This window comes from Schistocerca gregaria, chromosome 1 (genome assembly GCF_023897955.1).
Source record: "Schistocerca gregaria isolate iqSchGreg1 chromosome 1, iqSchGreg1.2, whole genome shotgun sequence".
Lineage (NCBI taxonomy): Eukaryota > Metazoa > Arthropoda > Insecta > Orthoptera > Acrididae > Schistocerca > Schistocerca gregaria.
Window position 1 is genome coordinate 808,035,183 of NC_064920.1, and position 576,716 is coordinate 808,611,898.

The following is a 576,716-nucleotide window of genomic DNA, read 5'->3' on the forward strand; positions in this document are numbered from 1 at the left end:
GCCGCAGGCATCTGCATATGAACGGAAAGAACAGATGCTCTCTTGGCGGTACGCGCCGGAGCTATATAAAAAGAGCGGCAGAGGCAGTAGTAAGCTCATTCCGCATTAGACCAACGCCTAGTCCACGCGAGCTTAACGTCCGATCGCGCCTCGCCTCGGGTGACGTCATAGCGGGCTGTGACATGCGCGTACTTAGCAATGTAAACGGACATTGAAAATCGCGAGGACTGTACACCGTCCTGGATCGTTTAGACTTCGGTAACAAACTGTTATTGTGCCGTCCGTGTGAAGTATAATTCCGCGTGGCAAGTGGTGACTAACTCCACTTTTAAGGCGAGCATTAATCTTTTTTTTTAACATTATTGCGAACTATTAATAGAGCACCGTTAGTTAGAGTAATGAACTATTCGGGAGGAACTTGCTGTAGAAGTCGCCTCTGAACTATTAAACGATTGGCTGAATTAACAATATTTAATGTCTTTAGCATGTTCAGAAGTTTCGAGTAATTTGTGTGAGCCTTTAAGATAATAAAATCTTGTTTGGAACTTTAAATTTTATTGAAGCAGCCCTAATCCCGTGAAGAACTATGGATATTTTTCGTTTAGCTGGGCTGTACAGGAATGTGGCCGTGCAGACTGGGAACTAAGGTCAGTAAGTTTCCCTTCGCTTTCTGACTGGCCACCAAATTAGTTGCCAGGCTCGCGTGATTTAAGGTGGCAATGTTCAACTTTCATTCAACATTAAACAACGACTTCTTCGCCGTCCCACATATGTTGCATCGGCAATAGTCTGTTACGTGAAATGAACATTCAAACAACTCATTCGACAACTTCTTCGCCGCCCCACATATGGTGCTTATCGGCCGGGAAAACTGAATTAAAAGCAAATAAAAGTGCTCGATGTGTGAAAGCGATTGGTATAAATTAACGAACTCGGTAGGCAATAACAGGACACTGAATTGAACTAGTGTGGGAACAGTGTTACCAGTAAAGGCGGGTGTAGTGTATAAACAATAAGTGTCTACCGCTGTACGTTGGTTAGTGACGATGGTGAGGAAGGCGACGATGCTGGATCGCGGCTGCCGACGGCGCTGAGACTAAAGGAAGACGGTGCGTCATCGCGGAGCTGCGCTGATCTGCGAGACAGCTGCCGACTGCGCCAAGCGGTCAACGGTGCCTTGCTGCCCCCCCCCCCCCCCCCCCCCCCTGGAGCTATTGCAGTAGGCGATTCCTGTGGCGGTACTCGACGCTACAGCTGCTGCTGCTGCCTTCAATACGTCGCGACGCGTCGCATCACGATTGCTGGTACACCGCGACGACATCATTCGTCGAAATCAAGCATTTAAGTTAAGTCAAAGACTTTTAAAATATTTATTAACTGCTGCTAACAAACTAAAAGATATGGAAAGTAGTGTACATTTCAGAAGGGAACCGGTCTCTGACCAAGAATCCTCAGGATCAGGAATTGAGTTTAATGAGGATGGTTCCATTAATCCCTCAAATATTGAACTAGAACGTAATTTGTCACCAGTAAATTATGACTTTAATTTAAATGAGAGTGCAGGAATGCAATCAATAAGTGAAATAGAAGTCAAAAGGGAGCCAGTAGAGTTGCTAACTTTGTCAGGTAGTGAAACTGAGCTCAATATATCTCCAGCTCAGTCAAGTCAAGAGATACAAAGTATCAAGGTAGAAGCTCCGGATTGGATGCAAATACTGTTTGCCAAACTCGAATCAAACCAAAATAAAATTGAGGCTAAAATTGAAAATAGTAATAAAAAGTTGGAGAATAAAATTGAGGTTAGTAATAAAGAACTAAAAGAAGAACTGCAATCAAAATGGAATAGTTTGAATTATAAGATAGATGCTATTCATCATGACATTCAAGTAAAAGTAGGGCAACAGTTAACTAAAATGCATAGTACTTTCAAATGTGAAATAGATCAAATTCAAAAAAATTATCAAGAGGCAGATGAACTTTTGGAAGTGAGGTTGTCCGAAAGATTGAGCAACGAGTCCAAACTTTGCTCTGACAAAGTTAAAGAGGTACAAATTAAAGTAGATACTTGTCAGAAAAACATTGAGAAAGTAAAAGAAACCTGTACCGAAATTCGTGGTGCAGTGGAACAAAGATGTTCTGCCAGGATAGAAGCAGTAGGGTCACAAGTAAAGGAATTAAATACTAACATTGCTAACCTAGAAAATAGAGTAACCTCTGTTAATTCTAGTCATTCTACTGTACAGCATGTGACTTCAGTTGACGCCGCTTTTATAGGGTGTCGACAGTTTTTGCGCTTTGATCCTGATAAGTACATTCACCCTCTTGAATTTTGGAATGACTTTGAGGATGTTCTCCCCAACACTTGGTCAGAAAGAGAAAAAATTTCATTTATAAGAAGTCATTTGTCAGGTGATGCTTTGCGATGGTCAGCGGATGTAATGATCAAATGTAAAACTTTATCTGAATTTAAGTCTGCATTTCTCAACGAATACTGGTCACATAACAAACAAAATGATGTGTTAAGGGAATTCTGGAGTGGTAAGAAGTTTTTCCCAGGGCGTGAATCAGTAAAGGATTTCGCTAGGAAGTGGGTTTCAAGACTGTCACATTTGACAGAAAAGATGAAGCCAGATATGATCATTATGGGTTTAGAAGGTAAGCTGCCGTGGTACTGGCAGAAGAGGATCATTTCCGCCCCTAGAGATAATATAGACAAATTTATTGAATATCTGGAAAGAGTGGAAAGAGTAGCTGCTGCTGAGGAGCAGGTGCAGCAGAATAACAAATCTTCTAACAATCACGTACAAAATAATGGAAACGTGAACGTTAGAAATATGGAAGTTAGGCACACCAAAACAAACTATCGAAACCAAAGCCGTGGCAGAGGAAGAGGGGGTCGATACTCACCACGCTTTCGTAACAACTACTATGACGAAAGTGGAGAAGTAAATACTATGCCATTAAGACAAGAAGGGAGTCATGATGCTACTATATCTAGTGGTGTCACAGATGAACACAACAAGCCGCGTGTGGGAAACTAAATCCCGTCTATGAGGAAACTGGCGCTCACCAGGCGGTAACAGTAACACAGCCAGTAACGGAAACACAGACAATCAGCCAACATACACAGACAGACAACATGGATGACGAAATAAATACAGATAATACCAGTGATGTGTTAAGCCACTCTCACAAAATAGTGGATAGTATTTTGGATACACTAGAAAAATGGGTCAAGGAAGAACAGGAACTCAAGGTAGATAATGGGGAAGAAATAGATAATGGGTTTGAGTCTGATGGGAATAATGATGAAGTAAAAGCTTACATCTTCGATGAAAATGGCAATCTAAAAGCTGAAGTAGAAGTAGCAGAAGTAGAATCAGTACTGCAAAACTTTAGAGAGGAGGAAATGATGAATGAAGGGGGTAGAAATAGTAACGAGGTGAAAGAATCTAGTAGCTGTGTAAACGTGCCACAAATGGTTGAAGGTGACGACATTCTTATGAACAGCAATATTGCGCAGGGACGCAGTTGCTCAGAGGTAGAGGATAGTTTGGCTGATGTGCAGCAAACAAAAGTAGAAAAAGTCGTCAGATGCTTCGATTTAAAGTTAGTGGACAGATTAGAGAAAGCAGCTAAGATTATAGAGCATGATGAGCCCCAGGATGTAAATGTAAATGTAATTGCAACTGATCAGAATTACTTTAGCTGGAAGAACATAGAACGAGATTTATTAGACGAGGTGTGTGAGCAACCTGTTCAATGTAAAATAACTCACCCTGTTATCAAAGTAAACATATCAGAAGTCACTGTGCGTTGTCTGCTTGACAGTGGCAGTGAAGCAAGTGCTTTATCACAAACATTTTTTGACACCATACCCAATAAAGAGAAGTTAACAGTTATGAAAGTAAGTGGCTTAAAGATTATAGGTGCTACTGGAAAAGTCTCTAGACCAGTTCAACACGAAGCTTTGATACCCATTGGTATAAATGACGTAGTAATAGATCATCCTTGTTTGATTGTGCTAGGCGTAAGTGTTGATATGTTGATTGGTACTGATTTCTTATCAAAGTACCAGGGAAAGATCAATTTAATTTTAACTTTACCTGACTCTAAAGTGATAAGAGAGTCTTTTATAGGAAGTAATATAGGCGGTAGTAATGAAACTTGGGAACTGCCTATTAGAGTAATAAAGAATAAAGGATACTTGCAGGAAAATTTGGTTTTCAGTGAGAATGAGGAAAGTGCTAAGGTTGAAGAGAGACACATCCTAAAGGAAATAGAGGAAAAGGTACAATCAACAAAGCAAATTGCTGACGAACAAAGATCAGAGTTAAAGAGTGTGTTAACTAAGCATAGTAATGTATTCTCAAACGCACCTGGTGAAGTTAAAGGTTATGAATGCCATTTGAATATCAAGCCTGGGCAGGTATTTTTTAAGAAGCCTTATCCAATACATGTTGCAAGGAAACAAGCAGTGCGAAATGAAATTAAACGTATGTTGGCATGGGGTGTCATAGAGCAAGCAATTAGTGAATACAATAGTCCTCTTGTTGTAGTGCCTAAGCGTGATGGAAGTGTTAGATTAGTATTGGATGCACGCTGGTTAAATGAAATTGTCATCAGAGAAAGTGATCGTCCTCAAAATATGGATGAGTTAATTCAAAAGTTCCGAGGGGTTAAGTACTTTACTTCCATGGACATAACATGTGGTTACTGGAATTTGCCGCTGGCTAAGGAATCACGTAAGTATACAGCATTTTTGTATGAAGGAGTATGCTACCAGTATAAAGTAGTTCCGTTCGGATTGAATATTTCAGTGTGTGCCTTTGTAAGAGTTATGGCTCATGTATTAGGACAGGAATTATTAGATCAAGTAACCATTTACGTAGACGATATTCTGTTGGCAACTCCCACATGGGAAGAACATATCAGTCTGTTGGACAGGGTACTAGAAGCTCTTGAAAATGGAGGTATGAAATTAAAGTTAGAAAAGACTGAATGTGTAAAGGACAGAATAAAATTCCTGGGCCATGAAATTAGCAGAGAGGGTATATTACCTGATCCATCCAAATTATCATGTATTGAAAAGTTTGAAGCGCCCCGAAATAAAAAGCAACTCAGGTCAATGTTCGGTTTGTTTGGATTCTACCGACGTTTTGTTAAAGATCATTTATTTAATGATCCATGTTTACTCAACCTGCTAAAAAAGAATACCCCATGGGTTTGGACTCCAGAATGCCAGTCTGCTTTTGAGGGATTAAAAGATTGTTTGATTAATAGCCCGCTCTTGCACCATCCCGATTTTACAAGACCCTTTTGCATGTCAGTGGATGCAAGTGGTTATGGGATTGCTGTAGAATTGTTTCAGCTAGAAACAGAAGGCGACCAGGAGGTTCATAAAACTATTGCTTTTGCAAGTCGTTCATTACAATCTGCTGAGCGAAATTATGCTATCTCAGAATTAGAGGCACTAGCCATAGTATTTGGTATGCAGAAGTTTGAGCACTATTTGTTAGGACAGAAGGTAATTATCTATAGTGATCACAAAGCACTTACATTTTTGAAGACTTGTAAACTAAGGCATCCAAGGTTGACAAGGTGGGCCATGTACCTTCAGCAGTTTGATCTTGAAATTAATTATATACAGGGAAAGAGCAATTTGGTAGCAGATGGGCTATCAAGAAGTGCTGAATTATGGAATGAATCAGAACTTCCTTTGGCAGAAAGGAATGAGGTAAGTATGTTGACAGTACATGAGCTCAGAGAGGAGAGTGCCTTAAAGAAAGTATTTAAGAATTTAAGACGAGAACAGAATGAGGATGATCAATTGAAGCTAGTTAAAAGCTATTTAGGGGACCCTAATTATCCAAAGGTAGCACAATATTACTGTCTACACAAAGGAATTTTGTTCCGTAGGAGGAAGGTAACTTTAGCAGAATGGAAAGTGTGTTTTCCTTCACAGCACGTAGATCTGCTAATAGATTATGTACATCTAAGGTATGGTCATTATGGTACAAAAAAGTGCATTGCTAAACTAAATGAGAAAGTCATCTTTGATAACATGCATCGTAGAGTTGCAGAAAGGTTAGCATCCTGTGTTATTTGTCAAAAGGTAAGAGCAGTAAATAAAATAGTGCAAGGGGATATGCATCACGTAGACCCAAGTGAACCCTTAGAGTTATGTGCAGTTGATCTTTTTGGACCTCTCCCGACATCTAAAGGAGGATGTACGCATGTTTTTGTGGTGATTGATGGGTTTAGTAAATATGTTAAACTGTATCCGATTAAGAGAGCCAATGCCAAAACACTTGTAGATAAATTGGAGAAAGATTATTTTGTGAAAATTGACAAGCCAAAGAACCTATTGTCAGATAATGGTCCTCAATTTGTATCAGAAAAATTTAAGTTGTGTCTTGAAAGGAGCGGAACTCGGCATATAAGGATTTCAGCATACTTTCCGCAAGGAAATATGAGTGAAAGGGTTATGCGAGAACTGAATAGACTATGTAGAACCTACTGTGCTAGAAAGCATTCAACATGGGCTGATCATATTAAGTATTTTGAAGAGATAATTAATAATCTGAAACACGATGCCACAGGTTTTGCTCCATGTGAGCTGATGTTCAATCAGGAACCACATAATATCATTCCGAGTATGATTGACTTTCCAGTTCTAAGTCAGAGTACATTGGATGAGAAGAAAGCACAGGCCAGGGCAAATATACGCAAAAGAGCTTTAGATAGGAAAAAGAGGCATGATGCTAGGGCTTCCCCCACTAGTTTTAAAATTGGTGAGCTAGTGCTGGTCAAAACAAAAGAAAAATCAAAGAAAATTTCTGCAGAAACTAAAAAGTTTATGCATGTATATCATGGACCATTTAGAATAGTAAGTAAACCTCATGCAAATGCCTATCGTTTGGAATACCCAAAGAGTAAGAGAGAACTAGGTCTAAGAAATATTGTGGATCTAAAGGAATTTAAAATTAACAGTAATTAATTACTGTAGGGAGTCTGCCACTCTTTGGCGGATACACGGTTTGGCGTACCGTGCAGTCCCAGCTGGGTGAAACTTTATTTCCTTTTCAAGTTTTATTCCCTTCTTCTGGTCTATCATAACAGGTAAGAATCACATATGTCTTCATGTTGTATATATGCTATTAGGTTTTAAGTATTCTTAGTAAGAATCTACCTAGTGAATGGCAAAACAAAAGTCTGAGTACCAATAAGAGGCAAACATGGCTAAAATAAATAAATTAAAATATTTCATGTAATTGTAAAGGGTTAGAAACTACAACTAAGAGAGACACTTTGCAGTATACGAAGTATGGTATGAATATGAATAATCCATGAGATTATGCAGAAGGTAGTATGTTGCTAGAAATAAGGTTGTCTGAAGGAAAACAGCGTAAGAAGGTAATGCTCATAGAGGCAAGCAATGGCGTTTTAGAATTAAATAAATGGAGATGTGTGGAAGTGGTGTGAGGATCGCACCAAATATATAGAAACAGGACGTCAATAGGCTGACAAAAGGAAAAGGGAGAAAGAAGTGGAGAAATGAAGTATTTTGAATCTGGAAGAAAAGGGAGAAAATGAATAAGGTGAAGAAGTGAAGTAAGTAAATTGAAGTAAATGATGTAGGATTAAAGAATAATTCCCTCACGTCTCGTGAAATGGTGAAAAACGCTAAATCTTGCTTGAGGCAAATAAATAGTTAAACAGACAACAGAAACACACAAATATTGGAAAATGCAGAAATTTGGAATCGGTATACTGAAAATAACTAATTTCTTTAGTAATTCATACAATAAAGCAAAGTGCTGGTCAGCAAATGACTTCTTTGATGAACTAATCCATACGATAATTAAGCCAGAGTACATTAAAACTAAAAGGTTACTCAATTTTCTAAGTTGAAGCAAGATCTTAATATATTAATTTGCTAAAAGAATTTTCACTATTTAGGAACCTAAAAGATTATTTATGAAAGAAGAAAGTAGGAGCTATTGTATCAGATACGACTTAGTGCTAAATGTCTTTCTGACAACTTCACAATTAGTAAAATAGTGCCAGAATATAAACTATAAAATGTACTTTGTCCTACCTTAGATATAAGTTGAAAACAGAAACTTAGACTGTATTGTCTGTTTCTCAGGGACATGCAGGCTGCATGAATGACTGACAACAAGCGGTAGGGAGATTGGAAGTAGAGACGCAAACCACAGTGAATACAATTTCCTCCCACAATTTTGTCAATCAGTGAAATTAAATGAGTGTTACAATAGGACACCCACCACAGTGCCGAGTATTATAGTAAAAGAAAAATGTGAGTGCGTTGCAGTGATAAAAGTCGTGTGTATTTTCTTTTTCAGGAAGAGACTGATTTAAAAAAAAAAATAAATAACTATTTTGTAACCATTGAAAAATTTATATTTCCATGTAAATGTATGTAAATAATTTGTGAATGTCTTCTGTACTAGGTTTTCTATGTGTATATGATTATGGTTATTTTGTTTATGTAGTAATAAGGAATTTCCTAAGAAGAAGCAACTTAAGTTGAAAGAGGTATACTAAAGTAATCCATCGCTTGTTTGTTCTTTTAGAAATTTAATTTTGTTCAAAAATAGATTTTCACGAAAATTAAAAAGGGGGTGATGAAGCAAAGCAAGCGCTGTATCATGTGTAAGATACAGAGGCGAGCGAGTGCACGGGACTTACCCTAGTTCACTGCTAGTAGCGTCACGTCATCGTAACGCGCCTGCATATAGTATTGCACCACATTTAACATAAAAGTAAAAATTAAGATTTGTGTGTAAAACTTTGTTAAAGTATAGTTCTATGTAATAATGTTTCAGGTAACAAATCTTAATGTTATAAAATTAGTAGTTTACGTAAAATTCACGTTTTGAAAGAAAAATAGGAGGCGCTAAATAATGACGCTAGGAAGCCAAAATTTGGTGAGAAGGTGCAGTAAGAAGTCATTAATGAGTGGTGCTGGTTTCCAAAACCATAAAACTAAAATTGACTCCAGAATCCGCGTTTTTCGGAAAAATCAGAGGCGCGAAATAATAGAGCTACAATATTGAAAATTGGTAGGATGCTTCAGTTCACCCTAATAATAATAATGGAAATACCACAATCAGTTACCTCTTCTAGTTTTTTAGTAATTTAGTAAAAACTACTTTTGTGAGTAAAATGTACATAAGCATTATAGATTAAGTACTTTAAATTTTAATGATAAAACAAATTCTTTAAGACCAATGATCAGATAGGACAATTAACAAAGCTACACCAAGTTTTAGTCTTGTAGCATAATTAACAGCTGATACAAGTCTTATTAAAGCTATGGTTCAGAGGTAACAATCTACCGTTAGTTCCATTGTAAAAATTCTAGAGAGTAAAGTTTTAATTTTAGCGGGCTGAGATTTTCTACGTGCTTCTGTACTGCTCAGATGTATGTATACAAAAATTGAGAAGTTTGTAAAGCTATTATTAAATGTGATATTTAAGATTATGTGCCTGAGATAGCGGTCATTTGGAGGCCGCAGGCATCTGCATATGAACGGAAAGAACAGATGCTCTCTTGGCGGTACGCGCCGGAGCTATATAAAAAGAGCGGCAGAGGCAGTAGTAAGCTCATTCCGCATTAGACCAACGCCTAGTCCACGCGAGCTTAACGTCCGATCGCGCCTCGCCTCGGGTGACGTCATAGCGGGCTGTGACATGCGCGTACTTAGCAATGTAAACGGACATTGAAAATCGCGAGGACTGTACACCGTCCTGGATCGTTTAGACTTCGGTAACAAACTGTTATTGTGCCGTCCGTGTGAAGTATAATTCCGCGTGGCAAGTGGTGACTAACTCCACTTTTAAGGCGAGCATTAATCTTTTTTTTTAACATTATTGCGAACTATTAATAGAGCACCGTTAGTTAGAGTAATGAACTATTCGGGAGGAACTTGCTGTAGAAGTCGCCTCTGAACTATTAAACGATTGGCTGAATTAACAATATTTAATGTCTTTAGCATGTTCAGAAGTTTCGAGTAATTTGTGTGAGCCTTTAAGATAATAAAATCTTGTTTGGAACTTTAAATTTTATTGAAGCAGCCCTAATCCCGTGAAGAACTATGGATATTTTTCGTTTAGCTGGGCTGTACAGGAATGTGGCCGTGCAGACTGGGAACTAAGGTCAGTAAGTTTCCCTTCGCTTTCTGACTGGCCACCAAATTAGTTGCCAGGCTCGCGTGATTTAAGGTGGCAATGTTCAACTTTCATTCAACATTAAACAACGACTTCTTCGCCGTCCCACATATGTTGCATCGGCAATAGTCTGTTACGTGAAATGAACATTCAAACAACTCATTCGACAACTTCTTCGCCGCCCCACAACGTTACTTGATCTATATAAATAAAAATCAATTGCGGCACGTATGAAAGATCATCACTTGAGAGTGGTTTGACCGAACTGGTTGATTATTTTTTTGTGTTCGTTACAATCACGACAAGATTTGTATGAAACAAAATTTCTGGAAAATCAGCGTAAAAGTCGGAAATTAACAGTAATTGGCGTATGTGTGAAATATCATCAGTTAAGGACAGCTCGACTGATCCGGTTGATTTTTGGCTTCGTTGTGCTCGCAATTGTCAGGACAATGTTTGTATGAAAGAAAATTTCGGAAACTGCACCGAAAAAGTCGGAAGTTGTTATCAGCTGTGGAAGATCATCATTTGAGTATGGCTCGACCGATTTGGTTGCTTTTTTTGTTGTGTTCGTAATTGTGGATGGTAATGATATTTTTGGCACGACAAAAAAAAATGTTTACCTTAAATCTGACAGATTTGCTGCCACAAGTTTTCATAGCAAAAGAAAATCAGTCTGACACTTGTATATGTAATATCTAAATACATATGTAATATATAAATGAGAAACGTTGTTACTCAAAATCTGGAAAATTTCTTGACCGATTTATTATAAATTTTCACAAGACACTCTAAATGGGCTTTCGGACAGACACTGAATACACATGTTTGTGTGTGAGATTCCTCATTGATCGCTGCAACATCTCAGCTGGGATACTGGGAATTGCATACCGGATTTTCCGTTTTAACGGATTCAGGGTTCTTGGTCGCGTCGTATAGACTTAGCTTTTGGGGTAGTCCCACAAGAAAAAAATCACAAACGGATAAATCTGGCGATCTAGGAGGCCAGGGAATGTTACCGAATCGTGAGATCACACGGTTGCCAAACAATTCTCGCAGGTATGCCATTGATCTCCGTGCAGTGCGTGATGTCGTTCCGTCCTGTTAAAACCAGGCTTCTTGAACGTTTGGAAAGTTGTTCAATGCAGGTGTGACGAAAGTTCGTTACATCTCCACATAACTATCGGCATTGACAGTTATTGTGTTTACCTGTTCATTTGTCAAAAAATACGGTCCGATATTCCCATGTGATGAAACACCACACCATAGTGTCACTTTACTAGCGTGTAAAGGGCGCTCATGAACATCATTAGGATATGTGTTTGCCCAGTAACGGTAATTCTCTTTATTCACATAACCTGTGAAATGAAACTGTGCCTCATTTGTTATCATTTGTTTACAGGACCCTTATTGTAACCGGTAATCGTTGCTCTTCAATAGTTGCGCCATCTGTAATTTGTACGGATGAAATTTTAAATCAAGATGAAGAATACTGTCAACACTCACCCGGGACATCCCAATCACTGTTGCTTTCTTACGAACTGAACGTCGTGGGCTCTGTAAGACAGACTCGCATACATCATTAATGTTCGCTGCTGAACGCACACTTCTTAGCCGTCCTGCATTTCTCCGGAAACCAAGCTGACTTGTGATATCTAAGGATTTCTACCAGCCCTTATCGTCTTACCTATTTGACCCTCCGCTGTATTCAGAATTTCACCTCAAATGGTTCAAATGGCTCTGAGCACTATGGGACTTAACATCTGAGGTCATCAGTCGTCTAGAACTTACAACTACTTAAACCTAACTAACATAAGGACATCACATACACCCATGCACGAGGCAGGATTCGAACATGTGATCGTAAGCAGTCGCGCGGTTCCGGACTGAAGTGGCTAGAACCGCTCGGCCACAACGGCTGGCTCTTCTCTCAAAGCTGCCGATTCGTCTCCGCTATATTTCTTGACCCTGTTTGAGTCAAAACGTGTTTCTCGTTCCTTAAACCAAGTGTTAGCTATGAGTACATTATGCTCTGTGCAAAATCCTAGCATGTGGCTTCCTCTTTCGACCCTTAATCGCAGCCCACATTCTCGTACTATTTTTCCTTTTCTTCCTTTTCCTACTATCGAACTCGAGACCTCCCTGACGATTAAATCCTCGGATGCAATCGCGGATCCCGGCATCCGCGCAGGCCTCCAGCAATCGACAAAGACCCTAGCTCGCCTTTCTTTTTGCGGTGCCTTGACACTGACCCGGCAGCGTCTGGAGAGACGCTAAGTAAACTGCTGTGCCAAGTGACGGGCGCTGTGTTGTGAGTGAGCGCTGAACCAGTTGTACGTCGGCGCGACGCCACTGTAAACACGCCGAGAGGCCGGCGTTCGGCGCCGCGCTGCCGCTACTCGTTTAGCGTCCTGTCGCGAGCCGCTCCGCGCTCGCTGCCGCGGCGCCCGGGGGACAGCTTATCCTTCACCTCCAGGCCTTCCTTCACAAATGCGGACACTCGTCAGCAGGAAATACACGCTGCGGGAGAAGGTGGACAGTGATTACACTTGACAGCCAGGTAAAGGTCAAGAAACAGAGATTTCTGAAAGCATTTATTGTGGTTGCCTTAACTCTCTCTCTCTCTCCCCACACACACACACACACACACACACACACACACACACACACACACACACGACACGTTAGGCGTTCCAGTAAGGTGTTGGCTTCCGTTTTTGCGAGGTCAGTCTTCCAGACATCACTGCTTGAACTTGAGGAGGAGGAGGAGATTAGTGTTTGACGTGCCGTCGACAACGAGGTCATTAGAGACGGAGCACAAGCCCGGGTTGGGGAAGGAATCGGCCGTGCGCTTTGAAAGGAACCATCCCGGCATTTGCTTGAAGCAATGTAGAAAAATCGCGGAAAACCTAAATCTGGATGGCCGGACGCGGGTTTGAACCGCTTGAACTCTAAAATATTTGTAATGGTGTACAGGGATACTCTGCATCACCCGGCTTTCATTCTCACATGCAGTTCCTCTAGATTCCCAGCTGCAGGCCGGATTCTTTATAGCTATCCCAACAGCACCTCGCACATTCTCTACCGTTATTGGTATGGCCATATTTTCGGTAGCTGCTTTACAATTCCTGAGCGTATTTTGGTTCAGTCGTTGCTACGAGAAAGTTCGTGCTTTTTCGCCAGATGCGTTTCGCTTTATTGAGGCAGAGCATCTTCAGTTGTCTGTTATTAAAGATTTTTATAATTTGGTTTGTTTTAAGATCGAAGAACGGTTCGTTTACAATATATTGCCTTTTACTTATGGTAATTTCGCTTTGTTCCTCTCCCACATGGCGAAATACCATCTATTAGCACATTTTTGGAGATTTTCTTCATGAGACACTTATACTTGTAGTCTAATTTTTATTTACAGCCCACTGATGACGCTCTGTCTCAATAAAGCGAAACTCGTCTGGTGAAAAAAACACTCACATTCTTAAATTTGTAACGACAGAGCGAAAATACCCTGAGCGATTTTCTATCGTGCTAGGTTCTGACTATTCGGTTGGTTATGAGCTCATGGCGCACTGCTGAGCAGCTATAACGCCAGTGGTGTGTAGACGACCACTCTAACGTAACGTTAGCTGTTCAAAGTGACCTTCTTAGTAAACAGTAACACCCCAATCATTGTATCAAGCTGTTGTGACATTTAACTATTCGATACACCAGCTCACAGCTCTTAGTGGGCCTTGGCAGCGTTACTGTATGATAATGAGAGTTCGGCGGGTACGAATCACTTGTCAGACATGTACACCGTGCAAGAGAAATTAAAGGATTACTTTTTCGAAACCCCGTAATTGCCTCTCATTACGAAGCATAAGTTTGAAATTTGGCTCAAAGCTGCCTACAACCTTTTGCATCCTACGATGTTTCCCTCGGCCACGGTGACACTTTAAACAGCAAACATCGACTTTGAAATGCGTGGGAATCAACGCCGCAGGGAAAGGGGTGGTTTCATTGATGCCCATTGAGCCACCCACTGACAGCTTTTCACGTCGATTCTGAGCGGCAATGTATCTGCAAAGTTTTCCTCGGCTACCCACAAAAAAACCACGGGTTCTAATCCCTGGGTGTTGCGGTACTGACCTCCAAAGCAGACACGTCAAAAAAAGGAGTGAAATCTACATCTACATCTATACTCCACAAGCCACCTGACGGAATGTGGCGGAGGGTGCCTGGAGTACCTCTACCGGTTCTCCCTTCTATTCCAGTCTCGTATTGTTCGTGGAAAGAAGGATTGTCGGTATGCTTCTGTGTGGGCTCTAATCTCTCTGATTTTATCCTCATGGTCTCTTTGCGAGATATATGTAGGAGGGAGCAATATACTACTTGACTCTTCGGTGAAGGTATGTTCTCGAAACTTTAACAAACGCCCGTACCGAGCTACTGAGCGTCTTTCCTGCAGAGTCTTCCACTGGAGTTTATCTAACATCTCCGTAACGATTTCGCGATTACTAAATGATCCTGTAACGAAGCGCGCTGCTCTCCGTTGGATATTATCTATCTCTTCTATCAACCCTATCTGGTGCGGATCTCACACTGCTGAGCAGTATTCAAGCACTGGGCGAACAAGCGTACTGTAACCTGTTTCCTTTGTTTTCGGATTGCATTTCCTTAGGATTCTTCCAATGAATCTGTCTGGCATCTGCTTTACCGACGATCAACTTTATATGATCATTCCATTTTAAATCATTCCTAATGCGTACTCCCAGATAATTTATGGAATTAACTGCTTCTAGTTGCTGACCGGCTATTTTGTAGCTAAATGATATGGGATCTATCTTTCTATGTATTCGCAGCCCATTACACTTGTCTACATTGAGATTCAATTGCCATTCCCTGCACCATGCGTCAATTCGCTGCAGATCCTCCTGCATTTCAGTACACTTGTCCATTATTACAACCTCTCGATACACCACAGCATCATCATCAAAAAGCGTCAGTGAACTTCCGATGTCATTCACAAGGTCATTTATGTATATTGTGAATAGCAACGGTCCTATGACACTCCCCTGCGGCACACCTGAAATCACTCTTACTTCGGAAGACTTCTCTCCATTGAGAATGACATGCTGCGTTCTGTTATCTAGGAATTCTTCAATCCAATCACACAATTGGTCTGATAGTCCATATGCTCTTACTTTGTTCATTAAACGACTTTGGGGAACTATATCGAACGCCTTGCTGAAGTCAAGAAACACGGCATCTACCTGTGAACCGCTGTCTATGGCCCTCTGAGTCTCGTGGACGAATAGCGCGAGCTGGGTTTCACACGACTGTCTTTTTCGAAACCCATGCTGATTCCTACAGAGTAGATTTCTAGTCTCCAGAAAAGTCGTTATACTCTAACATAATACGTGTTCCAAAATTGTACAACTGATCGACGTTAGAAAAAAATCTCTGAGCACTATGGGGCTCAACATCTGAGGTCATCAGTCCCCTAGAACGTAGAACTACTTAAACCTAACTAACCTAAGGACATCACACACATCCATGCCCGAGGCAGGATTCGAACCTGCGACCGTAGCAGTCACGCGGTTCCGGGTTGAAGTGCCTAGAACCGCACGGCCACCACGACCGGCGACGTTAGAGATATAGGTCTATAGTTCTGAACATCTGTTCGACGTCACTTCTTGAAAACGGGGATGACCTGTGCCCTTTTCCAATCCTTTGGAACGCTACGATCTTCTAGAGACTTACGGTACACCGCTGCAAGAAGTGGGCAAGTTCCTTAAGCGTACTTTTGAGCGGTTTTAATGGTTCCTCTATCCCTCTGTCGTCTATTTCGATATCTACCATTTTTTCATCTGTGCGGCAATCTAGAGAAGGAACTACAATGCAGTCTTCCTCTGTGAAACAGCTTTGGAAAAAGGCATTTAGTATTTCGGTCTTTAGTCTGTCATCCTCTGTTTCAGTACCATTTTGGTCACAGAGTGTCTGGACATTTTGTTTTGATCCACCTACCGCTTTGACATAAGACCAAAATATAGAAAATATCGAACTAACAACAACAACAGGCGACAAGAAGAATCGCATCCCAGTGAAGAATGTCGCCGCGAACGCGCTCGTGGATGGACCATGTGTGTCTCTTGGCTGTACTCTTAATTTTAGTTAGGACATAAACGATACCTTCTATCATGGTAATGGATGGTTCACAGATGCCATAGTAAGAGGTGGTTGCGGAGTTCCAAGTGTACCTGGACTAGAAAGTTTTAATGATAGAGATGTAATTTCGTTTCGCACTTATCATATGTTTGAAATTGCTGATAAAGATTTTAGGAATTCTGCTTATGACTCTAAGTCTCCACTTGTATTATATACACGTAAAAAAAGAAAATTATATACTGACGTGGGTATGAGGGGTTGTGACTACCTTCGCATCGTGTGGCACGTTCGCAGTGAGGTCAAGTAGAATTGTGGTGAAATCTGATGCCAATGTGACATCGTCACCCCATCTTACACCTCTCATAAACTTCTGAGCTGTTGCCTTTTATGGCACGTGTCGACACCTTGCTGCCTGAAGCGTCGTTGAGCCCTGGGGTGGTGCTTCAGGGAGCCGTGCTTTTGCACTATAACAGAGGAGAGCTATAGACACGTTTGCGCCAAATTTCAAACTTATGCGTAGTGATGGGAGAGAGCAGTTTATGTGACTTTTATATATGCCAGTTCAAATGGCTCTGAACACTATGGGACTTAATATCTATGGTCATCAGTCCCCTAGAACTTAGAACTACTTAAACCTAACTAACCTAAGGACACCACACAACACCCAGTCGTCACGAGACAGAGAAAATCCCTGACCCCGCCGGGAATCGAACCCGGGAACCCGGTATATGCCAGTACTCGGTGTACATCATTATTAATTTCTGGTACAATTGTATAAATTAGCAGATAATATCATTTGATTGTATATAGAGTAAAAATGTTTCCAACATAAAAAGTTCCGGAAGTTCAACTGGTACATAGACGAAAGTCAGTTATTGCAAGACAGTACCATCTAATTCGTCTCTGTAGAGATGGTATACACATAATACCTGCATGATATATAATTCTCAACTCTCTGACACTCATAAACATGTTTTTCAAACTGATCCTGAAAATAATATTTTAGTAGGGAGCTGAAAGAATAAATTGAAGATAGGTAACCATCTTTGGAGAATCCATGCACTCTCATCACATAACGCGGAAAATGTGATGTTATCGTCTGAATCGACTAACCTATTCAGGCTACTTTCATTTCTCTGAGATGTTTGAAGAGTTAAGGGTTGTGGAACAGTAGAGGTCTGATGATGATCTGGCTGGCAGCATACATGCACCAATGAAAATGTCTGCACTACGTCAGCCGTTTTCAAGCAAATTCAGTAGCCGAGGGCAGGTAAGAAGGTGTCAGATGCGGTGAAATTCTGGTGACGATCACTTCTAACATTTTATGTAGATTTGTTTGTTTTATAATTTGAAAAATAGCGCCTACTTCGGCAACCACGTTATCCGCTAACATCGATAGATAATTAATATTTCCTCACGTTGTTATGTTTCGTTTTATTTACACTAAAAAATTTCAAGTTCGTCAAAACTGTACTGTTACCTAAGGAACGACTGATTGCCGCAGGATGCATGTTCAAAGACGGCGATAATCCTGGCCTGTGTGGCTTACGGGAAGACGTCAGTCTCCATATTTTCTGTACTCTCCAGTGTCGGAAGAAAGATATGAGCACGGATTGCTTTACTTAATTTGTTCGTCCATTTACCGCTCCATGTGCTGTTTTTTTTATGAAGATTGTCTTTAGTTTCTCAACTTGCATAGTTTCCTGTTTGTCCAATCTTTTTCCTGAAAGCCCCTTGAATTCATCGATTATTGTTGTCTTACATCAATCTACCGTGTTTATTTTCGCTCAGCTGATGTTCATTCGTAGATTCTGTTTGGCATCGCTTATCATCCATTCGTTGGAAGTGGGAATACCAACAGTTTTTCTTAAATGATGCCTAAATATTTCGATGTGCAGACATTTTTAATTTTGCAGAATCCTGCATCAGTTTTCATTCGCTACCATATGTTCTGTCTTTTTTTCGTTTGTCGGACCCCGTTTTGGGTATCATCGTGTAGTTTCCTGAGCATATAACGTGTATCGTGTTTGTTTCCCGCTATCAGGACTTGGTCGTCGACTAAAAGTATATAGCATTTCTTCTTCTACAGCGATTCCCATTCCAGGTCATTTCGTCTTCCAGTTTTGCGAAACTTCTAAGTACACTTAAAGTTAGGCCACTGTTAACGACCACCCTTGCTAAGACGCTTATTTACGGAGAATTCTTGGGAAATTTTGTTGCCTACTTTAACCATACTGTTGGAACCCTCATATAAGTTTCTTATTACATGGAAACACCTATTACAGTTACCAAAATTTTGCATTTTTACCCTCTACAATAGCTCGCGGCTTCTTCATATTCTTTCCAAATAACCAGTATAGTTCGACAGGCACAACTATAAACCCTTCCGTGAATAAGCCATATGTGGTGGTTGCAAAGTACCTGAGAATTTTGAATACGAGTAATATTGGATGGTTCCTTCTGAAAGCAACTATATTCATGTAGTCTGTTAGAAGGCTTTATAAAGGGATTACGAACAATTTTATGTGTGTAACTGCTTGAAATTCTGTGAAGAGCATCCGTGTGCTAAAACTATATCTTTTATTTGCTAGATTGCGAACTACAACCTGTAATTTTTTGAAGAGTCAGTTAGATTCGATTGTGGGTGCAGCAATGCAGCAATCAGTTGCGCTCACTTTCATTACAAATAAACAGTAAAACTTAATGATATTCATTTAATAAGAACACAGGTCTCTTTACCGCTGACAAAATGAATTAATATTTTGTTGCTAAACATTTTTTTCAATATTACATATCTGTCTTTTGAAACACTATGCCACAAACACGTTAAAATAGGTAGGGTATGTTTTATATCTCCTTGCTACTGAATCTAATTCACGTCTTTCTCACCTAACAGCTCAGAATTCCTTTTATGATTTATAATAAAAAATAAAACTAGTTTTACTCCTGACAAAGATGGGTACAGTTGCCGATAGCTTGAGAATTTTGTTTCACATGACGCTGCTTGAAAACAGGGAAATTTTATTCAAGCATGTCTTTACAAAAGACTCCTAGGACAAATAAGAAAGAAGTTAACTAATTCCAGGACGTAATTTTCTTCAGTAGTCCCAGTGTTCGAGTTACCGCGGCGTAAGGTTTTTATACGCCTCTTAAGAAAACTAATACAAACTCAACTATCGTTTTCCTAAATTAAACCTTCTCTCCAGCCTGAACGTCTCTGAAAGCTGCCAAGTAATCTATCAAGCGTTAGGCGTGATTCGTCTTAGGTAGTGCAAAGAAGGATGTGAACTGCGTCCATATTCCTGTTCGAACAGACTAAAGAAATAGCACCCACATACACACAGGGGAGGGAGGGGGGAGGGAGAGGGAGAGAGAGAGAGAGAGAGAGAGAGAGCTCATTCCTGTATTTTCAAAAAAAAAAAGAAAAGAAATAGAAAAATGGTACATAAATAAATTCTCAGATAAAGCAAATGGATCTTAGGTAAACAGGGAAAATCAAAATTTGCGGACTGAATTCCTCTCTGCGTGAAGAGTACTCCGTTATGAAACATACTGCCGATTAACGTTTTGGACCGGATCTTTCAACTCTCAACTCGAAATCATCCATTTCTCGAATAACGTAGTTGTTGACCAAATAGCGATAGCGAGAGTATCTCCAATGAAGGGCAAGGTTCTGGTTTTCTACATATTTGTAATCTGTCAGACAATCACGTAAATATAGCCGGATATTTTATTTTGTGAATGCCTGTTTTATATTCATCTGGGGACCGGAAACGTCACAGATGTTAAGATATACCGTTTCATCTTGGCTGGGCAGTAAGTAAGTAACTATTACACTGCTGGGCAGCGGCATGAAGTCACCGCAACGCTTGCTTATCGTATGGTAAAGGGGGACAAGAATGATTTCTATGTGTGAGTTGGCATTGAATACTTAAAACCAAGAGTATTTACGTTGCGCATCCATATAGCGAATTTCATGGCTGCATTTCGAAACATTTAACTTCGGGGCAGGTTAGTTCGATGAGATTTCTTTAAAAAGAAGTGTAGCTCATCTACATAACAGAATGTAGCAGTTATGATGAAACTGTACGACGTAGGTGACAGGTTTAAGATGTACGATGCTCTACTTTCGAGTTTTGTTCTGTAGCCTCCTGTTTCCTCAGATGAAAACAACATTCACTACTAATTATGTTAGCCTTCCACGATGGGGAAGCTGTTCAAATACCTGTTCAGATAGCAGAGTTGTACTCCTGTGTGATCTGATATTAGAGACATGTTTGTACCGAATTACCATCTGCTTGAAGAGACTGTGTCAAGGTCTCTGCAATAATTTGTCTATTTCACACTCATTTTACCTTCAATTCCAAAATGTTAAGAGTTCAGAAGGTGCAAGTGTGTCAGTGAGTATCTATAGCTTTGGTAGAAGTCCATGACGATTTAAAAGCTATCCTTAATTAGGGACGGAGACTACACTCTTTACGTAACTCCTCCGCGGGTTGCCTGAAATCTAAGATCATAGGCGTTGCTTCTCGGGCGGAGCACAACGAAGCAACAACTTTGAGGCATGCTAACTCAGTATCTCTATGGAGATATACTACATAACATATACTGAATTAGTTATTTGTTACTTATTTTAACTGGAAGCATCAGACGTTCCTTCCGTCATGGACGACGAAGAGGCTGTCATAGTGTTCCAATTGCTGCAGAGGTTGTATGAATCATAACCCAGCTAGCTTTTAATTCAAACAGCATTGAATGCTATTACTGGAGAGAACGGAGGCTCGGAACAATGAACTTGCCTTTGTATCCTTAACATTGTGAAGCTGAAGAAGCCATGCATCAAACCGGCAGTTACCATTGCCTGAAATGTAGGAACATAATTCTGAATCTCGCGTGGAAATAAAAGTAGGCTGCTGTTTATTCGGAATTGAAATTTGGCAAGTTAAAGAATTTACCTTGGACACAACCAAGGGACTGAGGGTAGATGGGACATATAATCCATTTATAGGTATCCAATGCATACAGGGAATTCTCATCGCGATTAGCCCGGAGCACTACTTTGCAATGCTCGAATGTCTCTGTAGCTGCATTGACTAGCAAGTAAGTAGTCTGTAGTACTAATGCTCAACTGTAAATCATCAGTAAACACTAGTGTGCAAGTGAGACAGGGTACCACTTACCGCATTCTCCCTTTTTAGTGCTGAGGAGCAACAGGGCAAATGTTGTCATAGCGGACAATTGCTATCTCTTGAGCGACTGAATGAGAGGCCGGTAACTAGCCGTACTTAACAAACCTTTCGCTGTTATCACGCCGGCGACTAATTGTTGCCTAGGACCCACGAGGCACCAAAAGTGCTAAGGAGCCAAGGCATCCTCGTCAGTAATCCATCCACTTGAAATGTACCTCTCATTCGTTCCTCGGAGCTTAGGTGGCATCGCACCAAATCACAGAGCTGCTATATAATAGGCTGAATCGTCCGCCATTTTCTTCCCACATCTGAGGATTCCGCCATGTTTACCTTGTGACTAGTTAACCCATTCGCGGAACTTTTTTACAATATTTCTTATCAAATATTTGGTATTGGATGTATCTACATCTACACTGACACTCCGCAGTCCACCTTACGGCGCGTGGCGGAGGGTATCCCGTACCACTACAGGATGGGGCAAATAAAAATGCCCCGGATGAGTGGATACGATTGGACGTGAATGTATGCGTATAACCAAACCCTGCAACGCGCACACCACCTGTACGCCCTCCACGTGATCTACACCGTTTCAGAGCATAGTGCAGGCTGTGTCAGTGTGAGCGGAGGAGTGCAAAGAGGACGATTGTACTCGCAGTGGGGCAGCGGGTGTTCCCTATGGAAAGTTACGTGACAACAAAGTCGTGAGGCCGTTGTGATCGGTCGTTGGCTGAGACGTTTAAAGGTGTCAAAGTGACAGTAAAGAGCGCCATGCAGCACTTAATACGAAATGGCGTCAGACGGAGGTATGTTTTGAACATGTCTGCTTCACAGTCCTAGCAGAATGACCTGACGCCTGTCGCAAGAGACCGGCATATCATGTCTTTAATGCGAACATGCATTCCTACCGAAAGTCTACTGTTCATGCATTAAAACCAGCAGATGCTCCTTAGCGCCCCCAGTTTTGTGAGTGGCTATTCACTGAGATGATAATGAATGGCTTGAACATGGATCTATTCTTTATATCTGATGAAGCTTGATTTCACCTGATTGGTTATGGCAGCTCACAGAATCACAGGTTCTGGGCAGAGAGAATTCACATAACTTCCACGAAACACCACTGCATAATCAGAACGTTGGGGCTTAGAATTGCAGTGGCTGCACGCCGCATTGTTGGTGTCATATTCTTTCATCTGAAGCTGCCTTCGGCGCGTTACACTGCCAACATTTTGAAACCATTTGTGGCAGCATTATAGTAAGAGTAAGAGACCTACAGGTGCTTCAAATAGGATGGAATAACCGCCCACACAGAAGACCGAACATTGGAGCACATTTACACAATCTTCCCGCCTTTCCCGCCTGGCAGAGTTGTTAGCAGAGGTCACTTTGATCGCATCCCTAGCTGGCCTCCCTGATCACCTGAACTGCCAGTGTGCGATTAGGCCTACTTTGTGCGGAGAGCCAAGTCTAAGGTGTATCGCAACAACCCTCATAGTCTTTAGGAACTGCAACAGAACATTTCGGATGAGACTGCACCAATTCTAGCAGTCCAGCTTCGATCCACCTTCAGCAACTTTCTGGCCAGGGTCCAAACAAGAGGGGAAAGGTGATCTCTTTCAACGTCTGTTATAGTCGGGTTAGTATAGTATTTCCGTTCCTCTGCTGTGTTTCCTTGAACTCCGGAACTCTGTTCTCCGAGACACTTTTATTTGCTCACCCTGTACTAGTCATTTCATTTCCAGTCCACTCACAGAACAAAGGAAAAATTACTATCTGTATGCCTCTATATTAACCATAATTTCTCGTATCTTATCTTCGTGGTCCTTGCGCGCAGTGTATATTGGAGATAGTAGAATCGTTTTGCTGTCATTTTCGAATGCCGATTCTCTAAATTTTGTAAGTATGTACGAAGTGTACTGAACAGTAATTAATCTGTAAAGAGATATTTGTAAGTTTCTGTTGAGAACGCATTACCTAGAAAGAAATAAGTATTTTCATATATTCATGTAGAAAGCGAGCAGGGACTTTACTGAGTATCAAACTGCAATATTAATAAGTAACAACAGTGACATTATTGAAAATGTAATCCGGGGGTTAAGTACTTAATATCCCTTCCTTATGGCATGAGTCCAAACACAGAAAAAATGGGAAGGTCGTATCACTATGAAGCCCCTATAATTGCATTACGCATGGACTCAGTCGTAGAAGTATATTCATATAGGACTATCACGGAAAAGTAACATTTTACATTAGTTTTTGTTCATTAGATTGAATTAGTTCTATCAAAGCAGGGAGGTCTGAGTAGCCCCCACTCCTAAAACCAAATGTAAATTTTGTGTATCTGGAATTAACACAAGAATAAGACAGAAACATCGTTGTTTGTTGAGTTTTGCTCAAAAATATTATTCTTCGAGGGTTATGTTACTTGCGCAGGTTGCCTACAAAGACCAATCCGCGATAAAATATATTAATTATCATTAATTCCACAGTACCTGTATAAGAAAAGGGGTTGTTCGTGATAACAACATCTAATTTGTTGTTGTTGTTGTGGTCTTCAGTCCTGAGACTGAGTTGATGCAGCTCTCCATGCTACTCTATCCTGTGCAAGTTTCTTCATCTCCCAGTATATACTGCAACCTACATCCTTCTGAATATGCTTAGTGTATTCATCTCTTGGTCTCCCTCTACGATTTTTACCCTCCACGCTGCCCTCCAATGCTAAATTTGTGATCCCTTGATGCCTCAGAACATGTCCTACCAACCGGTCCCTTCTTCTCATCAAGTTGTGCCACAAACTCCTCTTCAATTCTATTCAATACCTTCTCATTAGTTATGTGATCTACCCATCTAATCTTCATCATTCTCCTGTAGCACCACATTTCGAAAGCTTCTATTCTCTTCTTGTCCAAACTATTTATCGTCCATGTTTCACTTCCATACATGGCTACACTCCACACAAATACTTTCAGAAACGACTTCCTGACACTTAAATCTACACTCGATGTTAACAAATTTCTCTTCTTCAGAAACACTTTCGTTGCCATTGCCAGTCTACATTTTATATCTTCTCTACTTCGACCATCATCAGTTATTTTGCTCCCCAATTAGCAAAACTCCTTTACTTCTTTTAGTGTCTTATTTCCTAATCTAATTCCCTCAGCATCACCCGACTTAATTCGACTACATTCCGTTATCCTCGTTATGCTTTCTAATTACATCACAATAAATATTCCCCTCCAGTTTATCAGTTGCGAAGATAGTTCAGGAATCGAAAAGTTTTGAGACGAACTGCTTCAAGTACAGTTTTACACGGGGGAAGAATCACAATTGTATACAGACGGTTCCACATTTATAACTACTTTTATTAGCATGTACTTACCGCACACAGTTGAGCGCCAGCTTCTGGTTCCCAGTTGTCTTTAAGGCAATTTATGGCCCATTTTTTGTGCATTAATAATCACTTGGAAATCTAAACATGAAAAACCATTTTTGTAATGGTTAGTAGAATTCACAGCTCAACATCCGCTCATACTTATAACTAATTCTTCAATATATTTAATTACAAATCTCCACTCACATCGTGACTCATATGTAAACAAGTATGAATATCCTACACATTGGGGAAAACATGGTGGACAGTTTGCTTGGGTTATAGGAGTTTTAGCAAATCACACCCGCGCCCAGAACCCAAGTCCTGTTGATGATGTACGGCGTATGAGACAAATTGGCCAACGAACCGCTCCGCATATTTAACAGGTTACTCCTCCTTAAAATTTCAAAAAATCAGTTTTTTTGCTTAAAATTTCTTCTGGGATGTCTCCTTTACTGTATTCATTCGAAGTCCGCAGAAGCTCCGTTATCGAGCTAGAAGGTGATTAGCGAAAAACTGTCTCCGAAGACCATTCACAGCGAAAAAAAACATACTCGACATCGTGGCCACTATGGCAGCATGTAATTTCAGCGACGGTCTAACATACATTATGAAAATTATGAACATGCTTGCGTTTGAGATCGGATGAACCTTTTACAACTTCTGCACAAAAGAGGACGAAACGTGCATCGAGAGAGCAGAGCAGCGGATGTCAGAATTTGCCAAAGACGAACGCAGGACCACCATGGCCACGACAAAGATGGAAGAGGACCTCCATTTGGATCTAAAGGACTGCTGTACGGTCCAGATATCGCTGATTCGAAGTATGTTTAACTTAACTATAGAAAATTTAGCCCAAAACTTCAAATCCGTTTTTAACGAAACCGCAATTTTTAAACTGACAGGAACCTTGACTTGAGAAATGTATGAACAATTTTGATCGGAATTTGATGCAAGCCTTCTAAATAGAATTCTCTATCGGCATACGCAGCTGTTTTGCAATGTTTTCAAAAGCCTATTAACGGTGCATCCTTTTGTCTCAATTTAGTGGAAGATGAAAATTAAATTTGTTTCAACACGTCAGCATTTTGTTAGAACTTAATATATTTCGATTATCCTACGTATGCTGACAGAAAAGATATTGAATGTAACTCACACTTTTTTTTATCAGGTCCAGTTGGATGGCTTGGAGAACTCCCGCCAGTGACCAATGATCCGGCTAGAAGGGCTGCTTCCACCGGGTGCAGCGGTTACGGGGAGCGTCCAATGTCGACACAAAAATGGTTCTTTAAAAACGAAGGTATACGGAATAAAAATATGTCATTGGAGTTAGCATTACTTTTTATTTTACTTGAAAAATCACGAAAATCACCTATTTTTCTTGCTTTCAAAGAGGAATACCCCCTTAATGGAAAACGTTTATTGGCCGATCCGGACTGATTCTCTACTCTGCTATGCTATGCTACCAGTCATAATAAATAAGGATTACCAGTCTTGCTTTGATTCGCAAGATAGGGTTAAACTTCTCAGGATTCCACAGTCTATAACTAAAAGCCCAATATCTATCTTTCAGTGCTGATTCACATATTTTATTCGTAGATTTCAAAAAGGCCTGTGGTAACACACGCCGACACACTCCGAAATACTATTAGGTAGAATTAGTAAAAATGTGTATACGTTATGTACACTCTTGGAACTATTCAGTGTCCCCTCGACGATCACCAGAGGTGTACGGCCAGTGTAGAAGATCGCTCCCCACACCATGATGCCAGGTGTTGGCCCTGTGTGCCTCGGTCCTATGTAGTCCTGATTGTGGCGCTCACCTGCACGGCGCCAAACACGCATACGACCATCATTGGCACCAAGGCAGAAGCGACTCTCATCGCTGAAGACGACACGTCTCCATTCGTCCCTCCATTCACGCCTGTCGCGACACCACTGGAGGCGGGCTGCACGATGTTGGGGCGTGAGCGGAAGACGGCCTAACGGTGTGCGGGACCGTAGCCCAGCTTCATGGAGACGGTTGCGAATGGTCCTCGCCGATACCCCAGGAGCAACAGTGTCCCTAATTTGCTGGGAAGTGGCGGTGCGGTCCCCTACGGCACTGCGTAGGATCCTACGGTCTTGTCGTGCATCCGTGCGTCGCTGCGGTCCGGTCCCAGGTCGACGGGCACGTGCACCTTCCGCCGACCACTGGCGACAACATCGATGTACTGTGGAGGCCTCACGCCCCACGTGTTGAGCAATTCGGCGGTACGTCCACCCGGCCTCCCGCATGCCCACTACACGCCCTCGCTCAAAGTCCGTCAACTGCACATACGGTTCACGTCCACGCTGTCGCGGCATGCTACCAGTGTTAAAGACTGCGATGGAGCTCCGTATGCCACGGCAAACTGGCTGACACTGACGGCGGCGGTGCACAAATGCTGCGCAGCTAGCGCCATTCGACGGCCAACACGGCGGTTCCTGGTGTGTCCGCTGTGCCGTGCGTGTGATAATTGCTTGTACAGCCCTCTCGCAGTGTCCGGAGCAAGTATGGTGGGTCTGACACACCGGTGTCAATGTGTTCTTTTTTCCATTTCCAGGAGTGTATATAAAGTCAGCGGTAGGAGAAACCGAAAATTCTAAGATATACTGTGAACTGAGGCAAGGGGACACCATTTAAACTATTTTATTTAACCTCGTCTTAGAGAAGATCGGGAGAGAATTTACTAAAACTAATCAACAAAGGTCCAAATGCAGGGGGAGAATATTATTAGACTTTCCGACTCATTTATGTACAATGGTTTACCAAAAAGTTTCCGTTTGAGGGCATTGCTGTAGGTAAAAGTAACGTAACTCGACTTCTGTACGGATCTATAAGCACAGACTTGCAAGAATGCTATTAGTTTGGCATTTGTGTGACGTTATTGCCAAATGCGTCCAAACAGGACCTACGTGCTGTTACTCTTTTCTTGGTTGCCGAAGGACAAACGCCGGTAGACGTCCACAGAAGAATAAAGAATGTGCATGGGGCTGCATGTCTGTCAGAAACCACTATTCTGGAATGCTGGACCAAGTTTCGCACTGGTCTCTATTCCGCGAAAGACGCTGATCGATCTGGGACACCAGTCTCATCCATTACTGACAATAACTAGTAGGCGGTTGATGATTTCATTAGAGCGCTAGTCCTAATCTCGTCCAATGGGATAATCACGCCTTCAAATCATTGGAAAAGGCCTTGAAGTATCGGCGATTCCTGTCAGACAAGGATGTGCAACGGACAGTTACGGACTTCCTCACGCAGCAGGACACGGTGTTTGACCAAAAGGGTATATTCAACCCAGTGCGTTGGTAGAGTGTCTCGGTTATCACGGCGATTTTGCTTGATTGACATAACAATTCTGGATTGTCGTCCTTCGAACGGAAACTTTTTGATCGCCCCTTATAGCATTAATAAGTGGTCCAGAACAGAATTAATCACAATGATACAGAATTATTATAAAGTCTCTGAGGAAAGAGGAGCAGGTGTAAATGAAGGCAATGCAGGATGAGTAAGAAAATCTGGAATGGGACACCTTTGATGGTATATAGACTAACTTTGAAGAAAGTGACCGCTTCAAGTAATTAGAACGGACATAGCAGTAGATGAACGTCTATTAACACTGAATAACACATATTTTGGTCTGATCGGTATCTTAAGGAAAGACTACTTAGTACAAATTTCCAAATTCACTTGAATCAATTAACTAAGGATTCACCACGAAGAAATTATACGAATGGGACAGAAATCGGTGGATGTGATATACATGTACCAACGCGTTATTGACTTGCTCAATTTGTGAAGCTCTTTCCCTTGAGTAAATCATACAATTTTTCTGAAATTATAATCATTTGTCTAGCTGTACGTGTGAATCACATCTACACATTTCCATACTATTCGGATAATTCCTTTGTGGTGGGTCGTTTTTTCTTTTACTTAGAGTGTAGCATGGAATGGAGGATCAGACAGAAATTAAGAATTAGGTGAGCTGTACAATCATCGTAACGTCGTCGAAATGCTAAAGAAGACACGGGTGAACGGAGCTGGTCAAATAGCAAGAGGGACTGAGAATACCTAACATCAAGGGCTCCCATATGGGAGGGGCAAGGGCGAGGGGCCTCCCCAACCCCTACATCTCAGCCAAAGGGGAAAAATGTAGTGTGGTTAGATGTTTTTCTGTTAAGAAAATAATTTGACGCAGGGTTATAACTGGGTCGTTGCTGGAACTTTTTTAAGAGTACTTACAAGTCGGCCCTCGTCTTCCCAAATTAAAAATGCACCGTAGTTCCAGGTCTACGAGGGGGCGTATGGGCGCGCTTGCCCAGAATGGCATTCTGCGGGGTAATAGATGGAACGACATGAAGAGGAAGACACGGGAGGACCCAGCTAGCTGAACATCAACACCAAATGGACAAACAGTGTAGTCGTCAGAAAGAAATGGAAGAGGCTCGTAGGGCACGCGTAGTGAATAATGCACTTGCTCGAAATAAATAACTATGTTAATACTTTGAGGAAAGATTCCGAGAACCACCCACTGGGATGGAATGTGTTCATCGTCAACAGATCATTTCACCGATTCCAATTCGCTACACCCCTCGTCCAACAAAGCACGAATACAGGTCAAAGTCGGCAAGGAAAGACACACAAAAAAATCAAATTTCCTCAGATGTATATAAAATCTACTGGCTTTTATTAAACCTCGCTAAGTGTGTGTCGCTCACGAAAACACTACCGCCCAGCTGTTACTGGCTGCTCGATCTGACGTAAGGCCTGTAACTATAGAATACATTCATGCTCACTGAAAGGCGACACTCTACCAGCATACCAAATAGTTCAGCCTGAAATTCACGCCCGTGCGCGATAACGCACTTTCGGAAAATCTCAGTTTTCCGTATTGCAGGAAATAACCGGGGTGAACAAGAAGGATCACCTTAACCTGGCTTCCGAAATACGTTACGAAAACATCTTCAGATGCTCGTTCATAGAAGCCAGACCATGACAATGAGCCATTGGTCAGAGTCGATTATGTCAATGGATTTTCGCATTTGCAGCCAGCCGGCCGCTGTGACCGAGCGGATTTAGGCTCTTCAGTCCGGAACCACACTACTGCTCCGGACGCAGGTTCGAATCCTGCCTCGGGCTTGGATGTGTGTGATCTCCTTAGGTTGGTTAGGTTTAGGTAGTTCTAAGTTCTAGGGGACTGATGACATCAGATCTTAAGTCTCACAGTGCTTGGAACCATTTTTTGAATTTGCGGCCAGTATCACTGTTAGAATGATTCGCCATTCATGTCTGCTCTGCTTACATACTTTTCTCACCACATCAAATGCCCACAACGTCAACAGGTGGCAATCAGTTTCGTGATAGGCAGTAGTTATATTGCTTTGGATCATCATTGTATGTATGTATCTATATACCTGTAGTACTGGCTGTGAGATGCCGAGGGGTTCAACAAGCATAACAAATGTTCAAATGTGTGTGAATTCCTAAGGGACCAAACTGATGAGGTCATCGGTCCCTAGACTTACACACTACTTAAACTAACTTAACGCTAAGGAAAACACTCACACCTATGCCAGGTGGAGGATTCGAACCTCCGGCGGGAGGGGCCGCACGGTTAGTGACATGGCACCTCTAACCGCGCGGACACTCCGTGCGGCAACAAGCATAACCGTAAAATTGACTTTCTCAGATTCTGATTTCTGTCAGTTGGCATATTTGACACAGCGGACGTGTCGTTACTGCAATAAAGGCGAGTTACAGCAAAAGAATAAAATACAGCGTAACTGGGGCGTTGGGAATGTTTTGAACCTTTTCGTGCATGACGCAGTTGTCTGTAGGGAGAAGACTGGTAAAATGCTGCAAGACTTGGAACGGATTCGTGGGGTAGCTGGAAGGTGCCACTCAGGAACAAATATCGACTTTCATACGATACTTCCAAGTAACCAACAGTTCCTTTCTCGCGAAAAGATTATCTTTGAAACACTACCATAAATAAAGCTTTGACTGACTGACTGCTCTCCAACGTGGGAGATAAGTAAAAAGCTCTAAGAATGATCTGTGGCTTTAGGTTGGTGCATAATTTCGTAGCGTTTGTGTTTAGCATGTTGGTATTCAGGTTGCTATCGATTGATTTATCATTACCATTTTTTATATATAGTTCACTTTTGCTATCTGAGTTTACATATTGTCGTTTGGAGATAGTGGGTCGAGCTGTGGACGCTAGAACATGGAGTGCTAAGCGGATAAATCTGAACATTTACGAGATATTCAGTAGAGGGGTGAACGTAGCGGAGGCAGCCAGAAACATTTGCGTGGTGTATGGGGATAGCGGCTTTGAAAAGATCACTGGAAGAGAATGGTTTTCTCGTTTTAAGGAAAACAGTTTTGGCATTGAGCCAGACGACGTTCAGAAAGACCAACGGGGTTTAATGAAAATCGTTTAAACGCATTAGTTCACAATGATCTAAGTCAGTGTACTCGAGAAGTGGCAAGTGTGATGAACTGAACATTCCACCAATGTGTGAGATTTGCATAAAATGAGAAAATTACAAAAATCTGGTGTATGCGTACCGCCTGCTCTGGGCCAAAAGCACAAATACTAGACGGTGGCTATACGTGCGTCTCTGCTTGGTGAACAACACCGACCATTCGTATCCTATCCTATATCGTTACTAGTAACGAGAAATAGCGTCTTTATGCTCTACTGGAGCGGTGACGGTGTGCTGTACTACGAATTCCTTCCCCGTGGTTTAACCATCACTCCTGACATTTATTGTCAATAACTGATACTTCTTGCAGACGCAGTCCAAGAACAACGACCAGGAAGACTGTGTGAAATGAAGCTGCTTCACACAACGCCCGCCTGCATTCTGTTAGACAGGCGAACAAACATTACGCAGCAGTTGGGTTGGGAAGTCAGTTCGCAGTCACCTTACTCGTCTAACATTTGGCCAAGAGTTTTTCACCTTTTCCTCTCCCTCTACTGAACACCCGTCAAGGAACTTCCTTACTGGATGGAAATGGTCTCCGAACATGGCTAGACGAGTTCTTCGCCTCAAAATCACATGATTTCGACAGTCGCGGAATTGAAATGTTGCCGTACAGTTGGCAGACTATTGCAAATAATGAAGGACGCGATATTTTGTTGGTGACTGAAGTCTGCATTACGTGTATCTACTGTGTTTATTAAACTTATGGAAAAACGTCAAGAACTTAAAAAAATGAATCAAATGGCTCTGAGCACTATGGGGCTTAACATCTGAGGTCATCAGTCCCCTAGAACTTAGAACTACTTAAACCTAACTAACGTAAGGACATCACACACATCCATGCCCGAGGCAGGATTCGAACCTGCGACCATAGCACTTCAGCTCTTGTGAGAATGGTGTCGGGACAACAGGAACCGTTTTGTGATCTGCGTTTTGCGCAGTGCGGGTCAGTAATAACTGTTCAGCCTGACTTTCGTACTAGATACGGAGTGGATCGTCCTGCTTTAGACGATGGCAGGAACAATTCCGAGAAAAAGGTTGTTTTTGTGTGAAGACAAATCGCCGGGCCGTCCACGAATGTCTGACACAGACGTCGAACGCATCCTCCATAGTCTCACAAGGAGTCCGCAGAAATCCGTTCGCCGTGCAACTCGACAGTTCAACATGGCCCTGATGTCCATCTGGCGTGTGTTGCGTCGATGTTTACAGATGAAACCATGCAATATTCAGCAACAACAAGCTCTTTGTGAAGGTGACAAACAACAACGTATGGAGTTCTGTAATTTCGTTCTTGGCAAGATGGGTGGATGACAGTTTTCCTCCACGTTTAGTGTTCAGTGACGAGGCAACATTCCACTTAAAAGGAAAGGTCAGCCGTCATAATGTGAAAATATGGGGTACGGAACAACCGCATGAAGTTGTTTAACATTTGAAAGGGACTCTCTAAAATTTAACGTGTTTGTGTAGTTTCACGAGAAAAGGTGTATGATCCATTTTTCTTTGCCGAGAAAAGTTGTACAGGGAGCCAGTATCTCGATATGCTTGAAAATTCTTTTATCCGCATTTGGAGACAGATTCAAACGGTTTCATTTACCAACAAGACGGGGCACCGTCACATTGGCATCTAGAAGCGCCAGAATTTTTAAATCAAAAGATTAATGATCGATGGATCGGTTGCACTGGACCAAATGATTCAGCCTTACATTACTGGCCTCCGAGTTCACCGGAGCTGACTGTATGTGATTATTTCTTGTGGGGGTTTATACAAGACTCTGTATATGTGCCTCTGTTACCTACAGCAATGAATGAACTGAGACATCGCTTAACAGCAGATGTGGAAGTTGTAACTCAAGATATGCTCGCTGCAGTGTGGAAACAATTTCAATACCGCATTGATGTCGATGATGTTTGGTTCGTGGGGCGCTCAACTACACGGTTATCAGCGCCCGTTCAAACTCCCAACCTTTGCTCAGTCCAATCTCGCCACTTTCATGAAGATGATAAAATGATGAGAACAACACCAACACCCAGTCATCTCGAGGCACGTGAAAATCCCTGACACTGCCGGGAATCGAACCCCGGACCCCGTGCTCGGGAGGCGAGAACGTGACTGCGAGACCACGAGCTGCGGGATAATACCGCATTGACATATGTCGTGCATCTCAAGATGGCCATATAGTACAAACGTTTTGAGTTTCCCGTTCATAAAAAAAATTCATTGTACGTATTTATTAGTTTCAAAAATATAGAGGTGCAAAATCGGATGATTCTTTTTGATACATCCTGTATTTCTCATGCACCAGCAATGGGATATTGTAAATGTCAGGAAAAGGACAAAAAGTAATAGTCAGTAAAGGCCAGGGCAGGGATTTTGCGTGAAGATAGATAGAACGCAAGGAGTCAGTTCCTTTCCATTAGGTTGCGCTTGGTAGGCGTTCATGTTTTTGGAATATTTTCATAAACGTCAAACACAGTTAATACCATTCATTCATAGTCCATATATAGCGTTTTATTAAAGAAATGTAATACATTTCGTCACAGATAAATGCTACTCACTTATTATAGCCTTAAAAAAAAAATGGGCTACTTGTCGAAGGCGAGGTAAAGGAAATCAAAAGATATTTTTTAGTTTCTACCACACGATGATGCCATGGCAAAATATCCAGGACAAATGTGAGATGTTGTAAAGGGAGTCTTCAGTCAAACAAGATTGTCGGACAGTGATTGGATACATATGACTTTCTTTATTAAGCGATGAGAGAGAGAGAGGTAGAGAGAGAGAGAGAGAGAGAGAGAGAGAGAGAGAGAGAGGGAAGAGAAGATGGCGCGGGTGGAGCCGGTCAGCGGGGGGTGAAGCGCAGCGGCTGCGGGGGCGGTGTGAGGGTGATGCCGCAGGCGCCGCGCAGGTCCGGCCCGGCGGCGGCGTCGGGGGCGGAGACGCGCAGGCGCTGCAGCAGCGCGCCGCAGTACAGCCACAGCACGACGCGCGCCAGCTCCTCGCCCACGCACATGCGCTTCCCTGCAACACGCACACAATCAGCGCTCAGCGCTCCCACTGGCAGGCAGCGACAGGTGCGGGTAACAATGCTGCGAACGAGCAAAGCGGCACCACTCCGTTTCTTTATGATGTATACACAGCACAACATGTCGCTCCGGAGCCTTGCAATTTACAGAGGTGTATTTTCTGGCGCTTAACCTAGCCCACATAAGCACATATCCAAACCCACAATGCACACTGATGAAGACTCCAGGTTCGAGTCTCGGTCCAACACACAGTTTTAATCGTTCAGAAATTTTCAAAACTGCGCGCACTCGACTGGAGAGTGAAATAATCGTTCGGGCTGCTTATCGTACGTAATGTGTTTTCATTCGGTGTTCCAGGTCTGAAGAGACCTTGAATAATAAAAGCTTACGGAATGTTTTCCTATAAAAATTTCCTGTCAGATTAAAACAGAGTGCCGGAACAGCGCTCTGCCCAAGAACCTTGCCTTCCGTGGGCAAATCTCTTAGCAACTGAGTTATAAAGGCACACCATCCTACCCGCCGTCACAGCTTTGCTTCCGTGAGCACCCCTCTCCTACCTTCCACACTTCACACAAGCTCTTCTGCATATCTTGTCGGACTTGAGCACCTAGAAGCCTCGATGACTTTAAATTTCCTGTCCTAGTCAGACCAGAAATATAATACGAGCCACTGCAATGTTAGTTGTTGTGAAATGTAAAAGGTGAAACCAAATCGTAGAAAGCGTCAGCAGATTTTTAAGACTGATCGGAGACGATGTGATTGTCTATAAGAAAGTAGCAACTGTAAAAGACAGTATCCATTTGCAAAATTACCCACAGAAGATTGATGAGATATGCAGGCTCTGGCAGTTGACCCTTAACGTAAACGAATGTAAAATACTGCGCTCGCACAGGAAAGGAAATCCACTACTCTACAATTACACCACTGACGACACATTGCTGGAAACAGTATCTACCGTACAATATCCTGAAGTAACTATATAGAGCGACATTAAGTAGAATGACCACATAAAACGAATAGTAAAATGTAAAAGTCGTGTGATTAGGGCCTCCCTTCGGGTAGACCGTTAGCCGGGTGCCAGTCTTTCGATTTGACGGCACTTCGGCGGCTTGCGCGTCGATGGTGATCAAATGATGATGATTAGGACAACACAACACCCAGTCCCTGAGCGGAGAAAATCTATGACCAGCCGAGAATCAAACCGGGGCCCTTAGCACTGACATTCTGTTGGGCTGACCACTTTTTTTTTTTTAATCTACTTTGTTCGTTTTCGTTCTTTGCATCTGCTCGGGGCGGACGTAGTAAGACACCGGCTTAAGTTCGTTGTTGTCGATTAACTCAGTTTTTTTTATTACAGAGGGCTACTAACCCTCTGACCGAACACGCTGAGCTACCGTCCGGCGTCTACTCAGTTATTGGCCAAATGAATAGAAGAGCAGATGCCAGCTGAGATTCGCATGAATAATGTGAACGAAATGTAATTCATCCACGAAAGAAGTGGCTTGCTGAGCGGTTTTTCGACCGATTCTTGACTAATGTTTATCAATCTAGGATTCTTACCAAGTAGGATTGATCTAGATAGGGAAGATCCAAAGAAGAGCGGCGCGTTTCGACACGGGATCGTTCAGTCGGCGCGAGAGCGTCACAAAGATGCTCAACGAACTCTAGTGGCAGACACTACGAGAGAGGCCTTATGCATCACGGAGTGGTTACTTCCCGAAAGAGTCGAACAACATATTACCTGAAACATCCTGGCAGATTAAAACTGTGTGCCCGACCGCGATTCGAACTCGGGACCTTTGCCTTTCGCGGGCAAATGCTCTACCAACTGAGCTACCGAAGCACGACTCACGCCCGGTACTCACAGCTTCACTTCTGCCAGTAACTCGTCTCCTACCTTCCAGACTTCTCATTCTGGAAACATATTACTTACTCCGTCATACAACTCGCGAAATGACCACGACGAAAAGAGTCTAGGAATTAAAGCTAGTACAGGGACTTGCCGACTACCGTTCTTACCATGCCGTTCGCGGTTGGTACAGGGACGAGGGAATCAGTTAGTGGTACCGCAAAGGCCCTCTTCCACACTCCGTCAGGTGGCTTGGATAGTGTTGACGTAGATGTAAATGTACTGATCCAGGACGAGCACCGGCCGGAGTGGCCGAGCGGTTCTAGACGCTACAGTCTGAAACCGCGCTACCGCTACGGTCGCAGGTTCGAATCCTGCCTCGGGCATGGATGTGTGTGATGTCCTTACGTTAGTTAGGTTTAAGTAGTTCTGGGGGACTGATGACGTCAGAAGTCGAGTCCCATAGTGCTCAGAGCCATTTGAGCAGGACGAGCGAGTTAAATGCTTGTTGCCGCTGTGCACAAGGAAAACGTCAGTACAGTGAGGAGAACTAACTGGGTATGTAACAGGTTATATTTCTTTTTAATGGGTCGCCTAATCATAACAATCTGGAGGACAAGTTAAACAATCGTGAAAACCAAGTCTAACATGTGACGTAAATCATGATGAAATTAATAGAGAGCAAAGTTCGATACAAACAAATCAAATTACAAAATGACGCTGACACTGTGGAGACGTATCAGAATGTGCGGAAACCTATGGATTAAGCGCGACAAGATTTGGTTACCTGGGCAACTCGTGAAATCAAAATGTTAACATTACAACAAGATGCTACAAATTACAAGGAAATTAAGCAACACAAGTTGCGTGAGAAAGTTAAGCAAATAACGACCTGTACAGAATTGGACTGCACAACCATAATTGTGATATTTACATTCCCATAAACAGCTAGTGTGTACCGACAAGCGCCAGACGGTGGCTGAAGATGAACTACTCTCTGCCGTGGCCTGGAGCAGAATTCTAGAAACTAAGTTCGCAGCCATCAATTCACTATTTTCAACAAATTCTACATGGAGAGGACGACTCCGTGCTCTTTGTCTATGTGACAGGCGAGAACTGTTGCTAAACGAAGGTGAAAGAACACCTAACTCCCCTCCTTTTCCATACAAGACATAAATTTTTAAGCTCTAAGTCGGTACTGGGCCAAAGTACTGTCTTCATGATTGGCCAACCTTATGCGTCAAGAACACTGTCCAGAGTGATGCAGTACAGTTGGCTGAACCAAATTTTCTGAGCGAACGCAAATGACTCTCCTATACTGGATGGATGATACTGCGGCGTTTGGCTTTTTGAAGTATGATGATGATGATGATGATGATGATGATGATGATGATGATGATGGTTTGGTTTGCGGGGCGCTCAACTGCGCTGTCATCAGCGCTCATACGAAGTCCCAATTTTTAGAGTCAAATTTTTTACACTGTCCAATCGAGCCACTATCCCGAACGATGATGACAAAAATGTAAAGACAACACAAACACCCAGTCCCCGGGCAGAGAAAATCTCCGGCAGGGACTCGAACCTGGGACCCTGTGATTTGAAATGCGTACAGACAGGCACAGATGTAGGATGGCTGTGGCGTTCTTCGACCACAAGGGGTCGAGGTTGAAAAGGAAGGTGAGATTAGAAAAGAAAAGAAGTAGTGTGAGCAGCAGCTCCTCTTACCTGTCTGGAAAGGTATGAAGTTATCGCGGCGCACTACGTGGCCGTCGTCGTCCAGGAAGCGGGCCGGGTTGAAGCGCTCTGGCTCGGGCCACGCCTTGGGGTCCATGTGGATGGCCCACAGCAGCGGCAGCACCATGGTGCCCTTCGGCACGTGGAAGCCGCCCAGCGTCATGTCCTGCGGACACACAGCGCACTCAGCGCGCTCCTCGGTTCTCCCTCCACATTTACGTCGTCAATACGAGGGTGAGTCAAATGAAAACATTAAATATTTTTTAAAATATTATTTATTGTGCACAAGTGGTACAAAGCTGTATCACTTTTCAACATAATCTCCCCCATGCTCAATGCAAGTCTTCCAGCCCTTACAAAGTGCATTAATTCTGTTAGAAAATAATTCTTTTGGTAGTCCGCGCAACCGCTCATGCACCGCGTGGCGTACCTCTTCATCAGAACGGAACTTCTTTCCTCGCATTGCGTCTTTGAGTGGTCCAACCAAACATATGGAAATCTCTTGGGGCTGGGTCTGGTGCGTATGGTGGATGAGGAAGACACTCAAAATGCACGTCTGTGATTGTTGCAACTGTTGTTCGGGCTGTGTGGGGTCGTGCATTGTCATGTTGTAAAAGAACACCTGCTGACAGAAATCCACGTCGCTTTGATCTGATTGCAGGCCGCAGATAATTTTTTAGGAGATCTTTGTATGATGCACTGGTGACAGTCATGTAATGCTCCAAAATGACGCCCTTTTCGTCTCAAAAGAGAGTCAGCATAACCTCCTCTGCTGATGGTTCTGTTCGGAACTTCTTTGGTTTTGATGATGAGGAATGGCGCCATTCCTTGGTCTCTCCCTCTTCGTTTCCGGTTGGTGGAAGTGAATGCAGGTTTCGTCCCCAGTAACGATTCTTGCAAGGAAGCCATCACCTTCTCGTGCAAAGCGACGAAGAAGTTCTTCACAAGCATCAACAAGTCGTTCTCTCTTTTCAGGAGTCAGCTACCGTGGCACACATCTTGCAGACACTTTGTGATACTGGAGCACATCATGCACAATGTGGTGTGCCGACCCATGACTAATCTGTAAACACGCTGCAATGTCATTCAGTGTCACTCGACGGTTTTCCTTCACTATGGCTTCAACTGCTGCAATGTTCTGTGGAGTCACAAATCGCTGTGCCTGACCTGCGCGAGGAGCATCTTCCACTGAAGTCACACCATTTGCGAACTTCCTACTCCATTCGTAGACTTGCTGCTGTGACAAACATGCATCACCGTACTGAACCTTCATTCGTCGATGAACTTCAATAGGTTTCATACCTTCACTAAACAAAAACCGAATAACAGAACGCTGTTCTTCCCTGGTGCAAGTCGCAAGTGGGGTGGCCATCTTTATACAGATACTGCGACGGTATGTGTGCATCTGCACTATGCTGCCACCTACAGGCCATTTTGCACGATGTTTGTAGCAAGCTTACCAACTTACAGGATAACGGCGCGAAATTTCGATTTTTTATTACAAATTTAAGGTTTGATTTGACTCACTCCCGTACTTTGTTGAGTAAGATCTGGATACGATATGGATCTGGCTACCCGTTTACTGCCTGAGGCAGTGTTCAGAGGTATGTCATTTCTAAATGCTAAACTACTGCGATTTCACGTTAAAGAGTTCATTCTGACTCACGCCGAAATTATTCTGAGCAATTAAGTACCTAATTTACATGTTGGGACTACACCTATGGAACGTTCTCTACTGAGCTACATTTATCGGCGTTTGTGAATGTTTCAATGGAAACCGCCCATGTTCAGCGTCTACCATTTCCTTAGTAACCAATTATTTCATACATCTATGGAATGTCGTGTACTGGACATCACCTATCGATACTCCCGCCATCTTTTTGGAAATCGTCCTGCTGCTGCACTTTTGAAACAGCGTCCACCATTTCCATAGAAACCGACAACATCGTAACTATTTTTCCAGCACGCCCCTAGAGGGCAACCTATACACAACGAACGTGATGCTTATTTGTTTCATTTTTAAATTCCTTAGTATATTTATTTGACAATAGCTGCAGTAAAAAGCTGTTTCTTCTGTATTATACAATTATTCTACGTAATTTTGACGTTTACTTATAAGTACATCTTTTTGAATAGAACTCTTTCAACTTATGCCTGATTCGCTAACGGTGGATCATGCTGTCAGCAGTAGGGGAGACTCCAGTATTTAAGAAGTACTTGCGCTGTCCTCTCCAGCGGTTAACTATGGTCATTCAGCGGTTCTTTTTCCGTGTACAGCTATTGTCCATCAATATGGGTATATCTGTGTTTCGTAATTTTATAGCTAATTTTAAGTTCATTTTTATGTCTCTCTAATTTACATCCTATATCATATTACAGTTTTGAAGATCTGAAGATGATCATGTGGTGATCGAAACCGGTCACATTGTAATAAATGTCTGTTTAGATTGTTTTATAATTAATTTCGAATTCAGTATCCGATTCGGGCTAATGGTCACCTACACGAATTGCAACCCGTAAGATGCAGCTGCTACAGTTATTTGTGTGATAAAACTGGTGCTAAGGAAGGAAGACCGGCCGCTATGGACCGCAGAAGTTGCCGTCAATAAGACATGACTGACTCCGTATCTAAAGGCAGAATGCACCGTACATCTTTGTGTTGAATATTGGCAGAATGTTGGAGTCCTCCTACAACTCTACTGTCGCGAAGGGTACAACGGATAAGAAAACAAATACGCTGGTTGCTATGTATTGAAAATACAGTGGTAACTTCATTGGCAGCAAGTTGTTCATCACTGTGCACTACTGTTGGAAGTGTGTTTCAACATCACATCGGATTAACGCATGCCGAGCCGGCCGCTGTGGCGGTTCTAGCCGCTTCAGTCGGGAACCGCTCGACTGCTACGGTCGCAGGTTCGAATCCTGCCTCGCGCGTGGATGTGTGTGATGCCATTAGGTTAGTTAGGTTTAAGTAGTTCGAAGTTCTGGGGGACTGCTAACCTCAGATGTTAAGTCCCATAGTGCTCAGAGCCATTTGAACCAGAGTCGATTCCAGCTCTGCCGGGGAAGCTGAAGGACACAACAGAAATTCTTCTTACAATACGGAGAGCTGAATTCTAATAGGCCAATACCAAGACGGAAAATGGAATTGTCTTGTAATAAATTTATGGCTATGGCAACCTACCCGAAAAAAATTATTAAAACGTAGCCCAGATGCTAAAAGAAATTGTCATCTATTGTTCATTCTGTTGTCTCTGAATGTTCCTTTAATTTCGTTGTAAGTAAGTAGTTCCTGAGTTTGGTCGAGCAGTAAACAAAAAGCTGAATTTTGCTGGAATTTGTGTAACGCCATGAATTCCGACAACGGGATGATTCCACACCTTGACCTGCAGAATCTCTTTTCATAGTACCGGCGTTTTATAGAAAATCGATTTTTATAATATTTGTTCTCTGTTGTGTAGATTTAATCATTCATTTGTGTCATTGTTGGGCAATGGGGCATGTATTTAAATCACATATGACTACTGTTTATGTCGCAGGAATTTATAGAAACTCTGTAGTATTAATATCACTTAATATAATTGTAGATAATAAAACAAGTGCAAGAGCATTTTATCTTCATTAAACTGATTAGAAAAAGTTTGTACCACCTGCGTATCAACGAACGTGTTTGGACTTAAATGCAAGTGCAGCGAGTAATGACAGAATAATCCTAATAAAGCTAAAGTAATTAGCGACACTGTGAAATAAAAACAAACCTCTAAACAAAAGAAAGGGGTTTTGTTCGAAACTGCAAAACAGTGACTTCAAAACTTGCTCTGGATATCATTTCTAGCATGTGGATCTAACTCGTATGCTGTCCATAAAGGGCTTCTCCTGCTTGTCTCTGTCTTCGATGTAGCGCCCTCTGCGGTCATCCAGTGTGCGCGGTAACTTCCTGCGACAATGCCCAGCAAGTTTCAGCTGCTCCCAGACAACCGCAATATGTCGTCACTAGTTTCCCCGTCTTAATCTTACTGCAATTAAAGAGAATTTTGCATCAGACGTGTTTCGTAATTATTTACAAAACATCTTCTGTAGCCCTTCTTAAAATATGGGTACATATGTTTGTATGTTAGTACAGTTTGGTTGTTAGAGATTAAAAATAGTATTTCTTTATAAGGTTTGCATGTATTTACCATGTTTCTGCCTCTTGTTCACATATTCTGCAAGCCAGTGAACAAGAGGCAGAAATATAGTAAATAAATTATATGCCAATTTTATAAAGAAATACTGTTTTATAACCTCTAACAACCAAACTGTATTAACACAGAAACATAAGTATCCATATTTCCAGAACGACTGGAGAAGATACTTTGTCAATAAAAGCGAAACGCATCTGGTGTATCAAGGCCGGGATTCGAACCCGGATCTCCCGCTCACTCTCTGTAGATGCGCTGATTACTACGCCAACCCGGCACAGTGGCTTTCACAATGTTACGGAATAGCCTAGCACGGATCCTCCTCAATACAAATTTCCGTTCACGCCTATGGCCACTTGATATTCCGTCTAAACTCGAACAAGATTGCAGAGGCTCTCCAGCTGTATTGGAATAGCGCCTCAGCATCGAACGATTGAAACTATACCGTACCAGGGACATTTTCAAGTCGCAAACATTTATGATGTGTATATGCAGCCTGAAGTGACGAATGAAATGAGAATTTAGATTTAGAAGGGAGGCATGCTAGGGTATTCCGTCCAATTGTGAAAAACCGCTGTTATGAAACGTCCCCTTAGAAAAAATTAATGAATTACTATGCTAATAAACCTCTACGTTATTTGATTTTCCAACAGCTGAGCAAAACTGAACGTACTCAGACATTACTCTCTTTACTTACTCTGATCATCACTAAACTTACACGCAATCTCACTTTCAAAAATCCCTACAAACGAATCGCCCTGACTGACAATTACCTATACCTTTCATGAATCGAATTACCTCACAAAAATCTTCGTTACTCGAACTACTGCAATACAGCGAGCGCCACTACCGCCAGCTAAATAAAAGATTCTAACTACTGAAAGCACTAACTACTGATAGGCATAGTTAGCAAATGAAAGATTTTGATAGAGAACAAACAATGTATTTAACTTAATAGAGTTAAAAAGTCATTATATATATATATATATATATATATATATATATATATATATATATATATATATATATATATACTCCTGGAAATTGAAATAAGAACACCGTGAATTCATTGTCCCAGGAAGGGGAAACTTTATTGACACATTCCTGGGGTCAGATACACCACATGATCACACTGACAGAACCACAGGCACATAGACACAGGCAACAGAGCATGCACAATGTCGGCACTAGTACAGTGTATATCCACCTTTCACAGCAATGCAGGCTGCTATTCTCCCATGGAGACGATCGTAGAGATGCTGGATGTAGTCCTGTGGAACGGCTTGCAATACCATTTCCACCTGGCGCCTCAGTTGGACCAGCGTTCGTGCTGGACGTGCAGACCGCGTGAGACGACGCTTCATCCAGTCCCAAACATGCTCAATGCGGGACAGATCCGGAGATCTTGCTGGCCAGGGTAGTTGACTTACTACACCTTCTAGAGCACGTTGGGTGGCACGGGATACATGCGGACGTGCATTGTCCTGTTGGAACAGCAAGTTCCCTTGCCGGTCTAGGAATGGTAGAACGATGGGTTCGATGACGGTTTGGATGTACCGTGAACTATTCAGTGTCCCCTCGACGATCACCAGAGGTGTACGGCCAGTGTAGGAGATCGCTCCCCACACCATGATGCCGGGTGTTGGCCCTGTGTGCCTCGATCGTATGCTGTCCTGATTGTGGCGCTCTTCTGCACGGCGCCAAACACGCATACGACCATCATTGGCACCAAGGCAGAAGCGACTCTCATCGCTGAAGACGACACGTCTCCATTCGTCCCTCCTGTCGCGACACCACTGGAGGCGGGCTGCACGATGTTGGGGCGTGAGCGGAAGACGGCCTAACGTCCACCCGGCCTCCCGCATGCCCACTATACACCCTCGCTCAAAGTCCGTCAGCTGCACATACGGTTCACGTCCACGCTGTCGCGGCATGCTACCAGTGTTAAAGACTGCGATGGAGCTCCGTACGCCACGGCAAACTGGCTGACACTGATGACGGCGGCGGTGCACAAATGCTGCGCAGCTAGCGCCATTCGACGGCCAACACCGCGGTTCCTGGTGTGTCCGCTGTGCCGTGCGTGTGATCATTGCTTGTACAGCCCTCTCGCAGTGTCCGGAGCAAGTATGGTGGGTCTGACACACCGGTGTCAATGTGTCCTTTTTTTTCCATTTCCAGGAGTGTATATATCCAGTATTACAAATTTACTCTTTCTGGCGGACACACGTCCAGGTCGTCCGCTCTTATAATTCTGCTATCTCTCTCCCCACATCCACCATTGCTGGCGGCTCACCTGCAACTGCGCAACGCTAAGCGCTGTTCACATCTAACTGCCAAACACTACAATAGCCAATAATCCAACATTGCAAGCCAGCCACAAACTGCACACAGCACAGCCAGTGATTTTCATACAGAGCGCTACGTGGCGTTACCAACATAAAAACCTAAACAGCCTACTTACACTGTGCAGGGCTGGCGTAGTGGTTGGTGCATCTGCCTAGTGAGAACGAGACCAGGGTTTGAATCCCAGCCTTGGTACAAGTTTTCATTCGTCCCTTCAGTCTCCATATAAACACCAAGCACAATGGTGACTAAGGAATTCGTATTGCATTGTGAATGATTTCAAGACAGTTGTGCATGTACTATCATCAAATGGTTCAGTGTGTTCTCGTGAAATATCACTATAAAAACTCACCGTAAGCCGACCAAAGTGCCCTCAGTGCCAGGTGCAATAATATGGGGGGCGACTAAACTTTTAATGACCCTTCAAGCGTGTTGACAGAACAGTGTACATAAGCCGCGTTGTGCCATTCAGAATTGGAGACCCAGCTCACCATATTGAAGTGCAGTAATGAGACACTTTCAGCTCTATTTCAGAGGTGGCTGGTGTAACGTTTTCCTGTGATCAAAAGGATATTGAAAAGAAGCCTTCCCATTAAAAGAAAAATTAGTCGTGAGGGTGGTGCAAAACTTTTCAAGTAGCTTTTCTGAATAAGTCGTCTTTCATATGCAACCATTCTGCTCCTGCATGATCATTTTTTATTTACGCTATTGTAGCACTTTGACAATATTGTCAATGTTCACCAAGAAAGGCGCCATGTCACTGATTGTGCGGCCTCTCCCGCCGGAGGTTCGAGTCCTCCCTTGGGCATGGGTGTGTGTGTGTTGTCCTTAGCATTAGTTGTATGTATTATATTGTATGTTAACTGGGGACCTATAAATGACGGAGAGGCTCCGTCCCCGCCGCAGCCGCAGTGGCTCACAACCCCACGACGAGTACCCCATTCCTCCGCCGCCCCACACCGAACCCAGGGTTATTGTGCAGTTCAGCCCCCGGTGGACCCCCAGGGAACGTCTCACGCCAGACGAGTGTAAGTCCTATGTTTGCGTGGTAGAGTAATGGTGGCGTACGACTACTTGGGGAAATTTTTTGCGCAGCAATCGCTGACCATAGTGTAACTGAGGCTGAATAACGGGAACCAGCACACATTTGCCGAGGCAGATGAAAACCACCTAAAAACCATCCACAGACTGGCCGGTCCGCTGGGCGGATTCGTGCCGGGGCCAGGTGCTACTTCCCGCCCGAAAAGCCGTGCGTTAGACCGTACGGCCAACCGGGTGGGCCTAGTTTAAGTTAGTTGAAGTTGGTTTAAATAGTGTGTAAGTCTAGGGACCGATGTCCTCAGCAACTAGGTCCCTTAGGAATTGAGACATATTTGAACATTTTTTGAAAATAAATTTATCAATAAACGTTGGGGTTATACACTCCTGGAAATTGAAATAAGAACGCCGTGAATTCATTGTCCCAGGAAGGGGAAACTTTATTGACACATTCCTGGGGTCAGATACATCACATCATCACACTGACAGAACCACAGGCACATAGACACAGGCAACAGAGCATGCACAATGTCGGCACTAGTACAGTGTATATCCACCTTTCGCAGCAATGCAGGCTGCTATTCTCCCATGGAGACAATCGTAGAGATGCTGGATGTAGTCCTGTGGAACGGCTTGTCATGCCATTTCCACCTGGCGCCTCAGTTGGACCAGCGTTCGTGCTGGACGTGCAGACCGCGTGAGACGACGCTTCATCCAGTCCCAAACATGCTCAATGGGGGACAGATCCGGAGATCTTGCTGGCCAGGGTAGTTGACTTACACCTTCTAGAGCACGTTGGGTGGCACGGGATACATGCGGACGTGCATTGTCCTGTTGGAACAGCAAGTTCCCTTGACGGTCTAAGAATGGTAGAACGATGGGTTCGATGACGGATTGGATGTACCGTGCACTATTCAGTGTCCCCTCGACGATCACCAGAGGTGTACGGCCAGTGTAGGAGATCGCTCCCCACACCATGATGCCGGGTAATGGCCCTGTGTGCCTCGGTCGTATGCAGTCCTGATTGTGGCGCTCACCTGCACGGCGCCAAACACGCATACGACCATCATTGGCACCAAGGCAGAAGCGACTCTCATCGCTGAAGACGACACGTCTCCATTCGTCCCTCCATTCACGCCTGTCGCGACACCACTGGAGGCGGGCTGCACGATGTTGGGGCGTGAGCGGAAGACGGCCTAACGGTGTACGGGACCGTAGCCCGGCTTCATGGAGACTGTTGCGAATGTTCCTCGCCGATACCCCAGGAGCAACAGTGTCCCTAATTTGCTGGGAAGTGGCGGTGCGGTCCCCTACGGCACTGCGTAGGATCCTACGGTCTTGGCGTGCATCCGTGCGTCGCTGCGGTCCGGTCCCAGGTCGACGGGCACGTGCACCTTCCGCCGACCACTGGCGACAACATCGATGTACTGTGGAGACCTCACGCCCCACGTGTTGAGCAATTCGGCGGTACGTCCACCCGGCCTCCCGCATGCCCACTATACGCCGACGCTCAAAGTCCGTCAACTGCACATACGGTTCACGTCCACGCTGTCGCGGCATGCTACCAGTGTTAAAGACTGCGATGGAGCTCCGTATGCCACGGCAAACTGGCTGACACTGACGGCGGCGGTGCACAAATGCTGCGCAGCTAGCGCCATTCGACGGCCAACACCGCAATTCCTGTTGTGTCCGCTGTGCCGTGCGTGTGATCATTGCTTGTACAACCCTCTCGCAGTGTCCGGAGCAAGTATGGCGGGTCTGACACACCGGTGTCAATGTGTTCTTTTTTCCATTTCCAGGAGTGTACATTGGAACATTTTGAAAGCGAGCAACAGGAAAGGGTAATTAAATAGCAAAATGTACAAAAACACTATAAACTTTCTCTGGAAACAAAACGTGGTAATCTTTTGCGATACAGAAGTCTGTCACGATACTTCAGTAGCCTGTTCAGAGTGGTATGGTGTAAGGAAAGCGCTGCGGCCGCTGCCTTGTCGCAGCACTGTGAGTACCTGGAGGGCGCCGTGGGGGATTCCGACGGGCACCACGGTGCGGATGCGCTGCGTCTCCAGGATGGCCGCCTCGAGCCGCGGCAGCGACCCGCAGTCGTCCAGGCAGGGCCGCCGACCCAGCGCGCGCAGCTCCTCCCACACCAGCTCCTGTGGACACGGCACAGGGGGAAGGCGGCGAGCTCAGAGCTTTGCTGGTCGCTTCAGGGGGAGTGGGACTGGGGAAGGACGCCGACCTTGATGCAAATAAGTGGATGCACCGGCTCGTTTGATTTTATGTTGACTAGGCTACAAATATAGCACCACTCTTATCCGTCATCTATCAGAGATCACTGGAACGGCGGAAAGTTCCACGGGACTGGAAGCAAGCCCAGGTCATAGCAATCTATGAAAAGGGCAGAAAATCGGATGCACATAATTGACGGCCAATTTCACTGACATCGTTTTGTTGTAGTATCGTTGAACATATTTTGGGTACAGACATAATGACCTTTCTAGACTCTGAGAAGCTCATCTGCAGAAACCAGATCGGTTTTAGGAAACAGTGGTCATGCGTGATACAGCTGGCCCTCTTTGTGGATGATATATAACAGGATCAAGATACCGGCTCCCAGGTTGGTACCATACTTCTCGACTTTCGAAAGCCGTTCGGCTCAGTTCCGCACTGTCGCTTGCTACAAAAAGTGCGCGCTGACGGTCTAGCCGATGACATATGCGGTTGGATAGAATGTTTTCTAACAGACAGGGAGCAGTATGTCGTCCTGAACGGGATGACTTCAACAGAAACAAGCGTAACTTCAGGTGTGCCACAGGGCAGCGTAATAGGTCCTCTGCTTTTTAAAATTACATAAACGATCTGGTTGATGGTATTCACAGCGGTCTTAGACTGTTTGCCGATGATGCTGTAGTCTACAGGAAAGTAGTATCACACAAAAGTTGTGAGCAAATTACTGACGATTTGCAGAAAATAAATGCGTGGTGTAATGACTGGCAGTTATCTCTCAATATTAGTAAATGTAACCTATTGCGCATAACAAGGCGAAAATTCCCATTAATGCATGAGTACAAAATAAATTATCAGTCTTTGGAAGCGGTAACATCAGTCAAGTATCTTGGTGTGACTATTCGAGAAGATCTCAAATGCAATGATCAGATTGCACGAGTAACGGGTAACGTGAACTCTAGATTGCGATTTATTGGTATAATCTTGAAGCGGTGCAGTCCTTCAACAAAGGAATTAGCTTACAATACGTTGGTTCATCCAGTCTTACTGTGTTGTTCGTCTGTATGGGACCCTTACCAGTTGGGTCTGATTCAAGAGATTGAGAAGGTCCAAAGAAGAGTGGCAAGATTTGTGATTGGTACATTTATCCGTCGCGAGTCGGTTGCAAACCTCACAGAAAATTTGAAGTGGGACACACTTGCAGACAGACGACGCGCTAAACAGAAGGGGCTGCTCACTAAATTCCGAAATCCAATCTCCACCGAGGATGTAAAGCGTATATTATTACTACCAACTTTCAAATCGCGTAATGATCATCATTCAAAGATAAGGGAAATAAGAGCTCGAAATTAGGCGTTGAGACAGTCGTTTTTCCTACGCGCGATCAGCGTGTGGAACAGAAAGGGGGGGGGGGGGGGCGGAAATATGACTTTGGTGCGAATTGTGCCCTCCGCTTGGTGGCTAGCGGAGTATATATGTAGATGTAGACGTTTTGTTTTTCCCGCACTTGTCGTTCTCAGACCGGACGAGATTTAATACCTTGCCAATGTCTTTGTTAACGTGTCTACATTGCACTGAGTCATTTCTATAACTTGCACCAAGCTAGTAGAAGGGTGCCACCGAAATTCTGTTGCGAAAAGCTGGGAGGGTTGTGACCTAATACGAAGTAACTCTGCGTTACTGTACTGAAGCGAGCTGGTTACAACAAGTCGAGCCACGCTGCTCCTCCCGGGCCTGGAACATCGTCAGTGCAGCGTGATACGAGGCCCAGGCCGCCGCAGTGGTGAGCCGGGATCACTCACACAGTGAGAATAATAACACGTTTCTTTCACAGAACTGATACATCAGCCGAAGGCGTCGCTACAATGGCGTGTGATGTCTTCATGCAGACGAGCCCACGTAGCCATAACCACGGTGGCGCGCTAGACGTGCACAGATGTCAGCTGTCGGAGTTGCTCGCATCAGCAGCCTTATAGACGAAGATGCGCCAGTTTCTCACAGACAGCTTAAAACGCGGAAACATCGACCACCAACACCCGGTGACTTTGATTGTGTAAATAGGCTTTTGATTGTGTAAATCATGGAATTCTTTTAGATAAGCTAAATCCTTATGGTTTGAGGGGGGCAGTGCACAAATGGTTTAATTCATACTGAACTGGAAGAATGCAGAAAGTTGAAATAAGTGATTCATTTAATGTTAAAACAACAGCTGATTCCTCAAACTGGGGGGCTATCAAGTACGGGGTCCCACAGGGTTCGGTCTTAGGTCCTTTACTGTTCTTGATATATATTAATGACTTACCATTCCACAGTGATGAAGATGCAAAGTTAGTTATTTTTGCTGATGATACAAGTATAGTAATAACATCCAAAAACCAAGAACTAAGTGATGTAATTGTAAATGATGTCTTTCACAAAATTATTAAGTGGTTCTCAGCCAACGGACTCTCTTTAAATTTTGATAAAACACAGTATATACAGTTCCGTACAGTAAATGGCACAACTCCAGTAATAAATATGGACTTTGAACGGAAGTCTGTAGCTAAGGTAGAATTTTCAAAATTTTTAGGTGTGGCCATTGATGAGAGGTTAAACTGGAAGCAACACATTGATGGTCTGCTGAAACGTCTGAGTTCAGCTACGTATGCTATTAGGGTTATTGCAAATTTTGGTGACAAGAATCTCAGTAAATTAGTTTACTATGCCTACTTTCATTCACTGCTTTCGTATGGCATCATATTCTGGGGTAATTCATCGTTGAGTAGAAAATTATTCATTGCTCAAAAACGTGTAATCAGAATAATTGCTGGAGCCCACCCACGGTCATCCTGCAGACATCTATTTAAGGGTCTAGGGATCCTCACAGTAACCTCACAGTATATATATTCACTTATGAAATTTGTTGTTAATAATCCTACCCAGTTCAAAAGTAATAGCAGTGTGCATAGCTATAACACCAGGAGAAAGGATGATCTTTACTATGCACAGTTAAATCTGACTTTGGCACAGAAAGGGGTAAATTATGCTGCCACAAAAGTCTTTGGTCACCTACCAAACAGCATCAAAAGCCTGACAGATGGTCAACCAACATTTAAAAATACATTAAAAGAGTTTCTAGATGACAACTCCTTCTACTCACTGGCAGAATTTTTAGATATAAATTAAGGGAGGAAAAAAAACTAGCTTAAACATTAGCGTCATGCAACCTACCGAACAGCATCAAAAGCCTGACAGATGGTCAACCAACATTTAAAAATACATTAAAAGAGTTTCTAGATGACAACTCCTTCTACTCACTGGCAGAATTTTTAGATATAAATTAAAGGAGGAAAAAAAACCTAGCTTAAACATTAGAGTCATGCAATATTTTGTGTAATGCAATATCTTGTACAGACATCTTTTATTAACCTGACACGTTCCACATCATTACGAAGTGTCTTATTCATGATCTATGGAATAAGTATTAATCTAATCTAATCTAATCTAATAGGTCAGGGACGAGGCATCCTCAGTATCGGTCGGTGGACCGAGGATCCCTGGGAGTTATCTGCTGGCTGACCTCAGGCGATTCCAGGACACAACCCAGGGGGACTTTTGTTCACAGACCGAGGCCGAGGGTGTCTCATTCATAATCTACTGTCTCCTGGTGTTGGTGGTCGGCGCTTGTACGACTTCAACTGTTTGCGAGCCGCTGGCGCTGCTCCGGTTATAAGGCTGCTGATGCAAGCAACTTCGACAGCTGACATTCGCACACATCCAACACGCCACCGTTGTTATGTCGGCGCGGACTCTGCTGCGTGAAGACACCACACACCACTGTAGTGACGCCTTCGGCTGCTCTAGGAACTTTGTAAAGAAACGTATTCTTGTTGTCACTGTCTGTGTGATTCCTCGAGGAGCGAAGAGTTGATTAATCACACCTGCTGCCTTGTCTTCCATCTTGCATGAACAATGTGGCCTGTAACGACGACAACAACATTCGGAACCATCCTGACCAAGCTACAACTTCTTTCCTGCATCATTTCTGTCTGTCTGTCTGTTGGCACGTAGAAATTCAGTGGTGGTGGTTGTAAACGTACAAATTAGGGCAAGAGAGTGATAGTGCCTTTTCTGGATACAGAGGTACACAACAAGTCCAATTATCTAAGCATTGCATATCACAAAGTAGTGAGTGACGTGTTTTGCCCCCACACTTCCAGTATCAGATGTCACGTTGTTGACCACAGGGAACGAAGGTTACATTTTGAGATATCGTCGACGGGGAGCGTATTGGAGACTGAACATATGACAAGTCATCTCGTAGGGAATTTTTAAACTTTTAAACATAATATCATTTTACTGTTTTTCTGGGCGAGAGAAGTCAACTTACTATTCGTAGCTTCGACAGGAACAGCTCGAAAAGCACAGCAATAGATATGAAGGAGTTTTCCGTCGACAGAGATCATACGCGTAAGGACTAGTTACACAGCATAAAGCAGTGTGTCATGAGTAAATGCCACGTGGCGGGGCCTGGTGACAACTGACACCGTAGTGTATGGGAATTTGGAACCCCATATTAACGTACCGAATTCGTCTGTGGCAAGTATCCGTCAGAAAGTGCACTGTGGAAAGACCTTCTGCGATTACAGAAACGTGCACTATTGTTTTTAGTGGTGTTGTATATATTACTTTCAAATGGATATAAGTCAATACCATTATTGACATGGTTAACGTGAATCAATTCATAGTTAGTGATGACTTCTGAGGAGCGTGCTCACTGATTTTCTAACAACTGAGAAATTGTTGACTGAACTGAACATTGCTTTAGCTTCAATGATCGACGCTATGAATATATGTTTGCCCCAAAACTACAAATAGCAAATGAAGAAAAAAAGAAGAAGAAGAAGAGGAAGTTCGAAATCACCGGTTACAGGTGTATCAAACAGCAGTCGCTATTTGTATATTATACGGAATGGTATGGTACTTTTTACACGAACTAGTTAAGAAGGAGCATTGTAAAACACGGGTAGTACATTTGTTGAGTGTAGACGGAAAGCAAATGCCAAAACTAATTTCTTCAGCCACATACGAATAATATTTGAACCATTCTAAAAATAATTCAACTGGTATTTTGTCATTTTTTTTACTCTTTTATGAGACCCGCGTGAAGTGGTTTACACTAGAAACGAAACAGCAGCCAACGCAACGGCTGTCTCCCAAAAGCGAAGGAATAAGCAGATTTTATCCTCCTGAAATATTATGACTTGTTTCCTCGGACGCAAAACAAGTCATCTTGTGGATTGTAAAACAGTAACTGGTGAATTATGGGCAAATATTCCATATCAAATGGATAAAAAGAGTATGCGATAATATGTTTGCATCGCAAAATTTAAAACTAATCGTCTGTAGTAAGTAAAATGCATTTGTCCACAAATGTACTTTGGAAACAGGTAAACTGGCTAATTTGCCATACCAATCGTTGACACATACATTCTATTCCAAAGAATACCTAGTATTTCATGTACATTTGCTGTCACAGAAATTTCTGAGTTAAAAACTTCGTAATCATGTATTTTGCACACCTTCCAGAATCACTTCTGAAACTGAATTTATTTGAGGAACGCTGTACGTAATCCCTGCTGTAACAGGAAACTACTTCGAAAAATACGAACAAAGTTTTTCCCTGCCAGACAGAAAACGTTTAGCTTTGGCGATTTTTGTGATGCATGACGAAGCAGGTAGGAGGAGTGGTCATAAATTGTCAATGAAATTGGTAATCAATTTTATTTGCAGGTCATCTTTTCAGTCCTGGTACACTGTGGGATTCATGCGCTACATTTTCGTGACACACTTGTAGAGTAGCCAAATAAAAAGACCCTTCTTAACAGAAACCTAACCTTCCACTTATCTAGTACCCTGGCTGTCCCCATCCATAAAAGAAAAACGTCCTCAAACTCTTTCTCTGTTGTTGCTGTCCGTCTCCGCAACGATCTCCCTGCTCTCTGTACACACTTCAGTGCTCTGTTGCTTTTAGGAAGAAGCTAAAGCTCTTCATTATGTCAACACCGTAAAATTCCCCCAGGGATTAACGCACACAGACAGTTTTATCTGTGATTAACTTCTCACGGTCAGAGTTGAAACCCATGTAATTTAATTAAAGGACATCATATTCGCCGTAGACGGTAGAAGTTATTTGTTTCACAATAGCAATTTCGGTCTTTGGGCCATTTTCAAGTGGTACTGCAAAAATTTTCCTTCTTCACATGACAGAATTTAAAATCCTCCGACATCTATACTTGTCGTCGTCACAGATATTTCTACAGTGAAGAGGCCTACTTTCGACGATGACACCTACATGACGGAGGATTTGAAAATCTGGCATATGCTGAAGCAAAATCATTGGCAGTACCACTTGAAAATAGCCCAAAGGCCGAAATTGTGAAATAAATAACTTCTACAGTGAACGGAAAATATGATGTCCTTTAAAAAAGATTTCCCTCTGTCAGTCAAAACAATAAAGCAAATGCTCTCATCTCTTCCCAGCTTGGCTCGTTTCTCATTTCATCATCAGTAGCGTCACAGTCTTTACCATTACTATCATTAATTGAGGTTTTATCTCCTCTCCCCTCCCTCGTCCCCTCTCTTCCTCTTCCACTTTTTTTCTCTTGTCCGCTACTGCTAGCACTCATAATTTAAATCTTCCTTTCTTTAGTTCATATTTATTATTCTACTTCCCCTAAACGAAAGTAAACAGTCCACTTTTTCCTGGACTATAATAATTTATAAATGTTGTGTCCATACATATTGTATCTATGTATGTTCCAGATCTCCTCTTAAACCACATGACCAATTGCAACCAAACTTGGTACACGTGTCATTTACTGTATGGAAAGAATCTATGCGGGGCTACGAACCAAGTATCAAAGGGGTGGGGATGAATACTCACACTTTACTCATTCATTATTTGAGAATGAGAGCACATGGTCGCTTCCAAATAACTTAACACATAATTAACCTTTATAAAAACTCTTTCTCAGTGACATCATACACAGAATGGTGAACGTTTATCGCTTACTACATTTTTACTGTTTATGGAATAAAGCTGTCGCTTTGGACACTACATTATAATTCGCATGAAAAGTTCCGGGTAAAAAGCTCCTTGTAAATCCCTGGATCGATTTTAACCAAACATGGTATCTGTAGTACTTACTATCTGGAGAGAAATATTGTGGGGGAAGAGCCAGCAACCTCCTATTGTGGTTGGAATGACAAAGTAGAGAGAGAAGGGGGTAGAAGAAGATGGATAGAGAGAGGGGGAAAGAGGAGATGGACAGCGGGGACAGGAGTGGATGGACAGAGTGGGGAGGACGATATGGACAAAGAAAGGGAAGAGGAGGAGGTAGAAACTGGGACGAGGAACAATGGTCTAAGACATGGGAAGGAGGACAGGTCGGAGAAGAAAATGCACAGAGAGAGGAAAGAGGAGGACGTGGACAGAGAGAGGGGAGAGAAAAGAGGAGGAGGCGGTGGAGGAGGAGATGGAATACGAGAGGGGTACGCAAGAGATGGGCCGACAGACAGTAGTGGACGGACAGGGAGAGGGGGAAGGAGGAGGTACTGAGAGGGGGAGGAGCAAATGAACCGAGGAAGGAAATAGGATTCTAGAATAAAAACAGTCATGGTTGTGAAATTATTTAATGTCAATAACACGTTTAATGCCTTTGGGGCATCATCAGATGGTGTAAAAGTAGCTGGATATGTAACCCATATAAAATGGAAAATGGACACAACAGTAACTGGATATGTAATTCAGCCATCATAAAAACATATCCAGCCAGTGTTGGTTTTCATTTTCCATTTTATATGGCTTGACGGGTTTTATATCCAGTTTCTTTTACGTAACATGATGCTGCCCCAAAAGGGGAAAACGCATCATTGATACTAAGTAATTTCGCAACTAAGACTGTTTTTACTCTGGAATAATTCGAAACTTGTTGTATCACCTTGCCACAATGGAATCGAGTACTTTCTTCATATAGGAGGAGAATTACAGAGAGCAGAGGGGGAGGAGATGGACAGAGAGAGGGGGAGGTGGGCAGAGAGAGGAGGGAGGAGGAGATGAATTAATAGAAGACTGGAATAAATACGTACTCGGATAGCACTGGGTAATCAGCTAGTTCTGTTTTAAATCTAACGTATAAAATACTATTATCAATATTCATCTTCTGGATCTGCAGCTCTTGTCTTTCTTTCCGTGTTTATAGTTAAATTGAGGGGTATACGTTCTGCCTTTTTGCGAACACACTGTTGTTTCATTTAACCCAAATATATTTCATAATTCCTGTGGCATCATCAGCGGCTTTCTGTTTATCGAAAACTATGAAAGGTGGACATATTTTTGGTTGTACTGATCTAACTATGTGAGACCTCAAGAATGTTTTTGTTTGCAAGACCAACTGTACGATCTCCTGCATTGATATCTCGTCATCTGCAAACCAAACGATTCAAATGTGAATTTCATCATCAAGTTAGGACATCCCTTGATTTTTACAAAACGTTCTGTAAAATGACGGTAACAAGCGAAACGAACAAGAACTTTCCTTAGGCCTCACTTTTTTTGATCATTTACAACCTAAAATACATTCAGTTTTTACAGGCTTGAATAAACGAAAATGGACTGATGATATCACAGAGGTGCTGAAGCATGTTGGGAAAAAATCAGTATGTATGCAAAAAGGCGGAACCTATACCCTGCTCAATGTGACGTACAGCATCGGGCAAATAAAAGTGACCTGGAGAACAGAGTTACTGGGTACAAAGAAACACAGCAGAAGAAAGGAAATTCAGTACTAATATGTCTGTAGCAGATGTTGAATGTGACCAACATTCATCTCTTGGCACTTCTTGTCCCTGGTCAGCAAGGCGGATAAAAGCGGGATTGCTGGAGCTGCTGCACTCTCATCCGAAATGTTCTGCAGCCGTTCTTTAAGACCATGGGGGTTGCTGCTATACACCTTAGACTTGAGGATCCCGACTCAAAGTAATCGCACACTGACAGAGCGGGTGACCTGCGTGCCCAGCTACGGCCGCGACCAGACTGGCCTCTGCTAAGAACTCTGTCAGGCGTGAAGGCTGTGTAAATGTGATTCTTGAAGTTTTCCCGGCGTATTGAATGTTCGATGATATTTCGGGATTGCAGCCGGATCATGTTGACTTCTTGTCACGATATTTCGGCTGGCAAGAAGGTGAGACTCCGTCACTGGAGACTGCAAGCTCCCGGAGTCAACTTTATACCAAAAAATTGGCGCGAAAACGCTTGCGCATTGTCCTCCGTCATAGGAGCGCCCTCTATCGAAATCCACGCCCTCTGGAGCTATTGTTCTATCTGTGGCGCCCAGGCGTAAAGGTGAAAACTACATGTCCGCCCTCTGTCGGAATGCGTCAGATGTCGCCAGACATTATGAATAAAATGTCTTCTCTCAGAGGAAATTAGAGATATCACCGGGTCCCAAGCCTTGTCCAGTTGAAAACCGTCATCAGGATTTATAAAATTTAGCGCTAGACGTATTTCCACAGATTCTTTAATACTGAATCTCAGAAAGTTTTCGTTGGGGCCAAGATTTTCGTGGTAGAAGAATCCATAGCGTGTCCTGTAGTAATACAGTGCTCAGCTACGGCCGACTTACTGGGCTGTGAAAGGCGAGTGCGGCGTTGGTGTTCAACGCACCTTTCGCGTACTGTGCAGGTCGTCTGACCGATGTAAGCTTTGCCACACTGGCAAGGAATTTTATAGATCCCGGCCTTCCGCAGACCCAGATCGTCCTTCACTGAACCGAGAGGGGCACTAATCTTCACCGGTGGCCGGAAGATTACTTTAACTTGACGTTTCCTTAGTATTCTGCCTAATTTAGATGAAAGGTTGCCGAAGTATGGAAGGAACGCCCTGGACTTGAATAGCTCCTTATCTTCTTGATTTTGTGGGAGGTTACGTTTCTTCCTTCTTAGCACTGTTCTGATCTGATGTGGAGAGTAACCACTACCTCTGAACACCGACTCTAAATGTTCCAGCTCCTTTGTAAGGCTGTCTCCGTCAGAAACAACATGAGCCCGGTGCACCAACGTTCTAAGGACGCCGGTAGTTTGTGCAGGATGATGACAACTCGACGCTCTCAGGTAAAGATCTGTATGTGTTGGGTTACGGTAGACAGAAAGCCCTAATGACCCATCCACTCTCTTAGTAACCAAGACGTCCAAAAACGGCAAGTAACCATCCTTCTCTATTCCCATCGTAAGCTGGATGTTCTCGTGGATTGCATTCAGATGTTGCAAGAACCGTGACAGTTCTTCTTCACCATGGGGCCATACCACAAAAGTGTCTACATATCGACAGAAAAGTTTCGGTTTAAGTTCTGCCGGTTTTCAACTGGACAAGTCTTGGGACCCGGTGATCTCTCTGCTTCCCTCCGAGAGACGAAATCTATTCGTAATGACATGTCTGGCGACATCTGACGCCTGTTTTTAACGATGAGGGCGCGCATTCCGAAAGAGGGCGGACATGTAGTTTTCACCTTTACGCCTACGCGCCACAGATAGAACAATAGCTACAGATGCCACGGATTTCGATAGAGGGCGCTCCTGTGACGGAAGACAATGCGCATGCATTTTCGAGCCAATTTTTTGCTATAAAGTTGACTCCGGGTGCTTGCAGTCTCCAGTGACGGACTCTCACCTTCTTGGCAACCGAAATATCGTGGCAAGAAGTCAACATGATGCGGCTGCAATCCCGAAATCTCACCGGACAGTGTAAATGTGCTCCAGGTTCAGCTGTATGGGCAGTTGCTCCATCCTGTTGGAAGTAACTATCGGTATTTCCCTACTGCGTAACGCTGCCACAAATGGTTTAAAGACCGTATCCATTCGTGCGGCCCACTTTTATTTGCCCAACGTTGTAGAATATACAGGATGCCTGGTTAGATGCGAGAGGGTACTTGGTAACCCTAATCTTGACAGGTCGAATAAATCAAAATAAATTTCTGTTTAGTTGTTTTGGCCGTCTATCGCCATGCTACGCTACAGTGTCGTCGGGATTTCGCAGTGTACCAGGTTAAAAATGATTCAAATGGCTCTAAGCACTATGGGAGTTAACATCTGAGGTCGTAATTCCCCTAGAGTACCAGGGCTGCAAATAAATAAATAAATAAAATATAAAAAAATAAAAAATTCAGTGCGTGATTTTAATTTTTCGACGTGATGGTAAACTTTGACTACCCGTAGTACGCTACAGGAGAAAGAAGTGCGGATGCGTGGGAGCTGACCTGCTCGTCTGGGTGCGCGGCCATCATGAGCAGGAACCAGCGCAGAGTGGTGAGCGTGGTGTCGAGGCCGGCGCCGAACATGTCGGCCATGAGGAAGTTGCGCTGCTCGTCCGAGTAGAAGTGTTGTCCGGGCTCGGCGCCGTGGCGGCGGCGCGCGCCCTCAGCCAGGAAGGCGCCCAGCAGGTCCCCCTCGTCCTGCCCGTGGGCCGCCGCCAGCCGCGAGTACAGCTCGTGCGTCTGCCGCTGGCCCTCCACCAGGAAGCGCACGTTGCGCCGCTGCTGCGGCAGGAACCTGCAGCGCCATGGATTACCGTCAGCCGACGCAGTGTCAAAAAAATACAGTTGCGAGTACCACAAATTTAACTGTAACTTCCTGGCAGATTAAAACTGTGCGCCCGACCGAGACTCGAACTCGGGACCTTTGCCTTTCGCGGGAAAGTGCTCTACCATCTGAGCTACCCAAGCACGACCCACGCCCGGTCCTCACAGCTTTACTTCTGCCAGTATCTCGTCTCCTACCTTCCAAACTTTACAGAAGCTCTCCTGCGAAGGAAGTTTCATATCAGCGCACACTCCGCTGCAGAGTGAAAATCTCATTCTGGAAACATCCCCCAGACAGTTGCTAAGCCATGTCTCCGCAGTATCCTTTGTTTCAGGAGTGCTAGTTCTGCATGGTTTGCAGGAGAGCTTCTGTAAAATTTTGGAAGGTAGGAAAGGAGATACTGGCAGAAGAATAGCTTTGAGGACCGGGCGAGAGTCGTGCTTCGGTAGCTCAGATGGCAGAGCACTTGCCCGTGAAAGGCAAAGGTCCCGAGTTCGAGTCTCGGTCGGGCACACAGTTATAATCTGCCAGGAAGTTTCATATCAGCGCACCTCCGCTGGAGACTGAAAATCTCATTTGGGGCACAAATTTAACTGTTTAGACTGCCATTATAAGAAAGCAAAACGTTTTTCGCCCCATTCTCGGAGATGCCGTTGCATAGCACGAACTCAAAGCTTTGTATGCTGCAGGAATCCACCCAGTCGAACATAGAAACCGAAAAAAAAAGTTATTCGACTTCCTAATTAACAAAGGCCCGAATGAATACTCGATACTGCTGCATTTCTTATTTCCTTTATTTTTATTTCATCACCCTCGACACATCTGGGCAGGTGTTGGGCTCTTAGCGCTACAATATTCGTATTACAATGAAAATTCGGAATAACACAAGCACTGCAATATCGTACTTATGCGCCGACATCAAGCAAGCGACTTCCAAGTAAAAGTCTCATCTGTATGGGAATACGCCTAATGTATCTAGGAGTACAGGTTGCACATGCATTGTGGACATGTGGCAGTTTGGGCCAGGCCAAATGGTAAGGTGATCGCTCGCGGTGAGCGGGAATCCGAGTTTGCGTCCCAGTCCGGCACAAATTTTCATTGTAGTTATTCCAATATTCAATCTGACGATTCTCCATATTCGCAATAGCGAATAAATTTAACTTATTTCATACGGCTATAGTCGCCGCAGTGCCTGTTCCTTTGGACATACATGCACGTCCGAAGGAACTTTGCATCGTGATTCAGAATAACACAGGCACTGCAGTATCGTAAAATCTGAAGGACCTGCGCTTGGTGAGAAGTTGAGAATATTTTTCATAGGGCTCAGGGGAGTGGGCACAAAGATAGGTATCTGTTAGGTATGAAAACTACGGAGGTGAAGTGGATAGTGGGAAATACAGATGGTGGGAGAGACGGAGGGTCAGGAGTACTATAGTGTGTGAGTGTAGTAGTGGTTACAAGAGGAAAGAAATGGGGGTGGATGGAGAGGAAGGAGGAAAGAGGAGCCTTGAGGTGGAGTGGGATACATGGGGAGGACTATGGGGGCAGACCTCTCTGTCTAGGATAGGGAACTGGATGAAGTTGCGTAGGGATAGGATATGGAGTTTGTGTAGGTGTAGGGATGGAGGGTTCGGTTTGTGAAAGCACAGCGATGTACCAGGGTTGACGATCGGAGGAGAGACAATAAGGTTATTGGAATCTATTTTGCAGATAGTATACACAATGCACTACATGGCTTTCGAGGATTTCGAGGTATTTACAGAACTTTGGCGGGACAGACTTCTATGCAACATCTGCACAGCATAGCATAGGTCACATCAGGGTTTTGGAGGTGAGAAAAGTGTGGGTGTATAATCCCAAAGTTCAGCCTGTAATTAGGATTAGTAGTTTTAGACTATTAGCTTTTTGTCGAATGGTTAGTATGCGACGTTCCCACGTCAGCTGCCTGTTGAGGGTACTCCGACGTATTTTAATGTCCTAGTTAACTGGCTAGGATGCTTGTAAATGGTAAGGCAGGGGTCACGAAGGTGGAAGATGTGGAGAGTTCGTTACACAATTATGGCCTGGGTTTTGGAGGGGTTGACTTTGAGGATCTGATTGAAACTTCCCCTTAGAAAGATTTATGAATTACTGTGATGGTAAACCTCATAAGTAATTTGATTTTCAAACAGCTGAGCAAAACTGAACGTACTCAGACATTTCTCTCTTTACTTATTCTGATCATCACTAAACTGACACACAATATTTTTAGTGGCCGCCCGGAGTTCCCGACCGGTTCTAGCAGCTACAGTCTGGAGCCGCGCGACCGCTACGGTGGCAGGTTCGAAATCTGCTTCGAGCATGAATCTGTGTGGTGTCCTTAGGTTAGTTAGGTTTAAGTAGTTCTAAGTTCTAGGGGACTGATGACCTCAGATGTTAAGTCCCATAGTCCTCAGAGCCATTTGAACCATTTTTAGCGGAACGTAGTCTGAATTTCAATATTCCCTACAAAAGAATGGCCCTGACTAACAATAACCTATACCTTTCATGAATCACTTAGCTCACAAAAATCTTCGTTACTGGAACTACTGTAATACAGCGAGCGCCAATACTGCCAGCTAAATAAAAGATTCAAACTACTGAAGATACTAACTACTGATAGGCATAGTTAGCAAATGAAAGATTTTGATAGAGAGCAAACAATGTATTTACCTTAATAGTTTTCAAAATTCATAATACATATATCAGTTCATGACATCCAGTCTTACAAATGTCCTCCTTCTGAGAGAGACACGTCCAGATCGTCCGCTCTCAAAATTCTATCATCTCTCTCCCCACATCCACCACTGTTGGCGGCACACCTCCAACTGCGCAACGCTACGCTCTGTTCACATCCCACTGCCCAACACTACAATAGCGAATATTCCAAGAATGCCAACCAGCCACAGATTGCACACGGCACAGTCAGTGATTTTCATATAGAGCGCTACGAGGCGTTTCCAACATAAAAACCTAAACAGCCTACTTACATGATTGAGATGGATTTGGATGCATCATTGGGATTTCTGGAGTGTAGGGTAGAAGCCGAGGAAAGTAATGTCATCAGCATACTGAAGGAAGTTGACTGGTGGAGGTGGTGTGGGCGTTTCAGCAGTACAGAGGAGACAGAGAAGAGCAGAGAGGAAGGGGCCTTTGGTCACGCCTGCAGTGGGATGGAAGGTACAGGAATTGGCGCTGTTAACGTGAAAAAAGGATGGGCGAGTAGATCGGAAGGATGAAATAAGATATAGTTAATTGGAAGTGCACATGTCTGGAGTTTGAAAAGGAAATGCCATACACGATCGTAGTCCTCGTCTAGGTCGAGGGACGTAAAAAATAGATGATATACCAGAGATTGGTGAGGTCCAGGAGCTGCTTGTCAGAGGAGATTCTGCAATTGTAAAAGTCCTTGTAAAACTACGCCTGCCTCACTTTGATCTAAGAGAGTGTATCATGTTATTCGTTATTTCACCTCACGCCGAGATCTGCTGTAACGTTGTGCAATGTGGGATAACTTGCGACACATACTGCATCGTGACCACGCGCTTCATGCGTGGTCGATCGCGAGAAACGACAGGGAAGTACGCTTCTCCTCTCGTATAGGGAGTGTGCGAACTGTAAGTGCTACACACTTGCAACAGTCTTTAGGGAGTAAATGGTTACGCAGCAAGCAACGTGCTAATCTAAAGATGAGTGAATTTAGAGCTTCAGGCTCTAAGAAGGTTAACTGTAATTGTTCTGTCGTTTGTTGTAACGTCACATGTAGCACCTCTGTTCCTGAAACGGAGTTCTCCTTTCCAAAAGCAAAGCAACAGGCAACTAGACGAAAAGCTAGGAGCATGGAATTAAAGAGGAACACAGCTGATGGTAAGCAATGCAATCCGGCAAAACTGGTAGCGTTTGTAGTCGTCATTTCACTAACGGTGTGTTCGGAAGAGAAACAGACAGCCCAAGGTGTGTACCAAAATTATCGTGGCTGGAAAGTGCAGCAGATAGTGTTATAGCGAGACACCAAAGAACAAAAGGGATACACAGCAGGAAAGAAGAATCTGAGAGGAACTACAATGATGTACTTCCCTGTGAATCGGAAAGATCCAATGCAAGTACCCATGCAGAGTACAGTAATTTAAATCCTTCTAATAACATACACATGCTATTTTCTAGATAAAAAGGTAACTGCGAAGGGGAAATTCAAACAATGTCTATGTCTTCCTCTATGTGGAATACCGGAAATAAGATGACTCCCGTTTTACATCCTGAAAGCCACCATAATTTACGCTTGTAGTATCTGACGATGTACCCACGACTTCTCTGGACTCTGAGTGGCCAGTTCTGAGAACAGAGACTCTACATCTACATCTGCATCCATACTCTGCAAGCTCCCTGACGGTGCGTGGCGGAGGGACAGACTGACACGAATGCTTGGCTTTTGTGTGCTGGTGGGGGCGTGCGGTGAAAGTTGTGTGTAGCACGGTATCGTAGTCGCAATTTTATAGTTCAATCAGCAATCACTCTGATGATGATGACGTACGGGGAAAGACAAATATTTTGAGAGTGTGTTTTATTCTTTTTCAGCTGTGTGGTTAATTCACAGTGCTTGTAATGAAGTGTGGTACACATTGCACAGTGGCAATTAATGAAAAAAATATTATGACGTCTCTTAGAGTTACGCAGTTATTCGTTGCCAATAGCGTATTGTTCCTCATTGCTGTCAAGCTGTTATCAACGGACAGACAACTGGGCGATATCTTCTGCGAAGGGGACACAGCTGTACAGGGGGATTCCGTGGTGATACTACAGACTTTGAGTATGATGAAGAAGGGTAAATATATCAATTTGAGGTAATGGAGTCTAATCCGGAAACGAACGAGTCCAAATACGGAAGCGAACATCTACTCAAGTTTTGCCTTGGCCCACGCATCGCTCAAACTAAGGGCTCCAACTTTCGAATCTTGATCATGAAATGCGGAATTGCTGCTTAATACTCTCCACCAACCACAGGAATTTTCACTTGCTGATGGGCTAGTAACGGAGCACGTACCTTGACATCAAAGAGATCGAAAATCATAAGCCTATGGTGCAATAGTAATGAATTCAGTTTACCTGCATAACTTTCATTAGGAGCTACATTTCCAACAGTTGTTCAGTATGACGTCCCCTAGGCTCAACGCAGGCATGTCTTGTTCTGTCGTGTCCCTTCTAATATCCCTGGTGGCGTTTGGACAGTGCTGTAGGCAACTACAATTCTTGCCAGTAGATCCTCCGCACTCTCGACAGGCACTTGGTTCACAAGACTTTTAATATGTCCCCATAAGAAGAAATCAAGTGGGTTGAACATGTTGGCCACGAAACTGAATCTCCCCGCCTGTCCGCCTTTCACGGAACGTCATATCCACATGTTAACGCACCGTCAGCCCAAAGTGATATGGGGCACTATCATACTGGAACCACATCCGCTAACTTATAACGAGTGGGATTTGCTCCAGGAACATGCGTAATACATCTCTGATAACCGGTACATGGATTCCACTGTCAGAGATATCAGAAACGTTTTCATTTATAACTTTCGACTCGGTCTTTCCGGAACAGGGTCCCTTACTTCAAATTCATACATTTACCCTTCTTCACGTCACTGACACTTCGTAACATCCTCACAGAATTACCCTGCGGAAGACGCTGAGTGAATGAGCACATGTTTCGTGACGTATCCGGAAGCGTCCACGTCCAGCTGCAATGTCAACGTCAAATGCCTGACTGTTTCAAACGATCCACGTTAACAGTTTTTGGCAGTAACTTCGAGTGATTTGCTTGTCACTGCAATAATACCTTGCATCAATTCAACTCTTTCAGAAAGATAGCGATATGTAAGTGCTCACAATCAATACACGCCTCCACCTAGTTTCTCACAATTTTCGCAAAAATCTCCACAAATGTAAATAAAGGTATGTATAGCATGTCAACCGAGGGCCTAGAAACGACGGAGAGGCTCCGTCCCCGCCGCAGCCGCAGTGGTCCACAACCCCACGACGACTACCGCAGTCCACTTCACCCCTCCGCCGCCCCACACCGAACCACTCTTTCGGGCTATTGTGCGGTTCGGCCCCCGGTGGAACCCCCCCCCCCCCCCCCCCCCCCCTCCGGGATCGTCACACACCAGACGAGTGTACCCCTATGTTTGCGTGGTAGAGTAATCGTGGTTTACGCGTACGTGGAGAACTTGTTTGCGCAGCAATCGCCGACATAGTGTAGCTGAGGCGGAATAAGGGGAATCAGGCCGCTTTCGCCGAGGCAGATGGAAAACCGCCGGGCGGATTCGTGCCGGGGACCAGGCGCTCCTTCCTCTCGGAAAGCCGTGCGTTAGACCGAAATGCTAACCGGGCGGGCAACAAAGGTAAACAAAATATAATAATGTAGATTCACCCTTAAATCACCGATGTATTCGGTTCAAATGGCTCTGAGTGCTGTGGGACTTAACTTCTGAGGTCATCAGTCCCCTAGAACTTAGAACTACTTAAACCTAACTAACTTAATGACATCACACACATCCATGCCCGAGGCAGCATTCGAACCTGCGACCGTAGCGGTCGCGCGGTTCCAGACTGTAGCGCCTAGAACCGCTCGGCCACCCCAGCCGGCTCACAGGTGTATTTATTGGCTTCATTGTGACATCAGCAAGTCCGTATTTTTCATCGAACTAGAGCTAACTATTGGCTACTGGACCTGATATAAGGCCTCTGACTATAGATCAAGCGCGCACACATTCGAAACACTCGCCCAAAAAAACGGAAAACATTGAACAGAATTTAGCACTCCTCGCGGCGACGTACGTGGGAAGTTTTGTACGGTTTAGATACTTGCAGAATAATTTATCGTCTACTGTGGATAACTAACCCTCGAATTCAGGAATAAGAAACACTTCCGAACATCATCCTCGCCCCATGCTGGCATCCCATATCCACGACCGCAGTCAGGCGACATCCAGATTTCGCGTCCCTAACAAGTCTGGACATTATTTAAACTTTCACGCCTTTCAGTCTTAGACGTAGAATGCAGGTAACCTCATTGTTTCTCTGTTATCACTATTCTGGAAAATACTGCATCCTCATAAAAGACCTGGAAAATTTATTTCCAATTTAATACGTGCAGGAGAAAAAACTGACGTCATGGAAAAGTCTCTAGTAGGCTCCGACCACATTACTTTATGCGAGTTAGGCGGCCAAACACGTCAGTTATGTACCGCCACCTTCGCTCTGTCAATGGTCTCGTCAAAGAGGTCAGTGGACTTGATACCCTCTTTCCTTTGGGGTGGGAAACTGCCCCTAAAAGGAGGAAGAATCAGCAGCGGTCAACGACGTGAGGGTGCAGAAGGCAATGGAAACCAGTACTTCACAGATAGATAACTTACACTTTTTAGCAGCCACTAGCGAATTCAGGTGTAAATTCCAGAGCGAACTGTGGTCATACTGTGACAATATTTGACTTGACAGGCATATTGCGTTGCGTTAGTACATTTGAGAATTTGTTGCCAGTTCATTGTAAAAATTCATTACTGATAAACGGATTGAAAAGGTGATAAGTGACCTGGCAAAGGATAAATCTGACATTTGGGTATAGGTAATGTGGTAACCAGGTTAAGGCAGCAAATGTGATTAGGTATTCTCGTTATTATATAAGACAGTGAAGTTATTGATGTATCCTTTCAGGTCAGAAAGTATCAGACGGTAGTGCACGTTTTGTACAAATTTGTCTTTCACATTCAGAAACTGTTCAATCTCACAACAAAAGTATGAAATTCAAATCACACCATTATTGGGAAACATAATACATCAGACTCAGTAGCGTTAGAAAACACGAGTGCGCAGAATAACTAAGTATTTAATTAAACAAGCAAACCTAGCGTTGTTTGAAACATGAAACTCAAATTCGGCAGAATAGTTGGTCTCTACGGGTAAGTACGCAGTATAACTATGTCCTGGCAAACAGCAGGGCTTTATGGAGTGTTACGAGATCTCTCTCTAGAACAACGGGAACTGATGGCTGCGCTCCGCCTCCCTGCCTCTAGAGAAGGAAGCACAACATGCAACTGAAGAATAGTCCACTGAGTACTGGAAAATACAAAACTATGGCTTAACCTCCGACAGTGGTAGTGGTGCTCGGCTACCTCTTACAAGGAGACATTATCCATTCGACCTCATTTTGTAAGAGGAATCTAGACCATAATTCCGATAGCACGCGTTTATGTTCTTTCGACTGTATAGCTTTTAAATTTCAAGGGCACGGATAGTTTTCACTCGCTCAGCTCGACAGTTGAAGCCTAATGCCCAGAGCACGAAGCGCTGAATACTGGAGCGAACAACAGGCTTTTGAAATACTGCTGTGACATTGGTAACATGCTTTGTTCATTATGTGAAAGTACACGGTTTCTAACTTGTAACTTATGACAGAGATCTCTTTGCTTTGAATACTTATGTTGTGGATGAAGTGTACAGGAATGAAACGAATGAACGTGTTATCAAGACAAGGCTCACATTCAAAGTGGTCGAAAATTCAGTTTTTCTTTTATTGCATTTTTTAAAGGTGTATGTCACTAGAACGTTGGGACGAAAAGTTTTTTAATCCGTGTTTTACAACGCTTTCTAACGCCCATTGTTCGAAGCAGTCACGGCCGCCGTGTGGCGCTCTCAGCCGGAGACGCCCGGCTCAGGTAGAAAACTTGTCGTGGCTTGACGCACATTCACAAAATGATATATGAGTCAGTATGTATGCAAACATATTAGCCGAACGCAGCTTATCCAGCTCAGCCAGATCCGCTTTCCTAGTCAAGGAGAACGAGGGAATTGCTCTCCAGGACCAATTCGAATTGGAGGAAGGGTCGATATACAGTTCTGTAATTGCAGACTAAACGTAACGAAAACACTTTTTTGGTCAAATTTTGATTAAAACTGCTCTAAACATAATTTTCGGTCCGCCATATTGGATTAGCTATTTTGAATTTTGAAAATCTAACTTCAGATATGTGTACAACGACATCAAAATTATGTAATAACATGCAGTTTTTATGCAAACTGAACTAATAATACGTATAAAAGTATTCCCTATACTTTTTCTCGAGAACAGATTTTTTAAAACTGAGTGCAGCATGAAATAAAAATGGTTCAACCTGTTAACTTCTGCCTTTGATACCCGAAAAGTAAACACTTTTCTTGGAAGATTATCCTATAATATATGGAATTTGCTAATATTACTATTTTTGTAAAGCCATACAGAGTGAAAGAAACCTCCAAAAATCTAACTTATAGTTCTAGTTAGCACTATAATGTTAAATTTAAGGTTATTCCATACCTCCTCTAAATTTAATGTAGTATCGACTGATGCCATCCATTTTCGATGTCAGGTATCTCCTGAGGGTCAACAATGCACGCGGACTCTTTACTTCAAACTCGCAGCCTTTGATCAAACCATAATTACCAGCACCGTTTTGTTTCTTTTTTATTTAGACTGAAAATCCGCTCTTTCTTTATCAACTACCTTCTGGATTTTAATGCTGACAATGTTAAAGTGAATTACATAGATACATACATACATAATTACCTTTGCTTGGTTTTACTCATTTTGATTTTCAGGCGTATACATACAGGGTGGTCCACTGATCGTGACTGGGGCAAATATCTCACGGAATAAGCGTCAAACGAAACAACGACCAAGAACGAAACCCGTCTAGCTTGAAGACGGAAAGCAGATGGCGCAATGGTTGGCCCGCTAGATGGCGCTGCCATAGGTCAAACGGATATCAACTGCGTTTTTTTAAAATAGGAATCACCATTTTTATTACATATTCGTGTAGTACATAAGGAAATATGAATGTTTTAGTTGGACCACTTTTTTAGCTTTGTGATAGATGGCGCTGTAATACTCGCAAACATATGACTCACACTTTTAGACGAATAGTTGGTAACAGGTAGGTTTTTTAAAATTTTAAAATTAAAATACAAAACGTAGGTGCGTTTGAACATTTTATTTCGGTTGTTTCAATGTGATACATGTACCTTTGTGAACTTATTTCTGAGAACGCATGATGTTACAGCGTGATTACCTGTAAATACCACATTAATGCAATAAATGCTCAAAATTACGTCCGACAACTTCAGTGCATTTGGCAATACGTGTAACGACATTCCTCTCAACAGCGACTAGTTCGCCTTCCGTAATGTTTGGACATGCATTGACAATGTGCTGACGCATGTTGTCAGGATTTGTCGATGGATCACGATAGCAAATATCCTTCAACTTTGCCCACAGAAAGAAATCCGGGGACGTCAGATTCGGCAAACGAGCGGGCCATGGTATGGTGCTTCGACGATCAATACACCTGTCATGAAATATGCAGTTCAATACCGCTTCAACCGCATTCGAGCTATGTGCCGGACATCCATCATGTTGGAAGTACATCTCATTCTGTCATGCAGTCAAACATCTTGTAGTAACGTCGGTAGAACATTACGTAGGAAATCAGCATACGTTGCACCACTTAGATTGCCATCAATAAAATTGGGACCAATTATCCTTCCTCCCATAATGCCGCACAGTACATTAACCTGCCAAGGTCGCTGATGTTCCACTTGTCGCAGCCATCGTGGATTTTCCGTTGCCCAATAGTGTATATTATGCCGGTTTACGTTACCGCTGTTGGTGAATTACGCTTTGTCGATAAACAGAACGCGTGTAAAAAATCTGTCATCGTCCCGTAATTTCTCTTGTGCCCAGTGGCAGAACTCTACATGACGTTCAAAGTCGTCCCTATGCAATTCCTGGTGCATAGAAATATGGTACGGGTGCAATCGATGTTTATGTAGAATTCTCAGCACCGATGTTTTTTAGAGTCCAGATTCTCGTGCAATTTGTCTGCTACTGATGTGCGGATCAGCCGCGACAGCAGCTAAAACACCTACTTGGGCATCATCATTTGTTGCAGATCGTGGTTGACGTTTCACATGTGGCTGAACACTTCCTGTTTCCTTAAAGGCGAACGGTCCGGACACTTGCCGGCCGCGGTGGCCGTGCGGTTCTAGGCGCTCAGTCCGGAACCGCGCGACTGCTACGGTCGCAGGTTCGAATCCTACCTCGGGCATGGTTGTATGTGATATCCTTAGGTTAGCTAGGTTTAAGTAGTTCTAAGTTCTAGGGGACTGATGACCACAGATGTTAAGTCCCTTAGTGCTCAGAGCCATTTGAACCGGCCACTTGGATGATGTCGTCCAGGATACCGAGAAACATACGTAGCACATGCCCGTTGGGCATTTTGATCACAATAGCCAAACATCAACACGATATGGACCTTTTCCGCAATTGGTAAACAGTCAATTTTAACACGGGTAATGTATCACGAAGTAAATACCGTCCGCACTGACGGAATGTAACGTGGTACCACGTATTTATTCGTTTGTGACTATTACAGGGCCATCTTTCACAAAGCGAAAAAAGTGGTCCAACTAAAACACTTATATTTCTTTGCGTACTACACGAATATGTAATAAAAAATGGGGGTTCCTATTTTTAGAAAACGCAGTTGATATCCATTTGATCTATGGCAGCACCATCTAGCAAGCCAACCATAGCACCATCTGGTTTCCCCCCTCATGCTGGACGATTTTCATTCTTTGTAGTTTTTTCGTTTGATGCTTATTTCGTGAGATATTTCGCCCGGTCACTATCAATGGACCACCCTGTATATATATGCAGAATATCAGTATGACAATATTGTTAAATAATAGTGGACGTGTGTTATTGTGAAGCTGTGTACCGTTCTCATATTACTTATCTAATTAATAATAAGTTCTTGAAGAATATTTCTTAACACGTTGGTAGATGTGTCTACTTCCCCACTCCTCTTCCTCCGCCTTCAAGGTCCCGCGAATAGGAGGGCTCTGGTTGTCAGTCCGCTGTACAGTACTTTGCACTGGGGCATTGGGAGACTGCAGCAGGGCGGACAGGGTTACAAGCAGACGGTGCGCGCGAATTTTAAAAGTTGTACAGCCAGACGGTTACAGCTGCGCGCTACCAGAAGTAACGTAAAATTTTTCGTTCGGAATAGACTGCAGAGGCTGGTATGATATCTTGTAACTATGCGTTTTTCTCCTTAAAATATGAGGTCGAGTAGTGATGTTCCCTTGTTAAGAGCAGCGTTTTGTGTGGCGGCCAACAGGAGGTCACAGCACGCGACAGCTCACTGTCAGCCGTAATGATTCGATGCGTTCGCACCATATTGGAGAAAGAAAAAGGCAGTGATTACCACGAGCAACCCCTCGAGTCCGAAATCTGCAGTGCCTATGTTCTGGTAAACTAAACAGAATAACTTATCATAGCTGACACCTATTCTGATTTCAGTGTGGAAAAAAAAACTCTTATTTCCTCTCAGTCATAGTTCCACAAGATCAATTTTCAGTACTGCACCAAGAGTTTGACGCTCTTAGTCCACATCTCAGAGATTTTGTAAACTTTTTCATTGGTGTTTTCTCAAGAGATCTTGATTACGTAGTAAGAGGTGGTCGTGAGAGGATGGAACGCCACTGATCAAGTGAAAAGTGGAGATCGGGCGCTTGTAAAACATGCCGCTCATGCTGGCTGGTATTTTGGGAATGCGTTCCGTATTGTTACAAGTTTTTGAATAGCTACGGAGTTGCTGATTTAACTGTAAACTGCACTCCAGTGAGAGCTAGTTTCTTAAAGATACGTAATTTCTTATTGGTGGAGACTGTGAGCAATTCCTGTTTCTTAGATTGAAGGCTTAGATACCTTGCAGGAATAAATTATTACTTCCAATCGGCGCTGCCGTCGTGCAGTGCATTGACCTCGTAATGGCGTCGAAGAAAGTTAACCGATCGTGATGTGAGATAATCATCTCGGTGGCTGTTCGCAAACTCCGGTACGGAAGCACATCGAGAGCATGTGTTTGTGAAAGGGTTGACAATTGCTGTATTATGGAGGGCAGTTTGTTGTTGCTTGTGAAAGCAGTTTCTCACCAGACTTCGGAATCTGGGTTACGTAGGCCTTCCTCAAGAATAGGCTTCTGTAATGAAGCAACATGCGTAAAACTCGCGATCAACAAATACTTACGACAAAATACTCGTTCGAAGTGGAAGACAAATTAATGGGAAAATGCGTACTTTCCTTGAACGGGGTCTTCACAAAGTCTCTCCGCAGTGTCGTATGATCGTTAGACGCGCGTCCCGAATGCCGCAGTGAATATACCGAAATGAAACTCAGTGAAATACAACTATTAATTTATTGAATATTCATTTTTACTTACATATTTTCACATCAAATGTTGAAAGTGTCCCCCCTGTTGTTGAAAACACAATGCCATTCGTCTAATCATGCTTCCAAACACAAGTTGTAACATTTCTTCTATCATCTTCATCGATGGATTTTGGACGGTTTTTATAGACAGTTGCTTTCGCTGCGCCACAGAAGAAAAAGTCAGGTGGTGTTTGGTCAGGCAATCGTGGAGGCCAAAAAGATCACCAAGCAGTGACATTGAAACGCGAGCTGTATGCGCGGTTGCACTTGTTGAAAATAACCGTTTAGTATTTCATTTAACTCAAGTTCTCCTATGACTGGGTGCAGAATATCACTGCAGTATCGTTGTGCGTTTATTGTTTCGTTGAAAAATATGGGACCCACAATCCGACGTCTAGAAATTGCAGTCCATACTCGTACTTTTCACAGAATAAAGTGGTTCCTCATGAATACACAAAGGATTTGCAATACTCCACATACGAGAATTTTGAGAGTTCATGCACCCGGATAAATGAAACCACGCCTCATCAGTGAAACACGTTTGATTAAGAATATCCCTTCCATTTTGTTGAACGAAATTTTTGAACCACTGACAATAATGCAGTCTCTTGCCATGATCAGTATTTTTCAGTTTTTGCACGACTGTCACTTTGTATGGGAAAAGTTTTAATTTTTTTCCCTTACAGCTGTGTGGGCCGTTCCGAGACTAACATCGGTGTCCTCGGCGAGTTTTCGTATTGACTTGTTGGGCCTCATGGACATTTTATCGGAAATATCGAGTAGTTTATCCTCAGACAAAACGTTAGAACGACCACTTCTCGGTGCATCTGTCACTGAACCCGTACTTCGAAATTTGTTAAACAAAACTCGCACAGTATCACGATGTGGGAGTGTTGTTTCCGGGAAATCAGAGGTAAATGTTTGACGAAGTGAAACTGTATTTACCGCCTGCTTTGAACACTTGTTCGACTACAAACACGCGTTCTTCAATGGTTAGCATTGCAACAGTGACAAAAACGAAACAAACGAAAAAAGGGTCTAAACTTAAACGTTCACGTCAACACGTAACGACACACACCAATGATACTACTGACGCTGGCTGAGATAAACGAAACAGTGGACTTTTGGGAGAGTCCACTTGAAGGGAAGTAAGCCAGGCAGGCGAACAACCATACGGCACGCGCGGCTATCATACGGCACTGCGTAGAGACTTTTTAAACACCCCGTATGTAACTCAACTATAAATTCAACATCGATTTGAAATGCCTGAAGAGCACATAATGAGAGAACAGAGTAGAGTGGAACTAGTGAGCAAACATCAAACCCGTACTCAGTACGAGATCTTTCAGCAACTATTGTTTGTCATTCGCTCAATACTGCAGTTAACTCAGTAAGTTATCTACTGTTTGGAGCTAATGACAAACACGGGTTTCTGAAAGTACTCACGCCGAATTCTTGCGTATGATGAAGAGATTTTAAGCCTGGAAAGAGTTGATGTTGCTAAGGAGTTCTGTTTTCATATTTTCACAATTTAAATCATTCGGCTAACTCTAATCTCTTCCTTATCTAAACAATTTTAGCAGATTTCATGAAGGCTAATATCACATAGATCCTAGTAAGTATCTACGCTTCTACTACAGCCTGTTCCCATTTTGTTGTTTATTTTTCTATTCATCTTAGTATGCTGTTATCGAAAGATCGTATGCTCTTTTCCAAGTCCGTATCAAAGCAGCTGGTTTCTATTTATAATGTATACAGATAGCTTTTACAGCTTTTGTTACATTTTTGTTTTCTTCGTATTACGTAACCATGGCCGGCCGGGGTGGCCGAGCGGTTCTAGGCGCTACAGTCTGGAACCTCGCGACCGCTATGGACGCAGGTTCGAATCCTGGCTCGGGCATGGATGTGTGGTGTGATGTCCTTAGGTTAGCTAGGTTTAAGTAGTTCTAAGTTCTAGGGGACTGATGACCTTAGAAGTTAAGTCCCACAGTGTTCATAGCCATTTGAACCATTTGAACGTAACCATGCAATAAATTCATTTCGCAACTTCTTATTACATACATCTTCCATTATTTTAATTTCAAGCTCCTAAAATTAATTTCACTCTGTTGGCATCATCAACATGATTACTTACTTATTCTGAAATCAAATTTCTTTCGAGAGTGAACTTGCAGTACATATTTTCATGTAGTTTTTACGTTCTTTGTGAATGTTTCTGAGTGCATTAAAGACGACGAACGGTTCCGCTAAAACACAGCAGGTTAATATATCGAGGTTCATACGCTGTATGTTACGTGATTTGAAAGCAAGTATCGGTGATAAAATCCCTGTTATGCTGAATATAACCGTTTATTTCATCGCCTGCCATTAACAGTTCGCTCCTAACAGTTTGATTCAACACACTATGGTTTTCCTGCTAACTTTTATCCCTCAAACTATATTTTCACTCCACAGAAGGAAGTTGGAAAAAATCAATAGAAGTCCGACGTTTAATTTGCCGTACTTTGCGCAGATTATTTACTCAGTGTGAACGGCGCACTGTTAATCATTGCACTGCACGGTCTGGCTACGTTCCTGAGAACAGTGTGGATCATCGGCTTATGTGTCGCGTAAATTTCTCGAAGCGGAATGTTTATTCGTTAGTTTATTGATTGTGTAATGCAGACTGCATAAATTTAGCAGGTAGCGTTACGTAATGAAACATACTGATCTTATCCATTATAATGCAAATGACCGTGACTATAGTAACGCAAACTGGAGTGTATATTCTACCTTTGTCACATAACAGCTTAATTCAAAGTATGCAGTATGCCATTACGGATCCTGTGGATCATCATCAGTTGCTTTCTTTCAGTGTCTACATGTGTGTTTGCTATCGTTTCTGGAATCTTGTAAATAAAACCAAAGTTTTATGTAGTACACATGGAGAAGATATGACACTTACACGTCAGTTCGTTTACAGAGATGGTATGATAAACTACGCACTACATTTTAACGTATAAATTTACATAGCAGTTACGTAAATTTAAACAAACAACAAATTTGCTGAATGAGAAGACTGCTTTATACATGCACAATTTTAAGCAGCTTTTCGGAAGTACTTCTGCTAAATAGTTAACGGTTTTGATAAAGAGAAGCTCTGAAACTAATAGATATGTGTGTACACTAATTCATAAAAGTCTACTATCACCTGTAAGTTTACACAGTTAAATATATCGAGCTGTTTTGTCGCAACGCGTCTGTGAAAAACCGTTATCCTTGGTTTGTTGAAATCTAATGTTTATATTGAGTAATGGATTTAAGTATGTTGATTTTACTGTTATGTCGTCTGTGCATGCGTTTCAACTACTACACTGCTGCTAATGCTTCTACCAATACAACAACGTTTTTATCATAATTTTCTAAGATAAAAGAATGACTCACAGCGAATGAATTATTCGAATGGAACTGAGTTAGGTAGATGTGACGTACATGAAGAGACAAACAAATGATTAATTTCAGAAAAATTGGATGATTTATTCAAGAGAAAGAGGTTCACAAATGGAGCACGTCAATGACACGTTTGTCTACCTCTGCCCTTATGCAAGCAGTTATTCGGTATTGATTGACAGAGTTGTTGGATGTCCTCCTGAGAGATTTCGTGGCATATTCTGTCCAAAGGGCACGTTAGGTGGTATACATCGCGAGCTGGTTGAAGGGTCCTGCCGATAATGCTCCAAACATTGTCAGTCGGGGAAAGGTCTGGCGATCTTGCTGGGCAATGGCTGGTTTCGTAACCACGAAAATAGGCAGTAGAAACTCTGGCCGTTTGCAGACGGGCGTTATCATGCTAGAATGTAGGCCAAGGATGCCCTGCCATGAAGGGGAACAAAACCGGATGTAGAATATCGCGGTAATTCGTTTAGCGCTGTGCTATAAGGGTGTCGCGAATGACAATAAAAGTGGTCCTGATATGATGAAATGGCACCCTAAACCATCATCCCTGGTTGTCGGGCCGTATGACGGGCGGCAGTCAGGTTGGTGTCCCACCGTTGCCTGGGGTCTCTCCAGACACGTCTTCACTGGTCACCAGGACTCCATTCGAAGACAGATTCTTCACTGTAGACAGTTCTATTCCAGTGAGTGAGATTCCATTTCGAAGACGTGTATCGATTTTGATAAATCCAGATTGAACAATACCTATAAACAGGTACATGAACACTCTATAAGAAATGCACCTGAAGATGGATCCAGAGGATCCGGCGTGGCAGACTGCACGAATTAAATAAAGTTATTTTGTAACTGAAGGAGTTACTCGCAGATATGGAAGCTAGTGATAAAAATACGACTGTAACCTCATAAAAAGTCGAGTTACGTAATTGATTTTTTGTTTGTTCGTGGATCGATGTTGGCAGTCGCGATGCATGTTAAATCCCCGCGCCACAGTATAGTACGAGTAGCACGCCTCTGGAGGAGACAGGAACAAAATGCCCTGGCCCCCTCATGAAGTGGAGTGGAGTGGAACGTTGTGCAGTAATTCGTCTACTGCTATTGATGGAGGACAACAGTGGAAAAATCCCTGCTAAATTGGTAGAAGTGTACAGGAAGCATTCATCTCTGTATGACACAGTGGTTCGACAGAGCAGTGATAAAAAATGTCTGCAAGACGAACGAAATGGAAAATATCTCTCTGTGAGGAAATGGGAGCGGAGGCCCTGGTGCCCCACGATCATTGTGTCATAATAAAGGCGATAGCGTCTAACACTACGGTATAGGGGTGGTTCCTTATTCTATGAAAGAGCAAAACTGTGTAAGCTGTAAAGATATTGGTTTTAATGCTGCAATTTTATCACAGAAATACACGTATTTACACAGTTTACAATGTAACAATATTAAGACAGTTCTCAAGATAACGAATCTCGTCCTCAGAAAGTGAAACAATCCTAAACACGACAATTTTTAATTTTAACAAGAAATATCTTTACAAATTTGTTCTTATGGCTATGTCTGGATGTTGGCCAGTACTACGATAAATCATTCAATTCTGGTTCTAACAATCAAGTCTACAGAGGTTGGTTAGTTTTGTGACAAGTTGAGCAAAAGATTACCCTAGATCGCTCGAGTTTACAGTGGTCACAAGCTGTTGAACCAACAAGTTACGCATCTGCTCGCGGTATTTACCTTAGTTGCGATAAGCTGACGTCTGCATGTCTATACTTTCGTCCTCCGAAATCCCTATAAAAGCTAATGAAAACCTTTGCTGATTTTTTTCAGCAGAAGCTCTCCTATGCTTCTCGTTTGGCGAGAAAACATGTACTCATCCCTAGTCTTGGAATATGGTGATATGCACGCACATGGCTGGAGCGCTGTACACGTGATAAACTGCATCACCGATTTGTTTGTATCCATTTAGAAATTCCGAAACGCAGTTTTCTAAAGCTTCTTTCCGCCCTGCTCTGGTGGCCCATTACTTACTCGGCACGCACATGGCTGGAGCAGCGTGCATATTACAATTCCCGCTCATTTCTTACAAGAACAATTAACTAAGTGGCGGGTTAGTTTCTCCGCAGTTGGAGCTGAACGATGCTACAGCTAATATCTAGCTGAATGTCAGCTGCAGTGAACAAAGTGTTCACACAAAATTCTCCTCTGCGTCATACAGAGTGTGTGTGATGCGCCCCGTTCTACACTTGATGTCAGTTCAGTGGAGAGTCTCCAAAATTTTTGGTCTTGTCCTTCTCGTAGCAAAACTGTCTCCCCCCCAGGGTTGTTCCGTGCTCCATGTCACAGCTTTTTCCGACCAAGAGGAGTGTTCCTCTTATTTTGCGGAAACTCTCACTGCCATTCGCAAGAGTTCTACCATTAAACTGCGTCTAAATCTCGGCATATTACTTCTTTCTAGTTCGTATCCACTAATGGGACATTTTGTGTCCACTCCGTAAGCCTAAAAGTTACATGCGTACATCCTGATCGTACCATGCGCTGCACACGTGATAAACTGCATCACCGATTTGTTCGTATCCATTTGGAAATTCCGAAACGCAGTTTTCTAAAGCTTCTTTCCGTCCTACTCTGGTGGCCCATTACTCGCTCTCCTGTATGAGTCACCCGGTTTCACGTTTGTTGACGCCCAATGCTGGACGTCCCTAAGAACTTTCCGTTTTTACTGCCCGTGGTGCATCCTTTGCGCCTGCACGCGCCTGCTTCCAAACAAAACGTTTCCTCTTGTTTCTTACAGCTGCTTGTTCTCCTTTTGCTCATTAACTTGGAGTATATAGGATTGGTGTGCTAATACTGTCGATTGAGTGTTATCTCATTGCTTTTCATACTTCTAGACAAATCTGCTCTTTTTCGCCGAAGTAAATGAGGTGTCATATTCAGCTTCCCCTTATGATGCATAAAACTCTCATGTAAGGTGCGAAACTGACCTTCATTTTAATCTGCCACCTTACAAGCGGAAAAAGTGAAAATCAGTCATGGATCTTTTTCAGCATCTTGCACGATATTTTGAAAGTGAAAAAGGCCGCCGCTGCCAGGGTTCGGGGACTGCCCACAATCAGTGAAAAAAACCAGGGTGAAAGCAGACACGTTGCAGCTGTGTCAGGTCAATTCATGTGACTGCCTTAGCCTCCTTGGTATAGTGGATCAGAGCTGAGTGTATCACCACAACCCCAAAGCATAGTAACAAAGTAAGCATTTGAAATGTTGATTCGCCACCAAAGAGAAAAGCGAAGACTCAGCTGTCATTGGATGCTGACAGTCTTTTTGGGACTGCTATGGTATGGTGCTACGCATTATTTTAATTCTTTTACTTAAAATCTTCTGAAAAGTTTCCGGAAACTGCATTAGCTGTTGAAAATCCTTTATTGCAAGGATTTACACAACCGGTGTCGAGATATTCTAATCACGCCTTCACATGAAAAAAAATCTTTAAATGTACCATAAGGATTCGTAGCAAATCAGTAAAAGCAAGAATATGGAGAAGGCCTCCTCGAATCAGAAAAAGAGGCACTGAAATACCCACATAGTTACCTTAAATCCGTAAAAATGTGCGATAAGGATTCGCAGCAAATCAATAATAGTAAGAATGTGGAGAAGGCCTACTTGAATCAGATAGGCCGGCCGGTGTGGCCGAGCGTTTCTAGGCGCTTCAGTCTGGAACCGCGCGACCGCTACGGTCGCAGGTTCGAATCCTGCCTCGGGCGTGGATGTGTGTGATGTCCTTAGGTTAGTTAGGTTTAAGTAGTTCTAAGTTCTAGGGGACTGATGACCTCAGCTGATAAGTCCCATAGTGCTCATGGCCATTTGAACCATTTTTGAATCAGAAAAAAGGCAGTGAAATACCAGCATAGCTAATTTAACATCATGCCATTGAAATAGCACGGTCTCACAACATTCGTGTGGCACTTGTGTTCAGTATTGCCAGTTAAAATGAATGTTGAGTAATCCACGAAAACCAAGAATTAGTGGTTGTATGTCGTATAACGGAACACTGCCACTCTCACTTATAGACCTAAAAAGGGGTCATAGCATAAGTAACTTCAAAAACAATAGTGAAATTAACTTTAGCTAAACAAAGGAATGATGGCTCACCAGTGCTGCAAAACCTATGTAAGCAGGAAAAGCCACATGTAGTGACTGTGGCTGTGTTTGCAGCAGGAAGGTCGTACCACCGCATAGAGGTGCAGAGACGACCAAGTGTTGGGGAAAACTAACGTTGGGTAACGCGCCGTTAGAGAGCAAGTGAGAAGTAGCAGAGTATGTGATAGAGATCGCGGAAGTGGCGAGGAAAAAGCATCGGTACTTTTTTAAAGCCAGAGTTTGGAGCCGTTTCATGAATAGAAATGTCTACATAGAAGAAAAAGAGCATAAGTAAAATAGGAAAAACACACACAATATATATACCAGTGCTGTAAAACCCGTGTAAACAACCTTCATTATATGGTGAGACATCGTTCCTTTACTGTAGCTTAAGTTAATTTACTTGTTGTTTTTCAGGTTTCTTACGTTATTAACCTTCTTTAGTCTATAAACACGACTTCCAGTGTTTCATCATACTGCCTAAAAGTCATTCATTCTTGTTTTCCATTTTCTGGATTGATCAACATCCATTTTAACTGGCAATGCCGAAGAGAAGTGCCATTCGAACGTTGGCGGACTGTGCTGTTTCAGTGGTCTAACGTTATAGTAGTTATGTATGTCACACCCTTTTTTCTGATTTAGGTACCACACATTTTTGGTTTGATTCGCTCCTTATACAAATTTTATGTTTTTGTAGAAGCCCGCTCTATAAAACCGTATGCTAACGGATTAAGTTCGTATGGGACAATTCGTGGCAAGGAAATACTGTCAAAACCTCCCAAGGAGTGTACTTTTCCAAAACAGTGTTTTTGATCGAGAAGAACTTGGTTCAAATGGCTCTAAGCACTATGGGACTTAACATCTGAGATCATCAGTCTCGTAGACTTAGAACTACTTAAGCCTAACTAACCTAAGGGCATTACGCACATCTATGCCTGAGGCAGGATTCGAACCTCCGACAGTAGCAGCACCGCGGTTCCGGACTGAAGCGCCTATAATCACTCGGCTACAGCGGCCGGCTGCAGAAGAACTCTCCAGGTCGTTCTACAGAGGGCACAGGCAAACCTCCTGCTTCGTTTTTGGGATGTACGATTCTGTCTCACCATACGTGTTATCCCAATGAGGCAAACAGCTTCTTCTTCCTCTTTCCTCGGATGGAAAACCAATTCATCAAGAGGCATTTACACAACGACGACTGTTTGGTTTCAAAATAGGACATTTCTTGAATAGCCAACCAAGCTCTCCGACAAGTCATTCATCGCCATTGAAAGTGAACAAGTATAAGAGGTCCATCACCCAGTTTTGTAATCACAACTCGACTTTCTCGTGATTACAATTAAAACCTTATGACTATTCCACATCCGTTCACAGCGAACGGTGTAAATTTGGAGTGGCTCGGTAGCTCGGACGTAGAGCTCCCGTCGGCAGGCTACCTGAGGAAGGGCAGGAAGTTGAGCGGCCCGGCGACGCCGATGAGCCTGGTGCCCTCCTCCTGCAGGTGCTGCAGCCAGCGCCACACCGGGTCGTCCTCCGCGTAGGTGCGGCCGAACACGAGCGCGTTCATCACGTTGCCCACCGAGTGCTGCAGCGCCGACAGCGGGTCCACCGTCTCGCCCTCCAGCTTCTGCACAAAAACACCAGCGGGCGTTAGACATACAAGATATGCTTAGTGATAGGGAACTACGTCATTCGTAGGGAGGCGATTCCTCACAACGTAAGAAATTCAAAACTTCCGTGACTCAAGGCGTTGTATTCATGCACAGTACTGCTCCCACCACGTGGGACAGTAGCACCTTCTAGCACGAGAAAGCGTGTTTCACCTGCTCAGGTGTACTCCACAGGGTGACGCTTGATTTTAGTCACCCCTCCATCCTCCAATCCCTTTAGTATGGAAACGACAGAAGCAACGTTTGTTTTCCGTTATTGCCTTAAACCTATAGCAGGTCACGTTACATTTATAATCACAATTTTTAATTGCATTGTATACATATTCCATGTGCAATAACGTGAGGGTACTACCCAGGCCGGCCGTGTGGCCAACCGGTTCTAGGCGCTTCAGCCCGGATCCACTCGGCTGCTACGGTCGCAGGTTCGAATCCTGCCTCGGGCATGGATGTGTGTCATGTCCTTAGGTTAGCTAAGTTTACGTCGTTCTAAATCTAGGGGACTAATGACCTCAGATTTTAAGAAGTCCCATAGTGCTTAGAGCCATTTGTACTACTCAGCTATGTTATGTTAAAGAGTTGTGTATTGAACCTGGTACCTGGAAACGACGGAGAATCTTCATATCGCCGTAGCCCTCAGTGGTTCACAAACCTACAACCGACCACAGCAGTCCACCCACCCCACCGCCGCCCCACATTGAACCCAGGGTTATTGTACGGATCGGCCCCCAGTTATAGCACGTTGACGGCGAAAACAGGCGGCGGTCACATTCAAATGACAAGACCGTGCATACTACACTGAAAAGCCGAAGAAACTGGAACATCTGCCTAATATCGTGGAGGGCCCCCGCGAGCACGCAGAAGTGCAAAGACTCGACTAACGTCTGGAAAAGTGCTGGAGGGAACTAACACCATGAATCCTGCAGGACTATCAATAAATCCGTAAGTGTACGACGCGGTGGAGATCTCTTCTGAACAACATGTTGCAAGGCACCACAGATATGCTCAATAATGTTCATGTCTGGGGAGTCTGTTGGCCAGTGGAAGTGTTTAAACTCAGAGGAGTGTTGCTGGAGCCACTATGTAGAAACTCTGGAGGTTTGGAGTGTCGCACCGTCCTGCTGGAATTGCCGAAGTCTGTCGGAATGCACAATGGACATGAATGGATGGAGGTGATTAGACAGGACGCTTACGTACGTGTCACGTGTCTGCCAATACAGAACCTCCACCAGCTTGGACAGTCCCATGCTGACATGCAAGGTCAATGGGTTCATGAGGTTGTCTCCATACCTGCACACGTCTATCTGGTCGATACAATTTGTAGAGCGACCCGCCCGACCAGATACAAGTTTCCAGTTTTTGACAGCCGGTGTTGACGGGCCCAGGCGAGGCTTAACGCTTTGTGTCGTGCACACATCAAGGGCACACAAGTGGGCCTTTGGCTCCGAAAGCCCAAATCGATGATGTTTCGTTGAATGGGTTGCACGGTGACACTTGTTGATGCCCAGCATTGAAATCTGCAGCAATTTGAGGAAGGGCTGCACTTCTATCTGTCTGAACGAGTCTCTTCAGTCGTCGCTGATCTCGTTCTTGCAGGATCTTTTCAGGCGGCAGAGATGTTGGAGACTTGATGTTTTATCGGATTCCCGATATTCACGATACATTCGTAAAAAGGTCGTACGGGAAAATTCCCACTTCATCGCCACCTAGGAGATGCTGTGTCCCTTCGCTCGTGCGCCGACTATAACAACACGTTCAAACTCACTTAAATCTTGATAACCTGCCATTGCAGCGGAAGTAACCGATCTACCAACTGCGCTCAACACTTCTTGCCTGATATAGGTTTTGCCGACAACAGGGCAATATTCTGCCTCTTTAGATATCTCTCTATCTGAATACGCATACCTATATCAGTTTCTTTGGACAAGTAATTGAGAATTATAACACATGCTTTAACTTGTCTCACTAAATGCCCGATGCTCTGCTGCGCACATTTATTACTTTATAATCACCGTGTAACATTTGATACGTAGTAATACTGTATTAAATTGCTAAGGTTATGAGATTATACATTCCGTACACGAGTTATGCTGAGGTTTCCACGTAGAGCACTCACATTCAGCACCAAACCGGGTAATACGCTGTGTGTACCTGACACTTGCAGCCAGTGCGTGTTTTTCTACCAATGTACTGAGGCGATCAGACGCAAATGTAAGCATCTGTCAGAAGGCCAACGACCTCGAACTATCCCTGCTCGTCTTACAGCATTCCGCCTCGGCACCAGTTCATCATAAGATTTTCCTATTCGACCATTTCGCGAGTGTACCGTGAATATCAGGAATGTGGTAAAAAATCAAATCTCCTACATCGCTCGGCCGGAAAAAGATCCAGCAAGAACGGGACCAACGACGACTGAAGAGAATCGTTCAACGTTACAGGAATGCAACTCTTCCACAAATTGGTGCTGATTTCAATGCTGGGCCATCAACAAGTGTCAGCGTGCGAACCATTCATCGATACATCATCGATATGGGCTTTCGGAGCCGAAGGCCCACTCTTGTACCATTGATGGCTGCACGAAAGAAAGCTTTACGCCTCTTCTGGGCCCGTCAACACCGGCTTTGAACAGCCAGTAACTGGAAACATGTTGTCTGGTCGGACGAATCTCGTTTCAGATTTATCAGGTGGATGGACGGGTACGGGTATGAAGACAAACTCATAAATACATGGACCCTGCATGCCAACAGGGAATATTAAAGCTGATGGAGGCTCTGTGATGGTGTGGGGCGTGTGTAATTGGAGTGATGTCTGATGACCTGCATTCATTCCGACGGACTTTGACAATTCCAGCAGGACAATGCGACATCCCATACGTCCAGAATTGCTGCAGAGTGGCTCCAGGAACACGCTTCTGAGTTTAATCACTTCCGCTGCCAACCAGTCTTCCAATACATTAACATTACTTACGGATTCATGGACAGCCCTGCAGTCAATTCCGTCCAGCACTACTTCAGACATTAGTCGATTCCACGTCACGTCGTGTTGCGGCACTTCTGTGTGCTCGCGCGGACCCTACACGATATTAGGCAGGTGTACCAGTTTTTTGGCTCTTCAGTGTATTAGTATTGAAAAATATTGTTACATGATGATACAAATTTTACGACGCAAACCTTAAGAAAAGGCAGTGTCACTGTCTCGTCGCCCGAGTTTTTCTGTGTCTAGAAACGTGTACTTTTACTAGAAACATATTTTAATTAATTAAGGTCCTAGAAAAAATAGAATCTACTATTAATGTCTTTTCAAAAATATTTAGTCCACAGTTAAATCAAATGATTTCATTGATAGATTTGTAAAAGTTTTGTTTACTATTCTTGTCTTGAAATTATAATAGCTCTGTGTTCTGAAATATGTAAAGGTCTTCTTACACGAATCTTTAAATAGACACAATGAACAACGTCGGAGTCAGCCCCATTGGCTAAGTTCACCGCAAAGACTCAGTACCAGGACACAGTCAAGTTCAGTCAGTTCCTGTTGTGAAAAGTTCAACGAAGCCTGCATGCACTGAATCTGACTCTCTTGGATTTAAATTAGCACCTCTGAAGTGTTCATATATTGACCTATTTTAATCCACGAAACTTCTTACTGATAAGCTAGTAATCTCATACGCGTTCTGTTATTACAAGCGTCAACTGAAATTTAGGGCCAGAGGCGACTGCTTGATCTACTAAAATGGCTTGAGCGTCTACTAGTATTTCTACTGGTCTGGAAATTAAGGTAATTAAGCTCAATAATCTTACAACCCGGTCTAATACTTAGTGTTTAATGTTGCGTGTTTGGTATGTGCAAGCTCAGTTGTTCTCAAAGTGACAGCCCTGCCAAGTCTGAGTAAATACGGAGCTATCCTATTGTGGAACTGAGAAAAGATGGTTGCCAGCTTTGAGCAGAGAACTTCGTCTTATATCTCCATGACTGCTGCATACTCATTGCATTCCTTATTTTTTTTGTGTCTTCAGTGTCCCTTTTCAACACCATGGCAGCCATCTGTTTGTATGATATCATTACTAGCTGAGTTTTTGGAGGTAATCCCAAAAATCAGTAGCTGTGGATATCGACGAACACAAAAGCCGATGGAGACTGCACAGCTATGGAGGCTCCATCATGCACCACTCCGTGTCACCCCCAATCTCTCAGAATGCACTGTTGTTGAATAAAAGATCCTGCTGTTCAATTATTGGAATTTAACTCACACGATCGATTTCGTTGTTAGTTTCCGTTAAGCGGGCACGGAAATTCGGTTACTCTATGTTTGGCTTTCATGTTGGGTGAACTAGCATAAGTTACTCTGATAGCAGCACTGCTGACTTTCAGTACGGTTACATTTTGGATCACTTTATGTACTTCAGGGTTTCGTTTGAGCATAACTACCTCAGCGAAATAGCTGAATTGGCTATCTAATAATAGCCTATCAATGAAATACAGCTGAACGTCCATAAGCTACCAGCCGCAGATGAGTCATCAGAATAAATGTAGGAATATTGGTATCTGATCGTGTTTCCGCCTGTGTTGTTTGGGTCAACCCTTTATCTGTATTCTCTTATACAGCACAGTGGTGGTAACAGAAACCATTCATTCGTGGATGTATTTCATTTGAGCTTGTTTAGCGGTGGTCATCTCACGGATCAGCTGTCGCAGTTCATCCCTACGATTAAAAAAACGACCCTCGTACTTTTCGTTAAAGTGTCGCCGGCATATAGATACGTGAACGACCCCAGTGGGCTATTTGAGGAACCGTGTAAAAATTGGTCACGCACTGCTTAAGGGGGAGACTCGATACTGAGGCACCTCATACATTCAGCGGATTCTGTCATTGTACACTGCACATTAGAGTTAAAGGATCACTTTGTCGAAACCTTATGATTCCCACCCACTGTGAAGCTTAAGTTGGAAATTTGGTACAGCCTTCCTCAGCAATGATATACAAGTGTGGCCCACTGCGACGTCACCTTCGGTCTCTACGACGCTGCAGACAACAATATGTCGACACTTGCGAAAAAATTATCTCAGCTAACAAGTTCATGTGACGCGTCAGGCGAGTTTCACAATCGTATGCCAGAAGGTATGGACGTGTCACACGGTGGAAACGTCTTCACACCCCCTCTTATCCACGTCCCACCCTTTCTTTCGACGCTTCTGCAATAGTGATCAGAGCCATGACGCTCAGCATTGAAATCACGCAATTTTCTTACGAGTGGCGGAGGGAAACACTCGAGACACACCGCCGCTCCTGTAATGTCATCACAGGAGGATGCGACATTGACACAAGAGTGAATAAAACAGCAAAGGGTCCTTCTATGACCCCCATTTCGGCACAACCTTCGGTGACACCCGCCCACTTTTGGTGAGAATTTTCAAAATTTACCTGTACAGAGAAAACCGGTGACGATGTCCTAGGCACTTGCTGACCGGCAACCCCTTCGACAATCTCCGATTGCGGATAGCCTACTAACAGGTACAAGAGCAGCAGTCTGGCGGCGAAAGAACAGCAGCGAAGGCTGTCTGTAAGCACCTGGGACTCTGGTTGCTTTACAGAATACAGGGTGTTAGGCGTATAAATGTAGATAACTTAATATGTACCCACTTCTCTGGGTTAGTTGTTTTTTCTCCACTACTAACAGTCTTCCCTCAAACACATCACATAATTTACTACCTGATGTTTTCTCCACCTTTGTAACTGAAGTACACTACGCCCGTCGTTATGGAGTAACCGTTTTGGATCCACATGTCCGCAGTTCGGAATCTGACGTGTTGCCCAGAGAAAAATGAATATTGATTGATTGCTTTTGCCGCATTTGACTCCAGTACATATGAAAGTAAAAGGACGGGCCCGCAGAATTACAGACCATTATTCCTAACTTATTCTTGCTGCAGAATACGTGCACATATTCTAAGTTTGAATATATTAACCTTTCTTGAGACTGAGAAGCCTATGTCCACGAATCAGCAAGGTTTTAGAAAACATCGCTCTTGCAAAGCTCAGCTTGCCTTTTTCTCACATGAAGTACTGAGAACTATGGATGAAGTGCAATATTTCTAGATTTACGGAAAGCATTTGACACGGTGCCCACTGCAGGCTGTTAACGAAGGTACGACCGTATGGAATAAGTTCACAAATATGCGAGTGGCTCGAAGACTTCTTAAATAAGAGAACACAGCATGTTGTTCTTGACGGCGAGTGTTCATCAAAGACAAAGGTATTTTCAGGAATGCCCCAGGGTAGTGTGACAGGACCGCTGTTGTTCTGTATAGACATAAATTATTTGGCAGACAGAGTGAGCAGGAATCTGCTGTTGTTTGCTGATGACGCAGTGGTGCACGGTAACGTGTCGAAGTTCAGTGACTGTAGGAAGATAAAAGACGACTTAAAATGTGGAAAAATGTAAGTTAATGCCGATGAGTAGAAATAACAAGCCTTTAATGTTCGGGTACAGTATTCCTAGTGTCCCGCTTGACACAGTCATGTCGTTTAAATATCTAGGTACACTCCTGGAAATTGAAATAAGAACACCGTGAATTCATTGTCCCAGGAAGGGGAAACTTTATTGACACATTCCTGGGGTCAGATACATCACATGATCACACTGACAGAACCACAGGCACATAGACACAGGCAACAGAGCATGCACAATGTCGGCACTAGTACAGTGTATATCCACCTTTCGCAGCAATGCAGGCTGCTATTCTCCCATGGAGACGATCGTAGAGATGCTGGATGTAGTCCTGTGGAACGGCTTGCCATGCCATTTCCACCTGGCGCCTCAGTTGGACCAGCGTTCGTGCTGGACGTGCAGACCGCGTGAGACGACGCTTCATCCAGTCCCAAACATGCTCAATGGGGGACAGATCCGGAGATTTTGCTGGCCAGGGTAGTTGACTTACACCTTCTAGAGCACGTTGGATGGCACGGGATACATGCGGACGTGCATTGTCCTGTTGGAACAGCAAGTTCCCTTGCCGGTCTAGGAATGGTAGAACGATGGGTTCGATGACGGATTGGATGTACCGTGCACTATTCAGTGTCCCCTCGACGATCACCAGAGGTGTACGGCCAGTGTAGGAGATCGCTCCCCACACCATGATGCCGGGTGTTGGCCCTGTGTGCCTCGGTCGTATGCAGTCCTGATTGTGGCGCTCACCTGCACGGCGCCAAACACGCATACGACCATCACTGGCACCAAGGCAGAAGCGACTCCCAACGCTGAAGACGACACGTCTCCATTCGTCCCTCCATTCACGCCTGTCGCGACACCACTGGAGGCGGGCTGCACGATGTTGGGGCGTGAGCGGAAGACGGCGTAACGGTGTGCGGGACCGTAGCCCAGCTTCATGGAGACGGTTGCGAATGGTCCTCGCCGATACCCCAGGAGCAACAGTGTCCCTAATTTGCTGGGAAGTGGCGGTGCGGTCCCCTACGGCACTGCGTAGGATCCTACGGTCTTGGCGTGCATCCATGCGTCGCTGCGGTCCGGTCCCAGGTCGACGGGCACGTGCACCTTCCGCAGACCACTGGCGACAACATCGATGTACTGTGGAGACCTGACGCCCCAATTCGGCGGTACGTCCACCCGGCCTCCCGCATGCCCACTATACGCCGACGCTCAAAGTCCGTCAACTGCACATATGGTTCACGTCCACGCTGTCGCGGCATACTACCAATGTTAAAGACTGCGATGGAGCTCCGTATGCCACGGCAAACTGGCTGACACTGAGGGCGGCGGTGCACAAATGCTGCGCAGCTAGCGCCATTCGACGGCCAACACCGCGGTTCCTGGTGTGTCCGCTGTGCCGTGCGTGTGATCATTGCTTGTACAGCCCTCTCGCAGTGTCCGGAGCAAGTATGTTGGGTCTGACACACCGGTGTCAATGTGTTCTTTTTTCCATTTCCAGGAGTGTATATGAAAACTGTGGTAGGGAAGGCACGTGGTCGACTTTTGTTTATTGGGAGAATTTTAGATAAGAGTGGTTCGCCCGGAGAGGAGATCGCTTCTAGGACGCTGGTGCGACCTATTCTTGAGTACTGCTCGAGTGTTTGGGATCCGTACCAGGTCAGATTGAAGGAAGACATAGAAGCAATGTAACGGTGGGCTGCTAGATTTGTTACCGGTAGGTTCGAGCAACACGTAAGTGTACACGGAGATGCCTGGGAACTCAAATGGGAATCCCTGGAAGGAAGGCGACGTTCTTTCCGAGAACCACTAATGAGAAAATTTGGGGAAGCGGCATCTGAAGCTGACTGCCAAACGATTCCACTGCTGCCAACATATACCGCGTGTAAGGACCACGAAGATAAGATACGAGAAATGAGGACTGATATGGAGGCGTACAAACAGTCGTTTTTCCCTCGCTTTATAGGCGAATGGAACAGGAGGGGAAAGGTTCCGATTTCGAATCTCGGTCCGGTACTCAGTTTTAATCTGCCAGGAAGTTTCATAGGAGAGAAAATGACAAATAGTGGTCCAGGGTACCCTCCTCCACGCACCATACAGTGGCTTGCGGAATATCTATGTAGATGAAGATGAACTTGAAGGTATTAGCCAAACTAAAAACATACTGATACTAATAGCTATAATTATTTGTGTGCAAATGAGATAAATACTGATGTAATGTCGTTCAGTACGCTGTTGTCAGTCATCAACAAAAATATCTGCACAATGCGCCAGTGTGGCTAACGGAGCATAGGTTCGTATCTTAAAGCCCACCATTGTAAAATTTCTCCAGTCAACAATCACCTACTGCAAAATAGGAGTATTCATAATAATTATAAGCACAAGTTGATGGAAACTGTAGGATTATGGCGAAGCAAGGTGACTACCCCGAGTACCCACGACTTCAAAACTGGTTCAAATGGCTCTGAGCACTGTGGGACTTAACAGAGGAGGTCATCGGTCCCCTAGAACGTAGAACTACTTAAACCTAACTAACCTAAGAACATCACACACATCCATGCCCGAGGCAGGATTCGAACCTAAAACCGTAGCGGTCGCTCGGTTCAAGACTGAAGTGCCTAGAACCGCTAGGTAACTACGCCTGCCCACGACTTCATCTTAAACACACACAGAAGTGGAATGGAGTGTCATGGGACAATTATGGTCAGATTATCAATGGTAGCATGCACAACGGATTTCAATGCACCTACTACACAGCAAAGAACCCTCTGAGCTGGAAATAGATTAGTCATCTCAAATACCTAAGAAACAGATCTGGAAAGAGACATGAATAATAAATTCCATGAACTGAGAAATGTAGGCCAACTCTGATCATCATAACGATTGCTCAGTGGATTCCCTTATACGAAGGAGGTAATGAGAGACGGAAGCAAGCCTTGGTCAGCAGATCAGTGGTTGGTCAACGTTACTTGTAAGCAAACACTGATAATCCAAAACGTTATGACCACTGCCCACCGAGATTTTGGATGTCGTCGGATGGCGCTGCGGGCATGTGAAGCGGTAGCAAAAGTGTGTAAGCGGAGAAGACACGGAGATACGGGCTGCAAATGGGGAATATATTGAGATAAGCGACTTTGACAAAGGTCAGATTATTACTACGCAGAGCCTGTGAATGGCTATCTAGAAAGCGGCAAAGCTGGTCGATTGTTCATGTGCTATTGTCAAGAGCATCTCCGGAAAGAGGTAGGAGGACAGTGAAACTATGACTAGACGCGAAATAGTTGGACGTCCACGACTCTTCACAGAACGTTGGGTTCGGAGGCTTGTCTGCTCTATAAGGTACTATGGATGGTGATCTGTGGCTTCTCTGCTGAAAAATCACAATGGTGATGTACGCACGAGTGTTTGGGAGCACACTGTTCATTGCACATTGTTGAACATGGAGCTCCGCAGCAGACCTCCCCTAAGTGTTCAAATGTTGACCCAATGACACCGTCAATGACGATAGCAGCGGGCATGGAACCATTGGGAGTCGACCGTCGGTTAATGGAAACCTGTCGGCTCTTCGGCTGAATCAAATTTTTGCTGGTAGTTGTCTGTACAAACGCCCTCATAGAGGAGAACGCTGCTGGAAACGCGGAGCGCGCAACGGGAGCAGGCTGGTGAGAGCAGTATTAAGCTATGGGAGACATTCTCCTGCAACTGCATGGGATACGTGGTAGTTATCGAAGACACGCTGACAGCTGCGAACCACTTTCATCCCTTCATGCTTGATGTCTTCCCAGATGTCGATGTCATTTTTAGCAGTAAAATTGTTACTATCTCGGATCCATAGTCATGCTACAGGGATTTGGGGAGTATTTTAGTGAACTCACTTTGATATCTCGGCGTCCAAATCCCCTGATGTAAAGTCTAGGGAACCCAGCTGGGTCGTTATGGGGCGCCATCACCACGTACGCTGATCAGCGGCCCGTTATTCACGCGAATTACATTGGCCTGTGCGTAGACATCTAATTCCACATACCTCTGCAAACCTACAAACAAACTGTCGGATCCCTGGTACGCAGAATCAGTGATGTATTTCGTTCCAAAGATGAACAAACAAGCTGTTCAGCAGATGGTCATAATGTTTTGTCTCATCACTGTATGTAATTATTTTCATGTGGAAACGAGAAAATGAAGAATCTATGTGATGTTTTGAGTTACTTGTTTAACATTGTCAGTTTCATATGTGAGCAAATGAACTTTTACAGATAAGGGGTTGCTTATGTAGCGTTCATCTTCCGCAAGCTAAAATGATGGATATCATGTGGAGTTTTAGAGGTATGTTTTTTAAAAGTGTGAAGTAGTCCTAAGGAGAAAAAATAAATTTGAGGAAGTAACTTGAAACTCCGAAAGCGGCCCTTTATATGGATGCAGTAAACTCGTTTACTGTTATCATCATAATAGCCCGTCACGAGCTACACGGCTTTCCAAACATAATGCTCTGACTTCGTGTCAGCATGGACGTCACGCGAGGCTGAGAAATGTGTAAATTTTACTGAGGGAATATATCGGCGGTTATCTTGATGCACGAATTATACTCCACCTCTCTGGATTTTCAACGAAACACTGTAAAATACAGCTGAAGTTTACGGGTACTTATATTTGATTACGGTCCGTGCTCTAGTCGATCGTTGTGTCATTGCTACTAGGAGTTTGGGGGTTCAAATCTGTCAGCTTACAAACATCATTAACAGGAAAGTTGAGAATATTTCTTCAACTTCACTGCAACACAAAACTATGACAGGAAACCCTGTGCTCATGTAATTTCCAAATCGGCACCAACACAAGTACATGGTTGACAGTAAGAGGCAATCCCCGATGTGAGATTGATGAAAGAAAACTGACGCAGTCTACTTAATCGAAAGGTACCGACATTTACCACACGAACGTTTATGGAGATCCATCAGCGGAGTAGGGAAGCGTCGAACTCTTCTAACAGACGTGAAAGGGCTCATCATTGAGAAAATTCATCAAAGGACTACCAATGATCCACGGATTCTTTGCACAACAGATATCTTCTGATGTGTCCTAGAAGAAACATCACTGAAACCCGCTCTCAACAAATACCTGCCCTTGCCCCAGTCACCAAGAGAGCGACAACAGAAATAGCTGCGAGCAGAATTCTTCGTTGATGTAGTACGTGCGCGAAGCTACGGAGTGCGACAGTACTGTTCACAGGACAGAGTGTTTGCGGTAGAGATGCTATTTGTACAAGGGACAACAGGTTGTTGGAGGCTCGTACTTCTAGAGGATGAGGGCTGTTGTAGCTTGTGAAGTGAAAACAGATTTCTTCTAACTTGAACAAAGCCACTGTCGTCCATTGAATAACCATGAAAGAGAATGAAATTTTCACCCTACAGCGGAATGTGCGCTCATATGACACTTCCTAAATGATTAAATTTGTATGGCGGGCCGGGACTCGAATTGGAGACCTTCGTCATTCGCGAGTAAGTGCCTCACCGACTGAGATATCCAAGCATGACTTACGACGCGTCCTCACAACTTTATTTGCATCAGTACCTCATGCTATCTTCCCGACTTCCGTAATATCATTTCTTCCTAGAAGTGCTAGTTTTGCAATTTTTCCAGAAGAACTTCTGTGAAGTTGAGAAGATAGGAGATAAAGTACTGGTGGAAGTAAAACAGCGAGTCGTGCTTGGATAGCTCAGCCTCGCCTGCCTTTGGCAGTGGAGCAACTCGGACGTACTATTTACGTCCAGGCTGAGCACGCTCGCGGTCGAGTTTGCGTTTAAAATGGTTCAAATGGCTCTGAGCACTATGGGACTCAACTACTGTGGTCATCAGTCCCCTAGAACTTAGAACTACTTAAACCTAACTAACGTAAGGACATCACACACATCCATGATGTCCAAGGCTGGATTCGAACCTGCGACCGTAGCAGTCACACGGTTCCGGACTGCGCGCCTAGAACCGCGAGACCACCGCGGCCGACGTTTGTGTTTATTGCAGCCGGATTTGCGTGTGTAAATCCTTATAGATGAGCACTATGGCACGCTCTTTCAGGAAGACGACGCTCAAGTTCACATTCTCTAGGGAGTATGCAAGATCTAAGGCCTGTGAAATCGAACGTCTTTTGCGAGACAAAGAGCACTTTAATTACAGTGACCTTATTGACATTCGTTTATTGATCATGGGCAGTGTCGTCTATGTCGGGCTGGTTGCAGATACGACATCTGGAACACGTATTATGTTCGAGTATAATGTCTTTTCTGGAGACTAGAAATCTACTCTGTAGGAATCAGCATGGGTTTCGAAAAAGACGGTCGTGTGAAAAAGGGCTCGCGCTATTCGTCCACGAGACTCAGATGGCCTTAGACACGGGTTCACAGGTAGATGCCGTGTTTCTTGACTTCCGCAAGGCGTTTGGCACAGTTCCCCACAGTCGTTTAATGAACAAAGTAAGAGCATACGGACTATCAGATCAATTGTGTGATTGGATTGAGGAGTTCCTAGATAACAGAACGCAGCATGTCATTCTCAATGGAGAGAAGTCTTCCGAAGTAAGAGTGATTTCAGGTGTGCCGCAGGGGAGTGTCATAGGACCGTTGCTATTCACAATATACATAAATGATCTGGTGGATGACATCGGAAGTTCACTGAGGCTTTTTGCAGATAATGCTGTGGTGTATCGAGAGGTTGCAACAATGGAAAATTGTACTGAAATGCAGGAGGATCTGCAGCGAATTGACGCATGGTGCACGGAATGGCAATTGAATCTCAATGTAGACAAGTGTAATGTGATGCGAATACATAGAAATATAGGTCCCTTATCATTTAGCTGCAAAATAGCAGGTCAGCAACTGGAAGCAGTTAATTCCATAAATTATCTGGGAGTACGCATTAGGAATGATTTAAAATGGAATGACCATATAAAGTTGATCGTCGGTAAAGCAGATGCCAGATTGAAATTCATTGGAAGAATCCTAAGGAAATGCAATCCGACAACAAAGGAAGTCGGTTACAGTACGCTTGTTCGCCCATTGCTTGAATACTGCTCAGCAGTGTGGGATCCGCACCAGATAGGGTTGATAGAAGAGATAGAGAAGATCCAACGGAGAGCAGCGCGCTTCGTTACAGGATCATTTAGTAATCGCCAAAGCGTTACGGAGATGATAGATAAACTCCAGTGGAAGACTCTGCAGGAGAGACGCTCAGTAGCTCGGTACGGGCTTTTGTTAATGTTTCGAGAACATACCTTCACCGAAGAGTCAAGCAGTATATTGCTCCCTCCTACGTATATCTCGCGGAGAGACCATGAGGATAAAATCAGAGAGATTAGAGCCCACACAGAAGCATACCGACAATCCTTCTTTCCACGTACAATACGAGACTGGAATAGAAGGGAGAACCGATAGAGGTACTCAGGGTACCCTCCGCCACACACCGTCAGGTGCCTTGCGGAGTATGGATGTAGATGTAGACATCTGACAAGATACTGAATAGTGTCAGACAGGAATTGAAATTTCGACAATCATACGCTCATAAAGGAGGTCTGTAAATGGATCTTGTGGCTTTAAGTATGCGCACTGTACAGATCCTTGAACTACCGTTCGACGTACCAGAACTGATAGTGACAGATACATTACGACAAAATGGTACGGTGATCAGCCGCGCCGCCGAAAAATGGACTACCTTCAGAACTTATCCAGTACTTAACCATGTTCGACAAGTACGTACTGAGTTGACAAAATATTTACCCTCATATTTGTAGATCTGGGGCTGCAGGGCCATAATTATATACGACGGACTTGTTCCAGATGCAGCAGTGAGGGTCATATTCGGTCGAAATACCTTCAGAGGAGACTGACGCAGTTGCCTAGGGACGACCAACAAGTTGCAGATGCGACCACGTCTCTTAAGCTGACATACGTGGTGACACTTCTGGACATGTCGACACCGACGCTGAAGCATTCTAGTGATCCGCCACTGCAGGAGATGGCGGCGATGCCATTTCATACAGTCGAGGAACACCGGCAGCAATTATAACCGACACAGTATCATCAGTGCTAGCGGATACCAAAGGAAGCCTGGAGCAGGATGTGGATGTAGATATTCATGATAAGACCTGCAATGAAGTGGAGGATGCACACAAGGATGAACCCCTCTACTAATGGTGTCGATAAACGTACGCGTAAGCAGCGTGTTATCACAAATAAAACGCAGCTGCTCAGTGTTAATGCCACTTGGAACAAAAACTTTCTTACCGCTATTTTGTAGAAAACTGACATTTTTGAGACAATGGCTTTGTACAAAATACAGGATAATTCTTGCAAAATCGAAAACAACAGCCAGCCTCTGCTGCTTGTGTACACCAACAGCGCCATCAATAGCTGAGAACCGACAGGTTCATCTTCAGGCGACTGACCACGTTTATATTGCATTTGTTGCCTTTTCCGTTCGTTTTTTGGCCTGTTTTCAACAATTAATGTAAACAACAACAAATGTAATATAAACGTGAAGATGAACCTGTCTGTTCGAAACCGATAACGACTCTATTTGGTAATAAATCAGGGTCGAAAAAACCCATTTTTTTAAAATGCCAAACTGGTGGGTAAAATTGAGTTTTATTAGGTTGTTTGCTGTTTTTCGTATTGACGACTAACAGATCAGTTTAAATTCCTGTGATTAATTTATTCAAAATACTAACCCATGCTTAAAACTACTTTATTAGTGCTTCATTTCTCGCCTTATCAGCACTATATCCGTTGAGAGAATTTTTTCTACCTACAGGCTTGTTTGATCAAAATTAAATCATAAATTAAGAGACCTAAGAAATTAATGAAGATCTGTAAATTTCTACATTTAAACTAAATTGTACTTTAGACATTACGATTATACGTAAAGTTCAAGTTTCTGGAAATGTAAATGTTATTTGTGTTTTTATACCGTAACAAAAATAAAACACAATTTTAATAAAATAGAGTCCTGTGGGAGTAAATAATTACCTTCAATAATTATTATGGTCTTTTCAATTTGTGTAAGTCAAACTACGAAACATTCTGCATATCGTTTAAATTTTCATAATTAAGTATAGTTGGGTTTTATTGGGATTTTTTATGTTTATTTTTTTCAAAAGTATGATTGTTTGGCTCGGGTTGAATTACAACAACCCTCAAAATAAATAAAATTGTAAACAGTAGCTACCTGCTGTTTTCTTCTTTCGAAGAATCACTTGTAAGCACCTTCTCATGAGTACTTAGAACCAGTCAGTTTCCTGCTATGCCGCTTCGATCATTGTTAATAACGTATTTGCTTTCTAATGAGCATCACTTTTTGCTGTGAGGCAGTGAATAGCATAATTCTGTGGTATCATGGTAAACTGAACATGAATAAACCGCAAATATCTGCTAAGTGATGATTTATGACCGACAGGTTTTGCTGCGTTAAAGCAGCCGCTTCAGGTTGTTTTTCATAAGAAAGAAAGCATCCTAGTAATCTATATATTAAAAATTGACAAAAGTTAGCCAATGAAAGTAAACCTAAATAAAATTACTTACAGTAGTGTCACATGGATAAGGACAGGAAGATGCTCTCAAAGTTCATTGCCACGCGATGCAACCCAGCCAAGAGGGAAAGTCATCAAGGCATAACAAGCGGCAGAGCATTTGGGCGAATAGTGCAGGGGATGAGGCACTAAGGCAAAAAGAACTACATTCAACTTAATAAATATAGTTAAAATGTGAACTAAGTGGTATCTGGACTGGTTAATGGCTTATAGTTCTCAGACAGACGTTCCACTATTGTATCTCATTTATGCTTTTTATATTACATTTTAACCATGTTTATTACGTTCATTAAGATTCTTTTTGCCGTAGCGCTGCAGTCCATGCAGTGTTCGGCCCTGTGCTCTGCCGCTTATTAACTGTTGACCACTTCCCCACTTCACAGGGTTGCATTATGTGGCAACGAACGCTGGGGGCGTCTCCGTGTCCTTGTCCATGTGACGCTACCGTAAGTAGTTATACTTAGATTTACTTTTATCGGCTGTCCTGAATTTTTTAATATATAGATTACAAGGAAGCTTCCTTTCCTATATAGAACAACAAGAAGATGCTGCTTTAACGCAGCGAAACGATCGTTAATAAATCAAAGCTTAACAGCGGTTTGCAGTTTATTCAAGTGTAGTTTATCACGAATTTCATCGGCTGCGGCTGCCCATGCTATAAAGTTGTGTCCTGTGGTATCGAAAAGCCTTCTCAACTCTTTGGATACAAACCATTTATGTACTTCGTGGCAGTACTGTCATTCCATTCACACCCTTACATTACATGTATGTAACCTCTGATCCGCTCGTTAAGTAAACGATTTTTGTGGTCCGCACCTCATCGGTGAAAACGGAACCCTTATGCGATCACTTTATTGTCCATCTGTTAAGACCCCTTTTTCTTAGGACCGGGTAGAAGCATCAAGCTGAAATTTATGCGAATACTAGGATCTACATTCCCTAACCAGTGCGCGAAGTTTAAGCTTCTAAGCCAATGCAATCAGAAGGTATGGCCATTTATGTCACATATTTTGATACTCGCAAACTCACTCATTAAAATGTATTGATTAACTACTTATGTACAGAATTAAGTTTGTACAGAGCTCTCAGAGTGCGAATTCTTGTCGAGCGTGTCCGGTTTATCCTCATGGAATTACGAACCTCACCCAGACTGTATTATTTAGCTGCTCATACCAGGTAGCTTAAGCAGATTCAGAAGGATGTAGGTTGCAGTAGGTACTGGGAGATGAAGATGCTTGCACAGGATAGAGCAACATGGAGAGCTGCATCAAACCAGTCTCAGGACTGAAGACCACAACAACAACAACCAGGTAGCTTAACTTTGAGCCAGCACTGAGGCTTTCCCACTTTCGACATCAGGCTGCGACACACACCTCAAATGTATTCTCAATTTTCTCGACTGGTGCTTCGCAAAGTTGGAACTGTCAGCGGGATGTTAGTGCTCATGTCGAAACTGCTGACTAGTCAAGCATCACTGATCAGTAAACACCGTGAGAGCGTCCAGCTTAGCACGAAAATTACTGTCCTCAAATGTACGCTCGCAGTTCGAGCTTACGGCGATAAGAAAAATGCTATGTTTAGCGAGGAAAATAACTGTATTGTTATCCGTTAAATACTTGAAGCGAAAAAAAAACTTGCTTGCTTCTCGCAATGTCTGCAGCATCTTAAAGGTCATGAAGTATTAACTTATCCACATGAGTACTAAAAGGAATCCGTTAAGTTCCGGTTACATGATAAATCACTCAAATCTAACGGTTGTGAATTCAACTAAATACTTGGCGATTACAATCGCGAATAACTTAAATTGGGAACGGTCGCATAGATAATGTTGTGAGAAAGGAAAAGTAAAGACTGCCGGCCGCGGTGGTCTCGCGGTTCTAGGCGCGCAGTCCGGAACCGTGCGACTGTTACGGTCGCAGGTTCGAATCCTGCCTCGGGCATGGATGTGTGTGATGTCCTTAGGTTAGTTCGGTTTAAGTAGTTCTAAGTTCTAGGGGACTAATGACCACAGCAGTTGAGTCCCATAGTGCTCAGAGCCATTTTTTTTGAAAAGTAAAGACTGAGTTTTATTGGCAGAACGCTTAGACGATGTAACAGGTCTACTAAACAGACTTCTTGCACTATGCTTGTCCGTCCTCTTATGGAGTATTACTGCGCGGTGTGTGATCCGCATCACATAGGTTTGACGGAGGATATCACAAACGTTCAAAGAAGAGCGACTTGTTTTGTAACATCACGAAACGGGAGAGAATGCGACGGATATGTTACTGGAACTGGTGTGGCAGTCACTCAAACAAAGGCGTTTTTAGGTGCGGCAGGATCTTCTCACGAAAATTCGATCACCAACTCTCTGATCAGAGTGTGGAAATACTTTGTTGGCGTCGTCCTTCACAGGCAGAAATCAGAGCTCGCACGGAAAGGTTCAAATGCTCGTTTTTCCCGTGCACTGCTCGACAGTGGAACGGTAGAGAAATAGATTGAAGGTGGTTCGATGAACCTTCTGCCACGCACTTAATTTTGAATTGCAGAGTAGCTATGCAGGTGTAGATGTAACAAGGAGAATTATGAAACTACTTATTTCTTTCCATCTAAATGCTGTATATCAGCCAATGTAGTTTCTCCTTTCTCAAGTTGTAGTCATCGTCGTGAACGTTGCTGTTGTAATCACTAAATAGGTTTAGCGCCCAACGTAAAAGGTAGTAGAAAGCGAACCACCTACCACAGAAAAGTTGTTTGTGTGCTGATGTGGAGTGCTAGCGCGTTTGCAACTAGACTCGTCACTGGACCAACGTAACTAGGATACAAATAACTCTGGCAACGTCATAAGTAACAAATAACCACACAATAATGTACATACAATAATGTACATCAGAGATGGCACTGTAGTAAAACATATGAACACTATTCTAACCTTCACTGATGTTGGCGACAGATACTTATTACTCCGTGCACTGTATGAAGACCTTTCTTTTTGACGTTCTGACGCCTGGCCGAAACGTGTCAATAAATAAGAACTTTGAGGAATATTGAGCAGTAGCCTCACTCTCCTTATGTTTAGGTCACGCTCGCAGGCCACCTGTGCGGCTTCAAGCACCTTAAACTATCCCAACTCAGTATACGTTATCTAACTAATCTAACAGTTGTTCAATCTGGACTGCAGTAGGCAGTATGCGTATTTCACGATCACTTTATGTACAGCACACTGACACTAAGCTTTAAATGTCCAGCACTCTTTGACAGCTGCTGGGCAATGACTGCGACAACTGTAGGTAACACTAGCCAACAGTGAAAATGTAACTGGAATGAAACAAATGTTTGTTAACTGTATTGACCCCGCTAATAACGAAAACAAGATAAAACTCGAATTAGTTCTCTTTTCCAAGCTAATTCTTAATTTCTTTGCGTGTTTTTAGTACTTGCATTGTTTAATTCATAAATTTCGGGTGTATTATAGAATTTGAGAGTTGTGGCATCGCGTTTTAGTACCTGAATAGTGTAAAATCGCGTAGTCTCCTTCCGCCGCCGAGTAGTGTGTCAGCAGTGCGCAAGTAGCAGCATTACTGCATTTACTAGGCAGTCTTTTATTTTAATAACCGTTTAAATTTTGTGTCGATTTGTTTGCGCTCTCTGTAGATTAGTTCAGACGTTCTTTGCACAACAGTTTTTAGCATGGATAGGGACTGCAACTGCTGTGTTCGGATGCAGGCTGAGTTGGCATCCCTTCGCTCCCAGCTTCAGGCAGTGTTGGCTTCGGTCACACTGCTTGAGGCTGTTGCCAGTGGGCATCACTGTGGGGGTCCGGATGGGGGTTTGTCGTTCCGGAGGGCTGAACGGAAGACCTCTCCAGTTTGTCTGACGAACGGGTTTCAGGCTCTGTCTCCGGCTGATACTGATCTTCGGCCGGATGTGGCTGCTTGTCCTGTTCCAGAGATTGCCCGTCAGTCTGCAAGACCTGGCGGTCGCAGAGGGTGGGCTTACTGGTAGTTGGGAGCTCCAACGTCATGCGCGTAATGGGGCCCCTTAGGGATATGGCAGCAAGAGAGGGGAAGAAAACCAATGTGCACTCCGTGTGCACACCGGGGGGAGTCATTCCATATGTGGAAAGGGTCCTTCCGGATGCCATGAAGGGTACAGGGTGCACCCATCTGCAGGTGGTCGCTCATCTCGGCACCAATGATGTGTGTCGCTATGGATCGGAGGAAATCTTCTCTGGCTGCCGGCGGCTATCTGATTTGGTGAAGACTGCCAGTCTCACTAGCGGGATGAAAGCAGACCTCACCATCTGCAGCATCGTCGACAGGACTGACTGCGGACCTTTGGTACAGAGGCGAGTGGATGGTCTGAATCAGAGGCTGAGACGGTTCTGCGACCGTGTGGGCTGAAGATTCCTCGACTTGCGCCATAGGGTGGTGGGATTTCGGGTTCCACTGGATAGGGCAGGAGTCCACTACACGCAACAAGCGGCTACACGGGTAGCAGGGGTTGTGTGGCGTAGGCTGGGAGGTTTTTTAGGTTGGATGGCCTCGGGCAAGTACAGAAAGGGCAACAGCCTCAACGGGTGCGGGGCAAAGTCAAGACATGCGGGGACCAAGCAGCAATCGGTATTGTAATTGTAAACTGTCGAAGCTGCATTGCTAAAGTACCGGAACTTCAAGCGGTGATAGAAAGCACCGAAGCTGAAATCGTTATAGGTACAGAAAACTGGCTGAAGCCAGAGATCAATTCTGCCGAAATTTTTACAAAGGTACAGACGGTGTTTAGAAAGGATAGAATGCATGCAACTGGTGGTGGAGTGTTCGTCGATGTTAGTAGTAGTAGTTTATCCTGTAGTGAAGTAGAAGTGGATAGTTCCTGTGAATTATTATGGGTGGAGGTTACACTCAACAGCCGAGCTAGGTTAATAATTGGCTCCTTTTACCGACCTCCCGACTCTACAGCATTAGTGGCAAAACAACTGAGAGAAAATTTCGAATACATCTCACATAAATTTTCTCAGCATGTTATAGTCTTAGGTAGAGGTTTCAATTTCCCAGATATAGACTGGGACACTCAGATGTTTAGGACGGGTGGTAGGGACAGAGCATCAAGTGACATTATACTGGGTGCAGTATCCGAAAATTACCTCGAGTAATTAAACAGAGAACTGACTCGTAGAGATAACATCTTGGACCTACTGATAACAAACAGACCCGAACTTTTCGACTCTGTATGTGCAGAACAGGGAATCAGTGATCATAAGGCCGTTGCAGCGTCCCTGAATATGGAAGTTAATAGGAATATAAAAAAAGGGAGGAAGCTTTATCTGTTTAGCAAGAGTAATAGAAGGCAGATTTCAGACTACCTAACAGATCAAAATGAAAATTTATGTTCCGACACTGACAATGTTGAGTGTTTATGGAAAAAGTTCAAGGCAATCGTAAAATGCGTTTTAGACAGGTACGTGCCGAGTAAAACTGTGAAGGACGGGAAAAACCCACCGTGGTACAACAACAAAAATAGGAAACTACTGCTAAAGCAAAGAGAGCTAAACTCCAAGTTTAAACGCAGCCAAAACCTCTCAGACAAACAGAACTTAAACGATGTCAATGTTAGCGTAAGGAGGGCTATGCGTGAAGCGTTCAGTGAATTCGAAAGTAAAATTCTATGTACCGACTTGACAGAAAATCCTAGGAAGTTCTGCTCTTACGTTAAATCAGTAAGTGGCTCGAAACAGCATATCCAGCATCTATGTACCGACTTGACAGAAAATCCTAGGAAGTTTTGGTCTTACGTTAAATCAGTAAGTGGCACGAAACAGCATATCCGGACATTCCGGGATGATGATGGCATTGAAACAGAGAGGATGACACGCGTAAAGCTGTAATACTAAACAACTTTTTCCAAAGCTGTTTCACAGAGGAAGACCGCACTGCAGTTCCTTCTCTAAATCCTCGCACAAACGAAAAAACGGCTGACATCGAAATAAGTGTCAAAGGAATGTAAAAGCAACTGAAATCACTCAACAGACGAAAGTTCACTGCGCCTGACGGGATACCAATTCGATTCTACACAGAGTACGCGAAAGAACTTGCCCCCCTTCTAACAGCCGTGTACCGCAAGTCTCTAGAGGAACAGAAAGTTCCAGATGATTGGAAAGGAGCACAGGTAGTCCCAGTCTTCAAGAAGGGTCGTCGAGCAGATGTGCAAAACTATAGACCTATATCTCTGACGTCGATCTGTTGTAGAATTTTAGAACATGTTTTTTGCTCGAGTATCATGTCGTTTTTAGAAACCCAGAATCTACTCTGTAGGAATCAACATGGATTCCGGAAACAGCGATCGTGTGAGACCCAACTCGCTTTATTTGTTCATGAGACCCAGAAAATATTAGATACTGGCTCCCAGGTAGATGCTATTTTTCTTGACTTCCGGAAGGCGTTCGATACAGTTCCGCAGTGTTGCCTGATAAACAAAGTAAGAGCCTACGGAATATCAGACCAGCCGTGTGGCTGGATTGAAGAGTTTTTAGCAAACAGAACACAGCATGTCGTTATCAATGGAGAGACGTCTACAGACGTTAAAGTAACCTCTGGCGTGCCACAGAGAAGTGTTATGGGACCCTTGCTTTTCACACTATATATAAATGACCTAGTAGATAGTGTCGGAAGTTCCATGCGGCTTTTCGCGGATAATGCTGTAGTATACAGAGAAGTTGCAGCATTAGAAAATTGTAGCGAAATGCAGGAAGATCTGCAGCGCATAGGCACTTGGTGCAGGGAGTGGCAACTGACCCCTAACATAGATAAATGTAATGAACTGCGAATACATAGAAAGAAGGATCCTTTATTGTATGATTATATGATAGCGGAACAAACACTGGTAGCAGTTACTTCTGTAAAATATCTGGGAGTTTGCGTGCGGGACGATTTGAAGTGGAATGATCATATAAAATTAATTGTTGGTAAGGCGGGTACCAGGTTGAGATTCATTGGGAGAGTGCTTAGAAAATGTAGTCCATCAACAAAGGAAGTGGCTTACAAAACACTCGTTCGATCTATACTTGAGTATTGCTCATCAGTGTGGGATCCGTACCAGATCGGGTTGACGGAGGAGATAGAGAAGATCCAAAGAAGAGCGGCGCGTTTCGTCACAGGGTTATTTGGTAACCGTGATAGCGTCACGGAGATGTTGAGCAAACTCAAGTGGCAGACTCTGTAAGAGAGGCGCTCTGCATCGCGGTGTAGCTTGCTCGCCAGGTTTCGAGAGGGTGCGTTTCTGGATGAGGTATCGAATATATTGCTTCCCCCTACTTATACCTCCCGAGGAGATCACGAATGTAAAATCAGAGAGATTAGAGCGCGCACGGAGGCTTTCAGACAGTCGTTCTTCCCGCGAACCATACGCGACTGGAACAAGAAAGGGAGGTAATGACAGTGGCACGTAAAGTGCCCTCCGCCACACACCGTTGGGTGTCTTGCGGAGGATAAATGTAGATGTAGAGGTGGGTCTGGGGCTGGGGGTGCTAATCATTTTATAGAATTACCATTCACTGTCAGTCCGTTGCTATAGAGGGTTAGAAATACCGCTGATTGTAGGCAGAGTGATGAAGTTTCAGCCAACAATAACTGTGTGTATTTTGTCGATATTTTTAGCCCGGGCTTGTAGGGATAGGGGGAAAGGAAAGAGGAAGGGAGGAACGGAGCATTTTTAATTTAAGCGTACTTTCTGTTACAAGCAGCATTCTGTTCGTGTGTTGGAAGAACCTGTTACGGAAGAGTGCTTAGTGCATGTGGGCAGGTAATTCCTGTAATGCAATATGACTCGCAAGTATATACACAGTGCTGACAATTTTTGCTACTTTTGCAGATAGGATACACTGAAATCGCAGAGAAGGCCATTAACGCCATATGTTAGGAAGGCGTGCAGACTGTAGTCTGACTGTGAAATCGAGAACCAGGACAAGCCATGGACTCGTCATATACACTCCTGGAAATGGGAAAAAGAACACATTGACACCGGTGTGTCAGACCCACCATACTTGCTCCGGACACTGCGAGAGGGCTGTACAAGCAATGATCACACGCACGGCACAGCGGACACACCAGGAACCCCGGTGTTGGCCGTCGAATGGCGCTAGCTGTGCAGCATTTGTGCACCGCCGCCGTCATTGTCAGCCAGTTTGCCGTGGCATACGGAGCTCCATCGCAGTCTTTAACACTGGTAGCATGCCGCGATAGCGTGGACGTGAACCGTATGTGCAGTTGACGGACTTTGAGCGAGGGCGTATAGTGGGCATGCAGGAGGCCGGGTGGACGTACCGCCGAATTGCTCAACAAGTGGGGCGTGAGGTCTCCACAGTGCATCGATGTTGTCGCCAGTGGTCGGCGGAAGGTGCACGTGACCGTCGACCTGGGACCGGACCGCAGCGACGCACGGATGCACGCCAAGACCGTAGGATCCTACGCAGTGCCGTAGGGGACCACACCGCCACTTCCCAGCAAATTAGGGACACTGTTGCTCCTGGGGTATCGGCGAGGACCATTCGCAACCGTATCCATGAAGCTGGGCTACGGTCCCGCACACCGTTAGGCCGTCTTCCGCTCACGCCCCAACATCGTGCAGCCCGCCTCCAGTGGTGTCGCGACAGGCGTGAATGGAGGGACGAATGGAGACGTGTCGTCTTCAGCGATGAGAGTCGCTTCTGCCTTGGTGCCAATGATGGTCGTACGCGTGTTTGGCGCCGTGCAGGTGAGCGCCACAATCAGGACTGCATACGACCGAGGCACACAGGGCCAACACCCGGCATCATGGTGTGGGGAGCGATCTCCTACACTGGCCGTACACCTCTGGTGATCGTCGAGGGGACACTGAATAGTGCACGGTACATCCAAACCGTCATCGAACCCATCGTTCTACCATTCCTAGACCGGCAAGGGAACTTGCTGTTCCAACAGGACAATGCACGTCCGCATGTATCCCGTGCCACCCAACGTGCTCTAGAAGGTGTAAGTCAACTACCCTGGCCAGCAAGATCTCCGGATCTGTCCCCCATTGAGCATGTTTTTGACTGGATGAAGCGTCGTCTCACGCGGTCTGCACGTCCAGCACGAACGCTGGTCCAACTGAGGCGCCAGGTGGAAATGGCATGGCAAGCCGTTCCACAGGACTACATCCAGCATCTCTACGATCGTCTCCATGGGAGAATAGCAGCCTGCATTGCTGCGAAAGGTGGATATACACTGTAATAGTGCCGACATTCTGCAAGCTCTGTTGCCTGTGTCTATGTGCCTGTGGTTCTGTCAGTGTGATCATGTGATGTATCTGACCCCAGGAATGTGTCAATAAAGTTTCCCCTTCCTGGGACAATGAATTCACGGTGTTCTTATTTCAATTTCCAGGAGTGTATGTTGCATATTCGGTGTCTCGAATCCTCATTCGTTGTTGAATCGTAAAAGATCTTCCGTAGGCTTTGTTATATGCGTAACCTGACGACAACCATCATCTGAAGTGAATGATTGTTGCTTTTGCATGACAATCCTATTACCACATGGTATTTTCAAAGAGAGAAAGTCTTCCTTGATATATCCTAACATACCTTCGGGCATGCGACCAATGCCTCACGGAGACGGACTGCCTGTTCCTGTCCCACCTGATTGAGAGACTGACCGAGGTGGTAGTGCTGATTGAGGGTGGTGGCTACACCATCACCTTCAAAACCTAGTTCTTCAAAAGATCCTGATTTTATGTGTATCAGTGAGTGTACAGAGTGTCACAAAATAACAGTGTGAGCATAACGACTTCGTAAGAGGTCTGGAACTGCTGAAAGGTAAAGCTGAACTGTTGGCGTCAAAACTACAACAGTGGAATTGTCTTGGTAAGATGGTAAATGAGACTGCGTTTCGTATCAGCTATATGCCATTCCTTACATTTTTCAACTGTGAAAAGAACTTTGTATTTTGTAGTGAAAGAACATTGTATGTTGTAGTTATGTTCAGGGACTAATGGCAGCTATGGGCATTGAGTACAACAGCGATCAGTGGACATTGTTCGTCGATTTTTCCAAAGTAAGTCTCAAGTAGATGTTACTGCATCATGACAACGTATTATCATCGATTCCGATTTGTATGCGCATTATAAGAAAGAAACACATGGTAATATGAAACATCTGTTATAGCGACTGAACTATGACGAGTCGAAATGTCAGATTTCCGGGGGCCTGGAAGTAATAGTCACATTACTTGGTCTACAACAAACTCTGTTGCTTGCTGTGCCTCTGTGAGAGCCGCGCCAAAGCACTTCATAAAAAGAACAGTTGAACTAGGGTCTCACAGTGTTATGCACGAAGTACTTGTAGAATCCAAGAACATAAGTGTCCTGCTCTTTATACAGAGTAGGGCCTAATAAAAAATTTCATTAAGGCCGTGGACGAAACTGGAGAAGCATTACTCTACTGGCGCGAGAAAGTCCCACATCTTAGTAAGGCGAAAACAGTATTTTCGTAGGTCCCCAGATACGCAAACTGTACAAAGATCAACATTTCAACACCATCCTGACAATTGGTGAAAATTTAGTTTGGGATGCCTTTGTTCAAGCAACAAACTTTCTAGGAAATGAGACGGCAGGAAACGATAAGGATATTGTGGAAAATCTTCTGCACTACTAGAATAGACTGGGATGCAACATGACCTTAAAGTTACATTTCCTAGATTCCCACTTGGACTTCTTTGATGGCAACTGTGATGCTGTAAACGACGAGAACGGAGAACGCTTCCACTAGCAAATTTAGGACATAGAAATAAGGTACCAGGAAAGTGGTATGAATCAATGCTAGCCGATTACTGATGGATACTAATCAGGGAATCACTGGCAGAAGACTAAAAACGCCGCGCAAAGCGACTGCGCTTTTACTGACCTTCCTCCGAGTGATAATACCACGGTAAATACCATACACGCATGAACTTATGTAGGCAATAACGTAAAGGTATCATAACTTCAAAACGAGACCTAAACTTACATTTTAATTAACATTTATGTTATCAGCGCACCTGAAAACGTACAGATTAGCTGTCAATAAAATTCTTCTGGCCTACTGACCGCATTGGCAATAAATAAAATTGTCCGACGTTTCGGCCACTATTGCAAGTGGCCTTCTTCAGGGCTTTGTGCATCGAACAGTTGTGTATACAGTCAAACCTCCGAATAACGATTATCAGTACAACGATAAACCTGGGAACAGCGATAATTTTATATGGACCATCCTGGTTTCCTATATGTACTTGTTAATTACCCCTCATTACAACTATGAAGTAAATTTAGCAACAGCTTGTTATAAGGAAGACAAAATTTCTTTGAATTTACTGTTTCCTACTTCTAAGAAGCTCACTATAGCGGTAGGTATTGTTTATTTAGCCACTAGACTTTCGGCGCTTTATTTCCAGCAGCTTCGCTTCATACTACAGTACTGCATTTATCGTAGCGGTAAAGAGAATAGCGTGCAGCCGCGGGCGAGCTGTGCTAAGCGGCAAGCGTCAAAGAGCTCCTTTGTCTGAACGAGTGTTTAGTGCGTCCATTGTTGAGCTTCAGTAGCAGACACAAGTGGTTTGTTGGGCTCATATGCAGCTTATCTCTGTGATTTTTGCAATCTATGAATATTTTTAGTTGATGTAGACGCTTTGGACTTCGCTAAGATTTGGACAATGGCTGGAACTCAGAAACAATAAGTTTGGAGACAAAAATGGAGGTTTTCAAAGACAATGATAACGGAATGAAACACGTAAGCATGGTGCGAAGTATGGACTTCCAAGATCAACGTTAGCTACATTCCTTAAAAAACGAAAAGAAATTGAAGACAGTTTTGTATGTGTCAAATGTAACCCTTCAAGAAAAAGAATGAAGACGGCCGCTGCTGACGATGTGGAAAGAGCTACACTGAGGTGGTTTAATGAGATGCGTGCGCAGAATCTACGAATTAATGGTCCGTTGATATGTCCATAAGGTCGCACGGTACCACCGGCCGGCTAAAGAGATGTCGATGAATAATAAGAAAATTGTATTGCTGGTGGATAATTGTAGTATACATGACAGCATCCCAGCGTACTTTGTACTATGCTACTTCCCCCCAACTTATACTTGGATTCTTCAGACACTATATATGGGGATAATTAAGAACTTTAAGACAAAATACCGTTCACGTTTAGTTCAACACGTGATCGCAAACATTGAAAGAAAGGTGAGCAGTCTCTACAGTTCCAATGTGAAGCAGGCTTGTGACATGACCGCTAGTACCTGGAACAGTGTATAGCTGAATGCCGTTGTGAACTGCTGGAAAAAAGCAAGCATTTCCGAAAGTAAAGATGTTGGTGAGATTGTTGTGGAGGATGAAATAACGCAGGATGATATTCAGTGATCTGGAGATTTATTCAGCAGTTACTGGTAAAACCATAGATGGTTCAGTAGTCGAATGCTTATCAGTGAATGATGCGTCGGTGTCTGAAGCAAATACCGACGAAACTATCATCGAGCAGTTAAAGGGTAATTCGCCTGTTGATGATTCTGACGATTACGATGCGAATCCCCTCCTCTGATGGAGCTAATAGGTCAGATGGACACAATTCAGCAAGTAGCATCTACAATTTCCAGTTCAAATAGCTCTGAGCACTATGGGACTTAACTTCTAAGGTCACCAGTCCCCCAGAAATTAGAACTACTTAAACCTAACTAACCTAAGGACATCACACACGTCCATGCCCGAGGCAGGATTCTAACCTGCGACCGTGGCGGTCGCGCGGTTCCAGACTGTAGCGCCTAGAACCGCTCGGCCACTGCAGCCGGCTCCCAGTGTTTCAGCGCAGCGATTGATTGCGTTAGAGGAGATGAAGACAATATTCCCAAGAGAATCTTTAAGAAGAAATCAACAAAGGAAAATAAGTGAATTTTTCTGTACACAAAAGTAAGATATTCTGCAGGTACAGTATTAATAAATGAAGTGAACAAAACGTGTTTTATTATTTGTCTTTTAACGTTATTTTTCATCAGGAAAGTGCTACAGTAATGTACTTCTCAGCCACGAAAACATGGCTCCTTGCTGCGAGTCACGATAACGGAACCTCCTTATAACAACAACACTGGTACAATTTAATTTTCATGGTCCCAAGAAATTCGTTATATCGAAGTTTGACTGCACTGACAATGCACCCAGCAGCCCGGGAGAATTTTATTAACAGTGACAAGCTGCTGTGGAAGCCTACGCTTACGTAAACTGCTTTCACTACAATTTCAGAAAAAAGTTAAAATTTTGTCGGATAATGTAACCGTTCGGCAACTGGCGATGCACGACAACTGGTCTACAATTATGACGACTCGTTGCTAATGCCTAAATGGTGGCGCTGTCTCTGGTTATTGCTGTGTGCTGCATGTGACGATGTACACAACAGTCGTTACATTTTAGATACACGTCTTTGAATATGTTCGTGAAACCCTAAAATATTATAACTGGTAACACAGTGGAATACAAAATTATACTGCAGTTCTAGGCGATACGCTAATGGAAAGACCGTGTCACAGAGGAAGTAAATGAAACGTTTAAGTTGCATGCTACACTACCATTTCTGATCTCCTACTATGCCGTGCACGGTAACCCTGCGGTCTCATTTTAATGGAATTTTGTAAACTGAGATTTTAAGTGGTTAGTATATAAATGACCAAATGCGACTGTTCACGCATAGTTCAACCTTCTACTTCCAATGGACGGTCAAAAAGTTTCCGGTTGAAGATCGTACAATCCACAACCGGTGAGTCAATCACGTGAAATCGCCGTGAGCATTGAGCAATCATCCACCGACACAGCAGGTTAAAAATAACCGTTTGGTGAAACGCCATGCCCGGCACCGTGTACAAGTCCGTAACTGCCTGATGTACATCCTCTGTCCGACGCGCTTTTTTTAAGGCACCGAAAGCGTGATAATAGCATGGGGAGCAATCGGGACAATAAACGGGTTCTTGAGTGTGTCCCACCTGAGTTGGCGAAAAATTCTGCGTCGCGACATTTCCGATATGGGCACGTGAAGCAGCAGCGATCCATGGTGCACCATTCCTCAACGGTGATTTTCGACAGAAATTCTGCCCAAACACATTCTTCATTATCCGATGGATGTCTGACGGTGTTTGTCCTTGGGTAACCAAGAAGAGAATACAGTACGTTGCTCTTGTTTGGAAGCATTTGCTAACAAGGTCGCCATAGTTAACGTTTTCACATTTAGCGCACTCACGTCGGAGAGAAACGAATGTCACATTTCGGTGCTTATATACCCACATATCAAACAGAACTTGCGGGTACCTCCTGATACGATATACAAACATACACACTTAGAAAGTTTCTTGTGGTGACAGTCACAAATATATAGTTCTCCAAGGTATCACGCACAGAAGCGTACACAATTTTCAGTTTATAATATACTATTACATTATACTGTAGGAGCTCTAGAGTTATTGTGCGTATAACGTAAGAAATGAACGACACATCGTAAAAATCCAACACATCAGAAATAGGCGATAAAACCGTCAACGTATAATATTAATACGGTGGTCATGGGGAAGGGCAATTAGTGCGTCGAACGTGACTACCATGTACCCAGTAAGAATATTAGTCAATTTCTGAGCTGCTGAAAGTAAGCAAATAATCACGATATGGACTCTGGAGCACTGCAGTGGCAATTACTCTTTATGTGGTTGGTTGCCCTTTAGATTGTCAACGTTACAGCTTGCATTCGGTAAATCGCTTTAGTGAGATATTGCACCCCGATTATTTAGAATCGTTTACTGACACCTTACACAATTTTAATCTATAAACAGTGCTTTATAAAGGATGCAGAATGAATGCATACGCTATTTACTAGTAAAGGCCACGTATTGTTTGTAATCATTCAGGAGTATTAGCTAAGGTTCATCTTTCCACGTATACTCATCGATTCATCATGTCGAGTAATCGATCTTTCCGATCGAAATCTGGTGACTTCTTTGAAAGTCAGTCACCTGTATTTGAATACAGACATGAATGCTTGTTACTATTCAGACGGAACAGACATTAACACTCTCATCTGTGAGTTAAAAAGGCGTACCAAGTTGCACTCTGAATTTCATTAATCCCTGAGCTGGAGAAAAGCGACTGACTGAAGGTCTGCCAGTTAGCTTACTGCACGTAATCACTTGGAAGAGCTCCAGATTCTGGGACAAGGTAGTATGAGATGACAGAAACACAGGAAAAGGCCCTCACGTGAAGTGTTAGATGTTCCGACAGTACTTTGTCAACGTCTGCATGTCTAGCAAGCGCAAGCGAAACCCCAGGGGCAGCTCTCCTTGTTAAACTGTAGTAACCTACTTGTGAGAGTAGGAGAAAAATTCTCCGTCTGTGCTGGAGCCTTTGTTCGCAACGCACTCACTTTATATTCTAAGCTGTCCGCGGAGTGATACACAATTTAGAGCTGGACATTGCAACCTCTGGGAAGGACAGATTAGTCATACAAGAGTATCATTATGGCTACTGCCTCCTCCCTATGTCCCAATCTTCCAATTCCACGTGAACGAACTTGCAACAAAGAAAGTACCCAGAATCTCCGTAAAGCATGAACGCTGTCACAAAGGAACTAAAGACATTAGATGCCAGTGGGCATTGACTGATATCAGCAGAGCAAGTTGAAAATTCGAACCCAGTTGCCTCACTTACTAGGGGGATGCGCAGACCAGTAAGCCATTCGGATACCGTGGTTACCACAGTCTCACCGACTACCCTAGCACGCCACCCCTCAGACCCAAATTCTCAACTTATACCACGTACTGCTGACGTAGTGGTCCTGCTCATCAGGCTCATTAGTCGCGATTCAAAGTTTACATGAAGATAGATAAAACAATCTTTATCCGTCGTTTGATACCATGGATTAAAGTCGAGCTTCGAATTTTTTACGGAAGTAGACAAATACATGCAATTAATGGTAGTCCTGACTTTTATGATAGCTTTATCTGTTCCACGATATAAGCAAAAAGTTTGAAAAAAGAAATCCTATGCCGGATCACTCGTCACCCGACTCCACAAAAATCTACACCCGGCTGCCAAGCTATAGCGGTCTAATGTCTGAATTATGGTAGAGTAAAAGCTGGGGACTGGCTTGAAAAATGCTCCTATCGCAGCAGAAAAAAAGATGAATATGGCCTGAGCAGAGTTAGGGATGTAAGAGGTGGAAACTAGCTTTCCGACTTTGTTGCTAGCTTCAGAGTCATTTAAATGAAAACATCTTGATATATGTGCACTTTTTCACTTGTTAGTATTAGTACTCATGTCCTGTCACATAAATCATCGTGTCAAGTAAAATAGCTTGATACTTGATGTCATGTTGTGTAACATGAGACACGCCATCATGTCATCAAATATGGAATGTCATGTCGTGCAATATGACTCAAAGTGTCTTTAAATTTTAGGATGCACGCGTCCACATTCTGGAATATAAGGGGCATTCAAAAAGAAACGAACCGGAGGCATAGTTACAGAAACCAGTTCCTGTATATTGGAAGTATTGACCCTGGCTGTTGAGACTTGTCCCACTGTGACAAGGCGGTGAATGGGTGTCTCATCAAGTTCCTGGGGCTGAGATGTTAACCAGTTCCGCAGGTACAGCTGGACGTCGTCGTCCGACGTGAGTCGTTGGCCCCTCAGGGCCTTTTTAAGGGGACCAAAAATGGCGTCATCACGGGTAGAGAGGTCCGGACTGAATGAAGGGTTGCCGAGAACCTCCCATTGGAATTCCTGCAGAAGTTCCGCTACTGTGTTGGCCGTATCAGGCTTTGCATTGTCGTGGAGCAGAATAAACCCACAGGTGAGAGTGTCTGGTCGTTTTGATTTGATCGCTTGGCGAAGGGTGGTTCAGGCTTCCGAGTAACGCTGGGCATTCACTGTTCCTGCTGGAAGTGAATCAGAAGGGGGCCATCTTGGTCAAAGGAAAACGTCGACATAACCTTTCTTGCACTCGTGTGGACGACGACGTTCAGCTGTAAGTGCGGAACTGGTGAACATCGCAGCTCCAGAAATTTTCTGAGACAGCCATTCACCGCCTTGGGTCACAGTGGGACAAGTGTCAACAGCCAGCTCAATACTTCTAACGTACATGGACTGGTTTCTGTAATTATGCCTCCTGCTTGTTTCTTTTTGAACGTCGCTTATACTTCCTATTGGGAAAATACCTTATAGGTATATAGGTGTATAAGAATGCACCTTATAGGTGAATCTAAATTCTCAGGTACTTCTTATTGTAGATGCGTCCTACTCTCTAGGAGCACATAAAATTGTGTATGTCTGTCCTTATATCCTCCACCGTACATATTACATGGGGTGTATATAAGAAAGCTCACTGCGATGGGGAAGCACTGTTAACTTGTAAAAAAAAAAAAAAAAAAAAAAAAATCTTTGAAGCCACCAGATATAAGTAGAAACGCTAGTTCTCTTCTTTTACGTCTCTAACTCTTTTATCATGCATACTGTAGGACGCAAATCCGTCGTCTTTCAGGGGAACTGTTCCTTGACATCTGTACTGCGGGGAAGAGACTAGTTGGCGGCGGTTCCGTTATGCTCTAGGGAACATTCGCGTGGGCACGCACGACTCAAGCGGAGCTGGTGCAAGGCACCATGACGACCAAGAAGTCTCTTGTGCAGAGCACGCACGAACTTCATGACGATATTTTCCCGACGACAGTGATATTTTTCAACAAGATAATGAGCCATATCACAAGGCCAGGAGTGTGATGGAATGGCTCGAGGAACACAATGGCAAGTTCCAATTAATGTGCTGGCCCCCGACTAGCCAAATCTGAACCCGACCGAACACGTCTGGGATGTGGTTGTCGGCCGCCTCCAGGGAAATTGCGGGAATTAGGTGACTTGTGAGTGCAGATGTGGTGCCAACTCCCTCCAGCGATCAACTAAGGCCTCTTTGCTTCCATGAAATGTTGCGTCGCCGCTGTTATCCGTGCCAAAGATAGACATACTGGCTAGTGGGTAGGTTGTCATAATGTTCTGGTTGATCAGTGTACAAATAAGGAAATGTCATAAGTTGGTGACGTCCGTGCCACTGCTGTTCGTACACAACAACTGGCGTTGTTGGAAATGAAACGTGTTTGAGTCTTGTCGCTGCAACACACGTGACATGGACAGTGGCGGCTATGAGATTTCTCTGCAAAGTGCTGGAGCTGACGAACCAGTTGCTGTGAAATACTTATCATCCGATTTTAAGAAAAGTATTTGGTGAAAAAATCTGATTCTTCCGCATGTTGTAAGCAGCGTGCCAGAACTCTCCATTACATTGAAAACAATATAGCCAACTTAATGTTATTATTTGCATTGTGTTAGCACTCAGGTGTCGATAGTAACAACCTGAGGCCGAAACATGGGAATGCGATTCTAAGCATTATTGGGAGACGAGGTCTGTCTGTGAGACTGGAAATAGTAGTATCGGTCGAGAGCTCGGAAACAGAAAATGTGTCACGCATCCCTCACGTCGGTGATGGCAGATCTTACCACACTCAAGGCCTGATTGCATTTTATATAGCCAGGAGAGATTTGGATGACTTAACTACACTTGGAATTGAAGATAAAATTCGCAAGCACAGCGCAAAATCAATTGCAGGGTTAAGCTCGTGATTGTCAGTTAAAGAGGCCTCCTTATTCTCCAAATAATGATAATCACTATTCTTCATATCTAAATAATATGTTGGGATTATTAAATTTCAATGTAACTTTGAAATTGAAAATATTTGTTAATATGGCACTCGGCCATTATTGATATCTATGTCACTGTTGTGGTCATTGTCTATTATTGCTTTCTGAAGTTGTAAATAGGATTAATTTATGAAATCCCTTCTCACAAGTTCTTTAGTAGTTAACAGTACCCAAGCAAACTCCTTTTTATTAAATTCATTCTTAGTAACAATAAGCTTTAGCAACTGCTGCTTCGTGCTACATCTACATTTTCATCTAAATGGATACTCTGCAAATCACATTTAAGTGCCTGACAGAGGGTTCATCGAACTACCTTCGCAATTCTCTATTATTCCAATCTCGTATACTGCGCGGAAAGAACGAACACCTATATCTTTCCGTACGAGGTCTGATTTACCTTATTTTATCGTTGTGATCGCTTCTCCCTATGTAGGTCGGTGTCAACAAAATATTTTCGCTTTCAGAGGAGAAAGTTGGTGATTGGAATTTCGTGAGAAGATTCCGTCGCAACGAAAAACGCCTTTCTTTTAATGATGTCCAGCCCAAATCCTGTATCAGTTCTGTGACACTCTCTCCCATATTTCGCGATAGTACAAAACGTGCTGCCCTTCTTCGAACTTTTTCCATGTACTGCGTCAGTTGTATCTGGTAAGGATCCCACACCGTGCAGCAGTATTCTAAAAGAGAACGGACAAGCCTAGTGTAGGCAGTCTCCTTGGTAGAACTGTTACATTTTCTAAGTGTCCTGCCAATAAAACGCAGTCCCCACAACATTTTTTATGTGTTACTTCCAATTAAGTTGTTCGTAATTGTAATTCCTAGGTATTTAGTTGAATTTACAGCCTTTAGATTTGACTGATTTATCTCGTAACCGAAGTTTAAAGAATTCCTCTTAGCACTCCTGTGTATGACCTCTCACTTTTCGTTATTTAGGGTCAACTGTTCTAAACCACATGGATAAAGGCAGTCACCTAAAGAGGTGAATTCAAAACTTAGGGCCAAAACAGAGACGCTGAGACACCACAAAATGCCATGTACTCTAATGCAGTCACATTCTGTATCACTTGTAAAATTCTTGCTCAAAAACTCAGTCAGATAGCTTAGCAACTCATTGTAACAGGTTCATTTGTTTCTGCAGTTTTTCATATTTAAATACGAAGTCAGTTAGCTTATCCACATGTTTGTTTTAAGTTTTTCATGTAACGATCTATTGAGGGCTGGAAGGACAGTTAAACTGACACTCATACAACACGCACACAGCGTTATGCTGGTTATATTCCGTTTACTGACAGCTCAGGTTGCTGACCGAGTCCATTTTCACTGACGAACATAAGCAATATTGGTTGTAGCGATGTTACATATTGGTTGCACAGACGTTACAGTCTTACAGCTTAATTTCTTCACCCAATAAAGGACAGATTCTTTTCGTTTTTTTCGTATTTAATGTGATGCACGAAAATAAGTAAACGACTGAATGAAATTTTTGAGAGTTTGCACCGGTAAAAAGCAATGCGTAGACTTTGTGTAACGTTCAACTTATGGCACACGTTTTTCCGTATTTACGTATTTAAATATGAGAGCAAAATATCTCTTTTTATTCTCGAAATATAGGTTTTTATATCCGCACATGGGTCGTGGCCGATGTGCAAATTTCCTTTCTTGCAGACTGGGAATGATATGCTCATAAAAATCGTCATGTCTCATAAAACGTTCAAAACATCGAAACGACGCTTCTTGCAAATGGCAGCACACAACAGGGAGCATTTTGTTGTATAATTAACACAAGAAAAGTTTTGGTAAAATGTTTCAGTGGAATAAATGAGGTTTTTATGCGAATTTTTATAACCAGACGAAGAATGAGAAATGGACAAATGGAGCGGCATGAGGTCTAGCTCTACAAACAGATATTTATTTGCTTAAAAATGATCGGGATAATTAAGAGAAACTTAGTGAGTTGAGTGAAAATTAAAATAGTTCACGAAGAGCTGCTACTACATATGTACGTTAAGTCTCAAAAAGTTAATCTCTTCAAGGCCTAACAATTTTGTGCATAAAGAGATACATCAGTTTAACACCGAAGTCTTAGAAAGGCTTCCTACGAATCAAGTACTAAATTTAGGACATTTCGAGAATTTAAGGTGCTAGGAAGACAAGTGAGGTGTCGGTAAGATCGGGTTTTCTGAATAAAACTTGAAAATAAAAAAAGGAACTGGTGAAATATTTTGTGAAATGATTTGTCTAAAAGAAATAAAAAAGGTTAAAGGAAACAGTTGATGTACCTTTGAATAATTCTTGATATTATGTACAGCAAATAACGTACAACACGTGAGGGAAACATTTGATGTGTCTGTGAATGATACTCGAAATCATGCACAGCAAATGAGATGCATCAAATGCTTCTGTAATGTATTTTATTTCTTACTTTGAGATCAATCATATCATGAAATGTTTGACCATTTTTCAAAAATTTTGTATTATTTATTTACGAAAACAGTATAGATTATTTGAAACACTTGGGATTAGCATTGATTGCTAGTGAATTACGTTGCCAACAATCAAATATCAGTAAAATTTAATAGCTGTTCATCGTGTTTTATAGAGAATTTAACGTGTATGATGCACTGGGGTAATTGTTTGATACTTTAATATCAAGTTCTTTGGCAAGACCCTAAAAAGATACTTTTACATGCAGTATCAACAGCACAGATAAAACGTTGTACACAGAACAGGTTAAAGAACTGTAATTGAGTCAGTTTAAATATAAAAAGCAGCCAGGTCCAAACGCAAAACCAACGGGGATTCAAAGTACTAGACAAAGACACTACAACACAGACACCTCATGGATAAAGTCACTCATTTTTGGGTACTTACGTTAGTCAGTCATTCTTCCTATGTTATCGACTATTGGAAGGTGGTGGTTGCGTCAATAACTCATATATTATTTCAATGATGAGATAGTAGGACGTATGTCTGTTCATCTGCATGTACATGAAGATTTTTCTGGAGACGTTCGTAGTTGATGGTATGAATAGTGAAATTGTCTATGAACGTTCCTCCCTTTATAAATTTCATGCACATCGCTCCTTTATCGCCTTATTTTCCTAATTGACGCTAATTTTGTTGTCTTGTTCTCCAGCTACCATGTTCTACCGTTTATGGATGTACAGAATGTTTCATAAAGTTTTGACGATCTCAAATTTGAATAACGCGCGCTAAAAACAAGATATATTGACGGAGGTGCCGTCTAATAGAAACGTGGAACGTTGAGTTTCATCCCACATACAGGTCGAAAATCAGGTTGCACTAGTTGAATTAACATCGGGCGTTCGCGGAAGAATGCTATTTTTGCTACGGCGGATCTGTCGGGCGCGGGCAGCGTGTCTACCGTAAGAATTTCAAGATACAGCCGCGGAATCCAATTCTTGTTCGTAGAACAATGTTGACTTGAGTAATAAATTTCCGCGCAACAGACAGCTAATCGAAAGTCAGCTGGCCCTCGTAAAACCGACCGAACTCTCGAGAACATTGTACGTGAGCGTAGTGGTTTACAGTTTAGCCCTTCTTCCTTATGAAAACATGCTCAAGCACTGAACGTGCCACGCATCCAACAAGATATTGCAAGTTATCGATGAAGCGTGTGGTAACCGCATAATTTCTAAACGCGCTGTGTCGGATGGCCGCCTCAATCGCCTGATTTAACCATGCCAGACTTACCTATGGGATCAACTGAAGGTGAGTGTTTACTCCTGTGAGCAGGCTGTTTAGGTTTTTATGTTGGTAACGCCACGTAGTGCTCTGTATGAAAATCACTGACTGTGCTGTGTGCAGTCTGTAGCTGGTTGGACTAATTGTTGGAATATTCGCTTGTGTAGTATTGGACAGAGGGATGTGAACATTGCATAGCGTTGTGCAGTTGGAGGTGAGCCGCCAGCAGTGGTGAATGAGATTGGAGATGCTAGAGTTTTGAGCGGACGACCTGGAAGTGTGTCCGCCAGAAAAAGAAAATTTGCAAAGATGGATGTCATGAATGAATATGACCTTTGAACACTATTAAGGTAAATACATTGTTTGTTCTGTATCAAAATCTTTCATTTGCTAACTATGCCTATCAGTAGTTAGTGCCTTCAGTAGCTTGAATCTTTTATTTAGCTGGCAGTAGTGGCGCTCGCTGTATTGCAGTAGCTTGAGTAACGAAGATTTTTGTGAGGTAAGTGATTTGTGAAACGTATAGGTTAATGTTAGTCAGGGTCATTCTTTCGTAGGGATTTTTGAAAGTCAGATTGCGTTGCGCTAAAAAATATTGTGTGTCAGTTTAGTGACGATCAGAATAAGTAAAGAGTGAAATGTCTAAGTACGTTCAGTTCTGCTCAACTGTTTGAAAATCAAATAAAGTAAGAGTGTTTCCAACACAGTAATTATAATTTTAAAAGGGTATCTTTCACTCCGACCGGCTGGGAAGCTTGCAACAGTTAAAAGATCGAATTCTCGATTAAATTTCCAGAATTCGTCCAGCAGCTACGAAAGATGTGTTCGAAAACTGGTTGAAACGCCAGGAGTATTGTTTAAGTGTGAATAGTCGACATACGTCTGATGTAGCATTTTCATAAATAAACTTGAATAAATGTTGTACCTCGTGTACAATGTTCGACTTTGTTTCGCATTTAATTTGTGTGTTATTCAAACTCCCTGTAGAAACAGCTGGTCGGATCTAGTAACCATCTTGCAGTGAGAGTTAGTTGCTCTCGTGCAGGCCTCCAGGCTAGGTGGCCCGACGCTGAAATGTCGCGAATCCAGAAGACGAATGCAGTCAAAAATGGTTGAAGTGGCTCTGAGCACTATGAGACTTAACTTCTGAGGTCATCAGTCCCCTAGAACCCAGAACTACTTAAAATTAACTAACCTAAGGACATCACACATACCCATGGCCGATTCCGGATTCGAACCTGCGACCGTAGGGGTCACGCGGGTCCAGACTGTAGCGCCTAGAACCGCTCGGCCGCTCTGGCCGGCCGCGTGCAGTCGCTTGCTGCTGTCGCTAAGGAAGGACGCGGCTAAGAGCGGGTCGCGAGTGCAGACGCACCGGCGCCCACGCAGCCAGCTGGGATAATGCATTCCGCAGGGTGCCAAATCGTGCGGGACGGACAGAGCTGGGCGGGGGCCAGCCTAGGCGCGGATCGCCCGGGAGGCGCTGGCTGGCGCGAGCCGCCGCCGCATGCAGATGCTGCGCCGAGCCGTGTATCCTGCGTCGCGCCAGGTCCCACCCTCTGACTCATCCCCGCGCCACTGCTATCCTTTCCATCGGGTCAGCGAGACGCCACGCTGTCTTTCCCAGCTTAGACGCGCACCTGTTCCAGCGACTTACGGTACACTGTCGCTTCATGTGGGCCCAGTTTCTCGGGAGCACTGAACTTGCGTATACCGTCCACCTGCCCACATCATTGACACGGTCGACAGACAATGAGGTGATAGAAGTCAAGGGGTAGCCATATGCACATATACAGACAGCGGTAGTATCACGTAGCCGACCGCCGTGGCCAGGCAGTTCTAGGCGCTTCAGTTAGGAACCGCGCTGCTGCTACGGTCGCAGGTTCGAATCCTGCCTCGGGCTCGGATGTTTGTGATGTCCTTCGGTTAGTTAGGTTTTAGTAGTTCTAAGTTTAGGGGACTGATGACTTCAGATGTTAAGCCCCATAGTGCTTGGAGCCATTTGAAAAGTATCTCGTACACAAGTGTGAAAGAGCACTCCATTGACGGGTCTGTCTTGTAAACTCAGGTCATTCATGTGAAAAGGTTTCCGATATGATTATGGCCGCACGACGGTACTTAACAAAGTCTGAATGCGGAATGGTAATTGGAGCCAGATGTGCGGGACACTCCATTTCCGAAGTTATAAGAGAATTCAATGTTCTGCGGTCCATAGTGTGAAGAGTGAGCTGAGAATACCAAATTTCAGGAATTACCTCTCAACACGCACAACTCACTGGTCGACGGCCTACACATAACGACCGATAGCAGCGGAGTTTGTGTAGACTATTCAGTGACAATAAATAAACAACAATGCGTGAAATAACTTCAGAGTTGAATGTGGGACGTTCGACGAACATATACATTAGGACAGTACGGCGAAATTTGCCATTAATAGAGAATGGCAGCAGACAACCGACGCGACTGCCTTTGCTAACAGCACGACTTCGCCTTCTGCGCTTCTCCCGGGCTCGTGACCGTTCCGGTTGAACCCCAGACGACTGTAAAACCTTGCCTGGTCAGGTGAGTCCCGATTTCAGTTGGTAAGAGCTGAAGGCAGGGTGTGGCGCAGATCCCACGAAGCCACTTGCCCTAACTGTCAACAAGGCATTGTGCAAGCTGGTCGTGGCTCCATAAACGATCTGGATCGTCTATTCCACCGGGACCGATCATTGACTGGAAATGGTTATGTTCGGCTACCTGGAGAATACTTGCAGCCATTCAGGGTCCTTATGTACCCAAACAACGATGACATTTTCATGGATAACATTGTTCCATGTCACCAGGCCCCATTTATTCGCAATTCATTTGAAGAAGATTCTAGACAATTCAAGCGAATAATTTGGCCCACCAGATCGTCCGAAATGAATCCCATCGAATATTTGTGAGACTAAATCGACAGGTCAGATCGCACATGAAATTCTGTACCGGCAACACTTTGACAGTTATGGAAGCTTATAGAGGCAGCATGACTCAATATTCCTGCAGGGGACCTCAGTCGACTTGTTCACTCCATGCTACGTCTGGTTGCTGCACTACAGCAGGCAAAAGGAGATCATGTACGATATTGGGAGGTATCCCATGACTTTTGCCATCTCAGTCTAAAATTCATAAGACTAAAATACTCGTCATAACAACAGTTATTCTCCCCGCTCATAGACGTCATTAATTTACAACCAAACCGCCAGCATCCCACCACGAGATGTTCCTTTGGTCCGACTTTCTTGGAGCTTTCGTGACGTTGCGCAAATACTGGTGGTCGCCGCCTGAATCGACGCACTCCAGGGATGGGCTGCAAGCGAGACCAGTTATAGGACTTGCTGTTCAAATAACTTACGGGAATGCAGCCGGGTGACTTCCTCGACAACCGCTGATATTTCGAAAGGAGCATACACTGTCATTTTCAAGGCAAAACTGCAGCAAGTAAGCGCGGTGCAAGGGACTTCAAAGCCTACGTTTGCAGAGCAATTACGGAAATGTAACACACACACACACACACACACACACACACACACACACACACACACACACACTGAAACAATGTCGCCATCATATAATCAAAGGTGAGTGACGTCAGAAGTTATCGATAGTGAAAGTTAATAACTAATAGATGCCGTATCCTTCCCTCTGTTTTTTCACAAGGGAGAGAGCAGGATTCCATGCATAATTTAAACAAACACTTCCATCGCTATTTATAAGGCCACTCACCAATTCATTTCAACTGCTTCCTTAAAAACACTATTCCAATAGTTGGAAGAGCTTGCCAGAATTTCCGCGTCCCAAGACAATGTTCTACAATTTCCGATTTGCTCGGCTCTTGTAAGCGTGTGTGAGACGTTTATGCTCAGTACACCTGTCTTCCACAGTACTGATAGTCGGACCACTATATGACAAATCACAAGTGCAAGGAATAGGATAGACACCCGAGTTACGGAGAAAAAGATCGTCTTTTACGGAACTTAAAAGTCTTCTAATCTTTGATGGTGATCTAAACACACAGTTGACATCATATATCCGCTAAATACGGCTAATACTGTTGGAAATGCCAAAAAGGCAAAACACGCCGTAGATCTTGGTGCAAAATTCGGTATTGCCATCACTCACCCGGTGTACGGTTTTTCGATAGTGTAATGCACGTCTGATCTTTCAATGTAACTGTTCTGTTGAATGGTAACATCTAGATGGTCTAACTCAGCTGACAAATCGAAATGATGTAGGCCCTTTCTCCCACAGTACGAAGTACCCCTTCACACGTAGCGAGATGTAACAACTATTAGCCCTGGATACAAGTCAGTGTAAGTAGGCTTGCTATAAACGGCCTGTCCCAAAGTACCATCAGCTTTCCTCCTAAGTAACACATCAAGGCACAGAAGTCAGTCATAATTTTCCACCTCCATCGTGAAACAGATGTTCAGGTGGATTCAGTTCAGGTGTTCTGAAAAGTAGTTCAGATTCTCACTGTCATTAGACCGAACAAGGGAAGTAACGTATATGTATCTACAAAAACACAGAGACTCCAAAGCTGCCGATTCCAAGGCACGTCCCTCAGAGACCTTCATAAACAAACTGTCCCTAATAGGCGACAACGGGCGTCCCGCCACAACTGCATCTGTATGCTCGTAACACTGCACACTGAATAAAAGGTAAATGAAGGTCAACATATATCGAAACAGGTTCGTTAGTTCAGCACCAAACCCAGCCTCAGTCAGCCGCAATGAATCAGACAGAGGAACCGCGAATGAAAAGAAAGGCTGCATCAAAACTTACTTCAGTGTTAGACTCATCCAAACGCATTTCTTCTAGTCGACATACGAAATCAGCCGAGTTCTTTACGTGATCCTCACACCTACCTGCTAAGGGCTTAACAGAGTTGCAAGGTGTTTTGCTACATGATGTGTTGGACCACCACTGTTACTCTCAATCAGTCTTATGGACCTTCGGAAGGCCATATAACCTAAAGGGAACAGCACACAAAGAATTGGTTAATAGTCTCCTGCGATACGGAACTTTTCTTCAGGAGTCAGTATGTCTTTCCCTCAACACTTTTTGTCGGATCAGCACAGACGCTGCAATACGGTGAATCAAAATGTTGACACTGCATCTTTTGACCGTAAATCTGGTTGTCCAAAATTCTCACTACTCCATTGTCAATAACGAATCCATGTAGCAAGACAACTTTTTGAAAGATTCCAAGATCTGGCCACTGAACTGGAACACGTACGCGGCTTACAGCTCTTACACCACGTCAAACTTCCGCCAATAGTCTCCACATACAACACAAATACAACTGGATGTCAGTAAAGGAAAAATCCTTATAAACACACAGCATTCAAACGCCCACTGAAACTTAATGAAATCTATTTCAATTAAACCTCGCCAAGTCTGTGTAGTTCAGTGGAAGGCCACCATACAGTCAGCTATTGGCTGCGCTATCTGATGTAATGACACTACCTAGCGTGCACGTGCACACTCAAAGGCAGCGATCGCCTCAAAAAGCGGAAAGTGCGCAAGCATAAATCGCGTGGTCACACAGGTAGGCACATTAAATTCTGGAAGACTTTCCGAAATGTAAAATTAGCTTGGTTGATCACTCAGGATCATCAGCTATTGATTTCAGAAACACGTTTCGGAACACTACCTCAGTCCCAGACGGCACGCGTCTTCGACAGGAGCTTCGACACCACACGAGAGCTGCCGGACAGTCACCGATCTCGCGAGCTAAGAAAACATTATTTTGGTGTGATGATCTTACGGCCTTCGGGACAGAGTGTACTTCGATGGTCATTTCCTTTTAAGACTCTCAGTTATTGCTGCCTGCCAACACCCTCAGAAGTTATTTCTGTAAAACGTGGTAGAAAATACCGGTACTCCTGTGAAAATCTCTCGCTTTTGTAAACAGCATGGTCAGTCCAGATCACCACTTTCACACATGGCTTAAACGAATACCGCCCCATTACCTACAGAGCATCTGTCCTCGGAAACCTTAAAAGTGGTGCAGTCGTTCATAGCAACGATTGGCAACAGCCGACGACATTTTTCTTGAAACAGCCGGCCGCAGTGGCCGAGCGGTTCTAGGCGCTTCAGTCTGGAACCGCGCGACCGCTACGTCGCAGGTTCGAATCCTGCCTCGGGTATGGATGTGTGTGATGTCCTTAGGTTAGTTAGGTTTAAGTATTTCTAAGTTCTAGGGGACTGATGACACATGTTAAGTTCCATTGCGCTCAGTGCCATTTGAACCAATACATTACAGCCACAGCATAAATTTCCTGGAATAACACAGAAGCAAAGTAAATACCAGCGGAAACATGTTCCTATTGAAGCACAAAACAAGCGAATATGCTCCTAAATTAGAATTATGTTTTAATACCTTCAGATGCTGACGAGCGTTGATAGATATCAACGGGGACAGGTGAAAATATGTGCCCCGACCGAAACTCGAATCCGGGATCTCCTGCTTAAATGGCAGACGCTCTATCCATCTGAGCCACCGAGGGCACAGAGGATAGTCCGACTGCAACGACTACCTCACACACGCCTCCCACGAGACCCACGTTCTCACCTTATATGTCCACACACTACATTCGTAGTGTCCCTACCCAACAAACTCATTACTCGTGGATGACATTCTTACCAAGTCCCATAAGAGTTCGGATAATATGTGTGCACCTGCAAAGAAGGAGGAGGTCATGGTCGGCCGGTATTGTCCTCGGAGGCTCAGATGTATAGAGCGTCTGCCATGTAAGCAGGAGAACCCAGGTTCGAGTCCCGGTCGGGGCACACATTTTCACCTGTTCCCGTTGATATACATCTAAGCACGTCAGCAGCTGAAGGTATTAATATGTAATTCTAATTTCATTCTAGACGACTGCACGTCATCAATGGTGTCTGTTCTTTCGGACATGTCCCACAGAACGGACCCCATATCCATATGAATATGGTCTTGTTTAAAAGACTGACTGAGAAGTAGGGTACCAGCTGCCTCATTCTCTCTTCCTCAGCACCTTTAGAAATTGTTCCAAATATTTTGGTATGCGAATATATCCGCGCTCTTTTTAACCTGTCACCTTTCATCCCACGGGCTACCTTAATAGCAACTCACTCACACTCACTAGAGCATTGCTGTAAGTCGGTCATTCCCATTCGCTCGCACTTGCCCATTCTCACTTAGTCATTCAGACCAACTCGTTATCATTATCTCTCTGTGTCTCTTTAACTGTCAGCGCCGTCTATCTCAAAGCACCCTTCTTTCTCTTCTACCAGTAATCTCCTCTCACTGTTCTTGTCTCCCACTTGTTCTCCCTTACTGCTACTATCTGATTCATTCTTTCCCACTGCTGCTCTCTCTTTTCACAGCCAACTATCTCTCCCTTTCTCGTTGTCATTCTTATAGACTCTGTCTTTCATTGTCACTGAATCTCACTCAATTCGATTTTCTTCTTCTCTTTAATCCTCCCTCATTACCACCCTCTTCTTCACACTTTTCCAAGCACTGTTCTGTCACAGTCAACTGTTCCACTCCCACTGTGTACCTGTCTCTCTCTCGCACTGCCATGGTTTCCTTCGCTCATCCTATATTACAATCAATGTCTAGTATCTTCCAGCATTTATTACTTTTCCGTCACTTTCCAACTGCCACTGTCTCTTTCTCCCTCAGCATAAAAAAGCTTACATATGACCGCATGGGAACATTTTTAAAGATGTTGAGGAAAGTACAATAAGGCAGGTGGTACCATACTTTCCAGTCAGTGTCTTTTAATCAGGACGGCCGCGGTGGTCTCGCGGTTGTAGGCGCGCAGTCCGGAACTGTGCGACTGCTACGGACGCAGGTTCGAATCCTGCCTCGGGCATGGATGTGTGTGGTGTCCTTAGGTTAGTTAGGTTTAAGTAGTTCTAATTTCTAGGGGACTGATGACCACAGAAGTTGAGTCCCATAGTGCTCAGAGCCATTTTTTTAATCAGGAGCATGTTCGCTGTTTTGTGCTCCGATAGAAGCATTCTTCCGCTGGTTCCCTTCTTTTCCCTACTGAGCATAAAAAGGAATATGGTATCAGGTTTAATTTTACGGAGGACAAAAATGGCATAAAAAGCAAAATGACATCGGTTTCTAATTACCGTAAGACTGGCGCAAGACATGTTCAGTATACTTTCCACCGTTTTTCGCCACAAGCTGAAATCTAGAAACACCATGTTCCACAACAGATCTGGGTGTCTCGGGTGTCATGTTCAGAATGAGTTGCGCAGTGCGTGCCTTCAGTTCGGCTACGTTCGTAATTTGAGCACTGAACACAACGTCTTTCAGATAACCCCATAGCCAAAAGTCACACGGATTAAAATCAGGTGATCTGGACGGCCAGGCTGCAGGGAAATGACGGCTGATAATTCCAGTATTTCCGAAACGCCTATTCAGGGGCCATTTAACTGGTTGTGCAATGTGCGGAGGAGCGCCGTCTTGCCTGAATACGATTGTACCCACACCCCCATGCCGTCGAAGGGTTCGAATGACGTTAGCGCCCAAAACATCTCATAGCGTTTACCTGTGACGGTACAAGTGTCAGGACCCGAGGGATTCATCTCTTCGAAAAAATACGACCCCACTGTAAATGATATCGTAAACCGGCTCTACACTGTCACCGCACAGAATGAAATGGTAGCGGTTGATGTGCGTGCGAATATTTTGTTGCCCGCGTTCTGCATTTCTGTGTATTGACATGTCTCTGTAGATGAAAGTGGGCTTGGTCTGCCCATAGAATGTTCTCTGCTCGTTCTTGCCCACTGCCATGCGAGAAGATCAAACGTTTGTCTTTCTGGCAGGTCAGCAGGAAGCAACTCCTGAACATTGGTGATTTTGTATGGATAGCAATACAGGATGTTTCTTAGGATTTTATGCACCGTGCTCGCAGCCATATAGAACGTTCGGTCATTTTCCCATGCATTGTATGTTTCCACATAACCGCTCGTCTCCCCATGTAACGCTGTGGCCACACAGTCGACAAATATTGGATCAACTGTTTATTCCCTCTGCCACATTGCGGTTCAACAGAAACTTTATTTTAGAATACTGTAATCATTTCTCCGAACCCTTAGCAGACACAGGACCAATTCTTTTTTTTCATGCCCTTGAGTGTCTGGAACTTCTGGAGGCTATTAGCGCACAGTCATCGTTCTTGTAGAAGAGCTTTAGCAGCAGCGCTCGAATCTTCACGGAGACAGCCATGTCGTGCGCCTCGGAAGGAAAATAGGAAATTCCGTGTGCCGTGCGTCTGTTGGTGTGTATATTATAACGCTTAAGGCGCCATCTTCTGGTAAAATTTTCGTTAATTTTATTTTTTTGACGTTTACCCCTGCTTCAATAACGTACTGTTCAAATTTGATGTCATTTTGAGCAATGTTTCTCTTTCTACAGCTTTTTGGAACCGGGACTTTGATCATGAACTCCATGTATGTAGAGTCAGTATCATGCGGTTTGGGAAAGTGTACAAAGGAAGGACAAAAGTGACAGAAATATGTGTTACATAAAATCAAAAGATAATACTGAGAAAGTGAATTAAAAGTAGGTAATAGCTAAATACACAAGTAAATATAATGGTAACTGATACGTCAATTGTCAAATTAATGTTTATAATGGATGTTTGTACTATCATGTCTGCTGTTTACCATTATTTTATCAACTTTTTCACTCGTGCTCGCATGATGTGTGGAACAGCTGGTAGATTTATACAACCACATGTATTTAGTTTCACACAGCTGTGAAGCATGTACCAGCACATCACTTTACGTTTCTGACTGGGTCCTATTTCCTACGCAACATCGAATTCTCGGTTGTAAACGTTTGTTAACATCGTAACTATTGCGCATTTTATTTGATGACTGACTGATTTTTGAATGCTTGGCAATGACCATGTGTCAAAATTGCAACAGTAATAAATACTACTGTAACAGCCTAAAGTGGAATTACTAATTTCACTAAGGCTGTGATTCAGTCGTCATCGGAATTCAACATTCTCAGTGCGCTGTGCTCTCTGTTTGCACATGTATGACGCTACAACCCATAACATCTACATCATGAGTCGAAGGCGACGTTCTTTATCGACAGGTTCAGTCCATCCAGTTCCTCTGAAACTTCAATATAAAACGTAGCGGGTGCCCCATCAGGTCTTATGGTCTTTCCTTTAGAAAGTGATTTGAGCTGCTTTTCAATTCCGCGTTCATTTATATCACTGCCTGACGTTTACTGTGCCATGATCGGTCCTTCCCACCACTTACTGGCTTCCGTGACATAACGTGTCTACCACAACGCCTGCAGTATGTTAGTATCCGTGCCTGAAAGTCTCCACGTTCTTCTCCTCAGAGCTAAATGTTAGCCGCTGATTATTCAGTTAGTTTCAGTTAAGGCGACACATTACTCACATTTCACGCTACATTTTTACCCCTTTGCGTATTTTTCATAATACCCTTATAGTCAGAAATCCTGTGTTCAAAAAACTGGGTGACGAAATTTCATTGTAGGCTGATGCCACCAGAACCAGCATACAGTATGGTTTTCAGCTCCCGTAAATCCAGCATTCAGCTACTCAGTTGCATAAATGCCGATTTCTCAGATAATTTACCGAATTTTTAGCAAAATACTGCGGTACAAATCAGTTTAGATGCTAACAATACCTAATATACTTTCGTAAATTTGTATTTTCCGCGGCTGGTGTCAGTCTCATTAAAATCTTTCTGAGTGTACTGCCACGTCATCTTATAAAACACTTGAAAGACTCAAATAAAGGGCGTTTGAATTTTGATGGGATAATTTGCTTGTGTGTATGACGCTGTGCTTGGGCATTTATCGATTAGGAAACAGCACAGTGAATTAAATTTAATAATAACAATAATGAACACGTCAGTCTTTGTTTTTCTTGTACCTTTTTTTACGCATAGGCGCAGGATCGACATGGTTGTTATCGGATTTGGCGTGATAATTTAAGGGGTGACCGGATGCCCTTCCTGTCCATCAAACCAAATGATTCGCAGGCTCCTTCTCTGTTGCTGTTACGCACTTCTGAACGAGCTACCCTCCACTCTGAGCACAATATATATAGGTGTCTAATGAGACCGGAAAAAGGAACTTTGCGAATAATTTGGTTTGATGAATGACCTAGCTTCGACAGTAGGAAAGAGACACCTTTTGTTGACAATCATTATGAGACGAAACGTATTGACACTGAGGTGAGTAGACGTGTCTCAAGGTGTTTTAATGATATTTCCACCATTGAACTGTTCAAATTTCTTTATTTTATATCAGTATCACGAGTTCGGCCTAAATCCATTTTAAAACGCAACAATGTCGAGTATAATTAGACTTTGTTGAGTGAAGTCGTCGTCAAGATCTATTGAACTGCGTATGTCAGCGTGTAGATGAGTACAAAATCATCGAAATGTGTCTGCTTATCTACATGACGGGATGCCCAGTTCAGCAGATCTTGGCGATTGCTTGGCTTAACGAACTACCAACCCTGTTGTACTTGATAAATTTTTAACGCTGAAATCATAATAGTATTATAAAACAAAAAAATGCGTACAGCCAAATGGTGGAAATACCATTGAGACATTGTTACATGACTCTGGCCCTAAAATACGCAAAAACACCACAAGTTAGTCACACAACTTGTCTGTCCAAAAGTATCCTAACTGGTTGTACGAAGCACTGACGCGGTTAAACAGACAGAATGCATTCCTCTTTGGTGATAAACGTCTCGTACCGTGTTGAATTGGATCACAGTTATAGGTAAGCACTGGCGCAGGTTCCGCACATTACACGTACCACTATCTCAGTGCAGGTTTTTGTTTTGTTTTGTTTTTTCTTTTTTTTTATTGTGTAGCGTGGGCTGAAGAGATCATTCTTGATGACTTATTCCTCTAGGATGGGATATAAGGATAAAAGGAGAACACTTTATTTATTACACACTCAGTTAGGCTTGGGCACTCAGTGGGTCCTTTAGCATGTTGTCTTTGGTGATGTCTATCTGCTGTGCAGGGTGAGATGTGTCTAGGCTGTTATGTGTGACTGCTTCCTCGTGTTTAAACAGATTGCCTATGGGGGTGAAACGTTATTGATTTCGGTACTCGATACTTGTGCCACCTTGCAGGGTTTACCGTTCCTACCGATTCTAATCGTCGAAATTCGTCCCTAAGAGCATCGATTTTGTCAAAACGTCATTAGAGCCTTGTCATGGACCTTCTGTTGTATAGTGGTCTCGTGAAGTGCGGTGCGGATGTCGACGTTTCTTGTCCACCATGGAGCTCCTGTGACCCATCGGTAGTAAATGTTTTGCAACGCTTGGAGTTTGTTGTAGTTGGAGACGCACGTAGTTCCCCATGAGGTGGAGCCATATAACATTGTGGGGTCCCACAGTTGCCTTATACAATTGTAGTTTAGTCTTAGGGTTGAGATCCTGACTCTTCAGGAACGGAATCAATGACCTGGCCATCTTCTGGGCTGCCGGTTTCTTGTCGTCAATATTCTGCGTAAAGAGTAACTTTTTGTCAAGGTAGTGAGTGCAGGGGCGCACCTACCTGCAGGCAGTAGTCGACGCTGTCCGCTACGAGCGCCTCCAGGCGCTCCCTGCGCGGCCCCGCCTTCACCATGCCCAGGTTGCGTAGCGTGCTCGCCACGAACTTGCGCTGGTCGCGCCACAGCGCCCCCTCGGCGCAGATGATACCTGCAACCGCCAGCCGGCCCGTGTAACAACCACAAGCAACGAAATACCGCTACAAAATAAACAAACAGCACCAGCAACTACGAGGGCTTTTTTCCAACCTACGATCGGTCGCGAAATGGAAACCACAGTGAAAATCAAGAAAACATTTATTTGCAACATTTAGCTACACATTCAAGCTGCTTCTCTGCATAGCTAGCGCTCCGAATTAATTTATCACAGCGTATTTCGAGCTTTCTAATATCCTCGTCACAGAAGGCAGCCGCCTGCGATATCCGCCATTTCCCGAAGCTGATCTGCACCTCATGGTCTGTGCCAAAATACTGTCATCATAGTCAGCGGTTCATGTGAGCGAAGAGATGAAAATCAGATGGAGCCACGTCCAGGCTGTATGGTTGGTGATCAAACACTTCCCACCGGAAACGCTGCTGGGATGTCTTTATTACCCCTGCAGTATGCGGCAGATAAATGTCATGCGTCTCCTTCTTCATGGCAGTTACAGTATACGGGCGAAACCTGCCATCAGCACTTCACTGTTTCTGTGCATATTTACACTCTCACTGTGTGCTCAGAATTGAAAAGTGCAATGTGGCACAAAAGGCAGACATACTAGAGACACTAAACAATACATCACCAGATTTTCCTGTGGTAAAAAATACACAACCGATCGATGGTTGAAAACAAACTAGCTCTCGTATCATTCTCTTTCAAGTATACCTTTACACTTTTATCTACTAACGCATTCATCTACATCTGTATTGCACTAGCCAGCTATGCCTTTTTCACGGTGTAGATTATACTCTTATCCAGAACGATTTGCACTAATGGGGGCGATCCCAGATCTATCATTAGATCCAGCCCATACAAAGGAGCATATTGTGAATATATAAAACTAAATTCATGCCACAGATTCTGACAGATAATGAAATTATAAATCAGATGACAGCAACCTCGATTATATGTACATTAACCTAGTACATAAAATTAATATGCAATTCTCCTCCAGTAAATGGATTGTTAGCAAAATCCTAAAACTACAAATGTGTTGTGGAAGTTAATTGTAGGACTATCAGACAGTTCCGTAAGAATAATTATGTGGCTACCATAAATCACATTTACTAAAAATCGCTTACACGGAATCGGCCTTAGGAGAAAGCTGATTCCTTTCAAATGTTCTTCGTGACCCATGACGTTGTGGAGGGAGATGTTTATGTCTGTGTCGTCGCAATGGTGCCAAGTGGAGACGACAAAGCTACAGATAAGGAAAGTCCTCACCTCCCGCCATGCTAATATAACAAGGATAGGTCAGTGCAGATTCCCTACACAGTTGGCGACATAGACTAGTAGCTGCGGAAGCACAGTATCCAAATTATGAAAGGCTAGAGACAATATTCCCCCGCGCATTTTTTGCTCAGTCGTGCCACACTCGTTTGTTTACCGTTGATTATTCGTTCTTTGTCTAAGCGAATTTTGGTCCAGCAGTCTGCCGTCATGGTAATAACGCATACTCTGATCTCCATAAACTTGGAGTCAGACTTGCAAAGTTTCATTTCCGGAGTGTTCTTCCGATTCTTTCTCATGTGTTCCGGATGTATGGGATAACTGCAGGCTTCTCTTCATCCTCAGCAGGCTGTGCTTTCGTCTTCTTTGGTATTGAGGAATGTTGTATCTGGTGATTGCATTAAATGTTGATATGAAACAAAGCCTGTACGTGCTGCAATTTGGGTCTTAGACTACTTTGGTGCGAGATTTCGCGCGCTCTATGCATTACTGTGCTTAGGATACCTTTTCGTCGTGAAGCGGCATAACTGCTGGAGGCATGCAAGTACACATCTGTATGCATCGGTTTACAGTAGACTCTGTGCCTTAATGTGCCATCTGGTCCTTACATGAGGAGCACATCCAGAAATGGATATTATTTTCTTCCATCTTTGAATTTGACGTTTTGGTGCAGCGAATTCAGATATTGCAGGAAGTCGTGCAGAAATTGACGTCTGTGCAATCAGATTACGAACTATTATCTCCATATCGAAGAGAGCATGCCGACTTGTAGACTACCAGCTCCTGGGTTTCTTCTACAAATGCCTCCATAAATATGGTGACCGTCATTTTGTTGCCATTTTTTTGATAGTCATTTTGGTCAAATGGGAGGTAGGTACCCATAAGGATGATTTCAAACAGGTTCTTTAGCGCAGGCTCCAATTTCTCTCTGACAAGGCTTATAGGGAGGCTCTGAGAGGTACCCTTGTAAAGAAAGACACCACATCGAAGCTCTCCATGAACTCTTCTGGCCCAATCTGAAGCTCCGCGGCTGGTGGATGAAATCCACAGAATTCCGTATGTGGTGTTTGTAGTTGCCCACAAAGTGGCAGAGAATTGCGGTCAGGTGTTTTATTGCTTCAAATGTTGGTACACCTACGTTGCTGACGATTGGACAGAGTGGCATTGTTTCCCTGTTTACTTCAGGTATTCCGTGAAGTCTAGGTGGCCCACATGCTCATGGACAGAGTCTCTGCACCGTCTTATTACCTTGCAATGTGTCTTGCAGGAGCCCGATGATCCTCTTCTTCACTCGGATAGTAGGACCATCTTCAGTTCTCCTGTCGACCTCGTCCTCTACTAGGACGCACTTTTTTTCGTATATTTGACTTGTTAGCAGCACCTTATAATTTCTTTTTTCTTCTGGGAGAATGACTATAAAAATATGTTCCCGGAGCCGTCTGAGTGCTTTTCTCTCTTTCTTGGAGATGTTTGGCTTCAGTGAAACAGCACTCGTAAGTACAGGGCATGCTTCACGTCACATTGCCTCTGCAGCATTCCTTGAAAGTGCTAGAACAACCTGTTCGACAGTGCTTATGGGTTCTGCAGTTGATGGAGTCGTCGAAGTTACTGCGAAATTTAGCCATTTTCCTAGTACAGGTAAGTTAGCATTGTCAGTTTTTTCTTTATATAGCTGTTTATGGTTCTCTGAGGTTCTTGGCGTTATTATTTAGCAGCTTATCTGCAAGTGTACAATTACCATGCGCTGTTGGCTTGAGACCAGCTTGTCTAACCACTCCCAGGAGTAAAGAGAAGTTAGGGCCCCTACTGCAAGCATTGTATACCTCTTGAGGTTTCACTGAGTCTGGATCGATTGTGCCGGATTCTCTCCCTGACTGAGGCCAAGTTGGCTCTTTTGGTGATATGATTAGTGGCTGAAGTTCTGATGCGCTGAACGACCTAAACAGAAGATGGTACGATTCTGTCCTCTCAGCATAGAATACAAGGGAGGTCAGAAGGCATTCTTCACTGTTCCAAAGCTTGTCAGACTACTTAATTTTGCAGTGCAGTGCCGAGTGACGTAATCCGGAAACAGCTAGCTAGAGGCTAACAGAGTGTGTGTGTGTGTGTGTGTGTGTGTGTGTGTGTGTGTGTGTGTGTCTTGGGGGGAGGGGGGGTGGAATTAAATGTGTGGCGCGCAACCAAAGACAATTAGTCATCAGGATGCCTGAAGACGGCAAGAAGTCGGCTTGCTGAAATATCGCTCTTTCTAGACGATGCCATCCAGCTGAATACGTGAAAAATATCCGACCAAGATTAATATCGTCAAATGCTTTAACTTCTTTAAAAACGATAGTCAAAGTATGATGATTGACTTGTAAGCCGAAAACTTTTTAACTAAGTTAATCTTATAGAACATACTCAATACTCTGTTTTAATTTATAAATACAACTTAACTAATGCTTTGCACTAGCGAATAGTTATTTAGTGGCAGCGAAAATGTAAAAGGCAGTGGTCGATATTCTGTACACGTGGTGAAGGCGTGCTCTTCCACCATGAACTGGAAGTATGTAATTGCTATGAAGCCAATAAAAGATCTGTATAAAATGGTCAAGAGCGATGCTTCTCTATGAGTTTGATGGAGACGAACTCCGAAGCATGCCAGCACTCGTTTAGACTCTGTTGCAGCATTTCGCCAACAATGAGGGATGAGGCGTCCACGTAAATCGCTGGTGACCATCGATGGTTGGGTTTGCAGGGAGAGAGGCTTGCAAAATGCGTGTGAGGACGGCAGGGAGCGACACCTGTGTCTCAGCTGCTCGGAATAAAAAATGCCAATAAATGTTTACCATTTCCACGTAGCGACGCATTTCCTGCACTGTCTTCAGGATCGTGTATGATGTAAATGCTATTATACGCTCAACTGGTGGAGACATACCGGTCGCGGAAACCCGAAATTCCATGAGCGTCACTTCATAGGAACCAATGATTAAGCCGGCCGCTGTGGTCGAGCTGTTCTAGGCGCTACAGTCTGGAGCCGCGCGACAGCTACGGTTGCAGGTTCGAATCCTGCCTCGGGCATGGATGTGTGTGGTGTCCTTAGATTAGTTAGGTTTAAGTAAGTCTAAGTTCTAGGGGACTGATGACATCAGATCTAAGTCCCATAGTGCTCAGAGCCATTTGAACCATTTTTGAACAAATGATCCAATTAGCCACATTCCTGAGGATTTTGTATTCGTCAAATCTTCCGAAAATTATGTGTAAGTGTCTTTCGTGTTCTTTGAGGACGCTGATGCCACCAACACATCGTCAATGTACGCCAAGCACAATTATAATTGCCAAAAGTTATTACAGAGTCCTGTTACTTTGGTACCAGGTAAAGGGGAGAAATAATCTTGCGTCCTTATGTTCATACTATACCAGTGTGGATCATCGTGATGAATTATGCGTTTGCGATATGGAATTTGTCAGGCGTCAATTGTCTGGCCTGCAAGAAAACAGGAGAACCATGTGCGGTTCTGATGAGGTGCACTGGTGAGTGACGGACGTGAACGGCATTACAGCATGTAGAATGACGGATGGGAACTCGTTTGGCAAGCACGCCAGTGGCAGAGACACGGCGAGGAAGTGCGCCAACGGATAGGTCCACTGTGTGGACTGGCATGCAGCCTACAACCACGAGACCTGAATCAAAATGGAAGCGCTCCTCACGTCCAAGATCAGATCATAGGACAGGAAATCTAGCCTCCTGATGACGCGGTTTAAGGACGGTATGCTAATTCACACTTAATGGCCTTCATAAACCTATATTAAAATTTAAAATCAAGAGCCCAAGTGTAGTTATGAGCGAACCATCCGAAACTGCTGTCTTAATTTGCTCGCGATCGCTGTTAGCGCCCGAGATACACATTTCCAGGCCACAATTTGAGTCTTAATGGCCCTCAGTTGCCCAGGCTGGTGCTGCTGGCAAAATTGTCCTCTGAACACGGGAAGCTGTCGTTTGCGATTCCCGCTCAGGAACACAGAAATCTATGCCAATGAGCTGTCACTAAATCAACGTGGGTAGAAACTCTCGTTGTGGTCTGGCAACAGTTAAAAGCAAGCGCTCAGTCGACAGCACAACGGCTTGTGGTCATCACGTTTGCATACTCCGAGGTCTGTGACCAGCAGTGTTAAGTCGAGACGTGACGTCTTCCAGCCAGCTTCTAGCGGACGCTCTGGACCACACTGTAGGGCGGCGGCCTGTGTTACTGCCATCCGCTATGTCTGCCAGCTTGCTCAAGTTTCAGTTTGCTCAAGTTCGCCTCATGCTCAACGAGCAGGGTGCGATACATCTCCGGCAAGCGAGACACAGCCATATAGCCTACAGTAGTGTATCCAAGACGCCAGAATCGGCCAAGTGGCGGAGGTGTCGCAGAAATTGTGACGGGTTCTAGTTTCCTCCTTATACGATAGCTGTCTTAAAGTGTTGCGTATTACAGATGGAAACCCCCTCCCCGAATGAGCTCGACTTTTAGTTTTCTGGAGCTGCTGGGCTTGTGATAAGATCGCTACCCACGCTGGCGGAGAGGCTACCCTATGTATGTGCGTATTTGGCGGAGTCTTGTGTAACTCTAGCGCTGACGAAATGAATTTTGATACGCGTGGACTACAGTGACCGACAGTTCATCCAAACGCCTATAGCATTAAATACCAGGAGTTTCATTTGCGCTGCTGGAGCAGTCCCAGGGGTGTAGTGGCAGGTAACAATACTTGTGACTACAGGCAGATACAGCCATAGTCAAAGACTGTGGGCAGACGGGACTGGTGTCGGCTGCTCGCCCCGCTGCCGACGTACTCAATTTCCTGGTTGCGCGACTGCAGCAACTCTTGTAGGGTCCCTCTGCTTTTTGCCAAGTTAAAACCTGTGTTCACAGCTGCTCTTGGTGGCGCCGTTGCAACCTGTTCCTATTTTCCATTCCAAGTGCTGCCGCTGCTATTATACCAGCTTCTGTGGAACTGTAACATTTGCTGTAATTGTTCAAGCTGTTCTTACTGTTATAACTGGTTGCTTTCACTGATCCACAACACGTATGTGATGCCAGTTACTCCAGACATGTCTGAGAGAACGGACACCACTTTGATCCTGCAGCCACTATGAATCAAGACACAAAGGAATTAATGATATTAGCTGCTGGTGTGCATTGATCCATATCAATGAGGTAAGCTGAAAATTTTTTGCTAGACTGGGATTCGAACCCGGGTCTCCTGCTTACGAGGTTGATGCGCTAAGCACTGCACCATCTGGACATAGTGCTCATCACAGCTGCACGGAATACCTTATCACGCCTTCTGTCAGACCGAATATCTCAGTTTGTCCACTCACTACTTACGTAGTGCCCCTTGCTCATTATGGTCACTGTGTCCAGATGGCGCAGTTGTCTGCGCACCTGTCTAATAAGCAGGAGAGACAGGTTTTAATCCAGGTCTGCCACAAATTTACAACTTTCCCCTTTGATTTAAATCAATGCCCACTGGTAGCTGAGTCGTGCTGCGGCTCGCGTTGGTGCTGTTTGTAGGGTTTCCGCCCGCTGTTGCTGGCCAGACGTTATCGTGTAGTTGGCATTGTTGCGGTTGTTTATCTTCTTCTCGTGTTGACTGGCGCCACTCGGTTTCGCAAGCGTTACCTGTCCGCTAGGGGCAGCAGCGGCGGTTATCGATATGTAGTAACTGTTGCCTTATCTTTGGGGCGAAGTCGCTGTTTTTCCAGGTCGTATGAGTGTGCGAATTCGGTTGAGGACTCTGGAGGAGCCAGGTCCGCGCAGTGTCAGAACTCGCCGGGACCGCTGACGGCACGCATGGACTGCCGAATGGAAGCGCTGTGGTCACGAGGGTGCACGACCTCGTCGTAAACCGGGTCCAGCAAGCTTTAAGATGAGTGCATTTCAATCCAAGCAGAGAAACTTCCTCCACTGTGATATCGCGCGATTCTCCAGTGACTTTGGTTCGTGTTGCTGCTCATAGTGTCGCCGAGGCGAAGAGCAGTGAGTGGAGTGCTTGGGGAAGGCGGATCTGATTAGCTTTCTGCAACTTCTTCTTAGTATTTACTGCGTTCAACTTGTTACAATTTGTTAAGTTCAACGAGCGGTAATTTTTCTTCTCTGATGGCCGCTAACGCCCCAGTTACTTGCCGCTGCTGTCCGGTAAGGCGTGTAGTTTTGACAGCTTTCTTGATTGTAGGCCGGTTGGCGATTCTTCTACTCTGGTGGTAGTGATTCCTTTCTCGTTCCGGGGCTCTAAACACAGTATTCAGGACGTAGTGCAGACCGCCGGTTCTGGCTTGGGAGTATTGTTCCATCGTTGCATTTGGTTTATCGGACGTCAGGTAGCTGCTGCAAGATCATCATTAGCCATTAGTTAGACTGCCACTAGTCTGAGTTACCTTCTTGTGAAGTAAATGCAACTCTTGGCTGGCTATCTCATCGCTCGCGAAAGTGTTTGTTGCTGGACCTTCTCAGAGGTCCTGAAGCACCGTCTGGATCAGTTGCTTGTTTTTTTAATTAACTTTTGCTATTGTACTTGATGTTTTGCGGAAAGTTTCAATTTTTTAAAATATTATTGCCATTACTGGCGTGAAAGGGCTTGTGCCTAGATCACAGTGGCTTGCGTTTAAAACATTATCTGTTGTATCTGTATTTAATAGTGATTTACTAAATTGTAACGCACTGAAAAAACTATTATTTACACTGTTGTTTATTCCTTTATTAATAACGTGTGGTATTTTTATTTATTGTTGAGTCTGGAATTACTAGTTTAAAATCAATTATCTGTAAATGTAAAAGACAACCAATAGCAACTGATTACGGCCCGGTCCATAATTGTAATCGAATCCTGCGTTTCCTTGACTCCTGGTCTCAGTAGCTAAGGTCATTAATTCTTTTGTGTCTTCATTCATAGTGGCCACAGGATCGAAATGGTGTCTGTTATTTCGTACCTGTCTGAAAGCGCACACACACCTCATACATAATTAAGGCGAAGACGGCCAATCATCACTTCAGTGCAGATGCATAATAAGACAGAACTCACACGGAAATCGGCGAAATGCAGCGGGTAATGAGGAAAATAGGCAAGGGGCTCTACGTCAGTAATGAGTGGGTAAGTTGAGAATTTGGATCTGACGGGAGGCGTGCTGGAGTTGTCCGTGTAGTTGCGATGATCAGTGCGTATGGATGGTGCAGCATTCACTGCGTCTGCCTCGTAAGCAGGACATCCGGTCCCGAATAAAAGTGCAGCACAGATTTTCAACTAAAGACTAATCTTCCTTTTTTCAATTTTAACATTTTTATGGTACAGGAGCAGAAATATTTTTTAATATTCCATGAAGCGTTTGTCAGCAAATTGTCATGCTATGAAAAAGTAGCAAATTTCACTTTTTTGTTTACTCGATGACTGGTTCCGGACCGGGACTTATTTTCGGATCTTCGTGGCAGATAGTCAAAAAGCGCTGTAATTGTTCATTTGAACTTCATAATACGTATTTATTTTTGACGGTTTTTGTTTTTCTCGAAATACAATTTCGTCTATCTGTCACGATGATTTGAAAATGGGTCCCGGCCCGAGGCTATTATTCTAGCATGCTGGAAGTCTGTAAATCTCTCACAGTTGCGTGTAATACGTTTGGCGAATAGTTTGGAATCAAGTGATGAATTCTGAAGCCTGACCTACTAAGGCTGCACTGAAAGTACCTGATTTTAATAACAAACATGAACATTGCAATATATACTTTACAGAGTTATCGCAGATGATTGTCACAATCAACATGTGGCTACTTAGCAAGTCAGACTCAAGATTCTGACTTGCTAACTAGGCACATGTTGGTTGTGACAGTCATCTGCGATAACTCTGTAAAGCAGGTATTGCCGTTTTGAAGTTTGTTATTAAAATCAGGCACTTTCATTGCAGCCTTAGTAGGTCAGGCATGAGAATGAATCAGTTGGCTCCCAACTATGCGCCAGACACATGAACCGTAACTATGAGAAATCTGTTAATATACATGTCATGAAACCTTTCTTTTTCCTATTTTGCTTGTTATCCTCTTGCTTTGCCTCCCCCTACTCCCCACCAATGTCACATCGTCATTCCGTTTTGCCTCTCTATCGTCCAACTTTATTTCTTTCTGTCTTTCATTTATACTAAAGTAAGTGGCATAATGTTAGATCAAGTCTTTTGTTGTAAACAAGAGAGATTTAAGCGACATCAGATAGGGTACTATGAAAATAGTGCCATTGTGGTACAGTATATCATATCGACAGAATTGTAACTCCACCTAAAACAAAGCTACGTGACTCAATTTGATTTATTTGTCAATTATTTGTGTTACCTTAATCATTTCTGTTCTTGACTCTCTAGGTGCTTAAATGAGGTTTGTTTCTGAAGTATTTATGTCGCCACAGTCTCTATTACCGTTGCGTTTTACTAAGTCACATATGACAACAATGTATTTTGACGATGTTTAAAATGCAGTACACTCAAGTGCTCTTGGTCTGCCTCCTACCTTTCTTTCTCCTCCAGACTTGGGAATAGTGTTTTTTGTAAAACATGACACTTAGCGCTTCACTTTTCATTTGCACGAATGAATTTATCGGTTTCCATGGCGAGCACTACACGGCACATAACTGCCCACATCGCCAAACCGAAAAAGACGCTCGACTCACATTCGGGAATGGAAGGGTTAAAATCGAAGTCGGGGGAACCAAACTGGAGCTTTACATGATTCCCCTAAATCGCTTAAGGCAAATGCAGGATGCGTTACTGCTCATATTTATGGTCATAAGGGCATGGTCCAACGCATAATTATCTGCCTAACGTTTCATCTCCAAATGCTGGAGTCATCATCAGAGACTTTAACGACTCAGAAAGCTGTCACAAACGCAAAGCATCTTATCAAGTTGAGCTGTTTATATCTCTTCACGGAATGGCCTTATCCCCATGCTAAGCATCACGGATAGGTTTTCTATTGATATTTCGAGAGAACATTTTCTGGGAGGCGTTGGACAGCATATTACTTCCTCCACATACGTCACGCGAAATGACAACGACTAGAGTATTCGAGAAATTAAAACTAATATAGACGCTTACTAACAACCATTCTTTCCATGCGCTATTCGCGAGTGGAACAGGGAATGGGGAATCAGTTAGTGGTACCAAAAGTACGCTTCGCCACACAACGTTTGGTGGCTTGCGGAGTGTGATGTAGATAAATCAAATATCAGCAATGAAGCAAATGCCGGCCTTTAAATTCTGATTTTTGTGATTAAATGCAGGATGATTCTTTTGAAGTCGGCCGCTGTGGCTGAGCGGTTCTATGAGCCTCACTCCGGAACCGCGCTGCGGTCGTAGGTTCGAGTCTTGCCTCGAGCGTGGCTGTTGGGGTTGGGCGTTGGGTTGTTCTGGGAAGGAGACCAGACAGCGAGGTCATCGGTCTCATCGGATTAGGGAAGGAAGTCGGCCGTGCCCTTTCAAAGGAACCATCCCGGCATTTGCCTGGAGCGATTAAGGGGAATCACGGAAAGCCTAAATCAGGATGGCCGGACGGCGGATTGAACCGTCGTCCACCCGAATGCGAGTCCAGTGTGTAACCACTGCGCCACCTCGCTCGGTGAGCATGGATGTGTGTGAAGTCTTTAGGTTAGTTAGGTTGAACTAGTTCTAAGTCTATGGGACTGGTGACCTCAGATGTTAAGTCCCATAGTGCTTAGAGCCATTTGAATCATTCTTTTGAAAATGACACGGTCAATTTCCTTAGCCATCCTTGTCAGACAGCACTTGACTTGCGATCCGTCTCGAGAGGTTATATCCTAATCTTCATCATCATTCACGCACTATATTTGACCAAGGTATGCTGCCTGTCTTGGTATCCCAGCTGAGAAACGAAAATGTGGCTACCGGAGAAACAGAAAAAGGACCTCATATTTACCAATGTAGCTAATCTGCGTTCTGTGTAATTAAGAAATCTGCACATAGGGAATTGGAATCTGAGGCCAATCCCGCGCAGTCTCAGCGAGATACGTTACAGTTTCTTGCCGACGTCTACTAACATTTTCTCTACATATACAAGATTAACGGCAGACGGCAGTGGTTGCTTTTTTTCTAGCGCCACCACAAGTAATGAAACTGCAATAAGGCTACGAACAAGAACAAGAACAGGGACTGATAATTCGTACAGCAAGCAAGCGCCAAAAGTCAACTCGCGTGGTGTAAACGAGGTGAGACAGCGATGGGTGTGGTTGCAATCCACTCTGTTTACAACTGCTGAAAGCAAAATCACGGCGCCTCGAGTTGGAAGAGGTGGAGATCTGCCCCCCCGGCGTTGTGAATTATTCAGCCCACGCAACAGCAGTCGCGCCCGACTGTAGCCACGCCCACCACACCGGGAGGACTGCACCGATAGTGGACTGTTTTCAGGGTTGCGGCAGCCGTAAAACTCGCACCCACAGCAAAACAAAGCATAGTTCTCTCCTTTGTTTTCCTACGGTGATAAACGCGTTGGAACACTACAGCACCGATGCGCTGGCAGTACATGCGCAAGTTTCTCCCAGACAAGTATTTCGTATCTTGCGACTTTGACGTTGACATTATAACATACAGTGAAGCCTCTTTATGCTGGAAACTTGAAATTTTGTGAAAAAGTGGTCGTCTGGAGGGGTGGTCGTCTTAATGGGTGATCACGGAAAATTTGATGCTGAACATAACCATTTAGCCACGATTAATGACAACAGCTGTTACAATTAAAGAGGACCTCTTATAATGTATTAACTGTAAAAATAATGCCTGCTTAGCTGAATGGTAACGTGCTTGCCTCCCATTCAGCGGGTCTATGTTCGCAATTCATCCTTATCACCGGCAAGCGAGTCACCCAATGCGGCGGCGTCGGAAATAAGACTCCAACTTGGCGGTCGAACTTCCCCGGATGGGGTCTCCCGGCCAGCAATGTCGTACGATCACACACTGATTATTTTGGCCTAATGTTTTGTTGTTCTGCAGCACTATGCATTCCTTATGTTTCTCACAAGACACTTTTATGCACACCACTGTATTCTGTTTGTTTTTGTACTTCTAAGTGTGTGTTGTGGTTTGTGTTTTGTAGTGTGCCAACATAAGCTTGCCACTACTTTGCCCTTGATCTACAACTTTTTTTAAAATTAGATTTCATTATGTTTATGTGGATTTATGTACTGAGTAAGAGTACGGAAGGAATAGCGATAGAGAATTTTTTTTTTTATTGGGGCGGGAGAAACCATGATGAGTGGACATAAGTGTATAGCAGTCTGGTGAAGTGTGAGTTAGCGGTGAAGGTGAGGAGCGGGAAGTAAAATAAAACGGTGAGTGGGGAGGGAGGGGGGTGGGAGAGTGGGAGGGGGTGAAGGATGGAGAAGGCTTTTTTTCATGCAATTTCACCAATTTTATATAAAGTCTTGTTTCCAATATTTATTTGATCATTGAGCAACTGTTGTTTTTGTGTTAATGCTTTTTGTATGTGGAAATTTTCTTGGAAAGGGAGGAGGTGCCTGTCTTTACAGATTTTTTATAATATTCATATCTTTTTCAATATTGTTTGGCCTGTGGTGTTCTTGTTCTAGATGATACATAAATGTTGAGTAACCTGTATCACATTTTAGTGCTCTGATGTGTTCTTTATCTCTTGTGTCGAATGTCCTGCCAGTCATTCCAATGTATATCTTCTCACAATCTCTGAAATCAAAACCAGACAGATACCAACAACCTAGTATCTATCATCTCAGTTTTAGTTTTGGTATGTGCTTTTGTAAGGAGTTTTTTGTTTTGTAAGCAATGTTTATACCTCGTTTTTTTTAATATGTTACCTATTTTATGAGTGAATTTGTAGTGGTACGTCATTGTATGCCATTTTTTTATTATAGTGCATGTTGTATGAGTTGGTGTGGTTTGGTTACTTTTTCATTATTTGTTTATTTTTTGTTTAGTTTGTCTACCTTGTTTCTTTCTGTCCATTTTAATGCTATTTGTTTCATAATGGCTAGCTCTTTATGGTAATCAGAAACGTTTAGGGGGATCCTGTTCTGCCTGTTTAACATGTATCTGATTGCTGCTTGTTTTTTGTTCTGTGGATGGTTTGAGGTTGCATTTAAGATAATGTCACTTCTTGTGGGTTTTCTGTATATGTCAGGTGTGTGTTTATTGGTATCTTTTCTTATGGTTATGTCTAGAAAGTTGAGTGAGTTTTCTTGTTCTTCTTTGTGTTGCGAACCTTATGTTTTTGCGAACAGCATTTATGTCTTTATGTAGTTGCTATATTCTGCTTTTAGGTTCCTCTACGTTAGTAAAATACGCGGAAACAGGTATCTGCTCACACTTTTCATATGTTTGTTTACAATGACATTCTCCTCTTTCTTTTCCACCTTAGATATTAAATACATCAGTTTCTGGTTTGGAAGCTTAGAAGCAAGGAACTTGTGTCTAGTAATACTATGTAAGGCATCGCCTAATGGGAATGCCTCTACAGGAATTGCGTCATTTTCATTATCACTGTTTTGGTTGTCGCTACACAGAGAATCTGGGTTCATTCCCGCAACATCTTCCCAATTATCACCACTATTGAAGAATTCAGTTTCTTCCTTCGCTGTACAAATGTCCAGTTGAATATTGGCAGCTTCGAAAAGTGACTGAGGATTATTACCGACTCAACGTCATCTTCTTCTTCTCCAGCGTCCGCATTTTGTAAAAACTGAAAACCGGGATTAATGAGGCGTTTTCTAAATACTCCGTTTTTCACTTCATTTCACGCACTTTTAATCCAACTGACAGCATCACCTACAGTCACATAATTATGTAGGTTGCACACGGATGTGGCGTTGTCCATTTTGGCAATTAGGGAACGCAGAAGCTTCTTTTGGTAACTTAATGTAAAAGACCGGATCACTCCTTGCTCAAGAGGCTGAACATACAAGGTTATGGTAGCAGGAAAAAAAATTTACTTCTACATTGGTAACTTTTCGCTGCAATGACATATCTACTAAAAGTATGATTTTACGTCCCTGAATGCTCATTTCTGAATTTACGTTATTCAGCCAAGAATGAAAAATGTCTCTTCATCCACGCATTTTTATTTCATGCCAAGAAACACCAAGCAAGGACATGTCATTGTTTTTGAAGCACAGTGGCCAATTTGCTGTATGTATCACTAGTGGTGGTTGTTATCTTTCACCGCGGAGGTTAGCATAAAGATCGACCTTTAATCTTTGTTGCGCCACTTTGTTACCTTCGCACTGATTACCCTTACAGTTAGTGTTTTGTCTGGAACATATTTAGAAAATAGACCAGTTTCATCCATGTTGTAAATGTCACAATAGCCACTAGTAATTACACTGTCTCGACTTCCAATCCGATGCAACGTATGAGTTAACTTCTGCCCTTTTCCACAGACTGCTCGAAAACAATATTGTGTCGAACATGAAATCGCTCCAACTATCCGTCACTTGCATTGAAATTAGGAATTCCAAGTTCAGAGGCAAATTTAAGAGCTTTTTCCCGTAGCATCGGTCTACTAATAGCCAATCCTTTGGCATGTACTCTATTAAACCACTCTAAAACAGCAGTATTAATGATAGCTCTGAGCACTATGGGACTTAACATTTCAGGTCATCAGTTCCCTAGAAGTTAGAACTACTTAAACCTAACTAACCTAAGGACATAACACACATCCATGCCCGAGGCAGGATTCGAACCTGCGACCGTAGCGGTCTCGCGGTTCCAGACTAAAGCGCCCAGAACCGCTCGGCCACCAGCGGCCGGCAGCAGTATTAATGACTTAGAGAGATTGCCACCGTTTTTTCTTTGAATCTTTGTTAGCGTTTTCTTCCCATTCCTTAACGTACATGCCGCAATTTGCAATTATATTCTGTATTTGACTACTTCCACAATTAAACTCACTCGCTAGCTGACGCTGAGATTTTTCTTTTTGTCTCTGTCTCTAATAACAGAAATACGCTGTTGCAGTGAACAACAAATTTTCTTTTAGTTGAAGTAGCCATGACTGTCCACTACAGATAAAAAGTCAGAAGTGTTTGTTATCAGAAGTTCAGAAGTACAAACGACATTGAAGTTCCATAGGTTATTGTGTCAAATTGTCGACGAGAAACATTACAGTAATACGGTATTTTAATTCCCTCTTCTAAAAGGAAGAACACTGTCGGTCGCTGGTAAAAAAAAAAAAAAAGTTGTCATCTGAAAGTTGATCAAACTGTACTGGTCTTATGGTAGCTTATTTCTGTTCCTTAACTCTTAACCCGTGGGCGACACTCTAGTACCGGCCCTATAATCCTGGTCTCTCCCCATGCTATCATCAAGCTTTCTGTCCTTTAACCCTAGAACAATGACGCGGAGAAAATATTCAGTTGCCATTAAACCATGATAAAGTTACCTACTCTACACGTTATAGAAAGGAAGTCATAATTTATAGGTTATGTATTAGTTAACGACCAGTAGTAAATCTCCAATGGCATGTTACATACCAAATTAGCACAAATGTCATGTTTTATACCTTACTTCAACCGTAATCTTACGAGGGTTTAGTAATCTAGGGCTAAAAATGCCTTTAAGGGAAGACGATTCTCGTCGGGGGAGGATGTGCAACAGGCAGTTACGGACTTTTCCACGCAGCAGGACATAATGTTTTACCAAACGGGTATTTTCAACCTGGTGCATCGGTAGGATGGCAACGGCCTGCCCGCAAAGGATACACCGGTTCCCTTTGAGATCACCGAAGCTGAGCGCTGTCGGGGCTGGTCGGCACTTGGATGGTTGACCATCCAGGCCGCCATGCGCTGTTGCCATTTTTCGGGGTGCACTCAGCCTCGTGATGCCAATTTAGGAGCTACTCGACCGAATAGTAGCGGATTCGGTCAAGAATACCATCATAACGAACGGGAGAGCGGTGTGCTGACCCCACGCCCCTCCTAACCGAATCCTCCACTAAGGATGACACGGATTTCGGATGGTCCCCATAGGCCGCTCGTGGCATGAAGGCGAAGTGAGTGCATCGGTGGGATGGTTGTCTCAATGTTCACGACGATTTTGTCTGATTGGCTTATCGGTTCTGGACCACACGGACATCAAACGTCATCTTTTTGGCCAACTGTTTTACATCTTGCGTCCCTAATACATCCTGTCACATAAGCTACCTGATAAAATCTGATACAAAGTTCGATAGAGAATAGATAGCGTGATTACAAGAAACAATGTTGTTGTTGTTGTCGTCTTCAGTCCTGAGACTGGTTTGATGCAGCTCTCCATGCTACTCTATCCTGTGCAAGCTTCATCTCCCAGTACCTACCGCAACCTACATTCTTCTGAATCCGCTTAGTGTATTCATCTCTTGGTCTCCCTCTACGATTTTTACCCTCCACGCAGCCATCCAATACTAAATTGGTGATCCCTTGATGCCTCAAAACATGTTCCACCAACCGATCCCTTCTTCTAGCCAAATTGTGCCACAAACTTCTCTTCTCCCCAATCCTATTCAATACCTCATCATTAGTTATGTGATCTACCCATCTAATCTTCAGCATTCTTATGTAGCACCCCATTTCAAAAGCTTCTATTCTCTTCTTGTCCAAACTATTTATCGTCCATGTTTCAGTTCCATACATGGCTACACTCCATACAAATACTTTCAAAAATGACTTCCTGACACCTAAATCTATACTCGATGTTAACAAATTTCTCTTCTTCAGAAACGCTTTCCTTGCCATTGACAGTCTACATTTTATATCCTCTCTGCTTCGACCATTATCAGTTATTTTGCTCCCCAAATAGCAAAACACATTTACTACTACTTATTTCCTAATCTAATTCCCTCAACATCACCAGACTTTATTCGACTACATTCAATTATCCTCCTTTTGCATTTGTTGATGTTCATCTGATATCCTCCTTTCAAGACACTATCCATTCCGTTCAACTGCTGTTCCAAGTCCTTTGCAGTCTGACAGAATTACAATGTCATCGGCAAACCTCGAAGCTTTTATTTCTTCTCCACGGATTTTAATACCTACTCCGAATTTTTCTTTTGTTTCCTTCACTACTTGCTCAACATACAGATTGAACAACATCGGGGAGAGACTAAAACCCTGTCTCACTCCCTTCCCAATCACTGCTTCCTTTTCATACCCCTCGATCCTTATAACTGCCATCTGGTTTATGTACAAATTGTAAATAGCCTTTCGCTCCCTGTATTTCACCCCTGCCACCTTCAGAATTTGAAAGAGGGTATTAAAGTCAACATTGTCAAAAGCTTTCTCTAAGTCTACAAATGCTAGGAACGTAGGTTTGCCCTTCCTTAATCTAGCTTCTAAGATAAGCAGTAGGGTCAATATTACCTCACGTGTTCCAACATTTCTACGGAATCCAAACTGATCTTCCCCGAGGTCGGCTTCTACCAGTTTTTCCATTGGTCTATAAAGAATTCGCGTTAGTATTTTGCAGCTGTGACTTATTAAACTGATAGTTCGGTAATTTTCACATCTTTCAACACCTACTTTCTTTGGGATTGGAATTATTATATTCTTCTTGAAGTCTGAGGGTATTTCGCCTGTCTCATACATATTGCTCACCAGGTGGTAGAATTTTGTCAGGACTGGCTCTCCCAAGGTCGTCAGTAGTTCTAATGGAAAGTTTTCTACTCCGGGGGCCTTGTTTCGACTCAGGTCTTTCAGTGCTCTGTCAAACTCTTCACGCAGTATCGTATCTCCCATTTCATCTTCATCTACATCCTCTTCCATTTCCATAATATTGTCCTCAAGTACATCGCCCTTGTATAGACCCTCTATATACTCCTTCCACCTTTCTGCTTTCCCTGGGTTTCCATCTGAGCTCTTCATATTCATGCAAGTGGTTCTCTTATCTCCAAATGTCTCTTAAATTTTCCTGTAGGCAGTACCTATCTTACCCCTAGTGATACTCGCTTCTACATCCTTACATTTGTCCTCTAGCCATCCCTGCTTAGCAATTTTGCAGTTCCTGTCGATCTCATTTTTGAGACGTATGTATTCCGTTTTGCCTGCTTCATTTACTGCATTTTTATATTTTCTCCTTTCATCAGTTAAATTCAATGTATCTTCTGTTACCCAAGGATTTCTACTAGACCTCGTCTTTTTACCTACTTTATCCTCTGCTGCCTTCACTACTTCATCCCTCAGAGCTACCCATTCTTCTTCTACTCTATTTCTTTCCCCCATTCCTGTCAATTGTCCCTCTTATGCTCTCTCTGAAACTCTGTACGACCTCTGGTTTAGTCGGTTTATCCAGGTCCCATCTCCTTAAATTCCCACCTTTTTGCAGTTTCTTCAGTTTTAATTTACAGGTCATAACCAATAGATTGTGGTCAGAGTCCACATCTGCCCCTGGAACTGTCTTACAGTTTAAAACCTGGTTCCTATATCTCTGTCTTACCATTAAATAATCTGTCTGATGGGGCAGATGTGGACTCTGACCACAATCTATTGGTTATGACCTGTAGACTAATACTGAAGAAACTGTAAAAAGGTGGGAATTTAAGGAGATGGGACCTGGATAAACTGACTAAACCAGAGGTTGTACAGAGTTTCAAGGAGAGCATAAGGGAACAATTGGCAGCAATGGGGGAAAGAAACACAGTAGAAGAAGAATGGGTAGCTCTGAGGGATGAAGTAGTGAAGGCAGCAGAGGATAAAGTAGCTAAAAAGACGAGGGCTGCTAGAAATCCTTGGGTAACAGAAGAAATATTGAATTTAATTGATGAAAGGAGAAAATATAAAAATGCAGTAAATGAAGCAGGCAAAAAGGAATACAAACGTCTCAAAAATGAGATCGACAGGGAGTGCAAAATGGCTAAGCAGGGATGGCTAGAGGACAAATGTAAGGATGTAGAAGCTTATCTCACTAGGGATATGATAGATACTGCCTACAGGAAAATTAAAGAGACCTTTGGAGAGAAGAGAACCACGTGTATGAATATCAAGAGCTCAGATGGCAACCCAGTTCTAAGCAAAGAAGGGAAGGCAAAAAGGTGGAAGGAGTATATAGAAGGTTTATACAAGGGCGATGTACTTGAGGACAATATTATGGAAATGGAAGAGGATGTAGATGAAGACGAAATGGGAGGTAAGATACTGCGTGAAGAGTTTGACAGAGCACTGAAAGACCTGAGTCGAAACAAGACCCCCGGAGTAGACGACATTCCATTAGAACTACTGACGGCCTTGGGAGAGCCAGTCATGACAAAACTCTACCAGCTGGTGAGAAAGATGTATGAGACAGGTGAAATACCCTCAGACTTCAAGAAGAATATAATAATTCCAATCCCAAAGAAAGCAGGTGCTGACAGATGTGAAAATTACCGAACTATCAGTTTAATAAGTCACAGCTGCAAAATAGTAACGCGAATTCTTTACAGACGAATGGAAAAACTGGTAGATGCGGACCTCGGGGAGGATCAGTTTGGATTCCGTAGGAATGTTGGAACACGTGAGGCAATACTGACTTTACGACTTATCTTAGAAGAAAGATTAAGAAAAGGCAAACCTACGTTTCTAGCATTTGTAGACTTAGAGAAAGCTTTTGACAATGTTGACTGGAATACTCTCTTTCAAATTCTGAAGGTGGCAGGGGTAAAATACATGGAGCGAAAGGCTATTTACAATTTGTACAGAAACCAGATGGCAGTCATAAGAGTCGAGGGGCATGAAAGGGAAGCAGTGGTTGGGAAAGGAGTGAGCCAGGGTTGTTGCCTCTCCCCAATGTTATTCAATCTGTATATTGAGCAATCAGTAAAGGAAACAAAAGAAAAATTTGGAGTAGGTATTAAAATTCATGGAGAAGAAATAAAAACTTTGAGGTTCGCCGATGACATTGTAATTCTGTCAGAGACGGCAAAGGACTTGGAAGAGCAGTTGAACGGAATGGGCAGTGTCTTGAAAAGAGGATATAAGATGAACATCAACAAAAGCAAAACGTAGATAATGGAATGTAGTCAAATTAAATCGGGTGATGCTGAGGAAATTAGATTAGGAAATGAGACACTTAAAGTAGTAAAGGAGTTTTGCTATTTAGGAAGTAAAATGACTGATGATGGTCGAAGTAGAGAGGATATAAAATGTAGACTGTCAATGGCAAGGAAAGCGTTTCTGAAGAAGAGAAATATGTTAACATCGAGTATAGATTTAGGTGTCAGGAAGTCATTTTTGAAAGTATTTGTATGGAGTGTAGCCATGTATGGAAGTGAAACATGGACGATAACTAGTTTGGACAAGAAGAGAATAGGAAGCTTTCGAAATGTGGTGCTACAGAAGAATGCTGAAGATTAGATGGGTAGATCACGTAACTAATGAGGAGGTATTGAATAGGATTGGAGAGAAGAGAAGATTGTGGCACAACTTGACTAGAAGAAGGGATCGGTTGGTAGGACATGTTTTGAGGCATCAAGGGATCACAAATTTAGCATTAGAGGGCAGCGTGGAGGGTAAAAATCGTAGAGGAGACCAGGAGATGAATGCACTAAGCAGATTCAGAAGGATGTAGGTTGCAGTAGGTACTGGGAGATGAAGCAGCTTGCACAGGATAGAGTAGCATGGAGAGCTGCATCAAACCAGTCTCAGGACTGAAGACAACAACAACGACAACAACCTTTTAGTATCTCCAGGATTTCTCCATGTGTACAACCTTCTTTCTTGATTCTTGAACCATGTGTTAGCTATGATTAACTTATGCTCTGTGTAAAATTCTACCAGGCGGCTTCCTCTTTGATTTGTTAGCCCCAATCCATATTCACCTACTACATTTCCTTCTCTCCCTTTTCCTACGACCGAAGTGCAGTCACCCATGACTATTAAATTTTCGTTACCCTTCACTATCTGAATAATTTCTTTTATATCATCATACATTTCTTCAATTTCTTCGTCATCTGCAGAGCTAGTTGGCATATAAACTTGTACTACTGTAGTAGGCTTGGGCTTCGTCTCTATCTTTGCCACGATAATGCGTTCACTATGCTGTTTGTGGTAGCTTACCCGCATTCCTATTTTCCTATTCATTATTAAACGTACTCCTGCATTACCCCTATTTGATTTTGTGTTTATAACCATGTAGTCACCTGACCAGAACTCTTGTTCCTCCTGGCACCGACCTTCACAAATTCACAGTATATTTAACTTTAACCTATCCATTTCCTTTTTAAAATTTTCTAACCTACCTGCCCGATTAAGGGATCTGACATTCCACGCTCCGATCCGTAGAACGCCAGTTTTCTTTCTCCTGATAACGACATCCTCTTGAGTAGTCCCCTCCCGGAGATCCAAATGGGGGACTATTTTACCTCCGGAATATTTTACCCAAGAGGACGCCATCATCATTTAACCATACAGTAAAGGTGCATGTACTCGGGAAAAATTACTTCTGTAGTTTCCCCTTGCTTTCAGCCGTTCGCAGTACCAGCACAGCAAGGCCGTTTTGGTTATTGTTACAAGGCCAGATCAGTCAATCATCCAGATTGTTGCCCCCGCAACTACTGAAAAGGCTGCTGCCCCTCTTCAGGAACCAAACGTTTGTCTGGCCTCTAACAACAGATACCCCTCCGTTGTGGTTGCACCTACGGTACGGCTCTCTGTATCGATGAGGCACGCAAGCCTCCCCACCAACGCAAAGTCCATGGTCCATGGGGGATAATTACAACATAATCCTCGAAAGCCACAGTGATACATCGGCGATGTAGTTGCACCTACAACCATCGTAAGCAACGAGAGTGATCAGGTCTTTCGTATATTTTTAATCTAAACATTATAACAGGTACGTATTCGAACTTGTTTACTTTCAAAGAAACTCACTACACTGTTATAATTCACTCCGTTCCCGCCTGATGGAAGCATTCAATGAATTTATCGCATTTCTCACGTCCCCCGTTGGACCATTGAGAGCTTCGGCAGTTTTCTACCAATTATATATTTGTACTGTGGATTTCAGAAGCACCTACGGCATCTATGTTCTGCTGTCAGAATCGATACACATAACTCCCTGGTAACCCGTGGACGATTTACGACGCCTGGGCAGATAGCGAAGTGTCATTTATCCGTATGTGTGGGGCACCCATAGAGATTGTTGTCGCTCCCCATGTCATTAGACGGTAAACAATCTCATCATTTTCATCATAAATTGGCTCTGAGCATCATGGGATTTAACTTCTAAGGTCATCGGTCCCCTAGAACTTAGAACTACTTAAACCTAACTAACCTAGGGACATCACACACATTCATGTCGGAGGCAAGATTCGAACCTGCGACAGTAGCGGTAGCGCGGTTCCAGACTGAAGCGCCTAGAACCGCTCAGCCACACCTTCCCGGCACAGTCTAAGGCTAGGCGCAAATTGGGAAGCGTATAGCACCTCACGCACGTGCCGCACGGGTCGAGCGGGTCGCGCGGGTGGAGCGCATATTGCGACGCGCACACCACACTTCGCACGCGCCGACTGGCGACGCTCTGCTCTGACTGAACCGAAGCGCGCGCAACCTGTTATCTTTCTCAAACGATTTTACAGAAACTATTCTCTGAAAATATATGATTTCTGCCTTACTTATCACGTTATATGTCAGCTTTGTGACGAGCCCATCACCTCGCTAATGACCATTCTTATTGTGATGTACACATTTTAGTAAGACACTACGCAAATCTTAAAAAGTTTGCAACGAAAATTAGGGGTCGCTATGATTTTGCGTTTCGTGCGTATTACACCATATGTTGCTGCGTATGAAATTTAGCTAATATGCTGAATTTTTGTTTAGACTTGGGAGGAGATCTCTATCTGCCCCCGATCTCGAGAAAATGGCTCCCATGTAGCGCGCTCACTTCCGATTTTACGCACGCGAGAACGAAATACTCGCAACATCTCTCGTATCTCCTAAACCGCTCGAGGCATCGAAACGAAAGTTTGGTGAATGATAGCACACAGGGAGGAGAGTGTTTTGCCAATTATTATACACACGGAACTTTCTTATCTATGGCGATGTATCACTACTAATACTTTTTTTATTTATTTCACTCCAGTGACTAATTTTTTAAGACTTATCGACAACTAGCGAAACAAGAGCTTCCTAGTATGAAAATTAAAATGAAATTTCTTCTTTTATGTTACTGCAAACCGATACTATGATGTTTTTCGTAAGCTATTGAGCTCTGTGATTGCCAATTACTTGTTTAATGAGGCCCTCCGTTTCGGAATTCTGTCTCAATAGCTGCTGTGAGATGAGTTTGGCAAATTACATTGTGACAAAGGAAGTACAATTAAACCAGTCAACCAGAGAAATCTGGCCTTTACTCATAAATGGTTATGCTTCTTCGAATGAGAAAAGGTTAACAACTCACACAAAAACATTTCAATTCTGTTGGAATCGCCGTAACCCATCGTATTTTTAACACTGAGCGACTGGAATGGAAACTTGCCAAAGGATTTTATTAATTCTCTTGATCTGAGCAGTATTAAAATAATGACGAGCGTTCCTCCAGGCGGAATGATAGGCACATGCCAGATACTGGTCACTCACCTAGGGCTCGCAAAACTGACAATCGTGTTCGCGAACAAAATAGTTGTTATTGAGAAAAATAAACAATTGATCTGTCGCACGACACAATGGTCAGTGTATTGTCAGCAGCAGAGGATAATACGCGCGACAGGAATGCACAAGTTAGACCTGTGTGCCTCGTGAGTTGGAGTTCGAAAAAGATTGTCATGAAAGTAGATCCGCCTTTGTCAGCAGCACATTTCAACAAATTAAATATATCTAATCGTGACACTCTTTTAGGATCACAGGTTCAAATGGGGCCGCGCAGATTGCGATGCGACGCGACTGAGACGAGACGCGCCTGCGCCAGGTCGCGCGGCGTTGTGGTTGATGTGGATGTAATAATGTAATACGACACACTGTACTACATCAATCTGAGCAACATATTTCCACTGCAAGCTAGAAACAGTCGAAAAGCTGTCAGAAATAACAATGTTTTCATTGATTCGTCGTGATGAGAAAAAGCATTTCAATTGTTCCATGGACATTATAAGCATTAATAAACTAATTATACAACAGGCTACACAAATGAAGAAAATGGTCGGTATTATTACCAAAGTAGGAATATCCTAAAAGAGTGTCATGATTAGATATATTTAATTTGTTGAAATGTGCTGCTGACAAAGGCGGATCTACTTTCATGACAACCTTTTTCGAACTCCAACTCACGAGGCACACAGGTCTAACTTGTGCATTCCTGTCGCGCGCATTATCTTCCGCTGCTGACAATACACTGACCATTGTGTCGTGCGACAGATCAATTGTTTATTTTTCTCAATAACAACTATTTTATTCGCGATCACGCATTGTCAGTTTTGCAAGCCCTAGGTGAGTAACCAGTATCTGGCATCTGCCTATCATTCCGCCTGGAGGAACGCTCGTCACTATTTTAATACTGCTCAGATCAAGAGAAGGAATAAAATCTTTTGGTGTAAGTTTCCATTCCAGTCGCTCAGTGTTGAAAATTCGATGGGTTACGGGGATTACACCAAAATTCCAACGGAATTGGCAATCTATTTTTGTGTGAGCTCTTAACATTTTCTCATTCGAAGAAGCATCACCGCTTGTGAGTAACGGCCACGTTTCTCTTGGTAACTGGTTTAATTGTACTTCCTTTGTCACAGTGTAATTTGCCAAACTCATCTCACTGCAGCTATTGTGACAAAATACCGAAACCGAGTGCCTCATTAACTACGTAATTGGCAATCACTGAGCTCAAGAGCTTACGAAAAACCTGATAGTGTCGGGTAGAAGTAATATAAAAGAAGAAATTTCATGTTCATTTTCTTCTTGTTTCGCTAGCTGTCGATAACTCTTAAAAAATTACTGTCACTGGAGTGAAATAAATAAAAAGGGATGTATAAGTACTGCTATAGATAAGAAAGTTCCGTCAGTTTAAGAATTATCAAAACACTGTCCTCCTTGTGTTCTATCATTCGCCAAACTTTCGTTTCGATGTCTCGAGCGGTTTAGGAGATATGAGAGAAGTTGAGAGTATTTCATTCTTGCGGGCATCAGATTGGAAGTGAGCACCCTACATAGGATCGGAGTCAGATAGAGACCACCTCCCAAGTCCAAACAAAAATTCAACATGTTAGCTAAATTCCATACGCAGCAACATATGGTGTAATACGCACCAAACGCAAAATCATAGCGACACCTAATTTTTGTTGCAAACTTTTTGAGTTTTGAGTAGTGTCTTACTAAAATGTGTACATCACAATAAGAATGGTCATTAGCGAGATGATGCGCACTTCGCCACGAAGCTGACATATAACGCTACAAGTAAGACAAGAAAAACGAACACCTAAACCTTTATGTTCGAGCACTGATTTCTCTCATTTTATTTCGATGATTATTCTTACCTATGTAGGTTGCGCTCGACAAAATATTTTCGCATCCGGAAGAGAAAGTTGGTGACTGAAATTTCGTACATAGATATCGCCGCGTCGAAAAACGTCTTGGTTTTAACGACTTCCATCCCAACTCGCGTATCATATCTGCCACACTCTCTCCCCTATTACGTGATAATACAAAACGAGCTGCCCTTTTTGTACCCTTTCGATGTCCTCAATCAATCCCACCTGGTAAGTATCCCACACCGCGCAGCAATATTCTAACAGAGGACGAAAGAGTGTAGTGTAAGCTGTCTCTTTAGTGGACGTGTTGCATTTTCTAAGTGTCCTGCCAATGAAACGCAACCTTTGGCTCGCCTTCCCCATAATATTATCTATGTGGTCTTTCCAACTGAAGTTGTTTGTTGTTTTAACACCCAGGTACTTAGTTGAATTGACAGCCTTGAGAATTGTACTATTTATGAAGTAATCGAATCCCAAAGGATTTCTTTTGGAACTCATTTGGATCACCTCACACTTTTCGTTATTTAGCGTCAACTGCCACCTGCCACACCACACAGCAATCTTTTCTAAATCGCTTTGCAACTGATACTGGTCTTTGGTTGACCTTACTAGACGGTAAATTACAGCATCATCTGCGAACAACCTAAGAGAACTGCTCAGTTTGTCACCCAGGTCATTTATATAGATCAGGAACAGCAGAGGTCCCAGGACGCTTCCTTGGGGAACACCTGATATCACTTCAGTTTTACTCGATGATTTTCCGTCTATTACTACGAACTGCGACCTTCCTGACAGGAAATCACGAATCCAGTCGCACAACTGAGACGATACCCCATAGGCCCGCAGCTTGATTAGAAGTAGCTTGTGGGGAACGGTGTCAAAAGCTTTCCGGAAATACAGAAATACGGAGTCAACCTGAGATCCCCTGTCGATAGTGGCTATTACTTCGTGCGAATAAAGAGCTAGCTGCGTTGCACAAGAACGATGTTTTCTGAAACCATGATGATTACGTATCAATAGATCATTCCCTTCTAGGTGATTCATAATCTGAATACAGTATATGCTCCAAAACCCTACTGCAAACCGACGTCAATGATATAGGTCTGTAGTTCGATGGATTACTCCTACTACCCTTCTTAAACAATGGTGCGACCTGCGCAATTTTCCAATCTGTAGGTACAGATCTATCGGTGAGCGAGCGGTTGTATGTGATTGCTAAGTAGGGAGCTATTGTATCAGCGTAATCTGAAGGGAACCTAATCGGTATACTATCTGGACCTGAAAACTTGCCCATATCAAGCGATTTGAGTTGCTAGCAGCTGTTCGTGTTTCAAATTCTGGAATATTCCATTCGTCTTCCCTGGTGAAGGAATTTCGGAAAACTGCGTTCAGTAACTCCGCTTTAGCGGCACAGTCGTCGGTAACAGTACCATCGGCACTGCGCAGCTAAGGTATTGACTGCGTCTTGCCGCTTGTGTACTTTACAAACGACCAGAATTTCTTCGGATTTTCTACCACATTTCGAGACAATGTTTTGTTGTGGAACCTATTAAAGGCATCTCGCACTGAAGTCCGTGCCAAATTTCGCGCGTCTGTAAATTTTAACCAATCTTCGGGATTTCACGTTCTTCTGAACTTCGCATGCATTTTCCGTTGCCTCTGCAACAGCGTTCGGACCTTTTTGTGTACCATGGGGGATCAGTTCCGTCTCTTACCAATTTATGAGGTATGAACCTCTCAATTGCTGTTGCTACTATATCTTTGAATTTGAGCCACATCTCGTCTACATTTGCATAGTCAGTTCGGAAGGAATAGAGATTGCCTCTTAGGAAGGCTTCTAGTGACACTTTATCCGCTTTTTTAAATAAAATTGTTTTGCGTTTGTTTTTGGTGGATTTGGAAGAAATGGTATTGAGCCTAGCTACAACGACCCTGTGATCACTAATCCCTTATCAGTCATGATGTTCTCTATTAGCTCTGGATTGTTTGTGGCTATGAGGTCAAGTGTGTTTTCGCAATCATTTATAATTTGCGTGGGTTCGTGGACTAACTGCTCGAAATAATTTTCGGAGAAAACATTTAGGATAATCTCGGAAGATGTTTTCTGCCTACCACCGGTTTTGAACAAGTATTTTTGCCTACATGTAGAGGGAAGGTTGAAGTCCCCACCAACTATAACCGCATGAGTGTGGTATTTTTTTGTCACGAGACTCAAATTTTCTCTGAACTGTTCAGCAACTATATCATCGGAGTCTGGGGGTCGGTAGAAGGAGCCAATTATTAACATAGTTTGGCTGTTAAGTATAACCTCCACCCATACCAATTCGTACGGAGTATCTACTTCGACTTCACTACAAGATAAACCACTGCTGACAAACACTCCACCACCAATTCTGCCTGATCTATCTTTCCTGAACACCGTCTGAGACTTCGTAAAAATTTCTGCAGAACTTATTTCAGGCTTTAGCCAGCTTTCTGTACCTATAACGATTTCAGCTTCTGTGCTTTCTGTTAGCGCTTGTAGCTCAGGGGATTTCCCAGCACAACTACAACAATTTACAACTACAATTCTGACTGTTCCTTTATCCAAGCACGTCCTGTATTTGTCACGCACCCTTTGAGATTGCAGCCCACCTCGTACTTTCCCGAGGCCTTCTAACCTAAAAAACCGCCCAGTCCACGCCACACAGCCTCCGCTACCCGTGTAGGCGCCAGCTGAGTGTAGTGAACTCCTGACCTATTCAGCGGAACCCGAAACCCCACCACCCTATGGCGCAAGTCAAGGAATCTGCAGCCAACACGGTCGCGAAACCGTCTGAGCCTCTGATTCAGACCCTCCACCCCGCTCTTCACCAAAGGTCCGCAATCGGTTCTGTCAACGATGCTGCAGATGGAAAGCTCTGCCTTCATCTCGTAAGCAAGACCGGCAGCCTTCACCACATCAGATAGCCGCTGGAATCCAAAGTGACAAACGTCATTAGTGCCGACATGTGCCACCACCTGCACCTGGCTGCACCCTGTGTTCTTCATGGCATCCGGAAGGACCCTTTTCACATCAGGAATGGCTCCTCCCGGAATGCACACGGAGTGCACACTGGATTTCTTCCCCTCCTTAGCCGCCATATCCCTAACGGGCCCCATTTCGCGCCTAACATTGGAGCTCCCAACTACCAATAAGCCCACTCTCTGCGACTGCCCGGACCTTGAAGGCTGAGAATCATCCTCTGAAACAGGACAGGCAGCTGCATCTGGCTCAGCCAGAGACAGTGCCTGAAACCTGTTTGTCAGACGCACCGCGGAGGCTTTCTGATCAGCCTCCAGGGACGCCTTTCGCTGCCTGCCACGCCTTGGAACGACCTCACAATCAACCTCAGGCGAGGGCTCAGCCCCACTGCGGGCAGCAACCGGGGCAACCACAGCGGCAGACCGATCTGGGGACAGACGGGATGAGGTTGACAACCCCGTGATACCCAAGTCCGGCTCCCCACAGTGGTGCCCATTGGCAACAGACTCAACCTGCGCGATCGAAGTCAGCGCCGCTTGCAGCTGTGAGCGAAGGGATGCCAACTCAGCCCTCATCCGAACACAGCAATCGCAGTCCCTGTCCCTGTCCGTTCTAATTGAATAGTTTCGTACTCATAGAAACATTTCATTTTCGGTAACTGTTTGTGACTGGTCTGTTACCCAGTGACATTGCCCCGGTTTCCCTTTTTCAACAGATTACGCAGAAACGTTATGAGCAGCAACAACGTGTATTATTGCTGGGCATTACTGAGTTATCGGTGCTCACTTAGCAAGTACATCCGCCATAGCAACCGACAATCTGCTACAGGTTTCCGGGCTACGGTGTTCAGCAACTAGACAGCATACATCGTCCGCTAGCAAACAGAAGAAAAACAAACTAACCATAGAGAGTACATCTACATCTACGTGATTACTTTGCTATTCGCAATAAAGAGCTTGGCAGAGGGTTAAAGGAACCACCTTCAAGCCATCTCTCTACCGTTCCACTCTCGAACGGCACGCGGAAAAAACTAGCAGTTTGATTTTTCTGTGCGAGCTCTGATTTCTCTTATTTTATCGTGATTATCATTTATTCCTATGTTGGTGGGTGCCAACATAATGTTTTCGCAATCGGAGGAGGAAACTGGTGATTGAAATTTCGTGAGAAGATCCCGTCGCAACGAAAAACGCCTTTGTTTTAATGATTGCCACTCAAATTCACGTATCATGTCTGTGACACTGTCTCCCCTATTTCGCGATAATACAAAACGAGCTGTCCTTCTTTGTACTTTTTCGATGTCATCCGTCAGTCCCACCTGATGCGGATCGTACACCGCACAGCAATACTCCAGAATAGGGAGGACAAGCGTGGTGCATGTAGTCTCTTTAGTAGACCTGTTGCACCTTCTAAGTTATCTGCCATTGAATCGCAGTCTTTGGTTTCCTCTACCCACAATGTTATCTATGTGATCGTTCCAATTTAGGTTATTTGTAATTGTAATCCGTAAGTATTTAGCTGAATTTGCAGCCTTCATATTTGTGTGACTTATCGCGTAATCGAAATTTAGTGGATTTCTTTTAGTACTCATGTGAATAACTTTTCACTTTTCTTTATTCAGGGTCAATTGCCACTTTTCGCACCACACAGATATCTGATCTAGATCATTTGTCAAGTCGTTTTGATTATCTGATGATCTTACGAGACGGTAAATGACAGCATCATCAATAAACACTCAAAGACGGCTACTGAGATTGTCTGCTATGTCGTTCCTTGGGGAACGCCGTATTTTACTTCTGTTTTACTCGATGACTTTCCGTCTGTTACTACGAACTGTGACCTTTATGACAGGAAATCACGAATCCAGTCGCACAACTAACGCCATACTCCGTGCCGCGCGGGATTGGCCGAGTGGTCTAGGGCGCTGCAGCCATGGACTGTGCGCTGGTCCCGGCGAAGGTTCGAGTCCTCCCTCGGGCATGGGTGTGTGTGTGTTTGTCCTCAGTATAATTTAGCTTCAATAGTGTGTAAGCTTAGGGACTGACGACCTTAACAGTTAAGTTCCATAAGATTTCACAAACATCTGAACATTTTCGATACTCCGTAGGCAAGCAGTTTCATTAGAAGACGCTTGTGAGGAACGGTGTCTAAAGCCTTCCGGAAATCTAAAAAATATGGAATCAATTTGACATCCCCTGTCGATAGCACTTATTACTTCGTGAGTATAAAGAGATAGTTGTGTTTCACGAGAACGATGTTTTCTGAATCCATGCTGACTATGTGTAAATAAATCGTTTTCTTCGTGGTACTTCATAATGTTCGAATACAGTATATGTTCCAAAACCATACTGCAAATCGACGTTAGTGATTTAGGCCTGTAATTCAGCGGATTATGCCTACTTCCCTTTTTGGGTATTGGTGAAACTTGAGCAATTGAGTATTAAAGAAGACTGCTACGTGACCGAAAATCGAGGTCACTAAATTGAATGACGAGTATCATGTGAGACTAGACTCATTGTATAAAGACAAGAGTGCGATGGGAACTGCTTGAACAAAAGATGTGGCCTGATTCGACAGGTCTATTTTCACATTGCCGAACGTGTTTACGTATGGAAAACACTTGGGGAAATATACAACCCCTACCTTTGTCTTCAACGAGTGAAACATGTTGGGAGGAACAACCGTTTTCTGGGCGCGCATACTGTAGCTATCAGCAGATAATATGTTGTCATCGAAAGGAACATGTATGGAATCATTGCAAGACCCTTTATTCAGTCAGTATGCTACAGACCTTGATTTCGTGCGCACATACAAGCCTACCTTCTTCATTGAATAATGATATACACATTTTTTCTTTCCGAAGAATCCCCTTCCCCCAAGTACGACCCCTCAAACGCGCGCGCGCGCGCGCTCACGCACACACACACACACACACAGAGAGAGAGAGAGAGAGAGAGAGAGAGAGAGAGAGAGAGAGCCGTAAATTGCTTGCTTGGGTATGAGCATGACCTAACTGGACATTAAGCGGGTATATGGTTCGCTTTGTTCAGTTTCTGTGACTACTGTCGGGTTTTCGTGTATTACATGCGAAGAGGTTAATTTGTAAATACTCTCATGGACTATCAGAAGGTAGAAGACACCAACGAAAAAACTTATTATTACTGTAGTAATCTCATAACTCGTAAGTGAGTTTCTAAGGTAGTTGAGGATTTGTGAGGGACAAGGTATACTGTAATACTATAACTAATTTGCTGGATGTGGTAATGTTTACTGTGGAAGAACAGTTGGGGTGTAGCAAGCACAAGTCAATATATTTATGGAGTCACTTTCTCGATAAAGAGAGGAGGCAGGATGTAACAGTTTCACATTGAATTACTTAGTTACATAATTGTCTATGTCTCAGTACATAACTTGCTCCCTATGTTAATAATGTAAGGTGTGCTTGTCTTGCTAATCATTGGATTTGCTGGGTATCCAATCACTGAAATAGGGGTACTCCATAAACATAAGAGCCCTTCAAAATAGTTCAAAACTAAAATTTAAAGCATAGTAGCAGGGATAATATTTTGGACATTAAAGGACATGTTTTATATAAAAATTAAGTTGTAAGGATGTTTGAGAGCCTCTGCATAATAAGTTATTGTCTTTTATTGTGAAGGTATTGTTCAGTTTTCGATCTATGTAGAGTAAAATGAGTATTTAGTATGCAACAACTTTTAGAAAAAGACGTGATTAAACAAAAGAAGAGGGGTGAAACTGCCAAAAAGTGGAGTGCCCTTAAATATGTAAATAATCTGATGATTGTCTACAAAATAATATAAGGTATTTTGTTTTACGTATTTTCATATTGTAGCATTGTAAATGCATTATGCCCACGCTTAGAAATAATATATTTGACTAATGTAGTGTCACGTGACCGGACACAGGACACGGGATAGGCGACAAAGGTCGTGGTCCGTCGGTGCGGTAAGGTCGGTGCGGCTAAGAGCCGCCGACATAGTATCACGTGGCCATCAGTTTGTTTTGTGGATGTGATTTAGTAAAATAAAAACGTTTTCGTTCTAAACTGTCGTCGGTGTAAATCATTTGTGAACGATCGTGATTTAGACAAATTCTTGAATTCATTCACTGCTGTACTTAGACTGGCTATTTACTCAACATAGGGTGCGAATGCAACTGTGCACAACCGAACCCCTTTTGCAGACAAGTTATGATAAAACATTGTGTACAAGCCCGATTGAAGTTGCAGATTCAGCGATCGTTTAACAAAGAAAGAAAAGGAATTTCGATTCATATTTTAATTAACTTGATTATTTGACATTTGTAAAGTACTAACTGTAATCACAGAAAAGAGGTTCTTGTAATTATCCGATAATGGTAGAACCTTACTTCTTAATTAGGATTTTCTCTACATGAAATCTTACCCTTCACGTCCGTGTTACTACAGTTAAGGAAAATTGACTTTGGTGATGAATGCGGAGTGATACTTCAATTAGTGTCTTCTCTGACTACTTAAGCGGGAGTTCGTACAGCATGGTAGAAGTAGCAATGGTGGTTATGGTGGTTTTATTCTTCCGAGGTTCAATTTACAAAGACATGTTTCTAGTTTAACAGCAGAAAAATGTAATTCATGCATACTGACATTTACTTACAGTATCGTATTGCAGTGCTCATGTTGTTAAGAGCCGGCCAGGCTGACCGAGCGGTTCTAGGCGCTACAGTCTGGAACCGCGCGACCGCTACGGTGGCAGGTTCGCATCTTGCCTCGAGCATGGATGTGTGTGATGTTCTTACGTCAGTTAGGTTTAAGTAGTTCTAAGTTCTAGGGGACTGATGACCTCAGATGTTAAGTCCCATAGTACTCAGAGCCATTTGAACAATTTTTGTTGTTAAGAAGTATAATGCTATGTTCCAACACTAGCAGCAACTACAGCCTTCATGATCTACATGACATGTAAGCGCCCGTGGCCTCCTTGCAGGAACCATCCCTTCATCTGTCTGAAGTACTTTAGGATTGGATTGTTTGAGGGAAAGAGACCAATCAGTGAGGTCATCGGTCTCATCGGATTAGGGAGGACAGGGAAAGAAGTCGACCGTGCCATTTCAAAGGAACCATCCCGGAATTTTTCTGAAGCGATTTAGGGAAAGCACGGAAAACCTAAATCAGGATGGCCGGACGTTATTTTAGTGGTCACCAAAACCTAAATCAGGATTGCCGGATGGAGGTTTGAGCTTCCGAATACAAGGCTAGTCTGTTGAAACAGCGCAAATTCATTTGGTTTACTCGTAGCAGACAATACTATCTGCAAAAAAGTTATTTAATAATGTAAGAAGCTAGTGCTACACTGCTCATTCGTTTCTCCATACCATTCACCGCGTCCATTACACAAACATTACTACACAAGGTAAAACCATCACGCTGTCAGCTGATATCAAGACCATGGCGACGATGTTTGATTTCTATTTTGCGGACTATAGCTTTTCGTTTGCTTCCCTGAACGCATGCCCCCTTAATAAGCTCAGAAAAAGTATAATATGTTAACGTTTTCCACTGGAGACCTCTGGAGAACGGTTTGACGCTAAGTGAAATTACAAATGTTTTGTATTGTATACTTGTTTTATATTTTTTGTTGCCTAAGTATCTTTTCACTATACACAATATACTGCTTTAATTGCCTTTTTAACAAATTTGTTTCACTGAAGTCTTTTACGTCTTTCGGCAATTTATTGCACATTCCTATTCCCTGATAGCAAATGCTATTTTGAGTGTCATGTATATTCTTTTTTGGTAAATTTAAGTCTACACATTGTACTGATCGTCAAAGGTTCTGATGGCCCATTTAAAGAAGTACCTGAGCAGCTGGACACGGTTTGTATTTGACGAATTCGTGGGTAAGGGCGTCAACTAGGATTAATCACTGGCGCCACCTGGCACGGACGATTATCTTGTTACGAAATTCTCTGGCTGAACGGATAAAACAAAACATCAAGACATGCAAGAGTAAGAGGTTCGACTTTCAGTAATCTCGCGTTACATTTAATAGGGCTCGTCCCGGCAGCTACACTGAAGAGCCGAAGAAGCTGGTATAGGCATGCGTAATCTAATACAGAGGTACACTATGTAACCAAAAGTATCCGGAGACCCTCAAAAACTTCTTTTTTTATATTAGGTTCATTGTGCTCCCACTCACTACCAGGTACTTAATATCAGCGACCTCAGTAGTCATTAGACGTTGTGAGAGAGCAGAATGAGACGCTTCGCGTAACTGATGGACTTCGAACGTGGTAAGGTGTATGGGTGTCACTTGTGTCATACGTCTGTACGCGAGATTTCCACACTCCTAAACATACCTAAATCCACTGTTTCCGATGTGATAGTGAAGTGGAAACGCAAAGGGACACGTACAGCACAAAAGCGTATAGGCTGGCCTCGTCTGTTGACTGACAGAGATCGCCGACAGTTGAAGAGGATCGTAATGTATAACAGGCAGACATCTATCCAGAACATCACACAGTAATTCTAAACTGCATCAGGATCCACTACAAGTTCTGTTACAGTTAGGTGGGAGGTGAGAAAATTTGTATTTCATGATCAAGCGGCTGAACATAAGCCACACATCACGCTGGTAAGTGCCAAACGACGCCTCGTTTGGTGTAAGGAACGTAAACAATGGACGATTCGAAAGTGGAAAAACGTTGTGTGGAGTGACGGATCACAGTACACAATGTGTCGGTATGGCGAATGCCCGGTGAACGTCATCTGTCAGTGTGTGTAGCGCCAAAAGTAAAATTCGGAGGCGTGGTGTTATGGTGTGGCCTTGTTTCTCATGGAGGGGACTTGCACCCCTTGTTGTTTTGCTAGGCACTGTCACAGAACAGGCCTACATAGATGTTTTAAGCACCTTCTTGATTCCCACTGTTGAAGAGCAATTCGAGGATGACGACTGCATCTTTCAATACGATCGATCAAACGTTCATCGGGCATGGCCTATGTCGGAGTGGTTACACGACAATAACATCCCTGTAATGGACTGGCCTGCACAGCGTCCTGACCTGAATTCTATGGAGCACCTGTGGAATGTTTTGGAACGCCGACTTCGTGCCAGGCCTCACCGACCAACATCGAAACCTCTCTTCAGAGCAGCACTCCGAGAAAAATGGGCTGTCATTCCCCAAGAAACCTTCCAACATCTGATTGACTGTATGCCTGCGAGAGTGGAAGCTGTCATAGGGGCTAAGGGTGGACGAATACCATATTGAAATCCAGCATTACCGATGAAGGACGCCACCGAGGGCCTTGGTGGCTCAGATAGATAGAGCGTCTGCCATGTAAGCAGAAGATCCCGGGTTCGAGTCCCGGTCGGGGCACACATTTACAGTTGCCCCCATTGAGGTATATCGACAACCCCTGTTGGCAGCTGAGAGTTTTGATTAATTACTTTTTTCTAGAGTAGCTGCATGGTCATCACTTGTATCTGTCCTTTCGGAACAGTTACTATCATCATATATGGGACCCCTCATATGTCTAGGTACGAGTATGACAAGTTACACGTACGTAAGCATCCTGACTCATCACCTGCATCATTTCATGTCTATCGTGCATTCCGACGGACTTGGGCAGTTCCACCAGGACCATGCGACATCTCACAAGTACAGAATTGCTTCAGAGTGGCTCCAGGAACACTCACCTGAGTTTAAACACTTACGCTGGCCTCCAGACATCCCAGAATTAAACATTATTGAGCATATCTTAGATGCCTTGCAACATGGTGTTCAGAAGTGACCTGTATCCCCTCGTTATCTTACGGATTTATGGACAGCCCTGCATGATTCATGGTGTCCCTTCCCTCCAGCACTACGTCAGACATTCGTCAAGTACATGTCACCTCGTGTTACGATTCTTCTACGTGCTCGCCGGGCCCCTACATGATATTAGCTCTTCAGCGTAAAATGCCTGTGAGTGAGCGACCGCCACAGTGCGAAGTGCCGCCTTACTAACAGCACACTCGAATTCAAATCATCTTACATGAAGTGTGGATGTCCAAGTCACTGTCCCGTTCTCATGGTTTCAAAGCTATCCGCCCACTTACAATAGATCCTGATTACAATGCCACGTGAATCCGTATTTGAGCAGGACGTTTACGTGATGCTCAGAATCACGCGCCTGGTCATCAGACCTGTCATTTGTGACAGTCACTTAAACAAAAAATTTTTCCCTTCTCAGCGCACTGATCTGATTGAATGGTTCCTCTGTACCGCCATAACTTTGAGTGCCACTTCATATATCCTTTACAAGATTCAGAGGGGGGTGGTCTTAATGTTCTTACTGTTGAGAGAATTTTGGTCATGTCATCATTACATCGGAGAGATAATGAAAAGCTGTTGGCTCGACAATAGGACTCTAATACGGAAACAGTTTGTACGATTATGAATTGCGGAGTTACAGACAAATTACACGGTGTATACTTTGACCGCCATGGTTACTTTGTCCACTTACACACCAAACGTTTTACAGCTCTCTACTGGCTGGCTGTTTGGTAGTTAAGTTCGGCAGTATACGCCAAATGGCACCGATTTTCTTGCGCAAAAGTTAGCGAACCTGTTGCGACTTGTAACTGTAATCGCGAAAGTGTGTTGACGTCAGATTGTGCACATTCGACCGATGTCATTTAACAGAAAAAAATATCGGTGTTCAGCTATATCATGTACGTTACTCGACTAATTCTCAAAACAGACGACTGGTGATCTTTTTGTTCAAATACATATATCTACCACTAAAATTACGATTTCTGAGGAGACGTGCACGATTTTTTTTAGTTACTTTGATCACTGGTCATTGTTACCCCAGGATTGCACATACACAATTTATGAAACAATGTTGACACCACTGACAATGTGGAACTCTACAATACATACATCAACCATCGGTATAAATACGAAGGTTCATTTATAATCGTTAATCAGCCAACAACTAAGAAAAACACAATCCGTCACGTATTGCTCAAACTACAAGCTGTTGTGGTTCAGGCGGTGATTCAGTTACACTGTATAATGTCAAATATCTCAGGAAACAAGGATTGAAGTTCGCTTGGCTGTTACTGCCAGATATTGTCTCGATAAATGAAGAACTAATACCCTTAAATCTAACTGCAATGGATCTTCGGGAACTAGGATTTAGCTCTAAAATAGATGAAATTGAAGGTATTATGTTCAGCAAAATTTGGAGCTACGTTTGCTGCAGTCCTCTTAGTACTCCTCATTACGTTTATAATTTCGATGATGGATGACACTGTTCGATTTACGTACCATAATAAGTTTTTTCTTTTATGAGGCTCAATAAAGCACTTAAGGAAACTTTAGATCTATGTAATTTATTTCTGAATGGTCAAAGTTTCATTGTGTTATTGAAATACTGACCATAAATGGAACGGTAGCTGACAATCGTGGAGCTAACTTTGACCACATACATTTTCTTAGCATTAATTCCCCTGCATTTTAGAAAATGTATTGTACTAATCAGTCTGTCCCTACGTTCATTAACATATATATCTATGAAGTTAAAAAAACGGTCATGGTAATCAGATTTTAATCTGAAAATCGGTGGAAGTATTCTCAGTTTACGATAAGCATTTTGTTTCCTTGATACAAATTATTAAATTGCTTGCTTCAAATTACACGCTTTTCTATGGTTATAAAACCTACTTGGCTTGTCCAGTTCTTTGCCTGTTTATCGCCAACTAAGAGCGCAGGAACAACCTTCAAGTAACTAGAACCTGAAGAATCTAGAACCCGGTGAACACCGGAGCATCTGTTATAACTCAAGATTCTCGCGGCATGTTTGAAATCTGAGGCGCCCTTAATGCATTAAGTAATGCGGTGGGGCGAAGGAGAGGAGGGGGGAGGGGGGCTGCGACGAGATACGCAGCACGCCTCGCCGTGGCCGGGTGCGCTAGGCGGCGAACATTGCGATAGGCACGCGAATACATTCGCCAGCATGGGACAACGCGAGGGGGATATAGAGGGCGATCCAGATACATTTTGCATGAGACAATTGTGAAACAAGTCTACCGCCTCAATTGACGTACGTGATCCACGTAGTTTGCATCAAGTACGTCGCTCAACGACCTCAGAATTGAAAAGCACGACGCGGCAACCAGACTCTTAATGTTCAGTGAACAGATTTTCTCTTCCGCTTGTCATTTTCAGGTACACTTGCTCGTGTTGTTACGCCTTTGTGACCTAAGAGCTAGACAGTTCATCCCCAGCATGAACTATTGTTCGCCGTAAACGAAAAATTTGTTGGATCATGGTGCTCAGAATGCAGACGGAATATTTATCGGGCATAGTCTTCCCAAGGGATCTTTAACAACATACAGGCGCCTCATTTATCTTGACATACGCAAGTAACATTTTGTCCAGAATCCCTGCCCTCTTGGAACAACGGGAGAAAGTAGCGTGAAACATTATCTCCCGTGACTACATCGAACACATCTATACCCTGTCTAACGTAAGTACTAATTCTTCATTCATGTGGCCATAGCGCCTGTAGCTGCTTCGAAATTCCTGAAGGTATTTTTGTTCCGTCGTTCCAACTACAAGAAAATGCGTATTTTTCGCATCAGACGCGTTTCGCCGTATTGAAGTAAAGCATTATCAGCTGCGTGTAATTACACATATTTACAATTTGATTTATTTTTAAAATCGAAAAACAGTTCGTTAAGTTTGTCGGCTTTTACATGCGGTAGTTTCTGCTTGGTTTTCCGCCTACATCAGGAAATGCCGTCTGCTATCACGTCTTTTGTGTCTTCAGTTGACACTGATGCTTGTAGTCTAATTTTTCGCTGATTTTCAGAAATATACAATTTCTTATGTTATACACAGCACGCTTTTTCATGCAGTATTATGTTGGTTCATGATTTAGTAGCGTTTACCCACAAGTTCAATAAACACAAGAGATACGCATACAGAGATTATAGTCATTAATAGTATGTTCTTCTTCACTGTTACAACAGTCTGCCAACGCTGGTGAACTTTGCGATTCGCCGACTGTATAAATCACATGATTTTGAGGTAAAGAGCCACGTTCGGGGCGTGATTTCATCAAGGAAGGAAGTTCCTTGAAGGATATTGCACGGAACGTGAAGTTGGCTCTGCCTGACCTGCTGGTGACTAGCGCTAATGTTGTTGTGCCTCGCAGTATGAGCAGAGTGGTCTGGAGCGGAGGCGACTCGCCGCTGTGCTGGCCATGGTTAATTGGAGTCGGCGTACTTGTTTTTCCTGCCTGTCCGATGTGGAGGTCCGGTGGGGTCCTGTGATACTCTGGCCCGGAGACGACTAGTTGCGTTCATGTGTGATATATTTGGCATTTGATGTGTGAGGTAAAATCTGCTTAAGAAAGGCGGTTTTGGACAGTATATACATAGTGAATCACTGCTGCTTGGTATATGTGGTCATCTGGGACTTGAAAAACACGATCTCATCAATTTGGTTCGTGTAACAGCATTTAGTGGTATGTTATGTATTTTTATCTCCCTGTGTTATAATTAACTTGGTGGAACAGTCGCGTTTGGTGTCGTTACGCCACTTCTGGGACTGTGTTTTGACTATTCATGTGCACTTGGCTTTTATTGTTCTGTTTTAAGAAGCCAGAATTGTTTATTAAGATTCGTGTGTGTGTGTGTGTGTGTTGGCTTCCGGCACTTGTTGAGAGCGCCGGAGTTAACGGCGCCGTGGTTATCATGTGCTGTCGGGATGTTATATTGTTATTTGATTTCTGAATTTGGAATGTATATTTCTATAGGACAACTATCCAAGGATTTCCACCCAATAATATCCAAACAGCAGACTCTGAGCACAATTTATTAAATAGCCAATGCTAAACTCTTTTAAATAACAACAAATTCATATAACTTACCGAACTTAACGAATGGTTAAAAGAATGAGCTTTAACAATTACGGCGGCTTGCCCCCTTAAAATCAAAACACCTTTTACAATAGTGGCGTCGAATGTAATAAGACCTGCACCAAGGTGGTCGGACCCGCCCCGTAAGTGGCCTCCCGGCCAATGACGCCAAACGCTCATTTCCATTACCTCAGTGCATGTTTGATATTTCAACTGAAAGCTTACGTCGTAGTCGGGCACTGCAATTCAGTTTCGGGTCGGTAACCCGTGCCTTACGTAAGCTCATTCGATAAAAGGTAGCGCGAGGAAAACTCTGCGACAAGGCTGGCTTGCGTAAGAGTGTCCGCGAGCGGGGCGTTGACAGCGTCTACGTGCCAGTAACGAGCGAGCGGGATGAGCGATCGCCCGCCTGGCCCTGCCGAGCTGCGCGCCGCTGCGCTGGACCGGACCGGACCGCGGGGGGCCTTGGGGCGTGAGTGATTACTGGCTGCCCGGCAATTTGCAACACTCTTGCAAGTACAGCGCCAGGCGCCGCGGCCGCGGCCGCAGTCGCAGGAGCCGCTATTTATAGCGCGGCCGCCGGTGCTGACGCAGGATCCAGACGTCTAACCCTCCAAGCTGGCGTTCTCAATGGCACTGTTGTCAATTTCTAGTTCATATGGACAGGAAGCACCTTATTTTGTAGTGAAAATGTATACAGATCAAGGAATAGATCGTCCTTGCAGTAGTTACAGGTAGGTGACGCAGCGAAGGAGCTGAACTATTGTTATTTAGATCCAGACGATATAATCTGCAGGCTAGAACAGGTCAGAACTTTGTGTAAGGTGCCTTCTGTAGTAATATTCCACTAGTTTCAACGAGAAAAAAAAATGCATTTGAATGCACTCCAACCTCTTACATAGTTCTTAGAAAATATATTTTTTTTCGTCTGAGCATGTAATTAACTAAACTTTTAACATTTTATTTTCACTTGACTCGATCATAAAACGCTACAAATAATTTACACTTTATTTTCCTGTACCGTGATCCCCATGCGAGAAAGGCGACGTTCATCCCGCGAAAGTTTGTTGGGTATGAGAGATATTTGAGACAAACTACTCCGTCGTATTAGTTCCTGAGATTCCCCACTAAAACCTGCTAAGCTGTACGGGCTATACGTAGTCGTATCTGTCCCGATACCAGCAACGCATCTTTGATCTCCTACGACGTCTTCTGTCACTCACATTAGTAAGCGGCTTCTTTAACAGATGTGCTGTAATTTTGGAGAACTCTCCCGGCCTAAAACGTTCACCACTTAGCTTTCGTATTTTTTAGAATTATGTCATTTTGGTGTAAACTTCTGTGTCTTTTGCTTTGCATTTAGGCCTACTTTTCATACTTTGAACTTAATCCATGTGAGTTCCCGGTAATGTTCTGCAGTCCCTTACTTTAAAAAAAAAGAGAAAAAATGTTCAAATGTGTGTGAAATCTTATGGGTCTTGACTGCTAAGGTCATCAGTCTCTAAGCTTACACACTACTTAACCTAAGGACAAACAAACACACCCATGCCCGAGGGAGGACTCGAACCTCCACCGGGACCAGCCGCACAGTCCATGACTACAGCGCCTGAGACCGCTCGGCTAATCCCGCCCAGCCCTTATTTGTCCCTAATCTTTTTTTTATGTGTGGTGTACTCTACTTAACATCTACTTAGTCCGCCTACTTTCTTCGAAGAATGTCCACCACCTTTGTGATTTTGGAAGTTGGTGCTAGATATCGCTTCCTGCTACCTCATGTAGAACTCTAGATGCCTTTAACTCTTTACATTATTTCCACTAAGCATTAATACATGCAATGGTCAGCAATAATATTCGTAAGTATACAGCTCTCACTGTAGCTTTTCTTTCAACCACACATTCCAGTTACGACCAGACGAATGTTATCCACAGCACAATACAGTCATAACAAACATGTTTACATCCCACAGCCTATGTAACCGATAAATGATTCACTTCCAAAAGGGCTCGTAGAAACACTGTAGGTAATAATCAAGCTAACCGAGTAGTCAGTCACCTTTCAAACTGCAGCCACGCCACCGGTTTTATTATATCTAGCAGGTGGCTCCCTAGATAGGAGATCCAGATACTTATTACTAATGGAATTGCAATGGAATGAATACCCTTAGCTGCATACAGGCGTTGATATAAGTCAACGGGGACAGTTGGAAATTGTACACCGATCGGGACTCGAACCGTGGATCTCCTGCTTACATGGCAGACGCTCTATTCATCTGAGCCACCGAGAACACAGAGGATAGTGCGACTGCAGGGACTTATCTCTGGTACGCCTCCCGTGAAACCCACATTCCCTGCTTATTGTCCCGCACTATATTCATAGTGCTCCTGCCCATTATACTCATTACTCATGGCTTTTTGCCGATTCCTGGAAGAGCTCGACCACTGTTTGTGCATTCGCACAGAATAAGATGGTCAAATGGCCGGTGAGCCATATATACAGGGTGTTACGAAAAGGTACGGCCAAACTTTCAGGAAACATTCCTCACACACAAATAAAGAAAATATGTTATGTGGGCATGTGTCCGGAACGCTTAATTTCCTTGTTAGACCTCATTTTAGTTTCGTGAGTATGTACTGTACTTCCTCGATTCACCGCCAGTTGGCCCAATTGAAGGAAGGTAATGTTGACTTCGGTGCTTGTGTTGACATGCGACTCATTGCTCTACAGTACTAGCATCAAGCACATCAGTACGTAGCAACAACAGGTTAGTGTTCATCACGAACGTGGTTTTGCAGTCAATGCAATGTTTACAAATGCGGAGTTGGCTGATGCCCATTTGATGTATGGATTAGCACGGGGCAATAGCCGTGGCTCGGTACGTTTGTGTCGAGACAGATTTCCAGAACGAAGGTGTCCCGACAGGAAGACGTTCGAAGCAATTGATCGGCGTCTTAGGGAGCACGGAACATTCCAGCCTATGACTCGCGACTGGGGAAGACCTAGAACGACGAGGACACCTGCAATGGATGAGGCAATTCTTCGTGCAGTTGACGATAACCCTAATGTCAGCGCCAGAGAAGTTTCTGCTGTACAAGGTAACGTTGACCACGTCACTGTATGGAGAGTGCTACGGGAGAACCAGTTGTTTCCGTACCATGTACAGCGTGTGCAGGCACTATCAGCAGCTGATTGGCCTCCATGGGAACACTTTTGCGAATGGTTCGTCCAACAATGTGTCAATCCTCATTTCAGTGCAAATGTTCTCTTTACAGATGAGGCTTCATTCCAAAGTGATCAAACTGTAAATTTTCACAATCAACATGTGTGGGCTGACGAGAATCCGCACGCAATTGTTCAGTCACGTCATCAACACAGATTTTTGTGAACTTTTGGGCAGTCATTGTTGGTGATGTCTTGATTGGTCCCCATGTTCTTCCACCTACGATCAATGGAGCACGTTATCATGATTTCATACGGGATACTCTACCTGTGCTACTAGAACATGTGCCTTTGCAAGTACGACACAACATGTGGTTCATGCACGATGGAGCTCCTGCACATTTCAGTCGAGTGTTCGTACGTTTCTCAACAACAGGTTCGGTGACCGATGGATTGGTAGAGGCGGACTAATTCCACGGCCTCCACGCTCTCCTGACCTCAACCCTCTTGACTTTCATTTATGGGGGCATTTGAAAGCCCTTGTCTACGGAACCACGGTACCAAATGTAGAGACTCTTCGTGCTCGTATTGTGGACGGCTGTGACACAGTACGCCATTCACCAGGGCTGCATCAGCGCATCAGGGACGCCATGCGACGGAGGGTGGATGCATGTATCCTCGCTAACGGAGGACATTTTGAACATTTTGTTCTTTCGGACATGTCTGTATATTACTAATGGGATCCACCCACAGACAATGTGACGATCAGAAATAGACTGCAGCTGCTAATAAGCACTGATCCTTTATTTGAACAATTGCGCAACGGAAACGGATTACTTAATAATTCTCTGGTGCTCACGCTCTATTGGCCACATCTTCCTGGAAATTGAAATCCACCCACGCCCCACTTATTCATTCAAAAAATATATACTGCACCTAAAGTCAGGGCTTAGTCTATGTTAAGGAGATAAATATGGAAGATAAATTTTATTATTATTGTGGTTTTTATTTCCCCAAATTGTGTTAACTACCAGAAATTTTATCCTGTAACTAACAGAAACTTTATACTCACACATTAATTCTCTAACAGTGAAATTGTACAGGAAAATACTTTAATTGGTCTCATAATTAAAGCAGACATGCTCTGGATTGGTTTTGTGTATAATATTCACGTACTAACATGCATTTTGGTATCCATCCACACGCTCATTCACTTCGTACTTCATGATCTTACTTGCCCCCATACCACATCGCTAACGACATGATAAAATGTTACTCTGAACAAAATGGTATTGACAATCACTTTACAGCACCCCGAAAAATAGTTTCCTTACCCATCTGAATGAGAATAGGGAATAGTGCGGGCAATGATACTCTCGGTAAGATGAACTCCATTCACACGGTGTAAGTTTCTTAGCCAATAAGCTCACGGGGGACCTCTTTCTCACATGCTGTGTGTGAGCAAGAATAGGCTCCACTGCCCTGTGGCACCTTATGGCCATCTTGACTTATTTTCACGCGCATGATTTCATTAACTCACACACGCACACAGCACAGCCTATTATATCTTTCAGACGTTGGGAACGTCACTTTAGATTGGCTCGTGAAATTTCCGTCTACGTAGAAAAAAAAAAAAAAAAAGCTCTGAGCACTACAGGACTTAATATCTGAGGTCATCAGTCCTGTAGAACTTAGAAATACTTAAATCTAACTAACCCAAGGACATCACACACATCCATGCCCGAAGCAGGGTTGCAGGATTCGAACCTGCGACCGTAGCGGTCACGCGGTTCCAGACTGAAGCGCCTACAACCGCACGGCCACACCGGCCGGTGTCTATGGACTTTGAGTCCAATTTCATATTTCTGCTCACGACCTTTTCCATTCCCGCGTATGAGAACGACAACACACGAGCTGTTTCTTAATGCTACAGAAGAAATAAATTGAAAGGTATGTTACGAGCACGCTAGCAAGTTAATCACCGCGCGGCTAAAAGCCACGAGGTCTTCCACACAATTAACTATTTTTAATTCGTGCTCGCCATCGAGAAAAGCAAAACTGCAGAGGCATAATCTCAACTTAATGCTGCACATCCTGCTAATGATTCGGAGTTTACACCTTATTTCTTCTCATGATTCTGAAGCTAAGCCAGTTCCATAAGAAAAAAAAAAGTAGAAAAAAGACCTAATCCAAGCTGGTTTATCTACTAAAAAGGTCGTTAGCCAAAATGACTTTACTATAAATTTAAAAAAATAATTCCTGTGAAAGAACAACGGTTTACTTCCTAGCGCTTTACTTCCTACTTTACCAACCATACAGCACCAAGTATACGGACCACATTCAAACCACAACCTTTCTCCATTGTCATCGGGGCCACAAAGACCTTTTGTCCCTTCCGGTTACTGGAGCACCTTGCATCTGCACTGCGGCACTCATCTTCGACGCCAACTCATGTGTGGTTAAAAAAGTTGACAAGCAGACGAGACTTTAACCACACTCATATTGTTAATCAAAATCAACCTGACACTCAGTCTGTCATACCTTTGAAATAAACTGAAAGAAAGAAAAGAAAATTAGAACAATTGGGAAGGAGGTCGGGACGTGCTATAACAAAAATAAATATTGACAGTACCTCCTGTTCCTTCTCCACAGGCATCGAGTCATACCGTAAAATACAGTCATTCAAGGACTGGTGTCAGAATGTTAAAGAAAACCATGAAAGCTGAACAACGTTCCTCTTTCAACACAATTAGCAGTTTTACGAAACAGGAGTAGTAGTCCATCTAACCATCGTTTCACTTATTTTCTGGTGCACTCATAGTATTCTCCTATGCAGTACTGGCAACTCTCGGATTTCGGCCTTCTCTGATATGAGGAGATACAAGGCCACATACTTTTCCAACATTTACTGTCATTCCTCCGCTTTCACGGATACTAACGACAAGTGAACATCAAATTAACGTCACAGTTTCCGCGGTAACCGTGCACCTTTTGTTTTGTGCCATGTGGCCACAGTGAAGAGAGTGTCATAATGCTCTTGTTGCTTTCTGTATGTTATAGAGAACTTCAGTCTTACTGGTTCTACTTTAAGTTGCACATATCCCACTTTTGTCCTTACAGGAATAATGAAACTGGACTCGAAACACGATTTGTTAACATAGCAACAGTACTCGACAAACTAAAATAGTGCAAGATGTTTTAAATTATCAACAAAAGAGGTTTAATGTAGAGGGTGTAAAGGGTATGAGTACGTATATTTTTATACATGGTTTCTTAATATGCACACACACACACACACACACACACACACACAACGGTGTGTTTTTTCCCCTATGCGTCGAACAGTCTTCCCACAAACGCATCAAATAATTTACTACCTGATGTTTCTTCGTAACTGCAGCACTAAGTGGAGTGCGCCTGTCAGTAGCGTTTTCCGTCCACATGTCCACACGTAAACACCTGACCTGCGATCCAGGGGAACATAGGCATAATGGCTTACTCCTGTCACATGTACTTGGAGCTACTAACAAACCTAAAAACGTACTACTCCTAACAGCTATAACTGTCTGAAAATGAAGTAAATACTGATGTGATGATTTTCAGTACACTGTTCTGAGCCATCAGTATATATATCTGCTTTCATACTCGTTGCACCCTGTATATATGCATAGAAAACCCAAGGAGGGACAAGAAGAATAGAAGACCAAGACAGGTTCTTTGATTTAAAAAGGCATAAAGCATTCATATATCTTTATCCTCTACTTCTCAGACTGTACATGGAAGGTGTGATGACGGATGTAACAAAAGGTTCTAAAATAGGATTAAAATTTGTGGCTAAAGGCTACCAGTGGTAAGATTTATGGTTGGTATTGCTATCCCTGGTAAGTGTAGGAAAGGATTACAGAATAGCATGGTGTAATAAGTGGGGAGTATGGAGTGACAGTGAATCAAAAGAAGATGAAAATAATGAGAGCAACAGGTATGAGATTAGAGCTAGGCATTACAACAAAGCTAGGGACAATGTAGTAGATAAAGAAAAATTATACTGCTACCTAGAAAAAACATATCCGATAGCGGGCAAAACAGTGGAGATATAGCAAGCAGACTACCGTACACAAGTCTAATAATATCAAACTATGGCTTCAATTTAAAAAAGAATTTTCTGAGAATGTACGTCTGGAGAAAGTGAATCGCCAACCGCGAAAAAACTGGAGTAGAAGGGAATCAAGCGTTTGAAATGCATTGTTATAGAATCTTGTTGAAAACTGAGCGTACTGACAAGAAATGTGGAGGTCCTCCGTAAAATCAACAAGGAAAGGAATGTGTTGACTACAAGAAGGGACAGGATGACAGGACATGGTTTAAGACATCAAGGAACATCGATTAGTGGGAGATGCGGAAAGGAAATTTGTAAGGAAAAAGAAATTTTTGGGCACATACAACAACAAAAAAGAGGTCGTTGGTTGTGAGTGCTACTCCACGTGGAAGAGATTAGGACAAAGGAAAAAGTAGGGAAAGGCCGCACCTAGTAACAAAAAACCAACGTCATATTATGGCCCCCGTTGTCCCGTGCAACTTTTGTCCCACAAACTTTTCAGTTCCTATCATACTTTCGGAGTTATTCTTGGTGCCAATAGTTAGTATATTAATAAGACAGACATTTCGAAGCCATATTGAAAACTGCAAAATATTTCCATGGCAGATGTGGACATGTGGACTTTGAGTAGAGTTTATTTCTCGTAAATGAGAATACAGACATTTAAAAACTGACATTGACAGAAATAAAGCCGGCCGCGGTGGTCTCGCGGTTCTAGGCGCGCAGTCCGGAAGCGTGCGACTGCTACGGTCGCAGGTTCGAATCCTGCCTCGGGCATGGATGTGTGTGATGTCCTTAGGTTAGTTAGGTTTAAGTAGTTCTAAGTTCTAGGGGACTAATGACCACAGCAGTTGAGTCCCATAGTGCTCAGAGCCATTTTTTTTGAACAGAAATAAATTTTCTATGCAGGTAAAGCTACATTGTTGTGTTGTGGTCTTCAGTCCAGAGACTGGTTTAATGCAGCTCTCCATACTACTCTATCCTGTGCAAGCTTCTTCACCTCCCAGTACCTACTGCAACCTACATGCTTCTGAATCTGCTTAGTGTATTCATCTCTTGGTCTCCCTCTACGATTTTTGCCCTCCACGCTGTCCTCCAATACTAAATTGGTGATCACTTGATGCCTCAGAAAATTCCCTACCAACTGTTCCCTTCTTCTAGTCTACAAACTCCTCTTCTCCCCAATTCTATTCAATACCTCTTTAGTTATGTGATCTACCGATCCAATCTTGAGCATTCTTCTGTAGCACCACATTTCGAAAGCTTCTATTCTCTTCTTGTCCAAACTATGTATCGTCCACGTTTTACTTCCATACATGGCTAAACTCTATACAAATACTTTCAGAAACGACTTCCTTACATTTACATCTATACTCCACGTTAACAAATTCCTCTTTTTCACAAACGCTTCCCTTGCCATTGCCAGTCTACATTTCATATCCTCTCTACTTCGACCATCAGTTATTTTGCTCCCCAAATAGCAAAACTCCTTTACTACTTTAAGTGTCTCATTTCCTAATCTAATTCCCTCATACATAAATGACAAATGCAGCACTCAAGCAGCAAGTATAACTATGGGAAAAATAAAAAAAATGGTTCAAATGGTTCTGAGCACTATGGAACTTAACATCTGTGGTCATCAGTCCCCTAGATCTTAGAACTACTTAAACCTAACTAACCTAAGGACATCACACACATCCATGCCCGAGGCAGAATTCGAACCTGCGACCGTAGCAGTCATGTGAAAAATAGATGCTACCTACAGGAAAATTAAAGAGACCCTTGGAGAAAAGAGAAACAGCTGTATCACTATCGAGAGCTCACGTAACAATCCAGTTTTAAGCAAAGAAGGGATGGTTGGAAGATGGAAGGAGTGCACAGAAGGTCTGTACAAGGAAAATGAGCTCAAAGACAATATTATAGATAGAGAAAACGATTAAAAAAAAGACGAGATGAGAGATTTGATACTGTGAGAGGACCCTAACAGAAAACTGAAAGAAGAAAGTCGAAACAAAGCTTCTGGAGTAGACAACATTGCATCAGAATTAGTGGGAGTCCGTCATGATAAAATTATTGCACATTGTATGCAATATATATGACACAGATGAAAACCCTCATACTTCAAAAATAATATAATTCCAGTTTGAAGCTAGTCAGGTGCTGACAGGTGTGAATATTACCCAATTATGAATTTGATAATCATGTTGCAAAGTACTTAGACTAATTATTTACAGAAGAATGGAAAAATTAGTTTATCTCGATGAAAATTGGGTTGGGTTCCTAAGAAATGTGGCAACACACGGGGCAATATTGACAGAACGATATAGAGAATAGGTTAACGAAAGGCAAACGTACGTTTCCATCAGACCTAATTTTATAGTATTCGTAGATTTAGAGAATGCTTTTGACAGAATTTAGTTGTCTGCGCTCTTCGGGACTCTGAAAGTAGATGGGATATAATACAGGGAAAGAAATGTTATCCACAGTTTGCACAGAACCCAGACTACAGTTATAAGAGCCGAAAAGTATGAAAGGGAACAGTAGTTGAGAAGGGAATGAGACAGGGTTGTAGCTCCTAGCCATTCTTATTCAATCTAATGAAGCTATATGGAGTCAGAGACCTTTTCCGGTCACAAATATCGGTAATGTGTGTATGCAGACTGAAGCGAAAAATCAAAATTTGTACCAAGGCCGGGATTCGAACTCGGATCTCCAGCACAATAGGCCGATGCGCCGAGCACTACACTACTATACAGTGGCTTGGCACGACTGCATGGATCACCCTGACACACCTCCCTCCTCAGTCCAAATTCCCATTCACGTCTCAGCATACTTGTTTTTAGCCCAAAACTCGAACAGTACGGCAGAGGCTCTCGAATTGTATTGAAATAGCAACTCAGCATCTAACGGGGAGAGGAGGGAGGGGGGGGGGAGGTCCTGCATGAATCCCAGTCATAGATGCTTTAATCAAGTCAAACTGTACTGATTCAAAGGCCTTTTTAAGTCACAAACATAATGAAGGGTCGTGCAGACTGAAGTGACGAATAAAAATTTGTACCAAGGCCATTATTCGAACCTGGGTCTTTAGCTCACGAGGTAGATGAGCTAATCATTATGCCAGCCTGGCACAGCAGCTTTTCACAACTACACGACTAGCCCAGCACGCCCCCCACCTCACTCCACATTTCCATTCACGTCTCAGCCCAGTCAAACAGCATTGCATAGGCTCTCCAACAGTACTGGAATAGCAAATCAGCATCGAACGGAATGGGGGACCCTGCCTAAAATCCAGGCATAGGTGCTTTAATCAAATGAAACTGTATGGATCCAGAGACCTTTTCAAATCTCAAAAATCTGATGTGTACATGCAGATTGAAGGAATGAATGAAAATTTGCACCAACACCGAGATTCGAACCTGAGTCTTCTGCTCACTCGGCTCGTTCAATCCGTACGTTGCGCAAGTAGCCAAAGGAACCAAAGAGAAATTTGAAAAGAGAACTTACATTCAGGGAGAAGCAACAAAAAACTGATGTCTCCTTGTTGTTGTTGTGGTCTTTAGTCCTGAGACTGGTTTGTGCAGCTCTCCATGCTACTCTATCTTGTGCAAGCTTCTTCATCTCCCAGTACCTACTGCAACCTACATCCTTCTGAATCTGCTGGGTGTATTCCTCTCTTGGTCTCCCTCTACGATTTTTACCTTCCACGCTTCCCTCCCATGCTAAATTGGTGATCCCTTGATGCCTCAGAACATCTCCTACCAATCGATCCCTTCTTCTAGTCAAGTTGTGCCACAAAATTCTCTTCTCCCCAATCCTATTTAATACCTCCTCATTAGTTACGTGATCTACCCATCTAATCTTCAGCATTCTTCTGTAGCACCACATTTCGAAAGATTCTATTCTCTTCTTGTCCAAACTATTTATCGTCCATGTTTCACTCCCATACATGGCTACACTCCATACAAATACTTTCAGAAATGACTTCCTGACACTTAAATCTATACTCGATATTAACAAATTTCTTTTCTTCAGAAACGCTTTCCTTGCCATTGCCAGTCTACATTTTATATCCTCTCTACTTGGACCATCATCAGTTATTTTGCTCCACAAATAGCAAAACTCCTTTACTACTTCAAGTGTCTCATTTCCTAATCTAATACCCTCAGCATCTCCCGACTTAATTAGACTACATTCCATTATTCTCGTTTTGCTTTTGTTGATGTTCATGTTATATCCTCCTTTCAAAACACTGTCCATTCCGTTCAACTGCTCTTCCAAGTCCTTTGCTGTCTCTGACAGAATTACAATGTCATCGGCGAACCTCAAAGTTTTTATTTCTTCTCCATGGATTTTAATACCTACTCCGAATTTTTATTTTGTTTTCTTCACTGCTTGCTCAATGTACATATTGAATAACACCGGGAAGAGGCTACAACCCTGTCTCACTCCCTTCCCAACTATTGCTTCCCTTTCATGCCCCTCAACTCTTATAACTGCCATTTGGTTTCTGTACAAATTGTAAAAAGCCTTTCCTTCCCTGTATTTTACCCCTGCCACCTTCAGAATCTGAAAGAGAGTATTTCAGTCAACATTGTCAAAAGCTTTCTCTAAGTCCACAAATGCTAGAAACGTAGGTTTGCCTTTCTTTAGTCTAGCTTCCAAGATAAGTTGTAGGGTCAGTATTGCCTCACGTGTTCCAATATTTCTACGGAATCCAAACTGATCTTCCCCGAGGTCGGCTTCTACTAGTTTTTCCATTCGTCTGTAGAGAATTCGCGTTAGTATTTTGCAGCTGTGACTTATTAAACTGATAGTTCGGTAATTTTCACATCTGTCAACACCTGCTTTCATTGGGATTGGAATTATTATATTCTTCTTGAAGTCTGAGGGTATTTCGCCTGTCTGATACATCTTGCTCACCAGATGGTAGAGTTTTGCCAGGACTGACTCTCCCAAGGCCATCAGTAGTTACAATGGAATGTTGTCTACTCCCGGGCCTTGTTTCGACTCAGGTCTTTCAGTGCTCTATCAAACTCTTCACGTAGTATCGTCTCTCCCATTTCATCTTCATCTACATCCTCTTCCATTTCCATAATATTGTCCTCAAATACATCGCCCTTGTGTAGGCCCTCTATATACTCCTTCCACCTTTCCGCTTTCCCTTCTTTGCTTAGAACTGGGTTTCCATCTGAGCTCTTAATATTCATACAAGTGGTTCTCTTTTCTCCAAAGGTCTATTAAATTTTCCTGTAGGCAGTATCTGTCTTACCCTCGTGAGATAAGCCTCTACATCCTTACATTTGTCCTCTAGCCATCCCTGCTTAGCCATTTTGAACTTTCTGTCGATATCATTTTGGAGACGTTTGTATTCCTTTTTGCCTGCTTCATGTACTGCATTTTTATATTTTCTCCTTTCATCAATTAAATTCAATATTTCTTGTGTTACCCAAGGATTTCTACTAGCCCTCGTCTTTTTACCTACTTGATCCTCTGCTGCCTTCACTACTACATCCCTCAAAGCTACCCATTCTTCTTCTACTGTATTTCTTTCCCCCATTCCTGTCAATTCTTCCCTTATCCTCTCCATGAAACTCTGTACAACCTCTGGTTTAGTCAGTTTATCCAGGTCCCATCTCCTTAAATTCCCACCTTTTTGCAGTTACTTCAGTTTTAATTTACAGGTCATAACCAATAGATTGTGGTCAGAGTCCACATCTGCCCCTGGAAATGTCTTACAATTTCAAACCTGGTTCCTAAATGTCTGTCTTACCATTATATAATCTATCTGAAACCTGTCGGTATCTCCCGGCTTCTTCCATGTATACAACTTCCTTTTATGATTCTTGGACCAAGTGATAGCTATGAGTAAGTTGTGCTCTGTGCAAAATTCTACCAGGCGGCTTCCTCCTCCATTTCTTACCCCCAATCCATATTTACCTACTACGTTTCCTTCTCTCCCTTTTCCTACTACCGAATTCCAGTCACCCATGACTATTAAATTTTCGTCTCCCTTCACTATCTGAATAATTTCTTTTATTCCATCATCCATTTCTTCAATTTCTTCGTCATCTGCAGAGCTAGTTGGCATATAAACTTGTACTACTGTAGTTGGCGTGGGCTTCGTGTCTATCTTGGCCACAATAACGCGTTCACTATGCTGTTTGTGGTAGCTTACCCGCATTCCTATTTTTTTTATTCATTATTAAACCTACTCCTGCATTACCCCTATTTCATTTTGTATTTCTAACCCTGTATTGGCCTGACCAAAAGTCTTGTTCCTCCTGCCACCGAACTTCACTAATTCCCACTATATCTAACTTTAACCTATCCATTTCCTTTTTAAATTTTCTAGCCTACCTGCCCGATTAAGGGATCTGACATTCCACGCTCCGATCCGTAGAACGCCAGTTTTCTTTCTCCTGATAACGACGTCCTCGTGAGTAGTTCCCGCCTGGAGATCCGAATGGGGGACTATTTTACCTCCGGAATATTTTACCCAAGAGGACGCAATCATCATTAACCATACAGTAGAGTTGCATGTCCTCGGGAAAAATTACGGCTGTAGTTTCCCCTTGCTTTCAACCGTTCGCAGTACCAGCACAGCAAGGCCGTTTTGGTTATTGTTACAAGGCCAGATCAGTCAATCATCCAGACTGTTGCCCCTGCAACTAGTGAAAAGGCTGCTGCCCCTCTTCAAGAACCAAACGTTTGTCTGGCCTCTCAACAGATACCCCTCCGTTGTGGTTGCACCTACGGTACGGCTCTGTGTATCGCTGAGACACGCAAGCCTCCCCACCAACGGCAAGGTCCATGGTTCATGGGGGGGGGGGGGGGGGGGGGTCTGCTTATGACGTCGACATTTTGTCCAGGGACATTACTGTCATTCTAAGACTTCGTAAGATGAACATCAACAAAGGTACAATAAGTCTACTGGAATGCAATGAAATTAAATCAGGCTATGCTGAGAGACGTAGATGAGAAAATAATACACCGAAAGAAGTAAATGAAATTTTGTATGTGGGCAGCAAGGTATGACCGAATTAGCGAGGATATAAAGGCAGACTATCAACAACCAGAAAAGGAATTCTGAAAAAGAAAAATCTATTGACACAGGTCTTAATTTTTAATCTTACGACCTCTTTCCTGAAGGTATTCGTCTGGAGTGTAGCACTGCCCACAACTGGAAGGTGGTTGATAAACAGCTCAGACCAAAGAGAATAAATGAATTTTGAAATATGGTGCTACAGGAGAATGCTGAAGATCGGATGACTAGATCGAGTAACTAGACAAACGTATTGAATTGAATCGTGGATACAAGAAATTCATGATATAACTTGACTAAAAGAAGGACTCGCTTCACAGGATACATCCTGAGGCATTAAAGACACACCAGTTTGGTGATGTAGGGCAGTGCGGGGTGCTGGGGGTGGGGAGAGGGGGTGTAAAAATAGTATAACGACAAGGGAGACAACGGGGTGAACAGATTAAGCAAGCTCGACTGGATGTAGGTCGCAGTAGTTGTCTAGGGGTGAAAAGAGTTGCACGTGATGGATTAGAATGGAGAGCTGAATCAAACCTTCTTTTGACTGAAGACACAACAAAATATGCTGACGTGAGTATCTTTATCTTTTTGATAATGGGATTGGTCTGTTTGGTACTTGTTCTGGGAAGAACATTTCCGTAGATGGATTGTTATTAGTAGCTCTGTCCATACTGATTACCTGTACACGAAAATACAGATCCCTGCTTGATCCATAGACCATAATCTCTTTCCTCTTTCCTTTTATCTTCACACATACTTTATATTTTCCGTATGGATGAATGTCTTCAGCACCGAAAACGTCGGAAGTTCTTTTAACGATTACCTTCCAATCGTCTACGTTGTAATACTGAAAAAGTTGAAGGTTCTTAACCATAGCAGCGTTGGTAAGTCAAGCAAAGCCTCGCCGACGACATAATCACGCTTTCATTTGAAGCGATTTATTGAACCAGGAAAAATACAAATCCAGGTGGCCAAAGCGAGATTATAGTGCCATCCCTTCCATTACCAGAATTACCAAAACAGAGTTTAAATTTCTGTTCTTAATGCAACGGACCGGATCAGTATAAGGAACTGTTCCCAGAATTGAAACAAAATAGACAGAATGTACCATTATAATTGCTTACAGGCCCATGTCACAAACTGATGAAGTGAAGGAAATAAACTGCTCATTTGAGGCAATGTTACAGTCCACACAGACTTTAGTACTGTCTTAGGAAAAAGTTATAAAATTTAGAAAAACTATAATTTTGGTAAGCAAGTAATAATCTTTATTGAGCATGGGTACTTTGCGTCTCAACAATAAACGATGTTAATACATGAACCAAAACTATTTTGCTTGTGTTGCATAGTTCATTACTTTATATTCTATCGCTGAAATTTTTTTAGCTTGCTTCGTTTCAGACTATTTCATTCGTGGAAATATCACGTTTATAGTAGGAGCTCAGCAGCACTGTCTAAAGAGCGACGAAACCAATAGACATGACTGCCATCTAGTAGCCGTTTCCTGAAACTCTACGCCTGGCGTCCCTCGACCTGATGCAGCCTACACCCGGGAAACCTCGCTTTACAAACACCGTTGTTACTCCATTTTTAACTCAATCGCGTAACGCTTAACGTATGATATTATTTATGAATATTACGCCCATAAATAATATAAAGAAGGAAACCAGTACAGTGAAGAGACATACTACCTAGACATGTCGTACGCTTCTCGTGGTATAGTACACACACACACAGCCACCTTCCTACTGAGGAAAGTAAATAGAAATAGCGAAATTTGACTCAGGCTGTAGTGAGTGAGTGACTGTGTGTGTGTGTGTGTGTGTAAGATTGATGCAGCAGATGGTTAATATTGGTAAGGAGATGGTAGGGGAATCAATATAGAAACTAGTAACTAAGTAAACGTCTGGTAAGCTGGTGCATTAACAAGAAAGATTTCAAGCCACAGAGTGAAAGCTAATAAGATAAATAACTGAGGGAAAGAAGAATGAGTTAAAAGAATGAACAGAAATGCAAGAAAACACGAGAGAACAGCAGCAAAAATTAAAAAAAAGCGATGGGAAAATAGCACCACAGGAATTGTGAGGATGATCGTGACTTGCCTTGAAAGTCATAATTCAACACGATGGTCATGCAAGTTCCTGCACCTATTCACACGACGAAGTAGTATGTCATGATCTTTGTCAAATTCTCAGTTTGGATAAAATCAGCCTTACTAGAGTTCCCCGTTTGCAGGCTCTCGACGTTCTTCCAGCAGAGTGCTCGAACTTCAACTACAACAATATGTGGCTAGAGAACCACCTCACTAAGTATTAATTGTTTTAGAAACTCTTTACTATTATTTAATGGTTTAGACTATGGTGTTCAACATTTTCAGTTACTATTACCCGAAGAGAGTTTTACTACAGTTCATTGAGCTTGAGAAAGGAGAGGGTAATACCCCGTGTCGGCACATACACCACTGCTCTCGAATAGCGCCAAGAGATCGGTAGGCTCATGTCTTTAACAGACGGAACTGTCACCATCAACGTATCACATGCCTTCAGTGCATGAGATACTGCGAAGTGGTTAGGAGTATAATGCAGGACACTGGTGCAGTGTCTGGAGACCTGGAACTTTACCCACTCACCTCTCCTCCCCTTGAAAGCCTTTTAGTGAAAATTTCTTCCACCACCAGGATTCCAATCCACTAAAACCGAGTCGAGTGGCATCGAACAGACACTACAGTGCCAGGATTCTGAAGTTCAGTTCTTTGCGAAAGGAAACAGCACCATGTAAACGCTACATGCCAGCACATACTACTGGAACGTACACAGCTCCGTTGCCTATTAAACTGCACGGAAAAGCGCCGTCTACCATAAAAATACCTGCACTGGTGCTAGGAGAAATCAAAAGTATGTGTTCATGCACGCGCTTCCCTTACTTAACTACTAGTAGTTGATGTTAAAATACAAGACTGAGACGATGCGACTTGGTAGCGGCAAGAATAACTGTTAATCTAAATTTGCAAATCTGGAAAGTGGGTGTAATAGATGGTAGGGAGATGTGATGTTAATTTACTTAGGCCACATATTTTGTAAAGTGAGTTCCATTTTATGCTTTTGTCGTTATTAGTGGGTTTACTGTTTAAAAATTTCGTTAAGTTTCTTAACCGAAATGTCCATGACTTTCATGCTATATATGCTACAGTAGCTTAGTGAAACGAAGTCTGACGTCCTGCCGTTAATTACTAAAGCCCATTACATTTTGCTTCATATCTTAAAGCACAAATTTTCGACAGAGGTCAACGCTATTTTAAGTAATGTAATAAATATGTTACACTAATTGTGTGCCTCGGCTGGTAATCTATGTCGGAAACTGAAACTTTTGCGTATGATGTAGTCAGTAAAACGTTTGTCCAAATGGGCGTGGAATGTAGATTTAAGCTGTTCTGTTTACACATCTTATGGTGTGTTTGTCTTCAGCCTCCTGATTCAGTTCTCCAAAGTTCTTACAAGCAGGGAAGGATTCTCTTCTTTGCTATTTGTTTGATGCACTATTTGTGGTGGGCCATTTCACTGACTGAGTGTAGTATGAAATTCACGTTGTTGGTTAAAGCTTCAGGACAGATCGGGACTCGGAGATTCGCCTGCAGCGACAAGTATCCATGTTTTAGCGCCAGTGCAGTCACCATTTCAGTCCTTCAGGCTAGCTCATTACTGTATGGTGCGCGATGAAAAGGTATGACCAAAATTTCAGTAACATTCCACAGTGCAATAAAATGTGTTGTATGGACATGCATCCGGAAACACTTTATTTTCGTGTCAAAACGCTTCTTCTAATTCTCTTCATAATCACATTAACCATGGGAAACACACACAAACAGAACGTACCAGCATTACATGAAACCTTTCCTGACATGAAATGCTTAAAATACCCTTCAGATTACGTTTGGTTGGACTGTATCATAAGGTCAGTAGTGTAGTAAGGAGACTAGTAACGCAGGCTGTGTCACTGATGACGCTACCGATGAGTCATGGGATTTCCGTAGCCTTTCTCCCTCTGACAAAGACCAATTGCCATGTGTAAAAAGCTGGGAAGTTAAAATTTTGGCGAGAAATTAAAAAATGGCAAAATTGTGCTATTGTGTTTCCTATGGAAGCAGAGCCGTTGTCCTAAGAACAAATTCCTGGAAAATTCAAAGTGGTACATTGTCATATAGACCGACCTGGAATGCTGGCCTCGCTCTCTGACGTCACAGTCCGAGACTTGAAACACGAGCGCCAGCCTAACTATGACGGCAGAATCCAAGATGGCTGACCTAGAATACAAGATTGCGATAGAACAATTGTGACCAGGGCGTAATGGTATTTTCCTATGAAGCCACAATCCAGCTCAGACCTGTTGGGCTATTTACACAATATAACAGTGTGGAATTTTGGCTCAGGCTTCAGATACTGTCGTGAGGCTACAGTTCACTCAGTCACAGAGTCTCTCCACTGGCGTCTTAAGAGGAACAAACATCTGGAGACAATCAATTACGAGTTACTGTTGCTGACCAAAAGGTCTGGGTTTCCACTGATGAAACCACTGACGTAGGCGCACGTTATGTTGCCAATACTGTTGGTCTGCTAAAAGGTGACGAACCTCGAGAACTGTCCCTAACGTGTAAAACTCTCGGGATAGTGAACAAATCGACAACCGCTATTTTACTTGACAACTCTAAGAAGCTATGATGGCCGGATGGTGTGCACAGAGATAATGTAGCAAATGATGCTTCATATATGGCTCAAGCAGATAAGGGGTTCAAATTTTGTAGCCAAGTATTGCGTACATGATTTGCCTTTAATAAGAATTACACAGAGTTTCAGAACAGGTGTGGACAAAGTACACTGATGTGGACAAATTAATTTCCTGTGGCAAGAAAATTTTTTTTTTGAATGCTCCGTAACGAGTGCAGAAATTCAAGGAACAACTGTCTTCATTGCCTTCCCCCTCCCCCCCCCCTCCCTCCCACTCAGTTTGTTCTTACGCGATGGGCTCCTTGGCTTACTGCCGCTGAGTATTGATACACCAACTACACTAAAATAAACATAACTTTTTGTGAGCCTGAGAGCGATGAATTAAATGCTATCAAAACCGTGAGGGAGGTCTTTACAGATACCTTGTCTGGGAACTTGGTATACATCAACACCAGCTTTCCAGCGGTATCGAAAGCCAGCACACGACTGGAAGCTGCTGGTACTCAACATTCCGATGCTCTGGATATTGTGCAAGTTGTGCAGAGTGAGTTGTGTCGAGCTCGTGCTCATGTGGCTGACGAACTGATAAACAGATTGCGCCACCGGAATCCTGGATGTTCTATAATGAGCAAAATCAGTGACAGACTTTCTGCGAATGCCACAACATTTGGAGATAATTAACCGAAGCTGGCCTGCAGTGACCTCGCCGGCTTCATATACGCTATTGTGGCGTCCTCTGATGCGGAGAGGAATTTTCCTCGGTACAAAACTACCCTCAGCGTCAAACGTAAATCTTTGAAAATGAAAACCTGAAAATGTAACTTGCAACCCTGCGAAACTCTGCAGAATTGAAGACTGACGCCACTTATTAACTAATTAGGAATACTTTAAATAAGTGGTGTGCAGTGGTAAAAACATAGTTTAATTTGTAGAGGTGTTATTGTTTTCACTGTACTTAGTGTCTTTTTTTTCAGACATATGCCAACATTTCTAAAATAAGTGCTAGTTAGTTTCAAACATTGCCAAAAGTAACTACTCTAGTCACAGTTCGTTCAGAAGTGAATTTTATATCAAATGGTATATTTAAAATATCAACAAAAATGTTTTTAAATAAATTTACATAAAGCCAAGTTGTATTTTTAAGGTATATTTATGTAAGTTTTAGGCCATAAATGCCTACACATTTCACTGTTTTTCAGATCGGAAAAATCCGGGTCCTAGTCATGACATACCCCATACATTGTCATACTGTAACAGAACGCCAGTTTAATTGGAGATAATATTTCTGAAGAAGGGAAACAAATCACACTGAGTGCAGTGGCCACACTGATTTAGGTTTCTGTGGTTTTTCAATTTCAAATTTTCAAATGTGTGTGAATTCCTAAGTTACCAAACTGATGAGGTCATCGGTCCCTAGACCTTAAACTAACTTATGCTAACAACAACACACACACACACACACACACACAGACACACACACACACACACACACACACACACACACACCCATGCCCATGCCCGAGGGAGCACTCGAACCTCCGTCGGGAGGGGCTGCGGAATGGCGCGGCTTTTCTATTTCATTCAAACTGAACATCGAGATGTTTTCTTTGGAAAGGACATGTCCAATTTCGTTCACAATGTTTGTTCTATCTCAGGATGTTGTGTCCCTTTCTGTAATGAAAGTGAATGTAAGAAAACAACAGATATCTTCAGAATTGAAGTTATCAGCAAAAAAAGAAACTTGCTTCTCCGAAGAACTTTTGAAGTCAGCTGGTTTAAAAATTTTGACTCCTACAACAAGCGTACTTCACTGCCGTTAACTCTCGGGTTGAAACTGAAGCCTGATTACGTACCGCAACGTCCACCTCCCCCCGCCCCGCCCGTCCAACGTGGCAGTCGGCAGTTACTATGCTATATGTGACGTGGACCACACGCCGGCTGTTTACATTTTACTGGGGCACTTCGCGGAACAAATACAGTTTACAGAAAAACCTTGACCAATTGGGTACTTCCATAGCCAACCAACATTGCTGGACGATACATTACCATATGGAAGAAACATTTAGTAATCCGTTTATTATTAAAATAATACCCGAGTGTTATTTATAATAAAAATGTGTCTTGCAATGGCTTAAGAAACATTTATCGCAATGAAAAACGACACATATCACTATTCCTGACATTAATCAACAAGTCTGCGATATGGCAGACAAAACACATTCCATACAGTGACTACTATTATTTATTTGTTCCGCGACGCTTTGTGATGGATTTACTGCCTTATCTTGAAATGGACAATCTCTTTACAGTGCTAAAAAATGAGTGAAGTCGATTTTAAGGTGTTTCTGTCAAATGCTGCCTGTACGTTCCATATGGCCACTAGAAATTACACAAAAATATTAGTATCCACTAAAAAATGACGTCCACACACACACACACACACACACACACACACACACACACACACACACACACACACACACACACGAGCGCGTACATATTGTTTACTACGTATACATATTGTTTACTAGATGATAAAGGGAAATAACTTACATAACTTACTTCTGGCAGAATCCATTAGGGTTGATCAGGGCTTAGAGCACCTCTGTCGACAGACACACATTGTGTGTATATTATGCAGATTACAGAAATCATCGAACGATGTCTTAGTATACTATTACATCATTACACTTCTTACAACATACTTGAGAAGATATATAAAATCAGCATCACTACACTTCAACAAAGTAAAATGATTGTCCGCTTGAGGATGATGGAATAAAACACTCTAATGAAGGAAATGAAAAGCAACAGCGAAAATATTCAGCGAGTTCCGTCATTCGATCTGTAACATTCGCAGGCTCAATCAATATCCAGTGTCTATGTTGGTCAATTATAATATTGCCTTAGGTTCTCAGAGAATGAACGATGCGATATTTAAGTCTTTATCGACACAGGTTCTCAGATGTCAAATTAGATGCAGTTGCTAAAACCTCGATGTACTTGTGTTACAACATTCTACGCAACACCCGAGTATCTGAGCCATGTTGTTGTTGTTACCGTCTTCAGTCCTGAGACTGGTTTGATGCAACTCTTCATGCTACTCTATCCTGTGCAAGCTTCTTCATCTCCCAATACCTACTGCAGCCTACATCCTTCTGAATCTGCTTAGTGTATTCATCTCTTGGTCTCCCTCTACGATTTTTACCCTCCACGCTGCCCTCCAGTACTAAATTGGTGATACCTTGATGCCTCAGAAAATGGCCTACCAACCGATCCCTTCTTCTGGTCAAGTTGTTGCCTGAAACTCCTCCCCAATTCTATTCAATACCTCCTCATTAGTTATGTGATCTACCCATCTAATCTTCAGCATTCTTCTGTAGCACCACATTTCGAAAGCTTCTATTCTCTTCTTGTCCAAGCTATTTATCGTCCACGTTTCACTTCCATACATGGCTACTCTCCATACAAATACTTTCAGAAACGACTTCCTGACACTTAAATCTATACTCGATGTTAACAAATTTCTCTTCGTCAGAAACACTTTCCTTGCCATTGTCAGTCTACATTTCATACCCTCTCTACGTCGACCATCATCAGTTATTTTGCTCCCCAAATAGCAGAACTCCTTTACTACTTTAAGTGTGTCATTTCCTAATCTAATTCCCTCAGCATCACCCGACTTAATTCGACTATATTCCATTATCCTCGTTTTGCTTTTGTTGATGTTCATCTTAAACCCTCCTTTCAAGACACTGTCCATTCCGTTCAACTTCTCTTACATGTCCTTTGCTGTCTCTGACAGAATTACAATGTCATCGGCGGACCTCAAAGTTTTTATTTTTGCTCCATGGATTTTAATACCTACTCCGAACTTTTCTTTTATTTCCTTTTCTGCTTCCTCAGTATACAAATTGAATAGCATCGCGGCGAGGCTACAACCCTGTCTCACTCCCTTCCCACTGCTTCCCTTTCATGCCCCTCGACTCTTATAACTGCCATCTGCTTTCTGTACAAATTGTAAATAGCCTTCCGCTCCCTGTATTTTACCCCTGCCACCTTCAGAATTTGCAAGAGTATTCCAGTCAACATTGTCAAAAGCTTTGTCTAAGTCATAAGCCATACTGGACGAAATTAACAAAGTCGTAAGCATAAATCGTGAACAACAGGTGAAATTCTTCAAGAATGATTACAGAAGTCTTAATATGAAATTAAAAGTCACCCTATGCGCACCACAATAACGTCAAGTGCGACTTCATTTTCCACGCGGAGGTCTGTGTGGAATGTGACGTCACGTCAAGGTGCTGCTGGCCCAGCCTGCAGTAGGCGGCCTTCCGACGGCTTCGTGACTTCCGGCTGCACAAACAAAACAAGGACCACGTTCGTCAACTCCGTCCTTAATACCGCTGCCAAACTCTTCTCGCTGCATTGGAAAGCTCTGCTCGTTCGCGAATTCATTCTAGGTCTACGTCAGTTCGATGACACTACACGGAAAATATTACCAACAGAACAAACAACTGAGTAGTACAGACGTTTTGTCTACGCTGAACATTACTTTCACTTTACGTAAAGTAACTGAAACTGTTATGTTACTGCTACGTTGTTAGTCTATTCCGAAGAACTAGCTTCACTCGCATGACGTTGTGCGTCACTTGTTTATTGTTGGATGTGAGGTCCGCCAGTTACGCAAAACACCGTTTTTCTCAGTACCCAAACATGTTTCGGCACCACTGTGCCATCATCAGTGGGTTTTCGCTTTTATTTGTTCCGTAATGTGAACATTTTTGTTAAATAATTATAAAATAACGTCAATGTTTAGTTCAAACAATAGAGCGTTTCTTTTTGTAAATACCTTTACAATAGGTGTGCATCAATTTTCCGGATCATGTGTGTGTTAATTACTACAGGTAGCTTGCCATCTGCAACCAAATGATGTTGCTGAGAAAGTTTTTTGCTGGAACTTAACCTCATCAACATCGTTTGGTAGCAGATGACAACCTACCTGCAGTCATTAACTCACAAGTGATCCGGAAAATACATGCACACCTATTGCAAAGGTCCATTAAATTTCGGGCATGCAGCCGCGCAATTAAAATTTCCTTAACTGATATTTCGGACGCGTATTGTCCGGCCATCCTCAGAGTGAGTCACAAGACTGACGACAAAATGCCAAGCGCGGCCTTATATGCTCCACCGCGGCGATACTGCGCATGCAGGTCACAGATGCTGGTCGGCGGCAGACATATACGCTTACACATGCGCCGCCTGTGGCGAAGGCGTACAGACATTCGATTCGCTTATCGATGTATGGTCGGCGACGGTGACACGATGACGACTTCTCTGCAGTTTAATTACTCCAAGAGCCGGATTCCATGCTTTGTCCAAATTAAAACCATTATCTCTATCTGTTTAATTGCTAGCTAATCTAATTTCTATAGCTTCCTTGACGACAGATTCCCAAAAAGAAGATGTGGATGTTAAAATCTTCACATCACTGTAATTCATGGAATGACCCGTATCAATACAATGTTCGGCCACAGCTGACTTGTCTGGCTGTAATAAGCGAGTGTATCTTCGATGCTCCACACACGGTACGTGTTGTTTGACCTATGAACGACTTCTCACCATATCCGCAAGGAATCTGATACACACCCGCTTTACGAAGCTGCAAATCGTCCTTCACAGAGCCGAGTAAAGCTGCAATCTTCGTGAGGGGGGGGGGGGGGCGGAAGATCACCTTAACACAGTGTTTCTCAAGAATATGGCATATCTACGAGGAAAGAGCACCCACATAGGGCAAACACGCACTACATCTGAAGGAATTACTATCTTCTTCCCCATCACATAACTGCTTTTTAAGTTTTGCATCCAATGATCGACGAATTTGCCGCGGAGAAAATCCATTCGATTTAAAAATGCTCTTGAGGTATATGAGCTCTTCTTGCAAATTGTCTTTATCGGATACACAGAGCGCCCGATGCACTAAGGTCTTAAGGACACCTATGGTCTGTAAAGGGTGATGGCAGCTACTGGCATGAAGATATAGATATTGTAAAGGTATTTACAAAAAGAAACGATCTATTCTTAGAACTAAACATCGACATTATTTTATAATCATTTAACAAAATGTTCACATTAAAGAACAAATAAAACGAAAACCCACTGATGATGGCACATTGGTGCCGAAACATGTTTGGGTACTGAGAAGAAGCCGGCCGCTGTGGCCCAGCGGTTCTAGGCGCCTCAGTCCGGAACCGCGCTGCTGCTACGGTCGCAGTTTCGAATCCTGCCTCTGGCATGGATGTGTGTGATGTCCTTACGTTAGTTAGGTTTAAGTAGGTCTAAGTCTAGACTGATGACAACTGTTAAGCCTCATACTGCTTGGAGCCATTTGAACTAAGAAAAAACAGTGTTTTGCATAACTGGTGGACCTCACATCCAATAATTTTAACTGCAGACACGGCCAACACAAAGAGCTGCAAATCAAAATCACGAAGGTCTTTATCGTTATTTTATACTTTCCACCTTCTGTATTTGCTGCTTTTTTTATACTTTGTAAGAATGAATAAAATTTTAATCGTATTATCATTTGTTATATTGAACAACACGCATTTAGATTCCCAAAAGCCCTGTTTCGGGATAATCATGTGTATATTAATGTAATGATACACTAATCTGTGACCCGTGCACCACAAAGTTGCATAATGTAGGCAAATACATCGGCACAGTATTCATTAGAAAAATATATGTATCGTGCTTCTCAAATCGTTGCCTTTCAATGTTAAAGTAATACATTAAAAGGCAAGTGTAAGAAACGTGACTTGCATAATTTTGTTCCAAACCATAAAAATAGCTTACATAACAGTTAAGAGTCAAAACTATACTCAGTGTGTTCAAAGTTAATTTTTATTTATTTTGTTATCTACCTGATGGATAATATTTACAGTCGAGAACACCCTATATCGATTTAACTCCGATCCACTCATACAATAAAATTCTTTCTTTTTACTACATTCTGCTCCATTATAAATTTACGCAAATCAATGAATAGGTAACACAATTTAAGCTAATAATGTATACATAGCGCTATTAGATATTATCTGCAATGTATCAAACCCCCATACACTAATTTTACCAAAGCCGTCTGAGCCGTCTTTAAGTTTTAAACAATTTCTTGGATATAATAGTGCCTTTCAAGGGTGTATTTAATAACTGAATTGGAGAAAAGGAAAGGAAATTATATTACAAAAAGCGATCAAAAATTTTCCCTTCGAAACTCCAGAATCGGTATGCCAATCAGGGAAACTCCCCGTGAGCACTGAGGCACTCATACCACGTACACACCGGATTGAAGATAACCGATTAGTAAAACACCGTGTCCTGCTTTGTGAAGAAGTCCGTAACTGCCTGATGCACATTCTCGTCGACAGGAACAGTTGACCCTTCACAGCCTTTTTTAAGGGACCGAAGGCGTTATAATCTTATAAGGCGAAATCAGGACTATAGACGGGTGCTCGATTATCTCCCACTTGAGTTGACGTAACTCCTGCGTTACAACATTTGAGATATGGGGTCGCCTTGTGTCAAATTCCGACCAGCACGGAACTAACTGCACCAATATACAACGGTGCTTTTTGACGATGTGTTACACAATTGCCATTTTTCATTCTGCGAAGGATGTCTACCGGTGTTTGCTCTTCGGCACGCAAGAGAAGGATAACAGCACGTTGGTCCTGTGTGGACGCATTTGGTACTGACGTCGCCATAGTTCACGTTTACGCGTTTGCTGCACTTTCGTCGGAAAGACGCGAATGCCATACTGATCCCTTTTCTATATGTTGGCGCTTATGTACCTGCATCGGAGTCGCGCTACGTTGCACATACGCTACTGCAACGCCCTTAGACGGCAACTTTTTGATCGCTCCTTGTAGCCTTATTATTGGCAGGAGGAGTGGAGGAAACAAAGCATAAGTCCTTTCGAAAAATATTCAGAATTATTATTTTGAAACTATTTTATTAATCAGCAAACATATTAACGCTACCACTATACGCTAAGGATATACTACATCCAATGCTCTTAACTGAAATAATATAATTTGTGTGCAATTTCTGCATGCTATTTTCCTACCAGGCTCTAACGTTTAAACAGACTTTAACATTTTCTGTATTCATATATTTAGCAGTACTGAAATTAGTTGGTAATACGACGGAAAAAAACATCGCATATTTTAGGTACGATGCTAGCGGAACCTTTTAGAGCCTAGGGCGTTTCCAGAATTGCAAGTAGAATAGCAGCAAATAGATAATACTTCTGAAATTTTCCCGGCGTATTTGTTCTTCTAATAATTTCCGGGTATGCAGCCGGATCCCGTCGACATTCTGCCACAAAACAGAATGTCGACGGGATCCGGCTGCATACCCGGAAATTATTAGAAGAAATAGATAATAGTTTTTTATACTGATTCTGTACACGTGCCTGCCTGCCTGTCTGCCTCTCTCTCTCTCTCTCTCTCTCTCTCTCTCTCTCTCTCTCTCTGTGTGTGTGTGTGTGTGTGTGTGTGTGTGTGTGTGTGTGTGTGTGTGTCGCAAACGTACCGCACCTGTTCTACGATGGATTCAATTCAGATGTTTACCTCTTGCACTTCTGCTTGAGGAATTGAATTGGGCGTGATGGAGTACAATAACTGGGTAAAAATTTGAAAGGAAACATAATGGGACATTCATTTATCACTTAAGCATATTTGTTTGTATTAACACTTAGAATAATGTAAAAACTAATGTTTAAGACAAAAAAGAAACCAGCATGCTGTACATACAGAACAGTACCAAAGCTATGTAACGATCACAATTATTATGATCATTACATAGCTTTGTTTACTGATGATAACTTGACACCAGCGCCTATGAGTTCAATTTGTACACTACAGCACTGAAGATGATCACTATGTGATTGAAAGTCGATTTTACTGTCAATAAACCGTCAAAATTACGGCCAACGCTAACCTTCCTTCTAATTTAACAGTAACTGTTTCATCTAGGTGATTGGTGAGTGCATTTGTAGTGCCGTATAGTGTACTACCTGCGTTGTTGTTATTGTTATTGGTGCTGACAGTTTTGATTAAGACGATAATGAGGGAAGCGAGAACACGAAAAACGGTGGAGGAATCTGGTATTCAACTCCGGACGCTGGCGCAATGTTTGTTGATCAGAAATTTCTTAACACCATATCGCCTTCCCTTTCGTCCCAAATTTTGAGGATGACTGCTCCGCACTGTACTATCTTCAGCTATCCTCATCTAAGCTGGTCTTCCTCCTTTCTTTCTGTGACGAATCCATTTCTCGTATGGTTCTGCTCTAAGAATTCACTTACTACAAGGAATCCAAAACGGAATTTTCTTCTTTCATCTCCGGTCTTTTGGTCTCGTTACGTGCCCAGTTAATCTCTATTTGTTTCGTAACAGTCGCTATTTGGTCTTCAGCTCCTTTCTTTTTTCTTATCAGTTTGTTTGTTTTTCTCTATCTTCTTGTTATGCCCATAGTCCATAATTTATTTCACTTTAGGGAATCCTTGACTTTTGAGCTGTTTGTGCTGGAGTGAATGGCACCACATTTTCTAACGGCAGAACAAAAAGTATGTACTAGAGTTTTCACTGAACTTTGGCACACTGGAGCAGTGGTTAGTTTCTACTGAGGATGTAAGCAGACATTATGTTGATGATTATTATTATTTAGAATATATTCTATGCCCAGTGGTATATAGTTATGTTTATATAATATGTACGCACATCTTGTGTTCTGCATATGAAAGGACAGTGAAATTTACGTAAGAAGCCTTTGCATTCTCTACGCTAACGAGAGAATCGGTTCAATCCCGTCTCCGGCCATCCTGATTTAGATTTTCCGTGATTTCTCTAAATCGTTTCAGGCAAATGCCGGGATGGTTCCTTTGAAAGGGCATGGCCGATTTCCTTCCCAATCCTTCCCTAATCCGAGCTTGCGCTCCGTCTCTAATGACCTCGTTATCGACGGAACGTTAAACACTAACCACCACCACCACTAACGAGAGAATGTGGGACATTTGGTACACTTTCGCCTCGTAACTGGGATTGAAAGCGCTGTTACTTGTAGAAGAATCAACAACAACGATAGTTGACATCTTTGCTTCTACGGGAACTAACCCTCGCCCTCGTTTGCGGCATCACATATAAAAGCGGCAGTCAAATGGAAATAACACAGACGGAAAGAATTTGTACACATTCCTGACATTGTCCGTCCGGGAGCGATGTGCAGTGGACGCTAACTGAAGACAACTTCGCAAGCCAAGATCGCTAAAAGAGGATTTCAGGGGACGACTGGTTTCGACAGAGCTGTCAACATCGGATCTTGGCAGCAGGTGGTGGACATGAGCACTTGCAATAGAAGCAATATAATTATATTTCTTTGTACATAATAATTTTATATGTGACACACTGATGTGTAGGAATCTTCATAGTATTGGGAATGCATCAGAAATGTGAAGTGTGTCCTCGGAGTCCTTCGCGACGACATACACGAATAAAAAGTTCTCGGTTTTCAAGCCTCGTCAATTCGAATAAATTCCTCGAGCTTTCGATGACCATCTCTGCCATCCGTGGAGCAACTAGCAGAAAGTTAGGACGTCTGCTGCAGAAACATCGGCTAAGACCAGTGTTCCGGCCGCCCTCAAGATATGAGATATGTTGTGCCCTGTTAAAGACGACATTGCTCTTCGAGTGTCCGGTGTGTATAGTGTACCCTGTGAATGTGGCAGCGTGTATTTCTCACAAACAATTCGCACGATTGCGTTGTACTGAGCACAAGCGCCACATAAAACAAAGGGAGCTCGACAAGTCGGCCTTAGCGGAGAGGCCTAGAAAATGGCCATAAAATACAGTTAGAAAATACGAAAGTGTTGGCTCATGCGTCTACATATTGGGACTCCGTTACAAAGAAAGCGGCCGAGATTCGTTTAAACAACAGTTTCAACAGAAACCAGGGGGTACACACTCTGCAGGGCATGGGGGCGGGTGTTGGACATCGAAAGAAAGCAAAGACAGATCGGCGACGCGGGAGCGGCAGTTTCAAACGTGGCGCCTGCCCCTGGCGCCACCTGACGTCACCGGTGCTACCACGGGCAACAGCTCCGCTAGCTGCCCGGGTCGACTTACGCGCGCGCACCACATTGGGTCTATCTGATTGGCTGCTGATGATGTCATCGCCCCCTATACAAGCGAGAAACCGTAGCAGCCCCTGCAGTCAGTGAACTCCTGACGACGATGGCGGAGTTGGTCATCGAAAGCTCGAGGACTTTATTCGAATTGCCGCGACTTGAAAACCGAGAACGTTTTATATTATTGTGAAGTGACTTGCAACACAGATGGACAATATGCTGTAAAAAGTTTGAAACATAAGATCCGATGACAGCATAGGTCTGCCGAAACCGGGCATCCAATAAAATTATCAAATAGAAGAAAATAAATTGTTTATTATTTCAAAGGTAATTCCCATAAATGTTAAGGCATTTATCGCACTGCGAGACAAGACCGTCAGTGCTTTCATGGAAAAATGTTTGTGGTTATCTACGGAACCATGACTGTACCCAGGCGTGCACATCTTCGAACGAAGCAAATCGATGGCAACGAGTGTCTTTCTTCAGGGCTCAAAAAATATGGAAACCACATAGGGAGACATCGGACGTGTGTGCAGGATGTGTAAGAGCATCCCATTTGTGCAACATGTGGGCGGGCACACATCATCCATACACTCCTAATGTCTCCCCTTGCGATATACATGTTTTTGGTGCCCTGAAGAAAGATATACGTGGCCGTCTATTAGCTTCGGACGAGGTGGTGCACGCCTGGGAACAATCGTGGTTCCATAGGCAACCGTAATTTTTATGTTCTGTTTTTGTTTCAAGGCATCTACCGTCTTGTCGCGCAGTGGGATACATGTATTGACAGTTATGGCGATTACTTGTGGAATAAAGTATAGTTTACTTACTTTCTTTCCACCTCTCTCGTTTTCATTTGACTACCCCTTTTAATTTTAAGCGTGGTGTGGTGTTGCATAAACGGGAACTATGTAATTGGATTGGTTTGTAACGAATAACTACATGAAAAACTGTCTAGACAGACCTTCGAAAATCTGCATGTATTGTTATATGACGTACCTCCCGTTAAAAGAAGGGGGTCATATTCTTGCAGCATACCGGAACCCCTGCACTGTCCAACAGTAATGAAAGCAAATTAACTTTCTCCGGAAGGCAGATCGCCTGTGGCGGTCACGTTCGCCACCCGACGAAGTTTCATTCTTTCACATTCTAGTTTCTGCATACAGGTGGTGAAGTACGTACACAGAATAAAAATAAAACAGAGCAGAGACTGGCTGGTCAGTGTCAACCCTGCTGAAGTCCAACCTAGGGGATAAGGTACCAGGTGCTCATGCAACCTTCTCGATGTCTCACTGAGCTGTTCAAGTAATAAAGTAAAGATTAAGAAGATCCGATAGAAAAAAATTCACTACTAAGTGAAGGCACATTAATTTCTGATTTGATAGACGACGTCACCGATCTGGTAACGCCAATTCCGTTGACTGTCTGCGTGAATGACATCATCGGAAACACGCATCGGAATGTTGCTCCGTTTCGTTACGTGAGTTCTACTGTGACATAAATCGACGTTTACTCATCAAATTCTGGAAGAATTACCTTACGTTGGAAGACTTGTCAAGAAATTAACACTTTTTTCTACATTGTTCATTGATCACGAAAGCAAAAAATTAATACTTATACGCAACGATACCGACAGTCATTATTCCGGCTTATCAGCTACGAAAAGATTAAGAATGAGGGAATGGCAATTTCACAATGTACCTATCTTCCACGACGTAATGCACGGCTGATTTCCGGCTACTGACACAGATCCACCCAACGGTCGAAAGTTTTCGATCACTCATAATAAAAACCTTATATTTTATTTCAAGATACAAACACGTCACACAAACGAAATAGAACCAGAAATTGAAAATTTTCTCTATCTATCATTAAGTACAATATCATACGGTTTAGATTTCACCATCTTGAAAGTATCAACCCCGCGCCATCAAAACAGCTGAGCAAATTCTTTGCATTCTCCACATCGGTGTTTTTTCAGGTGTTGCTATCCAACATGTTTGTAAATTATTCGATAGATCTTCAGCATTAGATGACCTCAGTTTCCTGATCTACCTGTAAAGTTCGTCTCATAAGATTCCAATGAGATTTAAGTCAGGTGACTGACTTGCCAAAACCATATTCTTCAGTTGCACAAAATTCTTTTTTTATTTGTACGCCTTCCGCACAATTTAAAAGCATGTGTGGGATAATAGTCTGCCTGCAGAGTAAATCCGCGACCACTACATATCTTGCGCAATAGACCTGCATTGTTAATCGGTATCCTGCGATATCCTTCCTTCTTAAATGTTCTATTAATCCTCACAACGTCACCGACTTCATCACCCGCAGAACGTTCCCACACCATGACTGATCCTCCACCATCCTTCACTATTAACGCCACACACTGACTCTTCATACGTACACCACGAATCCGACGAACAAACATTCGATGATTGCTTCCAAATACTTCAAACTCAGATTCATCCATGAATAACATTTTGGACCATTGCTACATGCTCCATGTTTTATGTTGCTGTTCCCGTTGTAATCTTTTCACTATTTTTGTTTTGCGTAATAAAAGGATTTTCGGTCGCTATGCATCCCTTTCAAACTTGTTCAGCCGCGCGGGTTAGCTGTGCGGTCTCGGGCGCCTTGTCACGGTTCGCACAGCTCGCCCCCGTCGGAGATTCGAGTCCTACCTCGGGCATGGTGTGTGTGTGTGTGTGTGTGTGTGTGTGTGTGTGTGTGTGTGTGTGTGTGTGTGTGTGTGTGTGTTGTCCTTAGCGTAAGTTAGTTTAAGTTACATTAATTTGTGTGTAAGCCTAGGGACCGCTGACCTGAGCAGTTTGGTCCCATAGAACCTTTTGTGTTAGCAGAAGAGCCAACACCGAGTTACGAGTGGAGGCCGAAATGCATGCGTTTTAGCTCACGCAGGCTGGCGTGAAGAGGGAAGAACTATACTGACGTGAGGTCTGAAACATGACAAGGAATGAGAATTCAAAAAGCGGACGTAATTAGTTTCATACTTAACTTTAATCCATTAATGCTGAACGTCGCTCTTGACGGTACATGATTCACAATATTATCTGTTCAGAATACATTCTTGAAGTAATTATAGTAACTGAATATGGCGCCTTGCTATGTCGTAGCAAATGACGTAGCTGAAGGCTATACAAATCAGTCGTCTCTGCAAATGAGAGCGTATATAGACAGTGAACCATCGCTAGCAAAGTCCGCTGTACAACTGGGCGAGTGCTAGGGAGTGTGTCTAAACTAGACGTGCCGTGTGGCTTCGCTCGGTCTGCAATCACTGATAGTGGCGACACGCAGATCCGACGTATACTAACGGACCGCGGCCAATTTAAAGGCTACCACCTAGCAAGTGTGGTGTCTGGCGGTGACACCACAGAACCTTACCACAAATTTCCAAAATTTCCAACCTTGTCCACGAACACCACGCTGCAATGTTGGGACAGTGTGGAGTAACTCGCGTAGTATTTACTTCCTCTTGAATTTCAGGTGCAGGAAGAGTCCTCTGGCGTTTACTCTGTACACGACTGAACTGATCTTCCATCTATGACGTTACTCGTGGTCTTCCAGATCGTGTAACACTTGCACTGACACCAGTTTTCATGAAACGCTGCAATATAAGCACCACTGTAGAATGGGCTAAGGCAACTTTTATTGCTACTGTCTTACTAGAATAGCCTTCCGATGCAGAGCTAAAATTACAGTATGTTTTTCAATTACAGTGTCCTCCTTCCGTCGCATTATGAGGTAATAAAGTATGAAACCGAACAAGTACACAGACACACTGCTAGATGCACACAACGTCCAGTAAACTAATGCGAACTGGTTGTTACAAAGACAGATGAAGGAATGAGATCTATGTGAATAGAACCGTCATAGGTAAAGGCAGGTCAGGGTTGTTGTGGATAGCCAACAGTGTCAAAAAAAAAAATTGTTCAAATGGCTCTGGGTACTATGGGACTCAACATCTGTGGTCGTAAGTACTAGGGAACTTAGAACTACTTAAACCTAACTAACCTAAGAACATCACACACATCCATGCCCGAGGCAGGATTCGAACCTGCGACCGTAGCAGTCGCAACCAGACAAATAAACAACAGAGGCGCCCTGTCTTCACATGTTTATACTTGTTTTATTTTCAGAACGGGGATATGCAACAATATTCAAAACAAAATTTGTGTTTTAACCACAAATCCGTAGTTATGGTACGTGATCGAAAACTTTTTAGAGGTAGTGTAGATAGTTACATAAATTAATTATTCTTGGCGAAACTGCCGACATTGCGAAATAGTTTTGCCAAATAGTGCTTTACAGCAGTTAAACATTGCATGAAACTTATAACGCGTAGACACACACAGACAGGCGCTAAGTGAACCGCTTTTATTTCAAAAGTAGTTTCGGTATTCCGGACCATCATCAGATGAAAAAAAAAACATCAATACCTTGTATGTATGTTTACATTCTAAGCTCACTATACAAAATATCAGTCACCTTGTTAAAATACAACACTGATCCATCGGAGCGGTGCAGATGGTTTAGGAATGGGATGAAACACCCATGTGACATACTTTCGCTGGCGTAAGCCATGGCAGTGCAGGTGCCTAAGGGTTGTATGGAATCAGAGCAGTAACATGAGACGTTACAATGGCAGGAAGAAGCTACCGTGTTTCGACGTGTTCATGGACGCAGCGTGAATGAAGTGATTTAATTTGTTGGTGTATCAGAGTCTACAAGGAACGGTGTACCACTTGCAACACGTAACACTGAAGCAAGGAAGACGGAGTACAAGAAGAGATGGAGAAGGAAATCAGCCGTGTCATTTCATAGGAACTATCCCGGCATTTGCCTTAAGCAATTTAGGGAAAACATGGAGAACCTAAATCACAACTGATGGAACTTACATACCATAATATTACGCAAGGTGTTATTAGAAAATTAGAATTCATATTAATGAAAGTGCACATGACTGCATTAGCTGTTTATTGTTGTCCTTTCAAAGACCCACGACAGGCTTCACACCTTAAAAGTGCATCTTCAGGTTCATTTAAGTAATCACTTCATGGCTGATGAGAATTACGATGTTCCAAGGTGTAGCTATATACAAAAGTGAGATACCTTAAGGGTAGCCCTCAGATTAAAATGTTGTTAACCCTCGATTGTGAACGTCCTAAATAAAATCCATAAGCTGAGGAAATGTGGAAGTTCCAATAAGTGGAATGAATTCTAACTAGAATTCGCACAGCAAGGCATACAGTTAGTTGGACGGTAATGCGTGTACAAAATTCGTCGGCTGGATCACATAGGTTCACGATGACGGGACGGAGATTTCAACAGTTGCCCTCCACAATGTGAGTCCAGTGTGCGCTGCGCAGCCTCTCTCGGTACGTAACACGATGTAAGAACAGCGTTCGTAAAATGATCCTAACGAGCAGGACCGGAGAAGGGTGACACTCCTCATGTCTGATAATCGGTTTCAAATACTGCAGGAAACGCTGCTGTCAACGAGTGTTGGTCCATTTCAGACAATTTCCGAGTGAAAATTGTGAAGGGAATTGGAACTGCATGCAACGGTTATTTGGAGTCTGGTACATAGCAAAGATAAATTTTTATTTACGTGACCACACAACTGTTCAACATGTTCATGGTAAACATATCCGCCACAGTTGTAAAATAGTTTTACTGGCCGAATTTCTACACGACAGATGCTGTACACTAACACGGTTTCGGGGTCTTAGCCCCATCATCGGGTGTATCTGAAATGTAAATTAATACATATTCCATTAAACAATTAAGAAATTTAAAAAAGTTGAGTTTAAAATTTATAAACTAGAAAATCGATGAGATGATTGTTTTTTAATCATCTTATCTAGCTGTAATAGGACGTTATGTCTATCCTAAACAACTGCCTTAGGTGCACCGTCATAATAAAATCCCAAACTGTGACTGCAAAGTACCCCAACTTTAGCAAGCGGCCTGTCAAAATGCATCTTGTCCGAAAACTGCCAACGGGAGAGCATCAAATCTATGAAAACAGAGCCACCATAGGTCATTACGTGGAAATCACTCTCTAGAAGAAAGTTAAAACACCTAACGACACTGCGCTGCATAAATCGCGACTCAGCTCTATGCCTGATATGGTGAACAACAAGAAAACGCTTAGATGCGTGTCCAGCAGTTACCGAACGCTGATTCACCGCGCCTGTGTGACCCGTATCGCTACGGCAAGCGAACTAAGCAGTAGTGTTGCCGGCCGTGATTGTGGTAAACACTTAGTAGGGGGTAATCATAATGCGGCGTGGAGAGAAACTTCGGTACGCGCACGTACGAACGCCGAAAAAATAGATTGAGGTGACAAAAGTCATGGCGTCATATCACTTTAGGCAGATATGGACCACCGACAGTACATCCGATTCTACGAAATGACAACGAATCGCCGGGAAAGTCTAGGAAATTATACTGAAATATGCTGCTTGGAAGTACAAGGGTTTAAAGTTTCAGTTTATGTTTTTTTTTAAATATTGAAACTGAACAAAACTTTGCCAACGGCCTTAAAGCAGTGGAAACACCGATTCCTGTCAGATCACCGGGCTATCACTTAGATGGGTGACCATCCGATCTGCCGAGCGCTGTTGGCAAGCGGGGTGCACTCAGCCCTTGTGAGGCAAACTGAGGAGCTTTTTGATTGAGAAATAGCAGCTCCGGTCTCAGAAACCGACATACGACCGGGAGAGCGGTGTGCTGACCACATGCCCTCCATATCCGCATCCAGTCACGCCTATGGGCTGAGGATGACACGGCGGCCGGTCGGTACCGTTGGGCCTTCATGACCTGTTCGTGAGTAGTTCAGTTTAGTTTTAGTAGAACAAAACTTAAATCGGCAGTGCCAGCACCTGACGGTTGGCCTTTTTTCGCCGATGTCCCTCATTCTGATCTCCCGGCAGGGACTACTCAGGAGGTCGTCGTTATCATGAAAAACAAAACAATCATACTAAGAATCGGAACGTGTAATGTTAGATCCCTTGATCACTCAGGTAAATTAGAAAATTTAACAAGGGAAATGGATAAGTTGAAGTTAGATATAGCGTGAATTACTAACGTTCGGTGACATTAAGAATAGGGCTTTTGGTCAGGTGAATACAGGATTTTAAACAAAATCAAGTAGGGGTAACGCAGGAATAGGTTTAATAATGGATAAGAAAAGAGGAATGCGGTAAGTTACTATGAAAAATATAGTGAATGCATTGTTATAGGCAAGGTAGGCACAAAGCCAACACCCACCATAGTAGAACTAATTTATACGCCAACAAGCTCCGCAGATTGAAGAGACTGAAAAAATGTATAATGGGATAAAAAAAATTATTCAGATAGTTAAGGGAGACGAAAATGAAGTGGAGAACTGGAATTCAACAGAAGCAAAAGGAAGAGAAGGAAAAATTGTAAATGAATGTGGTCCAGGGGAAAGGAATGAAAGAGAAAGCTTCCTGGTAGAATTTTACACAGAGCATAATTTACCACTGATTCTTAGCATAAGAATCATGAAAGAAGTTTGTAAGACGGAAGAGACTTGGAGACACCGGAAGGTTTCAGATTGGTTCTATAATGTAAGACGGATAACCAAGAACCAGATGTCAAATTGTAAGATATTTTCAGGGACAGATGTGGCCTCTGATCACAATGTCTTGGTTATGAACTGTACATTAAAACCAAAAATATTGAAAAAATATAGGAAATTAAGGAGACGGGACCTGGATAAGTTGAAAGAACCAGAGATTGTTGAGAGTTTCAAAGGGGGCATCAGACAACGACTGACTAGAACGACGGAAAGGAGTACAGTAGATGACGAATGGGTAGCTCTGAGAGATGAAATAGTGAAGACAGCAGAGGATCAAATAGGTGAAAAGATAAGGTCTAATGGAGATCCTTGGATAGCACAGGAGACGCTGAATTTATTTGATGAAACGAGAAAATAAAAATATAAAAACGCAAAACATAAAGCAGACGAATGGAAATACAAACGTCTAAACAATCAGACAGACAGGAAGTGCAAAATCGCTGAGCAGGAATGTATCACTAGGGGAAAGGCAGATACCTCCTATAGAAAAACTGAAAGAGGCGTTTGGGGAAATGAGAAACAGGGTATGTATATCAAGAGCTCAGATGGGAAACCTAATTAAAAAAGGGAAAGCCAAAAGCTGGAAAGAGTGTGTAGAGGGTAGATGCAAGGCAGATGAACTTGAACACAGTATAATAGAAATGGAAGAGGACTTAGATGGAAATGAGATGGCAGATATGAGAAAAATATTTGAAGAGCACTGAATGAACTGCGTCGAAACAAGGCTTCGGGAGCAGACGACATTCCCTCAGGACTACTAACAGTCTTGGGAGAACCAGCCATGGAAAAAACTTTTCTATCTAGAGTGCAAGATCTATGGGACACATTCGGGAGGACGACGGTTCAATCCCGTCTCCGGCCATCCTGATTTAGGTTTTCCGTGATTTCCCTAAATCGCTTCAGGCAAATGCCGGGATGGTTCCTTTGAAAGGGTATGGCCGATTTACTTCCCCATCCTTCCCTCACCCGAGCTTCCGCTCCGTCTCTAATGACCTTGTTGTCGACGGGACGTTAAACACTTCCTCCTCTCTTCCTCCTCCATCTCTGGGACAGGCGAAATATCCTCAGACTTCAGGAAGAATTTAATAATTCCAATTCCAAAGAAAGCAGGCGCTGATAGGTGTGAATATTACCGAGCTATCAGTTTAATAAGTGAAGCTTGCAAAATACTAAAACGAATTTTTTACAGAAGAAAGGAAAAACTGGTAGAAGCCGACCTCGGGGACGATCTGTTTGAATTCCGGAGAAATATAGGAACACGTGATGCAATACTGACTCTGTGACATATCTTAGAAGACAGAGTATAGAAAGAGAGATCTATCTTTATAGCATTTGTAGACTTAGAATAAGCTTTTGGCAATCTTGACTGGAATACTCTCTGTGAAATTCTGAAGGTAGCGGGGGTACAATACAGGGAGCGAAGGGCTATTTACAACTTGTACAGTAATCAGATGGAAGTTATAAGACTCGAAGGACATGGAACGGAATCAGTGGTTGAAAAGGGATTGAGGCAGATTTACAGCCTATCGCCAAAGTTATTCAATTTGTACATTGAGCAAGTAGTAAAGGAGCCAAAAGAATAACTTCGAATAGAAATTAAAGTTCAGGGAGAAGAAATAAAATCTTTCAGTTTGCCTAAGACATTGTAATTCTGCCAGAGACAGCAAAGGACTTGGCAGTTGAACGGAATGGACGGTGTCTTGAGAGGAGGATATCAAGATCAACAAAAGCAATACAGGGATAATGGAATGAAATCATATTAAATCAGGTGATGCTGACGGAATTAAATCAGATACTGAGACGCTAAAGTAGTATATGAGTTTTGTAATTTGGACAGAAAAATGACTGATGATGGCGGAAGCAGAAAACATGGTTCAAATGGCTCTGAGCACTATGGGTCTTCTGAGGTCATCAGTCCCCTAGAACTTAGAACTACTTAAACCTAACTAACCTAAGGACATCACACACATCCAAGCCCGAGGCAGGATTCGAACCTGCGACCGTAGCGGTCACGCGGTTCCAAACTGAAGCGCTTACAACAGCACGGTCACACCGACCGGCGCGGAAGTAGAGATGATATAAAATGTAGACTGACAACGGCAAGGAAAGGGTTTCTGAAGAAGTAAAATTTGTTAACATCGAATGTATACTAACGAGTTAGGAAATCTTTTCTCTAGGTATTGATCTGGAGTTTGGAGTACAGCCATGTTGTTGTTGTTGTGGTCTTCAGTCCTGAGACTGGGTTGATGCAGCTTTCCACACTACTCTATCCTGTGCAAGCTTCTTCACCTCCCAGTACCTACTGCAGCCTACATCCTTCTGAATCTGCTTAGTGTATCCATCTCTTGGTCTCCCTCTACGATTTTTACCCTCCACGCTGCCCTCCAGTACTAAACTGGTGATCCCTTGATGCCTCAGAACATGTCGTACCAACCGATCCCTTCTTCTAGTCAAGTTGTGCCACAAACTCGTCCCCAATTCTCTTCAATACCTCATTAGTTATGTGATCTACCCATCTAATCTTCAGCATTCTTCTGTAGCACCACATTTCGAAAGCTTCCATTCTCTTCTTGTCTAAACTATTTATCGTCCCATGTTTCACTTCCATACATGGGTACACTCGATACAAATACTCTCAGAAACGACTTCCTGATACTTAAATCAATACTCGATGTTAACAAATTTCTTTTCTTCAGAAACGCTTTACTTCCCATTGCCAGTCAACATTTTATATCCTCTCTACTTCGACCATCATCAGTTATTTTGCTCCCCAAATAGCAAAACTCCTTTACTATTTTATGTGTCATTTCCTAACCCAATTCCCTCAACATCACTCGACTTAATTCGACTACATCCGTTATCCTCGTTTTGCTATTGTTGATTTTTATCTTATACCCTCCCGTCAAGGCATTGTCCATTCCGTTCAACTGCTCTTGCAAGTCCTTGTATGAATGTGAAACATGGACGATAAACAGTTTAGACAAAACGAGAATAGAAGCTTTTGAAATGTGGTGCTACAGATAAATGCTGAAGATTAGATAGATAAATCATGTAACTCAAGAGGAAGTACTGAACAGAATTGGGGGGAAAAGAAATTTGTGGCAAAACTTGACTAAAAGAAGGAGCGTGATCGTACTGTGCATGGCAGGAGTACGGTGTCCGCCTGGTGGTCAACGGCCGGAAGCGTAGAGGCTGCAGCGTGGGTCGTGCTTATCTGACGCTCTGCTGCTGCCTCAGCGGCGGCGCCGAGCGTTGCACTGCACTGCCCGCAGGGCGAAGGCGAAGGAGCCGCGCTGACGCGGCGAGTTGAGGCACACAGGGGATCGGCTGGCGCGCCCTGCCGGGATCAGCACGGCCACCCGGTCGCCCGCTGATAGCGGAGGCGAAGTTCAGCGGCCGCTGCTGCCGGCCGGACCTTGGGCACGCATTCCGCCACCGCTGCCGCTGCCGCCGCCGCAACCGATCCGTCGCCAAGTTTCCAAAAGTCAAGGCCGGCCAGCGGCCTGGCCCATTGGCACATTTCCCGCAAGGCCGCGGCCCAAGGTCACGCGCAGGCACGCGGGCCATCGACACTTTTGGACACACTAATAGCACCCTCGTCTCCTACGGTCTCGTCTCCCTCCGGCGAGGCTGATCTATTCATCTCTTACGAAGCGGCGGCTCTTCGTAAATATATGACGTTAGATGTTACAGCCAGGCACGATCGACTGAAGTAGGAGTACCAAAGGTGGCGTGTTAGGCCCCATCCTGTCCGCTGCTTACACGAACGACATCCTTAAACAAGTCGGCTGTGAGATAGCATTCTACGCCGACGATACAGCAATATGTAAGAGTTGTCGCAGACATTTCTTCATTCACAAAATTGTTCAAATGGCTCTAAGCACTATGGGACTTAACATCTGAGGTCATCAGTCCCCTAGACTTAGAACTACTTAAACCTAACTGACCTAAGGACATCACACATATCAATGCCCGAGGAAGGATTCGAACCTGCGACCGTAGCAGCAGCGCGATTTCGGGTTGAAGCGCCTAGAACCGCTCGGCCACAGCGGCCGGCTCTTCATTCACAGGTGACTGCAGTACCACCTGGACAAAATTACACGGCGGTGCAGCATTAGGAAGGTAAAAATTAATATTTCAAAATATCTAGCTACCTATTTCACGACCAAGAAGAAACACCTGCACCTCCAACTATCTGTTGGTGGCCGACATTTGCTTTGGCGTGACTCTGAACTTCATCAACATCTAACCTGGAACAATAATATTAGATATGCTAAAAAAAAAAACAAAGTTTGTGCCGTCTTATTTCAACTATCTTCTCCGCTGAAGAGTGGAGAATTAAGTGTGGAATGCAAGCTCCTTTTTTGGCGCCAGGTTCCACTTCCAGTGGTCTATGCTGACCACTCACAAACGCCTCCAAAGGGTGCAGATAAAAGCGGGTATAATAATCTCAAATGCAAACAAATACGTCTCAAACACATACATCAGAGAGCTTTAAGGACATCGCCACAATTAAAAATAGAAAGGCATATTAAATTTTACGGAGAAATACTTCATCCCTTTTCTTCATTCAAAATTTTGATAACGAATCCCCCGGAACGTCGTACGGACGTCCAGAACTTACTCTGACCATCTGTCAACTCGCTTTAAGGGCTAAAAAGACACGCAAAAATGATCAACACAAACACTTACACTAACCCATTCCTATCCCCTTATTTTCTAGGTCAGCCTACCGCATCATTCTGAAGTCAAAGTCGCAACAGCGCAGTCGACTTAGAATTAAAAATTCTATATTTAGTGGTTTAATGAGTACACTCGCCACTCGAACCCTCCCCTCCCCCCCCCCCCCTCCCCCCACCCGCAACGTGTTTAGTCTATAAGCAGTCTTACCAGTGCAACGTTTGCAGCCAAAACACGGTTACGTTTCCGTCCCTTATTACTCTTCCTAGTGATTGTAATTTACTGTGACGGCCGCGACTGATTTCGAGAATTAGGTTATCGGTCGAGGAAAAGCAAAACCAAAGCCGTGCGAAAGTGTGAGTCGATAGAGTTACACTTTTTATTTATTTGAACTGAAAATTCTGATCAAGAAATGTGTTCTACCTATACTATTCAAGTTTCATTTTTCGTTTTAAACTACTAATGCACTGCAAAATAAATAAAATAAAAATGTATAATACACTCCTGGAAATTGAAATAAGAACACCGTGAATTCATTGTCCCAGGAAGGGGAAACTTTATTAACACATTCCTGGGGTCAGATACATCACATGATCACACTGACAGAACCACAGGCACATAGACACAGGCAACAGAGCATGCACAACGTCGGCACTAGTACAGTGTATATCCACCTTTCGCAGCAATGCAGGCTGCTATTCTCCCATGGAGACGATCATAGAGATGCTGGATGTAGTCCTGTGGAACGGCTTGCCATGCCATTTCCACCTGGCGCCTCAGTTGGACCAGCGTTCGTGCTGGACGTGCAGACCGCGTGAGACGACGCTTCATCCAGTCCCATACATGCTCAATGGGGGACAGACCCGGAAATCTTGCTGGCCAGGGTAGTTGAGTTACACCTTCTAGAGCACGTTGGGTGGCACGGGATACATGCGGACGTGCATTGTCCTGTTGGATCAGCAAGTTCCCTTGCCGGTCTAGGAATGGTAGAACGATGGGTTCGATGACGGATTGGATGTACCGTGCACTATTCAGTGTCCCCTCGACGATCACCAGAGGTGTACGGCCAGTGTAGGAGATCGCTCCCCACACCATGATGCCGGGTGATGGCCCTGTGTGCCTCGGTCGTATGCAGTCCTGATTGTGGCGCTCACCTGCACGGCGCCAAACACGCATACGACCATCATTGGCACCAAGGCAGAAGCGACTCTCATCGCTGAAGACGACACGTCTCCATTCGTCCCTCCATTCACGCCTGTCGCGACACCACTGGAGGCGGGCTGCACGATGTTGGGGCGTGAGCGGAAGACGGCCTAACGGTGTGTGGGACCGTAGCCCAGCTTCATGGAGACGGTTTGAATGGTCCTCGCCGATAGCCCAGGAGCAACAGTGTCCCTAATTTGCTGGGAAGTGGCGGTGCGGTCCCCTACGGCACTGCTTAGGATCCTACGGTCTTGGCGTGCATCCGTGCGTCGCTGCGGTCCGGTCCCAGGTCGACGGGCACGTGCACCTTCCGCCGACCACTTGCGACAACATCGATGTACTGTGGAGACCTCACGCCCCACGTGTTGAACAATTCGGCGGTACGTCCACCCGGCCTCCCGCATGCCCACTACACGCCCTCGCTCAAAATCCGTCAACTGCACATACGGTTCACGTCCACGCTGTCGCGGCATGCTACCAGAGTTAAAGACTGCGATGGAGCTCCGTATGCCACGGCAAACTGGCTGACACTGACGGCGGCGGTGCACAAATGCTGCGCAGCTAGCGCCATTCGACGACCAACACCGCGGTTCCTGGTGTGTCCGCTGTGCCGTGCGTGTGATCATTGCTTGTACAGCCCTCTCGCAGTGTCCGGAGCAAGTATGGTGGGTCTGACACATTGGTGTCAATGTGTTCTTTTTTCCATTTCCAAGAGTGTAATAATAATCTCTTTCGAAATTAAAGAATACACGGAGTGCTGTTACCTTTTCAGAGTACCGTCGAGCAGAAACTAAGAGAACAACATGTTTTCAACCATTAGCGGTCTCTGTGACAAAAGACTGCTGCTACAAATCAAAACTATTACCGCTCTTAAGGTCGTTTGTGGAGTGGGGAGGGGGCGCGGGGAGGGTTCGATGGGTGAGGCAGTGCAATGTTTAGGTCACCGGCCTCACCTTCTGTAGAAGAGGGATGTCCTTTACCTTCCATATTAATCACTCACTCTAAGACGGAGTGTACGCTGGTTTAGATCTATCCGGAAGATTAAAACTTTGTGTTGTACCGGGTTTCGAACCGAAAACCTCGCCTTTCGGGCAATATTATCTCCAACAGAGCTATCCAGGCACGATTCTGGACTCCACAGCTAGTTTCCGTCAATAACTCTCTCTTACCTACTAAACTTCGCAGAAGCTTTCCTGCTATCTTGCTAGAATAGTGCTCCGGGAAGAAAGGATACTGCACCGAAATCGCAATTTAAGATAAACACATAAACAGAGATACACGACTCAAGATCTACCCTGCAGAGTGAGAGATTTGCCTTTTTATATACGCTACTAAATTTTAAGAAAAAGTGGTTCTAACTGAATAAAGAGAGACATCAACAATTCACGCTGTTTAATATGATACTAAAATGTTGCCTTTATAGTTCAATTACTACCGATTACAGTAAAGACTTATTTGCGATTGAGACACCAGGCCGGTATTGATTTTTACGATCACCCATACAATGTCGTAGGATTGGGTGCCGGCTTTCAAACCGTGTAGCCATCCACAGTGGTGGACCCTCTTTGGGAAAAGGTGACGAAAATAATGTCTCGCGGAACACTGAACCATCAAAAACAACATGACTTTACCCGGTAGCTCTGTAGCATAATTACTAAGGCTCTATATTCATAAGCCAAAGGTCGCGTGTTCATTACAGAAAGGTAATTTTTTTAAATTTTTAGCTAAATTATTGTGACGGTTATTTTTATTCGTTTCATTTGGTTTTAAATCTAATTCTTTAATTAAATTTAATTTACGATCCTTGAATGCCTCCTTTCAGTCACTGTATTAACGTTATTACCACCCATTTAATATAGTCAATCTGTACCAAAAAAGGCGATTGCTGTAACATAGCGTTTATGTTTTCTCATGGTGCGAAAGAAATTTATCTTTTAAATGTCTGTATGACGATAAACATCCAAGAAAATGTACATGTTTTGGGACAAAAGTAAAATGCTGTTTCATTTTATATCGTAAACTTTGAGGTGTAATGCAAACCAAGGACCCCTTCTTTACATTTACTGCGGGCTCCATGCTGGCTAAATTCGGCACTGGGTTCTGCGGTTTCTACAGGTCAGAACGCTGGCACGCATTACAGGCGTTATGAGGCTCCAGCTTGACGTATGTTTTAGGCGACGGCGGAACGTCACCTGATACTGTTCTTTGACTAACTAAATGATCAGGACAAGCATTGTGATCGACATTCACTTGCGGGGTGGTGTGAAATTCTCGGTGCTGTCTCGTCGGTCTATTAATAACGGAGCGGATCCTGCATTCCTGGAAATCTGCGGTAAGTGCTACTCTGATGGAATGTTGGTGAATCTGAAGATTGATCACTTTTCAGCTTCAAAGGATGACCCACCATATCTGTATATCAAAGAAAATAGAGTGCAAGCTCTCAGCATCAGTTCTGAAGCATGATTATTTACTTTATCATGAGTAAAAACCGCTTTGTCTGTCTGATTTAGGATGTTTAAACAAATCCGTACCATGCGGTAATGTTATACTTTCATGACTTAGTGAGTACTGTTTCTTAACTGGCGATCTGAAGAAAACTTCAGAAGCCGAGACAGCTAAAAAAACATTTTATTACATGAACAGTTTCGAAAGAGTAACAAGTTTGACGTTACATTACCATTGGTAAATTGTCTTCTTATATGAGCTATGGAATTATAATATAACTTACTGCGCTTCCCATTGTCATAAAGGTCAATACTTCAGCACGTTGAATTTAAAAGTATTATGTACAAATATAAACACAGCTATATCGCGCCGATTACAAGTGTTGATGATGACATCCAGCTGGCTACTGACAGACGAGTGGTGTAAACAGAAAGACCATCATGTACGTCCGCCAGGTGGCAGTTGGATGTATTGTTTTGCATATAGCATAAATTATAGAAACATAGTTCCATATAATTGGGAACCCATAACTAAGGAAACATTTTGTTTACATTACTCCACAATCCAAACCAGACGAATATAGAAATTTTGTGTATAATTAACAATATGTACCTTTGATAATTTTGTATATATTTTCTATGTTTCTCTGGTTTTGACCGCATAAAATGTAAATAAAAATGTTCTTAATTATTTATTACCAATTATGCGGTATTACGTATCTACGTATTATGCTATATACAAGACGATAATCTATCAACCACCACAGTGCCACCTGCTGGTTGTACACGGTGGCCACTGTGTTTACACCACTTCTGTCAGATGCCAGTTGGTGGTGAAACTGAACGCTTGTAATCGGTGTAATATAGTCATGTTTCTGTTAGTACATAATACTTTTATATTTGACAACGATCTGCAGGGATCTCCATGTTAGTGGGAAGTGCTTATGCAAAGTGAAGCAACTTACAACAATGATGCATAATATGTTGCAAAAGCTTTAAAGCATAATGAATGTTATAAACCCATGGATTAGGTAACAAGGCAGATCATCAAGTAGTAGTATCACGCAATACTGCCCTGTGAACATTTGGTATTCATACGTTTGCTTCTAAAAGTCCTGTGCACTATGCATTATTTAAACAATGACTTACGTAAAGTGGTGGCTTAAACCATTTTAACCCTTCCCGTGAAGCTGTTGAGTCACCTTAAAAAATTTTTAGTCCCACCCACGCATCTGCGTTTTTAAAAACAGAAATTCGTCCTTAGAATAGAAGGAGTTGTCTCGGTGAAACGATTACAGATTTGATTTAAAACTTGCAATGCTACCTGTCAGGTATTTTCTGCTATTAGTCAAAAGATCAAAGACTCCTTTATGAGCCACCGACAGCATTAATAATGGCTAATAAAGGCCATTTTTTCGTTCTTAGTTTTACAGGTATGAACGTCACGGTTCTTCACAAATTGTGATGGGTTATTTATAACGAATTTCACTAACGAATATATGTATCGTGACAGCGCAGTTAAAATGGCTACCCTCCTGGACAGCTACCTACGCGACATCTGTGGGTGAACGCCACATTTATTCTTAATGCTCGTTTTTGTGCAATGAATACGTTTTCTTAAATGGTGATTTCCCCAGAATATTACTCCGTAAGACATTATTGACTATCAATATGCAAGATAAATCAGGAGGTTGTATAATGTTTCCAAGATTAGCAATTATCCGAAGAGCGAAATTAGCTAACTTAATTCTTTGAGGAGTTAATTAGCATACTTCTTCCAGTTAAAGGTTCCATCAATATGTACACCCAAAAATGAGGAGCATTCTACCCGATTTCCTGACTGCTTTGCATGAGCTACACAATTGTCGGCATAACTATTTGTCGTACAGATCTGTTTATCGAACTTTTTTACCAAAACTTCTGTTTTCTGAAAACCCGTGATTTTTTTTTAAAAAAAGCATAATTTACACTCTCCTCTGTCGCTCTCTCTATAACACTAGTATTATCTGCTAAAAGTACCACTTCTGCTTGTTGAGTGGAAGGTCATCCATGTATATAAGTAATAGAAGCGGACCCAAAATTGAACCCTGTGGAATTTCCTTTGTGATTTCTCTCCAGTCACCAAAATTTTCTATCTTCCAACATTGCTCAAATTATCCGGCACAGCTTCTGTCATTCTGTTTGTTATATATGATGTAAAACAATCGTGTATAAAGCGATCAGTTCCATAAAACTTAAGTTTTTCTAAAAGAGTAACATGTTGTACACAACAAAACGCCTTGGAAAGATAGCCAGAAATAACAATTTGCGTTACTTTATTGTTGAAGGCTTGTCCTATTTGATGAATGAATGTATAAACAGTATTCTCAGTCGAGCAACGCATCTGGAATCCAAACTGTGATATGCTAAGCAAATCCTTTCTCTTGAGTATAGTACTTTCTCAAATATTTTTGAAGCCGATGTCAGTAATGAAACTGGATGATAATTGTTTAGGTCTTTCTAGTAGCCTTTCGTGTGAAGAGGTTTAACGATTGCATATTTTAATACAGTCTGAAAAAATTCCCTGCACCAGCGACAGATCACATATATCACTCAGGGTACTGTTTATTAAGTTTTAACAACTTTTCAGAATTCTGTTTGATATTCCATCAATACCACATAGTCCGTTTTTTTAGGAATTTTATAATTCTGTTAGATTCAGTGAAACATGTTGGTGCCACTTCTTATCGCTTGCAGTTTTGTGGAATGACGGTTTTTAATATACAGAGTGAGTCACAATTGCTACCTAGAATACTTCCGAAAGTATGATAGGTGCTGAAAAGTTTGTGGAACAAATGTTGCATGGGGCAATGGGGGCCATAATACGACGTTGGTGTTTTTCTGCTAGGTGGGGTCGCGTCAGGAATATGAAGGTGAAACTTCCTGACAGATTAAAACTATGTGCCGGACCGAGACTCGAACTCGGGATCTTTGCCTTTCGCGGGCAAGTGCTCTACCAACTGAGTTCTGCGAGCTTCTGTTAAGTTTGGAAGGTAGGAGACGAGGTACTGGCAAACGTGAAGCTGTGAGGACGGGTCGTGAGTCGTGCTTAGGTAGCTCAGTTGGTAGTTCCGTTTCAGCCACGCTAGCGAGTGGCCGCTGTTAACTGTTGCGCTGCACTTCAGTGTTTACACCGCTGCACTTGTGCTTCGCCGAGTGCCGTCCGTCCGTCAATCTCCGTGTTCGTTCCTGTTCCTTGTGATCTGATCGCTCTTTCTGGTCTTGCTGCTGTTACTTGGAATTTCGGTTGTTTAACCGAAATTGCTTCGCTGGATTAACCATGGCTACAAACCTCAGGAAGAATACTCTGGTATTTGCTTTTGACAAGGAATCCCGTCCTGTTCAGCCGACATCCCTGGAAATAGATGACTGGATTACACATGGAATTGGTCTAAATTCTGAAACCGTTCATACCTGGCAACTGGATCACGAAAAATACAGTGTTTTTGTCAAGTTAATCAGTGCTGAGACTGTTGATAAAGTGTTATGAAAGTGGGGCTATGAAGTAGATTTTGTGCATAGAAATGGTTATAAAAGTAAGGTTTCCATCAATAGAGCGGACATTCATTACAAAACCGTTCGTGTCTTGAATCTTCCCATTGAAATTGAAAATGATAAGATTAAGGAAGCTCTTTCAAACTACGGACGCGTTAAATCAATTGCAAATGAAAGATGATCGCCTCGCTTTAAACTGCAGTGTTTTGACGGGGTCCGCTGTGTAGAGATGGACGTTAAGACGAATATTCTGTCTCACATAACTGTATGTGGGTATAAAGCACAAATTGTTTATACAGGTCAGGAAGCTACATGTCATATATGTAACGAAACCGGCCACTTCAGACAGGAATGTCCGCGTTGAACTGTTGTTCTTAAAAATAATTTGATACAGCGTCAGAAGCTTACCTTAAATGATCTGTTACCAAAGAATAGCCCGGAACAACTGGTTGAGGATGTTAACGCAGCGGGCCAAGCTGATGTCTCCCTTCACGATAACAGTCAATTTCCCCCGTTAACAACAAAAGGAAACCTTGTTGCCACAACCCGTGAAACTGAAACGCAACCGAAAAAACGACCTCTGGAGATAACTGATAGTTGTTCAGAGGACGAGCTGTCTTGTCCCACTCCCTCACTTCGCAAGCAAAAACAGTGCGATGAGAAAGCAGAGGAACCTGAAGGCAAAATGCGAATGGAAACTAATGAACAGAAAGATAATACACATACAGTACCAGATAATGAAGGGGGTGCAAGCAGCATTAATTTGCAAGAAAAAACAGGTGCAGTAGTCTACTGTAAAGATCAGAATCTGTCTGTTAATAAACAAATTCAGGGAGAGGTTGCAAAACAGCAGTCTCCATTTGTTTCCCTCTATCAGAAAGTGAGTGAAATTAATAAAGAACGAGGAAGAGGTGGCCAAACTGAAATCACGGTCAACACCTCAGGGCATGCGCCGGCAACCGAAATTGCTAAAGCGTCTGCTGCTGCTCCACATAAGCCGCGAAGTAAAATACCGACGCAACCAAATAAGAATGTAGCTCGTAATCAAGGGAAGGGAAAATCCGATAGGGGCGACCCAAGCCCAAAGAATGTTCAGTCCGAAACGGTCATATACGAATCACTGGAGGAAAAATCAGAAAGTTTACCAGGAAATCAGTCTGCTTGCGGTGCAAGAGAAAACATCAGAAGTAGAAAAAAAAACGGGACAGTAACTAATAAACTGACTGAAGTGTTATTCCATGTTCAGCCTTCCGAGAAAACTGTTACAGCTTAACTGAACCCTGAACCACAGTAAACTAAATTAGTTCAACAAAACAACTACATAGTGACAGCACAATGACGCAATCTTATTCTGTCACCACTATCAACATAAATAAAATTACGACCGGTTTGAAATTATCGCCCTTAAGGAATTTTTGTACGAATCCGCGACTGATAATGCCCTGTTACAAGAAGTTCTAATTTCGGATCTGGTAATTCCCGGTTTTGTCAGTTACATAAATGTGTCTCCCGAAACAAGTGTTGGAACAGCTATTTTGGTGAGGGAAGGGATTACAGTAAGCGAGGTGGAACGACTGAAACCCGGAAGGGGAATAGGACTAAATATCTATGATGTGACTATCATCAACTTGTACGCCCCTTCAGGATGTTCTCATCGAGCTGACAGGGCACGTTTCTTCAAAGATGACTTGATATACTTGTTAAGGAAATCGCCAAGACAGTCATTACTTGGAGGTGATTTTAATTGTGTTTTAAATCGAAAAGATCAGTTACCTAATTTTAATTTCTCAAGTGAACTAAAACAATTAGTTACTGGTTTAGAATTAAAGGATATATGGGAAATCAAATACCCCTCCACTGTTGAGTTCACGTATGTCACGGCAACATCACGTAGCAGGATTGATAGACTATATATTTCTAAAAATCTTGTAACTTCCGTGACAAAAGTAGAAACCATTCCTACGTACTTTTAAGACCATTCAAGTGTCTTAGCTTGCATAAATCTAAAAAGACAGCCGGTTCGCCGATTCAAGACTCAGTGGAATTTGAACACTTCCTTGTTAGTAAATCATGATTTAGAAGATCTGATTAAAGAAACATGGGCAATATGCCTGCGAGCCCGTAGTAGATATGCCACTGCTACTGACTGGTGGGTTAACATGGCAAAGCCAAAGTTGAGGAAAGTTCTTATTCAATACAGTGCCCAGAGCGCAATGGAAATGAAATGCACTATAGAGTATTACTATTCCGTTTTGAGAGATCTATATGGTCAAGTCTCAGCAGGTTCCTCACTTCGGATAGCAGACATCAAAAAAGTCAAAGTGAAGCATACGAAGCATACGAAAAACGGGAGAAGAACTTTTATTGAAGAAATTCGAGCAAAACACGGTACGATTCTCACAACCCAGCAGGATATCATGGACGAGATTTATCGCTATTATTGCGAGCTATATTCTGTACATCAAAGTAGTGACACTTCCTTGGAAGAATTCCTTGACATCCTAGCCCCACAGCTGACAGAAGATGACAACGAAAGTTTTCTCGAGGTTGTCAGTGAAGAAGACGTGTATGAGACTGTGTGCGCCTCACCACCAAAAAAATCCCCAGGACCGGATGGTCCGCCAGCAGAGTTTTATATCCGTTACTGGCCAATAGTAGGTGCGAAAATCACGGACATTGTAAATGAGGTTATCCAGGGTAAAATGATTCCGGCTGAGTTTAAGGAGATTAAAATTGTTCTGGTGCCAAAAAATAATGGAAACAAAGATTTAAATAATTTTCGTCCAATTTCACTGCTGAATTCTGATTATAAATTAATAGCTAGAATAATAAACAAGAGAATTTCATGCCTTACAGATAAAATTATTAGTCAACATCAGAACTGTGCGCAAGGCAGAACCATTTTTCAAAATCTAGCGGAATTCAGGGATATCATTGCAATAACTTCTGTAACAAATATAAAGTGTGCTTTATTGTTTTTAGATTTTTATAAGGCGTTCGATGTAGTAAACCATGAATACCTTCTACAAACATTGAAGAAAATAGGTTTCAATGATAGGGTTACACAGTTCATTAAGAACATAGCAACTGGAATAAATGCTAAAATAGCAGTGAACTGTCAACAATCCAGACCGATGCAAATACAACGAGGTGCTCCTCAAGGAAGTCCTCTGTCCATGTCGCTCTTCGAAATTTCGCTGGAACCTTTCCTCCGACATGTCCACGCTACATTAAAAGGCTTAACATTATCAGGAAATAAAACAGTTTAAGAGCCTATGCTGACGATATAGGGGTCGTTATAAGGAATAATGACGAGGTAACCACGCTAGCAACAGTGATTGATTCGTACTGTAGAGCATCTGGAGGCAATGCAAACGGAAAAAAAACTATGATGTTAAATCTCAGAGGTTTTGATAATATCAACGTCGAGTGGGCAAAATTAGTCCGACAACATAAAACACTTGGGATCACTCTGACAGCATGCCCTATGAAAATGACGGCTTTAAATTGGAAAATTGCAGCAGATAAAGTGCAAGGAGCCATTGTAGAGAACTTAACTCGATATATTAACCAAGTTCAAAGAACACAGTATATCAACTCATGCATCCTTGCTAAGGCTTATTATACTGCCCAGCTGTTTCCAATACCGAACGAGAATGATAGCGAAGAGAATAATGTCCAAAATCACAAAATTTTTGTGGAGAGGTGAAGTGTTCAGAGTACCTGCTAAAGTAGCCACTTTAGATCCTAAAAATGGTGGACTAGGATTAACTGATATAACGGATAAAGCTTCTGCTCTTTTTATCAAAAGGCAAATTAATTTAATAAGAGACTCGCGAGAAAGCATAACCAGCCAACTTTTCGAGATCATTAAACCTCCAAGCCTTCTTCCCCCGATTGACGTGCAGAATATCAACAGTCACTTACAGCACATGAGGATTTTCTATGTTGAGTTTAGTTATGTCAGTGTCGAACTCAGACAGTCCCGACACTGAACATCGAGAGCCATAATGCGGGAACGAAAGCAAAGCGAAGGAAGAAACAAAATAGAACGACAGTTTCCAAACATTGAGTGGACTGAGATTTGGAAAAACATTAGTTCTAATGTGCTCACGTCTAATATAAAAATGTCATGGTACAAGACAGTTAACAACATAGTTAGCACCAATGAAAGGCTGCACGCAATCAGACTCTGTGAAACAAATTTATGTCAACAATGCCATCTAGTTGACACAGTGATTCATAGATATACTCGCAGTGGTCACATGAATAGTTGGAAGTGGATCCGGGAGCAAATAGCTTTGATTACAAGAACATCCCCTGAGTATATATTGCTGTCATTGATACACAGGCCTGATGCACGCTTTTTCCCAGAAGCAAAAAATAACGCTGTGTACTGGTTGTTGGGAAATTTTGTTAACTACGTCCTTAACAAATTAGGATCCGATAGCATCATAGAGGTCAAGGTACACATGCTGTGTGAGTTCCACAGAATTAGAAGCTATTCGAATCACAAGAAAAAGTTCGGTAATATGCTAAAAATTGTGTTAGAAAGAATGGGAATTGGTTAATATAAAAAAGAAGACTGTGTTGACAGTGATGTATTGTAGTTACCTTAAGGATACTATTTAAGATTTTACAGTATATTTATGATGTGTGCTTTTTCTACTTCAGAGTGTAGTTTTTTAAAATTTATAAGCTAATGAACAGAACTTACGTGACACTGAGATCGTGTGTCTAATAGTGCCAAACACAAAACATTAAAGGTGCATAAATTGGCTTATACTAGAAATTTGGAAATAGACTGTTTTTATAGAAATGTCCTTATCGATTGGTTAAAAACCATAAGATTCTATCTGACAAATGTAATATTCAATGGCTGGCACATTGCCCTGTTCATTTTTGCAGTGAAAGACTGACTATATAGATCTGATCACTTCAGATACTAGATTCAATTAATGTCCAGAGTGTGTACTTTGAAGGCTAGTCAACTTTATTATATATCTCCTTTCCGCCATTCTCAAGTATTTATGTTTAACTTAATTCTTTCTGGTGATTTAGTCAATAACACAATCTTCTGTCGTCTTTCCTTAACGCCAGCGCAATTGAAATGATCAAACCGTTTTGTTTAAATAACTTCATGTATGTATAACTTAGTATGTATTTGGAATGTGTAACATTGTTTTTTAATAAAGGTTTTGTTAAAAAAAAAAGTTGGTAGAGCACTTGCCCGCGAAAGGCAAAGGTCCCGAGTTCAAGTCTCGGTCCGGCACATAGTTTTAATCTGCCTGGAAGTTTCATATCAGCGCACACTCCGCTGCAGATTGAAAATCTCATTTTATGAAGGTTAACTTTATTTTTTTTTTAATGGGATGCTATAGTCTGGTGCTTATTTTCTGGTAGCGGCTATCGAGACTAATCCAATGATGTGTAACAGTAAGATCTATGAAGGTCAACGAAGGTCACAAAGGTGGCATGAATGTCCTTTTACAGAAGGTATTCGAAGTGGTGATCATTGGTATCAATGCAGTGCTGCAATCTTTTTATCGTGGACTGAGTGGTATTCCTTATCACTTGGGCTCTTATGGACGCACATGCTCTGACAATTCTCTCGCGTATATCGTGCAAATAGTAAATATTGGCGGAATACGGCGTATCCATCTAATGGGCCATTGACATGTAAACAACATTCGACAGTTTCGCAATATAACACTAATAGGAACGGTAAGACTATTATCTTCGAATCAAGCGAATGTGTATGACGTATTCCATCGAAGAACAAGTCGATATGCTTCTCAGAGAGAGTGCCAACGAAATTCTATGAGAGTTAGAGACTTATACGCTGAAAGATATCCTTAACGTACTCACCCGACACGTCGTACATTTAAGTATGTGCATGATAAATTGAGAACAACTGGAACTTTAACGCCACGGAAACATATCAAGCAAAGGAAAATGAGTAACGAGGAAACGGTAATTGGTACTCTTGCCACTGTGGTTCGAGATCCTTGTTTTAGTCCGTGTCAAATCGCAAGGGAATCTGGCATGAGCCAGAGTAGTGTTGCTCGTGTTCTGCAACGCTATAAATATCATCCCTACCGTATGTCTCCACTAGGAATTAACTGGTACGGATTCTAAGCGTCGTACTGAATTCTGCCAATGGGCTCAACTTCGGATTCACACGGATGACACATACATTAATCTGATTTTATTTACTGAGGAGGATACATTCACGAACCATGGAAATGTTAATTTGCATAAGATGCATTATTGGGCAACTGAAAATCCATGTTGGCCGAGGCAAATTGCACACCAAAAACCGTGATCGGTGAATGTTGCCTGCCGTTGTGCCGAGCGGTTCTAGGCGCTTCAGTTTGGAACCGCGCGACCGCTATGGTCGCAGGTTCGAATCCTGCCTCGGGCACGGATGTGTGTGATGTCCTTAGTTAGGTTTAAGTAATTCAAAGTTGTAGGGGACTGGTGACCTCAGATGTTAAGTCCCACATTGCTCAGAGCCATTTGATCCATTTGGTGGATGTATGGTGTGGGATTCTGGAGGACTGATTTATGGGCCCCTATCTTATCGAAGGAAATCTTAATGGTAGGAAGTACACCACATTCCTGCAAGAAGCATTAGGTCTGTTACTGGAAGAAATACCTTTAGGAACAAGGAACAGAATGTGTATCAACACGATGGGTGTCCGGTACATTTTCCGCTGATGGCTAGAAATAAGTTGCAGACAATTACCAAATCGTTGGATTGGACGCTGAGGAGATATGTCGTGACCGGCTCGTTCGCCAGATTTGACGCCTCTGGATTTTTGTCTTGTGGGGATTGGTAAAGGCATTGTTTATAAAGACGTTCCAACAACACCTGAAGATATACTAGACAGAACTGTCACAGCATGAGCTTCGATAAGAGCCCAAGTGGTAAGGAATAACACTCAATCCATGATAAGAAGATTGCATCACTGCATTGATACCAATGGTCTCACTTTGAACACCTTCTGTAAAAGGACATAAATGCCACCTTTGTGACCTTCGTTGACCTTCATAGACCTTACTGTTACACATAATTGGATTCGTCTCGATAGCCGATACCAGAAAATAAAATAAAATATAGCAAACCATTTAAAAAAACAAAGTTGACCTTCATATCTCTGAAGCGACCCCACCTAGCAACAAAACACCAACGTCATATTATGGCCCCCGTTGTCCCATGCAACTTTTGTCCCAAAACTTTTCAGCACCTATCATACTTTCGGAGTTATTCTTGGTGGCAATAGTTAATGACTGACCATGTATACCCTTGCTTCTTCAATTGAACCACTTAATCCTATTTTTTCCGTTACATTTCGAAAGCGATTTTTAAAATAAACTTGCGAATTATCCGTCAGAACATTGTCATTTAGTTTAATTGTCATGGTAACATGTACACGACTGCATGTCTTGTCTCCCTTTTCAACCCCATATAGCTTTAATCGAATACCTGCTTTATTAATTTCTTTATTTTACTTAAAATGATACATTATTTTTTAAAGCATGCAAGTAATTTAGGATTTTTATTTATTCTGTCTGTTACATAAATTTGCGTTTCCTTCTTACATGAGATTTTACACTGCGGTGTCAAACGTGGTGGGGTAGCGGTACGCACACACACAGGCGGCGGTAGTATCGCTTACACGAAGTATAAAGGGCAGTGCATTGCTGGAGTTATGATTTATACACAGGTGATAAACGTAAAAAGATATCCAAAAGACATCCAACGTGATTACGGCCGCACGACGGGAATTAAAAGGTTTTCAGCGCGGAGTACTAGCTGGTGCTGAACGCTTTGGATATTCCATTTCGAAAATCGTCAGGAAATTCAGTATTTCGCTACCCATCGCGTCAAGAGTGTACTGAGAATACCACATTTCAGGCATTACCTGTAATCACGAACAACGCAGTGGCCGACGGCCTTCACTTAACGACCGAGAGCAGCGGCGTTCGAGTAGTTAGATAAACAGACAAGCAACGCTACCTGAAATAAGAACAGAAATCAATGTCGGACACACTACGAACGTCTCCGTTATTACAGTAAAGGCGTACTTTGACGTTAAAGGGCTATGGCAGCACATGACCGACGCTAGTGCCTTTGCTAACAGCATAAGATATCCCGCACCGCCTCTCCTCGGCTCGTGGCCTTATCGACTCGATTCTAGAAGACTGGAAAATCGGAGCCCGGTCAGATGAGCCACGATTTCAGTTCGTAAGAGCTGATGGAAGGTTTGTAGTGTGGCGCAGTCTCTATGAAGCCATGGACCCATGATGTCAACAATACAACGTGCAACTAGTAGTGGCTCCTTAGTGGTGTCGACTGTGTTCACGTCGAATGTGGTGGGTCCTCTGGATGCTAGTTTACTTGGAGACCATTTACAGTCATTCGTGGACGCCGTGTTCCCAAGCAACGATAGAATTTTTATGGGTGACAATGCACCGTGTGACGAAGCCAAAACAGCTCTGGATCGGTTTGAAAAAAAATTTTGGACAATTCGAGTGAAAAATTTGGTCAACCAGATCGATCGATATGAATCCCATTGAACATTTCTGGGACATAATCCAGAGGTCAGTTCGTGCACAAAATCCTGCACCAACAAACTTTCACAATTATAGACGGCTGTGGAGGCATCATGGCTCAATATTTCTGCACGAGAGTTCCAACGACTTGTTGATTCCATGCCACATCGAGTTAGTGCACTATGCCGCGCAAAAGGAGGGTCGACACGATGTTAGAAGGTATCCCGTGACTTCCGTCTGTTCCTTAGTTCAAATGTTTTTTTAATGGATCTGGTTACCTTTTTAAAAAACCGAGTTTTAAATTGTGGCACAAATTTACTATGGAATAAACTGAATTTGACATTTTTTTGTGTGTGTCTCATCCCATACCATCTCTTCCATCTCAGTCCTAAAACACTACTTCCTGTACTCACTATGTGTCCTTTAAGCCAATCATTCGACCATTCTCAAAGGATGAAAGATGATCAGGAGCACGTAGATTTTCTCTGAGCATATTGGAGTCCGATCTCCATATGAATAATAACGTTGGACGCATGCAACAGTTATCATGTGTTCACACCATGGTTTTTCTGTAGGAGCTGCTTTTTTATGTATTGAAAAGAAGCACTCATAAGGACGACATTTTTAATCAGCATATTCGACAGGCGTCATAAGCAAAAATGCGGCAGTCAGCATGATGTGGGTAAGCAATATGACTTCCTATCAACTGCCACCAACTTTTAGGCACGCAGCCAACAATTCTGTTCGTCGTCCGCGAAGAGAGATTAGCAGTGCCATCAAAGTCAATGGACCCCAATTTTAGAATGGTTCAAATGGCTCATGGAACCTAGCTTCTGAGGTCATCAGTCCCCTAGAACTTAGAACTACTTAAACCAAACTACCCTAAGCACATCACACACATCCATGCCCGAGGCAGGATTCGAACCTGCGACCGTAGCGGTAGCGCGGTTCCAGACTGTAGCGCCTAGAACCGCTCGGTCACCACGGCCGGCCGCCCAATTTAGAATCTCTAAAGAAAGGTTATATAGTAAATACATATTTGGTAATGCATACAGCGTACCAAGAAAGCATGATTTCCAAATTAAATATATACTTTTTGAGAGACTGGTGTTTCTTCGATGTGTCATGACCACCAGATCGTAGTTAGAGGACTGTACATCAACAGTAATGTGTATTTCATATACAGCAATCGTAGTGATATGCGGTTTTGGAGAAGTGTAAGGTTACTACTGCACATGAAATTAAATCTTCACGAGTTCTTTCAGGGCCTCGGTGTCGACTATGTTACGGCTTTTAAAAAATTCTTGTGCGTTTATTTTTTAAATTCAGGTGATTCTTTTCACTAGGAATCACTCAGGAAAAGATCTTCGAATGTTAAAAATTATCAATCCGTAGCAGAGACTGAAATGCAAACGTTCTGTGTGACGTAGATGGTCAGATGGATCACATTTTGATTGGGGCAGAGGCAGCCACTAGTGAATTGAATGCGAGTGTACCATCCCTCGCTATTCCGCCAGATGAAAGCTGCAAGCAGCAAAATTACTTAAAAAGAAAGTGACTGACTACCATCAAGGTATAATGCCAATATAAAATCACGTCAAAACTGGCTGCGTAGTCAACGTAATGCCAGCGTTCTAGACATTCTTGAAACAGACGTCGTGAAAAAATGTATTCCTTCAAAATTTGATGTGGCTGAAATCGAAAGGCGCGGTAAATTTGAATTTATTTACGATTGTGTATTAAGTTTCCTCTCCTACTTGATCCAATTCGACTGTAGTATTTCAGGTGATGTGTGCAATTTGAACTCAGACAGACAGGGACTTAACGAATGTCAACATTTGTACTGACGAGGACAATATTTGATACAGAAGTCAGTGGTTGTGCGAAACCACACATCCGCAATTATTTCGCAAACGGCTCCTGCGCAGACCCAGGCATGCTGTAACTTCTTTGTTATTGTTATTGTATACTTTCATTCGTGTCATTTTTAGTTATCAATTAGGGTACGCTCCGCTTAATCGACAATTCACGTACTACATTGATGAATTTAAGGAAAATTTTTGGTAAGATTTAATACGCACATTTGTATAGAACCTACTCTTCATTGACGTTATTTGAGACTAAGGGAGGACTAAGAGACACACCACTTATTTAAAATGCGTCTTACAGACATTTGGACACGAGTGCTATGGCGTTGGTGACATTTTTTCGATGTATGCTTCATCTCAGGTACAGCAGTATAACGGTGGAAATATTGTATATGAGTAAATGAACGTCGGTTACGCCATAAATCAGACATTGTTGCAAGAGTTTTTTTCTGTAGTGCAGCTAGACCATTCGTCAGAGATAACTAGTTCTTATTAAGAAGTCTGTCATTATTCAGGGAAAGTAAGTGGTTCGTTAACGTGCTAGTTAAAGCAGTATGCCTAATTGATCGCTAAGTGCGTTAGTCAAGGGATCCATTAGCTGGCCGACTGCTCTAATTGTGGTAAGTGGTATGACGCCGTGACAGTTAGCACTGCCATTCTGCATAACGTACTTCTTGGAAGGGAGGAGTACTTTTTGCAGTATGAACGGTTCGATATCTTCCTACTGTTGTATTATGATGACATTAAAACTACGCTTTGCCATGAGAGTCAAATTTGTTGCGGTGGAAACGTGACCTTGAACTACTACTTGGTTTGTTTTGTTATATGCGTATGACACGCATGCAAATACTTATTTGGTTACACATAACGAAACTATGTTACGAAACCACAAAAATTGTACGGAACTGTGAACAAACTTCCTTGAAATCGCCAGGCCCACAGCACTGCGCTAAGTCAATTACATTAACGTGTAAAAAAAAGGTAGAATCATAAAGGTGTCTCCAGTAAAGTCCGCAATTTTCAGATACATACTACCACATTATAGAAGCAAAATTAACAATCTTCACAGCTTCTTTTGCAGGCTCCTACGCGTTGTGTGTGTGTGGGGGGGGGGGGAGAGGGGGCGGACTTAGCACACAACATTTTGATAAAGAACCAAGGAACTCATGTTCTGAAATGTAGCATTTTGACGTGAAATTTGTTGTTTGAAGATCGGATCATTTTCAAATCCCACTGTAATACCAATGCAAATAGGCCTAATCGTAAATGAACCAGCATTCCTGCCCGACAATAGGAATTTACCTTCAAATAATTATACTAATAACTGCGCTCTCCGACATAAAAGGAAATTAAGTTTAAATGCACGCGCTTCTGCACATACGTCATTTTATGGCTGTAGCACCACAATGCTGAATTACCGACATGTAATTATTTTAAAAAATTATTGTATTTACCGTAACTGTACACTGATATTATCATCGGGTCGTTTTCTTCCCCGCTTATAAATAAAAAGGAGGCACACGAAAAAGTTACGCTGAAATGGAAACGTCAGTAAAAAACAACATTAAATAATATACAGCTATAAATGTACCGAAACACCTGATGCTTTTTAAAAATCAGTTTCCTAACGAAAACATATGGTGCAATTAACAGGGAGTAAAGGAGTTGGTGTGGAACTTTACACCCTAGTTGCATGTTCAGTTTGTCATTAAATACGCACTATAATATAATTAATGTATCTCTCAGACTGGAGGCTATACTAATTGATTCTGCGGACCCATGGGTGATAATTGTAAATTAACGAGAGTCCGGAAAGTGAAACAAGTATTGCCTCTTAACCCTTTTAAATGGTTTCAGTTTCTAGGTCACATAAATTAGTACACACAGATGTGTGTGTGTGTGTGTGTGTGTGTGTGTGTGTGTGTGTGTGTGTGTGTTTTACAGACGACAAATTATGAATGTTGAATTTTGGCGAAATTCTAATATGATACAGACATATGTTATGATATCTGTATGTTCACTTGCTTGTAACATAATTCTAGAAGAAGCAGTCAGTTATTTTATGGTCAGGGGGCAGTATGTGCAATCTATGGCAGTCGTGTTACCTATAAACATTACAGTACTTGAGCTGTGTGTTACTACGAGAGTAATGTTGCATCAGGATGGTTCGGACAACAATAAGGGGTGATCAAAGGCTCCGTATAATCACTCTTATGGAGCAGGGAATGAGGCAGACTGTAGAATCTGGGAGAATATCGTTTGAGGATCGTCACAGTACCGAATCAGTCTTTGTGGGCTAGGCAGCAGAGGCACCTAACGATATTTTCTCACGGGATCCGTGACAGTCTCCTCTCTGACATTACTGATACTTACACTGATGAGCCAAAACATTATGAGCACCTGCTTAACAGCTTGTTTGTCGGTCTTTGGAACGAAATACATCACTGATTCTGCGTATCAAGGATCCGATAGTTTGTTGCTAGATATGTAGAGGCATGTGGCACTAGATGTCTACGCACAGGTCATGTAATTCGCGTAAATAACGAGCCGCTGATTTGTGTACGTGGTGATGGTGCCCGATTGAGACCCAGATGGGTTCCATAGGATTTACGTCAGGCTAATTTGGTCGCCGAGAAATCAACGCGAGTTCACTACAATGCTCCTCAAACCACTTATTACTGTTCTGGCTCCAAGACACATACAATTATACTGCTGAAAGGTGACATCGCCATCAGGGAAGACATCAAACATGAATGGATGCAAGTGGTTCGCAACTTTCAGTGTTTCTTCGATTACTATCACATCTGACATACAAGCGCAAGAGAGTGTCTCCCATAGCATAATACAATTCCTATTAGACTGCGTCTGTGGCGCGCTGCACATTTCGAGCCGCCGTTCACCTCGATTATGGTTCAAATCGCTCTGAGCACTATGGGAGTTAACATCTGAGGTCATCAGTCCCCTAGACTTAGAACTACTTAAGCCCAACTAACCTAAGCACTTTACACACATCGATGCCCGATTCAGGATTCAAACCTGCGACCGTAGCAGCAGCGCGGTTCCGGACTGAAGCGCCTAGAACCGCTCGGAAACAACGGCTGGCTCTCTATGGCGTTTGTGGAGACGACCATCGCCCTAGTGAAGCAAAAATGTGATTCGCCCACATAGTCGACACGTTTACACTAACCGATGGTCAAATCCCGACGGTCTCGTGCTCACTGTAATCGTTATTGACAATTGTATTGGGTCGACATGTGAACACATAGAGGTGGTCTAGCGCGAAGCTCCACGTTCAACAATGTATGATAAGTGATGTGCTCCAAAAGACTTGTGTGTGCGCTAGCTAGCCTTGTGGTCTTTCGGCAGATACGCCACAGATCATCTATCCTACTTTACAGAGCAGAGAAGCCTCCAAACCCCACGTTCTGACAATGATCGCGGACGTTCAACTACTTTGCGCCTAGTGGCGGTTTCACTGTCCCGCCTCTTTCAGTAGATGTTTATGACAGCAGCACGTTAACATTCGACTAGCTTCGCCGTTTCCGAGATACTCGTTCATAGGCTCTGGGTAATAATAACCTATCCTTGTGAAAGTCTCTTTTCTCAATGGATTTCCCCATTCACCGTTTCCAAAATGTTCACAGGCTCTGTTTAATAATAATCTGCCCTCTGTCAAAGTCGCTTATATCAATGGATTTCCCCATCTGCATATGTCTAGAGGCAACGAAGGCCTGTACCGTAGACTACCGCCTTTATCAAGGCGGTACAGTCATGTTTGGGATGGAATCATGTAAGGCAGCAGAAAAACCTTTGTGCATACACAAGAGGGAGGAAAGTGGTGTGAAGTATTGGGACGACTTCCTTGCACGCATCGTGGAGGAAAGCAGCAGTCGGATGGAGTGGCCTCCATATTCCCCAGATCTATGGCATGAGTCATACTGAAATAAATGGTTTGCAAACGCCATGTCCCACCAGAAGCCCTACAGAGAATCGTAAAGGAGGCTGTGAAGGAATTGGACAATATCCCACAGGCTTATCTGGTAAGGAGTATGCCTAACTATGTTCAAAAGTGTCCCCAGTTACGGGGTTGGGGGAAGGAAACTGAAGTTTATAAATAAAGCAGTATGAAAGATGACAGTGAGAAGAAGCTGTAGCGATTGCAGCGGAATTTTTTGTAAGATTTTGTTTTTGTTGTTTTGTTTCTGTTTATCAAATGGAAAAAATGGTTCAAATGGCTCTAAGCACTATGGGACTTAACTGCTGTGGTCATCAGTCCCCTAGACTTAGAACTACTCAAACCTAACCTAAGGACATCACACACATACATGCCCAAGGCAGAATTCGAACCTGCGATCGTAGCAGGAGCGTGGTTCCAGACTGCTGAAGGGCCTAGAACCGCTCGGCCACAACGGCCGACTATGAAATGGAAATGCTTTTATCTTCTTTGTTTTTGTTTTCTTGTGACTAGTTGACAGAACAAAATCTATTTTGTTTCTGATTATGTCCATTTTTTGATAATAAAGTAATACTCATTTATTTTGAGCACTATATTTTGCGATATTTATTTACCGCACACCGTTAGCCGCCTTACAATCAGCTCGATAGGCAGCAGGCAGCGAGAAGGCAGGCCTAGCGTCGCTGGTGCCGGATCGGATCAAGGTCGAGGCGGTGTGGTGTCGCGGAGCGGGTGTTTGTTGCTGGCGTGTTCCGGCAGGAACTGGGCGTTTCGGTGACCTGCTTGTACTCGGCTGAACCTGCCGGCGTCGGCGATACTGGAGCCAGGGCGCCATTCAGCGCAATCTCGAGAAGCGGCCGTGTCACCCGACCGTCGCGGGAAAGCTGAGCTCCCGCCTCGCCCGAGTCGCGCGACTCTTCCGGCGGCGAACACACCGGCAGCGGGAAAACGTCGCCAGCGGTCGCGGCCGATGAGTAAACACGCCGTCCGGCCCAGGGTCGAATGAACCCGAAGTCCTCAGAGCAGATTAACAGGAGCGTGCTGGCTGCTTACCTTTATAATATGTTTCAGGCTAGTCTCTTTCTCGTAGACCAGACGGAACTCTGGGACCAGCCTGTGGTCGAACAGCATGCCGAGGGTTTATCGCGACATCACAGAATATTTTCTGACCATTGACCCTAGTTTACTAAACCCTCGTAAAATTTACGGTTGCCAATGGTACCAACCCACGTTTCTCGCCAATCTGATATTGTGGGTATAGTGTATAAAACATGGGCTGCGCGGTGTATACCGCGCGGTCTAGGGCGCCGTATCACAGTCCGCGCAACTCCTCCCCGTCGGAGATTCAGAGCCATCCCTCTCCCAAGGATGTGTGTGTTGTCCTTAGCGTAAGTTAGTTTAAGTTAGTCAGTAGTGCGTAAGCTTAGGGACCAATGACCTCAGCAGTTTGGTCCCATAAGACCTTATCACAAGTTTCCAAATTTTATAAAACATGATATTTTGCACTGCAGACCTTATATGTGTAATTATCTAATGCATAAACTATAAATTATGACTTCCTTTGAATAAAATATGGAGTAGTAAAATTTGCGATGGTTTAGTAACAATGTAACATATCCCCTCCCCGTAATGCTAACGAATATCAATCTGTCATCACTCTGAAGCTTCATTTGAACACCGCAAGGCATGGTCCTACAGGAAATGGTATAAGCTCGTATTCCTTTGCCCTTTGAACTGCTTTACTCAGTCTTTTACAGAGGAAACTACACACATCAGAAACGTTTGCATCACCCAGGGTTCCCAGAACTCTGGAAGATAGACGCTGACTGTTCAGAGATGTCACTAAACCCGCTCAAAGATGTAAACATCCAACATCCGTGCATGAGCACCACCTATTAAACGGAGGGGGTCCGACAGCCGATCAGTTTCCGTCATTCCACCAGAAAGGAGGTACACGGCTCTTGTTGTCTGTAGTTCAACCATGCCTAGACGGTCGATACCGCTGTTCTATCGCGTCCTCATTGTTACTTTGTAGGGGAGTGTCTAGGCGTCTCGGAGTGAACCAAAGCGATGTTGTTCGGACGTGGAGGAGAAACAGAGAAACAGGAACTGTCGATGACATGACTGGCTCAGGCCGCCCAAGGGCTACTAACGCAGTGGATGACCGTTACCTACGGATTATGGCTCGGAGGAACCCTGACAGCAAGGCCACCATGTTGAATAATGCTTTTCGTGCAGCCACAGGACGTCATGTTACGACTCATACTGTACGCAATAGGCTTTATGATGCGCAACTTCATTCCCGACATCCATAGCGAGGTCCATCTTTGCAACCACGACACCATTCAGCGCAGTACAGATGGGCCCACTAATGTGCCGAATGTACCGCTCAGGATTGGCGTCACTTCTCTTCATCGATGAGTGTCGCATGTGCCTTCAACCGGACAATCGTCATGGACGTTTTTCGAGGCAACCCGGTCAGGCTGAACGCTTTAGACACACTGTCCAGCGAGTGCAGCAAGGTGGAGGTTCCCTGCTGTTTTGGGGTGGCATTATGTGGAGCCGACGTACGCCACTGGTGGTCATGGAAGGCTCCGTAACGGCTGTACGATACGTGAATGTCATCCTCCGATCGATAGTGCAACCATATCGGCAGACAATTCACGCCCCCATCGTACACATCTTGTGAATGACTTCCTTCATGAGGACACCGCTCGTTTAGAGTGGCCAGTATGTTCTCCAGACATATACCCTAGCGAACATGCTTGGAATGGATTGTAAATTGCTATTTATGGAGGACGTGACCCACCAACCACTCTGAGGGGTCTTCGCTGAATTGCCGTTGAGGAGCGGGACAATCTGGACCAACAGTGCCTTGATGAACTTGTGGATAGTATGCCACGACGAATACAGGCATGCATCAATGCAAGAGAACGTTATACTGGGTATTAGAGATACCGGTGTGTAAAGCAATTGTGGACCACCACTTCTGAAGGTCTCGCTGTATGGTGGTACAACATGAAATTTGCGGTTTTCATGAGCAATAAAAAGGGCGGGAATGATGTTTATGTTGATCTCTATTCCAGTTTTGTGTACACGTTCCGGAGCTCTCGGAATGGAAGTGATGCAAAACTTTTTTTGATGTATGTATATCGCGGAGTCCATACCACAGTACAACATGTCATTTCCACATTAATAAATTATTGACAGACGGGTATGAAACTACGAGTCACAGAAAAGAGTCTTGAACGACTGGAGCTCGAACTATAGACCTTGGCCACTGAGGCACATCACCGAATAAAAGGCCGTATCGATGTGAATTATGCTTCGTTCCAACTTTTACTGTATCTCTGTAGCTCACAATGACCGAAAGTATTTTTAACATAGAATACTCGGATTAGCACATCTATGAGACACTGGGCTGTTTTTCCGAGTAGTCACTTCCAGCTATTTTGAACTTGGATATCCGAGACTATTTGAATGGGATGTACATGTTAAGACAAACAGGTGCTTTCTATTTCAGAAAAACTGGATGATTTGTTCAAGAGAAATATCTTTAAAAATTGAGCAAATCAGTAACGCGTTGGTCGAAACGAAATTGCAAATCAGTCCATACCTCTTATTTATCGGGCAGTAGCGCGGCAGACATTCTGGGCTATGCCAGCGCTATCCGGGGCGTCTTCAGACACACCTTCGCTGGTCATCGTGGCTCAGTTAGAAGCAGGACTCAGCACTTAAGACTACTCCAGTCAATGAGGTTCCAGGCAGGAGACGTGCTGGGCACGCCACCAACAGCCGTGGGATGCCAAGCTGACTGTCACCCGCCATACGGCCCGAAAACCAGGAATGAGGATCTGGAGTGCAGTTTCCTTTCATAGCGGGAACCCTTCGGTTGTCATATGCGGCACCCATCACCCATACAGCACTACACTATGTCGCTGGTACTCTACGCACCGTTTTGGTACCCTTCAGAGGCAAGTCGTCCTGGGCTTAGATTTCAGCAAGATAATGCCAACCCGCACACGGCGAGAGTTTCAACCGCTTGCCTATGTACTTGACAAACCGTACCTTGGTCGGCAAGGTCGCTGTATCTATTCCCAGCTAATGTTTCGAGCATTACGGGCAGGATCCTCCAATCCGTTCGGGATTTTGACAATCTAATGCGTCAACTGGATAGAATTTGGCACGATATGCTCAGGAACACAGCCACATTGTTCAAATGGCTCCGAGCACTATGGGACTTAACTTCTAAGGTCATCAGTCCCCTAGAACTTAGAATTACTTAAACCTATCTAACCTAAGGACATCACACACATTCACGAGGCAGGATTCGAACCTGCGACCGTGGCGGTAGCGCCGTTCCAAACTGTAGCGCCTACAACCGCTCGGCCAATCCGGCGGCGAACACAGCCAACGAATCTACAACCAGCGACCTCTCACCCACCCACTTGCGCCCCATTCGGTACTTTTTTTTTCTTAGAGTGTACGTGTGATACGATACATTGTATAATGTGTAGTCTGTGGTCAAACTTTCGCTGAAATGTTGCACACAAGAGAATGGAAAGATGTTTGGCAGTGATGTGCTGTAAATAGCTACAGAACAGCAAAGATGCACATTGTCAGCAGCAACTCAATGTAATTTTCTACAGGCTCTTACAAAAATCACCTTGCGAGGCAGAGCAGTTGTTGGAAGACTAGAATAGTATTCGGGCTGTCTACAATGCTCTCGTTTCCCACAGGGCGTTAAGATCTCTCTCTTTCAATCGTATTTATTTGCAGTAAGGTTCGGAAATGGACACATTATATTTTCTCTAATTTACGTAAACTGCTTCGGGTTAACGGCGTTACGTGGTGTGGCATGATTCCATAAAATTAGTCATAATCGATTTCTCGTCACCTGCCTTTCGTCCTGAGTTTACAGATTTCAGAAGGCGTTCAACTTAACACTCGATTTCCGTTTTCTTTCTATTTCTGACGTTTTGTGATGCCGTATATTTAAATTTGTTCCGCATACGGCCCACGATACAGAATGCGACTCATTGCTACCACACCCGTGTAACGCCACAAAAATAGGTAGTCCGAGGTTCTCACAGACGACATCTCCTCTTGCCTAGTGTAGCACACTTCCTAATTAGTACATTTGGTTTTTAAAAAGAGAATTAGAGTGACAGTTTAAATATATCAGAGTACAAGAGCTGTAGAAACTAAAATTTGTCTTCTACACTGAAAGCCGAGGAGCCAATAATTTGCATTAACGCAACAACAGCAAAACTCTTTCAAAATTCAGCTTCCTTTCGATTACGTAACGACTGAGTAGATGTGTAGCACCTTGATATCTCCGCGATATGTTTAATAGAACAGAAAAGCCATGCCTGCTTAAGAAAGATCAGGCTTTCGCGTCAAAATTTTGGTGAGCCGAGTGATATCTTACGTCAAGAAATTTGTGATGCCCAGTTTCTTTTTTCGGAATAATGTCTGTTGATCGTATAACTTACGGGTGGACAATCGGCGACCCACGAGCCGGATCCGGCCCGCGGAAGAAATTCATGCAACAGAGAGCAAAGCGCTGGAGAATTTTACCATGGACATTTTGAAGACAGAAATTGTAAAACGTCGTAAGTAAAGAAGCAATGACCGACGCGTAAATAAATGTAAACACCTCAGAATGGTGTGAACATAAAATGAATGTACTCTCAAAAACGCGTGTTTTGAAGCATAATTTGTTGGCGTGGCGTGTGGAAAATGGATGTCATACATATCGGTGCATTACCCTATAGGCATTAACGTCATGGACGCTATATTTTTGTCTTCATGCGCTTAGAGCGCTGCTGCCACGTCACGTGACGAGGTGCCCGCGAACTTGAGTACAGATGTGGATTAGACCTGCGGGTTTGCACAATCAAATTCCTTGGAGAGGTAGCAAAAAAATAAAACTGGCTATATTTTATGTAAGTCTGCAGACTCTCGTGGACTTTGTCACTGAAGTTAAAATCTTCTAGGTTTTTAGGCCGCTTCATGTTTCTTCTAAAACATGACGCGACCTAATAACCTAGAAGATTTTAACTTCAGTGGCTATATTTTATTACTTGTCCTCTGTAATATTTCATGGCTTAATGTGTAAATATGATTTTCAATTGAATAACCCTGCTGGAATACAAACTGTTTCTACTTAAATGTGAGCCTACCCATGACTAAATCCCTTTTTCGAACATTTTGGTAAAAGATGTCAAGTAACTGGACGATAATTTTTTCAATATTTCTTATCATATTTATTACATAAAGACTTAACAATTATATATTTCAATCTCTATCACAGAATTTCCGTTGTCAGTGATTTATTAAAACGTTAATAAGGATACTACATATTAAGTTACAACAATTTAAGGAATTCTGTATAAAATTCATAACACCATATGTAAATTTTATTTACAGAATGTTTATGATTCTATAAATTTCATTGGTATTTCTTGTATTTGCTTCAAGTTTTATGAAATAAAATTTTTAATACATTCTCTTGCTACTTCTGTTTAGCCATTTACTCCTACTTTTGCTGCTACATTTAGAAAGTGATTGTTGAAAATAGTTGCAGCTTGCGCATATTAGTCACGGGATCGTCACTGAGTTTAAATAGTACGGTATCTTGTTTACTGACTGGCTGTCCTGTCTCCCGTTTGACAATATGACAAATAGTTTTAATCTTGTAATCTGAATTATTAATTGCTGTAAGAAGGTGCATATTCCTGGACATTTTAATGACTTCCGTAAAACAACTGTTTTTTTGTAGTATGTAATTAATGTAGGATCTTGTTTATTCTGTATTTTATGTAAATTTTCCTTTCCCTCATACGTGATAGCTTAATTCCCTTAGTTATCTGTGACTTTTTTACAAATGCATTTTCCGGAAACACTTTTGGAAAAGCTATTCTCGCGTACTGACACTAATTTACTATGTAATAAGTTGAATTTGACATTAGTATCTCTTCCTATATATACATCCCACACCACCTTTTTTAAGTAACTCTTAAAACAAAGTATCCAGTTCTCAATAATGACCCTCACTGCTTTGTATGAACCTGCCTCAACGTGTAACGCGTATTGTTTATCTCCACTAATTGTGCATCATGATCGAATAGTTCATAAACAATTGAGTACACGTTAATTGTTTTCACCTGAGCACTGTCTGTAAAAACATTACCATGTCACTTGATGTCACATGAGCACCAAATTCATCAGGGGATTTTTAAGACTTCCAAAACTGCCCAGACAGGCTGCTGATGACGGTAACGGGAAGCGGAAAACGAAGGAACAACCATAGGTAAACCAAGATCAGGCAGACGTCGGCGCTGACGTACGCGAAATGTACACTCCTGGAAATGGAAAAAAGAACACATTGACACCAGTGTGTCAGACCCACCATACTTGCTCCGGACACTGCGAGAGGGCTGTACAAGCAATGATCACACGCACGGCACAGCGGACACACCAGGAACTGCGGTGTAGGCCGTCGAATGTCGCTAGCTGCGCAGCTTTTGTGCACCGCCGCCGTCAGTGTCAGCCAGTTTGCCGTGGAATACGGAGCTCCATCGCAGTCTTTAACACTGGTAGCATGCCGCGACAGCATGGACGTGAACCGTATGTGCAGTTGACGGACTTTGAGCGAGGGCGTATAGTGGGCATGCGGGAGGCCGGGTGGACGTACCGCCGAATTGCTCAACACGTGGGGCGTGAGGTCTCCACAGTACATCGATGTTGTCGCCAGTGGTCGGCGGAAGGTGCACGTGCCCGTCGACCTGGGACCGGACCGCAGCGACGCACGGATGCACGCCAAGACCGTAGGATCCTACGCAATGCCGTAGGGGACCGCACCGCCACTTCCCAGCAAATTAGGGACACTGTTGCTCCTGGGGTATCGGCGAGGACCATTCGCAACCGTCTCCATGAAGCTGGGCTACGGTCCCGCACACCGTTAGGCCGTCTTCCGCTCACGCCCCAACATCGTGCAGCCCGCCTCCAGTGGTGTCGCGACAGGCGTGAATGGAGGGACGAATGGAGACGTGTCGTCTTCAGCGATGAGAGTCGCTTCTGCCTTGGTGCCAATGATGGTCGTATGCGTGTTTGGCGCCGTGCAGGTGAGCGCCACAATCAGGACTGCATACGACCGAGGCACACAGGGCCAACACCCGGCATCATGGTGTGGGGAGCGATCTCCTACACTGGCCGTACACCTCTGGTGATCGTCGAGGGGACACTGAATAGTGCACGGTACATCCAAACCGTCATCAAACCCATCGTTCTACCATTCCTAGACCGTCAAGGGAACTTGCTGATCCAACAGGACAATGCACGTCCGCATGTATCCCTTGCCACCCAACGTGCTCTAGAAGGTGTAAGTCAACTACCCTGGCCAGCAAGATCTCCGGATCTGTCCCCCATTGAGCATGTTTGGGACTGGATGAAGCGTCGTCTCACGCGGTCTGCACGTCTGTCACGAACGCTGGTCCAACTGAGGCGCCATTTGGAAATGGCATGGCAAGCCGTTCCACAGGACTACATCCAGCATCTTTACGATCGTCTCCATGGGAGAATAGCAGCCTGCATTGCTGCGAAAGGTGGATATACACTGTACTAGTGCCAACATTGTGCATGCTGTGTTGCCTGTGTCTATGTGCCTGTGGTTCTGTCAGTGTGATCATGTGATGTATCTGACCCCAGGAATGTGTCAATAAAGTTTCCCCTTCCTGGGACAAATAATTCACAGTGTTCTTATTTCAATTGTCAGGAGTGTATTAGTGGTTACGAGTATGTACTACAATACCGGAATGACAACTGAAAATTGAAATTTGTGCCGGATCAGGAGTCGAACCCGGATTTCGCGCTTATCGACTTACTGTTTGGCTACCCGAGTAAGACTCACGCCCAGAACCAAACTTCCATATGTCGTCAACCATTTGTCTACAACCTGTACTCGTATAGCCATCATGTATATTCCCGTACATGGGAGACATTTTACTTGATGGTCGCTCGCCCGGTATCGGCAGATAAATAGGATATTACAGTGCCCTTTTTATTCCGAATTACAATGTAATCTCCTATCGTGTCGTATGTATACCGACGGAGAGCGACCGTCGAGCGCAGTGTAGGGGGTTTGTAAAAACTCGTATGAAATCAAGAGAAGGTATCACTCGCGAGTTCCAAAGCGCTACCAGCAGTACAGCTGGCACGACGACTGCGTTGGGAGTTAAAAAGAATGGGGTACAGTGCTCGAGCAGCTTCTCATAAGAAACCCATTTCTGTAATCATTGTTAAGTGATGCTTGAGATAGTTATAAGAGCGACGTCACAGGACGGTAGGTGACTGGAAACGAGAGATCTGAAGAGATTAATTAGATATACTCTGTGGCAATCCTTCGGAGGGGTTTGGGTTTGGAGATTGGCTCAAGAACGTTTAGTGACAACAGTGAAGAATGGAGAAGGTGCTGTTACGGTTTGAGTGTGATTTTCATAGTACTGTGTGGTCCTCTTATTGCACTTAAGGAAACTGCAAATGCGGAAGGATATAAACACATTTACAGCGATATGTATTGCGTACAGTAGTGGTGTAGCTTGGAGATTATGGCTCTATCCGGATGATAACGTACCCTGTGATACAGCAGCAACTGACATACAACGGACTGTGGACACAAACATTCCTGGAATGGACTGGTCTGCCCAGATTACTGGCTTGATCCCAGTGGCAAGTTTCGTGATGAGTTAGAGCGTTGATTTCGCTCCAGACCCCCGGGTCCAGCATCGCTACCTTCTCTGATATTGGCTCTTAAGGAAGAATGGGTTGCTGCGCCTCCACTGACATTCAGACACCTCACCGAAAGTATCCCCTTCGGAGCTCAGGTGATCATAAAGGCGACGTATAGACACACACCCCATATTAATGTCCAATAATGGGAGACAGGAGCCGGCCGGAGTGGCCGAGCGGTTCTAGGCGCTACAGTCTGGAGCCGCGAGATTGCTACGGTCGCAGGTTCGAATCCTGCCTCGGGCATGGATGTGTTTGATGTCCTTAGGTTAGGTAGGTTTAAGTAGCTCTAAGTCCTAGGTGACTGATGACCTCAGAAGTTAATTCCCATAGTGCCCAAAGTCATCATCATTGGGAGACGGGATACTTTTGATCATATAGTGTACGTAATCTGCCTCTACATTTATGGGGATTACTCAAGAATGGCTTTGAATTCTTTCACAAAAGACGATGTAGCTGCACGGAAGGGCTTACAGAACAAGGTATGAACATTACAGACGCGGATTTCGGCGGAAGCGGGGAATATTAGATGATTCAAAACGTATGAGACATCCAACTAACGGCTCTCAAATGAACTACTTGTAGCTGTCATGAAGGAAATTTCCAAAATTTTCCTTCCATAGTATGTAGGTTATATTATATTTTCATTTCATTCGACGTGAAAATATTTTATATAATGCGAATTTCATTCTGAATAACATTGTATTTATGGTGCTTCTTTTTCTCCTCGTATAGTTTTTTTTAAATTACGCGGCAACTGTTAACAGAATTTAGAGTATAAAGTGCGATGCCAGTTATCGCGCACAGAATTTTATGCACCACATAGTGATGGAAATACTGAATTTCGCAACTTAATTTTTCAGGATTGTCACAGAGCAATCATTTATGGAGCGTGCATGAAGAACAGAGCAAAACATAATTTTTGTCGCCAACATACATCCCCTCTAAAGAATGAACAGTAACTGTTACTACTTCACGTTTTCGATTTGCATCCGCAGCAGAAATAATTGTTACTAGCTCAGAAATGTACAAAAACTGTACAAAAAAGAGTTTCATTAAAGCTTCCTACCCTTCAGATGTAAACAACAATCACCATAAGTCACGTGACCTTAGTCGTTTACTGTTCGCGACACGCGCAGTATGCTCTGCCTTTCCCAGTCCACAGATATTCCTACCCAAGAAAAAGTCAGCGATCATGTTGCGTAGTCTACTGTCTCTGATTATTCGCAGATTAACGGTTTAATTTGAGTAGTGACAGAATGTGCTTGCGCATTCTTGCCATATTGTGCCATAAGCTTTCGAATAAAATAAGTCAAAGTACTAGTAAATCATCGCTTTATAAGTCGGAGAAGACGGTTTGAGTGTACTATGATTGATAAACATGGACTGCTGTTGTGGCATATACGACGATTCCGGGAGAGCTTCAGTTTACCGATGATCCTCTTTATACAGTAAGTAATCTTTGTTATACAGTTTTCTGATTGTAAAAGCATGGAATTAGCTTCGCAAGTGCGTTTTAACTAATAGACAAAATTTGCTGTCCAACGAGTTAAAGTACCTTCGTTAAAACAGCCAGTTATGTAGTTGAAAGCATGAAAACATGAATTTTAGATTTGGCGAAAGGTATAGCACTTTAAATTGAAGAATAACGACGAAAATTTAACTCGCATGCAGATATTTATTTATCCCAGAACGCTAAGGGAGGGGGTGGGACATTAAATTGCTAATAAACCGTCGTAAATTGTACTACATCAAATTTGGCTCAAAGGAAGTTATAATTGATAGGTTGCACATTAGTTAATTACAAAATATCCTGTTTTATAACTTAGTGCAAACGTAAATTTTACAGTGTTTTAGTAATCTAGGGTGAAATTGCCGACAAAAGGAGGTGCTGCTTAATTCAACTTTCCACCATAGTCTCTTCTGTCCAAGTCCGCTAATCCTCCCATCATTGCAATAATGTTCATCCACTTGAAGGTACTTACCGTGGTTAAGTCTTGGTGTCTTCCTCTCCCCCTCTCACACCTCTATGTACACACTTCGCGCCGGTACCAAATTAACTATTTCTTGATGCTTTGCCGTATGTCCTATCAACTGACGTTTTTAGTCGAGTTGCGACATATACTTCTTTTCTCCCCAGTTCGATTCAATTTCTGTTGTTTACTTGTGTTACTTATTTAATCTACATCGTTATTTTGTTGCATCACATTTCATAGCACGTGTGCTATGTACTTTTTACTGAGTTTCGATATGTAAGTCTAAGGGCTCCCAGAACTACAGAAGTATCATAAACGTTAAAACGACTCTCAGCAACATCGATTATGAGAGTAGCTGTGTCGACAACATCTGTATAGAATCGACCATTTTGTTCTTTCTGATCAATGAAAATGTTAACTGGCGAACAATAATGTGTTCAGTGCGGTAGAAGTGACACGGAAGCGCTCACTGAAATGATACTAGTAGTTGAGTCTGTTTATTTACTGATCTGTTGGCGCACTGAACACTTGAGTTATCTGCTACCAAGAAGTCATAAGATGCGATGAAGAGCGACGTGGTTCTTACGGGATCGTTTAATGTGCGTGACAGAGTTAGGGAAACGCTTTACAGACGAATGGCAGTTAGTGCAAGAAAGGCGTCATCGTGGAGAGAGTTACTGGTGAAATGAACGCGTACTTTCAGAGAAGAATTGGACAACATATTACCGCCTTAAATGTATCGCAAAATGGGCACGAAGCGGAAAAAATGGCCCGTATAACAAAGTTAAATGACGTCTTTCCCACGCACAATGGAACAGGGAAGGGAGAAACGCCGTACGGTGGCTCCTGGAGTTTATATCTAGACTATAAGCTTCCTTTAATTTACGTCTATGGTCACAAACGTTTGGTAACAGATTACCGGTTTCGGTCTATAATGACTGTCATCAGATCTGTTTATAAAAACAAATTCCTAATGTTTTTATAAACAGCTCTGATGATTGTCATTAGAGACCGAAGCCGGTAATATGTTAACAAACATTTTGCGACCATAGACGTAAATTAAAGGTAACTTATTGAATATACGGGTCACTGTTTTATTCGCGACAATGTCGCAGCTTATATCTAGACGTTGAAGAGGTTGCCACGGTAACCTTAGAAATGTTTCGGGCTCATTTAGTAATAAACAACATGCATCTCAATACACAAGGGCTATTACAGTCTCATTAACGAGACCACGTGTCAAAAGCCTGAATAACCACTGTGGACCGCTGCGAAAAATGCAGGAAGAGTGTCAGTGAGGGTCTGGAAGGTGCCGACATGGATGTGAAGTCCTGCAGACCCCAGTGCCTTAGCAGCTGCGCTAGGTTTTTCGGTTGAGGACACATGGCGCGAGCATCCTGATCGAAGCGTTGCCACAGATTCTCGACTGGTTTTGGGGAGTTTGGTGGTCAGGGTGAAACATCCCCAAGAAAAATTATGAACAACTGTGCTGGTAAACTACGTTATTTGATTTTCAAACAGCTGGGCAAAACTCATCGTACTAAAACAGCTTTCTCTTTACTTATTCTGATCATCACTAAATAAAAGATTCTAACTATTGAAGGCACTAACTACTGATCGGCATAGCTAGTAATGAAAGATTTTGACAGAGAACAATCAATGTATTTACCTTAATAGTGATCAAAAGTCATTATACAGGGTGGTCCATTAATCGTGACCGGGCCAAATATCTCACAAAATAAGCGTCAAACGAAAAAACTACAAAGAACAAAACTTGTCTAGCTTGAAGGGGGAACCAGATGGCGGTATGGTTGGTCCACTAGATGGGGCTGCCATAGGTCAAACGGATATCAACTGCGTTTTCTAAAATAGGAACCCATTTTTTTTATAACATATTCGTGTAGTACGTAAAGAAATATCAATGTTTTGGTTGGACCACTTTTTCCCTTTACGATAGATGGCGCTGTAATAGCCACATACATATGCTCAATTTTAGACGAACAGTTAGTATCAGGTAGGTTTTTTAAATTAAAGTACAGAACGTAGGTACGTTTGACCATTTGATTTCGGTTGTTCCAATGTGATACATGTACCTTTGTGAACTTATCAGAACGCATGTTGTTACAGCGTGATTACCTGTAAATACCACATTAATGCAATAAATGTTTAAAATGATGTCCGTCAACCTCAACGCAATTGGCAATACGTATAACGACATTCCTCTCAACAGCGAATGGTTCGCCTTCAGTAACGTTCGTACATGCTTTGACAATGCATATAATCAGTTCGTGACATCCAGTTTTACAAATTTCTTTTTTCTGGCGGTCACACATCCAAACCGTCCTCTCAAAACTCTGGCATCTCTCTCCCCACATCCACCACTGCTGGCGGCTCACCTCCAACTGCCCAACACTGCACAAGCGAATATTCCAACAATGCGTCCAACCAGCCACAGACTGGATGCAGCATAGTCAGTGATTTTCATGCAGAGCGCTACATGCCGTTACCAACATAAAAACCTAAACAGCATACTTACAAGCGTAGTGCGGTAAACTCATCCTGGTGCTTTTCGAGCCAAGCACGTAAAAAATGGTTCAAATGGCCCTAAGCACTCTTGGACTTTACAAATCTAAGGAAATAACACACATCCAACCCGAGGCCGGATTCGAACCTGCGACCGTAGCAGCAGCGCGGTTCCGGACTGAAGCGCCTAGAGCCACTCTGTCACAGCGGCCGGCAAGCACTTACACTAAGAGCATTGTGACACCCTGCAACGTCGTGCTGATAGATGCCATCTTGCCGAAGAAAAAACAAACTGCATGTAGGTGTTGACATCGTCCTCAAGGCTAGATGCGTACTACCGTAGGTCCATTGTGTCTTCCATAACGATGGCATCTAGTCGCAGTACCATGAATTGCTTGGAAGCGACCAGCGTACAGATCTTGACGGGACTCTTTTTGGAACGAAGGTTCTGAAGCCCAGTTCACGTAAGTCGGCATACCAGCACACTTGGTTGCGACAGGACAGAACGTGGACAGAGGGCATCGCTCGCGAGAGCGTCTGAGTGCCGGCGTTTCGCTATTTGGCTCTCGTCCATCAATACGTAACCTCCACTTGCGGATGAGACCACCTCTCAAGTGCTGGTCGGTGAACAAACAAACATGCCTTCTAAGTGGAAAGATTTGGCAGTCTCTTAGAGGGTCATGTCTCGCGTTGGATGGGAAAGTTCTAGCGATGAGGAAAGGTTAAGATGTCCATTTCATTTTTATTAAAAATCAGTAACTAAGGAAGTTTAGAAAAAAGACTGGGACAGTTAACGAAAGAAGGGGACATAAGCTGCACTGATAAAATTTAGAAGTTTACTTTTGCAACACGAACTCGGATGATGCGAAACGATTTTTTACAGTTATTCTGCCACACTCTAATACTACTTTTTAGTTTCATGTATTTTATCAAAAAGTGCATTTTCTTTTAACTTTCTATCATAAAAGCAGAAAAGTATACGGCAGTGTATTTTGGCAATCAACAAAGCCTTCACTGATTCAACTTTCTACGGTCGCAGGTTCTAATGCTGCCTCGGGCATGGATGTGTGTGATGTCCTTAGGTTAGTTAGGTTTAAGTAGTTCTAAGTTCTAGGAGACTGATGACCTCAGACGTTAAGTGCCATAGTTCTCAGAGCCGTTTGATTCAACTTTTTAACTCTCTGATAACAAATAGGTCGCTAAGGAAAACAACTGTCAGACAAAACTCCTCCAAATGAGTCATGTTTTTCATGTTAATGTTTCTACTGCTGAAGTATAAAAACATTTTACACCACTTTTCACGAACAGTTTCATTGTCTCCTTTACTTTTTATGAAGTTCTGTACTCATGAAAATTCATCGAACAGTTCGGTTTCGTCAACAGAATAATTTAGAACAACAAGTTTAACAAAAGCACAACAGCCCTGAATATCCTTCCACCGTAGCCACTTCCTTTCAAAGATCGACCAATCAAGTGCTTTGAAAGGTGTGAGAGATGACAAACACCGTTTATTAATGTACTCAACACGAAAGTCGTAGATGCTAACATAACCATGAAATTATTCTACAGTAATTTTCCTCTTCTGCCAGCATTCTCAGCTGATAATGTACAACAAATGTGAGAAATCTTTTAGACTTTCTATTTGTTTATTTCTTGATACATCTTTACTACTGTAATTTCTTGTTTCTCAAAACATTTAGTACTTGCTGGTAAATATTTTAGCTAGGTAACAAGAATATGTTGAAAAATAGACAGAGTTTTCAAAGAATCTTTGAAGGATAACAGGATACTTATCAAATGAAATGAAATAAAATTTCAAGGTATGAAATATCTCGATAATTCTTCCCTATGATAGTAGCAAAGATATCCATCTTGTCTTAATGCGCCCAAGTACAGTTTTGTGTTTCCAACTGCCTATCCATTTCAGTTATTGTATTTAAGTTTATGAACTAGTCACTCATACTTATACTCTTTTCCTTTAAACATTCATGCGATGTTTCTTCATCATAATGTGATTCATAATGTCACACTTTCTGTCATGGCCAATAGCAACAGTTTCCCCACTACCAGTGTAGAAGTAAACTCTCTTTTTTATAGCTCTTAAACCTACACTTTCGTTTTGGCGTGTTGGAACAGTGAATGCACGGACTTAAAAATTTTACGTAGCTAAACCAATTGAAAATGTAACTTAACATGTGTCGGTACTACTAACAGCGCAAAATACACACTAAATAAACAAAGAATACGGAGCTGGCTGTACCAGCGGCGCTTCCTATACTTGCGTAATAATTGCAAAACAAACATCCAGCAGCTTACAATACCACTTGTGTTCAAAAAGTAATGCTACACGTTTTTCTGAAAGCAGATAGGTTTTATTCAGGATTCCAATACACCATATTACTTCCCACTCTTTTTGCTACAAAACCCTATTTTTCAATACAATTTACGTTCAATTCGGCGGCCTTACGCCACCTTATTGTGAAGGCTTGTAAGACTGCATGTTACCACTGTACTGGTCGGCTTCGAACCAACGTCTTTCTGCATCAATAACCTCCCCATCATCCATGTACTGCTTCCCGCGGAGTGTATCTTTCATTGGGAGGAACAGACGAAAGTCGGAAGGTGCGAGATCCGGTGTGCAGGGCGGGCACGCTCCCTTGAGTACTCCAACAAGTGAGTTAGTCTGCCAGCACTACCAACAGGGACGTCCAATTGAGGCGCGAAGTGTTTGACTGTGGTCCGTCGATCACTTCGAATCAGAGTGCATGCACGTTCCAACATTTCAGAAGTAATAGTTGTGTGCGGCAGGCTGTCACGCCGAAGATTGGACGGCGCAAACTTGTTGCGATGATGACGGACTCGTCGTCCAACGACTTACGACGCTCTTGTTCACAGCCAGGTCTCCATAGACATTCTACAAGCGCTTATTAATATTTGCGAGGCTCTTGTTTTCTGCCGGAAGAAACTCACTGACAGTTCTCTGCTTGGAAGGCACCTCCGTTAAAGACGTCATTTTGATGGCTGCGTAATGCCGTCAGAGTTCCGTGGAACTACAGGGGCCGAAGCGGGAATATTCCACGATGTCTCACAACAGATTCCGAATTTTTTGAAGAGAAATTGGTCGGAAAAAGTGTGTTGTATTACTTATTGAACGCCCCTCGTACTTTACACAAGCGTAATCACAAGAAACCATGACATTTGAGGGTCCCCAAAAGAAACTTTCGGGATAGCAAGCAGTTTGGGAAAAACAGAACGGGACTGTCCTGCGAAATATGGGACAGATGGAGACCCTAGGAAATATTTAATCGTTATTGAAACATAGAGGGTGTATCATAGTTAAAACCGGAAACTGCAACCGATGAGAATACACGATAAAGTTCAAGTAAACAGTTTACAATCGAGCCGGTTTCGAGGTAATTGCGAATCTGTGGTTATGTACCGACACTGACCGCAGTACGGAATGATGTCCTACCTAGCACAAACTTACTTGACATGTCAATTATCCGATTGTTTTGCACCTAATTGGTCGCAAATTTCACCCGAGATCAACTTAACAAGAACTAAAATACCAATTCAGCAAGATACTCTCGTACATTAAAGTGTACTGTACACTCGTACCTGTTAGAGGCGGCGTTCCACTTGTCTTCTTGGTATGTTTATGCATTAACGTACTAGACTCAAAAATTCAGTGGGTTACGAATTCCTTGATACCTACGGATCATCTCATTAAGCCTGACTAGACTGTTTTAATTCGCTGCTGCAATTCTTCAGCTGTTGTACCGAGTACTGTACACTTTTGAGATGACTGAAGGCCAAAAAATCCACAGGACTGAGGTCAGACGATCTTGGAGGCCTGTCACAAAGCCATACTCGACCTTTAGATTTTGGACAAAATTGGCGTCTTAGATCAGCGTCTTGTGTGTTCTGCACGCTCCAGTGTTGTGCAAGGTCCTTTAACAATCATGAAAAATCGCGCCGGAGAAGTGAAAGCTACCCCCTGTTAATTAACTTTATTTGAAAGGAAGTTTGGCCCTATGAGACGGTTAGCAAGTACACATTCAATTATAAGGTTGCTGATACGGTGATTCATAGTGCGTGGTTTATAAGCGTATAGATACCGACATATACCGGAATGATCGAATCTATCCTTAAGCCGTCGGCACGGGGGACGAGGCAGCTAACGTTGACGTACACTATGACGGGACACCCAACGTCACAAGCGACAGTGCCGTCGGAACTCGAAACGATCTAGTTAACGTTATTTTGAGCTCCCAGCGCTCTCTAGCGGCAGTTGTCGGCTTTATTTGGCTCGCAAATAGTACAGTTTGTTCACAAAAATAGAGCTAACGTAGGAATGTTACGTGCGCCTATCACAATGCACACTTCCTCCCCTTATACATGTGCCAGTCTTGCTGTTCTCTGTGTGTTATACATACATAAAAACTTCAATATCCATGAACATGCAGTAAGAAAAAATTAAAAGATACTTTACCTTCCAGGAAGGACATCACCTTATGAAAGTTCACCAAATCAAGCAAATTCAGTCTTGAGAGAGAACATACTACATACAGGGTGTTTCAAAAATGACCGGTATATTTGAAACGGCAATAAAAACTAAACGAGCAGCGATAGAAATACACCGTTTGTTGCAATATGCTTGGGACAACAGTACATTTTCAGGCGGACAAACTTTCGGCATTACAGTAGTTACTATTTTCAACAACAGATGGCGCTGCCGTCTGGGAAACTCTATAGTACGATATTTTCCACATATCCACCATGCGTAGCAATAATATGGCGTATTCTCTGAATGAAATTGTCCGAAACCTTTGACAACGTGTCTGGCGGAATGGCTTCACATGCAGATGAGATGTACTGCTTCAGCTGCTCAATTGTTTCTGGATTCTGGCGGTACACCTGGTCTTTCAAGCGTCCCCACAGGAAGAAGTCACAGGGGTTCATGTCTGGCGAATAGGGAGGCCAATCCACGCCGCCTCTTGTATGTTTCGGATAGCCCAAAGCAATCACACGGTCATCGAAATATTCATTCAGGAAATTAAAGGCGTCGGCCGTACGATGTACCGCTGTTGGATCACCTGCTGCACTAGCTGCGCATTGCCCTCTGTGGTTGCCGTACGCGGTCGCCCTACCTTTCCAGCACGTTCATCTGTCACGTTCCCAGTCCGTTGAAATTTTTCATACAGATCCTTTATTGTATCGCTTTTCGGTCCTTTGGTTACATTAAACCTCCGTTGAAAACTTCGTCTTGTTGCAACAACACTGTGTTCTAGGCGGTGGAATTCCAACACCAGAAAAATCCTGTGTTCTAAGGAATAAACCATGTTGTCCACAGCACACTTGCACGTTGTGAACAGCACACGCTTACAGCAGAAAGACGACGTACAGAATGGCGCACCCACAGACTGCGTTGTGTTCTATATCTTTCACATCACTTGCAGCGCCATCTGTTGTTGAAAATTGTAACTACTGTAATTTCGAAAGTTTGTCCGCCTAAAAATGTACTGTTGTCCCAAGCATATTGCAACAAATTGTGTATTTCTATCGCTGCTCGTTTAGTTTTTATTGCCGTTTCAAATGTACCGGTCATTTTTGAAACACCCTGTATATTATTTCTGTTAATTTCGTAAGAAAGTCTCATTACCTGTTGGAAAACACGAATGTGTTAGTTGTTTCTTTGTGTTTTGTCTTAAGTCTCCTGAATGCTTTAATGGCAGAAATGTTATTTTCTATTTAACAGTAGCATTTCCTAAGAGAAATAATATTTATTTCATGAATCTTCAATGTGCCGTTACCTTAAAAATCTTACTCTGATAACTCGCGAGTTTAACTTGATAATAATTAAATATGCAAATTCTTTAACCACCAATATGACGTTTACCCTCGTTTTATTACAACAAATCGCACCAATGCCGATTCGTTCTCGAGGCATTTAAAGTGCTGGCGTTTAGAAGCAGCATATTTTCACAGCGCGTAAGGTATAACAAAACCCACCGAGTATGAGCTTCTACAGAACTCGACAAATAAATTTGCTTTCTGCGGGCCTTAAGCTCACTGCTTCTGACGTAAGGAACGTTCTTCCTCCTATCGGATCTACTTTAAGTGACACGTCGCCAAATATCGCGGTACTTATTGTGTGTTTCACGTGCTCCTCAACTTGAAATAGCAACAAGTGACGCCACAAAACTCTTAGAGCGTCACGTCAACGTTAGGTAACTCGTCCCTTGAAGCGACGGCTTTATGCTCCTTTGCTACAGCGCAGAGGCACCAGTGGCGGTGGGTGATGCCTCATAGTTCTAGAAGGGAGAGATTGGCGCGCCGAGATCGTAGGCGCGAAGGAGTGAGTCAGTCGAGGCGGAACATGCTTACAGAGCAGATCCCGAGTGCCTGCGCTTCTAGCGGCCATGTACAAAAGTGAAAGACATTACTGATCATCGAACGAGTAGGACGCGTATGTGTGTGAGCAATGTTAGAACATGGAAGTGCAGGATTATATGCGCATCCGAGAAAACTGTCATGTAATGAAAAGGCGATCGTACAGTAATGAGCCGTAAATAATAAACTAATGTAAGAGCATGATAAATAAGTGGCTGAAGTTGTAATATGAATACAGTCTGAACGAGTAGGGACGTGTTAACTGAATTTAAAATCAATACAATAACTGTCTCGTTCAAAAGTGTTCACACATTAAAATCTGGTCATTATTAATAGAATATCACGGAAGGAACAGAATCATAGAACATTGTGGGAGAACAGACAGGGCATGTTTCGTAGGCTCACGGTCAGAACTTTAGTTATCGGCGCATGTATCTTGGGAGTAAGTTCGCCCTCTATAGAGCGCTTTCCATTTAAAGAAACTCATTGAATAAAAAGGAAAAAGAAGAAGACATTACTAACTATTTTGCTTTAGTAATCAACTGTTTGAATTACTTTAAACACTTACATTAGTGTCTTACGCACTGGCATGCCGGAATAAAATCTTCTCGGTAAATCGATAAGACTTTATTACCTTCCATTAGTTCCCCTTTATGGATAATATATAAAGGAATTTAGAGGACTTTGCAGGTTGGCAAAGAGATGGCGCAGATGTTTTACATTTCTTTTGTGCAAACATATAAAGCGCAGTAACTATCTAGAATTCCGATCTGATTTCCTGGGAAGTTTTGTTTACAAGGCTTTTTGGAATAAACAAATCTGAATCTTCCATCCAAGCGAATAATCTGGATACCAGTCTTAAAATTCTTTGTTTCGATTTGTATATTTCCGACAGAATTTCAAGCAATAGCTTCAAAATGAGTAGTTGCTTTTAAGCGTGGTGAGTCCTCTCTTGCAGGTAGTCGATGTGAATGCCACCCAAAAACTGTAATCATAGACTGAAACATCGAAAAATTGCGAAAAATTGTACAAAATGGAACTGGCCGATACCCGATGTAAGATGTATCAAACAGCTCACTCCCTAGGCCTTTCCGGTGAAAAAGTACCGTACACTTTATATGAAGAATTTGCACTGATGAGCGAGAAATTGAAGAAATGTATGATCAAATAAAAGAAATTATTCAGATAGTGAAGGGTGACGAAAATTTAATAGTCATGGGTGACTGGAATTCGGTAGTAGGAAAACGGAGAGAAGGAAACGTAGTAGGTGAATATGGACTGGGGCAAAGAAATGAAAGAGGAAGCCGCCTGGTAGAATTTTGCACAGAGCACAACTTAATCATAGGTAACACTTGGTTCAAGAATCATAAAAAAAGGCTGTATACATGGAAGAACCCTGGAGATACTAAAAGGTATCAGATACATTATATAATGGTAAGACAGAGATTTAGGAACCAGGTTTTAAATTGTAAGCCATTTCCAGAGGCAGATGTGGACTCTCACCACAATGTGTTGGTTATGACCTGTAGATTAAAACTGAAGAAACTGCAAAAAGGTGGGAATTTAAGGAGATGGGACCTGGATAAACTAAAAGAACTAGAGGTTGTACGGAGTTTCAAGGAGAGCATAAGGGAGCAATTTACAGGAATGGGGGAAAGAAATACAATAGAAGAAGAATGGGTAGCTTTGAGGGATGAAGTAGTGAAGGCAGCAGAGGATCAAGTAGGTAAAAAGATGAGGGCTAGTATAAATCCTTGGGTAACAGAAGAAATATTGAATTTAATTGATGAAAGGAGAAAATATAAAAATGCAGCAAATGAAGCAGGCAAAAAGGAATACAAACGTCTCAAAAATGACATCGACAGGAAGTGCAAAATGGCTAAGCAGGGATGGCTGGAGGACAAATGTAAGGATGTAGAGGCTTATCTCACTAGGCGTAAGATAGATACTGCCTACAGGAAAATTAAAGAGACATTTGGAGAAAAGAGGACCACTTGTATGAATATTAAGAGCTCAGATGGCAACCAAGTTCTAACGAAAGAAGGGAAAGCAGAAAGGTGGAAGGAGTATATAGAGGGTCTATACAAGGGCAATGTACTTGAGGACAATATTACGGAAATGGAAGAGGAGGTAGATGAAGATGAAATGGAAGATACGATACTGCGTGACGAGTTTGACAGAGCACTGAAAGACCTGAATCGAAACAAGTCCCCTGGAGTAGACAACATTCCATTGGAACTACTGACGGCCTTGGGAGAGCCAGTCCTGACTAAACTCTACCATCTGGTGAGGAAGATGTATGAGACAGGAGAATACCCTCAGACTTCAAGAAGAATATAATAATTCCAATCCCAAAGAAAGCAGGTGTTGACAGATGTGAAAATTACCGAACTATCGGTTTAATAAGTCACAGCTGCAAAATACTAACGCGAGTTCTTTACAGACGAATGGAAAAACTAGTAGAAGCCGACCTCGGTGAAGATCAGTTTGGATTCCGTAGAAATGTTGGAACGCGTGAGGCAATAGTGACCCTACGACTTATCTTAGAAGCTAGATTAAGGAAGGGCAAACCTACGTTTCTAGCATTTGTAGGTTTAGAGAAAGCTTTTGACAATGTTGACTGGAATACTCTCTTTAAAATTCTGAAGGTGGCAGGGGTAAAATACAGGGAACGAAAGGCTTTTTAAAATTTGTACAGAAACCAAATGGCAGTTATAAGAGTCGAGGGACATGAAAGGGTAGCAGTGGTGGGGAAGGGAGTGAGACAGGGCTGTAGTCTATCCCCGATGTTATTCAATCTGTATATTGAGCAAGCAGTGAAGGAAACAAAAGAAAAATTCGGAGTAGGTATTAAAGTCCATGGAGAAGAAATAAAAACTTTGAGGTTCGCGATGACATCGTAATTCTGTCAGACAGTAAAGGACTTGGAAGAGCAGTTGAATGGAATGGATAGTGTCTTGAAAGGAGGATATAAGATGAACATCAACAAAAGCAAAACGAGGATAATGGAATGTAGTCGAATTAAGTCGGGTGGTGCTGAGGGAATTAGATTAGGAAGTGAGACACTTAAAGTAGTAAAGGAGTTTTGCTATTTGGGGAGCAAAATAACTGATGATGTTCGAAGTAGAGAGGATATAAAATGTAGACTAGCAATGGCAAGAGAAGCGTTTCTGAAGAAGAGAAGTTTATTAACATCGAGTATAGATTTAAGTGTCAGGAAGTCATTTCTGAAAGTATTTGTTTGGAGTGTAGCCATGTATGGAAGTGAATCATGGACGATAAATAGTTTAGACAAGAAGAGAATAGAAGCTTTCGAAATGTGGTGCTACAGAAGAATACTGAAGATTAGATGGGTAGATCACATAACTAATGAGGAAGTATTGAATCGGATTGGGGAGAAGAGAAGTTTGTGGCACAACTTGACCAGAAGAAGGTTCGGTTGGTAGGACATGTTCTGAGGCATCAAGGGATCACCAATTTAGTATTGGAGGGCAGCGTGGAGGGTAAAAATCGTAGAGGGAGACCAAGAGATGACTACACTAAGCAGATTCAGAAGGATGTAGGTTGCAGTAGGTACTGGGAGATGAAGAAGCTTGCACAGGATAGAGTAGCATGGAAAGCTGCATCAAACCAGTTTCAGGACTGAAGACCACAACAACAACAGAGCGAGGGCATTACGACCACCTACCTAATAGCCAGTATGTCCAGCTTTGGTAATGATAACAGCGGCGACGCATCGTGGCATGGAATCAATAAGGCCTTTGTAGATCGCTGGAAGGACTTCGAGGCACATCTGCTCACCCAAGTCACCTCATTCCCGCCCCTCCGTCACACTCCTAACCTTCTTACATGACATAGTACCTTGTTGAAAAATGCCACTGCAGTCGTGAAGCACGATTGTCATGAACGTTGTACATGGTCTGCAACTATCCTCGTTGGCCGTCATGGTGCCTTGCACGAGCTCCACCAGACCTATGGATGCAGACACATGAATGTTCCCCAGAGTGTAATGGAGCCGCAGCCAGCTTGTCTCCGTCCCTCAGTACTGGTGTCAAGGTTGGTTGGTTGTTCGGGGAAGGAGACCAGACAGCGTGGTCATCGGTCTCATCGGATTGGGGAAGGATGGGGAAGGAAGTCGGCCGTGCCCTTTCTGAGGAACCATCCCGGCATTTGCCTGGAGTGACTTAGGGAAATCACGGAAAACCTAAATCAGGATGGCCGGACTCGGGATTGAACAGTCGTCCTCCCGAATGCGAGTCCAGTGTCGAACCACTGCGCCACCCCGCTCGGTTTGGTGTCAAGGAGCTTTTCCTGGAAGACAACAGATTTGCGGATGGTGTTGACATTGACACATGCATGGTTCGTCGGCTGCCTAGGCCCATCGTTATTAGTGTTCGGTGCACTGTGCCTTCAGACGCACTTGTACTCAGCGCAGCATTAAAGTCTGATGTTAGTTCCGTCACTGTTCGCCGTCAGTCCAGTTTTAACTGTCTGTCCAGCCCACGTCTTCCGACATCTGTAATGAGGGGTGGTCGCCCAACCCCACAACGTCTGGACGTGGCTTCACCTTGGTTTTCCTATGTGTTGATGACACTCATCACAGCGCTCCTCTAACACCCCATAAGGCGTGCGGCTTCCGAAATGCTCGTGCCGAGCCTTCGTATCATCACAATATCCCCTCTGTCATACTCAGAGCGTGCGTTCCCCATGCTACACATGGACAGCACGCCCACTGATACTACATACACAGTGCGTGTATCTGACTAGCAGTGACGCTAGTATCGATTTGACGGTTTTATATCGATACTAGGTTGGTGGTTCAAAAAATGGTTCAAATGGTTCTGAGCACTGTGGGACTTAACTTCAGAGGTCATCAGTCCCCTAGAACTTAACACTACTTAAACCTAACTAACCTAAGGACATCACACACATCCATGCCCAAGGCAGGATTCGAACCCGCGACCGTAGCGGTCACGCGGTTCCAGACTGAAGCGCCTAGAACCGTTCGGCTACTTAGGCCGGCTAGGTTGGTGGTCACAATGTTTTGGTTGATCAGTGTATTATGTGTATTATACCCATGATGGGGAGCCGAGCGTTGACTTCAGGAAAGATAAAAAATATTAGTTCTAAGCTTAGTTAGGACTGTGTTAGAAAGAATCTGAGGATTTTACAACCGAATAATTCTGTGAATGATCCATGATACCATCGCTTAGCGCCAGAAACGAAATATAAATCAAAGAAGTAGTTGGAAGCGGTTCTGTGCGGATAAAATGCGTAGTTGATCTTACCTGCCGAAAAGGCTCAAGCGTATGTATTCTGGGATACCAAAATGATTTTTTAGAGGATTACGTTGTCATGGATAAAGAAAAAGGGGAATAATTCTGTATTTTTATGGACCAAATTGATGCAAAATATGTGAGAGGAAGTCTGAAATTCGGCCCTCTGAAATCAGGAAAATGCACTTTCCTACAATGGTGATATCGCAATGAAAAACTATGCGAATTGTCCTGTTCGACAGATAATATTCTCCGATTTCCTTCTATTCCAAAATCTGAAAGAAAATTGCAGCTGGAATACCTTTGGAGACCAGTGAAGTGGTTGTGGCGTGAGTAGATGTATATTTCGCAAATCTTTCAGAATCACATTTCAGGATGAAATATGCCGATAGGAAAAATAAAGGACATAATTCACATGTCTGTCAGAGCAACTAGATTGGAAAATAAATGTTTTTGTTTGCCTAATACACCCAGCACTTCACTGTCAGGCGGTGAAATTTTTTCCGTGTCCTTGCAAATACGACTTCTCGCGTATCCTTGCTCCTATGCGATACTGCGAGAAGCTGGAATCGGCAAGCGCTCTTGTAACAAATCCCACGCGGTCTACATGCCTGACTCACGAGACAGTCTAGACTCTAGAGCTTCGAGGGGTGAATGTGAATGATAGAAGAGACTGTGTACATACAGCTGTGGGAGCATTGACATTTCACTGGTACGGCGTCGAGCTCTGTAAAACGGCACAGATGAATTACATCGCTGTATCTTCCTCCAATGGAAAATGGTAACAGCTGTCGGATGCTGTATCGTAGCCTTTACAAGAGGAAGTTTACACTTGACTTTGGGATGGATGCTTCGCTGGCTTAGCGCCTCTTACTGGTAATGTGACTTTCCATAACAAGAATGCTTTTGCTCTTTCCATAGATATGTCTGTTTTGGTATCTTAGCACCCATTTAGCCAGATTTTGTACGTCCTGCGCTCAGTGAACTGGATCGCACATACCGAATGAAACATTTTTGAGCTGACGAAGACGCCACAATGAAATAGTGTCCACTGTAGCGGATACTATTTTAATTGGAAGTATATAAACTTCCTGTTACCATTTATATCACAGTAGTAAAGAAGCAGTCATCGTCACTTAATGCACTGCAGTTGAAGTCCATCTGATAGGATACTCCTGACATGGTCGAAAATGCTGAAATTGAGAACTGATTTTCTGCAAAAGCAAGAAAATCTAAGGTTTTCTTCAACATTTTCTCTCTTCTTCTTGGACTGCATAACATCATTTGCGATTTGAAAGGACCTTCTCAGTTTGATTACTAATGCACAATAAACATGAAAAAAACTTTTTGAAACGCTACGGCAAACTTCATACGACTTCTTTTAATAACGTTTGATTAAATTTTCCTTGTGCAATCACGTTTACTCAGCTTCAGAAGTAAAAAAAGGGGGGCATAAAAGGACAGGAACTAACTGTTATATACGCTATCATCCAGCAACAAGCCATACTGCAAAACATGAAAGAACTCTTTATAGACTGGACACTGCATAGCGTTGTACCTTAAACTTTTGCTGTCAGCTGCTTCAATTGAGACACATACTTGAAAAAAATTTATTTTTCTTCGAAAATCTGTAGCCATGTTTTATGCATTGAGAAAGAGTTTTCTACAAAATATTTATATCTTTCACTTTAAACAGGAAATGATACCCAGAACACAGGTTTCTGTTACATACTATGTTCCACCCTCGGTGCCATAGACGGCTGTTCCACGTTCATAAATTCTGTACTAAACTCTAGTGGCTGGGTTCCTTGAGAGTACTTTTGTTAAGCATTTTTCAGAGGTGGGAGCTTGTGCCTTACTACTGGTGTGACAACCACTACACTACTTGTTTTGTCTCGACTGGAGAGTTGGCCACATACTTCCCTCAACTTATATTGCAATATTAGATCTGTACGTTTCAAAACATCGTCTAAAAGTTTTGTTTCGGTCAAAAAATTATATTTGGTCTGAATAATTCGCACTTCGCTTGCTCCGGAGCCTGTACGAAATTCATGCGCTTGCTGTTAGGCAACAGGAAATTGCGATCTGCATGACTAGGTTTGACATTTTTCAAATGAAACTTCGCACAAAATTATCCGATAATACGGATAAACTTGGGATCAAGCCAACTGACACAAATGAACCTCCATTGTTACGGTTTACGTTAACACGCAAAATGAGCTTGAAATTTGGCTGTGCGAGCTAAATTTGTAGTCACATTTCGCGTACTTCCCAAATTTTTAGTAGGCATTTCACTGCAAATATTAGCAAATAATATTTATATATAATCGTCTTCACTAGGACTAACGAATGTCTATCAGTCTGTCATGTTCCTCCTCCTCCCCTCTTCTTACGGTACAAACCTGTTACGACAGAATTGTCTTTACGACCGTCGACGTGCTTTAAGCAAGGTGCGGCGTGCGCCCGTTCGCTACGTAATTACCCCACAGGCGGTGAAGGAAACATTAATCGAAAACCCAAATCAACGTCCTCCACTCTACACTTACGAAACAGCTTTAGTAAGAGTCGACAACTTTGCAAGGAACCACGAGATCAGGTTAAATAGTCACAACTCTTACATCACTGCCTGTAACCCTGAAGCACTCTGTCCTCATCCGGCCACAAAATCCGGAAAAACACACTGGGAACACTAAAACTTGACTTCCAAACTGATTCCTCGGAACTTTTCTTGCGTCTTCATAAAAGTAGACTACCTATGTACGAAATCTTAGTTACGACAATAAGGCATTCAAAATAAAACACTGTTTAGAACAACTTAAGGGAATGCAGTCAGGTAACGCTTCGACAATCGCCGTTATTTAATCAAGTAAGCACCCCATCATTTTCAAGACACAAATGCAACCAGTGAACGAGCGCTGCCAAGGAAATTTAAACTCTTGCTAGAGGGGGCTACTCCAAGAAGCAGGGCTTAAAATTATTTGTACAGCGTTCCCTCACACTGAAAATGACTGTTCATCTGCTGATGTATCGGCGGTTATCAAAGACGTCACCGAACCGTATTCCTGTAATTTGCTTGATCATTTTATAGGCCTCACAATGGGGTCAATCGCTTCAAAAACTGGACAGATGCGTATAAAAGCATACAAAACTGTGTTATTTTCAGATGCTTTGATTAGGAATCCGATGTATGTACTGCATAATTCAAAATGGCGGGTGAAAATTACAAATTTAGCGAATCCGAGTAAATGATTGAGCGTAAGTGTCATGAAGTCGTTGACAGCGAATTAGAAGTTGCAATAGATATATCCAAATGTTTTATTTCAAATTTTACATTTTTGGGTGGAAATCTTAGTCACATTCATCGCTTGTGTCTTTACTACTTTCAGAACCGTCGCTGTCGGGTTTCCACTGGGAGATTGTTCGAAAAGCAGATCATTTCTCTTTGGTGGAATGTGTTTGTTGTTGTTGTAGTCCTCAGCCCGAAAATTGATTTGATGCAGCTCTTCATGCTGCTCCATCCTGTGCGAGGCTCTTCATCTTAGAATAAATACTACATCTTTCTGAATATTCGTACTGTGTTTATCTCTTGGTCTCCTACGATTCTTACCGCCCAACTTCCCTCCAGTACTAAATTGGTGATCCCTTGATGTCTCAGATTGTGCCATATCAACCGATTCCTTCTTTAGGTAAAATTGTGCCTCAAATTTCTTGTTTCCCCATTTCTATTCAGTATTTCCTCATTAGTTACATGATCGACCCATCTAATCTTCAGCATTCTTCTGTAACAGCACATTTACAAAGGTTCTGTTCTCTTTTCATCCAAACTATTTATCGTCCAAGTTTCGCTTCCATACATTGCTACATCAGAAAAGACTTCATAACACTTAAATCTATATTCGATGTTAACAAATTTCTGTCATTCAGAAATTCATTTCTTGTCATAGCCAGTCTACACTTTATACTCTCTCTACTTCGGCCATCATCAATTATTTGGTTGCCCAAATAGCAAAACTCATACTTGTTTAGCGTCTCGTTTCTTGATATGATTTCCCTTAGTATCATCTGATTTAATTCGACTACTTTTCATTATCCTTGTTTTGCTTTTGTTTTTGTTCATGTTATATACTTGTTTCAAGACGCTGTCCATTCCGTTCAACATCTCTTTCAAGTCCTTTGGTGTCTCTGACAAAATTACAATGTCATCGGCAAATCTCAGTTTTTAGTTCTTCTCCCTGAATCTTACGTTGGAAGCAATGGAGCACCTTGGACTAAGGCATAGCCTACCCTTGCAGGGAAACTATGTGGGCTGATGTCGGCATAGGGCATTATTGGAGAGTACGGCGGAATTCGCACCCGATTTTCGATAAATACTTTTTCTTTTGTTCTTGACAGACTCGTTTTAATTCCAGAGGTCTCTGTAGAAAATATGAATAGATCTGCAGCATTTCGCAAAAGGAAAAAAATATGTTAGGGGAAATTTTAATTTTGTAAAAATGTTATTTGTCAAATTGAGAAAAAAAAAGGATCACATTTCTGAATAGCTCTCATGAATTCTATAGAAAACCATAATGAAATGTTTTGTGCAGATAGTAGTTTATAAGATATCTGCAATAATGAGGGACCAATTTTTACCACTTGAGGCTGCCGCATGGTAGAAATACGAGCGTCCACTAAAAATCGGAGAATACGTGCACACTAAAATATTTGAACTCGATGGCTATACCATTAAGGTGGGGAGAGACATGCAGAGCAAAATTTGTAGTCAACTATTTCGGATAATATCGACAGTAGTTTAGTTATAAGTTGATTTACGTCACTACAGAAGTTAAAAATGTCAAACATGTCTTCTGGAGTGCTTCCCACCTTATTTTAACCTGACAACTAGGCAGGGTCGCTCTCAGATATTAAACAAGCCACATTAACAATATCCGAAGAATGTGTCGTTATCTTATTCGCTGTTTACCGCCAACTGCCGCGTCACGTATCCTATCGACTTTAGACTAGAATGAACCTGGAGCAATGGGCAAGTATTCACCAATCCAATATGCACAAGATTTCGCGGGACTCAAGTAAAACGTGCACCTTTTTCTACTCTGTCCATGTTTTGAAGAGACTTGGCCCACAGTGTGCCGGAAGAAACTCAAATTTTACGAAAAAAGCTATTTCGTCCTGCATCTCCTCCTACAAGTAGCTGTTAACCACTTACCTTCGAAAATCGACATCACCCCTAAGTCTTTACACGCACGGTAGGGAATATAAATTCAATTTCATGCTAACCTCCGAAAGTGACATTATTCTGCTGAACACGGTGTCTTGTGTATCTTACCTGTAGAAATCTGAATATTATGACTTCTGCATAACTCAAAGTGGCTAGAAGTCTTCTGAACTTCTTAAGGACCCACTAACGAACGCGTGATTCTCCTTGCGCCCAGCAATTCCATCAAATTTCTTGAAATTCCGGCGTTTCTCAAAGCCGTGGTTACAATTACATCCGGGGCTGTGATACGACGGATGTTAAGTCCCATAGTGCTCAGAGCCATTTGAACCATTTTTGATACGATGGTCGGATGAATTTCTTCTTGAAACCTAAAGTTTTGTCCTCGTTTGCGAATTACATCTTCGTGAGGAGGGGGGGGGGGGGGGGGGCAGTTGCAGCTTTTTCGAAGGTCCGATGCGTACCATGGCTCGCTATTTTGAACGCAGCCGGGTCATGACTTAGCCAACCGCCGATACTTCGACAAATAAACTCTTACTAATAGCGAGTCAAGTTGTGCATCGGGCCTTCGAAAAAGCTACAACCTGTCATGAAGAGGTTATCTGCAGACTGTGACGAAACTATAGGTTTCAAGAAGACATTCATCCGAATACAGAATTATAGCCTGGAACATCTCAGTCAGTGACTTCCGGTAGTGAAAGTTTACATTTTACAATTATAGCTACGGTTTTACCTGAATCAAAGGAATTTCTATTCATTCAGCCGCCTCTGTTGGTAATTCACTTCTTGGTAGGGTCCCGCCTCATGGAATATCTTCTCGTATTAAGTTTTATTATCTAGATCAAATTCACTGAGGTTTTGGAAAAAACACCTCCGACACTTTGAGTAACCCGCAAGCATTAGCAACCGCAATCGGTGTGCATTGGAAAGCTCACCTAAAGCCCAGTGTTCTGTAATTACGGAACGTCCATCTCAACTTTGTGGTACAGTTTACATAACCTACAAGGACGACAGGCAAGCAAGCTGTCGAGCCACAATTACTGTAAAAAATCTTTTGATATGCACTTTGCTCATCTCCGTGACAGCTGAAAACACTTAAATCCCGCGGTGACCTCATTTCTTGCCCTTAATATGACACTGCACGATTTAAAATCTAGATCAAATGTTAATTCTAGGAAAGCTTGTTCCTACAATAAAATGTAAAGATAATATTTTGGATGGCTTACGGGAAATAGTGTATTTCCAGTTGGCCACCCTGCAAGACGTAGATGTGCCTGCGCCATTTACCGCATCTTATCGGACCCACGCAGTATGCCATTCAGTTCAATATAGAACTCTGGCCCAGTGCAGGTGAATTTTGAGGTAGTGGAAGAGGCCGCCATTTCCGTCAATATACAGGAGGAGAAAACAACAGCGTGAGATGAGATGCGAAACGAAAAGGATCTGAAAAGACAGCTAATGTTGGAAAATGTTCTACGAGTTCGTGTTGCTGTGCAACGTAACCCACAAAGATCAGTCCGTCACCACTCCAGATGATTACAAATCCCTAGCACATCTTTGCGGACGATTGTGATTGATTAATTAATTAATTAATTGAGAGGGGTTATGGGACCAAACGTCGAGGTCATCAATCCCGCGATTCCGAAGTGAGTCACAGAAGAAAGAGCGTCTGCTAAGAGTGGACGGATCGAGTCAGCAGAGTGAAATTATAAAATGATGAACATTAAATACACATAGTAAAGGCATAAAAGGTGAGACCAAATCTAAAAACTGTAAAAAAAAGGGGGGGTTGGTCAAGGGGTCACAGACCGAGAAGACTTTAAAAGAAGTCCCAACCACAGCCAATCCGCCCCTGGTCCAAGGCTAAAGGAGAACCTTATATCTGAAAGTAATCACTTTCACGGAAGAAACCGGTGACCAGTTCAACCACCCGTGGATCGTCTGCTAATATTAAATTTAAGGAGTCGGGAAGACTGTATGTACTTAACACGAAGGGCCGAAAGAAGGGGACATTCCACCAATATGTGAGATATTGTCAGTCTGGCTCCACCACCACTTTGAGGTGGAGGGTCGAAACGTAGGAGAAAACAATGGGCGAGGCGGGTATGACCAATGCGTAAACGGCATAGAAGAGTGGACTCATTCCGAGAGGAGCGGAAGGAACAGTGGCAAACTGCAGTAGACTCCTTGATTGTGCGTTTATTACTATGAGCAGTAGCGCTCCAGATGCCATTCCACTTTGGGATGAAGAGAGATTTGACGTAGATCCGCATATCTGCAGCTGGACACCTCATAGGTTATTACGCAGACTCGCACAATTCGTGATTACCGAGGATGTTTTAGAATCAAGACAACGAGAGGACATAGACTTTCGTTGTCATTTTCGTCATAGACTCCTCTTCACCTTGTAAGTATTTATATTTGATGAGGAACTACAGTTTCGAATACTGAAATTTTTTCCTGAAATTCGATTGGTAATAATATACATAGAAAATTTCAGTATTTGAAACTGTAGTTTGTCACAAAATATACAAATATACAAGGCGAAGATGGGACTGTGACAAAGATGAAAAGGACAGGCTACGTCTTCTCGTTGTCTTGATTCTCAAACCTCCACGGGAAGTACGAGATGTGCCAGTGTGGGTAAATGCGTTAATAATCAAGAGAACAAATAGATGGGTGTATGACGTCTGGAAGTTAGGGTCGATCTGGGGAGCGTGCTTAGTTAGCCTAAGTGGTAAGGCGACCGCTCGTTACATGCGGAATATTAGGGTTGGAGTCCTAGTCCAGCAAAAAATTCATATATCGCTTTGGTAGCACATATATTCCTACTACTATCCAGCTGAATTTCAGTAATACATCATGAAAATGAAAGTTGCTGCTCACCATATAACGGAGATTCTGAGTCGCAGATAAGCATAACAAAAATACTGTCACATATAATAGGCCTGTAAGGCCATCGTCAGAATTATTCGGCGAACACACACATACACACTCGAACAAAAGGATCTCTCTCTCTCTCTCTCTCTCTCTCTCTCTCACACACACACACACACACACACACACACACGACTGCAATCTCAGTTGTCTCAGACTGCAGTCATGTGTGTGTCAGTTGCGTTTGGATGTGTATGTGTGTGTTTGCCGTCTAATTCTGACGAAGGTCTTAGTGGCCGAAAGCTTTATTTGTGACAGTCTTTTTGTTGTGCGTATCTGCGACTCAGCATCTCACTAATGGCAGTCTGTGTGGAACTACGATCTGCAAGTTATATTGGTGTAAATATAGGTTAAACCTGCTAATAACAAAATGAAAATCACCCCTTCTCGCAGACTACCACGTGGCTTATGCAGTAAATCGTCTTCAGGCCACGAGTGGCCTACCGCGACCATCCGACAGCCGTGTCATCGTCAGTGGAGGATGGGGATAGGAGGGGCGTGGGGTCAGCACACCGCTCTCCCAGTCGTTATGATGGTATTCTTGACCGAAGCCGCTACTATTCGGTCGAGTAGCTCCTCAGTTGTCATCACGACGCTGAGTGCACCCCGAAAAATGGCAACAGCGCATGGTGGCTTGGATGGTCACCCATCCAAGTACCGACCACGCCCGACAACGCTTAACTTCGGTGATCTCACGGGAACCGGTGTATCCACTGCGAAAAGGCCGTTGCCCACAAGTATCAACAGTATCTCAGAATTCACGCCCTCCTTCCTCTACTACCGATTGTCGAAAACTTTTGTTTTCAACCGCTTATGAACTATCAGACGCGTCGACGAGAAAGACACGTCGTGGAGTATACCGGTACGTCACAGCACGTGACACTGCAGCTGATACGAATGACAGTAGCCGTGTCCGAAGGAGACGGAATAGCTGTTTCAGTGGAGTTTAATAATTCTTGAGTGGGCATTTAAATGCTTGCAAGCTCTCGAAAAACGCAACCCCTTTAGTAGGTACCTTTACAACTACGTGCTGGTTTCCCGTGGCGCTACACGGATCCGAGGGTGGCGGACGAGCCGACTAGTGTGATGTAACAAGTTCTTTGTGAGGCCCGTATTATATCTCGTGGGCCTCTAACACCATGTGTGTGATTGATTGGAACACCTTTGCGCAAATACAAGCTAGCGCGAAATCATCTCTCCAGCTTGTAATGGTACTTGAATTACGTAACCATTACGGCGCCGGCCGCGGTGGTCTAGCGGTTCAGGCGCTCAGTCCGGAACCGCGCGACTGCTACGGTCGCAGGTTCGAATCCTGCCTTGGGCATGGATGTGTGTGATGTCCTTAGGTTAGTTAGGTTTAAGTAGTTCTAAGTCCTAGGGGACTGATGACCACAGATGTTAAGTCCCATAGCGCTCAGAGCCATTTGAACCATTGCGGCACCTCACATCAACCTCTCGATACCAGCAATATTGTACTGTGTTTCTGTAAAATAGTTAACATATTTCTGTGACAACATTCAGATCTGATTTCATTAATGTAGAGGTACTTCGATACATCGATACGTATATATTGCAATGATAATATTCTTATGTGTATTCTTTCTTTTGTCACTATGATATTTGACGTACTTATAACTCTGATTTTTGGGCGCGTAAGCGATTATTAGAGTGTCAAGCTATGGTCGTCAAGTTAAATAGACGCACATTGTAGTCAGTTTATGAAATGTGAAATTTAACACTGAGGAAGACATTTTCAAGTATGTATTATATTATGAACTGATATTTCGGAACGAGTTTCGTGATGTTGCAACAAAAGTAGTAAAAAAGAAGTTTAAGTTAAATTGGGAGTGCTGATTATTTTCTTACATCACCATTGTCCAAACTTTGGAAAGTTTAATCTTCAGGAATGGTTTATGAAATACATCTATAAAACTTTTGAATATCGCACAATAAAACCTATGCCTCTTTGCATCCGAGCTTGGAATCATCACTACCTAGATTTTCGAGGATTGAGCCATGAGTTCACAACGTGACCAGCGTGGGAACATGAAAAGATGAGTGCCTAGTTTATCCATTATTTCAAGAAACGACTTTAATAACTGTGCTCTAATGACACCTGCCACATAGTTCTAATTTAGTTGTTGCCCGAAAATGCAATATTTAGCAGCGTGAGCAACAGTACAATCATAATTAATTTTTGACCTTTGTTGTGGTAGGGTTGTTAGAAGCTCTAGGATGCGTTCCAGTGGATAATGTCGCCATAAGAAGTCAGAGCAGCCCCTTCCAAGCCGTCCGCGCAGCCAGTATCGGGTGGGCAGACGCGACTGCGCAGTTGCCACGTCCCGTGGGAAGGCCGGTGGCGCTACGGAAAGTGAGAGCGCCCGTCAGAGGCGGATCGGCGGCGGCAGGGCCGGGGTCAACGAATGGCGCGTGTGTGGAGGTGGCGGAAGCCGCGCCCGCCAACAGGTTGAGGCAGGCGGCCTCCGCGGCGGGCCGGCCGCACCTCCCAGATTTCACTTTCGCACACTTCGGTCGCCGACCCGCGCCCCGCGCCGCAAACAAACAGCGCGCCCGCTGCCGCTGCGAGTCCGCCTACGTTCTCTGCGCCGTTATGCCGTGGGTCCCGCGCGAAGGGCGTTCAAATCTCTGCCTACGCCGGAACCGGTGTCACTGTTGGATAACTGTTCCAGTACGGGGACAATCTGTAACACCAGCCCGGGTAGCCGTGCGTACTAAAGCGCCGCTTGCGGTATGAGGAGGTTCACCATCCCTGGATCGAATCAACTACGAGGGTCGCTTGCCAGCCAATCTGGTGTGGTTGTTAGTCTGTTTCCCACATCCGAATAGGTGAATACCGGGCTTGTGCCCAGACCCCGCGGCAGTTACACGATTCACGAAAATTTACGAAAATTTCGGACGAATAACACCGCACACAGACATCTGGGGTACACGTATTCCCTCCTGGGGAGGGGTAACGATGACAAGAAGAGCATCCGGTCACTCCTTAATTAACCATATCAAATATGTGGTAACCACGTCGACCCTGCGTAGATGCGGGATAAAGGCAAAGAAAAAGGAGATCGGAAGAGTGACAAAGTTTCTAAAAAGAGAGAAAAAGAAGGCTAAGGAAATGAGGATGAGATGGAGATGGGATGAACTGATGATTATAGTCATTTGACCGGTGGCAAGATGATAGTGACCGTGACAGGATGTAATGACGAAATTACGATTGCAGTGATGGGGTAGAATGACCAGGCGATTTCAGTAACGGGACTGAATGACGAGATGACGATTACAATTATGGGATTAAATGACGAGATGACAACTGCAGTAGCGATATGGAAAGACGATGGAGACAGTGAAAGATTATGAGGACACTGATGGGTTGACAAGAAGAATATACTAATTGTACCTTACGTTATGCACAGCATTCGTTATAAGGCACAAGGTGTTTAAGTCAACAGCAATTACACTGTGAAACACTGAGGCGTGTTACATTATCAGATATAATTTATTCGAGAATGAGATTTTCACTCTGCTGCGGAGTGTGCGCTGATATGAAACTTCCTGGCAGATTAAAACTGTGTGCCCGACCGAGACTCGAACTCGGGAGCTTTGCCTTTCGCGGGCAAGTGCTCTACCATCTGAGCTACCGAAGCACGACTCAAGCCCGGTACTCACAGCTTTACTTCTGCCAGTATCTCATCTCCTACCTTCCAAACTTGACAGAAAGCAAAGGTCCCGAGTTCGAGTCTCGGTAGGGCACACAGTTTTAATCTGCCAGGAAGTTTCATAATTTATTCGTTTAACTGATCCTACTCCAAGATAGACCTAATGAAACTAGAGTGTGATTATTGTACACATCCTCGAAAACGTACAACCGCAAAGTGGAGGAGCAGATGGGGAGTCTGTATGAAGTTCTTAAAACTATTAATTCTATTAAATACTGAAATCTTTAGTATCCTCCAGGTTACTTCAAGCTTTTCGTCAAATGACGATTGGTACGAAGCTGCAGTTGACACTGACGCTTTATTATTCATTGGTAATGAAATAGTGACTGAAATTGTTTACTTGACATCGCAGTGACCTACTTTTCTGCACTGAACACATGACTTTCCTTTTTGCTACACTTGTTCTTAAGCTCAGCACTTTCTTGCCCTATTATGTCCCTGTTGTGAACCAGACGTCGTCCCCCACTCGCTCCGCCATATGTCACAAGCTGTCTAATGGCATACAGCCTTCTCATATCTTTGATTCGTGACTGGTAAGATTTATAGCTCCGCTAGTGGTTGTGACATTTAGCAAATACTTAGCCTCAAGGCCCATTTGGTGGTCGCCAGCGTTCGATTGTGTATTCATACTGTGGCAACCAGTTTCAGCTCAGCCGTCAGCGACTTATCTGTCACTAAAATTTTATTTTTATTTATTTATTTATCAGATTATTTAGCCTTATCACTTAGTATCTTCGAAAAACACACTTTCAGTGAACAACTACCGAAAAGGAACTGAAGCATTAACTGCACGCTGAAGCTGAAAAGGTGCCTCACAGATGTTGAGGGGAAGAACGTGGCGAAGTCAAGGTATTTTCCCTATAAGAGCATAATATCGGGAACAGCGGTATTATGCAGCGATTACGATGAGCTATTCTTCACAGACAAAATTGTTTTCTGATACGTCGTGTAACAGGTGATGTATCTCCCAAGAGTGTTCACCCTGGAATTGGGAGGACAGCCATGCAGATAGCGCAAGAAACTTGTAGGTCGTTGCTGAGGTAGTAGTATGTGACACCGACCATATCGTGATACGCAAAACCTGTAAAGCTTGATAAATACTCATTGTAGCAACTATTCGTAGGAATCACTGCGTAATATGTTGCTGTTATGATCTTTTTACCAACACCATCTGCACTGCGGTTATTACTCCAAGTGAAAATTTCTTACCAGCAAGATTAGTATCTTCACCGATAAACGTACAATAATTACTTGCAGTAACATATGTACATACGTAAAACACATCCAGAGATCTGCTAATTTGCCTAGAAAATGGTCCCATCAAGTCTGAATCTGACCAGTTTCGGAAAGGTTTTATGCGAGGAATCACTGTCACCAGCAGTTCGCTTAAATTGTTAAATCAGTTACCTTCGCGATTGTGTTGAACTGAGCATAGCTGCCCCTAGTGTAAATACATGAAATATGGAAAGTTCGGCGCACCTGTAAGGAATATGCACTTACTCATTAACGCAGTGTTGACAACACACTGAAGTACCCTCTCGTGTCTTCGCCCTCAGACTATACAATCTCACCTCGAATTTTGTTTTCAGTAGTGTTAGTTGTACTTAAGTACCGATGCAGTATGCATGAGTTTACGAATGCAGTCTCTAGGAATTCTTGAGCGTGACAGTGTTAAGTCGATGAAAACTTATCATTTACTAAATAGATTCACCTTCCATATTGCAAAAATCTGCACAAGTATGGCCGAGCGGTTCTAGGCGCTTCAGTCTGGAACCGCGCGACCGCTACGGTCGCAGGTTCGAATCCTGCCTCGGGCATGGATGTGTGTGATGGTTTAGCGGTAATAGTTCCTACGCTATTTACCGCCACAGACTTATATGGCAGTATGGTTTCCGTTAAATACCTACAAATTAGAATTTCGTCATTTGGACAAACGTGAGTAATATGTGGAGGGTAGCTCCGTAATCTCATTTATAGTGTTCTATACCACTACAGGGAGCACAGTCTAATGGCTAACACTGAGGTTTTATTATTCGAAATGCATTGCGAATCTTTTTTAGACCATATAAGTACTTCATCTTATAACAGTTTAGCATCACTTTTTCAATAATTGATGTAATGTATAAGACTGAAATTTACCGTATTTTAATTATAGCTACATGCCTCCTTCCAGAGCATGTCAGATCGAATTCTGTATCAAAATGTTCACGATATATGTTTGTGCTAGCACAGCAGACAATATTCTTATACGTTTGATAACCCAGGGCAATCCTCACAATGCGGGCTGAGAGACTGATCAACAGGTTTGCGACAGACAACAAATGGCCAGTATTCTTCACAAACATATGCCTTACTCGATACATAATTAAATTATTTTCATTATTACGAACGAGTGATGTATGCCCTACATGTAACGCGTTGGAGAACGGAAAATATTTTGAATGCCTTGTAACAGAAATAAACGTGGTGAAAAACTACGTTGCACGCATTAAGGAGCCCATGAATTCAAATCTGTTCGGACATCCGGATTTGAGTTTTCCGTTTTTGTCCCAACTTGCATGAGGCAAATCCCAATACGGTTAGTAGGAGGACACGATTTTCTTCCGTATGCTTCCTCAATCCAAGCTTGTGATTAAGGTTTGATGACCTCGTTGTCAACGTGATGTTCACACCTTCATATCGTGACGAGTCGGCTTTACTTCGCTACTGAAGCGCTATCCTCGTAGTAGCGAACTGTGTTCGGCTGATTACCAAAGACTACAAAATATTGGTCCATTGGCTGCTTCGCTCAAGCGTTGAAGGAGAGAGCAGCGATAGGAGCCGTTTTCACAAACTATGACTAAGTTTCAAAAAACCGCTAAAGAAACACCCATACACTTCCAAGGTTGAGCTTCACGTTGTCGCTTTCAGTATCGACGCACATACACACACGTAATCCCCTTTCACCCCCATACGTACCTACATAAGCGTACTACATTTTTGAGCAAGTGGCGAGACTTACAGAACAGAAATTTAACAGACCGGATTAGACAGATTTACTGAAATTTCGGTTTAAAGGAAAAAAGAATACAGCAGTAATAGGAACGATTTCAGTCTAACAATGTCTTCTGTACACTGTTAAGTGCAATGCCTGTAGCCAAGTACCTAGGCAACGCAAACCTTCTTGATGTATTTTCCTGTACTCTAAAATAGTCTCTTTTAGCTGAAGACCATTTTTACTATGAGACATGTAGTAACATTGTTGCAAAGTGGTATTTAGTAATGGTTGTAGGCTTGTTTTTCAGCATAGCCATATTACTTTCAGACGTTTGATGGTAACTGAGTCCACAGCCTCTGTGAAATTTTAAATGAAAAGTGTTTGTTCTAATGCAGTAGACACTGTTCTAATACTCTTGATACATCTTTGCTGCCTTTGTAATCCAGTTACCACGATTACTACAAGACATTTAAACTTCAGTGTTTACGTCATTATTTCACCAGCACTATAACGTATATGGTATATGGAACAGTTGATAAACACACAACACCTCATGCTATTCCTCTTACACAGCATGGCACCTTATACACTGACGAGTCAAAACATTATGCCCACCTAATCGTTGCTGGGCTGTCTTTATAACGCGATGTATCACCCGTTCTGCGTTTCATCGATTCTACAGCTCGTTGATAGACTTGTGGACCTATGTAGCACCACGTGTCACCACACAAGTCATGTAATTCTCTTAAATAATTGGGTGCTGATTTGAGCGCGAGGTGGTGATGTTCGATAGCAAGCCAGATGGGAGTCATCGGATTCACATTAGGTAAGTTTGGCAGCCAAGACATTAACGTGATTTCACTGTCCTGCTGCTCGAACCACTGTAGCACTATTCTGGATTCGAGACACAGTTACACTGCTGAAAGATGACAATGTCGTCAGGGAAGAGATCAAGCATGAAGGGATGCAGGTGGTCCAAAACTGACCTAGTAACTTTGATTACTACCACAGATCCCACGCAAGCGCAGGCGAATGTCTGTCATAGGACAATACTGTTCACACCAGCCTACGTCCGTGGCGCGGTGCACGTTTCGAGCAGACGTTCACCTGGGTGACGGCATTCGTGGAGACGGCCATCGACCTGATGTAGCAGAAACAGTTCATCCGCCTAGTCAACAAGTTTACAATGTTACACGGTCCAGTCCCGAAGATCCCGAGCACACTACAATCGTAATTGACGAACATGACGAGTACGACGCCACAGATCACACCATCTATCCTTCTTTACATAGTAGACAAGCCTCTAAACCCCACGATCTGTGAAGAGTCGTGGACGTCTAACGACTTAACGCCCAGCGGTAATTTCAGTGCCCTTCTACCACTATCAGTAGATGCTCACGACAGCAACACGTTAACATTCGACCAGCTTCGCCATTTTCGAGACACTCGTTCACATGTTCTGCGCAATAACAACCTGTCCTTTGGCAATGTTGCTTATCTCAGTGGATTTCTCCATTTCCAGCACAAGGTAATGCCCCATCCGTCTCTACTCGGCTTACATACTTTTCTTACAGCGTCACGTGCCCCCAAAGCCACCCGGAGGCATCCAGCCTTGCAGTGTTCAGTGGTCATAATGTTTTGGTATATCAATTTATTACTGAGTGGGTTACAACATTGCATTATGCTTGAAAATAAAAACGTATCGAAATTGCTATCGCAATAACTGTTTTAACAGCCAAACCACTGCTGGCCGCTGTGGCCGAGCGGTTCTAGGCGCTTCAGTCGAACCGCGCTGCTGCTGCTGCTACGGTCGCAGATTCGAATCCTGCCACGGGCATGGATGTGTGTTATGTCCTTAGGTTGGTTAGGTTTAAGTAGTTCTACGTTCTAGGGGACTGATGACCTCAGATGTTAAGTACCATAGTGCTCAGAGCCATTTGAACAATTTTGAGCCAACCACTGTAGCACTATTGTGGCTTCGAGAAATGTACAATTATACTGTTGAAAACAGCCAAATGCGGTAATGGTTTCATTTAAAAACATATTACTTTCGAATACACTTCTAACGCCACTTCACACACAGAGGTCAATAACGGAGCGAAAGGGAAGAGGGGGGCGGATTAGACTACGTGACTTCGTAAAACCTACTGGCGCCAAGTCTCGGCAGTGGATCCACTTGAGAGCGGCGTGTTGCAGTACTCACGACGAATTGGTCCTGAAACAGGCGTGTCAAGTGTCTTATTAATATGTCACTGAAGAGAGACTAGCGACATTTTTGCTCTTCTCCAGATAATGCACCCCGTACAGAGCTCCCTATATCCTTAGAGATCATCAGTATGACTTTCCTACTGAGCGCTAATTACTTTTAAATTTCTTGGCTTTAGGTGGTGGTGTTTTCATTTTATCGAATATCTATGTGGGCTGTGTGGATCCATATTTCAGATGACATAGCGCGTTCTTGGTGTACATGTGTATGATAATTAGTAATTTGTGGCAAAAACTAGTGTCTTCCCACTATTCGCACTACATGAGAATCCCCTTCATGCAGGTAACGCTCCAAGTACTCCTGGGATGGTATTGTCCGCTACACAGTCTAGTGTACTTAGAACAGACGTCTCGCTTCTCTCTGGTTATATTTTGTCGTACAGCCAAGGCCATCGTGGGTGATACTTGCATCCCGTATTCCGTGGCTTTTTAATAAGAACGTCAAACTTGTTGACAAGCAATTGCTGGCATTATATCGTCAGTATTTTAATCTGTTCATTGATTTATACAGTCCTTCATTACATCAATAACTGTAGATTTTAGGCGGTTCACATATACAGATGTAGTTGCGCGATCGTGTCACATGCACTATTTCACAGGGATATACTGTAATATCACTGCGACATCTTGGCGCCTTATTATTAAGGGATCACTGTTCGTCACGTAAACCAATACTTCGTTGTATGTATATGACAGCTGATACAAAAACCTGACTTGCGTATATAGTAACGCTATGTTTGCCACATTATACTGAGTGACTATAACTGAGTACTATTATTCACCTTGTTTGAAGTTTTAGGGTCTATTTCCTGTGAGATTTCTTTGTTGGTTTACCAATGAAAACTCGTTTCCGTACGAAGGGGACACTTATAAATGGCAGTCACCTGTTACATAAAGTCTGGAGGAAAGCGGAATGTAGAGAGCAAGCCTTGGAGCGAACTATATCCTTTAGGAACTGATGGGGAGTTGTGGATACAGCGAATTACGGAAGATGTTCTGCACCGTGTGTGGCCGTTACCGTTACTCTACTTGTAGCGTGCTAAGCTGACGGGAGTACAGCAATTCCAGAGAATAATCACGCCACTGAGTAGTTGCAACAAAGGTCGTCTGACTGGTATCTTCGAATGTGCCATTAGAGTAGTAATCGACAACAACACAACCCCGTTTCTGGATGTCAAATCTCTGGACAACACATGCCTGCAGGGTGTGTACAGTAGTGACGTTACCATCTGATTTTTAGATGAAGTGTACGATGACCAAAGTTTTAACGGTACTGCTTGACAAAAAAATTTAAAAAATAACACGCAGAAGCCATGATCATGCGTCAATGTAACTTCATAAAAAAGAAAAAAAAGTGCACTTCTCTGTGACAGATAAATCGGCCACCAGAGTGTATTAGGATTGTTCGTGGCCCGGCCGAGTAGGGTACGAGCGGCGTTTGAAAAGTCCATGCAAAAATAAAAATTACTTTCGTGTTTGGTGTAAACCTATTTTATTTTTCGACATAGTCTCCTTTTAGACTCATATACTTCGTCCAAAACTGTTCTAATTTGTCCAAGTCTGCAAAGCAGCTAATAGTTGCTGCAATCACCTCTTCGTCTGAATAAAATCTTTGTCCGCCAGCCATTTGTTCAAATTGGGGAACAAATAGTAGTCCGAGGGAGCCAAGTCTGGAAACGGGGGGGGGGGGGGGGGGGGGAGGGACGAGTTGGAATCCTATTTCCATTGATTTTGCTATCACAACAGCTGGGGTGTGGGCTGGTGCATTGTCGTGATGGAAAAGGACGGTTCGATAACGATGAATAATATTCACCTGTAATAGTTTTACCCTTTTCGATGAGGATTAGCCCTTGAGAATCCCAAAAGTCAGTCGCCACAACGTTTCTGGCCGAAGGAATGGCCTTCGCCTGTTTTGGTGCAGATTCTCTCTTGGTAACCCATTGTTCGGATTGTTGTTTGGTCTCAGGAGTATAGTAATATATCCATGTTTCATCCACAGTGACGGAAAGACGCTTAAAGTCCTGCGGATTCTTCCTGAACAGCTGCAAACTATCCTTGCAATACTTCACACTACTCTGTTTTTGCTCAAGCGTGAGCAATAGCAGAACCCATCTAGCGGATAGCTTTCTCGTGCCCAAATGTTTATGCAAAATATTAAGTATCCGTTCATTCGAGATGCCCACAGCACTAGCCATCTCACGCACCTTAACTTTTCTGTCATCCATCACCATATCATGGATTTTATGAATGATTTCTGGAGTCGTAACCTCCACAGGGCGTCCAGAACGTTCAGCATCACTAGTGCCCATATGGCCACTCCCAAAATTTTGAAACCACTTATAAACCGTTGTAATCGAAGCTGCAGCGTCACGGCAATGTTTATCAAGCTTCTCTTTAGCCTCCTGAGGCGTTTTGCCTTTCTTAAAGTAATGTTTATCACCGCACGAAATTCTTTTTCGTCCATTTTTTGACAATCACTTCCTTGATTAACACGAATGCCAAACACAAAGAAATAGACCAATGTGGCTAAAGCTTGGTGTGCGTTCTTCCCAAACGTGCTACAAACCAAACATGGCCTCTATACGCGCCGGTGGGGCCATCTCTCGGACTTTGCACGGACTTTTCCAACACCCCTCGTATGAAAGGGCAAAGACCACAAAAGGACACGGAGATGCCGTGAGAGACAGCGGTATCAGCATAGGATAGAATTTCAAAGAGACCGTATTGGGGATTTCTATTTGGCCGATTGGTCGAATCGTGCAATAACCAGATACGTGGACCATTCGGATAAGACATTGGCCTGATGCTGGATTGCATGGAGAGGTGAAGGCAGTTTACTCAGCATTAAGATACCGATCGACCACGTCTGACCATCACAAGGGACGATTTCCGTATTATGCAAAGAGCACATCGTTGACCCCTTCATATCTACACCTCTCATCCGAGAACAAGTAACGAACTCCATGGGTACATTGTGTCATCCTGCGCCATTGGTCTAACAGCTCTCGACTGGGGAATTACTGTCCCATGTGTAGGCTGTCGTGAACATCAGAACACAAACGGCTGCGTTTGGAGTGGTGTTCTGACCGGAAAGTACGCACTGCTGATGATTGGCGTAGCATTGTGTTCAGCGATGAATTGCGGTTCTACACTATGTCGGATAACCATCGTCGTCGAGTGGGAACAGATCTCCTTGTTCCAATGTTTTGGGAACGCACAGCGATGTTACTCCTGGCACCGTGTTGTGGGGAACCATCGAGTATGACTTCCAAGTCACCGCTGGTAATGATGGAGCGAAGATGGGCGGCACAATAGTACGTCACGGACATCCTAATTTTTTTGTGGTTTTAGGGCGCACAACTACAATGGTCATTAGCGCCCTGACTAATTTAGGAATGTACCGCGAGGCACAAGGTTAAAACAGCAACTAAAAGGGACAACACTATAAAAGACGTATTAACAGACATAGGATTAAAAAACTACAGCATAATCAAACGTCCTTAAACAGGTGTGTCAAGTTGATAAAACGAAAGACGCGAGCAGCAGCTCCTGGGTCATCCGCTAAAATGGCATCCAGAGTACATGGCAGGCCAAGATCAAGACGCAGCGTAGTAAAATCCGGACAGGACGTTAAAATGTGGCGGACCGTCAGCAATTGCCCACATGGACAGAACGGCGACGGTGCTGCCGTCAGCAGATGGCGATGGCTGAACTGGCAGTGTCCAATTCGTAGCCAGGCCAAAACGACCTCCTCCAGCCGAGAAGGACGTGAGGAGGACGTCCAAGCTACGGGAAGATGTTTCAAGGCCCGAAGCTTGTTGTCCCTAAGTGCAGCCCAATCGGCATGCCACAGCGATAAAATGGGCCAACAAATGATCGTGCTACAATCTGATGAAGGAACACAACAAGAAGCCGTCCGAGGCTGGAGGACCGCAGCCTTGGCCGCGGCATCTGGAGCTTCGTTCCCAGGGATACCGACATGGCCAGGAACCCACATAAAGCTAACTGGGGACCCGTCGTCCACCAGCTGCTGAAGAGAGCGTTGGATCCGGTGCACGAAAGGGTGAACCGGATACGGATCACTGAGGCTCTGGATGGCGCTCAGAGAATCGGAGCAGATGACATAAGCAGAATGTCGGTGGCGGCAGACGTAAAGAACAGCCTGATAGAGGGCAAAGAGCTCAGCTGTGAAGACCGAACAATGACCATGTAGCCGGTATTTGAAACTTTGTGCACCGACAATAAAAGAACACCCGACCCCGTCATTGGTCTTAGAGCCATCCGTATAAATGAAGGTCATATTAATGAACTTCGAACGAAGTTCGACAAAACGGGAGTGGTATACTGAACCGGGGGTAACCTCCTTTGGGAGCGAGCGGAGGTCAAGGTGAACGCGAACCTGAGCCTGGAGCCAAGGTGGCGTGTAGCTCTCGCCCACTCTAAAGGTTGCAGCGAGCGAAAAATCAAGGTGTTGAAGAAGACGACGAAAGTGAACTCCAGGGGGTAGCAGGGCAGAGACCTACAACCCATATTGACGGTCAAGAGAGTCGTCAAAAAAGGAACGATACGATGGGTGGTCGGGCATTGACAGAAGCCGACAGGCGTAACGACAAAGCAGCATATCGCGCCGGTAGGTAAGTGGCAATTCACCGGATTCAGCATGAAGACTCTCGACGGGACTAGTATAAAACGCTCCGATCGCAAGCCGTAAACCCCGATGTTGTATGGAGTTGAGGCGGCGTAAGATGGACGGCCGTGCAGAGGAGTATACAAAGCACCCATAATCCAGCTTGGAGCGGACGATCGACCGATATAGGCGAAGTAGGACGGTTCAATCCGCTCCCCACGACGTGCCACTGAGAACACGGAGGACATTTAGAGAAAGGGTACAACGGGCAGCCAAATATGACACATGTGGAGACCAACTAAGTTTCCTGTCAAATGTAAGACCTAAAAATTTTGTTGTCTCCACGAATGGGAGAGCAACGGGGCAGAGTCGGGGGGCGGTGGGAGAAACTCTTTGTAGCGCCAGAAGTTAATACAGACCGTTTTCTCGGCAAAAAAACGGAAGCCATTGGCGACACTCCAGGAGTAAAGACGGTCAAGAGAACGCTGAAGAGAGCGCTCCAGGAAACATGTACGCTGCGCGCTGCAATAGATGGTAAAATCGTCCACGAAAAGGGAGCCTGATACATCATCTGGGAGGCAATCCATTATGGGATTGATCGCTATGGCGAAGAGAGCGACGCTCAAAACGGACGGACATCCTCATGTGCTACCTCTCATGGGACAGAATCGTGGGGCCAGTTTTCAACAGGACAATTTTCGTCCACACACGGCAAGCATCTCTATGGATGTAGAGGTGCTTCCGCGGCCAGCTAGATCCAACACGGCATCCAATCCGTCCCGGTGCCGGTATCCAGTGTATCTAAGACCACTTACAACAGTTGAGGGCCTTAGCAAACTTCTCCAACGAATTGCTGCATGCATCCAGACCAGAGTCGGTACGTCATACTGGTAAGTGGTCACATAATGCTAAGTTATTTGTAAATTAGACTATTTTGTGAGCACTGAAATAAGGTCAAATACCCTCTCAAAAGGTGACGTTTCATTTCGTTTCATCTTCCTCTCCTAAGAGCTTTTACTTTTTTTGTCAGGCACCATTGCTCTTTATATGGCGCAAACAAACTAAAAATTTTTCTTGTCCTGAGCTCCTAAAGTTTACATAGCGATAATAATTTCATGAATAACTGCAGTATATGGAAGTTATAGTTGGTAGAAGTTGTAAATCTAAGGCACTCACCTAATGACCAAGAGGAGGTAGTGGGAAACGATTTCGGTTTTCAAGAATTCTCACAGTAACTCAGCACAGTATCGAATTGCATCGCAGGATTTGGTTTCGTTCTTACGTGAAGATTTTATGAACTGTCCATGTGTTATTCACAAATCACTATATAGTGTATGGCGGTAGGCAACTATAGAACAGTATCATTTGCCGCTTCACAAATTTTTCTCGCAGATCTTGCGCATAGCGGACATCTGTCGGTATACTTTTTTACAAACCTAAATTCCTCTCACATCAGAACCATTACGAGAAATAAGATAATGTGGAAGAAATGTCTTGGCGCGTGTGGAAAATCCGCTCCGGGAATTTTACAAGCAAACAGTGCCGTGGTGTTCAAATTCCTTTTTGTGGCATCTCACACTGAAATTCGTAGAACAGTTCTATGGTGCTCTTCAATTAAGCCTGTGACAAAAGCAGAAAACAGCACTCAAGAAGGGGTCAGACAGGTAATTTGTAAGCTGTCTCGTGGATGAAACGCAGTTTCTTACGATTCTTCTAATGAATCTTAGTCTTAAATCTGCTTTCAGAAAAGCAATTCGATTAAACAGATCCAGGCAGATTTAAACAATGGATACTTCTGCTTTTATTAAATGACTTCTGTGAGATAAATTCTTTTCCACACTTTCTGCTTCAATGCGGAAAAGCGGAACTTTATCGAGAGCTTTACCGGAAGTAATTAATCACTGCAGATGTAGGCACTTCTAAGGTGGTAGGTGGAAAGATGGAAACGTTTAGTTTCAATGTACAAATTATTTCAGTTTTCGAAGCAGGTGGACCTTGTCCAATATTTTCTAACAAGTAGATTTTATTCCTAAAGTAAGATTCCGTAATGTTTACCGGAAAAGCCTCACCATTTCGCTCAAGGCTATTTTGCAATGTGGACCTGTTGTTAAATATCGTTTCACCCATGAGATCGAAATGACATACGTAGTACATTACTGTTTTACCCACCTAAGCTCTCTATCTTATAACAGAAAATACTGGTCATAAACGTTCCGGCAGACAACTTTGTGATACAAGACCAATGAGATCCAGCCACCACGTCCATTGTTGTTTAATTTATGGAGTAAGTTGTTAGGACGTCGTTTGCTCCAGAGTGATAAAACAGCGCAGTACATCAGTTAAATTCTTTTTAAACCCGTCTATATGATTTGTTTTTCCGATAACTGAAGGAAACTTCGCAAGCTAAGATTGTTAAAAAGCATTTTATTGGATGACCAGGTTCCACGGAGTTATGCTGTCATCAGATGTTATCCTCTAAAATTTTTACAGTATAATGCATATTCATGTAATCCAGACGACATTCTTTCTTCCGGTGCGTCAGTCGGATCAGCAATTACATGCGTCGATAGTCGAGTACCAGCTGTACAACTTCTCGATATTTCCATTGAAGATTATAGTGTTACAACGTTTTTTAAGCAGATCGTCTTCAAGATAAATATGTCCAAGTTTCGATTCACTCATCCATTTCCTGCTTATGGAAAACTGTATATAAATTTTCTTCGAGTTCAGATGAAACTCTGGCGTTGACGAACTTTCAGAATCTTAGAATTTTATATTTACTATAAAAACAGACTTGATCACGATTTATTCGTTAAGGTGACCGGGAGACCGGTTTCGACCACTACTGTGGTCATCTTCAGACCTACCAGTCGTATACAAAGCTTTAATTAGAGGGCTACATACATTAAAGAAAATACATAAAGTTATAAAGCTATAAAACGATTAATTACCATTGAGTACTAACCTCTTTCTGCTGGAGAGTCACTACTGGAGAAACCAGTGCACGTCTTCTATATATACTGGAGGCTCCGCCCACTTCTGACGGCATGATGTCATTACTAACCAATGAGTTGTAAGTCAAATAACAATGTAAAATGTCTTAGTTAAAAGTCAAGAAATAAAAAATAAACACACAGTAAACTTAGCTTATTAAACAGCTATTGTCGATTACGAAGCGTTAAGCCATGGTGAAGCAACCAGTGATTCCAAATGGTTCACTAACAGCCTTGAGAGGGCAACCCATATACTGCCAAACCGAAGTTCATTTATCCTACATATTTAAATATTTTTAACGCTTCGTAATCGACAATAGCTGTTTAATAAGCTAAGTTTAGTGTGTGTTTATTTTTATTTCTTGTCAATGTTCTTTTAACTAAGAAATTTTACATTGTTATTCAAAAAATGGTTCAAATGGCTCTGAGCACTATGGGACTCAACATCTTAGGTCATCAGTCCCCTATAACTTAGAACTACTTACACCTAACTAACCTAAGGACATCAAACACATCCACGCCCGAGGCAGAATTCGAACCTGCGACCGTAGCAGTCCTGCGGTTCCGGACTACAGCGCCTAGAACCACATGGCCGCCGCGGCCGGCATTGTTATTCAACTTATAACTCATTAGTTAGTAATCACATCATGCCGTTAGAAGTGGGCGGAGCCTCCAGTATATATAGTAAGACGTGCACTGGTTTCTCCAGTAGTGATTCTCCAGCAGAAAGAGGTTCCTACTCAATGGCAATTCATCGTTTTATAGTTTTATAACTTTACGTATTTTATTTAATGTATGTAGCCTTCTAATTAAAGCTTTGTATACGACTTGTAGGTCTGAAGATGACCACAGTAGTGGTCGAAACAGGCCACCTTAATAAATAAATCGTGATCAAGACTGTTTTTATTGTAAATATTTGTAACACATTGATCACTGTCACTCCCATAATGTATTCAAAAGTAATTAGAATTTTATGTCACCACAGGCAGTTTATCCATTTCGTCCACGTACACTTCATAAAATATTATCTCGTCTCCTCTCAAGTTAACTTGGCCTTCTTTCACGCAGAAGTTGTATCAGTATAGCATAAAAACCATTAAACTGATATCTTCGGCAGGTTGAAACTCTTTGTCTTTTCATCCGTAACGCAGGCTGATCAATGTCGGGTAGGAAGCGGAGAGAAAGGGGTAGCGATCCATGTTTCAGCTTTGGGTGGGCGTCGCAGAGCGTGTAATGCTTCTGAGGCGGGGGAGAGTAAAAACATGTTGAGCTCAAGACTGCTCACTAATAGGGAGAGGTGAAACAAAGACTGCTATTGTTGCTACGACGGCTGCAGGGTAAGGGGTGTCCGCTGCGGCAGGGCAGCCAGCGGCCACTGGACGGCGAGCTGCGCCCCGGAGCGGCGGCGCGTCACGTGCTGGCGAGGTTGTTGCACCCTGGCGAAATTTCGGCAGAGCGGGCGCCGCGCCGTTGCGCAAGGTAGAAATCGCGAGTCGGCGGTGCGCCGTGGCTGGCTGGCTGGGCCTGCCCAGCCAGCAGCAGGACCCACGGCCTGCACACGCCGCGTGCGAGTCGCGCCGGCCGCGCACCGCCTTGCGTAACGCCGCCAGACACGCCGCCAACCACACGCGCGCCGCAGCTTTCCACGGCGGAAGACGGCGCTCCTCCGCACTTCCCCTTATTCTGTCTACAAGGGGTGCCCAAATGAAAAAGACTACAGTTACATGTGAAGACATGTTAATGACATTACCGTACACTGAAGAACCAAAGAAACAGGTACACCTTCCGAATATCGTTCAGAGCCCCCGCGAGCATACAAAAGTGCCACAACACGACATGGCATGGACTCGACTAATGTCTGAAGTAGTGCTAGAGGGAACTGACAAACCAGCACGGCTGTACATAAATCCGTAACGGGACGAAGGGGAGGAGACCTCTTCTGAAGAGCACGTTGCAAGGCATCCCAGATACGGAGACGTTTAACAGGGCTAGGTGAAATAAAGTTAATTGTTGGGTGTTATTACCGGCCACCAGGTTCCACCGTGACGGTTCTAGAATCATTCAAAGGGAGTCTACACTCTGTATCGCAGAAGTACCCGGATCATGCTATATTAGTCGGAGGCGACTTCAACCTACCTCGTATAGACTGAGTGGTACAGACAAGCCGTCGTGTGAATTACTTTTGAAAACATTACCCGAAAACTGTCTTGAGCAGCTAAATCTACAGCCAACGCGTAATGGACATATTTTAGATCTGGTAGCCACGAACAGACCCGACCTCATCGACGGTGTCAGTGTTGAGACAGGGATTACTGATCATAATGTCGTGACGACTATGGTTACGAAAGTTAAAAAGACGGTCAAGAAATCTAGGAGAGTATTCTTACTAGAAAGAGCAGATAAGCAGTTGTTAGCATCCCACTTAGTACATGAATCGACTTCATTTACGTCCGGTACAATGGACGTGGAAGTATTATGGGCAAATTTTAAGCACATTCTAAATCACGAATTGGACTAGTATGTGCCGAAAAAGTGGGGTACGGAAGGAAAAGGCCCCCGTACTTTAACAGCGCAATTCGGAGAATGCTCAGGAAGCAAAGGCAGTTGCACTCGCGGTACAAGAAAGATCGGGAGAAAGAGGACAGGCAAAAGTCAGTAGAAATTCGTGCTGCAGTAAAAACAGCGATGCGCGAAGCATACAACCACTACCACCGTCATACCTTAGCAAATGATCTTGCTGGAAACCTAAGGAAATTCTGGTCTTACGTAAAATCGGCAAGCGGGTTGAAGGCTTCCGTACAGTCACTCACTGATCAGTCTGGCCTGGCAACGGAAGACAGCAAAAAGAAAGCTGAAATTTTAAATTAAGCATCTGAGAAATCTTTCACGCAGAAGGATCGTACAAAAATACCACCGTGTGAGTCTCGTACAGATTCCCGTATGGAGGACATAGTGATAGACATCCCTGGGGTTGTGAAGCAGCTGAATGGGTTGAAAATAAATAAATCGCCAGGTCCTGATTGGATTCCAATTCGGTTTTACAGACAGTGCTCTACTGCATTGGCTCCTTACTTAGCTTGCATTTATCGCGAATCTCTTGCCCAACGTAAAATCCCGAGCAACTGGGAAAAAGCGCAGGTGACGCCTGTATATAAGAAGGGTAGAAGGACGGATCCTCAAAATTACAGGCCAATATCCTTAACATCGGTTTGTTGCAGGATTCTCGAACATATTCTCAGTTCGAATATAATGAATTTCCTTGAGATAGAAAAGTTGCTGTCCATGCATCAGCACGGCTTTAGAAAGCATCGCTTCTGTGAAACCCAACTCGCCCTCTTTTCACATGATATCTTGCGAGCCATGGATGATGGGTATCAGAGGGATGCCGTATTCCTTGACTCCGGAAAGCGTTTGACTCGGTGCCCCACTGCAGACTCCTAACTAAGGTATGAGCATATGGGATTGGTTCCCAAATATGTGAGTGGCTCGAAGACTTCTTAAGTAATAGAACCCAGTACGTTGTCCTCGATGGTGAGTGTTCATCGGAGGTGAGGGTATCATCTGGAGTGCCCCAGGGAAGTGTGGTACGTCCGCTATTTTCTATCTACATAAATGATCTTTTGGATAGAGTGGACAGCAATGTGCGGCTGTTTGCTGATGATGCTGTGGTGCAGGGGAAGGTGTCGTCGTGGAGTGACTGTAGGAGGATACAAGATGACTTGGACATGATTTGTGATTGGTGTAAAGAATGGCGCTAACTCTAAATATAGATAAATGTAAATTAATGTAGATGAATAGGAAAGAGAATCCCGTAATGTTTGAATACTCCATTAGTAATGTAGCGCTTGACACAGTCACGACGATTAAATACACTCCTGGAAATTGAAATAAGAACACCGTGAATTCATTGTCCCAGGAAGGGGAAACTTTATTGACACATTCCTGGGGTCAGATACATCACATGATCACACTGACAGAACCACAGGCACATAGACACAGGCAACAGAGCATGCACAATGTCGGCACTAGTACAGTGTACATCCACCTTTCGCAGCAATGCAGGCTGCTATTTTCCCATGGAGACGATCGTAGAGATGCTGGATGTAGTCCTGTGGAACGGCTTGCCATGCCATTTCCACCTGGCGCCTCAGTTGGACCAGCGTTCGTGCTGGACGTGCAGACCGCGTGAGACGACGCTTCATCCAGTCCCAAACATGCTCAATGGGGGACAGATCCGGAGATCTTGCTGGCCAGGGTAGTTGACTTACACCTTCTAGAGCACGTTGGGTGGCACGGGATACATGCGAACGTGCATTGTCCTGTTGGAACAGCAAGTTCCCTTGCCGGTCTAGGAATGGTAGAACGATGGGTTCGATGACGGTTTGGATGTACCGTGCACTATTCAGTGTCCCCTCGACGATCACCTGAGGTGTACGGCCAGTGTAGGAGATCGCTCCACACACCATGATGCCGGGTGTTGGCCCTGTGAGCCTCTGTCGTATGCAGTCCTGATTGTGGCGCTCACCTGCACGGCGCCAAACACGCATACGACCATAATTGGCACCAAGGCAGAAGCGACTCTCATCGCTGAAGACGACACGTCTCCATTCGTCCCTCCATTCACGCCTGTCGCGACACCACTGGAGGCGGGCTGCACGATGTTGGGGCGTGAGCGGAAGACGGCCTAACGGTGTGCGGGACCGTAGCCCAGCTTCATGGAGACGGTTGCGTATGGTCCTCGCCGATACCCCAGGAGCAACAGTGTCCCTAATTTGCTGGGAAGTGGCCGTGCGGTCCCCTACGGCACTGCGTAGAATCCTACGGTCTTGGCGTGCATCCGTGCGGCGGTGCACAAATGCTGCGCAGCTAGCGCCATTCGACGGCCAACACCGCGGTTCCTGGTGCGTCCGCTGTGCCGTGCGTGTGATCATTGCTTGTACAGCCCTCTCGCAGTGTCCGGAGCAAGTATGGTGGGTCTGACACACCGGTGTCAATGTGTTCTTTTTTCCATTTCCAGGAGTGTATTTGGGCGTAACATTGCAGAGCGATATGAAGTGGGACAAGCATGTAATGGCAGTTGTGGGGAAGGCGGATAGTCGTCTTCGGTTCATTGGTAGAATTTTGGGAAGATGTGGTTCATCCTATTCTTGAGTACTGCTCGAGATTTGGGATCCTTATCAGGTCGGATTGAGGGAGGGCATAGAAGCAATTCAGAGGCGGGCTGCTAGATTTGTTACTGGTAGGTTTGATCATCACGCGAGTGTTACGGAAATGCTTCACGAACTCGGGTGGGAGTCCCTGGAGGAAAGACGGCGTTCTTTTCGTGAATCGCTACTGAAGAAATTTAGAGAACCAGCATTTGAGGCTGACTTCAGTCAATTTTACTGCCGCCAACTTACGTTTCTTGGAAAGACCACAAAGATAGAGATTAGGGCTCGTACAGAAATATATAGGCAGTCATTTTTCCCCCTTTCGGTTTGGGAGTGGAACAGGGAGAGAAGGTGCTAGTTGTTGTACGAGGTACCCTCCGCCACGCACCGTATGGTGGATTGCGGAGTATGTATGTAGATGTAGGTGTAGATATGCTCAATAATGTTCATGTCTGGGGAGCTTGCCGGCCAGCGGACCTGTTTCAGCTCCGAAGTGTTTTCCTGGAGTCACTCTGTAGCAATTCTGGACGTGTGGGGTGTCGCATTATCCTCCGGAATTGTCCAAGTCCGTCGGAGTGCATAGTAGACATGAATGGATGCAGGTGTCCAGACAGGACGCTTACGTACGTGTCATCTGTCAGAGTCGTACCTAAACGTATCAGGAGTCTCATATCACTCCAACTACACACGCCCGAACCATTACAGGGCCTCCAACAGCTTGAACAGTTCCCTGCTGACATGCAAGATCCATGGATTTAATAGGTTGTCTCCATACTCGAAAGATTTGAAACGAGACTCGTCCGACCAGGTAACATATTTCCAGTTATCAACAGTACAATACCGGTGTTGACGGGCCCAGGTGTGGCGTAAAGCTTTGCGTCGTGCAGTAATCAAACGTACACGGGTGGACTTTTGGTTCCTAAACCTCATATCGATGTTTCGTAGAATAGTTCGCACGCTGACACTTTTTGATGACCCAGCATTGAAATCTGCAGCAATCTGCGGAAAGGTTGCACTTCTGTCACGTTGAATGATTCTCTTCAGTTGTCGTTGGTCCTGTTGTTGCAGTAACTTTTTCCGGCCTCAGCGATGTCGAAGATTTAATGTCTTACCGGATTCCTGATATTCACAGCACACTCGTGAAGAGGTCGCACGTGAAAATCCTCATTTTATCGCCACCTCGGAGATGCTGCGTCCCAACGCACGTGCACCGACTATAATACCGCGTTCAAACTCACTTAAGTCATGATAACCTGCCATTGTAGCAGTAGTAACCGTTCTAACAACTGCGCCAGACACTTGTCTTATTTAGGCGTTGCCGACTGCAGCGATGTATTATGCCTTTCCACATATCTCTGTATTTGAATACGCATGCCTATACCAGTTTCTCTGGCGCTTCACTGTAATTCATAGTTAATAAAATTTCGGGCATTACCGCTCACAACGGCCAACGCAGTAGCGGTCGGCTTTCACTTAACGACTAAGAGCAGCGGCGTGTGCGTAGTGTTGCCAGTGCTAACAGACACGCAACTCTGCATGAAACAACCGTAGAAATCAAAGTGGGACGTACGACGAACGTGTCCGTCAGTACAGTGAAGCGAAATTTGGCGTTAATAGCCAATGCTAGCAGACAACCGAAACGAGTGCCTTTGGTAACAGCACGACAGCTACTGCAACGCCTCTCCTTGGCTCGTGACCATATCGACTGGATCGTACCACGACTGGAAAACCGTGGCCTGGTCTGATGAGTCCCGATTTCAGTTGGCAGGAACTGATGGCAGGGTTGGTGTATGGTGCAGACATCTCTAAGCCATGCACCAAGTTGTCAGCTAGGCACGGTGCAAGCTGGTGCTGTGGACTGTGCTTACATGGTTTGGACTGGGTTACTTGTCCAACTGAACCGATTATTCACTGGAAGTGATTATGTTCGGCTACTTGGAAACCATTTGGACTTCAAGTCCAATTATATCAAGTCACCGGGCCACAAATGTTCGTGATTGGTTTGAAGAACATTGTGGGCAGTTCGAGCGAATGATCTGGTCACCCAAATTGCACGGCATATATCCCATCGGATACAATGGAGAGGTCAGTTCGTGCACAAAATTCTGCAGTGATAACACTTTCGCAATTATGTATAGCTATAGAGGGAGTATGTCTCAATGTTTCTGCAGGGGATTTCCAACGACTTGTCGAGCCCCAAATCATGAGCGTGTGTGTGTGTGTGTGTGTGTGTGTGTGTGTGTGTGTGTGTGTGTGTGAGTGAGTGAGTGATTCTGTCTGTATCGAAGGCTGGATGAGTGGCATAAAGAAAAGGAAAAAACACAAATGATGTACACGTTTAGCTCGTGTTACAGATTTCCTCTTGTGATGCCTAGTGAGAACTCTGATACACTGTTGATCCTTGTTGCCGTAACTATTTGTCGCCGACTCGCTATAGCAGACAGAATAGGGGGCCCATTAGGTTTGATACAAGGACGGCTGAAAGTTGAATTATCTGCTGCGCTTCTGAAAGGACATCCTATTTGTAAACGAAGCAAAGTTGGTGAAGTTGGTCAGGCAGTTTTTTAGAAAATCTTTTATTAGTAGCATAACAAATAAAACAACACATACTTTGAATTCGCATGTTTTTCGCCGTGGAACTTTTTCAAATGATTGCAGGGAAACTACTCGTTTAAAAAATTATTTCAGACTGTAAGTCTCACGTCACAGCCTGGTAATGTGGTGGTTATCTTTTCGTTACTGGTCATATTTATTACGACAGTTCAAAATGGAGTAACCTGCTGTCCGTTGTTCGAAGAATTTGCAGTGAATTAAAAGTGGGAATAGCAATTCTAGGTTGAAAGACACCTGAGATCTGATCCCACATACTTATGATTTTCCACCCATGTACTCTACCGTTAGAGCACCACACCAAATTCAAGTACGACCCTGCTTGCTGCGCTCAAAAGCACTGCTTTTCTCTCGACTTATGACAGTTGTTTACTAAGTGGCAACGACGTCGTTTTCAAGACTCAACTTTAATTCATCAGAGTTTTGATAATATGTACGAAATATTTATAATTTAGATACAAAAGGTCTTCCACGTGAATCAGTGTGTCATTTAGCCAAAATAGGATTAAAAACCCTACAGCAGTTCACGAGATTAACTTGCATATACAGACGGAAGTGAGCAAGCGACTACAATTTTTTATTGATACACCTGTACCAGCACGTAGGAAGGGAGTGGAAGGCTTCAGTGTAGAAACTCCTGAGTTGATGACAAATCCACTTTTCCACGGTGATCTCAACTTCCTTGTCACACGTGAACCTCTGAACTTTCAGTGATAGGACCCAAGATATGCGAGTCACGTGGGAAGCCATAGGGGCTGTAACGAGAATGTTCCAGGGCCTCCCATCGAAATTTTCCAAGGAGCTCGAGCGTCTTCTTGCCACAAGTGTTTTAGCTTAGTGCTGGAGAAGAACCAACCCATGCGAGAGGTTGCTGTGCACCTGTTCTTGATGGCCTCTTTGAGCCTCATCAATGTGCTGTAATACTGCTCAGTGTTAACTGTTGCACCCTATGCATGGATAGAGGTTCTTCTTCGTCGAAAAGTATTCCCCTTTTGCGGGCTTCGGGACAGACTGGACCTTTTTGGACGAAGGGGCCCGAAATGCCGCCACTCCATGATCATCAGTTTGAAGGCAGGGCCGAAGTGGTGATACCACGTTTCATCACATGGCACAGTTTAAGCAATGAAATCCGATCCTGGCTTTGCGTATTATCTCAACGCATGAGTGAAGCAAGCACCCATTCTCTTAGTCTTCTGATTCTCTGAAAGATGCTTGGGCACCCACTGTGCACAACTTTTGCCATAATGGAGATTCTCTTGGATTATGTGATGCACAGTTCCTTTGCTTATCAATAGTTCAACAGCAATGTCACGTGTGGTGACACGACGATTCGTCCGTCTTAGCTTCCCCACAGTCGATATTGTGGTACTGGTGGAGACAAGGTGCGCCTGACCAGGGTGTGAATGTCCTTGATGTTTACAGGTCCCGCCTCGTAACGCTGACACCACCGGAATATTGTGCACCGTGCGAGACACTGCTCTCCGTGCCCTTATTTCATCATGCAGTAAATTTGTGAAGAATGCTCCCCGTCTGCACGAAGGAATTGGATAACTGCTCTTTGTGCTTATCGGGGGGAATTCATCACGCAACGAACTGCGGGAACAAGTCTTCAGAAATGGGAAACTGCTGCGAAGCCGTTAACTCTGCTTGTGCAACTGGGAAGACAACACGCCATCTCTCAGCGATCGCTTTCAACCACAGGGATTACATGTGTACAACGTCGCTACAGGGAAGGTCTCCTTTTCAACTGGGCATACCTTACACGTATGTTACTAAGCAAATAACCTGGGACATTTATTTGCACGTTGTCCATCTAACGGCTTCCCCGCGCAAAAAAATTGATTTTTTATGTTTCATACAGTTACTGACCGAATTTAAAAAATTCGGTTAGAGCTATAGTCTTGTGTCAAAGTTTTAACAGAATAAGTCAAGTGCTATGTTTAGAAACTGCGTGCATCTGTGGAGACACCGTAACTCATATCACGCATATTCACTAGACATTCATCCCGTTTAGAGATGGGGAGCACTTAGCAACTTTTATAACCTTTTTCTCCCTTATACGCTTAACGTCAAATGTTTAACGTTTTAACTCATTTGTTATACGATATTTGAAGGTGTTTTATGCATGAGAATTCGATTCTTTAAAGAATCAGTCGTTTCTGACTGTCCTATACCTTCCTCTGGCCGCCAAACTCAGCCATCTCCCTCCACCTCCTTTGTCACTCTTTCCGTCGGGATATTGGTGTGCTCTGTTTAGAGCTCGTTGACGCATAACAGTAATTTAACCCACTCTGAGTGATTTAGTAGCTACATGTGTTCCAATAAAATCACTTAGCCGAGACCAAGATAGTAGTACAATAGATATCGGCGCCCAGGTTTATGCGTTGTTCCTTGACTTCCTGAAGGCGTTTGATAGTTCCGCAGTTTCCAAAAGAATAAAATTAAACCACATGAATACCAGACCAGTTTTGTAATTGCAAAGGGTTCATAGGAAAGCGAGGATGTATTATCTTTAGACATAAAACTATCTTCAGGCATTCAAAATAGGAGTATTAACACGGCAATTACTGTTCACAATACATATGTTTCATTTATCACGGCCAGGCCAAATAACTCTTCCCCCGGAAGCAAAATGTATCAAAATTGTGTTTAGTTACCGGGGGGGTACTGACCAGCATAACTACTTTTATTGTAGCTTGTCCTCTACGAAGAACTTTTTTAAATAGTACCCTATGTTTTCCATTCAGTAATACACTTCCTCTCCTCAATACCTGTTTAACATATTACGGTATATCAGTCACGTAATCATGACGTTATTAAACAGTAACATGAGATGAACATTGACTCTCTTTTACTACTATACATTGAAGGGTACTCGGTTTAATGCAAGTCTTCCACTTGCTGGGGCTCACAGTCGGCAAATGGGAACACAAGGAAAAGTAATTTACAGAACTCTTGCTCGACCGTTGCCTGAGTGTTGCTCCCCAGGCTGGGACAATTTCTAAATAGAACTGACAAGAAACTGAAGATTTGTAGAAGAACAGTGCATTTCGTCATGGGTTCATTAAATAAGTGCAAAATTGTCCAACTCCAGGGGAAGACCCTGCAAGAGAGGCATTGTGCATCGGGGTTGAAGTTCACGTCAAAATTCCGAGAGCGTGCTTTCCCGGAACAGCTTCTCCCTGCATATATTTCGCGAAAATGCGATGGGGTAAAAAGAAATATTCGGGCTCACACAGGCATACCAACAATAGTTCATCCTTCGCAGCGCTCTCAAATGTAAACGAAAAGGAATGTGGCAGTGGTACACCTTCCACTGCTGCAGACCCTTAAGAGGCTTTCAGAGTGTGGATGTAGGTTTAGTCTTCTGGCGAGCACATTAGTAACAAGACTCGTCGCTACAAAATCATCTAGCATAGTTGTTTAATACAAAACAGCTTAGTACATTGTTTTAATACACGAAAAATAGACAATTTTATAAACGAAGTAGAGAATTTTAACACGTTTTTATTAGATCGATTTCTTTTCTGTCTTCTTGGTAAACATTTTGCAGTTAATTTTAAGTTAACTTCCCAATGAGCTAGAGACTTGAAATTAGAAAAATAGGTTAAACTAATTGGTACTGCAATATTAGCCCGCTTTCTTATCGGACTGTTCAGTAAGCGTTGCGATGAAAAAGGTTGTTAACACCTAGCATCTCAGCTACCCTGCAGGGCCAGAGTGTTGTTTGGGTAGAACCGAAACCCACTCCAGGTGGTATGCACGAGGATGGGCATGGTTGAGCAGAGAGAGGGAAGAAGAGGACAGAGAGACGGGGAGGAGATGTGTGCGTTATATGTGACATACACGTACATGAATGAAGGTGCAGGGTGGACTGTGAGTTCAGATATTATGATCATTGGTAACTTAATACGTACCCACTTAAGTGTGTTAGTTGTTTTCTCTCTGCATCTCAGTCTTCCTGCAAACATGTCACATAATTTACATCTGATATTATCTGCTCAGTAGCAATTGCACTACTTCATGGACTATGCCTGTCAGTATACACTAATCATTTTGCGTCTGTGAGTCCACATTATAACACTTGCCCTGCTGCCAAAGGGAAAACAAGCATTAACAGCTTGCTTTTGCTGTATGGAGCAACCTAAAATGTATGACTTGTAATAGTATTATTATTAGTTTGCAAGTGACATAAATACTAAAGTAATGTTGTTCAATACGGTGTCCTCAGTCACCAATAAAAATATGTGCTATTATATCCCTAAGCATCTTACAAATATTGTCCTAGATATTAAAAATTCACAAGCACATTTTCTCGACTATCTCTACGGGGTTAGGAATCTGTATGCGGCTAGCAGAAATTATTTTGTAGTTGATAGTCCAATTTAAAAAGTGTTATGTTAAAAATTTATTTATATACCAATAATTATTTTCTGCTTTTTAGTCCTGAGTGTGTGATTATATACATAATCTGATCAAAATGTTTCAAATAATTTTTTTTTATATAACAGACTTTTAAACTCGACTAACAAGTACAAAATAAGAAACTTCCTGGCAGATTAAAACTGTGTGCCCGACCGAGACTCGAACTCGGGACCTTTGCCTTTCGCGGGCAAGTGGTAGTGGTCCCCTCGACGATCACCTGAGGTGTACGGCCAGTGTAGGAGATCGCTCCCCACACCATGATGCCGGCTGTTGGCCCTGTGTGCCTCGGTCGTATGCAGTCCTGATTGTGGCGCTCACCTGCACGGCGCCAAACACGCAGACGGCCATCATTGGCACCAAGACAGAAGCGACTCTCATCGCTGAAGACGACACGTCTCCATTCGTCCCTCCATTCACGCCTGTCGCGACACCACTGGAGGCGAGCTGCACGATGTTGGGGCGTGAGCGGAAGACGGCCTAACGGTGTGCGGGACCGTAGCCCAGCTTCATGGAGACGGTTGCGAATGGTCCTCGCCGATACCCCAGGAGCAACAGTGTCCCTAATTTGCTGGGAATTGGCGGTGTGGTCCCCTACGGCACTGCGTAGGATCCTACGGTCTTGGCGTGCATCCGTGCGTCGGTGCGTTCCGGTCTCAGGTCGACGGGCACGTGCACCTTCCGCCGACCACTGGCGACAACATAGATGTACTGTGGAGACCTCACGCCCCACGTGTTGAGTAATTCGGCGGTACGTCCACCCGGCCTCCCGCATGCCAACTATACGTCCTCGCTCAAAGTCCGTCAACTGCACATACGGTTCACGTCCACGCTGTCGCGGCATGCTACCAGTGTTAAAGACTGCGATGGAGCTCCGTATGCCACGGCAAACTGGCTGACACTGACGGCGGCGGTGCACAAATGCTGCGCAGCTAGCGCCATTCGCCGGCCAACACCGCGGTTCCTGGTGTGTCCGCTGTGCCGTGCGTGTGATCATTGCTTGTACAACCCTCCCGCAGTGTTCGGAGCAAGTATGGTGGGTCTGACACACCGGTGTCAATGTGTTCTTTTTTCCATTTCCAGGAGTGTAGTTCTGTCGCTAGATAGCTAACTTAAAACAGGAAGCTGTGGCAAAAATCTTATAAAGCCGTAACTCCATAATTCGAGCGCTAAGAAGCCAGTAAGTTCGAGTTAAGCATGAGCAAGTTTATTCTCACAAAAAAGTGGAGGGTGATATCACAGCAGCGTAGTGAGGGGAAGGGAGGCAGGACCGCCATTATCTGGCACTTAAGTTGTGCAGGCCAACGGGACGGATGGGTTTCAGCGTCGATGAAAATCTCCGAAATAAGTGTTGCGTTTTGCTCAGACCCAGCCACAGTGTACGAAGTAACTGACGCGTAGGTGGGCAGTCTTATTACTGTGAATTAAAGTTTGATTTGGACTGTGACAATGACAGAGGCCTCGACGAACGTAAATTAACTTACCGAAGTTTACTCTGTGCGAATAGCGTCGGACGTGCTTAGTCAGCTGCTCCGCTTTCTCCCGCTACTGTAATTCTCGTTTGTGGGGAAGCAGCGATCTATGATAACCTGTTGGTTACGCTCGCTGCTTTTTTGGGTTGTGGGACTTTTCGAGCTGGACTGCGTAGCTTCGTACCGTTCGTTTGGTAAAGATCCTGGCACTTTATAGGGATGGCCTGCGTGGCGAAAAGAGCATTATCCTCGCGAGAGTGTAACTAGGACTAGCCTAAGTGTGACAAGATTTATTAAAGATCTGTACCATACGGCAGGTAGCACAAGTGGCGAAAGCGTCACACGCAGCTGCATAAACGTACGTCCACCAACATAGTGGATTCTTTGCAGTACTGTAGCGGTCGTGTTTGTGAAACTGTGTTAGCAGATTTTTAGGGCCAACACGCCTCAATAATATACTCAATTTTTACCAGAAATTGGTCTCTTTCTTCCACTACTTCGACGCATGAGTCTTTCACTGTTGTAGACAGAGAGAGAGAGAGAGAGAGAGAGAGAGAGAGAGAGAGAGAGAGAGAGAGAATTCACACGGTGGCAAACGATGCACGATTGGCTGCATTGAAGGCAAGGACAAGTATTAATTGGTTTGTTTATAAATAATTATTCTGCTACCAGTCTCGATTTTCTATATTTACTTTTCATATGACGCGTTTCAGGAAATGATTCCCATTTTCAAGTGCGATTTTTTTTTGTGCGTTATGCCATTTCTATGTGATGTTGATGTGTGCGAGACTGCTTCATTTCGTCGATTCTCACACATCGACATCATCATAAAGAAATGGCATAATCCACACAAAAAAACACTTGAAACGGGAATCATTTCCAAAACGTGTCTTTTGAAATGTAATACAGAAAATCGTGACTAGTAGCATAAGAACTGTTTATAAACAATTCTATTTTCACAGTCGCAAGCTTTCAAAACAATTTATAATGGATCAAATCAGATTAAGGGAAGGTAAGTCGCAAGCCGAGAAAGTGCTGAGGCTGAGTAAACTGCTAATTTACAGGTAAGTCGCCACAAACTCCTACCAAGCTATCACTTACTGCACCAGTCAGTCAGTGTGGTCCAGTTGCATTGTTAAGTTGGGATTGTCATTCATTGCTTCTCCTGTTGGGACGTCGGTATTAGGTCTTTTTGTTTTTAGCCACGTAGGAGGAGAGGTGTTCTCCATCACAAAAGGCCGTACTTTTATTCATTTTATTTATTAACTTGAATTACGCTCTGCGACTTCTTTGAAGTTGTTTATGTACATGAATTTTTCAAACGAGTCACTCATTTATCGGCTGGCCTACGTTTCAGTTGTCATCGACGGAAAATAAGTTGGACGGACGAGAAACTTACCTATAATCTTATTGCAGGTGCTAAACCAGATTCGTATTTAGACGTAATAAGGAAAAACTTGTATACTTCGAACCAAGATGGCCGAGACAGGTTAATGCTCTTTTGCATCCAACATGAAATTAGTTGAGTCAGTTAGATGGCTTGGCCAAAATTGTGCAAAAGTCGCGAGAAAACCATGCTTGAACGTAAGTGCAGTTATATTTGGCCATGAGCGCTACCTGTACAATGTGCTCAGTACGTTGCAAATGTCAGTCGTGGTCAGAGCAGTGTTCTGCGTGGTTCGGACTGTATTACGTCGCAAGTAAGTGAATTATAAAGTGAGCGAATTGTTGGTTCCTGTTATGCGTGTGGTTCCATAACCAATGAAGTTGACGAGTTCGTTGTTTCAAGAGGCATCCTGTCTAAGACTTGTACCGGATAGAGGGAAAGCAAGAAATCATCGTCCGCCAAGTCACAACCCAGATGAAAGTGAGTGCCCAGTGCTCATGACGGACGATCATTGAAGAGGATTCAGCTGCCGAGAATTCTTCCGGCTTGTATGGCCGTGGTCCATGGAATTCTTCTATCCCTGACGTTTTGTCCACAGCTACGTTGGACATCTTGCAAGACTCAGCACAACCAGGAGCACCTCCGAAGATGTCCAATATAGCTATGGACTAAACGTCAGGGATAGAAGAGTTCCATGGACCACCGCCATACAACCCGGAAGAATTCTCGGCAGCTGAAACATTCGGTCGTGAAAGCCTTCATTGTGTGATTGAAGAGGATTGTAACGAAAAATAAGAGGACAGCTGTAAAAGTCACTGCAGAAGTGAATATCGCACTTGTGATTCCTGTCACCACCAAAACAACACGCAGGGAGCTTCATAAGCACGGAATTGCAAGGCAAGCTGAAATTCCAACCTGCTCATCAGTTATGCAGATACATGTAACAGGAAAACGTCGTGCCAAAGCCGCATAACCGGCACTATGGAGCCGTGGAGTAAAGTCACTTGGTCGGATGTATTTTGTTTCACACTGTTTTCGAATTCTGGTAGAGTTTACGGAGCGGATTCGGTGATATGAACAGCCATATTGTGGTATCCCACTGGCCCCATAGTTATTCTGCACGGTCGCATTACTGACAAGGATTATGGGACCATTTTGGCTGGTCAGGTCCATCCTGTGATACAATGCTCCTCTACCGTGTTGCAGTGTTCCAAGACGACAGGACCCTGCTCACACAGCTCGCATCATCCAAAACTGGTTTTGTGAGCAAGAGTATGGATTGTCACATCTGCCCTGGCCAACACAGTACCAAATCTCAATATTATTAAGCCTTTGTGGTCTCATTTAGGAGAGAATGGTGTGTGACTACTATCCATCTCCATCATCGTCAATGTGAGGGTGCCAGGTTTACAGTAAACTGGCAATGGTGCATCGGAAACAGGCAACTTGGCTCCCAGGAGAAGTTCCATACGGTGACCGTAGCCGCGTTATTCGCTTGGGGAGGAGTCAACTGGAGACTATAGTATTGAATCGCGACGCAATTTGTGTGTTGCAGGATGAATGGTATAAGATCCCATTGAAAACGGTACAGGACCTGCAGTTATCCATTGCGAATCGACTGGAAGCTGTTTTGAATGCCAATGAGTTTTCTACAGAGTATTAAGCTTGGTTGTGTGTTGTTTTTTTAGTGTCTACATGGTTTTGACCCACCTCTGTATTATCTAACGATGACCAATAAGCCAACAACTTGTTAGTTATAAATACTTGTCGAACGAAACGCAACTGTTTTTCACCAGTGAATAAGAAATTGTTCTACTAGAAAGAGACAGGAAAATCTATTAATATAGTAACAGGTTTATTTGGGCGCAGGAAGTAGAGATCGTTAGCACCCACGTTAAAATCTTAAGACACGGTTATCATTACGATGGATGTAACTTTGAAACCCTTGCTAGGTAAAATATATATCTTAACAAATAAACTTATGGTTACGCATGACAGGATTGAAAAATTCAGTACATAATTAAATAAAATATTACTGATGCTGGGTGGACTAGGAAACAATAACCCAACTGCTCTAGAACACTCTGAATACTACCAGCCGAAAAGCTTACACTGGTCTAGGCAATAAGCATATTATTGAAAGGCTGTATGTTAGCCACAACTGGACAGTTGGCTTCATCAAACACAGCTTATCCTTCTTTGTTTCCCAAAAATACTTACATAAAAACTCTAAAAGAGGATTTTTCTTGCTCTTCATTAATACAACTAATAAGTTTAAAATATTCAGAGATATTAGGAAGGCAGCTCTCAGGTACGGTTGAAAGCTAAGGCTAGCCTCAAAATCTCAGCATTTTTTCTTTAACAGAAGAATTTATCATTACCCCTACAAACAAATTAAGTGTAGAACGCTAATAGTTGATAGCCGTAAAACTTTTTCCTTCTTTGAGTTACCGAAACTTACCATTATTGGCTGCAACTAAATGCAAAGAACTTTTTACAGTGGAGATCATAGGAGAGCCATGTATTAGTCACAACGGTCAAAAATGGCTTCGCCGACTTCGTATTCATATTTCAATGGATAAAACTAGGGCCGAAAACAGATGGAAACTTCGTGCAGCATGGTAGGCCTTACAACCATCAGGCAATCCCCACACAGGCGAAATTGTTGTCTGGGCGACCTCAGCAGGATTAGGATATCAAAGTAAAATAATATTTTCTTAGCCCACACACGGACAGAAGTCTCGGGGCTTATCCGCATTCAAAGATCTACACAGTACAATAATTGACCATGCACTTCGAGGTCTTCCCTCCGCAGCGGCTGAGGAGGAGGAATAAAATAGAATCATTCCGCAAGTTGGAAATTTATCCCGTCATTGTGTTCTGGTTGGTACACAACATACGTGGTAGCTGGAACAGATACACTCATGAAACGAAGAGCTATCAACACAAGTGTAATATGTTGGTTCACCATTTAATCTCAATACAATAGCGATTTTGCTTGGTATGGATTCGACAAGCTCTTGGTAGGTTTCTGGAGGTATGTACCACCAGATGTCTCAAATTACGGGCAGAGGGTTCGTGGGCGCGGAGCTGGCACTCGATAATGTTCCAGAGGTGTCTGATCGGGCAAGGTTGGTAGTTACTATTAGGCTACGGAAACCGCTGTTTGACGAATCTGTCCAGCTGGAAGATACTGTCAACTTCAGTGAAGACATCAAACGTGAAGGGATACTCGTGTTACGCAATAATGTTCACATTGTCTACAGCTCCCATGGCGCATTCCATTACTGCCTCAACTCCTATAGAAGCCTAACTGAATGTCCCTCACAGCATAATACTTCGCCTATTGGCCAGCGTCCGTGACGTGATGAGTTTCGAGCATTCGTTCGTCTGGATCGACCTGTTTTAACAGCATTTCGTACGACCAGGTGACACCTTTCCGTTGATCCACGCTCCAATCGAGGCGATTTCCGTGCCCGCTGCTGTTGCCAATGTTCTTGACTCAACATGGGAATAGATAGAGGTCGTCAGCTACATAGGACAATGGTCAAGAATTGGCGCTAAACGGCGTGCTTTGAGACACTGTACCTACATCATTACTGTACTTTGTCGTCAGATCTTCCATACATCGCATCCTGTCCTGTTTATTGACGGGGCCAGTCTCCGACCTCCACCTTCTATGATGGGGCGTGGACGTCCAACATCTTGTGGCCTGTTCGTGGTTTCACAGTCCCTAAACCACGTTCCATAGATGATATGGTACTAGCACGCCAACAACCGAATAGATTCGCCGTTTCTGAGGTCCCAGGCAGCAGGCAATAACAATCTCCCTTTTCAAAGCCGCTAATGTTAGTGAGTTTTCCCATTTGCTCTTATCATTGCGTGCTGAAAAGAATGCCTCGTAATGTTTTATTCGACAAACGCATTTCTCCCAGTGAGAAACCTGTTATCTGATACCGTCACTGTAAAATGTTTCACTTCGTTGACGGAGCCACAGTCTCGACTCTGCTTGGACCGCTTCAGCACTGACAGTGAAGTCGTCGAAGTTGTTCTTTAAGTTTTGGAAGCAGATGAAAATCTGATGTGGCAAAATCGGAACTGTATGGAGAATTATCAATGTTAGTGAAACCAAGACGTCGGATTGTTGCAAATATCGCAACGCTCGTGTGTGATCTGGCTCTGTCATTCTGAAGGAGAGGGTGCCACGTGTGTGGACGAACTCTTCGAATTTGAAACCCCGATTATAGCACGCTGTTTCTCAGGCACCCACATAGTTGCGGTACACACCGCCATGTTTCGCGCTGCAATCGGGAGTCCCCCAGCAGAAAAGGGTTGTAGCTTGAATCAGCGAAGTGGAAAATAGTCGACCGAGTTATGTGCATGACATTGTAATTACTCAATGGATCCTGAAAACAGAATTAAAAAATCGGAGGCATAATTCTTAGCACACCCTCTTAGAATGATCCCCAATTCCTCTCTGCTCTGCTTATGTACTTAACTTACCGTCTCACTTGCCCTCAAGACAAACAAGATTTTTTAAAAAGGTTGCAGTTATCTGCAGTGAAATGACGTACTGTCTGGAAGAAATTGCATATATATTGAGTCAGACCTCGAAAAAATTTCAAAGTGCTGCAAAGATTGTCAACTTTCTTTAAATGTTGAGAAATATAAAACCGTGCACTTCATAAAACGAAAAAAAAAAAAAAACTTATTATCCTATGAGTATAATATCAGTGAGTCACTGCTGTTATCGGTCAACTCATACAAATACCTGGGTGTCACATTTTGTGGGGGTATGAAATGAAATGATCACATAGGTTCAGTTGTGGGTAAATCAGGTGGCAAGCTTCGGTTATTTGCAGAAGTTTGGGAAAGTGTATTCAGTCTGCAAAGGAGACTGCTTATGTATCACTCGTGCGATCGGTTCTAGAATATTGCCCAAGTGTGTGGGACCTGTACCAGATACGACTAACACGGGATTATTGAACGTATACAGAGAAGAGCAGCACGAGTAGCCGCAGGTTTATTTAATTTCGCTGAGATACTGAAGTAACTGAACTGGAAGACTTTTGAAGATAGACGTAAACTACCCCGAGAAAATAAATTAACAAAGCTTCACGAACCGGCTTTAAATGATGATTCTAGGAATATACTACAATCCCCTAAGTATCGCTCAAATACTGATCGTGAGGTGGTTTGCAGAGTATAGATGTAGAACACCACGAGGTGGCATTCAGTCTCGCAGAGACGTATGTGGATGTAACTCAGATATAAACATAGACGAAAGTTTGAAGGACCTTGAGGAAATAATGCCACTTACCGATTTCAGAGAGGGTGGGCGTGCGCGGCTTATCTCCCCCCTCATCAAGCCATTATTTCTACTGATCTCAAGCCGTTGCAGTCCGGAGTGGTAAGTAGCCTGTCAAACCGTAACGAATTCCGGCTTCTGCAACACTACGAATGATATTAGTCGCGTTCCTAAAGCTAGTTTCATGCCGTGAAACACGTGAAGTAAGCTGCTAGGCACCGTAATTTCTTGTGGAGTTTATTATGTTAAAAGGCCAAGAGGGTAGACTAATTCGATACTGTTAATGCATGTGCGTATGTTGAGAGAGGATGATACTGTTACTCTTTATACCCTCAGCCAAAACAAAAGTTTACATTACACTTGGAACATTTCCGAAGCCGTTACAGCAACAATATAGTGATTCAACGACAGAGTGTCTCATTTATAAGTGTTTAATTGTACTGCAGTTTTCATTCATATAAATAACCAGAGTCCTAATGAGAAAATAATAATACCGATTAAAAAAATAAAAGGATCTGTGTTGGAGTGTCAACACACTGTCTGTTGCAACATTTTTAGTATGTCTAGGAGCCAATGATGAATTCGATTCCTTTCAACGGAGAAACTAATCGAATAAAGAAATTTGTAAATAAAGCATGTTAGAATACAAAATTTTCTGTCGATTCCTCTTCGCAGTATATTACAGCGCGTATTACATAAAATTCACCGATCACTTTTCCAGTAGACGCAGAGCCCGCGAATGTCAAGGAGTGTTCGTACTTTGTCAAGCTGCTTCCATTGAGGGAAGCAGCGGAATTATTGCTTACCAGTGAACCCTATTCAAGAAACTAAACAAGCTACACATGTTGCAAAAACCTAATGAAACTACTGCAGTAAAAGAATTTAATAACATTATTGAAACGTATATTTTCTTAAAACAGTCTCGCCTTGAAATTCAAGCCATTAACGTTAGCGCCAGTTTCATTGCGTAAAACCTTTAACTTTTTATCCAGATAAAATAATCATTCTTTACCACGCCTTCGTAAGATTTCGCCTTTGGGTCGTAAACACGCTGCCTTGGCTTACAATGTCCCAAAGACTGTCGCCAAGCGAACGTATTTGAGAAATGGGACGTGACTTTCGTCGATCCTAAAGACAGGCGCCAGTGGCGTCAGCTGGAACACATTTCTTTCATTCGTACTCATACGCAGGCTTTTCTTATTGAAAACGCGGTGCCTTAAAATGACTGCAAATCAGTCACTATTCTCTTTTTATATTGAACATAAATATAGCATTTCACGTGTTGTAACATGACGCACATGCTGAAGAAACCCCGGCCAGCTAAGTTAATGCCTTAAAATGTTGAGAGTACGAAAGTACTGTTTGGCTACGGTGCCGCCGCTCCGGCCATCAGCTTTGAGCGGCCTTGGGTCGTCGGTTAGCGAGGTGGTGCAAAGGACTGGTCAGCGCAGCAAGAAGGCGGGCAAATCCATGCTCGTTAAAGGGACAGCGAAGGACAGGTTGTTTGGCCTGTGCTAAGAACTGTTACTTTTGAAAGTGAAAGTATACCCAAATATTATAGACACAATAGTAATTCAACCGCTCTTCGTAGATTTAATCTGACTACACCAAAATCACCAAGCAGTGATAGCGCTTCTACTGAAATACTGGTATGTTCGAAATCTCTAATAATATGGAAGTTAGCTTTTTAATGTGAGACTGATAGAAAGTTTAACAATGAGTGCTAAGGGCGATCTCGACAGACATCTTATCAGATTGTAGCTTTGAACTCTTAACGGCCGGTCGTGAACGCTACAGAGCCAGCATCAATCTAGTATTAAGTTATAACATAGGTTTAGTTCACACCAGGGTCAGATCATCATGTCCTGCACGTGAATCCAACACTACACTTTCATCACGAAACAGACATGCATCCTAGTTGTTAATTATGTCATTAATGTGCGAAACGATGCTATTAATGACTTACAGCAAACTCTCGACTGTCCGCGTTAATTGGAGACATGAAAACCGTGGATAATCGGATTCCGTGATAAACCATAAACCTACAAAGAACGAAAAACCTACAAAGAACGAAAAACCTACAAAGAACGAAAAACCTACAAAGAACGAAAAACCTACAAAGAACGAAAAACCTACAAAGAACGAAAAACCTACAAAGAACGAAAAACCTACAAAGAACGAAAAACCTACAAAGAACGAAAAACCTACAAAGAACGGAAAACCTACAAAGAACGGAAAACCTACAAAGAACGGAAAACCTACAAAGAACGGAAAACCTACAAAGAACGGAAAACCTACAAAGAACGGAAAACCTACAAAGAACGGAAAACCTACAAAGAACGGAAAACCTTCAAAGAACGAAAAACCTTCAAAGAACGAAAAACCTTCAAAGAACGAAAAACCTTCAAAGAACGAAAAACCTTCAAAGAACGAAAAACCTTCAAAGAACGAAAAACCTTCAAAGAACGAAAAACCTTCAAAGAACGAAAAACCTTCAAAGAACGAAACTTGTCTACCTTGAAAGGGGAAATCAGATGGCGCCACCATAGGTCAAACAGATATCAACTGCGTTTTTTTAAAAAATAGGAACCCTCATTTTTTATTACATATTCGTATAGTACGTAAAGAAATGATTGTTTTAGATGGACCACTTTTTTCGCTTTGTGACAGATGGCGCTGTGATAGTAACAAAAATATGGTTCACAGCCGACCGGAGTGGCCGTGCGGTTCTAGGCGCTACAGCCTGGAACCGAGCGACCGCTACGATCGCAGGTTCGAATTCTGCCTCGGGCAAGGCTGTGTGTAATGTCCTTAGGTTAGTTAGGTTTAATTAGTTTTAAGTTCTAAGCGACTGATGACCTCAGAAGTTAAGTCGCATAGTGTTCAGAGCCATTTGAGTCATATGGTTCATAATTTTAGACGATCAGTTGGTAACAGGTAGGTTTTTTAAATACAAATACAGAACGTAGGTAAGTTTGAACATTTTATTTTGGTTGTTCCAATGTGATGCATGTACCTTTGTGAACTTATCATTTCTGAAAACGCACGCTGTTACAGCGTGATCACCTGTAAATACCACATTAATGCAATAAATGCACAAAATGATGTCCGTCAACCTCAATGCATTTGGCAATACGTGTAACGACATTCCTCTCAACAGCGAGTAGTTCACCTTCCGTAATGTTCGCACATGCACTGACAATGCGCTGACGCATGTTGTCAGGCGTTGTCGGTGGCTCACGATAGCAAATATCCTTCAACATTCCCCACACAAAGAAATCCGGGGACGTCAGATCCGGTGAACGTGCGGGCCATAGCATGGTGCTTCGACGACCAATCCACCTGGCATGAAATATGCTATTAGATACCGCTTCAACCGCACGCGAGCTATGTGCCGGACATCCATCATGTCGGAAGTACATCGCCATTCTGTCATGTAGTGAACATCTTGGGTAACATCGGTAGAACATTACGTAGGAAATCAGCGTACATTGCACCACTTAGATTGCCATCGATAAAATGGAGGCCAATTATCCTTCCTCCCATAATGCCACACCATATATTAACCCACCGAGATCGCTGATGTTCCACTTGTCGCAGCCATCGTCGATTTTCCGTTGCCCGATAGTGCATATTATGCCGGTTTACATTACCGCTGTTGGTCAATGACGCATCGACGCTAAATAGAACGCGTGCAAGAAATCTGTCATCGTCCCGTAATTTCTCTTGTGCCCAGTGGCAGAACTGTACATGACGTTCAAAGTCGTCGCCAGGCAATCCCTGGTGCATAAAAATATGGTACGGGTGCAATCGATGTTGATGTTGCATTCTCAACACCGACGTTTTTGAGATTCCCGATTCTCGCGCAATTTGTCTGCTACTGATGTGAGGATTAGCCGCGACAGCAGCTAAAACACCTACTTGGGCATCATCGTTGGTTGTCGTTTCACATGTGGCATAACACTTCCTGTTTCCTTAAATAACGGCGAACGGTCTGAACACTTGGATGATGTCGTCCAGGATACCGAGCAGCATACATATCACACGCCCGTTGGGCATTTTGATGACAATAGCCGTACATCAACACGATGTCTACCTTTTCCGCAATTGGTAAACGGTCCATTTTAACACGGGCAATGTATCACGAAGCAAATACCGTCCGCACTGGTTGAATGTTACGTGATACTATGTACTTATACGTTTCTGTCTATTACAGCGCCACGTATCACAAAGCGAAAAAAGTGGTCCAAATAAAACATTCATATTCTTTACGTATTACACGAATATGTAATAAAAAAATGGTGGTTACTATTTAAAAAACGCAGTTGATATCCGTTTGACCTATGGCAGCACCATCTAGCAGGCCAACCAGAGCCCCATCTGGTTTCCCCCTTCAAGCTAGACGAGTTTAGTTCTTTTTAGTTTTTTCGTTTGATGCTTATTTCGTGAGATATTTGACCCCGTCACTATCAATGGAACACCCTGTATAGTGTAAATACTTTTCCTTGTAATGTACATAATTTTAATACTTTTCTTTGCAATAGTATAAGACAAATTGTATTGACGCATTTTATTAAGCTTTCCATTTTATTAAGCATTCGATTTAAGAAAGACTGTGTTGGAAGTAATTGTGTTTTTTGGGAAGTGTTGCGAACGGCCATAGTACTGTCGCTGGGTGTGCTATTTATGTCTTGCGAACAGACACCAGACTGTCGCCGTGCTTTTTTTTTAATTGTGTGTGTCCTATGTTACTTGTCTGATTCCTGTGTCTTTTATTAACATCGCCAACCCCTTTTGCTCTCTGTTTTAACTTTCCGCATTTTTCCGCCATTTTACACTTTACGTCACCGTTTTATCGCCGGTTTTTCTTGTTTCTTTTCTTCTTCCGTTTTTAAAATAAAAGCCTGTAGGCTGTAGAGCAGCGTACTAAGCTGCTGCCAGCCCGCCCCCTTCGGGGGAAATTGAAAATCAATAAAGTAAAAAAAAATTGGAAGTAACACATACTTTAGCCCACTAACGTGGACCACTACTATACGGTGTGAACATTAATAAAATTGACAAACTGAACGGACGGATTGCTAACTGGAAACTGAAGAAAAAAATGAACTATGAACACGTATCCGGAAATGCATCGTTGCAGGAGTATATGGCAGTGACGAATGACATTTCCTCTGACCACGGGCCGTGTGTTCCTTGTGTGTTGCAGTGTGTGTGACTGAGGCAATGTACTGTAAGCAGAAGACATTCCGTATTCATCTCGGGAACAAGCCGAGATAGTGTGTGTACGGCCAAGCAGGTGGAAACAGTCCAGAAACTGCACGGCTATTTCAAAACAAGTACCCTCACAGGCACCAATTGGGCGTTAGTGTGATCGTGGGGCCTTCCAGACTGACGTACGTTCAGGATGGCGCTGTATTGAGCTTACACCAGATTTTAGGATCTGGTTCCACAGGATATTGAGACGAACCGTAGTACAATCTTCTGGCAAGTGGCCCGCTAACATGATGTAAGCCAAAGTACAGTTATGTGTAACGTTCATGACAAATTATTATCACCTGCAACCCCATGGAGGCTACTTTGAACATATGTTGTAACATGAATGCGATGCAGCTTTGTACTATGTCGCGGGCCGATTTGCTGTCGTTGCACGCACTGCTTGCATTTCCGGACACACATTCGTAACACCTTTTCCTCCATTTCCAGTCAGGAATCCGTACCTGCAGTCCCTCGATTAGATGTAGAGGTACTTTTATTCAGTGCCGAGAAACACCTTGTATGCACACGGGAGGACGACGGTTCAATCCCGCATCCGGCCATCCTGATTTAGGTTTTCCATGATTTCCCTACATCGGTCCAGGCAAATGTCGGGATGGTTTCTCTGAAAGGGCCCGGCCGACTTCCTTCTCCGTCCTTCCCTAATCCGATGACACCGACGACTTCTCTGTTTGGTCTCTTCCCCCAAAAAACGCAACCCCATCTTGTATGACGACTGACAGACACAGACACACACAAGAAAAAACTGGACTGATACTGCAAGTTCGAATATGTTCAGAACTTGCGGTCGCCTTCAGAGTAGACTCAATTTAAGACCACAAACGTCTGCGTGGGTTATTTTCATAACGCTTAACGTATCTGCTTGTTGTCTTCCATAAGACAAAACAGTAGATCCGCTGGTTTTGCCTGCTACTCCAGTCAGTGAAGGAAGAGCAGCGGAAAAATTCGTATAGTCGCAAATATTTGTACAGTGTTTGGTGGGAGTACCATGAATAATATGCTGGAAGTCCTGACCTGTGGAGTGTGAGCATGAGTGCGTTTAAAGGTCACTTTTTATGGTGTACTTGATAATCTCGGAAACGAACGTTTCCCAATACATAATAACTGCGTTTTTCTCTAGTTCTACTAGTTTCCACGTTTTAGGGAGTGGAGAGATCGTGGATTATTAAAGATAGTGTTTTAACGGCACAAAATTAACGTTTGTTGTTAAATAACGGGAGATAAAACAAATATTAAATGTGTGTACCGCGTCTTGGTGCAGTGCAGCCGTATTAAGGGATAAATTGCGTTCTGCAGGTGTAACAGGGTGGTGGCAGGAGGGAGAAGGGAAGCGTTTAGAGAGTAGACGCGTGACGAAAGGACAATCGCCGGATTGTGGTCATGCAGTTCCCTCCTTCGTAGTTCTCCGAACTGAAGACGGGCAATCGATTCCCACCTCTCTCTACTCCACTCCGTCCCTAGAAACAACTACAGGATGTTTCACAAACTTATACAGACACTCCCATAGCGAGCAGTATGATTCAGAGGCAACGCAGTGCGCACACACCCCTGGGTTTGTTTATTTTCCTCAAAGTGCGTTAACACTAGGTGGAATAAAAATATGAGCTACTAATAATAATGACGCAATAAACTCATACTGATAGAATCTACGTAAATCTCTGCACACTGTTCTACACTGCCAGAGGGGAAATGGATACTTAGTCATCCTCTATGGCAGCTGTAGATTTCTTCCTCGAAAGGAGACTTCCCCCACCACCAGCGCTGCTCGCTTTTTCTTTTCCAGACGAGGTATGCCCCTTCCCTCCTCCCTCACCCCCGGAATTTCCTGTTCAGTTCTCTTATGTGAGTAGGCAAAACGACTTCACTAACATTGTATTTATATATATAGGAGTTATTTTCAGTTTATTAAGTGAGTATTTATTTGCAGTTTTTAAGTGGGATACTCCGTAAAACAAAGCTAAACTGCTGAAGCTGCTAACTTTGTACCACATTAAGTCCCTGCCCCAAGAGTAACATGCTGCTAATACACATTTGCCAATGTCGGTTTAGTTGTCTCCAATGTCACTGGCTGGAATACTTTTCATAGCCTTAGGAGTATCAAAGGCGTCACCCCATCCACAGCTTTCCCAACATCTGAAGAGGCGCAGAGGCTTATAATGGCTCCCTGTGCATCAGAAGTAGGTCACCTAAATGTTACGGAATTTAGGATATTTGAACATAAGTCAAGGAACGTATTACAGCTGATAAGTGTTCTAGATTTGAACATGGTAGATCCCAGTCCCTAAGACATATTAATTCCTTCCTAGCAGGGCATGGCCAGTCGAGCATCTGTGTTAAATGGCTGCACTCAGTGCAGTCGATTCTACAAGTGCTAGCAATTGCTGAATGGAAGAGGTTTATGCAGTCCACCGGTAACACAATGGTGAGAGAAGTGCAGTAACCTTTTTGTCATTCTTTAATTCCCAACCGAGTGTCTACAACATGGCTACACGGCTTTACAGTACGCTGATAACAACAGACAGCAGCAAGATGCCACACTTATCACTTCAATCCCTTTTCAACCAACACTACATAGGTCACTAACAGCATCACATTTACGATCGAAAGACTTCTCAGCTATTGTTTATACGAACGTATTTTACATAAAAGCTCACTTAACAACTTCAAATAAATACTCAATGAACTGAAAATAACTTCAGTACATAAACATGAACTCAATTTTGCTTGTGTGGCCATCCTCTTCAGCAAGCATATAAATACTTGTTTTGGAAATAAACCTGCCTTTTTCCTGCTGCTAGTAGAACTAGCAGCAGCAAAAGGCAGTTTTATTTACAAAACAAATATTCACTGAACTTATTTTGCCTGCTAACATAAGAGACCTGGACAGGAAATGCTGGATACGTATAGTCTGTCCGTAACCTGAAAAGCTGCGCTCGTGGTGGGGGAAGTTGCCTTTCCCGGAAGAACGCTACAACAGCCATACAGTATGACTAAGAGTTTATTTCCCCCTAGCAGCGTAGAACAGTCTACAGAGATTTACGTAGATTCTGTTCATGTAAGTTCTTGCCTTAATATTGTTAGTAACCCTTATCTGCATTCCATGTAGTATTAACGTACTTCGTGGCAAATAAACACCCTCCTGATTACCTGCATACTGCGTTGCTTGTGAATCACAAGGCACTCTACGGACGAATCGGTATAGCTTTATGTAGTTTCTGATTGACAGTGGGGTACAGCTAGGGGAGAATCGCCTGCTCGCTCTCCATTCTGCACATCTATGAAGGAGCGAACTGCATGACCACAATCCGGAGACGCACAATCCTCACCTCCCACCTCCTCCTCCACTCCGTTACGCCTTCACAACACAATGTATCCTTATTCGGTTCTACTGCCTTATACGTCGTACACACATTTAGTATTTGCTTTTAATCTCCTTCATTTAACAATAAATATTAATGTTATACTGTTACAATAGCATTTTTAGTAATTTGCGTTTTTTTATTCCATCAAACGTGAGAACTATTAGCCCTAGAAAAAATCAATAGGATATTTCTTGTAGGAACTGTAGTATAGTTCACTTTTTTCTGTACTTTCATGTGATTTAAAAAAACATAAGTGACCTTTAAATGCATCCCCATACTGACGCCCGTACACCACAGGTCAGGATTTTTTTAATATATTGGTCAGTCACTCCCTCCTACCACTGCACAAAAATTTGCGACTATACGAACTTTCTCTCCTGTTACACATCTGTCTTCGTCGATTAGGCTATGCTTCCAGAGTGAAAAATTACGTGTGTAGTTAACATCCACTGCCGGTGAGCTGACAGATGATGATGAACACTGTCAAAGTGAAGCCGATCGCTGTGGTCGAGCGGCTCTAGGCGCTTCAGTCGGGAACCGGGCTGCTGCTACGGTCACAGGTTCGAATCCTGCCTCGGGCATGAGTGTCTGTGATGTCCTTGGGTTATCTAGGTTTAAGTAGTTCTAAGTCTAGGAGACTGATGACCTCAGATGTTAAGTTCCATAGTGTTTAGAGTCATTTGAACCATTTGTCAGAGCTAAAGAACACAATTCAAGACTGAAAAACTTAAACGCCATCACATGTAGTTCCTTAGTAAAAATAAATTATTTCTTTTCGAAAACTTGTGTATTTTGTCGACTGCTTAAAATTTAATCTTATTTTCTTTATTTTGTAAGTACGACATTGAAAAGTGGGCATGAAAGTATGTATAGGAGCAGTCAGTATGGGTTTGAGTTCAGTTAAAAAAAAAGAATAAGCCTGCTATTACTTTACTGCCACTAACTGATTTGTCAAATTCTGTCTCCTATATATTTCAGTGACTGATACTTCACTGGCGCTGCTGCTGTTATCTTGCAGTTGCCGGCCAGAATTCTGTGTCGTTTCCGAGTTTCACTTCATTAATCTATAATTAGTTTATCTTCAGACTATCTGTCTCAGCTACCCAGCTGTCTCGTTTCGGTAAAATATTAAAAATGCTAACAGTCGAAGCTCCAGAGCGTAGAATGTTAACGGAATTCTGCATCTCTGATGAGTCCTACTGATGCTCACTGATCAGGAAATGTTAGTAAATAATCGATCCTTGTCCAGTGGACTGTTTATCACAAAACTGCAGTCTGTGGACACAGTTTTTATTTTTTTCATACAGGGGTTTCTGTTGCTTTCTGCTATCAAGAATGCATCTGGCAGAAATACCTACGCCGGCTCTCGGCGAAATACCACGAGGACAGGAAAAAAAAGAAGCTGCAGTAACTTCTATGTTGCTATGATCTTCAGTCCGGAGCTATCCATACTGGTCGATCCTGTGCAAATCTTTCCATCTCAGCATCAGTACTGCAACTTACATCAATTTGAACCCGTTACTGTATTGTAGACTGTCACATCTGCAGTTCTTAACCACCACATTTCCCTCTCTTACCAAATTAACAGTTCCGTGATGTACCACGGTGCGTCATATTAAACGATCCCTTATTTTTGTCAAGTTGTGCCATAATTTTTTTTCTCCCAGTTCCATTCAAAACCTGCCCATCCATTTTTCAGCATTTCAAAGGCCTCTCTTCTCGTATGAACTGCTTACCGTCTATGCTTCACTTCGGAGAAGGTTACATTCCAGACAAATACCTTTAGAAAAGACATCCAAACACTTAAGTTTATATCCAATACTGACAGGTTACTGTTTTTCAGAAATACTTTTCTTGCTCTTTCCGGTGTGCAATTCATATCCCCACTACTTCGCCGTCATTAGTTTCTTTGCTGACCAAATAACAAAACTCATTTACTATTTTTAGAGTTCCTTTCCTAATATATTCCCCTCAGTATCTCCTGAGTTATACAATTACGTTAAATTAGCCTCATTTCACTGTCGTTGAGTTCGCTTACAACCTTTCCTCAAAACATTAACCATTTCTTTAAACTAATACCCACGTCATTTGCCATTTCTGACAATTACAATGTCGTCAGGAAATGCCAAAGTTTTTATTTCTTCTCCGTGGACTGTAATTCTGTTTCCAGATGACTCTGTTTACCTTTACTGCTTACGTAACATACAAATCGAAAGGTTACTACCTTATCTCACTACCTTTTCAATTACTGCTTTCTTTTCATTTTATCTGACACTTGAAACTGCAGTACTTTGCAAATATGATTTATTAATCTGGGAGTTCAGTAATATCCACACCTGCCTTCCTTGTAATTGTAATTATTGCATTTTTAGTGACGTCTAATGGGCTTCTCCTGACTCAAAAATTTTGCTTACCTGGTGGATCAGTTTCGTCGCAGTCTCTCCCAAAGTTTGTATACTGATCAAGAAAGCAAAGCGACTCGGTAGAAGCTAGCGAGCCATTTTCAAATACTAGATATGATTCTTCCTATAAGATTTTATGTAACTAATTATGTCAGTCTCTGATGACCAGCGTCCAGAAATCTTGACTGTATTCTTTTAACTATCATCAGCGCATACATGATCTGGAAATTTACATTATTCACAAAACTGGGTGATCCGTCCGTTTCAGTTCTATTAAGTTTTGAGATAACCGCCATCCACATGTCAAACTGCTGTTGACTTCTTAGGTTGTTCGGCCGACGTTTGTTTGACGATTTTTCTGACGTTTCGCCAGCACGAGCATTTTCAAAGCTTCACCCTCCATTGTTGGCCGACGAACCCTAGACAGAACTCAAAAGGCAGTTTGTCAACAAGCGACAACGAAAGCCTTAACATTTGTGTTCTCATTGTACCACACAATATTAGCAGTGAGGGTCTTTTCATTATATTATGGGTCATTATTTTGACATTCACTTGTGGATAGATGCTAGTCATAAAACAGCACATACATGGAAACCTGTACAGAACACATTTTTCATATGCGAGAGTTGGAACTTTAAATAGATACGTGTTTCAAAGTTTTACTGACCTTCAAAGTAGTCACCAGCATTGTGTATAACCCGTTGCCAGCTATGTAGGAGTCGTAGCGTACTCTTAGCAGTGCCAATTTTGTTGACAGTTCAAGCGACGCGGTCTATTGCCCGACAAATTTGTAGCAGTTCTAAAGCAAATGCCGTGAAGTATTTCTTTCAGTTTAGAAATCGAATTGAACTCACGAGGGCTTCAGTCAGCGGAGTGCAGTAGGTTGTATAGCACTTAGCAGCCCCGTCAGTCAAATAAATCAGTAACAGATTGCACTTTACTTGCTTGAGCTTTGTCCTGCAGAATGATGGTCAGGTCCTGTAAAAAGTGTCATTATTTCTGTCTCTATGCTGTTCGTTTTTGGAACACAACCTACGACCAGCTGCTAAGTGCTATACCACCTAGTGCACTCCCCTGACTTATGCCCTCGTGAGTTCAACTCTATTTCTGAACTGTAGGAAGCACTTCACAGCATTCGCTTCAGAAGTGCTACAAATTCGTCGGGCAATAGACCGCGCCGCTCGAACTGCCAACACAACTGGCGCTGCTAAGACTATCGCACGTCTTCCACATCGTTGGCAACGGGTTATACACATTGCTGGTAACTACTTTGAAGGTCAGTAAAACTTTGAAACAGGTACCTATTTTGTACGAGCCGTAAATAAATAGTTGCCACTATTAAATTTCCAACGCTCGTATGTGCCGATTCATGATACTGGAAAGAACAACCGTGTTACCCACTCTATAAACAAATAATTCCTGTTATAATATCCTTATTTTATTTTCATTACATTATTTTCAAATTTACAATGATGCTAGACTTACAGTCGATAACGGTTAGGTGGTCAGTTGCACTGTTGCAAGAAAATACATACTTAATGAATTCATGTAGACTGGGCTGTGAGTAGCAACCGTGCTGCACAGTCAGCACCATTCGGTCACTGGGAAGGAATAGAATTAAAATAATGAGCACACACACAACATTAAAGCCAAACTGATCCTTGGGAAAATCAAGAGTATTCAGAATAATTTTGGAGTGGCGTTCCTAACGGAAGTTTAATTGAAACTAGTCATGTGCAATATCGAATTATATCGACTGCGATTATTGAAGGTTTCAGGGATGTGTGATCCAGCCTACGTGATCCAGAACCCAAAACCGTTAAACCTCCGACACATCCCAGTTACTACTAAGCCATCTTCGATAAGAGCTTTAGTCTGAACGATGAGTGCTTTACTAAGCGTGGTCTTATTGGAGCTGATACGGCGTTGCCTTTCTCTGATCCTTTGAACTAAATCGCTCAGTCGGTTGATGCAGGAACTTAAATGTAATGGAATCCGAAATGCAAATACAGTTTTATTACGCCTCAAAATGTTCCGTTGCTGATGACTTGTTAAAATTGCAGATCAGTTACAACACGCGCAAGTAGACGAATGAATAGTGGTGAGGATTCAACTAGATCTATCAGGAACGCTGGGACTGGAACAGAGCATATTAAAATGAGAAATGTAAAAACTAATGACGGCGTTCTATTACCTTTCATTAATGATATTACACCAAAGTGTATAATGTTAAAAAAATAGCCTTAGGGATTGATTCTTCAATATCCTGATGTTATAAAAGTTTTTTCATTACAATAAATTTCAAATTGTGAATAGCAGATGCCCACACTCCAAGCCAGGCCGTAACAGAGCGCGACTATCCGTAGCAGAGACGCGAGAGCCATCTGTCGGTACCGCTGCGTACCCTGAACGCGGCGTGTCGCAGAAACACGTTCTGCTGCGGCACGTCACTCACAAGCATTTATGCTACAGCGGCCGAATGGAAATCCGAACCGTGAAACCATTACCTGCCTGGCCAGTTGTCTGTGTCTGGCTTGCAGGTTCATTAGCTCGCATGGTATCTCTGTCGGTTGCTCTTTCGTCACTACAATCACTGTTGTAACAGGAAAACTGGAGTGGTAGTGGTTTGAGGGGGGAGAGGGGAGTGAACTGCTAACTTTTTCATATCTTTCACAAGCTTATTTTTTTTCAATTTTGATGAAATTTCTGAATTGAGTAATAACGCCATGTTTCTCAGCTTTTCGTCCAAAACTAGATACATTGGATAGTATTTCCTGAATGATTCTCTCTTTACATCTCAAAGAAGAGTGGTCAGTTAACGTCAGAAGTACCGTATAGTCAGTTTGCTACTTCTTGAGTACCAAGTACTGTGCAGAACACAAAAGAACGGCAAAATTCCTCCAGATTAGTTGTCAGTTTTCTGAATGGTTTTATGGAGCCCGCCACGACTTCCTCTGTGGTAATCTCTTCACGAAGTACTCAAGTAATTGTTGGATACATTCCAATACTTTCCTTCCCCTACATTTTTTACCCTCTGTGGCTTCGCGGAAGTAATTCCTTGATGTCCTAATAAATGTCCTGTTGCACTGATTATTCTTATTGTCAATGTTTTCCACACTCTTACTCCTAGTCTATTCTACAGAGATCCCCTTCATTTGTTATCTTTTCAGTCCACGTAATTGTCAACATTATTCAAATCTCTTCTTTTCTAATTTTCTCACAATGCATTCCTCAAATTAAGGCGTATATGAGCTCCTAGTAAAAATAGACGTTTTTTGATCAGAAATGCCCTCTTCGACACTAATCTCCTTTTTATGGCATCCTTCCTTCGTCCATCATACGTTATTTTTCTTCCAGGGTAGAAGTAGTCCTTCACTTTATCTACTCCGTGATATTAAGTTTCTCGTTAATCTCACTCCCGCCACTCACTATTACTACGCTTAGTAGATCGATCATTACATTTAGTATGTCCTGCAGTTCTTCCTCATTTTCATAGAGGATAGTAACATCAGCGAATCCAATTGTTGACATTTTTTCACCTTCAGTTTTAAACCCACTCATAAAACTTTATTTCCAGCGTAGATACTTCGATGTACCAAATAAACAGTATTGGGGAACACTGTGTTTGGTCCCTCATTCTTAATGTTCCTTCTTGATTCTTATGCACGATTCTTTGTTATTTGGCCCTCCTCATGCTTTACACCTATTTTTCTGAGAATTTCGACACTTTGTAGAGCTTTACGTTGTAGAACGCTCTTCTGGGTCGAAACTCCTATCAAGGTGTTCTGTATTTTCTTAAATCTTGCTTCTGTTATCAAGCGCAACGTCATAACTGCCTCTCTCCTGCCTCTACCTTACCTAAGGCCGAACTGATCATCAGCTGACAGACCCTCAATTCCTCTATTCCTCTATATACATTGAAAAGCCAAAGAAACTTGTACATCTGCCCAATATAGTGTAGGGCCCCCGCGAGCACGCGCAAGTGCCGCAACACAACATGGCGTGGGCTCTACTAATGCCTGAAGTAGTGCTCTAGAGAACTGAAACCATGAATCCTACAGGGCTGTCCAGAAATCTGTAAGAGAACGAGAGGGTGGAGATCCCTCCTGAACAGCACGTTGCAACGCATCGCAGATATGATCAATAATGTTCGTGTCCGGGAAGTATGATGGCCAGCGGAAGTGATTAAACCCAGAAATGTGTTTCTGGAGCCGCTCTGTAGCAATTTTGGACTTGTTGGGAGGACGTTGTCCTGCTGAAATTGCCCAAGTCCGTCGGAATGCACAATGGACCTGAATGAAGGCAGGTGATCAGACAGGACGCTTACGTACCTGTCACATGTCAGAGTCGTATCTAGATGTATCAGGGTTCCCATATCACACCGACCGCAAACACCCCACACCATTACATAGCCTCCACCAGCTTGAACAGTTCCTTGCTGACATGAGGTTGTCTCCACACCCGTACATGTCCACCCGCTCAACAGAATTTGAAATGAGACTCGTACAATCAGGCAACATGTTTTCAGTCATTAACAGTCCAATATCGGTACTGACTGGCCCAGGCGAGACTTAAAGCTTTGTGTCGTGCAGTCATCAAGGGTACACGAGTAGGCCTCCGGCTCCGAAGGCCCATATCGACGGTGTTTTGTTGAATGGTTCGCACGCTAACACTTTTTCACCATCCAGGATTGAAATCTGCAGCAATTTGTGGAATGGTTGCACTTGTGTCAAGTTGGACGATTCTCTTCAGTTGAGATTGGTTCCGTTCTAGCCCGATCTTTTTCCGACCGGAGCGATGTCTGAGATTCGATATTTTACAGGATTCCTGATATTCACGTTACACTCATGAAATGATCGTACAGAAAAATACCCACTTCATCGCTACCTCGGAGATGCTGTCTCCCAACGCTCGTTCAAACTCGAATATTGATAACCTGCCATTGAAGCAACAGTAAGAGACCTAACAACGACACTTATTGTCTTATGTAGGCGTTGCCGAACGTAGGGCGGTATTCTACCAGTTCACATATCCCTGTATTGGAATATGCATGCGTATACCAGTTTTTCTAGCGCTGCAGTGTATTATTCTTGTTAGTAACAGGTATAAATGAGGTATTAGGCTGATTGTACAATTCTCGTATTTATCTCGCCTTTCTGTCTTCTTTTGAAAGGATATCTTTCCGAAAGTCGGGTGGAATTTCTCCAGTTTCATACAATCTACGCATCAGCTTGAATAGTCACCTTGTCGCCATTTCATTCAATGACTTCAAAAATTCCGAAGGAATGTTGTCTCTTCCTTCTTCCATATCTGAACGCAAGTGTTCCAGAGCTCTGTTAACACTAATACTGAATCCCCTGTATCTTTCGCATCGACTGTCATTTCTCGTTCAGTCACATCATCACACCTCCTCCTCTCATTGAGACCTCCAATGTATTCTCTCCAATCATCTATTCGCTCTCTCTTCGCCGTTTAGCAGTGAATTTTCCACTGCACTATTAATGTTGACGCCGTCGCCTTTTATTTCACCGAAGCTTGTACAGCCTTCTCCATATGCTAATACAGTGCTTCCGATGAATGTCTATCGATTTCTTCACATTTTCCTCCAACCATTTCGACTGTGCTTCCCTCCAGTTCCTATTTATTTCGTTCCTAAGTCACTTATGTTGCCATCTTCCTACATTTTCCTGAATATTTTATACTCCATTCTTTCGTAGATCAATGGAAGTATTTCTTCAACATTATCTTCCTTGTACGGCAGTTTGTCCGCCCTTATTAGAGATGTCTCTTCAACTGAACTGCCTCGTGTTATATTTACTATCGCAGTGTATACACAGCGTCTCATCATTTCGCAGTCTTCAGTACTCCATTTCTTTCCACATTGACTCATATGGGCGATTCTTTTAAACTTCAGCCTACTCTTCGTCATTGTTGAACTGTAGTCTGCGTATATATCTGCTGCTGGGTACACTTTTCAATCCAATACCTGATTTTGGAACCTCTGCCTGACCATGATGTCTCCAGACCTCGTCCAAGTATACCTCCTGCTCTTGTGAATTCTGAACAACATATCCATAATTACCTGCCGACTTTTACTGCAGAGCTCTACCATTCTTTCTGCTCTCTCATTCCCACTACCAATTCCATATTTTCCGGTAACACCGTCTTCAATTCCTGCTCCTGCCACCGTGTTCAATGCGCTATTTATTCAAGAATGAATTTTCACCGTGCATTCATCTGAAATTTTCTGACAGGTTAAAACTGTATGCCAGATCGGGACTCGAACCTGGAACTTTTGCCATGCAAGAGAACTTTTGCGACGTTTGAAAAGTAGGAGATGAGATACCAGTTGAAGGAAGGCTGTGAGGCCGTGAGTCGTGCTTGGATAGCTTAATCAGTAGATCGCTTGCCCGCAAAAGGCAGAGGTCCATGTTCGAAATCCGGGCCGGCACATAGTTTTAATCCCCATATATTATTAGATTATTGTCTCCCTCCACATACAGACTACCCGTTAAATGCCATCAAATACTACTTTTCGTCTTCTGTTGGTGACGTCGACCTTGGCAGTCCGCTTCCGGAAATCCGAATGGCTGACTATTTGAAGTCTTACACCAATGAAAAGATATATTTCTTTTCCAATCACACACCATTCGTCCTTTTCTTATACACAATGTGTAGTGAATGCTGTGATTTATGTTGCCTTCTGCACCCCTATGCTGTTGATTCTTACTGATTCTTGCACTTTAAGGGGCAGTATCTCACCGCGAGACTAAGAAGGTGCCCCGAACCTCCGTCCCTACTTCAGTCTCTGTCATGGGCGTTGGCGGAACGCGAGTGACTCCTTGTCCCAGCAGTTTTCGACCTTCTTTGCTGATAATGTTTATTCAATATGAAAGTAGTGCTTCAAATGGCTCTGAGCACTATGGGACTTAACTTCTGAGGTCATCAGTCCCCTAGAACTTAGAACTACTTAAACCTAACTAACCTAAGGACATCACACACATGCACGCCCGAGGCAGGATTCGAACCTGCGACGTAGCGTTCGCGCGGTTCCAGACTGTAGCGCCTAGAACCGCTCAGCCACTACGGCCAGCATATGAAAGTAGTGGCTGGATTCGAATCCGAGACCGTAGCAGTTTTGTCACTGAAGCTCGCTACCTCCCTCCCCCCATACACGCTTTTTTATATTTTTTTTTAAAGAAAGAGGTTCCGCGCCGACTGCCTAGTCTGCTGTTTATATAATAAGTTTTATAGTCTTTCTTGTTGTTTATTCTTTGATAAGTGACTTATTATAAAGACCATAGTGTAAGGTCAGTGTACATACAGAAAAAGGTAAATTATTTTATATGCCCTCATTTCCATAAAATAAGACAGTATTTCTATGACATCTTTCTTAATAATTCAAAGAACAATGAATAATTGACTGTTACACAACAAAAGCAAATTTCGATGAATGGTTGAACGAAAAGAAACTGGAATAAAAAAATGAAGGACGGAGAATAATTTTAAGGTATTTCTGCTGACGCTTCACATTTAATTTAGAAATATTATTAATTGTGGCCGTACTGAGAAGACTATGAGATTAAATTATTCTAATTCCAAATGAACGAAATAAGGGACGGTATCTTATCGAGCAACAGAATCACTTATATCGTACAAATACAATTCCGGTGAGGGGAAAAACATAGCAAATGTTGGGTGTAAAAGTTGTGCAATATGATTATTCTTTATGGTCGTGAGTAAGAATCTTTCTTACATCATTTTTGCACAACACAGACAACGGGAAAGTCATAAAGCGGACTGCTGGAACCCTTTGAGAGATAGAAGGGCAAATTACGGAATGAAGTGGTGTCCCACGGTCTGCATGAGAAAAGAGTCAGTGAGAAAAATTTATGACAGTAACAGTGAAAGGCATCTGCAGAATTACGGCAATTTTTAGTGAAGGAATCAGCGAAGTATGAAAGTGACTATTATATACATTTACCAGGAGACATGAACAACCCCATAATTTTGAAAATTACGATACCTGAAAATTGAAGTTGACATAGGAAAATAGCTTATCAAACAATGGAAACTAAAGACAGTTAGGAATATCAACGATGTAGGAAAAGACAATTTGGTAATTAGCGTAAAGAAGAGACGTGAAGTTGGAGACAGGCACAATCAAGACCCTTACATAAAGCTTCATTCTCAAAGCTAGCCCAACACCACAACCTAAGATCAGTGCACCTACAGAAAAAGGCAAATAATTTAATATGCCTTTACTTCCACAAAATAGGAAAGTAGCTCTATGGAATGTTTTTAATAATTCAAAGAACGCTTGACTGTGTTATACAACAAACGCAAATTTCGATGAACAGTTGAGGAACTAAAAGAAACTGAAATAAAAAAATGAAAGAGAGAGGATCAGCATCCCGGCCGGCGCGGGATGCTGGAGTTGGCTGTCGTGTGTGCGTAAGGTGTGTCTGCTTGTATGTGTGAATGGTGTGTGTCTTTCTTCACTGATGAAGGCTGTGGCCGAGAGCTTTATGTATCTTAATTGTGACTGTCTGCAACCTGACGTGCCTTCTTTACGGTGAGTAGCAATCTGTCGTTTCCTATATTGTTGAAAATAGCTTCTCAGTTAAGAAGTCACAAACGCAAAAGTCAATTTGGACACCACCGTAGTTTAATAAACACGGTCGTATTAAAGATGTTTCCAGCTCACGCAGATGAATGTGGAAAAAACTTCCATTTTAACGTGGAATCCAGTTTGCAGTATTTGAGTATTCGCACTAAGTAAAATGTTCAGTTTTCTGTTTTTCGCTTTTTTTGCCTCGCATATGTCTGCTCCTGTCTGGTTCTCTCCCAACAACCACGTCGCACAATGCAGTGCTTTTGTCCTTCATATCGAATTATTCTTTCTGAGGCGTAATCCGAGAACAACCCATGTCAAAAAATCATACTGCGGATCGAGCATTCGGATTTATATAGAATATTTCAGTGCCATTAATACTGCTAATTCTTTATTCTGCATTTTTCAAAGTTATTACTAATAAATGTGATTATAAATGCTATTATTTGTGCTCCCTATACGTCCTCTAGCACTCTTCTTAATTAGAATTTCTCCGAAATTGGTTTTTGTATTTAATTAGTTTTAGGAATTCGTTTTTATGATATTTATTAATTCAAAATATGCTTATTTTTTAAGTATTCGGCAGTAGAGGAAGCTCAGGTATTTGTATAAACACAGGTAAGATTTGTGCATATTGTACATTTGACTCTTATGGCCGAACATTGATACGATGGGTAATAATATCACATAATGCTATACGTTACAATGTTTGAAAGCATTCTCTATACGGAATAGACATTGTCTATATCAGCCCTTAGTACTGAGAGACTTTTCGTTAAATGCATAACTCTTTCGATGTATAATGGGCATTAACGACTGTAGGCGTTTGACCTTCTCTCCATAGTATAGATATTTTGTGACTGGGCTGCAAGTCATGATTCACCAGATATGTGCGTCTTATTGTTAAATTTAATATCCTAAGCGCCTCTTATGGACTCAAGGGAAATGAATGGCATACATTCCTACCGACGTAGCACCGATGAAGGAAGTTCACCGAAATCAAGAATATCGTTCAGTTCAACTCCGGCTACATTTATCGTTGCTTTCCCAGGTACTAATATGATCGGCTTAGCCCAGTCGCAGGCCAGGGTGGCCGAGCGGTTCTTGGCGCTACAGTCTGGAACCGCACGACCGCTACGGTCGTAGGTTCGAATCCTGCCTCGGGCATGGATGTGTGTGACGTCCTTAGGTTAGTTAGGTTTAAGTATTTCTAAGTCCTTGGGGACTGATGACAGCAGTTCAGTCCCATAGTGTTCAGAGCCATTTGAACCATTTTTTAGCCCAGTCCCTTATGCTTGCACTTTCATACTTTAATAACTTCCAAGCTTACTACGAGGGTTGCCCAGAAAGTAATGCACCGCATTTTTTCAGCCATTCGTTATTGAACATAATGAGAATTTCACACAAAAAATGGTTTTATCTACACATGCAATTGTTCCACGTAATCCTTGTCCAGTTCTATGACCTTATTCCAGCGCGAAACAAGGGCTTTTATGCCCTGTCGGTACCAATCCTTGTTCTGGTGATGGAGCGAGTGCTACACTGTGTGAACTTCCTTTGCTCATTGATAGATGCAGAGCCAACTCCCGGTAGGAAGCTATTTCATATCTGCCAACAGCTTCCTCCCACATATAACACAGCGGATTTGTTCTTGCTGGCAGCAAAGTACTCAGTTAAACTGAGTCGGTGGCGATCGTTTATTTAAAGCTGTCCCATTGAATAAAGAAGAGTATTGCTAAACACTTTTGCAAATCAATGAATAGAAAGTAATTTCTTTGATTTCTTATGTTTTTATCTGTGTCGTCTTCTTCTGCTCATATCTGGAATCAGACAAATTTGAATTAAACAACCAGATGTCCCAAACCTAGTGAACTGACCTCACAGCTTCTGAGATTAGATTAATTTAATTCCTCGTAAGAAATTGAAAATCTGGTACTTACAACATTGTTTGGTTACAGAATGTGTGCCAACCTCTGCAACACATTTTCCTCTAAATAAAAACATGTATTCACAATATTCACCGTTACTATACTATTGTTCACGGAGTGAACAATGGCAAGTCCAAGTCGAAGAATAAAAGATGAGAAAGAATAAAAGATGATAATCCAAAGAATAGAAGATGGCAAGTCAAAGTTATAACCAAACGCATTCTAGTGATGCTATGACCACAGGTTGGCACTGGCTGTTCTGGCAGAGAGAAAAATCGAAGGCCCTTCACCAACTTATACAATGGTTGATGTTGTGAAACATACTTCCTCGTCTATATGGTCCAAATGGCTCTAAGCACTGTGGGACTTACATCTGAAGTCATCAGTCCCCTAGATTTAGAACTACTTAAACCTACTAATCTAAAAACATCACGCACATCCATGCCCGAGGCAGGATTCGAACCTTCAACCGTAGCAGCCGCAGCGCGGTTCTGGACTAAAGCGCCTATAACCGCTCAGCCACAGCGGCCGGCCCGCGTCTATAAAATGATGTTGGTTTCTCCGGAAGCCACGTCCCATCGTTTGCACTGAAGACAGACTCTTGTTGTTCTTACATATAAAACTTGTTATCTTACTTAGCGGATTACGTAACATATTTTAAATTCATGAAAAACTGAGATTGGTTGTTCTTGCATTTAGCCTTAAATTTAATGGCTACTTTAAAGTTACTTGCTATCGGTTGTGTTACTCAGCGAATACTCAACGGGTCAGCTTGTTAACATAAATAAGTAAATAGGAAGGTCGCTTACGGTGTAAGTGCCTACGACGAGGACATTAGGGTTGATCACACGCTATTATTGAGAAAGAAAACAGACTGGGACCGTTTCAGTGGACCCGATGCTGCATTTGCCTTAAATGACTTAGGGGAACCACGGTAACCCTAAAGCTGAATCGCCATATCCGAATTTGAACCGTCGTCCAGAATACGAATCTTACCACTATGTGACGTCTCTCGGTAACAATTACAAGTAACACACGGCGTTCCTAAGGATATAAAATTTATTCGTAAGTGCGTTATCTTTCTGAAAGTAGCTGAAGTTATTACTTATTGGTGAGCCTTGAAAATTTGTACGGGACCGGTACTCCCACCCGCATTTCCCATTTGTATAATCTGTGGTCACCTGAGCCACTTCGGCTGTCCGAACATCTTTCCAGGACTGACCCTCGCTCGCAGCTTTGAGCTCATTGAGGCTTGTGATACTTTTAACAATGTCTGAAGAGAGACAGACACTGGAATCTATGCGAAGTTGCGAGCAGTGGGGTCGTAGACAGTATGACATATGGAGACTTCGGTCGGTCCTAGAAGCGTGGTTGGATAGCCAGATTAGTTAGGGATACCATTTACTACAAGGGGGGAAATCCAGGCTCGAGTCCCGGTGTGACAAGTTTTCTCGTTTCACTAGTAATTAATATCTCCATATCTAATGCAGCTAATGTGAGAAAGATTTCGCAAATTGGAATAAATTTCATAAGTGTGTTTCTTTTGACACTATCAAAAATAAATTCCTAAGGATGTTTAGTAAAAACATGTGGGTGCATAATGCGTACGTCCGCTTTGGTACTGCGTAAGAACACATTCAGGTTCTTTTAATTTTAGGTTGTATTTTGCTGTTTCGTGATTCCAGCATGTGTATTGTGTATAGTGAAATTTGTTTCATTTACTTATTGAAACATCGAGCCGAAAGGGCGAGAATTCTCTCTAGTGTATTCACAGTTTTTTTACTAATGCCTTACAAAGTCGTTTTATTTTAGCTTGACTGCCGGAGTGGCCGAGCGGTTCTAGGCGCTACAGTCTGGAGCTGTGCGACCGCTACGATCGCAGGTTCGAATCCTGCCTAGGGCATGGATGTGTGTGATGTCCTTAGGTTAGTTAGGTTTAAGTAGTTCTAAGTTGTAGGGGGCTGATTAACCTCAGAAGTTAAGTCCCATAGTGCTCAGAGCCATTTGAACTATTTAGCTTGACTAATATTATACAAGGGGGTTTCATGTGCGACTGATACTTTTCAGTTGTGTGTCCACCGTTGGAGGGAACTAGTGCTAGGGAGGCAGGCTGCTCACTGGCCCCTTTCTCAGACTCACTTTTAGCCAATCTAGAGGAGGAACGAGCGGCCTCGAAAAGGACATGTTGTTCCTTCATGTAGTACTATCCAAATTCAAACTAAACGTGCTTATTAAAGCTATCCTCTTAACACTGTCGTAGATGCATTCGTGGTCAACGTTCTTGAAATGTCAAGTATCTAACCGCAGGTGTTTCGTTATTTGTTAGTCCTCTGAAAAAAGGTAATAGTGTACGCTATCTGATCAAAAGTATACGTACAACCTGTGTAATGCGGCACTGAACACTTGATGTGACGAAAGGCAGACCAACCAGTATAAAAGTAGACGAGAAGTATTGTGATATCAGTTGAGAAGCAGAAACAGTAGAAGCAATCAGGCAGCAGAGTCCAGTGATTTCAAATGTGGATTAACTATTGGATATCACCTGAGTAACAAGACAGCTAGAGATGTTCAATCCTTCTAAAGCTATCCACAAGTCGACTGTTACCAGGAGAGTTCTGTGGAGTTTAGAAGGTAGTAGAGAAGTACTGGGGAAGGTGGAGCTGTGACGGCGGGTCGTGAGTCTTACTTTGATAGCTCAGGTCCGTTGAGCATTTGCCCGCGAAAGGCAAAGGTCCGAGGTCCGGCTTCCGGTCGGGCAAATTATTGTACTCTGCCACGAAATTTCAATTTTATCCGTTCACACTGAACTGTGAATCATTAAAATTTAAGCATTTCAAAGCAAACTTTTGAAAGTTACTTAATTCAACAAGTGATGCATTCAGAGACAAACAGTACGCAGAAAAGTGTGATATTTCAGTGTCTGTTCACAATGTTTCTGAGAAGCAGTATACACTCTAGCGCCAAAGAAACTCGTGTAGGCATGCCTATTCAAATACAGAGATACACTATGTGATCAAAAGTATCCGGAGACCCCCAAAAACATACTTTCTCGTATTAGGTGCATTTTGCTGCTTCCTACCTCTAGATACTACATATCAGCGACCTCAGTAGTCATTACACGTCGTGAGAAAGCAGAATGGGACGCTCCGCGGAACTCACGGACTTTGAACGTGGTCAGGTGACTGGGTGTCACTTGAGTCATACGTCTGTACTCGAGATTTCCACACGCCTAAACATACCTAGGTCCACTATTTTCGATGTGATAGTGAAGTGGAAACGTGAAGGGACGCGTACAGCACAAAATCGTCTGTTGACTGACAGACAGCCGACAGTTGCAGAGGGTCGTTATGTGCAATAGGCAGACACCTGTCCAGACTATAACATAGGAATTCCAAATTGCATCAGGGTACACTAAAAGTTCTATGACAGTCGTATTTTTCATGGAGGGGGCTTGCACAGTTTCACAGCACAGACCTACACTGACGTTTTAAGTACCTTCTTGTTTCCCACTGTTGAAGAAGAATTCGGGGATGGCGATTGCATCTTTCAACACGACCGAGCACCTGTCCATAATGCGCGACATGTAGCGGAGTGCTTACAAGACAATAAAACCCTTGTAATGGACTGGCCTGCACAGAGTCCTGACCTGAACCCTATGGAACTCCTTTGTTCTGGAACGCCGACTTCGTGCCAGGCCTCACCGACCGACATCGGTACCTCTCCTCAGTGCAGCACTCCGTGAAGAATGGACTGCCATTCCCTAAGAAACCTTTCAGCATCTGACTGAATGTATGCGTGCGAGAATGGAAGCTGTCATCAAGGCTAAGGGTGGGCCAATACCATACTGAATCCTAGCATTACCGATGGAGGGTGCCACGAACTTTTAAGTCATTTTCAGCTTGGTGTCCGGATACTTTTGATCACTCACTGTAAACAGGCAGAATAAATTGCTGCGGTCGACAACGCCTATATAAGACAAGTGTCTGGAGTAGTTGTTAGATAGCTTATTGCTGCTACAATACCAGGTTATCAAGATTTAAGTGTGTTTGAACGTCGTGTGTGTTATAGTCGACACACAGCGATGAAGTGGGGATTTTCCCGTACGACCATGTCACGAGTGTACCGTAAATATCAGGAATCTGGCAAAATATCAGACCTGCTACATCGTTGCGGCCGGAAAAAAATAATGCAAGAACAGGACCAACAACGACCGAAGAGAATCGTTCAACGTGATAGAAGTGCAACCCTTCCGCAAATGGCTGCAGATTACAATGCTGGACTATCAAGTGTCAATGCGCGAACCATTCAAGAAAACATCACCGATATGGGCTGTCGGAGACGAAGGTCTACACGTTTACCATTGATGACAGCATGACGCAAAGCTTTACGTCTCGCCTGGGCTCGTCAAAACCGCCATTGGACTGTTGATGACTGAAAACATGTTGCCTGGTCGGACGAGTCTCGTTTCAAATTGTATTGAGCGGATAGGCGTGTGTGGCTATGGAGAGAACCTCATGAATCCATGGATCCTGCATGTCAGCAGAGGTCTTGTTGAGGCTGATGAAGGCTCTTTAATGGTGTGGAAAGTGTGCAGTTGGAGTAATATGGAACACTGATACGTCTAGATAAGACTCTGGCAGGAGACACGTGCGTAACAATCCCGTCTGATCACCTGCATTTATTCGTGTCCATTGTGCATTCCGACGGGCAATTCTAGCAGGATAATTCATCACCGCAAACGTACAGAATTGCTACAGAGTGGCTTCCGCTGCCCACCAAGTTCCTCAGACAAGAAAATTATTGAGCGTATCTGGGATGCCTGGCAACGTTCCATTGAGAAGAGATCTTCACCAGCTCGTACTCTCATGGATTTATGGACGGCGCTGCAGGATTCATGGTGTCAGTTCCGTTCAGTACTATTTCAGACATTAGTCGAGTCCATGCCATGTCGTGTTGCGGTACTTGCGCATGCTCGCGGGGTCCATACGCGGTATTAGGCAGGTGTACCAGTTTCTTTGACTCTTCAGTATTTTACATAGTAAAGACAGATGATATTTTTTCATCTACAGATCATAGTAAATTCACAGAGCACAAGACCCCACAGTGAACTCCAGGCATATGCTGTTAGTGATAACTATCTTAGTAGGCTTCGGATTTCTTTTATTGCAAGCGTAAGCTGGTCTGCTTATGGCAAATCGAATCTTTCTCCCTTGTGCTCGGTGGTCAGAAAGAGTGAAAAGCTTTTAAGGGTGTACAGAATAGGCTGTGCTCAGAAATAAGAAAAAATTCGGTACTTTGCACCATTTCCGAGAAAATTTGTAAAGAAGTTAGCCAATCAGGCAGTTGCGCGGGCAAATTTGAGCGGTTCGCCAGAAACGATGTCGCCGGACGTGTTCTCCTTTTGGTTTCCTAAAACCGAACAGGACAGGACAGCGACACAGAAGTTGTACATGGGAAGGTAGTAAGGATCGAACCCGAGCTAGAGATTGAGCAGTCTCGTGCAGTATCATTTACGCTATGACAACAACCGACACTAACTGTATCTGGCGAGCCGCTTTAATTTGCGCGCGCAACGGCTATTAATTGGCTAACTTCAATGCCAATTAACTGGGAAACTGCGCGACGTCTCCTACCTATTTCTTATCAATTGATTATCCCCACAACCTACATCCTTACACGCTTTTAAGATTATTTTGACTACCCTGTATAACAACCTTGGCATCCCTGTTGGAAATGCGTTGTAAGAAAGTGCCATCCAACGATGTCAACCGAAATAATTCATTTACTCCAGAAAAGGACTGGCTGCATTTGGCGTACAGCTATGCTGTGTTTATGTTGCATTTCTCCAAAACCCACAGATTTCAGAAGTTTTCATTAAAACTAACGCTAACTACGTATTGTTTGCGATTACAATTTGAGTAAAGATATAATGCAGTACAGTCAATGCGACTGCTTAATGTAGGCTGATTTGTCGGGTCACAGTAGAGGCGGCGGTGCTGTGCCTTTGTGTTCGTCGTTTCTCTTCAGTGTTAATCACTTACTGATGCAAAGCTTTTAATCACCTATTGCCGTAACAGCAGCCATCACATTCTTTGTGGGCATTCTTTCAATGTGCTGCACTGTCAACAAGTGTCGGTGGATTTGTACAAAGGAAGAAGTAAAAGCTGAAAGTCATTGTTATATAACAATAGATAACAGTTATTATATAACAATTTTCCAGCATTCAAATATAGTGCAACATCAAAACGTTCTCTTTAGATAATCTAAGATCAAAGAACGTGTATTTCGCTGCGTCACTTGCCGTCGCCCCAGGGTCCAAGCGCTGTTCGAAAGCCATTACCTCTCACTTTTTTTCCCAGGGCTGCGGGTCTGACTCGCCAGACAAGGGTGTTGTTCTAAGATAGCATCTCCACCTACTTTCTCCAGACTTCAGCACAGGACTTATCGTCAACCGAGGAGCGTGGTTTAAGTTCTACAATAGGTAGATGGGCATTCAGAGCGATCAGCAGCTTCTAGACAATAACACGAATTTCTGCTGCAGTCTTATCAGAACATTTATGTCTATCTTTGTGAGGAAAAAAACAATGAAAATTCGATGTCAAAGAGCTACCTCATTTGCCTAGAATTTATAAACGCAGGAGTGTGGACCTGACGAGCTTGTTGGCTGAATAAGATTTGACTTCTTACTCACCCCTCCAGTGAATCTGAAATAGGTTTCTACTCCAGGGAAACCTCTGCAGTGACGTGAATGTACAGAGACTCTACAAGCATTGCATGACGCTCCTAGCGACTAGAAAAAAGCGTGGGTCATTCCTGAAGAACGATTGTAGGTCAGATTCACGTAATTGAACGCCTTTATCGCTGACGTCAATCCTTTCTAGAATTATGGAACATATTCTGTACACGTATTATGACGTTTTTGGAGAACGAAAATCTGCCCTATAAAATCAACACATATTCCTCGAACAGAAGTCTAGCGAAACAGATCGCTCTGTTCCTCCAAAATCCACAGTGCTGTAGACATCAGCACTTAAGATGATGCCCTGTTCCTAGGCTTTAGGAAGGCGTCTTACACCTCCCCGAAAGATCGTTTAGCGAAAAAAAAGGGAAAAGAAAAGAAAAACGAGTTTATCGAGTATCGGGCCATATTTTCCCCTGGATTCAGGATTTCCTTGCAGATAGAATTCAACACGTCTCCCTTAACAGAACAAAATCGACAATGTAAGGATGATTTTGGGGGTATCCGAAGTGTGATAGGCCGGTCATTGTTTTAAACATACATATAAATGTTCTTGTAGAAAATGTCTGGAGCTCCATAAGACTATTTGCAGATGATGTGGTTGTCTTCAAGAAGGTAGCAAAGCCAGAGACTGCAGCGATTTGCGAAAGTACCTCCAGAGGTTGGATAAATAGTGACACTTGGCTTCGAACGCAAATAAATTTAAAGCATTGCGAATACATAGGAGAAGACGTCCACTACTGTGCAACACTGACGACAAACTGGAAACAGTATCTATCGTAAAATATCTAGGAGCAACCATCCGGAGAGACAATTAGAAACACCGCTTAAAACAATTACTATAAAAGCAGGTGTTATATTCACAGGAAGAATATTAAGAATAATGTAACTCATCCACGAAAGAAGTGGCTTACAACTGTTCCACCGATTCTTGACTATTGCTCACCACTTTGGGACCCTTACCAGAAACGATTAATAGAAAGAATAGAGAAGACATAACGAAGAGAGGCACATTCGTCTTGGGATGGTTAAGTCGGCGCCAGAGCATTCAAGAGATATTAAACAAAGTCCACTGGCAGACGCTACATGAGAGGCGTTGAGCATCACAGTGTGATTTACTAATTAAAGTACGAATGGGTACGTTCCGTAGAGAATTGGACAACGTATTCCTCCCTCCCACACACGTTTCACCAAATGACCACAACGAGAAAATTCAGGAAATTATAGCTAATGCAGAGGTTTAGCGACAATCATTCTTCCCACACGCCATTGGCTAATGGAACGGGGAAGGGGGAATCAGACGGTAGTACCAGAAGTACTTTCCATCCGTCAGACGACTTGAAGAGTATTGATGTGGATGTACATGTAAATGCATAACGTAGTACTTGAGGTGAACGAATTTAATACTGGTACTACTGAATGAACATTGCAGAAGCGTTATCACTCGCAAGTCTTCCAGTAGAAAGTGCAACCAGCCGCTCTTACATGTAAACAGGTCAAATACAGGTAACTCCCTGTCTTGTGCTACGTACATGGTGCTACATATCAGACGTCACCAGGCCAATTGTAACACAATTCTAACTGTCCGAATCGACCCGAAGAGAGACCCAGAAGAAGGACTTATTAAAATACTCTAAGAAGCAAAATTGCTGTTAAATAATGCAGCTAAAATTTATTTTCTCCTAATACACGAGGAAACACTAGTTCGAACAATGATGTTTGAATTTCGGAAATGTCCCAACTATGTATACCACATTTTACTCTGTGAAACACTCTAAAAAACTGTATGCAACTAACACCTCCGGCTAACATCGATAATTTTTTGATAAATATCGATATATCGATATTTTCTCAGCACCCCTACAGAGAACCATCCACGTAAAAACGAGACTCCTTCATAGAAGGAAACCATATTTTTCCATGGTTTCTTCGATGGCATTCTTTCCAACATGGCACAAATGTTTCGAGATGTCTCTGATATTTTCACACCTCACACCTCTTGAATCCAAAGCTGAAGTGCATCCCAAATACCAGCCTTACCTGCCTCACAATCCATTTCCTTCCACCAGTCACAACAATATATATATATATATATATACCGGTTCGGCAACACCCCGAACAAAAACACTTAAGTTTTTTACCAACCTCATGTTTTCAGGAAAATTTTAGTCTTGGTGATAGTTTGTATACCTCAATATTTCTCAGACCTCATATGCATGAGCAGTTATCATTTCGCTGTTGAATTTTGCACGATATTCGCCATTTATCGTAGATATTCGCACAGAAATTCATACTACAACAATATGGAATTTTACGCTTTTCCCAAAGCAACAGCAGTAAGATGCGCTGTATATCGTAGGTGGGCTGTGTTCTGTTACACGCACACCTAGCCAGTGAAATGATTACGATGCTACGGCATTATTGGCCAGGAGGCCCCACCTGGTGGTGTTCGGCCACCTAGTGCAAGTCCTATTTGACGTCACTTCGACGACTTGTGTGTCGATGATGATGAAATAATGGTGAAGACAATATATCATCCAACCCCGAGCGGATAAAGTTCCCAACACTGCGGGGAATCGAAGCCAGGCCCGCTGCATGGCCGTCAACCACACAGTTAGGAGCACATGGCCAGTGCGTGGTCACCATCGGCTGCTGGTCAGTGCCCGCTGCATCGAGCGCAGTGCCTCAAGCACAAAACGGTCTGAGGTGGACAGTATTACGTCGTCGGTGTCATCTTGTCCACAAATTGCATTTGAAAGGATTAAATTTTGTTCCTGCGCCATGCATTGTGTCTACCGAGGAATTAATTAGTGGAGAGGAACAAGCGATGTGGCATCTCTCACGAGACGACACCGATGACGTAGGACTTACCACCAGGCCCCAGCAAAGCCGCCCAAAATCCAACATCAGCAGGGCAGAGAGAGGAGGACTCCATTCATTTCGGAAAGATGAAGATCTTGTGGTACTGCTGTGCAGGTACATCTCATGATTATTCTTAATGCCACTGAATATCATAGCAAAGTGGTATCGTTGTTGGAAGATAGCACGTAAAAATGCATAAAATGAGACCCAACTATGTCATACAGCAGAAAAGCGGTGGAACTCCTGAAGAATCCTGGTCTAACAGGGGATTTCATCAAGAACGTTAGAGCACGAGTTTCTAGATCGTTGTACAGACTGCCTAAGGTCCACAAGGAAGTTATTCTACTAAGGCAGATTGTTAGAGCCATTGGTTCTCCTACCCACAGGCGGGCCAAAAATTTAACTAACTTTATGACTAATAGTTGGCCACTCTGAACACCACATAAAAAGTCTTGTGTATTTATTGAGAAAATTAAACAAATTAGAGTTGTCCCAAACGATATTTTAGTGAGCCTGGATGTGCTCTTACCATTTACAGAAATTGCTGTAGAGGACACATTGAAACTGTTGGCAGAGCATTTCCCTTATGGAACGACAGAGTTGTTAGACATGTTATGACGACCACTACTTTTTGAACCACAGTAAATTTTATGAAATCACGGGTGGAATATCTATCATTTCTCCGTTGTCTCCAGCAATAGCCAAATTTTTTATGGAACTTTTTCAGGAACGTACATTAAATTCGTCTCACCTTCGTCCATCTTCATGTTATCATTATGTTGACGGCTCCTTTGTGGTTTGGACACACTGCATAGAAGCTCTTTAGTACTTCCAGGAACATATAAACAGCATGCACCAGAACATCCAGTTCTCCGGCGTGACACAGAAAGAGGGAAGGCTGCCGTTTGCACATGTTCTGGTGCAATGAAAGTTGGATGGACGTATCGACCACTTAGTGTACCGGAAGCCGATGCACACTGCTTTATATCTCAGGGCCTTGAGTTTCCACCATTTACTCCGGAAGAGAGCAGGTAATACACTGGTACACAGAGCAGAAACCTGGCAGAATAAAACTGCGTGCAGGACCGAGACTCGAACTCGGGACCTTTGCATTTCGCGGACAAGTGCTCTACCAACTGAGCTACCCAAGCACGACTCACGACGCGTCCTTACAGCTTCCATTCTGCCAGTACCTCGTCTTTTACCTTCCAGCGCGGACGTTGACATTATCTGGGACAGCATGACTTAAGTACCGACCACTCAGGAGCCGTCTTTGGGCTATATAAAGCCACCACAGGATCAGTTTTGTCAGTCAGTTGTTCCTGGCGAAGACGATGATGGAAACCGTTGAAAGCTTGAGGCTTTACCCTGAATTAACGTGGCAAGAAGTCCGAGAATGTTTTGTACTACAGAACACGCCGTATTTATAAAAGCATTGTTTGGAGCTTGTCTGCATGTACGTAAACAGGAGAGAATGATGTGGCTGTAATCAGAGGTAGTGTTTGGCAAACTGTGGTGTCTGGCGGCACAGCTACCAAGCATCGGAGCAGTGGTGAGACACAACATTGTTAGGAGACACGTGGCTCGGTGGTCGAACTGGGCGGACGTGTGGTTTAGTGGCTCTGTAAGCTTTGTTTGGTCGCGTAGTGTGCTAGTAACGTAATCTAAAGTCGCGCAGGCAGTGAACTTCACTAATGTGAAATATGTTTCTGCTGCTGGCAAACTGTTGGCGCTTAAATGTGAATAGTTCATGAACAAAGCTTACGGCATGCGCGATACATTCTTCAGTGTGTTAGGGTGGGTGATCGCGGAGTACTGGCAACCTGTTAACACTCAAGTGTTGTATTGTCGTTCCCGGTGGCCCTCTGGTCACGATTCGTAATTTGTGAGCTTTGTTGACTCGGAGACTATCAGATTAAGTACTTACGTCTTTCCTAAATATCCTGGCAAGGTGCGGGACGTCCCGGCGCGGAGTGGCCACGTGGTTTGAGGCGCAATGTCACGGACTGCGCGGCCGCTCCTGCCGGAGGTTAGAATCCTCCCTCGGGATGGGCGTGTGTGTGTTGTTCCTAGCGTAAGTTAGTTTAAGTAGTGTGTAAGGCTAGGGACCAATGACCTCAGCAGTTTGATCCATTAAGAATTCACACACATTTGAACACTTTTTTTGTGAGATGTCCCACGAGACAACATATCAACTCTTCTGTGAATGAAGTTTCGTGTGCACTATTGGTAACGGCACACTCTGGGAGGCGACGTCTTTGAATTGGTGTGGATGTAACGACTAATGTACAACCACTTAATTCGAGGACACTTGGCCCCCACAACATTCAAGAAAGGCAACAGTAGTAATCCACTAAATTACCGGCTCATATCATTAACGTCGATATGCACCAAGATTTTGGAACATATATTGTGTTCCAACATTATGAATTACCTCGAAGAGAACGGTCTGCTGAGACGCAGTCAACATGGATTTAGAAAACATCGTTCTTGTGAAGCACGGTTCTTTACTCAAAATAAGTGTTAAACGTTAGTGACAAAGGATTTCGAATTGATTCCGTATTTTTAGATTTCCAGAAGGCTTTTGACGCTGAACTACACAAGCCGCTTGTAAATAAATTACGTTCTTATGGAATATCGTCTCAGTTATGCCACTGGGTTCGCGATTTCCTGTCAGAGAAACCACAGTTAGTAGTAATTGGCGGAAAGTCATCGAGTAAAACAGAAGTGATTTATGGAGTTCCCGAAAGTAGTGTTATAGGCCCTCTGCTGTTCCTTATCTATATAAATGATTGAAGAGAATCTGAGCAGCCATCTTCGGTTGTTTGAAGATGACGCTGTCGTTTAGCGACTAATAAAGTCATCAGTAGATCAAAACAAACTGTAAAACGAATTAGAAAAGATGTATGTATGGTGCGAAAACTGGTAATTGGCCCTAAATAATTTAAAGTGTGAGGTCATCCACGTGAGTGCTAAAAGGAATCTGTTGAACTTCGCTTGTACAATAAATTAATCAAACCTAAAGGACGTAAATTCAACTAAATACCTAGGAATTACAATTACGAAGAGCTTAACTTGGAAAGCACACACACCAAATGTTGTGTGGAAGGTGATCCAAAGACTACGTATTATTAGCAGAACACTCAGAAGATGCAACAGATCTACTAAAAGAGACTGCCTACACTACGCTTGTCCGTCCTCTTTTGGAGTGCCGCTGCGCAGTGTGGGATCCTTACCAGATAGGATTAAGGCAGTGCATCGAAAAAGTTCAAAGAAGAGCAGCATGTTTTGGATTATCGAGAAATAGATGAGAGAGTGTCATGGACATTACACAGGACTTGAGTGGACATCATTAAAACAAAGGCGTTTCCGTTGCGGCAGGATCTTCTCACGAAATTTTAATCACTAACTTTCTCCTCCGAAAGCGAAAATATTTTGTTTACGCCAACATAAATTGGGAGAAAATATCATCATCATAAAGTAAGTGAAATCAGAGCACGCACGGAAAGATATACGTGTTTGTTTTTCCCGCGCGCTGTTGCAGAGTGGAATAATGGAGAATTATTGTGAAGTTCGTTCGACAAACCGTCTGCCAGCCACTTAAGTGTGATTTGTAGAGTATCCATGTAGATGTAGACGTGTATGTGGTGCTGTTCCGCCAGAATTAGTTTCCCTTTATTGGTAGCTGTATTCAAAATGCCGAAGTGTGGTTGTGTTGAAACATTCATTAAGTAGACTTCCCATGTTGAAGCGCTATGTGCTGATAACTGCAATAGACGTAAGGTTATGTGAGTTTCCCATGTTGGAGCAATTCCGTTGGCCGGGAAGGACACAGAACTGGTAGCTACGTCATTATTAACACAATGCCAATCACCCATATAGACTACCGTGAGTTATGTCCGACCGTACATTGTCAAGTAAGGTTTGTCATTCCATATTCTCTCAAAGTCGCCCGATGTAATATTTTTCTGTCCTGTACCAACACAACGGTTCCATTTACAGTGAAAAGTAATCTGACCGTGAGATGAAATCGAAAATGTTAAAAGCTCGAACACAAAACAAAACATTCTGCAGATATTGCTACATGCAAGAGAAAGAAAACAATTTTTTGCTAATTTTGCGCTGTTAAAATTTACAAACTTTTGAGGTAAAATTTACACAAACATAATTTTTGAAATTTAAAAGTTAAAAAAACAAAGTATGTGTACATTAGAGTATGATTTCAGTGAGGAAAAGACATGAGCTTCAAACTGTTAGACTAAGTTGGTGGCATGAGACGTATGATCCGTACCTTAGATCGCTTTTGTGTGTCAGTTTGAGGGTGTTTCCTGGCTCCATACAACCCAAGTGGCCTTTATCAGACTATTCGTCTCGACTTCCCATACACCACTGTGTTAAGTTGTAAGCAGATATCGTTTACACTGTGTAGAGAGGTTCTCCGGTGAGTTCTTTTACTTTCGATGTCATTCAAAAATTGTTAACTCTACAATGTCTGTCGTTGCTCAGTTGCGCCGCGTAGACGAATACTATATTTGTAGAACAAAACGCAATTTGTTTGCTTTTCAACTTTAAATACAATGAGTGTCTGGAAAGTTTTGCGAATGGTCTCAGTAACGCGTTTAAACCACAGAAATAAGTGTTTTTTACTCACTGCTTCAACACTGTGCACGAGCGCTAACATTTCATGAGTCTCCGTCATCATTTCCCCTAATCTGAACCAAAACGCATGTTGACACGTTGCTCGATTTTGCTCTCCATTTTACAGTGACAGGTATGCGACGGATGCTTGTGGATGATAAGCAAAGAGAGTGTACGCGCTATTGTTCACGAACGTTCGCAGACGCAGCGGGTATTCAACAACGCTAGACCGTGTGACGTGTTTCGAGCGATTCCAGAAGAAGTGTTTGCTGACTGTTTCCAACAGCTTTACAACCGATATCAGAAGTGAAGTGTAGCTACTCGTGATTACTCGGAAGACCAGTAAATGCATTTCCATTGTAATTTTTGCTTCTCTTATTTTCTGAGACCATTCACCGAGCGTTTCATATGTACCTTGTATGGAACTATTGTACCAAGAAGCAACGGAAGAACTGATAAACAAGAGCACTATAACACGGGAATGACTCCATGAACACAACTTCAGCTCCACCTATCACTTCTGCTCGCATTACAGTCGACGCTGGGTACGTTTAACGTCATAAATCGTAGCGCCATTAACAATTCGGCCTCGTCACGTGAGACAATAAAGTTAGTTGGTTACATGTTCCATAGATAATCTAAAGGTTTCTTTTATCGAAATGGTTTGGAACAAGTCAGTTTACAGGATATGTAAACATGATTAGCGTTAACATTAATGAAGACATTATTTTCAGTCGTACTCATTCAACCACACCTTTTTTGTAGTTTAGCAGTTTTTAAGTAGAAATTCAATGGAATAGAATGAGTTGTCCAGGAGGAATGATTTTAAATTAGATCTAAAACGTGTTTCGCTGGTGGTCAGATTATGTTATTGGGCAAATCATCAATTTTTGCTGCTGCATAGTGAGCTGCTATCTGAGCCACTGACAGTTTTAACAGTGGGTAGTGCAAGTCATTTTTCCCTCTTATGTTATAGGTGTGGACACCGCTGTTGATCTCAAATGGTGATGCATTACTTACGATCAATTTCATTACTGAATATATTTGTCATAACGGCGCAGTTGATATGAGTAGCTCCTTGAAGAAGTGCCTACGTGATGTCCGTGGGTGAGCACCACACATTACTCTTACTGCTCCCTATTGCGCAATCAATAGTTTCTTTTTAAGTCATGAGTTACCCCCACAAAATTATCCGAAAGACATTATTGACTGAAAATAGGCATAATATGTCAGGATGTTCCTACAATTGTTTCCAAGACTGCCTACTATACGAAGAGCAGAAGCAGTTGGACTTGTTTCATAACCTCAGTAACACATGCTTCTTCCCGTTAAAGTTTTTATCAATATGTACACCCAAAAATTTGGAGAATTTTGCCCTATTTACTGACTCCTGCTCGTGTGCTACATCAATTGCTGAAATTACTTTATTCGTTGTACAGAACTAAATTCAGTGTGGTTTCCTGCTTTTTTTTTCAAAATTTACGGAATCCATTTGAAGAGAACTGCTTAATAATTCCTTGTAAAATGTCATTTACTAATTCTTCTGCTCCTTTCTGACTGATACGATTTGTTACAACACTAGTGTCTACATCTACATGGATACTCTGCAAATCACATTTAAGTGCATGGCAGAGGGTTCACCGAACCACTCTGACAATAATTCTCAATTATTCCAATCTCGCACAGCGCGCGGAAAGACGATCAGCTACGTCTTCCAGTGCGAGCTCTGATTTCCCTTACTTTATTATGACAGTCTCTTTAACATACCTTTTACATTTTCTGAGTGTACTTCCAATAAAACGCAGTCTTTGGTTAGCCTTCCCCAGAAAATTTTCTGTGTTCCTTCCAATTTCAGCAGTTCGCAGTTGTAATTCCTAGACATTAAGTTGAATTTATGGCCTTTAGATTTGACTTATTTAGCGCCTAATCGAAGATTAACGGATTCCTTTCACCACTCAGATGGATGACCCCACACTTTTGGTCAATTGCCAACTTTTGCACCATACGGATGTCTTTTTTAAATCGTTTTATGGTTTGTTTTGATCTTTAGATCACTGTACTGGACGATAAACGACTGCCAAAAGCACCAATGTTTTTTGCTGAACGTTGAGTGGAAGGTCATTACATAGGTAAGGAATATGAATGGACACAAAATTGTGATCTCCTTCCTCCCCCCCTCCACATCTACATCTACATCCATACTCCGCAAGCCACCTGACGGTGTGTGGCGGAGGGTACCCTGAGTACCTCTATCGATTCTCCCTTCTATTCCAGTCTCGTATTGTACGTGGAAAGAAGGATTGTCGGTATGCTTTTGTGTGGGCTCTAATCTCTCTGATTTTATCCTCATGGTCTCTTCGCGAGATATACGTAGGAGGGAGCAATATACTGCTTGACTCTTCGGTGAAGGTATGTTCTCGAAACTTTAACAAAAGCCCGTACCGAGCTACTGAGCGCCTCTCCTGCAGAGTCTTCGACTGGAGTTTATCTATCATCTCCGTAACGCTTTCGCAATTACTAAATGATCTTGTAACGAAGCGCGCTGCTCTTCCCATTCCCCCCCCCCCCCCCCCCCCTCCATGTACATAAAATTTTCTACCTTTCCGATTGTCTCTGAACTGTTCAGCGTACCTTTCGGATTCTGTTGGGTAAGTATGATTAAAACCAGCTGGGCGTAGCGCGATCAGTTCTATAAGCACGGCGAGTGACTCACCCTTCCCCTTCATGATGCCGTGCGTGAGGTAGAGCGGCGCGCGGCCGGTGCACGCGTCCTTGGCGAAGGCGTCGCGCACGAGGCGGGCGTCGGCCAGCACGACGGTGGGCACCGAGCCCAGGCGCAGCGAGAAGATGGGCCCGTAGCGGCGCGCCAGCGCGCTCAGCGACTCGTGCGGCGCCGCGGGGTCCAGCAGCAGCAGGCTGCCCAGCAGCGGCAGCCCGCGCGGCCCGGGAGGCCGCCCCTTCGTGTCCGGCCGCAGCCACAGCCAGAGCGCCACCGCCGTCACCAGCGCCGCCGCGCACAACCACGGCTCCATCCTCTGCCTGCAACCGAGCCGCGCACCTACTCTGGATCTTCGTCCTATAACTGCCCACGTCGTGTTGTGCCGACTCCACTGCAGCTTGAATGGATTTTTGAGTTTGTTTTATATGCCCGACTTCTAATTTCACCATACATGTCTCCAGGGTTGAGCAGTTATTGCCCGATGACGACACGCAATACAGTTTGTTAAAGCGGAGTTCGCCGTTATTAATTATGTTTTCACATTTAATTTTATTACTGGTACAGAGACTCAACGTTCCTTTGTTTAACAGCGAGTCGTCAAAATAAGTATGAAATGCTAAGGTCTTTGCAATACATAATGTCGACTATTGAGTTAAAGTTCGTACCTATTTTGACATTATAGAGAAGAGAAACCTTAAGCACTTCTGCTTCTATAGTCTCAGTATCAAACGTTCACTAATTTTAATTTACGTCCTATCTTAGTTCAGTATTTAACACAATTATATATCGATGTCATTTCAGAGATATTACGTCGGTTCCACACTAACGGAACAACATGCAATTCTCGTTTAACATCACTTTCATTAATAATCCTGTTTCTTACGACGCAAATGTTAATGAATGATCACTATCTAGGACGAAAGAGGGATTGATCCTAATCATGAGAATAGCTTTTAATGAGCTCGCAATCGTTAATTAAATAAAAACTCACGTTCAAGGATGATATGCGAACAACTTTCGTTACGTCCGTTTTCACGTATCTGTCAAAACTAATCCTGTCGCCCACAATTCAAATTAACACTGACGTTAACCCCTTTTGTCGGAACATCGAATCGTAACTATTATGTGAAAGTTTATTCTAGTCCCCGAATTAATTCCTTTCAGATAGCGCACGACCGAACAGCAGAACGGAACACAAACGACCTTACATAACGACAATGTCCGCCGAATGAACAACACTGACTTTATCTTCTCTACTCTGCTTGGTTAAATTATTACTAATTACAATTTATTCAGCTATTTAAGGAAATCATCTAACAAAAAACAAAATAAATTTATCTCAACGTAAAAGATCCGTTATAGTCCGTACCATCGCCTGGCGTATTAGGTAACGGAAAGTGATCAGAGGAATAACCCTTTCGAGTCATACAGCCAAGATTTTTGAAAGAATTTTACTAAATCGAATAAGTGAAAAGATAGAGAAGGAGCTGAGTCAAGAACAGCATGGGTTTAGGAAAGGAAGAAGCACGATGGACCTGATATTTTCTATCCGTCAACTCATGGAAAAGAGTTGGGAGTATAACAAAAGGGTGATAATGGTTTTTATAGACATAGAAAAGGCATATGACTCAGTCAACCGGGAAAGACTCTGGGAAGAAATAAAGTAGATAGATATAGAAGACAGACACAATGTAAAAAAAAAAAAAAAAAATGTTCAAATGTGTGTTAAATCTTATGGGACTTAACTGCTAAGGTCATCAGTCCTTAAGCTTACACACTGCTTAACCTGAATTATCTTAAGGACAAACACACACACCCATGCTCGAGGGATCACTCGAACCTCCGCCGGGACCAGCCACAAAGGGACACAGTGTAATAAGACAATGTACAGAGGACACTACTGTAGAATTAGAAGTAAGACAAGGACTTCAGCAAGGAAGTATTCTATCTCCTGCACTTTTCAATGTTATGATGGATGGGATGAATATGACAGTTAAAGATATAGTGAAACAAAAAGACACAAAAGATGATTTTTGCAGATGATTTGGTAATAATAATGAGCGTATGACATTGGAGGCCGGGAGACCCCTCGCGGGGCGAACCGCTCCACAAGTTCTTTAACGCCACTACGGCGACTTGCGAGTGAATGAGGATGAAATGATGATGAAAAACACACAACACCCAGCCATCTCGAGGCAGAGAAAAACCCTGACCCCGCCGGAAACGAACCCGCGAACGCTACCGCAAGACCACGAGCCGTGGACGATGATACGGTAATATCGGGTGATAAAGGGTTAGACGTACAGTTACAACTGGATGTGTGGAAGGAAATAATGTAAAAGTATGGATTAAAAATAAATAAAGATAAAAGTGAAGTAATAGTATTTGAAAGAGAGAAAGGGATCAACGGAAATATTACCTTGAATGGAGAACCCCCCAAAGTGGTGGAAAGTTTCACTCATTTACGGAGTGAAATATCTAGGGATGGAAGAATAACCAACGAAATTAATAGGATGTTACAAAGGGAGGCAATTTCTACTAAACAATAAAACACCTGATTTGGAATAAGGAAGATTCAGAAAAAGCAAGAATGTATAAGAATTATTACCTCCCTATTGTCACCTATGGTGGAGAAACATGGACAATGACAGAAAGGGACTGGATCAGACTGCAAGCAGGGGAAATGAAATTTCTCAGAGCAGTTAAAGGAAAAACAAGAATGGACAGAGTAAGGAACCTTAAACAAGAAAGTATGAGAGAAGAAATTGAAAAAAAAAGTGATTAAGATTGTATGGGCATGTTAAGAGGATGCATGGGCAGAGACTCCCCAAAATTATGGAAGAACTAAAGATGGAAATTCCTGGCAGATTAAAACTGTGACGGACCGAGACTCTACTTCCGAGTTTGAGTCTCGCTCCGGCACACAGTTTTAATGTGCCAGGAAGTTTCATATCAGCGCACACTCCGCTCAAAGAGTGAAAATTTCATTCTAGAACTAAAGATGGATGGAAAAAGGCCTAGAGGGCGCCCAAGAACACGGTGGAAAATGAGAGTGAGGATATCTGTGGGAAGGAGGGGTGTGACCAGGTAGCAAGTGGAGGAAGAAAAGTGGTGGGAGGACAGAGCCAAATGGAGAGGACTCGTCAGCACCCAGACCCGGCAGTAGCTGGAGCGGAATCCTGATATAGAAAGACAGTGATCACAGCTCCGACATGCACTAAGGTGACAAAGGTCATCAGGTATCGATATGCACCTATTTATATGGCGGTAGTATCGCGTACAAAAGGTAGAAAAGGGCAGTGCACAGGCGTTGTTGACATTACTACTAAGGCATTATATGAGAAAAGTTTCACGACAGGATTACGGCCGCACGACGGGAAATAACAGACTCTGAACGTGGAATGAGAGATGGAACGCATGACACATTCCATTTCTGTAGTCGCTAGGGAGTACAGAGTGTCAAAAGTGTGCCGGCAGTACCAAATTTCACGCATTACCTCTCATCAACGACAACGCAGTGGCCGACAGCACTCACTCAACGACCGAGGGCACCGGCATTTGCATAGAGTTAATGGGAGATTTACTATCTTTTCGTTCAAAAAACCGATTTTTTTTAAATTGCATTTTTTGGATCCCTAAAAGTGTTTAGAATCCAGCCCTGAAACGGTTTTTCCGAATACGGAGCGGAAACTATTGTTATTCGCGGTTGAACAAAAAAAAAAAAAAAGGCACCTACCTGATATCGGCCATTTTCACGCACCAGTCTTTTCTTTCTTTCTTTCGGAGGACGAGTTAGTGTGCCGCGCGGGATTAGCCGAGCGGTTTAAGGCGCTGCAGTCATGGACTGTACGGCTGGTCCCGGCGGAGGTTCGAGTCCTCCCTAGGGCATGTGTGTGTGTGTGTGTGTGTGTGTGTGTGTGTGTGTGTGTGTGTGTGTTTTTTGTCCTTAGGATAACTTAGATTAAGTAATGTGTAAGCTTAGGGACAGATGACCCATCTCTCTCTCTCTCTCTCTCTCTCTCTCTCTCTCTCTCTCTCTCTCACACACACACACACACACACACACACACACACACACACACACACACACACACACACACACACACACACACGAGTTAGTGTACCGGTGCTTGGGAGGAAACATACAAAATTCAAATGAAACTTAGAACGCATGTATTTGGAAGTTAGCCCACAAGCATTTGCATTCTGGTGCGAAGACTGTGGACGTTGAGACTTTTCTGGCAGTGATCAGCTTCAACGAAGATTATTCAGCAATTCTGAGGACCATGATAACGATGGACGTCACCCTGGGACTCTATTCGACACAGTTCGCCAATCATTCGGACGACCACAGGATTCGAGCGGCCGAAAACCGCTTGTCACCGGCCGTACGAGCGGCTCTGGAGCAGCGCAGATTGGCCCAGATCGAGCAAACTCCCTCTGAGAGGAAGAGGAAGGACTAGTTTATGGACCCGGAACAGCAGACTGAATGTAAATTGCATTATATTGAATTTATATGTAGTCAAAACTTCAAACGCATTTTTCCCGAAATGACTTTTTTTATCGCGCTGTATGGTAACTTCAAATAAACTGAACCTATTGGCATGATTCTTTGTTTCCGACGAAGCTAGCTAAATTGTCTAGCAGTTGTACCACTTTTATTCCGATCCATCAACTATAAATTTTTTTAATTGGCCGACTAAGTCGAAAAATGATGAAAAAACTAATTTTTTTTTCAAATGGCCGCTGTTTTGTTTCCTATGGTCCAAATAACTTAAGCGAGGTAAAACTCTTAAAGAATCTTATATACTTCGCTAACGTCAACTCAGTTTCGATTTCAGACGAGGCGGCTGACCTGTGACATACCGCGCGTGGAGGTCTACATCGAAATTTTGTTTCGTTCCGACGGCAATTCCTCCTTTGTTCTACGACATTTACGGTCGAAAATATAAATAAAAGAATTGACCAAATTTGACATTGATATCTATAACACATCCCGAAAAAAGAATTCTAAAAGAGCATGCTTTTTTCGGGCCAAAGATAGTAAACCTCCCCTTAAGAGAAGCACCATTTATGGGACGTAATCGAAAAGTCATTTCGTGCACAAAATCCTGCACTGGGAACATTTTCGCAATTATGAATGGTCATAGATGAAGCATGAACTTATTATTTCTGCAGGGAACTTGCAACAACCTGTCGAGTCCATGCCACATCGAGTTTCTGCAGAACGCTGGCAAAATGAGCTCTGGCGCGATATTAGGTGGTATTCATGACTTTTGCCACGTCAGTGTACGTAAGCGTAGACTACGGTAGTTTGCCTAATAGCTATGGTCAGTTAAAGTCGTACCCGTGTTACCTCTATATGGGTGTGTTCCATACCTATCGACCGAGCGAGGTGGCGCAGTGGTTAGACACTGGACTCGCATTCAATCCCGCGTCCGGCCATCCTGATTTAGGTTTTCCGTGATTTCCCTAAATCACTCCAGGCAAATGCCGGGATGGTTCCTCTGAAAGGGCACGGCCGACTTCCTTCCCCATCCTTCCCTAATCCGATGAGATCGATGACCTCGCTGTCTGGTCTCTTTCCCCGAAACCAACCGACCAAACCTATCGGACACCACTACGTTTACATCGGTTTTCTTACTATGCAACCAGTGTCTTATTAAATTTCCTCAGAAACCGGAACCCTTTAACTGTCTAGACAATGAGTGGTAATGTATAAAGGGGTGGGTAACCTACAGAAGATTTTTATCCTTCGTAACTACCCTCCTGTCTGTTGCTTAAGAATAAACAGCTGAAATTGTCGATGTTTAATTTAGATTTTATTAGAAAACTGTTGATTTGTAATGTGAAACAGGGAGACGTTGTAACAAAAACTATATATACAGATTTCTCATATAGCGCTAGAAAGCGCATATTCCTGAACCAAAAAGTATCATAAAATAACTCCAAAACAAAAATATACCAAACGTCTTTTCAGTATCATAGTGAAGACATTCGCGGCCGAACGTCGTAGTTGCTGATGAGTCTTACGGGATGTATGGCCGCGATCGAAGAGACTTTTCAGTTCCTGATGTTTCATCCAGAAGCCACAAAACTCAGTGATATACGTTGTGTGACTCTGCAGAATCGATAGATACGTTTTTCTCCTTGACAGGCGACTTTCTATGGTTAAGTTTTATCTCTGACGAAGACTATCTCTGCTGATTAAGTATAAACTCGACCATGCCCACTTTACACAAGATTTACGGCAACGTCCGATTCGTTAGACGGCAAGACTCAACATCGCCAGGAGTCCATCCGAAGATGTCCAGTGCAGCTCTACAGGTAACGCGAGGAACCGAAAAGTTTTTTCGGCTATGGCCATACAGTACGAAAGACTCAGCACCAACTGTTGCTTTAATACTTCGTCTAACTTTCTACTGAGTTCAGGACAACGACAACAATATAGTCTTGTTTGTGCATGTAAACTGTGCTAACAACAAAAGTAATTACTTTGATTATATAGAATGGCACAAGGTACGCAATCAACTTATTTTTATTACTTATACGTATATAATTACTTACTAGGTCCAGTGTGCGGAAGAGCATGAAGGTCTAGAAGCAAGGTATACTGAAGGGCTCAATGAACTTTAAAAAATGTAGAACTGTGTGTGTGTATTGGAGTCTGAGGTACCGCAAAGGGAAAACTAAAGTGTTCTGGCTAAACGTAAGAACTTTTTCAAAACTGACCTGGCAAGATTAATTCAGCCTGTAGATTTTTTGAAAGATTTTACAGACGGTTTATGTCATTATTAGAATGAAAGTAAGAAGATATCATTCAACAGGAGCCATGTCTGTGGCGAATCTAATTGACGGGCAGAAGCTTCTGACCGTTGTTAAACAATTAAAGAGCTTGCTTGAAGCTCTCCCTCACAGTACTGACCGAAAGAATGTTAGTAGGCAAGAACTAGCTTCTGGATTATGAGCAATATGATTCAAGGATTTGTATGTAATAAGATGGCTTTCTATCATACATGGACTCAGAAAAGATTTGAATAGCAGTTTGGTTCCTGAACGACAATTTTGGGGTCCGAACATAAGCTACCATCACATCACTGGTATTTATTGACCGCAGCACCGAGACATATGAGAACATAAGTTTTAGTTTTTTTGGAAAGATGCAGCGACCCTATAGAATGTTTGAAGGACATATTACAAAATTCAGTCAATAATTTAGAAACGGTAATGGTTGTTATGGACTAAACAGAATAAGATTGAAAAGTCATATTCTAGTAAATAAAAGGAGTGACGGAAGCTACCATGGTTAAGAGAATATCCAGTATAGACATACGACAGTGGCAATGAAAGGTGATTTCACATAATGTCCAGCAGTTATCAGGAAACTGAGGTAAGCCTGTATTAAGGTCCAAACTAAGGCAGGTGCAGAAGGACCGGAAAGGGGTCAAGAAGAGTACCTGAAGGAGGAGAAAATAGGAATACGAACGGTATGCACCTTGAGTTACAGTTGGAGATCTCTAAAGACAGACACATTGAAGATGAACATCTTAAAGGAGTTGTTATCAGATTTTACGTATGTTGGCAAGGGGTCTTGAGCGGCGAGTACTGCGTACCAGAAATACGATGCAAAATATCATAGAGAAAAATAAAGGATAAATGCAATCTAGTGAAGGTAACAAGCCAAGGAACACGTGACACCTGTGAATGTAGTGCCGAGCAGAGCGGAGCAGGGGAGGGCAAGATCATCAACTTGAGCAGAAACTAATCAATCTGGAATTACTGGCTGAAGCAATCAAAATTAATATGGAGCTGGCGGTCATCCAGTTACTGAGTTACGAGTAAGAGGTGGACGAATATACACTGCTAACCATTAAAATACTACACCACGAAGATGACGTGCTACGGGCGCGAAATTTAACCAACAGGAAGAAGATGCTGTGATATGCAAATGATTAGCTTCCGCACAAGGTTGGCGCCGGTGGCGACACCTACAACGTGCTGACATGAAGAAAGTTTCCAACCGATTTCTCATACACAAAAATCAGATGATCGGCGTTGACTGGTGAAACGTTGTTGTGATGTCTCGTGTAAGGAGGAGAAATGCGTACCACTTGCTGGATCCCAACGGCCTGGTATCACTAGCAGTCGGGCTGACAGACATCTCATCCGCATGACTGTAACGGTTCATGCAGCCAAGTCTCGATCCCAGAGTCAACAGATGGGGACGTTTGCGAGACAACAACCATCTGCACGAACAGTTCGACGACGTTTGCAGCAACATGGACAATCAGCTCGGAGCGCCTGCGATGGTGTACTCAACGACGAACCTGGGTGCACGAATGGCAAAACGTCCTCTTTTCGGTTTAATCCAGGTTCTGTTTACAGCATCATGATGGTCGCATCCATGTTTGGCGACATCTCCGTGAACGCACATTGGAAGCGTGTATTCGTCATCGCCATACTGGCATATCACCCGGCGTGATTGTATGGGCTGCCATTGGTTACACGTCTCAGTCACCTCTTGTTCGCATTGACGGCACTTTCAACAGTGGACGTTACATTTCAGACGTGTTACGACCCGTGGCTCTACTCTTCATTCGATCCTTGCGAAACCCTACATTTCAGCAGGATAATGCACGACCGCATGTTGCAGGTCCCGTAAAGGCCTTTCTGGATACAGAAAATGTTCGACTAGTGCCCTGGCCAGCACGTTCTCCAGATCTCTCACCAGCTGGGAACGCCTGGTCAATGGTGGCCGAGCAACTGGCTCGTCACAACACGCCAGTCACTACTCTTTATGAACTGTAGTATCGTGTTGAAGCTGCATGGGCAGCTGTACCTGTATACACCATCCAAGCTGTGTTTGACTCAATGCCCAGGCGTATCAAGGCCGTTATTTCGGTCAGAGGTGCTTGTTTAGGGAACTGATTTCTCAGGATCTATGTACCCAAATTGCGTGAAAATGTAATCACATGTCAGTTCTAGTATAATATATTTGTCCAATGAATTCCCGTTTATCATCTGCATTTCTTTTTGGTGTAGAAATTTATTGGCCAATAGTGTAAGTTTTACTGGAGAGTGAGATTGAGGCCTGTCGTCTTTTACTGAGAGTAAGAGGTCATAAACAGCATTGTCGATGGGGTGGAGTTCTTAGGGGCCATAGGGAGGTCCATAAGATCGTCAAGTGGTTAGTATTCTTTTTCTTTATAGTTCAAGGGCCCACAAAAGAACATCAGTTTCTTGTTCATTCATGGGCTAACAGTAGATGTGTTGTTAGATAAAAATTGTTTTCACAGATGAAAATAAATAATTTGTCATCTGGAGTCATTGAATGCAATAATTATGGTATAGACCAATAGATACTGTTCTTATCGATGACCAGGGGTTGTGAGAAAATGGAGAACCCTGTAAGGTGCTTACCACGAATGACCAGAAACTGATATTCCATTGTGAGCCCTTGAATTACAAAATGATATGAGTACTAACCACTTGACAGTTTTGGTGAACCTCCATATGGACCCTACTAACTCCATGCCACCGACACTGCCGCTTATGATCTCATATACCCAGTGACCTCCCCTCTGAACCATGGACCTTGCCGTTGGTGGGGCGGCTTGCGTGCCTCAGCGATACAGATAGCCGTACCGTAGGTGCAACCACAACGGAGGTGTATCTGTTGAGAGGCCAGACAAACGTGTGGTTCCTGAAGAGGGGCAGCAGCCTTTTCAGTAGTTGCAGGGCAACAGGTTGGATGATTGACTGATCTGGCCTTGTAACACTAACCAAAATGGCCTTGCTGCTCTGGTACTGCAAACGGCTGAAAGCAAGGGGAAACTATAGCCGTAATTTTTCCCGAGGGCATGCAGCTTTTCTGTATGATTAAATGATGGCATCCTCTTGAGTAACATATTCCGGAGGTAAAGTAGTCCCCCATTTGGATCTCCGTGCGGGGACGACTCAAGAGGATGTTATCAGGAGAAAGAAAACTGGCGTTCTATGGATCGGAATGTGGAATGTCAGATCCCTTAATCGGGCAGGCAAGTTAGAAAATTTAAAAAGGGATATAGTGGGAATTAGTGAAGTTCCATGGCAGGAGGAACAAGACTTCTGGTCAGGTGAATACAGGGTTATAAATACAAAATCAAATAGGGGAATGCAGGAGTGCGTTCAATAATGAATAGGAAAATAGTAATGCGGGTAAGCTACTACGAACAGCATAGTGAACGCATTATTGTGGCCAAGATAGATACGAAGCCCACGCCTACCACAGTAGTACAAGTTTATAATGCCAACTAGCTCCGCAGATGAAGAGATTGATGAAATGTATGATGAGGTAAAAGAAAATATTGAGATAGTGAAGGGAGACGGAAATTTAATAGTCATGGGTGATTGGAATTCTATAGAAGGAAAAGGAAGAAGGGGGAACGTAGTACGTGAATATGGAATGGGGGTAAGAATGAAAGAGGAAGCCGCCTGGTTGAATTTTACACAGAGCGTAACTTACTCATAACTAACACTTGGTTCAAAAATCATAAAAGAAAGTTGTATACATGGAAGAACCCTGGAGATACTAGAATGTTTCAGATAGATTATATAATGGTATGACAGATTCAAGAACCAGGTTTTAAATCGTAAGATATTTCCAGAGGCAGATGTGGACTCTGATCACAATCTATTGGTTATGAACTGTACATAAAAATTGAAGAAACTGCTAAAAGGTGGGAATTTGAGGAGATGGGACTTTGATAAACTAAAAAAAACAGGTTATACAGAGCTTGAGGGAGAGCATTAGGGAACGATTGACAAAATCAAAGAGACCTTTGGAGAGAAGAGACCCACTTGCATGAATATCAAGGGCTGAGAAGGAAACCCAGTTCTAAGCAAAGAAGGGAAAGTACGAAGGTGGAAGGAATATATAGAGAGTATACAAGGGTGATGTTCTTGAGGACAATATTATAGAAATGGAAGAGAATGAAGATGAAATAGGAGATATGATAGTGCGTGAAGAGTTTGACAGAGCACTGAGACACCTGAGTCTAAACAAGGCCCTGGGTGTAGACAGCATTCCATTAGAACTACTGACAGCCTTGGGAGAGCTAGTCCTGCCAAAACTCTACCACCTGGTGAGCAAGATGTATGAGACAGGCGAAATACCCTCAGACTTCAAGAAGAATATAATAATTCCAAACCCAAAGAAAGCAGATGTTGACAGATGTGGAAATTACCGAACTATCAGTTTAATAAGCCACGGCTGCACGATATTAACACGAATTCTTTACAGACGAATAGAAAAACTGGCAGAAGCATACCTCGGGGAAGATCAGTTTGGATTCCGCAGAAATGTTGGAACACGTGAGGCAATACTGACCCTACGACTTATCTTAGAAGCTAGATTAAGGAAAGGCAAACCTACGTTTCTAGCATTTGTAGACTTAGAGAAACCTTTTGACAATGTTGACTGGAATACTCTCGTTCAATTTGTGAAGGTGGCAGGGGTAAAATACAGGGAGCGAAAGGCTATTTACAATTTGTACAGAAACCAGATGGCAGTTATATGAGTCGAGGGACATGTAAGGGAAGCAGTGGTTGGGAAGGGAGTGAGACAGGATTGTAGCCTCTCCCCGATACATTTCAATTTGTATATTGAGTAAGCAGTAAAGGAAACAAAAGAAAAATTCGGAGTAGATATTAAAATCCATGGAGAAGAAATAAAAACTTTGAGGTTCGCCGATGACATCGTAATTCTGTCAGAGACAGCAAAGGACTTGGAAGAGCAGTTGAACGGAATGGACAGTGTCTTGAAAGGAGGATATAAGATGAACATCAACAAAAACAAAACGAGGATAATGGAGTGTAGTCGAATTAAATCGGGAGATGGCAAGGAAGGCGATTCTGAAGAAGAGAAATTTGTTAACATCGAGTATAGATTTAAGTTTCAGGAAGTTGTTTCTGAGAGTATTAGTATGGTGTGTAGCCATGTATGGAAGTGAAACGTGAACAATAAATAGTTTAGACAAGAAGAGAATAGAAGCTTTCGAAATGTGGTGCTACAGAAGAATACTGAAGATTAGATTGGTAGATCATATAACTAATGGCGAGGTATTTAATAGAATTGGAGAGAAGAGAAATTTCTGTTACAAAATTACTAGAAGAAGGGCTCGGTTGATTGGGAATATTCTGAGGCATCAAGGAATCAAAAATTTAGTATTGGGGTACAGCGTGGAGGGTAAAAATCGTAGGGGGAGACGAAGTAATGAATACACTAAACAGATTCAGAAGGATGTTGGTTGCAGTAGGTACTGGGAGATGAAGCTTGCACAGGATAGAGTAGCATTGAGAGCTGCATGAAACCAGTCTCTGGACTGAAGACCACAGCAACAATCCCCAGTGAAAGATGACACACCTGAACCGTACTGTACAGTAAAACTCGAATTCATCCACCTCTTGTATCTCAAACACGAACAATTGGAGTTTTTGGTGAATGAGAGAAGTGGGGGCTAAAGTGAAAGAGGATAAATGGTAGTAAATACATGAGAAAGTAAACGTGACTGATGGCTTGGATGGCAGGCAGCGTAAAGAGTTGAAAGGTGTATTATTGCAAAACAAAATAGCTTTCTATATGATAAATCTAGACCCGTGAGATATCTTTGTCTGTTGAGTGCAAAGGAACGCGAGGCTTTCTTAGCGTGACCATATGCGCTACCAGCAGCTAATCAGGAGGCATCCTTCAAATGCGATATCTAGTTTTGGTGAAGATCAAACGGAAATTCAAGTAAATAAATGAACAGATAAAGAAATCCAGGGTGATTTATCATGGGCACTTTGGCGTAATAATTAATACACAAGAGAATGCGTAGAGGTTGGCTTATCCCTGATCGGGGAAGTAGATGGAGACCAGAAACATAATGCACCTGAACTTACGTATGCAAAGGGGTAGTTTGACATCTTAAAGCGTCTTCACCATGTGGCAGATACAGGGAGTGGACAAAAATATGAAAACATCAAAAACAAAACATTCCCATCCCAAATACAGTGTACGCTGCCCGTTATCGTTCAAAAAAGCTTCCATTCATCTCAAAATGGGCGAACACGGGTCCTGTGCGGTTGGAAAGTAAATCTTAGACCATTTTCCCTACAAAACAGTGGCAAATTAAAGAAACAATGAGGAGATGGATACCGATCACGCACCCTTCTATCAAAGTTAACCGCAAAGGCTCAATAACATTGAGATCTCGTGACTGTGGCGATCAGGGGAGATGCGTCAATTCGTCCTCACAAAACCAATTCTGGACGATGCTAGCTGTGTGAAGAGAATGACCAGCTGGGAACAAATTATGTACCATGGGTTGGACCTGCTCAGCTAAAATGTTCACATAATTTTGACAGTAGTGAGCAAATAAAATATCTCGATATGGCTTCTCAAATTATCGCCAAACATCCACCATGTTTCACTCTTGAGACGTAAAGTCGGCCAGAAGTTAGAAACAGTGTGAAACAAAACCCATCCAACCAAATCACTTAGTTCCATTGCTCCATGGTCCAGGTTTTATGGCTTCAGCACCACGTTTTCCTGCTAAGAGCATTTGCATCACTGATCAGCTGTTTTGGAATTCCAGTTCGCCCTTCAATTTCCTGCTTATGGAGCCCCTTCTTGCTTTGGTGCTGACAGGGTTCGTGCGTGCGATACTCACTTCCGCAGTGACTTCTGCAGATGTAGCTTTTTTTTTTCTTCACAATCCTCTTCTCTGGTTTTAAATTACTTTTATGACTCCACTTTTTTGGCTCCTACTTCACACACTTTGCAGTGTCAAACTGGAGCGCCCCTTCAGTCGGACACCGCAGTTCCGTATTATACCACCACCTTCCGCATAAGACAGCAATCAATTTGTTGTTCGGAACACATAAATCCTATATCTTAATTGTAGCTATAATTACTATAGTAATTTCTTCGAACCCTTTTAAAGAGTTTCGAAGAGGGAAATGCGACTGGTTTCGAAGAGCCCTGTTATAACAGAAGGAAAAATTACGGTAGTTCCATTGTAAAAAGCGAAGTCGATACCGACGCCTCCGTAAATGGTATAGCTATGGCCAGAGATTATACATCTCTTAATGAGAAATTCCTAGACGTCATTGGAAAAAATGAATTACATCTTAAACAACTGTGACAGTATTTCGGGTGAACGGCTTAATCGGAGTGTGTAAGCCAGATTATTGATGCAGTATGGTGCAACAGTCATGCTGAAATGCTGGCAACCAACATGCAAGGAGACCTGCTTCAATAATAACTGAAACAACGAAAATTATTTTCATACTGGGTACATAGGTCGATGTTTAGGTGTAACATTTAAAGAGCATCCATTGCCTATTGAAAACAACACGTTATCTTCACTTGAGGTTTTATATGGTGTATATGAAGATCAGGTGTGGCTCAAAGCCTGGTGCAAACGTTTTTCTAATTGACGTCATTTATGTTGTTTTTTATCTCATGCTTATATCCTCTTGAAAAGAGGATATAAGATGAACATCAACAAAAGCAAAACGAGGATAATGGAATGTAGTCAAATTAAATCTGGTGATGCTGAGGGAATTAGATTAGGAAATGAGACGCTTAAGGTAGTAAAGGAGTTTTGCTACTTAGGAAGTAAAATAACTGATGATGGTCGAAGTAGAGAGGATATAAAATGTAGACTGGCAATGGCAAGGAAAGCGTTTATGAAGAAGAGAAATTTGTTAACATCGAATATAGATTTATGTATCAGGAAGTCGCTTCTGAAAGCATTTGTTTGGAGTGTAGCCATGTATGGAAGTGAAACATGGACGATAACTAGTTTGGACAAGAAGAGAATAGAAGCTTTCAAAATGTGGTGCTACAGAAGAATGCTGAAGATTAGATGGGTAGATCACGTAACTAATGAGGAGGTATTGAATAGGATTGGGGAGAAGAGAAGTTTGTGGCCCAACTTGACTAGAAGAAGGGATCGGTTGGCAGGACATGTTTTGAGGCATCAAAGGATCACAAATGTAGCATTGGAGGGCAGCGTGGAGGGTAAAAATCGTAGAGGGAGACCAAGAGATGAATACACTAAGCAGGTTCAGAAGGATGTAGGTTGCAGTAGGTATTGGGAGATGAAGCGGCTTGCACAGGATAGAGTAGCATGGAGAGCTGCATCAAACCAGTCTCAGGACTGAAGACAACAACAACAGCAACAATCTCATGCTTCCCAAATCTGTACCGTTTAGCTGATTTTAATGTATGTGTGTGTGTGTGTGTGTGTGTGTGTGTGTGTGTGTGTGTGGGTGTGTGTGTGTGTGGTCCGCATCAGAAGTGGTGCGTGCCTCAACTGCGTGCGACACCAAGGAGAGGTATGGATTTTAATCCAGGAGTACGGCGCAAAGTATCATCGTCACCCGCCTCCCCCCTCCCTCCCCCTCCTCCTCCCGCCTCCCCCCCCCCCCCCTTGGGGCGCAATAGCTAGCCAGTCGGGGTGGTGGTGAAAATTTCTGTCACCATGCTTTGAACTGGCTTATCTCCTAGAAGAGCCGAACTTCGCCACGAAGGCATGCATAAAGGACTTCAACTATAGGGTGGGCGTGTAATGAATACTTAATGAACTCCCTGGAAGAGATAGTGATTTACTGCTATTTCAATAGATAACCTTAAACACTTGAGCAAGCAGACTGCAGTGAGAGCGAAATAGGACTTAACACCCCACTTATTACGTGAACGGTTACACGTATCGAAACGCGGTTTTCGGCAAAAGTTAGTGCTTCATGGGGCACGCATGTTCTTTGTTTGGTTAATGTTTTTAGCGCTAGCGTCAACGTACATACTAAAGCAAGTACCTTTTATTTATGAAACCGCATATTTTTTATAACGACAGTCGATAGTTCTTGAAAAGACAATTACTGTGATATAGCGTTTGTTAACTGTTGATTTTGAAACCTGTTGTAAAAAACTAGAGAAAGGTCCTATAATTTCAGAGTACGGTGGCCGGAATCGGAATTAGCGGTGCAGCCAACAACAAGTAGAGCTCTCGTGCTATGCTGTGTCAGAATGTTAACACATTTGCCTGTTTACTTGTCTGCACTGCACGCCGCTCATTCCTGCTTCAACATTCGTCGCGTGCACACATATGTAAACCATTGAGGAGAAGCTTGATATACTACTTTCATGTGGTGAATGTAAAAGAAATGCCGTTAAACAGAGCGGTATAGGGCTAACTATCCGGATGACCTTTGTACGACGTGCCAGGCAGTTGCGCGAAATATTAAGACGCTTGGTGCGGAAAGACTACTTAAACGAAAAAAAGAGGACGAGATAGAAGACTGCAACTGAAACAGAAAACGAAGAAGCTGTTCTGGCTACGACGCTAATGAATCCGCACAGTGGAACGAGACATACTGCCAAGGAATGTGGAATCAGCCAGGCGAGTGTCGTTTGCATCCTGCATCGACAGAATTTCCATCGCTATCGTCTGTCACTACATCAGACATTCGACGACCGTGATTTCTAACGTCGTACATAATTTTGTCGGTCTGCTCTTCAGCAAGTGAGAGACAACTCTGTTTCTACAACGTGTGCTCTTTGCCAATGAAGCAACGTTTAATGACCAGGCTAATATAAATTTGCGTAATATGCACTACTGGGCAGCTGAAAATCCACACTGGCTTCGTTAGTTGCAACATCAACGGTCGTGCAGCGTGTACGTATGATGCGGCAGCATAGAAAATTACATTGTGGGATCTTACTTCATCTCAGACGTTCTAAATGGAACGTTCTCACGACCACTTCTGGAAGAGGTACCATTGGACATTCGACAGTGTAGGTGGCTTCAACATGATGGTTGTCCAGCTCACTCATCCCGTGTTGCAACCAAAATATTGAACGATAGCTTTCCTGGACGATGGACAGGGCGAAACTCTGTTCTCAAATGGCCTGCGAGGTCCTCCGATTTGACTCATCTTGATTTCTTTCTTTAGGGAGCACTCAAACGTGCAGACCATGACGAAGCCCCAACTATGCCAAACGATGTGTGTCGTCGAATCGACAGTGCATTCTGTACCGTGTCATCCACTGTACTTACACTTTTTCATCGTTCTTTCGAACGACGATTGCAAATGTATCATTCAATCCATGGCCAACAGTTTGAACACATGCTTAAATAAAGGATACAGTTATTTTTTGGAAGGCAAAATTTACGTTATGTGATTAGGGTGGTTACCAATTCATTCTTAGTAAATTGTTTATTTCATTTACTTGTGTACGAAATTGCGCTGCAAAGTCAAATAAGTCGACAGCTTGGTAATACTATCATTCGGCGCTTACGTTCATCTTCAAAAAACGTTCCGTTAAGAAGAATATTTATTTTGTGGTGTAGAGATTGTCACCAAAGTATCCTTAATAACACATTTGGTTCAGCGAATGTTTTCCGTATGATATAAACAGAGCAGTGTAGGTGGGGAGAGTTTTTACCTCTAAGAAGCACACAGTGAGGTACAGGAAAAGATAGGTCAAATCTTCCTTCCAGCCTATAGATATTTATTACAGTAGTTGCTTTTTGCAGCGTATAAGACCTCTATTTATGAAAAATGAACATTTGATTTCACTGTTTCAGCTCACGTAAATCTAGGAAGGTACACAAACGTGAAATAGTTTTCCTTAGTCCATTTTGATACGCTAGATTCTAGCCTATGTCATATTTCCATATACAACATACATAGGTGAACCTGCGTCTACATCTAAAGATGGTTCAGGGGAAAATAAAGCTTTATTTGCATAGCGCAGCCCTACCTTACGGTATACAACTACGCAGCCTGGTCCGACACGCCTGCTTGGCAGTCTTTGCTCCGCAAATGCCTTTTCTGGCCACCGTGCGCTCACATTCTAGGACATTTCTCGAATTTTTTTACGACAAGTTTCAATGTCAACATTAACAAACGTTATATCACTATAATTGTCCTCTCAGGAGCTATCGAATGCAGCTATAAAAGGTACGCAATTCCACTTAAAGAAAGACAAACTCAGTTAATACCAGCGCTAAAATCATTAACCAAACAAAAATATACGTGTCTCTCGACGCTCTAACATTTGCCGAAAACCGCGTTTAGATAACTGTAAACGTCCGCGAAATAAAAGGTGTGTGACTTTACGAGATACACACTGTATATTGAGGAACAGGTTCTTCTAAAAATAGCTCTAGTGCTATTCTCCTGAATATGATGCAATTGTTGTGTTTAGTTAACCACATGTGCTTGTGGAACCTTCCTAGCATACAAAATGCTTCACTTTTATCATTTTAATAGTAACGAGTATGTCTCTCAATCAAGTAGTATAGATTCCCTGATTAATGCTCGACTTTCATGTTGATGGGATATGAATGATATTTTATTGTCATTGTAGAACTAAATATCTGGCAAAGGGTAACTGAAAAAGTAAGCATGAAAATAAGTTTAATAAAAAGTGAAGTAACGAAAATCAGCGGAGAAAATTAAAAAATGGAAGACGTAAGCTCTAATGAAAAAAGTTATTGAAGAAGTAGATGATTTCAAAGATCTAGAAAGTATGCTAACCAATACAGGAAACATCAAGGAAGAAATTTCGGTAAGGATAGAAAATTGCTCAGAAATTTATTTTTGTGTATCGGATATAATGAGTAATTGGAAAATGCCTGCCAAAGCAAAGATCATGATGTGTAAATCACACATTTTTAAAGAGTGAAGATAAAACTGAATTAATTTTCTTTATGATTTTTTTGGCATATGCTTACCAGTAGAATCTGTCTTTTTGCAAGCTCCAGCGTTTTACAGAGATGTGGCATCCAATTAATGTTTTCAGCATTTCTAAGATGAAATATGAAGAACGTAGTATGTAATCGAAATGACACATCCGCCTGTAGACCCAGATATGTGTCATTTAATAGCTAATTTCTTGGATATTTATTCCATCCATGTTGACATTTCGCTAGAAATTGTTCCTGTTTCGTTTCGTATAATCTGAACATGAACTGTAAAAATGGAAGGAGGATTTACACATACGAAACGGGCGCCAAAATTAAATTCGCAATAGTGTGAAAAAACTGTTCGAAAGATTTAGTACTCCTTATGAGAGTCAGTGCACGATTATCGAGGGAGATTTAGGAGACTGGAGGCTGAGATTCCAAGTGAGATGAAGGTTACTGATTTCCATGCTTCTTCGACGTGGTTAGACAGATTCAAGAAATTACACGGAAAAGGAAGTCGAAAAATAACGAATTTACCTCAAGTAAACGTGTAGAGGTTATGTCATTAATATGTAATACTATAGAGAAATTCGTAGCACGCATGAAGATGAAGCTTGGTGTTATCCCCTAAAAGCTGCATACAAAGCCAGTGAGCCAGCTTTCGTGTCAACCGCAATTTATCATTTCGAGAGTAAAAAAGACAGAGTCGCCTGTGCTGATGACAGATTCTTTGTCATTGTTTATCAGCGGAACAGTATTGTTACATTTAGTCATTTCTGAATTTACGTTTGCATCACCACATTTTACGAATTTCATCAATTACGCCTGGTATGCAGCACAATACTCAAATCAACGGCCAAGATCATTTCTTACACCATTCATTTCTGTTTAAGCAAAACAAGTGAAGCGCCTGGATGCATTAATTTGTCTTATCAGATGTTCTAGCGTAAGAAAAACATTTGTTTTCATCATCCACCAAACAATTTGCATTTTATAACTGCTACAGGAAATAAACAAGGAGCTGTTTCAGTATTCGCAGAATATACATTATTCCAAAATTATCATAAGAACTGTACTACAGGAACTATTAGAAAATATGATTCTTCAGTTTCTCCAGGCGTATTTCTTGCTCGAACAGTCCACGGGTGTACTGCCGGTCCATAGTGTCCAACGGCCACAATATTTCGGCGATCAGACATGTAGACATGTCGCCATCGTTAGATGAGCTGACAAACTGTGCTCCTGAGGGCGGACGGCCGTATTAAATCCTCGCGAGGGGTAGGGATTTAATACGGCCGTCCGCCCTCAGGAGCTCAGTTCGTCAGCTCTTCTGACGATGGCGACATGTCTACATGTATGATCTCCGAAATATTGTGGCCGTTGGACACTATGGACCGGCAGTACACACTTGGACTGTTCGAGTATTATAAAATAATCAACAGCAACAAAATAAAGTCTCGAACGATGTAAGTCGTCTATAGTGTAACATCATAGACTACCTTGATTTAGCCGGCCGGAGTGGCCGAGCGGTTCTAGGCGCTTCAGTCTGGAACCGCGCGACCGTTACGGTCGCAGGTTCGAATCCTGCCTCGGGCATGGATGTGTGTCATGTCCTTAGGTTAGTTAGGTTTAAGTAGTTCTAAGTTCTAGGGGACTGATGACCTCAACAGTTAGATCTCATAGTGCTCAGAGCCATTTGAACCATTTGAACCTTGATTTTCTTTCCTCTGCAAGTCACTTGTGTAACAATTACGTCTGTCACAATTTAGCCCGATATTAACTGCAAATTATTCAAAAATCAATGATTTGGTACGTTTTACATATGGTTCAAGTGTGTAAAGTTCACGTGTGTGCACTTTGGACTTCGCGCTATGTCACTGTATGTCCTCTTGTCACGGCTGCGTCTCCTTATTCCCGATTCGTTCACTAGGCAGGAAGGGCTGTACAAACTGGTGTTATAAGCGGTTCTTCGTGCAGTAAAAGTAAGTAACTTTAACATGAAAAAAAAAAAACACTTGAAGTGCGCCTCAGCAGCTAAAATTTTAAAATTGTATTTCTTTTGGTGTATTCTTCCCGCATTCCCGCATGAATAATATCAGGAAAGGTTTCGACTGTTGGATTGGACCATTTCCTTTTGAGCAGAATACAAGCGACGGAGATGCGCTTTCTACGAGAAGTCCTGGACAAGACGAGAAGGGGCAGGATATGAAATGGAACAATACGAAAACTCTAGAAATCTCTCTCTTAAAACTAACTGTGGAGAGAATAAGATTACAATGGCTTGCCCACTTTAAAATAATGGGAAAATGAAGACCTCTACGAAGAGATTTGGAATGGATAGAGTCTGAAAGATCAACTGGAAGACACGAACAAAATGGTGAAGGATGATGTGAATCAAAGACGACCACGATGGGAGGAAATGCTGAACGACTGAATGTGAAAGAAAAAAGGAGACTAGAAGATCTGTGAACGACCTGCATAAGCAGATACGTTTCAGCTTAGTGCATAGCCTCGTTCTTGCTATGATCCATTAAGATAATGGCTATTGTATATTTATGGGGTCTTAATCGTCTGAATATCGTCTGCCTTCGTCATACGTAAGCATACACTGAGGTGACAAAAGTCATAGTGACAAAAGTCATGGTACGCCTCGCAGTATGGTGTCGGATCTACTTTCGCCCGGCGTAGTGCAGCATCTCGGCGCGGCATGGACTCATCAAGTCGCTGGAAGTCCCCTGCAGAAATACTGAGCCCTGCTGCCTCTGTATCCGTCCATAATTGCGAAAGTGTTGCCGGTGCAGAATTTTGTGCATGAACTGAACTTTCGATTATGCTGCATAAATGTTCTATGGATTCATAAACCATTCGATCAAACTCTTCAGAATAATCTTCAAACCAATAGCGAAAACTTGTGGGCCGATGACATGGCGAATTGTCATTTACAAAACTGCTACCGTTGTTTGGGAACATGACATCTATGCATGGCTGAAAATGGTCTCCTAGTAGTCGAACATCCACAGGACCCAGTCCATTCTATGTAAACACAGCCCACACCCTTATGGAGCCACCACCAGATTGCACAGTGCCTAATTTACAGCTTGGGTCCATGGCTTCTTGGGGTCTGCGCCACATTCGAACCCTACTATTAACTGTTACCATCTGAAATCAGGATTCATCTGGAAAGGCCACGGCTTTCCACTCATCCAGGTTCCAACCGATATGGTTACGTGCAAAGGAGGTGCTACATGCCATGTCGTGCCGTTAGCAACGACATTGGCGTAGGTTGTCTGCTGTTGAAGCCCATTAATGCAAAATTTCGCCACACTGTCCTAACGGATACGTCTGTCGTACGTCCCACATTGATTTCTGCAGTTATTTGATGCACTGCTGCTTGTCTGTTACCAGCGATAACGCTGCGTAAACGCTCGATCGTCATCCACTGCGTTGTTCGTGGTGAGAAGTATTGCCTGAGATGCCGTATTCTCGGTACACTTTTGACTCTGTTGATCGCTGGATGCTGTATTCCGAAATAGAATGTCTCATGCTTAACGCTCCAACTATTATTCCGCGTCCAAAGTCTATTAATTCCCGTCGTGGAGCCATAATGACGTCGGGAACCTTTCCAATGAATCATCTGAGTACGAATCACAGCTCCGCCAATGAACTGTCCTTTAATACCTTGTGTACGTGATACTACCGCCTTCTGCGTATGTTCACATTGCTATCCCATGTCTTTTTTCAGCTCGTTGTATAGTCTCTCTATGATCATACGCGTTGCAGATGGAGCCAGCTTATGTCCTGCGCTCAAGTGACTTATCACTTATGGAGTTTCATGTGTGACGCAGATATTTAAAATTTTGTGTTTGCTGTAACTGTTCCCATTTGTCAGTGTATGCAGGAAGTTCCATGTGCATTGATCTCCAATATGCACTTAAGGGGCATGTAGCAGATTCATACAATTAACACCCGATTACAGTCTGAGAAATACGGTCTGAGAAACAAGGTGATGTCTTTCGCACTTACGTGTACATGTTTGTTATGTGCACGCTAGCTGTTGTGTATGGGTACCATAACAGACGGAGCCCAAGATCAGATAGGACCATGATGTCAGGAAAATGTTTTAGTCCTTGCCAATAGAATCGTCTAGGCGTATATATCAACTGACCTTTTAAAAAAAAAAAAAAGGTCTGCAGATGATTAGTTTGATAGCAATATGAATTTCACACGCGTCCAGTGTCGTAACCACTACGCCACCTCGTTCAGCAAGATTTGTGCAGGTTGTTTTCTGGAAAATGCTTTGGCGATTCGTAACTATTAGGCCGTCACATTAGCTTCAGCACATTCACAATCTCACGTGCTTAAATGTGAGGAAAAGTAGTTGCTCAGTCGAATTTAAATCATTTCTTAACTTTCACCTGTACTACTTGTTACACTACAACAGTTATAAACAGAGGTCAGCCGCGCATTGTTACTTCTAATGCAATCCCTTTAAGAGTTTATAATATGTTTTGCAATAGCATTAACATTATTTCTTAAGTTCCGATTCATTCTTCTGGGTGCGTTTTCACAGATAATTCGCATACTGTGGAGAAAGAAATGCCAAATTCGTTGAATAGGTCTCGAGATACGAGAGTTGTGAAACTGAGACGTGTACATTAGCTGTGAAATGAACACGTTTCCTCATACGACGATGAATGGAGTTCCGTTACGGTCGGTAGCACAGTTTCATCAAGTCCGAATTACATGACGAATGCTACATTAATTAGCCAGCGAAAACTCTCAAGCAGATTGTTGTATTATTGCCGGACACTTCACGTGTTACGACTGAACGAGGTCAAGCTCTAGTGGCTTAGGTTCACAGCACAAATTGCACAAATCATCTACACACATACACACTCCTCAGTAACATTAATGTAACGACCTGTCAAAAGCCTGAGGAACCAGCTTTAGCAGCGCGGACCACCGCGAGTCGTGCAGGAACCCCAGTGGGGTTCTGGAAGGTACCGACATAGATCTGGAGCCATGCAGACTACAGTACTGTGGCCAGCTGCGCTAGGTTCCTCGGCTGAGAATCCATGGCGCGAGCAGCCCTATCGATGCGGTCTCGATTGACTTTGGTGGCCAGGAGAGTACGGTGCTCTTCGAACCACGCACATACACTGCTAATTGTGTGACACATTGCACTGTCGTGCTGGTATATGTCATCGTGCCAAGAAAAACTGCATGTAGGAGTGGAAATGATCCTGAAGGATAGATGCGTACTTTTGTTGATACACTGTGCCTTCCAGAATGGCGAGATCGTCCAGGGAAAGCCACGAAAACATATTTCAGACCATAACACTCCCTCCTCCGGCTTTGATCCTGCCGACAATTGTTGGAGGATGTTTGCTTTCAGTCTGATGGAGCATAAAACGTGACGCCAGAAAAGCACACTCGCCGCCACTCAGTTGACGTCCAGCTGCGTTCCTGGCGTGAAATTTCCATTCCTCGTCGCCGATGAACGGCATAAACCAGGCGCCTGCAGCGGAGATCCATAAGCAGCAAGTTGGCTGAACGGTCGTTGAGGAGACACTGCCGGTATCCTCTTGGTTCATCTGGACTGTGAATTGCTTAACAGTTGCAAGTCTATTGGCCCGTGAAAATCTCTGCAGCCGTCTGTCACTCCATATGAAGTGACCATGAAGCGCTCTAGAATGAAATAATAATTAAAGCAAACCCTAAGCTGGCAACAGGCGTTGATATACATCAACGGAGATAGTTGAAAATGTGTGCTCCGACTGGGACGCGAACCCGGGATCTCCTGCTTACATGGCAGCTACTCTATCCATCTGAGCCACCGTCTCTGTTTCAGCTTTTTCTGTATCTTCATACTGGAGGAGGAAAGATTCTGTAATTTATTCTTGACGACTTGCATTTTCGAGTTGATGTGTACTACAGTGCCAGCCAAAATTTCGGTGTTGGGAAACAAAAGCCATATTTCTTCTGTGTGTCGATCGTTACGTGATTGACAGGGCGTAACCATGAAGACAATCTAACTTTTATTATATTTTATGTGGTGTCTTAGTGCCGCATATGGGTGCTCTGGAACTCCTTGTGAAATAGTTCATCTTAAAATGGTAAGGCATGTTAGTTTCAGTGTCATGATATCCACTATTCATCAACACTATTTTTCTTACTTTTGGACGAGATGAGATCATCATTCAAATCTATCTCAGATTTAATGTTATAGTCTGAATCTGATAAGAGATTTTCTTCAGGAACCCAAGAATCGACTGAATGATGAACATCATCGCTCTCTTCAAATTGCTTTAAAGCCATCTGTACTATTCTTTTGCTTCTTTGTGATAGATCACGTATCCCGTCGTTAGTAGCCATATGCGTATGTAAATAAAGAGATCTTTGGAAAGTAAGGAGTTTTACAAGCTGAGGACTAGATCCTCTTGAAACTGCTTACAGTAACCGGTCTCTTTCTGTAATGTCTAACTTTTACACTAACCTCCTTTACCAAAGTAACTATTCCTTGATAACCCTTTATGTACCTAATCGATGTAGCCCTTCGTTTAGTGAGGTTGTGCTCCAAATTTTTTACTCTATTCGGTACCTCTTCGTTAGTTACGCAATCTACCTGATATCCAGTATTCTTCTGTAGCAACAGATGACAAAAACATCGACTTTAGAATATTTATTTTTTCCAGGAATGTTTTTCGTGCTACTACCGGTCAGCATGTATATTCCCTTTAAAGCTGTTACCGCCACTTTGCTGGACAAGCAGCAAAACTCGTCTACTACATTTAGAGCCTGATTTTCTAAGCTAATTCTTCAGTATCACTTGATTTAATTCACCTACGCCCAATTATCCTTGTTTTACTTTTGTTGGTATTCATCTTATAATATCGTTTCAACACATTATGGAAATCTAATAGTCATGGGGGATTGGAATGCAGTTGACGGAGAAGCAATAGAAGAAAAGGTTACAGGGAAATAGGGGCTTGGGACAAGGACTGAGAGAGGAGAGAGACTAATTGAGTTCTGTAATAAATTTAAGCTAATAGTAGCGAATACTCTGTTCAAGAACGACACGAGGAGGAGGTACACTTGGTAAAGACCGTGTGGTAAGAGAAGATTTCAGTTAGATTATATCGTGGTCAGACAGAGATTCCGAAACCAGATACAGGATTGTAAGGTATACGTAGGAGCAGATATATACTCAGATCACAATGTAATAGTGATGAAGAGTAGGCTGAAGTTCAAGACATTAGTCAGGAAGAATCAATATGCAAAGAAGTGGAATACGGAAGTGTTAAGGAATGACGCGATACGCTTGAAATTCTCTAAGGCTATAGACACAGCAATAAGGAATAGCTCAGTAAGCACTACAGTTATAGAGGAATGGACATCTCTAAAAAGGGCAATCACAGAAGCTGGAAAAAAAACATAGGTACAAAGAAGATAACTGCGGACAAACCATGGGTAACAAAAGAAATACTTCAGTTGATGGATGAAAGAAGAAAGTACAAAACTGTTCAGGGAAATTCAGCAATGCAGAAATACAAGTCGCTGAGAAATGAAATAAATAAGAAGTGCAGGGAAGCTAAGACGAAATGGCTGCATGAAAAAATTTGAAGAAATCGAAAAGGAAATGGTTGTTGAAGGACAAACTGAGCATACAGGAAAGTCAAACCAACCATAGGTGAAATTAAAAGCGAGGGTGGTGACATTAAGAGTGCAACGGGAATTCCACTGTTAAATGCAGAGGAGAGATCGGATGGGTGGAAAGAGTACATAGAAAGCCTCTATAAGGGGAAGATTTGGCTGATGTGATAGAAAAAGAAACAGGAGTCGTTTTTGAAGAGATAGGGGATCCAGTATTAGAATCAGAATTGAAGAGAACGGTGGGGGACTTAAGACCAAATAAGGCAGAAGGGATATATATATATATAACTTTTGATCAAAATGTTTAAAATCATAGGGGGAAGAGGCAACAACACGACTATTCACTTTTGTTTGTAGACGAGTCTGGTGACATACCGTCTGATTTTCAGAAAAATGTCATCCACACAATTCCGAAGACTGCAAGAGCTGACAACTGCGAGAATTATCGCACAATCAGCTTAACACCTCATGCATCCGAAGTTGCTTACAAGAAAAATATACAGAAGAATGGAAAAGAAAACTGAGGATGCGCTAGATGATCAGTTTGGCTTTAGGAAAAGCAAAGCCAGAAGGGAGGCAATTCTGACGTTGCGGTTAATAATGGAAGGAAGTCTAAAGAAAAATCAAGACACGTTCACGTTCATAGGATTAGTCGACCTGGAAAGAGCGTTCGACAATGTAAAATGGAGCAAGATGTTTGAAATTCTGAGAAAAACAAGGTTAAGCTATAGGGAGAGACGTCTAATATACAATATGAACAAGAGTGAAGAGGGAATAATAAGACTGGACGACCAATAACGAAGTGTTCGGTTTGAAAAGGGTGAAGACAGGGATGCAGTATTTCACTCCTACTGTTCAGTCTCTATACCGAAGATGTAATGATGGAAATGAAAGAAAGATTCAAGAGTGGAATTCAAGGTAAAAGGATATCAATGTTACTGTTTGCTGATGACATTGCTATCCTGAGTGAAAGTGAAGAAGAATTACATGATCTACTAAATGGAGCGAACAGTCTAATGGATTGGGAGTAAATCAAAAAAAGACGAAAGTAATGAGGAGTAGCAGAAATGAGAACAGAGAAACATCAGGATTGATGGTCGCGAAGTAGATGAAGTTAAGAATTTCTACTACCTAGGCAGCAAAATAACCAATGACGGACGGAGCAAGGACGACATCAAAAGCAGACAAGCACTGGAGGAAAGGGCATTCCTGGCCAAGTGAAGTCTACTAATATCAAACATAGGCCTTAATTTGAGGAAGAAATTTCCGAGAATGTACGTTTGGAGCATAGCATTGTACTGTAGTTAAACATGGACTGTAGGAACACCAGAAAAGAAGAAAATTGAAGCATTTGAGATGATGTGCTCCATACGAATATTGAAAATTAGGAGGAATGATAAGATAAGGAATGAGGAGGTTCTGTGCAGAATCGGAGAGGAAAGGAATATGTGGAGAACACTGACGAGGAGAAGGGACAGAATGATAGGACATCTGTTGAGAAATCATGGAATGACTTCCATTGTATTAGAGGGAGCTGTAGAGGGCAAACTCTATAGAGAAAGACATAGATTGGAATACATCCAGCAAATAATTGAGGATGCAGGTTGCAAGTATTACTGAGATGAAGGGGGTGACACAGGAAAGGAATTCGTGGGGGCCGCATCAAACCAGTCAGAAGACTGATGGGAAAAAAAGAATTAGTTAAATTGATGGTTCGGTAACACTTACACCTTTCAGCAACAGCGTTCTCTGACGTTAGGATTACTACAGTTATGTTAGTCTGAGAGTATTCCGGCTGTCTCATCCATCTTGTTTACCAGACAGAACAATTTTATCATGCCAGAATGAGAATTTTCACTCTGCAACGGTGTGTGCGCTGACATGAATCTGCCAGGAAGTTTCAGTTTTATCATGGTTGTTTTCCCCAAGAATCTTAACAGTTCTCAGTGCATGTCGTCTACGCCTGGTGTCTTATTTCGACTTAGATCCTCCAGTGTTCGGGCAAATTCTTCTTGTTGTACCGCATCTTCATTCTCATCTTTTCCCGCTTTGTCCCTTTCCATAATATCTTCAGGTTTATTTGCTATTTAGAGCTATTATCATTTTCGACTTTTCAGCCTTCATCGTCTGCTGGGCATTAGCTTACTATATGAACTCTCTATGTCTGTACTCCTGCTAATCCAGGGGTTTCTTTAATTTTCCTACATACGACGACTGTCTCTCGTGAGTCATGCATGCTTCTACAGGTTTGCAGTTCACCTCTTGCCACTCCTGTTTTATTGCTTTGTACTACTTTCAGTCGTCTATATTCCATTTTGTTTCTTTCATCTGTTGCATTTTTATATATTTTCTCTTTCATCAATTAAATTTCATATCCCGCGTGCTATGAACAGTTTCTACAACGTCCTGTGTTGTCCCCAAGTTGTTCCTCTGTTACCGTCGCAAATTCAGCTGTCACAGCAACCCATTTCTCATTCATTGTATTCTTTTTGCCTTGTTTCAGTGAGTCATTGCCTGGTGCTCTCTTTAAAACTCTCAGCGATTTCTATTTGTTTGAACTTACCCAGGTACCATGGTTCCTTACCTTTCTGCAATTCCTTCATATTTAATCTGCCTTACATAAATATACACTCCTGGAAATGGAAAAAAGAACACATTGACACCGGTGTGTCAGACCCACCATACTTGCTCCGGACACTGCGAGAGGGCTGTACAAGCAACGATCACACGCACGGCACAGCAGACACACCAGGAACCGCGGTGTTGGCCGTCGAATGGCGCTAGCTGCGCAGCATTTGTGCACCGCCGCCGTCAGTGTCAGCCAGTTTGCCGTGGCATACGGAGCTCCATCGCAGTCTTTAACACTGGTAGCATGCCGCGACAGCGTGGACGTGAACCGTATGTGCAGTTGACGGACTTTGAGCGAGGGCGTATAGTGGGCATGCGGGAGGCCGTGTGGACGTACCGCCGAATTGCTCAACACGTGGGGCGTGAGGTCTCCACAGTACATCGATGTTGTCGCCAGTGGTCGGCGGAAGGTGCACGTGCCCGTCGACCTGGGACCGGACCGCAGCGACGCACGGATGCACGCCAAGACCGTAGGATCCTACGCAGTGCCGTAGGGGACCGCACCGCCACTTCCCAGCAAATTAGGGACACTGTTGCTCCTGGGGTGTCGGTGAGGACCATTCGCAACCGTCTCCATGAAGCTGGGCTACGGTCCCGCACACCGTTAGGCCGTCTTCCGCTCACGCCCCAACATCGTGCAGCCCGCCTCCAGTGGTGTCGCGACAGGCGTGAATGGAGGGACGAATGGAGACGTGTCGTCTTCAGCGATGAGAGTCGCTTCTGCCTTGGTGCCAATGATGGTCGTATGCGTGTTTGGCGCCGTGCAGGTGAGCGCCACAATCAGGACTGCATACGACCGAGGCACACAAGGCCAACACCCGGCATCATGGTGTGGGGAGCGATCTCCTACACTGGCCGTACACCTCTGGTGATCGTCGAGGGGACACTGAATAGTGCACGGTACATCCAAACCGTCATCGAACCCATCGTTCTACCATTCCTAGACCGGCAAGGGAACTTGCTGTTCCAACAGGACAATACACGTCCGCATGTATCCCGTGCCACCCAACGTGCTCTAGAAGGTGTAAGTCAACTACCCTGGCCAGCAAGATCTCCGGATCTGTCCCCCATTGAGCATGTTTGGGACTGGATGAAGCGTCGTCTCACGTGGTCTGCACGTCCAGCACGAACGCTGGTCCAACTGAGGCGCCAGGTGGAAATGGCATGGCAAGGCGTTCCACAGGACTACATCCAGCATCTCTACGATCGTCTCCATGGGAGAATAGCAGCCTGCATTGCTGCGAAAGGTGTATATACACTGTACTAGTGCCGACATTGCGCATGCTCTGTTGCCTGTGTCTATGTGCCTGTGGTTCTGTCAGTGTGATCATGTGATGTATCTGACCCCAGGAATGTGTCAATAAAGTTTCCCCTTCCTGGGACAATGAATTCACGGTGTTCTTATTTCAATTTCCAGGAGTGTATAATAGCCGGAGAATAGATCCAATTCTGGAAATGTTTTCAGTTTAAAATCTGATTTATAAATCTCTGTTTCAGCTTTATTTAAAACATTTGAAACCTTCCAGCGTACCTAGGTTACTTCCAAGAATATAATGTTCTATCCTGAGCTTAAATCAAGTGCTTCCAATGATTAAGTTTGATTTCCTCTTTCATTACTTCCATTATTTCCTGCCAATCCGTGTAGCCCTAAATTTTTCCTTCTCTTCCTTTTCTCAGTGTCGATTTCCAGTCCCCCTATCAAAATAAATTGTTATCACCCTCAAAGTAACGAATTATTTCTTGTATCATCTTTTTTTCAGTCTCTGCGTCATATGCGGAAGTAGTAGGTATATATGCACCTCTACTACGATAGTTGATCGTGGCTTTTTATCTGTCTTGGATACGATAATCCTTTAACTATGCTGTTCGTATTAATCTACCCGCATTTACATTATCCTGTTCCATATTAGAGATACATCGGTGTTACCCTACTTGATACTGTGTTGATAACGCTTACTCATCTGATTATATTAACAAATTTTGTTCTTCTTTTCTATTCACTTTTTTTATTTTCTGTATTTTCATTTTTTTTTGTTTTATCGATCAAATTTCATATCCTGTGTGACTGGATAATACTCCCTCAGATAACTTTAGCATATCGCTTTCTTTTTTCTAGTTCTCTAACATGCCTACTTGATTAAGGGATACAAAACACGCCACTTCGTCCAGTAAAAAACCTGATTTTTTAAATCAGTTTTTTGTTGTGTGGTCCATGCGCCAAGTTACAGACGGGAGACCACTTCACCTCCGGAATATTTTACTCAAAACACCATCTTCATTAAACCGTACAGTAGCGTAGAAAATCTTCAGAAAATTTAGTGACTGTAGTTTCTTGTAGTTTTCAGTCATGTCGCAGTACCAACATTTTAGTTGGTAATGTTTAGAAGTCCATATCAGTCAATCAGTCAATCTGTTCGCTTGAAACCTGTTAGTTTCTCTACAGATACCCTTCCGACGCTGTTCTACCGACAGTACGGCTATATGTACCCTTTGCACCCCGCCACGCACAGATGGCATTGATGTCAACTAAATTTTGTTTTTGTTGTATTAGCACAATATGAGAAACAATTTAAGCGATTCATCAAATGGATACGCTGAAACACAGTGCCGTCACCACTGTGATATGATATGTTTTGGACTCATCCACAATATTTGAATTTGGCAGTTTTTAATCCATGACATACCGTCTTTTAGCGGTGTTTTGTATCTGACGGACAAAGGATGTTGGGAAAAAAGATTCCGAGCCTTTTACGCACTAATGTTTTCATCATATGCCATCTGAAGATGTGGCTTTAATCCCACGAAGTCGGTAGTGGTACAGTAATAAAGGACCAAATTACAGTTGAAGCGGTTATTTATACCCAAGACAAAATTCCTTGTTTCGAGCGGTTTATCGCAAATCGCCCTTTATCCAAAATTATGAAGCTTTATTAGAAATCTGTTACATCGACTGCAATGATTAGGAAATGAGTGGCTGAATTATAATAACCTGCCGTACTTCTCTTGAAGGCAGTTCATGCCAAGAAAGACATAGATGGAAACATCGAGAAACTGTTCAATGTGGTATTACACGACCGGTTATACAGGTGTGCGTAATACTCCTGACTGACTCCAAAGGCATAGTAAAAAAGGGTATCGTATGTTTACATGAAAAAAGTCTCATTTAGTGAATGATTATCAAACGCAAGAGTGAAAATTTCCCAATGATGTTTAGACAATTTTAAAAAGGATCCAAGTTATATTATGCACCGATTAGATAGTGCAGAGGACAGAAACGAAATTGAAATAAAAGTACTTTCCTCTAAGCGATTACTCTGCAAAGAGTAAAATAGTAACTGACAAATACTATGTATGTCTTCCAACCCAATTTGATGAAGTGAACGCGAGACGAGATCTGGACTGCAAACATTCCTGTTTCATTATAGAAATCACGTGCCTACAGAAGACTTCTGGTCGTCGGAAACTACAGCTCTGAAGTGTGAAATGTCATAATAGCAACGCTCTGTACTAACTTTGGCACTTTCTTTCTTCTGTCATTTCAAAAGAAAAGTGACTAAATGTAGTACAGCTGTGACTTCTTTGGAGTGGCATGCTGTAGTCCTTCCAGAATTTTTCTTCAGATATGGAATATACGCATAGGAAAAATGAGGGATAAAACGGATTTACCTAAGAGATGACAACATTGAAAAATAGCAGGGGGGAGGCCAATAACTTCTTTTTCACTGTATGTGACTTCTTTTTTTCTTCAGACACCAGCAGCAAAGTGCATCGTAGGACACTGACCGTCGATATGGCCTCGGACGGTGGATAATTTGTCAGTAACGTAGATGTAAAAATTATCTCGCGTATAATAACTGAGCATAAGACTAGTCAGAGTTAGACACCCATTACACAAAGAGAGAGAGAGAGAGAGAGAGAGAGAGAGAGAGAGAGAGAGAGTGTGTGTGTGTGTGTGTTCGATGTTGACCCGAAGGGTTGAAGGTCCTGTTGACGAGATGACATTAAAGACAGACAGTTACCTTGATTGTTTCAGGGAAACCACGGAAAACTTACATGTGGTTGGGCTGACGTGTATTTGATGTGCCGTTCGCCTGAATGTGGTTCCAGGTTCTTACTACTGCGCCACTTCACTCGGTTGGTCGACCGCGAACAACAAGTGCATCCTGGTGACAATGAATAATATCGATACGTTTCAGACATCAATTTTTTCACCATCTACTCTGATGAAGAGCACGTACTCTGAAGACGACAATATTTATTTCTTGGTACGTTAGTCTCAGGTTTTTTGTTTCATCGTTTCATGAAGTGTCTTCTTCAATAAGAAGGGCCCCGCGATTCTAGGATGAACGGTCAAAGGCTGATGTCTGACAGCTATTAACACTAATGTCACATATCTTCATTTTAGGCTTTACTACGTCCTTAAATTGTTTCCTCTGATCTCCCACACATTGTTTGCCAACTGTTAATTCAGAGTAAAACGCTTGTTTTGGAATGCGGTTATCGGGCATGCGGATTGCAAGCCCCGTCCATCATAGCTGTCGACTCAAATCCATCTCTAGTATACTGGCTATATGCCTCTTCGAGGATGCTGGCATTTGTGATTTTATCGTGCCTTGTTATACGCACTCTTTCTCAGGCACCGCTATTGATTTTCTTCCATTTTTAAGGTGTCGTCAGTAACATTCCAAGATTCAGATCCATAAAACAGGGTGGGAATTATAACTGAGTTTTACACTGGCATATTTGGTGCAGCACTGAAATCGTGGTTGTCAAATGCGCGAAGTCTTAGTCTGGCAAAGGATTCTCCAGCACAGTTCTTCTACAGACTGGTCTACAACTCCAATGTTATCAGCATGCTGCAACTCAACTACAGCTGCAGGAAATTTTCCATCCATCCTGTAAATTACCTGCATTCCTGGGGGAAGATTGTCTTTGAATAACTGCATGAAAGCGGCAACATACAAGCAAAATAATATTGGAGCAATCACACACCGTTGCTTAACATCGGTACTGATATGGAATAAGTCACCAGCAAAGTCGTTGCCGATGGTAGCTGCTGTCATATCTGTGCCAGGCAATTTCAAGATGGCAATACGTTTATGTGAAAGAGCCTATCTGTGGTTCCTCTAGAAAGTCTGAAGCCGCGATGACACTCTAGTAGTAATTTTTCCACCAAGCGCCTAGCGCGATTTGAGAGAAATTTCGAAACTAGACAGCAACTACATTCCGCGTAGTCATCTCCCTTCTGAAATATGGGAACCACCAGAGTATTTCCGATATCAGGAAGCGTTTCTTCTTTGTTCCAGATCTTGACAATGAGTTCGTGTATATGTCATGAATTGCTCACCACTTTCTTTAAGAGCTTCCCGCTGGCATACAATCAGGACCAGTGGGGGACATATGTTGCTTACAGTTGCGCATATTCTTTTAACTATCGCAACTCTGCATCACTTTGTAGGTGGCGACATATTAAACACATTGTCTGTTAGCTAATGCTGGTTACGGCCAAAAATCATAAATATCAGTAGATATCCTTCGATTCTTTTCGACTTAACGTAGACAAATGTAACGTATTGCGAATACATAGAAAGAAGGATCCTTTATTGTATGCTTATATGATAGCGGAACAAACACTGGTGCAGTTACTTCTGTAAAATATCTGGAAGTATGCGTACGGAACGATTTGAAGTGGAATGGTCATATAAAATTAATTGTTGGTAAGGCGGGTGCCAGGTTGAGATTCATTGGGAGAGTCCATCAACAAAGGAGGTGGCTTACAAAACTCTCGTTCGACCTATACTTGAGTATTGCTCATCAGTGTGGGATTCGTACCAGGTCGGATTGACAGAGGAGATAGAGAAGATCCAAAGAAGAGCGGCGCGTTTTGTCACAGGATTATTTGGTAAGCGTGATAATGTTACGGAGATGTTTAGCAAACTCAAGTGGCAGACTCTGCAAGAAAGGCGCTCTGCATTGCAGTGTAGCTTGCTGTCCAGGTTTCGAGAGGGTGCGTTTCTGGATGAGGTATCGAATATATTGCTTCCCCCTACTTATATCTCCCGAAGAGGTCACGAATGTAAAATTAGAGAGATTCGAGGGCGCACGGAGGCTTTCCGGCAGTCGTTCTTCCCGCGAACCATACTCGACTGGAACAGGAAAGGGAGGTAATGACAGTGGCACGTAAAGTGCCCTTTGCCACACACCGTTGGGTGGCTTGCGGAGTATAAATGTAGATGTGGATGTACTCCATCCGCCACATCGCCAATAGCAACCGACTGTGCGAGATCTATCTTCCATCCAAATTTGTCGCGTATATAGAAGTATACTCACGCTGGCATGAAAACAGTTGCAACAATTCGTCCGTTCATTCGGCTATTTATTACACACCATAAACTGATAAGGACATGCACGGCAAGGGATGCTGTGACGCTCCACCGTCGCGCTACTAGTCAGCAGCCGACCCAAGACATTATCAGCAGCTGTGTTCCTTTGAACTGCAGGTTTGACAGCGTCAGCTTCTAGGGGCGGAGAACAAGAGGCCGCTTCGCTTCCAAGTAACTGCGTGACGCAGTGCGCTGAACAAAGGACGCAGACTATGTTGACAGTGCATTCTCGAAAGGAGCATTTCCAAGCTGCCGTATGATAAGCATAGTAATGTGTTGCGGAACTGCTATGCTGCGTAGAATTTACGTAGCTCGTTAAGCCTTAAACTTAACAGAAAGAACGGTATAATCAAAAGGCGTGTCAGTGTACAGTCGGGGCCACTTATATGGTTCGAAAGTTAAAGATGAGTGTGCTCTCGATGTAATGCGTCACCGAAAGTCTCCTCAGAGGTCAACGGTGGCAACCTCGCCGTAATCTGAATGACAAAGCAGCCAGCATTAGGTTCACAGATTGTAGAGAAGTGACTGGCCGAGCAGCTCCCGGCACTGCTTTTGCCTCGGCAACCTGAAGCTCAGGCTTCAAGGGCTCGCCTGACGCTCAGACGACACTGCTGCTGTGGTCCAGTAGCCAGGCTACGCCGACGTGTCTACCACTCGTGGACTCTTAGTGACCTCTGCCATATGGCAATCTCGACACTTGTTCTCGAATCTGAAGTCTCCCCATATATATTTTCGCATTGTCTAAATCGCCTAATGTATTGGATGCACAAGTATTAATGGGTAACAAGGATTTAAACGGACACATTTCCTTCTGACGCGAATAGATGTAATACTGGTTTCATAAACTCCTTCGTTATAAGGAAAGTCATTAGGCGGGCCTCTTCCACACTGAAATACCCCATTTTGCACATATCCAGTTACGAACAGCAGAAAATATTGCAGAAGTAGGTGAATAACTATCATTCTGATATGACGCAGAAAACATCGAGTCTTTGTATACATGGTGGTCCCAAAGAAACACCGATAAGCTTTAGGGACAGGCACCTTACACCAAAACAAAAATTCTAGTGAATATTGGCTCTAAAATGCATACCTTAAGAGTTGTGAGCACTCGTTCATCTTCGATGCTATGAAATACATCTCTCTTGCTTCAAGTTCTTTACTTTCCACATTTTGGGAGGTGGTAGTACGGACCAAGACAAGAAAACTTTCGAATAAACACGGCCTATAAAATGCTTACCTTAAGGTCTATGAGCACTTATTCAGTTCTAGGCGCTTCTGTCCGGAACCGCACTGTTGCTACGGCCGCAGGTTCGAATCCTGCCTCGGGCATGAATGTGTGTGATGTCCTTAGATTAGTTAGGTTGAAGTAGTTTTAAGTTCTAAGAGACTGACGACCTCTGATGTTAAGTCCCATAGTGTTCAGAGCCATTTGAACCATTTGAACTTATTCAGTAGCAGAGACGTGTTTCACAGTTGCGAAAATCAACAAGTATTCCGAGCTCTTACATTATGCGTTTTACAAACCATGTTTACTGGACTTTCCTTTGTTTGATCCATACCAGCTCCTACCAAAATATGGAAGAGAGAGAGACTTTGTGGTAGAAGAGCTCTGTTTCATAGTATCGAAGTGCTCACAGATCTTAAGGTAAGCATTTTAGGCCTACGTTCATAGACTTTTTTTCTTGTTTTAGCGTAAGCAACCTGTATATTTCGACTGAATGTCCATACTGCATGCGAATAGCATTCTGATTATGTAGACTCCTACTTAAAGTAAGCCATCTCACTAATATATAAAACAGAAAAACATTACGAGTCTTTTGTATTAGTCCCCACACATCGCCTTAGTAGGTGAGAAAACGGTATCTTTTCACATTGATTACAGCCATCTGGCGTCACAGCATGCAGATCATGCGTGCAGACTAAGTGGGGATCCTGCTTCGGCAGACTGCCTCCATATGGAAGATAATTTCACAGTCAGGGACAGCCAGCTTGCGAGGAACCGTCCTCTGGCGGACATTGAAGGCGCTGGAGCTCTCCGCGGAAGATATAATAAAACAACGTAGCAAACAGCTTTACCATAGCCCCAGATAACCTGTAAATTAACTTTGTCCAAACAAAACTGCTGGAATACTATATGTTATAGGAGACTGAAGTCATGTTGTCCAAAATTAAATTTTCAGGTTTAAAAAGAATGGTTGAATTATAGAAGAGGCAAGTTTTCAGATTTGAAATTGAAAGCGAACGATCTGTATGAAGTGAGCAACGTATTGTGAATATATGTTGAACAATAAGAAATCAAAATGTGGGTATTAATATCCATGATAGTGAATATTAAGTCATGTCGATGAGATTCTTCAGTTTATTTTGGCTGGTTGTAAAGTATACTCATCATTCGGAATGGTGGACAAGCTATTATAGTTGGAATCCTTAGCATGAGTTCTTCAAATAATAGTATGAGACTATTTTCCAGAGATTGACCGCTTTCGTCAGAACCGTGAGCCACCTTATCACCTTTTTCATTCGGGCCAACAACTACAGAACATCGGCTGTTTTTTTTTTTTTTTTTTTTTGTTAAACGAAACTTAATATTTCCTCTAGGCAAGTACACGTGGAACAGATTACGTAGAATGAATGGACTACGAACATTTTAGTTGAAGTCTAATGGGGATTGCCACGGATGTAAACTAAAACACACGAAACACTTCTGATCACAAAGTATTTAACAGTTCACGTGCTATAAAGGTTTTGTCTTTCCAGGCCATTTACAGACAGTTCTATGTAGAAGCTGCAGATAAAACCGTAAGCGAAAACTAAATTCATGATGTTCTAATGACGAAGCCGTCCACCTGAAGTGGAGGTGTAATACTCCGAAACACTCAGCAAAGTTATAAAAGAAAATTTACTATTAAAAAGCATTGTGTGTCTGAGAGATGAAGGATTTATTAAATGCTACTCACCCGCGATTAATATGAAATGCGTTGGTGTGACCGGCCGGCGCGCCGGATGTTGAGGTTATGTGTTGACAGCGTCCAGCCGGGAGATGCCTGCGGCGGCCACTGGTCTGCGTTCACGCGCTCAAACCAACGTGGCGGCTGCCGCGCGCGCTGCAGACAAAAGAGCGGCGGCGGATGGCGGACGCGCCACGTTTGAGACCACACTGCGCGCAGCCTCTGCGCGCTAGTGCGAGGAAATGTCACACAGAGAGGGTGCTGATAACAGTGAAATCTATGCAGGCTATGGGTACTGCCTTAGGGGAACGCAACGTACATTTCTTTCCTTTTTTAAAAAAAATTAATTGAGTGCTTCATCGTCAGGTTACTCAAGTGACAATATTGCTACCGCAACACCTCAAACGAGAAATGCAACACATGGAAACGGTTATGAGGAGCAATACTCCACAAATTATGTTAGAAGTGTAACAGAGCCAAACACTCGGCGAATTAAGGAACCAGAACAAGAAATGTCGGGTACGGCCTTTCTGCCATACATTCCCAAAGTGACGGACTGAATTGGCCGTACATTGCGCAAACATGGCGTAAAGACGATTTTCAAACCGACAAAGAAGATCAACGAGTGTCTTAGATCGGCGAAGCAGAAAAAAGACCCACTTGCAATGTCGGGAATATACCTTATACCATGCACATGCGGAAAAGTTTATGTCGGAATGACTGGACGATCAATTAACACCTGGATCAAAGAGCATAAGCGACATTGCAGGTTGGGGCAGGTGGAGAAATCGGCCGTGGCAGAACACGCACTGAATGAGACCGGCCACGTAATAAAATTCGCCGTCATGGAAGTTCTGGCTGTAGCACTATCACATGCGCTTGTTCAGAGAAGCTGTAGAAATACAAAAACACGCGAGAAGTTTCAACAAGAAAGAGGAAAGCCTTAAGGTAAACGGATCATGGCTTCCCGTACTGCAGCGAACGACCGTCGCAGGTAGCAAGAGGAGAACCGCACCGGAAATGACCGCGGAGAAGCCCTCGGACGTTGGCGCGCCAATTACATATAGTCTGCGGCCGCGAGCTCGGCTCCAGTTCAGCACTGGGAATGGAGGGTGGAGCTTTGACAATGCCAGTCACTCGTGCTGGCGAAACGTCAGAAAAATCATTAGATGAACGTCGGTCGAAGAACCCGAGACAGAAGCCAATAGGCAGTTTGTCAATATTACTGCTGTCGACTTTTTACCAGTGGTCAGATTACCTGCTAAAAAAAATTCGCCAAGTGCGTGTAGGATTCGCTCACTGAGAATTCGGTACACTCTTAGTTATCTCAGCCATTTTTGTCTGTTATCGGTATCGATACTGGCAAGATATTGGTCCAGGGAATTTCAAAACCGTAACAAAGTCTCCACAGTAGTTCCTCAGACTAGCCTGGACTTACAAAAAGAAGTGAGAGCTAAGAACTTCGGGTTATATATGCAGAAATAGAAGATTTATTAAAACATTTTGTATTTACTTACTAAAACATGACTACTGCTAACATTTTGTATTTGCATGTATTAATGTTCGTCTATTATGCTTTTGGCGGATGATTAATGCAGTGTACGTTCAATTGTCTAAAATATATTTTTGACGTGACATAATTACAGTTTTACACGTTTCAGATTTTGTACTTTACTTGAACAGCGAAACTTTGCTTCTTGCCGAATTTCATGATTCTAGGTCAACGGCAAGAACTCTATCGTTTTTGATGAGTGAGTTGCGAGTATCAAAATATGTCACGTTAATGGCCGTATCTTTTGATTGATTTGACTTAGAAGCTTAAAATTTGTACGTCAACGAGACACCATAGATTTCAATATGTAACACTTTTGAATGTGATACTTCTATTTGTTCCTGAGAGAACGGATTCTTAACAGTCGAACAGACAGGCAGACAGACAACTCGGACGCACAACAAAGCGGTCCCTTAAGGGTTCTGTTTTTATAGACTGATGCACAGAAACGTAGGAAAGGTGATAGTAAAATAGTATGAAACTGAATTACAAATCAGATTAATTTCTACGTACAGCCACAAGTTTTTGAATACGCTGCATGGCATCTCGTTAACTGAAGAGACACGGAAAGGTACTGACAATCCTAGTTATCACTTAAAACACTGCGAACATAAAGTAGGATGTATAGATCAGCATCTCGATATCTGTCACTATTATCCTTGAGGATGCTATTTGGAGTCACTTGAAAAACTTGAAATCTTTACTAATTTTTAAAAAAGTACCCACTTCAGTAGCTAAACGAATAAAGTAATTTCCCTGACAAAGCCTTTTTCGAAGTGTTTTCCTATCTGTTATAATTTCTCTGTTCTCTGTTTCGTCTTCTGCCGGTTCCTGCTTGTCTCACAGTAGCTTGATTTAGCGGTTCTTTTCACTGGTCCCTTACGCGAAATACTAGTTTTCACTTGCGGATGACGTCTGCTAGGGGCGTCATCTAACCTGCTTCTAGTGTGCATCTAGTTTCTTTGTGCGACTAATTAAGTACATTCCTTACATTGTGCCGCAATGAGGACGATCTGCAGTGTAATAAACTCAAAAGAAAAAAACTTCAAAAGGCCAAGATCGCTAGTAAAGCATTTATTTCGATTAACAGTTTCATAGTCTTACTACTTTCTGCATCTACATCTACATGGATACTCTGCAAATCACATTTAAGTGCCTGGCAGAGGCTTCATCGAACCATCTTCACAATTCTCTATTATTCCAGTTTCGTACAGCGCGCGGAAAGAATGAACACTTATATCTTTCCGTACGAGCTCTGATTACCCTTATTTTATCGTGGTGGTCGTTCCTCCCTATGTAGGTCGGTGTCAACAAAATATTTTCGTATCCGGAGAAAGTTGGTGATTGAAATTACGTGAGAAGATTCCGTCGTAATGAAAAAAATGCCTTTCTTTTAATGATGTCCAGCCCAAATCCTGTATCGTTTCTGTGACACTCTTTCCCATATTTTGCGATAACGCAAAACGAGCTGCCTTTCTTCGAACTTTTTCGATGTACTCCGTCAGTCCTATCTGGTAAGGATTCCACACCGCGCAGCAGTATTCTAAAAGAGGACGGACAGGCGTAGTGTAGACAGTTTCCTTAGTAGGTCTGTTACATTTTCCAAGTATCCTGCCAATCAAACGCAGCCATTGGTTAGCCTTCCCCACAGCATTTTCTTTGGGTTCTTTCCATTTTAAGTTGTTCGTAATTGTAATACCTAGGTATTTAGTTGAATTTACGGCTTTTAGATTAGACTGATTTATCGTGTAACCGAAGAGTAACGGATTCTTTTTAGCACTCATGTGGATGACCTCCGACTTTTCGTTATTTAGGGTCAACTGCCACTTTTCGCACCATTCGGATATTTTTTCTAAATCGTTTTGCAGTTCTTTTTGATATTCTGATGACTTTATTAGCCGATAAACGACGACGTCAATTGCAAATAACCGAATTCATCTGCTCAGATTGTCTCCCAAACAGGAACAGCAAAGAGCCTATAACACTACCTTGGAAAACGCCTGAAATCACGTCTGTTTTACTAGCGATCTGGGGTTTTCGAAGGTTTTTTTTCTTTTCTGTTTACTAATAAAGTAATTGTTTACTGTGTTGAAACTTTCCATCGATGACAGAACCCCAGAACTCATTCATTCGTATGACCGACTGAGACTAAGGGCGAATTTGCCTCAGACTGCAGTTAAATTACTTTTTTATGCTGTCGTAACCTGATCGATTTCATTGCTAGAGACTTCCTCTTCAAACATACCTGGTACATTTACATCAAATCGAAATTTAGTAAGTTCCTCTTTGGACCATATCTTTCTATCGTCAGTTGTTCTGTAGTAAAGTGCGTTGTCAGCCCAGGCTACGCGGCGCCACTGATCAAGCGGTTCTGTAGCCGCCTACTGATGTTTCACTTGGTCATTGTTGCCGTGGATTCTGGTTTGACATTGCACGATCCTAGAGGACAGCTGACGACAGACAATCATGAGCCTACAATGTATCCGTTTGAAGGAAACGTACCCAGCGACAGGAATACCGCCCATCAAAAACTTTTTGGTTTTGGACAGTTGTAAGGTGTCAGGCAAATCCAACACCTTCCATGAAAACCCTGACATAATAAGCAAATCTACTAGTATGTCACATAGCTCCGAATAAATCGTGACATTAACCAAAGTAATACAAGTAACGAGTGAGCAAATGGAATGCCACAGACTAACACAAGAATGCCTAAATGCATGTCGTACCTTACCACCGTGAGGCAGACGCAGTTCCGAGGGGAGAAACGAGGACAGAAGCCGAGAGCAGAACCGTGTAAAGCTAGAAGGCCCTACGATAAGGGACGGACACCCACGTCTCCAGCTAACCACTAGGGCTCACCACCCGCACGTTTAGCGTGAGACTTTTTCGCGTCTCAGGTACGTCAAGGACCACCCCCCAGCCCATGTTAAAAGCTAGAGCCCTCCAGAAAAACAGTATAGATCTTACGATAACACAAAAAGGGCCACTACCACCAGCAAGTTTTAGCGTGAGACTTTTTCGCGTCTCAGGTACATCAAGGACCACTCCCCAGCCCATGTTAAAAGATAGAGCCCTCCAGAAGAACAGTATAGATCTTACGATAACGCTAAAAGGACCATACCGGCTGCAGGTTTTAGCGTGAGACTTTTTAGCGTCTCTGTTACATTGCAAACTTTAAAAACATTACCTCACCAAGAAAAGTATAACGTTTCTCATTGGATAGACAGAATTTTTGTAGGCGGAGCTTAAGGTTAACATTGAGACCCTGATTGGTCAGATGAAAACACAGCCAGCTAGTTTTTTTAAACCATCTTCGGTAAATTGTAGTAAGGAGAAGTTAGAGGAGAGTTGGTTCCGAGACGGCGAGCTGGATGTATGGTGCGCCGGCCACTGTCGCCCTGACGCTGTCTAAACACCGACAAGGTAATGAACGCACGCGACGCCGCTAGTCTCACTGAGCTCTTCTGAATTCTACATGTCATGTGTGGTCTGGAGTCTCCTTACCAGCAACAGGTCCCAGGTTCACACTAGTTAATTCCCTAAAAAACACGCTCAGAGCGTCGTTGCGCGAAAGTGGTAGGGAGACACGATATAGTACAAACAGACACCACCATGAATGTTTAGAAAATGGCGACCCTGCCAGGATTTTTCTAAACATTCATGGTGGTGTCTGTTTGTAGTATATCGTGTCTCCCTACCACTTTCGCGCAACGACGCTCTGAGCGTGTTTTTAGGGAATTAACTAGTTTGAACCTGGGACCTGTTGCTGGTAAGGAGACGCCAGACCACACATGACATGTAGAATTCAGAAGAGCTCAGTGAGACTAGTGATGATATAACCAAATACTAAATGATCTCAGCGTCAGCTCCACTGAGACGCGAAAAAGTCTCACGCTAAAACTTGTTGGTGGTAGTGGCCCTTTTTGTGTTATCGTAAGATCTATACTGTTTTTCTGGAGGGCTCTAGCTTTTAACATGGGCTGGGGGGTGGTCCTTGACGTACCTGAGACGCGAAAAAGTCTCACGCTAAAACGTGCGGGTGGTGAGCCCTAGTGGTTAGCTGGAGACGTGGGTGTCCGTCCCTTATCGTAGGGCCTTCTAGCTTAACACGGTTCTGCTCTCGGCTTCTGTCCTCGTTTCTCCCCTTGGAACTGCGTCTGCCTCACGGTGGGAAGGTACGACATGCATTTAGGCATTCTTGTGTTAGTCTGTGGCATTCCATTTGCTCACTCGTTACTTGTATTACTTTGGTTAATTTAATGTCACGATTTATTCGGAGCTTTTTGGACAGTTGATGACAGAAATTCACCCAGAATTAGTGTACCTTTGTAATTAGTTTGCTCATAGTTTTCACCTGTTAAGAAATGAATGACTGATTGAAACCTGACTATATTTCAAAAAAATGAACCATGCGAAGTATGCCCACGTCCCAAAACTGCAAGCAGAGACGAAAACATAGAGAAACAGTACAAAATGTGGGATTGGACGATTAACGATATGAAAAAGAAGTTTATAACGCAGTATCACATCAACGACGAGGCCGTTAGATACAGAGGCAAATCTGGACAGCGGAAGGGTTGGGAACAAAGAACTGTCCTGCCTTTCGCCTTAAGTTGTTAAGCGAAATAAAGGGAAACCTAAATCTTCATGTTTGGAAGGCAACTTGAACCTTTCTGCTACATGATGCGAATTCATAGTGTTAGCTGCTCTATCACCTATGTCAGTAACTATAAAGGAATATGAGAAAAAGTGTGTCCATGCATTTATATGCAGAATTAACTACCAGAAAACTTTGTGCAAGATCAGTTGTTGAATTCTTACTAAATGCGAACTGAGAAACAGAAGTTGGTATGCTACAGTTTTAAATGGAATCCAAATGTCGCCGTGCACCGATTAGTAGCTGTTTATAATATGCAGGTCCACAACTTCGCACTAGTGGACCAGCAATCAAAGCGGTAGGAGAAAGCAGGTGACTTTGTACCAAACCGGCGAATTCCATTTCACTTCATTCACTTCACCGAAATGATGACAATGTTTTGAATAACGTATAAGGCATTCTTCTCATCGTCTATATTGTAAAATGTCAAGCAATAAATAGTAAATACTCTACGATCTTCTAGAGCAACTGAAAGTGAAAGAACGTAGAAAGAAGCCTGGAAAAAAAGTAGATCGAAAGTCGGAAGAGATCGTATGGCTGTCCCTTTACGCCTAAGTAACATGCGAGATTGTTCTGAATGTAGCGTCTGAAAAGTATTTCGAGCAGATATACTTCGAGGAGATAGTTAAAAAACGAACGGGTGAATTAAATGTCTTAGACTTCCTAGTAACTAATAACACCGATTTTTCCGAATCAGTTAACATGTAAGAGGGACTCAGTGATAACAAGGGTATGGTAGCACCAATGACTACGGATACTACAAAGAATATTTTAAAAAGTGGGAACATATTTTTGGTTAATTGGAGTGACATGAGAGAAATTGGAGAGTGTGCAAGTAGTCAGCATCAAATATTCGGTTCTGAGGACGAAGATATGGAGTACGATTTAGTAGAAATCAAAAGCATTGTACAATATACCTTAGACAAGTGTGTGACGATTAAGGTTGTGATGGATGTAAAAGACACGCTGTGGTTCAGTAGCCGTATTAGAAAGTTGCTACGTAAGCGAAGATAGCTACAGCACAGATTTCAGCGAAATCACAGCCTTGTTGACAAACAAAAGACGAATGAAGCGAGCCAGCCGGGGTGACAGAGAGGTTCTAATGGTTCAAAATGGCTCTGAGCACTATGGGACTCAACTGCTGTGGTCATCAGTCCTCTAGAACTTAGAACTACGTAAACCTAACTAACCTAAGGACATCACACACATCCATGCCCGAGGCAGGATTCGAACCTGCGACCGTAACAGTCGCACGGTTCCGGACTGCGCGCCTAGAACCGCGAGACCACCGCGGCCGGCAGAGCGGTTCTAGGCGCTACAGTCTGGAACCGCGCGACCGCTACGGTCGCAGGTTAGAATCCTGCCTCGGGCATCGATGTATGTGATATCCTAAGTTAGTTAGGTTTAAGTAGTTCTAAGTTCCAGGGGACTGATGACCTTAGAAGTTAAGTCCCATAGTGCTCAGAGCCATTCGATTTTGAGTGAAGCGAAAATTAGTATAACGAGAGCAGCGTGATGAGCGTTCAATGACTCTGAATGTAAAATTTCGCCAACCGATCTGACTAAAAAACAGAGACAAGTTTGGGATTAGGTAATGTCAGGAAGCGGTTAGAAATCATCTATTCAGTTGCTCAGTGACCGTACTATTTCGGAACGGAAGATGGCAGAGATAATGCGGAAATACTGAATTCGGTCTTCCGAGCCTGTTTCACCGCAGCACATGGCTCGTCCTCTGAGTCATCGTACAAACGCTAAAATGGCAGATACTGAGATAATGATCGAGAAATATAAAATCAAGTAGAATCGCTAAGTAGTGCAAAGGCATCTGGATCAGATGAGATACCGTGAAACTATACGGAGGTTGTCTCCCTGCTTAGCTGCGTGGTACCGTGTTTGCCTACGATGAAGCAGGCTCGGTTTCGATTCCCAGCCGGGTCGGGGCTTTCCTCCGCCGGTGCACTGGGTGTTGTCATCATCATCACGGGCACTCGAATCCCCCAGTGTGGCGTCGACTGAAATATGGCTTGCAACTCGGTGGCCGAACTTCCCCGAATGGGGCCTTCCAGCCAGGAATACCACACGCTAATTTCATTTTTCTTTTCTACAAAGATTATGGGAAATAACTTGCTTCATATCTGACTGTATTGCGTGGATTATTGGAGCAACTGGAATAAACCACACGCCACTCCCGCCTTCGAGGAATGTCAGAAGATAGATGCATACAATTATATGCCTATATACCTGACGTCAGTCTGTTGTACAGTTATGGAAGATGATTTATTCCTACGTATTATCACGCTGTTGGAGAAATAAAATCCGCTGCACAAAAAGTAATATACTCGTAGATTCCGCAGTCTTGATCTTGTGAATCTCTGACCACTCAGTTCGTATATGAGACCCAAAGCGACGTAGACAACGTCGCCCTGGTTGCTGCCGTGTTCCTTGACTTCAGAAAGGTATTTAATATATTTACCCACTGTCTTTTAGTGAACACAGTGCGCCCTTATCGACTATTGCACCCGATTTTCAATTGGATTTAATTCTTCCTTGCAGTTAGAACTTAGCACGTCGCTCATAACGAAACAAAATCCACATACCCAAAAGTAATGTCAATAGTACCCAAAGGAAGGGTGATGGGATCCTTATTATATGAAATATGTGATACATATTCTGGTGGATAAAGTAGGAAGCCCCACGAAGCTGTTCATAGACAATTCAGTTATCAGAAAACGGTGGCGAATCAGAGGAAGATCTGCAGAGGATCGATGGTTGGTGCGAGGACTGGCAGTCGATCCTGACCAGAAATAAACGTGACGTGTATAAATAGCTGCGGATATCCACTATTGTTCGATTATAGTACAGGGAACAATTCACTGGAAACAGTTAACCACTGAAAATATCGAGCAGTCAAAAAAATGGTTCAAATGGCTCCATGGGGCTTAACATCTGAAGTCATCAGTGCCCTAGAATATAGAACTACTTAAACGTAACTAACCTATGGCCATCACACACATCTATGCCCGAGGCAGGATTCGAACCTGCGAACGTAGCAGCAGCGCAGTTCCGAACTGAAGAGCCTAGAACCGCTCGGTCACAGCGGCCGGCTACTCCTGTAGCAAAAGCTTCAATAGTGGCGTTGTGTATCGCGGAGAAGCGCACTTTAGAAATTTCGATGATGTTCGTTCTGGGAAGAGTTGGGTAACATATTACTTCCTTCCACACACGTCTCGCGAAATGGCCAGAACTACAAGATTATAGAAAGCAGAGCTAATAAGGAGGTTTACAAACCACCATTCGGCTTACGCGCCATTCATGAATGGACCACGGAAGGTGGGAAATAAGTACCCTTCGCCACACAACGTAAGTTAGCTCGCGAAGTGTGCAACTACCATGTAGGTAGTAGTGGGAGACCAACTTCGACAGCTGAACCGAATTGGTATCGAGCGAATATGATTCGCGTGGAAAGACATGTCACGACAACAACTGAACGACGGTCACAGTGTTATAAAGGAGATGCTGCAAAGCTAAACGTCTCGCATAGTGTGTGCGAACCTTTAGAAACCAGTAAAGACAGTTTATTTCACTCTGTTGACAAGAGATGACGCAGACATATCTTTAAAATCCGGAAACATAGCATCGCTCAACAGTAATACACCACAGTTCTGTTCAAGGTCGAGCAACCACTGATATAACAAAAATTTTTGGAGACTATTATTTCAGATGTTGGTCTCCAGGAGACGTACTTTAGATGATGGTTTCCCTATTTTTTTAAATTTTCTAGATAGCTGTGCCACCAACAACGAATGTAACATGAGGCCATTCAGTTTCGCCCCGAAAAAGTTCGACCGACCACCTCTCTGGTAGCAAATCTGGTTATCAACCAGCTGTTTTGTTTCTTGGTGCCCCATTCGTATCGGATATCATCCGATACACCTGTCTTTGATCAATTATGGACAGTCTTCAGGAACTACTGATTGATTCAGACGATGTGAAAGTGGCTATGAAGGAAAAGAAACGACGCCATACACTTGATGTGTCACAAAGAATTTCAGTTCAACAGTTACGTAAATTAATAATGCCTTGAGTAGCAGCGTGGTGTACAGGAAGAGTTATTCCATGTGCAATTTGTAAGTTAGTAAACAAGTTATGAATACTTCTGCATTGCTTTCTGCACAGCCCATCTTTATTAATTCTCGATGATTTGTGTTAATTTATATCACTGACATATGGGCAATATATTCGTGCAAGACACCCAAGCAGTTTTTAGACACACACTATCGGGAACATTACTGTAACCTACAAATCAACCAAAGCGTATTGTTTGTTTGAGGCCGACTGAATTTGTATAATGCTGTATTCATTAAAAGGATCGTAAGGTAGTAAATGAAATACTTCTCCAGAGTAAGTGTATAGAGAACCTACGTAAAAATTTTAATAATACTAAGTCTAAAACGTTTCCTTTATCCATATATTTTAAGATGAAATGTTGAAGAGAGTGAATTGAGTTTCGCCTTATCGTTGTTTGGAGTCCATACTGATTGCAACGATATGTCGTTAAGCTTGAACTGTTCTACAATTCTGGAGTTGACTGGCGTAAGTGGTACAGAACAGTAACTCTGTTGCCTTTTTGTGGTGGCTTTTTCGATTACTGCCTTCCACTCATTACTCACTGATCAGCCAGAACATTATGAACACCTGTCTAATAACCAGTATGTCCACCTCTGGCACGGATAACAGGGCCGACGCGTCGTGGCATGGAAGCAGTGGGGCCTTGGTAGGTCGCTGAAGGAAGCTGTCACCGCATCTACACACACAATTCCCGTAAATTCTTAGGAGAGGGCCGATGAGCTCTAGCGCCACGTTCAGTCACACCCCAGATCTGCCGGCCGCAGTGGCCGTGCGGTTCTAGGTGCTCCAGTCCGGAGCCGCGCTGCTGCTACGGTCAAGGGTTCGAATCCTGCCTCGTGCATGGATGTGTGTGATGTCCTTAGGTTAGTTAGGTTTAAGTAGTTCTAAGTTCTAGGGGACTGATGACCACAGCAGTTGAGTCCCATGGTGCTCAGAGCCATTTGAACACCCCAGATGTATTCGATCTGGTTGAGATCTGGTGAATTGGGAGGCCAGCACATCAACTGGAACTCGCTACTGTGTTCCTCGAACCACTCCGTCACACTCATGGCCTTGTGACATGGCGTGTTATCTTGTTGAAAAATGCCACTGCACTCGGGAAACCTGATAGCCTTGAAAGGGTGTACGTCGTCTATAGTTCTTGACCGTCATGGTGCCCTGCACGAGCCACTGGACTAATGGATGCTCACGGGAATTTTTCCCAGAGCATAATGGAGCCGCCGCCAGCTGTTCCCGCATTACGTATGTCAAGGAGCTGTTCCCCTGGAAGAAGACGGATTAGCGGCCTAGCATCAGCATGATGAAGAAGGTATCGAGATTTATCAGACCATGCAATGATCTGCGACTGTGCCAAAATCCAATGCCAACGGTCACGTGCCCGTTACAGTCGTAGTTGCCGACGTTGTGGTGTTAACATTGGAAAATGCACGTGTCATCGGCTGCGGAGGCCCATCGTTAGGAGTGTTGGGTGGAATCTGTTTTCAGACACACTTGTACTCTGCTCGGCATTAAAGTCTGATATTAGTTCGGTCACATCTCCGCGCCTGTCGAGTTTTACCTGTCTGCCCAGCCCCCGACGTCCGACATTTGTAATGAGGGGTAGCCGCCCAACCCCACGCCAACTGGACCCTGGTTTCGTAACGTGTTGAAGACACTCACTATAACACTCCTCGAAACCCGAAAAGTCGTGCAATTTCCGAAATGCTCGTGTTGAGCCTCCGGGCCATCACAATCTGCCCTCGGTCAAACTCAGAGCGTGCTTTCCCCATGCTACACACGGACAGCACGCCCACTGATACTACATACTCATGGCGTGTATCTGACTAGCAGTGACGCTCCTATCGACTGGAGGGTTTTATTGCAATTCAGATAGATCGCGCGCTTTCACCATTCTGCACACGATCACAACGATCACTGATACTGCACGCATCATCGTGCATCTCACTAGCAGTCATTCCTCGCCAGTTGATTCATCTATCACCTGGACGAGTTTATATCGCTAGTATGCTGGTGGTCATAAGGCTCTGTCTGATCAGTTTGAAGTGTTCCATTTTTAAGCACTGCCTTGTATTTATGAGTAAGATCTAGCGTAATTCGCTTGCAAATTTCCATATAGAACCCGATAGGCGCCAATGTTTTGTTAAGAATTAGCGATTTAGGCGGTTTGCAGAAAAACTAGTAGAGATATCTAAAACGCTTATCGTTGCACACGTATAGACTCAAGTTAGTTTCCTCATTTTTTCCGTGCGAATGAAGGTTTAAAAACACGCCTTAGAGTTTCTGTTTCCGTGCCCACAACACGTGTCTGAGTCCTTTTCTTTTTTATTTTCCACCAAAGTGGTGGCACGTGATTAGTGCAAAATCCCGGTTCGAGTCCCGTTCCAGCACAAATTTTCATTGTCGTTATTCCATCCGCAATTGCGAATTCATCTGACGTGGAAAATATGTTAGGTATGTAGTAGATACAGCCGCACGATATGTCTTGTCTAATTATTGAAACCTTCTCACATGAATTTCAAAATGGTTTTGCAACTGTGAAAGAACGATATTAAGAAATGAGTTTTACTCAAGTGAGAATAACAATAAAAATGTAACTGAAACACAGGATAAATTGAAAACGTTCAGGGCTGAACGAATACAAACACGGAAAAATGGAATACACACATGAAAAAAAGTTTTGCATCATCCCGGTTCCCAGAACTGCTCAAGATGGACGTTGACTGTAGATTATGTATCACAGAAACAGTCCCTTTGACTGTCCAGAGATGTCAGTAAAGCCGGCCGGTGTGGCCGTGCGGTTCTAAGCGCTTCCGTTTGGAACCGCGCGACTGCAACGGTCGCAGGTTCGAATCCTGCCTCGGGCACGGACGTGTGTGATGTCCTTAGGTTAGTTAGGTTTAATTAGTTCTAAGTTCTAGGCGACTAATGACCTCAGAAGTTAAGTCGCATAGTGCTCAGAGCCATTTGAACCATTTTTGATGTCACTATACCCGCCCAAAGACGTAAACAATCTTGCATGAGCAGCGCCTATTACACAGAGGAGGTCCGAAAGCCGATCAGTTCCAGTCATTCCACCAGGAAGGAGGTACACGGCTCGTGTTGTCTGTAGTTCAGCCATGCATAGACGGTCAATATCGCGGTTCGATAGCGTCCGTATTTTTACTTTGTGCCAGGAAGGGCTCTCAACAAGGGAAGTGTCCCGGCGTCTCGGAGTGAACCAAAGCGATGTTGTTCGGACGTGGAGTAGATATAGAGAGGTATGAACTGTCGATGACATGCCTCGCTCAGGCTGTCCAAGGGACACTACCGCAGTGGATGACCGCTACCTACGGATTATGGCTCGGAGGAACCCTGACAGCAATGTTGAATAAAGCTTTTTGTGCAGCCACAGGACGTCGTGTTACGACTCAAACTGTGTGCAATAGACTGCATGATGCGCAACTTCACTCTTTGCAACTACGACACCATGCAGCGCGGTACAGATGGGCCCAACAACATGCGGAATAGACCGGAATTTACCGGTGAGTGTCGCATATGCCTTCAATCAGACAATCGTCGGAGTAGTGTTTGGAGGCAACCCGTTCAGGCTTAACGCCTTAGACACACTGTCCAGCGAGTGCTGCAAGGTGGAGGTTGAGGTTGCTTTACGTTGAGCCGACGTACGCCGCTGCTGGTCATCAAAGGCTCCGTAACGGCTGTTCGGTACGTGAATGCCATCCTCCGACTGATAGTGCAACCATATCGGTAGCATATTGCAGAGACATTCGTCTTCATGGAAGACAATTTGTGCCCCCATCGTGCACATCTTGTGAATGACGTCCCTCAGGATAACGATATCGATCAACTAGAGTGGCCAGCATGTTCTACATACATTAACCCTGTGGGACATATCTAGGATAGATCGAAAAGGGCTTTTTATGGACGACGTGACCCACCAACCACTCTTCTGGAACTACGCCGAATCGCCGTTGAGGAGTGGGACAATCTGGACCAACAGTGACTTGCTGAACTTGTGGGTAGTATGCCACGACGAATGCAGGCATGCATCAGCGCAAGAGGACGTGCTACTGGGTAGAGGTACCGTTGTGTACAGCAGTCTGGATCATCATCATTGAAGGTCTCGCTGTATGGTGGTACAACATGCAATGTGTGTTTTTCATGAGCAATAAAAAGGGCGGAAATGATATTTATGTTGGTCTCTATTCCAACTTTCTGCACAGGTTCCGGAACTCCCAGAACCGAGCTGATGCAAAACTTTTTCTGATGTGGGTAGTAATCTATTTAATTCTCTACATTACACTGCACTCACTCAGCTCGCTAACTCGGCGTGATTAATTTCGGACTCTCCTTGCAACTCTTAACCAGAAAAGGAAAGGCCAAAGCTCAACATCCGTAGTGTTTTTATTTCTTGTAGACAGTGATGCAATGGCTGTAGCTGATTTACTCCTAAACATCCTGCGAAGCAATTCAGTTACAAGATACTACTAAATATGCCTAATGTTTAGAAGTTTCACTACTACACGTTTTTACGAATCATTAACCCAACGTTGAGTTGAGGATCTCTTTCGGGAAGACAAGTTCATAATTTTCTTCAGATGTTATGTGATTCTGCTATTTTCTCAGCTGGAAGTGTTAGTCTTGTGGAGCATCTTCCGTGGCTAAAAAGGTCTGGGGAAAGAAGTTCTGTTCCATTGCGAACCAGCGTTTGCGGGAATCAGGGAAAACGAATTAGAAAATACAGTAGCCATACAGGCAAGCCAATTTGTACGGTAATGTAGTAATCCACTTGGTTGCCGTTATTAGGACGTATGCTCTCGGTACTTTATATAAATTTATTTTATTGAGACTTGTTCCATGAGACATTAATCATACCACGCGTTCTTGCACTTAATAACCTAACCATTGATTAAACGTGTTTATCTTGTTTATGTACACTCTCTTCTTCATTAAGCCGTCCTATAACGGGGCCAGATTGACAACCAACACTCAAGAAGCCTTTAAACGCGGGTATTGGACGCTGTGTACTTCATGATATGATATTGCCTTAAGATTCTTTCATGAATCTCAGTCTGGCTTCCACCTTTTTTACAAACACTTCATGAAGGAGTTTCACTTTAAATCATACTGAATGCATAATCCTTTGAACTTAACGCTTGTGACCGTTTACATTAATTGCGTGCCAATTGCATTATAAATTAATAAAGAGCCTTTACGCCTCTTACGTGTAGTACTGTAACATCTCAGAGCTCCTGGCTACAAGCACATCCGAACCTTTCGATTCGGTCAACGCAGAACACGGGATCAGTCATCACAAGTTCGCTGTAGCATCACTGACCGAGGCTGACAGTAGGAATACATGGAAGGTAGGAAAATATTTCTTCCTAGCAAGTGCAAAAAAGAGAGATTTCAGATTTTCAGAGTAGATAACATCAAGTATTCATCTCTGGGGCTGAAAATATTGGATGCAGCTGTATAAAGTTCAAAACTATTGTCCAATAATCCTTACGCAGTTACGTGCCTAGCAAAGCCATGAGGTTTCGGAAATATCTGCAGAGATTCGACAACCGCATCAGAAACCTGCTCCGAAAACAAAGAGAATTTCTCCGCACATTTAAAAATAAACTAAGCTTCTTACACAAAAGATGAATGAAGCCAAAACTAGCGTTAGAAGAACCACGAGTGAAGGTTTCAAATGGCTCTGAGCAATATGTGACTTAACGTCTGAGGTCGTCAGTCCCATAGAACTCAGAACTACTTAAACCTAACAAACCTAAGTACATCACACACCATCAAGCCCGAGGCAGTATTCGAACCTGCGCCCGGAGCGGTCGCTCGGCTCCAGACTGTAGCACCTAGAACCGCACGGCCACCTCGGCCGGCCGTGAGGGTTTGAGCGAATTACAAAGTAAAGATTTGTCACCGATCCGGCAGAAAATTGTAAGACATTTTGGCTTCAACATAAATCAGTAAACAGATCAAAGTGACCTTTCAAGACACTCAGTGACCATAATGCAATGGAAAACGAGAATGAAGTGAGATGACCGAAATTGTAAATTCTTTTTTCCATGTTATGTAACTGAGGATGATCGTGTTGCAGTTCACCCTTTCAGTATTTGTACGAACCTTAAAATTTCACATATAGGAACACGTGACACGGAATACGAAACTAACTAAATTCGCTCAACAAAAGAAAGGCGACTGGACTCGACGAAATGATTATAAAGTGTTGAGACACACGTACGCGGGGACACTCGGTAAACAGTGAAACACACCATCAAGTCTAAATGCCCAAGAAAATTAACGGACGGCATGATTCTCTTGCAGAATAATGCCCGCCCACGTGTTGCCAAGGTTGTTTCGAGTACGCCGGAGAAGCTTCGCTGAGAAGCGCTTACACATCCTCCAAACTATCCAGATCTCCGCCTGTACGATTTCCGCAATGGCTCTGAACGCTATGGGACTTAACTTCTGAGGTCATCAGTCTCCTAGAACTTAGGGCTACTTAAACCTAACTAACCTAAGGACATCACACACATCTATGCCTGAGGCAGAATTCGAAGCTACAACCGTAGAGGTCGCGCGGTTCCAGACTGAAGCGCCTAGAACCTCTCGGCCACACAGGCCGGTTCAAAACAGTGGCAAGTTGAGGCAACGACGATGCTGGTGGATAGCGATCACGTACCCTTCTCTCCACTAAGCCTGAGTAGTACTGAGATCAGCCGACTGTGGGGCCAGGGGAGATGGTCCGCAGCTCGTGGTCGTGCGGTAGCGTTCTCGCTTCCCGCGCCCGGGTTTCCGCGTTCGATTCCCGGCGGGGTCAGGGATTTTCTCTGCCTCGTGATGACTGGGTGTTGTGTGATGTCCTTAGGTTGGTTAGGTTTAAGTAGTTCTAAGTTCTAGGGGACTGATGACCATAGATGTTAAGTTCCATAGTGCTCAGAGCCATTTGAACCAAGGTAGATGCGACAGTTCATGCTCGTGTTCAACAAAACCAGTCCTGAACAAAGCGAGCTGTGTGAACAGGGACTTTGTCATCTCGGAACACAGTATGAACTTTAAGGAACAAACATTGTACCATGCGGTGGTCAGAATAGTCACGTAATACCTGACAGTAGTGCTGCCTTGCAGAGTAACCATTGGGCGCATGGAATACTACGATATGGCTGCCCAAACTGCCGGAAAGCCATCATATTTCATTCTTGAGACGTTAACTCGCTCAGAAGTTGGGAACAGTGCGAAACAAAACTCATCAGACCAAATTACTTCCTTCCGTTGCTCCACAGTCCAAATTTTATGACTTCGCCACAACGTTTTCCTATCCTGTTACGGCACTTGTATCACTGATGAGTGGGTTAGGAATTCAAGTTCGCTGTGCAGTACTCGGTGTTATGGATCTCTCTCCGTGTTTTTTGCGTGTGTGTGTGTGTGTGTGTGGGTGTGGTGTGTGTGTGTGTGTGTGTGTGTGTGTGTGTGTGTGTGTGTGTGTGCTGAGGTCAAAAATGTGACATTCAGATCCGCTGTGCCTTTTGCATCTACCGTCCTCAATTTTTCGTCCCAATCTCCTCCCGTCACTGTCTGTCAAGATCACTCAACACACTCTTTCGTTCTGGAACCGCGCGACCGCTACTGTCGCAGGTTCGAATCGTGCCTCGGGCATGGATATGTCTGATGTCCTTAGGTTAGTTAGGTTTAAGTAGTTCTAAGTTCTAGGGGACTGATGGCCTCAGAAGTTAAGTCCCATAGTGCTCAGAGCCAGATGAACCATTTATGAACAGAACATTGTTCCGGCTAGACTAACACTTGCAACGTATTGAGGGCATTTCATAGGTGCAGTTCATGATCAACTGCAGCGGTGCAACCAGCAGGCTTTGCTAGCATCTGCATTTATTTTTAAGGATGCATATCTCGCGGTCTTTCCATATTTTTGTCCGGTCCCTGTATGGTTCTATGTGGCTGACACGTTTCTAAATCGTGTATTGTGAGCTTTATGGGGATCTAAATTTCCTCTGCATGAATTCCACAAACAATGAACGTGTGAAAGCCAGTTTGTTCTGTTAGTCCACAAGACGCAGAAGGTAACGGAACTGCAACCCAGACTAACCCACGAGAACATCGCAGAGATCCTCATGAAGTCCAGTGGCAGACGCTATAAATTATTCATTACGCATCATTGTGGAGGGATTACTGCCAAATTTCTGATGTATACGCCCATTGTAGGGTTCCCAATATGTTATGTCCTCCTAGTTTTATGTTGTAAAAAGATCATTCAAATCAAATAGATACATCCTGGCTCCCTCAGAGGCCCACCAACAATCGATCTTTCAGCGCATTTTTCGTGACTGGAACAGGAAACGGAGAAGTGACAGTGGTACACAAAATACCCTCTGCCATATAGCATTAGGTGGCTTGTGGAGTGTATATGTAGATGTAGCAACATCACCAGCGTACAGACTCCGGTGTTATCCAACAGGTAACTTAACATACAGGGATTGGACAAGACTGTGGAAACACCACGAGAAGTGCGTTCTTGAATACAAATGCAGATTCTAGCCAAGCCTTCAGGTTGCGCAAATGCGCCGTTGTATCTGACCATGAACTGAACCTGTGCAATGGCCTCAATCCATTATAAGTGTCAGCCGGGAGCAGGACAGTGAGCTGTGTAGTTGTGAGTGCATTATGTCAGAGCTACGTAAATTCGAAAGTGAGCAAATCGGTGATGCTCGTATGGCGTGCGCTTCCGTAACCAAGAGAGCTGAAGTGTTTGGCGTTTGAGGAGGCGTCGTGCTGACGATTTAGGCCACACACAGTAAAACAAGAAAACACCATCTGCTAAATCACAAAGCAGACAAAAATGTGTGTTGAGTGGCTGTGGCGGACGGTGATTAAAAAGGATTGTGCCGACAAATAAGAGGGCGACAGCCGCAGAAGTGACTGCAGAACTCAATATTATTCAGTCTTTGATGGTCTCCTTTGGGGAGTAGTCCACGGGATCGTTATCCACCACCATAAACTTTCCCAGAACTTGCCACTGTTTTGCACGAGAATGGCACAAGGGCCTCTCTTGTATTTATACATTCCGAGACGACTGCAAGTTTTTTAAAATTCCAACCGTTTCCGTAAACCGAATTAGTCATGGTAATGTGTATTGGTGGCTCCAAGCCACATTTAGAAGAATACTCTCAGTCTTTCACTAGTCACAAGCCATAGGTCGGGACCTTCGTAACTGATAAAGAAGCACGTACAATTTTTAGTAATTTAACATATATTTTTTAATGTTTTTTCCACCCCGTTCTTATGTAATGACCAAAATTACATTATTTTACTCTGTGGCAGCCTGTTTCCACATTCAGTTCCATATTTAGTAAAAACAGCTACACAAAATGTAACGCTAATGTGAGCAATGCTGCCGGTGACTGTAAGCCGTACTGTAAAGGGTGTAACTAAATTCCCTTTATGAACTTCGAGGACAGATTCCTTACAGCAAAACAAAAAAAAAAAAAAAACTCTAGTAAACATAGGCTCCAAAATGTATAGCTTAAGAGCTATAAGGGCTTGTCTGTCTTCACTACTGTGAAGCTCATCTCTTCTATAGAACAGGTATGCGTTTTAGAACCTATATTTACTAGACTTTGTTCTTGTTTTGGTGTAAGACGCCTTTAAGTCTGTTAAGAGAATTTAGTTACACACAGTATCGATGCTGCATGCACTACTGCTTTCTATTGAACTTGTGACAATAACTTACTTTTTTTCAATATTTTAGCCGAAAATTAACCTCAGCAGCAGTGAGATTGATTAAATTATGGAGCAACAGATACTTTATGAAAATTTCGCTAGAGAGTATTCAGAAATGAGAACAAATCGTCATGTCTACCCATCACAGAGATCATTTATGATGGACTGTTATAGTTGTCAGATGTGTCAGTATATGGAAAACTATTCATTGCTAGTTAGAGACAATGGTAGGGCACGATTACAACATTCAGGTCCAAACTCCTCTATTAAGTCATAGCAACAGTGAATATCGTAGTAGATTTTCTTATTAATTACATGTATAGGACTTTTCGCTGCATAGAGTAATAATTCCGTTGATCTGGGCAGAGAGGAAACGAAATGTCATAACTTAAGTCACATAAAGCTTGGAATTACACACAACAAAAAAGTTTTGCATGACCTCAGTTCCTCGGTTCTGAGAGTTCCGGAACCTGTGCAGAAAATAGGAATAGAGACCAACATAAATATCATTTCCGCCCTTTTTATTGCTAATGAAAAACACACATTGCATGTTGTACCACCATACAGCGAGACCTTCAGAGGTGGTGATCCAGACTGCTGTACACACTGGTACATCTAACACCCAGTAGCACGTCGTCTTGCATTTATGCATACCTGTATTCGTCGCGGCGTACTATCCACAAGTTCATCAAGACACTGTTGGTACAGATTGTCCCTCTCCTCAACGGCGATTCGGCGTTGATCCCTCAGAGTGGTTGGTGGGTCACGTCGTCAATAAAAAGTCCTTTTCAATCTATCCTAGACATGTTCCATAGGGTTCATGTCTGGAGAACACGCTGGCTACTCTAGTTGGGCGATGTCGTTATCGTGAAGGAAGTCATTCATAAGATGTGCACGATGGGGGGCGCGAATTGTATTCCATAAAGACGAATGCCTCGACATTAAGCTGCCGATATGGTTGCACTATCGGTCGGAGGATGGTATTCACATATCGTACAGCCGATACGGCGCCTTCCATAACCAACAGCGGCGTACGTCAGCCCCATATAATACCACCCCAAAACAGCAGGGAACGTCCATCTTGCTGCACTCGCTGGACAGTGTGCCTAAGGCTTTCAGCCTGACCGGCTTGCCTCCGAACACGATAGTCTATTTGAAGGCATATACGACACTCACCGGTGAAGAGAACGTGATGCCAATCCTGAGCAGTCCATTCGGCATGTTTTTGGGCCCATCTGTACCGCGCTGCATGGTGTCGTGGTTGGATAGATGGACCTCACCATGATCGTCTGGGGTGACGTTGCGCTTTATGCAGCCTATGGTGCACAGTTTGAGTCGTAACACGACGTCCTGTAGCTGCACGAAAAGCATTATTCAACATGATGGCGTTGCTGTCAGGGTTCCTCCGAGCCATAATCCGTAGGTAATCCACTGCAGCATTAGCCGTTGGGCGACCTGGACGAGGCACATCATCGACAGTTCCTGTCTCTCTGTATCTCCTCCATGTCCGAACAACATCGATTTTGTTCACTCCGAGACACCTGGACACTTTCCTTGTTTACAGTGCTTTCTGGCACAAAGTAACAATGCGGACGCGATCGAACCGCGATATTGGCCGTCTAGGCATGGTTGAACTACAGATAACACGAGCCGTGTACTTCATTCCTGGTGGAATGACTGGAATTGATCGGCTGTTGGACCCCATCTGTCTAATAGGTGCTGCTCATAATGATTATTTACATCGTTGGGCGGGTTTAGAGACATTTCTGAACAATAAAATGGGCGGGTTTAGAGACATTTCTGAACAATAAAATGGACTGTGTCTGTGATATAATATCCACAGTCAACGTGTGTCTTCAGAAGTTCTGGGAACCGGAGGAATGCAAGACTTTTTTGATGTGTGTGTTATTAATGCCTTTAATGTTCACAATACCCTATTGACTGATGAAGCGTTTCTATATTGCACTGCCCTGACGCAGTTGCCTCACATGTTTTCTTCAATGAAACAGTGCAGGGTTCAATCCACAGTCGGTCCTATGACTGTTTCTATCTTTTATTGCATATTTCACGTATGGAAATGAGTTATATACATGAGTAAACCCTGTAATATACAGCAGCTACCGCAAGATCCAAACACACACACACACACACACACACACACACACACACACACACACGCACGCACGCACACAAGAAAGGTGTTAAAGTAACATCCTCTAACAGCCGAGTCCCGCAACCATTTCTGAATAGATGTACGTACAGAGACTTGGTGTATCGTCAGGTCAGCCAGTCATGGTGTGACTATACTGCCGGCCGTTGTGGCGGAGCGGTTCTAGGCGCTTCAGTGTGGTTCTAGGCGCTTCAGTGTGGAGCCGCGTTGCTGCTACGGTCGCAGGTTCTAATCCCGGCTCGGCCAATGATTTGTGTGATGTCCTTACGTTAGTTAAATTTAAGTAGTTCTAAGTCTAGGGGACTGATGACCTCAGAGCCGTTTGAACCATTTTGTCACTATACTGACAACAATTACCTGCTAATAGAAGCCGACCTCAGGGAAGATCAATGTGGATTCTGGGAACACCAAAAGCAATACATGCCCTACTACTTACAGTATCTTAGAGTAAAGACATCTCTATATTAATAGCAATTCCAGTTGTAGAATGCATTGTTTGAAATTCTGAAGTCATCAGCTATAAAATATAGAAATTTACAACTTGTGTGGAAAGCAGACAGCAGTTCTAGCAACCCGAATACATGAGACGTGCGGTAATTAAGACAAAAGTTAGAACTGTAGACTATCCCCGGTGTTATTCATTCTGTAAATCAAGGAAAAATTAGAAAATGGTAGGAAGGCTCATAGAGAATAAACAAAAACTACAAGGTTTTCCGATGAAACTTTATTTCTGTCAGATACGGCGAAGGATTCGGAAGAGCAGATGAGCAGCGTGGATTCTGTCTCAAAAGCAGATTGTAAATTTTACGTCAACAAAAGTAAAGCAAATGTTATACAGTGTAATCGAAATGAATCAGGCGATACCGTAGGAATTAAATTAGGTATTAAAACACTAAAAGTACTGTAAGAGTTTTGATATTTGGACAGGAAAGTAAGTGAAAATGGCAAAAGTAGAAATGGTACAAAATGCAGCATGGCAATGGTCAACATCAAATATGATTTGAAATGTCAGGAACTCTTTTCTGAAAATATTTGTCTAAAATGAAGCCTTGTAGGGAAGTGAAACGTGAATGATAAACACTTCAGATAAGATATAGTGCTATAGGAGAGTGCTGAAAATTAGATGGGTAATTAATGAGGCGGTAGTAAATCATACTGGAGACAAAAGAAACTTACGCTAAAACTAGACTTATAAGAAGGGGTCGGTTAATATGACACTACCTGAGGCATCAAGAAATCATTAATTTGATACAGGAAGGAAACGAGGTGGGTACAAATAATAAAGGAAGTTCAAAGCTTAATAAGAGTAAACAAGCTAAAATGAATGTACTCCGCAGTAGTTGCCCATAGAAGAACAGGCTTGCACAGCGCAGAAGGCTACATGAAATCTATCTTCTGACTCAAGACCATAACAATACTGAGAATGGCTGATTGTAAGAGGAATAACATAGCAACTTGTTCAACGTTAATTGATGCTTTTACAACCCAAACTCAAACAGGATTTTCAGGTGGAAGAAGTAAGACTTCACAACAAATTCCACTTTGTATACTTCCTACCAGTTAATATCCGATATATTTGTTCTGATTTTCTCAAAACTAGCACTGAATTTGGTTTGTAAGTATAGGATCCGATGACCTCAGTAGTTTGGTCCCTTAGGAATTCACACACATTTGAACACTAGAACATATCTAGTCAACTTTCTCACTTCTCCTGTCGAATGGTAGACCTACGTACCCTCTCACATTTTCTCCGTAGACGATAAAGAGCCCTCATGGTGAAAGTCAAATCATGGTCCACCTCTCGCCGGCTATCCTCTAATCTCCTAGTTATCTACCCACTGTAAAGTGTCAGGCAAATCCAACAACTTCCAAAAAAAAACACTGACATGATAAACAAATCCAGCAGTATGTCACATAGCTCCGAATAAATCGTGACATTAAATTAACCAAAGTAATACGAATAACGAGTGAGAAAATGGAATACCACAGACTAACACAAGAATGCCCAAATGCATGTCATACCTTCCCACCGTGAGACAGACGCAGTTCCGAGGGAGAAACGAGAACAGAAGCCGAGAGCAGAACCGTGTTAAGGTGGAAGGCCCTAATTTAACGGACGGACACTCACGTCGCCAGCTAACCGCTAGGACCACACCCGAACCGCAAGTTATAGCGTTAGACTTTTTCGCGTCTCTGTTACGTCAGGACAACCCCCCAGCCCATCTTAAAAGCTAGAGCCCTCCAGAAGAACAGTATAGATCTTACGATAACACAAAAAGGGCCACCCCAGTCGCAAGTTTTAGCGTGAGACTTTTTCACATCTCTGTTAAGTTGCAAACTTAAAAACAAATTCAAATGACTCTGAGCACTATGGGACTCAACTGCTGTGGTCATCAGTCCCCTAGAACTTAGAACTACTTAAATCTAACTAACCTAAGGACATCACACACAGCCATGCCCGAGGCAGGATTCGAACCTGCGACCGTAGTAATCGCACGGTTCCGGACTGCGCGCCTAGAACCGCGAGACCACCGCAGCAGGCAAACTTAAAAACATTGCCCCACCACGAAAAGTATAACTTTTCTCATTATATATACAAAATTTTTGTAGGCGGAGCTTAAGGTTAACATTGAGACCCTGATTGGTCAAATGAAAACACATCCAGATAGTTTTTTTAAACCAACTTCGGTAAACTCAGAACTGCAGAAGTCTCATCTGTTACATCCCCTTTTCGCGTAATACTAGTGTCGATCGTCAATTAAAACTCATGGTGTTCACATTTGCCACTTGAAGTAAAAATCTGAAATGCGACGATTTTTCTGTTATATAGTTATTGAGAAGCTACATCAGCCACTGTAATTTACGACAAGTTAGATAAGTAATTAAAGATAATTGAGGGTCACTATAGACCATTTTGATAGTTTTCTCTCTTGTGAAACTTAATTCAAACCTAGATTATAGATGTGATATGGCATAGGTCATCCTTCGATCCATTGTAGAACTTGGAAACCCATTCAGGGAATATTCGTTCACATTTTTGTTGAACGCAGTTGGTCTTTAGCATCCTGTATTAAAACATTTCGTTTTATCAATAGTGCAATTTATAAACAATGTTTTGTGAGTAGAATAAAATTTGCAATGGTAAACTTAACTGCTTTTTCGAAGTTATTTTACCAGCTAACTAAAAATAGGAAAGCCTTGATCCCCTTCCACTAAATGTAGTTAGTATTAAGATTCTTTTACAGTGAGTGCAGTGAGCTGACGCTGGAATTATTAAGTATTTGGTTATATCATCGCTAGTCTCACTGAACTCTTCTGAACTCTACATGTCATGTGTGGTCTGACGTCTCCTTACCAGCAACAGGCCCCAGGTTCAAACTAGTCAGTTCCCTAAAAAACACGCTCAGAGCGTCGTTGCGCGAAAGTGGTAGGGAGACACGACTTAGAACAGACAGACACCATGCAGAATGTTAGACCACAAGTACGTAATATCATGTCAAGGAAGGAACAATATTCAATCAACGAAGAGCTCGTAATGAACAGGGACGAGGAAGGATTTCTAAACTGTGGGAACCTTAAATATAGATCATCAGATATAGATTTGAAGCCCATTCTTCGTGAATCACTGTCAGTGCTTTAACCTCTCATTCTGTTAATGACATAGAAATATCAAATTTTATTTATGCTGATTCTACGTTTGCTGCAAACTGTGCTTGTTGTAAATACTACCATCTCTTTCACTCAATACAATTTTAGAATTCTATTTCACGTTACAGAAATCCAGTTGTTATTATTTACGTCCTACTTTTATTTATTTATTTATTTATTTATTTTTTACTTAAGATAAGCGTAAGAAGTGGGTTTGGACAACCGGACTAAGCATTAGTATACAGCCTGTAGTTCACATATCTCTTACTGAGTGACAATGTCAAGTTTTCGTATGTGCAAATTCAGTTAATTTTAATATCTTAAGTGTTTCAGTTTAATAAGACGTTGTTCTTAATAAACAGATTAGGATACTGACATGTTGCGTATCAAACAATTTTTTTTTTGTTTGTATTTCTGTTATTAACGTGAAATTGATTTTGCGTATAAGTGTCTCTACGACAAAATTTTCACCCTCAAAAAACAGATGAATATCGAAAGAGCTCAGCTATATGCAAGCATACACGAATAAGTGCAGCTGCTGTGGTAGACGACGTTATAGGATGAGGGAAGCGGAGGGGAGAGAGGTTGGATGAAATAAATTATGCTCTTACATGGTATTGTAGTGTCCCTACACGGTACAAGAAAATAGGTAACTAAAAGGAAAACTTACGACCCTTCATGCTGAGTTGGATGGACTGGAAAGATTAATGGGGAAGCAACGTACATGAAAGCGGAAAACGGTAGCAAGAATTGAGGGTGACTTAAAGGTAGTATCTGACTGTTCTTAACATATCTTTTTCGAACCTGTGGACACGAGTGCTCGGAACGGTAATTATACACTTTGACTTTAATTTGGCCAATGTTTACTGGTTAGTTTGAGTTCGTGCTTTTGTTATTGATGGAGGAAGGGAGTTGTAAGCTGGAGGAGGTGTCGGATGGAGAAAAAATATTTAACGAGGATTAATTACTGTGAATAAACTGGACACATAAAGTGTGTTACTTTTTATGTGACTTTTGACTTGCTGGCTTTACACTGTTATCCAGTTGAAACATTGGCATCCAACAGCTGTCGCTATAAGTAATTTACAATAGCATTTATACACTGAGTTTGACATATTACAAAATTTGGTTACTTCTTTTATTATATTATAAACCGTCTACTAAAATATACACTGCTGGCCAAAACAATGTAACCCAAAAGTGTCATAAGCAAAAGTCAAACTGGTATGACGTGTGTTACATGCTTGGGCAAGCAAATGATTAACATTTCAGTGCAACCCTACAAAGTGGGAAGGATATATTACGCAGCGGGTTTCTCGTTCAATAATTGCATCTTAACATTGGTTGTTTTTGCGAAGAATGTGTTTGCGTTGTTTAACAAGAAGAAACATGTCCCAACTATGCCGGAATTCAATTGCGGACGAACAGGGTACAGGTCTGATGAGAATGTGGTTTATCGTGCTCACTGCCAATGACCAGTATCGTGGTGCATAAGATAACTTACAGTACGTGGAAAACCACATTGGTTATAAATGAAAATCAACAACTATCTTAAAAATAAATTTTCACGTGTTTGCTATTAAATCAATACCAAGGTAACACATTTTTGTGTGCCTTATGTTTGTAAGACACTAACCTACTTACTTAATGAATCTTCATAACTGTATTGTTCGTAGAATTTATAAACAGCACAGAAAAGCATCCTTAGTGACTAAAATGTTTCTATTTCAAACGGGAGTCTCTACTGTACATGCTAGGTCCTAGAACCTATTTTGACAACCTATTTATTGGAATTTATATATCAGAAAATTTTGCTACAGGGAGTATTTTGTCACTTATATGAGACTTTTGACTATGTGAATCGTAGTATTCCCAGAAAAAAGTCAAGATATTACTAAGCAATAGACGTAGTAAGTTCACGATTTTTTTCTGCTGAATAACAAGTATTATATATCAGCTACAAGTGAAACACACGGCAATAAGACATGGTGTTCAACATATTTATATTTTGGGTCCTGTGGTATTTCAAATATAAATAAATGAGCTTCCCATTATATTTTTCTCTTGTAGCTAGTGCCGAGAAAGGATTTTCGTGCCGTTTTCCAATGCGCCAAAGCTTCGGATGAATGGATAAATAGCTGGAAATGTTCTGGAATTGGTATATATCATAGCCACCAATAAATGACAAGAGTGCAGCAACTCCGCCTGCAAATCCAACTACCAGCATGCACTCGCCACCACGCTGAGCAATCACTGTAACTGAGCCAAAGAATTGTAGAAGTGTACAGTGAAGGATCAGCTCATGTGGATGATTTATTTGTTTCCAAATACAAGGTAAACAAATAGACTATCTGTGAAAATTTACCTTGTTTTATCCTCTGTCACATATCCACTTAGGGTCCTTCCCATGCTAAAGTGCTTTCCGAGTGTCCTTATTGAAAGAATATTAAAGTGTTTTACTAATTAATGCCTCTTGAAAATAGTAAAAAGAAAGTTACAGCTAATGTGGCAAAAGAGTATGCTAAAGTAAATAATGTTTGATGAAAGTAATTTTTCAATTAAACCTGCTTATTAAAATTTGTGGACTCTCTAAAAAAACATAAGGTAAAAAATAGAATTTAAAGTAATAAAATAGTTTAAACCGGTATTAAAATAATTTGCGGTTACTTTTAAAAATTAAAAGTTGTTTAAAGTGAAGCTTATAAAGTTCCGCTTAATTAATGATCATAGTGCTGCCTGTTGCAACTTGTAGGTGAGTCAGTACCTTACAAATATATCAATTTTGTGTCTCACTGCAGTAAAAGTTGAGAACTGGAAATGTGGAAAGTTATATGCTCATACTTGCTAAATGCTTGCTTCTCTTGTGTGTTGTAAGCGCTTATTAATAGTGTACCAGGATCCACAGTTTGTCCATTGTGTTCATGGTAGATAACAAAACCACTTTCTATGAAAACAGTAATTTCTATTATTCAGAGGACAGTGAGAAATAGTTTGCTAGTGAATTTTTTTCCGTGTCAGAATAGAAAGACTAAACCTATGCCCATTTATAATTTTGCAGTGAACTTCATTCACATCTCTTGTCATATGGGAAAGTGTTTGAAAAGTGATACTAAATCTATGTCCAATTTATGATTCTAAAGTGCACCATAGTAGTAATATTATTGAAACCACTCAGTTTGACCAAGCCATGAAAGCAAAAAGTGGATGTTTTTATCTGCTGTACTTATGCAAATAGCCTCGTTCTTCTATAACTGTTAGCTCTTTCTTTAACGCTAATATCTGCTAGTGACAGAGTTCATTGTACTTTCATGTGATAAAGTATAGGCTGTGTCTGTCCATTAAAGTTACTCATATCTATTTTCTTGAACAAGAATGTTAATCATTCTCATGCCTAATTAGGCTGGCGACCGTTTTCTTTATTCTTTGAACAGTGTGGATAGGCAAATTATTGTTTGTTACTGTTTAAATATTTACGTAAATCTGACTTTCACTTCCGATAAGCCACCCCGTTAGGTACATCACGGTCAACGTAACGAAATTCCTCTCAGAGAGTAACACTGATCTGTTGCTTTATGCCATAATTGATTTGACAAGATAATTTAATTATACGATCTGCCTCCAACTTTAAGGTTATGGTGTAGCAGTAGGTGTGGTAGTGTTAAACGTGGCTTTTTCGTGACAGGACTATTCTGTTCTGTTAGGGCAGAGTGCGTAGTAAACCAAATTTGGTAAATAGGTAGCACAAGCTACGTAAGCACTATGAGTGTTATAAACCGACTGCCTGTAGCTTCCCGTATGAGGGATAATTTCTTGTATCTTATCTTATTGGTCCTTACGCGAAATGTTTGTTGACAGTAGTAGGATCGTTCTGCAGTCAGTTTCAAATGCCGGTTCTCTAAATTTTCTCAGTAGTGTTTCTTTAAAAGAAGTCGCCTTCGTTCTAGGGATTCCCGTTTGAGTTCCCGACACAATTCCATAGCACTTGCATCTTGTTCGAACCTATCGATAACAAATCTAGCAGCCCGTCTCTGAACTGCTTCGATGTCTTTCTTTAATCCGACATGGCGCGGATCCCAAACACTCGAGCAGTACTCAAAAATAGGTGGTACTAACGTCCTATATGCCATCTCCTTTACAGATGAACCGCAGTATCTTAAAATTCTCACAACATGCCGAAGTCGATCATTCGCTTTCCTACTCATCCGCATCAACTTACATTTTTTCTACATTCAGATGCAGCCACCATTCATCAGACCAACTAGAAATTTGGTCTAAGTCATCTTGCATGCCGACCGGGGGGTCCGAGCGGTTCTAGGCGCTTCAGTCTGGAGCTGTGCGACCGCAACTGTTGCAGGTTCGAATCCTGCCTCGGGCATGGATGTGTGTGATGTCCGTAGGTTAGTTAGGTTTAAGTGGTTCTAAGTCTAGGGGACTGATGATCTCTGATGTTAAGTCCCATAATGCGTAGAGCCATTTGAACCATTTTTTTTTTCATCTTACATCCCTCTACAGTCACTCATCCTCGACACCTTTCCGCACACCACAGCATCATCAGCAAACCATCGCAGATTCTTGCCCACCTTGTCCGCCAGACCATTTACGTGTATAGAAAATAATAGCGATCCTATCACACTTTCTAGGTGCACCCCTGCCGATACCCTTGTCTCCGGTGAACAGTCGCCGGCGAGGACAACATACTGCATTTACTACTTCAGAAGTCTTCGAGCCACTCACTTCTGTGGGAAATTATTCCATATGCTCGTACTTCGTCAATAGCCTGCACTGGGGTACAGCGACAAATGCTTATCGTCAGTTTAGAAATATGGAATCTGACTGTTGTCCTTTATCCATAGTTAGCAGTATATCATGTGAGAAAAGCGTAAGCTGAGATTCACACTAGCGATGCTATCTGAAACTGAGTTGATTTGTGGACATAAGCTTCTCGGTTTCTAAGAAATTTATTGTATTCGATTTCAGAATATGTTCTAGAATTCTGCAACAAACCGGTGTCAAGAATATTAGTTTCTGATTTTGCGAGTCAGTTCTTGTATCTTTCTTGGAGAATAAACTGTCTCCATATCCTCTGCCTCTGAGGATCTGTCCCACAGCGGGAAAGGAAACGTCAAGCACAAAACTGTATCTTCGACAAAGGCATGATTCTCAGGACAAAGACGTAAAGATTAACTCTGAAAGCCAGCATTCTATGCTCACGTAGAGAATATCGGAGATAATTCCGCTAACCCTGAAAATGCTCGCAGTTGTCCTTTGCCGCACTCGAATACCGTTACAAAAAAAAAAAAAAAAAAAAAAAGTCGTCAGGCAGCAAGGATTTTCTCTTAAGGATGAAGGCCGACATACGGTACCTCTTCATGGCACAAACTGCACGCTCAGGCACTTGCAAGTAAAGATTAATGATATAGTAATGAATGTGTTATATTGCAGTTCCTGATAATCGCAGTCGGTAAAGATAGTACGTATATTGTCTACCAATAAAGACCCATACATTTTTTGCAAACAAGCGTGGTAGCACAGTGATGAAGAGTGGAAATCACAAGCGGGACGAGTGAATTTCAAATCCCTGTTCGGTATTCAGGTTTGGACTTCAGTTGCTTCACAGCGTCGGAACAGTTCTTTCACACAAAAATGCCAATGGCTCTGAACAACTGGTGGCATGTGCATCAAAAACGTTAACGGCAGCGCAAATAAAAGTATTCTCAAACCGAGACATTTGCCATTTTGCGGGGTACATTTAGCCTCGTGATACCAATTGAGGAGCTACTCGACCGAATAGTAGCAGCTTCGATCAAGAATACCATCATAACGACCGGGAGAGCGGTGTGCTGACCCCAAGCTCCTCCTATCCGCATCCTCCACTGAGGATGACACGGCGGTCGGATGGTCCCGGCAGGCCACTCGTGACCTGACGACGGAGTGCTTTTTTTCTTTCTCCGTTAGTCGGTGTAGGATGTGTCTTTCAAGAAGTTTATACAGCTGACATAGGAGAAATATAGGGCGGTAGCTTTAAGGATCATTTTGGTCCCTGCCTGGCTTGCAGATAGTTATAACTTTGGCCTTCCTCCAGAGTTTGGGAATCTCGCAAGATTGGACAGAGTCGTTCATTAGGTCCCTCAGCCATCCTTTTGTTATCGGCCCAAAGTTATTTATCTGCTCAACTCTACCATCAAGGCCTACCGCTTTCAATTTTACGTAATTATACTCTATCAGTTGTCATCATATGATTCCCTACTCACTTTTCCTTTCCGTAGGAGAAATCAACCTTGACAGTCGAGTCAGCTTTTACTACCTTTTACTACCAGTGAAGTCGTAGGTTTCGTGGGGGTACCGCACGTTTTGGTTTTAGATGGATCAAAAAAATGCTTAGTTACTGTACTACCTCAAACGAAGTAGAAACTTAAAATACTACGATTCAGAATGGTAAATTTTTAAAAATCGATGGAAAAACGTGAATTACTATTCACTTACGTTTTCTAAACAAAATATGATTCCGGATTCATGTTCTCCAGATCAAATGTTATTACTTGATACGAGTGATGACAAAATTTCACTCAATTGTTAACAGTATTATTTCGTAGTATTTTTAATTGCGAACATTTATTTAGGTTTTACCGTGACTGTTATTCACATTAAATGAAACAACAGGTTTACTGTTACCAGTCACTGTTTATTTACCTCCACGACGCGTTTCATAGGTTTAAACCTCCATCATCAGGTGGATTTACATTTGCTAATATGACATTTGTGTGTGTGTTGTGTTACGAGTTTTTGAAGAAGCTTGTGGCACTGTCTAGTGTAGAAACAAAACACTATTTCAGACTATGGTATTGGATTTCTTTTGACAAAAAATTAAATGTGTATCTAACGGTAAACACAAAAATAAGTAAAATAAAGTACATCCAGTGGTCACAGGATCCTTTCTCTGTCGTAACACATGGCATGTATACTGACATATTTTGTAAGTAAATATGGCGTCGGAAACTACTGGATGCATGGATCGTATAGCAGAAGAGAAAACATCATCACAAACTACAAAGAATATACGTCCTAACATTATTAGAGAAAAAAGTTTAAAGGGGATCTGGAGGTGTTGTTTGTGGTGTTAAATACATTCGTTGGAATAAACACTTCAGGTAGTATATAAATCTGATTTTGACAAGTTAGAATAGCTTAAACTTCATACTCATTTATACAATTCAGTGAAGAGTCACAAACTTCAAGTACAAGACAAATGTGATCAATAAATTGAAATATTAAAACAAACAGCTATTGCAATGGTAGACACCCTGAAACAATCAATAATGGCAAAGCAATCACAACACAAAAAAAATCTTCCATAAAATCCCATTTCTAGGTAACATTTCATCTCAGATCGTCAATGTCTTCAAACGAAAATGCATAAGCATTTCCTTTACGATAGACAACAAGATCGAACAGAATTTACCCCACAACATCAGCACACGAAACCCACTTCATCACACAGATGTGTACAAAATTGAATGTTTGGACTGTTACTGATTCTACATGGACCAGACAGGATGATCATTTGAGATTAGTTTCAAAGAACACATGGCAGCACTAAGAACAAAAAATACCACACATCAGCAATAAACACCCACCTGCATGAAACAAAACACCATGTTAACAACACAAGTATCAGCATCCTACACATCCAACAAAAAGGCAGAAAACTAGACATCCTTGAAACACTCCAAATATACAAACATCAGACAAAACAACCTGAATCCATCTTAAATGACAATATTTATAAAAGTATCATCTCTGTTTTCAGCAACTGTCTAAGTCATTAAAAATTGAAAACCACACACACACACACACACACACACACACACACACACACACACACCTAATATTTACCATAAATATTTAGTTATGTTACCACGACAGCCACCGAGCATACAAGAGATTGACCTCATTTACAGATATATCACCACACCAACAGCTTGTACCCCTCGTCAGCTTGAAACTATATGTACATCAACTACTGGCACAAATTGCACATCCGTCTGCATATTTTTAAGCATTAAGCAATGTGTTACCGCAACCTTTAGGCAGTTACTGCATGTAACAGATATAATCTTAAGACCCCTTGCTCTCATACACTCACTCTTTCCACCCTCTCTCTCCCTCTCACTTTCTCTTTCTCTACCTCCCCCTCTGCCTCCAGCCTTTCATATCTATCTATGAATCCAAATCAAAATTGTTATTTGTGTATAATTTTACCATTGTAGCCCATATGACTATTGTACTTAAATTTTGTAACACTTCACTTGATTGTATAAATAAGTATTAAGTTAAAGCTATTTTAACTTGTCAAAATCGGATTTATATACGACCTGAAGTATTTATTCCAACGAATGTATTCAACACCTCAAACAACACCTCCAAATACCTTAAAAATGTATTCTGTAATAATGTTGTTAGTACGCATATTCTATGTACTTTGTCATAATATTTTCTCGTCTGCTATACGATCGATGCACCCAATAGTTTCCGACGCCATATTTGTTTACAAGATATGACAGTATATATGTGATGTGTTACGACAATGAAAGGAACCTGTGACTACTGGAGGTACTTTATTTCACTTATTTTTATGTTTACCGTTAGATACACATTTAATTTTTTGTCAAAAGAAACACAATACCATATTCTGAAATACAGTTTTGTTTCTCCGCTAGAGAGTGCCACAAGTTCCTGCAAAAATTGTAACACAACACACACAAATGTCATATTAACAAATGTAAATCCACCTGCTGATGGAGATTCAAGCCATTGAAACGCGCCGTGGAGATAAATAAACAGTGACTGGTAACGGTAAACTTGTTTCATTTAATTCGTGGTATTTCTTATTTTTGTATTCACAACCATATCATTCTCTTGCCAATCCCCTTCAATACATATCTCATGAACATTATTCGCAAGCATACAGAAACGGCATTCTGTATGTCATTCATTTTTGTACTATGTATCATTTTACCATACAGTCAGTTGGTTTTCAGCTCAGATTAAGATCGTAACTCTGACACGTAGCTTGCGTCACTCTGGAACAACAGCTTTAGGTTAAAATATAACGCCCCAGATGATGGTGGGCAGTGTGCGCCAAGTACAGGTGGTAACACGGCGAGTGCCACACGTCACACCTATGTAGCCAGCAGCGTGTCCATTGACGTATTTTATGTCTGCAATACTAATTTTAGCCGTATTCAATTTTTAATATTCTGCCAGTGATATTTTCGAAATTGAGTTTTAAAGAATAAACTGCATTCTGCAAAATTTAAATTTATCCATTGGCTAACAAACGAAAGACTTTAAAACTAAAGAGACGCCGTGGGCCGTACTTCTAAGCGAGACAACATGTCAGAAGACTAAAAAAATTAAGTTCTGTATCCACTAAAGTCATGGATTTGTTAATCTAGATTCGAATCCTGCCTTGGGCATGGTTGTGTGTGATGTCCTTAGGTTAGTTAGGTTTAAGTAGTCTCAGTTCTAGGGGACTGATGACCCCAGATGTTAAGTCCCATAGTGCTCAGAGCCATTTTGTTAATCTAAAAAGTTACATCAATGGGGGTTAAACGCAAACAAACGTTAGAAAGACCCCAATTGATTTAGCGTTTCAGTAAATGATGGATACAACCAATCGATAGCACAAAGTTTATTGAAATACGCCCTGACCAGGTTTCAGTGTGACTAAGGGTATCTTCTTCAGAAGGAATAAAGTCACATAATTTTTGTTTCGTTAAAATTGTAAGCACACATTATAAGCTCTAACACCTTTTATATGTAGCAGAAATCATACATTAAGTTCTCCACGAAAAACAGTGAGAATTATTCCACAGGTACAGCTTGTAATCATCTAGTAACAAAAACATACATTGAGTTCAGTGTCTGTTCATATTCTGGCTGTACCTGTGGAATAATTCTTCCTGGTTTTTATGGAGGACTCAATCTATGATTTCTGCCACTTACTTGAGCGTTTCAGCTCACAATGTATGCTTATAATTTTAACATGTAAGGTGTGCTACTTTACTCTTGCTGAATAAGGTAACCCTAGTCGTATTCAAACCTGGTCAAGGCTTATTACAATAAATTTTATGCGACTGATTGGTTGTACACATCATTTATTGAAATTATATTTACGGTTGTCCGCTGTCAGGTATGTTTAAAATTGTGAGATTTAGCGTCTTTGTGAACAGCTACAAAAAAAATTCTAAGTAAGTGTAATGTGGACTAATAGAAAGTTCTGGGTGGAGTGAAAACTACGTTGGCACAGAAAAAAGAACTGACTCGTGAATATTCACCCATATATCTATGTATAATCTCTTTATAAGTTTACGAACAAAAACGGTGAAAGACTTGTAGAACTCTGCAGAGAACACAACCTTATATCTAAATCAACATAACTTAAGAGGAAGCCAAGTAAACTTAAAATGTGGAAACATCCAGACTGGAGGAAGAGCGAGTGGCAGCTAGACCATGTCTGAAAGGACAAAAATTTTCATAAGGAGATCCACAATGTTAAAGTACTGAGAGGAGTGGACAAAGACTCAGAACATTATATGATTAAAATTAAAATCAAATTCACTCCGTTAAAGAAGAGGACCGGAAAAACTAATAAAATAAAAAGGAGGTTTGGCCCACATCAGCTAATTAAAAATAAGTACCAACAAATAACACAAACCATCGAATTAACAGATGATCTAGAACAACTAGTGCCTAATCTTAAAAAAGAAGCACATAATCTAGCTCCCTTGAATCCACGAAGGAAACATGCATGGTGGACATCAGAATGTGACAAATTCCATGAAGATAGACACAAAGCATAGTTAAAGTTTCAAACACACAAAACTGAAGAAAATGCCAATCTACCTAAAAAATGAAAGAAAGAAATTCACACAAAATATTAGAAGAATCAAGAGAGGATTTCATAAAGATATTATAAACTCTATAGAAGGTAATTAGCATAAAACCAACTCCAGGAACTACTATAAAATCTTTGGGAAACAACTACAATAATATCAGTCCCCTACACTAATACTGAAAGATGAAGAAGGAAGAATTACACACAGTAACAAGGAAAATGCAGAAATCATGGGAAAAGCATTTAACAAACTTCTGAATTGCAAGGAACCCAAAGAACCCTTACAAATCAACATAAATACCCCAATAAAAACCAAACCTAACAAACTAGACCCTTCAACATTCCAAGAAGTAGAAAAATTCTTAAAAACAAAAAATTATAAGGCATGTGGATAAGATCAGTTTTTTGTTGAAATGTGGAAATATGGAAGTGACACAGTTAAGACCTCCTTACACATGGCTCTAACAAAGATTTGGGTAACAGAACGATTTCCCGGACATTGTAACACAGCTATCATCCACCCACTACACAAAAAGGGAGATACGAGCAGCCCAGACAACTACAGAGGAATCTCTCTCCTAGATTGCACATATAAAATTCTGTCAAAGATCCTATATGAAACAATCAAGGAGGAATTAGAACAGCACTTAGGGAAATATCAGGGAGGTTTCAGACCATGGAGAAGCTGTGCAGAGCAGATAATTAGTTTAAAATTGATTGTGGCATACTACAAGAAATGGAACAAACCTCTGGCAATAACTTTTGTAGATTTTATGAAGGCATATGACTGTCTCCACAGACCTTCAGTATTAAAAATTTTAAGAAATCTAAGTCTCCATCCAAAACTAATTAAAGTAATGCAACTCACTCTAACCAACACCAAATCAAAAGTGAAGTTTAGAGGAGAAATTTCGGAACCATTCCTCATAAAAACAGTCTTAAGACAAGGTGACTGCCTATCACCATTACTGTTCAACTGTGCACTGGAATACATAATGAGAGAATGGCACAAGGACAATCCAAAGATGATAAGAACTGGAAGTGCAAAAGATGATATTAGCTTAAACTGCTTGGGATTCGCTGATGATCTTGGCCTCCTAACCAACACCGTTCAAGAAGCCAGGCAACAAGTGAAATCACTACAAGAAATAGCAGAGTAAGTAGGCCTTAGAATACCATTTGAAAAAACGGAGATTATGCTAAGTGATCCACCACTTCCAAACAAAATTACAATAGGAGAACAGGAAATCAAAACTGTTGATAAATTTAAATATTTAGGCGAAATAATAACATACAATCTAAATGGGAAGCCATCATGGCAGAATGGAATAAAAAACCTGAACTACGCAAATTACATTACCAAAACTACATACAACAAAAAAGCCTATATATAGATGCAAAATTAAAACACTATAAAACAGTTACACAACCAGAAATAACATACGCAGCTGAATCTATCTTCAAAACAACTAATACAGCAGAAATTGACCGAATACTAAAAATAGAAAGAAGAATAATTAGGACGTCTATAAATAAACAGTATAAAATAAGTGGACATTGGAGAATAGCATCAAATGGAACAATATATAAGAAAATAGAACCAGTCATGAGCATAATCAGGAAGAAACGCATCTCATTCTTTGGACATCTGATAAGAACTCCAGAAAACAGATTTAGTAAAAAAATAATACAAAAATTGTGGAATAGCAAGAGCAACATTAAATGGATCACAGAAATTAAGGAAGATATAAAAGAACTTCAAATTACAGTAGATGACCTAAAAAACAAGACAGAGAAAACCAGAATACAGCAAGACCCGCAAACCAGACTACAAATGAAAATCAATACAAGGTGTACAGGAAGAGTGGTCTCAGATGAAGAAAGAAAATATCTGAAAGAATGAAGAAATATTGGGCAGACAGAAGAGCAAAACACCTTTCAGATAAGAATAGACTCTAATAATTACATTACCTAAATATCATATTAAGGTATTGCTGAACAAAATTGTATCCCTGTGTAACAACTTGCTTACAACTTTGTATTTTTGACTAGAGTGGTCCAATGAAGGCCATAAATTAAATAATAATAAATGAATAAAAGAACTAAACTGCATGCCATACGGGAACTCTTTAATACTGCAGCTGAGCTATCGAGCTGGCCGTCCAGTTGAGTAATAACATCGAGGAAAACCGTATTCCATTCACCGTCAAAGCATCCACATTAATATTTTGGTTCTTCCAAATTACATGAAGCAAATGTCAAACTCTGCCTTAAACGAGGCCAAGGTTCATTTCTTCGCTAATAGTTCGGTCTTGTTCTCTATCTCTGATCACGCTGTCTTTGATAGGACATATCTCACTGATGAATTACGTGTAACGCCGCAGTAATTAACACCCTGAAACTTCTTAAAACACTTAAAACTGCGTGCCAGAAGGAGACCGAGGTCAGAATTCTTGCCTTTAATGGCCACTTCACTCCTCCAGTTGATACCTTCCAGCTACTCAACGACTCTTCAATACCATGAGTATTTGTCTTTAATAATAACATTGACATAATTTAGCAAGCAATAAACATGTAAAATAACGAGGTGTGTCTATTGTCTTTTGCCCCTAACACCATGGAACTTCCTAAAAGAACTAAACTGCATTCCATACGGGAACTCAAACCGGGATTGTAGCCTTTTATGGTCAGTTCACTCCTCCAGTTGAAACCTTCCAGCTGATCAATGACTGTACAGTAGGAGCAGTGTTTGTCTTTAATGATAATATTGATGTAATTTAACAATCAGTAGACATCTAAAATGACTCGAATGTGTCTGTTCTCTTTTGCCTTTATGCGTAGCCAATTAAGCTACGAACTGATGTTGGTACTGGCTGATTGTGTATTCCTTGTACGCTAAAACTTCTGTTGAATTTTTTTCAGGCTTATTCGTTCCTAATTTGTATATTCTCAATTTTTTAATGTTTAGTTTATACAGACAGTCAGTTTGTTACATTAAAAACCACTTCAAATCAAATCCTACAAATACAAAGGTCCCTTTCATCATCGGAACAGATCATCCAGACAAAAGTGCAATTTGAATGGCCAGAGTCTCAACCCCAGCTCAGGGACACTTCAAAATACGTAGGAGCAACATCTGTTTTGTTCTTTCTGCCAGGAAACAGTATACAAGTAACAAAACAACAAAAGAATATCTCCAAATGAAACAAAATTATTTCGAGACTGACAAGGTCATAGTAGAGCTTGTACACACTGATAATTCAGGCATCGGCAATAGCATGTCTATATGTTCCCACACTGGTACAGGCTATCTCGTACTAAACAGATGAACCAAGATCCCGACAAAACCTGTACGTTGGCTGCATTTTAGTCGGAGGTTACTGCCAGGCTTCATTTCCAACAGGGGACAATTTTGCCCTTTTTATGTAGATGAAGTACAGGGGCATGGGAGTGGAAGCGGATAGCGGCCACCAGCAGCTTCTGAGGTCGCGGTGAAGCTCCTGAAGGGAAGCTTCCCCCAAGCCAGAGCTACAGAAGCAGAAGGCACCTCACTTCCGCAGACGTAGGTCGATGGCCGAACAGTGAACCTCGCGCACAATGGATACTGGCTGCTGTGGCGCTCAACGATTTGTACTGTGATTATAGACAACAAGAAGCAACAAGACACATGTTACAATGCCGCCTGTAATCAACATCGTACACAGTGGATGATGTCCTGCAAATCATTCCGAGTGCCTCGGATGTTATACGGTTATGACAAGTGCAATATATATATATATATATATATATATATATATATATATATATATATATATATATATACTTCTTCCACATACAGCACTGAGTACGAAATTAAGCCTGGAAGTAAGCTAGGAGTAACACACACACACACACACACACACATATATATATATATATATATATATATATATATATATATATATATTCCCCCCATGAACCATGAACTTTTCCGTTGATGGGGAGGCTTGCATGTCTTAGTGATACAGATAGCCGTACCGTAGGTGCAACCACAACAGAAGGGTATCTGTTGAGAGGCCAGACAAACGTGTGGTTTCTGAAGAGGGGCAGTTTGCCTTTTCAGTAGTCGCAATCCTTCCCAGTGTATGAGTGTTCTCAGAACTCTGGTACACAGAGCACACATCATTTCTGGCGAGGACAATCTGGAGGACGAGTTCTTGAAGCCAGCGCATGTTCTCCACAGCATATATGTAAGACACTAAGAAGAAAACCAAAGATGAGCGTAAAGAATGCAGAAGAAGACACGGAAAGTTTTAAATCCATGACTGTCCTGCCATATGTGGGAAGCCTCAGCAAACACAAAGTAAAAGACATTTTTCGCTCTCCACCAAAGGCAGCAGCACTCCCGGACTCCAACAGCAGCACTCCCGGACTCTACTTAAAGATGATTTAGTGCTTCGGAAACCTGGAGTTTACAAGATCCCCTGTGAGCGTGGCTTTCCGTACATCGGAAAGACGGCAGGTAAAGTCCATGAAAGATGCACGGAACACAGCATGTTCACCCGAGTCTTACATCATAATAAATAGTCGGTGGCAGAGCACGGTATTAGAACAGGACGCTCTATGGTGTACAAAAACGTTGAAATTTCGGCCTCGACTTCATCTTTTCCAGACTGAGTAGCGAAAGAAGTAATTGAAATTCGGTAGGCGACGAATTTAATTAACAGAGACAACGGTTTCAGCTTGGATAAATTATAGAAACCGTCACTATCTATAATAAACTTGCAAACTTGTAGTCACAGTATAACTCGCAATGATACATTGGTATCCCTGCCTGAATCGACCGCGCAGCCACAGATCTACTACAGTACATGCATAACGTTGTACCTCTTTTCCGCAGATCAACGTCTCTGGCGCCTTGTGTATCTGTGGCAGCACTCTCAGTGACGCCGTCCGCGAGTTTAAAAGGACAGAGGGTGGGCTGTGGCGCCAGACATTCGGCTCACTCCGAAGGTTTCTGAACGATACGTAGCCGAAATATCAGTAGAAGAAGTGAAATTTGAGACTGCACGCCCTAAATTTAATGGAGGAGTAACGATCTTATTACATCTCCCTGGCGCACTCCGGAAAACACGTTTATTTCCGTCCAATTTGTTCCATTAAGAGCGATTTGTTGAATTCTGTTTACAAGGAAATCTTGTATCCAGTCGCAAATTAGATCCGATACACAGTAAGTTCGAAAGTTTTTTCACTAAACTGCAGTGCGGGGCTGTGCCAAATGCCTTTCTGGAGTCAAGGAAAACGGCATCAACCTGAGCGCCGTTGTCTACAGCGCTATGTGTCTCATGGAGGAACGGAGCGTACTGAGTTTCGTAAGATTCCAGAATGAGGTTTACACTCTGCAGCGGAGTGTGCGCTGATATGAAACTTCCTGAAAGATTAGAACTGTGTGCTGGACCGAGACTCGAACTCGGGACCTTTGCCTTTCGTGGGGAAGTGCTCTACCAACGAATTTTGTCCTTTCTTTCATGGGTGATAGTTCTGATAGGTTCCCAGAAGAGCTTCTGTGAGGTTTGGAATGTATGAGACGAGGTACTGGCAGAATTGAAGCTGTGAGGACGGGTCGTGAGTCGTGCTTCGGTAGCTCAGTTGGTAGAACACTTGCCCGCGAAAGACAACGGTCCCGAGTTCGAGTCTCGGTCCGGCACACAGTTTTAATCTGTCAGGAAGTTTCACAAGATTACTGATGGCGGAATTTCATGTTGATTCTTGTAGAGGAATTTCGTTCTCCAAAAACGTCACAATACCTGTGCACAATAAATGTTGCACAATTCCACAACTGATTAACGTTGACGAAGTAGGTCTCTAATTACACTGATGACCCAAAACATTATGATCACCCGCTAAGTAGCTTGTTCGTCTATCTTTGGAACGAAATACACCACTGACTCTGTGAATCATGCATCTGACAGTTTGTTGGTATGTATGTGGAGATAAGTGGAATTAGATGTGTGGGCGCAGGTCACGTAATTCTTGTAAATATCGGGCCGATGATTTGCGTACGCTGTGATGGCACCCGATAGCGATCCAGACAGGTTCCATAGTATTTACATCTGGCGAATTTGGTCGCTGAGACATCTATTTGAGTTCACTATAGCGTTCCTCAAACCTCTTTAGCACGGTTCTGTCTCCGAGACACGGACAGTTTTACTGCTGACAGCTTTAAACGTGTCGTCGATTACTCCACAGGTCCCTTACAAGCGCAGGAGAATGTCTCACATACATAATACTGCTCCCACCAGCATGCGTCATCGGCGCGCTGCTCGTTTCGAGCCGCCGCTCACCTCGATGACGGGGTTGCGGAGACGACAACCGACCTAGTGTAATAAAAACGTGATTCACTCGTAGAGTCGACGCTTTTGCATCTATCGACGGTCGCAACCCGGTGGTCCCATGTCCACTGTAATCGTAATTGATGATTTCATTGGGCCAGCATGTGAACACATAGGGGGTGGTCTACTGCGGAGCTCCACGTTCAACATTGTACGAAGAAAGACGTGTTCCGAAATCCTTGTGCACGCACCAGCATTGTGCTCTTTCGGCAGAGATGCCACAGATCACACAATCTATCCTACTTTACAGAGCAGGCAAGCCTGTAATGCCCATGTTCTGTAAAGAATCTTGGACGTCCAACCATTTAGCACCTAGCTTTGGTTTCACTGCCCTTTACCTATTTCCGTAGATGCTCATGACAGTAGCGTGTGAACATTCAAACAGCTTCACCGCCTTCAAAATATTCGTTCTCAGGCTGTGTGTAACAACAATCTGCCTTTGGTCAAAGTCGCTTATCTCAGTGGATTTCCCCATTTGCAGTCCATAGCTTCGCTAGGCTGATCCCCCGTCCGTGCCTGCCCGCTTATATGATGATGATGAAGTCCCATACTCCGTGACGGAACGTAGGGGAACGATGCGGGAGACCCGCACCGCCATACTAGGCAAGGTCCTAGTGGAGGAGGTTTGCCATTGCCTTCCTTCGTAATGGGGATGAATGATGATGATGAAGACGACACAACAACACCCAGTCATCTCGAGGCAGGAAAAATCCGTGACCCCGTCGGGAATCGAACCCGGGACCCCGTGCTCGGGAAGCGAGAACGCTACCGCGAGACCACGAGCAGCGGACTCCGCTTACATACAGTACTTTTATTACCACGTCACGTGCCTCTTCCGCCACGAGTCGGCATCCAAAGTCGCAGTCGGCAGCATTCATAATGCTTTGGCTTATCAGTGTACGCGCATCTGCCCTGTGACCCTTCCTGAAACTCGTATGACCTGCGGTTTTTCCAGTCGTTAGATACCCTTCATTGCTCCAACGATCTACAATAAACTGAAACTAGATGGGGAGCAAGTTCTTACCCATTACCTTTGTAGAATATTTTAGGTATCTCATCTGGTCCTCACGTCTTTCTGCTACTAAGCGACTGAAGTCGTTTTTCTATTCGGTGATCGGTTATCTCAATACCTCCCGTGGCGGTTTGCTAATAGCAATAAAATTCCTTGGAGATCATTGGTTTCCCCTTTGAAGTGCAGTGAAAGTCTCGTCGATGCGTGCAGCTGATGTGCATATAAAGGTCAGAAACGGAAAGTGTCGCGTGCGTGGGTGTTGGCAGCTCCGGAGGAGTGGCCGGGAGTCGGTGAACCCGGCGGCCGGCGGCCGGCGGCTCGACCTTGCGGGCAGGGCCGTTGGCCCCGCACGGTGGCGGCTCACAGCCACCGTCTGGAGGGTGCTCTCTCCACGTGGTCTGCACGCGCACGCCCGGCCTGTGGCGGTCGCTGACCCCGCCAAGGACACCACCGCCCGTCGCATCCATCAGGGTGACTCGCTCCTCTCCTGGCCGCCGGCCGCCGGAGCCATCGACCGCCTTCCAGAAGCTTCCAGAAAGATCGCCCTCGCCTGCTACTGAGTCACGGCCACAAAAAAAGAGGCACTGCCTCTACAGCTGGACATCATTCAAAAGAACGCCAACGGCGCTGTCGCAACGCCAGTGGCTCTAAAGGGATCTATTTTTACATTGCCACACACGGACGACATAATCTCGCAAATATATCTGTATCATCAGGGTCAGATACCACCCAGCTGTGGACTAACGTGGTTCCAGCGTTCCTCGCGAGGCTGATGCTCGTGGAACATCGAAACCTGTTCCTACAGCGCTTGCACGGTAGAAAGGGACGTGAACCTGACGTGATTCGAAAAGAGTGCGAGATTAACTACTATTGGTCAGACGTCAATATGAGTTCATTCATACGAGTAAATCTGCTGGCTCCCTATACCTGCATCAAGATCACTAATAAACAGTTAAAAAAGGTAAATACAGACTAGAGCTTCTTAGTTTATGTGTGACTGTGGTAGATCCAAGAAATTACTTTGATTAATTGTAATATTTCGAATCAAAACATCTTTCAGACGTCTAAATTTCCTATTGTTATTTTATTTGAGCAATGAGTTTCGGCGCTACGTTATAGCCATCTCGGACCCCTGACCGACGAGTAGGAAGATTCCCACCTCTGTTACAGTCGAAGTAGGGGCCACCATTCAGTGACTGGTATAGGTAGATTGTTGTCACAGCGATCACTTCGATCGTCGCTTGCCCTATTTAGATTGGACCAGAGGTGGAAATCTTCCTACACGTCGGTCAGGGGGTCTGAAGATGGGGTAATGCAGCGACGAAACTGATTTATCATATAAAATATCGACTGGAAATTTAGACGGCTGAAAGATGTTTCGATTCGATAGGCTGTCTTGAACAGCCGAGGTCTCGTAGCCATCTGTATAAAGATGGCCATACAGGGACTTGATGAATTATGGTTGTTTACATAACACCCTCTCAAGAAAACTGGATAACCACTAAGTTTATCTATATTTTGCAGATTTGAACGTGACAGCATTCAATACACAGGTAGTCTCAATCAGAACGCATTTCGTTTACTGTTTGTTAAATGAGCGAACAGATATCGATAGTCATAGTCATTACAGTAATTTTTAAGACTTATTTTAAATTTATTCCTTGCATAGACACCTTTTCAATCTCCGATCTCTGACACTGTGTGATAAGCTTCATCTTTGATTACATCAGGTTAAGCTACAAGTGCTTTTAAACAGTTATAAATCCATTTGCGCACCGAGTGACGTGATGTGCGACGACAGTATAAATAAGCTAACGTATTCTGATCTCAAAAGTTTAAAAATGTTCTTTCTTGTTTGGAAAGTTGTTAACCATTGTTTTTCAATATTTGTCACATATTTGCAACTCGATTCACGGCATATGAAGTCTCACATCTTACTTCCTCGTAACAGAAAAGCGCGTTTCACCTTACTCAAGGAAAAAAAAATGGTTCAAATGGCTCTGAGCACTATGGGACTTAACATCTGTGGTCATCAGCCCCCTAGAACTTAGAGCTACTTAAACCTAACTAACCTAAGGACATCATACACCTCCACGCGCGAGGCAGGATTCGAACCTGCGACCGTAGCGGTCACGCGGTTCCAGACTTAAGGAGCCTAGAACCGCACGGCCACACCGGCCGGCCTTACTCAAGACCAAATCTAAATTATGTATAAGCGATTTGCACCCGAAGATCGACTCACAGGGCCACAATTACATAGTGCAATTTTATGAAACAAGAAAAACTATTTACTCAAACTGCCTATGGATAGCCACTTATCTTCACATTACTCAAAATGTGTTTGTCGAAACGTTCGTCCAATAGCTCCAGCCAGTAATACCTCAAGCTCAGTAATGAAAAGTGGTGTAACTAGTAATCACTGTGAATGTTATAAGAAGCATAACTGTAAGATCAGATGTATCTAGGTGTTTGGGGTTATAGTGCAAATAGATACCTAAAGCAAGAGTTATCAAGTGGAAGTAACAAAAAATGATTGGTAAAACTACTGAGAAAAGTGTTCCATACAATGTATGAGTTAACATTCGTAGAAATGGCGTGTCAGATGTTCTTCATTAAAATATTAGTTCAGATTATCAACTATACAGTGAGATGACGATTAAAACGAGAATATTTAAAGTGGCGATGGGCTTCCCCATTTTGTATTGGTCCTTTAGCGGAGTGCTACGATATTACGGCGAGGTGGTTTCAGTGTGCCGCAAACAGAATATTAATTACGTAACTTTACTTTTTTGGAGGTGTTAATTAAAACTTTATGACTACACTTGTACGGAAACAGCACTAATACTGTAAATGTTTACACCAAATCCTTCTGTGTTGCAAGCACTTGACTATACCGTAGAACAATCTGCTGCGTACACAGCGTTTTCCCACTCTCAAACACATGACAATGTTTCACCTTTTGAAATAATTTGTCTATGAGTACATATGCAACAAAATGTGCAGAGTCAAATTGTTTTCTAAAGACTTAGGTATTTTTAAGTTCTTGCTTTGCTCTTTTAATTTTTTAAATTTTTTTGCTGCTTTCCTTCTTTTCTTTCAGTTTTAAGCCTTGACTTTTTTATTGTAGTTATAATAAAAGTACGTTAGTCATTCTGATGATAATGTACACATAACAAATAAAGTTTTGCATCACCTCGGTTTCGAGAGTTCCGAAACCTGTACAGAAAATTGGAATAGAGATCAACATAAACATCATTTCCGCCCTTTTTATTGCTCCTGAAAATCACACATTGCATGTTGTACCACCATACAGCGAGACCTTCAGAGGTGGTGGTCAAGATTGCTGTAGACGCCGGTACCTCTAATACCCAGTAGCATATCCTCTTACACTGATGCTTGCTTGTATTCGCTGTGGCATACTATCCACATGTTAATCAAGGCACCGGTGTTCCAGTTGTCCCATTCCGCAACAGCGATTCGGCGTAGAGCCCTCAGAGTTGTTGGTGGGTCACATAGTCCATAAACAGCCCTTTTTAATATTTATCTCAGACATGTTCGATAGGGTTCATGTCTGTAGAGCATGCTGGCCACACTAGTTAACTGATGTAGTTATCCTAAAGGAAGTCATTCACAATATGTGCACGAAGGGAGCGCGAATTGTTGTCCATGAAGACGAATGCCTCGCCAATATGCTGCCGATATGTTTGCACGAGCGGTCGGAGGATGGCATTCACGTATCGTACAGCCGTTATGGCGCCTTCCTTAAACACCAGCGGAGTACGTCGGCCCCACATAATGCCACCCCAAAACATCATGGAAACTCGCCTTGCTGCACTCACTGGCCAGTGTGTCTAAGGCGTTCAGCCTGATCGGGTTACCTGCAAACACATCTCCGACGATTGTCTCGTTGAAGGCATATGCGACACTCTGGTGCGAATCCTGAGCGGTCCAGCCGGCATTTTGTTGGGCCCATGTATACCGCGCTGCGGTGTCGTGGGTGCAAAGGTGGACCTCACCATGGACGTCGGGAGTGAAGTTGCGCATCGTGCAGCCTACTGCGCACAGTTTGAGTAGTAACACGACGTCCTGTGGCTGCACGAAAAGCCTTATTCAACATGGTGGCGTTGCTGTCAGGGTTCCTCCGCGCCATAATCCTAGGTAACGGTCATCCACTGCAATAGTAGCCCTTGGGCGGCCTGAGTGAGGTACGTCATCGACAGTTCCTGTCTCTCTGTATCTCCTCCATGTCTGAACAACATCGCCTTGGTTCACTCCGAAACGCGTGGATACTTACCCTGTTGAGAGCCCTTCCTGGCACAAAGTTACAACGCGGACGCCAGCGAACCGCGGTATCGACCGTCTAGGCATGGTTTAACTACAGACAACACGAGCCGTGCACCTCCTTAAGGTGGAATGACTGGAACTGATAGGCTGTTGGATCCCCTCCGTCTAATAGGCGCTGCGCATGCATGGTTGTTTATATCTTTGGGCGGGTTTAGTGACATCTCTGAATAGTCAGAGGAACTGTGTCTGTGATACAGTATCCAGAGTCAACGTCTATCTTCAGGAGTTCTGGGAACCGGGGTGATGCAAAATGTTTTTTGATGTGTGTTATATAAGCTCTCATATGCTACCATAGTATTACGTAAAAATACGTATAACTGCAGTGTCAAATGTGAAGCGTCCGGTGAAATGCAGGAGGGCGTCTGAAGCTATTAGTAGGGACAAGGTAAAGAAGTTAAAAAGTAAAGAAATGCTTAAAAATAGCAACAATTTTGTAATAAGTTTGCAATGTGTTTAATGAATGCTGTTGATAGCATAGTCACCTTCATGACAGCTTATTAGTTTTTTGGTACTGTTCATATCTTACGGCATAATTTGCCGTCTTGAGAGCTAAAACGTTTTATTTGACCATCACGCGCCATTTAAGTTCATTTTCTCTATGCATTTATTACAATAACTTGAAATATGTCTGGTACTCTACTAAAAACTATTAGTAGTGCCATCGTCCTGTTTGTACACGCAGCACTTGGAAACGGCGCCAGATATCAATTTTTGACACATATCTCTTCCTGGGCTGTCCTAATATGCATATTGGAATGTGCTATTTAATCTGTTCTTACAGAGTTCTTTTATCCATCTCTATAGTTTGTTGCAACTGCTGGAAAACTGAGACGCACTGCCGAAATACTATTACTGATGTGTATCAGTGTTTCCACTCGTATCGTTTTCGAAAGGTCGACAAACTTTTGAGCCAGTTTTGTACATCTAGATATATGAGTGAAGTCTCTCAACTTCTTTCGTTTAATGTAAATAAATGATGAATGTGTATAGAATGTAACGTTGTGTCGGTGTGGTTTATGACCAAGACAGTGGTTACATTACGCTGCTGACTTACAGCCTATTCCTCTCGAACAGAAGCAACGTAGTCGCCGAACTTAATGACCCTGAGCACTATGGGACTTAATTTCTAAGCTTCTACCAGCTGGTAATTGTTGTCAGTATAGTGACAAAATGGTTCAAATGGTTCTGAGGTCATCAGTCCCCTAGAACTTAGAACTACTTAATCCTAACTAAACTAAGGACATCACACACATCCATGCCCGAGGCAGGATTCGAACCTGCGGCCGTAGCCGTCACGCGGTTCCAGACTGTAGCGCCTAGAACCGCTACAACATCAATTATTACTATTACAAATTTGAGCTACAGCAATATGATAAAATATTTAAGCCTGAAATGAGAATGTCTAACGCTTAATCATTTGACAATCCGTCGCACCCAGACTGCACATACGTTTCGAATTCGTACAGTACAAGTCGATCATCGAGCACTGTATACAATTCAACATCAGAATGTTATGAGGTGTAGAGCTTATCATATCGTAAACTGTTCCAGATACTGGAAAAAAAAGTTTTCAAAATGTGACAACAGTCAAATGCATGGTTCACATTCTCTGTGTTTAATCTGTCGTAACGTTGAGGCAAGTAAGCAATTTTTTAAAAGTGAAACTATTTGCAATTTAACGCCAGCCGACAACCATTAAAACTGCGATGAAAACTTTTGATAAAGATTGCAGTGCAGCACATCATAAAACAGGCGCCAAATGTGGTAAATGTGCAAGACATGATTGCTGGTGCCTTGCTATTTGGTCTCCACCTCCCCGTAAAAAACTAATAACCGGGACGCCCTCTATGTCCTCTTTACAACAGCTCAGACCATAAAAGTTGGCATTTCAGACTTTCTTGTGACCTGTGAACCTCTTGCGGCATGTAAATTTTTTTAAAAGGTTCTCCCTTTCTCAAACGGTGGCCGTTAATTACTAGCGCATAAATCATATGATATTACTACGAAAATCCTTCCTCTGCTGGAAGTTGCTCTCAGCAGCACAGCACGCGAGTGTCACGAGAGTTTAATTCGGGATTTCAGCAATAAATATGCATATGCATTGTTTATCTGAGGGAGGAATGAGTAATTTGCTTAAAAGAGTATTCGAATCCGTATAAAAATTCATTCTGGGCCAGTGTTACGCCGTTATATCGTTTGCTATCTGATGCAAAGAACTGAGTGGTCTCTGGCTCAACTATCTGTGTCAGAAGAAAACAGTTGTCTCGTCACGCTCACCGAGCAAGGTCGGACCCGGGCCTCTGGTGACGAGCGGGACAGTCCATGGTACGTTACTTCTTACGGCATTCTTATCATGGCCCTTTCAGTGTTTCGTTTTTGTCTTTTTAAGGCTTGTCTTAAACTGTCCTTCTCTTTCATTAAACAAATAGAGCATGGAAACGAGAAACTTCCTTGAGACTAAGCTGCTTGTATATTTATGTTACTTTAGGACTGAATTTCAAACAAATTAAATACAACCCAAGAACAGCTAGTAACACAAGAGAAGGGACCAAAAAAATGGTTTAAATGGCTCTGAGCAATATGGGACTCAACATCTCAGGTCATCAGTCCCCTAGAACCTAGAACTACTTACACCTAACTAACCTAAGGACATTACAGAGATCCTTGCTCGAGGCAGGATTCGAACCTGCGACCGTAGCGGTCGCGCGGTTCCAGACTGAAGCGCCTAGAACCACTCGGTCACACCGAGAGGGGACAAAACTACGTTCAAACTCTGGAGTGGATAGGAACCTAATCCAGAGGCTACAATCTTAAATTCAGAAAACTTAATTACGATCTCTTATACGAAAAAATGACCACACCCAAAAAAGCATTGTTACACGCCCCCAGGCCCCACTACATAGCAACAGCGGCCGCCTGCCGTCTCATAAACACTCTGATTACGGGATGGTACAGGCAACTGCTGAAACAAGAACGAAGATACATGTAACAACAAACATAATGATTTCACGAGCCACAACCTGCCCCGAGCTCAGGATTGTACAGCACAAATGGCAATAATTATAATTAATAAAATGTTTTCATAAAACTTTAAAATCCAATTTTAAATAAAATATGCACGGCATCAGTTAATGGCGCCGCAAAATTACTTAGCTGTTACTTTATATGAAAAAGACAATACACTCTACCAATATCCGTCCGACAACAAAAAATTGGTGAACAGTTATTGTGATATGCTAATGGACCAATGATAGCAAATTTAAGGTTGTTGAACAAGAGTGTGTTTCTGTTAATTACTCCCCCTTAAGATAACTCAATAAAATGGAACTTTAACACACACATGAAAATAAAAAAGCAACCAGCACTTTGACTTACAAAATTCACATAAGGCTAATAAAGCTCACTTATGTTAGGAGCAGAGCAACACACACTAAACAATTAAAGCACAGGCAAGCACAAAGTTCCGCAAACTTACAGATGCTCACCCATATCATGCCGAAGAAAGCTCAATTCTTTTCAGCCTTATAGAATAACTATCCATCAGCGCACAACGCCTTCCCAATGTGACAGCAACTAAAGGAGCCGATCACCGTCTCTCCATGGAAGCCCGTATACGATGGCTTAATAACACGTCACGACACTGCTCGCCTACCAATACTGCCTACAGCAGGTTTTAAAGTATACTGCGGCACCACACGATCTAGTGCCTGTCGTAAACTCAGCTTCCACGAAGCACTGCAATCCGCTAGGCGGTAAACCACCACATTTACTTGCACGCCCACCACCCTCTTCACCGGTCAGTGCATTCCTCCGTCAAGCTTCGGCGCTGCACGCATGCCACCTTGCGGTGAGCGGTGCACAGCTGGCTGATAGCAAGACTCTCTGCAGTCGACTAGGGACCGCGTCAACCTCATTTACTGGTGCTATACCTTTTAGATGTGGAATTTCGTATAGGCTCAGCATCAATCTGGCTTCAAAGAGTCTCCTTACGAAAACTGTCTCTGAATAGCATACTGGTGAGAAAGTTGGACAGAAGTTGCCACTTTGTAAGGGCGACAGTATTATTTCCTGTGTATAGAGACGGAGCGAAAGAGCGGTTGTAAGAGGTTGGTATGGTGGAAGAAATCGAGCACGGTCTTATCCCAGTATGAATCGCAAGACATTTAAGGGGATCACGAAACATCTAATCAGGACCATCTTAAGGTAATGCTCTCGTCTATCTGACGGTCAGTTCCAATACCACTGTGTTCTGCTTGGCATGTTCCTTTTTGAGATGATATGCTCTTACCTTCCACCGACCTTTGAAGAGACTTACCGAGCCAGTTATAGGGGGCCAATAGTTTAACGTGAACTCTAAATAAGGGTGCAACTCAACGTTTTTAACTTTAACAAAGAAGTGAAATAAGTAACAGTCATATATGAAAATCTTGGGAATGAGTGGGGTCGAACCTCATGCCACATCCGTATTCTTGTACTAACTACTGAGCTACCGAACATCATACAGGCTTATAGGTTCCAGATCCTCACGAATATTAGTTCTGTGCGTTACCGTTGCACCATCGCGCTCGTTTACAGTCGCATGACAAACTCGCCTTCTACACATGCTGTAATTAGAGTCCCTCGCCAAGTTTTTCTGTCTGTGACAGATAAACCCAGCAACCACTGTAGGAATATTGATACACTTTTCACTAATACATGGACTGAGTGTTCATAAAATGGCTCTGAGCACTATGGGACTCAACATCTGAGGTAATCAGTCTCCTAGAACTTAGAACTCCTTAAACCTAACTAACCTAAGGACATCACACACAGCCATGCCCGAGGCAGGATTCGAACCTGCGACCGTAGCGGTCGCGCGGTTACAGACTGAAGTGCCTAGAGCCGCTCGGCCACACAGGCCGGCATAGACTGATTCAAGGGAAACATTTGCGTATATCACTGCATGTTATAAATATGTCGTCCAGCCATAGATACTTAGTGCTGCCTGTGCAAAGCCGGGCCGGTGATCGCTAGTTTATTATAAACAGTTGTGATGAACCATTCCGCTCTACTTAGCATACGTTCCATCTACATCATTACAGTTTACAGAATAGATTCCCGTTTCACATGTGCCGGGATCTTATGAACAAAATCCAGTGGCGGAGCCAATGCTGCTGCTATAAATTTCAAAGAAACTCCAGATAATTCATCTTAGGTGCTTTGGAGGCTGAATCCATTGCCCCCACCGAAGTGAAAAAGGGTTTAATTTTCTATGTATTTATCAATCTCTTCATTTTTCCTTTCATATAAACTGCAGCCTGCCACTACCTTGTCTATCGTTATGGAGTCACATTGCGCAACTGCTATGGTCGCTGGTTCGAATCCTGCCTCGGGCATGGATGTGTGTGATGTCCTTAGGTTAGTTAGGTTTAATTAGTTCTAAGTTCTAGGCGACTGATGACCTGAGAAGTTTAGTCGCATAGTGCTCAGAGCCATTTGAACCATTTTTTTGGAGTCACATTATTACCACTACCGCCTAGAAATGTGACGTATGTCTCGTTATACATACTGGTGTAATATGGAAACGTACAGGCCGTCTATCTGTGATTCACTACCTGCTATCACGGATAAAGGAAAGGATTCATTCAAGAAACAAAATGAATATTACATTAAAATAAGATAGTCATGGTTGAGAAGTTACTTTTATTACAAACAAAGCATTTCGCCGTGGTTGCTGTATAAATCAGCCCACGATGGACTGGAATGAATACTGTCAAAGGAATGGAGCATATTGTCTGTCGGGGCGTGGGCCACAATGTTCCCGAAATTGAACTTCGTGAGATCCAAGAGCTCCTGTTTAATGAATGTGTACCGTGAGTGCAATACTGAGAACGTTAGCCGTATAAAATGGGAAACTCCATATGCCACTGACGTCCGAAGTGAATGACGACAATGGCCGTGCTTGAAGACCAATCGACGTACTAACGCTGGGTGGCGCTCCAATTAGGTGTATAGTCTTGCTGGTGTTCGTTGCAGCAGGTGGATGGTGTGTACAGCGACACTAACGTGCGTACGTCACCGAAGGCACTTGTGTATGATCGACAGAGAGGAAACTGAATCAAGTTACATTAGAAAACATACTACCACAACTGTATTTTGAGAATATCTTTATTCAATCACACGACTAGTTTCAGCTGCACATTGCCACCACCCTCTGGTCCTGCCACTGCCAAAGGAGTATTCGATTTCGTTGGTGTATATACTGTGAGATACATGTTACTAGCACACGTTGGCTAGCTTTCATCAGGAGACTATACTCGGCACCGTGTTGTCTCCAATTGGAGTGGTAGGTAGTGATTCCCTTTCAGGTATGAGTATTGCGGTTTGGGAAATGTTTCCAGATGACTGAAATAATATGCTAAAGACTGAAAAGTACTTACTTGGTCTCCAAATTCTCCGAATCTCTTACCGATTTTAGCATTTGTGTAACCACCTCGAACATCCTGTTCGCAGTGTGGATTCCTCGCCGGGCCCTCTCAATAGCTGTGGGGAGGCTCCATCAGCATCTCAGTGACTCACTCTCAGTTCTTCTAGCAGCCGACGATAACTCTAGGAATTTGTTTTATTGTATTATCTGTATTTCGAGTCGTTTGATGATGCACACCACGATCTCTCCCTTGCGCCTAATTCTCCTTCTCAACGTAGCATCTACACCAAACATCCTCAATTATTTTTGCACGTATTCTAGGCTCTGTCTTCTCGAATGTTTTTCTTACTCTGTAGCCTACTCTAACAAAACTGAAGTTCTTCCCTGATGATGTCCTAATAAATGTCGTATCATACTATTTCTTCTTCTAGTTCGCGTTTTCTACCTATCCACTTCCTATTCGTTTTTGAAGCAAAACCTCCTCATCTTTTTTTCAGTCCACTTAATTTGCAGACGTCCTTCTGTTACACGACATTCATTCTCTTCGTCTCTCATTTTCACATGGTCCTTTATTCAGTTCTGTACAATCTTTATTCCAGATGTATACTGACAGAAATGTCTTACTCAGATTAGACTGGTAGACGTGTTTTAGCCAGAAATGTTCTGCGTCAGTCCGCTTCGTACACATCCTTTGCTTCATCAGTCATGATCAATTTTGCTTCCAAGACAGAAGAAGTCCTTCATGTACTGCGTGGTCCACAAATTTAGATGCGGTGTTTGACGCCACCCCATTTCTGATGTTCGTCTTTCTTTGGTTTACTCTCAGTACATATTCTGTACTCATTAGAGTATTCGTCTTACTAAACACATCCTGTAGTTATACCTCAATTTCAAAGAACTCATGAATCTATCAGTACCATCCTTTCGTGTTGGATTTTAATCTCACTTCTAATTTTTTTTCACTCCTACTTACCCGATGTGCAGGTTGCACAGCAGGAGCTTTCAATCCAAGCACTTCTCTCCTAATATTAAATTATTTCTGTTAGCTCTTGGTTTTTGTGCACATTCTATACTACTCATCTTTCTTTATAGTGGTGCTCATTTTTGTGAGAATTCCGAACATCATTCACCAGTTTAGTTTATCTACTCTCGTTCAAGATCTCTGTTTTATCAGACGGTAAAAAGTACTACACCTAAATCATCGCTTCCGCTGCTTTTCTCGAAGTTCGAGGTTTGTTGTGAAAAGCTTACATAACATTTTCGATTCAAAGCACTGGTCATAGCTGGCAACTACTTTCTCCCATTTTTCGACCAGCATACGAATCTCGTGGCGGAAGAACCGAGGAGATCCATGAACAGATGAGATGCGATTTTATACTTGTTCATGTGCCCAGAAGTGCTGGTCAACCAGGTCATGTACCACTGATCGAAAAGATGGTTGGCAGAGGGAACAATGCCTGGAGAATACGGCGAATGGGGCAGACTTTCCATTTCAACGGTTCAGTGTATAAAATTCCTTTAATTTACGTCTACGGTCACAAACTTTATGTCTACAGATTGCCGGTTTCGGTCTATAATGACCATCTGCAGAACTGCAGCAAAAAAATGGGAAAAACATAAATACACTAGCAGATTGTCTATAGCTTAAAAACAATAAATAGACCATAATGAAAAGTACTACTGATACGTGTATGAATTTGTGCGATTTAAGTATGAAGAGGAATACCTGTGTTTTATAAAAACAAGGTCCTAATGTACTGCAGCCATAGTGGCATCGTCAAATGCTAAATGCAAAATCAGCACCAGCTTCGTCAAATATATATAAATAACAGCATATTCACGAGTCATGTTGTCAGTAGTAGTATTGTTTAAACAAGCTGCCTTACAGTAGCCACAAGACGTTTGTGTTGTAAGTCCATCAGATGTCGCTACTGTAGGCATACACTAGTTGTCAGTGATTAATTGAACAGCGTAAAATAAAGGGGGGGGGATATAATCGTTGAAGCCTGTAATGTGGTTATAGGGTATAAAAGGCATTACAGTAATAAAAAGCAACGAAACAGAACACGACAAAAGTCAGATTCTTAAAAAGAGTGAGAGTTACCAGACAGTAATTGACATATGCTCAAGTGCCAATATTCTAGATAATGACATAACTAATAAACATCGTCCATAGTGCAGAAAAAATATAAAAATTATAAAACAAATAGCTAACGAAGTCACAATGAAAGAAAACACAGTGCTGGACATAATCAGCGCCCTCTGTTAGCGCTAACGACAGAGTTACGCATAGGCGAGAAGTGGTTAGAGGCAAGTGACCGCCAGAGGGCAGTTCGTACCCTGCGGCACTCCGTTGCAAGAAAAGAATGATTAAATTCCGTAGCAGTGCATGAACAACATTATCTAGTTAATGCAGTATATTACATGAATAGAGAAGGAACAAGAAAATACTAGAGTTATGAGTATGTTTTGGCGGGTTTTGGGACAGGGGGCTCCACATTGTCATGCTGCAAAAATCACCTTTTCGTGTCTGTTGCTGTGCTGTGGCCTTTTGCCTTTCAGTGCTCAGCTGAAATGCATCAATTGCTTTCGATAAACAACTCCTGTGATTATTTCTGTCCGTTTGAATAGCTTCGAAATCCTTTTCTCTTTCGACGTCATGCCGGTCTTAGACGTCAAAATCACCGTTCCTGGAGCATTGAAACAATTCTTTGCACGGTCTTTCACTAATAGGTATCTCACCATAAGTCTTACCTAGTATTTTATGAGCGTCATCCGTAGATCTTTTCACGTTAAAGCAGAAAATTGAAACTTGACGAAAATTACGATAGATGGGCTCGTACGTTGATATATTCATTTGAGACTAATTTTATGAATAACTCTTTGATGGGGTTATGTTACAGAGGGAACAATGCCTGGAGAATACGACGAATTTCGATAATTGGGCTCGTACGTTGATGTATTCACTTGAGAATAACTTTATGAATAACTCTTTGATGGCGTTATGTTACAAATGTCTAATCTTATTGTATGACACGATCTACCACCTTCACCAGCACTGGCCACTGCTGCCATCTACACTGAGTTGACGAAAGTCATGGAATACCTCATTTTGCAGCAACTCGACGTGGCATGGACACAGCAAGTCATTGGGAGTCTCCTGCAGAAATATTGTGCCCTGCTGCTCTAGCCGTACATAATTGCAGAAGTGTTGCCGTTTCAGGATTTTGTGCACGAACGAACCACTCAGTTACGTACCATAAGTGTTTGAAGACTGGCCAAATCATTTGCTCGAAAGTCCAGAATGTTCTTCGAAATAAATTGCGCATAATTGTGGCCCAGTGACATGGCGCATTGTCATCTATAAAAATTCCATCGTTTTTTGGGAACAAGAAGTCAATAAATGACCAGAGGACGTAGTCCATTTTATTTAAACGTAGCCGTCACCATTATGGAGCCACCCCCAGCTTGCACAGTGCCTTTTTGACAACTTGGGTCCGTGGCTTCGTGGCGTCTGAGCCACAGTCGAACCCTACCATCAGCTCTCACCAACTGAAATCGGGACTCATCCGACCAAGTCGTGTAGGATCCAACGGATATGGTCACGAACCCAGGAGAGGCACTGCAAACGATGTCGTGCTGTTACCAAAGGCACTCGTTTCGGCCGTCTGCTGTCATCGGCCATTATCGCCAAAGTTCGTCGCACTGTCCTAACGGATACTTCGTCGTACGTCTCAAATTGATTTCTGCTGTTACTTCACGAAGAGTTTATCATTTGTTAGCACTGACAACTCTACGCAAACGCTGCTACTCTCGATCTTTAAGTGAAGGCCACTGCGCTATCTGTGGTGAGAGATGATGCCTGAAATTTGGTGTTCTCCGCACACTCTTGCACTGTGGATCTTGGAATATTGAATTCCCTAACGATTTCTGAAACTGGATGTCTGATACATCTATCTTCAACTACCATTCCGCCTACAAAGTCTGCTAATTGCCATTAATTGGCCATGATCACGTCGGAAATCTTTTCACATAGATCACATGACGGCAAATGACAGCTCCCCCCATGCACTGCCCTTTTATACCTTCGTATGCGATACTACCGCCGTCTGTATACGTGCATATCGCTAGTCCCTGACTTTTATCATGTAGTCCTAATATAACGACACTACGCTGTAAGTTTCCTCAATTATAAACTGCAGGACATCGCTTTAATCTACCCTCAAAGTTCACTAGATAAGTGATTTTGTTGAGTTCATCTTGTCCTTTCTTTCTTGTATTCGTGGATTTCGTAGGGCTTCCAAGCACACAGTGTTTGTGATTACAGTAGCTCTTCGCCTTAGTTTAGTTAGTTAGCTATATGTTCCATAGGATATTTGAAAGATTAGTTTTATTGAAATGATATTGAACAAGTGATTCAACAAAATATGTATACGTGATTACACTTACATTAATGAACTCTTAGCACTCCTCTTAAGGCCACCAATGGCCTACCGGGACCATCCGACCCCCGTGTCATCCTCAGTGGAGGATGCGGATAGGAGGGGCGTGGGGTCAGCTCACCGCTCTCCCGGCCGTTATGATGGTATTCTTGACCGAAGCCGCTACTATTCGGTCGAGTAGCTCCTTATTTGGCATCACGAGGCTGAATGCACCCCGAAAAATGGCAACAGCGCATGGTGGCCTCGATGGTCATCAATCCAAACATTAATGAACACATTATCATTTTATTTCTATTCGTGTAAGTACAATTAAAAAAGTTTTTTTTTTCCTTTCCCTTCCTTTTTTTATTTTATCGTTACTAGCTACCAGTCTTTTAGTGGAAATCTGTCAAAGGAACAGAAAGAGTTGACCAGGAGAAATGATTTTAAATTAAATTAAAGCTTGGGTCGTTACTTCTCATTCGTAAGATACATTACGAAGAAATGAAGAGCCAAAAACACCAGTGTTTTAATAAGTAATACGGAGTAAATAATCGCTTGCTACCTTATTTTCTAATACACTACCCGTTTGAAACTAAGCGCTGTGCATAAAAGGTATTTAATTAAAGCTAATTTCGTATTACGCGGCAAATTACCGAAAAATTTTTGTTGCTGCTAATTGAACAGCTTTTAGTGGGTAATGAAGGTCATTTTTCCCTCAGGTGTTGTATGTGTGTACATTACCGTTCTTCACAAATTGTGATGGATTATTTGCGACCAATGACACGGCAGGCAATAACAGTTATATTTCGAAAGCCACAAGTCTCTTTATAAGGCGAAAGCTTTCGACTTCAGACATATGTCTGAAGCCTGGAGTGATGCACTTATTCGACCAAAGAAACAATTTCTTTCAGCAACTATTCAGTAGCAGAGTATTTAGGGGCTGCGGTAAAAGAGGGGCCGCTGGTAGGGCGAGTCCGTGCGCGGCCGTTCGCTCCTTTGTGGGCGCGAATCTGTCGCCGGGACCCGGTGCGACCGGCTCTTTTGTCCGCGAACGCCGGACCAGCAGCAGCGGCCGCCCACCGCCCACGCCGAGTCAGCGACCGGGGTTCAAAGCTCCCACTGGCAGCGCGGCGCGCCGTCCTTGGCCCCACTTCGGGGCCTTCTTCTTCTTTTGTCCGGCCCCGTTTCCGTCGCCGCCGGCCGTTCACCTCGCAGCGGGCCGAGGACGCGCCGCCGCAGTCTGCACCGCTGCCGCCCATTCACGGTGTCGCCTGCAGAATCTGTTGCTATCGCTCCTCTTAGACTGGATACCACTAATCAATGAGCACACAGCCGTACACGGCCACACCAGCACAGGTGTCCTATTCCATAACTGGGTTACCTCTCTCGACACTTGGACAAACTGGCACGTTCCGGATTCGTTGCATGATGCAGTAGCGACACTCGGCACCTAATTACCGAAATTGGAGTGTGTGGAGGGCTGCTAGCCGACTTCAAAAGTAATACGGGTGGCGGTAGGACACTTGCCGATCACCCGTTTCGCATTTATACACCTAAGATTTGCCCGTGTGAACCAAACCAAGCGACTTCGCAGCATTGTCAGTGCTAAACATTAGAAAAGGCTACCGATCGACCGTGAACTAAGCTAAAACGCTACAACGGAGAGGAGCAGAGCGCTACTTCTCTAGTATAATGCAGTAGAAATGATAATGCATGTGTAGCAACAGATAAACACTACGCAGCTAGTCGGCTGGTTCAGACAGTGCAAGGTTTTTGTGTCCCTCGCAAGGCATTCGCATCGCACTTTAAAATTCCAGGCACAGACCACAGGCGTGGCTCGCCGCATAGCGCGGAAGAAATCGAAAGTGGACATGACGTTGCTGGCCTGACCGCTAGGTGCCAGCAGCGTCGTCGTCAGAGCGCGCTGTTTCAGTCACGTGATACCTGGGATCTTGCCAGAGCCGGCCGTGCCTCAGAGGCCGAGAAGCTGTTGAAGCGTTAGGATGTACTTGAGCTGTGTAGCTTCTGTTCCTCCACTGCATATCCATGGCATATTAAGAGCTAATAGCGGTAGTAAAGTGATATTACAAGCTGTGCCTCCTGTTGCAAGATTTTACTTAACTGGATTACTTTCATAAACTAGTTAACACCTGGAAACCTTCAAATATCTGTGCCTGAACTTTGCTTAATATCACCAGCAAACATCCATGCAAGTTTATTCGAATCTATTCAACAATAACTTTTAGATTTTTCTTTGTTGTAGGAGTTAACTAAGGTGCCACATTGTGACTGAACAGAAAAGCTAGTGATGGTGTAGTCAGTGGCGGACCTATATTCTGGAAACGAAGGTATTGTTTCCTCAGATTAAATTAATACAGAGTAGCAAATAGAGCCTGCATATAAATCCACACAGAAATTGAAGTACCATTTCATATTTTGGATGTATTTTGTCAACAGTAGTGTTTATATTCACAAAGAAGAGAAGTGACCTACATTCAGAAATGAATACGAATACCTTAATGAGTTGAACAGTTATTTACTTGCCTCATGTAATTCCAACAAGAGCTTTCACTTTTGGAATGCTATAGCGGAATACAGTCGATTTAAATTTTTGGAGGACTTTAAGTATATCATTACGCAACAGAAATAATTTAAAATATACTTAGATGATTATCACATTGAGACTGCTTGTTTTCATATCATTATACATGTTTAGGGTTTAGATATTTCTAAAATGTTTGTTTTGGACGCAAAAGAAGTTGTTCATAAGCTCACAAAGTGGCTTTTTCAATGGGAATTGGACGGAAATCGAACAGATCTCTGAGAGTAAGATAATTATTTACTACTGTGATCGCTACGTCACCTTCATGAGACTATTGTTCGACGAATCTGCGAATTATCGAGCATAACTTTCGTGTTTGAGTGGGATTGGTTGATTAGTCTTGCAGTATTTAAGAGAGGAAACACCAGTTGCCTTATTGCAGCCGTATTCAGGTCCATATGTGACAATTCAGAGGACTCCTGAGATTATGAATCGAACCGCAGTTTCTACCAATGTTTCTCAGCATACATCAAATGTATCAACATTACAACTTTCAGTTTGTTTCTTCTTCATTGGATTATGAGATTCAGTTGTGCAAAGCAATTCTCGTTGATGACCCATAAGAATATTATCAAATAAAAGCCTTCTCATAACGCCTGGAATAAAAGAAATCCAGAAATTTTAAATATTTTCTCTTTGATTTTGAGATTAGAAGAAAATTTTGTATCGAGTTAATATGCGAAAGAGTTGTTTTATCTGGTGACTTCAACGCAAGGGTAGAAGACGAACCGATGATGAGTAAATGTTCCTGTGGTTCAAAGCTGCAGCCTGTTCCTCATTATCCTTCGTGTCTCTCACTCTTTTCACGGTTTTTCCCCTACTGCATCAATAGCTCCAATGTGCAAATAAGTCTCTCCTATCAAAACAAAATTAGGTTTAATTAAATACTTTTTATGCACAGCGCTTAGTTTGCAACGGGTAGTGTATTAGAAAATAAGATAGCAAGCAATTATTTACTCCGTATTACTTACTAAAACATTGGTGTTTTCGGCTCTTCATTTCTTCGTAACGTATCTTACAAATGAGAAGTGAACAAAGATGCTTGGTTATCTTTAGGTAAGCATGTCTATTTTTTTTCTTGCTACTTGTCTGTATATCTACAGCTGTATACTCTGCAGACCACAGTGAATTGCGTGGCAGACGTTTTACTTCCCACTGCATCACATGTTTGGGTTTCTTCCTGCTGCATTCGCTTGTTGGCGGCGGGAAGGATACTAACTGCTTAAACGGCTGTGTGTGTTTGAGTAATATTGTTTTGCAGTTCCTGATGGGTCATACGTAGCGGGCAGTAGTACTCCTCACTTGGTACTATGACACTGTAAGCAGGCTTTCGCGGGATAGTTGATGTCTATCTGGAAGCGTCTGCCAGTTCGAGATTTTCAGCGTCTATGTGACGCCATTCTGTAGACGAAACATAGCTGTGAACAGTCGTGCTGACTTTCCGTGTATATGTTCAATATCCCCTGTCAACCTTACTTGTTTTGTGTCATACATCTGAGCAATAGTTTAGGATGGAACGCAGGAGTGTTTTGTAGACAATTTCTTTGTAAATTGTATCTTTCCAGTATCCCACGAAGGAACCGAAGTCTGCCGCCTGCCTTACAGACGACTGTATATGATCATTTCATTCAACACCTCAACAAATCGTGACAGTCATGTATTTGTGAGACGGCTGGTTCAATTGTGACTCGTTGATAGGGTTATAGAATACTACGTGTCTGGGTTTTTTGGAGTGCACAGTTTTACATTTATGAAAATCTAAAACAAATTGTCAGTCTCTGAAATCTTATTTATGTCGGACTGCATACTTGTGCAGTCCTTTTCATACAGAACATTTATGAACGATCTGAGGTTACTCCCAATATTGTCTTCCAGGTCATTATTGTACAAATGAAGAGCGAGGGTGCCGACACGCTTCCAAGGGGCACGCCTGAAGTTGCTCCTGTATCTGCCAGTAACTCTCCAACCGAGATAACCTGCTTCGTCCTCCCCACTCATAAATCCGTAATCCAGCTACAGATTCTCTTTGGTACCCCGTATGATAGCACTCTCAATATGCATGGGATGGTACTGAGTCATGTGGTTTCTGGAAGTCAAAACATATAGCTTCTACATGATTGGCTTGATTCATGGTTTCCAGGATGTCATGAGAGAAAAAGACGAATTTGCATGGCCTATGTTTCTAGAATCCCTGATACTTGTCATAGAAGAGATAATTCTGTTCAAAATACCTTTTAACGTTTGGTCCCAGAATACGTTCTAAGACTGTGCAGCAGATGGATAATAACGGCACAGGACGGTAGTTTTGTGGACAACTGCTGTTAACCATCTTGTTGAGGGGTGAGATTCCTTCCACATGTTGGGCACTGTTATTCACGGTATATTCGATTCAAAGAGAAGCTAAATCAGCCGTACATTTCGTATAAAAGCTGTCTGTGACTTCATAGGGTCTAGAAGCTTTATTTAGTTGTATTGATTTCAGCTGCTTCTCAACGATCCGGACAATAATATCTTTATAATTCATACTTATTGGCTGTTTGCCTCGGTAGCTGCGCGCTCAGTGTGTGACATAGATGCTAATTAAAAGGGACTCGGGTTCAATTCCCAGCTGGGCTGGAGATTTTCTTCGCTGAAGAACTAACTGTTGTGTTGTCCTTGTGTTCATATCGTCGTAATTGGTATTCCAATTTGGAGATGGCTGTATTGGCATGTACCGACATTTAATTAAAAACACTGTACAATGTGGAAGGTCCCTCTAAATGAACTGTTTTACTACGTTCGTATCTATGGAATGCTTCTTCAACTACGAGCCTGTCCTACGTACTTCTGCCAAGAACTTAATGATTCAGTTTCTCCTTGAGATATTACATTGCTGCCTCTTCACCTAGTTCACTGAACATGTCATCTTAGTTTGGTATTCCTAATCTTTGACTATAAAAAGATTAGGTAGAGTTATTGACACAGAGAGATCAGATCCGCAGACCTATAATTGTCATGTTTCAGTAATAGAAAGTTAATGTCCTGATCTCGATTACGCTATTAGAAAGTAATTAAGTTTAATGAAAACTATTAACGATGAAACCTGTTACTGTAAATGAGAGATTTCCGTCGCTATGCTCCCTTGGGATGTGTGTTTTTGAGCAGGTGTATTGATTCAGATGGCAGCGATTTTCCGACGACACGGGAGAACAACAGAAAACTATTGTAATTGTTCTTCGCCTTCGATAGCGCCGTACGAGGGTGCCCACTAGAAATGAAGAAGTAGTGTTTGATTTAGCAGGACCAGTTCCGTAGTTTCTGACAAATGATTCGTTGCTTACTCTGAGCGAATTAGCAGCCATTTGGAATAGAAAGTTGCCTAATACTGATGCTTCATCGTCCAAATTACGTAATTGCGCTTAAAAGACGTAGTTATTTCACAAACATATGCAGAGTGGGTATAATTAAACTTTCGCTATTTGAGAAGGCTACCGAGAAAAAAAAGAGTGACCATTGGACAATGAAACTTCGTGGAAATATTTGTAAGGACATACGGAATAGAATTAACGAATAAACGATTGAAAGAAACACATTGTAATTTTCACATGAGAAGGTGACATTTGTTAATAGCATACCGTGTTTACATTCCAGGTTATAAACAGCGCATAGTGTGACGACCATCTGTATCCACTACAGCCTGGAACCGCACTAGAGATATCATTTCACAGCTGTACGGGACACTTTTAGAACGGTTCAGCTGTCCTGACGCTGTTCGTGAACCGGTTGAAGATCGCACATTGACTCCAGCATTCTACGCCATGACAACAACTACTTCTCCAACACTCTGTGGCGGAATTGGCCGTCGGCTTCTCCCAGGAACAGTTTCCAAATCGCCACTTAATTAAGACTTTCGAATCATGTTCTTCACTCAGGGGACCAAAAGAGGACCTCTCTTCTTGTTGTTTCGATAAAAAAGCTTTACGAGTAAAGCCTTGCTCACTTGTCCAGATACATGTTGACTGTCTGCAACTGTAATGCACGCTGATACGTGTGTATAGCGCAATGTCGCCATATCAGTACCGGCGCTTAATGGCTAGTCGAAACACTAACATTACTAACAACGCAAATCCTGCAGCACACCCTCTTAATATCATTGTTATAAAGTTGGGTACCCATACGGTTAATAGTTTTCGATCTACGATGGCTCAAGAAGCGGAAATTTAATTTTAATTTCTTGGTAAATGAATGAAGCGCGAGGCAGCACATAAGCAATATTTTTGCTCTCGTAATTTGTACAGCGAAGCTTGCAATAATATGATGTATTTACTTTTTTTAAGTTTTTAGTTGAGTTAGGATTTTAATTTCGAATTTCCGCTAAACAGATAGTCATGTGACCTGTAATGCACAGTCATAATCAGTGAGCAACTGTCTGGTACAGATATGCACATCAAAGAGCATGAAATATGAGTAACTACATGAAGTGATTTGCTAACGCACGGTTACATAGACGTATCATTTCAAGGAAAAGATTTAACATGACTAAAATTGCTGTACTTGCAGATATTTCAGCGATTACTATCATTTTACAGCTGGTTCTCCAAGAGATCACACACTGCGTCTGAACGCGTTCACCATTTTCTAATGGAAACCTAGCATACAGCATCGTGTCACTTGTACACAGCGTGTCTGTTGCAAGCTATGTTGTTACGTTCTGTCTGTGAAATGAGAAAGCTGTTACCCTGACCGAAGTTTCGACTGACACATAGTCACGATATTTGTTCACCCGCGCAATGACCTCATCCCTCAGTTCAAAGTAGTTTATTGTCTCCATGCTGGTTATACACTAGGTGTCCCGGTTTCTCAAATTTTCCTTTTGATGGCGGTTATGTGTGTTGTCGGCAACATTGCTTGTACCGGACAGTTGTAATTGAAAGTGTAGCTACTCACAGAGGTAAAGTGTGTGCTGAAAGCCGGCCGCTGTGGCCGAGCCGTTCTAGGCGCTTCAGTCCACTACCACGCGGCTGCTCCGGTCGCAGGTTCGAATCCTGCCTGGGGCATGGATGTGGGTGATGTCCTTGGGTTAGTTAGGTTCAAGTAGTTCTAAGTCTAGGGGACTGATGACCTCAGATGTTAAGTCTCATAGTGGTCAGAGCCATTTGAACCATTTTGGGGTGAAAATGTATGGCAGCGCAACTTGGTAGACATTCTGATGCGTTAATGTGCAACCGATTTACGCTGGAAAAAAATTAGTTCCGGTTGTGTTCACCAGGTGCAAATCTGGCGCTGTGAATGCAAGAAAGATGTCTAGAACTCTTTCCACATGGAACGGGACAGGGACAGGGACAGAAAAAGACAAACAAATGAGAAAGGCACAATGTTGATTTTATTATTAACTGCTGTTTGTCAGTATGAGCACCGGAGACGTCGACTAGATGCTGTTAAGCGCGACTTTTGCACCTGGTGGTCAAAAATGGAACTAATTTTTTCTAGCTTTTTTCCGAATTAAGGCATTAGAAACGTTTCGCTGCCTCACGATAATGACAGGCCAAGCTGGATCATTATGAGTAGTCGCCCTTTAATTACAACCATTAAGTATTAGTGACTAGTGTCGGTTACCTGAATGAAGGCATGAAGGTATGAAGGCAGTCGATATGAGCACTGGAGACGTCAACTAGGTGCTGTACACCGCCACATTTGCCCCTGGTGGCAAAAATTGGAACTAATTTTTTTCTGGATTTTTTTTTTTTTTTTTTTTTTTTATTAAGGCATTAGAAAAATTTCGCTGCCGCACTATAATAACAGGCAACGCTGGATCATCATGTAGTCGCACTTTAATTACAACCATTAAGTATTAGTAACTAGTGTCGGTTATCTGTATGAAGGGATGAGCAGGGCTGTGGTGTAGTTGGTTGGTTGATTTGGGAGAAGGACACCAAACAGCGACGTTGTCGGACCCATCGGATTAGGGAAGAAAGTCGGTTGTACCCTTTCAAAGGGACCATCTCGGCATTTGCCTGAAGCGATGTAGAAAAATCACGGGAAACCTAAATCAGGATACCCGGACACGGAACAGAACCGTCGTCCTCCCAAATGTGAGTCCAGAGTGCTACCCAGTGCGCCACCTCGTTCGGTTCTGTGGTGTAGTGAGGAGGAGGGGGCTGCTGGCAGTGGGCAGCGTGGACGAGCCTCCGGAGGTGGGGCACCGTGTTTATGTTTACCAGCGCCGTGCGCCGTGCCCCCGGGTCGTTACTCTATTTATAGTTGTGTAGAAAGCTGGCGGCGGTTACGTGCTCCGGAGTAAGGAGGACGCGATGGCGCTGCCGAGGCGCCGCAGCCTCAGTCCGAGCGCGTGCCTGTGTCTGGGCGCGGGCCGCTCTCCTCACGGGAAAATAACCAGCGTCCTCCTAAGGCAACTCAGATCATTAGATTCAAATGGCTCTGAGCACTATGGGACTTAACATCCGAGGTCATCAGTCTGTAACACTACCGTCTGCGACTGCTGTACCATAACCTTAAAGTTGAAGGCAGGTCGTGAAATAAAACCATCTTGTTAAAGCAATTATGGTATAAAGCAACAGAGCAGTGTTACCCTCTGAGAGGAAGTTTGTTGTGTTGACCGTGTTGTACCTAACAGAGGTGGCTTATCGGAAATGAAAGTCACAATTACGTAAATATTTGAACAGTAACAAACAAATTTTGCCTATGTGCACTGTTTAACGGATAAAGAAAACGGTCGCCAGCCTAACTAGGCAAGACAATGATTAACATTCTCGTTCAAGAAAATAGTTATTAATAACTTTAATGGATAAACACAACCTATACTTTGTCACACGCGAGTGCAGTGAACTCTGACACATACATATGTTTACCGTAAGATTGAAACTAACAGTTAGAGCAGCACAAACTATTTGCAAAATTATAACAGATACCGAAACACACTATTACTTTCAGGGCTTACACAAACTGAATGGTCTTTATAACGTTATTATTACTATTCACTGCAGAATTATTAATTGGATATAGGTTAAGTCTCCCTCAGTTAAATGCTTTACTAATTAAAATGAAAGTTAATTGGAATCCACTAACAGGTTGTTTCTCACTATCTTTTGAATAAAGAAGTAATGTTTTTCATAATTAGTGGTCTTCCCATTGCTTGTTACCTAGCATTAACACAATAGACAAACTGTGGATCCTGTTATATTATGAGTATGCACATCCAATACACAAGAGAGACAAACACTTAGCAAACATGAGTATATAACGTTCCACACTGCAGTTTTCCACTTTTACTACATTGAGACACAAAATTAACATATATGTAAGATACTGACTCACCTTCTGCGATTTACAACAGACAGTTATGTGATCATTTACTAAGGAAAAATTTATAAGCCTCAGTCTTAAGAACTTTTAATTTGAAGTTGGCAACAACACATTAATAAGCAGTTTTACTAGGAAAATTATTTTCATCAAGCATCATTAACTTTAACTCACTCTCTTGCCACTTTCTTTTTTTATGTTCAAGAGGCATTAATTAGTAAAAACACTGGTCTTTAATGTTCTTTCAGTAGGGACACTCGGAAATCGCTTTAGTTCAAACTGAGAGGAACCTGATAGGTGTTATGATAAGGAGAAAAATCAAGGTAGGTACATAAACTCAGTTATAAATTACCTTATATTTGAGCACACTAACACATCCATTAAGCTGATCCTCCACTGTACATTGCTATAGTGCTCCATTATAGTGATTGCGCAGTGTGGTTGCGATTGCATGTCGGTAGGTGGAATTGCAGGTAGAATTGCTGGACTCTGTCATTACTTGGTGGCGATGATAGATACAAATTCCAGAATAGTTCCAGCTATTTATCCATCCATCCGAGGCACTGGAAAGTAGCAGAAAAAGCCTCTCTCGGAACCAGCACAATATGCATCTTTTACATGGCAGTGCACAGTTTGGTAGCTCGTCCCCGACTGGTGGCTCGTCCCCGACTGACTCTTGTTCCACCTTTTCTACATGGGCCAACCACAATTTGCGCGCGCTACTCATTTCCGTTCCCGAGGGGAACCACAACACCTTTTACAAACAAAATAACTAAGAACCCTAAGTGAAGGTCAGCAGTTTACATAACAGTAAACAAACACATTAAATAAAACAGAACTTTTTCACATATTGACATTTCTACAAAAAATTATTCACACAGAAATTACAATTATGTATAGTAAGTTTTGTTCCCTCCAAATGGGACAAAGAATTTAAATGACAGATATACTACACTGCATAGAATCATATCATGACATCGAAGTTCTTACAAAGAAAGGAGTATACAATTTTATGTTATAGATTCAAACAAACACATTTACATAAACTCAATGATGTAACATTAAATAAAACGAAAGCAAACTAAATCAGTAAAGCACTAGAGTTATAGTGTTACAAGTCCCCTAGAACTTAAAACTACTTAAACCTAACTAACCTAAGGACATCACACACAGCCATGCCCGAGGCAGGATTCCAACCTGCGGACGTATCGGTTGCGCGGTCCCAGACTGGAGCGCCTAGAACCGCTCGGCCACACTGGCCGGCAGATCATCAGAAGCGATTGAGAAGTGCACTGTAGAACGGTTCTATTCGGCCGTCTATTGCATCCTAAAGTCCGGTCTACAACAGCGCCTTTCATGTCTCAGTCGATTATTCGTGGAAGTCCACAGCAGCGCACCTGTCGTGTTGTTCCTTTACTGGGCCTCCCTTGTCACGAGCGGTCGTTTGTGTTTACACGTTAGTGCCAAAACTGCGTGTGTTCTGACTGGTGTTTCTCGGCAGTTTGGCACCTTCATGATTAGTGTTTCACTAACCGTTAAAAGCAGGGAAATAGTGAACTGTACGTCTTTAAAAAAATGTCGGAAAATGGCATTCAAGAGCTAGCGATGATACTGGTATGTTAATGATCATGCCGTGTGGTCAATTTTCTACTCCATTGGCAACAGAAAAAGCTATCAATCGAAAGTTTCCATACATCAATGTGTATATACAGGGTGATTAAAAGCCAGTACAAATTTGAAAACTTAATGAACCACGGAATAATGTAGATAGAGAGGTAAAAATTGACAGACATGCTTGGAATGACATGGAGTTTTATTAGAACAAAAAAAAGTTCACAAAATGTCCAACAGATGGCGCGTGAAAGACCTATTGCGCGCGTCGTTTGGCGATGATCGTGTGCTCAGCCGCCATTTTCGTCATGCTTGGCCTCCCAGGTCCCCAGACCTCAGTCCGTGCGATTATTGGCTGAAGTCGCAAGTGTATCTTGATAGACCGACATCTCTAGAGATGCTGAAAGACAACATCCGACGCCAATACCTCGCCATAACTCCAGACATGCTTTACAGTGCTGTTCACAACACTATTCCTAGACTACAGCAAATGTTGGGGAATGATGGTGGACATATTGAGCATTTCCTGTAAAGAACATCATCTTTGCTTTGTCTTACTTTGTTATGCTAATTATTGCTATTCTGATCAGATGAAGCACCATCTGTCGGACATTTTTTTAACTTTTGTATTTTTTTTTTTTTTTTTTTTTTGTTCTAATAAAACCCCATGTCATCCTAAGCATATGTGTCAATTTGTACATCTCTATCTACATTATTCCGTAATTTATTCAGTTTTCAAATTTATACTGACTTTTTGATCACCCAGTATATTGGGTGAACCAGAAATCGGCCGACAAACATTCAGAGGTGATAGTATGGATCAAAAGAAGAAAAAAATTTCTAGTACACATGCACACCAAACTGCATACCTTTTTGATCTTCGCTGCTGCGAAACACATCTCATCTACTGATCAAGTGTTCATGACTTTTAAAGTATGCATTTTAGAGCCCATCTTCACTATACTTTTTTGCATCGAATGATGGTTCTCGTCTCATCCCTGAATATTGACCACTCTCCCTGGACGCCCTGAAGAGCATGATCCTCCTAAGAGTTGTCAAGCGTATTTCCTCAGGAGTCTCGGCAGATGCCTGCAATTTCGATTTCGTAGTGTATAACTGGAGTCATCCCAAAGACATAGTGCTCATCACGTCCTTTAGACGACTCCCAGTGTCGACGGTAAGCGTCCATTTGTTCCTCCTTACAACAGAATGAATTTTAAAACGTAATTTTACATGCCCTTTAGTTAGATTTGTTCCAAATTAGTCTAGTGTGATACTCTTGCAGAAATGGGTATTAACAGAGACAGTAAAACAAAAATAGTAACGAGTATCTGAGCAGTGACAGTACCACCCCGACCCACGCTGACTGCCATCGCCGAGCAGCAGCGAGAGTTGTTTAACTTCCGACGTTAGGACAGAACGCCGCTGTTCCCCGTTTCTGCACATGCGCAGTCTTCGGCTAACTGAGGATTTTATAACTCGACATTTGCCGCAGTCAACTGATCGCTGACGGCAGTGACACACTCGCGACGTCGTTGACGTCAGTCTTACACGCAAGCGTATGGCACACGTCCACCACGAGGAGTCGATTTACACGAAGCCGCCCGTATAAAACGAGTATTAGTAGTAGAGAGTGGAACGAATGGGCAATGGGTCGCACGGATCAACTGAAAAACCTAAAATTCTGAGTTTTTCCAAAGAAACGTACTAAAACAGTCAATAATTTTTTCAGTTCTTTGTAATCGAGTAATACAAGGAAACTGTAACGGGAGGCTCCACGTTACGTTCTATCTGTTCTTTAGATAATGCAGAACCATAAAATAAGGAGTCCAAATTCATGAATTTTGAAAATTTAGAGGCTCATCTCGCTCAATTTTTAATTTGCGACATCCAATACAGTCTCGCGGAGTAGCCGCGCGGTCTGGGGCACCTTGTCACGGTCCGTGCGCCTCCATCCCCCCCCCCCCCTCCCCCCGTCGGGGGTTCTAGTCCTCCCTCGGGCGGGTGTGTGCGTGTGTGTGTTGGCCTTAGTGTAACTTAGTTTGAGTTAGATTAAGTGGTGTGTAGGCTTAGTGACCGATGACCTCTGCAGTTTGGTCACATAAGACCTTACCACACATTTCCACGCCCATCCAATACGATCTTCAACAGTAGTTAGTAAAATTTTGAATTGTTCGTGTTAGTACGACTAAGTAGGTTGCAGTAGGTACTGCGAGATGAAGAAGCTTGCACAGGACACAGTAGCATGGAGAGCTGCATCAAACCAGTCCCAGGACTGAAGACAACAACAACAACAGTACGACTATAGAACCGAAACTAGGACCCTCCTTACCTAAATCAGTTCAGTTCAATATTTCCCAAAACTGCTACTGCTGAAGCCGTCTAGAGTTTTGTTTCGTTTCTAACTGGGCGAGGTAGCTATAGATACTAACATTTGAAAGTAGTGAGGTTCAGCTACCCGTAGGAACCTCTCCATTTAAATACCCAGTGGATTCCCGCAAGTATCGAGACGTTCCCTTTGATTATGCTTTCAGTATCGTTCTCCATCGGTTTTAGTGTTACGTAACTAATTGTCTCGTTGCAGTGAGTGGCTGAACTCTGTCGTTCCTAGGTTGAACATTCCCATGTATCATGTGGAGAACTTCTGTGAGTAGTCTTCTGAAATTAATAGTTCGTACCAGTCTTGGAGGAGCTGTCAGCTAACAAATGGTACAAATGGCTCTGAGCACTATGGGACTTAACATCTAAGGTCATCAGTTCCCTAGAACTTAGAACTACTTAAACCTAACTAACCTAAGGACATCACACCCATCCATGCCCTAGACAGGATTCGAACCTCCGACCTTAGCATCCACGTGGTTCCGGAGTGAAGCGCCTAGAACGGCTCGGCCACCGCGGCTATCGCCAGATAACATAAATGTTAAGGTGACTGCCCGCGAAAACAGGAAATCCCCGTTCGAATCTTGGCTCTGAGCACTATGGAACTCAACTGCTGTGGTCATTAGTCCCCTAGAACTTAGAACTACTTAAACCTAACTAACCTAAGGACATCACACACATCCATGCCCGAGGCAGGATTCGAACCTGCGACCGTAGCAGTCGCACGGTTCCAGACTGAAGCGCCTAGAACCGCGAGACCACCGCGGCCCCGTTCGAATCTTGTTGAGACCCAATTTTTCATGTGTCACAAAGGAAATTCTATCCGTAAGCTGTACCTACACATTCAGTGAATGCTCATAATCACTTACTAATAATTCCGACCTGGTCGTCCGGCCTATAATCTATTTCCGACAATACGTGATACTGTACAGAAACTTCTTCGACGCTCGGCTTTAGATACACTCAACACATGTGTAAATTAATTTGATTTTATATGTTGACTCTCTAGCTCGGCGCCATTTTAGTGTATTTTACGTTCACGTGTTTGCTAATACGGAGAGACTGTACTGCTGGTCCCGGCGAAGGTTCGAGTCCTCCCTCGGGCATGGGTCTGTGTGTTTGTCCTTAGGATAATTTAGGTTAAGTAGTGTGTAAGCTTAGGGACTGATGACCTTAGCAGTTAAGTCCCATAAGATTTCACACACATTTCATTTTTTCTAATCCTAAAATTACACATATTTCCTCTTCTTCATGGAGTTCCCATTGTTGATGAAAAGTTGTACACATCTCGCTGGAAGTAAAGGACTTCCGTTCCCACTCAGCTCCTTTCAACATATCCTACTAACAGTTACGAACAGCTTCATATGACCAAAAGACGATTTGTTTTGCATGGTATCTCTTCTCATATAATTAAGTCACAGTGAATTGTACGAAGCAAAGCTAAACGTATAAGGAAACCTAAGTTCAAAGAGAGTGCTCGAAAACGTCTTCACCCAACAGCTTGCGAGTATTATTTCACGCGTTTCAGTGCGACAAGCTTAAACACTGATGAAAATAAATACTAGATGAGAGGGATTAGTCCCCACCCCCGTCTTCCGATTCACTGTGTAGCGTTAGTTAAGGCGAGCAGCGGAAAAGTGCGCAGCAGTGTATTCGGGTCCCTCGACCTACTCAGGCGCTCCCCTCGCATCATATCCGGAGGCCAGCAGGAGAAACGCCGTGACTCATACCGGCAGCACTCCACGCCGCCTGCTTCACGGTTCGTCGAGAGCAACCATAATTATGACAGCCGAAAGGGCAAAAACAGTGAAGTGTCCTGTTTGCCAGTATGAATAAATCAACATCCAGCGCAGCTTGAGATCTAGCGCATAAAGTAGGGTTGAAAAGCGACTGAAAGTAAGTTAAAACACACTTGCTATGCACATCTCCAAACAAAGAGGAAGAGCAACTAACTGTTGCCTTCATGTCCTACCACGCTGACTGAAACCTTCACAAATTTTTTGAGGCAAAATAATAAATGATGTTACATGCACCGAGATAATGCTTCGTCAGAAGGGTCCTTGCGTAGCGCTAAATTAATTAGCTTGTTTTCATAGAAAATGCATTATGCTTATAGAATGTTATGAATGCAAGTGAAATCGAATTACACTGCAGTTCCTTTCAAGAGCCGTGAGGAAAGCCTCTCTGTCAGTGGTTTTCAACTATTTTAGTTCTTAACTACGACTGCTGCAATTGATACCTGAGAAGGTAGGTAGGGAACATCGTTGTTCAGTGGAACACCAAGAGAAAGAAAGATCGAGTACTCTGGCATTCTGGACTCTTGTGCACTCAGTGACTGTGTTCCACTAGAGGGAAACCGCAAGTAGTCACAGAGAAATTTGGCGTTTCATGCAATGAAGAATTTCAGCTGAAGTACATCAGAAGCAATATGTGTGTTGGGGAGGGAGGGGGGGGAAAGGGGAGGGGGGAGGTTTGATATTGTTTGATTTGAGAAATTTTTAAGAGAAATAGTTCATGGCGCACTTGCTCCATTCCATGGTCCACCAGACTTCAGACTCCAGACGGATCCTGTATTGATACATTTCTATGTGGTGGTACAAGTACGAGTTTGAAGAAATTCTTTTTCTATTGACGATTCAGTTACTTGAAAAGTTAAATTGCTGGCACTGCAATGATTAAGATCCTGCATTTTTTTCCTCCAATTTTTGCTTGTTGTCTGAACTGTACTTATGTGTTATTTTTCTAGAAATTCAGGTATTCAGAAAATTACAATCCTCATTTGCACACCTCTTCAAATTTCCTTTCTCTCGAAATCGCAATGACTGGATAGAATACATAGGGTGAGCGACATAAAACTGGGCCGGAAAATATGTCATGCAACTTAAGATAGGCACCTGAGGCGAATGATGTGATGATGATGATGATGTTGTTTGGTTTGTTGGGCGCTCAACTGCGCAGTTATCAGCGCCCGTACAAATTCACAACCGTTGCTCCGTCCAAACTCGCCACTTTCAGGAATGACGATGAAATGATGAGAACAACATACACCCAGTCATCTCGAGGCAGGTGAAAATCCCTGATCCCGCTGGGAATCGAAGCCGGGACTCCGTGCTCGGGAAGCTAGAACGCGCTGCAACCGCATCATATGAGTCGAGTTGACTATCTTGAGGTGCTAAAAATATTTTTCAGGATCAGTTTTATTTAGCCCACATTGTATCAACTCTTGTTTTCTAAATTTGAGTCTAGTAGTTAATCATTTCACAAATTTGTTTATTAACAGATTTTACGATAGATTCACTGTAAATTTCACGATATAGGGTGAATGTATTAGGCTTTGATGGACATTTACATCCATAGAGTGGGAGCAGTGGCTAGACTTATACATTTGTGTTTCTGCAGTAATTTACACCAACGTGCACAATTGTGCTCTGAAAGCCACCGTGAGGTTTTCAAGAACTGTATCGCACCCTCCCCACCTTCCTCCTTCTTTCGTGAATGGTAAGGTGAAAGATAGTTGCCTCCCCCCTCCCCCTCTCCCATACAGCCCCGAATTTCTTCGCTCATATCCATGTGGTTATTAGCAAAAATGTAGGCCCGAAGAGGTAAAAAAAAAGGTGATCGTATGCCACTGTTAGCCCGGGGGACACCGTCAGGATTTGTTCACCCGCCTGCGAATCTATTTGACGCCACTTCGGCGACCTGCGCGTCTTTAGGACAACTCAAACACCGATTTCTCGAGTGAGGGAAATCTCTGACCCGACCGGAAGTAAACCCGGGACCCCGAGAACTAGAGGCAGCCACGCTAACCAGTAAACCATGAGGCGCGGGCTTCGTATGGGTAATACGTCTGTTGATTACAGAATTTCAAGAGTGAGGCATGCCTGTTTCGTACTATCGCCCATAAGAGTGTGTTGAGAATTTCTCGGAGCTCTTTTGCTGACTAAGCATATCTTATTGGCTTTAACTGTGTCTTCTATTAATCGAACTCAGTCTGAGAAAGAGTACTAATGAACTGCAGAAAACAGATAATAAACAGCCGTAAACTTATGGAATAATTTACAGCTGTTGAATATCTGTTTTCTGCACGTCATCGACTAGGCGAGGTTTCGTTCTACCATTTATATTACACGGAATTGCAGATACTAATGAATTTGGTCGAACGAGTGTCTCGTTGACGACCTCCTACCTTGAGTGAATTACACTTCCTTGGGGTTCTTCAGATTAATCACAGAACTGCTTTTGTTTTTCCCACTGGCGTATGTATGTTGTCGCTCCAGACAGGCGGTTGATAACAGTGACTGACTGTAGTAAGTAATCCCCCATCGTGTAATGAAACACTACAGTGTTAGTAATTGACCACTGTCAGTCTTTCTCGTAAATCAGCCCATCAACAGCCAGTATGGCGCCTTGGATCCCTGCTACACCAATCGCGCAACTTGGAAACAGCGGAGACGAAACACTGCAAATTAATCTTTTGCAAGTGCGCGAACATCAACACATATTTCGTTTTGCATATCGTGATATTATGGTTCAAATACACAGTGCCATGACCATTTGCCTCGTCGCCAGAACTTGTTATAGTTGCCAGCTCTTTGGGATTAAACTACTGGATATTGATAGACAGTTTTCGAACTGGTGTATGGTTTTCCTCCACTACAATTCTACAAAGGCGTTAGCCGAAATGTTGAACTTTTATCCGTGTTCCTTGGGTCTACTTTCCTCCCGCAACTGGTCACGTCCTGCGAGGTCCCTAACGTTCTCCGCCTATTAGTCCGCATCTCAATACCTTCTCCCCACACTCATCCTTCACCAACTAATAATTTTCCAATTATAGTCGAATTTCTAGAAGACATTAGGGAATGCTTTAAATAGGAGAAACCTGAACATGTTATAGTTGCCAGCTCTTTGGGATTAAACTACTGGATATTGATAGATAGTTTTCGAACAGGTGTGTGGTTTTCCTCCCACAACAATTCCACAAAGCCGTTATCCGAAAGTTTGGAACTTTTACCCGTGTTTCTTGGGTCTCCTTTCCTCCCGCAACTGGTCACGTCCTGCAGGGTCCCTAACGTTCTGCTCTCCGCCTATTAGTCCCCATCTCAATACCTTTCCCCGATACTCATCCCAGCTAATAATTTTCTAATTATAGTCAAATTTCTAGAAGACATAAGGAAATGCTTTTAATCGGAGAAACCTCACCATCCCTTCACCACGACATCCTTTCTCAAGGTAACTGTAACGTGTCCCGCTTTGTGGGAAAGAAATACGTTTTTTCATCCTTCTACCTGTTATAGTTCAGTTCTTTCCTATCGCCCACACAAAGCGAGGCTACAGGATCTGTCTGCGTGAAGTTGGACATTTAAGACAAAAATGGAGGTGTTTCGAGAAAGAACAGTTTTCCTGTATATAGTCTTTGGAAGGATTGTGTGCGGTCGAAGAGGGGGTGAGCACCCACAGGAGAGTACAGAGGAGAGCGGCGGGTTGCCGGGTGGCTGGGAGAAGACCTTGCTGAGAGAAACCGGGGTGAACGGCCTGCCGGCTGGGCTTCGCGGGAGAAAGTGTGCCCGCGGCCCAAGGCCGGCGTGCGGCCGAAGCGGCAGCCGAAGCGTGCCGAGCGCAGCCGAGGGCCGCCGGGGTCGACGGCCGCGCGCCTCGGCTGGCCCACTGACCCAGCGCGCTGCCGCAGCCGCAGCCGCAGCCGCCACGCGATGGCGATCACCGCGCCGCCGCCGCCGCCGCCGCCGCCGGACAGCCTCTTCCGCCCACGCGGCCGGCGGCCGGCGGTGGCGCTCGGTGAGCGGCTCGCTGCTCGCAACGGGTCCCGTGGCCGCGCGTCCGCAAATCATCCCGTCCCGCAGCGCAGCGCCCGCCGAACACTCCCACCTACGCTCGCCGGTCTCTCGGAAGGGGAGCGTCTGTGTACGGCGTCTCACCGTCCGTACCCTTCTTCCTTTGTCTTGTTGCTCAGCAAGCTGGAACGTGCAAGCCGTTAATAAATGGTTGACTTTTAAAGTTTTTTTAAATGAAACAAAACTTATTAACGTTCTACATCTTTCTTTTTCATGCCTGCATACGAGTGTCATTTCAGAAGTCCAGTCCACTGTGCAAGCGCGACCACTACGGTGATCCGATCAAGTTGAAATTCATGCCAGTTGTGATTTTAGACGTGACGATCGTATATCTGCTTGCTGGTTCGCATGGCTGTCTCGTGAGTAATTCAGTTTTAAAACGGAGCTGAAACTGAGTCGTGTCGGATGACACGTAGTGACCAGCATTCCTAGACGATAATCGAACCCTAAGTAAATTTATAACGCTTTGAGGAATTGTGTGGGAATAGTGTACTGGATGGTAGCACAGTATCACTACGGTCTGTTCCTTTCCGTGAAAGTCGGGTAAGCACTGAGAATAGCAAAAGAAGTGAAAAGCCATCAACTGCAACAGACTATGCTTCCCAGATTATTGTTAATGATTAATTTTAATTTCAATAATCAACAGTCTCAGTTGCACCGTTTACCTAGAATTTACCTAGGTTTCAGTCGGGATTCCTTCAGAATAGCAGTAACTACCGTTTGTCAATAGTGGACATCGTCAAGGTAAAACTACACATCCATAAATTATCGTCAGACTATAACGCTTATCTGGAACTGCCTCGGCCCCACTTCGCGACCGCGATGCGGCAGCCACGAGTGCTTTACTGGAACTTACCGTACAGTGGGGCCGAGGCAGTTCCAGATAAGTTTTATAGTCTGACGATAATTTATTGCCGGCCGGAGTGGCCGAGCGGTTCTAGGCGCTACCGCTGCGGTCGCAGGTTCGAATCCTGCCTCGGGCATGGCTGAGTGTGATGTCCTTAGGTTAGTTAGGTTTAAGTAGTTCTAAGTTCTAGGGGACTGATGACCTCAGCAGTTAAGTCCCATAGTGCTCAGAGCCATGTTTTTAAAATAATTTATTGATTTGTAGTTTTAGCTTCACGACGTCCACTATGGACAAATGGTAATTACTGTTATTATGGAGAAGATTGGGTTATCCCGAGTGAAACCTAGGTAAATTCTAGGTAAACGGTGCAACTGAGGCTGTTGATTATTAAAATTAGAATTAATATTTATACAGTTGCTGACACGGCAGCGAAATGTTGGAGATATTGTTAACGACATTTTGAGAGAGGATCAACAAAAAACGCTACGAAATTGCATATGATGGCAGAATGTGTGTCTCTACAGTTTACAGAATCATAAACGAAAAGATAAAAATGAGAAAAATTGGTGCCAGCTGGTTTCCTCGTAATCTGAGTGAAGAGCAGAACAATTGCTTCAACGTCATCGTAAAAGGAGAGGTCTGTAAAAAGAACTGTTGCACTTGATGTAACCTGGATAGGAGATTTTTATCCAGAACTGAAGTCTCGGGTGACGCAGTTGAGAAGTTCCGATTTCCCGCGCCCGAAAAAATTCCACCGCCAACAGTCAAAGCTGAAACTCATGATGATCTTTGCGTATGACACGAATGGAGTCATACCTACAAAGAGAGTGCATACGGAAGGTCTGTAAAAGGCGCGTACCACAAGTTGTTTTGCAAAATGTTTTTCGCCCGAAATTCGTCAAAGATGGGTTAAGAGACTTGCAGCTATTGTCCTTATTTAGCACTGCATCCCAAGACGGCATCTCACCCTAGCAGTGAGAGAAATGCTCGACAAATATAGATGGGAGATCAGCATTCACCCCACAGTCCTTATATGAACCCAACGGACTTGTTTCCAAAATTGAAGGAACAAATCCATGGAAAACATTTTGATGCAGACAATGAAGCTTCCAGTGAGGTGATTCGAATACTCAAGCAGCTCAACAATAAAGTTGCCCTGCCCAGAAGACAATAGTTGCCAAAACGCTGGGAAGCTGTCATGAGCAAGAATGGAGATTATATTTAAGGCCTTTAAAGGCATTTCGTAAAACAAATTATTTTCTACAATTCTATAGTACAGTGTGCATGACTTTTGAAATAACAATAGTATTTATTTCTCACAACAATCACCCTGGCAACGAACACATTTCTCCCAACAAGAGGCTAATTTGTTAATATCGTCGCTGAAGAATGTTTGATTTTGTTCACGGAGCCACCACCGTACCACTGCTTGCACCACTTGGATCACTATCGAAGTGAAGCCCTCGATGGTGTTTCGGAAACAGATGAAAATCGGATAGGCCAAGCTGGACTTTGTGGAGGATGATCGATGACAATGAACCCAAGGCGTTGGATTGTTTCAAATGTAGCAACGCTCGTGCGTGGTTTTGTTTTGTCATGGTGAAGGGGACGGTGTTCTATGTGTGGACGAACTCTTCGAATTCGAGCTTCTGAGGGTCTCGCAGTACCATGCACAGCTGACGATAGTGTTTTTAGGCATGAATTACAAATGCACGACACCTTGAACGCCCTGGAACACTGTGAACGTCATTTTACCTGCTGATGGGATTGCCTTGAATTTTTTGCCGTCGATGATACTTTGTGGAGGAACTTCAGTGATGCTCTCTTGTTCTCGGGGTCAGAAAAGCGCGTTCAGTTTTCGTCACCTGTCATAATGTTGTTAATAAATCGATAGCCCGTACGCTCAAAAGGCGAAAGTAATTGTTGGCTAATATCCAATCTTCTCTGTTTCATGTCAAGAGTGAGCATTCGAAGCACCCACCGTGCACACAGTTTTCTGCAGCGCCGTTCTGTCGTGATGTGCCACACTTACCTAAGAGCTCAGTCTGTGCTATCCGGCGATTTTCTCTGATGAGTTCATCAACCCGATTCCTGTGAATCTCGCCGGTTGCCGTATGCTGTCATTCATTTGAGTTCTTGTCACACATGTTAAGATTGTTGTTGTTGTTGTTGTTGCGGTCTTCAGTCCTGAGACTGGTTTGATGCAGCTCTCCATGCTACTCTATCCTGTGCAAGCTTCTTCATTTCCCAGTACCTACCGCAACCCTACATCCTTCTGAATCTGCTTAGTTTATTCATCTCTTGGTCTGCCTCTACGATTTTTACCCTCCACGCTGTCCTCCAATCCAAATTGGTGATCCCTTGATGCCTCAGAACATGTCCTACCAACCGATCCCTTCTTCTAGTCAAGTTGTGCCACAAACTTCTCTTCTCCCCAATCCTAATCAATACTTCCTCATTAGTTATGTGATCTACCCATCTAATCTTCAGCATTCTTCTGTAGCACCACATTTCGAAAGCTTCTATTCTCTTCTTTTCCAAACTATTTATCGTCCATGTTTCATTTCCATACATGGCTACACTCCATACAAATACTTTCAGAAATGACTTCCTGACACTTAAATTTATACTCGATGTTAACAAATTTCTCTTCTTCAGAAACGCTTTCCTTGCCATTGCCAGTCTACATTTTATATCCTCTCTATATCGACCATCATCAGTTATTTTGCTCCCCAAATAGCAAAACTCCTTTACTACTTTAAGTGTCTCATTTCCTAATCTAATTCCCTCAGCATCACCCGACTTAATTCGACTACATTCCATTATCCTCGAGCACCACCTTTTCCATAATTACGATCACGAACAACCCAATCTCACTCATTAATGATGTCGATACAATCATTAGCACACTCAGCTTTCATTCTTCTATGGGTTCCATTTGTAGACATGTTTTCTCTGGTCAGAAAAACGATTACAGCATCGCTGTTTCTGACTCAACTACATAGTTACGTTACACAACTTCATGTTACACCCTTCTATCCGGAGCCCTCCAGCAGCAGAGGGTTGCAACTTGCGAGCAAGTAACCAGAGTAATATGGATGACGCGTAATACCTCAATCTGCACTGAAAACAGATTAAAAAAATTTGGAGGCATTACATTTGAGCACGCCCTCGTGGATGGAGCTCCCCAGCCATTTGCCTTGAAGTGATTTTGATCAGTCAGAGATTTGAACGCCGCTACTGACCGAGCCCAACACTTCAACTGTGCTGCATCTTACTTAGTTGCGAGTTCATCCTCATTCTGGCATCTATGAGGCCCTCGTTCAAACCTTGAAGGCCCATATGATGTGTCCATCCGCCGTGTCATCCTCTGCCTTGCAGCGTCACGCGGATTTGGTATGGAGGGGCGTGTGTCGGCACACAGTTCCTCAGACCGTGGAGCCGCTACTTCTCACTGAAGTAGCTCCTCAAGTGGCATCGCGAGGATGAGTGCAGCATCCAGCAGTCCTCCCACCACAGAAAAAACGTAGGCAGTACTCGTAATTTAACCCTGGTCCTCTGCACGACACACATCTGCGCTGACCACTCGTCTACGGAAGCGGATGCTGGCATCTTTGTTGTGGTTTAAATTACAAGGAGGAGATCAAAAGGTTTCTGTCTGAGGGCGTCGCTGCAGTGTATATGCAAAGCAGCGCGACTTCGATGCGGGTATACAAGCACAGATAGTATCTTTTTGCCGTAAGCGCAGTAAATGCGAAAACGTGAACCATTAAATGCACGCAAACAGGACCAACGCACTGTTATTCTACAGACGAAGGACAAGAAAATAGACGATAGATCTTTCGTTACTAATCGTTTACTACGTACAACATTCGGAGAAGGGAGTTTCAAATTTAATTATGAGCAAATATGAACTTTGGAGTCTCTAAACAACAATCATGTAAAATTTCTGAAACTGATGTACATGGTGAACATTAAAAAAATCCAACAAACTGCAAGGACGAATTCCTCACTGGAATTGGAGTAGAAAAGGTCCTATGAACATGTGTCCGGAAATGCTTCGTTGCTATAGTAGATGGCGCTGATTAATGAAATCTTCTCTGACGACATGCCGTGTGTTCCTCGTGTGCTACAGGTTAAATGACTGACACAGCGTTCTGTTATCAGCAGAATGATCCGGTATGCATGAAGGGAACAAGCGGATGGAAACAGTCGAGAGGCAGCATAGCTGTACTAAAGCAAGTACCCTCACAGACACCAAGCACATCACATAACACTTCAAGCGTATTCTGCTCTTTGAGTTATCATGGGTCCTCTCAGACAGATAAACGTGCAGGGAGATGGCGAACTGTGTGTACATTAGATTTGGAGGACCGGTTTGTACAGGATATTGAGACGAACCTTAATACAAGCTCCATCCAAGTGGTCCGCCAAAATGGTATAACCCAAAGTGCGATTATGTGTATCCTGCATGATACTGCATCCCATGGAGGCCACTTTGAACATCTCTTGTGGCGTGGGTGCGATGTAGCTCTGTACTACGTTCCGGGACGATTTGTTGTCGTTGCACATGCACTGCCCATTTCCGGACACATGTGAGTAGCACCATTTTTACTCAGTTTCCAGTCTGGAATGTGTCCCTGCAGTTTGTCAGTTTTATTACCGTTCACCTTGTATTTATCGACCTCTACAGTGTCTGTATGTATGTAAAAACTCTGTTCTCAGTTTTAGTTAAGGCCTTAGTTAAGACTGTTTCTTGAAATAGGCGTAAATTTTTCGTTTGAAAACGTTTCCTGCTTGAGAACTCAGGCACAATGCCTTGCGCAGCGGAGGTATTAACAAAATGGAAACCAATAGTACCAGGCTCCCATTGACGTATTTGTGCAGTGAGCAATCCAGACCGCTAGCTGCTATACGCTGACTGCTTTAATTCGACTGCCGTTATTGATATGCGTTTCCCCCAAATGACTTATACCTGCTTGATTTCTTATCCAAGTCAACAGCCTATACACGTGCGTCAACTATGACTTGAAAAAGACCGTATACTCTCTTTCTATGCGGCGGGTTTGGTGGTCAAGTAAACAATGGAAAAGTGCCAGAGTGAGATTTTCACTCTGCAGCGGAGTGTGCACTGATATGAAACTTCTAGGCAGATTAAAACTGTGTGCCGGACCGGTAGGAAGGTAAGAGACCGGTTGGAAGGTAGGAGACGAGGTAGCAGCGGAAATAAATCTGACAGGACGGGTCGTGAGTCGTGCTTGGGTACCTTAGTTGGTAGAGCACATGCCCGCGAAAGGCAATGGTCCCGAGTTCGAGTCTCGGTCCTGGTACACAGTTTTAATCTGCCAGGGAATTTCAATAGAACAGTGCTTGCTTGGAGACTGTAATGTTGCGGGATCGAATCTCGGTGAGACACCGGTATCTTTCAGTCTGTCTTTACGCCAGCCTTCACCTTTCAGTGATTTGAAGGTATGTCGGAACGACACGTAGTTAAGATTCCGCTGTAGGTTCCCCTTTCCCCACTTCGAGCGAGATGGCGCTGTGGTTAGCACAGTGGACTCGCATTCGGAAGAACAACGGTACAAATCCGCGTGCATCATCCGGTTTAAGGATTCCTGTGATTTCCCTACTTCGCTCCAGGCAGATGCCAGGATCCTTCCTTTGAAACGGTACGGCCGATTTCTTTCCCTGTCCTTAAAATATTCTGAGCTTGTGCTACATCTCTAGTGACTTCAATGTCGACGGGACGTTAAACTCTTATCTTCTTCGTTCCTTCCTTCCTTCGATAGGTTTGCTGGGGTCTGTAAAGGGCGCGGAATCGCTTAAGTGGCGTCGGCGCTGGAAAAGAATGCAAGCATGTGGCTGAATATCTCTCTCTCAAAGGACTCCCATTAGATACCAATGCCATTAAAAATTACTTCGCTTTTCCTATTATCCTTTCTTCATGTTGTCTGTGCCATTGAGTTTTTCTTTTAAATGATAATATCTTGTTTAATATTATCCTGAAGTACAATCACAACATCAGTTTTTTAACATCTACCAGGCTCCTTAAATGGCTCTGAGCACTATGCGACTTAACTTCTGAGGTCGTCAGTCGCCTAGAACTTATAACTAATTTAACCTAACTAACCTAACGACATCCATCACTCACATCCATGCCCGAGGCAGGATTCAAACCTGCAACCGTAGCGGTCGCTCAGTTCCAGACTGCAGCGCCTAGAACCGCAAGGCCACTCCGGCCGGCCAGGCTCCTTAGCTGAGGTCGCTAACATGTTAAAACGGTTTGTTTTATCTGGAATTACCTTCTTCGAATCGTGGCGTGCGTCCCCTAGTTGCGGATAGGGGATACGGCCTTCAGATATAAAGCGTAGCCGCAAAAAAAAAAAAAAAAAAAAAAAAAAAAGGGCAGTCGCGGACAGCCGGTAGGGACCAAGCGATGGCGTGATGAACCGTCCCTGGTTTTTCTTCTTCTCTTACTGTCAAATCTATTCATCAAGAATCAGGAACATTAATGGGCATGGGTCCCTTTGGGTCCCTTTGAAGTAAAATATTCCGGAAGTAAACTAGGTTCCCATTCGGATCTCCGGGCGGAACCTACTTCAAAGAGATTCAGGCTGAAAGGAACTTTCAGGTTGAGAACATGGAATGTTAAAAGTTTGATCAGGCCAGGAACGTTCCAGACATTATCAGACGAATTAGATAAATACGATATAGACATTACAGCTATTCAAGAAACTCAGTGGCAGGGGGAGGGTAGCATAAAGAGGGGTAACTATACATTTTCCTATGGAGGTGCGGAAGCTCACAGTTTCGGAACAGGTTTCACAACACAGAGAAAAGTGCTTCACGCAATGAGAGATATAAGGTTCATTAGTGACCGACTATCAGTTATAGTGTTGTCCGGCAGGTGGAATAGACTAGTAGTAATTAATGTACACGCGCCAACTGAGAACAGTGAAGAGGCTGTTAAAGACGGCTTTTATGAAGAACCAGATCAACTGTGGGATGGGTTCTCTTCGTACGATACAAAATTAATCATAGGTGATTTTGGATAGAATTGGTAGGAAATCAGCATTGGCCATATTTTGTTGTTTTATTGTCAGCAAAATCGGTTTTCAGTCACTTATTGACCACCCTCAGTGCTATAATATACAATTAAAATTGGTAGGCACTGGTATCAAGCTATAACCACAAGCTTAGAGTGTCAATTTCACGTTGGATACTTTGTAGTCTGTATCCATCTTGTATGCATCGCGGTCCCAGAATTTTTCTAATTTTGACGGTCTTATGAGACAGTTGGACAGTATTTGGCATGACAACCCTCAGGAGGATATCCAACAGCTCTGTGAATCAGTACCAAGCCGAATAATTGCTTACATAAGGACCAGAGGTGGATCAATGTGTTACTGACTTGTTCTTCAATAAATCATGCAATTTTCGTGAAACTGTTATTTGTTTGCTTCTACAGGTACATCACAGCTATCGACTTCCGTCTCATTCGCATAATTCCTTCATGGTGCGACGTTTTCTTCTGTCTTAGAGCATACATTCATTAAAGTCCTTTGTTGGGTGTACTAACATTTCGACACAGCGCCAGCTATATCTTATGCACCGGAGATGCCGCACAGCAGCTTTCTCATTCAGATATAATGTTTCAGTGTTAGTTGTTTGTCAGAAAATCGTGTTGTCTTTCGTGTAAGTAGATAATTCGACAGCGTCACGATCGTGGCCTAACACGAATGCAGCTTATGTTTGGTCATGTTGCTGTGCATTGAGATCCAACGAGTGTATTGTCAACGTCGAATGAATGGTTTCAGAAGACCCTTACTTAGCGCCATGCAAGATCTCATGATCCCAAACGGCTGTCGCTCGAGAGGACAAACATATTTGTTCATTCGGCCACGTAGGATAATATAGGCGTGTCAGCAAATGAGCTTGTTTGCAGCAAGACAGGTATCCACACGGAAAAGCGGATTTTTTACTAGCGTCACGTGTAGGTAGGACTGCGTAAATTTCTTTCGTCTCCTCTTTAACATGTTATTTAATTGTAGCCGTTTTAATTATATATTTTTAAAGAAACATACATGCATTTGGAAGTTTTCAACTATAAACCGGTGTTACATTTTAAAAATAGAACAAAAAGAAGACAGGAAAGAACAGAAATAGATGTCTGTTCACCAACACCACCCAAGAAACGGGACTTGGTATTGATCTTCAAGCCCGGCGTCCCCGTCTGGTGCTACCTGTGTTAGTACTACCCTCAGGAATATTACGCCTCGGAAAAACTCGATTTGTTCAGTCAATACGCATCTTATCAAATTTATTTTGGTGATGTTTGTTAGTGTGCTGTGTTTGTTGATGCCTGCTGGATTACAAATTAACTACAACTACTACACTGAAGCGCCAAAGAAATAGGTATATGCCTGGGTACTAAAATACAGAGATATGTAAACAGACAGAATACGGCGCTGCGATAGGCAACGTCTATATAAGACATTAAGTGTCTGGCGCGGTTGTTAGATCGGTTACTGCAGCTACAACAGCAGGTTGTCAAGATTTAAGTTTGTTTGAACGTGGTGTTGTAGACGGAACACTAGCGATGGGACACAGTATCTCTGAGCTAGCGATGAAGTGGGGATTTTCCCGTACGACCATTTCACGAACGTACTGTGAATATCAGCAGTCCGGTAAAACATCAAATCTCTGACATCACTGCGGCCGGAGAAAGATCCTGCAACAACAGGACCAGCTACGACTAAAGAGAATCGTACAAGGTGACAGAAGTGCAATCCTTCCTCACACTGCTGCAGATTTCAGTGCTGGGCCATCAACAAGTGTTAGCGTCCGAACCATTCAACAAAACATCGTCGATATGGGTTTTCGGAGCCGAAGGCCCACTCGTATATCCTTGACCACTGCACGACACATAGCTATACACCTCGCCTAGGCCTTTCAACACCGACTTTGGACTGTTGATGACTGGAAACAAGTTGCATGGTCGGAGTAGTCTCGTTTGATATTGTATCGAGCGATGGACGTGTACGGGTATGGAGACAACCTCTCGAATCCATGGACCCTACATGTCAGGAGGGGACTGTTTAAGATCGTGGATGCCCTGTAATGATGTGGGGCGTATGCAGTTGGAGTGATATGGGATCCCTGATACGTCTAGATACGTCTCTGATAGGTCACACGTACGTAAGCATCCTGCCTGATCACCTGCATTCATTCATGTCAGACCGCGCGGAGTAGTCGCGCAGTTAGAGGCGCCATGTCACTGACTGAGCGGCCCCTCCCGCCTGATGTTCTAGTCCTCCCTCCGGCATGGGTGTGTGTCTTGTTCTTAGAATAAGTTAGTTTAAGTAGTGTGTAAGTCTAGAGACCGATGACTACAGCAGTTTGGTCCCTTAAGAACACACACAAATTTGAACATTTGAACATTAATGTAAATTGTACATTCCGACGGACCTAGGCAATTCCAGCAGCACAGTGCGACACTCCACACGTCCAGAATTACTACAGTGTGGTTCCGGGAACACTTTTGAGTTTAAACACTTCCGCTGGGCATCAAACTCCCCAGACACGGACGTTGTTGAGCAAATCTGGGATGTCTTGAATCGTGCTGTTCACAAGAGGTGTACACGACCTCGTACTCCTACGGATTTATGGACAGTCCTACAGAATTGATGGTGTTAATTCCCTCCAGCAGTACTTCAGACATTAGTCGGATCCGTGCCATGTCGTGTTGCGGCACTTCTGCGTGCTCGCTAGAGCACTAGACGATATTAGGCAGGTGTACCAGTTTCTTTGGCTCGTCAGTGTAGGCTAGTAAGAAAACGTTTTTCGTGGCTTCAGAACAATATCCTAGTACTATCTAATGTAACTTATACACTGATCTTTTGTGGCTCGCGCTGCTGCTACGATCGCAGGTTCGAATCCTGCCTCGAGCATCGATGTGTGTGCTGTCCTTAGGGTAGTTAGGTTTAAGTAATTTTACGTCTACGGGACTGATGACCTTAGATGTTAAGCCCCATAGTGCTTCGAGCCATTTTTGTGGCTATAGAAAATGTAGCACCAGCCACAAAGTAACCTAATATTATTGCTCTGTTAATATATACATGTATAATAACACTGGTTTAAAATAGCGTACTTGTTGACCTCTGCATATTGACCAGTCGATGTGAGTCAGTGTTGTATAGTTACAATGTTGGAATTACTGTTGTGTATTTCCTAAGGTACTTTGTATGACATTTTTATTACATTCATACTATTACATTTACAATGGTTTGTACATTTGTTACTATACCGGTTTAACGTGGATTGTAGAACAGCAAGCATCCACAGACTATTGTAGTTACTTTTAATTATTTGTGTATGTTGTGAGAAATAAAGTGTTATCGTTGATTAATGTTCAAGTTAACTGTTCTGTATGGTTTATGTAGTGTGTGTTTCGTGTATCTACTTCGTGCCAGTGTCACTGCCACTCGTTTCAAAAATGGTTCAAATGGCTCTGAGCACAATGGGACTCAACTTCTGCGGTCATCAGTCCCCTAGAACTTAGAACTAATTATACCTAACTAACTTAAGGACATCACACTCATCCATGTCCGAGGCAGGATTCGAACCTGCGACCGTAGCGGTCGCGCGGTTCCAGACTGTAGCGCCTAGAGCCACTCGGCCACCCAGGCCGGCGCCACTCGTTTAATCCTCACTACTCGAGCTACTCGAACTGTATATTGTTGTTGTCTCCTGCGCCTTCTGGATTGACAACTCATTTAATAACTTACGCCATGAGGCTGGGCCGGGTGCTTGTAGTCTGGAAAACAGTTAAACGTGCTTATTAATAAACCCTCACATAGGGATCCATCACAACCAAAACTGTACCGATAAGTTTTCTTGTTAAATACATTGGCCAAAGTTCGTTAGAGGCTTGTGTGTAACCATCTCCAGGCTCACGGGGATAGGAAGGCCCTAGTCCACACCATTTGGCTTTAGACGGGGAAAATCAATTGACGACACAATAAATCAGGCTTTTCAGATTGGAGAACAGACACCACGGAAGTACGCAGTGGCGATTTGTAGAGGTTGCTGGCGACTTTGATAATCTTTGTTGACCAGCAGTTTTTCCGCGAGTTTGAGAACAATAGTTTCAGACACTGTTGTGAGAACGGAGTGGCAAGAAGGCAACCGCAAGGTTGTCAAAAGGGTTACGAAAGGATGTTCACAAGGCTATATCGATGGGCCCATCTTCTGGGATATCACATTTAACCCTCTCTTGAATTTAATCGAGGGAGATGGACGTTCAGATGGGATCGTTGTGTATGCTGACGACTTGTTAGTTGTGATATCAGCCAATTATGGAAAATGGGGCCAGCGGTGTGCTACAAACAATACAACAATGGTGCAGAACAAAAAATGGCACTCATACTGCTCAAAGGAACTCTACAAAGACACCCGGAAATTAAAATTAACAACACACACATAACACGCGAAGCAGTATCACAGTACCTGAGGGTACACATTGGCGAATTAGTTTCAACGAAAGCATACGACTGATCACGAACAAAGCGGAAAGAACACTTTCACAATGTAGTGAGGTTAAATTCGCCTCGATACAGACTACCACTTAAACACGTAAGAATGTATAACTGAATCTGTGATGAGCTTTGCATTTGGTACATGGGCGCACAGAATGGCTCTCGTCATAAGCTGGATCACTGTTAGGCGACAGCAGAGAAGTGTGTTACTTAGAACACCTGCGCCTTTCAGCACCACAGCAGCCGATTCGTTGCGTACTGTGCTTGGAATAAACCCTATCAATATAACAATCAGATATCGGGGTGCAACAGCTGGCTGAAGATGGGTAGACCTAAGAGAGTGTTGCAGGACATTGAGCGACACGTAGAAGACAGACGCCAACTAAAAAAATTGGCATGTGGGTATTTTGCAGAAAGAGTAGGACGGAAGTAACAAGAGCTACCGAAGCTATTCACTTTTCCTCAATGTGCGGGAGGGGTTACTGATGCGCCATGTCAGTCTCAGTATGGTTTATTTTGTGGCTGGACACGGAACTTACGCCCCCCCCCCCCCCACCCCACCCCACAGCGGGTGTCGCTTTCTGAAAGCAGTTTCCCTCTGGAATGCGTTAGATGCAGGCACACGCCTAAGTGAAGAACACGTAACAGAAAATACACTACACGGTGCACTGATCAACCCAGATGCGCGGACACAACATCACCAACAATGCCTGCCCAAACGTTCACAGAAAATCTGTATTGATGACGTGATTGCACAATTGCGTGCGGCTTCTCGTCAGCCCACACATGTTGATTGTGAAAATTTACAATTTGATCACGTTGGAATTAAGCCTCAACCGTAAAGAGAACATTTGCACTGAAATGAGGATTGACACATTGTTGTGCTTGATGCTAGTACTGTAGAGCAATGAGTCGCATGTCAACACAAGCACTGAAGTCACCATTACCTTCCTTCAGTTGGGCCAACAGGCGGTGAATCGAGGAAGTACGTACTGACGAAACTAAAATGAGCTCTAACATGGAAATTAAGCGTTTCCGGACACATGTCCACATAACATCTTTTCTTTATTTGTGTGTGAGGAATGTTTCCTGAAAGTTTGGCCGTACCTTTTTGTAACAGCCTGTATACGTAGCATAGTCAACATAAAATCTTACGGGGATACCGTCTGGGCCAGATGCCTTTCTGGCGTCTAAAGATCTTAACTGTTTTACAATCCCAGATACAATGCCTTCTTGAAGTGGCTTCTTTTTGTTTTTGCCTAGAGTGTATTGTTCCTACTACATGCTATAAGCACCATAAATAAATTTCCGTAATTTGCTATCGTTCCTGGTGTTGAAATTTTAATGAGGAACAGTGTCTTGTTATTATTTTGGCATTCTGACACTCAATTATTCAGCCACCACAACTTAGTTTTTGCATGTACATCCTTCTGATTGAAGATTTGAGGGACTTCTGTTGTTCACTTACACAATAAAATGAAACAGCCACAGCCGTCCTTTCGATGTTATGTATTACGTAGCTACCACTTTAGGTCCTTCAGTAGTTGATGGTTGGAATCACAACACCGATAGTCTGCGGAAGCGAGTTCATATACGTTGACCACTGATGGAACCGTATATACGATTGGAGTTTAAACTCCTCAGCGTCAGATAAAGCCTGAAGATGGTGTACTGAAGCACTGAAACTGATAGCCATGTAACAATTAACAATGAAAGAACGACTGTAGAGGTTCCATCTTATTACTTATTTTTGAGTTTACATAGATTGTAAGGAAATCATTGTATACATACATTTCCATTTCTGTCACCGTTTCTGCGCGAGGCATGACTCGAAGCCTCAATAACCGCTTTTACAATAACCGGCACTACACCGAGACCACAACACTGCTTTATGGTGCCAATAAGTGAAATAAACTCTTGCATAACTATTTCTGCTGTTGTAGAAACAATGCAGATGCATCTGTAAGAAAGTAAGCTACACAGACTCACAATGAATTTCTCTGGGAATGTCTGCAGCGTCCTTATTAGCTGGAAAAAACCGAGAAATTGTTCAGTAATTTAGAAATGATTTCTCCTCTCCCTCCGTCTCCCTCTGTCTCTCTCTCTCTCTCTCTCTCTCTGTCTGACACACACACACACACACACACACACACATACACACACACACACACACACACACACACACATACTTTTACAATTATTTTTGATTTTCACCAAGATTAATACAGATCAACCAACACAACAAATTAGACCCCGTCCCCTAGATCTTAGAACTACTTAAACCTAAGGACATCACACACATCCATGCCCGAGGCAGGATTCGAACCTGCGACCATAGCGGACACGCGGTTCCAAACTGTAGCGCCTAGAACCGCACGTCCACCCCTGCCGGCTGCAAGATTCCATTCATGGGATGTAGCAAAAACCAGTTTGAGATGCGAGAAGTCTTCACGGAACTTGTAAACACTTCCGACGCTATACACCAATGGAGCTTTATTACTATGAAAATGTTTTCTACCAAAATTTCACGAAGGACAATAGCAGATATTCTAGAATAGAAATATAACCATAGTGGTTCATGTGATTATCGATGAGAATGAATGGAAGAAACCTACATAGATACGTCATCTTCTCATCAGAGGCATTTCACTTACCACTACCAGATCTAGCACGTAATGAACATTGCGAGCTTCAGGCTAGCTGCTATGGCGTTTTTGATATCATTACGTTGTCTCTCAAGACCATGCTTTATCGATCATCGGTTTGCTCCTTGCTTTGGTCGGGATCCCAGAACTTTCATGCGAATATGGAATCGATATGTTCGCAGAGACCATATTCAGTGCCAGTGACCTCGGTTTTGAGAGTGACCAGACATATTTGTTTATTCGGCCGTGCAGGATCGTACACCCACGTCACATTTCTGCAGTTAGGAAACTGTCTTGTTTGCAGCAAGACAAACATCCGTACGGACTGTACGGCAACGTCTTCAGTAAGGTGGATTGTCACCACGGCGACCAGTGTAGCAGCTTCCATTGACGCGGGAGCAGTAATGCATCCATCGGCAGCTATGGTCAGGCATCTCGGTTCTGCGTACAGCCTTGCCAGAGTGTATTCGTCATCGTCACACGGCCGCAGCACCTCGCGCGATGATATGGCTGTTAAGACTGGTAATTGGTTCTTATCTTGGTCTCGATGACGTCTTCGAAAAGATAAGGCGTGGCGTACCATCTACTTCATTACTGAGTGAGCTCTACTGTTACCCACTGAAAACATCTGGTCGTAGGTTGCCGAAAAACTGGCACGCCACTAACCGCCAACGACTACTGGGGCAGAGTTGAAGCAGCGTACAATGACTTACCCGCATCTTCCGTCCAAACTCAGTTCTACTCGACGCTTAGCCGGGTTTGGGTCGTTGCTTCTGCCACACGTGGCATTCCTCCGTAGTAAATGTCCCACCCGGCATATCCCCAACGCTGCTACAAATGCAATGGCATTTCCTTCCATCTATACTGTATGTGTACCATAAGTAATATTTCTTTATTATTTATCTTCCCTCGTATCGAAATATGAATGGCCAGCAGTGTTTTGCATGTCTCACATAGCATACAGCGTTGCAAATGATGAGAATCTCCCAATACCGTCTACTCTTATCATCTTCTACCAAAATTTTATATTTTGATAACGTAATGTGAGGGCTCTATTTTAAGTGCTGTTTCTTCTACTCATCCTCGCAAGCTTGTGAACTAGGTTTTGAGTCTTCTAGCTATTAATTTATACACGGTGCCGTCACATTAATGTGACCACCGCAGATGTTCGACCTCAACCTCCAATAACCATTCACAGATGGCAGGTGGCAGCACTAACACTGGAGAGCACATAAAGGGTGGGCGGTGCGGAAAACATGGCAGACGTTGGCATAATGCTCAAACGGAGTGATATATCTGATGTCGAAAAGGCTGTGATCATTGGTTGCAGGCCAACGGTGGAAGCATTTTCGAAACGGTTAAGTTTGTAAGCTGTTCGAGTGCCGTCATGGTTAAAGTATACCGTGTTTGGCAAAATGGCACTATCCAAAACCTGGTTCATGTACCCATTTGACTGCAGTTCATCGGTGACAAAGGCTGCAATCTGCACGCCAGTACCATAGCTGGACATCCATTGAGTGGCTACTTGTGGCCTTTCTCAGATGAGCCACGTTTCACGCTTCATGGGAGAGGCAGACATTGACGTGTATGGCTTGAAACGATCTTAAAACAAACATTCTACAACAATCGTCGGAGGAATCCAGGACGGATGAGGGAGTGATATGGCTGTGGAGTGTTTTCGTGGCATTCCTTGAGTGATCTCGTCATTCTGGAAAGCACAATCTATCAGCACAAGTATGCATCTATCCTTAGGAACCATGTCACCCCCTACATGCAGTTTCTCTTTCCGCGGCACGACGGCATCTACCAGCAGGACAATGTAACGTGTCACGCAGCTTCCAGTGTACATGCGTGGTTCGAAGAGCATCAGGATGAGTTTACCCTGCTCACTAAGCAGCCAAACTCCCCGGTTTTGAACACACTCCAGAAACTGTGGGACCACGTCCATCAGACTGTGCGCACTATGGATCCTCAGCCGAGACACCAAGCTAGCCAGAGCACTGCAGTCGGCAGGGCTGTACATCACTGTCGGTACTTCCCAGAACTTCGTTGATGTCTCTCAGTGGTCCGAGCTGCAAATGGTGAGTATTCAGGCTTTTTGGAGGTGGTCAGTTTAATGTCTCTGGACAGTCTAGAATTCCCGCACCTTTCTTCGTATGTGATTGTAATGGATACGAAGACAAAGGTGATTTAGAAATCAAATCCCTGTCGACGTAAAGGTTCTCTAGAGAGAGAGCCGGGGCTTAAACTGGGCGGGGAGGAAATCGGCTGTGGCCTTGTGCTATGTATTATTTCTATAATGGTCTGATGTGGATTTTGGTCACCACTGAAAATATAAACGGGGATGGCAGGACCGAGATGTGATCTTCGCTCCTGTAATTTACGTGTTTGGTATCCTAAATATGGCCCTCCGTGTTTCGCGACACGTGCACGATTTTCTCGTTGTCTATGAAAGGATTTTGAGGCGCTCTGAAATTACGAACGTATGAAACCGGGCGTGATTAATTCTTGCGGAAAATAACTAGCAATTAAATTACGGAACTCGTCACCGCGCTTTGAAATAACGGGTTACGGAAGTTGAACACGTTGATTGCAAAAGCCACTGAAACCACATTCTTGAATCCAGCGCTATAGCTAGTGGAAAATTGATCTGAGACAGTCAAGGCTATTAGTGAAAATCTTCGCCGCAGAACGACGTGCTTTCGGTGTCCCACATTCCGCACAGCAGCTCAAATGACTTCAGTAAAATTCATTATTTCGCTTAGTTGTACAACGAAGAATGCCTTAATTTCCGTTATCTTGTTTCACACGGTATCCCTTATGATAAATAAACGTACACATTAAGTCAGCCAAAACAAGAGCACAGAAAGCACTGTAAAATAGAAACATAGGGAGTCATAACCCTAGGCTGTCGACAGCCGTTGATATACATCAACAGGTACAGTTGAAAATGTGTGCCCCGACCGGGCTCGAACCTGGGATCTACTGTTTACATTTTTATTTTTATGCGCTATATGATCTGTTTTTGTTATCTCATTTTGTCCTATATTGTTCGTTGAATTTGTTCGGGGCGGATGGCCGATGACACCCGTTTATGGCTTTTTTTTTTTTTTTTTTTTTTTTTTTTTTTTTTTTTTTTTTTTTTCCAGAGAGCAGCTAACCCTCTGACCGAACAAGCTGAGCTACAGTGCCGGCGTCAATACGAGCCGACGAGGGCACAGGGGGTAGTGCGACTGCAGGGATTTATCCGTTGCGCGTTCCCCGTGCGACCCACATTCCCAACTTAATGTCCACACACTACGTTCGTTGTGCCCCTGCCCATTACACTAATTACTCCCGGCGGACAATCTTACCGAGTCCCGTAAGAGTTCGAGCAATGCGTGTGCATCCGCACAGAAGGAGAAGGTCAATGGCCGGTTAGCCTTAACTATATGAAGATGGTATCTGTTCTTTCGGACATGTCCGAAAGAACAGATACCATCTTCATATACCTGTAAGTCATAAGTTGTAAGAAAGCGTTCATGCTGCCTGTCAGATGAAGAATTTGTCGTCGTATAAAGCAGTAAGTTGCCTCCCAATAAAAGAAACTTTGACGTCGTTTATGATTGTGTCATTAATGTGACCACCTGTGAAGAGTCTGGATAACTACACTTTGCGCCAGACGTGCAGCAAGAGAGTCTTTCAGGCTCTGGAGTGTATCGACAGGGCTGTGGAGCCATGACGAATTTGGAGCTGTGGCCGGGTGTGCTAGGTTTCTCAGTTGAGAATCCATGGAGGGAACAGCCCGATCGGAGTGATCCCATAATTGTCAGTTGGGTTGAAAATCCGAGGAGTGCCGGCCGGTATGGCCGAGCGGTTCTAGCCGCTTCGGTCTGGAACTGCGTGACCTCTACGGTCGCAGGTTCGAATCCTGCATGGATGTGTGTGATGTTCTTAGGTTAATTAGGTTTCAGTAGTTCTAAGTTCTAGGGGACTGATGACCTCAGATGTTAAGCCCCATAGTGGTCAGAGCCATTTTTCAGTTGCATTGGGGACTTAATTAAAACTTTTTCCAACATGATTCTTTCATTTTGCAAGTCTGTGCGTTGTTTTGAAACGTACTGGCAAATTCAAGCAGTGTGCCGGATTGGAACTCAAAAGCAGATCATTGCCTTTCACGGACGACGTCCTTATCAACTGAGCTGTTCTTCTTTTTTAACTTTCTTACTTTTTCCTATTTTTTTTATCTTTGAGGCCTCCACCCCTCTTCACACATACCAAAAACTTTCTTCTTTTTCATCTTTGGTATTTGGTCTTTTCTTATTCGAATTTTTCCTTGAAGAATCGACATAAATGCAAGTATATGTCTTCTGCGAAACTAATCTTTCTTGAACTGTAGATTCTTCGTGGAAATTCAGTATCCTTTGATGTCTGCAATTCTTTGACCTTAGCATCTCAGCTACCCAGGCACGACTCATGACACGCCTTCATACCTCTATTTCAGTCACTACACCTTTTCTACCTTCCGAACTACATATAGCTTCATCTGATTATTTTGCGGGCTTTGCACTCCTAGAAGAAAAGGTAATACGGGGAAATATATATTATATTTTAGTTACAATTTCCTCTTTTTCTGAGTGAGACGTTATTCTTTCTTTGGTGCTGCTTACAGACATATCGTCTACTACGACTGAACAGCAATGGAATAATTCATTCGGGAAGGTTTCATTTCAAAATTTGCTACAGCTTTCATCTGAAACGGTTTAAGTAAATGGATGGAAACTCGGATTAAGGCGACTGAATTCATATTCGACCGCATTCATGACGCTAACGATACCATCCATCATTTTGCTTCTGTAAACTGAGATCTCGCTACGTTCTACTTCGACAACCTGTAATTTCGGGCACGTGAGCTAATCAAGGTCGTGACGGATCGTATCGTTACTCCATATCGCATGCCAACGGAACCTGAAGCAGTGAGACCGTTCTTAGTCGTGCTGATACCAAGGTGTACAGTAAGTGCATGTTTAATAAACGAAAGATGTTGGAATACCGGCGAGATGATTTTCGGTCTTGTTATGTTTGCACTTAGCTGCGTTTAAGAAATGCCGTACATATGCTTAACAAGTTGAACAAAACTGAAAATCGATGAACAGCGGGCCAATTGCTAACGATAACAAGATCATTAGAAACCAAGAGTCGAGACAAATAATGGTTAGGGTTTGTATCATCAAGTATAGCTCTGTTGTGCGCTAGACTATCCGATAGAACCGTCCTTAACCAGACAGAGTAACTTCTGGGGTCACATCTAAATGATAGCGAACGATGCGTCTAGAGTCGCTGTCCTCTTGCTTTAGGCTAGATTGGCGCGAGCGAGTTCGCTATGTGACATAGTTATACCATCATGGCTGACTGAAACATGAATGGGCACGCCTCATTAACTTACATACATACACTACTGGCCATTAAAATTGCTACACCACGAAGATGACGTGCTACAGACTCGAAATTTAACCGACAGGAAGAAGATGCTATTATATGCAAACGATTAGCTTCTCAGAGCGACACCTACAATGCGCTGACATGAGGAAAGTTTCTAACCGATTTCTCATACACAAACAGCAGTTGACCGGCGTTGCCTGGTGAAACGTTGTTGTGATACCTCGTGTAAGGAGGAGAAATGCGTACCATCACGTTTCCGACTTTGATAAAGGTCAGATTGTAGCCTATCGCGATTTCGGGTTATCGTATCGCGACATTGCTGTTCGAATTGGTCGAGATCCAATGACTGTTAGCAGAATATGGAATCGGTGGGTTCAGGAGGGTAATATGGAACGCCGTGCTGGATCCCAACGGCCTCGTATCACTAGCAGTCGAAATGACAGGCATCTTATCCGCATGGCTGTAACGGATCGTGCAGCCACGTCTCGACCCCTGAGTCAACAGATGGGGACGTTTGCAAGACAACAACCATATGCACGAACAGTTGGACGACAGTGGGATATTAGGTAAAATTTTTCTGTCTGTTATTGGTAGGCCATCATCATTGGATAGTCGAACGGGGTAGCTGTGTGGTCTTGGGCGCCTTGCCACTGTTCGCGCGGCTCCCCCCGTCGGTGGCTCGAATCCTCCCTCATGTGTGTGTGTTTGTGTGTGTGTGCGTGTGTGTGTGTGTGTGTGTGTGTGTGTGTTGTCCGTAGCGTAAGTTAGTTTAAGTTAAATTAAGTAGTGTGTAAGCCTAGGCACCGATGACCTCAGCAGTTTCGTGATATATAAACTTACCACAAATTCCAAAAAATCATTGAATAGGTAGTGAAACAGGAAAGTAAGCGCGGGAGGAAAGTTTACCAAAAGAAGAGTGCGAGTTGAAAAATAATGCCTCAGAATTTTTTATTCTGTTCTCAATGACGCTTGAAATATTACATGTTATGTATATTATTCTGTCGTCTTCCCCGCTTAGCCGACGCAATTTACAATCATCTATTGCTAGAGGGCTAGGAAATATAGCGTGCAACATGGCGGTGTTTAACGTATCTATGTCGGTGCGTGAGAGAAATAAAACTGAAAGCACTAATTCGAATAGTTCGTCCATAAATAGAGCACCCTCTCCTTCAGTATGACTATGCTAGGCCATAGACCTCTGCGACATCTGCAACAATACGACGCCTTGGGTTCATTGTCATCGATCACCCTCCATACAGCCTCGACCTGACCTCATCCGACTTTCATCTCTTTCCAAAACTTACAGAACAGTTGACTTGCTTTGACAGTGGTGAAGCGTTGCAAGTAGATTTCAAGCTGTGGCTCGGTCAACCAAGTCAAACATTCTACAGTGACGGTATCAACAAACCGGTCTTTCGTCGGTAAAATGTATTCGTCACATTAATATGTAGACATGAAGAATAACCATTTTGTGGTCGAAGCTCTTTCATAATGTTTTTTTTTTTTCATTAGGAAGCTTTAAGATCCTTCAGACTCATCACTTTTCAGCTCGCCCTAGTATTATTGTCGTGACGAAGGGGCAAGTGGCTTCCTGGTAGATGTTTGTATTTCTGGCGCAACGTGGCTGCATATTTGTTTCCTTGATGGCGGGAATCTACGAAGCAGGATGCCTAAAACCGTAATCTCTGTTGAGATATTTTCAATCTTATAAGTCTCAACCGTTTCTCGTACTTTGGTTCCATAAATGTAGCATTCCTTGCCTAGCACTCGTGCGATTTGGAAATCTATGTTTGCCGCTGTACTCGTGATGTTCCACTGTGAGAGACTTGACAGACTTCGTGCAGAGCTGTCGCACGGTTTTACAGGAAACTGTGGTTCGTCTTACAAGGTGATATATATTTTCTGAAGAAGTAAAGTAGTAAGTAGTACAAGTGTCGATGCATTCATGCACCAAACAGAAAACAGCATGGTGGGGGGTTTAACATTACGCCGACAGCGAGGTCATTAGAAAGCCGGAAAGGGTCGGGAGCATTTGTCTGCTGAGTAAACACTCATCTGAAGCAGTAGTTGATGCTGCTGTAATGAGCGAAGGGAACTCTCCAAGCAGTGCGTTCTATCACTTAACGAGGACTTCTTCAAACACTTGCAGGAGAGAGAGGATTCGTGTCACTAGCAGACTGCCGCCTCGTGCACATCTAAGCGGAAGAAACAGCGGACCATACAACGTAGCAGGTAGACAAAGTTAGTGCTGTACGCCCAACAGGCACGTTTCGTAACAGAACTCTCTATAAAATGCTTTGTTCTTCACGATTAATTTGGACACAGTAGATTTCTTATAACTTTTTATTCCAAAATCTTATACAAAGAACCATAGTACATTAGTAAAAACAAATTTCGAAAAATGAGAAGACTGCACTTCATGGTTTTGCAGCTGGAAAGAAGTACCTTTTTTTGATCGTTTTCATCATGTAATGTACGCAAGAGGTAACAGTCGTTGTAAACTTTTGGGCTGATACAGAACTTACTACAGTAAACATCTGAATTACAACGGCAAAGGCACCCAAAAAAGGAGAGAGAGACAAGCATGAATGAATTATCGGAATGGGTCGGAAACAGCGATTACATTTTCTCAAATATTGGATTATTGATTCAAGAGCTTCACAAATTGAGGAAGCCAATAACGCGTTGGTCACCATCTGGCCTATATGCAGGCAGGGGTGATGGCAAGGGGAGGGCTGTTGGGGCTATAGCCCTTCCCCTCCCCTACAAAGGAATATCATATTACACTGGATAAAATTACTTCAGAAATAATCCAATATATTACTCCAACAGATTCAATAATTTAAAAATATAATTACGTAGCAGTGTAGGTTGCAATGTATTTCAAATACATTTTAACAAAAGAGTAAGAGCGGCAAACAGCTTACTATTTAAACCAATAAATATCATTTAACTTAAAATGGGCGTCTCATTCTTTATTAATACACATTTTTTCCCCTGAACACCAAATCAGCTACCAAAAACTACTTTAACAACACCAAATTTAACCAGTTTGTCGGTGGAGGACCCGAACTCTCCTTTTGTTAAGCAATATTAACCCCCCCCCCCCCCCAAACCTCCTCCCCCCCTCCTTGACTGACTTCTAGAATCGCCCTGTATGCAAGCAGTTATTCTGCTTTCAATTGGGTGGATATCCCTTTGCGGGATAGCGTGCCAAATTCTGTCCAACTGGCGCGTTAGATCGTAAAAGTTCCGAGCTGGTTGCAGAGCCTTGCCCAGAATGCAACAAACGTTCTGGGTTGCGGAAAGATTTGGCCACCTTGCTGTCCAAGTCAGAGTCTGCCAGGCACGAAGTCAAGCAGTAGAAAATCTCTCCGTTTGCGGACGGCCATTATCTTGCTCAAATGTAAGCCCAGGATGGCTTGCCACGAAGGAAACCAAACGGGGCGTAGAATACCGCGGATGTACTGTAGTGCTGTAAGGGTGCAGCGGATGACATTCAACGAGGTCCTGAAATGAAATGACTCCTGACAATCACTCCTGGCTGTCGGACCGAATGGCGGCAGAAAGTCGGGTTGATATCCCATCATTGTCTGAGGCGTCTCCAGATGTATCTTTGGCCTGGCATCTCATGGCCTTCAATGATAAGTTCCGCTTCGAATTGTGACCTGATGACCAGAAAACACGTGTTTAGAGTCGCCTCGGACACTGGTGGGGTACCAACCTGACTCTAACCCGCCATACAGCCCGACAATAAGGTGTGACGGACTGGGTTGCAATTTCTTTTCATTGCATGGTCCCTTTGGTTTTCATCCACGGTACACTTACAGCACACACGTACGTCGTAATTCTACGTCCAATTTTGTTGCCCTCCAAGGCAACCAAACATTACTCCTCCTACTCCATCGATGAATATCTTCACAAGGAGTATAGATCATAACTCTGTCTGCTTTAGAATTACACATTATCCATGTATCTGAGTAAAAAAAAAATGCGCCTTTGACTCTTTCCACATCCCAGAGACTCCTCTCCAATGGATTCATGGAAAACTATTAATGTAATGTAATTGGCTTACGCTACAGCAAGATAATGCCCGCCCACACACAGCGACAGTTTCTACTGTTTGTCTTCATGCTTGTCAAATCCTGCCTTGGCCAGCTAGGTCCCTGGATCTTCCCCAGCTTGGAACATTACGGTCAGAGCCCTCCAACCAGCTCCTGATTTTGACTATCTACGGGCCAATTGGACATAATTTGGCTCGATATCCCCCAGGAGGACATCCAGTAACTCTGTCAATCAACTCCAAGACGAATAACTGCTTCCATAAGGGCCAGAGGTGGACCAGGACGTTAATGACTTTCTCAATTTGTGAATCAGTTGCACGAAAAGTGGTTTAGCAGGCTGACGGAAAAGACTTTTAATAGACGTGATATTGTATCAACTTATGGGTGTAGAGCTCCATCATTTACTAATCAGCACCTTAGTAACTGGCATACTTTAAAGCTGAAAACACAACTTGATCATATTAATCCTATAAGGCCAGTACAAAACGACATGTTTGCCCGCACCTGCAAATCATAAAATTTACTACTGGAAGGCAGTGTCTGCTGTGACTACATATACACTGGGGAAGGGAAGCTCCACTTCCTACCTACGCACACCGTCTCTGGGTCTTCAAATGAAATATGTTTTGTATGGCTTTTCACTTGAGTGCGCAGAGTCAGCCTGCAGCTCCAAGTAATCTCCTTTACCTTATTTATCGTTTACGGCCCCCTTCTTCTAGATTTGTTGATGATGTGGACCTGCTATGCAGCGCTACAAGTCCTGGCCATGTTGACTTCGTCTTCTCCTTAATTAAGTTGAAGCTTGTAGGAGACCCAAGTCAACGCCAACTGGCTAATAAATGATGTAAAGTTCTCTTCAGTGACTTTTCTATATTTTTTTGCTCCGATATTTAATTACAGAGTTAGGTGAACAGATCTTTCATAAGTCTGAACAACAAACTCCAAATGACTTTTGTAACGTAACTAAGAGAAAGTATTGAGAAAAGTAATGACTTTTGAATACATTGTGGGAATGACAGTGATAAAAGTGCTACAAATATTTACTATCAAAAACAGTCTCGATCACAATTTATTTATTACGGTGACTGGTTTCGACGATTACTGTGGTCATCTTCAGACCAATGAGTAAGGACCTCCTTCTGCTGGAGAATCACTACTCCAGCCGATGGAGGTCCTTACCCGTTGGTCTGAATATGACCACAGTAGTGGTCGACACCGGTCACCGTAATAAATAAATTGTGATCAAGACTGTTTTTGATGGTAAATATTGAAAAAAGATTTAAGGACAGAATATACAAATCGTCTTATTTAGCTGTTGACACTGTAGGCGCGCGTCTTTCTATCTGCTCCAAAGACATCTCCGTGAATTTTTGTGCAAAGTCTGCCATGTAGAGTACAGTATATTAATGGACACGAGAACTACGGCTCCAGTATTCTTCTTTTACATTAAACCAAATGTGTACTTCTAGTGAATTATTGTCAAATGATAATATTATTTTCTTCACCTGCGGCCTCTTTTTGTTTATGTGCCGTGTCAGGACAGTCTTCTACCCAAGTGTTTTGTGTAATTCTTTTGTGGTTCCTTCCAGTCGGTAAAAAGTACATAATCTGCCATTCACATGTCTTTTATTTCAGTACTGAACCTGTGTTTTCAATTTTTCGATGCATCTGCACAACAGACTGTTTGGACAACATAGTTTTTTTTAATCATATACAGTGCTGTCCATGATTTGTACTTTTATCCTCTGCATGCAAAATAAAATGTATTGCTCTTTTGACATATATGTTTCATACCTATCTCGATGTCCTAAAGTGCTTTACGTCACAATAAGGCTCACTGAGAATCGAAAATTGAAATTAGGGCATCAGACAAAAAAATGTTATCCCCAGTAGATGCCACACTAACACTATGCAACAACATCTTCAATGCTGGTAAGTACCTCAGTGCGGCGAGGGAGAAAGTCCACAAAATTCTTCAGGTACGCTGGCTGCAAGGCTACACGACTGAGGCCATTCGTTGATGGTTAGATCCTAGTGAGTTACCAAATTGCGGGAAAGTTGATTGCTACGTTTCACACACAGTTCCAAGTGGTCCTAGACATTTTCCGTGGAATAAAGGTAGGTGATTTAGCGAACCAGCCAAGTTGTGATAGGCTGCATGAGTGTTTGGAAAGCCAGGAACATACGCGTGCAGTCCTAAGAATACAGCTGTTGTCATCTTGCAGGATGGGAGTGTCCACATCATAGTCATCATGAGGATGTAGAATAAGGGCAATTCGAGGTAATCGAATATGCTGAAATCATCATTTCGATTCATGTTCACGGTATAGTGAGTCCAAATCAAAGTACGATAACCATTCCAGAAACATCACGTAATCACCTCCAGTGTGATACACGTCTTCCACAGACTGTGTTTCAAGCTTCTCATTGGGCTGTTGGTGCACTCGACTTGTTGCAACGTTTCAAAAAAAGGTAAAATTGTGGCTCGTCGCGTGACACTACGTTTTCCAGCCACTTACTGTACAGTTTTCGTGTTGCCCCACCATGCACAATGGCCACTTTCGTATTACCGGACTCCAAAACTTCGCTACACGCAGTTCCGTTCCAACCTTCGCTCGGTATCTGGTTCGTCATATACAGCAGCATATCCAGACGGGTTTAAAACCGACTGTCATGCATAAGAGGTGGGAATACTATCCATTCCCTGTTAGTTATGATTGTTTTACAACCACTCTTCTTACAGCATGACACAAGGCTGTGATTGGCACACTATTCCTTTTAGACACGCTGGACAGTCTGCATTAACATTTGCATCTACATCTACATCGTACGGTGCGTGGCGAAGGAACTTGCCCCCCTTCTTGCAGCGGTGTACCGTAGGTCTCTAAAAGAGCGCAGCGTTCCAAAAGATTGGAAAAGGGCACAGGTCATCCCCATTTTCAAGCAGTGATGTCGAACACATGTGCAGAACTATAGACCTATATCTCTCACGTCGATCAGTTGTAGAATTTTGGAACACGTATTGTGTTCGAGTATAATGAATTTTCTGGAGACTAGAAATCTACTCTGTAGGAATCAGCATGGGTTTCGAAAAAGACGATCGTGTGAAACCCAGCTCGCGCTATTCGTCCACGAAACTCAGAGGGCCATAGACACGGGTTCCCAGGTAGATTCCGTGTTTCGTGACTTCCGCAAGGCGTTCGATACAGTTCCCTACAGTCGTTTAATGAACAAAGTAAGAGCATATGGACTATTGGACCAATTGTGTGATTGTCTTGAAGAGTTCCTAGATAACAGAACGCAGCATGTCATTCGCAATGGAGAGAAGTCTTCCGAAGTAAGAGTGATTTCAGGTGTGCCACAGGAGAGTGTCGTAGGACCGTTGCTATTCACCATATATATAAATGACCTTGTGGATAACATCGGAAGTTCACGGAGGCTTTTTTCGGATGATCCTGTAGTATGTCTAGAGGTTGTAACAATGGAAAATTGTACTGAAATGCAGGAGGATCTGCAACGAATTGACGCATGGTGCAGGGAATGGCAGTTGAATCTCAACGTAGACCAGTGGAATGTGCTACGAGTACACAGAAAGAAAGATCATTTATCTTTTAGCTACAATATAGCAGGTCAGCTACTGGAAGCAGATAATTCCATAAATTATCTGGGAGTAGGCATTAGGAGTGATTTAAAGTGGAATGATCATATAAAGTTGATCGTCGGTAAAGCAGATGCCAGACTGAGATTCATTGGAAGAATCCTAAGGAAATGCAATCCGAAAACAAAGGAAGTAGGTTACAGTACACTTGTTTGCCCACTGCTCAAATATTGCTCACCAGTGTGGGATCCGTACCAGATAGAAGAGATAGAGAAGATGTAACGAAGAGCAGCGCGCTTCGTTACAGGATCATTTAGTAATCGCGAAAGCGTTACGGAGATGGTAGATAAACTCCAGTGGAAGACTCTGTACGAGAGACGCTCAGTAGCTCGGTGCGGGCTTATGTTGAAGTCTCGAGAATATACTTTCACTGAGGAGTCAAGCAGTATATTGCTCCCTCCTACGTATATCTCGTGTAGAGACCATGAGGATAAAATGAGAGAGATTAGAGCCCATAAAGAGGCATACTGACAATCTTTCTTTCCACGAACAATACGAGACTGGAATAGAAGAGAGAACCGATAGAGGTACTCTCCACCACATACCGTCAGGTGGCTTGCGGAGTATGGATCTAGATGTTGATGTAGATACGCTGTACAACTACTTGTCATTTCCTTTCCTGTTCCACTCGTAAGCAGAGCGAGGGAAAAGCGATTGTCTGTATGCCTCCATACGATCCCTAATTTTTTGTGTCCATACTCGCAATGTATGTTGGCGGCAGAAAAATCGTACGGTAGTCTGCTTCGTATGCCGGTTTTCTAAACTTCCTTAATAGTGTTTCTCGAAAAGAACGTCGTCTTCCCACCAGGGATTCCCGTTTAATTTCCCGAAGCATCTCCGTAACTATTTATATTTTGTTCGAACTTACCGGTAACAAATCGCCCGCCTCTGAATTGCTTCGATGTCTTCCTTCCACTCGACCTGGTACGGATCCTAAACACTCCAGCATTACCCAAGAATAGGTCCCACCAGCGTCCTATACGCGGTCTCCTTTACAGGTCAACCACTCTTTCCTAAGATTCTCCCAATATACCGAAGTCCACCATACGCCTTCCCTACCACAGTTCTCACATGGTAGTTCCACCTCATATCGCGTTGTAACATTATGCACAGATTTTTAAAAGACCTGACTGTATCAAGCAGGAAACTAGTAATACTGTATAATAACATTACAGGTTTGATCTTCCTACTCATCCGCCTTAACTTTCATTTTTTTCACGTTTAGACTAGCTGCCACTCCTCAAACCAACATCAACTAATTGAAAACTTCATTTACAGTGAGGTTGTGGGCATGTACAAACACAATAACTCCTACGAACTTCCAGCATGCTGGAATATCTGTGGGTCAGCAACCTCTGTTAATCAGTACAACGAAAAGCCGGTCCAAAGCTGCAAGATACAGTTTTTCTTTTATTCACTCGATGACTAGTTTCGGGACGCAATCCATTTTCAAATCATCCTAACATATTCAAATAAGGTAATTCCGAAAATTAAAAAAAAGTCAAAATGTACCAACGAACAATTACAGCGCATACAGATAGTGTTATATGTATACGCTATAATTGTTCATTTGCACATTTCTGGCATGGTTTTTCCTCTTTCGGACATACCATTTTTGACTACGTTACAACGGGTTGAAAATGGGTTCTGGCATGTAACTATCCATCGAGCGAATAAAAAATGTAAAATTTGCGTCCTTGGACTGGTTTTCCCTTGTACACTGATCAGCCAGAACATTACGACCATCGACTGTCTATATAAACTCGTACATGCGATAGCAGCATCATCTGTCTTAGAATGATTGCTAGTCAGACACACATACGGTGCATGTAGTATCAGCGAGCGAGCGGTCTATGTGTAAAATGGGGAAGGCTCATGATCTATCTTAGTTTGACTCAAGGCAGATTGTGATGGCCCAGCACGAACATTTTGGAAACTGCACGACCTGTATTGTGTTCGAGGAGTGCTGTCTTCAATACATGGCGAAACCAAGGTGAAACCACGTCTAGACGTCGTGGGATTGGACAACCACCCCTGATTACAGATGTCAGACGTCATAGGTTAGTAGAACAGGACAGGCGGCGAACCGAAGGACCTAACGTCAGTGTACCATATGTCTCAACACAAACTGCATCAAACACTCCTAAAGATGGGCCTGTGTAGTCGATGAGAATGTTAACACCACGACATCAACAACTACGACTGAAATACGCACGTGACCATCGGCACTGGACGTTGTAGCAGAGGCAGAGCACTGCATGATCTGATGAATTCTGATACATCATGTCGATGGGAGAGCGCGAATCCGTCGTCTTCCAGAGGAACAGACGCTTGACACCTGTACTGTGGGATGGAGACCGTCTGGTGGTCGCTCCATTATGCTCCGGGAAACATTGATGTGGGCATCTATGGGTACATGGTTACAGTGGACCTTGTGCAGGGCACTAGGTCAGCCAAAAAGTGTCGTACACTGGTTGCAGAGCACGTACACCCCTCCCTGACCGTCATATTTGGCTATGGCAGCGCCATGTTTCAATCCGATACTGTACCAGGTCACAAGGCCAGGAGTATGATGGTTCAAGGAACACAGTGGCGAGTTCCAGTTGATGTGGCGTCCAGCAATCTCGGCAGATTTGAACCTGACCGAACACATCAAATAAATGTGAGTGAACATGGCTTAAAATTCATCGCTCCTATCCCCAGAATTTATAGGAATTAACCAACTTGTGTTTCCAGATGCGATGCCAAGTCCCCCCAGCAATCTACCAGGGCCTCACTGCTTCCATGCCATGATCTGTCACCACTGTTATCTGCGCCAAAGATGGATATACACGTACTAGGCCGCTGATCATAATATCCTGGCTGATCAGCGTGTGTGACCTACACCTACATGGGAAAACCTGTGGGGAAAGGCTAGTACATTATAAAGCACCATGGGGATGTATGTGTCAAGCATCTTATCCTAAACTTCTGAATCGATTTCAATCAAATCTGTCATACAAACAGCACACTTCCTGGGTATTGGGACTGTGAGGGCTAGAATTGCCTATATTTCATGGAACTGGAGATACAGGCAAAAACAGTTTTTCAGCCCATGCAAAGCAGGTCGATAATGGATGATGATACCACTCTCACAAAACACAAGAAGCTCTAATGTGCAGGCTGCCCCTCACAACAAGTGTAGAGTAATATTGGCTTGCCTTATTGACCTGCTTTATTGGGCAGCGCATATGTCACGTGCTAATAGTTTTTCAATCCCCTGATACGTAGGATGCCCTGCTAGGATCTGCCTGCTTTATCATCTTGTTTTACAGGAGCTACACATGCATATAGGCACTGCAGCAGGAAGACTGAAATGGATAGAAGTGGGGAGAGGGGGCTGGAAGGGATATACAGGGAGAGAGGAGCTGTTGGACAGTTGGGGTGAAGGAATGGATGGACAGATATGGGGTGCAAGAGGGTGTTGACGGAGAGGTGGAGAGGAGGAAGAAGTACACAGGGCATGCCAGAGGAGGAGGTTGGTAGTTTAAAGGGGACAGTAGTAGATGTAAAGAGAAATGGTGGAAGAAGGAGATGAACTGAGACAAGAGGAAGAGTGAATGGATAGGGAGAGATGGCGAAAAAGAAATTGACAGAGAGGTGGAGGATGAGTTGGATAGATAGGTGAGTGCAGAGGGACTGGTGAAGGAGGAGGTGGACAGAGAGAGAGAGAGAGAGAGAGAGAGAGAGAGAGAGAGAGAGGTGGAGAAGAGGCGAGGAAGCGAGGAGCCAAGGATGAAAAAGAGAGAAGGAGCGGAGGAGAGTACATGGTATGGACAGAAAGAGATGGAGAAGAATGTGAACAGAGAGAGATGGAGGAAGATATAGACAGAGAATGGAGATAAGTGATCAGAGAGATAGAGGAACAAAAAGAAGGCAGGTGACATGAAGCAACAGAGAGAGTGGAGAGAAGAAGGTAGAGGGCTAGAAAGGGGAGGGTAAGGAGGAGAGGGAGAAGGAGAGATAGAAGTGGACAAAGTGGACACATACAGGGGGGGGGGGGAGGAGACGCATAGTGTCTCAAACCTTTTGGATCAAATTGAAATAGGTAATAGTTGGTCCAGAATAATGGGTCCATAACCGATTAATCTGAGGTAGGGAACCAGTGGTCGGAAATGCACATTTATTGTGTTATGAACATACACAGCATATACCACATAATAACATAGTAATTGTTCAGAGTAATAACCACCACTCTCAATGAATGTATGGCAACAGCATCTGAAGTTCTGCCACACTATCTCAAATATCCCTGATGTTCGATGTACCAAGAAAAAGGCACCTTGGACCCTATCAATCAGGTCTTCATTCATTGTTTTTTGGGGGGGAGGGGGTTTTCATACACCAACATCTTGTAACCCCACAGAAGAGTCCAGAGGTGTGAGATCCAGGCCGGCCGCTGGTGGCCGAGCGGTTTTGGCGCTACAGTCTGGAACCGCGCGACCGCTACGGCCGCAGGTTCGAATCCTGCTTCGGGCATGGATGTGTGTGTTGTCCTTAGGTTAGTTAGGTTTAAGTAGTTCTAAGTTCTAGGGGACTTATGACCTCAGCAGCTGAGTCCCATAGTGCACAGAGCCATTTGAACCATTTTGTGAGATCCAGGAATCACACTGGCTATGGGGCAGGACCGCCCCTTCCAATCCAATAATAAGAGTATGTGTTGTTCAGGTCCTCGCATACATCAACATTGAAGTGGGCTGACACACTACTGAGTTGAAACTACATCCTTTTGCAGACAATGAGGGCTACGGTCTCCAAGAACAGTGGCAGCTCATCTCACAGGAACACTAGGTAATGTGGACTATTTATTTATTTGTTTATTTATTGCCAAATTATAGACCTGTTACCTGATGTTTAAAACAGGTCATACATCTTACAATTTTCGTTTTTCATCTTTTTACAGTTTTCTTTCCTTTTGTTTTATCTACAACATTTACAAAGAATGATTCAAAATAACAATAATTTGAGGTTGAAATAAAAATAAAATTTTGTTGTTTTTAAGAAGAATATAAAAGAAAATAGGATAGATGAGAGATTTGTTAGTACCATCACCGAGTGTGACTGACGGTGAATACCTCGGAATGGTTTCATCGAGCCGTTGACCGCCAGTCACACACACACACACACACACACACACACACACACACACAAATGGTTATTAGTAGAGAAATAATGTTTCTTATCCTATTTGTTATTAATCCTATGTATTAACTACATTAGGTGCGCATCCATGTACAGCATTTGGTGTTTTCTTGGCTAGATTGCTGGGAATTTGCTTATTTACTGTCGCATCTCAGCTTCCTCCTCCTGTTCCTCCTCATTGTCACTATTTTCGCTGTCACTGTGGGTATCGCTGTCCATCCTCTGGAGATTTCTGTTACGCTGCACATAGGCATGTCTGTTATGTCGTGTCCGCATATACTCTTCATGTGTTGTTTTTGAAATACTGTTTGTCAGTGCGTTTAATTGTGCCCATTGTTCTTCGTCTCTTATTGTTGTGTATATATCTATGTCTGTATCTGCGTAATCTAAGTGTAGTGTATGCCTGTTGTTCGTGTATTGCCCGCAGAAAAAGACAGTGTGTTCTGGGGAACCTTCTTCCCCGCATGTGCATGTAGGTGTCTGCCTCAGACTCACGCGGTTTAAGTGCGTGGGATAAGGTCCGTGCCCGGTTAAGAAATGTACCATACCGCGGCTGGGATCGATATGTCTCATTCTCAAGCGCTCCCTTATGTCAGGGAGGAAGTCGCGCAGTCTACGTCCCTTGTCACTTACATCCCGCTCACCTCGCCACGTATCCAAACGCCAACATTTAAGGTGACGTGTCGTTACTATCGGCACACCGGTTATTGTGTGTACCTTATCTAGTCTCCCACCTTTAACCAGTACCTTGCATCTCTGTATTTGATCGTGATATCTATGGGGCATATTCCGAGCACCACACACAGTGCATCTGCTGAGGTGGTACCGAAGGCTGCAGATAGCCTAAGTAGGACACTTCTCTGCCCTCGTCTGACGGATGCTTTGTTGGTGACCAGGATTAGTCTATGTGCCCACGTGCTAGCTGCAAAGCTGAGTACTGATTCGAAGAGCGCACAGTGGTATGTACGTATGGCTGGTGGAGGTAGTCTGTACTGTTTTGAATTTAGCCTCACCAGTTTGTGGAGTATTTTTTCTGCTTTGTCTCTTGTTAGCCTTATGTGTTCGTGGAAATTCAATTTTTCGTCTATGTGTACCCCAAGATAGCGCGTAATGCGTGCTCGTTTGATGTTTGTGTCCCATTTTTAACCGAAGGATTTCTTTGGAGTGATTCTTTCAGTAAAGTGTATGTTGTTTTGTTTTCCGCTATCCTGAGTTTGTTGTTGTGGCACCACTGAGTAATTGTTTGTAGTAATCCACTGGCTTTCTCTTCTAACTGAGCTCTGTTGTTTATAGTGACTACAACTAATAGGTCATCTGCGTAGGCGACAATTCCGTCTGACCTGTCATCCCCATGCAGAAGTTGTAGGAGGGGTTCGATTGTTATGTCCCAGAAGATGGGGCCGCAGATCGACCCTTGAGGACAGCCTTTGGTAATTCTTTTAATTACTTTCCGGCTGTCCATCTGTCATTCAACTACTCGGTCTTTACAGTACTCCAGAAAACTGTTGTACAGTGATTGCGGTACCTCCAGATGTCTTAGCCTCTGAAACAGTGCTGGCCACCAAAGATTATCAAATACTCCGTCAATGTCAATCATTATTGCCATGGCGTATTTCTGTTTTGTGGTGTTAACTATGTGCAGGGCCTGGTTGATGGCATCATCTATTGATCTGCCAGATCTAAAGCAGAACTGGTGTTGGCTCATACCCATGAGAGCTCTGTGTGTTTGCAGGCGCTTACACAGTAGCTTCTCCTGAATCTTTGCTAGGGTGTTTATTAGGCACATTGGCCTGTAAGTCTTTGGATCTCAGGGATCCCTGTCCGCTGATTTCTTAATAATGACTCCTTTGGAGGTTTTCCATACTGTAGGTACCCTGCCCAGCCGTAAGGCATCGTTCAGTAACGTTGTTAGGAACGGGGTGATCTGCGGTGCTAGTTTTTTCAGTGTTTCCGAGTGGATACCATCTGGTCCAGGTGCTTTTTTGTTTTTGAGCTCTGAGATTGCTAGCGCAACCTCTTCTTGCGCAAAAGGACAGGTGACAGTTGCAGTGTTGTATGGTGTGTGTAGGTTTTCTCTTAGTGTTGCATGATATTGTGTGTCTGTATCGATAACGTCGTCAGAGAGCAGTTTATACAGCAGAAACTCCGCTGTATTCCTCCATCCCATCGTCATTGTGCCGTCATCCTGCCTTAGCGTTCCCAGAACTAGTGCGGTTTTTATCTTCTCTGTCAGTATTTTGTATGGTTCCACCCATATATTTTGCTCTGTTTGTGTTGTTACAAATAGCTCCCATTGTTGTCTACGCGTGTTGTATAGGGTCTGTCTGCATAAATCTTGTGCATGCCTATATGCTGCAAGTCTTATTCGTCGGTCCCTATCTGCTATCGCCCTTTGATATAATTTTCGTTTGCGTCTTGTTTGAGTCTCGTAAGTTCGTTGATCCATGGTACTGGTGAGCAATTTGTGTTCTTTGCTGTCGGTATTGATGTGTTTTGTGCATGTTGTATCACCTGTGTTAACTTGTGTGCTCTATAATCGATACTTCCATTGATGTTTTCTAGATCGTGTCGTTGGATAATTTCCGTTAATTTGTTCCAGTCTCCTTTGTGCAATAGCAAGTGTCTTGTGTGTGATTTGGTCATTGTGTTCTGAGTGTGCGTTAGTGTGTATGTTATGACATTATGATCACTACTGGTTATGTTGTCGTGTACAGTCCAGTTTGTTACGTATGCCATTGCTGCATTATTTGCTAGCGTGAAGTCGATATTACTGCGCATACCATCGAATCCTGCATATGTTGGTATAGGTCCTTCCGTATTCATTACATGTAATTGTGTTTCTTGTATTAGATCGGTGATTATGCGTCCTCTGTCATCTGTTCTGTCTGAGTTCCAGAGGGTCGATCTGGAATTAATGTCAGCACTTATCACTAATTTTTTGCCTCTGGCATACATTACTAGGTTTCTGATGTAGTCTGCATACGGCTGTATTTGATGCCTGTATTGGGCGTACATGGATGCAATAACCCATATGACGTTCCCATTAGTTATATCTATGGTAACCAAGTGTTGATTGCATAACTGTGTTACCTTAACTATGTTATAAGTTCTATTTAGAACTACTATTGCAGCCTTACAGTCATTGCTGCCTGTTATTGTGGTGGCATGTTTTGGTAGACATATCAGTTGCCCGTTTCTGTTATAAGGTTCTTGTAAGCACATGATGTCTGCCTGCAGGTCTTGTGCTATTTTAGGGATTTCCGCGCTGATTGTCGTACTGTTTTTTGTATTATGTTGTAAGATTTGTCTATGAGTTCTGGGTGTTTTACGTGTACAAAACATTTCCTGCCAGTCTGTGAGTAATCAAAATATGTTCGTCCGTGGGCTCTTACGTGATCTATATATATTTTGTCCAAGTCGAAAGATTGTGACCTGCGCAGGCAGACCTGGAGCATGAGATCGAGCAGCGGCTGTGCTGATATAGGAATATTTTCTGTCTTTAGGATGATTCTATCTGTTTACTCAGTTACTGGAAAACAGAGAGAATCTCTCTTTGGATGAGAGAAGTAGCATCCGCTGCGCTGTCTGCAGTATCTCTTTTTTCTCTAGCCTACTTAGAAGTAAGTTAAGTTCTAAATTATCATAATTAGGTGCAGCTGGCTTGCTGTTGGTGCTGGTTTCTGTTGCGGTCTCTGAGGTGGTACTGGACGGATTGTGGCTTGGTGTTGGCCGCTGATTGGGGGACATTTTAAGACCTCTTTGGGATGTCACACGGTTACTTTTCGTTTTGTCACACGCCTCTTCAATGCTGTTTGCCATCACACATTTTTCACTGATGTTGGTGGTGCTTGCTGGCGTGGTGTCGGCGATGGTGGTGATTTGTATGGGACTGACTGTATGTGTTACGTTGTCTTTGTTTGTGTTTGGTGTGGAGGTTGTTGCTAGACGCACGTTGACATCGTTGCAAATGTCACATGTCTCTCCCTCAGATTTGTCCTCATCCAATTGGTCTACTTTTATAAGTCTGGGTCCGGCAGTTTTGAGTTTTGTATTGGTCTGTAGCCTGAGTGTTTCGATGTGTTTTGATTCAGGGACTGCGTGCCTGTCTGTTCCTTGTTCCTTTTTCCCGGGGTGAAGAGTGCCTCCCGAGACAAATTTGACTGGTTTGATGTACTGTTCACATTTACGTGTGTCGTAAGGTTTTCCATGTGATGATGATTCTGGTTTGTGTTCATCCTGTGTATGTGTGGTGTGATGTACTTCGGCTGGGAGAAATTGTGAGGGAGTATATCGGTTTTGTTTGTACATTTTCGTGTGCACAATATATGTAAGCTCATCTTCCAACTCATCTATCCTCTGCATTAATGTTATTTGGAAGTTTATCCAGTGGTGTAATTGTATTTTAATTTGCTTTGCCACCTCGTAGCGGATGGAACCACAGATTGTCATGTCATCTATATATGTGGACTATCCAAACGGAGAGGCAGCAAAGAGATCCTATTATGTTATCTCGGTCAATGGCTGCCCATGCATTGAGAGAGAACCATTGCTTGTGCCCACCGATGTGGGTGGCTTGAGGATTGTTCTCACACCAGACATTGTTGTTGTGCCTGTTGAGAACACCATCACGAGTTAATAAGGCCTCATCCGTGCACAATACATACTGTACGAAGTTCGGCGCTACAGCACTACGATGGGTAATTTATTGACAGAAGTGAACACGGGGCTAAACATCCGTTGGTCTCAGTACTTGCACACGTTCTTTATGGTAGGGGCGTAATACCTGCTGCACTAGTACTCTGCACCTTATATCCTTTTCAGTGCGCGTTTCACGGACCAAGTCAATTATTGATGGGCGGTTGACCAAACAATCTAACACCATCTCTTCGAAATCTGGTGTTCGATCATGTCATTGGCGGGAACCTTTTACAGCTCTCTGCCGCGTGAACGACTTCATCCGTCGTAAATTTGTATCCATGGAGATAAACTTCTTCCAGTTAGGATGACGTCTGTTGCCGAAGCGTCTCTGTACATACGTGTTGCTTTACAGGCACTACATCCTGCCACAGTGTAGGTTAAATGCATGTCAGCCATCTCTTGTGATAAGCAACGTTCCATCTTTGACTAGTCAGGTTGGTTTCTCGCCATTGTCCAGGGCGTCACCCGACACGTCTTCGGTGGCCATTGGGAGACTCGAGTCTACGATTTTCCAGACCAAAGACTTGTCTGGAGATGTCCCAAACCGTGGTGGTGTACTTACATGACTGTCACTCCCCCTCCCCCCCCCCCCTTCAATATGGCCTGAAAACCTGGAGTGATTGTCTAGGGTACCATTTCATTTCATAGCAGGACCCGTTTGGTTGTCATCCACGGTACTCTTACAGCACAACGGTACGCCGTCGATATTCTACGCCCACTTTCATTGCCCTTCATGGCAAGCCATCCTGGTCATGCATTTCAGCAAGATAAATGCCCATCTGCACACGGCTTGAATTTCTACTGCTCGTCTTTGTGCTTGATAAACCTTATCTTGGCCAGCAAGATTCCCAGATCTCTTCCCAAATGAGAACGTTTGGAGTATTATCGGCAGGATACTCCAACAAGCTCGAGATTTTGTCGATCTAACGTGTCAATTGGACAGAACTGGGCTCGGTGTTCCTCAGGAGGACAGCCAACAACAACTCTATCAATCAGTGCTGTACCCGAAAACTACTTGTGTGGAGACTAGAGGTGGACGAACGTATTATTGACTTGCTCAATTTGTAAAGTTCTTCTCTTGAATAAATCATCCATTTTTTTCTGAAATTATAATCATTAGTTTGCGTGGACATGTAGGTCAGATCTACCGATTTCCGCCCCATTCGGGTAATTTCTTCATAGTACTTTAAAGTGTACATAATTCATAGAGCGTACATTCCATCTCGGCTGCAGTGGAGAAAATTTATGCAATAAAAATGAGAATGGGAATGTCCTTGAAATTTTGTGACAGCCTATCTCTATTCTGTGTGTTTTTCAAGAATAGGCTATCGGCTAGGAGTGAAATACTTGGTGAGTGATGACACGTTTCTTACGAGCTGTTGAGTGAACTAAAGAAACTGTATAAAATCGTTCACGTAACTGTAATAGAAGTACCACTACTTATGAGGAGATAAGGTAGCAGAATATCTCACAGAACACAGGTCTATTTAGCGAAAAATTTGGGAATGATATTAACGTCGTAAAGCAAGGGGCAAAAATAACAAACAAAGATATAAATAAATCTGATAATCCTAGCATGGGTTCAATCCCCAATCTTATCATTGATAATGAAAATCACAATTAATCAGTCCACTGTTGGTTGTTGTTTACTTTTAGCGCAAGTGTTCTTCTCGAAATGTGGAAAATCAAGTGCTTCTTAGGATTTCTGCAGAGTGATCTCATCCGGTAAAAGTGAATGTACAAAATGAAGTCCGTGTCATACCAATAACCTGTTAACCAGAATTGTTGGAATGTATTAATACCTTTGTGAAACGGGCAACATATTCTTAAACCAAGCGTTGGTAATAATTAGCATACATTATGATATGCGCAAATTTCTACCAGGTGCCTCATCCCTTCATTCTTTTCGCGAAGACCGTGATCCATTTCTCCTTCTCATTCATTATTTACTATTGAAGTCCAATCCCTCATCACAATTAAATTCACAACTGACTCAAAGTTCTGAATAACTTTTTTTGTCTCATCATACATCCCTTCATTCTCTTCATCGTCTGTCCTGCTAGTAGCCATTTGAGTTTTTACAACTGAGGTGACTGTTGACTTTGTATGTATCTTGGCTAAGATGATGCTTTCACTGTGTTCTTCCTATTTTCTTATTCCTTGTTACAACTAGTCCAGTTTGTGTTAAAAACTCTGCACTTTTTCTAACCAGAAGCGAAGTTCTTCCTGTCATCAAACCACACAAACTCCCGTTATATCTAATTCAACCTAATCATTTGCCTTTCTACACTCCCTAACATAACTACTCCCTTAAGACATGTACCATTCCACGCTACGGCCTGCAGGCCTTCAGGCACGGTTAGCCAGAGGTCGTTTAGGGAGCAACGTGCAGGACAATTTCGGCATGCTGGAAGATGTTCCGTGTTTTGTATTTCTTCATAGTCGCACTCAGTGTCATCAGGTACTAATAGGCAGATTGGTTTTGGCAGGGGCTACAACAGTTCTGATACGATTTAGCATTTTCCATGACCTGTAGTTTCATTCAGCAGCACCTGGTGGATGTTCTGAAAGAAGGTAACCGACAAGTGGTTCTTCCACAGTGTAACTGAGGAACCAATGTCTTGGTTTTAGTCCTTTTAATCCAAAAGACCCACCGTATAACGGACAGCACTCATAAAATGTGTGTTTGAACTGCTCGTTATGTTCGTGAACTACCATACGAGACTTGGGACAGCTGAAACCTGGAGCTTGGTAGAGCGTGTCCAGTGGAGTGGGATTCGTGCTTCTTGTGTCTGTCCTACAGCTTCCGTTAAGATTTATTTTGCACGCGTCGATCTATACCAGACAGGGCACAGGTACCCAGTTGCCGAAAAACAAAGAGCAAAAGCGGCTGTTCTAAGCACAGTAGGTTTGGCGTCTCACTTAATGCCAATTAGCTTCAAAATCCACCAGAAACAAACGCAAAATAATTTTATTTAAAAAAGCGGATAAAATGTCACTAGAAGCCTTCCTAAGAGACAATCTCCATTCCTTCCGAACTGACTATGCAAATGTAGACGAGATGTGGCTCAAATTCAAAGATATAGTAGCAACAACAATTGAGAGATTCATACCTCATAAATTGGTAAGTGATGGAACTGATCCCCCATGGTACACAAAACAGGTCCAAACGCTGTTACAGAAACAACGGAAAAAGAACGCGAAATCCCGAAGATTGGCTAAAATTTACAGACGCGCGAAATTTAGCACGGACTTCAATTCGAGATGCCTTTAATAGAATGCACAACGAAACATTGTCTCGAAATTGGGTAGAAAATCCGAAGAAATTCTGGTCGTATGTAAAGTACACAAGCGACAAGATGCAGTCAATACCTTCGCTGCGCAGTGCCGATGGTACTGTTACCGACGACTGTGCCACTAAAGCGGAGTTATTGAACACAGATTTCCGAAATTCCTTCACCAGGGAAGACGAATGGAATATTCCAGAATTTGAAACATGAACAGTTGCTAGCATGAGTTTCTTACAAGTAGATACCTTAGGGGTTGCGAAGCAACTCAAATCGCTTGATACGGGCAAGTATTCAGGTCCAGATTTTATACCGATTAGGTTCCTTTCAGATTACGCTGATACAATAGCTCCCTACTTAGCAATCATATACAACCGCTCGCTCGCCGATAGATCTGTACCTACAGATTGGAAAATTGTGCAGGTCGCACCAGTGTTTAAGAAGGGTAGTAGGAGTAATCCATCGAACTACAGACCTATATCATTGACGTCGGTTTGCAGTAGGGTTTTGGAGCATATACTGCATTCAAACATTATGAATCACCTCGAAGGGAACGATCTATTGATACGTAATCAGCATGGTTTCAGAAAACATCGTTCTTGTGCAACGCAGCTAGCTCTTTATTCGCACAAAGTAATGGCCGCTATCGACAGGGGATCTCAGGTTGATTCCGTATTTCTAGATTTTCGGAAAGCTTTTGACACCGTTCCTCACAAGCGACTTCTAATCAAGCTGCGGGCCTGTGGTGGCGTATCGTCTCAGTTGTGCGACTGGATTCGTGATTTCTTGTCAGGAAGGTCGCAGTTCGCAGTAATAGACGGCAAATCATCGAGTAAAACTGAAGTGATATCAGGTGTTCCCCAGGGAAGCGTCCTGGGACCTCTACTGTTCCTGATCTATATAAATGACCTGGGTGACAATCTGAGCAGTTCTCTTAGACTGTTCGCAGATGATGCTGTAATTTACCGTCTAGTAAGGTCATCCGAAGACCAGTATCAGTTGCAAAGCGATTTAGGAAAGATTGCTGTATGGTGTGTCAGGTGGCAGTTGACGCTAAATAACGAAAAGTGTGAGATGATCCACATGAGTTCCAAAAGAAATCCGTTGGAATTCGATTACTCGATAAATAGTACAATTCTCAAGGCTGTCAATTCAACTAAGTACCTGGGTGTTAAAATTAAGAACAACTTCAGTTGGAAGGACCACATAGATAATATTGTCGGGAAGGCGAGCCAAAGGTTGCGTTTCATTGGCAGGACACTTAGAAGATGCAACAAGTCCACTAAAGAGACAGCTTACACTACACTCGTTCGTCCTCTGTTAGAATATTGCAGCGCGGTGTGGGATCCTTACCAGGTGGGATTGACGGAGGACATCGAAAGGGTGCAAAAAAGGGCAGCTCGTTTTGTATTATCACGTTATAGGGGAGAGAGTGTGGCAGATATGATACACGAGTTGGGATGGAAGTCATTAAAGCATAGACGTTTTTCGTCGCGGCGAGACCTTTTTACGAAATTTCAGTCACCAACTTTCTCTTCCGAATGCGAAAATATTTTGTTGAGCCCAACCTACATAGGTAGGAATGATCATCAAAATAAAATAAGAGAAATCAGAGCTCGAACAGAAAGGTTTAGGTGTTCGTTTTTCCCGCGCGCTGTTCGGGAGTTGAATGGTAGGGAGATAGTATGATTGTGGTTCGATGAACCCTCTGCCAAGCACTTAAATGTGAATTGCAGAGTAGTCATGTAGATGTAGATGTAGCTTCCTACTGATATTGTTCCTTGCAGCTACCTTATTTCGGTTTTTTTCGCAGTGATGTTTGTATGTGAGGAATCTGTCAAGCGTCACTCCGAGGTATGTCGGCTGGTCTTCAGGTTCAGGTGACAGAAGTCAGGGGATAGCGATATGCAGAAACACAGAGGGCGGTAACATCGCTTACACAGGGTATAAAAGGATAGGGCATTGGGGATGCCGTCATTCACACCCAAGCGTGTGGTATCGATAGCTAGGATGCCACGGCGTAGCTGCCAGTTAAGTTGGCACTACGACAGACACCGACGACAGCGCCCTCTAGCCGGTGTTATGGAGGTTACGAGCTCCGCTACAGATTCACCCCATTTCATCAGGAGCAGACGGCTGGGACACTTCGCTCCTCATTGCAAAGTTATGTATTCTCCTTGTTAGAGTAAAGGTAATTTACAGTCATACTGCAGTACTGACGTGTTTTACCTTTTCCTGCTCCTACTCACTTCCTTCATTCGGCCAACCTTTCAGTTTACTGTAGCAGACCTACACGCCGCCTTCCAGGAGGGGTACAAAAAAGCGATTCATGTGAAAAAGATTCCGGCGCGATTATGGCCACACGATGGGAATTAACAGACTTTGGACGCGAAAGACAACTGGAGCTAGATGCATGTGACATTCCATTTCGGAAATCATTAGGGAAATCAATATTCCGAGATCCATAGTGTCAAAAGTGTGGCGACAATACCGAATTTCTTGCATTAATTCTCCCAACGGACAATTTAGTGGCAGACGACCTTCACTTAACTACCGAGAGCAGCGGCGTTTGCGTTGAGTTGTCAGTGCTAACAGACAATCAACACTGCGTGAAATGACCGTAGAAATCAATGTGGGACGTATGACGAACATATTCGTTAGGACAATGCGGCGAAATTTGGCGTTAATGGGCTATGGCCACAGACGACCTACGCGAGGACGTTTGCTAACGGTACGACATCCACTGCCGCACCTCTTATGGGCTAGTGACCATGTCGCCTGGGCCCTAGATAGTAAACCGTGACCTGGTCGGGTAAGCCCCATTTTCATTTGGTAAGAGCTAATGGTAGGTTTTGAGTGTGGCTGTGACCCCACAAAGCCATGAAATCAAGTTGCCAACAAGGCATTGTGCAAGCTGCTGGTGTCTCCATAATGTTGTGGACTGAGTTTTCATCGAATGGATTGGGTCCTCTGGTTCTACTGAACCGATCATTGGCTGAAAATGGCTACGTTCAGCTACTTGGAGACGATTTGCAATTATTCATGGACTTCATGTTTCCAAACAACGATGGAATTTTTATAGATGACAATGGTTCATGTCACTGGGCAATAGTTTCAGGCAACTGGTTTGAAGAGCATTCCTGACAACTCGAGGGAATGACCTGGCTACTCAAATCGCCCGGCATGAATCCCATCGAACTTTTATGGGACATAATACCTGGGCATAACTCTGGAGAGCGATATGAACGGAGAATGTGAAGATTGTGGTTGCCAAGGCGAATGGTCGAGTTTTGTTCATTGGGAGAGTTCTAGGTTCAAAAATGGTTCAAATGGCTCTGAGCACTATGGGACTAAAATTCTGAGGCCATCAGTCGCGTAGAACGTAGAACTACTTAAACCTAACTAACCTGAGGACATCACACACATCCATGCCCGAGGGGAGAGTTCTAGGAAAATGTGGTGCATCTGTAAAGGAGACCTCATATAGGAAACTAGTGCGACACATCACTGAGTACTGCTCAAGTGTTTGGGATCCGTACCAGGACAGATTAAAGGAAGACATCGAAGCAATTCAGAGGCGGGCTGCTAGATTTGTTTCTCGTAAGTTCGAACAACACACAAGTGTCACGGAGATGCTTCCGTAACACAAGTGGGAATCATTGTAGGGAAAGCGACATTGTTTTCGAGGAAAGCTGTTGAGGAAATTTAGAGAAACGGCATTTGAAGCTGGCTGCAGGAAGATTCTGATGCCTCCAACTTTCATTGCGCGTAAGGTTGGGTTGTGTTGTTTGGCAGGAGAGACCAAACTGCGAGGTCATCGGTCTCATTGGATTAGGCAAGGACGGGGAAGGAAGCCGGCCGTGCCCTTTCAAAGGAACCATTCCAGCATTTGCCTGGAGCGACTTAGGGAAATCAGGATGGCCGGACGCGGGATTGAACCGTCGTCCTCCCTAATGCGAGTCCAGTGTGCTAACCACTGCGCCACCTCGCTCGGTGCGCGTAAGGACTACAAAGAGAATATACGAGAAATTATGGCTCATGCTGAGACAGATAGATAGTCGTTTCCCCTCACTTCGTTTGTGAGTGGAACAGAAAAGGAAGTGACCAGTAGTGGTACGGGGTGCCCTCCGCCACTCGCCGTACGGTGGATTATTGAGTATCAGTGTAGATGTAGATGTCAGTTCGTACAAAGCATCCTGTACCGGCAACACTTCCAGAGTTATGAACGGCTGTAGAGGTAGCACGGCGTAAAATCTCTTCAGAGGACGTTCAGCTACTTGTTGAATCCATGCCTTGTGGGGCTGCTACCCAACGCCGGCCAAAAGAAGGTCCGGGACAATATTAGGTTATATCCAATAAATTTTGTTACCTCTGCATTGTATTAGTATATTGATCCGCGTGTTGTTTGTACAGGTATGCTTCGAATTCTTTGAATCTATTCATGATTTTACCCGGATTAGAGTATAGTTTATGTACTTGAAGTGGGTCGGTGTAATTGGAGTACTTTCTGTAATTTCTCTGTAATTTTCTGTCAGTGGGCGTGCAGCTCGTCGGAACTGTCAAAGCTGCTGATGCATCCACCCCAGACCGCACGTCTGTGCCGCGACGCAATACGAAAACACGGGGAGGAAAGGGAGACGACCGTAGGTCGGTGTCCGGACGGAATGCGTTGCGACAGACCGACCGTCCGAGCGAGTCGCAGTTGCTGCGAGGGCGCACTTTGTTTGCAATGTAGCCAGTGACCTTTCGCTGACGCGCCTGTTGCCTCCTCGAGGCGGTCAGCGAGCAAATATGGCTCTTCGAGTGTACGAGCACGCTTCACAACTTAAGAACGCCGTTTCGCGCTTCTGGGATCTGCTAGTCACGATCAACTTAACCCATATATAACCACGGGGTGAAAACAATTCTAAACTATATATCAAAGGTGACATTTCGAACGGCAGCGCTATACGCAAAGTTCGCCCTCTCAATAACCGCTAAAAAGTTGGAGACCTCAAATTCCATGATGAGTGACAAATTACAAAAAAGTGTATCAGATATTCATTCTTCTTCAGTTTCCTCTTTTTTCTCTGTTCTTCTCCTGCTTCCTCTTTTTGCTGTTCTTCTTTACTGTTTCCACAATTCTTAAGCCTTTGGTGTGCTTCAAAGTTGTGAGATGTTGTTGCAAAAAGTTCCGGTGAAAAAAACATTTGTCTTTAATTTTGAAATCATGACACATTACTGTTTTCATTGTCACTTCAGCCTGTGTTGTTCCCCTGTCACATAATTGTATCTAGGTTAAACAAAGCACTAAAAATTATCGCCGCTTCTGGGTCAGCACCGCGCGAAACGGCCGCAAGGTTCGAGGCGCCGTGTCACGAATTGCGCGGCTCCTCCTGTCGGACGTTCGAGGCCTCCCTTGGGCATGGGTGTGTGTGTTGTTCTTAGCATAAGTTAGTTTAAGTAGTGGGTAAGTCTAGGGACTGATAACCTCAGCAGTTTGGTCCCTTAGGAATTCAAACACATCTGAACATTTTCTCTCGGTTAATACTCATAACGGAAAGATAAGAAGCTTAGTTCGCCATAATTAGATTTTTCCTTTATGAGTCACCAGAGATACTGAAGCATACCTCAGTAAGATTGTTTTGCTTTAATGGCTTCGCATGTCGATGTCGGAAAGGCCTTACACGCTCTAATAACAGCATTGCATGATTGTTGGTGCGAACCGTCTTTCCATTTCACATCGTCGTAATGAAGAATTGAAGTGTATTTTCCTAAAGCCTGCCATCATCTGATAAAAGACCCCAGCTGATTTTTAACAATGGCAGTGGTTCGGTATTCTAGCGTTAGGTAAATGGATACAATTATAGATACTCTGGAAGGAAATATTTAACTCAAGATTTACTTTTCTTAGCCACCTCTATACGGTCATTGGGTTATATCGTAATTTGGTAAATAAGAATTATCGCGCCTAACGGCTACTATACATCTCTCTTCTTTCAGAAAGGACAACGTTTCCAGCTGAATTGTTCTAAAATATTGCAGGGCTGTGAATACAAGAAAATAGAAAAAGTAAATAAACACGCTTCTACTGTATACCCACAAAAAATAGAAATAAAAATTAATTCAATTTTTTCCAGATGTGTTACTTTAGAGACAACTGCTCCTGATCACCTACATGACTTCTTGCGCCCATCCATAAAACATATGCTGGGCCAACGAAAATATTGCAGAGGTGTAGCTACACTAACAAGATCAAACGAAGCCTTACATGTGAAATTAGCAAACGCTTGTATCTCAGTAAGACATTTGACGACTGGCCCGAGTGAGGTGGCCTAATGGTAAGACGCTGGACTGGCTTTCGGGAGGGTGGCGTTTCATACTTCCATTCACCCATCCAAACTGAGATCTTCTGTAGTTTCCCTGAATCGATTAATGTTAGTATTGATTTTCTTCGCCATCTATATACCGAGTCTATGTCTCGTTTCTAATGATCTCTTCATTGATGGACTTTACATCTTAATTTTTGTTCCATTCATGATGATTTCGGCGTCTTAAACGTGGAAACAAAACTGCTAAATTTTTCAAGTAGCAATGTCTTTTGGTACGACATGCTCCTGCACAGTAGACAAAAGTGTCATCTTTAGATCGGACAAATGTTTTACAATCACGTATTTTAACGAAGTGATGCCAACAAAATGTCCTCATATAGCGGGTGGCTATAATTAAATTGCAGCTACCCATGGGGGGTCCACTATCTTCTTGTGGATACTATTTGTTATCTTGTGTCACTTAACTGAAACGAAGCTCCTACCTTACGAATATTTTATCTCAGTGGAGATCCATAATCTAAATTCTGCATCAAGAAGACAGCGAAATGTGGATCTCCGAGTGGACTTGCAAAATTCAGATTATCATTTTGCATCCTAAGGTGATCAGTCACCTTTTCTGTAAAGACTTGGGTTTCGCCCATTCAGTAATAGTACAGTACCTCGTCTAATAGGAGTTCAAGATATGGGAACAGTTCTCGATGAGAATTTTAATGCAGCGTAAGAATCGGTAGCATCATGCACGAAATTTTTCTCTTCTAGTCGAGGTCTAATTAATGTTAAGTTCACTTCGAACTGCGATCTGAGCAACGCGATGTCCTGCATGTGATTCATGAGTGTATATAAATTCCACTTGTATCTAAGTTGTCCTCGAACGGTACCTTTCAACTCCTTGGAGATGGTCAAGATGCAGTAATCTTGTCCTCCTCTGTCTTGCTTGAACCGTCTAAAGCCCACTGTGGTATTTTTGTATGTGTGAGAAGATCCACAGGAATCTTTCAACAGAAAATATTACACCTGCACCTCCATAAATGTCCCTTTAAATAATACAGAATGGAGAGTTGTGCGTTTCTACTTCTTAGTACAGCCGTACACACTGACAACTGTTTTCAAACAATTTCGAGGTTACAATTTCTTCGTGTTCTGGTTCACAACAAAAACAAATACACGTAGTACTGTTGTGCTGGAATACAGCCGGACAGACTGACCGTGCGGTTCTAGGCGCTAGAGTCTGGAACCGCGCGTCCGTTAGGTCGCAGGTTCGAATCCTGCCTCGGGCATGGATGTGTTTGATGTCCTTACGTTAGTTAGGTTTAATTAGTTCTAAGTTCTAGGGGACTGATGACCTCAGAAGTTAAGTCCCATAGTGCTCAAAACCATTTGAACCTTTTTTTTTTGTTTTTGTTGGAATACAGTCCGCCTTGCCACTTACAGTCGGTGCATGAGAATAAAGATCAGCAAGTGTCTGACGCAACGTTGATTTAATGCGATTTATATCAAAGCAGAGGTAGACCCTTCATCAGGTCTGTGCCCAAAGGCTTCCCTATCTGATCGAAGGATTCGGACACCTATTAGTGGACATGAATATGATGGCTTGAACGGCGCGGGAGTCACTTTCAGTGAAGTGTTTGAACGTATGTGTGGAGGAATGTCACCCAGTTCCACCCCAACAGCCGAAACCAGAAGAGGTAGTGATGTGGGACCCTGAGGTCAGGAGCAAACCGATATTGTAACTCATCCCAAAGATATTTCATTGGGTTCAGGTCGGACTATGGGCACTTCAGAAATGTTTTTGTCCACAAACCATTCCCTAGAGATGCTGCTTTGTGACAGGGTGCACTGTAATGATTATACAACCACCGTCTCAGAACTGTTCCTCTACTGTGCGCAGTACACAATACTGTAAAATATATACATATACTTTCGCACTTAACGTGTTATAAGCGCAGTAAGAGAGAGCTAACCACGAAGCACACGGCCATCCCTTACACCACTTCCTCCGTATTTCACTGTTCGTACTGCACATGATTACAGGAAACGTACTCCAGGCTTTCGCAGATTGCTGCAGGGTATATCATGACTGATCACTCCAAATCAGTGGTTTCCACTGATCTAATGTCCAGTGGCACCTCAAAGATTCCATACCTTTCTTCGTAACTTCTTACGCGCAGATGGTTGGCTGGCTGATTTCGGGGAGGGGACCAAACAGCGAGGTCATCGGTCCCACCGGATTAGGGAAGGATGGGGAAGGAAGTGGCCGTGCCCTTTCGAAGGAACCATCCGGGCATTTTCCTGAAGCAATTTAGGGAAATCACGAAAAAGCTGAATCGGGATGGCCGGACACGGGTTTGAACCGTCGTCCTCCCGAATGCAAGTCTAGTGTGCTGACCACTGCGCCACCTCTCTCGGTGTGACGGGCAGACATTGAGCTGAAAGGGCTGCTGATACCCGTTTGGGGCATAAGAGTGATTTCTTCCGGTTATTCCATACGATTTTTTATAATCGTTCTCCGCAGTGCCTGTCTGTCAGTTCATGAGTTGTGCCTGGTCTTGGTGTTCTTCACGTTTCCACTTCACGATCTCAACACCAAAAGTCGACTTGGGTTGCTTTAAACGGGTTGAAAAGTTTCTGATGGACCTGTTACTCAGGTGACTTTAGTCCACTATCGAAGTCATTAAATAATGATAACTGCACCAGTTACTTACGTTTTGGTGCTTAGCGAAATGCGTTTCGAGAATTTATTCTCATTTTCAAGTTCATTTTGTTTTACATGAATCTGTTAGATGATGTTTGCGTATGTGATTTTCTGCCTCTCTTGCCTCTTTTGCGATTTGACTGAAATCGGGAAATCGGAGAAAATGAATCTTTGAATATTGTCAAATGCTAATGTCAGAAATAGTATTTTTGCTTACTGGTGTTGTCCCTTCTCCATTATACAGAATATCACATACACGCAAATCGTCTATTACTTTTTTTTTATAAAACATCGTACAAAGATATTATGACACAATAGTTTACAAAGAGTTTGTTCACTCTCTGATGTGTTACATTGCTTTTCAGTTACATAAGCAATTACATAAGATTGTCAGTGACATTGTAATTCTGTCAGAGACAGAGCAATTACTTTTTTATGACGAAATGTACATATTTATGAAAATTGTTACAGGTTTCATATGCATAAGAAACATTTGAAGAAATTAACTGATATGTCTAGTTTGTCATGTAATCCAAAACCAATGTAACACCTCACACACTATACAAGTTCTTTGTAAGCCACAGTGTCTTAAGATCTTTGTAGACAGTGTAAGTGATGATTTGTGTGACATACTGTATAATGGAGGAAGCACAATATCTGTAAAAAGACAAACAAAACTACCATTTCTAACATCATCATTTAAAAACTCAAAGATTCATTTTGTCCGATTTTCGATTGCAGTATAATCACAAAAAGACGCAAGAGAGGCAGAAAATCACATACGCAAACATCACCTAACATGTTCATATAAACAGAAACACAAATGCACTCGAAAAAGACAAAACATTCTCTAAACGCGTTGTGCAGTTTCACCATTCAAAACATGAATGACACAGTTGCAAACTTTCCTGAAATGTCTGTATGATGAACGAAATTAAGTGACTGAGCTCTACTGACAGACCTGTTCTGCTGTTACTGCTTCTCTACTGACCGTACTCCGCCTCCTGTCTTACTGAAGACTGCGCCTCGCGTGTCCTTTTTGGTGAATCGTTTAATGCTGACCACAGACGCCTACGATTGTACAATAGAATGAATTTCGTCGTCAACAAATTTGACTCCTTGATGATGAACCATCCACAGCAAAATGTGTATCTAAACAGTTATCCTGCCAGTCCGTTGCGCCCACTAACATTCTAGCGCATAAGTCTCAACTCAATTGTATTGGCGTCATGTTTATGTCTGGATTACAAACGTTAACAATGTCCCACTTCAATGGCGATTAACAGCTGTAAAGTAGTTTCCTAATAATCGTAGCATGAATTCTCTCTCTCATTTTCCTTTCTTTCCACGAAAATTGTGAAGGAACCGAGACTACAATTATACACTTTTAAGTCAGTACTTCCTATAGGACTAACTGCATGTATCGTCATCACATTTGTTGCGTAAGGTATTGTAGAAAACATTTTTCCCCAAACAGCGTTCTCTGCACAAATCCTCGTTTTGTCGTTTTTGGCGATATTCCTCTCGGGTCCAGGGCAATATCGGTATTATTTGATCATATCACTCATTTGTCGGATACACTGCAGTTGGTTGACACACGTCAAACAAAAAGGTTTGGATCACACCGGTTTCGAGAGTTCCGGAGTAAACATCATTTCTGCCCTTTATATTGCTCATGAAAACCACACATTCCATGTTGTACCACCATACAGCGAGACCTTCAGAGGTGGTGATCCATACTGCTGTACACACCGGTACATCTAACACCCAGTAGCACGTCCTTTTGCACTGATGTATGCCTGTATTTGTTGTGGCGCACTATCCACAAGTTCATTAGGGCACTGTTGGTCCAGATTGTCCCACTCCTCAATGGCGATTCAGCGTAGATCCATCAGAGTGGTTGGTGCGTCACGTCATCCATAAAAAGCCGTTTTCAGTCTATCCCAGGCATGTTCGATAGGGCTCATGTCTAGAGAAAATGCTGGCCACTCTAGTTGAGCGATGTCGGTATCCTGAAGGAAGTCATTCACAAGATGTACACGCTAGGGGCGCGAACTGTCGTCCATGAAGACGAATGCCTTGCCAATATGGTGCCTTTATGGTTGCACTATCGGACGGAGGATGGCATTCACGTATCGTACAGCCGTTACGGCGCCTTCCATGACCACCAGCGGCATCGTCGGCCCCAAATAATGCCACCGCAAAACAGCAGGGAACCTCCACCTTGATGCACTTGCTGGATACTAGCGTTCAGCCTGACCGGGTTGCCACCAAACACGTCTCCGACGATTGTCTGGTTGAAGGAATGTGCGACAATCATCGGTGAAATGAATGTGATGCCAATCCAGAGCAGCCCATTCGGCATGTTCTTGGGCCCATCTGTACCGCACAGCATGGTGTCGTGGTTGCAAAGATCAACCTCGCCGTAGGAGTCGAGGGTGAAGTTGCGCATAATGCAGCCTATTGCGCACAGTTTGAGTCGTAACAAGACGTCCTGTGGCTGCACGAAAAGCATGATTCAACATGGTGGCATAGCTGTCAGGATTCCTGCGAGCCATAATCCGTAAGTAGCAGTCATCCAGTGCAGTAGTAGCCATTGGGCGGCCTGAGCGAGGCATATTATGGACAGTTCCTGTCTCTCTGTATCTCCTCCATGTCCGAACAACATGGCTTTGGTTCACTGCTAGACGCCTGGACAAGTCCCTTGTTGACAGCCCTCCCTGGCACAAAGTAGCAATGCAGGTGGGATCGAACCGCGGTATTGACCGTCTAGGCATGGTTTAACACGAGCCGTGTAGCTCCTTCCTGGTGGAATGACTGGAACTGATCGGCTGTCGGACTCCCTCCATCCAATAGGCGCTGCTCATATATGGTTGTTTACATCTTTGGACGGGTTTAATGACATCTCTGAACAGTCAAAGGGACTGTGTCTGTGATACAATATCACAGTCAATGTCTGTCGAGATGCAAAACTTCTGTTAGGCTGTCCCGAGGAGTTCCTGCCGATGCGGTGCTGCAAGCTGGTTCGCATAGGGCTAGAGCTCTGGCTCAAAGTTAGCTCTTTATCCATTGTTTACACCGAAAATGAAGGATTGCATATGGAACAGAAATACTAATCTAACGACATACACTCCTGGAAATGGAAAAAAGAACACATTGACACCGGTGTGTCAGACCCACCATACTTGCTCCGGACACTGCGAGAGGGCTGTACAAGCAATGATCACACGCACGGCACAGCGGACACACCAGGAACCGCGGTGTTGGCCGTCGAATGGCGCTAGCTGCGCACCGCCGCCGTCAGTGTCAGCCAGTTTGCATGGCATACGGAGCTCCATCGCAGTCTTTAACACTGGTAGCATGCCGCGACAGCGTGGACGTGAACCGTATGTGCAGTTGACGGACTTTGAGCGAGGGCGTATAGTGGGCATGCGGGAGGCCGGGTGGACGTACCGCCGAATTGCTCAACACGTGGGGCGTGAGGTCTCCACAGTACATCGATGTTGTCGCCAGTGGTCGGCGGAAGGTGCACGTGCCCGTCGACCTGGGACCGGACCGCAGCGACGCACGGATGCACGCCAAGACCGTAGAATCCCACGCAGTGCCGTAGGGGACCGCACCGCCACTTCCCAGCAAATTAGGGACACTGTTGCTCCTGGGGTATCGGCGAGGACCATTCGCAACCGTCTCCATGAAGCTGGGCTTCTAGAAGGTGTAAGTCAACTACCCTGGCCAGTAAGATCTCCGGATCTGTCCCCCTGAGCATGTTTGGGACTGGATGAAGCGTCGTCTCACGCGGTCTGCACGTCCAGCACGAACGCTGGTCCAACTGAGGCGCCAGGTGGAAATGGCATGGCAAGCCGTTCCACAGGACTACATCCAGCATCTCTACGATCGTCTCCATGGGAGAATAGCAGCCTGCATTGCTGCGAAAGGTGGATATACACTGTACTAGTGCCGACATTGTGCATGCTCTGTTGCCTGTGTCTATGTGCCTGTGGTTCTGTTAGTGTGATCATGTGATGTATCTGACCCCAGGAATGTGTCAATAAAGTTTCCCCTTCCTGGGACAAAGAATTCACGGTGTTCTTATTTCAATTTCCAGGAGTGTAGTATCACTAACAGTTCGCTGTAACACAGTGTTAGTTGTTAAGACAAGCTCGCACACAGTGTGCAACTCGAAATGTGTAGCTTACCGTGTAAGGGAACGATGTACACTCTACCACTTCTCGACTTACACTGAAGTGACAAAGTCTGGGATACCTCCTAGCCGGCCGAGCGGTCCTATGCGCTTCAATCTGAAACCGCGCGACCGCTACGGTCGCAGGTTCGAATCCTGCCTCGGACATGGAAGTGCGTCATGTCCTAAGGTTAGTTAGGTTTAAGTAGTTCTAAGTTCTAGGGGACTGATGACCTCAGACGTTAAGTGCTCAGAGCCATTTGAACCATTTTTCGATACCTCCTAATAGTGCGTCGGATCTCCTTTTGCCCTGCATAGTGCAGCAGTTCGACGTAGCATGGTCTCAACAAGTTGTTGTTAAGCCGCCTTGCAGAAATTTGACTCGTGGTGCCGCTATGGCCGCCCATAATTGCGGAAGTGTTGTAGTTGCAGGAGTTTTCGCACTAAATGGCCTCTCTATTACGTTCTATAAAAGTTGTTTGGAAACATGAAGTCCATGAATGGCTGCAAATGGTCTCCTGGTAGCCGGACATAACCCTATCTAGTCAACCATCGGTTCAGTTGGACTGGAGGTCACAGCCCATTTTATTAAAACACAGCCCGCAGCATCAGCTTGCACTGTGCCTTGTTGAAAACTTGTGTCCATGGCTTCGTGGAATCTGCGCCACACTGTGACTTCACCATCAGCCTTTACCAAGTAAAATCGGAACTCATCTGACCAGTTCACGGTTTTCCAGCTGTTTTGGGTCCAACCGATATTATCACGAGCCCAAGAGAGGTGCTGCAGGCGATGCTGCGCTGATAGCAAAAGAACTCGCGTTGGCCATCTGGTGCCATATCATTTTAACGCCAGATTTTGCCGGACTGTCGTAACGGATACGTTCGTCGTACGTTCCACGTTGACTTCTGTGATTCTTTCACTCAGTGTGAGCACTGAAAACTCTACGCAAACGCCGCTGCTCACAGTGGTTAATTGCAGGCCGTAGACCATTGCGTTGTACATCTTGAGAGGTAACGCCTGAATTCTGATATTCTCGTCACTCTCCTGACCCTGTGGATCGCCGAATAATAAATTCCCTAATATGTCCCATGCGTCTAGTTCTAGTTGCCAATCAGAATCTGTTAAATAGTGTCGTGTCCTTTATACCTTTTCGAAGCTATACTATCTCCATCTCTAGATGTGTATATCGCTATCCGATGAATTTAGTCACCTCAGTGTATAAAACTGATGGAAGATGGAGTAGCGAACTTCTGTAGCTACCTGTAAAGGAAGGCTTGCCAGTTAACTTTAATTACTAAAACTAGAGGGTTTCGTTCGAAATTAAATCTATAGATACGTTGATCTTTTGTGCACTGGATGATTATCATAAGTTGTGGCTGTTACCGCTATACGCTGCACTCTAACCGTTACTTCCTGTGCCATCAAGTGCTGTGTCGTTACAGGCGGAGCTCTTGCTTGGTTGTAAAATAATGAGCGAAGGTATCAGTCTGAGACTAGTTCAAGGAGCCATTTCCGTATTTACTTGTAGTTAGTAAGGAGATCACAGGAAACTTAAAATCAAATAAATAGGGAATAGAACATGACGCTTCTCTCATTTATACGACCAGTCTTTTAACTACTCTATCTTCTTGATGGGAGAATCAGGTATCTTTATGGTACTGTATATTTCGTGGACATTTACATAGGCCACGAAAATGACCAATTTCCGAGCTTTATTGCTGATATGCAACGCAGCAATGACAGATTGTAAATGCAGTGATAAGGTCTTAAACAACACGGGACCTCTATTAAAGACGTAATGCACAAAACTTACGACTGTAAATAGATATACTAAATTCACTACTGTTTACTCTCTTATTGTGTTAAACAAGGTGCTGCCCCGGTTTTAAACATTGACCTCAAATTCCGTCGAAGTACAAATCAAATCCATTCTAGGCAGCTAAGATTTAACTTTCCTTAAATCGATTTAGGCGAATGATGATGTGATTCATCGTATAACGCCACGGCTGATTTCCTTTCTTGCCCTTAAATACTTGAACGCTTTATTGGGCAATGTTTCTAACAAGGAACATCAAAATTGCAGACTGTTTTCTGCAACGTGTTTCAAGTTTCGTACTTGGTTGGTTAATGGTATTGAAGCAACATTTAGGCTCTCATTTACCTGTTGACTGTCATGAACAGTTTCTGAACAGTTTGCATCTTTAGCAGATATCTTTCAAGACTATGTGAGCAGTTTCATTCGATTTTGTGGCGCTGTTTTCTGTTGTGCAAACAAAAACTGGTTATTAGAGGAAAGAGAAGGTCCTGAAAGTGAGCTATTACACATATGTGTCATCGATTTCTTACATGGCATACTGGAAAAAGTCTTATCTTTTCTGGGAAGAGGAAAGCTGGCTTTGAGTACTGGATGGACGACCAGACAAGAAGAAGTAAACAGCAGCTCCCGTGCCAGTGTGTGATACACGATGTGACAGGTTTGGTCACTGGCCAGAGTATGGACCATAAGCGAAGGTATAGACTTTGCCCTCAGGGACAGTCGACTGTAAAATGCAGAAAATGTGGAACTGTTCTGTACTTTTTAGCAAAGTGAATTGTAGTAAGACATTCCACACACAACAGTGCAAAATGCATTTCTTCAGCCACAGCTGAAGTACTGTTATTGTAGCAGCCATGCGCTTTTTGTAGACAATGATACTTGTCATATGGTATTATTTTTTGGGATAATTCTTCAGATTCAAAAAGGGTATTTTTGGCTCAGAAACGGGCTGTTCGAGCTATATGTGGTTGTCGACCCCTATTTAATAGACTGGGAATTCTGACATTGCCCTCACAGTACATATTTTCTTTAATGTCGTTTGAAGTTAGCAGTATCAGCTTATTCCCAAGAGTTAGCAGCTTCCGCTCAGTTAATACTAGGCAGAAATCAAATCTGCATGTGGAATGCACTTCCTTGATTCTTGTGCAGAAAGGAGTGCACTATTCTGTCGCATCCATTTTCAATAAGCTACCACAAGAACTCAAAAATCTTAGCAGTAATCCAAACGCTTTTAAGTCTAAACTGAAGAGTTTCCTCATGGCTCACTCCTTCTATTCTGTCGAGGAGCTCCTGGAAGAGCTGAAAATTTAAGCAAATTCCAGTGTTACATTGTTGATTTTCTTTATTTAAACTTACGAATTGTCGCCTGAATAAGTTTCTTGTATTTCATTTTATCTGTTTCTACTATCGTGTTATAATTTCATGTATTGACTCGTTCCATGACCATGGAGACTTCTCCTTAATTTGGTCCCACGGAACAATAAATAAATAAATAAGTAAATAAACGATACTTACAGATAATATACGGCATTTTGAAACAATGTATGTAAAATTGTTCACAGGACCATACGCATCTAACATAAGTAACTTAATAAATTTTCTTTACAATGTATCTGTGTGTGTCAAATGAAGGGTTAACTTTTTTTATCGTGACTACATTTATCGGTGTAAACCGCCAATTCCTGAGTAGCGCTCATTCAAGTTGCTGGATGTGAGGTAACGACATGTCGGGCCATCTCTTTATCGTGGTCGGAGCAGGAGCCTCCGCGCGCAAGGGGTGGCGGCGTACAGCGGCGGCGGCGGCGGCGGCGGCGGCTAGGTAAGTGTACCGTACGGCCACTCGGTCACGTGCCGGGGCCAGCTGAGCCGAGGTGATTGACCTCTGACGAATGTGTGCGTGCGTGTGACATCACACGCCGCGCCGCCAGCCAGCCGTCCACGAGTCCATTCCTCGGAGTAGGTCAGGGTGCAGCCGCGTTGGGTAACACGAGGCGCCGCCCACCGCCTAACGGGACGCGCCCGCTGCCAAATCCGCAGCCGAACGTTGCCATGGCTACCACACTCCGGGGCTCCGACTCCACTCTGCGGTGCTAGATCGAATTCTAAGAGACGTGCCGCCACTGGCACGCAGAAGGGGCGTTTCTTCATGCAGCCTCTTCGTTACTTTTAACTATTGTGGGTAGTGCATTGGCAATATATTTTAATAATTGGCAGTACTTTCCTGCTTAGGAGCGCATATGAATGTATTCACTTGAATTCAGCCATGAGTCACCAAGAGTTTGCCTGCATCCATATATGTCAACACTTGACTGTGGGAGCATACTGGAGCTACGCAGTAGGAACACCATCTGAACAAAACATCCAGACACTCTTACGTAATGCGGACTTGAGCACTAGACGTCTCGACAGATGGATCCTGCGGTATAACATGAGGCGGGAGGTATTTTGATATTAGTGGGGAAGCAGTACTAGCAGAATGTGTCAGACAGAAGAACTCAGTGACTTCGAACGTGGACTAGTCACTGGATGTCACCCTAGTAACAAATCCATCGAGGACATTTCAACCGTTCTACAACCCTCCAAATCGACTGTGGTGATGTGACTGTGAAGTGGAAATGCAAAAAAGCAGCTAGCGATAAAGTAAGACCAAATAGAACTCGTGTACTGGTGGGCAGGAACCGCTGAGCACTGTGGAAAGTTGTTGTGAAAAATCGCATAAAATCATATGAAGGGATCATTCGCGAGTTCCAAACTGCCATCACCAGTCCAACTATCCAGTGTATGTCCTTAGGGAGTTGAAAAGAAAGGGGTACAGTGGCCGAGTAGCTGCTCATAAGCCAGTGCTTAACGACGTCCGAAGTGGTGTAAAGATCGATGCCACTGGACAGTGTGTGATTTGCATTGATGAATCAAGCTACACACAGTGGCAATCCGATGGCAGAGTTTGGCTTTGGCAAATGTCTGGAGGGCGTTACCTGCTATCATGCGTAGCGCCAACAGTGCAGTACGGAGAAGGTGGTGTAACAGTATAGAGATGTTTCTCGTGGCTAGGATGTGGTCTCGTCACTGCACTCAAGAAAACTCTAAACTCATACAGGAACAGTTCGGGGACGACGACCATTCGTATCAGCTTGACAACATGCCCTGTCCTAAAGCAGCGTCTGTCAGGCAGTGCTTCATGGACAGCAACATTCCTGGAGTGATCGGACATGTCAATAGCCCTGACCTAAGCCGAGTGGAACACCTTTGGAACGAGTTTGAATGTCGGTTTCAGACCACGGTCGAACATCTCCACCTTCTCTCGGATCTGATCTTGAAGAAGAATGTTCTGCCATTCCTCCACAGACAGCCAGCGATTTCATGGAGTGGAGTTCAAATCGTCGTAAAGGCGAAACATGGACACACTGCATAGTAATGCCTGGGATACTTTTGGTCACATAGTGTATCTGAGTCACATGCCTTCTTCTGGGGAGAAAGGCACTTTTGAAGGAATGTACCAAAATCCAGGACAACGAAACCCTTCCAGTCCACGAAAGCGTGAAAGGCGTCAAAAATACAATGACAATCTATTTCTGATAACATTCCTACCTGTCTCAACAAAAAATGGTTCAAATGGCTCTGAGCACTATGGGACTCAACTGCTGTGGCCATCAGTCCCCTAGAACTACTTAAATCTAACTAACCTAAGGACATCACACACACCCATGCTCGAGGCAGGATTGGAACCTGCGACCGTAGCAGCAGCGCGGCTCCGGACTGGAGCGCCTAGAACCGCTCGACCACCGCGGCCGGAACCTGTCTCAACAGCTGCACAGCTACAGAGCTCTGCTCGACATGACGCTCTCCTCCTTGCTGCCCGGATATGCAGTGTATGTACCGCTGACTTTTTCGGCCTTTGCTTTCCATGGGGGGTGTATTAACAAAATTCTGTTTCTGTCTGTGTGAGAACAATTTAGCTTAGACCAGCTTCACATTTATGTTGTCCGTTGTGCTTGAAAAAAGGAAGATCTGCCATTATAGTATAGATGGTGATGGTCCTATCAACGGTCTGTAAATATGTGAGCACTGCCACGTGATTTATTGTCTTTCACAAGTAGTACATGGCACGTCAAGTTCCTGATAGAACAGATGTCATGGCTAAGAAATTTGAATTTATAAGTAATATATAGCAGAGTACCTTAACATAGAACTATGGTATCCGAGACGAGCTGCTCCCAGAAAGCGGATTATAGTACATAATGGAATCATTTTAGTATGTTTAATGAACTATGTTCAGTTGATCACTCGTCTCGAGCTTCGAAGAAATGATGGTGGTGATGATGATGATGTTTGGTTTGTGGGGCACTAAACTGCGCGGTTATCAGCGTCCGTAGAAATTCCCAGTTTTTGCTCAGTCCAAACTCGCCACTTTCATGGATGAAAGAAGAAATGATGCCCTGTTCCGGCGTATAAGAATCATCCTTACCCCTGTGCCTAACAGTGCCCAATTAATAGTCATAGCTCTGCAAGACTGAGGAAAAAGCCGTGTGTTTGCAGTGCCAATCGTTTAATTGAACGACACTGCCCTTTTAGAATATCAGCGTAATGCGTTATGTTTAATTGTGTCGAGGGACAACTGCCAGTCTCTGCATCAACCTTTGATCCTCTGAAGGCTTACTGCATTTCGCCCCTTCATTAACTACTGACTCGCCGTGTCATTACAGGGCAATTGAGGAGAACTGTGCATACTGCATAAACGTGAGTATAGAATAGGCTAAACTCAGTTAGGCGCGTACTCTATTTGTCTCGAATAGGACATCAACGTACCAACTTGATTTTAAGTCGGCATTGTGGTTGCTTCAACTTCTGTACCATCTTTGCAGAAACAGTAGCTGAAAGTTGAAGTAATTGTGGTGCAACATTGCCACTATATTTCCACATGATAATCCTGGTCCATATTTACTTCAAATATTCAAGCGTTTCCTATACGTGTTATTTCTTGTTTCATGTTCAGATGATGAAGAAAAATAAGATATGACACATGCTCATACAAAAAATACTATAAAACAGTCTTTTAATAAGCAAGAGCATCATGACATGAAGCCCGTTATGATCGCGTGGCCTAGGCAGATTGAATACAGTTGCAAGTTACTTAGAATATGTATGTTAGTACATGGACCAGATGCTCAAAGACATCTCAGTCTCCTCAGCAGTGTTACTGCTGAGGGACCTTTTGTGTCGAAGGCAAGTTGTAAGACAACGCTGCCCAAGACCTTTTGGCCACAAGAGCGCATGGATGTCACCCGCAAGTTACGCCTCTCCATTGTCCGAGTCACAATGTCCTAAGAACCAGTAGATCTATCACACTGTCGTTTCAGAACGTACCAGAATGTTTCCCTGCTCCCTGTGCCTGAGTTCATAGAAGCTTGGCGCCTTTCCTCTTCCAGAACGCCGAATTCTTCTTCTGATTAGAGAAGAATCTCTGGTTTCTGAAAGATTCATGAATTTCGTATTAAAATTATTGCCGTTCTTCTAGCTTCCCGTTGTTCTTCGCGGTTCCTCTCTATTGTTCAGATGGCTCTAAGCACTATGGAACTTAACTTCTGAGGTCATCAGTCCCATAGAACTTAGAACTACTTAAACCTAACTAACGTAAGGACATCACACACATTCTTGCCGGAGGCTGGATTCGAACCTGCGACCGTAGCGGTCGCACGATTCCAGACCTAAGTGCCTAGAACCGCTCGGCCACCCCGACCGGCCTCCTCTCTATTCCTTCCAGTAATCACATCTGTATGAAGTTCCCCAAATGCCCCTCTATGGTCAACATTGCCTAGTCGTCTCTGAGATTACTGCTTGTAAAAGAGCCTTTGAGATAATGTGTTACTTCCGCCTAGTAATCGTTGGTGATTCGTTTCGTTCTGCACCTCTGTAGTTTGCAAATCCTGTTGTCAAGCTCGTCGCAATAGTTTGCATTATTTCTGATGGTATGGAAGCTTTTTCTCAAGACTGAAACTCTATTAACGGTCAGACGACTATCTGTAGTTGTGCCCTGTCCCACAGCTGCGTGAGACGACCCGATGTATAGGGCTCATCAACTATGATAGACTTTTGCGAGAGGAATCTTCATTGGGCCTCTAGCACACAGAACACCAGAATATCAGAAATGCTAAGCCCGTGTTACGATAGGGAAATAGAGACCGACAGTAGCGCCCTAAGTGGCCTGGTAGTGGACACCGAATTTGGGAAAATATGACGCGATAATCTTTATTCGTGCTTTGCGAAATACGACTACTATATGATAATATTTTTCATTTATACTTCATGGGTGGGTCTGGTAGTCTGGTGGTAATGTGTATTTACTTGTAAGACCCAATACTGCAATTTCTAGCGTGTGGCTGATATCAAGATAAAATTACGTTCCTGATTGCGATCTTTTTGAGTGTGTTTCACTCTTTGAATTGCTATGTAAATATGTTGCTGGTATTCTGCTTAATGATTGCCTCGCCCATAGTATTGGGTAGGGCAACTGGTTTCCTATTTGTTTTTGTTTCATATGAAACAGAAGCTGGTTTTGTCGTATGGCACTGTGTGGACACATGTATCCTCATTACTGCTTACGAATCCGTGTGTGGACTGCTCAATTTAAAGGCACTGTAAATGTACTGTTCGTATTCTACGTTGTTTTTGCTCTCATACGTTGTTCATACTCTGTGATAAAATGGAAGCAACCAGAATGTTCAATGACTTCTGCTAAAATGTACTGTGAAAACATTCGTTTAACTACCGTCGCATTTTTAGCATTTGCAAGGAGGAATGCTCTAGTCAACAAGACTACAAAGCATACTCATCTACATATATATCCATACTCTTCAAGTCACTGTAAAATGCATGGCACTCAGTGGCAAGAAGCAACAGCATTCAAAGCAGAATTACATACCTACGACGTGACAACATGTAATAAAGTTGAATACCAGTACTGTCACAATTCTCTGACATGGAGTTCTCCATTAAATGTGACAAAGTGGGGAAAACGGGTGCAAACAAAAATAACAGAACAAGAGCAATATATTTAGAATGCATTTAAATTGAGCAGTTCACACACAGTTTCGTAAGCAGTAACAGATACAGAACACCGTGGAACGAAAGCGGCTTCTGTTTTAGGCCTGTACGAAACAAAAAACAGATATGGAATTATTTGTCCTACCCAATATTACGGATATGAGAAGAATGCAATAAAAATACGAGCAACATATTTACAGTGCAATTCAAAGAGTGCAATACCACGAGAAGTCGTAATCAGTAGCACAATGTGGTGAAACCAACTACTGCTCATTATGAAACAGATACAAATATGGAAGACTAAAAATCAGGCAACAGGAAAGCAAGATGATGGACTGATAAACTTGCAACGCTCCAAATGTCCTGGCAGCGAACCAAGATCGTGTTAGCGGAAGTTCTTATATGAGTTTCATCCCTGTGTTGTACCAGCCAGTACACAGTAATCGTTTACTACATTGTGTTAACATTACAAGTCACTTTTTGGTAGGTATCTCTCTTTGTAATCGGTAATATCCACCAATAGTCTACACAATTTTACCGAAATTGATAAAGACTAGGAGGCCGTTCACCAGAGAGTATTTGACTTGATGCCATGGTATTTATTACTGTTTCATTCAGTTCATTCTGAAGGTCACAGGGGTGCAGTAAGGGAAAAACGATTATTAGCCGTTTATACAGAAACCAGGCTGCAGTTATAAGAGCCTGTACCCGACGTTATTCAATCTGTACATTGAGAAAACAGTAAAGACAATCAAGAAGAAATTTAGATAGGGGTTAAAAGTTTAGGTGAAGGAAATACGAAGGCGTACTGAAAACTAGTGACTCTGAATTTTTTGTGTGAAAACCCTTACAGATGTTTAAATAAAACTGTGCTCATTAACATTGTGCATCTTTATTCTTCACATCTACATATTTATTTCTCAAAAGTCTTACCAGTGACGAACACATTTCTCCCAGCGAAAGACCAGTTTGTTCATACCATCTTTGTAAAATGTTCGACTTTGTTGTCGGCGCCACAGCCTCACCTCTGCTTGCACCGCTTCATTACTGTCAAAGTGAAGTCCTTGAAGGTGTTCTTTAAGTTACGGAAACAGATGAAAATCGGATGGGGCCAAGATAGGACTCTGTGGAGGATGATCGATGCCAGTGAAACCACGGCATCGGATTGTTGCAGATGTCGCAGCTCACGTGTGAGGTCTGACGTTGTCAATGTGAAGGAGACGGTGCACCATGTGTGGAGGAAGTCTTCGATCCTTTCTTTCAGTTGTCTGAATCGACATAGCCTCGTTACCCACCACCATGTTACACGCTCGATGTTCTCTAGGGACAGGTGGTTGCAACTTGCGTCGGCGAAGCGGGGGAAGTCGAATGGAAGTGCAATACATCAAACGATATTCAGAAAAGAAAAAAAATTAAAGGCATTACTTTTCAGCGCACCCTCGTAAAAACGTTGAGGACTGCCGATGACATTGTAGTTCTGCCAGAGACTGAAAGCGATTTGGACGACCGTTGAACGGAATGGATAAAGTCTTGAAAAGAAATTTAAAATGAATACCAAAAGAGTAAAACAAGGGTAATGGAATTTACTCTGATTGTATCAGTTGATGCTAAGGTAGTTAGGAAATTAGACACTAAACTGAATCTAACTAGGGAGAACAGAGAGTCATTACACAACATCAATGAAATAACAGACAATTTCATAGGAGATATCGTGGGGCATCAGGGTATAATCCGTTTCTATAATGAATGGACGTCTGAGTTAATGAAGTGAAGTCTTTTGTCCCAGGGACATGTTAAGTCACATCTTTATCTATGACAATGAATACAGCCTGATGAAATGAATTAATCCCGACCTTGATTCATATTTTAATCCAGTGTTTCGGCCTGGCGTCGGACATCCTTTCTCCCGGCTTTGTGCAGCAGTTCGACGTGGTATGGACTTAACAAGTCGTTGGAAGTCCCCAGCAGAAATATTGATCCATGGTGCCTCTACAGTAATCCATAAATGCGAAAGTGCCACCTGTGCAGGATTTTTGGCACAAACTAACTTCTCATTATGTACCATAAATGCTCAATGGGATTCATGTCGCATGGTCTGGTGGCCAAATGATTCCCTCGAATTGTCCAGAATATTCTTCAAACCAATCGTAATTTGGGAACATGAATGTCTGCAGATGGTCTCCAAATAGCCAAACAGCCATTTCCAGTCAATGATCGGTTCAACGGGACCAGAGGACCCAATCTGTTTCATGCAAACACAGCTCAAGCCATTACGGAACCACCACCAGTTTTCACAGTGCCTTCTTGACAACTCGGGTCCATGGCTTCGTCGAGTCTGCGCCACACTCTTACCCTACCATCAGTTCCTACCAACGGAAATCGGGACTCATCTGCAATGTCACGGTTTTACAGTCGTCTAGGGTCAACCGACATGATCATGAGCCCAGGAGAGGTGCTACAGGCGATGTCGTGCTGTTAGAAAAGCCACTCGAGTCTGTCGTTTGCTGCCATATATCATTAACGCCATATTTTGCCACACTTTCCTAATGGATACGTTCGTCGTACGTCCCACGTTTTTGGTCATCAGTCTACTGACTAGTTTGATGCGACCCGCCACGAATTCCTTTCCTGTGCTAACCTCTTCATCTCAGAGTAGTACTTGCAACCTACGTCCTCAATTATTTGCTTGACGTATTCCAATCTCTGCGGTTATATCAAGCAGCGTCTTGCTTGCCTGTCTGTTAGCACTGACAACTCCGCGCAGACGCCGCTGCTCTCGGTCGTGAAGTGAGGTCCATGGGCCACTGCGTTGACTGTGGAGAGAGGCAAGACAAAAATTCAGCACTGTCGCGAATCCCTTGATACTTTGAATCTCGAAATACCGAATTTCCTACCGCTTTCTGAAATATAATGCCCCATAAATCCAGCTCCAACTACTGTTCCGCATTAAAAAGTCGGTTTATTCCAGTAGTGCGACAATAATCACGCCGAAAACCTTTTCATAAGACTTACACTACTAGACATTAAAATTGCTGCACCAAGAAGAAATGCAGATGATAAACGGGTTTTCATTGGACAAATATATTACACTAGAACTGACTTGTGATTACATTTTCAAATTTGGGTGCATAGATGCTGAGAAACTAGTACCCAGAACAACCACGTTTGACCGTAATAACGGCCTTGATACGCTTGGGCACTGAGTCAAACAGAGCTTGGATGGCGTGTAAAGGTACAGCTGCCCATGCAGCTTCAACACTATACCACAGTTCATCAAGAGTAGTGACTGGCCTATTGTGACGAGAGAGTTGCTCGGCCACCATTGACCAGAGGTTTTCAGTCGGTAAGAGATCTGGAGAAAGTGCTTGCCAGGGCAGCAGTCGAACATTTTCTGTATCCAGAAAGGCCCGTACAGGAGCTGCAACATCCGATCGTGCATTATCCTGCTGAAATGTAGGGTTTCGCAGGGAAGATAGACCCACGGGTCGTAACACTTCTGAAATGTAGTGTCCACTGTTCGAAGTGCCGTCAATACGAACAAGAGATGACCGAGACGTGTAACCAATGGCACGCCATACCATCACGCCGAGCGATACGCCAGTATGGCGATGACGAATACACGCTTCCAATGTGCGTTCACCGCGATGTCGCCAAACGTGGATGCGACGACCATGATGCTGTAAACAGAATCTGGATTCATCCGAAAAAATGACGTTTTGCCATTCTTACACCCAGGTTCGTCGTTGAGTACACCAACCTAGGCGCTTCTGTCTGTGATGCAGCGTCAAGGGTAACTGTAGCCTTGGTTTCCGAGCTGATAGTCCATGCTGCTGCAAACGTTGTCGAACTGTTCGTGGAGATGGTTGTTGTATTGCAAACGTCCCCATGTGTTGACTCAGGAATCGAGATGTGGCTGCACGATCCGTTACAGCCATGCGGATAAGATACCTGTCATCTGGACTGCTAGTGTTACGAGGCCGTATGGGATCCAGCACGGCGTTCCGTATTACCCTCCTGAACCCACCGATTCCATATTCTGCTAACAGTCATTGGATCTCGACCAACGCGAGCAGCAATGTAGCGATATGATAAGCCGCAATCGCGATAGGCTACAATCCGACCTTTATCAAAGTCGGAAACGTGATGGTACGCATTTCTCCTCCTAACACGAGGCATCACAACAACGTTTTACCAGGCAACGCCGGTCAACTGCTGTTTGTGTATAAGAAATCGGTTGGAAACTTTCCTCAGGCGAGCACGTTGTAGGTGTCGCCACCGGCGCCAGCCTTGTGTGAATGCTCTGAAAAGCTAATCATTTGCATATCACAGCATCTTCTTCCTTTCGGTTAAATTTCGCGTCTGTAGCATGTCATCTTCGGGGTGTAGAATTTTAATGGCCAGTAGTGTACCTGAGCACAAATGACAGCTTCGCCAATGCACTGCCCTTTTTTACCGAGTGTACGCGATACCACCGCCATCTGTATATGTACATATCACTATCCCGTGATCTTTATCACCTCAGCGTATGTTTCGGTAGTTATAACGGTATGAACAGGCTAGCACAGAATAAATTAGCATGGGAAGCTGGCTCGGACTTGTCTTAGGATTGAGGGCCAGAACGGAAATCGCAGTTGATGCTAATAAATACTGTTGTCTGTGGCATAAGTATTGCTTTCTGTTAGAATCTTTTCGAGATGTTGGGGTTTTCCTGCCTGGAAGAGCAAGGTCTAGCTTAACAGTAACACCTATCGGTCCGCGGAACAAAGAATTCTTGGCGGAGCTGGAGTGTGGTCAACGGGCTGCCCCGCTAGCAGCCGGTGTAGCAGGGGCGAGTAAAAAGACGATGGCGGCATTTCTTGCGGCTGGGCCGCATCCAGGTGAGCCGCGGAACTGAAGCGTCCCGTGGCCGGGCTGGGCAGGTGGCGGCGGCCGGCGAGTACTCGTATCCAGGTTACGCGCGCCGCCGTAACAACCGGCCAGTCGCGAGGGCGACGACCCCGCCAGCTGGTCGTGTTGTGTAAACACGGCGCGGTGCACGGCCTCTCCGGAAATTACAGCCGGCGCAGCACTAACAGCGACCGCTGCTTTACTGCCGTCTTTATGCAACAGCAGGCATCCGCGGTTACCGCCGAGATGACGGTGGCGAAGATAATAAGGTTTTGGGCGCCCGAAACCGTGGAGTTTAACGCCCGTACTAAAATAGATAACTACGGCCAAAAGACGACTAGAAGTTAAGATTTTCCACCGTACAGATTGTAAAACGTCTTCTCAAATACACACTCACGACGGAGTGAAGTGCGCTGAAATCAAACGCTTTACGATGTTTGTATCTTATAACTAGATAGCTTTTGCATAAAGGGGCGTTCAAAATGTTTTCGTTCAAACACCGTACAGTCCAGAAGGGGTATGCAATCAGGTAAAATCATGGTGAATACCGAGGCAATCATCTCATCGACACACTAGGTAGAAGATGCCCGTTTGGTAAAACACCATGTCCTGCTACGTGATTAAGCACGTAAATGCATGCTGCATATCCTCCTCTGACAGGAGTGTCCGATCTTTCGAGGCCTTTTGTTATGGGACAAAGGCTTGATAACTATAGGGCGGGTGCCCGTATGTCTCCCGCGTGAGTTATTTCCTGCGTTTCGATCTTTGTGATACGGGAACTTGCGCTATCATGGAGCAGGGGCACTTACTGTCCACAACGGTAGTTTTTGACGGACATGCAGTTCCAAACACACTCTTCGTTGTCCGATCGATGAGTACCAGTGCTTTTCTAGGGCTGCTAAGAAAAGAATAACAGCACGTTGGTCCTGTTTGGACGCATTTAGTAAACACGTCGCCATAGTTCACGTTTCCGTCTGTGCTGCACGCGCGTTGGCAAGCCACGAATGCCGCACTAATTACTTGCCTCTATGTCGCTGCTCACGTACCGGTATCGGAGTCGCGCTACGTTGCCTTCAAACCTGAAACTTTTTGATCGCCCCTTGTATTTGTTTTTAGGCTTCAGCGAGCACAACTCGCTTTTATTGAAACAGTACTACCAATGGTTAGGTTCATCTCTCATTGTTATGTTGTTATGCAGTCTTTCCCTCTCTCTTCCTCTTCCTCCTGCACACACACACACACACACACACACACACACACACATACACACACACACACACACACACAGTTTAAATCCTGCCGCAATGCGGACAGATACACGCAGACACGCACAGCATATAAGATATTTTTCACAATCAAATGTTTTACCGCGCAGGTGGGCCTTCAGACCACCAAAGAGGTAAAAATCAGACGGACCCAAGTCCGGACTTTGGGGAACAATTTTCCAACTCATTTTCCTGATTTTCTACTGCGTCATAAGGGCTGTATGGGGTTTGGCTTTGTTATGATGTAGTCTGATGAGCTGACCCTGAAGCTGTGGTCTGTGGGTCTTGATGGCACGTCGCAGCTTGTCCAGTGACGAACAGTAACGGTCCCGGTTAATTGTGAAGCCACGTTCGAAAAAGTCTATGAAAATGATACGACACTGATCCCAGAAGAAAGAGGCCATCACCTTTCGGCGAGCTGTTCGTGAAAGTCTGGGTTTCTTCTTCCGAGGGGAACCCGGATGACGCCAATCCATGGATTGGGTTTTGCTCACATCTTCAGGAAAAAATAATAATGTTTCGTCTTAGGTAATGACGCCGTCAAAACACTGTTTCCACTCTTCAGTAAAGGTCTTCATGAGACCCTCACACACATTCTTCCTCATCGTTTTCATTTCTTTTGTCAATAATCTAGGCGCCCAACGTGTACGGATTTTTCTCTACCCTAGTGACTGTCCAAGTGATACCATACTACCTAATGACAAACGAGTCATTCCAATAAGCTGTCGTGTTGTCATACAGCTGTCATTTTGGATGATGTGATCAATGGCCCCCTTATTCACATCACTAACTGCCGTCGATGGTCTACCGCATCGTGGATTGCACAGTAGACAGAAATCACCTTCTTTAAACCTCTGCAACCACCGCTGGATATTGCTACGATCCACTGTATCCTCCCCATAAACAGGGAGCAACTTCCTAGCTGTCATTTTGGATGATGTGATCAATGGCCCCCTTATTCACATCACTAACTGCCGTCGATGGTCTACCGCATCGTGGATTGCACAGTAGAGAGAAATCACCTTCTTTAAACCTCTGCAACCACCGCTGGATATTGCTACGATCCACTGTATCCTCCCCATAAACAGGGAGCAACTTCCTGTGAAACGATGTGGCAGAGTTAACGCCGGTCTTCAAGAGGAACTCCATCACCGACCGTTGTCGCAACCTGACCTCTACTTCACGGTCAACTATGGCTCACCTGTAAATAAAAGAAAATACTTTTCTACACCACCTTATAGCTAAATGTTCCAGGTATGTTAACAAAATTTCATTCTCCTCCTGCAAAAATAAAAAAAATTAGAGATGACTGTGCAAACCTGTTTGAACGCCCTTTGTACTTGAAGGGACTGTGTACCAGATGGGGGCAAGACAGCCGCACTTTTTCTATTAAATTTGTTGCTTCTGAAGTACCGGGATTGTTATTCTACGGTTCTAAGTCCTAATAATTGCGTCAGGGAGTAGCTCTGCATTTATTTGTGATGAAAATATATTTGTCTAAATGATGGAGGGAACCCATGAAGAACTTATATTTGGATGTCTGTACAGGCATACGAATACTGTATGTATCGCCTTAACCACTAAGGGATTATTCGAATGGGGTTACCTGGTAGTTCTGGAGGTAGGTAGGGCTGGGAGGGCTGTAAAACGCCGAATTTTGTGTTCAAGTTATGCTAGGACATAATGTCCAATATACACTCCTGGAAATGGAAAAAAGAACACATTGACACCGGTGTGTCAGACCCACCATACTTGCTCCGGACACTGCGAGAGGGCTGTACAAGCAATGATCACACGCACGGCACAGCGGACACACCAGGAACCGCGGTGTTGGCCGTCGAATGGCGCTAGCTGCGCAGCATTTCTGCACCGCCGCCGTCAGTGTCAGCCAATTTGCCGTGGCATACGGAGCTCCATCGCAGTCTTTAACACTGGTAGCATGCCGCGACAGCGTGGACGTGAACCGTATGTGCAGTTGAAGGACTTTGAGCGAGGGCGTATAGTGGGCATGCGGGAGGCCAGGTGGACGTACCGCCGAATTGCTCAACACGTGGGGCGTGAGGTCTCCACAGTACATCGATGTTGTCGCCAGTGGTCGGCGGAAGGTGCACGTGCCCGTCGACCTGAGATCGGACCGCAGCGACGCACTGATGCACGCCAAGACCGTAGGATCCTACGCAGTGCCGTAGGGGACCGCACCGCCACTTCCCAGCAAATTAGGGACACTGTTGCTCCTGGGCTATCGGCGAGGACCGTTCGCAACCGTCTCCATGAAGCTGGGCTACGGTCCCGCACACCGTTAGGCCGTCTTCCGCTCACGCCCCAACATCCTGCAGCCCGCCTCCAGTGGTGTCGCGACAGGCGTGAATGGAGGGACGAATGGAGACGTGTCGTCTTCAGCGATGAGAGTCGCTTCTGCCTTGGTCGTATGCGTGTTTGGTGCCGTGCAGGTGAGCGCCACAATCAGGACTGCATACGACCGAGGAACACAGGGCCAACACCCGGCATCATGGTGTGGGGAGCGATCTCCTACACTGGCCGTACACCTCTGGTGATCGTCGAGGGGACACTGAATAGTGCACGGTACATCCAAACCGTCATCGAACCCATCGTTCTACCATTCCTAGACCGGCAAGGGAACTTGCTGTTCCAACAGGACAATGTACGTCCGCATGTATCCTGTGCCACCCAACCTGCTCTAGAAGGTGTAAGTCAACTACCCTGGCCAGCAAGATCTCCGGATCTGTCCCCCATTGAGCATGTTTGGGACTGGATGAAGCGTCGTCTCACGCGGTCTGCACGTCCAGCACGAACGCTGGTCCAACTGAGGCGCCAGGTGGAAATGGCATGGCAAGCCGTTCCACAGGACTACATCCAGCATCTCTACGATCGTCTCCATGGGAGAATAGCAGCCTGCATTGCTGCCGAAGGTGGTATACACTGTACTAGTGCCGACATTGTGCATGCTCTGTTTCCTGTGTCTATGTGCCTGTGGTTCTGTCAGTGTAATCATGTGATGTATCTGACACCAGGAATGTGTCAATAAAGTTTCCCCTTCCTGGGACAATGAATTCACGGTGTTCTTATTTCAATTTCGAGGAGTGTATTTATGTGTAAATAGGTACAAACGTACCGTGGCGGCAGGCTGTAGAGATGGTTAGTCGGGACATGATGGGTATTTTTCTGCTCAAGGTGAAGGCACTTATATAACTTCTGCAGTATCTGTATAAATTATGAAAGGAATGGAAACTTAATCTGATGGCAAGGTATGATTCCAGGGGTGAGTAGACGGAAACAAATTCAAATATTTAAATATGATGATGAAATTTTGAAGGAAAAAATGCATACAACATTAGTAACTGTTTGAAAAGATACTATGTGTGTTTTATAGATGTAATGGATGACGATACGTCATAATTACCTTAGTTTGCAGAGGACTTCGCAACTAGTTTTAAGTCTGTTTTACAGGCAAGAATTATCATTAGAAAAGAAAAAAGGAAAAAGAACATCCATGCTGGATTCAGTGCCTGTTCTAATCACTGATAGTACTTAATGGTATTCTCCTTCCCTCTGTTACCATTGTGTCAGCTGATGGATTGCTAAATGTTTTATTTCCGCGCTTGATCGCAGCTCGGTGTTTCCGGAGGCTACCATGTAGAGCTGTAGACAGTGCAGTGGCTTATTTAACCTATTGCAGAACCCCAGAAGATCTAATTTCTCTAAAATTCAAAAGCGAGTAAATGAGCACTTATACACTATTGCATGTTACTGCGAACTGCTGTTCATTCCACTAAGCACAACGTGTTCAAAGAACGAGTCACTTTGTTACTTGGTTAATATCCATTACAGCTAGAAATCATACTTTTCAGACCTAATTTCTGCTTTAGAAGCTAGAAAGTTACAATCGTTTCTGGAAACACGTTATGTTTATAGCGATCAGTCCTAACAGAAAGATTCTTGTTACATGGGCAAGTAACGTTGACAAATGCGCAGCTATCGGCCTTCACTACATGGATAATCAATCTGCATGTTATGTATGGAATCTTTATTACGTCATAGACAATCAATATTTAACACAAAAAAAACCTAAAAAATATAAAAAACGTTGCTACAAGCAACTACACAAAATTCATGACATATTAATAAATGGTTCAAATGGCTCTGAGCAGTATGCGACTTAACTTCTGAGGTCATCAGTCGCCTAGAACTTAGAACTACTTAAACCTAACTAACCTAAGGACGTCACACACATCCATGCCCGAGGCAGGATTCGAGCTTGCGACCGGACATATTAACACATAGGAATATTTTTGCATTGCAAGTGCCTCCCAAAAATATTGGTGCAATCCGATTTTCGGTAACCAAACAAATATTTCGGAAATTTCAAGGAATACTATATATAACGCATCTCATGGTCTACGGACGACGTACAACGTGTTATCGTACAGCCGTTCTACTCGTGTCAATTCGTATCTTAGCACCAGAGCAACCACTAGCGAATACCGGAACTGTGTTACAGCAACTGAATCCCACAGCCCTCGAGTGGATATGCACTGCATAGTCATTGGCGGTGGAGATGAATGACACAGCACGGAATATGAAATGATGCACCAAAGAAACTGATAAAGGCAAGCGTATTCAAGTACAGAGATATAAACAGGCAAAATATGGCTTTGCGTTCAGCATCTTATATATGACAAGTGCCCGGCGCAGGTGTTACATCGGTTACTGCTGCTACAATGGCAGGTTATCAAGATTTAAGAGAATTTGAACGCGGTGCTACAGTCGACGCACGAGCGATGGGACACAGCATCTCCTAGGAATAAGGTGGGGATTTCCCGTACGACCATTTCACGAGTTTACCGTGAATATCAGGAATCCTATAAAACATCAAATCTCCGACATCGCTGCGGCCGGAAAAAAATCCTGCAAGAACGGGACCAACGACGACTGAAGAGAATCGTTCAACGTGACAGAAGTGCAACCCTTCCGCAAATTGCTGCATATTTCAGTGCTGGGACACCAACAAGAGTCAGCCTGCGAACCATACAAAGAAATATCCTTGATATGGGCTTTCGGTGCTGAAGGCCTTATCTGGGCCCGTCAACACCGACATTGGACTGTCAATGACTGAAAACATCTTGCCTGGTCGGATAAGTCTCGTTTCAAATTGTATCGAGCGGATGGTCGCTTACGGGTTTGGAGACAATTTCATGAATCCATGGACCCTGCATGAAAGCAGGGGACTGTTCAAGCTAGTGGAGGCTCTGTAATGGTGTGGGGCGTGTGCAGTTGGACTGATACGTTTAGATACGACTCTGACAGGTGACACGCACGTAAGCATCCTGTTTGATGACCTGCATCCGTTCATGTCCTTTGTGCATTCCGACAGACTTGGGCAATTCCAACAGGATAATAAAACGCCGGCCGCGGTGGTCTCGCTGTTCTAGGCGCGCAGTCCGGAACCGTGCGACTGCTACGGTCACAGGTTCGAATCCTGCCTCGGGCATGGATGTGTGTGATGTCCTTAGGTTATTTAGGTTTAATTAGTTCTAAGTTCTAGGCGACTGATGACCACAGATGTTAAGTCGCATAGTGCTCAGAGCCATTTGATAATAAAGCACCCCACCTGTCCATAATTGCTACATAGTGGCTCCATAAACACTCTTCTCTTGAAACACATCGGCTGGCCACCAAACTCCCCAGACACGAACATTATTGAGTATATCTGGGGTGCCTTGTAACACAACGTTTTCCACCCTGGAAGCGTCTTTTTCCCTACCCTCAGCATACCTGTCCCAAAATTAACAGCACCTCTGCAAATTTACCAAGCACTTGTCAAACCCATGCCATGGAGAATCGCTGTAAAGCACTACAGGCAACGTTCTGTGGCAGGTCTGACGCCAGAGTACTGTGCTGGTGCAGAGTACATGTTTCAGAACACGCTATTCGGCGCACATTGTTGAACACGAGGATCTGCAGCAGACAAACCGCTATGTGGTCCCATGTTGACCCACTGACGTCGCCAGTTGCGATTGCAGTGGGTGCGGGACTATCGAGACTAGCCCATGGATCAATGAAAACTTTTCATCAAGTCGGATAAAAGAAAAATGTCGTGTGACTAAGACCTCCTGTCGGGTAGACCGTTCGCCGGGTGCAAGTCTTTCGATTTGACGCCACGTCGGCGACTTGCACATCGATGGGGATGAAATGATGATAAAGACAATACAACACCCGGTCTCTGAGAGGAGAAAATCTCCGACCCAGCCGCGAATCGAACCCGGGCCCTTAGGATTGACATTCTGTCGCGCTGACCACTCAGCTACCGGTGGCGGACAGCAAGTCGCATGAATCACGATTGGTGTCGCTGCAGGTCGATAATCGTGTCCGGATACGCCGTCATCAGGGGGAACGGCACTATGTCAGGAATGGTGGCCTGTGGAACCAATATTTTGCTATGAGGGTCATTCACCTGAGGTTCTATGGGACTTGCGATAGTAATCGAAGGCTTCATGACAGCCGAGGACTACGTGAACATTATTGCGGACCAGCAGCTACCCGTCATGCTTGAATCCTCCGTAACAGCGTTGGCATCTTCCAGCAGGATAACTATTCGTGTTAAAAGACTAGAATGATGTTACTTTCATTTGAACTCGCTTTCATGTCTTGGCCACCAAATTTGTTTGATCTGAAACCTGTGCATAAACATCTGGTGCCACATACCACCAGATGTTTACCACAGACTTATCAAATACATGCCATAAGGAATTGGCGCTGTATTGCGTTCCAGAGGTGAACCAACGTGCTATTTAGCAGATGCTTTGGGTCATCAGTACTCTTTCCCGTTATCATACACAGGCACTGGGGACCGGTTAACATGTTCTGACGTGATACAGTACACTGTAAACATCGCGCTGAAATTATGCCATTTCTCCGAACCGGAAATTGCGCTACAATTCGGGTGCATTCTGGTCTGCAGAGAAAACGGACGAAAATGTGTTTTGTATCTTTCTGCGATACCTACAAACTACAGTCGAGTGCTGAAATGATGGTCAGTCGCACTATGATCCACTCAGAGAAGGGATTCAACGGTCAGTTTTTCACTGTGCATGCTCTCATCTGACCTTGTCCCTTACAGCACTATGAAAGCTACATTGCGCACAGCACCAGATCAGTATTTTTCTTTGAAATTGTGTATAACGTACTGTGCAGGCATGGAGTATGGTGGATATTAGTAAGCAGTTGTAACGGCGCCGTGTAGTGTGGTGAAGCGCAATAACTGGCTTCGGTTCGATTGCCGCTGCTACCGACTTTTTGTTTTTCATTTTATTTTACTACTTGCAATGTTAAACTATTCATTATAAAATTTAAAAACATCTAAACAGCTCAGTTTATATACACCAGCTGCGACATAGTCGCGTATATGAACAGTGATCCAATACTGTCAAATGTTTTTTATTCTAGTCTTTGATCAGAATATCAATTCTTTTGACGATGACCGGTTTCAGTCAGTAACGGTGTAGAAAAGATCTGTGGATGGTCATTACTGACTGAAACCGGTCATCGTCAAAAGAATTGATATTCTGATCAAAGACTGGAATAAAAAACATTTGTCAGTTTATATACATAAAATTAATATATTCGTTTTAGTTACGATTACTATCGTTGTGAAGTCAAAAGGTTATACGTCATCACATTGTAGAACAATGATACAATTCTACACGAGCCACCATTGTCCAAGCGTAAAGCAAGCAACCTCTTAATGCTTTCTTACAGAAGTACTGGAATAGTGTTAAAGCAATTATGATTCAATATGCATTGCAACTTGTAGACTATCATCATAGAGAAATATGCGCTGTACTACCACAGATTGTATTACAAGAAAAACATCCACTCTGTCTTCATATATTGTGTGACACTCGACGGTAACAGTTTTTACTGATCATTGCATTTAAATAATTAATAGCGTTATTAACGTCATACAAAGAAAACGTTGTACGTCATTATTCGCTGAGAGGGATGAAGGGGTAGGTATAGTAGTCGGGGTAGTCGGAAACGGTCCTCTTCCTCCATCCACAATGCCTCACTGCGGCATTTGAGAGTTTTCACTATATTTATTGAGTGTAGGTGACTGTAATGGGTGTGTATATAGAATCACGTCATGTTTGTATTGTATGATGACGAGCACAGGGAGAGGGTGAAATTCAGTTCTGGCACGCATTCTGCTTATTATCACCAAAGGGACCACCCAGCTTAATGTCTCAATACGACGGATGGGTGCCCATGAACAGTGTCACTTCATGAGTCTCTGCAGAGAGGTTTAAAATGTATCTAGGGCAGGAACTTTACGTCATCAGCTTTCGTTCCCTTCTCGGCCAAACACTGGTGGTGGATATTTCTCTCACTACCAACTACTACAGCCGGTAACAACGGAGTCGATTGTCCCGCACAGGAATGCATCAGTGATCTCGGCAGCAGGTGAGTAAAGTCGCACAGGCCATGTGACATAGAAGTGAGTGACTTGGTAGGCGTAGAAAGTGATATAACCCGAATTCGTTGTTAAGAACAAGTAAAGATTTAAGTGAGTGATATTGCGTGTGCGAAGTGTTGGGGTAACTGATAATAGGACGCAGTCAGTCCGCAAGCAGTCATTTTTCATCTCCTGCACTAGACTCTCTCCTCAGCGAGACCAGGCTACCTGATCAGTGTCCTGTAGTAAATAATCGATGGATGTCGGTAGCTGTCGGTATTTATTGGCATTTCTGGAGCATTTTTATAAGCAGTTATGCACTGTTCACTCCTCAGTTGAAGGTCAATATTTTAGACGCGCTTTCTAGTGCTGTAAGCAGTAGCCAAGATGGGTGAGGGAGCGGTCAACTGCCAATGCTAGAACACCTCGCTCGTACGACTTCATCGAAAAAATGTGGAATGCTGTAGCGACTAAGCTGAGTTTGTGATGAGAAGCCAGTAAATAACAGGACCACAGCGACGGTCGGCCTGACCATGCCCTGAGTTCCCAAGCATGTGATACCAGTATGAATTTCGTGAATAAATTGCTGAAATAATCATTTTGTCTCAGGTATTTTTAGAGAAAAATAATCAACTCAGAAAAGTCTCAAAAAGAATCTGACCTAGGAATAAAGCCACCCAAACCATCTACTTTGAGTATACGTATATGCTAGATCCTTGGCGAACATTGTGCACGGATAGGCAGCGAAATATATATCTTCCAATAGCATCACTAAACAGTCTTCAAAGGTGACTGGATCGTCACCCAACGTGAATGTCAGCAATCCCAAAATCACTGTTATGGGTCTAGTACAAGGGCGTGCTGAAAAGTAATCCGTCCCAATTTTTATTGTGTTTTTAATATTGGCTGATGTATGTCATACATGTTCCTTTTCCGACTTCTCCACTTCAATGACGCATGTTGCAGCCATCTGCCGCTAGAGGACTCCCAATAGCGGTGTGTAACATGTCGGTGTGTAACGTAACTACGTCTGTACGTGGGACACCCTCAGAAAGCTGAAAGCACGAATTCGAAGAGGTCGTCCACACAAGTAGAGTACGCTCTTCTTCAGCATGACTATGCCAGACCACACACGAACGCTGCGACTCCTGGAACAATCCGACGTCTTCGGTTCACCGTCATCGGTCATTCTCCACACAATCTCAACTTTGCCCCATCCGATTTTCATTTGTTACCAGAATTTAAAGAACATCTTCGAGGACTTCGCTTTGATAGTGATGAAGCGGTGCACGCAGAAGTGAGGTTGCGGCTCCAAAAGTTTGGAAAGTAGGAGACCAGGTTCTAACATTCTGCGTGGTGTCTGTCTGTTTTAAGTCGTGTTTCCCTACCACTTTCGCGCAACGACGCTCTGAGAGTGTTTTTAGGGAATTGACTAGTTTGAAGCTGGGACCTGTTGCTGGTAAGGAGACGCCAGACCACACATGACATGTAGAGTTCAGAAGAGTTCAGTGAGACTAGCGATGATATAACCAAATACTTAATGATTTCAGCGTCAGCTCCACTTCACTCCTTGTAAAAGAATCTTAATACTAACTAAATTCAGTGGGAGGGATTCAAGGCTTTCCTATTTTTAGTTAGCTGGTAAAATAACGTCGAAAAACCAGTTAAGTTTACCATTGGAAATTTTATTCTACTCACAAATATTGTTTTAAATTGCACTATTGATAAAAGGAAATGTTTTAATACAGGATGATAAAAGCCAACTGCGTTCAACAAATATGTGAACGAATGTTCCCTAATGGGTTTCCAAGTTCTACAATGGATCGAAGGATGACCTATGATATATCACATCAATAATCTATGTTTAAATTAAGTTTCACAAAAGAGAAAATTATCAAAATGGTCTATAGTGACCCTCAATTATCTTTAATTACTTATCTAACTTGTCGTAAATTACAGTGTCTGATGTGGCTTCTCAATAATTATATAACAGAAAAATCATCGCATTTCAGATTTTTACTTCAAGTAGCAAATGTGAACATCATGAGATTTAATTGACAATCGACACTAGTATTACGTAAAAAGTGGGTGTAACAGATGAGACTTCTGCAGTTCTGAGTGAAGCTTTGTTGTCGTCGGTTAGGCAGCGTCAGGGGGCGGCGGGCGGCGCAGCTCCATACAGCTTGCCATCTCGGAAGCAACTCTCTCCTAACTTCTCCTTACTACAATTTACCGAAGTTGGTTTATAAAAAGCTATCTGGCTGTGTTTTCAACTGACCAATCAGGGTCTCAATGTTAACCTTAATCTCTGCCTACAAAATTCCGTCTATCCAATGAGAAACATTATACTTTTCGTGGTGCGGCAATGTTTTTAACTTTTGCAACGTAACAGAGACATGAAAAAGTCTCACGCTAAAACTTGCAGCTGGTGTGGCCCTTTTAGTGTTATCGTAAGATCTATACTGTTCTTCTGGAGGGCTCTATCTTTTAACATGGGCTGGGGGGGGGGTGTGGGGGGGTGGGTGGTCCTGGCGGTTGGTTGGTTTCGATTCCCGGCAGGGGACTGGGTGTTGTATGTCCTTCACCATCACTGACCCGCAAGTCACCGAAGGACTTGCAATACGGCGGCCGAACTTCACCGATGGGACCTCCCGGCCAACAATGCCAAACGACCATTTCCATTTTGAGCCAGCACGGTAGCTCAGCGTGTTCGGTCAGAAAGCTGCTTGGCCTCTGTAAAAAAAAAAAAAAAAAAAAAAAAAAAAAAAAAAACTGAGTGGAAGGAAAAAACAAACATAAACGGATGTCATGTGACGTCCACAACGACCAAACACATCGATCAACAACGAAAAAAGTGCAAAAAAGAAAAAAAAGAAAAGATGGTAGAGCACTTGCCAGCGAAAGGCAAAGGTCCCGAGTTCGAGTCTCGGTCCGGCACACAGTTTTAATCTGCCAGGAAGTTACAGTTTCATCAACAAAGTTAGACGTTCTACAATGACGTTATTAACAAACCGATCTCTCGCTGGGAGAAATGTGTTCGTCGTCGGTGTGACAACGTTCAGAAATAACCAGGGCATGAAGAACAAAGCTGTAGAATGTTACTGAAGTTTGTTTTATTTAAAATCTTCAAGAGTTTTCTCGTATAATGGGGAACGGTAAGTGGGCATATCAGTGCAAGCCCTTCCGTGATTCTAAATGAACTAACGAGGCTTGGAAACTGATGATGGCGTAATTACTAGCATATGAGGTTTGCAGTGGACTCGTGGGTATTCAAACAGCGAGTGCCAAAGGAATTTTAATTGATAGACGCTCATAGTGTTGGAGGGATCCACAGGACCAGGACAGTGGCTGCTTCAGTCCGAACACTGCAATAATTTGTAAGTTAAATCGAATGAAATGTTGTACATACTGACATGTTAACATGAAATTTCGATGACACTGGACTAAATAAGACGTTTAATGATGAAAACATACAAGTAGCCAAACTACAACGTATTTTTGTAGGCTATTTGCCATTTTTGTTAAAAAAAACCTAGCGAGTTCGTTAACTTAAAGTCTGAATGAAAATGTATTTGTAATATACATTAAATTCATTACAAATGAAAGTAGTTGCTCTTTCCCTTTAAAGAAAGGCAAAGAAAAAAAAAGAGAAAGAAAAAGTACGTATTTCACTAGAGCTACGTTACAGTTTTGCAGGTGTTGACCAGAAAAATGGTGTCTGTCAAAAGAATGGTTGTAGGTGTTGACCAGAAAAATGGTGTCTGTCAAAATATGTATTAAAAGCATTATTGAACTCGTAAACAAATAGGATCAGAACACATGGTTTTGTATTTTCACTAGTCAGGCGCATACAAGTACAACTCGTTGAAAATATACGCACATCATTTTCGCATACAGGTAAAAAAAAAAAAAAACTGAACATCATTCCACGATATCCAGTTTAGCTGTTCATTTACCTTGGAGGGCTAGAACAAAGTTTAAGTGACGCGTATTGAATTTTCTTTTGTTTTACTAATTTAATTTTGAGTTTTCCTGATTTCTGAAACTTGGTGTTCTCGTATTTGGAGCAAGGAAAACAATTTTTTATACACAAAATGTAAGAAACTATTACAGTGAAGTTTATTGTGCTATCACTAGTCGGCTTATACTGGTATTGTTTTAGATGAATCTAGATGACAATTAGAACATTAACTCGTATGCGACTGACCTGTGGGAAGTATCTTTTTACCTGATTTAAGTGACCTTTGACGAAAAAAAATTGTTTGTATTTCTCTAGTACCAAAGTTGCAATAATGGGAGACATAAACGTGGTTTAATCTTGTCCTGTTGCTTTATTTTTATATTCGGTTTCTGGGATACACACCAAACGGCCTTGATATGAAAGACAGCCACGAGACACGGCAGCTGACTACTGCCCTAGTATGAAAGCGGTCGGCATCTGCAAGGTATTCCGTTCGAAGCTGTCCGTGGACCGTCAGCTTAGTGTGATCTGAGAGATCGGGTCACGACTGCACCGCCGTATTCTTTCCATGTCTTCTGTCAATCCGAAGCAACCGTTATTCTGTGGAAAGCTGCAACGCTGCAGATAGGTCAGCCTTACTTCTTATGAGCCGTTACTTTCAACTCTACAAGAAGTGTGCTTAGATTCTATTGTAGAGGTTTCTTTCCCGACCTTCCTAACATGAACTGCCTCGGCTTTCTTCTTTTTTAATGAGAATTCAGCGTCACGACACAGAACATCGAACGACGTCGAATGAAAAGTTGTCCGGCACACTTCGCCAATGAGACGTCCGACGTTTATAAAACGTGACCTGTGCTAGAAACGTTCACAAATATCAGATATCTATTAAAATTAAAAGGAAGGTCAGCGTTGGGGCGTTACAAGACCCTCTCACACCGAGGTCTGCTGTATAGGTGACTGTAAACAGCGGCTTCAGTTATTGTGATCGCTTCTCAGTTTGGGTTATTGATAACTTGATACCAGTGTCCGAGTTTAATTTGTACAGCACTGAAGATGATCACTATGTGATCTAAAATCGATTCTGCTATCAATAAAACATAAATATTACGGCCAACGCTGACCTTCCGTTTTATTTAACATATATCGTCGTTGTGCACACAGCACTCCATGGAGTCGCCAATCAAGATATCTATTAGTCGTGCATTCTCACATGTGAGAAAATATAATTTCCCAACAGCATGAGTAATAATCATCACGTTGCTTACAATTCATGCTTACTTACTGAAGGTCAGAATATCCGTTTCGTAATAACTCTACACGCAAAAAGATTATTGATCGGTGGACGGTTAAGTTATTAAGTACGTATTTTGTTCATTAGGTGGCAGTGAGGAAGCCAAATGTCTTTTGTAAGTCAAAGAACGGCATCAGTCTGTTCGCCATTATCTACTACTGTCTGTGTCTTATGGACGAACAGAAGCGGTTGGGTTAACACGATCGTTATCTGCGGAAGCCATGTTAATTCCTACAGTTAACATTTTCGGACTCCACGTATAGCGTAATATGCGAGCATGAAACATGTTCCAAAATTCTATACCGAGGCCCATGAGAAACACAGGCCGTGTTGCGAACGTCACATGACACTTCATGTCTTACGAGTGCTAACAGCCATCTATTGGCGGGCAGCTAGTAACTATTTCAGACGAGTTTAATAATTCTGGACAGTTTCCTTAAATGCATGCACCCCTTGGCAGTATACTACAAAGTTAAGACATTTAATGGTACCTTTTCAGTTACATATTGATTTACCGTGGGCCCAGTACGAGCCGAGTGCTCGCAAACTGTGGCGAACAAACCAAACAAACCAACTGGCCTGAGGTCACAAGCTCGTTGCTAGATCCGTATTTCTCGTGATCCCATTATACAACATACTGACGTCAGTAAAATAGGACTGTTCTTCCTGAAAACGGAAATGATATGAAGGCATGAGAACGAAGTCGTTCACGACGTCACTGTTGTATGAAAGATTCTCAGACTTATGGCCGCGTAAATCCAGGGTAAAACCTCGAGCTTTCAACGATATCCTCCATCGTCTTCGTCAGGAGAAACTGATGGTCAAAGCTGCTGCCGTAGTGGGCTTATACAATGTAGTTTATAACCGGTAAGAGCGAAACAAGAAAGCGCTAAAGAAAAATTGACACTGAATTAGCGGTTGTTCAGGAAGTTGTTTGTCCTCAAACTAAGCAGTTTATAAATACACTGTCTGACAAGACATGTGAAGCAGTCAGAACATACGGTGGATTTCAATGTAACTTAGTACACGTGCAGGTGTGCAAATGACTTTTAGAGTTGCTCTCTCTATTATAGGTAAAACAGCCGCCAGATTCTATTAGTGTTGTCCGCTATTCGTGTAGTTATAAGGTCTGGTTCGGTATAAAATGGGTGTGAGTTGCATCATGTGTTCAACGATCACTATGAAGAACACGGAGATGCCCCGACAGCGGTACACGTGGCAGAGAGTAAAGTGGCAATTTGTAATTCGCAGATCTGTGGGACATAGGATGTGACAGTGTCCCGATCCTGGAATGCATGGGAACTTAAAGGACGACATACTCGTCGTCAAGGTTTTGGTCGGCCAGTGTCTGACCACCACAAGCGAGGATGGCCGCGGTGTGCAGCTGGCAGTTCGTAACCCCTTCCCATCTGTGCCTGCCATCCTAGATCAAGTAGTGAATTCCTTCCAATATTCTGCGTGATTGCACACCAGTGGTCGGACGGTAGCAGCAGCCAGATTAGGGAAATACCATTCGACTCGTAGGCTGCCATCAACACCGCAACAGAAACGGCTCCTTTTGGAGTGGTGCCGTGATCGGGAAACATGGATTGCTGATGAATGACGTCACGTTATTCTCAGCGATGAATCGCTCTCTGCACTATCTCGGACAACCATCGTTGGCTAGTACAGCGGTTTTACTCCTGGCATCACGGGGTCACTGGGTGTGGAATCAGCGGGTATGACTTCATGTCACGGATGGTAATGATTGCGCGAACTCTGAGGTCACAATGGTACATCATGGAGGTATTTACGACATCATGTGTTACCCCCAATCCGACAGTGTCGTGGTAGCATTTTTCAACAGGACAATGCTCATTTACAAATATCACGTTTCTCTATGAACCGTCTGTGTGCGGTTGAGGTACTTCAGTAAGCCAAAAATATCTCAAGATCTGTCTCCGATAGAACAATTCTGGTACCATCTCGAACGGTATCTCCGTCCGTCCAGGTGCAAATATCCAGGACATCGGAGACCAATAAAAACAGCTATGGACCACCTTGCCTCAGGAGAGTATACGACACCATTCCCGACCGAATCAGTGCAGTTATCTAAGCCAGATCGGGTGTAGCATGATGAGTAAGTTCATGCTGCGAAGTTCTTTGCAAATTTGACCCGCTTTCGTAGTGACTGAAATAACATCACATAATCTCTTATCTTGTTTCACCTTCTAGGTACTTCATTTTTTATTTCAGGCAGTGTCTGTACCTCACACATATTTCTAATTCAGGACTTCGTAATGGTCGGAAATTTTCGTTTCTGGTGAGTGGTTTCTCTTCTCAAAATACTCAGTGTAGAACCCTGTATCGTCTATATGATTTTAACTGTACACGTTTCCGAGTATATGGGAAGTCTCGATTCACGTTAGGCTATTTTACGAGTATTGGTATGCCTACACCGAATTACACTTGTAGAGAAACATTTAGAACTAACTTCTTGGGATAATTACAGTATTTTAAGACGGAGGTATTCAAGAACACAGGTGTAAAACTCAGAGGAAAATTCATTCAAGGGCACTGGTCCGTGATTACCAAGGGAAACCTTGAAAAAATTGTCAGTTTTTTAAATCGTGTAACTCAAAGAATAAAACTTGTGAGTCTTTATAATGCTTACCATCTTTTAAGACATCTTTTGTTAACATTTTTATGCATGGACCATTGCTTTAGTTCCCACACTTTTTATTGTATTCTTTGTTGCAAGTGAAATAAACCATACTAATTATTTATGTACACCATAGGTACACATTACACAAAATACACTCCTGGAAATGGAAAAAAGAACACATTGACACTGGTGTGTCAGTCCCACCATACTTGCTCCGGACACTGCGAGAGGGCTGTACAAGCAATGATCACACGCACGGCACAGCGGACACACCAGGAACAGCGGTGTTGGCCGTCGAATGGCGCTAGCTGCGCAGCATTTGGGCACCGCCGCCGTCAGTGTCAGCCAGTTTGCCGTGGCATGCGGAGCTCCATCGCAGTCTTTAACACTGGTAGCATGCCGCGACAGCGTGGATGTGAACCGTATGTGCAGTTGACGGACTCTGAGCGAGGGCGTATAGTGGGCATGCGGGAGGCCGGCTGGACGTACCGCCGAATTGCTCAACACGTGGGGCGTGAGGTCTCCACAGTACATCGATATTGTCGCCAGTGGTCGGCGGAAGGTGCACGTGCCCGTCGACCTGGGACCGGACCGCAGCGACGCACGGATGCACGCCAAGACCGTAGGATCCTACGCAGTGCCGTAGGGGACCGCACCGCCACTTCCCAGCAAATTAGGAACACTGTTGCTCCTGGGGTATCGGCGAGGACCATTCGCAACCGTCTCCATGAAGCTGGGCTACGGTCCCGCACACCGTTAGGCCGTCTTCCGCTCACGCCCCAACATCGTGCAGCCCGCCTCCAGTGGTTTCGCGACAGGCGTGAATGGAGGGACGAATGGAGACGTGTCGTCTTCAGCAATGAGAGTCGCTTCTGCCTTGGTGCCATTGATGGTCGTATGCGTGTTTGGCGCCGTGCAGGTGAGCGCCATAATCAGGACTGCACACGACCGAGGCACACAGGGCCAACACCCGGCATCATGGTGTGGGGAGCGATCTCCTACACTGGCCGTACACCTCTGGTGATCGTCGAGGGGACACTGAATAGTGCACGATACATCCAAACCGTCATGGAACCCATCGTTCTACCATTCCTAGACCGGCAAGGGAACTTGCTGTTCCAACAGGACAATGCACGTTCGCATGTATCCCGTGCCACCCAACGTGCTCTAGAAGGTGTAAGTCAACTACCCTGGCCAGCAAGATCTCCGGATCTGTCCCCCATTGAGCATGTTTGGGACTGGATGAAGCGTCGTCTCACGCGGTCTACGATCGTCTCCATCGGAGAATAGCAGCCTGCATTGCTGCGAAAGGTGGATATACACTGTACTAGTGCCGACATTGTGCATGCTCTGTTTCCTGTGTCTATGTGCCTGTGGTTCTGTCAGTGTGATGATGTGATGTATCTGACCCCAGGAATGTGTCAATAAAGTTTCCCCTTCCTGGGACAATGAATTCACGGTGTTCTTATTTCAATTTCCAGGAGTGTACAATCAAAGTAGAAGATTTTTTTTCTGTAAGTACTTTACACTACTGTCTTTAATGCAGACTATTGAAAAGATTGTGCTGTCATCAATTGTGGTACAAAAAATATTTAAGTACGACTATCAGAAATTTCATAATCAAATTCAGGTTATAAAAAATTTTATTTTCAAAGTTAGATCACAAAAGCAGGTTACTTTTCAGTTAAGAATTTTTTAAGACCGTATACAGAATTTCGCCTCTGTATCTTTAATAGTTTTTAGCCAAATCTGTACCAGAGCATGAAATAATTTAACTTTCGGGGAATTCGAGTTAAAGTTAAAACTTGCTTTTCCTTTTAAACTTGCACGTCTTTAATGCATCCGTGGAACATATTCATCTTTTTTCCTTTGTTTTTCTTCCTCTCTTCTCTTTTTCACACTTCTTATTCTTGCTTCTTTGGTGGCTTCCAACACTGATTTTTCTGCTTCGGTCAATGACTATTAGAGCTCTGTGCATATTTAGGCCACCAGGAACTCCCATCAGTTCCATAACATTAAGCCTTGACACTGCACCGTCACTAAAATACAGAACAACATCTAGCACACCTATTTTTAAAAGCTTGTAGTCCTACTAGAATGGTTTTTGGTATCCGTTACCATAAACAATTGTTGAAACAACAGTAAACAATGACTAAACTCTCTGTTTACACAAAAGATAAGTAACTGTAAAGCTTTCACAGGTTAGCCAACTTAAGGGACTAAAAAGTCATAAAAACGAAAAAAATGAGAGCAAAACTTTATTTTTTAACAGAGATGACTGTGTGCTGCGCGCAGCCACTTTTAAATTCCTCTAATTTTGATACTTTCTGTGGTCCATCCTGGAAGTAAACTTTTTCTCGTTCAGAAAACTTCAGAGAATTTTTTGAGAAAAAAATTAAAAAATCGGTTTTATCAGTAATTCACGTATATGTCCCCTTAAGACTTCCTTTGAACTGTGAAAGGCCCGGAAATAGCTGTGGACTGCTCAGTGGTGCACGGACGCAGTCAGCGAGAACCGACTGTACGTCATCGCCGACTGGACGGAAACAGGAGCAACCGTTGGGCCGCGCGGCCAACGGTATATACGGCCGCCGGTTTGGCAGCGACCACCGCTGAGCGCGCCCTCTTATCTCCACAGCTAAAGGGGCGGAGGAGGTGTCACAGACAACAGCCAAAAATACGGTAAATAATTACGTGTCCATACTATAATCTATAGTCTACCTATGCTAATAATAAATATGTAGGACTGTTGTGTCTGTCTGTCTCTTTGTCTGTGCACGTTTCTCCAAAACTACTTCACGAATTTTCATGGGATTTTCGCAAGTAACTTGACTGGACCATCGGGCACCACATAGTTTTTATTTCATCAAAATCAGATCGTTGAAAAATGATATCGTGATTGAAAGTTTTCTGCACATCAGTGTCATAAATGTGAAAGTAACTGTTATGTTTTCACAACTAACCTGCTGAACCGATTTCGATTAAATTTGGTATGGAGATAGCTTGAACTCTGAGAAAGAGTGTATAGTAAAAGATACTTATTGATCTGAAGAATATTACGTGAATTAGGGAAAAAATTTCCTCTGTCAAAAAGCTATTTACTTATTCAGTTTCGATATTTATCACATTTGTAGACTGTTTTTATTGGTTTACATGTGCTACCTGATACCATTCAAAGCAATGAACACAATGCTTCTAAAATCTTCAATGTATTTAATCCATTCTTCCACATAACTTGTTGCATAAAGTACACGTTGTCTATGTATAGCCGGCCGGAGTGGCCGTGCGGTTCTAGGCGCTAAAGTCTGGAGCCGAGCGACGGCTACGGTCGCAGGCTCGAATCCTGCCTCGGGCATGGATGTGTGCGATGTCCTTAGGTTAGTTAGGTTTAATTAGTTCTAAGTTCTAGGCGACTGAAGACCTCATAAGTTAAGTCGCATAGTGCTCAGAGCCATTTTTGTCTGTGTATAGCTACTTCAGTACCCCAATACACAGATGTGCACCTCTATAAAGTGAGTCCAAAAAGTATTCATCTAGCTGCATACCTTTTGCAAACAGTCTGTGCAACATGAAAAGAAATGTGTACAAAATCTAAAGAGTCAGTCATGTAAAAAGTACCTCGGTAAGTCATTTTTTTGTTTTGTTTTGAAAAACAAGGAAAGAAATACATCAACACCAAGGTTGACAAAATAGAAAATGTAATACAAGAGCTAGTTCACCATCTGGACATGCCGAAATTCTACGCGCAGTGATTAAACCATATCGCTGACCCACGGAACACACTAGAGTCACCCGTGCACAGCCGCACTCTATCGCCTGTTATGGTTCTGAGCGGCGTCGATATAGTGCAATTAGCGCCATGGCCCGTGAAACTTATTCTGCGCTTACATAATGAGTGCAAATCTTCTTAAGACATTGCTAAAGTAGCCGGTAGACGTAGATCGACGTTTCAGTAGATAATAGATCGATTTTGCGCAACAAAATCATTAAGAAACAACAACGTACTGGACACCCTCACACTTTGACTAATGAAAACATGAAATTTATGATGAGGGAAATGAAGAAGAAACCTAAAATTGAAGTAGAAACCTAAAACCAGCGCTCCTAAGTTGGCTGGGGAGTTAGAGTCTAGGAGAAAGAAGGCACGTGCCAACACTATCAGAAATACCTTCAGAACGTATGGGGATCACGGCCGTGTAGCGCGCAAGATGTTTTGGGTCAGTGAACAGAATCGAAAGAAACGTCTTCATTTTACGATGGAACATAGATTCAAAAAGGAAGGCTTCTGGAATAGAGTAATATTTTCTGATGAGAGGAAATATAACGTATTTGGGTCGGATGGCAGGCGAATGGTGTGGCCTAAGAAGAATGTGGCGACGTTCCCACGCAATCTTGTGCCAACGGTTAAATGCGGTGGTGGCTCCCTGATGGATTGGGGCTGTATGAGTTCAAATGGCTCTAAGCACTATGAGACTTAACATCTGAGGCCATCTCTCCCATAGACTTAGAACTACTTGAACCTAACTAACCTAAGGACATCACACACATCCATGTCCGAGGCAGGATTCGAACCTGCGGCCGTAGCAGCAGCGCGGTTCCGAACTGAAGAACCTAGAACCGCTCGGCCACAGTGGCCGCCTGGCTGTAAGAGTGCTGCAGGTGTCGGAACATTACATTTCATAAAAGGTACAATGGATCACCATATGTATATTATCATTTTGAACAACAATCTCAGTCGTAGCACCGAAAAATTAGGTCTGCAAGGAAACTACATTTTTCAACAAGATATGCAAGCGTAGCTACGGATAGCTGATAGGCCTAGTTATTTAATAATTTATTGCCCGATGATTTTGACTTTCAGTATATGTCCGTTTAACCATATTCAGGTGTTGCATGTTTCCTCTACGATACTGCTCGCACCAGATATCCTTCTCCATCCACGTTCTCAAAATGTGGCTCCTGTACAATACCCCAAGGCAACTTAACACCCCTACTCAGAGCCCAGACACTAATCCTATAGAATACCTTTGGAATGCACTGGAGGATAGCATCAGAGGAAGACACATTTCTAACAAGCGAGACCTAAAAGAAGCAATTGAAGACGAATGGGACAAAATTCCAGCCTCTCAGACGGCAAACTTGGTCAAGTGGAAGCCCACACGACTACAAGCAGTAATAGCTGCAAAGGGAAACAGCACTAAACATTAATTTTTGTACTTGAAATCATACTTTCAGATTTTAAATTTAAAATAAATGTGGATGAATACTTTTTGAAGTAGCCCTCTTCTAAATTCTCCATTTTCTCGAATTTGTTATCGCTATGGATGTATTTATTCCTTGTCAAAAAAAAAAAATGGTTCAAATGGCTCTAAGCACTATGGGACTTAACATCTGAGGTCATCACTCCCATAGACTTAGAACTACTTAAACCTAACTAACCTAAGGACAACACACAATACGCAGCCATCACGAGGCAGAGAATATCCCTGACCCCGCCGGGAATCGAACCCGGGAACCCGGGCGCGGGAAGCGAGAACGCTACCGCACGATCACGAGATGCGGGCTATTTCCTTCTCCATCAATAAAGATGACTTACCAAGATTCATTGCATATGACTGGATGTTCACATTTTATGTTCCCTTCCTTTCATGTGACATACACTTACTTTTTTTAAAAAAAATAGAGCTAGACAAATACTTTTTGGACTCAATGTACGTGCCGCTCAGTAACGACACTTCGCATATCGACGCATCGTGCGTTGGGACTGCGGGGCGCACATCACGACCTATGCTTATCCGAACAGGCAGACACGTGAAGGCAGCTGATGTTACTGCACTACCCATTATCATTCATCATCACAAAACTAATGCCGTGCAAGAGTAACTAACAGCAGCAGCTAGGCCTAGTTATTTAATAATTTATTGTCCAATGATTTTGACTATCATATCTGTCCGTTTAACCATATTCAGGTGTTGCATGTTTCCTCTACGATACTGCTCGCGCCAGGTATCCTGCTTCATCAACGTTCTCAAAATGTGTGTGAATTCCTAAGGGACCACACTGCTGAGGTCATCGGTCCCTAGACTTACACTCTACTTTAACTAACTTATGCTAAGAACAACAAAGACACACCCATGGCCGAGGGAGGACTAGAATCTCCGGCGGAGGGGCCGCGTAATCCGTGACATGGCACCTCTAACCTCCCGGCCACTCCGCGCGGCTCCATGTTCCCCACCTCAGACTACTTTGTTCTTGACAGGACATATAACTCTAAGTTTCTGTACAAATTTTCCCCCAAATACGAGTTCACTGCCACTATTACGCGATTCTACAGTGCGCACATTTAAACTTAGATTACTAAATCCTCGTAAAATTTACTATCGCAGTTGGTACCGATTCTTGGTTCACTCCAATCTGGTATAATAAGTATAGGATTTAAAAAGGTCTTTTTGTACTTATGTTGAACGTGACATGCCAATAGAGTCCTTATAATTGTAATCAACTAGTCCATAAACTATAAGTTATGACTTTCTTTCAGTAAAATATGGAGTAGTAAAGTTTATGATTGTATTGTAACAATGTAACGTTTTCCCCTTTTAACGTTCTAGAGTTAATTAGAAGCACTCAGAGAATTTATCTAGCGAACTAAAAGATCTGACTGAACTTCAGTAAGCAACTGGACCTCATAGATGTTATTCGTAGCGAAATGTTGTCCTTCATAAGCGCACAGAAGCCTATGTGAATATGAGCATCATCATTACACTTAAACAACACTTCAACACTCTTTATTTTCATGTATATAAGATGCATATTTGTTTTCGACTCGAAGGATGATTAAAAACCACGGTGATTTACTGTAGGCATGGTCCTATTGGTCCTTTGCTTCATTCGACTTTTGAACTGATTCTCCCATCCATTTGCAGGGACTCCAACAGCATCGTGTAAACTCCAAACCACGATGTATCTCAGCATTTTTCCACTAGCAAAAGTTATCAGAAGAGACCAATAATGACTGACAGATAAAAATCCTAAGGCTAACCGGGATCAAACCCTGTACGTTTAAATTCTAAATCTGGTAACTAGTCACCGAACCAATATTGTAAGTGCAAATAATACATACATTACGCAGTCTTTTATTGCATAATACAAAGCGTTATTTAGACGAAAAGCTTTCGGGTTTATTTGAAAGCGTGAGCGGTCGCTATAAGAGTTGTGATTTGTTTACATATCGGTTTAACGAGATCACATATAATTCTGTTATTTAAAATTACTCTTTAGCACTAAAGATTTGTATCCTCATGTCTTCTTCTATACACAGGTGTCCCTTTATGAACATTCTCCACGGCACCAGCCACAAAGTTTTCTCGTTTGCCTGTTTTGGGAAATAATGTTAGCAGCCGTAAAAGGTAATTTTAAATGTGAGAACTGTTCGTGATCCTTGTATACTATACGCTGTCCACCACACTTATTACAGCGATTTGACAAAAATGTGGAAACGTCGTTACAAATAAATGCTTCATCCTAAGCGCAGATATAGTTTGTAAGTGCATTATGCCGGAAGCCAGTATATTCGAACGTGACGAAATTGTTGGTTCTCGAGTGGTGGGCTTTCCACAACCAAGGTAGCCGAGGTGTTTTGTGATTGAAGAAGCAATAGATCGAATGTTCATAGTACTTACGGGCATTCAGCCAGGTTGAATTTTCGACAACTGCCGATATTTCGGCGGATGCACACTCCGCCATTTTCAAGGCAGTTAAGCCTTGAAAATGGCGGAGTGTGCATCCGCCGAAATATCGGCAGTTGTCGAAAATTCAACCTGGCTGAATGCCCGTAAGTACTTTGAACATAGTTTACGCCAGGAGAAGCTCAGGTTACACAATATATCGAATATTTATACTGCATACAGGGACAGCGGAAAAATATATTCCGTTAAGACACAATGCGGACTAGAGTATGTGTTGAGTATCGTAACGCACGGTGATTCAAAAATATAGCGAAGAAAAATAAAGAGAACGACAGCTCCAAAAGTCACTACAGAACTGAATGTTGAACTCGCGAACCTTGCCAGAACCAAGAGAACAGGAATGCAACTCCTTTAGCAGGAAATTGCAATGTGTGGCGGAATTTCAAAACAACGCACCAGTGATGTAAATGCCCGTAACAGGAAAACGTTGCGCCGAAGCTATAAATCCTGTATTATGGATCAATGGAAGAAATTCATTTCGTTGGATGAACTTTGTTTCACACTGTTTCCAACTTCTGGCCAAGTTTAATTCCCGATAAGTAACATGGTGGGATTTTGGTGATGATTTGGGCAGCCATATCGTGGTTATCCATAGGCCCCACGGGTACTATGCGAGGTCGCATTACTGCCAATGATTAAATGACCATTTTGGCTGATCAGGTCCACGACATGGTACAATATGTGTTTCAAGACGATAGGACCCCTATTCATACGTCGGCCATTGTGGCCGAGCGGTTTTTTAATTCTTTGTTGATCTCATTTTGTTCTATTTAGTTCGTTGTATATAATCGGGGCCCGTACAGATTGCTCGTTGACCCGTTCACTCAGTTTTTTTATTACAGAGGGTAGCTAAACCCTCTGACCGAACACGCTAAGCTACCGTGCCGGCTGTTCTAGGCGCTTCAGTCCGGAAATGCGCCGCTGCTACCCTTGCAGGCTCGAATCCTGCCTCGGGCATGGATGTGTGGGATGTCCTTAGGTCAGTTAGGTTTAAGTAGTTCTTAGAGGACTGATGACCTCAGATGTGAAGTGCCATAGTGCTCAGAGCCATTTGAGCCCTATTCATACAACTCTTAACGTTGAAAGCGGATTTTATGTTCGCGAGAATAAAATGTCGCTTTTCTCCTGACCGCCACCGTCATCAGATCTCAATATTATTGAGTCTTTATGATCTACTTTGGAGAGAAGCATGCGTGCGTGATCGCTACCCACCTCCTGAACTTGCAACTACTTTACGGGAAGAATGGTATAAGACTCCGTTGAAAGTCATACAGGAGCTGTATTTATCCATTCAGATTGTAAGGTACACGGAAAGACAACGGGTTTCCTACGCCATATTAGGTATGGTAATGTGTTGTATTTTTCGTTTTTCCACATGTTTATCCACCTTGCTTGCAGACAGACGTAAGGTGTAAATGTCCCTGATTTTTGTTTCTCGTGATGTTGCAATATGGTTCCAGCTGTGGATCTGCTCTCACTCATTTGCGCCCTTTAGAATAGTGAACAGTGACAGCATTTCTTCTTTGCACCAGCAGGTGCGTCGGCGTATTCTGTTTGTGAAGGGATTGTTGCGTCTCAAGTAGCAGATGCAAGTCACCAGCCACGCGAGCATTCGGCACATGCGTTGTGCAACCATTACGTGCATGAGCGAGGAGCCGGTAACAGCTCGCCAGCTCACACGCGGCCTGTACTCGAAGCGGCGGCCGCGCTCAGCGCTGACGCCGGACGTAAAACATTCTGCACACGTCGGCGAGCCGCGCCGTAAACTGATGGCTGGCTGCAGTACCTGACCACGGCGCCACTCGACGCAAGAAGCTCGGAGTGCGGAGATGTTCGCAGCGCCTCAGTGCATAGCCAGCGAAACACGAGCGACGCTCGGTCAGCCACTCGTGTCTAATAATAACGTGCAAGAAACTACAGTCGCCCACGTCTACGCTTAGGTTTCATATCGTTACCGTTCACTTCCGCCCTATTCAATTACTGGACGGAGTGCGAGAGGAGACAAGGGGGAAATTGACTCAATAATCTAATCACTGAATACTAAGGACTCTCATGGATATGATGGAGTGCCTAGCAGAATGTTGAAGTACTGTGCTGCTCATGTTAGCCCTGTATTTAGCATATTTGTAATTTTTCCTTTAGGAATGGCCAGTTTCCTGAACGATTAAAGTACTCAAAACCGCTTTATAAATCGGGAGAAAGGAATAATGTAGACAGATTTAGACCTATTTCTATGCCATCAATGTTTGCTAAAGTTATTGAAAAGGGTTTGTATGTAAGAATAATTGACCATTTTATACCACACGTTTTCCTATCGAATGTGCTGTTGGCTTCAGAAGTCGTTTAACAACAGGAAATGTCATGTTCTCTTTTCTCTGTGAGCTACTGGATGGGCTAACTAAAGGTTTCAAACGCTAGGCATTTTTTTTATTTAACTGAGACATTTGATTGCGTTGATCACAAAATATTGCTCCGGAAGTTGGACCATTACAGAATACGCGGAGTAGCTCACAATTGGTTCACCTCTTCCTTACCAACAGGCAGCAAACTGCCAATGTTGAGAATGGCTGTGATGTGGGGTCTGAGTGGAGTATGGTCAAGTGTGTGTGTGTGTGGGGGGGGGGGGGGAGGGGGGAAGCACCAGGGATCAGTGTTGGGGCCACTCCTACTCCTCATTTATGTAAATGATATCTCTAATACCTTGAGGACAATATTATGGAAATAGAAGAGGATGTAGATGAAGACGAAATGGGAGATACGATACTGCGTGAAGAGTTTGACAGAGCACTGAAAGACCTGAGTCGAAACAAGGCCCCCGGAGTAGACAACATTCCATTAGAACTACTGACGGCCTTGGGAGAGCCAGTTATGACAAAACTCTACCAGGTGGTGAGCAAGATGTATGACATATGAAATACCCTCAGACTTCAAGAAGAACATAATAATTCCAATCCCAAAGAAAGCAGGTGCTGACAGATGTGAAAATTACCGAACTATCAGTTTAATAAGTCACAGCTGCAAAATACTAACGCGAATTCTTTACAGACGAATGGAAAAACTGGTAGATGCGGACCTCGGGGAGGATCAGTTTGGATTCCGTCGAAATTTTGGAACACGTGAGGCAATACTGACCTTACGACTTATCTTAGAAGAGAGATTAGGAAAAGGCAAACCTACGTTTCTAGCATTTGTAGACTTAAAGAAAGCTTTTGACAATGTTGACTGGAATACTCTTTTTCAAATTCTAAAGGTGGCAGGGGTAAAATACAGGGAGCGAAAGGCTATTTACAATTTGTACAGAAACCAGATGGCAGTCATAAAAGTCGAGGGGCATGAAAGGGAAGCAGTGGTTGGGAAAGGAGTGAGACAGGGTTGTAGCCTCTCCCCGATGTTATTCAATCTGTATATTGAGCAAGCAGTAAAGGAAACAAAAGAAAAATTTGGAGTAGGTATTAAAATTCATGGAGACGAAGTAAAAACTTTGAGGTTCGCCGATGACATTGTAATTCTGTCAGAGACGGCAAAGGACTTGGAAGAGCAGTTGAACGGAATGGACAGTGTCTTGAAAGGAGGATATAAGGTGAACATCAACAAAAGCAAAACGAGGATAATGGAATGTAGTCAAATTAATTCGGGTGATGCTGAGGGAATTAGATTAGGAAATGAGACACTTAAAGTAGTAAAGGAGTTTTGCTATTTAGGAAGTAAAATAACTGATGATGGTCGAAGTAGAGAGGATATAAAATGTAGACTGGCAATGGCAAGGAAAGCGCTACTGAAGAAGAGAAATTTGTTAACATCGAATATAGATTTATGTATCAGGAAGTCGTTTCTGAAAGTATTTGTTTGGTGTGTAGCCATGTATGGAAGTGAAACATGGACGATAACTAGTTTGGACAAGAAGAGAATAGAAGCTTTCGAAATGTGGTGCTACAGAGGAATACTGAAGATAAGGTGGATAGATCACATAACTAATGAGGAGGTATTGAATAGGATTGGGGACAAGAGAAGTTTGTGGCACAACTTGACTAGAAGAAGGGATCGGTTGGTAGGACATGTTTTGAGGCATCAAGGGATCACAAATTTAGCGTTGGAGGGCAGCGTGGAGGGTAAAAATCGTAGAGGGAGACCGAGAGATGAGTACACTAAGCAGATTCAGAAGGATGTAGGTTGCAGTAGGTACCGGGAGATGAAGCAGCTTGCACAGGATAGAGTAGCATGGAGAGCTGCATCAAACCAGTCTCAGGACTGAAGACAACAACAACAACATCTCTAATACCACGGGTAACTGTAAAATATTTCTGTTTGTTGATGACACTAGTATAGTAGTGAAGGATGTAGCGTGCAACATTGCCTCGGTTTCAAGTAGTGCAGTTCATGACCTAAGTTTATGGCTTTTAGAAAATAAGCGGCTAAAACACAGTAAGACTCAGTTTTTACAGTTTCTAACACACAATTCAACAAACTTTGGTGGTCTAATTTCACAGATTAGACATATGGTTAGTGAAATTGAACAGTTCAAATTTCCAGGTGTTTAGATAGGTAGTAAACTGTCGTGGGAAGCCCACGTTCAGGATCTTATTCAAAGACTTTTTTACTATTCGAACGGTATCCGAAGTGAGTGATCGTTCGACACGAAAATTAGTCTACTTTGCTTATTTTCGTTCGCTTATGTTGTATACGGTATTATATTTTGGGATAACTCTTCCCATTCTAAAAGGATATTTGCGGCTAAGAAACGGGCGGTTCGGGCAATAAGTGGTGTAAGTTCATGAGCCTCTTGTTGACCCCTGTTCACGAGTCTGGGTGTTTTGATATTGGCCTCTAAATATATATGTTTCTTACTGTCATTTCTTGTGAACAATATTAGCTTATTCCAAAGAATAAGCAGTTTTCACTCAGTTAACACTCGGCAGAAATCAAACCTGCATTTGGATCGGACTTCCTTAACTCTTGTGCTGAAAGGTGTGCAGTATACTGCTCCATCCCTTTTCAATAAGCTGCCACTCGAATCACCTTATCAGTGATCCACGCGCTTTCAAATCGAAACTGAAGAGTTTTCTCATGGGTCACTCCTATTCTGTCGAAGAGTTCCTTGACAAATTAAGCTCATTCTTGTAGTATTGTTGATTGCTTATACTTAAACTTATGGATAGACTTTATTCGGGTTCATAAACAATTTATTTTTATCTTTTATTACTTTTATATTGTAATTTCATGCACTCACACGTTCCATGATCTTGGAGATTTGCTCCTCAATTTGATCCTACGGAACTTGACGTGTAAATAAATAAGTAAATAAATAGAAGTATTAGCATCTGTAGGCTCCCTAATCTTTCGTATATTGTTGTTATAGTTCTTAGGCGAGACACGCATACGAGGAGTAGTCATAATATCCTGATTGTCGTTTCAAAATAAAACTTGGTGCTAGTCGTCAAAGAACTTATTCTTCCTTGCAAAACATTTTAACTCTTCACACCAGCGTAGAGCAGTTAGTGCTCCATGCCGCCAACTCCAGCAGTCAGCAAAGAGTATGTAATGATCTGAGGATGATCATATATTCATCAACACCAGTCACCGTTTCTAAAATAAAATATTTCATAGACTCTAGACTGTTTTTATTATACTTTTAATTTTTCCCAACGATGAGTTACTTGACAGAGACGTTGGTTGTTGGCTTTTGCATAGTGGCTGTTTTGGAATCATATCGTAAATCACTATGTTATGGTTACCTGATATGATCATTCTGTGCAGGAGGCGATATACAATTTTGTATTGTACTCTACTTTTGAAAACCAGTTTATCTGCCAAGACCGCTATGCGGTCCTACGCGCTCAGTCCGGAGCCGCGCGACGGCTACGGTCGCAGGTTCGAATCCTGCCTGGGGCATGGATGTGTGTGATGTCCTTAGGTTAGTTAGGTTTAAGTAGGTCTAAGTTCTAGGGGACTGATGACCTAAGATGTTAAGTCCCATAGTACTCAGAGCCATTTGAGCCAAGACCGCTATGTTACAACAATTACTGGATTACAAGTTTCGGCAATACGTAATGGCATCCTGAGATCAATAAAAAGAAAATATGTCGAGGTTACAGGCTTACAGCCAAAAAAAAAAAAAAATGTATAGGACACACACAACAGCATAATGACGATAATTACACACCCATAAACTGGGTAGTGGTAGTTACGTCATACAACGCTTACGCCACTCGGTCACATGAGGACTATAAAATGCGGTGTTAAAATAACAACTCTCATAAAATTTTGTTCCTACGGACGGATCCAATCCAAAGTCAGCATATAATAATAATTACCTCTAATAGGTAATTTTTTTAAAACTAAAACCATACTATTACAAAGACATGTCAGTTGTTGTACCATACCGTGTGTACAACTTTCAACACGAATAAGACAGATTCCTGACGCATCTTTCCCCTTCGCGGTGTGAAGGCACGCTGGCTGCGACAGGGCAACCGACGACTGTTTGTGGAGTATAACGGAAACCAGTGCTGAGAGATAACATCAGATGGCGGTCTGCACTGCCTGACGTCGTTACCAGCTAATGTAACAGGGTCTCACTTTCGGTTAACACTGGAATTAACAGAAGAAATATAACAAAAGTAGCATACACCAAGTATTCACAACGCAAAAGTTTACTCAAACTGTATAGAAAAGAAACAGTCTGCTGTAAATTTTCATGGACGGCTGTTATAACGATATGTTTCCGTAATGTGTATACATAAACATACAATTATAAATGCCCCCATTCGTAGTCGCTAATTATAACAATATGTTTACTTTTGTGCTGTATCATATAGCTATAATCAGCGGTGGAAACATTTTTGCGAACGCCGACCGTGTGCGGATGTTTCTTGTTGGATCGTCTGATCAGTCGGAAGTTGCATTGCAGAGGAGAGTAAATGCCTATTCAAAATATAATTATTTTTGGGTAGCTCAACATGAATTTCGTAAGGGACCGTAGTTTATCATGCATTTACCAGTGGAATATGGCGCAGAGAAAATATTTCGCCGCATGCAACTTCCGTCCGATTTCGACGAAAGAATTCGTGACTGAACTCTCTATTTGGCAGAAACATAAAGAATATTAAATAACTTCATGAAAGAGTGAGACGTAGATACTACAGTCAATAAATAGTACATACACCAGTTCCATTTAACTGTGAATTTATCGCAATTAATAGATGAACTTACACTGCAATGAAGGATTTAACATGGATGCCGTTTTGACTGGCACTTCTCTTCTCGTAATGTAAATAATTCCTTTGACGTTTTCACATACACGTCGCACAATAAATCTACTGCTATGCGGTATTGCACTTTTTGTATTGCGCTTTTACTTTACACTAAAATAATATTATTTTTAACAATAAGAATACGGCGGCAAGACATGCGCGTCCGACACAAGTTACAAGAGACAAGAGAAAATGAGTGACTGAGTAACTGTTCATCGGGAATATCTCGTACATCAAAAGAACGTGTAAAAGTGTTCTTCTTCTGTCCGTTTTTCGCGCCGCGGTTTTCAAAGTCAGTAGCTCAGTGCTTACGTCACAGGTCATTCACCTTTTACATTCTAACAACATTATTTGCTAACTGTAGCTGTTGCCGAGCGACTGCTCGATTAGTGAATGATTTAAAATGATAAGGCAATCACATAATGTTACACTGTCTATACCGACAGTTAAAAATTAAACAGTTTGTGACGTGACGACGACATAATAGATTATATACATTAGCAAATTCATGTCATGTACACAATGTGCCCCAGTTCCGTTATATTGGGGTTGTTTGGGGGAAGAGACCAAACAGCGAGGTCATCGGTCTCATCGGATTAGGGAAGGACGGGGAATGAGGTCCGCCGTGCCCTTTCAAAGGAACCATCCCGGTATTTGCCTGGAGCGATTTAGCGAAATCACGGAAAACCTAAATCAGGGTAGCCGAACGCGGGATTGAACCGTCATCCTGCCGAATGCAGTTCCGTTAGAACTCCTTGTGTTAAATTCCAAACTGCAATGCTATGTGGCGGCGAGTTGCAGCGATAGGACCGTTGTAGATCCCAAAACAGCTGTGCAGAAAACCAAGGCGCCAGCATAGCAGCAGCAGGCATCCTGGTGGCGAATGTAACGCCACGTGTCTGACACTCGCCCGAAAGTGACAGTGGAGTAATGAGGCAACATCAAGTTTTTTTAGTCCTCCGGCGACGAGAATTCATGGAATCAGAGCCAAATACCAAGTGACAGATTTCTGGTTGCACCTCCATGACGACACCCCAGCCCACAGAGCGTAGACTGTGCACTTGCGGTTGGCCAACGAATGGATCACAGTCCTGCATCACCCAATGTATTCACCTGATTTGGCTCCAACCGAAGTCTGGTTGTTCCCCAAATTGAAGATGGCAATCACAGGACACCGTTATGAAGCAGTTAAGGGCACAGAAGAAAATTGTACTGCAGTACTAAAGGCAGCTTCATAAAGGATTACAGTACTGTTCCAAAACAAATTTAAAACGATTTCAGCTGTGTTTTGATTCAGGGGAAGACTATTTTGAATTACAGCGATATTGTGAACATAATCCATGACTTCTGTTTTTCATAACCGCAATCCTAATGGAAACAACGAGTATGTAACAGAAACAGTTGTAGGTGAAAACTACACCGTCGACATTTACAGAATTATGAAATGGATTTGACTTCATTGGTCGGCTTCGTTGCAAGCGAAGGATGAGAATTAACAGCTACGTACGGAATAGGAAGTTGTTAAACATTGCCCTAAACAATGTAGGATAGTAACATTAACTACAATTCATCTATAAAACATGTTTTATTTTTTGATTGCAACCAGGACATATTTTCGTTTTATATATCTGAGGATGTCAATACATATTACCGAAATTAGTACTCCAGTAACTGTACTAACATAGCGATCCTAACAAATTGTTCAAATGGCTCTGAGCATTATGGGACTTAACATCTGAGGTCATCAGTCCCATAGAACTTAGAACTACTTAAACCTAACTAACCTAAAGACATCACACACATCCATGCCCGAGGCAGGATTCGAACCTGCGACCGTAGCACACGGTTCCGGACTGAAGTGCTTAGAACTGCTCGGCCACCATGGTCGGCCAGCCTAGCAAATAAATTAGTTCTCAAAAGAAGATTAGAATACAGAAAATCACTTCGTCATAAACTGAAAGAGGCCTGCCAAATAGTGGTTTCTTCATACCAGGAAAGAGGAGAAAGTAACTGGTTGCTAAGTCAGGAGAATAAGAATAAGTGGGGTGGGGGGGGGGGGGGGGGGAGGGCAGGCAAAATTTCATAACGGAAAGAAGGAGCGTTTGTAAGTGTGTGTTGTGGTATTGACCTGGAGACGGCCTCCCGCGGCGTGTCGTCTTGTCAGCCTTTCGGCAGCGGCGGTTTGTTCCTTACGACGGTAATCTGTTAGGATCGATGATGCCTCGGCCTTCACCTTTTCGAATCGTCATGAGATGACACAGAAACCAACGGGTGGCGACCTTTATCAATTTTGAGCTGAACTGTGAGTGACTGGTTTTTCCTCTATGTCCTCGATTGTGATACACCAGTCTTTGAGCACAAGGGCCACCAACGCTCTCGCATTTCTCCACTTTCCTCAGAGAGGATGTCTGCCACCTCATTGTTCGTCATTCAGACTTGTTTCAACACGCTAGAAGCGTTTGTACCAGCTAACCACGGAGTCACACGGTGGCACATTGTTACCGAACGCTTACACCAACTCAGGAAAAGCTGTTGCAGTGTTGTTCAGCTTCAAATACAGAAAACTTATTTTTGAAGTAAAACGTTCTGAGCCTTCAGCAGTATTATTTCTCAAGCGGTTACACTTGTTACAGGTGTCGTCAGTGGAGGACATAGAAGCAAATTAAAACGAAAAATATATGTAGTATATACAGTCAAATGAAAAATACAAATGATATTTCACTGAAAAAATACGGCAACCAGCCACTTTTTAATGCGTTTTTATTTACGCCAATATGCATTTCGGGTTTGCACCCATCTTCAGCTGGCAAATTACATGGATCTTCAGTTACTACAGTAGTACAATCTCGACAGCAGTTTGGCTTTTCTTCTTTTTTGCAACAACACAAACACTTTTTATCGCGTATTTTATACAGGCGCACTGCGTTCTCCGCCATGTTGTCGACAAACGATAAAACTGACTACAGTGCGACTCATACAAGTAGAAAAATGGATAGAAAGTAGCAAACAGGTATGTAGTGTCAATATAACACCAAAGTTGGTATAAGTAAACAGAGGAACATCTGTCATCACCGACCAACGACCCTATCATCACGTAAGAAGTTGGCTTCAGTTATAGATAACAACAAAAATACCATCCAAAACATGGAAATGTATCGGTGACCACACAGTCCATCCCATAGAAAGTCCGTATTATCAAAATTTGCAGTACTAATCTGTAATTAAAAACTATATAAATGTTATAAGTAAGTAATAACTTTCCGCGTCATTTTTATGAACACCATCGTTACATAATGAAGTGAGACTCTGAGCCTGTTTAAGAAACGTTACATTCATTTCTTTTTTACTTTATATACAATTGGTTTATACCCGTTTCCAGTAGGTAGCGTAAAAGTGTTTCTGTAGAAGTAAAGAAACACGAAGTCGTAAGAAATATACAACGCTCAGACAGCATCTACACTGGTGTCCAAAATTAAAGCAACAAACCACTATTTCCCCGTCCTGTGTCTAATTCACGATATAATCATGCAGACTGTCAGCAGATGTCCGTACGATCGTGTCCTGCACGGGAGATGGTATTGTAGTGAGCGGACAACCACGCCGATGATGACGTCAGGGCACCTATCAAATGGGTTTGCTGGGTAGTTCTACACCCACACAGTCACAGATGGCGTAGTATGGCAGAGAGGAGAGGGCTGCCAGGCTCTCTGCGGCGGAGGGCCATGCAAAGGATGGAAGCAGGACAGTCGCCAACTGATGAGGCCCGATGGCTTAATGTGAATAGTTCTGTTATCTTTCGGGTGTGGCGAGAGTTAAAACTCTATCCCAAAGACCAGGGTGCGGCTGACCAACTGTAATATCAGAAAGAGAGAACCGTTATTTGGCTGTAAGTCCACGACGGTCCCGTCTTAGTACAGCATGGCAACTGGCATCTGACCTCACAGCATCCAGTGGAAGTGTTGTTGCGAGGCAAACGGTGTACTGAAGGCTTCGGCAAAGTGGCCTTTATTGTCAGAGACCTGTTGTATGGATACCTCTGACGCGTCTTCACAGTAGGGAACGTCTAGAGTGGAGCTGTCAACATACCACCTGGACCGTTGGCAGTCGGCTTTTGACAGATAAGTCTCGATTTGGACTGGACAGTGATTCTCGACGGATGCGCGTCTGGAAGGAACGTGGAGCACGATTTCGGGACCTAACCATTGTGGAAAGATATCTAGGATGATCCCTAATGGGGTGAGCAGGGATTATTTTGGCCACTCGAACAAAATTGGAAATTTGTGGTAAGGACTATGGGACCAAACTGCTGAGGTCATCTGTTTACGCACTACTTTATCTAACTTAAACTAACTTACGCTAAGGACAACACACAAACACACACACACACACACACACACACACACACACACACACACATACACACACACACACACACACGACCGAGGGAGGACTCGAATCTCCGACGGGGGGAGCCGCGCGAACCGTGACAAGGCGCCTCAGACCGCACGGCTACCCCTCGCGGCCCACTCGAACACCTCACCATGAAATAGTACGGTTAAATCGGCAAGGTTTAACTACTGTCAGGTATCGTGACGAGAACTTGGGACCTTATGTGCGGTTGTTGCGAGGTGCTGTGAGCCCAGACTTCCTATTGCTGGATGATAGTGCTCGACCTGATAAAGCACGCGTGGTTGATGTTTTCTTGGAAACGGAAGACATTGCACACTTGGCGTGACTTGCTCGCTCTCCCGATTTGAATCCTATACAGCACGTCTGGTGTGCACTAGGGAGACGGACTGCATGACGTTAGCATCCACCAACCACTCTCCAAGACTTTCGAGCAGCGCTGCAGGAAGTAGGGTCATTATTGCATCAACATGAGATTGATGACATCATTCACAGCATTCAGCGTCGTTTGCCAAGCCTGTAATGGTGCCAGAGATGGCCACACTCCATACTGAACGCATTAACCAGTTGTCGGAATGTATGAGTAAATCCATTAAGTTGGAAAAAACCAAGAACATTTTTGTCTACAGTTATGCATGTTACAGTTGTTTACGTCCTGTATTATTTATATTGTTTCTACTTTACTGTCAACTGATTATACTATTTTGTGGAAAAATAACGCAACCTTGCAAAATTTCGGTTTGTTGCTTTAATTTCGAACACCAGAGTAAATTACATTTCCCAAGGAGTGAACATTTAAAACATCTATAGAGTGTGAAGTAGCATGTCAGAACATGTACCCTAGACACAGAAATGTATACTTTGAAAATGGTTATTAAAGAATCCCGACCTGCACCTCGGGCTACAACCATATATGAAGACATGAGATACATAGCTTAAACCCTATTTGTGAGGTAAAGTACAAGTAATAAATAAACTCCCTGGTAATGACAGTCATTATATGTAACTAACGTGGGCAGCATATAAATACCACGAACATACATACATACAACGATTTTCATAAATAATGACTGACTTTATAATTTGCTTAATTCCTACTAGGGCAGTATATCGGTCACTGGCTAAGCAGATTACACAATGGTCTGCCTAATATGACATAGCTGTAATAAGTAAAATGTAGACTCTGAAGGTACTAATTATATATACATACAAAATTTGTATCCATAAATGTCACACTATGTAAGGAGCCAACAGCATGATGAAATGATGCCCTAACTATAAGTGTAACCGCAAGACAACGCTATAACATATGTGTTTGTATAGACACATAACGTCTAAAGAAATACGAAAGCATAAGAGCATAATGTGCAGTAAAAATGAAAAACATTTAATCCACCACGACTGAAACTACTGAGTGGTGAAACTACTGGTCAAAGTACTGTTTCTTTACTTGGTGAAACTGCTGAGTCTTTAGTTATTTTTATCATTTCAGCACTGTCTTACGGAATTTTCCCTGTTAAAGACAACTCAAACTTGGAATATTCATTTATAATCCACAATTTACGAATCCAACGCAATCTGACTGCTATCCAGTGACAACATGGCTTCAAATAATCAAAACAAAAGAATGGCCTTTAACTGAAAGAAATCCTAACAATAACACATACTTTTCCATAAGTCACCTCACAGAGAATCTTCATAACACGAACTATAGCAATTATTACATATTACATATTCATGTGACACCCAGTTCCAAAACTATATAGCTCTCAATAATTCCACTACCCAAACATTACCAACAACATCCATTCTCATTTTACACTTTATGTCCTACAAACACTGAGCCTCCACTAACGCATCATGTCCAAAACCTCCTCCGCCGGCCGCGGTGGTCTCGCGGTTCTAGGCGCGCAGTCCGGAACCGTGCGACTGCTACGGTCGCAGGTTCGAATCCTGCCTCGGGCATGGATGTGTGTGATGTCCTTAGGTTAGTTAGGTTTAATAGTTCTAAGTTCTAGGGGACTGATGACCACAGCAGTTGAGTACCATAGTGCTCAGAGAGAGCCCTCCTCTGTTCGCTCGCTAACTGCTAGACCTTCCAACCACAGATTCTCTTGCCGAGGGCGTAGAGAGCTGTCAGCGATATTAATATGGTTTATAGCGCTGCAAACATACAAACTGGCTACTTACAAGGTGAAACATTCGAATACCTTCATTGCTATTAAAACATCACGATAATTCACTTTATTGATGCTACGCCATTTCGTTGTGGCTCCTCCAGCAGCGTGCCACGGTGCTGTTGCACGTGAATTTCAAAGTCTACCAACACCCGGAATCAAACAAAAAAAAAAGTTGTATAACTCTATATCGACGTAACAATTAAAACTTCATGACTAATCTCCTTATAGCAGTAGAAATATCTTGCAGTCCATCGCTGAAAATGTTTTTTATACTTGCACAACAGCGTTTCGAGAGTAAGAAACATTGTCTTTATCAACAAAACTGCGAATTCCATGAGCTGCGGCTTCCGTAGATAAGGTTGCTCACCCAAGCTCAGCACGAAATTTTCCGTTGCGATTCTTCGTGGAGGAAGAAATTACCATCACCGACATCTCGCCAATAAGTTGGGGAGAGGCAAGTTTCTCAAGAGCAGGCTTTGCAGCAATGACGTGGATAGTTTCCAAATATCTGTGGCGTGTCTGATGCAGTGAAGGTATACACTGCTGATGGTTGTCTGTAAGCCGGATGGGGGCGTTAAGCACCACCGTATTCTCAATACTATCGGTACTGTTTGAAAGGAGTAGGCTATTTGCTGGCTCCGCTTTTCATCCCCTCCTTTCTCTCATCATCCTACAAATGTAATAACGCCATGAGACACTATATACACTCCTCGAAATGGAAAAAAGAACACATTGACACCGGTGTGTCAGACCCACCATACTTGCTCCGGATACTGCGAGAGGGCTGTACAAGAAATGATCACACGCACGGCACAGCGGACACACCAGGAACCGCGGTGTTGGCCGTCGAATGGCGTTAGCTGCGCAGCATTTGTGCACCGCCGCCGTCAGTGTCAGCCAGTTTGCCGTGGTATACGGAGCTCCATCGCAGTCTTTAACACTGGTAGCATGCCGCGACAGCGTGGACGTGAACCGTATGTGCAGTTGACGGACTTTGAGCGAGGGCGTATAGTGGGCATGCGGGAGGCCGGCTGGACGTACCGCCGAATTGCTCAACACGTGGGGCGTGAGGTCTCCACAGTACATCGATATTGTCGCCAGTGGTCGGCGGAAGGTGCACGTGCCCGTCGACCTGGGACCGGACCGCAGCGACGCACGGATGCACGCCAAGACCTTAGGATCCTACGCAGTGCCGTAGGGGACCGCACCGCCACTTCCCAGCAAATTAGGAACACTGTTGCTCCTGGGGTATCGGCGAGGACCATTCGCAACCGTCTCCATGAAGCTGGGATACGGTCCCGCACACCGTTAGGCCGTCTTCCGCTCACGCCTCAACATCGTGCAGCCCGCCTCCAGTGGTTTCGCGATAGGCGTGAATGGAGGGACGAATGGAGACGTGTCGTCTTCAGTGATGAGAGTTGCTTCTCCCTTGGTGCCAATGATGGTCGTATGCGTGTTTGGCGCCGTGCAGGTGAGCGCCACAATCAGAACTGCATACGACCGAGCCACACAGGGCCAACGCCCGGCATCATGGTGTGGGGAGCGATCTCCTACACTGGCCGTACACCTCTGGTGATCGTCGAGGGGACACTGAATAGTGCACGGTACATCCAAACCGTCATCGAACCCATCGTTCTACCATTCCTAGACCGGCAAGGGAACTTGCTGTTCCAACAGGACAATGCACGTCCGCATGTATCCCGTGCCACCCAACGTGCTCTAGAAGGTGTAAGTCAACTACCCTGGCCAGCAAGATTTCCGGATCTGTCCCCCATTGAGCATGTTTGGGACTGGATGAAGCGTTGTCTCACGCGGTCTGCACGTCCAGCACGAACGCTGGTCCAACTGAGGCACCAGGTGGAAATGGCATGGCAAGCCGTTCCACAGGACTACATCCAGCATCTCCACGATCGTCTCCATAGGAGAATAGCAGCCTGCATTGCTGCGAAAGATGGATATACACTGTACTAGTGCCGACATTGTGCATGCTGTGTTGCCTGTGTCTATGTGCCTGTGGTTCTGTCAGTGTGATCATGTGATGTATCTGACCCCAGGAATGTGTCAATAAAGTTTCCCCTTCCTGGGACAATGAATTCACGATGTTCTTATTTTAATTTCCAGGAGTGTACATATGCATTACAGTCACCAATACTGAACAGCTACACTTAACACAAAATGTTCACTCACAAGGTGGAAATTAGCCATTGTGAGCGGAGGAAAACAAACCCTTATCGATTACGTGACTGAGCAATCCTTCGGTGTTTTTGGGACAATATTGACATACGACTCCCTCTTTTTTCCCCTCCTGAACAAGCGTGCAACTCTCATGTACTATCTAAGCTGCCCGCTTATGCTTCACGCTGCTACACTCATTTAGTCTCATCCTGTACTAACATCAGAGTGATGTTTCCCGTAATACCTTCAATGAATCGAAGTGGACCACAGATTCTGTGTGTTAGCTCCACTTTGTACCACTTTGCTAAGGCAGGAAATTTAATGGGCGTTATTGCGACACAACAGATTCAATTTAATATAAATAAATTGGCCAAGTGCATGTGCGACTTGCACACTGACGGTTCCGAGGATGGGAATCAACAATTGCGATTTTAGCCTGTTTTCGACATAGATCCCGGCTAGTTATCGGCCCCGAAAATTCCAAGACCATATTAAAATCTCCACAGTAGCTTCTCAGACTAGCCCGGACATACAAAAAGAATCGAGCAGGGGATGTAGATATCGAAGATTTAATAAAAATTTTATTTATTTATTTACTAAGATATGCTTACAACTTTCATGTTATGTTAGCATCTAGTACTATTCGACTGTTATGTTTTTGACGGATGATGAATGCAATGTATGTTCTAACGGCAGAATTATATGGTATTCCTACAGTTTAACAATTACCAGATATTTTACTTTACTTTTACTCTTAAACTTAGCTTCTTGCCAAATTCCATGATTCTACGTCAACGGACAGTACTCTATGGGTTCTGATGGGTGAATTGCGAGCACAGCTTTCATTTATTTCACCACCTATGACCTATAGACCTCAGTATGTGACGTACACGTCAGCTTGATAGATATACCCGTTCAGAGAAAAAGGCGTCTTTACAGGTGGAGGAACAGACAGAGAGTCAGAAAAGAAACAACAGAATTTTTTTTCGTGTGGTATAATTATAGATTTATAAAATTCGTATTTTTTTCCTTTCGTTGTACCATGAAACCTTGCTTGTTGCCACATTTCATGATTCTAGGCCAACAGGATACACCCAGTAAGTTTTGGTGAGTGAGTTTGCGAGTATAAAAACACGTGACATATATGGCCGTATCTTTTTGTTAGATTGAGTTAGAATTTTACATTTATTACACTGCCAAGGGCCTAGAGACCTTAGTATGTGGCATATATTTCAACCTGATACGTCTATCCATTCCTGAGAGAAAAGGTTTTTAACAGTCTGACAGACAGACAGACAGACGGACACTAAAGTGATCGTATAAGGGTATCGTTTACACTGATTGAGGTATAAAACCCTAAAAGAAAATCCGATTCTTGTTATTTCTATCAAAGAAAATAAATTTCAGCTATTAGTAACTTTAACTGAATGTTTTTAATAAACGTGACCCGTTATGTTTTATTTTTTTTTTCATTTTCTTGGGGTTCCGTGCCTCAGTCTGCAAAAACGAAACCCTTTTAGGATCCATCACTTTGGTTTTCAACTCACTATATTGGTCGTGTTTGCAGTTCAAATTGTTGGATGTGAAATGAAAAGTGTTTTACTACGTTATTTGTAAAAAATACTTGTTATAGTTACGTGTGCATCACAACACCTCAGCATTATATGGAGAACGGAAATACTTGGCACACGAAAACGTAAGTAAAAACGAATATAGGTCGAAAACATCGCGAAAAACTGAATTACATTCTAGAGGATATGTTAACTCCCTACAAAAACAAAAAATAAAATAAAAATAAATAAATAAATAAATTTCATCGACATCCTTTGGTTGCAGATGACAAGCTACCTGTAGTAATTAACGCACAAGTGATCCAGAAAATTCATTCATGCACACCAAATGTAAAGATATTTACAAAAGGAAACAATCTGTTGTTTGAACTAAAAATGCACATCATTTTATTATCATTTAAGAAAAATGTTCAAACTGCAGAATAAATAAAAACGAAAACCCACTGATGACGGCACAGTGATGCCGAAATATGTTTGGGTACTGAGAAAAACGATGTTTTGCATAACAGGTGGACCACATCCAACCTTTTAGGATCGCTTTGTTGTCCACCTGTCTGTGCGGTCGACTTTTAAGAACCCTTTATCTCAGGGTGGGTTAGACGTATTAACTTCATGTCACATATTGTGGTC

At 43.1% G+C, this 576,716-nt stretch overlaps 1 protein-coding gene, 1 non-coding gene and 1 pseudogene across 2 annotated transcripts; 1 reads left to right on the forward strand and 2 right to left on the reverse strand.

Annotated features, from left to right (window-relative positions):
- Nucleotides 1-33,890: 33,890 nt before the first annotated feature.
- Nucleotides 33,891-385,919, reverse strand: LOC126305900 (cytochrome P450 306a1). Its single transcript, XM_049992044.1, has 8 exons — nucleotides 385,790-385,919; nucleotides 347,441-347,766; nucleotides 133,018-133,163; nucleotides 81,732-81,922; nucleotides 59,103-59,394; nucleotides 47,589-47,735; nucleotides 38,009-38,183; nucleotides 33,891-34,429 (listed from the first exon to the last, which is right to left on the reverse strand). Exons 2-8 carry the CDS (start codon nucleotides 347,757-347,759, stop codon nucleotides 34,251-34,253), a joined length of 1,449 nt encoding a protein of 482 aa, XP_049848001.1. The 5' UTR covers nucleotides 347,760-347,766; nucleotides 385,790-385,919; the 3' UTR covers nucleotides 33,891-34,250.
- Trnat-ugu (transfer RNA threonine (anticodon UGU)) lies at nucleotides 169,176-169,249 on the forward strand. Its single transcript has one exon. It is a non-coding gene; the product is annotated as a tRNA-Thr (tRNA).
- Nucleotides 272,581-272,698, reverse strand: LOC126288733 (5S ribosomal RNA; annotated as a pseudogene).
- Nucleotides 385,920-576,716: the final 190,797 nt, after the last annotated feature.

Excerpts from the sequence above, each read along its gene's own strand:
- LOC126305900 (XM_049992044.1), bottom strand. The coding sequence starts at position 347,759 with ATGGAGCCGTGGTTGTGCGCGGCGGCGCTGGTGACGGCGGTGGCGCTC. Across the intron at positions 59,395-81,731 it reads AACTTCCTGCCCTTCCTCAG|GTTCCTGCCGCAGCAGCGGC; the intron begins GTAGCCTGCCGA and ends ATGGCGCTGCAG. Across the intron at positions 38,184-47,588 it reads TCCCCCACGGCGCCCTCCAG|GACATGACGCTGGGCGGCTT; the intron begins GTACTCACAGTG and ends GTGTGTCCGCAG.